The sequence below is a fragment of the Halichoerus grypus genome, chromosome X (assembly GCF_964656455.1).
Source record: "Halichoerus grypus chromosome X, mHalGry1.hap1.1, whole genome shotgun sequence".
NCBI lineage: Eukaryota > Metazoa > Chordata > Mammalia > Carnivora > Phocidae > Halichoerus > Halichoerus grypus.
Genome location: NC_135727.1, coordinates 68450114 through 69026829, shown reverse-complemented (window position 1 = coordinate 69026829; position 576716 = coordinate 68450114). Strand labels below are relative to the sequence as shown.

Here is a 576716-nt window from a genome sequence, read left to right as displayed (position 1 = left end):
GTTAAAATGTCTATACTACCCAAAGCAATCTACACATTTAATGAAGTCCTATGAAACTGCCAATAGCATTTTTCACAGAACGAGAACAAAACAATCTTAAAATTTGTGTGAATCCACAAAAGATCCCAAGTAACCAAAGCAACCTTGAAAAAGAAAAGGAAAACAAAGCCGGAGACATCACAATTGTGGGTTTTGAGTTATATTACAAAGCTGTAGGGATCAAAGCAGTATGGTAATGGCACAAAAATAGACACACACAGATCAATGGAACACAATAGAAAACCCAGAAATGTATGCACAACCATATGGTCATTTAATCTTCGACAAAGCAGGAATGAACAGCTGGTGGGAAAATGAATGTCTCCCCAACAAATGGTGTTGGGATAACTGGAGAGAAACATGTAAAAGAATGAAACTGGACCAATACACAAAAATAAATTTCTTACACCATACACAAAAATAAATTCAAAATGGATTAAAGACCTAAATGTGACACCAGAAACCATAGAACTCCTAGGAGAGAACACAGGCAATAACTGCTTTGACATTGGCTGTAGCAAATTCTTTCTCCATATGTCTCTGGAGGCAAGGGAAAGAAAAAAAAAATAAACTACTAGGACTACATCAAAATAAAAAAAGAAAAGCTCCTGCACAGTGAAGGAAACAATCAACAAAACTAAAAGACAACCTACAGAATGGGAGAAGATATTTGCAAATGACATATCCCATAAAGGGCTAGTATCCAAAATATATAGAGAACTATTAAAAATTCAACTCCCCAAAGACAAATAACCCAATTTTAAAAATGGGCAAAAGACGTGAACAGACATTTCTCCAAAGAAGACATCCAGATGGCCAATAGACACATGAAAAGATGCTCGACGTCACTCACCATCAGGGAAATGCAAATCAAAACCACAGTAAGAGGGGCGCCTGGGTGGCTCAGTCTGTTAAGCATCTGCCTTTGGCTCAGGTCGTGATACCGGGGTCCTGGGATCCAGCCCTGTGTCGGGCTGCCTGTTCAGCAGGGAGCCTGCTTCTCCCTCTCCCTCTGCCCCCCCCAAACCTCCCCCCCCACTCATGCTCTCTCTCGCTAGCTCTCTCTCTCTCAAATAAAAAAACCATAATGAGATACCACCTCACACCTGTCAGAATGGTTAAATTAACAACACAAGAAACAACAGGTGTTGGTGAGGATGTGGAGAAAAAGGAAGCCTCGTGCACTGTTGGTGGAAATGCAAACTGGTGCAGTCACTGTGGAAACCAGTATGGAGGTTCCTCAAAACATTCAAAATAGAACTACCCTATGAGCCAGCAATCACACTAATGTGTATTTACCCAAAGAATACAGGACCACTAATTCAAAAGGATACACGCACCCTTATGTTTATAGCAGCATTGTTTGCAATAGCCAAGATATGGAAGCAGCCCAAGTGTCCATCGACTGATGAGTCGATAAAGAAGAGGTGGTATATATACACAATGGAGTATTACTCAGCCATAAATAAGAAAGAAATTTTGACATTTGCAGTGACATGGATGGAGCGAAAGACTATAATGCTAAGCAAAATAAGTCTGACAGGAAAGGACAAATACCATATGATTTCACTCGTATGTGGAATTTAAGAAACAAAACACATAAGCAAAGTGAAAAGAGAGAAACAGACTATTAATTATAGAGAAAAATCTGATGGTTACCAGAGGGGAAGTGGATGGTGGGCTGGGTTAAATAGGTGATGGGGATTAAGGCGTGCACCTATTGTGATGAGCCCAGGGTAATGTATGGAAGTGTTGAATTACTATATTGTGTACCTGAATCTAAAATAACACTATGTTAAATCTCTGGAATTTAAATTAAAACTTAAAAAACAAAATAAAAATAAAAACTGAAGATCAAATATAAACGGAAAGAGCCTCATTGACCTGTGGGACATTATCAAATCACCAAATCTACATGTCCTTGGTGCCTCTGAAGAAAAAAGAGGGAGGGACAGACAGGAAAGTATTTGAAGATATAATGGTAGAAAGTGTTCCAAATATGAGGCAAAACCAAAAACTCACAACTCCAAGATGGTCTTTGAATTTAAGGCCCACCATAAACCAATTGCTCTGAAAACAAAAATTAAGTGTCAAAAGCAGGCCGAGAAAAAGACACCTTATGGAAAAGGGAGCAAAGGTAAGAATGACTTTTGTCTTCTTGTCTGCAAAAATAAAACATGGAACAATCAGGGCATTGTTGCATAAATTTGTTTGTCATTAATGCAGACTTTAGTAAAATAGAAATAACTTGATCTGCATGTGTTTACCTGTTCTGTGAATGTGGAAAGTCACAGGAAAATGCAAAGTGCATGATACCACTTTTGACAAGAAGAAGGAGAAAGACAGGAAGAAAGAAAGGAAGAAAGACAGAAAGACAGGAAGGAAGGAAGCAAGGAAGAAGAAGGAAAGAAAGTTAGCTATTCAGGAAAATGTCAACCTGTTTTTATAGATTTGTATGAACTTGAGAACAGTGTAAAAGAAAAAAAACAAAAACAGACATTATTGTTTTCTGTAACCCCCAGAGTCTGGGGTTGGTGGGGGTTGTGACAGGAAGAGGATGGATTGTCAACCACTATTCATATATCTGTGTACTGCCCCACCCGTCTTAACAGCATGGGGTATATTTGTGGATCCTGATAAAGCCAAAGGGAGACGCTTAGTGAAGCATAACATAGTGGTCGCCAGGACCAACTCTGGAATGAGACTGCCTTTCTTTGAATCGGATTCCAGGCTCTGCTTCTTACACTTTGTGAGACCTCGGTGGGCAGGTTATTTAAATACTTGCTACTGAAGGTTTCCTGGGTGTAAAATGAAGATTATAATAACACCCATTTTATAAGTTGTTATAAGATTAAATGGTTTAATGATCAATTGCCTGGCAGCCATTTAATATGCGTGTGTGTGCATGTGTGTGAGAGAGAGAGAGACAGAGACAGAGGGAGAGGGAAAGAGAAAGTGGGAGAGAGAGGGAGGGAGAGAGTTTGATGCCTAAGTCAAATATAAATGAAACTCAAATGCAGCAGACCCTTTAGAAGTTAATGGAATAAGGTAAAAGGGAGGATTTGAACTTGATACTAGGATTAATCTCCTTCTAGTGGCCCAGCCTACATTTGGTGAAGAAATGTGGCTCTATGTTCAACATTATTAGAGATTCATTGAAAGGTAAAAGCAGAAAAGATTGGATTAGTTTTCCAGAAGTGGATATAAATGATTATGAGTCTGATTGGAAGAGGAGGTAGAAAGGAGGTAAAGAAGTTGAGGGAAGGGGAGGATAGGCATGGCAATATACTCATTTTATAGAAAATCAAGGTAAACTGACTAAGGTATATGCAAAAAAAAAAAAAAATAGCTGAGGGTTACACCGTACAGAAAAATAAATTCAAAATGGATGAAAGACCTAAATGTGAGACAGGAAACCATCAGAATCCTGGAGAACACAGGCAGAAACCTTTTTGACCTCGGCCATAGCAACTTCTTATTAGACACATTGCCAGAGGCAAGGGAAACAAAAGCAAAAATGAACTTCATCAAGATAAAAAGCTTCTGCCCAGTGAAGGAAACAATCAACAAAACAAAAAGGCAGCCTACGGAATGGGAGAAGATATTTGCAAGCAACATATCTGATAAAGGATTAGTATCCAAAATCTATAAAGAACTTACCAAACTCAACACCCAAAAACCAAATAATCCAGTTCAGAAGTGGGCAGAAGACATGAATAAACACTTTTCCAAAGAAGACATCCGGACGGCTAACAGACACATGAAAGGATGCTCAACGCCGCACACCATCAGGGAAATGCCAGTCAAAACTACAATGAGATAAAGCCTCAAACCTGTCAGAATGGCTAAAATCAACAACACAAGAAACAAGAGTTGGCAAAGATGTGGAGAAAAAGGAATCCTCGTGCACTGTGGGTGGGAACGCAAACTGGCACAGCCACTCTGGTGGACAGTTTGGAGGTTCCTCCAAAAGTTAAAAATTGAACTACCCTACGATCCCGCAACTTCACTATTAGGAATGTACCCAAACGATACAAAAATACAGATTCAAAGGGGTACATGCACCCCAATGTTTTATAGGAGCATTATCAACAATAGCCAACCTGTGGAGAGTGCCCAAGTGTCCATCGACTGATGAATGAATAAAGAAGATGAGGGGTGAATATATATATACACACACACATATGTATGTATATATATCTATATATATACGGTATATATACATATACATATACATGTGTATATGTATATATATATATATATATATATATATATATTATTTAGCCATCAAAAAGAATGAAATTTTGCCATTTGCAATGATGTGGATGGAGCTAGAGTGTATTATGCTAAGTGAAATAAGTCAGAGAAAGACAAATACCATATGATCTCACACATATGTGGAGTTTAAGAAAGAAAACAGATGAACATATGGGAAGGGGGAAAAGACAAAATGGAGAGAAGGAAACAAGCCATAAGTGACTCTTAATGTTGGAGAACAAACTGATGGTTGATGGAGGGAGGTGGGTGGGGGATGGGCTAGATGGGGGATGGGTATTAGAGAGGGCAATTGTTGTGATGAGTACTCGGTGTGGTATGTAAGTGATGAATCACTGAATTATGCTCCAGACACCAATATTGCACTGTATGGTAACTAACAAAATTTTTCAAAACTAAAATAAGGTTACCAGAGTCACCAATAGAGGAACTAAACATCAAAAGAAGGTATAGAAGCCAAGAGAAAGAAAGTGAGGGCAGATTGAAGACACATGAGTGAGTTAAATTCTCCTCTGTAAGCAGAATGTGGTCAACTGATGATGTTTGAAGTTGATGAATTATTGAAATAGCAGATTAAGCACTTTATCTAGAGGTAAGAGGGTAAGTGCCAGAACAGTGCAAACAGGAATTATTAAAATGCTCTACCCTGGGAAGCACAATAAGGGGTTGAGAAGTGATGGGGTCTTGAACCTTTGCTTTTTGTCATAAGCTCCTTTGTACTTTCTGGTCATCACTATTTTATTTACCATGTGCATGACTTCCTTTCAGTGAGAACAATGCTTTTCTTTTTCTTTTTCTTTTTCTTTTTTAAAGAACGGTTTTTTAAAAGACGGTGTGTATGTTCGGTAGGAGGTCCTATGGTTAACCACTGTGACTTTAGCAAGACTTTCCCATATGGAAGGAGATTTCATTGTACATTTATTATATAGAGTGGGAACTTAAATTGCTCAACAACTCATAGTATTGAGAATCAGCCATTCACACATCCATAACCCATGAATGTGTCAAAGCACCATTGTGAATGTTCCAGAGATATCATGGAGACATCAAAATGCATTCAGTATCCTACAGCAAAGAAGTTGAAGGAGTGTATCACCTAACAGTAATTTATGTCCAAATTGTCCCCAAAAAGGGTGCTTGAAGGGATGAATAGCAGTTGAGGGAAAATTCACTCGTGACTCAATATCCCCATTTCATTGAGATTGTATTATCAAATCTTCTGGGTGGTTTTCTTGAGTACGGAGAATGGCATGCTTTCCTGTGTTGACTTGTAAAGTCCTCGGACCTCAGGGAAAATAAATAAATGGATTATAAAAAGGTCCTAAGGTTGGGAGAACTAAGGAAAACCTGAATGAGGGTGTAAGAAAAGTGAGTTCAGGCTGGGGAATCAGGCAGTTGCCTGGAGCAAAATCCAGTCATAACCTGGGATGTGACTCAGAGGATCAGACTCCCTCTGAACTGACACTTTGCTCCTGGTTAGAGAGGAAAAGCCAGGCTTCCTTGGACACCAGAAAGGAAAGACACTGAGACTTCAAAAACCAGCTGAACAAGGATATCCTCAAGACAGAGGGAAATGGCATTAATAAGGAGTCTCTTGTGTTGGGCATTGAATGCATGCCAGGCACTGTGACAAACATTTCCCATATATTATCACTTTTCATCCTTAACAACTATCCCCTTGTACAGATGAAGACTCCAAAGCTAAAGAAACAAACAAAAAAGGTAAAGCAACTTGGACAAGGTAAGCACAGCTAGTAAGTCATGGCCTGGGGCATATCTACAGGTATATTTTTATAAGATCATGTCTGTAAACTGCCTAAGATTATGACAATGAAGGGCATTAGTTAAAATCGTAAGCATATGTTGGAAGGAGAATTGGTCCCCAGGGACAAACATGCCTGAAATGCTCTATAAAAATCATCAGTCGAGATAGCCCTTTGTTCTTGGTTCCTAAGCAGGGTTGGGGCAAAAACTACTTGTTATAAAGGAAATCCCTAAGAACCTTAGTTAGGGTTTCTGAAACTCAAACTCAGAGCACGTACTGAGGCTCAGAGTGGTTACGTGTTTTGCTCTGGGATTCTGACATTCCAAGTCCATTTGACTCCAAGACCCATCTTCTTTGAGGAATTTTGGCTCAGGAATTTAGGAATATACAGTGACTGCTAGCAGTATAGGCTTCTTCATTTCTCATGACCATCCTGAGCCCAAATATCACCAATTATGTTCCCTTTTGCAGACCCGGTCTGCTTCTGAGAGATCAACAAGGAAAGGGTCAAAGAAATGCTCAACCTCAGGGAAAGAGTGAGGGGAAAGAGGCAGAGAGGAAAAGAAACAAGAGGGAGAAACCGAGGACTTGCTTGTCTCTTGCCTTTAATCACACCCCAAAGTGACCTAGGTATGTGCCCTATTGAGGTGGGGAGGAACAGAGGGGAATGGGACTGGGGACAGTTCCAAAAGAGATGGTAGCTGTATTTTGTATTGTTTTATTGTCCTAAAATCTAAACGTCTGAAACAAAAATAGGACAAATGTTGCGTTTTGGGGGGTTTTGTTTGTTTTTTTCATTCTAAGGGACATGTACTTGGGTGAGTGTTCTGTGACTTGCTGTAACTTTCTGTATGTTTAAAAACCTGTTTATGATTTCAAAAGGATCAAGAAAGACAGATTCAGGTAGGCAGAAGCCCTCAGGAAGAATCAAGCTTGGATCCTGGAGTGGTCAAGAGTATTCTAAGAAGGCCCACAGTGACCAGGATATAGAAAGGTGAGAATGGGGAGGTTGGCAAGGGCCAGGTCATGCAGCTCATTATATTTAAGCCACATTGAGGAGTTTGTACTTTCGTCAAAGTGAAATGGGGAGACCTTCTGGGGTTTTGAGTAGGGGAGGCAAGAAGAGCCATTCATTTTTCAGAAAGATCAGTCTGGCTACTGAATGGAGAAGGCGGTTTGGAGGAAGCAGGCAACCAGTTAGGAGGTTTTAGCAGAACCCATGAGAGACATAATGGTGGACTCCAGTGGAGTTGGAGAGGTTCAAGTGGTGTTTGGAAGCAGAGGTGATAGGAATTGCTGAAAGATGAGAGAGTGGCCAGGGGAAGATGTGGGAGTGGGAGAGGAAGGAAATAGGGGTGCCTCTTCATTTTTATTTCACTTTAATACCCAGATGGGTGGTGGAGCTATTCGTCAAGAAGGGGAAGGCTTCTGTGGAAGGAGCAAAGTGAGGGAGTGTAGGAATCCAGAGGTGAAAGAAGTTCAGGAATTCCATTTTTGCCATTTAAGGATGAAATGTCCACGAGACATCCAGGTGGAGATGTCAAATAGGCAGACAAATAAGTATGAGATCACAACCTCCTATTTCCACCCCCCCCCACACACACATACAAATGGGACCTTGTACTGTCCCCTTCTCTGCAATCCTCTCTCACTTAATAATAGCATATTTTGGAGGTCCCCCTAAATCAGTCCATATGGACATAATTCATACTTGCTAGTGGTTGCATAATAATCCATGGACTGGCTGCACTGCAATGTCTTCAGTCATTCCCCAAATGATGAGTGTTTGCTTTGTGTCCTAGTTTGCCCAATATGAACCTTCCCGCGATAAACATGCTCCTGCATATGTCCTGATGTCCTGGGGCTCTTATTTCTATAGGTCCGATCCCCACTCCTTCCCTGCCCCACATATCTGTCTTCCCTAACATTTCACTTTATGAGGATCCAAAGGACCGTTTGCTCAATGTGCTGTATTTACTCAAGACAATATAATAATCATTGTTATTATTTGTTATATAACAGGGGCACATCCAAACACTTTCCAATTCTTCCTAAATTAAAGCCTAAGGCTGCTTTTTGGTTGGCTTGTATCTCATAATTATTTTCATTTGGGGGGAATTTGAGGGGACAGTGTGAATTGACAGAAATGATTTCCCTACTCCAAAACACAGTTATACTTTCATTCTCTTTTCCCCGGGCATCCTTCCTACAGCCATGCCAACGAGAAATTCATGGGAAGAGACTTCTTTATGTAGATCACTGTTTTCGGTGTTTTGATTCATTGTTGTATGTGGAGTTGATCTGTTCCTCTCCCCATTAGAACACCCCCCCCCCCGTCCCCTACCTTCTTCCATTCTTTTCTACTCCTTTCCCCTGCTCTCTGAACTGCATTCCCACTCCTTTCCATTTCTCCCTCCTGATAGGAAGAAGGAAGTGGGCCACATGAAATGGAAGACCAGTGCTGGCTCCAAACACTCTCGAAATGTCTCCGGATCTGAACCTATCTCCTTTTAAAGCTCCACTGAGAAATAAACAGAAAGAGAAGCTAAACTCTAGCACACAAAGTCTCTTGCTGTCCCGTTTTAAACCAACTCCCATGCACGTGCTGCCAGGAGCACTGAAAGCAGGACCTGAGTGAGGACACTGAGGCTGGACCATGCAAGTCAGGTTTGGGGCCAGCCCTTTTTTTAACACCCAGTCCCTCTCAATCTCTTCTGCTGGCTTCTCATCCTCAACTTAACTTCTAAATGTGGGCGTGTTTCAGGGAATAGCCCTGCACCTTCTTCCCCTGACTATCCTCTCTCTCTAGGGGGTCCCGCCCAGTCTCCTGGCTTTAAATACCATATCTGTGCCCTGTTCTCTCAATAATTCAGTCTCGCCAGCCTATATGGATGACAAATAGACTTCAGACACTTAACATGTGCAAATAAGAGCTCTTGACACCCCCCAACTGTTTTTTTCTCCCTTCTCCAAACCTACCACACCCACTCCCCATTTTGCCTATGACCATACACAACACCTCCATGATCAAGACTTGAAAGAAAATATTCTTATAGTAATCATTCATTTCTTAAGTTTGTTTACCAACTGCCTTCAATGCATCAGCAAGTGATGTCTCTTCTCTTTCCAGAATGTCATGTGACCCCATGCACTATTCTCCAAATTCATGCTGCCAGTCTTGGCCAAGTCACTGCCATCTCTCAGCTGGACTACTACAAGAGGGTCCAAATTGGTCTCCTCACTTTCCTTTGTGCTCTGCCCGCTTGCAATATTTTCCACAGAGAGCAGCCAGTGAGAAATTATTGAATATAATTAGGTCATGGCACTCCCTTGATTCAATCCTCTCTCTGGTTCCCCAGAACACTTTTTTTTTTTTTTTTAAAGATTTTATTTATTTATTTGACAGAGAGAGACACAGCGAGAGAGGGAATACAAGCAAGGGGAGTGGGAGAGGGAGAAGCAGGCTTCCCGCCGAGCAGGGAGCCTGATGCGGGGCTCGATCCTAGGACGTGGAATCATGACCTGAGCCGAAGGCAGACGCCCAACGACTGAGCCACCCAGGTGCCCCTCCCCAGAACACTTTTGAGTAAAAACAAAACTCTTCATCATGGCTCCTTCCCACCACTGCATCCTCTTCTTGTCCCTCCGCCCCACCTCTCACTGGGCTTCAGCCACACTGGCATCCTTTCTGCCCCTCTGGCACCCCAGTTTTCTGTCACAGGCCAGGGGGGACTGTAGTTCTCCCTGCTGGGCAGGTTCTTCGCCTGGCTCCTGGCAGGACTGACCACTTATCATTGTCCTCAGGAAGGCCATTCCTGACCTTTGCCACTTTTGGGGGGGGGTGGGGTTCTAGGTAATGCGTACCAAACCATCTTGTTTATTTCCATGAGGGCATTCGTAGCAACCTTTACGTGCTTTCATCTTTTCTGATGTGTTTATTGTCTGTCTTCCCTACTAGAAAATAAGCTCCCTGATTACAGGGACCTTCTGCCTAGAAGAATGCCTGGTACAGCATAGGCCCTCCTTAAATACTTGTCAAATCATTGGATGAATGAGATGAATAACACTTCCTCCCACAAGAAAGAGACCTCTCCCTCCCTCCACTGGTGCTCCACAGGGCTCATCATTTTTGCCTCTGTCACAGTGCCTAGTAGTCAGAACATTTTTGATTGTAGATGGCAGGGACTGGCCAGGAATGGACTAAAACAAGGAGGGGCCCCCTGGAGGCCTCTGTGGGAAAGGACTTGGAGAGCATTCCCTAGCTGCTCTCCTTGTCACTTAGTGACGAGTCACTTAGTAGCCCTGTTCCTGTTGCTGGAGGTTCAGGGGCCTAGGGATTGTCTTCAGGTTTGACAGGTTTGGGAATTTGCTGGCCATAGCATGACATCCTTGAGCCTCTTTCTCCTGCTGTTTCACTGATTTCTGTTGGCTCTGTGGGCTGGAAGTCAAAGTCAGAGAAAGAGATGTTGTTGAGCCCTGGTCCTTGAATCGGTCCTGCTTGGCATTTCTGTCTCCAACAACGGGCCAAGAAGTTCTTCTCATCAACTGCACATCTGCTACCCCCCAGGAATCATGGCTTCCCCCTGGCCTCTTCCTCCTCGGGTCCCTCTTGGATGGCCACCTGGAATGGTGAGGCACCGCTCATCTGCCTCCTGCCTACAAGCAACCTAGACCCCCAAGAGATGGCTCTTAACAGCAGTGACAGTGATCACCTTGGTCAAGCACTGGCTATTCAGCAGGCTTTTCCTACGTCGCTGTCCTTTTCCTTTGTTGGCACTAGCCCTGTCTAGGGGCAGTAGGGGGCTGGATCTCGCAAGCTGGTGAGGTACATATCTGTGTGTCTGCTTCTCAGCCACCTTGGGATGCTTTCCAGCCAGCGATGGGAAAGTTCTCACTGCCTCACACCCCACAATGACTCGGTTGGTTCCGCAGGCTCGGGGGTTGTTCTGTCATGTGCAACTGCCTAGGTCCAGCCAACACTGCCACCACAAAAAATGGCTTTATTTACCCAAAGAAGGTGGATGGGCAGGAATGAGGGGGAGGAGAGAACATGTGCTGGGCAGATGAAATTCCATGGCCACCATAGTCCAATCAGATAGCACCTATTGCCTTCTGCTGGCATTTCTGTGATTGGTGTGGACAGCCTGAACTTGAGTGGAGTGAGATGTCCGGAGGGTTTGATCATTTTTTTCTTTGTATCTGAGCCCGAATCCCACGCAGTTCAATGCCTGGCTCACAGTAAGTGAGAAACTCCTATTTATGGGAGGAAAGGTCCTTAAGGACAGAGGGAAGGGTTGTTCCGACTCTTTTGGAACTGGTCACATCTGACTGTCTTTTTGTTCTATCATCTCTGTCTCAGTTGTGTGTAGGGGAGGGCACTCGCACATTTATATAGGCATTGATGGGGGCTTTTTTTTGCCCAGTTTTACTGAGATATAATTGACATATAACATTGTATAAGGTTAAGGTGTACAACACAATGATTTGATAGATAGATAGATACAGATCCAGCTATAGAGATAGAGATATACGATTACCACAGTAAGTTTAGTTAACATCTATCACCTCACATAGTTACACATTTTTTTTCTTGTAATGAGAACTTTTAAGATCTACTCTCTTAAGTACTTTCTGTATTGATGTTTAATTTGTACTCTTTCTAAGGATCTGATGACGCGATTCCCTCCCTGAATGTGCTGAGTAGTGCCTGTGAGCTTGGGTACAGAGTCCAAGCACCTTAGCTTGCTTTTCAGGGCTCCACACCTTCCAGCTCCATCTCCTGCCATGTGCTCTTGGAGACCATGATCTCTGTCCACGCCAGATTATTGGGCATGACCAGAAGTGGCTTTGTGTGTGCTAGCATGCCACAGGGCCTTGGCACAGACTGACCCCTCTGTTTGGAATGCCTTCCTTCCTGCCTCCACACGGTGGACTCATCTTTCAGAGCTCATCTTGGGGCTTTCATCTTCTGTGCAGCCTCACTTGACTCCTACCAGGAAGAGCTAGTGGCTGGGTGCTCCTTTCTGGAGCAAGTGGGACCCTCGCTTCTGTTACACTCTACTCTAATGGTTGCTCACTTGTCTATCCCCTCAGCATTTGGCCCTGTGTGGCCTCTCTGCTTCCACAACACATACTGCTCACCTTTTCTCACCCAGCCCCACACCTCCAACACATCAACACTCACTGCTCACTTATCACATGGCCTGTCCCTTAGCTCCCAGTGCCAAGTACTTGATAAGGCTTTCACAAATATTAGCTGATGACCTGGGACCAGGCACCTCATTCTAGAGATTTCAGGTTTTGTTTTTGTTTTGAACATGGATGTGTATTTCTTGGTTCATGTTGGTAACCTTAGCACCTTGAGGGTAGAGCCAAGAACAAACAAGTGCTTGGCTCTGGACCAGGGCCCTGTCCCCAGCCCTTGGTTTGGCTTTCCTCAGGGTATCATGGAAGACAGCACTAAGGACAGGGTGCTCTTGATTCCCCCTCTGTTGGGCTGCATGCATGGAGGCTGGGTGGGTGGGAAGAAGAATTGGGGGGGGGGACGCGGAAGAACCCCAGGTCTCTAGTTCTCCGGTAGTCTGGGGCAGGGACAGGGTTTCCAGCCCAGACTGTCTGTTCCCAAGGACAAGCTCAAAACCAGCTTATGTCTCCTGCTTCCCAGACCCCTGTATCCCTAGGGACCGGCACAGGCTCCATAAATATTTGTGGCATGGCATTATGAATGAATGAATACGTGTTCTTTATTCCCTCTTCTGCAAGTGTTGCAGAGGAGGGAAAGAGCTGGAAAAGGCGGGGGGGGGGGGCGATTCTCTGAGAAAATGGGTCAGCAGGCTGCAGGGGGAGCTTGCCCCACTGGCCCCAGCTCCTGCTCAGAGAAGGTGTTGTGTCTTTGGTGGCGGTGATCTTGGGGAGTGTGTGTGAGCGGAAGTGGGGAGAAGCCCTGGATGTGAGAAACCCATTTTTCTCGGCTTTGTTTTAGGCCAGGCAAGTGTATTCTCCATGCCACCCACCCGCTCTTGCAAGGTACTTGATTTAATCATTTAAATGTACTATGGGGAGAGGGGGGATAAAACAAAACCCTCTAAATCTAACCCGTATTCCCGCAGTCCACAGTGGAACCCTTTCCCTGCCTTCCTCTTCATAAATATCCAGGCAACCTGAGAGGCTGTGGACTCACCCCCCCCCGCCCCCTTACCCTCCCCCCCCCCCCCCGCCCCAAGGCTCCCGCTCCCGCCCCCTCCCACAGCCCGCGGCCCCACAGCCCCGCAGCAGCCGCAGGGGGAACCAAAGAGACAGAAGCCTTCCCAGCTGCCCGGACCACAGACGCCAACACCCCCCGCCCCCCACCACACGCCGCCCGCCCGCCCGCCCGCCCGCGCCCCGCACGCTAGCCCACGACCGAGCGGCGGCAGCAGCAGCAGGCTGCAGGCTGCGGCGACAGGCACCGGCGCGCTCCTAGCAGCGCTCGCTTGCTATCCCAAGTGACTTGGACTCGCCAGATCGGCTGGCCCCGGGTCCCGGCCCCAGCTCCCGCTCGCGCCCTCGGCCCGGGTTCCAGCGCCCACCAGCCCTCCTGCACTTTCCCGCCTCTCCGCCCCCCAGCTCGCGGGAAGGGAGGTCGCGGCAGCGGCCTGGCGGCACCGGCGACCGTGGCGACAGCGGCGACACTGGCGGCGGCGGTGGCGGCAGCGGCTGCGGCGGCGGCGGAGGCTGCGGCGGCGACCGTGGCAGAGGCTGTGGCGGAGGCCTCCGTAGCGGAGGCGGAAGCAGAGGTGGAGGCTGAGGTGGAGGCCGAGGCCTCAGTAGAGGAGGCAGTGGCAGAGGCCACCCGGGGGGAGGCGACGGCCGCCCTGGCAGAGGGGGAGGAGGCGGAGGCCGCCCTGGCGGCAGCGGTTGTGGAGGCCAGCGCGGCCGAAGCCGCCGCCGCCGCCGCCGCCGCCGCCGCAGCAGCAGCGGAGGCTGCGGCGCCCTCCTCGGGGGAGGCGGATGCGGATGCGGATGCGGATGCGGATGCGGAGGTGGCGGCGGCGGTGGCTGCGGCTGCGGCTGCGGCGGCGGCGGCAGCTGCGGATGCAGATGCGGATGCGGAGACCAGCCGGGGCTCCGAGGGGAACCCAGACTTTCCTATGGCCTCGCTGTACGTGGGCGACCTGCACCCTGAAGTGACAGAGGCGATGCTGTACGAGAAGTTCAGCCCGGCCGGGCCCATCCTCTCCATCCGCATTTGCAGGGACAAGATCACCCGCCGCTCGTTGGGCTACGCGTACGTCAACTACCAGCAACCGGTGGACGCCAAGCGGGCCCTGGAAACCCTGAACTTTGATGTCATCAAGGGCAGGCCCGTGCGCATCATGTGGTCCCAGCGGGACCCCTCGCTCCGCAAGAGTGGGGTGGGCAACGTCTTCATCAAGAACCTGGGCAAGACCATCGACAACAAGGCGCTGTACAACATCTTCTCGGCGTTTGGCAACATCCTGTCCTGCAAAGTGGCCTGCGACGAAAAGGGGCCCAAGGGCTACGGGTTTGTGCACTTCCAGAAGCAGGAGTCCGCAGAGCGGGCCATTGATGCGATGAATGGCATGTTCCTGAACTACCGCAAAATTTTCGTTGGGAGATTCAAGTCGCATAAAGAACGAGAGGCCGAAAGGGGAGCCTGGGCCAGGCAATCCACCAGTGCTGACGTCAAGGATTTCGAGGAAGACACCGATGAGGAGGCCACCTTGCGATGAAGACATGCCAGGAACGAGCCAGCCAGCAGAGCCAAACCTTGGCTCCCACCCGGTTTACAACCCCCCTCTTTGCCCCCCTAACCCACCAGCAGTGTATTGTATTGTACTGGGAGTGCAGGTCTCTCTCTCTCTCTGTCTGTCTCTGTCTCTCTGTCTCTCGCCTTCCCTCTCCCCTCCTTCCCTCTCCCCCTCCTTCCCCCTCTCTCCCCCTCTCTCTCCTTCTCCCTCTCTTCTTCCCTCCTTTCCTACCCTCCTCCCCCCCTCCCTCCCTTCTGCTCTCCCCACCTCTCTCCTCCCCCCACACCCACCAAGGGCCTGCGAATAATCTTGCTAATCTGTGCCACTTGATAGATTACAGGCTGCCTCTTCTCCTTGTGGTTTGGTTTAAAAAAACACTTTCATTCTCTCTTCGTTGGCTACACAGGTGATACAGTTTCATGGTAGAAACATCAGAAAGGAGAAGGAAATCAGATGAGGGAAAACCAAGAGAGTACTTGTTCCCCGTGATCCTACTACCCAGAGACAACCACTTTTTGGTGTGCTGTTTTTCCAGGCTCTCTTCTCTCCCTCTGTCTCCCTCCCTTCCTCACTCCCACCCCACCTTCCCTTTTAACTCACTGTTATAGAATGGTTCATGTGTGTGGTGTTTCTTAACCTGCTTCTTCAGAAACTAAAACCAAACAAAAATCAACCCATTGAACTTCTTCCCATGCTATTCAACAGGCTTCCGAAATGTCATCTTCAATGCCTGCAGAGTGTATCGATGGATCTTTAACATTTCTGAATCAATCCCGCATTGTTGGACATTCAGGTGGTGCCTAGTTCTTTTCTTGTGTTTAAACCCAACACTGCATACTCTGATGAATGAATCCTTCCTTGTCAAGCCAAATCTTCGCTAGCCTACCGGATGGTCTTCTTAATTGTGGACTTGCAGGATCCACAATAAAATATCCTTGCAGGATATTTTAAAGACTTTTCCTGTGTGTTGCCAAATGGGCCCTTCATAAGCATTGTACTGATTTGCATTCATGCCAGCCAGCACAGCCAGTAAAAAGAGTATGTCCATTTCCCCTGCCTAGTCTCCTGGTCACTGTAATTGATGTGTGTGTGTGTGTGTGTGTGTGTGTGTGTGTCTGTGTCTGTGTCTGTGTGTGTGTCTGTGTGCGCGTGCGTGCATGTGCGTGTCTTGACCAGCTTGCTGGGCTGCAAATGGTATTTTGCTGTTTGGGGTTGTTTTACTGGATGTAAATGCTCTTTATCACCTCTTTTCCCCGTGCCCACTTCCTGCCCTTTTTCCCCCCATTGTCAGAAAAATCATTCAGCTTCATTGCAGGGAAAAATTAAAAAGCAGACAAGTTAACAGAAGAAATTTAATGTCCCCACTAATCAATTCTAATCACCAGCCATGCATTCCTAAATCATTTTCATGTGCACTTGCCCAGTATTTTTCATGTGATATATATGTGAATTTTAATGTATATATTGTTTCAATATCTGCTTTTTCACATATGAATATATAATATAGATAGATATAGATGTATAGATAGATATTCTTGAACTTCCTTTCATGCCATTAAATATTCTTCTAAAATAGTTTCATGGCTCTTTAGTGTTCCAGTGGAGGGGTTTCATAGAGGAATAGATAGATACATGTATTCATCTCTATCCATATTTAGATATAAGTATGGGGCTATTTTTCACAACTTTCTCATTGTTGAACATATGTTTTGTTTTGTTTTTCTTATCTAAACCCTAGCCGCTAATAATATATAGTGCACAAACCTTGCTTACATTCAATATTATTTTATGAACAAACATTGGTGAGAGCAAATTGTAGAATCAAAGGACATGGAAGGTTTGAAATTTTTTTCTTCTTCTTTTGGGGGGAGAGGGGGGTTCCTTTTTAAATGACTATCCCAAAGGTAGTGTCAATTTACCCTCACCAAGTACACAAATAATGTGAGAGGATGGAAACCTTGTTAGTTATCTAGACTTGCTATTGCAGTTATTTCTATAGTCTCCCAATATTTTATCAGGGGAACTGTTGCTTTTTTTTGCTTTTGTTTAGTTTAAACATTTATTTTTATACAAATAACACAGTATCATAATAGAAACTTTTTAAAATTGATTATGAACAAAGTAAAAATCACTCTTAATTGTACCCTTTGACAAAAAAAACTTTGGAACACATGAAACATGTACATAAATAATACTTCCAAAAATGTAATATTTATTGTTTCATTATGGAATATGTCCACTATAATTGGTCTTTCATATCATCTTTCCAAATTATTAAAAATTCTCCTTTAATTTTTTTTTAAAGATTTTATTTATTTATTTGACAGAGAGAGACACAGCGAGAGAGGGAACACAAGCAGGGGGAGTGGGAGAGGGAGAAGCAGGCTTCCCATGGAGCAGGGAGCCTGATGTGGGGCTCGATCCCAAGACCCTGGGATCATGACCTGGGCCGAAGGCAGATGCTTAATGACTGAGCCACCCAGGCGCCCCTAATTTTGTTTTTATGTTCCATCTTATGGTCGAATTACAATTTCTAAAATTCAGCCCTTTCATATGTTTAAGCTGTTCTAGTTTTTCCCTAGTAAGATTAATTCTACAAGGAACACATTTGTAGGTGAACATTTGCTGACATGTGCAGAGATTTAATTGCCTTATATACCTTGCCAGTTTGTTACCAAATGCTTCTTCATGAAGTTTATGCCCATTAACTGTGTAAGAAATTGTATATTTCTCTGCTCATCTTCTTCAGTTAGTATTTTTTAAGTTATGAGAAATTGGTTAAGCTTGTGCATTTGTTTTATTATTTCATTTTACAGATGTATTGCTTGAAAAAAAGACATTAAATATATACAACAACCTCTTTTAAGAGATTATTTTTTGCCTATTTGTCCACAATATTTAAAACAAATACACAATGTATTCTTTCAATTTTTTTCAATATATTGTGAATATAACTAAAATATCTTTGGCTCTCCAATATTCTTCCATAACTCACTATCACTGTATAGGTGGATCAGAATCTTTTAAAAAGTGTTTCCTTACTTTGGAATTTAACATAGTTTCTAAATTTTCACCATTGAACCCAAATCTGTGGTAAGTGATTTTGCTGCAGGATTATTGTACTTACATAAATACATAGAAGTGGAATTGAAAAGTAGAGGTCTTTTAAAAAGTTTTAACTGTGCCATCAGGTGGCCTGGATCTACCAATTTATACTTCCACTCATACGGTGGAGGAATGCCCATTTTCTTGCACAAGTTCCTCCCTGGGTTTTATAAACTTTGCGGATATGATGCTATTAAAAATACATACTTCATTTTTTGTTTTCCTTTTTCAATTTTTTAAAAATGATTTTTTGCTTCTTATTCAAGGAATATAAATTCATTTAAAAATCACATTGCATTGATAGGGAAAATAAAATAAAAGTAGCACTGATAATATAAAGAAAAATTTAATTTTATGTATACATATAAGCATACATAATATTGCATTATATAATACATAAGTAATTATATAATTCATATATTTTTATATATATCAAATCATAATTTCCATTATTTCTTTTTTTAAAAAGATTTTATTTATTTATTTGACAGAAAGAGAGAGAGAGTGCGCAAAAGCAGGGGGAGCAGCAGACAGGGAGAGGGAGAAGCAGGCTCCCTGCTGAGCAAGGAGCCTGACGCAGGGCTCAATCCCAGGACCCTGGGATCATGACCTGAGCCTAAGGCAGACACTTAACCGACTGAGCCACCCAGGTTCCCCTCCATTATTTCTTTTTTTTACCCATCCTTCTACCCCCTCCCCTTTAGTAACCATGAAGTTTATTCTCTATAATTAAGAGTCTGTTTCTTGATTTGTCTCTTTCTCTAATTTTTCCCTTTGTTTGAAACAAAATTTTTATTCAGTAATTTTTTTAATATTTTTATATTAATTTTTTCACATAATTTAAAATGGCCTTTGGATATCTATTGTGTATATGGGTGGATTCATTTCTTCCTACATTGTTAGATATTTTCTACATTCCCAATTCTTCCTTATTTCAGCCACTATGTTGACTACTTTTTACCTAAATTTATGGTCCACAGTTGTTTCTGTAGCAAACATGTCTAGAAGAAAAAAAAAGTAGAAAAAATTATAGACCATTTTTCAGACCATATGGTCAAATTTCTACTTGCAAAGTTGTCAACTTACACTATTATTTTGTTATTTCCAATCTAAATGTGTACCCAGTTCTTTGCACAAGGCTCTGAACTGGGTATTAAAATTTATATTAAACTTTGCTATGCTTTCAGTGGAGAAAATAGAATACATATTTTTCAATTTTACTTGTAATAATTTTTTTCTTTGTATTTGCTAGGGAAACAAATCCTAGAAAAGAAACATTATGTGTTATTAAACAGAGTAAATAACATGGAATACAACCATAATCCTACCACTGGATAAAAACCACATGTAAAGTTTGGTTGTATAACCTTTCATACTTTTATATATGCATAGATATAGATGCATACACCTATGTGTACATATTCATAAATACAATCCAATAGCTGGTTTTTACTAAAATACCACATTAAAATATATCCATGTCAATTAATATTGCACAATATTATTTGCAGTAGTTATACAGTATATTATGGTATCTCTAGGCAATCATTTTTGTAAACCAGTTGACTTAACTAGTGAATTTTTGTTTCTGTTTTTTTCATATTAAAATAAAACCTTTGGGAAGACTATTGTTGCAGTCATACCTTCATACACATTCAGGATTATTTATCATACATTTATTAGAAATCTAGTTAACAAAATAAAACACATTGTCACAAAGACTGTGAGATCATTTCTATATTAACCCTAAATAATCCATTCCCAGCTTACAATTTCATCCATTGTTCTGCATTACTGTCACTTGTAATTCTTTTTAAATGATGGAAAACAGATGTTTCAAAAGGCAAATCATTTTTCTACTTATTTTCAAAAAATAATTTGAAATTGTTTGAGTTAAAATATAGTGATTTTATATAGTACTTAATTTGTGTTAAGCATTGTTATAAGTGCTTCCAATGTACCTACTCATTTAATCCTCACAACAACTCTATGTGGCATATAGTATTGGATTTTTTTCCATTTTACAGATGAAGTAACTGAGGCATGGTGAAGTTAAATAACAGCCCAAAGTCATACAGCTAGCAATTCATACAGCTAGGACTTGAACCCATGTAGTATAGATTCATAGTCTGTACTCTTAACTATTAAACTATAATGAAAAAAAGGCATGACTGTCCATTTGTTTTTAATGCCTCCAAATCCCTTTTTCTTATGCATATGCAAGCATATTTTAACAAAAATGTATTCAAATACATTTTCCTTAAAGATTTTTAAAGATTTATTTATTTTTGAGAGAGGGAGAGAAAGAGCAAGCAGGGGTGGTGGGGTGCAGAGGGAGAGAATCCTCAAGCAGACTTCCTGCCAAGTTCAGAGCCTGACATGGGGCTCGATCCCACAACCCATGAGATCACAACCTGAGCTGAAATCAAGAGTTGGACACTCAACCAACTGAGCCACCCAAATGCCCCTCCTTAAAGATTTTATTTAGTAAAACACATATTTAAAAAATGAGAGAATGATGTCATCAAGATGGTGATGTCCGTTGTTTCCATCTTTCATTCTACTTACAAGAAAACCAACTAGCACTCATCCATTGATAAGACATCATTAAGGAAATCCCAAACACTGAGAGTGAGGCTGAAGGACCCCCTGGACCACAGAGACCAAGAAGGACCACATTCGAAATGTAAGAAGAGGGACTATACTCTTACAGCATCTCCCCCACTAACTCCAGGCTGGCACGGAGACACACAGAGAGGGCTCCCTGGGCCTATAGTTTCTCCAGTGGGAAAAAGAGAACCCAAGGTGGACAGCCAGTTTCCCCAGTGTTATGGGGAAGCCCATAGGAAGCCCACTTGGGTCTTATTTCATGAGAATCACTGGGACAATCTGTGGGGCTCAACCACTGGGGATCAGATAAAGACAGAGGAGTAAGGTTTACGGCAACCAGTGCTCAGTCCTTGGCAAACTACCTTCCTGCCTGCAATGGTGCCAGAGCAGAGATCAGAGCCAGTGGCTCTGGTCATCTGCAGAGCTAAGCTGGTGGCCTTGTCTGACTTGGGAACTCGGTTGGCAATTATGCTGGATGTGGGTCCCCAGTCAACAGGCTGTACCCACTGTGGAGCCCATTCCACTGCCCCACCCAGGCTGGGAAGCAAATTCACAGCCTTTCTCAACTGCTGAGGGGAGTTTCCAGTCATGCCCTCAGGAAGCTTGACCAGACAACACTGGCAGTTGTGGAGGCTATCTTACAGCCCCGCTTGGGCAGGGAGCCAAGCCAGAAGCTCTACTCAACTGTTAAGCATAGCCTCTCATGCCACATAACCAGGGAGCCTGAATATTAAGCCTGGATAAGTTCAGAGCCTAACCCATTATACTGCCAAGCTGTAAAGCCCAACCTACACCCCTGCCTGATTTCTGAAAGCAGCCTGTGGCCTTGCTCAGGCAGGGAGCCCAGCCAGTGACCCTGCCCAATAATTGCAGAGCATAGCCAGCAGACCCATCTGATGAGAGAGTTGGACAATGACCCCATCCAACCATAATGCATTTTGTACAGTGTCCAACTTCATGATGCAGCTGGAAGCCCCTCCTGACCAGATAGACCAAACAGGGACCTTGCCCAAAAGCAGAGCAGAGCATAGCCAGTGACCTCTTCTGACTGTGAAGCCCTGCCTGTCTCCACCTGAACATGGAGTCTAGTCAACATCACCACCTGGTATAGAAGCACAGGCCAATACCTCATGAAACCAGAAGAGTTTGTGAAGCCAGATCCACAACCTTGCCCAACTGCAGAGTCCAACCAGTGGCACCACCTTGCTTGTGAACACAGCCTGCAACCTCACCTGACCAGAGGTGATTGCAGAGCCCAAATAGTGGCCCCATCTGACCATGGAGCATGGACAGTAGCCTCACCCAACTAGAGACCCCAAAGACAATCTTTGCCTGCCCACAGGTGCTACCAGCCAATCTATCCAGTACCTCAACCTGAGCTGACTTGTGAAGATCTTTCCTTGCTGAAGCAAACCTATTAAGTATTGACGAGAAGATAACTTACTTGAATGAGCAGATATTAATGCAAAGAATCAAGAATCACAAATAATCAAGTAATTATCACACCACCAAAGGAAACTAATGAAACTTCAATAACTTATACCTTAAATAAATGGAAATCTGGGGAGGAGGAGCAAGATGGCAGAGGAATAGGAGACCTAAATTTCGTCTGGTCACAGGAATTCACTAGATAGGTATCAAACCATTCAGAACACCTACAAACTCAAAAGGAGATCGAAGAAAAGAATAGCAGCAGCTCTCTGAACAGAAAAGCGACCACCGGCTACCAGCAAGTGATAGAACAGCAGAGCACAAAATCAGAAATTTTAGAAGTCGGCTCTGCTGAGGGACATCGCTCCAGTGGCAAAGCGGGGGGTGGAACACTCACTGGGACAGTGTGGTGTCAGGACCCTCGGGGTCACAGAAAGACCGGGGGTGCCTGAGTGCAGCAGAGCTCCCAGGTATGGGAACAGGGAAGCCCGCTGCAAAGATGGAGCCGAGGAGTGGGCTCTCAGCTTGGGGTTGCCATAAACCGTGATCTGCAGCACAGTCAGGCCACTGCTCTTCGAGCAGAGACCCAAGAAGGGGCAGATCCGGGAAGACTCTGCTTCCTCCCCCAGGAGGAGCAGCACGGGAGTGCACCGCAGGAAATCTGCTGGGTTTGGAGACTCCTCCAAACAGGGTCATGTGGCCAGAGATAGAAACGCTCAGTCACAGACCAGGTGAGCATGGTGTGCGGCTGGAGACTGGGGAGACGGGAGTGATTGACTGCTTTTCTCTGAGGGCTCACTGAGGAGTGGGGCCCTGAGCTCTTGGCAACTCTGTGGCCAGAGATTGGGAGGTTGCCATTTTCACTCTTGTCCTCCAAAGCTGTATGGAAAGCTTGTAGGGAACAAAAGCTACCAAGAGCAAACCCGAGCAGATTACTTAGCCTCGCCCCTGGCAAGGGTAGGGCAATTCCGCCTCAGGCAAAGACATTTGAGAATCACTGCAACAAGCCCCTCCCCCAGAAGATCAGCAAGAACACCCAGCCAAGACCAAGTTTACTAATCAATGAGAAGGGCAAAACCCAAGCGCTAGGGGAATACAGCACATACAGAATTGACGGCTTTTCCCCCATGATTCTTTAGTCTTTCAAAGTTAATTTTTTTAATTTTATTTTTTTCTTTTTCTATTTTTTAGTTGAATTTTTCTTCTTTCCTTTTTCAACCAACATCTTATCAATTCCTCTTTTAAAATCTTTTTTATTTTTATTTTTTTTTATTTTTATTTTTATTTTTTTTAAAGATTTTATTTATTTATTTGGCAGAGAGAGACACAGCGAGAGAGGGAACACAAGCAGGGGAAGTGGGAGAGGGAGAAGCAGGCTTCCCGCGGAGCGGGGAGCCCGATGCGGGGCTCGATCCCAGGACCCTGGGATCATGACCTGAGCCGAAGGCAGACGCCTAACGACTGAGCCACCCAGGCGCCCCTTAAAATCTTTTTTAACTTTTCATTTTTACAGTCATATTCTATCTCTTCATTGTATTTAACCTTATTTTTTGTATATATATAAGTTTTTCTTTCTTTAAAATTTTGGGATACAGTTTCTTCTAACAGACCAAAATATACCCTAAATCTAGTGTATGACGTTGTCCTAGTCTCCTGTCTGATCACATTCTCTCTCTCTTTTTTTAAATTTTTTTTCATTCTTTTTTCAACCAACTTCTTATCAATTCCTTTTTAAAAATCTTTTTTAATTTTCATCTTTACAGTCTTATTCTTTTTATTGTATTTAACTTTATTTTTGTGTATATATATAAGTTTTTCTTTCTTTAAAATTTTGGGAGGCAATTTCTTCTAACAGACCAAAATATGCCCAAAGTCTAGTGTGTGGCTCTGTTATTTTCACCAGCCTGATCATATTCTTTTTTTTTTTCCCTTTCATTTCCCCCCAGATTCAGGTCTCTTTTTAATTTGTTTAGTGTATATTATTCTGGGATCATTGTTACCCTTTTAGCATTTTTTTAGCATATTGTTTTCTCATTCATCTATTCTCCTCTGGACAAAATGACAAGATGGAAAAACTCACCTCAAAAAAAAAGAACAAGAGGCAGTACCGACTGCCAGGGACCTAATCAATACAGACATTAGTAAGATGTCAGAACTAGAGTTCAGAATGACGATTATAAAGATACTAGCTGGGCTTGAAAACAGCATAGAAGATACTAGAGAATCCCTTTCTGGAGAAATAAAAGAACTACAATCTAACCAAGTCAAAATCAAAAAGGCTATTCATGAGGTGCAATAAAAAACAGAGGCTCTAACTGCTGGGATAAATGAGGCAGAAGAAAGAATTAGTGATATGGAGAATAAAGAAGCTGAGAAAAAGAGAGATAAACAACTACTGGATCATGAGGGGAGAATTCGAGAGATAAGTGACACCGTAAGATGAAACAATATTAGAATAATTGGGATCCCAGAAGAAGAAGAAACAGAGAGGGGCAGAAAGTATATTGGAGCAAATTATAGTGGAGAACTTCCCTAATTTGGGGAAGGAAACAGGCATCAAAATCCAGGAGGCAAAAAAAAAAAAAAAAATCCAAGAGGCACAGAGAACTCCCCTCAAAATCAATAAAAATAGGTCAACACCCCAACATCTAATAGTAAAACTTACAAGTCTCAGAGACAAAGAGAAAATCCTGAAAGCAGCTCGGGACAAGAGGTCTGTAACCTACAGTGGTAGAAACATTAGATTGGCAGCAGATCTATCCACAGAGACCTGGCAGGCCAGAAAGGACTAGCATGATATATTCAGGGCACTAAACAAGAAAAATATGCAGCCAAGAATACTATATCCAGCCAAGCTGTCACTGCAAATAGAAAGAGAGATAACATTCCAGGATGAACAAAAACTAAAAGAATTTGCAAACACCAAACCAGCCCTGCAAGAAATATTGAAAGGGGTCCTCTAAGCAAAGAAAGAGCCTATAAGTAACTTAGACCAGAAAGGAACAGAGACAATATGCAGTAACAGTCACCTTACAGGCAATACAATGGCACTAAATTTATCTTTCAATAGTTACCCTGAATGTAAATGGGCAAAATGCCCCAATCAAAAGACACAGGGTATCAGATTGAATTAAAAAACAAGACACATCGATATGCTGCCTGCAAGAGACTTATTTTAGACCCAAAGACATCTCCAGGTTTAAAGTGAGAGGGTGGAAAACCATTTACCATGCTAATGGACATCAAAAGAAAACTGGGGTGGCAATCCTTATATCAGACAAATTAGATTTTAAACCAAAGACTATAATAAGAGATGAGGAAGGACACTACATCCTACTTAAAGGGGCTATCCAACAAGAAGATCTAACAATTGTAAATATCTATGCCCCTAACATGGGAGCAGCCAATTATATAAGCCAATTAATAACAAAATCAAAGAAACACATTGACAGTAATACAATAATAGTAGGGGACTTTAACACCCCCCTCACTGAAATGGACAGATCACCTAAGCAAAAGATCAACAGGGAAATAAAGGCTTTAAATGACACACTGGACTAAATGGACTTCACAGATATATTCAGAACATTCCATCCCAAAACAACGGAATACACATTCTTCTCTAGTGCCCATGGAACATTCTCCAGAATAGATCACATCCTGGGTCACAAATCAGGTCTCAACCAGTACCAAAAGATTGGGATCATTCTCTGCATATTTTCAGACCACAATGCTTTGAAACTAGAACTCAATCAGAAGAGGAAAGTAGGAAAGAACTCGAATACATGGAGGCTAAAGAGCATCCTACTGAATGAATGGGTCAACCAGGAAATCAAAGAAGAATTTAAAAAATTCATGGAAACAAATGCAAATGAAAACACAACTGTTCAAAATGTTTGGGATGCAGCAAAGGCAGTCCTAAGAGGAAAGTATATAGCAATACAAGCCTTTCTCAAGAAACAAGAAAGGTCTCAAATACACAACCTAACCCTACACCTAAAGGAGCTGGAGAAAGAACAGCAAATAAAGCCTAAACCCAGCAGGAGAAGAGAAATAAAAAAGATCAGAGCAGAAATCAATGAAATAGAAACCAAAAGAACAGTAGAACAGATCAACAAAACTAGGAGCTGGTTCTTTGAAAGAATAAATAAGATTGATAAACCCCTGGCCAGACTTATCAAAAAGAAAAGAGAAAGGACCCAAATAAATAAAATCATGAGTGAAAGAGGAGAGATCACAACAAACACCAAAGAAATACCAAAAATTGTAAGAACATATTATGAGCAACTATATGCCAGCAAATTAGATAATCTGGAAGAAATGGAGGCATTCCTAGAGATGTATAAACTACCAAAACTGAACCAGGAAGAAATAGAAAACCTGAACAGACCCATAACCAGTAAGGAAATTGAAGCAGTACTCAAAAATCTCCCAACAAACAAGAGACCAGGGAATGGCTTCCCAGGGGAATTCTACCAAACATTTAAAGAATTAATACCTATTCTTCTGAAGCTGTTTCAAAGAATAGAAATGGAAGGAAAACTTCTGAACTCATTTTAGGAGGCCAGCATTACCTTGATCCCCAAACCAGACAAAGACCCCATCAAAAAGGAGAACTACAGACCAAATATCCCTGATGAACATGGATGCAGAAATCCTCACCAAAATACTAGCCAATAGGATCCAACAGTACATTAAAAGGATTATTCACCACGACCAAGTGGGATTTATTCCTGCACTGCAAGTTTGGTTCAACATCCGCAAATCAATCAATGTGATACAATACATTAATAAAAGAAAGAACAAGAGCCATATGATCCTCTCAATAGATGCAGAAAAAGCATATGACAAAGTACAGCGTCCTTTCTTGATTAAAACTCTTTAGAGTGTAGGGATAGAGGGTACATACCTCAATATCATAAAAACCATCTATGGAAAAACCCACAGTGAATATCATACTTTGCTGAATCGGCAAAGAAGAAGTGAAACTCTCACTTTTTGCAGATAATATGATACTTTATGTGGAAAACCCAGAAGACTCCACCCCAAAACTGCTAGAACTCATACAGGAATTCAGTAAAGTGGCAGGATATAAAATCAATGCACAGAAATCAGTTGCATTTCTATACACCAACAACAAGACAGAAGAAAGAGAAATTAAGGAGTCGATCCCATTTACAATTGCACCCAAAACCATACTTAGGAATAAATCTAACCAAAGAGGCAAAGGATATGTACTCAGAAAACTATAGAATACTCATGAAAGTAATTGAGGAAGACACAAAGAAATGGAAAAACGTTCCATGCTCATGGATTGCAAGAACAAATATTGTGAAGATGTCAATGCTACCTCGAGCAATCTACACATTTAATGCAATCCCTATCAAAATACCATCCACTTTTTTCAAAGAAATGGAACAAATAATCCTAAAATTTGTATGGAACCAGAAAAGACCCCGAATAGCCAGAGGAATGTTGAAAAAGAAAAGCAAAGCTGGTGGCATCACAATTCCGGACTTCAAGCTCTATTACAAAGCTGTCAACGTCAAGACAGTATGGTACTGGCACAAAAACAGACACATAGATCAATGGAACAGAATAGAGAGCCCAGAAATGGACCCTCAACTCTATGGTCAACTAATCTTCGACAAAGCAAGAAAGAATGTCCAATGTAAGACAGTCTCTTCAACAAATGGTGTTGGGAAAATTGGACAGCCACATGCAGAAGAATGAAACTGGACCTTTTCCTTACACCACCCACAAAAATAGACTTAAAATGGATGAAAGACCTCAATGTGAGACAGGAATCCATCAAAATCCTTGAGGACAACACAGGCATCAACCTCTTCAACCTCAGCCGCAGCAACTTCTTCCTAGAAACGTCGCCAAGGGCAAAAATGAACTATTGGGACTTCCATCAAGATAAAAAGCTTTTGTACAACAAAGGAAACAGTCAACAAAACCAAAAGACAACTGACAGAATGGCAGAAGATATTTGCAAATGACATATCAGATACAGGGCTAGTATCCAAAATCTGTAAAGAACTTATCAAACTTAACACCCAGAGAACAAATGATCCAATCAGGAATTGGGCAGAAGACATGAACAGACATTTCTGCAAAGAAGACTTCCAAATGGCCAACAGACACATGAGAAAGTGCTCAACATCACTCAGCATCAGGGAAATCCAAATCAAAACCTCAGTGAGATACCACCTCACACCAGTCAGAATGGCTAAAACTAACAAGTCAGGAAATGACAGATGTTGGGGAGGACGTGGAGAAAGGGGAACCCTCTTACACTGTTGGTGGGAATGCAAGCTGGTGCAGACACTCTGGAAAACAGTATGGAGCTTCCTCAAAAAGTTGAAAATAGAGCTACCCTATGACCCAGCATTTGCACTCCTGGGTATTTACCCCAAAGATACAAATGTAGTGATCCGAAGGTGCACATGCCCCCCAATGTTTATAGCAGCAATGTCCACAATAGCCAAAGTATAGAAAGAGCCTAGATGTCTGACAGACGAATGGATAAACAAGATGTGGTGTGTATACACACACACACACACACACACACACACACACACACACAATGGAATATTATGCAGCCATCAAAAAATGAAATCTTGCCATTTGCAATGACGTGGATGGAACTAAAGGGTATTAGCTAAGAGAAATAAGTCAATCAGAGAAAGACAAGTATCATATTATCTCACTGATATGAGGAATTTGAGAAACAAGACAGAGGATCATAGGGGAAGGGAGGGAAAAATGAAACAAGATGAAACCAGAAGGGAGACAAACCATAAGAGACTCTTAATCTCAGTCAACAAACAGGGTGCTGGAGTGGAGGGTTTGGGAGGGATAGAGTGGCTCGGTGATGGACATTGGGGAGGGTATGTACTATGGTGAGTGCTGTGAATTGTGTAAGACTGATGAAATACAGACCTGTACCCCTGAAACAAATAATACATTATATGTTAATAAAAAATTGAAAAAATAAATAAATGGAAATGTATGTATGAACTGTCTGACAATGAATTCAGAATAATCCTTTCAAAAGTTCAGTGAACTGCAAGAACACACGGACAACTACATGAAATTAGGAAAACAATGTATGAACAAAATGACAAGTTCAACAAAGAAATAGACACTGCCAGAAAAAAAACCCAAAACAAATAGAAATACTAGAGCTGAAGACTATAGTGACTGAACTAAAGAACTCCATAGATAGCTTCAACATCAGACTTGACCAAGCAGAAGAAAGACTCAGAGACAGAATCGAGGGCCCAGAGATAAACTCACCCATATACAGTCAACTAATATTTGACAAAGGTACCAAAACCACATAATGAGGAAAAGATAGTGTCTTCAATAGTGTTGGAAAATTGGACATCCACACGCAAAAGAATGAAACTGAACTCCTATCTTACACTGTTCAAAAATTAACTTAAATGTAAGACTGGAAACCATAAAACTAGAAGAAAACTTAAGGGACTTGATCTTTGCACTGATTTTTTGATATAACACCAAAAGCACAGGCAACCAAAGCAAATATAGACAAGTGGGACTCAATATCAAACTAAAGAGCTTCTGCATAGCAAAGAAAATAATCAATAGAGTGAAAAGGCAACCTATGGAATGGAAGAAAATATTTGCAAACAATATATATGTTGATGGGTTAATTTGTAAAATATACAAGGAATTCATACATCTCAATATAATAAAAATAAACTTATTTAAAAATGAGCAAATGACCTCAATAGATATTTTCCAAAGAAGACATGGCTAACAGGTACATGAAAATGTGCTCAACAGCACCAATCATTAAGCAAATGCAAATCAAAATCACAGTAAGATATCACCTCAAACCTGTTAGGATAACTATTATCAAAAAGACAAGAAATAGCAAGTGTTGGCAAGCATATGAAAAAAAGGAAACCTTTGTACACTGTTAGTGGGAATGTGAAGTGGCACAGCCATTATGGAAAACAGTATGGAGGTTCCTAAAAAAATTAAAATAGAACTACTATATGATCCACCAATTCCACTTCTGGAGACGATAGGTAGATAGATGATAGATAGATGATAGATAGATACATAGATAGATAGATAGATAGATAGATAGATAGATAGATAGATGATAGATAGATAGAAAGAAAGAAAGATAGATGATAGATAGATAATAGATGATAGATAAAATCAGTATCTCAGAGAGATATCTACATTCCCATGTTCAATGCAGCATTATTCACAATAGCCACGTAGGGAAACAACTTAAGTGTACATCAATGGATGAAAAATTAAGAAAAAATATATACATACGTGTGTGTATACATACACACAGTGGAATATTATTGATCCATAAAAAAATTCTGTCATTTGCAAGAACATGGATGAATCTGGAGGACATTATGCCACTTAGCAGAGAAAGACAGAGGAAGACAAATACTGTATGATCTCACACGTGGAATCTAAAAACAAAACAAAACAATACAAAAAGACAAACTCATTGAAACAGAGTAGAATGGAGATGGCAAAAGACTGAGGGTATGGAAGAAATAGGAGATGTTGGTCAAAGGATACAAATTTCAGTTAGGGAATAAAATGTACAGCATAGGCAATATAGTTAATACTATATTGTACACTCAAAACTTGCTAAAAGAGACCTTTTAAAATTTTTTTTATTTAAATTCAATTTAATTAACCTAGACTGTGTTATTAGTTTCAGATGTAGAATTTAGTGATTCATCAATTGCATATAACACCCAGTTCTCATTACTTCAAGTGCCCTCCTTAAGGTCCATCACCCAATTACCCCATCCCCCCACCCACCTCCCCTCCAGCAACCCTCAGTTTGTTTCCTATAGTTAAAGTCTCTTACGGTTTGCCTCCTTCTTTGTTTTCATCTTATTTTATTTTTCCTTCCTTTCCCCTATGTTCATCTGTTTTGTTTCTTCAATTCCACAAAAAGGTAGATCTAATCATTGTCACCATAGAAAAAAAGTAGCTATGTGAGGTAATGGATATGATAATTAACTTAATTGTGATGATCATTTTGCAATGTATATGTATATTATAATCATTAGGTTTTATACTTTAAATGTATCCAATTTTATTTGTGAATTATACCTCAATAACTCTGGGAAAATATAAATAAAAATACAGTGAAGTTTAAAACCTTCTGCTATGTGAAAGTCACTGTTAAGAGAATAAAAAGGTGGGGCGCCTGGGTGGCTCAGTCGTTAAGCGTCTGCCTTCAGCTCAGGTCATGATCCCAGGGTCTTGAGATTGAGCCCCGCATCGGGCTCCCAGCTCCTCAGGAAGCCTGCTTCTCCCTCTCCCACTCCCCCTGCTTGTGTTCCCTCTCTTGCTGTCTCTCTGTCAAATAAATAAATAAAATCTTAAAAAAAAGAGAGAATAAAAGGGGCGCCTGGGTGGCTCAGTCGTTAAGCGTCTGCCTTCGGCTCAGGTCATGATTCCAGGTCCTGGGATCGAGCCCCGCATCGGGCTCCCTGCTCCGCGGGAAGCCTGCTTCTCCCTCTCCCACTCCCCCTGCTTGTGTTCCCTCTCTCGCTGTGTCTCTCTCTCTGTCAAATAAATAAATAAAATCTTTAAAAAAAAAAAAAGAGAGAGAGAATAAAAAGGCAAACCACAGTCAAGGAGAAAATATTTGTAAAACACATATCTGGTAAAGGGCTGTTCCAAAATATTCAAAGAACTCTTTTTTTTTTTAAAGATTTTACTTATTTATTTGACAGAGAGAGACACAGCGAGAGAGGGAACACAAGAAGGGGGATTGGGAGGGGGAGAAGCAGGCCTCCCGCTGAGCAGGGAGCCTGATGCGGGGCTCCATCCCAGGATCCTGGGATCATGACCTGAGCTGAAGGCAGACGCTTAACGACTGAGCCACCCAGGCACCCCTCAAAGAACTCTTAAAACTCAAAAATAAGGGAGCAAGCATCCCAATTTTTAAAAAATGGGCAAGGGGTGCCTGGGTGGCTCAGTTGGTTAAGCATCTGACTCTTGATTTTGCCTCGGGTTATGCTCTCAGAGTTGTGAGATCGAGCCCTTCATGGGGCTCCGCACTCAGTGGGGAGTGTGTTTGAGATTCTTTCTGCCCCTCCCCTTCTGTGCTCTCTCTCTCAAATAAATAAATGAATGTAAAAAAATGGGCAAAAGATATGAACAGAAACCTCATCAAAGAAGATATACAGATAACAAATAAACAAATGAAAAGATTGTCAACATCATGTCATTAAGTAATTGCAAATGAAAACTACAATAAGATACTACTACACACCTATTAGAATGGCCAGAATCCAAAACACTGACAACACCAAATGGTAGCAATAATGAAGAGAAATACGCACTATCATGCGTTGCTGCTGGTGATGTAAAATATAACAGCTACTTAGCAAGACCATTTGGCAGTTTCTTACAAAGCTAAACATAGTCTTACTATAAAATCCAGCAATAGTGCTCCTAGATACTGACCAAAATAAATTGATGCTATGTCAACATAAAAACCTGCATGTAATTCTATATAGCACCTTTATTCATAATTTCCAAAAGCTACAAACAACCAAGATATTATTCAATAGGTGAATGGATAAACTCATATATCCACACAGTGGAATATTTTTTAGTGCAAAAAAGAAACGAGTCACAAAAAGACATGGAAGAAACTTAGATGAATAATACTAAAGCAGTCAGCCTGAAAAGGCTACATATTGTATTATTCCAACTATATGGCATTTCAGTAAATGCAGAACTATAGAGATGGTAAAAATATCAGTGGTTGCCAGGGTTCTGTGGGAGGGAGAGAGAGATGGATAGGTAAAGTATGGGATTTTGGTGAAATTAATCTCTATGAGACTTTAATGATGCATACATGATATTATGCATTTGTCAAAACCAATAGAACTGCCCAAGAAAATGAAGGAAACTTAATGTAAAGTATTGATCTTTTTTAATAATAATGTGTCGATATTGATTTGTGAATTATAACAAATGCACCACACTAACACAGATAATAAGGGAATGCTCTGTACTACCTGTTCAGTTTTTCTGTAAATCTATAACAGTTCTACTATATGAAGTCTATTATTTTTTTAAACTGAGGCTGCTATGAACATAGCAAAATAATCCTTCCTTATATTAAATATTATTAATTTGGTACACATTGTCAGGAGAAATCATAGATAAAAGCATCTTGAAGATTTTTTATTATAATGTCCAATTACCCTCTATTATGGTTGTAGTAATGCATGCTTTTATTAACATTGGGAGAGTATTTATTTCCCTAAACGAACTTCATCACTTTATATTAAAATTTTTAAAATTTTATGAATCAGATTGTCTTAAAATGCCAGCTTGTTTCACATGACTTTAACTTTTTTTACATATTACATGAGAAATAGAAAGTCATTGAAGAAAATTTATAAAATACAGCAAGAAAAAAGAATATTCACAATGATTTCATAAAAAATAATCACAATTTCTTTTGCATAACTTTGTGATTTATTATGAATAAATGTACCTGCTGTAACAAATATAGGATAGAAAGGTGGGCACTTTTATTGTTCTCTATTTTTCTTTTTGATATCTTACAGAAATTTTCCATGTATCTTTTTCCACTACCCACTATGATTTTGGACATGTCGTTCCTGAAACATAACCTTCTCCATCTGTAAAATGAAATAATATTAGTACCTGAAGTGGTCTTTATAAGGATCAAAATTATACACATATACAATAGGTTTTTTTAAATGTTACCAGATATGTTTTTGTCAAAAGTTAAATATTATTTTTTTGTACTAGTTGATCAAACAGTGAAAATCCTATCACAACAAAGACTGAATTTTTAAGTTAATTGTGAATTTTGTCTATTTGTCCTTTTGTTTCTATCAGTCTATGCTTCATGTATTTTGAAGCTTTGCTGTTTAATGCTTACACATTTTATGTCTTCCTGGTCAATCAGAAGTCCTTTTTTGCCTTTAATAATTTTCTTTGTTTTGAAGTCCACGTTTTCTGATTCTCAACAGAAACACTGCTTTTAAAAATTAATGTTTCATGGTATATATTTTTCCATCCTTTTAGTTTTAAGCTACCTACATTATCAAATCTGCAGTGAATTTCTTATAGAAGCATATAATTGGATCATTTTTGTTTTTAATCCACTCTATGAATCTCTGTCTTTAAATTACTGCATTTAGAACATTAGAGTTTAGGGGCGCCTGGATGGCTCAGTCGTTAAGCGTCTGCCTTCGGCTCAGGTCATGATCCCAGGGTCCTGGGATCGAGCCCCGCATCGGGCTCCCTGCTCCGCGGGAAGCCTGCTTCTCCCTCTCCCACTCCCCCTGCTTGTGTTCCCTCTCTTGCTGTGTCTCTCTCTCTGTCAAATAAATAAATAAAATCTTTAAAAAAAAAAAAAAGAACATTAGAGTTTAAGGTAGTTGATGATATATTAGTAGTTAAGCCTGTCATTTAATTGTATGTTTTGTTTGTTTCCTCTGGTTCTCATTTTCCCTAATACTACACTTTTCTTGCCTTCCTGTGAGTTACTCACTTTTAGGATTCCATTTTGATTTATTTATAGTTTGTTTTTTTCTTTAGTATAGGTTTTTTCTTTTTTAGTATATTGCCTTATATAGTTTTCTTAGCAGTTTCTATTATATATATATATAACTTTCTATATATACTATATATACACTATATAATCTATATATAATCTGTATATATACTATATACTATATATACAAATATACTGTATTATAGATATACTACTATATATAGATATACTATACTATACCACTGTACTACTATACTATAGTATACTACTACTACTATATATAGTATACTACTATGTACTACTATACTACTATACTATACTACTATATATTGATATACTATAGTATATCTATATAGTATATATAGTATGCATATAGTTATAATATATATATCTATATACAACTATATATATAAGTAACTTTATATATATCTTTATATATATATATAACTTTCTATATATAGAAACTGGTGATCCCTTATTGGTAATGTGGCATTTCTCTAGGACGGCTTTCAAGTCTTGATGTTTATATTCAGAAGTTTAATTATGATATGACCTGGTGCAGATTTCTTTGAGTTTATCCTAGTTGAATTTCATTCACTTCTTGAATCTTCAGGTTATGTGTTTCACCAGATTTCAGGAGTTTCCAGCCATTATTTCTTCTAATACTTTTTTCAGTTCAACTGGGTCTCTCCTCTCCTTTCAGGACTCAAATGGTACAAATGTTCTCTCTATTGTTCAAGTCCCACAGGTCCCTGATGACTGCTTTCAGTTTATAGTCTCTCTGTTGTTCAGTTTGGATAAGTTCCATTGATCTGTTTCAAATTCACCAGTTCCATAATCTATCATCTCCATTCTACTACTGAGCACACAAAGTCAGTTTTTAATTTTGGTTATTGCATATTTCAGTAATATATTTAAATTCAGCTAGGATAAACTCAAAGAAATCTGCACCAGGTCATATCACAATTAAACTTCTGAATATAAACACCAAGACTTGAAAGCAGTCTTAGAGAAATGCCACATTACCAATAAGGGATCACCAATTTGAATGACAGGAGATTTCTACTCTGAAACCAGGGAGGCCCGAAGGAAGTGGTACAACATATTTGAAGTGCTGAAATTCAAACAAACAAAAACCAACCCATTAGATCAAAATTCTATAAATAGCAACAATATCCATCAGGAATAAGGGAGAAATAAAGATATTTTCAGACAAAGGAAAACTAAGAGAATTTGTTACTTACAAATCTACCCTTAAAGACAGACTAAAAGGAAGTTCTCCTTACAAAAGGAAGTTTTTATAAAAAGAAAAAAAATCCTTGGAATTTCACAAAGGAAAGAACATTACAATTGATGAAAACAGAATGTATAGAAAATATGAGACCATCCTACTGATAATGAGTTTCTTAAATCATAGTTGATTGTTGAAGTAAAAATTAGAATGCCATCTGATCTGATAGTCAATATACATAAAGGAAATACTTAAGACAATTATATTTTAAAAGTAGGGAAGATACAGAAATCTAAATCTAAATCTAAATCTAAATGGAAGTAAGTTTACTACATGTCACTTGAAGTGGTAAAACACTAATGCTTTCCAATTTGGATGTCTTTTATTTCTTTTTCTTGTTTGATTGCTGCAGCTAGGACTTCCACTACCTATGTTAAATAAAAGTGACAAGAATGGGCATCCTTGTCTTGTTCCTGATCTTAGAGGAAAAGCTTTCAGCTATTCACTGTTGAGTACAATGCTAGCTTTGGGCTTATCATACATGGCCTTTATTATGTTGATGTAGATTCCCTCTAATACCCACTTTGTTGAGAGTTTCTATCATAAATGGATGTTGAATTTTATCAAATGCATTTTCTGTATCTTTAGAGATAATTATATAATTTTTATCCTTCATTTTGGCCATGTTGTGTATCACATTGATTGATTTGCCAATGTTGAACCATTCTTGGATCCCTGGAATAAATCCCACTTGATCATGGTTATGAACCTTTTAATGTATTGTTGAGTCTGATTTGTTAATATTTTGTTGGGAATTTTTGTAAATTGTTAATAAGTCTTGTAATTTTATTTTCTTGTAGAATTTTGTCTGGTTTTGATATCAGGGCAATACTGGCTTCCAAAAATGAGTCTGGAAAAGTATCCTCCTCATTTTTTGGAAGAGTTTGAGAAGGAATGATAGTAATTCTTCTTTGAATATTTGGTAGAAATTCCAGTGAAGCCATCTGTTCCTGCACTTTTGTTTGTTGGGAGGTATTTGGTTATTGATTCAATCTCTTTATTAGTAATTGGTCTGCTCAGAGTTTTTATGTCTTCATTATTCAGTCTTGGTAGGTTTTATGTTTCCAGGAATTTATTTCTTCTAGGTGGTGAAATTTGGTGATGTATAATTGTTCATAGTAGTTTCTAATGACATTTTGTATTGTTGTGGTATCTGTTATAACATATCCTTCATTTCTGATTTTATCTCTTTTTCTCAGTAAATTTGGCTAAAGGTTTATCAGTTTTGCTTATCTTTTCAAACAACCAGCTCTTGATTTCACTGCTCTTTCCTATTGTCTTTTTAGTCTTTATTTAATTTATTTCCTCTCTGATCTTTTTAAATTGTTGCTTCTACTAACTTTGGGCTTTATTTGTTCTTTTTCTAGTTCCTTTGGGTATAAAGTTGTTTAATTGATATTTTCTTTTGTCTTGAGGTAGGCATTTATTGCTATGAACTTCCCAGTTGTTCTGTTTTTGCTGCATCCCATAAGTTGTTCTTTTTTAAAAAGATTTATTTGAGAGAGAGAATATGAACATATGAGTGGCAGGGAGGGGCAGAGGGAAAGAAACTTTAAGCAGACTCTGAGGGGCTTGATCTCACAACCATGAGATCATGACCTGAGCCAAAATCAAGAGTTAGATGCTTAACTGACCTAGCCACCCAGGCACCCCCATAAGTTGTTCTTTATAGCATTGTGGGTCTTGTGGACACAAGCCCCATTGGTTTTCAAGTCTAGAAGTTTTGAGGGCTCATCTCTCAGATGCAGATCTTAAAAGATGAGGTGCTCAATGTGGGTTTTGAAAGCTTCACTCCTCAGGAAGAAGGTCCAGGTCTTGAGTTCCCTCCCAATTGTTGGTCATCATGCCAGGGATGGGGTTTATAGTGAGACTGTGTTCCAGCCTCTCCTAACTGCTTTAATATGGGCTTTCTCTCATCTGTCTGATGTGTAAGAGTTAGCAAGTTTTTATGTTATTTTCAGAGGAAGCTGTTCCATATGTAGCTTCAGGTTTGGTGTGTCCATGAGTGGAGGTGATTTCAAGATTTTCCTATGCTGGAATTTTGAACCCAGACTCCAAGAGTTATTTATATATTTTAGATAATAACTCCTTATCAGTTATATTGTTTAAAAATATTTTATCCTATTCTATGTGTTGATTTTTCACTCTGTGTTCTTTGATGCACAAAACATTTTAATTTTGATGTAGTCCAACTTATCTATTATTTCCTCTGTTTTCTTACTTTTGGTGTTATAGCTAAGAAATCATTACCAAATCCAATGTCATGGAGATTTTCCATCTAAAGGAAAATTGTCTTCTATCAGGTTTACAGTTTCAGCTCTTGCATTTAGGTCTTTAATCCCTTTTGAGTTAATCTTTGTACATGGTGTAAGATAAGGGTCCAATTAACTGTTTTTGCATGTGAATCTCCAATTTTTCCATCACCATTTGTTGAAAAGAATGTCTTTTCCACATTGAAAGGTCTTGACACCCTTGTCAAAAATTATTTGACAATAGATATGAGAGCTTATTTCTGGGTTCTCTATTGTATTCCATTAGTCTATATGTCTGTCTTTATGCCAGTACCACACTATTTTGATTGTGGTAGCACGATAGCAAGTTTTGATATTAGGAAGTGTGAGACCTCCAGCTTTAATCATTTTTAAGATTTTTTGTGGCTATTTGGAGTTCTTTGAGATCCCATATGAATTTTAGGGTGGACTTTTCTATTTCTGCAAAAAATGTCACTGGAATTTATGAAAGTATTATATTGAATCTGTCAATCAATTTGAATGGTAGTGACAACAATATTAATTCTTCCAATCCATGAACACAAGATATATTTTCATTTATTTATTCATTAATAGGCAAAACATTTTATGAATTTAAAAATCATTCTTCATCAACCACAGTTTTACATACAAGTTATTTTTATCATATAACCATGGTCCTATCTTCTTTAATTTCTTAAAAACATTTTGTAGTTTAGTATACAAGTCTTCTGTCTCCTTGGTTAAATTTATTCCTAAGGTTTTTTCTGATGGTGTTGTAAATAAAATTATTTTAACTTCTTTTTCATTTTTAAATTTTTTTGTATATAGGAATGTCATGGGGTTTTTTTGTGTGTGTTTTGTATCCTTTAAGTTTACTGAATATGTCTATTACTTCTTACAGTTTTTTGGTGGAATATTAGTGGTTTCTTCATGTAACAACATGTTGCCTGCAAACATATAATATTGGTTCTTTCTTTCCAATTTGGATGGTTTTTTTCTAATAACTCTGGCTAGAAATTCCAGTCATATGCTGAACACAATTGGTAAACATAAGCACCTTTGTAATATTCATGACCTTAAAGGAAAAATTTTCAGTCTTTTAATGTAGTATATGATGTTAGTTCTGAGTTTTTCATATATAGATTTTATTATGTTGAGGTAGTTTCTTTGTATTCCAAGTTTCTTGGGTGCCTTATTAATTTATTGTAAGAGTGTTGGATTTTGGTAAATGCTTTTTTTCTGTATCAGTTGAGATAAGACAGTAACTTTGTCCTTTACTCTGCTAATGTGGTGTCTTACATCATTGATTTTCATATGTTGAACCATCCTTCCACTGCAGGAATAAATCCCACTTGATCATCATGTATAGTCCTTTTAATGTACTATTGAATTTGGTTTGTTAGTATTTTCTTAAAATTTTTTACGTCGATATTCATCATGGATATTGGTCTGTAATTTTCATACAGTGTCTTTGCCCAGCTTTGGTATCAGGGTAGAGCTGGCCTCATAAAATAAGTTTGGAAGTGTTCCCTCTTCTTCAGTGTTTTGGAAGAGTTTCAGAAAAATTGGTGTTAATAATGGTATCAGGCTGTGGTTTTCTTTAGAGGTTTTAAATTACTGATTCAGGGGTGCCTGCGTGGCTCAGTCAGTTAAGCCCTTAAGTGTCTGCCTTCAGCTCAGGTTGTGATCTTGGGGTCCTGGGATTGAGTCTCACTCAGTGCTGCTCAGTGGGGAGCCTGCTTCTCCCTCTCCCTCCCTCTGCCTCTCTCCACTGCTTGTGCTCGCTCTCTCTCTTCCTCTCAAATAAATAAATAAAATCTTTAAAAAATTACTGGTTCAATTTCCTTTTTTTTCGTATTTATGTTTTTAGGCAACTTTTCATCATTGGTTTAAAAACCACTTTAATTGACAAGATGACATTTTTTTAGTAGTAAATGGGCTTAGTATTGAATGAAGCTGTCTGCTCTAAAGTAGAGAAAGAGAAGGAAAGGAATATGATTATCATTCCTGTGTTAATAACTTTCCTAGCTTTATATAAAAAGCATTTTGTTTGATTACCAGCACATTTTTAATAAACACCGTTAAGAGTCCACGTGCTTTTTTTAACCTTATAAGTGTTTTCCCAAGTAACCATTTAAAATAGAAAATGATACAATGTATTATATGACTGTTAGCCATTGATTTTTAGATTTGAGTGTATAGATATTTTTTTCAATCTGTTTGGCTTTTACAAATACATACACTAAAAAGGTTTCTTTAGGAATTCAATGTATGAAATATTTTTCTCTGCAATAGTTTTTTTTATTATGTTATGTTAGTCCCCATACAGTACATCATTAGTTTTTGATGTAGTGTTCCATGATTCATTGTTTGCGTATAACATCCAGTGCTCCATGCAGTATGTGCCCTCCTTAGTACCCATCACCGGGCTAACCCATCCCCCCTCCAAAACCTTCAGTTTGTTCCCAGAGTCCATATTCTCTCATGGTTAGTCTCCCCCTCTGATTCCCCCCCCTTCATTTTTCCCTTCCTTCTCCTAATGTTCTCCATGCTATTCCTTATGTTCCACAAATAAGTGAAACCATATGATAATTGTCTTTCTCTGCTTGACTTATTTCACTTAGCATAATCTCCTCCAGTTCCATCCAATTTCTTTATTCATTATTGATCTTTTCAGAATTTCTATTTCTTCATCAATAACTCTTAATAGGTTGTGGGTTTCTAGGAATTTATCCATTTTATCTGTTATATCATTTTTTAGTGTATATTTGTTTATAGTAGTTTCTTATAATCCTTTTAATGTTAGTAAAATTGTTAGTAATTTCTTCTCAGTTCAGATTTCAGTTAGTAGTCTTTTCTTTTTTTTCTTAGTTAGTCTAAATACTTTTACTCCTCCTTTTACGATTTGGATGTCTTTTATTAATTTTTTTCACCTGATTGTTCTGGCTAGGACTTCCAGTACTATGTACAATAGGAGTGGTGAGAGTGGTCACCCATGTCTAGTTCTTAATCTTAGGGAAAAAGCTTTCAACCTTTTACTCTTAAGTATGATTTTAGCTGTGGGCTTGTAACATATGATCTTTATTATTTTGAGCTACCTTTCTTTCATACTTAATTTGTTAAGAATTTTTATCATGGATAGATGTTGAATTTCATCAACTGCTCTTTCTGCATTTATTGAGATCATATCATTTTACCTTCCATTTCATTAGTGTGATGAATCAAATTTTTGACTTGCTTCTGTTAAACCATCCTTGCATCCCAGGGATGGATCCCACTTGTTCACACCTGCTCATGGTGTATGTACCTTTTAATGTGCTGTTGAATTTGGTTTGCTAGTATTTTTTGAGATTCTTTGCATCTATGTTCATTTTATCTATCATCTATCTATCACATTTTCTTCATTTATACATATATATGTATATATATAATTTTCTTTATCCATTCATTCATTGATGGACATTTAGTTTGTTTTCATGTCTTAGTTATTATAAATAATGCTGCAATGGACATAGAAGTACAGAATCTCTACAAGATACTGATTTCACTTGCATTATATACATACCTAGAAGTGGAATTTCTGGATCATATGGTAGTTCTATCTTTAATTTTTTGGAAACCTCCATATTGTATTTCATAGTGGATGTGTCAATTTACATTACTACCAACAGTGCACCAGGGTTCCCTTTATTGCACATATTCATTAGCACTTGTTATCTTTTGTCTGTTCATTAGTAGCCATTCTAATAGGTGCGAAGTTATCTCAACTGGGGTTTTGATTGGCATTTCCCTGATGATAGTGATGTTGACCACATTTTCATAAACTTGTTGGCCATTTGAATATCTTCTTTGGAAAAATGTCTATTCATGTCCTTTACTTATTTTAATTGGATTATGGAGTTGACCACATTTTCATAAACCTGTTGGCCATTTGAATATCTTCTTTGGAAAAATGTCTATTCATGTCCTTTGCTTATTTTAATTGGATTATGGATTTTTAATTTAGTTGCATGAATTCTTTATATATTCTGGTTATTAACCCCTTATCACATATGTGACTTATAAATATTTTGTCCCATTTTGAAGGTTGCTTTTTCATTTTTGTTTTGTTTTGTTTTTTTGTTTGTTTTTCTGCTGTGCAGAAGATTCTTAGTTTGATGTATTCTCGCCTGTTAAATTTTGCTTTTGAGCTTGTACTTTGGGTGACATATCTATAAAATCATTACCAAGTCCAATATCAGCAAGCTTTTTCAATAATTTTTCTTCTTGGGATTTTATAGTTTCAGGTTTTACATTTAAGTCTTTAGTCTATTTTGAGTTTATTTTTATAAGTGGTGTAAAATAGGGATCCACTTTCATTCTTTGGCATGTAAATATCCGATTTTCTCAGCACCATTTATTGAAGATACTTTCTTATTTCTATTGAGTATTCTTGGATCCCTTGTCTAATAGTTGATTGTATATGAGTGGATTTATTCCTGGGCATTTGATTCTGTTCCATTGGTCTTTTATCTGTTTTTATGGCAGTGCCATATTTTCTTTTTATTTCTAGAGCTTTGTAATATACTATGAAAGCAGGAACTGTGATGTCTGGCTTTGTTTTTCTTTCTCAGGATTGATTTGGATATTTGGGGTCTTTTGTGGTTCCATATTAAATTTAGTATTTTTTTTCTATTTCTGGAAAAATGCCATTGGAATTTTGATACAGGTTTCATTGAGTCTGTAGATCACTTTGGGTAGTATGGGTAACTTAATAATATTCTTCCAATCTATGAACACAGAATATCTTTCCACTTATTTGTGTCTTCTTCATTTGTTTTCATCAACGTCTTACAGATTACATTATACAGATATTTCAACTTCTTTGTTAAATTTATTCCCAAGGATTTTATTATTTTGATGCTCTAGTATATGGGACTGTTTCCTTAATTTAATTTTTTGCACAATTTGTTGTTTGTATAGAATCATAAATGATTTTTTGAGGTATAATATATATTATGATGTAATGCTATATGTAATATAAATATATTATATTAATTTCAGGTATACAACATAATGATTAAATGTTTGTATGCACTACAAAATAATCACCACAATAAATTTAGTTACTATCATCACAATACAAACTTACCAAAAATTTTTTTCTTGTGATGAAAACTTTTAAAACTTACTCTTGGCAACTTTCAAAATGCACTACAATATTATTGACTATAGTGACCATGCTGTACATTACATACCCATGACATTTATTTTATAAAGGAAGTTTGTACCTCTTGACCCTCTTCACCTATTTCACCCACCCCAAACCCACAACATCTGGCAACCACCATACTGTTCTATCTATGAGTTTTGTTTGTTAATTTCTTTTGTTTCCTTTTTTTAAAAAAAATTTATTTATTTAACTAATCTCTATGCCCAATGCAGGGCTCAAACTCATGACCCTGAAATCAAGAATCACATGTTCTTCTAATTGAGCCAGCCAGGTGTCCCAGTTTCTTTTGTTTTCTAGATTTTACATATAAGCGAAACCATAGGTATTTGTCTTTCTCTGTCTGACTTACTTCACCTAGCATAATACCCTCAAAATCTATCCATGTTGGCAAAAATGGTAAGGTTTCATTCTTTTTTTATGGCAGAGTAGTATTCCTACACACACACACACACACACACACACACACACACACACATACCATATTTTCTTTGTCCATTTTATCTATTGATGGACACTTAGGTTGTTTCCATACCTTGGCTATTGTAAATAATGCAATAAACACAGGCATGCATACATATTTTCAAATACATGTTTTCATTTTCCTTGAATAAAGACCCAGAAGTGGAATTGCTGGACCATGCTGTAGTTCTCCTTTTTTTTCTTCATATGGTAGTTCTATTTTTATTTTTTTTAGAAAACTCCACATTTTTCCATGGTGGCTGCACCAGCTTACATTCCCACCAAAAGTACACAAGGATTCCCTTTTTTCCACATCCTCGCCAACCTTGATATTTCTTGTCTTTTTCATAATACCCACTCTAAAAAGTGTGGGGTACTATCTCATTGAGGTTTTGATTTGCATTTGATGTTGCAGGAAACTTCATGCGATGTTGAGGAAATTTCATGTACCTAATGAAAATCTGACCATCTTTGGAAAATGACCATTCAGTTCATCTGCCCATTTTTTTTTTTTTAAATTGGATCGATAGTTTTGGGTTTATTGAGATGTTTGAGTTCTTCATATATTTTGGATACTAATCTTTTATTGAATATAATTGAAAAATATGTTCTCCCATTCAGGAGTTTGCCTTTTCATTTGTTGATGGTTTCCTTTGCTGTACAAAAGCTTTTTAGATTGAGGTTGTCCCACTTGTTTATTTTTGCTTTTAGAGTCAGATTTAAAAATCATTGCCAAGACCAATCACAAGAATCTTACTGCTTTTGTTTTCTTCTAGGAGTTTTATGGTTTCAGGTCTTACATTCAAATCTTCGATCCATTTTTAAAAAAGGTTTTATTTATTTGAGAGAGAGTGCATGAGCAGGGTAAGGGGCAGAGGGAGAACCAGGCTCCCTACTGAGTGAGGAGCCAGATGTGGGACTTGATCCCAGGATCCTGGGATCATGACCTGAGCTGAAGGCAGACGCTTAACCAACTGAGCTTCCCAGGTGCCTTCTTTGATCCATTTTTAGTTAATTTTTGTGTATGGTGTAAGATAGTAGTCTATTTTCATTCTTTTGAATGTGGTTGTCCAGTTTTCCCAACACAATTTATTAAAGAGACTATCCTTTCCCCATTTTATGTCCTTGGCCCCTTCATCATAAATTAATTGGCTATATATGCATGAGTTTCTTTCTGTGCCCTCCATTCTTTCCATTGATCTATGTGTCTTTTTTTGCCAATTCCATACTGTTTTGATTACTATAGCTTTATAATATAGTTTGAAATCAGAGTATGATGTCTCCAATTTTTTTTTTTTCTTAAGATTGCTTCTGCTATTTGGGGTCTTTTGTGATTCCATAAACATTTTAGGATTGTTTGTTTTATTTCTGTGAATAATGCCATTGGAATTTTGATAGGGAGTGAACTGACTCTGTAGATAGTTTTGAGTAATATGGACATTTTAGCAATATTACTTTTTCCAATCCATGATCACAGAATATCTTTCCATTTATTTATATCTTCTTCAATTTCATTTATCCATGTCTTATAGTTTTCAGTGTACAGATCTCTCACCACCTTGGTTAGATTTATTCCTAGGTATTTTATTATTTTTGATGCAATTGTAAATGAGATTGTTTTCTTAATTTCTCTTTTGGATAGTTTATTATTAGTGTATAGAAGTGCAACAGATTTTTTATGTTGATTTTGTACCCTCTATTAAATTTGTTTACTAGTTCTAACATTCTTTTGGTAGAGTCTTCAGGGTTTTCTATATATAAAATCATGTCATCCACAAATAGTTACAGTTTTACTTCTTCCTTTCCACTTTATTTATTTTTCTTGCCTAATTGTTGTGGCTAAGGATTCCAATACTACATTGAGTAAAAGTGATAAGTGGACACACTTGTCTTGTTCCTGATCTTAGAAGAAAAGTCGTCAGCTTTTCACCATTTTTTTTTAAAGATTTTATTTATTTGAGAGAGAGAGACAGAGAGAGCATAAGCAGGGCAGAGGGAGAGGGAGAAGCAGGCTCCCTGCTGAGCTGGAAGCCCAATGCAGGGCTTGATCCTAGGATGCTGGAATCATGGCCTGAGCCAAAGGCAGACGCTTAACTGACTGAGCCACCCAGGTGCCCCTCACCATTGCTTGATATTAGCTGTGGGCTTGCCATATATTGTCCTAATGATATTGAGGTATGTTTCCTCTATACCGACTTTGTTGAGAGTTTTTATCATAAATGTGTGTTGAATTTTGTCAAATGCTTTTTATGCATCTATTGAAATGATTATATAATTTTTTATCCTTCATTTAGTAATCTGGTGTATCTCATTGATTGATCTGCACATATTGAACCATCCTTGCATCTCTGGACTAAATCCTACTTGATCGTGTTGTATAATCCTTTCAACTCATTGTTGAGTATGATTTGCTAATATTTTTCTGAGAATCTTCATATTTATTTTCATCAGAAGTATTGGCCTGTAATTTTCTTTTTTGTGGTGTATTTCTCTGGTTTTAATATCAGGGTAATTCTGGCCTCATAAAAATGAACTTAGAAGTGTTTCTTTCTCGGGCGCCTGGGTGGCTCAGTTGGTTAAGCGACTGCCTTCGGCTCAGGTCATGATCCTGGAGTCCCTGGATCGAGTCCCGCATCGGGCTCCCTGCTCGGCAGGGAGTCTGCTTCGCCCTCTGACCCTTCCCCTCTGATGTGCTCTCTCTCTCAAATAATAAATAAAATCTTTAAAAAAAAAAAAAAAAGAAGTGTTTCTTTCTCTTCTATTTTTTGGAAGATTTTAAGAAGGGTAGTTATTAAATCTTTAAGTGTTTGGTAGAATTCACCAGTGAAGGCATGCAGTCCTGGAATTTTGTTTGTTGGGAGGTTCTTGAATACAGATTCAATCTCCTTACTGTAGTAAGGATATAGTATTATATATATATATATATATATATATATATATATATATATATATATATAGTATTTTGGTTTTTTGATGCTATTGTAAAAAAATTTTAACTAATTTATTTTTTGGTATTTTAAATTATTAGTGTATAGATACATATTTGATTTTTTTTTAAAGATTTTATTTATTTGACAGAGAGACACACAGCGAGAGAGGTAACACAAGCAGGGGGAGTAGGAGAAGGAGAAGCAGGCTTCCCGTGGAGCAGGGAGCCTGATGTGGGGCTCAATCCCAGGACCCTGGGACCATGACCTGAGCTGAACGCAGACGTTTAACGACTGAGCCACCCAGGCGCCCCTACATATTTGATTTTTGCATGTTGATCTTGTATCTTACAACTTTCCTTAATTCATTTGTTAGCTGTAATAGATTTTTGTGGATTTTTAAATGATATTCCATATATAAAATCATGTGATCTGCAACTACATTTTACTTCTTCCTTTCCAGTTTGAATAACTTTTATCTTGTTCCCCTTCTAATTACTCTTGCTGGAATTTCCAACACAGTGTTGAATATCAGTGGAGAAAAGAAGCATCCTTGTCTTGTTCCTGATTTGAGAGAAGGTTTTCTGGCTTTTAACACTAATTATGATATTTTATGGATTTTTAAAATAAATGTTTTTATCAGATTTAGGAAGTTTCTCATATTCCTGTTTTTTTTTTAACATGACAAGGTGTTGGATTTTGTAAAATTCTTTTCCTCCATCTATTATGATAATACTGTTTCTTCTTCATTCTATTAATTTGACATAGTATATTTGCTAATTTTCTATGTTGAATTACCTTTATATTCCTGAAATAAAACTTACTGGTAATGATGCAAAACATTGTTTTTTTTAAGATTTTATTTATGTGAGAGAGAGAGAGTGCATGCTTACACCAGCATGGGGGGAGGGGCAGAGAGAGAGGGAGAAGCAGACTCCCCGCTGAGAGGGAACCCTGACATGAGGCTCAATCCCAGGACCCCTGGATCATGACCTAGGCAAAAGCAAACGCTTAACTTGCAAAACATTGTTTAAGTGTTTAAGTGTTTCTTAATTCTGTTTGTTAGTGTTATGTTGGGAACTTTTATATCTATATTTATAACATATTTGTATATAGTTTACTTTCCTTGTGATGTCTCTATTTATCTTTGGTATCAGGGATATTCTGGCTTAATGGAGTAAGTTAAGAAGCATTTTCTCATTTTTTTCTCAAGTTTTTATTTAAATTCCAGTTAGTTAACATACAGTGTAATATTAGTTTCTGGTGTAGAATTTAATGATTCAACACTTCCTTACAACACCCAGTGCTCATCACAAGTGCCCTCCTTAATACCTGTCACCTATTTAACCCATCACTCCACCCATCTCCCCTCTGGTAACCATCAGCTTGTTTTCTATAGTTAAGAGTTTGTTTTCTATAGTTAAGAGTCTGGTTCTTGGTTTTCCTCCTTTTTTCCCTATTTGTTCATTTGTTTTCTTTCTTAAATTCCACATATGAGTGAAGTCATATGGTATTTTTCTTTCTCTGACTTTTTCACTTAGTATTATACATTCTAGTTCCATCCATGTTGTTGCAAATGGCAAGATTTCATCCTTTTTATGGCTGAGTAATATTCTATTTTATATCTATACCACTTCTTTCTTATCCGTTAATCAGTTGATGGACATTTGGGCTGTTTCCACAAATTGGCTATTGTAGATTATGCTCCTATAAACATAGGGGTGCATGTATCCATTTGAATTAGTGTTCTTGTATTTGGGTAAATGCCCAGTAGTGTGACTACTGGATCATAGGATGGTTCTATTTTTAGCTTTTTGAGGAACCTTGATACCATCTTCCACAGTGGCTGTACCAGTTTGCATTCCCACCAACAGTGCACAAGAGTTCCTCTTTCTCTACGTCCTTGCCAGCACTTGTTTTTGTGTTTTTGATTTTAGCCATTCTGACAGGTGTGAAGTGATATCTCTTTGTGGTTTTGATCTGCATTTCCTGATAATGAGTGATGTTGAGCATCTTTTCATGTGTCTGTTGGCCATCTGTATGTCTTCTTTGGAAAAATGTCTGTTCATGTCTTCTGCCCATTTTTTTATGTGGATTATTTGGTTTGTTGGTGTTGAGTTTTATAAGTTCTTTATATAATTTGGATACTAACCCTTTATCAGCTATGTCATTTGCAAATACCTTGTCCCATTCCATAGGTTGCCTTTTAGTTTTGTTGATCTTTTTCCTAGAGAAGAACACAGGCAGTAACCTCTTTGACATTGGCTGTAGCAACTTCTTTCTAGATATGTCTCTTAAGACAAGGGAAACAAAAATGAAAATAAACTACTGGGATTACATTTAAATAAAAAGCTGCTGCACAGCAAAGGAAACAATATTTTTTCTATTTTAAAGAGTTTGAAAAGCATTGGAGTTAGTTTTTTTAAGTGTTCTGTATACTTTCTTAGAGAAACTATTTCATTTTGGACTTTTCTGTGTTGGGAGGTTTTTGATTACTGATTTAACCTCTTTACTTTTTTTTTAAGTAATCTCTACACCCAATGTGGGGCTCAAACTTACAACCCCAAGATCAAGAGTTTGCATGCTCTACAGACTGAGCCAGCCAGGTGCCCCATAGCCTCTTTACTTTTTATAGTTATGCTAATATTTTATATTTCTTCTTGAGTAAATTTTGGTAGTTTGGGTATTTCTAGAAATTTGTTGATTCCATTTATGTTGTCAAATATATTGGCTTACTGTTTTTCATAGTTTCTCACATAGTTCTTTTTATACCTATATGATTGGCGCTAATGTTGCTAGTTTCATTTTTGATTTTAGTAAATTTGTCTTCTTTTGTATTGGTAGTTCACTTTTTTAAGTTTTTAAAAATGTGAGTATAGTTGACACACAATGTTACAGTAGTTTCAGGTGTATGACTTAGTGATTCAACATCTCAATATGTTAGTCTATGCTAACCACAACCATCACTGTACAGCCCTATTACAATATCATTAACTATACTCCCTATGCTACTTTTTATTTCCATGATTTATTCATTCCATAACTATAAGCCTGTACCTCCCACACCCCTTCACCCATTTTGCCAAATCACCCCCATTACAACCATTAGTTTCTTCTCTGTATTTTTAGTTCTGATTCTTCCTTTTGTTTATTTGTTTGTTTTGTTTTTAGACCCCACATGAGTGAAATCATATAGTATTTGTCTTTCTCAGTCTGACTTAATTCACTTAGCATAAACACCTAGGTCCATCCATGTTGTCACAAATTGCAACATTTCATCCTTTTTTGTGGCTGTGTCATATTCCATTACACACACACACACACACACACACACACACACACACACACTATGTCTTTATCCATTCATTTATTGACGGACACTGGGTTGGCTTCTATATCTTGGCTATTGTAAACAATGCTGCAATAAACATAGGTGTGCATATATCATTTTGAAATAGTGTTTTCATTTTCTTTGGGTAGACGAATAGTTGGATTTATGGTATATCTATCTTAAGTTTTTTGAGGAAACTCCATACTGTTTTCAACAGTGGCTGTACCAATTTACATTCCCATCAAGAGTGCATGAAGATTCCTTTTTCTTTTTCATCATCACCAACCCTTGTTATTTCTTGTTTTTTTTTTTATTCTAGCCGTTCTAACAGGTGTAAGGTGATACCTCATTGTGGTTTTGATGTGCATTTCCCTGATAATTAGTGATGTTGAGCATCTTTTCATGTGTCTGTTGGCCATCTGTATGACTTCTTTGGAAAAATGTCTATTTGGGTCCTTTGCCTATTTTCAAAAATGAGATTGCCCTTTTTTGGTGTTTAGTTGTATAAGTTCTTTATATATTTTGGATATTCACCCCTTATCAGATATATCATTTCCAAACATCTTCTCCCTTTCAGTCAGCTGCCTTTTTGTTTTGTTTCCTTCACTGTTCAGAAGCTTTTTATTTTGGTATAATTCCAATAGTTTATTTTTGCATTTGTTTCCCTTGCCTTGAGAGACATATCTAGAAAAATATTGCTACAGCCAATGTCAAAGAAATTACTCTCTAGGTTATCTTCTAGGATTTTTTATTGTTTCAGGTCTCACATTTAGGTCTTTAATACATTTGGGTTTTGTGTGTGTATGTGTGTGTGTGTGTGTGTGGTGTTAGAAAGTTGTTCAGTTTCATTCTTTTGCATACACCTGTCTAGTTTTCCCAACATCATTTGTTGAAGAGACTGTCGTTTTCCCCGTTGTATGTTCTTTTCTCCTTTGTCATAGATTAATTAACCATATAAGTGTGGGTTTATGAGTCCTCTATTCCCTTCCATTGAGCTATGTGTCTATTTTTGTGCCAGTACCATAGTGTTTTGATTATGACAGCTTCGTAGTATATCTTGAAACCTGGAATTGTGATACTTCCAGCTGTGTTTTTCTTTCTCAAGATTGTGATGGCTCTTCAGGGTCTTTTGTGGTTCCATACAAATTTTAGTATTATTTATTCTATCTATTCTCAGCTCTAATCTTTATTATTTTCATTCTTCCTCTAGCTTTGTATTTATTTTGTTATTCTTTTGCCAGGTCCCTAAGTCATATTGTTAGGTTTATGATTTGAGATTTTTCTTCCTGTTTAATATAAACATTTAAAACTATGCACTTCCATCTAAACTCTGCTTTTACTCTAGTCCATAAATTTTGGTAATTATGGTTTTGTTTTCATTATCTCAAAGTATTTTCTATTTTCCTTGAGTTTTTTTCTTTTATTCATTGGTTAAGAGTCATTATAATTTTTTCTATAATTGTGAATTTTTAAGATATTCATCTGTTATTGGTTTCTAGTGTCTTTCCATAGTGGACAGATAAGATACTTCACATTATTTCATTTAAAAAATTATTGATACTTGTTTTGTAATATAACATATAGTCTATCCTGGATACTCTTCCATAGGAACTTGATAAGAATGTATTCTGCTGTTGTTGGGTGAGTGCACTATAACTGTCTGTTAAGTCTTGTAGGTTAATAGTGTTGTTCAATTCTTTTATTTTCCTATTGATCTTTTGCCTAGTTTTATTATTGAAAGTGGTGTATTGAGGTCTTTCATTATTATTGTTGAATTTTCTATTTCTTCCTGCATTTCTGACAAATTTTGTTCCATATATTTTAGTACTTTGTTGTTAGATGCATATGTTTAAAATTGTTATATCTCAGAGGCAGTCTAAGATGGTGACATAGGAAAACCCTGAATTCACCTTCCCTATAGACACACCGAATCTACACCTACATATAGAGCTATTCCTTCTGAAGTAGATATGAGGGCTGATTAAACAGATTCTGTTCAACAGATGATAAAGGGACCACATGGGGAAAGGTAGGAGAAAAGAAGATATGGTAACCATGGGAAACCTACCCTTAATGCAGTAGGGGGAGTTATCACTGAAGGGCCCACATGCAGATTTGTCCACTCTGGTACACAGCAAAAAAAAAAAAAAAATAAGTTGTTCAAAGGTAAACTAGACTATAAGTGAAAGAAGTCTATATACTAACTTTAGGGCATTTATGGCATGGTGTAGGCACAGCTGGAAACTCCATGGTCAAAGTCCCTGATGATCACTATGGTTTACTTTTCCCTTAACCTTGATAGCATGAATGAGAGTAGGGTTCAGATGCTCTAGCTTGCCTGATAAGTTCACCTCAGTGAGCCCTGGGCCCCTAGTTCTCTCTAACTTTAGTTATTTCCCCAAGGCAACCCTCTGCCTAAACACATCCCCAGCTCCCGTGATCCCACCAAGGTGGCTCTCATGTGGCATGTGCTAGGACTCCCCCAGCAGCATCTGCCTTAGCTGTTTTAACAAAACCATCCCAGCACAATGCACACTGGGAAACCCCAAGCCCATGCCATCTACTTAAAGTGGCCCACTCATAGCACCATCAAACTCAGAAGAAGAATGGAGGAATACAGTGAGAATTTCAACAAAGAGTTAGAAAACATAGGAAAGTACCAAACAGAAGTAGAAGAATTGAAAAATACAGTAACTGGTCTTATAAGATTAACTAGAGGGAATCATCATATTAGATGATACAAAAGAATGTATCAGCAATTTGGAAAACAGAATAGTGAAAAATCACCCAATCAAAACAGTAAAAAGAAAAAAAAGGATTTTAAAAATGAGACTAGTTTAAAAGACCTTTTGGACAACATCAAGCATATTAATATTCACATTATACAGTTTGCAGAATGAGAAGAGTAAAAGGGGCAAGGAACTTATTTGAACAAACAATGTCTAAAAACTCCCCTAACCTGAGGAAGGAAACAGACATCCAAGTCCAGGAAGCACAGAGTACCAAACTTGAACCCAAAAATATCCACACCAAGACATATTATAATTAAAATGGCAAAAGCTAAAGACAAACAGAAAATCTTAAAGGCAATAAGAGAAAAACAAATAGTTACATACAAGGAAAACTTCATAAGAATGACAGTTGATTTTTCAGCAAAAACTTTGCAGGCCAGAAGGGAGTGTGGCAGTGCTGCAAGAAAAAAACTGACAGCCAAGAATGCTATACCTGACAAGGTTATCATTTAAAATTGAAGGGCAAAATAGTTTTCCAATCAAAAGCTAAAGGAGTTCGTTGCCACAAAAACAGCCTTATAAGACATATTTTCTTTAAGCCAAAAAAGCCATAAGTAGAAATAAGAAAACATATGAAAGAAAAAAATCTCACTGGTAAAGGCAAATAAATAGTAAATTAGCCACTCAAGCTATTGTTAAGGTTAAAAGACAATAGTAAAGACAACTATAATTATAATAAGTAGTTAAGGGATACACAAAATTAAAAATGTCAAATAAAACATCAAAACAAAATGTTGGGAGGGGAGTAAAAGTAATGCTCTTAGAATGCATTCAAAATTAAACAACTATCAGCTTTAAATATTTATATTTATATATAACACTAACCCTAACCCAACAGACACATGAAAAGATATTCAACATCACTCATCATCAGGCAACTGCAGATCAAAACCACAAAGAGATATCACTTCACACCTGTCAGAATGGCTAAAATCAAAAACACAAGAAAAAAGTGTTGGCAAGGATATGAAGAAAAAGGAACTTTGTACACTGTTGGTGGGAATGCAAACTGGTGCAACCACTGTGGAAGATGGTATCAAGGTTCCTCAAAAAGTTAAAAATAGAACTATCTTATGATCCATTAAGCACACAACTAGGCATTTCTCCAAATACACAAACACTAATTCAAATGGATACATGAACCCCTATATTTATTGCAGCATTACTTACAATAGCCAAATTATGGAAGCAGTTCAAGTGTCCATTAAAAGATGAATGGATAAATAAGAGGTGATATATATATCACCTCATATATATATGTGTGTATATATTATATATATATATGTATATATATTCCAACTGACATATTCCATTTATATATATATTATATATATAATATATATATACAAAAAAAAATTAAAAAGTTGCCACTTGCAACAACATGGATGGAGCTAAAGATTATGATGCTAAGTGAAATTAAGTCAGTCAGAGAAAGACAAATACCATATGATCTCACTCATAAGTGGAATTTAAGAAACAAAACAAATGAGCATAGAGAAGGAAAGAGAGAGAAAGAGGCAAACCAAGAAACAGACTCTTAACTATAGAGAACAAACTGATGGTTACCAGAGAGGAGGTAGGTGGGGGGAAGGATGAAATTGGTGACAGGGATTAGAGAGTACACTTATCGGGATGAGCACTGAGTAATGTGTAGAATTGTTGAATCACTATATTGTACACCTAAAACTAGTATTAACAGTGTATGTTAACATACTAGAATTAAAATAAAAAGCTAATTTAGAAAAGGAAGGAAAAGGAAAAAAAGGAAGAAACAATATCAATATTTCTCAACCTTTTTCCAAAAAAAATTGAAGAGAAGAAACTTTCTAACTCAATCTACGAAGCCAGCATTACACCAATACCAAAGTCAGACAAAGACATTACAGGAAAACTACAGACCAATATCTTTAATGAACATTGATGCAAAAACTTCAACAAAATACTAGCAAAGAGTTCAGCACCATATTAAAAGGATTATAAAACATAATCAAGTGGGATTTAGTCCTGGAATGCAAGCATGATTAAAAATATGAGAATCGATTGATGTAATGTGCTAGATCAACATAATGAAGGGGAAAAAACATACAATCATCTCAACTGATGCAGAAAAACATTTGACAAAATTCAGCACCTTTCATGATAAAAAAAAACATGCATCAAAACAGAAATAGACGTAAACTAACTCAACATATGCCATATATAAAAATCAAAAGCAAACATCATAATCATAGGGTAGTTCCATTTTTAACTTTTTGAGGAACCTCCATACTGTTTTCCACAGTGGTTGCACTAGTTTGCATTCCTGCCAATAGTGCAAGAGGGTACCCTTTCTCCACATCCTTGCCAACACCTGTTGTTTCTTGTGTTTTTGATTTTAGCCATTCTGACAGGTGTGAGATCATATCTCATTGTAGTTTTGATTTGCATTTCCTTGATGATAAGTGATGTTGAGCATCTTTTCATGTGTCTGTTGGCCATCTATATGACTTCTTTGGAAAAATGTCTATTCATATCTTCTGCCCATTTTTATTTATATTATCTATTTCTTAGGTCTTTACCCAAAGAATACAAAAATACTAATTCAAAGGGATACATGGACCCCAATGTTTATAGCAGCATTATCTACTATAGCCGAATTATGAAAATAGCCCAAATGTCCATCAACTGATGAATGGGTAAAGAAAATGTGGTGTATACATATACAATGGAATATTACTCAGCCATAAAAAAGAATGAAATCTTGCCATTTGCTATGATGTGGATGGAGTTAGAGTAATATGCTAAGTGAAATAAGTCAGTCAGAGAAAGACAAATGCCATATGATTTCACTCAGATGTGGAATTTAAGAAACAAAACAAATGAGCAAAGGGGGAAAAAGATAGAGACAAACCAAGAAAGAGACACTTAAGTATAGAGAACAAACTGATTGTTACCAGAGGGGAGGTGGGTGGGGGGATGGGTTAAAGAGGTAATGGGGATTAAGGAGAGCACTTGTTGAAATGATCACTGGGTGGTCATTTGTATGGAAGTGTTGAATCACTAAATTCTACACCTGAAACTAATATAACACTGTTGTTAACTCACTGGAATTTAAATAAAAACTTTAAAAAGTCATAATCAATGGCATAAGACTGGAAGTGTATCCTCTCATATTAGGAACAAGACAAAGATGCCTGTTTATGCCACTTTTATTCAACATAATACTGGAAATGATAGCTATAGCAATTAGTCAAGAAAAAGAAATAAAAGGTTTGCAAGTTGGAAAAGAATAAATAAAATTTTTTTCTGTTTGCAGGTGATGTGATCACATATGTAAAGTACACCAAAGATCACCCCCCAACACACACACAAAACTTATTAGAACTGATAAATAAATTCAGAGTAGTAGAAGATAAAATGTCAACAATCAAATCTGTCACATTTCTATACACAATTAAGAATTTGAAAAAAATTACAAAATAATTCCATAACAATAGCATCAAAAATAGTAAAATACTTAGAAAATAACTTAACCAAGAAGGTGAAAAACTTGTACAATGAAAACAATACATAAAAATAAATAAATAAAAAGACAAAAAAGAGAAAACAATAAAACATTGCTGAAAGAAATTAAAGAAGACATACATAAATGGAAATGCATCCCATGTTTATGGGTTGGAAGAGTTAATATTTATAAAATGACAAAACTCCCCAACGTGATCTGCTGGTTCAATACAATGCCAATCAAAATCTCAATAACATTTTTTGGAGAAGAAAAACCATCCTAAAATTCATATGAAGTCTTAAAGGACACTAGTTAGAAAATCTTTAAAAAGAAAAGCAAAACTGGAGGCCTCACACTTCTTTATTTCAAATCTTACTACAATAGTCAAAACAGCCATGTTCTGACATAAACTGTATAGACCAATGAAATAGAGAGCACAAAAATAAATCCTTACATATATCATCAAAAAATTTTTTTACAAGGATGCCATGACAATTAATGAGGAAAGAAAAATCTTTCTTAAAAAATAGTGCTAGGGAAACTGGCTATCCACATGCAAAAAAATTAGTTTGGACACATATCTAAAACCATATATAAAAAATTAACCCAAAGTGAATCAAGGACCTAAATGTAAGTACCAAAGCAATTACACACTTAAAAGAAAACATAGGACAAAACCTTTATGATATTGGATTTGGAAATTATTTCTTGCATATGAATCGAAAGGCACAGCAAAAAGAGAAAAAAACAGACAAATTGGACTTCATGAAAGTTAAAATATTTTGTGAATCAAAGACACTATCAACAGAATAAAAAGGAAACCCACAGAATGGGAGAATACATTTGCAAATAATATATCTTATAAAGGATTAATATCCCAAATATATAGAGAAATCCTAAAGCTAAACAATAAAAAAACCAAACAACCCAGTTCAAAAATGCGCAAAGGATTTGAATAGACATTTTTCCAAACAAAATATATAAAAGGACAATAAACATATAAAAAGACTCTCAACATCACTAATAATTATGGAAAGATAAATCAAAAATACAATGAGACATTGCCTCCACCCATTAGGATTGCTACTGTCAAAAAACAGAAAACACCTTGTACTTGTCAGGATGGCTATTCTCAAAATAAAAAAATAACAAGTATTGACGAGGGTGTGGAGAAAATGAATCCCTTGTGCACCATTGGTGGGAATGTAAAATAATCCAGTCATTGTGGAAAACAGCATGGCAATGCCTCGAAAAAATTAAAAATAGAATTTCCATGTGATCCAACAATTCCACTTCCGGGTATATACCCCAAATAATTGAAAACAGTCTCAAAGCAACATTTGTACACCCATGTTCATAGCAACATTATTCACAGTAGCTAAAATGTGGAAGCAATCCAAGTGTTTGCTGACAGATTAATGGACATGTAAAATGTGGTATATTTATGCAATGAAACATTATTCAGCCTTAAAGAGGGAGGAAATTCTATACTATGTTATAACATGGATGAACCTTGAGGACATGTTAAGTGAAATAAGCCAGTCACAAAAGGACAAATACTGTATGATTCCACTTTTAATAGGTACTTAGAGTATTCAAAATCATATAGACAGAAAATATAATAGTGGTTTTCAGGGCTGGGGGAGGGGAGAATGGGAAGTTATTGTTTAACGAGCATAGAGTTTCAGTTCTACAATATGAGAATTATGAGGCTGGATATTGGTGATGGTTGCAAAACAATGTGAATATATTTATTTATTCTAGGTTTGTTGAAATATAATTGACATAGAACATTGTGTAAGCTTAAGGTGCACGAAATGTTGATTTGATTCAATTGTTTATTGTAAAATGATTGCAACCATACATTAGCTAACATTTCCATCACATGACATAATTACCATTCCTTTTTTTTTTTAACCCTTCCTTTTTATGGTAAGAACATTTAATCTACTCACCCAGAATATATTCATCTTATTACTGGCAGTTTGTACCCCTTAACCAATATCTCTTCATTCCCCCATCCCCTCAGTCCTTAATAACTACCACTCTACTCTCTATTTCTATGAGATCAGGTTTTTTAGATTTCACATATAAGTGATATCATAAAATATGTGTCTTTCTCTGACTTATTTCACTTAGAATAATGCCCTCAAGATTCACCTAAATTGTCCCAAGTGACAGGATTTCCTTCTTTTTCAGGGCTGAATAATATTCCATTACATGTCTATTAACATATATTTATATTTATGACTATTGTGTTTTATAAATTTTATGTTTATTATATGTAAAATTATATATTTATATATTATGTTTATACATGAAGCTATACATATATGTATATATACATATACATACATGTATATTATGTATGTACATAATACATACATATATATATACATGTATATAATATATGTTTTCATGTCTCCTTTATCCATTCATCCATTGACAGACACTTACGATGCTCCATATCTTGGTTATTGTGAATAATGCTGCAATGAACTTGAGAGTGCAAATATCTCTTTGAGATCCTGTTTCATTTCCTTTGGATATATACCGAGAAGTGCAATTGCTAAATCATATGGCAGTTCTATTTTTGATTTTTTGAAGAACTTTCATACTGTTTTCCATTGTGGAGGCACCAATTTACATTCTCACAAGCAGTGCAAAAGAGTTCTTTTTTCCCATATTCTTGTCAACTCTTTTTATCTTTTGAGCTTTTGATGATAGCCATTCTAATAGGTGTGAGGTGATATCTCACTGTGGTTTTGATTTGCATTTTTCTGTTAACTAGTGATGTTGAGCATCTGTTCACGTACCTGTTAAGCACTTGTATGTCTTCTTTGCAAAAGTATTCAGATTGTCCATTTTTGTATCTCATTTTATCTTGCTATTGAGTTATGAGTTCTTTATATATTTTAGAGATTAGTGACTATCTGTTATATGATTTGCAAATATTTTATAGCATTGTGTAGTTTGTCTTTCTATTTTGTTCATTTTTGGCTTGCACAAGCTTTTTAGTTTGATGTATTCCCGCTTTTTTATTTTTGTTTTTGTTGCTTGTGTTTTTGGTGTAGTATCTCTGAAAAAAATGTTCCCAAGACAAATGGCAAGAAGGTTTTTCCCTGTTTTCTTCCAGGAGTTTCAGTCTCCTATCTTTTAAATCTTTAATCCATTTCAAGTTACTTTTTGTGAGTGGTGCAAGATAAGGGTCAAATTTCATTCTTCTGCATGTGGTTATCCAGTTTCCCTAACACCATCTATTGAAGAGATTATCTTTTCCCCATTAGTAATCTTGGCTCCTTTGTCAAATGTTAGTTGACTATGCAATGGTTTATTTTTTGGTTCTCAATTCTATTCCATTGGTCTATGTGTCGATTTTTATGCAAGTACCATACTCTTTTGACACTAAAGTTTTATTGCATAGCTTGAAACCAGTTTTGGTCTTTTATTTTAAAGTCAGGATTTCTCCAGCTATGTAGGACCTTTTGTGACTCTATGCCAATTTTAGAATTTTTTTCTATTTCTGTGAAAAATGCAATTGGAATTTTGATAGGGTTTGTCAGATCTCTAGATGGCTTTGGATAGTATGGCTATTTTAACAATATTAATTCTTCTGATCCATGAACACAGACTCTCTGTGTTCTCTTCTATTTCTTTATCAAGGTCTTATAGTTTTCAGTATACAGATCTTTCACCTCCTTGGTTATATTTAAGTATTATATTGTTTTGATACTATTGTACATATGATTGTTTTCTTAATTTCTCTTTCTGATAGTTTGTTTTTGGTGTATAGAAATGCAACTGATTTTTGTATGTTGATTTTGTATCCTGCAACTTTACTGAATTCCTTGATTAGTTCTAAGTTTTTTGGTGGAGTCTTCAGGATTTTCTATATTTAAAGCACATCATCTGAAAGTGAAGACAGTTTTACTTTTTTCTTTCCTATTAAGATGCCTTTTGTTTTTTTCTTACCCTATTGCTATGAGTTGTACTTCTAGTACTATATTGAATAGGAGTGGTGAGAGGAGGCACAGTTGTCTTGATCCTAGTGTTATACAAAAAGGTTAAAACCTTTGACCATTGAGTGTGTTACCTGTGGGTTTGTCATATATGCTTTTTATAGTGTTGAGATATGTTACTTTTATACTCAATTTGTTGAGTGTTTTTATCATAGAAGAGTGTTATATTTTTTGAAATGTGTTTTTTTGCACCTATTGAATCAACCATAATTTTATCTTTCACCTTATTAATGTGATGTATCACATTTAATGATTAGTGTATGTTGAACCATCCTTGATTCCCAGGGATAAATCTCACTTGATCACAGTGTATTATCTTTTAACGTGCTGTTGAATTCATTTTACTAGTATTTTGTTCAGAATTTTTGCATCTGTATTCATCAGTGATATTGGTTAGGGATATTGGTCTGTAGTTTTCTTATAGTGTCATTGTCTGGCTTTGGTATCAGGATAAACCTGGCCTCTTAAAATGAATTGAGAGTGTTCCCTCTTGTACAATTTTTGGGGAAACATTTGAAAAAGGTCCATGTTAATTATTCTTTAAATGTTTGGTAGAATTAATGAGTGAAATCATCCAGTCTTGGCCTTCTCTGTGTTGTATTTTAATTATTGATTCAATCTCCTTACTCATTATTGCTCTATTCAGATTTTCTATTTCATCCTGAATTAGTCTTGGTAGGTTGTATATTTCTAGGAATTTATTCATTTTTTCGGTCTTCCATATTTCTGGGGTATAATTACTCATAGTAGTCTTTTATGATCTTTTGTATTTCTGTGGTATTGATTGTAATATCTCCTTTTTATTTCTGATTTTATTTATTTGAGTCTTCTCTCTTGATTCCTCTTCTAGATAAAGGTTTATCAATTTTATTTAACCTTTCAAAGAACCAGCTCTCACTTTTGTTAATATTCCTTATTGCTCTTCTAGTTTCTGTTTCATTTATATCTGCTCTGATCTTTGTTTTTTTTCTTCCTTCTGCTAACTTGGGGCTATTTCTTCTTCTTTTACTGTTTCTTGAGATGTTAAGTTCAGTTGTTTATTTGAAAGCATTCTTTTTTTTGTAATGTAGGCATTTACTGCTATCAACTTCTTCAAAGTGTTCTTACAGTATCCCATATGCTTTATGTTTTGCTTCCACTTTCATTTATTTCAAGGTATTTTTTATTCCCTGTTTGATTTCTGCTTTGACCAATTGGTTCAAGAGCTTGTGTTTAATTTCCACATATTTGCAAATTTTACAGCTTTCCTCCTGTGACTGATCTAATTTCATACCACTGTGCTCAGAAAAGATACTTGGTATGACTTCAAACTTCTTAAATTTGCTAAGTTTTGTTTCTGACTTATCATATGATCTACCCAGGAGTATGCTCCATGAACAATTTAGTAAAGTATATATTCTTCTGGTGTTGGATGAATTTTTATATATGTCTATTAGGTACATTTGGTCAAAAGTGTGTTTGAAGTCCAACTTCTCCCAGTTGATTTTCTGTCTGGATGATTGACCCATTATTTTTTTTAAGTTTTTATTTAAATTCCAGTTAGTTAACATACAGTGTAATATTAGTTTCAGGTGTACACTATAGTGAGTCAACAATTTCATACAACACCTGATGCTCATGACAACAAATGCATAATTCCTATCACCTATTTAAGCCATCCCCCTCCCCCAACCTGTCCTCTGGTAACCATAGTTTGTTCTCTGTATTCGAGAGTCTGTTTCTTGGTTTTCCTTCTCTCTTTTTTTCCCTCTGCTCATTTGTTTGGTTTCTTAAATTCCACATATGAGTGAAACTAGATGATATTTGTCTTTCTCTAACTTATTTCACTTAGCATAATACTATCTAGCTCCATTCATATTGTTGGAAATAGCAAGATTTCATTCTTTCTATGGCTGAATAATATTCAGTTGTATTTATATACCACTTCTTTTTATCCATTCATCAGTCAATGGACATTTGGGCTATTTCCATAATTTGGCTATTGTAGATAATGCTGCTATAAACATCGGGGTGACTCCCTGCTCAGTTGGGAGTCTGCTTCTCCCTCTCCCTCTGCCCCTCCCCCCTGCTCATGCCTTATCTCTGTTTCTCTCCCTCTCCCTCTCTCTCTCAAATAAGTAAATAAAATTTTAAAAAAATAAATAAACATCAGGGTGCATGTATCCCTTCAAATTAGTGTTTTGTATTCCTTCAGTAAATACTTAGTAGCGCAATTGCTGGGATCATAGTGTAGTTCAATTTTTAACCTTCTGAGGAACCTCCATACTGTTTTCCACAGTGGCTGCACCAGTTTGCATTCCCAGGGCAAGAGCATTTCCTCTTCTCCACATCCTTGCCAACACCTGTTGTTTCTTGTATTGTTGATTTTACCCATTCTGACAGGTGTAAAGTGATATTCTGGTTTTGATTTGCATTTCCCTGATGATGAATTATTTTGAGCATCTTTTCATGTGTCTGCTGGCCATCCGGTTGGCTTCTTTGAAAAAAAAATGTCTATTCATGTCTTCTGCCCATTTTTTAATTGGATTATTTGTTTTTTGGGTGTTGAATTTTATAAGTTTGTTATCTATTTTGGATACTAACCCTTTATCAGATATGTCATTTGCAAATATCTTCTGCCATTCCAAAGGCTGCTTTTTAGTTTTGTTGATTGTTTCCTTCACTGTGCAGAAACGTTTTATTTTGATGAAGTCCCAATACTTTATCTTTGCTTTTATTTCCCTTGCCTCAAGAGACATATATAGAAAGAAGTTGCTTGGCCGACATCAATGAAGTGCTGCCTGTGTTCTCCTCTAGGATTTTGATGGTTTCCTGTCTCACATTTAGATCTTTAATCCATTTTGAATTTATTTTTGTGTATGGTGTAAGAAAGTGGTCCAATTTCATTCTTTTGCATGTTGCTGTCCAGTTTTCCCACCACCATTTGTTGAAGAGACTATCTTTTTCCTATTGCATATTCTTTTTTGCTTTGTTGAAGATTATTGGCCATATGGCTGCAGGTTCATTTCTGGGTTTTCTATTCTGTTCCATTTATCTATGTGTCTATTTTTGTGCCAGTACCATTACTGTTTTGATCACTGCAGCCTTATAATATAACTCAAACTCCAGAATTGTGATGACTCCAGCTTTCTTTTTCTTTTTCAAGATTGCTTTGGCTATTTGGGATCTTCCATGATTCCATATAAATTTTAGGATTTTTTTTCTAGCTCTGTGAAAAAAAAATGCTGTTAGTATTTTGATAGGGATTTCATTAAATGTGTAGATTGCTTTGGATAATATAGACTTTTTTTCTTTAAATCAGAAACCTGGTAGTGTCATTTTTTTATTATGTTCAATTAGCCAACATATAGTACATCATTAGTTTTTGATGTAGTTTTTAACGATTCATTAGTTGTGTATAACACCCAGTGCTCATCACAACACATGCTCTCCTTAATGGGTTTCCCCATCCCCCCACCCCTTCCCTTCTGTAACCCTCAGTTTGTTTCCCGGAGTCCAGAGTCTCTCATGGTTTGTCTCCCTCTCTGATTCCCCCCCTTCAGTTTTCCCTTCCTTCCCTTATTGTCCTCCATTCTATTCCTTATGTTCCACATACAGTGAAACCATATAATTGTCTTCTCTGCTTGACTTATTTCACTTAGCATAATCTCCTCCAGTTCCATCCATGTCGATGCAAATGGTAGGTATTCATCCTTTCTGATGGCTGAGTAATATTCCGTTGTATATATGAACCACATCTTCTTTATCCATTCATCTGTTTAAGGACATCTCAGCTCCTTCCACATTTTGGCTATTGTGGACATTGCTGCTATGAACATTAGGGTGCATGTGTCCCTTCTTTTCACTACATCTGTATCTTTGGGATAAATACCTAGTAATTCAATTACTGAGTTATAGGGTAGCTCTATTTTTAATGTCTTGAGGAACCTCCATACTGTTTTCCAGAGTGGTTGCACTAGCTTGCATTCCCACCAACAGTGTAAGAAGGTTCCCCTTTCTCCACATCCTCACCAACAATATAGACATTTTAACAGTATTTGTTTTTCCAATTCATGAGCATGCAATGTCTTTTCATTTCTTTGTGTTGTCCTGAATTTATTTCATCGGTGTTTTATAGTTTTCAGAGTTCTGGTCTTTCACCACTTTGGTTAGGTTTATTCGTAGGTATCTTATGGTTTTTGATGCAACTGTAAATGGGATTCATTCCTTAATTTCTCTTTCTGCTGCTTCATTATTGGTGTATAAAATGCAACAGATTTCTGTATGCTGATTTTGTGTCCTGTGACTTTACTGAATTCATTTATCAGTTCTAGCAGTTTTTTGATGGAGTCTTTTAGGTTTTCTTTTTTTTATATTTTATTATAATATATTTCTTTTTTTAATTTATTTTATTATGTTATGCTAATCACCATACATTACATCATTAGTTTTTGATGTAGTGTTCCATGATTCATTGTTTGCATATAACACCCAGTGCTCCATTCAATATGTGCCCTCTTTAGTACCCATCACTAGGCTAACCCATCCCCCCAACCCCCTCCCCTCTAGAGCCCTCAGTTTGTTTCTCAGAGTCCATAGTCTCTCATGGTTCATCTAGTATCATGCCATCCACAAATAGTGAAAGTTTGACTTCTTCCTTGCTGATTTGGATAACTTTTATTTCTTTTTGTTGTCTGATTGTGGTGGCTAGGACTTCCAGTACTATGTTGAATAAAAGTGGTGAAAGTAGACATTCCTGTGTTGCTCCTGAGCATAGAGGAAAAGCTCTCAGTTTTTCTCCAAAGAAGATGATATTAACTGTGACTTTCTCATAGATGGCCTTTATTATGTTGAGGTATATTCCTTCTAAACCTATTCTGTTGAGATTTTTTATCATGAATGGATGTTGAACTTTGTCAAATGTTTTTTTCTTCATCTATTGAAAGGATCATGTGGTTCTTATCTTTTCTTTTATTAATGTGGTGTATCACATTGACTCATTTGCAAATATTGAACCACTCTTGCCACCCGGAAATAAATCCTACTTGAGCATGGTGAATCATTTTTTTTAATGTATTGTTGAATTTGGTTTTCTAGTATTTTATTGAGAATTTTTGCATCCATGTTCATCAGGAATATTGTCCTGTAGTTCTCTTTTTTGTGTATACTTTATCTGGTTTTGGTACCATGGTTATGCTTTCCTCATAGAATGAGTTTGGACATTTTCTTTCCTTTTCTATTTTTTTTGGAACAGTTTGAGAAGAATAGGTATTAATTCTGCCTTAAATGTTTGGTAGAATTAGTCTGTGTAGTATCTGGCCCTGGACTTTTGTTTGTTGGGAGTTTTTTGATTGCTGATTCAATTTCTTTGCTGGTTATTAGTCTGTTCAAGGTTTTTATTTCTTAACACCCCACTTATCTCATTGGACAGATCATCTAAACAGAAAATGAACAAGGAAAAGACTTTGAATGATACACTAGACCACATGGACTTAACAGATATATTCAGAACATTCCATCCTAAAACAGCAGAATACACATTCTTTTCAAGTGCACAAAGGATATTCTCCAGAATAGATCACATATTAGGTCACAAATCAGGCCTCAACAAATGCAAAAAAACTGAAGTCATGCCATGCACCTTTTCTGACCAAAACACTATGAAACTAGAAATCAGCCACAAGAAAAAATTTGGAAAGACCACAAATACATGGAGGTTAAAGAACATCCTACTAAAAAATGAATGGGACAGCCAGGAAATCAAAGAAGAAATAAAAAATACATGGAAACAAATGAAAATGAAAACACAACAGTTCAAAACTTTTGGGATGCAGCAAAAACAGTCCTAAGAGGGAAGTATATAGCAATACAGGCCTACCTCAAGAAGCAAGAAAATTCTGAAATAAATAACCTAAACTTACACCTAAAGGAGCTAGAAAAAGAACAACAAATGAAGCTTAAAGCCAACAGAAGGAAGGAAATAATACAAATTAGAGTGTAAATAAATGATGTAGATACTAAAAAAAAAACACCAAAAAAACAAAAAACCATAGAACAGATCAATGAAACCTCAAGCTGTTTCTTTGAAAAAATAATAAAATTGATAAGTTCCTAGCCAAAAAAAAAAAAAAGAGAAAGATCTCAAATAATAAAGTCACAAATGAGAGAGGAGAAAACAACCAACACCACTGAAATACAACAATTATAAGAGAATATTATGAGAAACCATATTCCAACAAATTGGACAACCCAGAAGAAATAGATAAATTCCTAGAAACATGTAAACTACCAAAACTTATCCATTCTTCAAACTGGGGTATTGAAGCCACCAACTATTAATGTTTTGTTGTTTATTTCTCCCTTTAGATCTATTAGTATTTCCTTAATATGTCTTTGTTCTCCAATGTTGGGTGCATATGTATATTTACATTTTCTATGTCTTGTTGAATTTACCATTGTCCTTACATAATGACCATCTTTGTCTCATATATTTTTTTGTTTTAATGTCTACATTGTCTAATACAAGTAAAGCTACCTCTGTTCTCTATGATTTCATTTGTGTGAAATATATTTTTCCATCCCTTCATTTTGAGCCTATGTACATCCCTAAAGCTGAAGTGATTGTCTTTTAGATAGCATATAGTTGGATCTTGTTTTTTCATACACCCAGCTATTCTGTATTTTGATTGGAGAATTCAATTGATTTACATTTAGATTAATTATGGATAGTAAGGAGTTACTAACACTATATTATTAATTATTTTGCAGCTATTTTATAGTTCTTATGTCTTTCTTCCTCTCTTACTGCCTATCTTTGTAAATTGGTGATTTCTTGTAGTGTTATGTTTTGATACATTTCTCCTTATCTTTTGTGAATCTACTGTAGATTTTTGCTCTTAATTACTATGAGGCTTATACAAACATCTTTCAGGTATAACAGTCTATTTTTTGCTGATAACAATGTAACTGTTATTATATACATAAGCTCTCCTTTTTTATATTTTTGATGTCATCATTTGTATCTTTTATATTGTGTATCCATTAACAAATTGTTGTAGTTACAGTAACTTTTAATACTTTTGCTCTTTAACCTTTATACTGGAGTTAAGTGTTTATCACATCACCAAATTACAGCATTAGGATATTCTGAATCTCACTATGCTTACCATTGCTGGTGAGTTTTATACTTGTGTATGCTATTGTGTGGTTTAGCATCCATTCATTTCAGTTTGAAGAACTTCTTTCAGGATTATTTGTAGGGCATGTTTAGTAGTGGTGATGAAATCTCCCAGCTTTTGTTTATTAGGGATGATATTTTGCATTCATTTCTGTTGGAGAACTTTGCTGTGCAAAGCATCCTTGGTTAGCAATTTCTTTCTTTCAGCACTTTGAATATATCATCTTATTCTCTCCTGGCCTGCAAGATCCCTTGCAGAGAATTCCATTGATAGTCTTATGAATGTTTTTTTGTGTGTGAAATATTATTGTCTTATTGCTGTTAACATTCTCTATCTTTGATTGTAGACAGTTTTCTCATTATGTTTCTTGGAGAAGATAATTTAAGATTGAATATTCAGATGAGTATTAGCTTCATAAACCTGGATGTCCAAATCCAGGTTTTGGAAGTTCCCAGCCATTATTTCTTTAAATAAGTTTTATACCCCTTTCTCTTTCTCCTTTCCTTCTGGGACTCAAAGGATGTGTTTACCATTTATCTTGATGGTGTCACCATAGTTTTGCAGGCTTTCTTCATTCCTTTTCATTCTGTTTTGTTTTTTTTTCTTTTTGCTCCTCTGATTAGATCATTTCTACTGATATGATTTCTAGTTCACTAGTTGTTCTTCTTGGTCAAGTCTGATGTTGAAACTCTACTGAATTTGTCAGTTTAGTGATTGTATTTTTCAGCTCCAAAATTTCTGTTTGTTTCTTTTTCATGTTTTCTGTATCTTTGTTGAACTTCTCATTTTTTTCCTGTTTCCCTGATATCAATGAATTTTCTGTGTTCTCTTGTCCTAAGAATCTTTAGGACAATTATTTTGAATTCCTTGTCTGACATTTCCTGGGTCTCCATTTTTTGGGGCCAGTTATTGGAGGTTTCCTGTACTCTTTTGGTGGGTCATGTTTCACTAATTCTTCATGATCCCTCTGGGCTTTTGTAGGTTTCTGCACATTTTAGGAAGCACTTGCCTCTTCTAGAATTATGGACTGACTTGAGTTAGGTACAACATTTACCTGTGGGTGGGAGTACCCTGGAGCATGTTGTCACCCCAAGTCTAGTTGGGCACCAACTGTGGGTGTAACATGTGGTGTCACTGGGCCCAAGTAAGCATGATGTTTTTTGGATCAGACCAATGGGGTACAAAGCACTGACAACTCTGTGGCCCATGATGTGCACGGCAGGTACACCACCTGCCATGCAGTGGCTACAAGGGCTGTTGGGGTTGTCAGTGACACCTCCAGGTCCAGTGGCTATGGACCATGGAAGGCAATGGTGGTGGCCAGAGGTGGTGGTGTGTGCACACTTGGCTACAGTGATTAACTTCAGGGGTCTATGCAGTGGCAAGAGCCAATTGAGACACACATGTAATAGTAGGGATTGGGGCAGGCAGCAAGGGCCAGGACAATCTACGCTGGAAGCTTCTGGAAACCCTGGCACTGGGTGTGCTCTCTTGTGTTGGCTCACTCTCCTCTCAGGCATGTGCAGTGCAATGGAGGGCAATGATGAGCCTCTGGCTAGTGCTGTGCAGGTGCACCACTGGAGTGCCTACTCTTGAATGTGCACACTGCTGTGGGGTTCAGCCAGTGAGGTCTAGGCTGGTGTTTTATACTCACACAAGTTCATAGGCCTGAGATGGATTCTGTGCAGATTCTGGGCTTCAGCAGGAGTGGGGAGGGAAACCCATGCAGCTGAAGAGGCCTGAGTTGGCTGCTGGTGTGGGTCCCGGGCCTGGCAGGGGCAGAGAGAGAGGAGGAAGAGGGGAAGGGCTCAGGAAGCTGGTATCCACAAACACAAATACATGTGGAGTGAAAGCCAGTGAAAATTGCAGGGTGTCCATGGTGACTGAGCTGACAGTTGGTTACTTTTTCAGTGTTAAAACCTACTGAGTTTGTTTGCAGAGCATGTCTCTGTGAACCATGATCATTCCAATTTTGTGTCTGCTATTTATAACTACTGCTTTTATTCCTTGTTTCTAACCATTTCTATTTATGTCAGCTTTGCTCCTCTGGGTGGACTGAAAGAGGGACCTTCCCATGGTGCCCTGAAATGCTGGAGCTGCTGGTTGCTCACATCATTCTATCTTTCCTGGTGGGAGGAAATTTTTCTAGCTGGAAAGTCCCCTCTTGGAACTGAACAATGCTGACTTGGTGGATGGGATGAGTCAGGTCAAATGAAACTGTCTTTTTTCTCTTCTTGTGCTATTATTCTCAGATTTTTTGCTCTACAGTGCAGCTAAAATTTCTTAAGTGGTCTCTAGAACTCTCCAAAAGCTCTTTTTATTCATGGAGAGCTAATTGTTGATCTTTCTCAGGGGACAGAGAGGCTGAGGTCACCTATATCACCATTTAGATCACTTTGAGTACATCCAATGTGGATGTATTTAATACCACAAAAATGTTATTAAAATGAGTATTAAAAATGATATTAAAATGAGCACAAGGATAATAAATTTTATTGTATATGTATTTTGTCACAATAAAAAAAATTAAAAACAACTAGCTTGAGATAACATAAAAAAAAGAATGAAGAAAAATGGCAAAGCCTCAGAAACCTGTTGGACACTCTCAATCATATCAACATTTATGATGGAAGTCCCAGGAAAAAATAGTAGAGAAAAATTGGCAGAAGGTATACTTGAACAAATTATGGCAAGAAACTTTCCAAATTTGATGACATCTAAAAAGCTCAACAAATTCCAAGAAGGATAAATTCAAGGTAATCCAGACCTAGACACTCACAGTCAAAACTGTCGCAAGCCAAATACAGAGAATATTCATAGCAGCAAGAAGAGAACATCTCAACACATAAAAATGATCCTTGGTAAGAATAACAGCTGACTTCCAATCAGAACTCATGGAGTTGGATAAAACTGCTTAAAGACAGATAAAGACTGAAGACCATTAATTGTGCATACAACAAGACTATCCTTCAACAACAAAAGAGAAATTAAAACATTCTCAGGTTTAAAGAAACAGATTTTATGATTAGCAGGCCTCTCCTACAATAAGTACAAAAAAAGAGCTTTTCAGGCAGAAATAAAAAGACTCTAGACAATCACTTGAATCCACACAAAGAAATAAAAAGCACCATTAAAAGTAACTACACCAATAACTATCAAAGACAGTGTAAACAAAATTTGGTAACTTTTCTCCTATATGATTTAAAAGAAAACTGCATAAAGGCAATAATTATGAAACTATTTTGAATGACTTTTAATATATAAAGATAAAATTTGTGCAACAAAAATATAAATAAGGAGAGAAGAAATAGCTGTATTGGAGCAAAATTTTGGATACAATGGAAATGAAGTTGCTATTAAATTGAACTGGATTGTTTTTAGTTACAATGCCAGTTGTAACACCCAGGGTACTCACTGTAAATATAACAGAAAAGGATGGTAAAAGAAAAAAAATAAATTAAAAACACACACTAGAAACTATCTACTTGCAAAAGAAAATAGCAAGGACATACACAGGAGCAAAAATCATAAGACATATAAAAAACAAAAAGAAGGAGGGAGGAGCAAGATGGTGGAGGAGTAGGAGACCTAAATATTGTCTGGTCCCAGGAATTCAGCTAGATAGGGATCAAACCATTCTGAACACCTACGAACTCAACAGGAGATCAAAGAAAAAAATAGCAGCAGCTCTCTGAACAGAAAAGCAACCGCTTTCTGGAAGGTAGGACGTGTGGAGAAGTGAATCCGAGGTGATATTCAGGAAGATAGACGGGGGGGAGGGGACCTCTTTCAGCCGCTACTGGCAAGTAATAGGGCAGCGGAGCACAAAATTGGAAATTTTAGAAGTCTGCTCCTCTGAGGGACATCACTCCAGTGGCTAAGCAGGGGGTGGAACCCTCGCTAGGACAGTGTGGTCTCAGGACCCTCGGGGTCACAGAAAGACTAAGGGTGCCTGAGTCCGGCTGAGCTCCCAGGTATCGGAGCGGGGAAGCTGGCTGCAGAAACAGAGCCGAGGAGTGGGCTCTCAGCTTGGGGTTGCCATAAATTGTGCTCCGTGGCACAGTCAGGCCACTGCTCTTCTAGCAGGGACACAACAAGGGAGAGATCCGGGGAGACTCCCCTTCCTCCCGCAGGAGGAGCGGCACGGGAGCACACCACAGGGATCTTCTGGGTTTGGAGACTCCAAACAGGATCGGGTGCCAGAGATAGAAATGCTCGGTCACAGGCCAGGTGAGCACGGAGTGCAGCCGGAGACTGGGGAGACAGGAGTGATTGACTGCTTTTCTCTGGGGGCTCACTGAGGAGTAAGGCCACGAGTTCTCAGCCCCTCTGGGGTGGAGATTGGGAGGCAGCCATTTTCACTCTTGTCCTCCAAAGCTGTGCAGAAAGCTTGCAGGGAACAAAAGCTCCCGAGAACAAACCCGAGCAGATTACTTAACCCGGCCCGGCAAGGGCGGGGCAATTCCGCCTCTGGCAAAGACATTTGAGAACCACGGCAACAGGCCCCTCCCCCAGAAGATCAGCAAGAACATCCAGCCAAGACTAAGTTTACCAATCAATGAGAACTCCAGCACTAGGGGAATACAGCACATAGAATTCATGGCTTTTTTTTACCATGATTCTTTAGGCTTTCACACTTAAATTTTTTAATCTTCTTTTTTTCTTTTGCTATTTTTTTTGAATTTTTCTTTTTCCCTTTTTCAGCCAACATCTTATCTATCCCTTTTTTAAAAAATCTTTATTTTTCATTTTTAGAGTCATATCCTATCCCTTCATAGTAGTTAACCTTCTTTTTGGTATATATATAAGTTGTTCTCTCTTTAAAATTTTGGGATACAGTTTCTTCTTACAGATCAAAATATACCCTAAATCTCTAGTGTATGGCTTTGTTCTAGTCTCCTGCTTGATCACATTCTCTCCCTTTTTTTTTTAAATCCTCTTTTTTCTTTTTTCAACCAACTTCTTATCTTATCAATTCCTTTTATAAAATCTTTTCTAATTTTCATCTTTACATTCATATTCCATCCCTTCATCATATTTACCCTTATTTTTGTACATATATAAGCATTTTTTTCTTTAAAATTTTGAGAGGCACTTTCATCTAACAGACCAAAATACGCCCAAAATCTAGTGTGTGGCACTGATATATACACCAGCCTGATCATATTTGATCATATTCTGGTTTTCTTTGTTTGTTTACCTTTTTCTTTTTTTTTTCTTTTTTCTTTCTTTCTCTTTCTTTTCCCCCAGTTTCAGATCTCTTCTGATTTGTTTAGTGTATATTTCTCTGGGGTCCTTGTTACTCTGTTAGCATTTTGTTCTTTCATTCATCTATTGTCCTCTGGACAAAATGACAAGATGGAAAAACTCACCTCAAAAAAAAGAACAAGATGCAGTACCGACTGCCAGGGACCTAATCAATATGGATAATAGTAAGATGTTGGAACTACAGATCAGAATGACGATTTTAAAGATACTAGCTGGGCTTGAAAAAATCATGGAAGATATTAGAGAAACCCTTTCTGGAGAAATAAAAGAACTAAAATCTAACCAAGTCAAAATCAAAAAGGCTATTCATGAGGTGCAATAAAAAATGGAGGCTCTAACTGTTAGGATAAATGAGGCAGAAGAAAGAATCAGTGAGATAGAAGACCAAATGATGGAAAATAAAGAAGCTGAGAAAAAGAGAGATAAAAAACTACTGGATCACAAGGGCAGATTTCGAGAGATAAGTGATACCATAAGATAAAACAATATTAGAATAATTGGGATCCCACAAGAAGAACAAAGAGAGAGAGGGGCAGAAGGTATATTGGAGCAAATTATAGCAATGAACTTCCCTAATTTGGGGAAGGAAACAGGCATCAAAATCCAGAAGGCACAGAGAACCCCCCTCAAAATCTATAAAAATAAGTCAACACCCTGACATCTAATAGTAAAACTTAACGAGTCTCAGAGACAAAGGGAAAATCCTGAAAGCAGCTCATGATAAAAGATCTGTAACATACAATGGTAGAAACATTAGATTGGCAACAGAACTATCCACAGAGACCTGGCATGCCAGAAAGAACTGACATGATATATTCAGAGCACTAAATGAGAAAAATATGCAGCCAAGAATACTATATCCAGCTAGGCTGTTATTGAAAATAGAAGGAGAGATAAAAAGCTTCCAGGACAAACAAAAACTAAAGGAATTTGCAAACATGAAACTAGCCCTACAAGAAATATTGAAAGGGGTCCTCTAAGCAAAGAGAGAGCCTAAGAGTAACATAGAGCAGAAAGAAACACAGATAATATACAGTAACAGTCACCTTACAGGCAATACAATGGCACTAAATTCATCTCTTTCAATAGTTACCCTGAATGTAAATGGGCAAAATGCCCCAATCAAAAGACACAGGGTATCAGACTGGAAAAAAAACAAGACCCATCGATATGCTGTCTGCAAGAGACTCATTTTAGACCCAAAGACACCCCCAGATTGAAAGTGAGGGGGTGGAAAACTATTTACCATGCTAATGGACACCAAAAGAAAGCTGGGGTGGCAATCCTTATATCAGACAAATTGGATTTTAAACCAAAGACTGTAATAAGAGATGAGGAAGGACACTATATCCTACTTAAAAGATCTATCCAACAAGAAGATCTAAAAATGGTAAATATCTATGCCCCTAATATGGGAGGAGTCAATTATATAAGCCAATTAATAACAAAAGCAAAGAAACATATGGACAATAATACAATAATAGTAGGGGACATTAACACCCCCCTCACTGAAATAGATCATTTAAGAAAAAGATCAACAGGGAAAAAAAGGCTTTAAATGACACACTGGACCAAATGGACTTCACAGATATATTCAGAACATTCTATCCCAAAGCAGTAGAATACATATTCTTCTCTAGTGCACATGGAACATTATCCAGAATAGATCACATCCTGGGTCACAAATCAGGTCTCAACCTGTACCAAAAGATTGGGATCATTCCCTGCATATTTTCAGACCACAATACTTTGAAACTAGAACTCAGTCACAAGAGGAAAGTCAGAAAGAACTCAAATACATGGAGGCTAAAGAGCATCCTACTGAAGAATGAATGGGTCAACCAGGAAATTAAAGAAGAATTTTAAAAATTCATGGAAACAAATGCAAATGAAAACACAACTGTTCAAAATGTTTGGGATACAGCAAAGGCAGTCCTAAGAGGAAAGTATATAGCAATACAAGCCTTTCTCAAGAAACAAGAAAGGTCTCAAATATACAAACTAACCCTACACCTAAAAGAGCTGGAGAAAGAACAGCAAATAAAGCCTAAACCCAGCAAGAGAAGAAATAATAAAGATCAGAGCAGAAATCAATGAAATAGAGACCCACAGTAGAACAGATCAACAAAACTAGGAGCTGGTTCTTTGAAAGAATAAATAAGATTGATAAACCCTTGTCCAGACTTATCAAAAAGAAAAGAGAAAGGACCCAAATAAATAAAATGATGAATGAAAGAGGACAGATCACGGAGTTGGGAGAAAAGATGGAGGAGGAGTAGGAGACCCTATTCCAACTGGTCCCCAGAATTGAGCTGGATATCTACCAGACCACTCTGAACACCCACGAAATCAGCATGAGATGAAGGAAAATAGATCTGGATCTCTACAAACAGAACATTGCAAGCTGTTGGTTTTGAGGTACGAAGCAGGGAGCAGCGATTCCACGGGCAGAGATCACAGGATAAATGGAAGGGGGAGGGAGCCAGGCGTAGGGATCCTACACCGCCTCTGAGCTATAGCCTCCAGCACTGGGGACCAGGCACAGACTCTCAGACTGGTAACGACTGGGAAAGGACTTTAGGGCAGGCCCCTGGACTGAAACCTGGAGCGGCAGGGCCCCCATGCAAACTAGGGGTGGCTGGCGGTTTTAGAAGCACAAAGGGTAGAGAGATGGCCCGACCTGGAGGCAAGAACTAGGAGCGCTGCTGAGGGACACACAACCCAGGACACTGCAGTTTCTAGCAGCACAAGGAGAAACGGAGATAGTGTGGCCTGGAGAGCTCACTGAAGAACAGACTGTGATCTCTCTGCTCTGAGGCAGAGGGTTAAAAACGATCTCTTCTGCTCTGACTCTCGGAAGAGACGTGAAAAGCCACTAGGGAAAGCCTCCAGAGAACAAAAGCCCCCCAAAACTGGTTTTCACTGAACCCATCCCCTGCCACAGGGGGCAGGGCAACTCTGCCCAAAAAGGGTTGCCTGAGTAACAGCGCAGCAGGGCCCTCCTCCAGAAGACAGACTGGGAAAACAAGAGGCCAGCAACCCTAAGGTCACAAGAAAACAGGTGCAGCTTGCTTGGGTTCTGGTCAATAATTTGGAATCTATACATTTCCTCAATCACCCCTCAACAGAATGACTAGGAGGAGGAACCCCCAAAATAGGAAAGACTCAGAGATTATGACTTATGCCACAGATTTACAAATGGATTCAGATACAACCAAGATGTCGGAGATGGAATTCAGGCTAGCAAGTGTGAAGACAATAGCTAGAATGGAGAAATCGATTAATGGCAACATAGAGTCTCTAAGGGCAGAAATGAAAGCTAAAATGGCAGAATTTAAAAATGCTATCAATGAGATCCAATCTAATCTAGATACTCTAACAGCTAGAGTAAGTGAGGCAGAAGAACGAATTAGTGACCTAGAAGAACATTTCATAGAGAAAAAGGGAAAAGAGGAGGCCAGGGAAAAACAACTCAGAATTCATGAAAATAGAATCAGAGAAATAAGTGACACCATGAAACGTTCCAATGTCAGAATTATTGCGATCCCTGAGGGGGTGGAGAGAGAAAGAGGACTAGAAGATATATTTGAGCAAGTCATAGTTGAGAACTTCCCTAATCTGGGGAATGAAACAAACATTCGAGTCCTAGAGGCAGAGAGGACCCCTCCTAAGATCAAGGAAAACAGGTCAACACCCCAGCATGTAATACTAAAACTCGCAAATCTTAGAACCAAGGAAACCATCTTAATGGCAGTTAGGGGGAGAGATTCCTTATGTACAGAGGGAGGAACATCACAATAACGTCAAACCTATCCACAGAAACCTGCAAGCCAGAAAGGACTGGCAAGACATATTCAGGGTACTAAACAAGAAGAACATGCAGCCAAGAATACTTTATCTGGCAAGGCTGTCATTTAGAATGGATAGAGAGATGCAGAGCTTCCAAGAACAGCAGAAACTGAATGAATATGTGACTACTAAGCCGGCCCTGCAAGAATTATTAAGGGGGGTTCTATAAAAGGACAAAGACCCCAAGAGTGATATAGAAAAAGAAATTTACAGGGACAATCTATAAACACAAGCTCTTCACAGGCAACATGATGACAATAAAGTCATATCTTTCAATAATCACTCTCAATGTGAACAGCCTAAATGCTCCCATAAAATGGCACAGGGTTGCAGATTGGATAAACAGACAGGACCCATCCATATGCTGTCTACAAGAGACTCATTTGGAACCTAAAGATACAACCAGACTGAAAGTGAAGGGATGGAGATCCATCTTCCATGCCAACGGACCTCATAAGAAAGCTGGGGTAGCAATTCTTATATCAGACAAATTAGATTTTAAACTAAAGACTGTACAGACACAGAAGGACACTATATCATTCTTAAAGTGTCCATCCAACAAGAAGATCTAACAATTGTAAATATCTATGCCCCCAACATGGGAGCAGCCATCTACATAAGCCAACTGTTAACCAAAATAAAGAGTCATATTGATAACAATACATTAATTGTAGGAGACCTCAATACTCCACTCTCAGCAATAGACAGATCATCTAAGCAGAAAATCAACAAGGAAACAAGAGCTTTGAAGGACACACTGGACCAGATGGACCTCATAGATATATACAGAACATTCCACCCTAAAACAACAGAATACTCATTTTTCTCGAGTGCACATGGAACTTTCTCCAGAAGAGAACACATACTGGGTCACAAATCAGGCCTCAACCAATACCAAAAGATTGAGATTACTCCCTGCATATTCTCAGACCATAATGCTTCAAAACTGGAACTCAATCACAAGAGAAAAATTAGAAGACATTCAAACACTTGGAAGCTAAAGACCACTCTGCTCAAGAATGTTTGGGTCAACCAGGAAATCAAGGAAGAACTTAAACAATTCATTGAAACCAATGAGAATGAAAACACATCAGTCCAAAACCTATGGGATACTGCAAAGGCAGTCCTAAGGGGGAAATACATAGTCATCCAAGCCTCACTCAAAAAAAAAAAACAGAAAAATCCTGAATTCACCAACTAATTCTACACTTTAAAGAACTAAAGAAAAAGCAACAGATGATGCCTAAGCCATGCATTAGAAGAGAAATAATTAAGATTAGAGATCAATGAATTAGAAACCAGTAACACAGTAGATCAGATCAATTAAACTAGAAGCTTGTTCTTTGAAAGAATAACATCGATAAACCACTGGCCAGACTTATCCACAAGAAAAGAGCAAGAGCCCTAATTAATAAAATTATGAATGAAAGGGGAGAGATCACGACTAACACCAAGGAAACAGAAACAATTATTAGAAATTATTATCAACAATTATATGCCAATAAGCTGAGGAACTTGGAGGAAATGGATGCCTTCGTGGAAACCTATAAGCTGCCAAGACTGAAACAGGAAGAAATTAACAACATGAATAGGCCAATAACCACTAACGAGATTGAAGCAGTGATCAAAAACCTCCCAAAAAACAGAGTCCAGGGCCTGATGGATTCCCTGGGGAATTCTACCAAACATTCAAAGAAGAAATAATACCTATTCTTCTGAAGCTGTTTCCAAAAATAGAAACAGAAGGAAAACTTCCAGACTCATTCTATGAGGTCAACATTACCTTAATCTGCAAACCAGGCAACAACCCCACCAAAAAGGAGAATTTAAGACCGATATCCCTTATGAATATGGATTCCAAAATCCTCAACAATATCCTAGCTAATAGGATCCAACAATACATTAAAAGGATCATCTACCACGACCAAGTGGGATTTATCCCCGGGATGCAAGGGTGGTTCAACATTTGCAAATCAATCAATGTGATAGAACATATTAATATGAGGAGGGAGAAGAACCATATGGTCCTCTCAATTGATGCAGAAAAAGCATTTGACAAAATACAGCATCCTTTCCTGATTAAAACATTTCAGAGTATAGGGATAGAGGGAACATTCCCTCAAGTTCATAAAATCCATCTATGAAAAACACACAGCAAATATCATCCTCATTGAGGATAAGCTGAGAGCTTTTCCTTTAATATCTGGAACACGTCAAGGATGCCCACTCTCACCACTATTGTTCAACATAGTACTAGAAGTCCTAGCAACAGCAATCAGACAAAAAAAAGAAATAAAAAGTATTCAAATTGGCAAAAAAGTCAAACTCTCTCTTTTAACAGATGACATGATATGTGGAAAACCCAAAAGACTCCACCCCTAAATTACTCGAACTCATACAGCAATTCAGTAATGTGGCAGGATACAAAATCAATGCACAGAAATCAGTTGCTTTCTTATACACTGACAATGCAACTATAGAAAGAGAAATTAGAGAAACGATTCCATTTACAATAGCACCAAAAACCTTAAGGTACCTCGGAATAAACCTAACCAAAGTGGTAAAGAATCTATACTCTAGGAACTACAGAACACTCATGAAAGAAATTGAAGAAGACACAAAAAGATGGAAAAACGTTCCATGGTCATGGATCTGAAGAATAAACATTGTTAAAATGCCTATGCTACCCAGAGCAATCTATACCTTCAATGCCATCCTGATCAAAATTCCAATGACATTTTTCAAAGTGCTGGAACAAACAATCCTAAAATTTGTATGGGACCAGAAAAGACCCCAAATCACCAAGGAAATGTTGAAAAAGAAAAACAAAGCTGGGGGCATCACGGTGCCTGATTTTAAGCTAATTACAAAGCTGTGATCACCAAGACAGCATGGTACTGGCACAAAAACAGACATATAGACCAATGGAACAGAATAGGGAGCCCAGATATAGACCCTCACTCTATGGTCAACTAATCTTTGACAAAGCAGGAAAAAATATGGAATGGAAAAAAGACAGTCTCTTCAATAAATGGTGCTGGGACAATTGGATGGCTATATATAGAAAAATGAAACTCGACCATTCTCTAATACCATTCACAAAGATAAACTCAAAATGGATGAAAGACCTCAATGTGAGACAGGAATCCATCAAAATCCTAGAGGAGAACATAGGCAGTAACCTCTTCGACATCGGCCACAGCAACTTCTTTCGAGATACATCTCTAAAGGCTAGTCAAACAAAATCAAAAATGAACTTTTGGGACTTCATCAAGATAAAAAGCTTCTGCACAGCAAAGGAAATAGTCAACAAAACAAATAGTCAACCTACAGAATGGGAGAAGATATTTGCAAATGACACTACAGATAAAGGGCTGGTATCTAATCTATAAAGAACTTCTCAAACTCAACACCCAAAAAACAAATAATCAAGTCAAAAAATGGGCAGAAGACATGAAGAGACACTTCTCCAAAGAAGACATACAAATGGCTAACAGACACATGAAAAAAGGTTCATCATCATTAGCCATCAGGGAAATTCAAATCAAAACCACACTGAGATACCACCTTACACCAGTTAGAATGGCAAAAATCGACAAGGCAAGAAACAGCAAATGTTGGAGAGGTTGTGGAGAAAGGGGAACCCTCTTACACTGTTGGTGGGAATGTAAATTGGTACAGTCACTTTGGAAAACAGTGTGGAGGTGCCTCAAAAAATTAAAAATAGATCTACCCATGACCCAGAATTGCAGTCCTGGGTATTTGCCCCAAGGGCACAGATGTAGTGAAAAGAAGGGCCATATGCACTCCATTGTTCATAGCAGCAATATCCACAATAGCCAAACTGTGGAAAGAGCTGATATGCCCTTCAACAGATGAATGGATAAAAAAGATGTGGTCCATATATACAATGGAATATTACTCAGCCATCAGAAAGGATGACTACCCAACTTTTACATCAACATGGATGGGACTGGAGGAGATTATGCTAAGTGAAATAAGTCAAGCAGAGAAAGTTAATTAACATATGGTTTCACTTATTTGTGGAACATAAGGAATAGCATGGAGGACATTAGGAGAAGGAAGGGAAAAATGAAGGGGGGGGGAATCAGAAGGAGAGATGAACCATGAGAGACTATGGACTCTGAGAAAGAAACTGAGGGTTTTAGTGGGGAGAGGGGTGGGGGATGAGTTAGCCTGGTGATGGTTATTAAGGAGGGCACGTACTGCATGGAGCACTGGGGGTTGTACGAAAACAATGAATCATGGATCACTGCATCGACAACTGGTGATGTGTTGTATGGTGACTAACATAACATAATAAAATAAAATTAAAAAATAAACAATATTCAATTCAATTCAATTAACAAAAAAGAAAGAGGAAAGATCACAGCCAACACCAAAGAAATACCAAAAATTGTAAGAACATATTATGAGCAACTATATGCCAGCAAATTAGATAATCTGGAAGAAATGGATGCATTCCTAGAGACATAAAGTGGCATATAAACCACGAAAACTGAACCAGGAAGAAATAGAAAACCTAAACAGACCCATAACCACTAAGAAGCAGTAATCAAAAATCTCCCAACAAACAAGAGCCCAGGGCCAGGTGGCTTCCCTGGGGAATTCTACCAAACATGTAAAGAAGAATTAATACCTATTCTTCTGAAGCTGTTTCAAAGAATATAAATGGAAGGAAAACTTCCAAACTCATTTTAGGAGGCCAGCATTACCTTGATCCCAAAACCAGACAAAGACCCCATCAAAAAGGAGAATTACAGACCAATATCCCTGATGAACATGGATGCAAAATTTCTCACCAAAATACTAGCCAATAGGATCCAACAGTACATTAAAAGGATTATTCACCATGACCAAATGGGATTTATTCCTGGTCTGCAAGGTTGGTTCAACATCCGCAAATCAATCAATGTGATACAATACATTAATAAAAGAAAGAACAAGAATCATATGATCCTCTCGATAGATGCAGAAAAAGCATATAAAAAGAACAGCATCCTTTCTTGATTAAAACTCTTTAGAGTGTAGGGATAGAGGGTACATACCTCAATATCATAAAAACCATCTATGGAAAAACCCACAGTGAATATCATACTTTGCTGAATCAGCAAAGAAGTGAAACTCTTACTTTTTGCAGATGATAGGATACTTTATGTGGAAAACCCAAAAGACTCCACCCCAAAACTGCTGGAACTCATACAGGAATTCAGTAAAATGGCAGGATATAGAATCCATGTACAGAAATCAGTTGCATTTCTATACACCAACAACAAGACAGAAGAAAGAGAAATTAAGGAGTCAATTCCGTTTACAGTTGCACCCAAAACAATAAGATACCTAGGAATAAATCTAACCAAAGAGGTAAAAGATCTGTACTCAGAAAACTATTGAATACTCATGAAAGAAATTGAGGAAGACACAAAGAAATGGAAAAACGTTCCATGCTCATGGATTGCAAGAACAAATATTTTGAAAATATCTATGCTACCTAGAGCAATCTACACATTTAATGAAATCCCTATCAAAATACCACCCACTTTTTTCAAAGAAATGGAACAAATTATCCTAAAATTTGTATGGAACCAGAAAAGACCCCGAATAGCCAGAGGAATGCTGAAAAAGAAAAGCAAAGCTGGTGGCATCACAATTCCGGACTTGAAGCTCTATTATGAAGCTGTAATCATCAAGACAGTATGGTACTGGCACAAAAACAGACACATAGATCAATGGAACAGAATAGAGAGCCCAGAAATTGACCCTCAACTCTATGGCCAACTAATCTTCGACAAAGCAGGAAAGAATGTCCAATGGAAAAAAGACCGTCTCTTCAACAAATGGTGCTGGGAAAGTTGAACAGCCACATGCAGAAGAATGAAACTGGACCATTTCCTTACACCATACACAAAAATACCCTCAAAATGGATGAAAGACCTAAATTTGAGACAGGACTCCATCAAAATCCTTGAGAACACAGGCAGCAACTTTTTCGACCTCAGCCACAGCAACTTCTTCCTAGAAACATCCCAAAGGCAAGGGAAGCAAGGGCAAAAATGAACTATTGGGACTTCATCAAGGTAAAAAGCTTTTGCACAACAAAGGAAACAGTCAACAAAGCCAAAAGACAACTGATAGAATGGCAGAAGATATTTGCAAATGACATATCAGATAAAGGTCTAGTATCTGAAATCTATAAAGAACTTATCAAACTCAACACCCAAAGAATAAGTAATCCAATCAAGAAATGGGCAGAAGACATGAACAGATATTTCTGCAAAGAAGACATCCAAATGGCCAAGGGGCACATGAAAAAGTGGTCAACATCACTCGACATCAGGGAAATACGAATCAAAACCTCAATGAGATACCACTTCACACCAATCAGAATGGCTAAAATTAACAAGTCAGGAAACAGGTGTTGGTGAGGATGTGGAGAAAGGGGAACCCTCCTACACTGTTGGTGGGAATGCAAGCTGTTGCAGCCACTCTGGAAAACAGTATGGAGGTTTCTCAAAAAGTTGAAAATAGAGCTACCCTACGACCCAGCAAGTGCACTACTGGGTATTTACCCCAAAGATACAAAGATACAAATGTGATCCAAAGGGGCACATGCACCCCAATGTTTATAGCAGCAATGTGCACAATAACCAAACTATGGAAAGAGCCTAGAGGTCCATCAACAGAGGAATGGATAAAGAAGATGTGGTGTATATATACAATGGAATATTATGTAGCCATCAAAAAAAAAAAAAGAAATCTTGCCATTTGCAATGACATGGATGTAACTAGAGGGTATTATGCTAAGTGAAATAAGTCAATCAGAGAAAGATGTGTCATATGATCTCACTGATCTGAGGAATTTGAGAAACAAGACAGAGGATCATAGGGGAAGGGATGGAAAAATGAAACAAGATGAAACCAGAGAGGGAGACAAACCATAAGAGACTCTTAATCTCAGGAAACAAACTGAGGATTGCTGGAGTGGATGAGGTGGGAGGGGTGGGGTGGCTGGGTGATTGACATTGGGGAGGGTATGTACTATGGTGAGCACTGTGAATTGTGTAAGACTGATGAATCACAGTCCTGTACCCCTGAAACAAATAATATGTTATGTTAATTAAAAAATTTCAAAAAAACCATCATACTCAGTAAAAGAAGCTAGTCAGAAAGGACCTCATATTTTGTGGTTTCCTATATTTTAAATGTCCAGGATAGAAAAATCTATATATAAATTATATTAGGGGTTGCCTAGCACCTGCAAGGAGGGCTTTTGGGGGGGAATGAGGACTGACTGCTAATGGGTATTGGGCTTCTTTTTAGAGTGATAAAAATGTTCTGGAATTAAATAGTGATGATGGTTGCACAACTTTACAAATAAGCTGAAAGCCACTGTATAATCTTAAAGGGTGAATTTTATGGTATATGAAGTATTTCTCAATTTATAAATAGATAATATAATAAGAATGATGCTAAACATAGCAGTCATATCAATAAAGATAAGTGGAATTAACTTGCTTATTTACATTTTTTTGTTTTTCCAAATTGGCTCATTAAAGAAAACTCAATTTGTTTTATGGTCACTGTGTGGAGTGTGGAATGGACACCAAAGAGGTTTTATAATTTAGATGTCAGCACTGATGGTACCTCATGCAAAAAAGGTGTTAAAAAGTTTATTTATCACACTATGGGATTTTCTTTCAAGAGCAGGTCTGCTGCATGCCATTCAAGGTGAGAAGAGCAAAGCAAAGGTATGGCTTTAGCTTTTATTGTGTCTGAGACATGAGGTGTAGGGGAAGGTATCTGAGCATGGGCTAGGGTTTTTGTGATTTTAGGTCCTCACAATGCCAAGGAAGAGAATGCTTATGTTTTCTTATTGGTTTGCCCAGATATGGGATAAAAGGGATAAAAGGTAGTGATGGGGCTCGAAAGTTGTTTATATTCAAACATCAAAAATGGGCTACATCAAAATAAAAAGCTTTGGCACAGTGAAGGAAATAATCAAAAAAACTGAGAGGCAATCTATGGAATGGGAGAAGATATTTGCAAATGATATATCTGATAAAGTGTTTGTGTCCAAAATATATAAAGAACTGATACAACTCAACACCCCAAAGCAAATAATCTAATTAAAAAATGGGCAAAAGAGCTGGTACAGCTACGTTGGAAAACAGTATGGAGGTTCCTCAAAAAGTTAAAAATAGAACTACCATATGACCCAGCAATTGCACTACTAGGTATTTACCCCAAAGATACAGATGTAGTGAAAAGAAGGGGCACTTGCACCCCAGTGTGCATAGCAGCAATGTCCACAATAGCCAAACTGTGGAAGGAGCCAAGATGCCCTTCAAAAGATGAATGGATAAAGAAGATGTGGTTCATATATACAATGGAATTTTACTCAGCCATCAGAAAGGATGAATACCCACCAATTGCATCGACATGGATGGAACTGGAGAAGATTATGCTAAGTGAAGTAAGTCAAGCAGAGAAAGACAATTATCATATGGTTTCACTGTATGTGGAACATAAGGAATAGAACAGAGGACAATAAGGGAAGGAAGAGAAAACTGAAGGGTGGGGGAATCAGAGAGGGAGACAAACCATGAGAGACTATGGACTTTGGGATACAAACTGAGGGTTTCAGAGGGGAGGGGAGTGGGGGGGATGGGGTAGCCAAGTGATGGGTATTAAGGAGGGCACCTGTTGTGATGAGCACTGGGTGTTATACAAAACTAATGAATCATTGAACACTACATCAAAAAGTAATGATGTAGAGAGGGGGGAAAGATGGCGGAGGAGTAGGGGACCCTATTTCAACTGGTCCCTGGAATTGAGCTGGATATCTACCAGACCACTCTGAGCACTCATGAAACCAGCCTGAGATGTAAGAAGATCTGGATCTCTACAAACAATATTGCAGGCGGTTGGTTTTGAGGTACGAAGTGGAGAGCCATGATTCTGCGGGCAGATATCGGAGGATAAACGGTAGCGGGAGGGTGCCTGGCCGTGGGGATCCTGCACCGCCGGTGAGTGACAGCCTCGCGCACTGCGGACGGCGCACAGACTCGCAGACCGGTAGCGTCGGGAAAGAACTTTAGGGCAGCCCCCAGGGTGGAAAACCAGACCAGGGGGGTCGCGGGCAGGCGAACCGCAGCCCCCCGGACAGAAACCCGGAGCGACGGTGACGTGCACGCGAACTGCAGCCTCCGAGATGGAAACCCGGTGCGCTGGGTCCCGCTGGTGAACTGCAACCCCCCGGGTGGAAACCCCGAGCGGCGGAGTCACGTGCACACCAACTGCAGTCCCCAGGACAGAACCCCAAGTGGCGGAGTCGCGCGCGCGGGCGAACTGGGAGCGGCTGGCGGTTTTAGAAGCACAAAGGGCAGAGACATGCCCCGACCTGGAGGCAGGACTGGGAGCGCTGTGGAGGGGCGCACAATCCAGGACGCTGCAGTTTATAGCAGCACGGACAGAAACGGAGATGGTGTGGCCTGGAGAGCTCACTGAAGAACAGACTGAGGTCTCTCTGCTCTGAGGCAGAGGGTTGGAAACGGTCTCTTCTGCTCTGACTCGCGGAAGAGACGCAGAAAGCCACCAGGGAAAGGCGCCAGAGAACAAAAGCCCAAAGACTGATTCCCACTGAGCCCATCCCCCGCCACAGGGATGCAGGGCAACTCCGCCCAAACAGGGTTGCCTGAGTAACAGCGTGGCAGGCCCCTCCCCCAGAAGACAGGCTGGGAAAACAAGAGGCCAGCAACCCTAAGGTCCCAAGAAAACAGGTGCATCTTGCTTGGGTTCTGGTCAATAATTTGGACTCTATACATTCTCTCAAACATCCATCAACAGAATGACTAGGAGGAGGAGCCCCCAAAACAGAAAAGACTCAGAGATTATGACTTATGCTGCAGATTTACAAATGGATGCAGATATAACCAAGATGTCGGAGATGGAATTCAGGCTAGCAATTGTGAAGACAATGGCTAGAATGGAGAAATCAATTAATGGCAACATAGAGTCTCTAAGGGCAGAAATAAAAGGTGAATTGGCAGAACTTAAAAATGCTATCAATGAGATCCAATCCAATCTAGATAATCTAACAGCTAGGGTAACTGAGACAGAAGAGAGAATAAGCGATCTGGAAGACAGTATAATAGATAAAAAGGGAAAAGAGGAGGCCAGGGAAAAACAACTCAGAATCCATGAAAATAGAATCAGAGAAATAAGTGACACCATGAGGCGTTCCAATGTCAGAATCATTGGAATCCCGGGCGGAGTGGAGAGAGAGGGCTAGAAGATGTATTTGAGCAAATCGTAGCTGAGAACTTCCCTAATCTGGGGAATGAAACAAACATTCGAGTCCTAGAGGCAGACAGGACCCCTCCTAAGATCAAGGAAAACAGGCCAACACCCCGGCATGTAATAGTAAAACTTGCAAATCTTAGAACCAAGGAAACCATCTTAAGGGCAGTTAGGGGGAAGAGATTCCTTACGTACAGAGGGAGGAACATCGGAATAATGCCAGATCTATCCACAAAGACCTGGCAAGCCAGAAAGGCCTGGCAAGACATATTCAGGGTACTAAATGAGAAGAACATGCAGCCAAGAATACTTTACCCGGCAAGGCTTTTATTTAGAATGGATGGAGAGATGCAGAGCTTCCACAACTGGCAGAAGTTGAAAGAATATGTGACCACTAAGCCGGCCCTGCAAGAAATATTAAGGGGGGTTCTATAAAAGGAGAAAGACCCCAAGAGTGATCTACAACAGAAATTTACAGGGACAATCTATAAAAACAACGTCTTCACAGGCAACATGATGACAATTAATTCATATCTTTCAATAATCACTCTCAACGTGAATGGCTTAAACGCTCCCATAAAATGGCACAGGGTTGCAGATTGGATAAAAAGACAGGACCCATCCATATGCTGTCTACAAGAGACTCATTTTGAACCTAAAGATACATCCAGACTGAAAGTGAAGGGCTGGAGATCTATCTTCCATGCCAGCGGACCTCAAAAGAAAGCTGGGGTAGCAATTCTTATATCAGACAAATTAGATTTTAAAATAAAGTCTATAATAAGAGACACAGAAGGACACTATATCATTCTTAAAGGGTCTATCTAACAAGAAGATCCAACAATTGTAAATATCTATGCCCCCAACATGGGAGCAGCCATCTACATAAGCCAACTGTTAACCAAAATAAAGAGTCATATTGATAACAATACATTAATTGTAGGAGACCTCAATACTCCACTCTCAGCAATAGACAGATCATCTAAGCAGAAAATCAACAAGGAAACAAGAGCTTTGAAGGACACACTGGACCAGATGGACCTCATAGATATATACAGAACATTCCACCCTAAAACAACAGAATACTCATTCTTCTCGGGCACACATGGAACTTTCTCCAGAATAGACCATATACTGGGTCACAAATCAGGTCTCAACCAATACCAAAAGATTGAGATTATTCCCTGCATATTCTCAGACCACAATGCTCTAAAACTGGAACTCAATCACAAGAAAAAATTTGGCAGAAATTCAAACACTTGGAAGCTAAAGACCACTCTGCTCAAGAATGTTTGGGTCAACCAGGAAATCAAGGAAGAACTTAAACAATTCATGGAAATCAATGAGAATGAAAACACATCGGTCCAAAACCTATGGGATACTGCAAAGGCGGTCCTAAGGGGGAAATACATAGCCATCCAAGCCTCACTCAAAAAAAATTGAAAAATCCCGAATTCACCAACTAACTCTACACCTTAAAGAACTAGAGAAAAAGCAACAAATGACGCCTAAGCCACGCATTAGAAGAGAAATAATTAAAATTAGAGCAGAAATCAATGAATTAGAAACCAGAAACACAATAGATCAGATCAATGAAACTAGAAGTTGGTTCTTTGAAAGAATTAATAAGATTGATAAACCACTGGCCAGACTTATCCAAAAGAAGAGAGAAAGGACCCAAATTAATAAAATTATGAATGAAAGGGGAGAGATCACGACTAACACCAAGGAAATAGAAACAATTACTAGAAATTATTATCAACAACTATATGCCAATAAACTGAGCAATCTGGATGAAATGGAGGCCTTCCTGGAAACCTATAAGCTGCCAAGACTGAAACAGGAAGAAATTGACAACCTGAATAGGCCAATAACCAGTAACGAGATTGAAGTAGTGATCAAAAACCTCCCAAAAAACAAGAGTCCAGGGCCTGATGGATTCCCTGGGGAATTCTACCAAACATTCAAAGAAGAAATAATACCTATTCTACTGAAGCTGTTCCAAAAAAGAGAAACAGAAGGAAAACTTCCAAACTCTTTCTATGAGGCCAGCATTACCTTAATCCCCAAACCAGGCAAAGACCCCATCAAAAAGGAGAATTTCAGACCAATATCCCTGATGAATATGGATTCCAAAATCCTCAACAAAATCCTAGCTAATAAGATCCAACAATACATTAAAAGGATCATCCACCATGACCAAGTGGGATTTATCCCCGGAATGCAAGGGTGGTTCAACATTCACAAATCAATCAATGTGATAGAACACATTAATAAGAGGAGGGAGAAGAACCATATGGTCCTCTCAATTGATGCAGAAAAAGCAGTTGACAAAATACAACATCCTTTCCTGATTAAAACTCTCCAGAGTATAGGGATAGAGGGAACATTCCTCAAGCTCATAAAATCCATTTATGAAAAACTCACAGCAAATATCATCCTCAATGGGGAAAAGCTGAGAGCCTTTCCCTTAAGATCAGGAACACGTCAAGGGTGCCCACTCTCACTACTGTTGTTCAACATAGTACTAGAAGTCCTAGCAACAGCAATCAGACAACAAAAAAATAAATGGTATTCAAATTGGCAAAGAAGAAGTCAAACTCTCTCTTTTCGCAGATGACATGATACTTTATGTGGAAAACCCAAAAGACTCCACCCCCAAATTACTAGAACTCATCCAGCAATTCAGTAATGTGGCAGGATACAAAATCAATGCACAGAAATCAGTTGCTTTCTTATACACTAACAACGCAACTGTAGAAAGAGAAATTAAAGAAACGATTCCATTTACAATAGTACCGAAAACCATAAGATACCGTGGAATAAACCTAACCAAAGAGGTAAAGGATCTATACTCTAGGAACTACAAAACACTCATGAAAGAAATTGAAGAAGACACAAAAAGATGGAAAAATATTCCATGCTCATGGATTGGAAGAATAAACATTGTTAAAATGTCTATGCTACCCAGAGCAATCTATACCTTCAATGCCATCCTGATCAAAATTCCAATGACATTTTTCAAAGTGCTGGAACAAACAATCCTAAAATTTGTATGGAATCAGAAAAGACCCCGAATCACCAAGGAGATGTTGAAAAAGAAAAACAAAGCTGGGGGCATCACGTTGCCCGATTTCAAGCTATATTACAAAGCAGTGACCACCAAGACAGCATGGTACTGGCACAAAAACAGACATACAGACCAATGGAACAGAATAGAGAACCCAGATATGGACCCTCAACTCTATGGTCAAATAATCTTTGACAAAGCAGGAAAAAACATGCAATGGAAAAAAGACAGTCTCTTCAATAAATGGTGCTGCGAAAATTGGACAGCCACATGCAGAAGAATGAAACTCGACCATTCTCTAACACCATTCACAAAGATAAACTCAAAGTGGATGAAAGACCTCAATGTGAGACAGGAATCCATCAAAATCCTAGAGGAGAACATAAGCAGTAACCTCTTTGACATCGGCCACAGCAACTTCTTTCAAGATACATCTCCAAAAGCTAGTGAAACAAAAGCAAAAATGAACTTTTGGGACTTCATCAAGATAAAAAGCTTCTGCACAGCAAAGGAAACAGTCAACAAAACAAAGAGGCAACCCACAGAATGGGAGAAGATATTTGCAAATGACACTACAGATAAAGGGCTGGTATCCAAAATCTATAAAGAACTTCTCAAACTCAACACCCAAAAAACAAATAACCAAGTCAAAAAGTGGGCAGAAGATATGAAAAGACACTTCTCTGAAGAAGACATACAAATGGCTAACAGACACATGAAACAATGTTCATCCTCATTAGCCATCAGGGAAATTCAAATCAAAACCACATTGAGATACCACCTTACACCAGTTAGAATGGCAAAAATGGACAGGGAAAGAAACAACAAATGTTGGAGAGGTTGTGGAGAAAGGGGAACCCTCTTACACTGTTGATGGGAATGCAAGTTGGTACAGCCACTTTGGAAAACAGTGTGGAGGTTCCTCAAAAAATTAAAAATAGAGCTGCCCTATGACCCAGCAATTGCACTCCTGGGTATTTACCCCAAAGACACAGATGTAGTGAAAAGAAGGGCCATATGCACCCCAATGTTCATAGCAGCAATGTCCACAATAGCCAAACTGTGGAAAGAGCCAAGATGCCCTTCAACAGATGAATGGATAAAGAAGATGTGGTCCATATATACAATGGAATATTACTCAGCCATCAGAAAAGATGAATACCCAACTTTTACATCACCATGGATGGGATTGGAGGAGATTATGCTAAGTGAAATAAGTCAAGCAGAGAAAGTCAATTATCATATGGTTTCACTTATTTGTGGAGCATAAGGAATAACATGGAGGACATTAGGAGAAGGAAGGGAAAAATGGGCAGGGGTAATTGGAGGGAGAGATGAACCATGAGAGACTATGGACCTGAGAAACAAACAGGGTTTTAGAGGGAAGGGGGGAGGGGGGATTGGTTAGCCCAGTGATGGGTATTAAGGAGGGCATGTACTGCATGGAGCACTGGGTGTTATACGAAAACAATGGATCGTGGATCACTACATCAAAAACTAATGATGTATTGTATGGTGACTAACATAACATAATAAAATTAAAAAATAAATTAAAAAAAGTAATGATGTACATTATGGGGACTAACTTAACCTAGGAAAGAAATAAAATAAAATAAAATAACTAGGTGAGGAGAAAATAAACAGATCAGATGCACTATTAAAAAAAAATGGGCAAAAGACATGAACAGACATTTCTCCAAAGAATACATCCAGATAGCCAACAGACACATGAAAAGATGTTCAACATCAGTCATCATCAGGGAAATGTAAATCAAAACCACAATGAAACATTACTTACATCTGTCAGAATGGCTAAAATTAACAACACAGGAAACAAAAAGTGTTGGCGAGGATGTGGAGAAAAAGGAAGTTTTGTGCACTGTTGGTGGAACTGCAAACTGGTGCAGCCACTGTGGAAAACAGTATGAAGATTGCTCAAAAAGGTAAAAATAAAATTACCCTATGATCTAGTAATCACACTACTGGATATTTACCCAAAACATATAAACACTAATTCAAAGGGATACATGCCCTCTTTTGTTTATTGCAGCATTATTTACAATAGTCAAACTATGGAAGCAGCCCAAACATCCATCAGTAGATGAATGGATAGGGGCACCTGGGTGGCTCAGTCAGTTAAGCGTCTGGCTTGGTTTTGGCTCAGCTCATGATCTCATGGGTCATGAGACTGAGCCCTGCATCAGGCTCCACATTCAGCAGGGAGTCTGCTTGAGGAGTCTCTCCTTCTGCCCCTCCACCCACCACTCGCTCTCTCTTTAAAATAAATAAATCATTAAAAATAGATGAATGGATAAAGAAGGGATACACACACACACACACACACACACACAATGGAATATTATTCAGCTATTTAAAAGAGTGAAATCTTGCCATTTGCAATGACATGGATGGAGCTAGAGAGTATAATGCTAAGCAAAATAAGTCAGTCAAAGAAAAGACAAATACCATATAATTTCACTCATATGTGGAATTTAAGAAATAAAACAAATGAGCAAAGGGAAAAAAGAAAAGAGGGAGAGAAAGAGAGAGAGATAACCAAGAAACAGACTCTTAATTATGGAGAACAAACTGATGGTTACCAGAGGGGAGATGGGTAGGGAGATAGGTGAAAAAGGTAATGGAGATTGAGGAGGACACTAGTGATGAGCGCTGAGTATGTATGGAACTGTTGAATCACTATATTCTATACCTGAAACTAACATAATGCTGTATATTAACTATAGTGGAATTAAAATTAAAACTTAATCAATAAAAAAGAAGGCATTGTCAAAATCCTCTGAGTGCTCAGATAAAAAATGGAGTCAAACTCTATAATAATTCAACCTTAGTTTGGTGACTGAAATGTACTATGCTTCACCTAATTAAATTTGAATTTGATATAATAAACTTTGATAAGTCCCATATCCAGGCAACAGAGCACTATAAGTAGTTTCTGGAAGAGTGTATCAACCCAGCCTGGTGGGAAAAGCCAGAAAAATATGTCAGTGACAGTCCAGGACATTTGGACTATCAAATATATTTGTCAAATATATTTTAATATATGTCTCACTTACTGATTTATCTGTTTAACTTTGTCTCTGCCAATTCCTCACAAGCAATGAACGTCTCCTTTAAGGCAACAGACCCCTTCCTGGCTCAGCCTCAGAAGGCAGATGGCATGCCCAAAGGCTAGTATAGTTTAGCATGGGGACCTTGTGTTCAGTGAGCTCTATATAGATTTTGGCAGCAAGGTCCTTGGAGAGCAGTGGGGTCTCTGAAAGAAAAAGGAGAGGGTGTTTTCTGAATGGGTGTGAGGATAGTGCACTCATGAATGAACTGCTATGAGGAAGTAAGGAGGGAAGGAGAATGTGAAGACACAGTGTTGTATTGAATGGAGTGCATGGAGAGTTGTGCTCTGAAATGGAATGTTCTGCATGAGAATAAAGTCTTGAAGAAAATGGGTTAGATTCTGGGTTACCAAATAATAGTCTAGAACTGGAGAGCTGAAAGCTGCTGAGGCTGAATGTACCTGGCATATAGGTTTTCATAATATTCTCTTATAATTTTATTTCTGTGCTGTTGGTTGTTGTTATTTCTCCTCTTTCATTTATGACTTTATTTGGGTCCTTTCTCTTTTTTTGTGATTCTGGCTAAAATTGATAAATTTTGTTGATCTTTTCAAAGAAACAGCTACTGGTTTCATTGATCTGCTCTATTATTATTATTATTATTATTATTATTATTATTTTTAGTTTCTATATCATTTACTACTGTTCTAATCATTATTTCTTTCCTTCTGCTGATTTTTGGTTTTGTTTGTTGTTCTTTTTCTAGCTCCTTTATGTGTAAGGTTAGGTTGTTTATTTGAGATTTTTCTTGCTTCTTGAGGTAGGCTTGTATGGCTGTAAACTTCCCTCTTAGAATAGCTTTTGCTTGGGCGCCTGGGTGGCTCAGTTGGTTAAGCGACTGCCTTCGGCTCAGGTCATGATCCTGGAGTCCCTGGATCGAGTCCCGCATCGGGCTCCCTGCTCGGCAGGGAGTCTGCTTCTCCCTCTGACCCTACCCCTCTCATGTGCTTGCTCTCTCATTCTCTCTCTCTCAAATAAATAAATAAAAAAATCTTTAAAAAAAAAAAAAAAAAAAGAATAGCTTTTGCTGTATTCCAAAGGTTTTAGACCATTGTGTTTTCATTTTCATTTGTTTCCAGGTACTTTTTGATTTCTTCTTTGATTTCTTGGTTGACCCATTCATTGTTTATTAGCATGTTGTTTAACCTTCGTGTATTTGTGGTCCTTTCAGATTTTTTCTTGTGGGTGATTTCTAGTTTCAAAGCATTGTGGTCAGAAAAGATGCATGGTATAACCTTGATCTTTTTTCATTTGTTGGGCCTTGTTTTGTGGCCTAATATGTGATCTATTCTGGAGAATGTTCCATGTGCACTTGAAAAGAAGGTGCATTCTGCTGTTTTAGGATGCAATGTTCTGAATATGCCTGTTAAGTCCATCTGATCCAGTATGTTGTTCAAAGTCACTGTTTCCTTATTTATTTTCTGTTTGGATGATCTGTCCCCCAATATAAGTGGGGTGTTATTGTCCCCTGCTGTACTTGTATTACTATGGATTAGTTGCTTTGTGTTTATTATTAACTATTTTACATATTTGGGTGCTCCCATGCTAGGTGCATAAATATTTACAATTATGTCTTCTTGTTGGATTGTCCCCTTTATTATTATACAGTGTCCTTTAAAAAAAAGATTTTATTATTTATTTATTTATTTATTTATTTATGAGAAAGAGAGAGAGTATGGGGAGAGGAGCAGAGGGGAGTGAGAGGGAGGAGGAAAGAATCTCAAGAAGAATCTGCACTGAGTGTGGAGCCCAACGCAGGGCTCAATCTCATGACCCTGAGATCATGACCTGAGCTGAAACCAAGAGTCAGATGCTTAACTGACTGAGCCACCCAGGTGTCCCTACACAGTGTCCTTTTTTTCTCTGTTTTTTTTTTTTTTTTTTTTTAAAGATTTTATTTATTTATTTGATAGAGACACAGCGAGAGAGGGAACACAATCAGGGGGAGTGGGAGAGAGAGAAGCAGGCTTCCCGCTGAGCGGGGAGCCCGATGTGGGGCTCGATCCCAGGACCCTGGGACCATGACCTGAGCCGAAGGCAGACGCTTAACGACTGAGCCACCCAGGCGCCCCTTTTTCTCTGTTTTTACAGACTTTGTTATAAAGCTTATTTTGTCTAATATAAGTATTGCTACTCTGGCTTTCTTTTCATATCCATTTCTATAATAGATATTTCTCTATCCTCTCACTTTCAATCTGCAGGTGTCTAAGTCTAAAATTAGTCTCTCATAGGCAGCATATGAATGGATCTTGTTTTTTTATCCACTTTGACATGCTATGTCTTTTGATTGGAGCATTTGGTCCATTTACATTCAAAATAATTATTGATAGATATGTATTGCCATTTTATTACTTGTTTTGTGGTTGTTTTTGTAGTTTTTTTCTGATTCTTCTCCTTTATTTAATGATTTGTTTGGTTTTCTTTAGTGATACACTTGGGATCCTTACTCTTTATTTTTTGCATATCTATTACTGTTTTTTTTTTTAATTTGTAGTTATCATTTGGTCTATATATAACATCTTTTGCATATAGCAGTCTATATTAAGTTGATGGTCGCTTAATGTTAAACTCATTCTTTACTCCTCTCCCCTCCACATTTCAGATTTTGGGTATCATATTTACATCCTTTTATTTTATGAATATCTTGACTGATTTTTACAGAAATATTTATTTTTACTATTTTTGTGTTCTTTACTTTTTATATTCTCATTAGGCTCTTTCCTTTCCACTCAAGGAGTCTCCTTTAAGCTTTCTTGTAGGGCTGGTTTTAGTTTGTCTCAGAAACTCCTTATCTCATCTTCTATTCTGAATAATACCCTTGTTAGATGGGTTATTCTTGGCCTCAGATTTTTTCCCTTTCAGCACTTTGAATATATCAATCCACTCTCTTCTAGCCTGCAAAGTTTCTGCTGGAAAATCAGGTGATACCCGTATGGATTTTCCTTTGTATGTAACTGTCTTCTTTTCTCTTGCAACTTTTAAAACTCTTTCTTTATCACTATGTTTTGCCATTTTAATTACTATGTGTCTCAGTGTGGACCTCCTTGGGTTGTATTTTTTGGGAAATCTCTGTGCCTCATGAGTCTGGAACTCTGTTTCCCTCCCTAGATTTGGAAAATTTTCAGGTATTATTTCTTCAAATACATTTTCTGCCCTTTATTACTCTCTTTTTCTGAGATCCCTTTAATGCTGAGTTATTACACTTGATGGAGTCATTGAGTTCTCTACGTCTATTCTCTTTATACAGCATTTGTTTGTCTCTTACCTGTTCAGCTTGATTGTTTTCCATTACTCTATCCTCCAGGTCACTGGTAAGTTCGTTTCCTGTATCCTGCTGTTTTTTCATGTTTTGTATTTTAAATTTGATGTATCGAGTTCTTCATCCCTGATATGTTATTTTCTAACTCTTTGTTAAGGGTCTCACTGATGTCCTCCAGTCTTTTCTCTAGTCCAGTGAGTATCTTTATGATCACTACTTTAAATTCTCTATCAGGCATACTACTTATTTTTGTTTTGCTTAGATCTCCTCCTGTGATTTGGTTGTGTTCTTTCATTTGAGACAAATTCCTTTGTCTCTTCATTTTCTCTACCTCTCTGAGTCTGTTTCTGTGTTTTAGGAAGGTCAACTATGTCCTTTATTCTTGAAAGTAATGGCTTTACAAAAAAGATGTCCTGAAGTGTCCTGCAGTGCAGTGTCCCCTGTTCACCAAGACCTGGCACTACATGGGAGTCTCCAATGTGTGCTGCTTGCATCCTGCCATTGTTTCTGAGTAGTTTTCCCTTTGAGTCCAGACTTCTGTACCAACCCCCTGCCTGTTTTGGGCTGTGCTTGCTCTCTGTGTTGTTAGTGAGACCCAGGAAGGCTGGTTCTGAGGGGGCATGACCTTAGGAGGGCTCAGGGGTAGGGTGGCAATGGTAGCAAAATTTGCACTGAGTTACTACTGCTAGGCTAGAATCCCTGAAGTGTGGTGGTGGCCAGGGGCATGGCACACATCAGCAGGAGCAGCAGCTGGGGGCAGGGCTTGTGGCTGAGGTGGTGACAAGGACACTGCGACTGGGTGTGGCATGGTGTCTGTGTGTGCAGAAGCTAGGCATGGAGCATGGTGGCTGGCTGGGGTACATGTGACATTATAATATTTGCACTGAGCCACCTGTCCTAGGCCAATCCCCCAAAGTGCAGTGGCCACAAGGTTGCAGTGTGTAGAGGCAGTGACTGGGCTGAGTTTGTGCTGCATTGACAAAATCTGGCTAAGCCCAGGGCCAAGGTCAGCAGGGCTAGAGTGGGAAAATCCTCACGAGAACTCATGGGTGGGGTGCACTGCTAGCAAGTTAAGTAGCAAGTGTCTTTGCAGCAGCACCTCCTGCAGGTGGCTCTGTATTCCAAGGGGCAGGGGAGGAAATGGTGCCTGCCAGCTCATTTGTTCCCAGAGAAGTCCCCCAACATATAATGAGATCTTAAAAATTCTCATTATAAGAAAAAATGTGTAACTATGTGAGGTGATAGATGTTAACTAAACTTACTGTGGTAATATCTCTATATATCTCTATCTCTATAGCTGTATCTATATCATCTATCTATCATTTATCTATCTGTCTATCTATATCTATCTATAAAATCATTGTGTTGTACACCTTAGCCTTATACAATGTTATATGTCAGTTATATCTCAATAAAACTGGGCAAAAATAAACCATCAATACATTAAAAAAAAAAAATGCTCCATAATCAGTAAAAACGGATCTCTCTCCAATTGTGCAAGCTGTTACTTCTATGTTGCCTCTCCTCAGGCTGTTGTCTCTTTAAGGGTGGGAACCCAGCTATCACTCACCACCCCCTGGCTTGCCCAATGCTGACCCAGCTGACTTTTAAAACTCCAGGCTTCGATTAAGGAGTGCAGTTATCATGATGAGCACTGGGTGTTGTATGTAAGTATTGAATCAATAAGTTGTATGCCTGAAACTAATATAACACTGTATGTTAACTACACTGGAACTAAAATAAAACTTAAAAAATATAAAAACAAAACTCCAGGCTTCAAGTCCCACTGGTTATACAAACTCACAGAGTTTAGCCCCTCTAGTTTTCAAGACCAGACATTATAGAGATTCATTTTCCCTATGTGGGCTCCCTGGTGCTTTCCCCTTCTCCAGGACTGCAGCTCCTCCCCTCCTGCAGGAAGCTCCAGACCACTGTTTCTGCCCTTCCTAACCTCTCCAATGTGGCTTCTTCTCTACATCTAGCTGTGGGGTTTGTTCCACCAGTCTTCAGATCACTCTCCAGTTTACTGACTCAGATGTGAGTGAAACCTAATTGTAAATGTGGGATGGGGTGAGCTTAGGGTCCTCCTACTCTGCCATGTTGCACCCCTCTCCTAAAGTAGAATTTGTAAGTGGAAAATATATTGCCTCAGGAAGACCCCGGCCAAAAAAACTCAAGACATGTTGGGCTTTGTTTATTGATTGATTGATTGATTGATTCTGAAAGGCTGTTTCTTGACAGCTTCAGGGATAGAGTACCCTTTGATGACTAAATGATTCCCAGGAATTTAACTTCAATGGCAGGGTTTTGTATTTGGTGTAGGGCAATTTCTCATGCTCTCTTTCTGAGCCTTTCTGTGAATGTCTGTAAGTCCTAAGAAGTGTGTTAAATGAATCTGTACAGTGGCAGATATCAACTAACAATGCACCTGAATGTCTAAGGATTATTAGATGCAATGAAGGTATTGTTAGCAGAGTGTGTGAAATGGAAGGATTGTTGAGATACTCCATGGGTATATGGGTAAAGGTGTATTGTGTGCCCTTGAATGTGAAAGCAAATTTCATCTGGGAGGCTATAATATAGTCCCTGATGTAGATGATTAGTAGATGATTACATGACCTCAGTCATTTTAATATTATAAGATCTAAGGACCTTAACGGGTGATATGATCACACTGAGGTTGCAGTAGTCCATAGTTCATCAACATTTGTTTCTCCTGGATTTGAGACAAATATTCCATATGTAACTATTGAAGGGAGAAAATGTACAGGTTATTACTCCTTTCTTTAATAAGTTCTATTTAATGAGTGTTAGCTCCTGATGGCCCTGTTTTAATTTATTTTGAGCCATATTGACAATCTCAATAGGTGGAGGTACGTTCACAGAGTTCTACTTGGCTAATTCAAAAGTAAGGTTAAGAGATTTGGTTTTATTCTAATGGGCAGTTTGTTGTATTTGAGCATCCACTGCAATTACAGGAATGTTGAAGGACTGACCACTGGGAAGTTGGGCAAGGTAATTGAATAGTCAGAGTGAGATGAATTTGTTTGTCCTCTTTCTATGTCTGTCATTCCCTGTAAAAAGTCCTCAATTTATATGTGATGAGGTCCCTAGGAAGGATAGTTATTTGGGTGTATGTATTAAAAAGGTCTGTTTATATGATGGAACCAGTGCATTAATAAGGAAACATAGGTGCAATTGTCTTCAAGTGCTATTTGAAAACCCGATAGCATGCTGAGCCTTTATCAGGGTTGAGGTGGCTGCTTTTTCTCAGATCAGAGAAAGGAAGTATACTGAGTCCTATGTTCTAAAGGTTTGGATTCAGAGGGGGAAGAATGGGATTTTGGTTGATTTGGATGAACATGCTAAAGATAGGCTTAAAAGTTTTAGGGAGTGTTACCCTGCAATACTAGATCTGCAATACTAGATCTTTTGGTTGAGTCCTCTTATAATGGATAGCTACCCTAAAAATTCCAAGATAGGGGCTTACCTTGATAGGATGATTTATTTTCATCATAGGGAAATTTTGGGGTTTTGAGTCATTCATCATGGGTAGCCATAATTCAAAGCTATCTAAAGCTTCTTTGATACTGGCTGCTTGACTAATCAGCAGGATCAAAGTATCCCTATAATTAAGGGGAGGGAGCACCCTGAGGAAAATTGTCTAGTATCGGTGTCAAAAGGAGTTTGTTCAGGGTTAGTAGAAGCTTTACATCTGTTTGGGTGTTTGGTGAAATAATATACCCATTGACACATGCCATTTTTTTTCATTAATTGGTGTCCCTCATTGTAGGTATTTTGATTAGTGAAAAATACATGTATTAATTAATGGTACAGTGGGTTGGGCTATCTGTTGTGACATGAACAGTCAATAGAGGAGATGAAATTTTGAGGGTCAAGCCTGAAATGTTGGGGTGGGTAAATATTGTAGGCCTGCTTTAATAACTTTAATTAGTTTCTTAATAGATTGTTGACTTAGGGGTCTTACAATATGCTTTCCATATGGTGCATATCAGCAGTGGTCAGAGTTAATTTCAAGCCTGTATTATAAAGGTGTATGAGCCAGTAATCATGCTTTTTATTTCCTGTTGCATAAAGTTCTTCAGTAAAATTTCAATTTTCAATTGGATCTAATCATGGAACTCTGTTTCTGTTTCCTCCCCTTGTATTAAGGTATTTGGGGGTTACTGGGTATACCTGTGGGGGGGCTTTTGCACTGATTATACTTTTAGACCTCTTTATTCAGTAAATCTCAATCAACATTATCATGGTCTAGCCCTCCCCCCCCCCCCCCCCCGCTTCAAGCTATTGTAGCTTTATTGGGTTTAGAGACCCTGGTCCTAACTAGAATTTGAACTAACCCTCTTGACATGGTATGCCAAAGCAATAGAAACCAAAGTATTTTTTGGTTTATTTTATGATATTTAATAAAGTAATGTTACTCTCCAAACCTTTAGGAGGGGCACAGGGAAACCGCTACTGTTTTTCACAAAGGTCTGTGCCATAGAGAAGCCAAGATGTTTTCTCCAATAACTTTGAGAACCAAGATCATTTTTTTGCAACAAAAGCATGGGAAGCAGCAGCAGCAGAAGCATTTTTAAGGCTCACAGAGTCCTAGTGAGTCATCTATCCTTTGGGGTATGGACCACAGCATGCCATATTGGGACATTCTTCCAGACATGAACAGCCACCTAAGGAGCCCTGCGCTCACATTCAATGTTCTGGAAAATAGAGCTTAATGCTTGGCTGGTAAACACAGCCACAACTACAGAGCATTAACACTTCCCTGATCCTACTGTTTGTCATAGCCATGGTGAAACTGAGATGCACAATTCAATCTGAGACATACAGACAAATGGAGGTTGAAACACATGACCCAAGGCCATTTCAGAAAATAATCCAATCTGTACCTTTGTCCTTAAGTGCCAACTGTGGCTGTTAATTCCTAGCAAAGGCTCAGAAGGGCCTAACAATTGCTTCACAAAACAGCACAGCTTTGGGTGAACACTCATCAAAAAAAAAAAATGAATTGTGATGTCAGTCTTGGTGTTGCATACTATAAAGCCTGTTCCTGATTAATAAGCCAAAAGAAAGAACATAAAGGGGGCACCTGGGTGGCTCAGTCGTTAAGCGCCTGCCTTCGGCTCAGGCCATGATCCCAGGTTCCTGGGATCGAGCCCCACATCGGGCTCCCTGCTCGGCGGGAAGCCTGCTTCTCCCTCTCCCACTCCCCGGGCTTGTGTTCCCTCTCTCACTGTGTCTCTCTCTGTCAAATAAATAAATAAAATCTTTAAAAAAAAAAAAAGAACATAAAGATCTCAAGGTGCCATTGGTCATCACCTAGATCTCATGTTTATGATGCCACATTTTTTATGATTACTCTGCAAAAGTTGGGATAAAGCTTCTCCCAGGAGAATAGTTTGGATATTAAGACTGATGACAGGACACCTGGGTGGCTCAGTCAGTTAAGTGTCTGCCTTCAGCTCAGGTCATGATCTTAGAGTCCTGGGATCGAGTCCCACATCAGGCTCCCTGCTTAGCGGGGAGCCTGCTTCTCCCTCTCCCTCTGCCTGCCACTCCCCCTGCTTGTGCTCTCTCTCTGTCAAATAAATAAATAAATAAATAAATATTTAAAAAAAAAAGACTGATGACACTACATGCATCACGAAGGTATTAAACGGTTTATTTCTGAGGCTAGAGGATGCTGTGCTGCTGGCTTTCAAGATGGAAGAAAAGGCCAGGGGCCAAGGATGCAGGCACATCTAAGTTGGAAAAGGCAAGGAAGCAGATTCACCTCTGCAGCTTTCAGAAGGAATGCAGCCCCATGGACACCTTGATTCTAGTTCTATAAGATTCATCTCAGATTACAACTAGTTATCAAGGGGGGAGGAGTTAAGATGGTGGAGGAGTAGGGGGACCCTAAACTTGCCTTGTCCCTCAAACACAGATAATTATTGAATCAATCCGAACAACAAGGAAATCAATCTGAGGACTGAGAGAAAAAAAACTGCAAGTCTACAAGTAGAAAAGCAACCACCTTCTGGAAGGTAGGAGGTGCAGAGAGTTGATTGGGGGAGATAAGAACTGTGGGTGCTATGGAGGGGAGGGAGCCCTGCTTAGGGAGACTACTGCAAGGTATTATAAGTAATGGATTATAAAATCTGAAGTTTAAGAACTCTGCCACTGCGGGGGTCAGGCCTGGCTTAAAGGTGCTCAGATGGGGAAGGAGGGAGGAGACCCAGGAGTGGACACCATGGTCTGAGGATCCCCTGGGTTGCAAGAAGAATGGGTGGCACCAACATGCTGCACTGTTACTGGGCATAGGAGCAGGGACTCCGGCTGAGTGCAGTGAGCCTTGGTGCCAGCTCTCTGATCCACCTTAAGGTAGAGAAGAGGTACATTAAAGAAGGTAGAGAGTAGGGAGACATGGTTTGGGAGAGAAATAGATCATGGCTGCTGCAGTGTGGAGGGAGCCACAGTTGCAGAAAAGGGTGAGAGACAAACTAGCACACAGGGGAGTGACCAGGGAAAACAAATCCCCATAGCAATTGGCTTGGAAAGCAAGAGGGCCTGAATTTCATGAGTTTTTGCAACCAGTATGCTTAAAGCCTAGAGTTTTAAAAGTCAGTGTGCTTGGCTCTGGGAAAACTCAGAGAACATTGGACTGCTCTTGGAGAGAAGGTAGGCTGAATAGCCCATGGATGTATGGCATGGAAACAGTGATCTGAAGAGAGCCTGGAGCACCCAGTGAAGAGGTTAGTTGCTCATCTCTGAGTGTGTCCCAGAGAGACAGTGTTCATGGAGAGATCCTGGAACAAAGGAACTGGCAGGTGCCATTCCCCTACCCTACCCCTCAGCATAAGCACAGAGGCACCTGTGGGAACCAGTGCAGCATGATCACTCACTACCTAACTTGCTTACACCAAACCCCATGCTCCAACACACCAGGGAACTGTCCTTCCCAGTCAGACTTGCCTGAGTATCAGTGTAGCAGGACCCCTCTTCCAGAACACTGGCCCAAACACCTACCCACACCATGTCTCCAGACCAGAGAGTTTTGCAAGATCTTGGTTCTGAGGTCAGTTGTGACAGGTCTCATTTCACAAGCAGACCAGAGCACACCTACTTAAAATGCACCACATTCAGGCCAAAGACCAAACACTGCCCACAAAAGGCAAAGAGAGCCTCTGCAGACAACTGGCCTGAAGGATGAAGTGTCCAGGACAGAACAGAAAAGCACACACAGCATACATTGGAGACACTCCTGGAAGCACTAGGCACTGGGGAACAGGGGACCCTAAACTGGAGGGCACTACAGGACGTCTTCTTCATAAAGCCATTACCCTCAAGAGTAGGAGACATAGAGGACTTTCCTAACACAGAGAAACAGGCACAGAGACTTAGAAAAAATTAGAAGACAGAGGAATTTGTCCCAAATGAAAGAACAGGACAAAGCCATGGCCAGAGGTCTAAATGAAACAGGTATAAGTAACATGCCTGATGGAGAATTTAAAGCAATGATCATAAATATACTCCACAGAATTGAGAAAAGAGTGGAGGACATCATTGAGAGCATTAACACATAGATAAAGATAACAGAGCAGAGATAAAAGGATCAATAAACAAAATAAGAAACATTCTTGATGGAATGAACAGCAGGCTGGAAGAAGCAGAAGAATGAATTAGTGATTAAAGACAAAGTAATGGAAATTAATCAATCTGAACAAAAGAGAGAACAAAGAAGTATGCAAAATGAAAATAGAGTGAGAGAACTCAGTGACTCCATCAAATGTAATAACGTTAGTATTATAGGAGTTCCAGAAGAAGAAGAGAGAAAAGGGGGGGCAGGGAATTTATTTGAAGAAATAATACCAGAAAACTTCCTTAATCTGGGGAAGGAGACAGATATCCAGATCCAGGAGGCACAGAGAACTCCCAACAAAATCAACAGAAGCAGACCAACATGACATATTGTAACTAAATCTGCAAAATACAGTGAAAAAAAAATCTTAAAAGCAGTAAGACAAAACAAGACAAGACAGTTACATATAACAGAAACCCTAGAAAGCTAGCAGCAGATTTTTCAGCAGAAACTTTCCAAGCCAGAAAGGAGTGTCATTATATATTCAAAGTGCCAAATGGGAAAAATCTATAGCCAAGAATACTCTATCAAACAAGACTATCATTCAGAATAGAAGGAGAGATAGAGTTTCCTAGACAAACAAAAAATAAGGAGTTCATAACCACTAAACTGGCCATGCAAGAAATACTAAAGAGGACAATTTTAGTGGAAAAGAGAGACCAAAAATGACAGTATGAAGGCAGAAAACACAAAAGCACTAAAAATGAATAATTGTGAAAAATCAATCAAGGAACTCACAAAATATAAAATATAATAACATATACCTAAAAAAAAAAAACATGGGGAGGAGAGGAGAAAAGAATAGGTTGAAACTTAAGTGACCATCAACTTAATATAGCCTGCTGTTTGTAGAATTTGTTATATACAAACCTAATGGTAACCATATATCACACACCACAAATAACTATGCAAAGCATAAAGAGAAAGATATCCAAATATATCACTAAAGAAAATCAGCAAACCATGAAAGAGAGAAAGACAAGAAAGGATCAGAGAAAACCTTCAGGAGCAACCACAAAACAAGTAATAAAATGGTTATAAATACACATCTATCATTAATTACTTTGAATGTAAAGGGACTGAATGCTCCAATCAAAAGACATAGGGTTACAGAATGGATTAAAAAAACAAGACTTACCTATATGTTGCCTACAAGAGACACATTTTCAACTTGAAGATACTTGCAGATTGAAAGTGAGGGGACAAAGAAACATTTATCATACAAATGGATGTCAAAAATAAGAGTAGCAATACTTATGTCAGAAAAACTAGACTTTAAAACAAAAACTGTAACAAGAAACAAAGAAGGACTCTATATAATGATAAAGGGGAAAATCCAACAAGAAGATATAACAATTGTAAATATTTATGCACCCAACATGGGAGCACCCAAATACATAAAACAGTTAATAACAAACATAAAGGAACTAATCAATAATAATACGATAATAGTAGGGGACTTTAACACCCCCACTGACATCAAGGGACACATCTTCTAAGCAGAAAATCAATACGGAAACAATGGCTTTGAATGACACACTGGGTCAAATACATTTAACAGATACATTCAGAACATTGCATCCTAAAATAGCAGAATACACATTCTTTTCAAGTGCACATGAACATTCTCCAGAATAGATCACATATTAAGCCACAAAAAAAGCCTCAACAAATTCAAAATGATCAAAGTCATAACATGCATCTTCATCTTGGGGTTGTGAGTTCAAGCCCCACATTGGGCATAGAGCTTACATTAAAAACAAAAACAAAAACAAACAAAAACTGATTTGCCTTCCTACCAACAATGTATGTAGGAATCATGGGCTTAGTAACCAAAGATTATCAAGAAAGTTATCAAATAAAAACGATATTTAAAATCCAAAATCCACAACTCCCTCACCCATATTTATATCTCCACAGAGAAATCCTGGTTTATTTCCCAGAAAAGAGAAAGATTATCCCTGGCTCTATCTCATTGACTTATCTTGGAAATTCTAGTAGTCCAAGAAAACTTTCCTAGACAATGATCAAAATCCCAAAAGTTATTTTATGGGTATTGACAAATTGATTGCAAAGTTTGTATTGTGATGCAAAAGACCCAGAATAGTGAACACAATATTGAAGAAGAACAAAGTTGAAGAACTGACACTATCTGAATTCAAGACATAATATAATGCTACAGGAATGAAGACAGTGTGATTTTGGGGAAAGAAAAGGCAAATAGATCAATGAAATAGAATAGGAAACCCAGAAATAGGTTCTGGTCCAAGGTCACAATGTAGGAAGACCTTGAACACACCTCATCCAGGGAACACACCGAACTACACCTACTTATAGAACAATTCCTCCTGAATAAGAACTGAGGGCTGACTGAACAGCTTCTGAACAAAGATTGAAACAACAGCAAGAGAAGCAGGAAAGATGGAGGCACAGTACCAAATGGAACCCCCACCCCCAACACTGTGAATAGCAGTAGGGAGGAATAGTACTGAGGGCTTAGAAATATATACCTCTGTCCTTGGGCATAGAAAAAAAAAAAGCTGTGGTTTTAAAAAGCAGCTAACACATAAAAGAGATAACACTAGAACTCTGCCAAGCAGCTAAGGAGCTGTGGGGATGCCCTGCATGTCAGAGGGGCTGGAGAATGACAGGGTTTACATTCCTACTCCACCATAAAAGCCTAGACTGGAGCAGAGTGTGGACATCATGACACCATAACAGGTGTACCTGGTCATCACAGTAACCTTGCAACCTCAGTAAATCTAGGGTCTGCAAGCCCACACCAGCTCCCATCATGCTGGGACGCAGAAAAAAAACCCCATGGTTTAAAAGAGCCAAGGAGCTGCAGGGACAATTTCTCTTCCTCCAGCTTAAAATCTCAGAAAAAAACAGAGTCCATGTAACAGTGAGCTAGTGACTTCAGTGACCCTAGGGTCCATAAGCTCACAACAGCCCCTGTGGTGCTGGGGCACAGAAAATAAGCCACATTTTTTATTTACAAATTTATTTTATTTTTTATTTTATTATTCTATTTGTCTTGTTTTTATTTTTGCTCTTTTTTGTTTGTGTTTTCTTTTGTTTTGTCTTTTATTGTATTATCTTCTTTTCTTGTTCTTTTTCTTCCTCCTCCTCTCTTCTTCTTCTTCTTATTTCTTCATTCTGTAAAAAGCTGTGATTTAAAAGAGTAACAAGTATATAGAGCCATAGCTCCAGCCACCCAAAAAAAGTCACCAAGCACACACAGTCTATATAGGGGACACAATGCACAAGACCATTCCATCAAGTTTAGGAGAAATAGTCATTCTGCCTCAACCATAGACACAAACACAGAAAGTTGAGTAAAATACAGAGACAGGGGAATATTTCTTAAAAGAAAGAACAAGAAAACACAACAGAAAAATAACTAAATGAAGCACAGATAAGCAATATGCCTGATAAATTATTTAAACTAAAAATTATAAAGATACCAGGCTGGAGAAGTGGAAGAATTCAGTGAGACCTTCAATAAGGAGATAGAAAATATTAAAAAGAAACAAGTGGAGTTGAAGAATACAATAACTGAAATTTTAAAAAAAGCTAGAGGAAATCAACTGTATATTAAAGGATGAAGAAGAATATAACAGCAATCTGGAAGACAGGATAATAGCAAGCACACAATCAGAACAGCAAAGAGAGAAAAGAATTTTAAAAATGAGATTAGATTAAGAGATTTCTTGGACAACATCAAGTGAAAAAACAATTGCATTATAGGGGTCCCAGAAGAAGAAGAGAGAGAAAGATATAGAAAACTTATATGAAAAATAACTAGAAACTTCCCTAACCTAGGGAAGGAAATAGACATCCAAATCCAAGAACTATAGAGAGTTCCAAACAAGATGAACCCAAGGAGATCCACACCATGATACATAATAATTAAAATGTCAAAGTTTAAAGATAAAGAGAGAATCTTTTTTTTTTAAAGATTTTATTTATTTATTTGAGAGAGAGAATAAGATAGAGAGAGCACAAGAGGGGGGAGCCGGAGAGGGAGAAGCAGACTCCCCGCTGAGTGGGGAGCCCGACGCGGGACTCGATCCCGGGACTCCAGGATCATGACCTGAGCCGAAGGCAGTCGCTTAACCAACTGACCCACCCAGGCGCCCAAAGAGAGAATCTTAAAAGGAGCAAGAGAGAAACAAAAGTTATCCACAAAGGAAAACCTATGAGGCTGTCAGTTAATTTTTCAGCAGAAACTTTGCAGGCCAGAAGAAAGTGGCCTGATATATTCAAAGTGCTAAAAGTTAAAAAACAAAACAAACAAACAAAAAACCTACAACCAAGAATACTCTACCTTGCAAGGTTATCATTCAGATTTGAAAAACAGATAAAGAGTTTCCTAGACAAACACAAGGTAAAGGAGTTTATCATCACTAAATGAGCCTTATAAGAAATGTTAAAGGAACTTCTTTAAGTGGAAAAGAAATGGCCATAATTAGACATAACAAAATCATAAATAAAAAGATGTAAAATATGACTATATATATGTATAAAACATGGAGGAGGGAGTATAAAGGGAAGAGAAGGGGGAAAAGAAAAAGAATTTTGTTTGGTTGGCTTTTTTGTTTGTTTTTTTTAGAACGTGTATGAATTTAAATGACTATCAAATTAACATAGATTGCTATTTACTTAGGATGTTATATATGAAACCTATGGGAACCACAAACCCAAACCTATAATAGATACACAAAAAATAAAAAGAAAGAAAGTCAAACAACATTATAGAAAGTCATCAATCACAAAGAAAGAGAGCAAGAGAAGAAAGGAACAAAGAAGAACTACAAAAGACCCAGAAAACAAATAACAAAATGGCAGTAAGTACATACCTATCAATAATTACTTTAAATGTAAATGGCCTAAATGCTCTAATCAAAAGATATAAGGTGGTGGGTTGGACAAAAAATCAAGACCAATCTATATGCTGCCTATAAGAGACTCACCCCAGACCTAAAAACACATTCAGGCAGAAAATGAAGAGATAGAAAAATATTCACCATGTAAATGGAAGTAAAAAGAAAGTTGGGTACCAATATTTATATCAGACAAAATAGACTTTAAAACAAAGACTGCAAGAAGAGACAGAGAAGGGCATTATGTAATGATAAAGGGATCAATCCAACAAGAGTATATCATCATTATATATCTATGTACCCAACACTAGATTACCTAAATACATAAAGCAAATATTAATGGACATAAAGAGAGAAATTGATAGTAATACAATAGTAGGGAACTTTAACACCCCACTTACATCAATGGATAAATCATCCAGACAGAAAATCAATAAGGAAACAATGGTTTTGAATGACACATTAGACCAGATGGACATAACAGATATACACAGAATATCCCATTCAAAAAAAAACACAGAATTCACATTTTTTTCAAATGCACATGGGACATTCTCCAGAATAGATCATTTATTAGGCCATAAAATAAACCTCAATAAATTTAAGAAGATAGAAATCACATAATGCATCATCCCTAATCACAACATATGATACTAAAAATAAATTACAAGGTAAAAACTGGAAAAAACACAAACATGCGGAGACTAAACAAAAAGAGGCTAAATAACCAGTGGGTCAATGAAGCAATCAAAGAAGAAATAAACAACTACATGGAGACAAATGAAAATGAAAACACAACAGTCCAAAATCTTTGGGACACAGCAAAAGCAGTTCTAAGAGGTAAGTATATAGCAATACAGACCTACCTCAAGAAACAAGAAAAATTATATGCCAACAAACCAAACAACCCAGAAGAAATGGGTAAAATCCTAGAAACCTGCAATCTTTTAAAACTGAACCAGGAAGAAATAGGAAATCTGAACAGACCAATTACAAGTGACAAAATTAAATTGGTAATAAAAAAACTACCAAAAAATAAAAGTCCAGATTGATTAATTTCCATTATTCCGTCTTTAATCACTAATTCACAGGTGAATTCTACCAAACATTTAAAGAAGAGTTAGTACCTATTCTCCTCAAAGTATTCCAAAAAATTAGAAGAAGGAAAGGTTCCAAATTCATTTTATGAGGCCATGTTTACACTGATACCAAAACCAGACAAAGAAATAACACAAAAAAATATTACAGACCAATATCCCTGATAAACATAGATGATGAACAGAAATTCTCAAAATATTAGCAAACCCCATACAATATTAAAAAGATCATTCATCACAACCTGTGGGATTTACTCTGGGGATAAAAGAATGATTTAATATTTGCAAATCAATCAACATGACAAACCACATCAACAAAGAAAGTATAAAAATGCTATGATCATCACAACAGATGCAGAAAAAGCATTTGACAAAATTCAACATCCATTCATGGGGTTAAATTAAAACCAACAAAGTGGGATTAGAAGAAACACACCTCAACATAATAAAGGCCATATATGAAAAACCCACAGCTAAATGGTGAAAACTGTCAGCTTCTCCTCTAAGATCAGGAATTTCCACTCTCACCACTTTTGTTCAAAATAGTGTGGGAAGTCCTAGCCACAGCAGTCAGACAAGAAAAAGAAATAAGAAGCATCTATATTGATAAAGAAAAAGAAACTGTTACTATTTCCAGATGATATGATAATATACATAAAAAATCCCAAAGACTCCGCCAAAAAACTACCAGAAGTAATGAACAAATTAAATAAGGTGGCAGGATACAAAATTAATACATAGAAATTGGTATTGTTTCTATAGAGTAATAATAAAGTAGTAGTAAAGGAAATTTAAAAAAAACCACCACCACTTAAAATTGCACTAAAAATAATAAAATACCTAGGAATTAACCAAAGAAGATAAGACCTATACTCCAAGAACTATGAAACACTGATAAAAGAAATAAGACACTAACAAATGGAAAGATATTTCATACTCATGGATTGGAAGGATTAATATTGTTAAAATATTCACATTACCCAAGGGAATCTACAGATTCAATGTAATCCTTTTTAAAAATACCAACTGCATTTTTCACAAAACTAGAGCAAATAACACTAAAATTTTTATGGAACCACAAAAGACCCTGAATAGCCAAAGCAATTTTGAAAAAGAAGAACAAAGCTATCACAATACCAGATTTCAAGACATACTACAAAAGTGTAGTAATCAAAACAGTGTGGGGTACTAAAACAAAAACAGACACATAGATCAATGGAACAAAATAGAGACACCAGAAATAAACCCACACTTATATTGTCAATTAACCTATGATAAAGGAGGCAAAAAATATACAATAGGGAAGACAGTCTCTTCAATAAAAATAAGTAAATAAATATATAAATGGTCCTGGGAAAACTGGAGAGCTACATACAAAAGAATGAAACTGTACCACTTTGTAACACCATATACAAAAATAAACTCAAAATGGATTAAGGACCTAAATGTAAAACCTGAAACCATAAAAATCCTAGAAAATGGCACAGACAGTAATTTCTCTGACATTGCCTTAACAACTTTTTTCTAGATATGTCACATGAGGAAAGGGAAACAAAAGCAAAAATAAACTATTGGCAGTACATAAAAATAAAAAGCTTCTGCACAGCAAAGGAACCAATCAACAAAACTAAAAGACAACCTATGGAAGGGGAGAAGATATTTGCAAATGATATATCTGATAAAAGATTAGTTTCCAAATATATAAAAACTTATATAACTAAAAACCAAAAAACAAAATAATCTAATTTAAAAATGGGCAGAAGACCTGAATAGACATTTCTCAAAAGAAGACATACAGATGGCCAATAGACACATGAAAAGATGGTCAACATCACTCATCATCAAGGAAATGCAAACAAAACTACAATGATACATTACCTCACACCCGTCAGAATGGCTAGAATCAACAACATAAGAAACAACAGGTGTTGGTGAGGATGTGGAGAAAAAGGAATCTTTGTGCACTGTTGGTAGGAATGCAAACTGATGCAGCCACTGTGGAAAACAGTATGGAGGTTCCTCAAAGAGTTAAAAATAGAACTACCCTATGACCCAGCAATTGTACTGCTGGGCATTTACCCAAAGAATACAAACACACTAATTCAAAGGGATATGTGCACCCCTATATTTATAATAGCATTATTTACAATAATCAAGATATGGAAGCAGCCCAAATGTCCATTGATTGATGAATAGACAGAGATGCGATATATATATGGAATATTTTTCAGTCATAAAAAGAATGAAATCTTGCCATTTGCAATGACATGCGTGGAGCTAGAAAATATAATGCTAAGCAAAGTAAGTCAACCACAGAAAGACAAATATCATATTATCTCACTCGTATGTGGAATTTAAGAAACAAAACAAATTACCAAAGGGAAAAAACGAGAGAGAAACAAACCCAGAAACAGACTCTTAACTATAGAGAACAAACTGATAGTTACTAGAGGGGAGGTGGGTGGGTGGATGGGTTAAATAGGTGATGGGGATTAAGGAGGGCATCTGTGGTGGTGAGCACTGGGTGTTGTTTGGAAGTGTTGAATCACTACATTGTACACCTGGCACTAATATAACACTGTATGTTAACTAAATGGATTTAAAATAAAAACTTTAAAAATAAAATGTTTATGGATAGATAGTTACAGCTTGTAAAAGTATATAAAATAGTATGTCTCGGGCGCCTGGGTGGCTCAGTTGGTTAAGCGACTGCCTTCGGCTCAGGTCATGATCCTGGAGTCCCAGGATCGAGTCCCGCATCGGGCTCCCTGCTCAGCAGGGAGTCTGCTTCTCCCTCTGACCCTCCTCCCTCTCATGCTCTCTGTCTCTCATTCTCTCTCTCTCAAATAAATAAAATCTTTGAAAAAAAAATAGTATGTCTCAACTGCTTTTTATTTATATTTTAGTGTGCTTGATCTGTTTTAAAAATGCACTTGTAATATGAAGTAATAAAAGAAAAATATACAGTCCATTTAAATTTTATAGAAGTTAAAAAAAAAAGCATTTTGACCAATTTAAGAAGCTCAGCAGGAATATGTGCTCTCTTGTACTATTGGTTGATAAAATCTTTAAGGAGAAACATATGGCAAAAAACAAGAAAAACATTTGACATGTCCATATCTATCACTCTGAAATTCCTATAGCAAGGACTAGAAAGCAATAAAATTTTCCAAGACATTCAGGTGCAAAGGTGTTCATCATAGAATTGATCTTACAAGTAAAAGAATCATTTTAAAAGATACCCCAAGAGACTGGTTATAGAAATTATAGCTCATCCCACAATGGACTATTATGTAACAATAGAATTAAGAGAATATTTAATGATTCAGAAATATGCTCCCAGAAAATTGTTAGAGGGAAAATACCCTCCAATGAGAGTTCATATTGTATTTAAAAAGTATGTAGATATCTATTTTTTAAAATGTATTTTGTAAAGTAGCAGTATTAGGAATATTAGAATTTTTACTTTATTTTGTTACATTAACATTTTTAAAAAATATTTTCTATTATAATCATGTGCAATTTGCGTTAAAAGTATTTAAAATAAATAAAAACAAATGCTCTTGCTTCCCTGAGAAAATATTGGGGAAATACAGAAATGATTGCAATACCAAGAGCAGAAAATAATATAGCTATCTGGGTCCTGTTACAGTACTGGTGAACCTGACAAGGTCAGCCCAAATCTTTGCAACTTCAGTTTATCTTTTAGCAGTATTTTTTTCTCAGAAAATTATCTTGAAAGTCAGCAAAGTTTGTGCACTATGATGATTTTGGCAAATTTGTATGGATAAAGAAAAAGAAGTATCAAACTAGATGTTAAATAATTAGGAAGCAGTTAAAATATATATATTCACATGGACACTAACAGACATAGAGACAGGGATATATATGCACATATACCTAATGCCTCTGTCCATCTATTGAGTCAATTCAATGTTATATTGACAGCCAGAGAAAATATTTTTAAAAGTAACTTTAATGACATGAAATGAAATAAAGAGTATGTGTGTATAAACATATATATACACACACATTTTTCTGTGAAAAAGCAGATATAAAAACAGTATATACATTCTTATATACATATATGACATATGCAAAAAAATACTAGAGAGGTACAGCCAAAAATGTTTCAGGTAGTTCTTGGAAAATATTACAGACATATGGATGAAAATGTTTCAGAATGATACGGGTGGTGATTAGAATTGATTAGTGGGGACATTAAATTTCTTCTGTTAACTTGTCTGCTTTTTAATTTTTCCCTGCAATGAAGCTGAATGATTTTTCTGACAATGGGGGGAAAAAGGGCAGGAAGTGGGCACGGGGAAAAGAGGTGATAAAGAGCATTTACATCCAGTAAAACAACCCCAAACAGCAAAATACCATTTGCAGCCCAGCAAGCTGGTCAAGACACGCACATGCATGCACGCGCACACAGACACACACACAGACACAGACACAGACACACACACACACACACACACACACACACACATCAATTACAGTGACCAGGAGACTAGGCAGGGGAAATGGACATACTCTTTTTACTGGCTGTGCTGGCTGGCATGAATGCAAATCAGTACAATGCTTATGAAGGGCCCATTTGGCAACACACAGGAAAAGTCTTTAAAATATCCTGCAAGGATATTTTATTGTGGATCCTGCAAGTCCACAATTAAGAAGACCATCCGGTAGGCTAGCGAAGATTTGGCTTGACAAGGAAGGATTCATTCATCAGAGTATGCAGTGTTGGGTTTAAACACAAGAAAAGAACTAGGCACCACCTGAATGTCCAACAATGCGGGATTGATTCAGAAATGTTAAAGATCCATCGATACACTCTGCAGGCATTGAAGATGACATTTCGGAAGCCTGTTGAATAGCATGGGAAGAAGTTCAATGGGTTGATTTTTGTTTGGTTTTAGTTTCTGAAGAAGCAGGTTAAGAAACACCACACACATGAACCATTCTATAACAGTGAGTTAAAAGGGAAGGTGGGGTGGGAGTGAGGAAGGGAGGGAGACAGAGGGAGAGAAGAGAGCCTGGAAAAACAGCACACCAAAAAGTGGTTGTCTCTGGGTAGTAGGATCACGGGGAACAAGTACTCTCTTGGTTTTCCCTCATCTGATTTCCTTCTCCTTTCTGATGTTTCTACCATGAAACTGTATCACCTGTGTAGCCAACGAAGAGAGAATGAAAGTGTTTTTTTAAACCAAACCACAAGGAGAAGAGGCAGCCTGTAATCTATCAAGTGGCACAGATTAGCAAGATTATTCGCAGGCCCTTGGTGGGTGTGGGGGGAGGAGAGAGGTGGGGAGAGCAGAAGGGAGGGAGGGGGGGAGGAGGGTAGGAAAGGAGGGAAGAAGAGAGGGAGAAGGAGAGAGAGGGGGAGAGAGGGGGAAGGAGGGGGAGAGGGAAGGAGGGGAGAGGGAAGGCGAGAGACAGAGAGACAGAGACAGACAGAGAGAGAGAGAGACCTGCACTCCCAGTACAATACAATACACTGCTGGTGGGTTAGGGGGGCAAAGAGGGGGGTTGTAAACCGGGTGGGAGCCAAGGTTTGGCTCTGCTGGCTGGCTCGTTCCTGGCATGTCTTCATCGCAAGGTGGCCTCCTCATCGGTGTCTTCCTCGAAATCCTTGACGTCAGCACTGGTGGATTGCCTGGCCCAGGCTCCCCTTTCGGCCTCTCGTTCTTTATGCGACTTGAATCTCCCAACGAAAATTTTGCGGTAGTTCAGGAACATGCCATTCATCGCATCAATGGCCCGCTCTGCGGACTCCTGCTTCTGGAAGTGCACAAACCCGTAGCCCTTGGGCCCCTTTTCGTCGCAGGCCACTTTGCAGGACAGGATGTTGCCAAACGCCGAGAAGATGTTGTACAGCGCCTTGTTGTCGATGGTCTTGCCCAGGTTCTTGATGAAGACGTTGCCCACCCCACTCTTGCGGAGCGAGGGGTCCCGCTGGGACCACATGATGCGCACGGGCCTGCCCTTGATGACATCAAAGTTCAGGGTTTCCAGGGCCCGCTTGGCGTCCACCGGTTGCTGGTAGTTGACGTACGCGTAGCCCAACGAGCGGCGGGTGATCTTGTCCCTGCAAATGCGGATGGAGAGGATGGGCCCGGCCGGGCTGAACTTCTCGTACAGCATCGCCTCTGTCACTTCAGGGTGCAGGTCGCCCACGTACAGCGAGGCCATAGGAAAGTCTGGGTTCCCCTCGGAGCCCCGGCTGGTCTCCGCATCCGCATCTGCATCCGCAGCTGCCGCCGCCGCCGCAGCCGCAGCCGCAGCCACCGCCGCCGCCACCTCCGCATCCGCATCCGCATCCGCATCCGCATCCGCCTCCCCCGAGGAGGGCGCCGCAGCCTCCGCTGCTGCTGCGGCGGCGGCGGCGGCGGCGGCGGCGGCTTCGGCCGCGCTGGCCTCCACAACCGCTGCCGCCAGGGCGGCCTCCGCCTCCTCCCCCTCTGCCAGGGCGGCCGTCGCCTCCCCCCGGGTGGCCTCTGCCACTGCCTCCTCTACTGAGGCCTCGGCCTCCACCTCAGCCTCCACCTCTGCTTCCGCCTCCGCTACGGAGGCCTCCGCCACAGCCTCTGCCACGGTCGCCGCCGCAGCCTCCGCCGCCGCCGCAGCCGCTGCCGCCACCGCCGCCGCCAGTGTCGCCGCTGTCGCCACGGTCGCCGGTGCCGCCAGGCCGCTGCCGCGACCTCCCTTCCCGCGAGCTGGGGGGCGGAGAGGCGGGAAAGTGCAGGAGGGCTGGTGGGCGCTGGAACCCGGGCCGAGGGCGCGAGCGGGAGCTGGGGCCGGGACCCGGGGCCAGCCGATCTGGCGAGTCCAAGTCACTTGGGATAGCAAGCGAGCGCTGCTAGGAGCGCGCCGGTGCCTGTCGCCGCAGCCTGCAGCCTGCTGCTGCTGCCGCCGCTCGGTCGTGGGCTAGCGTGCGGGGCGCGGGCGGGCGGGCGGGCGGGCGGCGTGTGGTGGGGGGCGGGGGGTGTTGGCGTCTGTGGTCCGGGCAGCTGGGAAGGCTTCTGTCTCTTTGGTTCCCCCTGCGGCTGCTGCGGGGCTGTGGGGCCGCGGGCTGTGGGAGGGGGCGGGAGCGGGAGCCTTGGGGCGGGGGGGGGGGGGGAGGGTAAGGGGGCGGGGGGGGGTGAGTCCACAGCCTCTCAGGTTGCCTGGATATTTATGAAGAGGAAGGCAGGGAAAGGGTTCCACTGTGGACTGCGGGAATACGGGTTAGATTTAGAGGGTTTTGTTTTATCCCCCCTCTCCCCATAGTACATTTAAATGATTAAATCAAGTACCTTGCAAGAGCGGGTGGGTGGCATGGAGAATACACTTGCCTGGCCTAAAACAAAGCCGAGAAAAATGGGTTTCTCACATCCAGGGCTTCTCCCCACTTCCGCTCACACACACTCCCCAAGATCACCGCCACCAAAGACACAACACCTTCTCTGAGCAGGAGCTGGGGCCAGTGGGGCAAGCTCCCCCTGCAGCCTGCTGACCCATTTTCTCAGAGAATCGCCCCCCCCCCCGCCTTTTCCAGCTCTTTCCCTCCTCTGCAACACTTGCAGAAGAGGGAATAAAGAACACGTATTCATTCATTCATAATGCCATGCCACAAATATTTATGGAGCCTGTGCCGGTCCCTAGGGATACAGGGGTCTGGGAAGCAGGAGACATAAGCTGGTTTTGAGCTTGTCCTTGGGAACAGACAGTCTGGGCTGGAAACCCTGTCCCTGCCCCAGACTACCGGAGAACTAGAGACCTGGGGTTCTTCCGCGTCCCCCCCCCAATTCTTCTTCCCACCCACCCAGCCTCCATGCATGCAGCCCAACAGAGGGGGAATCAAGAGCACCCTGTCCTTAGTGCTGTCTTCCATGATACCCTGAGGAAAGCCAAACCAAGGGCTGGGGACAGGGCCCTGGTCCAGAGCCAAGCACTTGTTTGTTCTTGGCTCTACCCTCAAGGTGCTAAGGTTACCAACATGAACCAAGAAATACACATCCATGTTCAAAACAAAAACAAAACCTGAAATCTCTAGAATGAGGTGCCTGGTCCCAGGTCATCAGCTAATATTTGTGAAAGCCTTATCAAGTACTTGGCACTGGGAGCTAAGGGACAGGCCATGTGATAAGTGAGCAGTGAGTGTTGATGTGTTGGAGGTGTGGGGCTGGGTGAGAAAAGGTGAGCAGTATGTGTTGTGGAAGCAGAGAGGCCACACAGGGCCAAATGCTGAGGGGATAGACAAGTGAGCAACCATTAGAGTAGAGTGTAACAGAAGCGAGGGTCCCACTTGCTCCAGAAAGGAGCACCCAGCCACTAGCTCTTCCTGGTAGGAGTCAAGTGAGGCTGCACAGAAGATGAAAGCCCCAAGATGAGCTCTGAAAGATGAGTCCACCGTGTGGAGGCAGGAAGGAAGGCATTCCAAACAGAGGGGTCAGTCTGTGCCAAGGCCCTGTGGCATGCTAGCACACACAAAGCCACTTCTGGTCATGCCCAATAATCTGGCGTGGACAGAGATCATGGTCTCCAAGAGCACATGGCAGGAGATGGAGCTGGAAGGTGTGGAGCCCTGAAAAGCAAGCTAAGGTGCTTGGACTCTGTACCCAAGCTCACAGGCACTACTCAGCACATTCAGGGAGGGAATCGCGTCATCAGATCCTTAGAAAGAGTACAAATTAAACATCAATACAGAAAGTACTTAAGAGAGTAGATCTTAAAAGTTCTCATTACAAGAAAAAAAATGTGTAACTATGTGAGGTGATAGATGTTAACTAAACTTACTGTGGTAATCGTATATCTCTATCTCTATAGCTGGATCTGTATCTATCTATCTATCAAATCATTGTGTTGTACACCTTAACCTTATACAATGTTATATGTCAATTATATCTCAGTAAAACTGGGCAAAAAAAAGCCCCCATCAATGCCTATATAAATGTGCGAGTGCCCTCCCCTACACACAACTGAGACAGAGATGATAGAACAAAAAGACAGTCAGATGTGACCAGTTCCAAAAGAGTCGGAACAACCCTTCCCTCTGTCCTTAAGGACCTTTCCTCCCATAAATAGGAGTTTCTCACTTACTGTGAGCCAGGCATTGAACTGCGTGGGATTCGGGCTCAGATACAAAGAAAAAAATGATCAAACCCTCCGGACATCTCACTCCACTCAAGTTCAGGCTGTCCACACCAATCACAGAAATGCCAGCAGAAGGCAATAGGTGCTATCTGATTGGACTATGGTGGCCATGGAATTTCATCTGCCCAGCACATGTTCTCTCCTCCCCCTCATTCCTGCCCATCCACCTTCTTTGGGTAAATAAAGCCATTTTTTGTGGTGGCAGTGTTGGCTGGACCTAGGCAGTTGCACATGACAGAACAACCCCCGAGCCTGCGGAACCAACCGAGTCATTGTGGGGTGTGAGGCAGTGAGAACTTTCCCATCGCTGGCTGGAAAGCATCCCAAGGTGGCTGAGAAGCAGACACACAGATATGTACCTCACCAGCTTGCGAGATCCAGCCCCCTACTGCCCCTAGACAGGGCTAGTGCCAACAAAGGAAAAGGACAGCGACGTAGGAAAAGCCTGCTGAATAGCCAGTGCTTGACCAAGGTGATCACTGTCACTGCTGTTAAGAGCCATCTCTTGGGGGTCTAGGTTGCTTGTAGGCAGGAGGCAGATGAGCGGTGCCTCACCATTCCAGGTGGCCATCCAAGAGGGACCCGAGGAGGAAGAGGCCAGGGGGAAGCCATGATTCCTGGGGGGTAGCAGATGTGCAGTTGATGAGAAGAACTTCTTGGCCCGTTGTTGGAGACAGAAATGCCAAGCAGGACCGATTCAAGGACCAGGGCTCAACAACATCTCTTTCTCTGACTTTGACTTCCAGCCCACAGAGCCAACAGAAATCAGTGAAACAGCAGGAGAAAGAGGCTCAAGGATGTCATGCTATGGCCAGCAAATTCCCAAACCTGTCAAACCTGAAGACAATCCCTAGGCCCCTGAACCTCCAGCAACAGGAACAGGGCTACTAAGTGACTCGTCACTAAGTGACAAGGAGAGCAGCTAGGGAATGCTCTCCAAGTCCTTTCCCACAGAGGCCTCCAGGGGGCCCCTCCTTGTTTTAGTCCATTCCTGGCCAGTCCCTGCCATCTACAATCAAAAATGTTCTGACTACTAGGCACTGTGACAGAGGCAAAAATGATGAGCCCTGTGGAGCACCAGTGGAGGGAGGGAGAGGTCTCTTTCTTGTGGGAGGAAGTGTTATTCATCTCATTCATCCAATGATTTGACAAGTATTTAAGGAGGGCCTATGCTGTACCAGGCATTCTTCTAGGCAGAAGGTCCCTGTAATCAGGGAGCTTATTTTCTAGTAGGGAAGACAGACAATAAACACATCAGAAAAGATGAAAGCACGTAAAGGTTGCTACGAATGCCCTCATGGAAATAAACAAGATGGTTTGGTACGCATTACCTAGAACCCCACCCCCCCCCAAAAGTGGCAAAGGTCAGGAATGGCCTTCCTGAGGACAATGATAAGTGGTCAGTCCTGCCAGGAGCCAGGCGAAGAACCTGCCCAGCAGGGAGAACTACAGTCCCCCCTGGCCTGTGACAGAAAACTGGGGTGCCAGAGGGGCAGAAAGGATGCCAGTGTGGCTGAAGCCCAGTGAGAGGTGGGGCGGAGGGACAAGAAGAGGATGCAGTGGTGGGAAGGAGCCATGATGAAGAGTTTTGTTTTTACTCAAAAGTGTTCTGGGGAGGGGCACCTGGGTGGCTCAGTCGTTGGGCGTCTGCCTTCGGCTCAGGTCATGATTCCACGTCCTAGGATCGAGCCCCGCATCAGGCTCCCTGCTCGGCGGGAAGCCTGCTTCTCCCTCTCCCACTCCCCTTGCTTGTATTCCCTCTCTCGCTGTGTCTCTCTCTGTCAAATAAATAAATAAAATCTTTAAAAAAAAAAAAAAAAGTGTTCTGGGGAACCAGAGAGAGGATTGAATCAAGGGAGTGCCATGACCTAATTATATTCAATAATTTCTCACTGGCTGCTCTCTGTGGAAAATATTGCAAGCGGGCAGAGCACAAAGGAAAGTGAGGAGACCAATTTGGACCCTCTTGTAGTAGTCCAGCTGAGAGATGGCAGTGACTTGGCCAAGACTGGCAGCATGAATTTGGAGAATAGTGCATGGGGTCACATGACATTCTGGAAAGAGAAGAGACATCACTTGCTGATGCATTGAAGGCAGTTGGTAAACAAACTTAAGAAATGAATGATTACTATAAGAATATTTTCTTTCAAGTCTTGATCATGGAGGTGTTGTGTATGGTCATAGGCAAAATGGGGAGTGGGTGTGGTAGGTTTGGAGAAGGGAGAAAAAAACAGTTGGGGGGTGTCAAGAGCTCTTATTTGCACATGTTAAGTGTCTGAAGTCTATTTGTCATCCATATAGGCTGGCGAGACTGAATTATTGAGAGAACAGGGCACAGATATGGTATTTAAAGCCAGGAGACTGGGCGGGACCCCCTAGAGAGAGAGGATAGTCAGGGGAAGAAGGTGCAGGGCTATTCCCTGAAACACGCCCACATTTAGAAGTTAAGTTGAGGATGAGAAGCCAGCAGAAGAGATTGAGAGGGACTGGGTGTTAAAAAAAGGGCTGGCCCCAAACCTGACTTGCATGGTCCAGCCTCAGTGTCCTCACTCAGGTCCTGCTTTCAGTGCTCCTGGCAGCACGTGCATGGGAGTTGGTTTAAAACGGGACAGCAAGAGACTTTGTGTGCTAGAGTTTAGCTTCTCTTTCTGTTTATTTCTCAGTGGAGCTTTAAAAGGAGATAGGTTCAGATCCGGAGACATTTCGAGAGTGTTTGGAGCCAGCACTGGTCTTCCATTTCATGTGGCCCACTTCCTTCTTCCTATCAGGAGGGAGAAATGGAAAGGAGTGGGAATGCAGTTCAGAGAGCAGGGGAAAGGAGTAGAAAAGAATGGAAGAAGGTAGGGGACGGGGGGGGGGGTGTTCTAATGGGGAGAGGAACAGATCAACTCCACATACAACAATGAATCAAAACACCGAAAACAGTGATCTACATAAAGAAGTCTCTTCCCATGAATTTCTCGTTGGCATGGCTGTAGGAAGGATGCCCGGGGAAAAGAGAATGAAAGTATAACTGTGTTTTGGAGTAGGGAAATCATTTCTGTCAATTCACACTGTCCCCTCAAATTCCCCCCAAATGAAAATAATTATGAGATACAAGCCAACCAAAAAGCAGCCTTAGGCTTTAATTTAGGAAGAATTGGAAAGTGTTTGGATGTGCCCCTGTTATATAACAAATAATAACAATGATTATTATATTGTCTTGAGTAAATACAGCACATTGAGCAAACGGTCCTTTGGATCCTCATAAAGTGAAATGTTAGGGAAGACAGATATGTGGGGCAGGGAAGGAGTGGGGATCGGACCTATAGAAATAAGAGCCCCAGGACATCAGGACATATGCAGGAGCATGTTTATCGCGGGAAGGTTCATATTGGGCAAACTAGGACACAAAGCAAACACTCATCATTTGGGGAATGACTGAAGACATTGCAGTGCAGCCAGTCCATGGATTATTATGCAACCACTAGCAAGTATGAATTATGTCCATATGGACTGATTTAGGGGGACCTCCAAAATATGCTATTATTAAGTGAGAGAGGATTGCAGAGAAGGGGACAGTACAAGGTCCCATTTGTATGTGTGTGTGGGGGGGGGTGGAAATAGGAGGTTGTGATCTCATACTTATTTGTCTGCCTATTTGACATCTCCACCTGGATGTCTCGTGGACATTTCATCCTTAAATGGCAAAAATGGAATTCCTGAACTTCTTTCACCTCTGGATTCCTACACTCCCTCACTTTGCTCCTTCCACAGAAGCCTTCCCCTTCTTGACGAATAGCTCCACCACCCATCTGGGTATTAAAGTGAAATAAAAATGAAGAGGCACCCCTATTTCCTTCCTCTCCCACTCCCACATCTTCCCCTGGCCACTCTCTCATCTTTCAGCAATTCCTATCACCTCTGCTTCCAAACACCACTTGAACCTCTCCAACTCCACTGGAGTCCACCATTATGTCTCTCATGGGTTCTGCTAAAACCTCCTAACTGGTTGCCTGCTTCCTCCAAACCGCCTTCTCCATTCAGTAGCCAGACTGATCTTTCTGAAAAATGAATGGCTCTTCTTGCCTCCCCTACTCAAAACCCCAGAAGGTCTCCCCATTTCACTTTGACGAAAGTACAAACTCCTCAATGTGGCTTAAATATAATGAGCTGCATGACCTGGCCCTTGCCAACCTCCCCATTCTCACCTTTCTATATCCTGGTCACTGTGGGCCTTCTTAGAATACTCTTGACCACTCCAGGATCCAAGCTTGATTCTTCCTGAGGGCTTCTGCCTACCTGAATCTGTCTTTCTTGATCCTTTTGAAATCATAAACAGGTTTTTAAACATACAGAAAGTTACAGCAAGTCACAGAACACTCACCCAAGTACATGTCCCTTAGAATGAAAAAAACAAACAAAACCCCCCAAAACGCAACATTTGTCCTATTTTTGTTTCAGACGTTTAGATTTTAGGACAATAAAACAATACAAAATACAGCTACCATCTCTTTTGGAACTGTCCCCAGTCCCATTCCCCTCTGTTCCTCCCCACCTCAATAGGGCACATACCTAGGTCACTTTGGGGTGTGATTAAAGGCAAGAGACAAGCAAGTCCTCGGTTTCTCCCTCTTGTTTCTTTCCTCTCTGCCTCTTTCCCCTCACTCTTTCCCTGAGGTTGAGCATTTCTTTGACCCTTTCCTTGTTGATCTCTCAGAAGCAGACCGGGTCTGCAAAAGGGAACATAATTGGTGATATTTGGGCTCAGGATGGTCATGAGAAATGAAGAAGCCTATACTGCTAGCAGTCACTGTATATTCCTAAATTCCTGAGCCAAAATTCCTCAAAGAAGATGGGTCTTGGAGTCAAATGGACTTGGAATGTCAGAATCCCAGAGCAAAACACGTAACCACTCTGAGCCTCAGTACGTGCTCTGAGTTTGAGTTTCAGAAACCCTAACTAAGGTTCTTAGGGATTTCCTTTATAACAAGTAGTTTTTGCCCCAACCCTGCTTAGGAACCAAGAACAAAGGGCTATCTCGACTGATGATTTTTATAGAGCATTTCAGGCATGTTTGTCCCTGGGGACCAATTCTCCTTCCAACATATGCTTACGATTTTAACTAATGCCCTTCATTGTCATAATCTTAGGCAGTTTACAGACATGATCTTATAAAAATATACCTGTAGATATGCCCCAGGCCATGACTTACTAGCTGTGCTTACCTTGTCCAAGTTGCTTTACCTTTTTTGTTTGTTTCTTTAGCTTTGGAGTCTTCATCTGTACAAGGGGATAGTTGTTAAGGATGAAAAGTGATAATATATGGGAAATGTTTGTCACAGTGCCTGGCATGCATTCAATGCCCAACACAAGAGACTCCTTATTAATGCCATTTCCCTCTGTCTTGAGGATATCCTTGTTCAGCTGGTTTTTGAAGTCTCAGTGTCTTTCCTTTCTGGTGTCCAAGGAAGCCTGGCTTTTCCTCTCTAACCAGGAGCAAAGTGTCAGTTCAGAGGGAGTCTGATCCTCTGAGTCACATCCCAGGTTATGACTGGATTTTGCTCCAGGCAACTGCCTGATTCCCCAGCCTGAACTCACTTTTCTTACACCCTCATTCAGGTTTTCCTTAGTTCTCCCAACCTTAGGACCTTTTTATAATCCATTTATTTATTTTCCCTGAGGTCCGAGGACTTTACAAGTCAACACAGGAAAGCATGCCATTCTCCGTACTCAAGAAAACCACCCAGAAGATTTGATAATACAATCTCAATGAAATGGGGATATTGAGTCACGAGTGAATTTTCCCTCAACTGCTATTCATCCCTTCAAGCACCCTTTTTGGGGACAATTTGGACATAAATTACTGTTAGGTGATACACTCCTTCAACTTCTTTGCTGTAGGATACTGAATGCATTTTGATGTCTCCATGATATCTCTGGAACATTCACAATGGTGCTTTGACACATTCATGGGTTATGGATGTGTGAATGGCTGATTCTCAATACTATGAGTTGTTGAGCAATTTAAGTTCCCACTCTATATAATAAATGTACAATGAAATCTCCTTCCATATGGGAAAGTCTTGCTAAAGTCACAGTGGTTAACCATAGGACCTCCTACCGAACATACACACCGTCTTTTAAAAAACCGTTCTTTAAAAAAGAAAAAGAAAAAGAAAAAGAAAAGCATTGTTCTCACTGAAAGGAAGTCATGCACATGGTAAATAAAATAGTGATGACCAGAAAGTACAAAGGAGCTTATGACAAAAAGCAAAGGTTCAAGACCCCATCACTTCTCAACCCCTTATTGTGCTTCCCAGGGTAGAGCATTTTAATAATTCCTGTTTGCACTGTTCTGGCACTTACCCTCTTACCTCTAGATAAAGTGCTTAATCTGCTATTTCAATAATTCATCAACTTCAAACATCATCAGTTGACCACATTCTGCTTACAGAGGAGAATTTAACTCACTCATGTGTCTTCAATCTGCCCTCACTTTCTTTCTCTTGGCTTCTATACCTTCTTTTGATGTTTAGTTCCTCTATTGGTGACTCTGGTAACCTTATTTTAGTTTTGAAAAATTTTGTTAGTTACCATACAGTGCAATATTGGTGTCTGGAGCATAATTCAGTGATTCATCACTTACATACCACACCGAGTACTCATCACAACAATTGCCCTCTCTAATACCCATCCCCCATCTAGCCCATCCCCCACCCACCTCCCTCCATCAACCATCAGTTTGTTCTCCAACATTAAGAGTCACTTATGGCTTGTTTCCTTCTCTCCATTTTGTCTTTTCCCCCTTCCCATATGTTCATCTGTTTTCTTTCTTAAACTCCACATATGTGTGAGATCATATGGTATTTGTCTTTCTCTGACTTATTTCACTTAGCATAATACACTCTAGCTCCATCCACGTCATTGCAAATGGCAAAATTTCATTCTTTTTGATGGCTAAATAATATATATATATATATATATATATATATATACATATACACATGTATATGTATATGTATATATACCGTATATATATAGATATATATACATACATATGTGTGTGTGTATATATATATTCACCCCTCATCTTCTTTATTCATTCATCAGTCGATGGACACTTGGGCACTCTCCACAGGTTGGCTATTGTTGATAATGCTCCTATAAAACATTGGGGTGCATGTACCCCTTTGAATCTGTATTTTTGTATCGTTTGGGTACATTCCTAATAGTGAAGTTGCGGGATCGTAGGGTAGTTCAATTTTTAACTTTTGGAGGAACCTCCAAACTGTCCACCAGAGTGGCTGTGCCAGTTTGCGTTCCCACCCACAGTGCACGAGGATTCCTTTTTCTCCACATCTTTGCCAACTCTTGTTTCTTGTGTTGTTGATTTTAGCCATTCTGACAGGTTTGAGGCTTTATCTCATTGTAGTTTTGACTGGCATTTCCCTGATGGTGTGCGGCGTTGAGCATCCTTTCATGTGTCTGTTAGCCGTCCGGATGTCTTCTTTGGAAAAGTGTTTATTCATGTCTTCTGCCCACTTCTGAACTGGATTATTTGGTTTTTGGGTGTTGAGTTTGGTAAGTTCTTTATAGATTTTGGATACTAATCCTTTATCAGATATGTTGCTTGCAAATATCTTCTCCCATTCCGTAGGCTGCCTTTTTGTTTTGTTGATTGTTTCCTTCACTGGGCAGAAGCTTTTTATCTTGATGAAGTTCATTTTTGCTTTTGTTTCCCTTGCCTCTGGCAATGTGTCTAATAAGAAGTTGCTATGGCCGAGGTCAAAAAGGTTTCTGCCTGTGTTCTCCAGGATTCTGATGGTTTCCTGTCTCACATTTAGGTCTTTCATCCATTTTGAATTTATTTTTCTGTACGGTGTAACCCTCAGCTATTTTTTTTTTTTTTTTGCATATACCTTAGTCAGTTTACCTTGATTTTCTATAAAATGAGTATATTGCCATGCCTATCCTCCCCTTCCCTCAACTTCTTTACCTCCTTTCTACCTCCTCTTCCAATCAGACTCATAATCATTTATATCCACTTCTGGAAAACTAATCCAATCTTTTCTGCTTTTACCTTTCAATGAATCTCTAATAATGTTGAACATAGAGCCACATTTCTTCACCAAATGTAGGCTGGGCCACTAGAAGGAGATTAATCCTAGTATCAAGTTCAAATCCTCCCTTTTACCTTATTCCATTAACTTCTAAAGGGTCTGCTGCATTTGAGTTTCATTTATATTTGACTTAGGCATCAAACTCTCTCCCTCCCTCTCTCTCCCACTTTCTCTTTCCCTCTCCCTCTGTCTCTGTCTCTCTCTCTCTCACACACATGCACACACACGCATATTAAATGGCTGCCAGGCAATTGATCATTAAACCATTTAATCTTATAACAACTTATAAAATGGGTGTTATTATAATCTTCATTTTACACCCAGGAAACCTTCAGTAGCAAGTATTTAAATAACCTGCCCACCGAGGTCTCACAAAGTGTAAGAAGCAGAGCCTGGAATCCGATTCAAAGAAAGGCAGTCTCATTCCAGAGTTGGTCCTGGCGACCACTATGTTATGCTTCACTAAGCGTCTCCCTTTGGCTTTATCAGGATCCACAAATATACCCCATGCTGTTAAGACGGGTGGGGCAGTACACAGATATATGAATAGTGGTTGACAATCCATCCTCTTCCTGTCACAACCCCCACCAACCCCAGACTCTGGGGGTTACAGAAAACAATAATGTCTGTTTTTGTTTTTTTTCTTTTACACTGTTCTCAAGTTCATACAAATCTATAAAAACAGGTTGACATTTTCCTGAATAGCTAACTTTCTTTCCTTCTTCTTCCTTGCTTCCTTCCTTCCTGTCTTTCTGTCTTTCTTCCTTTCTTTCTTCCTGTCTTTCTCCTTCTTCTTGTCAAAAGTGGTATCATGCACTTTGCATTTTCCTGTGACTTTCCACATTCACAGAACAGGTAAACACATGCAGATCAAGTTATTTCTATTTTACTAAAGTCTGCATTAATGACAAACAAATTTATGCAACAATGCCCTGATTGTTCCATGTTTTATTTTTGCAGACAAGAAGACAAAAGTCATTCTTACCTTTGCTCCCTTTTCCATAAGGTGTCTTTTTCTCGGCCTGCTTTTGACACTTAATTTTTGTTTTCAGAGCAATTGGTTTATGGTGGGCCTTAAATTCAAAGACCATCTTGGAGTTGTGAGTTTTTGGTTTTGCCTCATATTTGGAACACTTTCTACCATTATATCTTCAAATACTTTCCTGTCTGTCCCTCCCTCTTTTTTCTTCAGAGGCACCAAGGACATGTAGATTTGGTGATTTGATAATGTCCCACAGGTCAATGAGGCTCTTTCCGTTTATATTTGATCTTCAGTTTTTATTTTTATTTTGTTTTTTAAGTTTTAATTTAAATTCCAGAGATTTAACATAGTGTTATTTTAGATTCAGGTACACAATATAGTAATTCAACACTTCCATACATTACCCTGGGCTCATCACAATAGGTGCACGCCTTAATCCCCATCACCTATTTAACCCAGCCCACCATCCACTTCCCCTCTGGTAACCATCAGATTTTTCTCTATAATTAATAGTCTGTTTCTCTCTTTTCACTTTGCTTATGTGTTTTGTTTCTTAAATTCCACATACGAGTGAAATCATATGGTATTTGTCCTTTCCTGTCAGACTTATTTTGCTTAGCATTATAGTCTTTCGCTCCATCCATGTCACTGCAAATGTCAAAATTTCTTTCTTATTTATGGCTGAGTAATACTCCATTGTGTATATATACCACCTCTTCTTTATCGACTCATCAGTCGATGGACACTTGGGCTGCTTCCATATCTTGGCTATTGCAAACAATGCTGCTATAAACATAAGGGTGCGTGTATCCTTTTGAATTAGTGGTCCTGTATTCTTTGGGTAAATACACATTAGTGTGATTGCTGGCTCATAGGGTAGTTCTATTTTGAATGTTTTGAGGAACCTCCATACTGGTTTCCACAGTGACTGCACCAGTTTGCATTTCCACCAACAGTGCACGAGGCTTCCTTTTTCTCCACATCCTCACCAACACCTGTTGTTTCTTGTGTTGTTAATTTAACCATTCTGACAGGTGTGAGGTGGTATCTCATTATGGTTTTTTTATTTGAGAGAGAGAGAGCTAGCGAGAGAGAGCATGAGTGGGGGGGGAGGTTTGGGGGGGGCAGAGGGAGAGGGAGAAGCAGGCTCCCTGCTGAACAGGCAGCCCGACACAGGGCTGGATCCCAGGACCCCGGTATCACGACCTGAGCCAAAGGCAGATGCTTAACAGACTGAGCCACCCAGGCGCCCCTCTTACTGTGGTTTTGATTTGCATTTCCCTGATGGTGAGTGACGTCGAGCATCTTTTCATGTGTCTATTGGCCATCTGGATGTCTTCTTTGGAGAAATGTCTGTTCACGTCTTTTGCCCATTTTTAAAATTGGGTTATTTGTCTTTGGGGAGTTGAATTTTTAATAGTTCTCTATATATTTTGGATACTAGCCCTTTATGGGATATGTCATTTGCAAATATCTTCTCCCATTCTGTAGGTTGTCTTTTAGTTTTGTTGATTGTTTCCTTCACTGTGCAGGAGCTTTTCTTTTTTTATTTTGATGTAGTCCTAGTAGTTTATTTTTTTTTTCTTTCCCTTGCCTCCAGAGACATATGGAGAAAGAATTTGCTACAGCCAATGTCAAAGCAGTTATTGCCTGTGTTCTCTCCTAGGAGTTCTATGGTTTCTGGTGTCACATTTAGGTCTTTAATCCATTTTGAATTTATTTTTGTGTATGGTGTAAGAAATTTATTTTTGTGTATTGGTCCAGTTTCATTCTTTTACATGTTTCTCTCCAGTTATCCCAACACCATTTGTTGGGGAGACATTCATTTTCCCACCAGCTGTTCATTCCTGCTTTGTCGAAGATTAAATGACCATATGGTTGTGCATACATTTCTGGGTTTTCTATTGTGTTCCATTGATCTGTGTGTGTCTATTTTTGTGCCATTACCATACTGCTTTGATCCCTACAGCTTTGTAATATAACTCAAAACCCACAATTGTGATGTCTCCGGCTTTGTTTTCCTTTTCTTTTTCAAGGTTGCTTTGGTTACTTGGGATCTTTTGTGGATTCACACAAATTTTAAGATTGTTTTGTTCTCGTTCTGTGAAAAATGCTATTGGCAGTTTCATAGGACTTCATTAAATGTGTAGATTGCTTTGGGTAGTATAGACATTTTAACAATATTTGTTCTTCCAATCCATGAGCATGGAACGTCTTTCCATTTCTTTGTGGCATCTTTCATTTCTTTCATCGATGTTTTCTAGTTTTCAGAGTCCAGGTCTTTCACCTCTTTGGTTAGGTTTATTCCTAGGTATCTTATTATTTTGGGTGCAATTGAAAATGGGATTGTTTTCTTAATGTCTCTTTCTGCTGCTTCATTATTGGCGTATAGAAATGCAACTGATTTCTGTACATTTATTTTATGTCCTGCAACTTTACTGAATTTGTTTACCACTTCTAGCCATTTTTTTGGTGGAGTCTCTCAGGTTTCCTATATATAGTACCATGTCATCTGCAAATAATGAAAGTTTTACTTCTTCCTCACCAATTTGGATGCCTTTTGTTTCTTTTCATTGTCTGATTGCTGTGGCTAGCATTTCTAGCACTATGTTGAATAAAAGTGATGAGAGTGGACATCCTTGTCTTGTTCCTGGGCTTCGGGGAAAAGCTCTCAGTTTTTCCCCATTAACGATGATGTTAGCTGTGCGTTTTTCATAGATGACCTTTATTGTGGTTGAGGTATTTTCCCTCTAAACCTATTTTGTGGAGGCTTTTTATCATGAATGGATGTTGAACATTGTCAGTTGCTTTTTCGGCATCTCTTGGGAGGATCATGTGGTTCTTATCCTTTCTCTTATTGATGTGATGTATCACATTCATTGATTTGCAAATGTTGAACCACCCTTGCAATCCAGAAAAAAATCCCACTTGATCGTGGTGAATGATTTTTTAAAATGTATTGTTAATGTGGTTTGCTAGCATTTCATTGAGAATTTTTGCATCTATGTTCATCAGGAATATCGGCCTGTAGTTCTGCTTTTTAGTCATGTCTTTATCTCGTTTTGGAATCAGGGTAATGCTGGCCTCATAGCACGAATTTGGAAGTTTTCCTTCCACTTCTATTTTTAGGAATAGTTTAGGAACGATAGGTATTAACTTTTCTTTAAATGTTTGATAGAATTTGCCTGTGAAACTATCTGGTCCTGGACTTTTGTTCATTGGGAGTTCTTTGATTACGGATTCAATTTCTTTGCTGGTTACAGGTCTGTTCAAATTTTCTGTTTCCTCCTGTCTCAGTTTTGGTAGTTTATATGTTTCTAGGAATTTATCTATTTCTTCTAGGGTGTCTGATTTGTTAGCATATAGTTTTCCATAATAACCTCTTAGGATTATTTGTATTTCTGTGATGTGGGTTGTTGTTTCTCCTCTCTTAATTGTGACATTATTTGTTTGAGTCCTTTTTTGTTCTAGATAAGTCTGGCTAGAGGTTTATCAATTTTAATGATTTTTTTTCAATGAACCAGCTCCTGGTTTCACATATGTTCTCAACTTTTTTTTTAATTTTCTGTATTATTTGTTTCTGATCTAATCTTTATTATTTCCTTCCTTCTGCTGGTTTGGGGTTTTGTTTGTTCTTCATTTCCCAGCTCCTTTAAGTGTAAGGTTAGGTTGTTTATTTGAGATTTTTCTTGCTTCCTGAGGTAGGCCTTTATTGCTAGAAATTTCCCACTTTGAACCTCTTTTGCTGCATCCCAAAGGTTTTGCACCATTGTGTTTTCAGTTTCATTTGTTTTCGTGTGTGTGTGTGTGTGTGTGTGTGTGTTTAATTTCTTCCTTCATTTCCTGGTTGACCCATTCGTTGTTTAGCAGCATGTTATTTAACCTCCATGTATTTGCGGTCTTTTCAGGTTTTTTTCTTGTGGTTGACTTCAAGTTTCAAAGTTTGCGGTCAGAAAAGATGGAGGTTATGACTTTGATCATTTTGAATTTGTTGAGGCTTGTTTTGTGGCTTAATATGTGATCTATTCTGGAGAATGTTCCATGTACACTTGAAAAGAATGTGTATTCTGCTGTTTTAGGATGCAGTGTTCTGGATATATCTGTTAAATCCATCTGGTCCAGTGTGTCATTCAAAGCCATTGTTTCCGTATTGATTTTCTGCTTAGATGATGTGTCCATTGATGTCAGTGGGGTGGTAAAGTCCCTTACTATTATTGTATTATTATCAATGAGTTCCTTTATGCTTGTTATTAACTCTTTTATGTATTTGGGTGCTCCCATGTTGGGTACATAAATATTTACAATTGGTATATCTTCTTGTTGGATTGTGCCCTTTATTATTATATAGCGTCTTTCTTTGTCTCTCGCTACAGTCTTTGTTTTAAAATCTATTTCGCCTGATATAAGTATTGTTACTTATGGAGACTCTTTTTAAATGTGGTATCAAATTGTGGTTTTTAGTTGTATTTTCTTAACGGCCTGAGGTGTTGAACATGTGTTCATGTGCATATTTCCCATCCATGTATCTTCTTTGGCGAACCATCTGTTCTAATCTTTTGTCCACCTCTTACATGGTTGTTTGTATTCTTAATATTGAGTTTTGAAAGTTCTCTCGGTATATTCTGGATAACAGCCCTTGATCAGATTTATGTCGTATCTAAGAAAACTTGGCCTAACACAAGTTCAGAAGAGGTTTCTGTATGTTTTCCTCTAGAATTTTCTTAAGCTTACATTTAGGTCTATGATCCATTTTGAGTCAATTTTTGCCTGCATATAGTAAGAGGTATTGATCAGTGCCCACATTTGGGGAGTAGGAATATCTGATGTGCTACCACCACTTCTTGAAAGACTCTCCTTTCTACACTGAATTGCCTTTGTATCTGTGTCAAAAATTAGTTGTCTTTACATGGGTGGGTTTATTTCTGCATCATCTCTTCTGTTCTAATGGCCCATTTGTCTCTCCTTATGCCAGTATCACAGTGTTTTGATAACTGTTGCTTGACAGTAAGTCTTGAAATCAAGTATTGTTAACTCTCCACCTTTGTTCCTCGTTTTTTAAGGTTATACTGGCTATTGTACATCCTTTGTAATCCCATGTGGAACTCAGAATATTCTTGTCAATTTCTACAAAACATTCCTTCTGGGATTTTGAATGGGGTTGCGTTGCTCCTATAGGTCAATCTGGGGAGAATGGGCATGTTAACTATGTTGCGTCTCCTGACACAATGAGCATGAAATATCTTTCCATTTGTTTATGTTTCCTTTAGTTTCTCCCAACAGTAGTGTCAGGGTATATACCTTGAAAGTATCATCCCTAAGTATTTCATACTTTAATATTTTCTGATGCAGTTGTGAATTTATTTCAATTTCTCACTGCTTGTTACAGGATATCCAAATACACCAATTATATATTGACGTTGTATTGTATCCTGCAACCTGACTAAACTGACTTAGTCTAATTGCTTGGGTGTATGTGTGTGTGTTTGTGCGTGTATGTGTGTGTGAGTGTTCCTGAAGATTTTATGTCTATCAGACCACAACATCTTCAAAGAGAGATCATTTTACTTCTTCTTTTCCAACGTGGGTGCCTTTTATTTCTCTTTTATGCCTTTTTGCCCTGGCTAGCACTTCCATAGATGTGGTGCGTGTGGACATCAGGTGAGTGTGCCTGATCTCAGGGGGGAATAATTCAGTCTTTTACCATTAAGTACGATGTTAGGTGTTGGATATTCCTAAGTGTCCAGGATCCGGTTGAGTAAGCTCCCCTCCTTTCCCAGTTAGGTGAGAGTTTTTATCATGAAACGGTGTTGGATTTTGTAAATGCTCTGTTGAGACTATCATATGGTTTTTCTGATTTTAGTTTGTTAACATGGTGAATTGCATTATCTGATTTTTGAAAGTCAGGTGAACATCGTATTCCTAGGATAAACCCCATTTGGTAATGATGAATTTTTTTTTTTTACATGTATTGTTTAAATTTGATTTGTTAACGTATTCTTCAGTAATTTTCCGTCTTGTTCATAAGTGATGTTGGTCTATACTTTTCCTTCCTTGTAATGTCTTTTTCTGGTTTTTGGTGTCAGAGCGAGGCTGGCATGATAGAATGAGCATGAACATTAAAACGAAGTCATCTGAAAGAGCTTATGTTAAATTGGTACTATTTGTTCCTTGAGGGTTTGGTGCATTTCACCAGTGGAGCTATCTGCTATTTTCTTTGTGGGAATATTTGTAATTATAAATTCAGTTTCCTTAGTAGATACAAGACTCTTCCCAGGTTTTCTATTTCTTATTGAATGAACTTTGGCAGTTTGTATAATTCAAGAAATCTGTCCATTTTAACCAAGTTGTCAAATTTACCGGCATAGAGTTTTTCACAATATTTCCTTATTATCATTTTAATATCTGCAGGTTCTGTCCTGATGTCATCAGCCTTGTTGTGATACTGGTAATTTGTGTCTTCTCTCTCTTTTCCCTGAACAGTTAACCTAAAGGCTTATTAGTTTTATTGATTTTCTCAAAGGAAATAGCTTTTATTTTGTTGATTTTCTCTATTGTTTTCCTGTTTTCTGTTTTACTGATTTCTGCTCTGATGTTTACTAGTCCCTTTCTTCTTTACTTTGGCTTGGATTTGGCTCTACTTTGGTTTGAATTTTCCCTCATTTCTTAAAATTGAATCTGACATCATTGATTTGAGGCATTTCTTCTTCCCTTTATATATAAATCGTGTTTCTCATAGACAACATATAGTTGGGTCTTGTATTTTTTTATCCACTGTGAAAATATGCCTTTGAATTCGTGTATTTAGACCATTCGCATTTTACGCGGCTATTGACATAGAGTAATATCTACTATGTTTGTAACTGTTTTCTATTCATTACACTTGTTCTTTTTCTTTTCTCCCCCTCTTTTACTGGCTTCTCTGGGATCAACTGAGCACTTTATATGATTCCATTTTGTCTCCGCCTTTAGCATAACAATTATGCTTTAAATATTTTTAAAATGATTACCCTAGAATTTATAATACCTGATCAAAGTCCATCTTCAAATAACACTATGCTGCTTCATGTGTAGTGCAGGTACATCATAACAGAGTTTCTCTGATTTTCCCGATTTCCCAGAGTTTTTCCTGATTTCTCCCTCTTGTCTCTCATGGCAATGCTGTCATTCACTTCATTTACCAGTATGCTATAATCATTGAATACATTGTTACTATTACTTTAAATGAAAAGTTATCTTTTAGATCATCTAAGGATAAGAACAATCAATGATTTTCTTTCACTTTCATTGATTTCTTTTTCTATGTTCTTCCTTTCATTATGTAGATCTGAGGTTTTGACCTTTATTATTATCCTCCTCTCTGAGGAAACTCTTTTAACATGTTGTGCACAGCAGGTCTCCTGTCATTGAATTCTCTCAGTTTGGGTTTATCTGGGGAAGTTTTTATTCTGCTTTCATTTTTGAAGAACAATTTCCCTGGATGTAGATTGTTCAATTGGTGGATTTTCTTTTCTCTCAACGTTGTAACTATTTCACTCCACTCTCTTCTTGTTTGCATGGCTTCTGACCAGAAGCCCAATGTGATTCTTATCATTGTTCCTCTACTTATGACCTTTCCCTGCCTCCCCTGGCTTCTTTCAAGATTTCATCCATTGTCTGTTTTTTCAGCCTGAATATAATATTCCAGTTTTTTTCTTCTGCTCTGTTTGGTTTTGTTTTTGCATTTATACTGCTTGGTGTTCTCTGAGCTTCCTGGATCCATGTTTTGGTGTCTGTCATTTGGAATATTCTCAGCCATCATTACATCAAACTTTTCTTCTGCTCCATTTTCTCTTTCTCCTGCTCTTGGTATTCTGATTATGTTTATGTCGCTTGTTTTGAACTTCTCCTACAATATTTTGATGGTATTTTACTTTTAAAATATTTTTTCTTTGTATTTCAGTCAGTTTGCAAAGTTTCTATAGACATATCTTCAAGCTCACTAATTATTTCATCAGTTGTGTCCAGTATACATCAAAAGCAGTTTTCATATCTTTTAGCATTTTTAATTTTCACCATTTACTTTTGATTCTTTCTCAGAGTTTCCATCCTTCCATTTACAATACCCATCTGTTCTTGCATGTTTTCTATTTTTTCCCCATTAGAGCTCTTTTTTTTAATAAAGATTTTATTCATTTATTTCTGAGAGAGAGATAGCAAGAGAGAGCACAAGCAGGAGGGAGAGAGGGAGAAGCAGGCTCCCCGCTGAGCAGGGAGCCCAATGTGGGGCTCGATCCCAGGACTCTGGGATCATGACCTGAGCGGAGGCAGATGCTCAACAGACTGAGCCACCCAGGTGCTTCATCCATTAGAGCTCTTAATATATTCATTGTAGGTGTTTTAGATTCCTTATCTGTTTGTGTCTTTGAATGCATGAGCTGTGGCTGATGCTAGGTTCAGGGGAAAGACTCTAACCCTGTGACTGGTTGGTGTGTGTCTCTAACAAGGCCTTGGCCTCTGTTCTATAGAGCTCAAAAGAAAGTTTTATACCCTGTGCAATAAACAGGTCCATCAGGTGGTTGCTCATGAAAAAGCAGTCATTAGAGAGTGAATAACACAAAGATGGAAAAGAGTGAAAAAAATAAAGCAGCCATGCTGAGGTCTATATTTGTAAGAACAGACAGCTTACTAAGACCCTTAAATCCCTCTGATGATGATGCTCCCTATGCTTCTCTCACACACATTCTCATCCTGATCCTGTGGCATCAATGGTTGTAAAAAGTGGCCCTGAATGCCTTATCCCCAAACCTCCTAATAGACCAGGAGACACCATGATCCTACTGGTTAATTTTAAGTCAGACAGTGAACATGGATGGGTCCTCTTAAGTGCTGAAGCATATCAGCAAGCCAAAGGGATACTCTATACTCTGCTGTTGGCTTGGGCCCAAGGTCTCTGAAGCTAATATGGTAACAACCATGGAGGATTCTCCTAATTCTGATGATATTGATTGGGACTCCCTGGAGGAAGAAGCTGTGGTAGGCTGAATAATGGCTTCCCAAGATATACACATCCTATTGCTGAACCTTTGAATGCTAGCTTATATGGAAATGACTTTGAAGATGCAATTAAGGATCTTGAGATTTGGAAACTGTGCTGGATCACTCAAGTGGGCCCTAAATGCAATCACAAGCAACCTTGTAAGAGGGAGTCTAGGGAGATTTCATATAGAAGAGAAAGCAACGTGATCACAGAGGCAAAGATTGGAGTGATGTGGCCACAAGCCAAGGAATGCAAGCAGCCACCAAAAGCTGAAAGAAGCAAGAAGAGATCGTCTGCTAGAGCCTCTGCAAGGAGCACAACCCTGCAGACACCTTGCAGCCCAGTGAAACTGACTTCAGACTTCTTGCCTCCAAGCCTGTGAAAATTAATTTGTTGTTGTGCTAAGCCACCAAGTTTGTGGTAATTTGTTACAGCAGCCTCATGAAACTAATATAAGAGCTTACCAACATGAACTGAGTAGAGAAGATCCCCCTTGAAGCCTATGGTATAACCACCCAAACATAAAAAAATTAAGGAAGAGGGAACTGGAATAGAGGTCTAGGTTTGACATAAATGGAAATTCAAAAAATATTAAAGATTTAAACAATTAGCAGGTGAAGAGGGTGCTGATTGGCTCCTGTGCCGACATAATGCTGGCTTTAAATTAACTTCAACTTCTGCCAAGGTGAGCCAATTGGCTGATATATCTTCTGTTCTTCAACTTAGTAATTTATTATGGGATCTACGAGCCTTATGGAAATAGGTGTACACACCTAAGTTGTCCACCCAGCTTAACATTCACGGGCACAGCCTGTGGCCTTTTCCTTGCTCCTCTGGGTGTTCATAGCATATACCATTGAAGTAAAAAATTAGCATGCCTTTATGAATTGGAGTACTTGCTGGCGGGGGCAATTAAGGAAAACTGGTATATTCCAATTGGTATATCACTATCCTGAGCATAGTGGGAGACTAGAGCCAGTCCCAGGTAGGTTCCATTTGAAACCGACGCCAGGCAGTTACTTCTCACGGGAGCATCCCCAAATTATAGGGCTTCACCACTACCTTTAATTATTCAAGGGGCTATTAAAGTGGCCCTAGAATCGACTGACTGCTCCTGAAGAGGGCCCTGAGACCTAGGTCTTCACTTCCCAAGGTAACTCTACTGCTGAGGTAAGCCTCCATTTCAGAGTTTCCACGGCCACTTCCCACCACTGCAGACTCTGTGATCACACCTGAGCTTCCCCACCTATCTGATTTGGGGTGATATCCCTGAGGAGCTCCAGCTCTTCTATGACAAGCTATATACAAAACACCCCATCTCCTTCTCTCTGGAACTCATCCCCAAGTCATTAGGGCCAACTGCTCTACCTCCTGACATGAACATGTTTCCAGGTCCCCAGTGCCTTCTTGAGGAAAATCTCCCATGCCAGTCCATTGGTTGTCACACAATACCTTTTTGGCCTTAACAGATACTGGTTCCCAAGTTACACTGATCCCCAGAAACCCTACTAAATTTAAAGGAAGGACTCTCTATGTTTTTCAGGACATTATCAGACATAAGATGGAAAGCAAGCAAGTCTGCCGTACATCAGCCATTTGACAGTAATTTGCCTAATTTTTCTGTGGTTACAGCTCCCACACACACACCACCCCCCTGGGCTTTCCCTTTAATGGGATGTAACTTCTAACTAGCTCAGTGGCCTACTAGAATAACATAGCTGAGGCCCATACTATCAGCCTCACCAAATGGGACCCTGTACAGCTGCCCCAACTCCTTACAACTGTTAATATGACCCAGTATGAATTGAAATGGAGCTTTCAAGTACTGGGACCCATTATACAAGATCTCTGGAGCAGAGGGGTAATTATCCCCACTGTTTCTGTTTCACAGCCCTATTTTGTCTTTTCATAAACCTGAAAAGAATGAATGGTGCCTCACAGTGGAATACCACAACCCTAATGCCACCATCTCACCCATTAAGGTCCTTACGCCTAATACAATTGCTATGACCAAAGCCATTCAATCTTCCACCCAAGATATTTGCTGCTATGGATTTGGCTAATACATTATATTTTCAATGTCTACTTTAACAATTTCTAGGCCTCAGTTCACACCCTTGAAATGACAAAATACACCTTTATTCAGTTGTCCGTGGGGTGCCTCAATAGCCCAGCCATAGCATACAACCTCTGTTGGCAATACCTTAACCTGATCGAGTTGTCCTCAGATACCCAGGTTTGGAACTACAACGATGACATACTCCTGTGAGGAGAATCACTAAAGTCTCTCATAGAGGACATAGAAGCACTCACCACTACGTTTACCAAGAGGAGATGAGCTAATGCCTGACCGTACGTCTCAGTTATAAATTTTTGGGCATCACCTAGCCTGCTGAGGGCTGCTCCATTTCCTGATGTAGTTAAAAAGAAACTCCTAAATTTGTCATCTTTATCCACTCTCAAGAAGGCCCAACATCTTTTAGGTTTCTTTGGCTCCTGGAGGCAACGTATTCCCCATTTGCATACCTACTACAGCCCATTTATGCAATCTCCCACAAATTGGCCCACTTTGAACTGGGCCCTTTAAAGCAGAATGCTCTAGCATCAATCCAAAGGACCATATAACAGTCACATTATTTAGTGCTTTCTGGAGATTCCTTTATGATGAAATCTCTGGTAATGACCTCTTATGCTTTTCAGAGTCTATGGACTACGCATGATTGCCACCATGGGCTTCTGCTGCAATAGACTGCCCATTTTAGCTCTGCATTACATGTCGTTAGAGCAACTTCTGCTTGCATACTGAGCCCTCCTGGAAATGGAGGCTCTCACAGAACCTGAACTTGTGGCCCTTTGTACCCAGCTGCCCATTATACCCTGGCTCATGGAAGAAGCACCCCACAAGCTTTGCATTGCAACCAAATCCTTGCTGAAATAAAAACAGTACATACAGGATAGGACCAAATGTGTCCCTCTAGCCTATCCCACTGGCAGGAGGAGATGGTCTCCCTGTCCTCAGCCCCTTGGCAGATGCCACAGTGCTGGAGGAAGTCACCTCTCTCTCAGACCCCTTGGCTACCTGGAATCCTCTTGTGATCAATGGAGTGAACAACAAAGGAAGTTCATTTACTTTATGATGTTAGCACCATCCTCAAATGTGATGGAGCTTGTTGGAGGTATGGTGCTCTTTCTCTCTTAACCAAGATACCCCAGACAGAGGATGGCACTCACAATTAACACAACTGACCAAACTCCAGGAAGGTATATTGGTTTTGGATGATACCCTGACCAATAACTGGCCGAAGTACACGTCTTTACAGACTCTCTTGGGTCATTGCCAATGCTCTAGCCATTTGGTCTGGCCACTGGCAACAACAATTTCTCATTCAAGGCTACCCACTTTGCAGTAAAGAATATTGGAAAATTCTTTGCCTTTCAGTGATAAAAAGCTACATATTAAGGTGATGGATATCTCTGCCCACACCAAGGATTAACCTACTGATGCCCAATTTAATGCCCAAGCTGATAAATTAACACAAATTTTAGAGCCTAGGACCAAACATCCTCAGATCCCATTCTCTTAATTTTGACACAATGGGTCCATGAAATAGAGGATCATCTGCTTTTGAGGCTTAGGTTGAATGTACAGAGTATACCTCTCCTCTGCTCTTGCCCACATGGTGACAAGCTAATTCACTCTTTTCAGGAATACCTGGCATTAGCAATATAATCACTGGGTACTGCTTCATAGAGATCCTTCCATTATAGTTGTTGACAAATTCATTTTATTGGAGCACCATCCCCCTTCACTGTTGCCACTCATTATGTCTTGATCATGGTGAACCCATATACCGATATCTTACCCACCTCACTAGACATGCTACTGTTGAAGCTAATAGGGCCCAACTAAAGCATTCCACATTTCCTTTGGAGTTCCAGACATTATTGACAGTGTCCAATGCACTGACTTTACTTTCCAAAATACACAACACCAGGCCCTTGAACAAGGCATTCAATAGAACTTTCACCTTCTCTGTGACTCAAGGCTGCCAGTCTTAGAGTATCACAATGACTTATTTCAAAAAAGTTCACTGAAATAAGAAAGAAAAACCATATGATATCCTAGATGGATTTTTCTCCTTTCTTCCACTGGCCCTCATTATACTAAATTCCCACCTTTAGGGCCCCCTACACTATGTCAAAATGCTATGAAAACACCTCAGTTGTCTTTCCTTGTCCTCTGTGATGTCACTTGGCATATCAGGATTTATGAAGGTCACACTAAAGTAGTCATTCTTCCCCAACTCTCGTCCTCTCTCATCTACCCCTTTTTTGTTCTTTCCCCCATCCAAATTGAGATGGAAAGTAGAACAGGGATGAATTGTTAGTTGTGTTCTATTCATTATTAAATAAATACCCCTCTGGCTATATTTTAGAGCTATTCTGGCATGAAGGAGAAGAAGGAGGAGAAGATGGAAGAGAAGGAGAAGAAATAATGATGGTGATGATGATATGCCTAAATCAGAAGCTTTGTCAAAATGTTCTGGCTACTAAGGATATTTAATAATCTCGATAATGAGGTCACTCACAAAGTAGAGATCATAGCTCCAGGACCTACACTTAGAGCTGTGTGGATAGTAGAAACAGGCAATAATGATTAAATTGCTATTGTTGAGAAGCTTCCTTCACTAAGGAATGCATGCTCTGCCTATCACATAGATATGATAGATTCTGGAATGGACACAGCAATCAGTCCCCACTATGTCCATCAGGTCAGTTGCTCCTCAGTGCATCAGGTTCTATCACCCACACAACATGCATATTTTTGTTTGAACTTCTGTCTTATCCTAGCGTGACTATGCCTACTTTGGGAAGTAACTTGGGTCTGGGAAACTGCAGGTTATTGGGAGGACCCCACCTAGAAATAAAAAAGGTACTGGACTGTATTTTGGCCATGCTGTCACTGATACTTACTTGGCCTTTTCAACAACACTGCTATAGCCAACCACTAATTGGTAATTTCATTCCCACTCCACTGGCAACATTTCCTAGTGTTTAAAGCAGTCCCTATTGGCTACTTGAAATTCACAAAGAAGTCACACTGCAAAGGAGTCCACACATACACTTGTGGAATGTCTCACTGTTAAGCCTCTTGAATTAATGTCCTAATGCCCAGATATTGCCTCTTAAAGTACATGTCAGACCATTAAAGAAAGGGAAATGGAAAGCTTCATGTGGGGATTATTATATCCCCTATGCGATGATAAAACTGTAGCCTAATTTTTTAGCTCATTTACCCAACTACATTTATCCTCTTTATCCAACTACATTTATACATTTCTGTGACTTTGTGACCAACAAAGCATTATGACTTAAGGTCCTAAATTCAGCCCCAAATTATTACAAAAACATTGAGGACCATGGTCCCACTGTCACCCAAATATGTTAAGGCCTGATGGTCCAACCCAGCAGCTGGACTCATCCCTGACAATGACATCAGAATTGCAGCTGGACCTATTCCCTATGATGATCTCAGCCTCTCAAATGGAATTGGACTCATTCATCATGTTGACTCCTGTCAACTGTTGGGCTCATCCCAGGTGACATCTTCCATGACCCCAAGTCCTCATACTCCCATATCAAATGTCTCCTCCAATGTTTTATACTTTTGCCTGTTGTTTTAGGGTTTCTAGTATACATTTTTATCTTATTACTGTCTACCTTCATACAACATGAACTTCACATATGTAATAACAGCATTACACTAGTATACTTTATTTCTCCCCTACTGGCCTTTGTGTTGTTGTTGTCATACATATGTTATAAACAGCACATGCATTATTATTTTTAAAACAGTCAACAGTATTTGAAAGATATTTATATAATTAGAAAAATCTTATGTATTTACCCATGCATTTACCATTTCCTGTGTTCTTTATTCCCTTGAATAGATCCATTTTTCCATCTGGTAACATTTTGCTCTGCCTGAGGACTTTCTTTAATTTTTTTTCTTTTGGTAGCCTTCTGGTAATAAATTCTTGGAGATTTTGAATGGTAAAAAAGACATTATTCTGCCTTCCCTTTTGAAAGCTCTTATTGCCCAGTGCAGATTTTGTGTATAAACATTTTCTTTCATTGCTCTAAGATGTTGTTTCTCTCTCTTTCCATGTCCATTATTTTGACAGGTAACTTGCTGCCATCCTTAACTGTGCTTCTCTTAATGTACTTTGGCTTTTTTTCTCACTGCTTAAGATTACTCTACAAATGCTCTTGAGCAATTGGATTTTGATGAGCACTGATAGTTTTCTTCATGTTTCTTGTAAGTGGACTTTGTCAAGCCTCCTATGTTCTGTGAGTATATAATTTTCAGCAAGTTTGGGACACCATTATTTTTATGCCCCCTCCTTTAGGAATCTTAATTACACATATATTAGGAAATTTGAAGTTGTTCTGCAGCTTCCAGGTAATCTGTTCATTTTTTTTACTTATTTATTTCTGTGTTTTATAGTTACATAGTTTGTTGCTGTGTTTTTGAGCTTACTATTCTTTTCTTCTCTAAGGTCTAATCTGCTCATTCTATCCATTTATTTTCCATTTTTTCATCTCACATACTGTAGTTTTTATCTCTTGAAGCCCAATTTTGGTCTTTTTCTATGTCTTCTATGATTCAATTAAAATTTTTCAAATATATGGAACATTGTTATTTTAAATGTCCTAACCTACTAATTTTAATATCTTTGTCAGTTTGGGTTCACTTCTAATTGACTGATTATAGGGGATTATTATACAGGAGTATTTTCCTGTATGTTTATATGCCTGGTTTGATTGGATGCCATACATTGTGAATTTTACCTTGTTGGGTGCTAGATGCTTTTTATGCCTACAAATACCCTGGAACTTGGCCGGGGGGGGCGCAAAGTAAGGTTATTGTATTTTGGATTTTTCTATTTCTATGTCTTCAAATTCACTACTTGTTTTTTTTTTCCTGCAATGTCTAATATGCCCTTAAGCCCATGCAGTTAAATTTGTAGCCTATATATAATTCTTCTGTAATTGGCATAGAGGAGACATCCAGTAAACATTCGTTGAAAGAAAGTATAAATGAATAATTTTGCCACTTAACTTTTTAGATTTGGTTAATTTTTCCCTTCCTTCTCCTATGTCCTCCATGCTATTCCTTATGTTCCACAAATAAGTGAAACCATATGATAATTGACTTTCTCTGCTTGACTTAGTTCACTTAGCATAATCTCCAGTCCCATCCATGTTGATGTAAAAGTTGGGTATTCATCCTTTCTGATGGCTGAGTCATATTCCATTGTATATATGGACCACATCTTCTTGATCTATTCATCTGTTGAAGGCCATCTCGGCTCTTTCCACAGTTTGGCTATTGCGGACATTGCTCCTAAGAACATTGGGGTGCATATGGCCCTTCTTTTCACTACATCTGTGTTTTGGGGGTAAATACCCAGTAGTGCAATTGCTGGGTCATAGGGTAGGTCTATTTTTAATTTTTTGAGGAACCTCCACACTGTTTTCCAAAGTGGCTGTACCAACTTGCATTCCCACCAACAGTGTAAGAGGGTTCCCCTTTCTCCACAACCTCTCCAGCATTTGTTGTTTCTTTCCCTGCCAATTTTTGCCATTCTAACTGGTGTAAGGTGGTATCTCAATGTGGTTTTGATTTGAATTTCCCTGATGGCTAATGATGATGAACATTTTTTCATGTGTCTGATAGCCATTTGTATGTCTTCTTCAGGGAAATGTCTTTTCATATCTTCTGCCCATTTTTTGACTTGATTAATTGTTTTTTGGGTGTTGAGTTTGAGAAGTTCTTTATAGATCTTGGATACCAGCCCTTTATCTGTAGTGTCATTTGCAAATATCTTCTCCCATTCTGTGGGTTGCCTCTTTGTTTTGTTGACTGTTTCCTTTGCTGTGCAGAAGCTTTTTATCTTGATGAAGTCTCAAAAGTTCATTTTTGCTTTTGTTTCACTAGCTTTTGGGGATGTATCTTGAAAGAAGTTGCTGTGGCCGATGTCGGAGAGGTTACTGCCTATGTTCTCCTCTAGGATTTTGATGGATTCCTGTCTCACACTGAGGTCTTCCATCCATTTTGAGTTTATATTTGTGTATGGTGTTAGAGAATGGTCATGTTTCATTCTTCTGCATGTGGCTGTCCAATTTTCCTAGCACCGTTTATTGAAGAGACTGTCTTTTTTCCATTGCATGTTTTTTCCTGCTTTGTCAAAGATTATTTGACCATAGAGTTGAGGGTCCATATCTGGGTTCTCTATTCTGTTCCATTGGTCTGTATGTCTGTTTTTGTGCCAGTACCATGCTGTCTTGGTGATCACTGATTTGTAATATAGCTTGCAATCGGGCAACATGATGCCCCCAGCTTTGTTTTTCTTTTTCAACATTTCCTTGGCAATTCGGGGTCTTTTCTGATTCCATACAAATTTTAGGATTGTTTGTTCCAGCACTTTGAAAAATGTCATTGGAATTTTGATCGGGATAGCATTGAAGGTATAGATTGCTCTGGGTAGCATAGACATTTTAACAATGTTTATTCTTCCGATCCATGAGCATGGAATATTTTTCCATCTTTTTGTGTCTTCTTCAATTTCTTTCATGAATGTTCTGTAGTCTCTAGAATATAGATCCTTTACCTCTTTGGTTAGGTTTATTCCAAGGTATCTTATGGTTTTTGGTGTTATTGTAAATGGAATCGTTTCTCTAATTTCTCTTTCTACAGTTGCATTGTTAGTATATAAGAAAGCAACTGATTTCTGTGCATTGATTTTGTATCCTGCCACATTACTGAATTGTGTATGAGTTCTAGTAATTTGGGGGTGGAGTCTTGAATTAGAAACCAGAAACACAGTAGATCAGATCAACAAAACTAGAAGTTGGTTCTTTGAAAGAATTAATAAGATCGATAAACCACTGGCCAGACTTATCCAAAAGAAAAGAGAAAGGACCCAAATTAATAAAATTATGAGTGAAACAGGAGAGATCATGACTAACGCCAAGGAAATAGAAACAATTATTAGAAATTATTATCAACAGGGCGCCTGGGTGGCTCAGTTGGTTAAGCGACTGCCTTCGGCTCAGGTCATGATCCTGGAGTCCCTGGATCGAGTCCCGCATCGGGCTCCCTGCTCGGCAGGGGGTCTGCTTCTCCCTCTGACCCTAACCCCTCTCATGCTCTCTGTCTCTCATTCTCTCTCTCTCAAATAAATAAATAAAATCTTTAAAAAAAAAAAGAAAAGAAATTATTATCAACAACTATATGCCAATAAACTGAGCAATCTGGATGAAATGGATGCCTTCCTGGAAACCTATAAGCTGCCAAGACTGAAACAGGAAGAAATTGACAACCTGAATAGGTCAATAACCAGTAACGAGATTGAAGCAGTGATCAAAAGCCTCCCAAAAAACAAGAGTCCAGGGCCTGATGGATTCCCTAGGGAATTCTACCAAATATTCAAAGAAGAAATAATACCTATTCTACTGAAGCTGTTTCCAGAAACAGAAACAGAAGGAAAACTTCCAGACTCATTCTATGAGGCCAGCATTACCTTAATCCCCAAACCAGGCAAAGACCCCATCAAAAAGGAAAATTTCAGACCGATATCCCTGATGAATATGGATTCCAAAATCCTCAACAAAATCCTACCTAATAGGATCCAACAATACATTAAAAGGATCATCCACCACGACCAAGTGGGATTTATCCCCTGGATGCAAGGGTGGTTCAACATTCACAAATCAATCAATGTGATAGAACACATTAATGAGAGGAGGGAGAAGAACCATATGGTCCTCTCAATTGATGCAGAAAAAGCAGTTGACAAAATACAGCATCCTTTCCTGATTAAAACTCTTCAGAGTATAGGGATAGAGGGAATATTCCTCAGCTCATAAAATCCATCTATGAAAAACCCACAGCGAATATCATCCTCAGTGGGGAAAAGCTAAGAGCATTTCCCTTAATATCAGGAACACGTGAAGGATACCCACTCTCGCCACTATTGTTCAACATAGTACTAGAAGTCCTAGCAACAGCAATCAGACAACAAAAAGAAATAAAAAGGTATTCAAACTGGCAAAGAAGAAGTCAAACTCTCTCTTTTCACAGATGACATGATACTTTATGTGGAAAATCCAAAAGACTCCACCCCAAAATTATATTTTTCCGTTTTAATTCCTGTATGTTTTGGTGTGGATCTGCTTTTGTTGATTTTGTTGGCGGTTCTCTGTGCCTCCTGAATCTAGATATCTGTTTCCTTCCCCAGATAGGGAAGTTTTTAGCTATTATTTCTTCAAATAAATTCTCTGCCCCCTTTGCTCTCTTCTTCTTGTGGGACTCCTGTAACACGAATGTTATTACATTTGAGGGAGTCATTGAGTTCCCTAAGTCTATTCCTGTTTTGCATAACTATTTTTTCTCTTTCGTTCAGCTTGATTACTTTCCATTACTCTTGTCTTCTAGGTCATTATTTCATTCCTCTGCTTCTTCTGGCCTTCTGTTCATTCCATCAAGCATGTTTCTCATTTTATTTATTGACCCTTTCTCTCTGCTATTTTATTCCTTATCTCTGTGTTTAGGGTCTCACTCATGTCTTCCACTCTTTTCTCAAGTCCAGTGAGTATCCTTATGATCATTGCTTTAAATATTCTGTGAGGTATGTTACTTATATTTGTTTCACTTAGATCTCTGGCCAAGGCCTTGTCCTGTTCTTTCATTTGGGATAAATTCCTCTGTCTTATTTTGTCTAAGTCTCTGTGCCCATTTCTCTGTTAGGAAAATCAGCTAAGTATCCTGATTTTGAGGTTACTGACCTTATGAAGAAGAGGTCCTATAATGCGCTGCCATGTAGTGTCTTCTGTTCTCCAGGGCCTGGCGCTTCCCGGAGTGTCCCCAATGTGTGCTGCATGTGCTCTGCTTTTTTGTCCTGGCCACTTTATCCTTCATGCCAGGTGTCTGCAGAGGCTTTCTTTGCCTGTTGTGGGCAGTGTTTGGACCCTGGCCTGAATGTGGTGCATTTTAAGTAGGTGTGCTCTGGTCTGCTCATGAAATGAGACCTGTTGCCACCACAGCTGGAACTGTGGCTCTGCAAAACTCCCACATTGGGAGATTCACTGTGAGCAGGGGTTTGGGCCAGTCTTCTGATGGAGGGGCCCCGCGGCCCAGGACTGAGGCAAGCCAGACTGGGAAGGGCAGTTCCACCAGTGTGTGGGGATGGGATGCTGGCTTGGTGTAAACAAGTTAGCTAGCTAGTGTCAGTGCTGTGCTGGCATCCACAGATGGCCCTGTGCTTATGCTGAGGGGCAGGGGAGGGAAATGACGCTGGCCAGTTCCTTTGTTCCTTGGAGAGGGTCTCTCCGTGAAAGCTGCCTCTCTGGGACATGCTTCAAAATGGTCAAATAACCTCCCCACTGTGTGCTCCAGGTGCTCTTCAGATGGCTGTTTTCATGCTGTATGTTCGTGGGTTGTTTGCCTGCCTTTTCTCCAAGAACAGTGTGATGCCCTCCAGGCTCTATCCCAGCCATGCTCACTGACCTTTAAAACTCCAGGATTTAAGCCCCACAGGTTGCCAGAAGTCATGGAACTTGGCCCCTCTTGCTTTCCTAGCCAATTGCTATGGGGATTCTTTTCTCCCCATGTGCTCCCCTCTGTGCTAGTCTGTCTCTCACCCTTCTCTGCGACCACAGCTTTCTCCCTACCACAGTGGCAACAATCCATTTCTCTCCCAAACCTCTCCACACTTCCTACATTCTTGGATGTGGTCTCTTCTCTGCCTTTAGTTGTGGAGTGCATTCTGCCAATCTTAAGGTTAATTTCTGGAGTATTTAGGATTTGATAGTTATCTAGTTGTATACACGGGGTAAGGTGAGCCTAGAGTCCTCCCACTTTGCTGCCATCTTCCAACTCCTTAACAGGTATTTTGTGTCCTCTCTGCCCTCTCTTCTTTTTCTCATTGTTAGCCTGGATAGAAGTTTACCAATTTTGTTGATTGTTTCAAAGAACCAGCTTTTGGTTTCGTTGATTTTTTTTGGTATCATTTCCTGTATTCAATTTCATGGATTTTTGTACCATTTTAAAATTATTTATTTTCTTCTGTTTTAGGTTTAATTATTAGTTATTTCTCTAGTTTATTAAGAGGGAAGCTTAGATTATTCATGTTAGATCTTTCTTCTTTTCTAATATATTTAATGCTATATATTGCCCTCTAGCTGCTATTTATTTATTTATTTATTTATTTTAGATTTTATTTATTTTGAGAGAGAGAGAGAATGAGCAGGGGGCAGAGGCAGAGGGAAAGGGAGAAGCGACTCCCCATGGAGCAGGGAGCCTGAGACGGAGCTCGATCCCAGGACCCTGAGATCACGACCTGAGCCCAAGGCAGACACTTAACCGACTGAGCCACCCAGGTGCACCCTAGCCACTGTTTATATGCAGTACACATATTTTGATCAAATGCATTTTCACTTTTAGTTAAAAATATTTAAAATATATCTCTTGAGATTCTTCTTTGACCTATGGGTCATTTAGAAGTCTCTTATTTAATTTCTGATTTTTTGGGTATTTTTCAGCTGTCTTTCTGTTATTGATTTATAGTTTAATTCTGTTGCTGTCCAAGAATATACATTGTATGATTTCTATCCTTTAAAATTTCTCCAAGTGTGTTTGGTGGCCCAGAATATCATCTATCCTGGTGAATGTTCCATGTGCATGGAAGAGGAATGTGTATTCAGCTGTTGATGGATGGAGTATTCTACGAGTGTGAAATAGGTCAAGTTGATTGATAGTGCTCTTCAGGATACGAATATTCTTGATTTTCTGCTTCCTTAATTTATCAACCACTAACAGAGGGATGCTAATGTCTCTGGCTGTAATAGTAGATTCGTCTGATTTTTTTTCAGTCCTGAGTTTTTGCCTCATGTTTTTTGATGCTCTCTTGTTAGATGAATACATATTTAGGATTGACATGTCTTCTTGGAGAATGACCTCTTTATCATTATGCAATGTCCCTCTTTCTCCCTGGTAACATTCCTTGTTCTGAACTTTGCTATGTTTGAAATTAATATAGCTATTAAAGCTTCCTTTGGAGTAGTGACAGCATGGAGTATCTTTTGCCATCCCTTAATTTTTTCCTATTTCTCAGAATTGTGGTAAAATACACATAACATATAATTTACCATCTTAAACATTTTTAAGTGTACAGGTCGGTGATAATACATTCATAATGTTGTGCAATCATCATCACTATCCATCTCCACAACCCCTTTGATATTATAAAACTGAAATTCTATACCCATTAAACAATAACTCTCCATTCTCCCCTCTCCCCAGCCCCTGACAACCACCATTCTACTTTTATCTCTATAATTCTGACTACTCTAATTACCTCATGTAAGTGAAATCATACAGTATTTGTCTTTTTGTGACAGGCTTATTGCACTTAGCAGAACGTTGCTAAGGTTCACCCATGGTGTAGCATACGTCAGAATCTCCTCCTTTGTAAGACTGCTAAATAGTATTCCATCATACGTATATACCTATACCACATTTTGCTTATCCATCCATTGATGGACACTTAGGTTGTTTCCAAACTTCAGCTATTATGAATAATGCTGCTATGAGCAGGGGTGTACTCATATCTCTTTGAAAGCCTGCTTTGAACCCTTTGGGGGTATATACCCAGAAGTTGAATTCCTGGATCATATGATAATTCTATTTTTAATTTTTTGAGGAACCGCCATATTTTTCATAGTAGCAACACCATTTCACATTCCCACCAACAGTGTACAAGTATTCCAATTTCTCTATATTCTCACCAACACTTGTTTTCTACTTTTTTTATAGTAAGCCAACCTAATGGGTGTGTGACAGTGGCATCTCATTGTAGTTTTGATTTGCATTTTCCTTATTATTAGTGACCTTTGAGCATCTTTTTATGTACTTACTGGTTATTTATAAATCTTCTTTGGAAAAAATGTCTATTCAAGTACTCTGCCCATTTTTGAATTGGGTTGTTTGGGGTTTTTTGTTGTTAAGTTTTAGGAGTTCTCTATGTATTCTGGATATTAATCTGTCATAAGATGTATGACTTGCAAATATATTCTCTCATCCTGTGGGTTGTCTTTTTACTCTGTTGATATTGTCTTTTGATGCACAGCTTTTCAAAATAATTTCATGAAGTCCAGTTTGTCTATTATTATTATTTTTTTTTTTTTGCCTGAGACTTTGGAGCTATATCCATGAAATCATTGCCAAATCCAATGTTGTAAAGTTTTTGTCATGTTTTCTTCTGAGAGTTTTATAGTTTTAGGTCTTACAGTTAGGTCTTTGATCCATTTTGAGTTATTTTTGCATACAGTGTTAGGTAAAAGTCCAGTCAATTTTTTTTTTTTTTTTTTTTGCGTGTGGATATCCAGTTTTTCCAGCACCATTTGTTGAAGACTGTCATTGTCCCCCATTGAACAGTCTTGATAACCTTGTCTAAAATCATTTGACCATATATGTAAGATTCATTTCTGGGACTTTAATCTATTCCATTGATCTATATATCTGAGTTTATACCAGTACCACAGTGTTTTGATTACTGTAGCTTTGCAGTAAGTTTTGAAATCAAGAAGCATGACTCCTAACTTTGTTCTTCTTTTTCAAGACTTTTTTCTAGGCTATTCAGGGTTCCTGAAGATTCCATATGAATTTTAGGATGGATTTTCTATTTATGCGAAGAACATTACTGGGATTTTAAGAATTGCATTTAATCTGTAGATCCTTTAGGGTAGTGTTGACATCTTAATAATATTAAGTCTTCCAAATGGAATTGTTTTCATTATTTCCTTTTCAGATTGTTCATTATTAGAGTATAGAAATGCAACTGATTTTTTTGTGTGTTGACTTTGTATCCTACTACTTTTGTTGATTTGTTAGTTTTTTTAATTTATTTTTTATTTTTATTTATTAGTTCTAACAGGTGTGTGTGTGTGTGTGTGTGTGTGTAATCTTCAAGGGTTTCTACATATAAGACCATATCATCTGTGGACAAAGTTAATTTTCTTCTTCCCTTTCAGTTTGGATGCCTTTCATTCCATCCATTTACTTCTCACCTACCTGAGTGCTTCTATTTAAAATGGATTTCTCTTAATCTCAGGAAACAAACTGAGGGTTGCTGGAGTGGAGGGGAGTGGGAGGGATGGGGTGGCCGGGTGATGGACATTGGGGAGGGTATGTGCTATGGTGAGCACTGTGAATTGTGTAAGACTGATGAATCACAGACCTGTACCCCTGAAACAATACACTATATGTTAATATAATAACCATAAGAGACTATGGACTTCGAGAAATAAACTGAGGGTTTTAGAGGTGAGGTGGGGAGGGGGATGGGTTAACCCAGTGATGGGTATTAAGGAGGGCATGTGTTGCATGGAGCACTGGGTGTTATATGCAAACAATGAATCATGGAACACTACATCAAAAACTAATGATGTACTGTATGGTGACTAACATAATAAAAAAAATAAAATAAATGGATTTCTTTGAAACAGCATAGAGTTGAGGCTTATTCTTTTGTGTTGAAGTTGACAAAATCTTTTAGTTTGTTTAGACCATTCAAACTTAAAGTGATTATTGACATTTTTGGGATAAAATCAATCATGCTCTGTTTTTTTTATTATGTTCAGTTAGCCAACATATAGCACATCATAAGTTTTTGTTGTAGTGGTCAATGATTCATTAGTTGCTTATAACACCCAGTGTTCATCCCAACACGTGCCCTCCCTAATACCCATCACCCAGGTACCCCATCCCCTCACCCCCCTCCCTTCTGTAACCCTCAGTTTGTTTCCTGGAGTCCAGAGTCTCTCATGCTTTGTGCTGTATCTGTTTTTATTCATTGCATTTGTTCTTTATTTTTTATTGTCTTATCTGCTTTTAATTGAACATTTGATATGATTTCATTTTATCTTCTCTTGGTATGTCATTTATACTTCTTTAAAAACATTTTTAGTGGTTTGCATTAGGGTTTACAGTAAGTATTTTGAATAAGTCCTCCTTCAAATAACACTGTATACACCTCTTCACATGTAATGCAGTACCCTTATCACAGGGTATTCCTAATTCTAATTGTCCCTTGTGATATTGTTGTCATTCATTTTTATTTATCCATATGCTATAATCATTGTTTCTATTTATTACTATTTTTAAAAAGTTTTTACATTAGAAATAAGAAAAATAAAAGATTTTTATTTTTCCTTCATTTAGTCCTTCACTGATGTTCATTTCTCATTTACGTAATCCAAGTTACTGAGTGTTTTGCAGTACCCCTATAGAAAAGCATCAACCTCCAGCCACCTAATCCATTGGTTTGGATGTCAACACTGATAACAGGCCAAGCAGGTATAAATAGGTTTATTATTCATATAATGGGCCTTTCTGAGGACAGAAGGGCAGGCATCTAATCTGGTTCAGAAAGACTTTAGTAAAGGGAGGGGGAAATTATTGTTTTTATTGTGTTTAGAGGGTGGGGCCAAATGAGGGTTTCCATATATGGGCCAGGAGTTTGCATGGTTTGAACTTACCCATAGGCACCAAGGCACAGAACAATCAGGCTGTCTTATCTGCTTCTGCAGATGCGAGGCAGACGTGAGTGGCGAGGTATGAAGCCTGTAAGCTCTCAGCAGTCAAACAACAAAAATGTACTCATGCTCCTTACTACAATTTACTTTTGATATTTTACTGCTGACTGAAATGTGTTGTGTTCTATTTAATTAAATTTTATTTTGTTTATGGAACTCTAAGGGGCTTGTGGCCTGAAGCTGATAAGGAAGATGGAAGTTCAATTGGATGCCTATTCAAAAACCTGGTGTTGTGTATTTTAAGTGAAATGAGTGTCTTAGTCTTATCTGGAATGTCAAAAGGGATAAGATTTTTGGTGTAACTTTGTACAGTAGCTTTTCTATATTGTTAGGGACTGAGTTATGTCTCCCCAAAATTTATATGTTGAAGCCTAATCTACAATGTGACTGTATTTGGAAATAGGGCCTTTTTTAAAAATTTTATTTTATTATGTTTTGTTAGACACCATATGTTACATCATTAGTTTTTGATGTAGTGTTCCATGATTCATTGTTTGCTTATAACACCCAGTGCTCCATTCAATACGTGCCCTCCTTAATACCCATCACCGGGTTAACCCATCCCCCCACCTCCTCCCCTCTAAAACCCTCAGTTTGTTTCTCAGAGTCCATAGTCTCTCATGGTTCATCTCCCCTCTGATTCCCCCGCCCCTTCATTTTTCCCTTCCTACTATCTTCTTTTTTTTTTAAACATATAATGTATTATTTGTTTCAGAGGTACAGGTCTGTAATTCATCAGTCTTACACAATTCACAGCGCTCACCATAGCGCATACCCTCCCCAGTGTCCATCACCCAGTCATCCCCTCCCTCCCACCCCCCACCACTCCAGCAACCCTCAGTTTGTTTCCTGAGATTAAGAGTTCCTCATATCAGTGAGATCATATGATACTTGCCTTTCTTTGATTGACTTATTTCGCTTAGCATAATACCCTCTAGTTCCAACCATGTCGTTGCAAATGGCAAGATTTCATTTTTTTAATGGCTGCATAATATTCCTGTGTGTGTGTGTGTGTGTGTGTGTGTGTGTACCACATCTTCTTTATCCATTCATCTGTTGATGGACATCTTGGCTCTTCCCATAGTTTGGGCTATTGTGGACATTGCTGCTATAAACATTGGGGTGCATGTATCCCTTCGGATCACTCCATTTGTATCTTTGGGGTAAATACCCAGTAGTGCAATTGCTGGGTCATAGGGTTGCTCTATTTTCAACTTTTTGAGGAACCTCCATACTGTTTTCCAGAGTGGCTGCACCAGCTTACATTCCCACCAACAGTGTAGGAGGGTTCCCCTTTCTCCACATCCTCGCCAACATCTGTCATTTCCTGACTTGTTGATTTTAGCCATTCTGACTGGTGTGAGGCGGTATCTCATTGAGGTTTTGATTTGGATTTCCCTGATGCCGAGTGATGTTGAGCACTTTTTCATGTGCCCCTTGGCCATTTGGATGTCTTCTTTGGAAAAATGTCTGTTCATGTCTTCTGCGCATTTCTTGATTGGATTATTTGTTCTTTGGGTGTTGAGTTTGAGAAGTTCTTTATAGATTTTGGATACTAGCTCTTTATCTGATATGTCATTTGCAAATATCTTCTCCCATTCTGTCGGTTGTCTTTTGGTTTTGTTGACTGTTTCTTTTGCTGTGCAAAAGCTTTTTACCTTGATGAAGTCCCAATAGTTCATTTTTGCCCTTACTTCGCTTGCCTTTGGCGATGTTTCTAGGAAGAAGTTGCTGTGGCTGAGGTCGAAGAGGTTGCTGTCTGTGTTCTCCTCTAGGATTTTGATGGATTCCTGTCTCACATTTAGGTCTTTCATCCATTTTGAGTCTATTTTTGTGTGTGGTGTAAGGAAATGGTCCGGTTTCATTCTTCTGCATGTGGCTGTCCAATTGGAAATAGGGCCTTTAAGGATATGATATTCAAAGTTAAAAAATGTTATACTCCTAGAGCCCTAATTTCATAGGTTTGGTTTTCTTATAAGAGGAAAACACACCAGAAGTGCATATGTACAGAGAAAAGGCCATGTAATTTCCTTCTATTTTTAAGCCTGAATAATATTCAATTGTGTGTGTGTGTGACATTTTCTTTATCCATTCATCTGTCAACAGACACTTGGGTCGTTTGCATATCTTGGCTACCATTCTCACCACACACACACACACACACACACACACACACAAAAGGTAACTATATGAACTGATAGATAGGTTAAAAAATGGCTATGTGACAACATAGTGAGGGGGTAGCCATTTGCAAACCAAGGAGAGAAGCTTCCTCAAAAACCAACCTTGATGGCACCTGGATCTTAGACTTCAAGCCTCCAGAACTGTAAAATATAAATTTCTGTTGTTTAAACCACCCAGTCTGTGGTATTTTGTTATGAAAGCCCAGGCAGACTAATACATACATGCCGATAAGTATGTGACACTGAATTATATTTTGGGGTATCTGTGAGGTAAAAAATTTGCAGGATACTTTATCCCAAAGTGGGAAACCTTGGACAAGAAATTTTTGTTGTTGTCATTGCTCAAACCTGATGGCTAAAAAATTGGCAGTGGCTAAGAGTCCTAATAATGACACTAATGTAGGGCTAACTGTTGGCCAGGGCATCCTCTACTTCAAAAATGGTTGTCTGAAGTTCAGCCAATGCTAGAGGGTTCAGGTTTGGCTCTTTAAGTATCACTTTATTTCAGTAAGAGGGCCTCTGTGGCTGTGCCAAGCCACAAGTCTTGTCTCTTTGATTCAAGGCATAATGGGCAGCTAAGTACAGGGAGTTACAAGTTCAGACCTATGAGAGCCACATTTTCCAGAAGTGCTCAGTATGAAATCAGCAGTTCTCATGATAATGGTGTGTAGAAGGGGGACAAGGAAATCAGTTTTTTTGTACCAGATGCCCATGGGCAATTTGTGGCTATCATAGGTGGTCCAGAGACTCCAAAAGACATGACAGGAGATTGCTAAAGCCTCTACAGTGACAACTGCTTGGTGGGAACTAATGGAAGTTCCTATTGTATTATAATTTGGACAGTCTAGAACCTTTTGTTACAGGGGACCCCATTCATCAAAGTCAGCTGATTTGTGAGTAACAACATAAACGGGCTTAAGTAAAATTTGTACATAAGCAATATGTTACCTCCAGAAACCAAAATGGACTAAAAGCTTTTGGACTTGTGTTAACATTTGGTTTCAATAGTTGTTACTTTACAGTTTCAGGGTTGGAGCAGCCCTCAACTATTCCAAATATTACCCAGAAATTTTACTGAGGTTGTGGGGCCTTATATTTTATGTGAGGCAGTGGCTTGTGGGCTCCTTTATGAATATTGTTATGTTATGAATATATGTATCAAATGAATTTTCTTAGAGGCTGTCTCAATAAACAATCTTATCTGTGGTCTTGGGGAAATTTGGACAAGGTTAATATCTTGCCTGAAAATACTGTGTGGCATGGGAGGGCTATTGGGATTCCTCATGGATACCTGAGTAAATGTGTATTGTGTTTCCTTAAAGGTGAAGGCAAACTGTGACAGGCTACTGAAATAGTCACTAAATAGAACATATTAATCAAACCTACAAAATTAAGATGGCTTCCAGTTTTTTATTTGAGGAAGTCAATAATTTTAATAATATTGGACATGGCCAGCTTTAATCAGGAGTACCATAGCATTAAGGTTATAATAATCTACTGTTTAGTGATATTCTTTTCCTTTTTTTTTCCTGTTTTGGGCATTGGCCAAATTAGGATATTAAACTGGAAGACAGTAGAAATAATGGCCTCATAGAGAAGTAATATAATTAATGGGTCTTAATTCTTATATACCTTGTCTTAACCTGGGGAAAGGTTCATAGGGTCCCATTTGCTCAAGCTTATGCTAAATGGCAAAGACTTAAATTTTAACTTATTGTTCTTTGAGTCAGAGCATCAATGCCTACTGTAGGATGTCTTAAGTCACTGGGTGATATGACTATAGGGAATTTAGACAAGGCAATTATTTCAGTTGTTAAGATGAGGCATACCTATTTGTAATATCCTCTAAGAGTATAGGAGATACTTTGTTTAAATTTAGTGGGATCCCCATGTATAACTATAACTTAAATCACAGTACCCATTAAGGCCATGAAAATTGGACAATCTGTCCATCATATTATATGTTAAAGTTAATTTAAAGCCTATGTTCCAGAGGCACAAAAGGAAATCATGACCCTTTTTATCTTTCTATTGAATATTCTTTAGTAAATGACGGCTCTTCATTGGTATAAACATATAGCTGTCTCATAGCATTTTAAAAAATCTATTGTGTAGATGGGCCATAATTTATATAAACAATCTCTTACCAAGGGACTTGGAATTTTCCCCATTGTTTTGGTATAACAATACTACAATAAGTATCCTTGAGCATGCCATTTTGCAAAAGTATATTTGTAGGATAAATTCCTAGATGAGTTATAGCAGTCACATTCACTAAGACAGATATTGATTAATATATTATTGAGCATCTACCCTGTACCAGGCACCTTACCTTGCCAGATTTTTTGATCCCCGGTTATAAAAGAAGAAATCCCCCTTTTAGTCCCAACTTTTGCTAGTTGCATTATGTCTACATTGACCATGTTCTTAACATTTAAATTGTTCAATGTTTAACCATAATACGTATGTTTGTTTTGGTCTTACTCCTACAGTTAAGTTTATTTAATGCTTACCATTGGTACATTCACGCTAGACCTTCCATACATTTTTTTTTGGCCTGAAATTTATCATCCTCCTAAAAAGGCTTAAGAGAGCTCTATTTCTCAAGTTCTTGCGTGTTCAAAAAATGTGTAAAAATTATGATATATTTTTTGATACAGAGATAAGGTAAAAGATTCATTATACATTTTGAGTAGAAAAATACCATCTCCAAGGTTTATGAGTACATTTGGTAATGACCAAGTTACATTCTAGTGACTATATTTGTCATTGAAAGCCTGGCTAGGGGCGCCTGGGTGTCTCAGTCATTAAGCATCTGCCTTTGGCTCAGGTCGTGATCCCAGGGTCCTGGGATCGAGCCCTGCGTCGGGCTCCCTGTTCCGCAGGAAGCCTGCTTCTTTCTCTCCCACTCCCCCTGCTTGTGTTCCCTCTCCTGCTGTGTCTCTCTCTGTCAAATAAATAAATAAAATCTTTAAAAAAAAATGAAACCTGGGGCGCCTGGGTGGCTCAGTCGGTTAAGCGTCTGCCTTCGGCTCAGGTCATGATCCCAGGGTCCTGGGATCGAGCCCCGCATCGGGCTCCCTGCTCGGCGGGAAGCCTGCTTCTCCCTCTCCCACTCCCCCTGCTTGTGTTCCTGCTCTCACTAACTCTCTCTCTGTCAAATAAATAAATAAAATCTTTATTAAAAAAATAAAAATAAAAAAAATGAAACCCTGGCTAATTACTGATATGACTCCTGCTTCTAACTTTCCATTTAGCTCTTCATAGAGTTTGCCTAAGCCTTGGAGGTTAAAGTTAAAAAAAAGAAACTTGAATGAAAAGTCTTAATATTAAAAGGCAGAACGTTTGCCTACTTGAATATATAAATTAGAAACTAATAACAAATATTAAAATAATAAATTGTGTTCCCATATATTGGAATACTACGTGATTATTAATAATTATACCTTTTTAGAAATCACAAGTGTTGGCAAGGATGTGGAGAAAAAGGAACCCTGGTGTACTGTTGGTGGGAATGCAAATTGGTGCAGGCACTGCAGAGAACACAATGGAGGTTCCTCAAAAAATTTAAAATAGAATCACCATATGATCCAGTAATTCTACTGTTGGGTACTGACCCAAAGAAAATGAAAACACTCATTCAAAAAGATATGTGCATGCCTATGTTTATTGCAGCATTATTTACAATAGCCATGATATGGAAGCAGCCCAAGTGTCCATTGATAGATGAATGCATAAAGATGTGGTATATATATATAATGGAATATTACTCAGCCTTAGAAAAGAATGAAATCTTGCCATTTGCAACAATATGGATGGACCTAGAGGGTATAATGCTACGTGAAATAAGTCAAATAAAGACAAATACCATATGATGTCATTTATATGTGGAATTTAAGAAACAAAACAATCAAAGAAAAACAGAAACAAAAAAAGACTCTTAAATACAGAGAACTGGTGGTTGCCAGAATGGTGGTGGGTGGGGGATGGGTGAAATAGATAAAAGGATTAAAAGTACATTTGTGATGAGCACTGAGTAATGTATAGAATTGTTGAATCATTATATTGTATGCCTAATACTAATATAATATTGTATGTTAATTATACTTCCATAAAATTGTTTTTAAATGTGCTTCTAAATATAAATTAAATTACAAGAAAACACTAATGTTATAATGGTAAGTTTCTTTTTATAAAAGCAGGATACAAAAATATATGCTTACTAGCAGTTAAAGTGGGGTTTGGAGGGAAGTATTGGTTGATATTATAATTAATTCTGCCTTGTTGGAGCCTCCCGTCCTGCATTTACTACTTTTATGCAAACTGGTGCAGCCACTCTGGAAAACAGTTTGGAGGTTCCTCGAAAAGTTAAAAATATCACTACCCTATGATCCAGCAATTGCACTACTAGGTACAAAGAATACAAGAATACTAACTCAAAGGGATACATGCACCCCGATGTTTACGGCAGCATTATCAACAATAACCCATTTATGGAAAGAGCTCAAATGTCCATCAACTGATGAATGTATAAAGATGTGGTATATTTATACAATGGAATATTACTCAGCCATAGAAGAGAATGAAATCTTGCCATTTGCAACATGATGGAACTAGAGAGTATTATGCTATGTGAAGTAAGTCACAGAAAGACAAATACCATATGATTTCACTCATATGTGGAATTTAAGGCACAAAACAAATGAGCGTGGGGAAAAAAAGAGAGAGGCAAACTAAGAGGCTCTTAACTATAGAAAACAAACTGATGGTTACCAGAGGGTAGGTGGGCAGGGGATGGTTTAAGTAGGTGATGGGAATTAAGGAGTACACTTATTATGATGAGCACCAGCTGTTGTAAGTGTTGAATCACTGAATTCTACACCTGAAACTAATATTACACTGTATGTTAACTAACCGGAATTTAAATAAAAACTTTTTAAAAAAGAAAATGACTATTTTTTCAATTATAAAATTAATATTAATCAATATTAATAAATTATAAATATTATGGATATGTAAAGTACTTAGAACAGTGTCTGGCACATAGAAATAGTACAATATAAGGTGTTTGTTGTATAAAAATAATGAATTAATTCATATATAGATAGATAGATATAGATATCTCCATTTTGGCAATGAAAGAACATGATTAAAGGTTACTTACAATAGACCAATGCTTCTCTAGTTCCTCTTCGGATTCCTCTTCCTGGACAGGGTACTGTTTTTGCAAAATGTATCAGAATTATAAAACCTGAAATTCAGTAATCTCTAACCAAGGAATGCTCTTTCATCTTTAATAAAGCTTCACCCTTTCATCCACTGGTTCTCTGCTCTCCAGACCCCTCACCCACCTTCTTAACTCTCTTTCTCCCTTCTCTATCCTCTCCCCTCCTTTTTTTCTCCCTAGCAAAGCTCCAACTTCTCCCAGGCCAGGCCCCACCTGGGCTTTGGTCCCACCCCTCCCTCTCCATTCTATTAACCCTCTCCCCTCTTGCCAGTCAGGCCATTCACTGTCTCCTAGAGCCTAGAGGCCATCCATAACCCGTTTCCTGATAAACCCATCTCTGCTTGTCCCTCTTTCCTTCCTCCCCTCCCTCTTTTTTTCTCCTTTGTCACATCAACATCCGCCTCAGCCACTCTACCTCCTCGCTCTTTCACTCCCTTCTCATGAGTTTCATGGAATCTGGCAGCTTTACCTTCCCTGGCCCTTTCCTCTATGACATTCTTATATACATAAATAAATATTATTTTACATCTCTTTTGGTATAAGACAAATATAATCCAGGCTGGATTATGTACACATTATTATAATTATATTTATTTTCCTTCCGATTTTAAGAGAAATAAAAACATTTTTGTGGACTCTTAAAAATGTAGTGGGCATAATGTACCCAAAGGATAAGTGTGACCTGCTAATACCTTCCAACCAAATCTTCCACCTGGCACTTGAAGGGGCAAGGCCATATCCTTTATTCCAATACCCTCAGAAGAAACAGTGTTTAACATTCATATTAATTTTATTTGGAATAAGCATGAGGAAAAAAGCTTAACTAATTATATAACTAATTTCCATGGAACACAGAAACATTACAGAAAAGAAAATGCACACTTTAACCCTACTTTGCAGAAGTACATGGTACAATTTATGGCAGGCTTTAGGAAAAGTGGTTTTAACTATACCTCACTGATAAGCAATAATGCAACTGGTTTCTGAGTCAATCACCATATCACATAAAATATAGGAACCTATAAACAAGCTAACAGTTAATTACAATAAAAAATCAAATGTATTTTAGTTAGTATAACTTGCTGCATTTGTATAACAATGACGAGAGGAAGGCATAGCTAGTGCAAACAGAATAAATCCCATTTATTGACAGGGTTGGAAGCAGGGTAATCTTGCTTTGCTTTTTCCAAGAAAAAACGTCTCTAAACAGATATGTCTCAGTTACCAATTCCGGTAATTTTCCATGGCTAGAAACTAATAGTAACATAACAAAAGCCATGGAGTCACAATAGCAAGGTATTCATATGCTTAGAGAATTCACTACCTTCTACATTTCTTGAAAAACTTTATACCACCAGAGGGGTAGGTGGAATGCATTGTTAAATATATTTGAAGATAGTTTTATTCTGAGACTACCAGGAAGAGACACACACATTATGGCCATAAGTAACTTACGGTTAAATTTTGGTTATTGTAAATGTAGGCTCTTAATGTGGAGACCCACATACACCAACCACCCTGCTTCAGAAGTTAGTATCTTCTGCTTGGGAGTTTAGGCCTTGGCCTTTAGCACCCTCAACAACAGCCACCCTGTTCTCATAAGTGACTCTGTCAGAACCCAAGTTTGTTTTATTCTCCCTTATTTGACCTCAGGTGCTTCTCCTGTGAAGTATAACATGGCTCTTGGGATAACAAAGGTGCAGTAAGGTATGAGCTATGAAAACATCTTCCTTATCTTCACTGGCATCCAGGCCCCACCCGATAGGTACTGAAGAAGTTGAAAAAAGACTCTCAGGGAAATTCCTGGATCGCTGTGTGCATCCATCCCCAAAACCTGTGCTTTTTTTTTTTTTTGAAGATTTTATTTATTTGACAGAGAGAGAGCGAGAGCAGGAACACAAGCAGGGGGAGTGGGAGAGGGAGAAGCAGGCTCCCCGCTGAGCAAGGAGACCGATGCGGGGCTCGATCCCAGGATCCTGGGATCACAACCCGAGCTGAAGGCAGACACTTAACGACTGAGCCACCCAGGTGCCCCCAAAACCTGTGCTTTTTCAGGACTTTTTGCACAGTGACGTTCTTTCCCTCCTTCTGATCTGTCTTTTTTTTTTTTTTTAAGATTTTATTTATTTGTTTGACAGAGAGAGACACAGCGAGAGAGGGAACACAAGCAGGGGGAGTGGGAGAGGGAGAAGCGGGCTTCCCGCCGAGCAGGGAGCCCGATGATGCGGGGCTCGATCCCAGGACCCTGGGATTATGACCTGAGCCGAAGGCAGACACTTAACTACTGAGCCACCCAGGTGCCCCCTTCTGATTTGTCTTATAAACAATGCAATGCTCCACCACAGATCCCTTAAAGGGATGGGAGTCAAGAGTAAAGGAACTTAGACTTGAGTGTATAAGTTTTGGTCAACACCTCATTTGTGAAGTAGTTGCTGGGTTCAAAGAGAAATTTCAGAGTGAAGGTGAGGGGCTCATCAGGTTTTAAAAACCTGATTTGCAGAACTCTCAAGTACTTCAGAATGGGCTTGTCATATTTTTGAATCAAGTGAGTGACCTCTTCAACATTCTTTAGAACCATGAGCCAGAAATTGGGGGTCCCTGTAGGATCCTCTGTCTCCTCATCCATATTTTGTCCCTCTATTCCTCCATACTCCCCAAACACTTTCTCTACATTTTCGAAAGCTTCTTAACAATACTCGTCCAAGTCCTCATACTCTGTATTCTCCAGACCCTGCATCTGAGCATCAGAATCATCTTCCACCCTAATATAACCATAGTCCTCGGCCTTGGACTTTACCTCACACTCCTCTTTTGTGGGTTAGCACAAAACCCACTTGATGATCTGGCATCTCTTTTCCAAAAAGGGCCTATAGATGTCAGGATATTTCCTCTCAATGGGATGAAAATCCTTCAGATTCTTGGCCTCTAGGCCTGCAGATTTGGCCAGAAGCTTTTTGAGAGCATACTCGGTACTTTACTGCCAGAGGCTCTCAATAAAGTCCTCATCTAAGGAGTATCCCATCAAAGCCTATCGAGAGGCTGTGGCTGCCCCAGGGCCAATTGGTGGGCTCACTTCACTGGCTGTGCCAGGTTCCCCAAGACCTTCCATTGTTACCTTTCTAATAGGAAAAGATTCACACAGTAGAAGAGATGGCTGTAGCCCAGGCAGTGGGCACTGGCAGGGTCTAAGATGGAGGCAGAAGTTGAAGCGGAAATGGCTTCAGCTGTGGCTGCTGTGGAAACTAGGCTGAGGTGGATGAAGAGGTGGAGGGGCAGGCAAGCACAATACCAGAGCAGGCCTAAAGCTGCAGCAGGAACAACTGATTAAACGGCCTTCCCCTCTAGCTGCCTTGGCAAAAGGAGGTGGTGTCACAAGCCCCTTGTGCAGATGACATAATCACCTTATTTGTTGAGCAGCTGTCATTGGCAAATCTTTGTTCAATGAATGATTAGATCTAGCAAACCTCCAGTGCCACCCATCTTCCCTGTGGTAGCAGCTCCAAAATTTCTAGACCAGAGGGGTTCACTGAGGACTGATCTAGAGAGAAGATCTTAAGTAAGCCTGAGAAAATTTGAGCCTGTAAGAGCAAAGAATGCAGGTGAGGGGACTTTTTAGAGGCTAGAAATGTGACTTCCAAGCCTCTCTTATGTGGAAGATTAATAGATCTAATACTGATGACCACTAGTAGAGTGTTGTTCAATAATCTTTTCAATAACATCTATGCTTTCTTTTTATCTATGTTTAACAAATATTACGGTTAAAAAAATTCAAAAAGAGGGGTGCCTGGGTGGTTTGGTTGGTTGAGCATCTGCCTTCGGCTCAGGTCATGATCTCAGGGTCCTAGGATCGAGCCCCATGTCAGGCTCTCTGCTCAGCTGGGAGTCTGCTTCTCCCTCTCACTCTCCCTCTGTGCTCTCTCTCAAATAAATAAATAAAATCTTCAAAAAAATTTCAAAAAGAGCTTAAGGGTGCAGCTATAATGTCAGCTCTAATTTACCAAAAGAAAAAAAAAACACAAAAAAACCCACAAAAAAAGAATGCCTTCAGCCCATTCACCTCATTATTTTTGCTCCAATGTAAGGACATGTGCAAAAAACAAAACACAAGCATTTTTACATTCAAATATATAAACAAAAGAGAAGGGGGTAAAACACTAAAATATCTTTCCCTGCTTGACTTATTTCACTTAGCATAATACCTCATATGTGGACTATAAGGAATAGCACAGAGGACCATGGGGGAAGGGAGGGAAAACTGAACGGGAAGAAATCAGAGAGAGAGGCAAACTATGAGAGACTCTGGACTCCGGGAAACAAACTGAAGGTTACAGAAGGTGGTAGTGAGGGGGTGGGGTAACCAGATGGTGGGAATTAAGGAGGGCACGTGATGTGATGAGCACTGGGTGTTATACGCAACTAATGAATCACTGAACACTACATCAAAAACTAATGACGTACTATATGTTGGCTAATTGAACATAATAAAAACACTAAAATATCAACCGTGAAGATCTGATGATGTGACTCCCTACAGATTGTTTATTTTCTAGTTCTGGATTTTCAAAATCTCTATGAAGAATGTGCATTGTCTTAAAATTCAATCAATTCTGACATTTCCTGGGGAAGAATGAGATGAGATGGAATGGGGTGGGAGTAAAGAAGGGCCTATGGTGATCAGGGTACAATTTTATGTATGACTAGTTAATACTATACACCCAGATTATCAATATCCCAGAGTACTGCTGATGAATTGCAAATTATCCTTTCTCCATGTAGGCTCTTTTGGAGATAAAATGAGGATACTCAAATCTGAAGTAATATTGCTGAAAGCAAAACATTTGCATTGATATTCTGAATAAATTGGAAATACTCAATGACTCAGCACTAGGGAAAAGGTTAAAGATGTGATAATGTCTTAACAAGATGGAATGCCATGCGGCATTAAAAAATTGCCTAGGGTGGGGAAAACAGCTAGTTTTTTTCTTGTCCACATTTTGATAAAGTTCACATATAACTTAAAGACTTTATTTTTAAAGAGGGTCTGTTATATTCCAGACCTAACAGTTTACTGTTTAGTGTGATAATCACATAAATAATCAGACTGTTAGTGTATTTCTTTCCAGGTTTTTAGGTGTATGTGTGTATTTTAGTTTTAGAAAACCACAAACACAGTATTATTTCAATGCTTCTTCTTGCCTCCTTTTTAGATGATAGGTGTCTAGGGATGTTTGATTAGTTGTTTTATATTTGATGCAGTGGCTCTGCTACTTTCCACACCTTCAAATTTCCACATAATAAACCCTCTTGAAGATAATGAGAAAAAAAGGAAGAGGAAGAGGAGAGAAGAAATGGGAGTAGAAAAAGAAGAGAAAGAGAACAGGGATGAAAATCTTCTCATTAGGCTAAAAGACACCTGTTAGGGAGTCACAAAAATGGAAGGTTCTAGAGGCAGTCTTGTGTGGAGGATGGAGCAAGGAGCTTAAGTAGCATATAAAGAAAAGATGTTTTTCCCTCAGTGAATATCATGTAAATATTTAACCACTCCAATTATGTCTGTGTATGTGCATGTGCACACTGTGTTTGATTAAAACCTATCTCATTTAAAATAGACTGAAAAAAGAAAGCTCAATGATATATGCAGTCTCAGGCTTGCATGTCAGTCCTATAGTTCCATAGTTGAATATATGGCTTTATCCTACACACTCTAAGAATCTCTAAACACTCACTGCCATCATCTAACTTCTAGAGGACAAGAAGAAAAATTTTTGGATGTCAGCTTTGAGAAACAAAACTGGTTTCTGTAGGATTAAGAAGGCTAAGACTGACACAAATTCTTTTTTTTTTTTAAAGATTTTATTTATTTATTTGACAGAGAGAGACACAGCAAGAGAGGGAATACAAGCAGTGGGAGTAGGAGAGGGAGAAGCAGGCCTCCCGCAGAGCAGGGAGCCCGATGCGGGGCTCGATCCCAGGACCTGGAATCATGACCTGAGCCGAAGGCAGATGCTTAACGACTGGGCCACCCAGGCGCCCCTCTTTTTTTCTTTTTTAAATAGTATCCATGCCCAGCACAGAGCCTGACATGAGGCTTGAACTCACAACCCTGAGATCAAGACCTGTGCTGAGATCAAGAGTCGGATGCTCAATTGACTGAGCCACCCAGGTGCCCCAAGACTGACACAAATTCTGAGATCCAAATACAATGACAGAAACACAAATAACACTTGAACTACTTCTGTTTAAACTTACAATTCCAGTTGCAATTACTATATTGCCCTTAAAATGTGATTTATGCACATTCCAATTACATAAAATAGTAGAAAAGTTTTTTTTATTTTGCATGTACTAACAATTCAGTAACTATTGCTAACTCTTTCTTCCAAAATTTTTACCCTAAATCTCCATAAGCACAAATATAAATTACCAATTTCCAAACAGTGCACTCTGCTTTAGTGTGTCTTTCATTTATTTTTTTTAGTGCAGAAACAGATTTATTTTTTCTCCTTTATCTTTTTCCCAAAAAATAACTTCAAGTGATTAATATTCAGAATTTGCTTCTTTTTTTAAAATTTTATTACGTTGTGTTAGTCACCATACAATACATCATTGGTTTTTGATGTGGTGATCCACGATCCATTGTTTTCATATAACACCCAGTGCTCCATGCAGTACGTGCCCTCCTTAATACCCATCACCGGGCTAACTATGGAAATTGTTGCCTCTATTATAATATCACAGAACTTTAATTAGCTAATAATAAAAATCCTACATAGACCTATGATAATTCTAATTTTAAAACAATGGAATAAAATCAGAAAAGCAGGTTGGCCTTCTAAATCAGAACAGTGACACAAGTATTGGATGTACACTTTCTGGCAGGTTATTTTTATCTATGTATCCAGACACACCCTTCAGCTATGTAGTACATGAAACTAGTCCTTCCAAACATAGGGCAACTTAAATCACCTGGGTTTATTTCAAAATATTAAGTTTAGAGAAATTAATCCATGGGTTTCCAAAAAAAACATAAAATCTCTAATGAATTGACTGAATTGTCTTCTGATAACAGTGTAGCTGATACAAAAATTCCCCTTTGGAACTTGTATAATAGCATGAAGAAAACAACAAGTCAGTGTGGCTGTAGGTTTGACTTCTTTATGGATAGCTGCCAAGTGCTTTCACTGGGCTTTAATTTTTTTTATTTATTTTAGAGAGAGAGCACAAGTGGGAGGGGCAGAGGGAGAGGAAGCCCAGAGCAGGGCTAGATCTCAGGACCATGAGATCACAACCATGAGATCACAACCTGAGCTGAAACCAAGAGTCAGATGCTTAACAGACTACACCACCCAGGTGCCCCTTCCCTGGGCTTTTAAATCCCCAGTATAATAACTCCACTTCACTACCAAAAACAACTATCCCAGTGACTGACCTCCCAATAACATCCCTTAAAAATAAACAATGAGTTTTTATAGATAAAGTCACACCATTCTTACATCTTACATAGACTATGCTTAACGGTTGATCTTCTTGTTAACCACATAAGGATAAATAATAAAAATAAAAATCCTACCTACAACTTCAGCTATTTTTGTCATGTTATAATTTCCCTGACCTTTACAGCTTTGCTATTATTTGAACTAAAAATGAACTTTGGGAAAATAAAAGGCTATATAAGCTTACAGGTAGAAATCACTTATTTTTCTAAAACCACTCCTAATCCTTTTCAAAGTGTGTTTTATGAACGCCTTTTTGTTTGGATCTTAAGAGTTCTATTATGAAATCTTCACAAAATATTTCCCCCTCTAGCTTCTCCACCTGGAAAATAATGCTTTGGGTCATACAGTCAATTAGTAGTAATGTTGGAAATAAATTGCAGCTCTCCTAAGTCCCTTCCCACATTCTATCCCACATTAAATTTATAAAAATCATCTAGGAAAAATTATCAATATTCTTCCAACAACAGGAAAAACTGCTACATATCATAATCTTGAGGAAAAGAAAACAATCTACTGACATTGGGAGCTGATCTGGCACACAAATAGCCCTTGGTATTCTCCTGTTGCATATAAACAATCTCACAACACCAACATAAGAGAAGGCCACTCTGTGACAGTGATGGACTAAGATAAAAAAGACACTACTCTGTAATTATGTCTGAACACAGAAAAATACATGGACATTGTCCAAAGCACAAAAATGACCAAACATACTCCTATCCTGGCTAGTATGAGTAAATGATGTTACTTTACCAGTTTTAGCTTTATTTTGAGATAACACATTTTAAAAGATACTAAGTCGATCATCTTTACATTTGTCTTTTGTCCATCTGTATATCTTCTTTGGAAAAATGTCTATTCAGGTCCTCTGCCCATTTTCAAATCAGATTGGTTTTTTGGTGTTGCATTGTTTACGTTCTTTATATATTTTGGATATTAATCCCTTATCTGATATATCATTTGTAAATATCTTCTCTCCTTCAGGGGGCTGCCTTTTTCTTTTGTTGATGGTTTCCTTTGTGTGCAAAAATTTTTATTTAGATGTAGTCCCAGTAGTTTATTTTTGCTTTTTTTTCCCTTGCCTCAGGAGACATATGTAGAAAAAAAGTTGCTACAGCTGGGGTGTCTGGGTGGCTCAGTCAGTTAAGCATCCAACTCTTTGATTGTGGCTCAGGCCATGGTCTCAGGGTCATGAGATCAAGCCCCACATAGGGCTCCACACTCAGTTGGGAGTCTGCTTGAGATTCTTTCCTCTGTGCCTCCCCCCACTTACTCACGTGCATGCACTCTCAAATAAATAAATCTTTTAAAAAAAGGTTGCTACAGCCAATGTAAAAAAAGTTACTGCTTGTGTACTCTTCTAGGATTTTTATAGTTTCAGGTCTCATATTTATATCTTTAATACATTTTGAGTTTATTTTTGTGTATGGTGTTAAAAAGCAGTCCAGTTTCATTCTTCTACATGTAGCTGTCCAGTTTTCCCAACACTATTAATTAGACTGTCTTTTTCTCATTGGATATTCTTGAGTCCTTTATCATAGATTAATTGACCATATAAGTGTGGGTTTATTTCTGGGCTGTCTATTCTGTTCTATTGATCTATGTGTCTATCTTTGTGCCAGTATCATCCTGTATTGATTACTACAGCTTTATAGTATATCTTGAAATCTGGAATTGTGATACCTCCTGCTTTATTTGTTTGTTTCTCAAGATTGCTTTGGCTATTCAGGGTCTTTTGTGGTTCCATACAAATTTTAGTATTACTCGTTCTAGTTTTGTGAAAAATATTGTTGGTATTTTGATAGGGATTGCATTGAATCTGCAGATTGCTTTGGGTGACATGGACATTTTAACAATATCAATTCTTCCAATCCATGAGCTCGGAATATCTTTCCATTTTTTTGTGTCATCTTCAATTTCTTTCATCAGTGATTTATAGTTTTCAGATTATAGTTCATTCCTAGGTATTTTATTATTTTTGATGCAACTGCAATTGGTGTTTTCTTAATTTCTCTTTCTGATACTTAGTTAGTGTCCATTGAAAGAAGAATGGATAAGGAAGATGTGGTTGTGTATGTGTGTGTGTGTATATACACATATATACATGTGTATATATATGTATATTTACTTTTACACTATATATATGAATATATATGTGTGTATATACTTGTACACACACATTTACATAATAGAACATTATGCAGCCATAAAAAAGGATGAGATGGTGCCATTTGAGACAACATGGATGGACCTAGAGGGTATTATGCTAAGTTAAATAAGTCAGACTGAGAAAGAGAAATACCATATGATTTCACTCACATGTGGAATTTTAAAAAAATGAATAAACAAACAAAAAGCAAAATCAGAACTATAAATAGAGAACAAGCTGATTGTTGCCGGAGGGGATGGGATGGGGGGATAGGCAAAATAGGTGAAGAGGAGTGGGAAATACAGGCTTCTAGTTATAGAATGAATAAGTCATGGGAATAAAAGGCACAGTATAAGGAATATAGTTAATGATAATACCAATGTATGGTGACAGATGATAGCTACACATGTGGTGAACATCACATAATGTATAAGCTTGTCAAATCACTGTTGTACACCTGAAACTAATGTACTATTGTGTTATGTATACTTAAATTTAAAAAGAAATTTTTAAAAAAGATACAAAGTCAAATTGCCCCCACCTTCTGACATCACCCAATCCAGAATAAAGCCTAGTTTGCTTAAATTCTTTACCCTAATCACCTAATACAAATAATATAATAATAATACAATGTAACAATATAATACTTCCTTTTGAACATCCACTGTATGGGGGCGCCCAAGACCACCCCTAAATTCAGAGATTCACAACTGATCACAGGACTCAGCATACAGTCATACTGATAGCCAAGATTTATTATGGTAAAAGGATACAAAGAAAAATAAGCAAAGTGAAAAGGCTCATGGGTCAAGGCCACAGAAAATGGTGCAAGCGTCCAAGAGTCTTCTCTAAGAGATATCAAACTGCACACATTTCCTACAGCACTGAGTTGTGACAATACCTGTGAAGTGCTGTCTACCAGGAATTTCATTAGAGACTGAGTACCCAAGGTTCTTACTGGGGCTGGTTACATAGGCTCCCAAAGTGGCTTCCTACCAGGGGAACTTCTGCCCCAGGGTTTCCAGTCTGGTCCAATTAATTCAGTTTAGCCCTTGTTTTTTTATTTTTTATTTTTTAAAAGATTTTATTTATTTATTCATGAGAGACAGAGAGGCAGAGGCAGAGGGAGAAGCAGGCTCCCCGCCGAGCAAGGAGCCCGATGTGGGACTTGATCCCAGGACCCTGGGATCATGACCTGAGCCAAAGGCAGACGCTTAACGGACTGAGCCACTCAGGTGCCCTAGCTCTTGTTTTTTTAGAGACTGCTAGAAGGTAATAAGTTCCAAACAGTTTTGCTTGTCCATGTCACCAGATCATCTGCTTTGTGAGTGCAGATGACATCTGGAGGTTCTCTGCATGGAAAGTACAACAACACAACCCCTGCTGTCTGTTAGTCAGCATGGTCTGATGTGATCTTAGGGCCAGGAGTCAGTGTGAATTCAAAGCACTCTCAGAAGCTTGAAAGATAACACTGGTGCTTTTACTGGGGAGAAGGGGAAAGCTTCCAGGAGTTGTTCTGAAAAACAAAGGTCTCTAATGCCTTACCACTCCCCTCCATACCTCCCCAAGTGCCTGTTTTTTTTTTCTTCTCAGTTGTTACAAAATCAGTGTGTCTTACTCAGTAATCATAATTTATGTTTTTCTGGTTTTTTTTTTTTTTTGTCTCATCCAGACCATTCATTTGAATGAGTTTTATGAAAAGAGGGACCAAAGCATTTTCAAAGAAAAACAATTTTACATGACTTAACAAAATCATGTTCTAACCAAATCAAAAAAATTCAAAATATGTTTATATAACCCTTATTCATTTTGTTCTAATCATTTATCCAGCGAGAACTCATACACACACACACAAAAAAACCAATGCTATTCTGGAGATATCTGTATTTATTAAACAAAATATCTTACTAAGGTGTGGGTATGAGGAGAAAGGTGAGGGAAGTACAGTCAGGCTATCAGTCTATTGTTGCAAAGTGCAACTAATCCAAAAAGCCAAACACAGCAAGTCAACAGCATCCAGCCATCTCCAAAAATGGGTCAAGTGTCCAATTTGTCATGACTAGGTAGAGGAGTCACAGTCCTATGCTGTGCCCTCCTCCAACTTGCAGCTTTCAGCTAGAATCACAAGAATGCAATTATTTGTGTGTGTGTGTGTGTGTGTGTGTGTGTGTCAAGAACATATCCCAATAAAGTGGTTTCTTTAAAAAAAATAAAATTAGTCTCTGTGTGAGAAATAAAGAGGTATTCAACAGCTCAATTTTAGAAGGTCCCATTATAGAATAAGCCCTTTTCCGTGGGCATCTGTATGTGACCCAGAGGGTCCAGCCAATATCCAGAATATGTTCATAGTTTATGATCCCACAGAGGGATGTCCTAAATCTGAAACCCTCTCAGAGTCTGTGTTCTGCTTGCTGAGTGAAGCAATTTCATTAGTTTCAGTATAGCATAGTTAATGCTGGGGCTAAAACAGTTCACAGCAAACAATATTAAGGTTTCAGATTAGAGTCAGGTACAGGCAATCACCACCTGTGAATTCAGAATTTGAACCAAGCAAGCAGCATTTCTTTTTTTTTAAGATTTTATTTATTTATTTGAGAGAGAGAGAGAGAGCATGAAGGGGGGGAGGGTCAGAGGGAGAAGCACACTCCCCGCTGAGCAGGGAGCCCAATGCAGGACTCGATCCCAGGACTCCAGGATTACGACCCAAGCCGAAGGCAGTCGCCCAACCAACTGAGCCACCCAGGTGTCCTGTAAGCAGTATTTCTTAGGCATTAGAAAAGATGATATACTGTAAGGCCACAGGATTGTGTTCCAAGTTCCAGGACAAGTAAGGCTTTCCTACGCCCTTTTTATCTTGTCAGTTTTAGAGTCCAACTTCACCTCCACAAAAATATGCACATCAAGACAAAAATGCAATACTTCTAATGGTTAGACATTTGGATTCAACAAGAGCTCGTTAGCAGATTAAAAACATATTTTTTCAAGTTTTTATTTATGGGGCACCTGAGTGCCTCAGTCGGTTAAGTGTTCGACTCTTGATTTCGGCTTAGGTCATGATCTCAGGGTCGTGAGATTAAGCCCCACATCGGGCTCCATCCTGGAGCCTGCTTAAAATTCTCTCTCTTCCTGTGCCCCACCCCCACTCCTGCTCTCTTTCTGTAAATAAATAAATAAATTCCAGCTAGTTAACATACAGTGTAATATTAGCTTCAGGTGTAGAATTTATTGATCACTTACATACAACACCCAGTGCTCATCACAAGTGCCCTCCTTAATCCCCATCACCAATTTCACACAACCTCCACCCACCCCTCCTCCAGTAACCATCAGTTTGTTCTCTATAGTTGAGTCTGTTTCTTTGTTTGCCTCTCTCCCCCCAGAACCATGTTCATTTGTTTTGTTTCCTAAATTCCAAATATGAGTGAAATCATATAGTATTTGTCTTTCTCTGACTGACTTATTTTGTGTAACATAATACTATCTAGCTCCATCCATGTTGTTGCAAATGGCAAGATTTCATTCTTTTTGATGGTAATATTCCATTGTATATATAACCACATCTTCTCTTTCCATTCATCAGTTGATGGGCATTTGGACTCTTTCCATAAATGGGCTATTGTTGATAATGTTGCTATAAACATCAGGATGCATGTATTCTTTTGAATTAATATTTTTGTATTCTTTGGGTAAATACTTAGTAGTGCAATTACTGGATCATAGGGTAGTTGTGCTTTTAACTTTTTGAGGAACCTCCAAACTGTTTTCCAGAGTGGCTGCACAAGTTTGCCTTACCATCAACAGTGTAAGAGGCTTGCCCTTTCTCCACATCCTTGCCAACATCTGTTGTTTCTTGTGCTGTTACTTTTAGCCATTCTGGCAGGTGTGAGGTGATAATCTCATTGTAGTTTTGATTTGTATTTCCCTGATGATGAGTGATGCTGAGCTTCTTTGCATGTGTCTGTTGGCCATCTGTATGTCTTCTTTGGAAAAAATGTCTATTCATATCTTCTCATTTTTTTTTAAGATTTATTTATTTGAGAGAGAGTGTGTGCAGGGGGAGAGGCAGAGCAAGAGGGAGAGTAATCCTCAAGCAAACTCAACAACTGAGCATGGAGCCTGAGTAGGGGTTTGATCCCAGGACCCTGAGATTATGACCTGAGCCAAAATCAAGAGTCAGACGCTTAACTGACTGAGCCACCCAGGCACCTTCTTCTGCTCGTTTTTAAGTGGATTATTTCTTTCTTGGATGTTGAGTTTTTTAATATTTTATTTATTTGACAGAGAGAGACAGAGAGAGAGAGAGAGAATGAGCAGGGGGAGCAGCAGCGGGAGAGAGAGAAGCAGGCTCTCTGCTGTGTAGGGAGCCTGATGCGGGGCTTGATCCCAGAACCCTGGGATCATGACCTGAGCTGAAGGCAGATGCTTAACTGACTGAGCCACCCAGGTGTCCCTTGGATGTTGAGTTTTATAAGTTCTTTATGTATTTTGAATACTAATTCTTTATCAGATATGTCATTTGCAAATATCTTCTCCCATTCTGAAGGTTGCCCTTTTGTTTTGTTGACTGCTTCTTTCACTGTGAGAAGCTTTTTACCTTGATGAAGTCCCAATCGTTCATTTTTGCTTTTGTTTCCCTTGTCTCAGGAGACATACCTAGTAAGAAGTTGCTACAGCTGATGTCAAAAAGATTACTGCCTATGTTCCCCTCCACAATTCTGGTGGTTTCTTGTCTTACATTTAGGTCATTCATCCATTCTGAATTTATTTTTGTGTACGGTGTAACAAAGTAGTCCAGTTTCATTCTTCTGCATGTTGCTGTCCAATTTTCCCAACACCATTTGTTGAAGAGACAGTCTTTTTCCCATTGTATATTCTTTCCTCCTTTGTTGAAAATTACTTGACCATATAGTTGTTGGTTCATTTATGGGTTTTCTATTCTGTTTCATTCATCTATGTGTCTATTTTTGTGCCAGTACCATACTGTTTTGATCACTACAGCTTTGTAATATAACTTGAAGTTCACAATTGAGTTACCTCCAGCTTTACTTTTCTTTTTCAAGTTTGCTTTGGCTATTCCGAGTCTATTGTGGTTCCATACAAATCTTAGGATTTGTACTAGTTCTGTGAAAAAAATGCTGTTGGTATTTTGAAAGAGATTGCATTGAATGTGTAGATTGCTTTGGGTAGTATAGACATTTTAACAACATTTGTTCTTCCAATCCATGAACATGGAACGCTTTTCCATTTCTTTGTGTCCTCTTCAATTTCTTTCATCACTGTGTGATAGTTTTCAGAGTACAAGTCTTTCACTTCTTTGGTTAGGTTTATTGCTAGGTATCTTATTGTTTTGGGTACAATTGTAAATTGGATTGATTCCATGATTTCTCTTTCTGTTATTATTGATGTATATAGAAATGCAACAGACTTCTGTACATTGATTTTGTATCCTGCCACTTTACTGAATTTGTATATCCATTCTAGCAATTTTTGGTGGACTTTTTGCGTTTTCTATATAGAGTATTATGTCATCTGCAAATAGTGAAAGTTTGACTTCTTCCTTGCTGATTTGGATGACTTTCATTTCTTTCTGTTGTCTGATTGCTGTGGGAGTACTTTCAGTACTATGTTAAATAACAGTGGTGAGAGTGGACATCCCTGTCTTGTTCCTGACCGTAGAGGAAAAGCTCTCAGTTTTTACCCATTGAGGATGATATTAACTGTGGGGATTTTGTATATGGCCTTTATTATGTTGGGGTATGTTCCCTCTAACCCTACTTTACTGAGGGTTTTATCATGAATGGATGTTGTACTTTGTCAAATGCTTTTTCTGCATCTATTGAAATGGTCATATAGTTCTTATCCTTTTATTAATGTGATGTATCACATTGATTAATTTGTGAACAGTGAACAACCCTTGCAGCCCAGGAATAAATCCCATCTGATCCTGGTAAATGATTCTAGCAATGTACTGTTGGATTTGGTTTGCTGGTATTTTATTGAGAATTTTTGCATCTATGTTCATCAGGGATATTGGCCTGTAGTACTTTTTTTTTAGTGGAGTCTGTCTGGTTTTGGTATCAAGGTAAGCTGACCTCTTAGAATGAATTTGGAAGTTTTCCTTCTACTTCTATTTTTTGGACTGGTTTGAAAAGAATGTATTAACTCTTCTTTAAATGTTTGCCTGTGAAGCCATGTGGCCCTGGACTTTTGTTGATGGGAGATTTTTGATTACCGATTCAATTTCTTTGCTGGTTATTGGTCTGTTCAAGTTTTCTATTTGTTCCTGTTTCAGTTTTGGTAGTTTACAAATTTCTAGGAATTTATCCATTTCTTCAGGTTCTCCAATTTTTGGCATAAACCTTTTCATAATATTTTTATAACTGTTTGTATTTCTGTGGTGTTGGCTGTTATTTCTCCTCTCTCACTTGTGATTTTATGTATTCGGGTCCTTTCTCTTTTCTTTTTGATAATTCTGGCCAGAGTTTTATCCATTTTATTAATTTTTTCAAGGAACCAGCTTCTGGTTTCATTGATCTGTTCTAATTGTTTTTTTCAGTTTCTATATCATTTATTTTTACTCTAACCATTACTATTCCCTCTTTTGGCTGGCTTTAGGCTTTGTTTATTGTTGCTTCTTAGTTCCTTTAGGTGTAAGGTTAGGTTGTTTATTTGAGAATTTTCTTGCTTCTTAAGGTAGGCCTGTATTGCTATATACTTTCCTCTTAACACTGCTTTTGCTGCATCCCAAAGGTTTGGGACTGTTGTGTTTTCATTTTCATTTGTTTCCATGTATTTTTTTAAATTTCTTCTTTGATTTCCTGGTTGAACCATTCATTATTTAGTAGCATGTTGTTTAACCTCCATATTATTTGTGGTCTTTCCAAGTTTTTTCTTGTGGTTGACTTCAAGTTTCATAGCATTGTAGTCAGAAAATATACACGGTATGACCTCAATCCTTTTGTACTTGTTGAGAGCTGATCTGTGACCTAGTATGTGATCCATTCTGGAGAATGTCCCAGGGGCATTTGAAAAGAATGTGTATTATGCTGCTTTGGGATGAAATGTTTGAAATATATCTGTTAAGTCCATCTGTTCAAGTGTATCATTCAAAGCCACTGTTTCATGTTGATTTTAGATAATCTGTCTATTGATGTAAGTGGGATGTTAAAGTTCCCTATTATTGTATTATTATGAATGAGTTCCTTTATGTTTGTTATTGATTGTTTTATATATTTGGGTGCTCCCGTGTTAACTATTTACCATTGTTAGATCTTCCTGTTGGATTGTCCTCTTTATTATGCTATAGTGTCCTTCTTCATTTCTTGTTACAGTCTTTGTTTTAAAGTCTGGTTTCTCTGATATAAGTATTGATACTTTGGCTTTCTTTTGATGTCCATTTGCATAATACATGTTTCTTCATCCACTCACTTTCAGTCTGCAGGTGTCTTTAGTTCTAAAATGAGCCTCTTTTAGGCAGCGTATAGATGGGTCTTGTTTTCTTATCCATTCTGACACCCTATGTCTTTTGATTGGCACATTTAGTCCAATCACATTCAGAGTAATTATTAATAGATATGTATTTAGTGCCATTTTATTACTTGTTTTGTCATTGTGTCTGGAGATTTTCTCTGCCCCTTTCTTGTCTTTACCACTTTTGGTCTTTCCTTTCCATTCAAAGAGTCCTCCTTAATGTTTCTTGTAGGACTGCTTTAGGGATCATGAACTCCTTTAGTTTTTGTTTGTCTGGAAACCCTTTCTCTCTCCTTCTATTCTGAATGATAGCCTTGCTGGATGGAGGATTCTTGGCTGCAGATTTTTCCCATTTAGCACATTGAATATACTATGCCACTCCCTTCTGGCTTGCCAAGTTTATGTTGAGATATCTGTAGCTAGCCTTATGGGTCTTCCCTTGTAAGTTAGGGATTTCTTTTGTCTTGCTGAATTTAAGATATTTTTCTTTATCACTATATTTTGCCAACTTAATTACAATATGTCTTGGTGTTGGCTTGCTTTTTGATGGGAGTTCTCTGTACCTCCAGGATCTAGGTGTCTGTTTCCTTCCCCAGATTAGGGAAGTTTTCAGCTATTATTTCCTCAAATAGATTTTCTCCCCCGCCCCTTCTCTCTTCTTCTTTTGGGAATCTTATAATACAAATGTTATTACATTTGATGGAGTGACTGAGTTCCTTAAGTCTATTCTTGTCTTCCATAATTCTTATTTCTCTCTTTTGTTCAGCATTATTATTTTCCATTATTTTATCTTCTGTATGACTTATTCATTCCTTCACTTCTTCCATCCTTGTTTTCATTACATCCAGCCTGTTTTGAATATCAGTTATTGCATTTTTCATTTCTGACTCATTGTTTTTTAACTCTTTTATCTCTGTGGTAAGGGCCTCCCTGAAGTCTTCCATTCTTTTCTCAAGCCTAGCAAGTATCCTTATGATACTTTGTTGCCTAAATTCTCCATCAGGCATATCACTTATATCTGTTTGGCTTAGATCTCTGGCCATGACCTTGTTCTTTCATTTGGAATGAATTCCTCCATCTTGGCATTTGGTCTAAGTCTCTGCCTTCTTCTCTGTTTCAGAAAAGCCCATTATGTTTCCTGGTCCTGCAAGTAATGGCTTTATGAAGAAAAGGTCATATAGTGTCCAGGGTCTGGTGCTCCAAGGAGTGTCTCTGGTGTGTGCTGTGTACACTCTGCTGTTGTGTTTTAGGTGTTCTCTCCTTTAGGCCAGTCATCTGCAGAAGCTCTCCTTGCCTGCACTGGGCAATGTTTGGTCCTTGGCCAGAATATGGCATGTCTTAACTAGGTGTGCTCTGGTCTCCTTGTTAAATGTGACCTGATACTACTTCCACTAGAACTGAAGGTCTGCAGAATTCTCTGGTCAGGACACATGGTATGGGCACAGGTTTCTTCCGGTCTTCTGGGGAAGGGGCCCACTGCATTGGGACTAATGCAAGCTTGACCAAGAAGGGCAGTATTGCCAGAGCACAGTGGTGTGGTTCTTGGTGTAAGCAGGTTAGGCAGCCAGTGTCAGTGCTATACTCCTTACTACAGTGGCTCTGTGTTTATGCTGAGGGGCAGGGGAGGGAAATGGTACTAGCCAGCTCCTTTGTCCCTAGATAGGAGTCCCTGTTCATGCTGCCTCTCAGGCATGCACTCCGAGAAGAGCAAATAATCACCTTGTGTGCCCCAGCTTTTCTTCAGATCACTGTTTCTAAGCTGTCTACCTCTGGATTGTTGCCTGCCTTCTCTCCAGGAGTAGGGCAGCACCCTCAGGGCTCTATCCAAGCCAAGATCCCTGACCTTTAAAACTCCAGTCTTTATGCCCCACTGGTTGCAAGAACTCATGGAATTCAGCCCCTCTCGTTTTCCCAGCCAATGACTTTGGGGAAGTGTTCTCCTGTGAGTTCCCCTGTGTGCTCCTCTCTCTCACCTTCCTCTGTGACCAAAGCTCCCTCCCCCTGGCAGCACCTGCGACCTGTTTCTCCCTGAAACCATGTTCTCCACACTTTCTACTTTCTTCAAAATGGCTTCTTCTCTCCCTTTACTTGTGGAGTTTGTTCTGTCAGTCTTCAGGTTTATTCCTGGGATATTTAGTATGCTTTGATAGCTATATAGTTGTGTTTGAGGGATGAGACAAGCCTAGGGTCCTCCTACTATGCCACCATCTTAACTCCCTCTCTAGGTATTTTCTTTTGGTATAGAATACTAGATTGACATATTGATTTTCTTTTTCATCACTTTAAAGATACTGTTCCACTGTGTTCTTCCATTGTTTCATGAGAAATCAGTGATAATTCATCTTTGTTCCCCCCATGTAACATGACTTTTCCCTCTCTACTTGTTTTTAAGGCACTCTGTTTTTCACTGGTTTTCTATAATTTAATTATGTCATGCTTTGGTGCTGTTTTATTTGTTTTGTTTTACCCTGTTTGGGGTACAATGTAGCCTCAGGTAGTTGAGATTGTAAACAATAGCTGCTGAATGTTTTTGACAATCTCATTGTGGCAATACTAAAGATTGCCTTGTGAGGGTAGTGCTGGTAGAGAGGCAAGAGGGAATCTTTCATTTTCCCTCCTCCTGATTCCCTCAACCAGGATGATATTGGCAGTACCAAAGGAGGAGCTGATCTTCTGACCCAGCCTAGCAGAAGCAAGTAATACACTGATTCTCCTGCTGGGATAGTGGCAATAGGGCCCTGGAAGGAGCCTATCCTCCTCTCCAAACAGATATCAATAAAGCACTATGAGTCAGGGCCAGTTGGCATTCCACTCTTCTGTCTGGTGTCAGGGGCTGAGTGAATAACTGAACTCCCCCCACACACACATTTGGCAGTGATGTGGGAGTACAAGTCAGCTCTGCACTTACATACACCCCAGTGTTAGTGAGGCCCATTGGGTCACTAAGATTATAGCCCCTTTGGCAGCAATGAGGTGGTGCAAGTTGGTGCTCCACTTTTACCAAGAAGGTCTCAGTAGGGAACTTGAACTTCTACCTAAGTCATCTGCAATGAGGCATCGAGTCAGCTCTTCACTTCTGTTGGGTTGATGTCAATGGACTCATCAAGGAGCTGAACATCTATCACCACATAAAAATGCATGCTACACCTAAATAGAGTGGCTTCTTGATAAAAAATAAAATTAAAGAGAATCTAGAGTGTAACACCCAATACCCAGAATGTCCAAGATACATTTGAAAATAACTCATCTCATAAAAACAACTAGGACAATCAAAACTTCAATAAGAAAGGAAAATCAGCACACATCAACTCTGAGACAATCCAGATGCTGAAATTATCTAACAAGTATTTTAAAGCAGCAATAATAAAAATGCTTCAACAAGCATTTACAAACCCTCTTGAAACAAATGACAAAAAAATCACACTAAAACAATACAAGATATAAAAAAGATCCAAATGGAAATTATACAGAAAAATAAAAAAACCAAACTAAACAAACAAAAACAAACAAAGAATCCACAGAATACCCCAAATAATTCACCTGACTAGCTCAACAGTAGGTTGAAGACTACAGAGGAAAGAATCCGTAAACTAGAAGAAAAATCAATAAAAATTACCCCATCTAAACAGAGCCCTAGAGACATATCAGACAATTATGAAAGAAGTAATACTCATCTTATCAGAGTCTCAGGAGAGAAGATAGCGTGAGACTGAAAAAATATTCTAGGAAATAATGACTGTAATTTTACCATATTTGGTAAAACACAAACCTAGAGATTGAAGAAGCTTGGTGAACCCCAAACAGGATAATCCCATAAAAATCCACAGGAAGACACTCTTTAAACTTCTGGAAACAAAGGACAAAGAAAAAATTTTGAAAAGGGCTAGAGAAAAACTGCACATTACCTACAGGAGTACAACAGTGTAACTGACAGTGGATTTCTCATGTAAAACCAGAATCCAGAAGGAACCATCACAACATTTTTCAAGGGTTGAAAGAAAAGAACTGTCAACCTTGAATTCTATAACCACCAAAAACATCTTTCAGGGATGAAGCAGATAAATATTATCAGAAGAAAGAAAACTAAGAGAATGTGTCAACACCACATCTATAATTAAATAATGGCTACACAAAGTTCCTAAACAGAAAGGGAAGAATAACTAAACTGATCTGGGAATTTATGAAGAAAAAAAAAAAAGAACAATGAATTGGGTAAATATAGGGGTAAATGTAATAGACCATCTTTCTCCTCATGAGTTTTAAAAATCATTGTAGATAGTTGAGGAAAAAAATATGACACCATTTAAAGTGATGCTGAATGAATGTAAAAGAAGTGGCAGAAATATGTCAATACCAGTAGACTATGATATGCTATGTATGCATACTTTATCTATAGCAACCACAAAATAACCTATGTAAAGAAATATGTTTAAAACCTAAAGATAAATCAGTAAAAATGAAATTATAAAAATGCTGAATGTCATATGCAAGATAGGAAAGGGAAAAGAATGAAAAATAGAATGAAAAGACAGAAAATAAATAATAACTTGGCAGACTAAAGCCCTGTTGAGGAGGTGTCCAAGCCCACCTACACATTCAGAAACTTGATAAAAGGATTCATGAGACTTAGCATACACTCATGTTCAATGGCTAAGAGTTACTATGGTGACGCAGTAGGCATACACAACTAGATTAGTAATGACAAAAGACACAGTGGTGTCTAGAGGAATCTATGTGCAGACTTCCTATGCTCTTTACTTCTCTTGAGAGGTAACAGAAAGTAAGTCTCCTTCTAGTATCGAAAATGCAGCTTCATATGTGTAATGTTTATGTCCATATGTTAATCAGTTTGAGACTTAAAGATTAGAGCTTTTATCGGAGGCAGTCACTTAGGCATTCTCTACCTAGCAATTCCCCAAATTATAATTTGGTAGAGGAAAGCATGTGTTAATAATAAATCACATTGTTCGAGCAACTAGGTACAGGAAAACCATCTTACCTGTTAGAAAATGTTTTAGGGACACCTGGGTGGCTCAGTCAGTTAAGCATCTGCCTTCAGCTCAGGTCATGATCTCGGGGTCCTGGGATCAAACACTGCGTTGGGCTCCCTGCTCCGCGGGGAGTATGCTTCTTCCTCTCTCTCTGTCCCTCCCCCTCCACTCGCACTCACGCTCTCTCTCTCTCAAATAAATATATAAAATCTTTAAAAAATGTTTTAAAGATTCCAGATGTTAGCTAAACACCAACCTTACAAGCAAGCCCTTCTAAAGACAGTAGCCTCAGACCTGTTATGTTGACTCTAATCTGTATTGTTCAGCCCACTGGCCCTTGGCCAAGTCAGCTTTACAACAAAATTGTTTTCAGTAGCACCCTGTGTGGCAAAGTGAGACCAATCTGTAGTATTCCTTTTAGGCATGCCCTTTAGAGGTCCTGGATATGGCCAGGTAAAACAAATCTCATTAATCTGAAAGGTCTATCTTTGAAACCCAGTTGGTTTTCTCCTTCTGTTTTCCTATTAATATATTTTTTAAACTTGGCAACAAAGCACAACAAAACTCTGACCTGAATGTCTTCCAGGGATAATGCAGTGTCATGATACTCAAGGCACACATATAAGAAGTACAATGCCAAAGGGCAAACATGATATCTCTGGAAAAAAAGAGTATACAATTCCTAGGGCCCCCAATGATACACATATTATTTAGGCAGTAAAGGTTAAAAAGGCCTCCCACTTTAATATAAATAATTTCATTCAATCCTTGGTTTTAGAAGGACTACATGAGGCAGTTGCTTTCAAATAATCCTGTTTTGTCCATGGCATGAGCTTATTTGTACCATGAGTGTGAACACCACCTTTGGCATTCTGCCTGGAAAATACAAGGGTTGTGGCCACCCTTTGCTTGTTTTGTTGGTTGGAGCTATCACGGGAGAGAAGCTCAGCTATCAGTTTGCATTCAGAGTCCCTAGCAGGTTGGTAAAGCAATAAGGGACACTTTTATTTGAGAGGAAGAGAAGGCCTCTGGTAGTTTGAAAAACAAAGATCATAAATGTTCTTCCATCTTGGGGTCTAAAGCATTTTTCTCCTTGTTGTTTGTTTTGTTTTGTGTCTGGTGTATTAACCATGTTTCCAGCTTTTGGAAACTTGATGCTTTAACATCTACCCTACATACGTATGTCAGACACATCTTGTTCTGAACAGCCTGATAATATGCTTGTCACTTTGCCTTGCTTCTCGCCTCCTTCATTGCCTCGCCTCTCCCCTCCTCTGGAGGAGATCTCCTTCCAGAGGCATGCTTTTCAGATACAAACTAACCAGTCCATATCCCTAAATATCTCCTTTATCAAGCTTTCACACTGCAGGACACTATGTATCTTCCCTAATCATTCTAAGGCCAGACACCAGACAACTAGGGACAGTTCCCGTGCCCCAGAATCTGCTAATATTATTCAAACTAGCCAATGCTAAGCATGCTTACTCTGACTCACCCCTTCCTTCCCACAGAAACCACAATAAAGGCTCTTGTCTACAGTTCCTCCCTCTCTCTCTGCCTTATCACCTACCTCTGTGCTTCCCAGTATGGCCTATGGCATGCCCCTCCTCTTGGGAACTGTAAATATCAGTGACAATTATCTCCTGGTCCATTGGTCTTACTATACCTCAAATTTTCTCTTAATATACTATTTTTTAAAACAATTGGTGCAGCAAGCAATGCAGTTTGGCTTCAGACTGCCCCTTAGAGCTTAGACATGCTCTCAGACTCCTCTTGGCTTATTAATTGGTTTCACCGGATGGGCAGCAATAGCAAGGTACTGCTTGCTACAGTGCTTGTGCTCTGGCCACTACTGCTTGTTGCATTTGCCAGGTGTTGCTATAGATTATCACCTTGAATTGTGGAACTCAAAAGCTTAGTCTTCTCCAAGTTCTAGTCTGAGTTAGTTGCCTAGATTCTGAGACAAGACTCCTGGGGGTCACTCCTTGATATTGACTAGCTAAGTTTACAAAAATTCCTCTTAAGTGAGCATGGTGCAACCTCCCTCCAAGTGCAGTGGGATAAGACAACTGGGCAACACTAACAAGAGGTGGGGCAAGCTGAGTTGCTATTTCATTTGCCCTGTTGAGTAGAGGAAGATTGCTCTTGAAGGTGCTCCTGTGTTGTGAGCCGGCCACACAGTGTAAGGGCATTCACCTACCTTCCCAGGTTGTTGCTGCTATCTGGTGAAACCAATTAATAAAGCAAGAGCAATCTAGTGGCATACCATTCCAGTCTGAGGCCAAACTACCCTGCCATGGCATCCCACATAATATAAACTGGATATAAACTCTTGTGTCGTTGCTTGCCTTGCTGCTGTTGAAATTTGTCTTCTGTCCCAGTGGGATATAAAGGATCCTATCCTTAGGGATCTGTGATGAAATGTCTAACAAAAAAGGAAGAAGGCAAAGAACATTGCATTCCAGCTCATCCTAGAACACAGGATGGAGTCATACAATTAATTTAGGAGTGCAAAACACTTGCACGGTGTAAATGGGCCCTACTGAGTTCTGTTACATATTAACATGTCAAGGGCCTTACACTCAAGACCTGAAGCCCAAACACTCTGACAAGGCCTCAAAAGCTCTCCTAGATGCTGAACCTGATTCCAGTGAGGTTAATAGGGACATCCTAGAGAGGGAGACCACTGCCTATGGATAGAGCCATTTGGGCTCATCAGGAGTTTATTTTGTAAACACCTAAATGGTAAAAACATTTGGGGACAGACAGGAAACTAAAAATAAACTTACCTGCTTAGAGATACGTGCCATTCTAAAGGATGGACTAATACTTCCAACAAGGGAGCTAACTTCACTGTCTCAAAGACAGGCTGCTATAGCTCTCTAAGTACAAACCCCAATCTCTGGGAGGTGGATTAGGAAGCCTTGGAACAAGAAACAACTGCCTATGAGGCAGGCCATGAAGCCCCTTCCTATAAACTCTTAGAAGGTCCCACAAGGTTATCAACCAGAAGGTTTTCAACCAGAAACAGGAATTAAAAACCATAGCTTTAGGAGGCTAGAAACCCAAGTGGAAAAAAAAAAACAACTCTTAGATATAGGACAGAAAATAAAAGGTAAATATATATATATACACACACATATATATACAAAAATAAAAGGTAAATATATATATTTATATATGTATATACACACATATATACTATGTTTATATATTTAAATAGTTTAATAATATAAATGTTATGTTATAAATATTATGATACATAAATAATAAATATATATTATAAAATGTATATATAAATATGTAAATATTTACATATATATTCATATATAAGCAAAGGTCCATTATTTGACCCAACTGGAAATCCAAAATTTACTAAAAGGATTTATATAACAAAAATTAAAAAGTCACTGATTGGTTTTTGTGCCTCTACAACTAGGTTCTAAATTAATTTTAGCATTTGCTAAAATGCGACAATTGACAAAACTTTATGGACTTAATATTAAGGTTCAAATTACAGTTATAGCCTGGGATCTCACTAAATTTAAATACTGTGCCTTTTATATTAGGAAAACAACTAAATTCAGAATAGAAAGGAAATAGGTATACCTCATTTTAACTGGAGACTTGCCAACATTTCCCATAGTTTTAGTACCCACTGCCCTAAAATATTCCAGAGTAGGCACAGAAGCTTTAACACAATAGATTAAGTATATTATTAAATAGTAATAGATTAAAATTAAATTAAATCTTTGGCAGTTATAAATTGGTTTGCTAAGACACAGATTCCTAGTTAAAATAGTTAATATGGCCTAATGTAAGTTAAAACAGGGTCTTCAGGGATTAAAAGTTAGTATACAAAACCTAGAGGGATAATTATTCCCACTCCTCCATTTAACAGTCCAGTCTTGCCTGTTTTTACACGTGGAAAAAATAAATGGCCCATAGTAGATTACTACAATCCATGGTCATTGTAGTCCCACCCATTAATTTTCCCATACCCAAATATTAAAATTAGCTAACTCTACCAAAGCAATAATTGGTAAATATTTTGCTATTATATATTTGACTAATACATTCTATTCAAGGCCTCTCAGCTTCAGTTTGACTTTATCTCCAATGATACACAATATACTTTTTCTAGGCTACCCATGGGGTACCCCAACAGCTTTGCCATAACCCAAAATATTTTTGGACAAGATCTTGACTGCATCCACCTTTCTCCAGGAGTACAGGTACGAATGACATTACATTGATGACATCCTTCTCCAAGGAGATTCATTTGGCACAATCATTAATGACATACAAGCCCAACATCTTTTACTTTTGGGTTCTGGTGGCAACATATTCTTCATTTACAAATTTTACTTTATCTCACTTATGTTGTTGCTTTCAAATTAGTCCATCTTAAATGGATCCCCCTCCAACAAAAGTCTCTAAGATCTGTCCAAATTAAAATTAACAAGCCCTCCCATTTAGTGCACTTGGAGATTCCTTCACTGTAGAGGTTCTGGAACCTCTCCTCATGCCTCCTGGTGTCTCTGGATCACCTCTGATGGCTGTAGATTGTCCAAGGGCTTCTGATATAAAACTTGCCCCTTTCTGCCCCATGCTATATACCATTAAAACAAAAATTTCCAGATACATAGTAGGATATTCTGGAAATAAAAGCTTTCATATACCCTGAGCCTGTGACTCTCCATACCCAGCTGTTTATTGTGCTTTGGGTCATGGAAACAACACGCATAAGCTCAGCACAGCTACTGAGACCTCCTTAATACAGGATGAGGACTTAATACAGGATTGGGCCCTCTGGAATATTCCACATTGTAGGAGAGGGTGGCCTCCCCTGTCCTCAGTTCCTTGCCAGATGCTATGATGTTGGAGGAGGTCACCCTTCCCCCAGTCACTCAGCTACCTGGAAAGTCTCTTACGATAAACTGAGTGAATAGCAATGGGAATTTGTAGACTGTATGAATGGCATTGTCACCATCATAAATAATGAAGCTCAATGGAATGTTTCTGTTTTCCTTCCTTAGCCAGGATGTCCCTGATAAAAGACAGAACCCAAGGGTCAACACAAATGCCCATACTTCAGGTAGTCATCTTAGCACCATATGCCCTGGTCAACAAATGGCCCCATTTCACATTTATTACAAATGATTGGGCCATTGCCTAAGAGTTGCTCCCTTCAGGGTAAATAACTCTGGAAATCTCTTGCCTCAGAGATACCCAAAATATAAATAAAAATTACACATCTCTACTTACACTAAGTCTTCCAAAACAAGGTCTTGCCAGGACTCCTTATCACCTTTGTAGTCACAAACATTACTGACAGTAACCAAGGCACACATCTCAAAATACACAATACCGGCCCCTGAAAAAAGGCATTCAATAAAACTTTCATGTCCCCGAGGACATGAAACAGTGCTTTGAGAGATATAATGGGCTTCTAAAACAGTGGTTTGAGAGATATAATGGGCTTCTAAAACAACTCCTTTTCAAATTTGAGTCCAATACATGGACCCCTAAATGATATTCGATCTTACTCTAGGCCTTAATTTCTCTTAACTCAAGGCCACTTGGCTGACTCATATCTCATATTAACTTTTTAAAACTGTTCCATCCATGGAGGTTCCTCAAAAAATTAAAAATAGGAGGTGGAAAAAGATGGCAGAGGAGTAGGGGACCCTATTCCAACTGGTCCCGGAAATGAGCTGGATATCTACCAGACCACTCTGAACACCCACGAAATCAGCGTGAGATGTAGGAAGACAGATCTGGATCTCTACAAACAGAATATCGCAGGCGTTTGGTTTCAAGGTACGAAGCGGGCAGCTGTGATTCTGTGGGCAGATATTGGAGGATAAATGGCAGTGGGAAGGAGCCTGGCCATAGGGATCCTACACCACCAGTGAGCGAGAGCCTCCTGCACTGGAGAGAGGGCACAGACTTGCAGAACAGTAGCAGCAGGAAAAGGACTTTAGGGCAGCCCCCGGACAGAAACCGTGTGTGTGAACTGGGGGCGGCTGGAAGTTTCAGAAGCACAAAGAGCAGAGATGAATTCTGACCTGGAGGCGAGGACTGGGAGCGCTGCAGAGGGGCGCACAACCCAGGATGCTGCAGTTTCTAGCAGCACGGACAGAAACAGAGATAGTGTGGCCTGGAGAGCTCATTGAAGGACAGACTGTAATCTCTCTGCTCTGAGGCAGAGCATTGGAAACGGTCTCTTCTGCTCTGACTCTCAGAAGAGACGCGAAAAGCCACTGGGGAAAGCCACCAGAGAACAAAAGCCCCAAAAAACCGGTTTTCACTGAGCCCATGCCCCGCCACAGGGGGCAGGGCAACTCTGCCTAAACAGGGTTGCCTGAGTAATAGTGCAGCAGACCCCTGCCCCAGAAGACAGACTGGGAAAACAAGAGGCCAGCAACCCTAAGGTCCCTATAAAACAGGTGCATCTTGCTTGGGCTGTGGTCAATAACTTGGACTCTACACATTCCCTCAACCATCCCTCAACAGAATGACTAGGAGGAGGAACCCCCAAAATAGGAAAGACTCAGAGATTATGACTTATGCCACAGATTTACAAAAGGATTCAGATATAACCAAGATGTCAGAGATGGAATTCAGGCTAGCAACTGTGAAGACAATAGCTAGAATGGAGAAATCAATTAATGGCAACATAGAGTCTCTAAGGACAGAAATGAAAACTGAATTGGCAGAACTTAAAAATGCTATCAGTGAGATCCAATCACATCTAGATACTCTAACAGCTAGAGTAAGCGAGGCAGAAGAACGAATTAGTGACCTAGAAGACCATTTAATAGACAAAAAGGGAAAAGAGGAGGCCAGGGAAAAACAACTCAGAATCCATGAAAATAGAATCAGAGAAATAACTGACACCATGAAGCATTCCAATGTCAGAATAATTGGAATCCCGGAGGGAGTAGAGAGAGAGAGAGAGGATTAGAAGATACATTTGAGCAAATCGTAGCTGAGAACTTCCCTAATCTGGGGAATGAAACAAACATTCGAGTCCTAGAGGCAGAGAGGAACCCTCCCAAGATCAAGGAAAACAGCCAACTCCCCAGCATGTAATAGTAAAACTCGCAAATCTTAGAACCAAGGAAACCATCTTAAGGGCAGTTAGGGGGAAGAGATTCCTTATGTACAGAGGGAGGAACATCAGAATAATGCCAGATCTATCCACAGAGACCTGGCAAGCCAGAAAGGCCTGGCAAGACATATTCAGGGTACTAAACGAGAAGAACATGCAGCCAAGAATACTTTATCTGGCAAGGCTGTCATTTAGAATGGATGGAGAGATGCAGAGCTTCCAAGAATGGCAGAAACTGAAAGAATATGTGACCACTAAGCCGGCCCTGCAAGAAATATTAAGGGGGGTTCTATAGAAGGAGAAAGACCCCAAGAGTGATATACAACAGAAATTTACAGGGACAATCTATAAAAACAATGCCTTCAGAGGCAACATGATGACAATTAAATCATATCTTTCAATAATCACTCTCAACGTGAATGGCCTAAATGCTCCCATAAAACGGCACAGGGTTGCAGATTGGATAAAAAGACAGGACCCATCCATATGCTATCTTCAAGAGACTCATTTTGAACCTAAAGATACATCCAGACTGAAAGTGAAGGGATGGAGATCCATCTTCCATGCCAGCGGACCTCAAAAGAATGCTGGGGTAGCAATTCTTATATCAGACAAATTAGATTTTAAACTAAAGTCTGTAATAAGAGACACAGAAGGAAACTATATCATTCTTAAAGGGTCTATCCAACAAGAAGATCTAATTGTAAATAGCTATGCCCTCAACATGGGAGCAGCCATCTACATAAGCCAACTGTTAACCAAAATAAAGAGTCATATTGATAACAATACGTTAATTGTAGGAGACCTCAGTACTCCACTCTCAGCAATAGACAGACCATCTAAGCAGAAAAGTAACAAAGAAACAAGAGCTTTGAATGATACACTGCACCAGATGGACCTCATAGATATATGGGGAACATTCCACCCTAAAACAAAAGAATACTCATTCTTCTTGAGCACACATGGAACTTTCTCCAGAATAGACCACATACTGGGTCACAAATCAGGTCTCAACCGATATCAAAAGACTGAAATTATTCCCCGCATATTCTCAGACCACAATGCTTTAAAACTGGAACTCAATCACAAGAAAAAAATTGGCAGAAATTCAAACACTTGGAAGCTAAAGACCACTCTGCTCAAGAATGTTTGGGTCAACCAGGAAATCAAAGAAGAACTTAAACAATTCATGGAAACCAATGAGAACGAAAACACATTGGTCCAAAACCTATGGGATACTGCAAAGGTGGTCCTAAGGGGGAAATACATAGCCATCCAAGCCTCACTCAAAAAAATAGAAAAATCCCGAATTCACCAACTAACTCTACACCTTAAAGAACTAGAGAAAAAGCAACAAACGATGCCTAAGCCATGCATTAGAAGAGAAATTATTAAGATCAGAGCAGAGATCAATGAATTAGAAACTAGAAACACAGTAGAGCACATCAACGAAACTAGAAGCTGGTTCTTTGAAAGAATTAATAAGTTCGATAAACCACTGGCCAGACTTATCCAAAAGAAAAGAGAAAGGACCCACATTAATAAAATTATGAATGAAAGGGGAGAGATCACGACTAACACCAAGGAAATAGAAACGATTATTAGAAATTATTATCAACAACTATATGCCAATAAACTGAGCAATCTGGATGAAATGGATGCCTTCCTGGAAACCTATAAGCTGCCAAGACTGAAACAGGAAGAAATTAACAACCTGAATAGGCCAATAACCAGTAACAAGATTGAAGCAGTGATCAACAACCTCCCAAAAAACAAGAGTCCAGGGCCTGATGGATTCCCTGGGGAATTCTACCAAACGTTCAAAGGAGAAATCATACCTATTCTCCTGAAGCTGTTTCAAAAAATAGAAACAGAAGGAAAGCTTCCAGACTCATTCTATGAGGCCAGCATTACCTTAATCCCCAAACCAGGCAAAGACCCCATCAAAAAGGAAAATTTCAGACCGATATCCCTGATGAAAATAGATTCCAAAATCCTCAACAAAATCCTACCTAATAGGATCCAACAATACATTAAAAGGGTCATCTACCACCACCAAGTGGGATTTATCCCCGGGATGCAAGGGTGGTTCAACATTCACAAATCAATCAATGTGACAGAACACATCAATAAGAGGTGAGAGAAGAACCATATGGTCCTCTCAATTGATGCAGAAAAAGCATTTGACAAAATACAGCATCCTTTCCTCATTAAAACTTTTCAGAGTATAGGGATAGAGGGAACATTCCTCAAGTTCATAAAATCCATCTATGAAAAACCCACAGCGAATATCATCCTCAATGGGGAAAAGCTGAGAGCCTTTCCCTTAAGATCAGGAACACAACAAGGATGCCCACTCTCACCACAATTGTTCAACATAGTACTAGAAGTCCTAGCAACAGCAATCAGACAACAAAAAGAAATAAATGGTATTCAAATTGGCAAAGAAGAAGTCAAACTCTCTCTTTTCGCAGATGACATGATACTTTATGTGGAAAATCCAAAAGACTCCACCCCCAAATTACTAGAACTCATACAGCAATTCAGTAATGTGGCAGGATACAAAATCAATGCACAGAAATCAGTTGCTTTCTTATACACTAACAATGCAACTGCAGAAAGAGAAATTAGAGAAACGATTCCATTTACAATAGCACCAAAAACCATAAGATACCTCGGAAAAAACCTAACCAAAGAGGTGAAGGATCTATACTCTAGGAACTACAGAACACTCCGGAAAGAAACTGAAGAAGACACAAAAGGATGGAAAAACATTCCATGCTCATGGATTGGAAGAATAAACATTGTTAAAATGTTTATGCTACCCAGAGCAATCTATACCTTCAATGCTATCCCGATCAAAATTCCAATGACATTTTTCAAAGTGCTGGAACAAACAATCCTAAAATTTGTATGGAATCAGAAAAGACCCCGAATTGCCAAGGAAATGTTGAAAAAGAAAAACAAAGCTGGGGGCATCACGTTGCCCAATTGCAAGCTATATTACAAAGCTGTGATCACCAAGACAGCATGGTACTGGCACAAAAACAGACATACAGACCAATGGAACAGAATAGAGAACCCAGATATGGACCCTCAACTCTATGGTCAAATAAATAATCTTTGACAAAGCAGGAAAAAACATGCAATGGAAAAAAGTCTCTTCAATAAATGGTGCTGGGAAAATTGGACAGCCACATGCAGAAGAATGAAACTCGACCATTCTCTAACACCATACACAAATATAAACTCAAAATGGATGAAAGACCTCAATGTGAGACAGGAATCCATCAAAATCCTAGAGGAGAACATAGGCAGTAACCTCTCCGACATCGGCCACAGCAACTTCTTTCAAGATACATCCCCAAAAGCTAGTGAAACAAAAGCAAAAATGAACTTTTGAGACTTCGTCAAGATAAAAAGCTTCTGCACAGCAAAGGAAACAGTCAACAAAACAAAGAGGCAACCCACAGAATGGGAGAAGATATTTGCAAAGGACACTACAGATAAAGGGCTGGTATCCAAGATCTATAAAGAACTTCTCAAACTCAACACCCCAAAAAACAAATAATCAAGTCAAAAAATGGGCAGAAGACATGAACAGACACTTCTCTGAAGAAGACAGACAAATGGCTAACAGACACATGAAAAAATGTTCATCATCATTAGCCATCAGGGAAATTCAAATCAAAACCACACTGAGATACCATCTTACACCAGTAAGAATGGCAAAAATGGACAGGGAAAGAAACAACAAATGTTGAAGAGGTTGTGGAGAAAGGGGAACCCTCTTACACTGTTGATGGGAATGCAAGTTGGTACAGCCTTTTGGAAAACAGTGTAGAGGTGCCTCAAAAAATTAAATATAGAGCTACCCTATGACCCAGCAACTGCACTACTGGTTATTTACCCCAAAGACAAAGATGTAGTGAAAAGAAGGGCCATATGTACCCCAATGTTCATAGCAGCAATGTCCGCAATAGCCAAACTGTGGAAAGAGCTGAGATGCCCTTCAACAGATGAATGGATAAAGAAGATGTGGTCCATATATACAGTGGAATATTACTCAGCCATCAGAAAGGATGAATACCCAACTTTTACATCACCATGGATGGGACTGGAGGAGATTATGCTAAGTGAACTAAGTCAAGCAGAGAAACTCAATTATCATATGGTTTCACTTATTTGTGGAACATAAGGAATAGCATGGAGGACATTAGGAGAAGGAAGGGAAAAATGAAGCGGGGGAAGTCAGAGGGGGAGATGAACCATGAGAGACTATGGACTCTGAGAAACAAACAGGGTTTTAGAAGGCAGGGGTGTGGGGGGATGGATTAGCCCAGTGATGGGTATTAAGGAGGGCACGTACTGCATGGAGCACTGGGTGTTATACGAAAACAATGGATCGTGGATCACGACATCAAAAACTAATGATGTATTGTATGGTGACTAACATAACAGAATAAAATTTGAAAAATAAAATAAAACTGTTCCATCACCCTTTCCTATATTTTTAAAGGGTAAATGTCTCACTTACATATATATATGAGGCGCTTTAATAACATCTATCTTTATAAATGTTTGAGATTGCCTCCATCTCATAAGGGCTGGAGGTCACATCCAGGGCACATAACTCACCTGGAACCCATTAACCACAGATTGTCCCACAGGCCAAGCAGCTGCCCATCTGATATCAAACTCATTTGAACCTAAACTTCAACCACCTACAATGCCTTCCTGAACATTTGGGTTATAAGGAGTGGATAATTAATCTGGGCTCTCCCTCTGATCCTCTCCAGGAAATTAAAGTTAGTACTCCACAGCCATTCCCACAGATAGTGTGGACCACCAAAAAGACAATGAGAAAACTCTGCTTAGTAATAAAAGTCACATTCAGAAATAATAAAATCAATACCATATGTCATAATGATGAAACCAGATAACCCTTTCGTGGTAATAATATATGTTAGAGGAGAATCAACAACAGACAACAAAAGCCTGTCAGGTGCAACTATGCATCATTCTATTCACTGTTGGCCTCATTACTATTGGTCTGGGTACTTTCACTGGTCTGCAATTCAGATGCCTAAATCCCCTGTGTAAGCCACTGTTTTAACCAAACATGGCAAAATCTGAGGTCCACATGCCATTGAATTTGGCTAATACAAACCCAACAACCCAAACACCTCACTGGCTTGCTTGTCATCAACCAAACTAAGAACTGAGGCAAAGGGCCCAAAGTAATTGGCCAGATTAGAGGGTCTGCCTACAGGTTAATGCTGGAGCTCTAACCACAGCCACAATATTTTAAATGGTAATCAACCTGACATTCTATTAACCCCAAACACCCAAAATAGGCCATAAAATTTAAAACATATTTGTAAAAGAACCCCTCTCATCACCCTTCTGGACAAAACCTTGGACTGCTGAAAACTTTTAGATTTGGCTACCCTTAACAGGGACTTTAATTGTGCAAGTCAGGTCCTGGTGTGTTGGTTTGTCACAATAGCATTGCAGAATGCCAACATTACTATTGCTAGCTGTGTACACACAAATCCCTTGACTTAAGAGATATTTACAAGTCAAAGTCCCAAGCCCAACACTGCTTTCAAGTTACACAAGTGGTTCAGCCTTGTTATAATACCATAGAGCTGCAAAAACAAGACTGACATTAACCTGAATGGGTATTCACTTGGAAAAGATACCTCAGTCTGACATCTACGCAACATCTCTCAGGCCCAGGGGCTCACCTCCAGAGATGATTATCACCTCAGACAACATCGTTCCAGTCTACAGTCTCACTATTGGAGATAACTTTGCCTCTTATGATGGAGACAAATGCATTCCAGATGCTAAAACCTCTGCCTCAGTAGTGCTCATGGACTCTCATTCCTAAAGCATTGACCAAACTGGATATAGGACATACACTGCCTTTTTCCTTTGATACTGGGATTTTATTATGTTTCCTGAGCTCACTGTCTGCTTAGCCCATATCCTGGCATATTCATTACTCTCTGCCAAAATGTATACCCTTATACTCCTATACCTAAAGGAAAATCTGGTAGGAGTTACTACTATCTGTGCCATTATAAAGATTAATGGGGATTACTGTTTTCCCCAGGAAGCAACTGTTTCATATTAGTCAACCCGTCAACCCCCTGGTGACAGGTTCAATATTCCATAGTGCCTTTTCCTACTCTCCCCTTCCAACTTTCCACTATGACCACCACAACCACTCCTCCTCCTTAATTACAAACAAATATCACTAATCTTTACATAACTTTACTTAAACTATTAGTTCATATCCTTCAACAACACAGATGCCAGACCTGTCACCTTTACCCAAAAAATACATCAAAATGTTACTGTCAAATACATATATATATGTATGTGTATATACATATATATACAACTCATAGTTTTTAACACACTTTACATCTCCACAAAGGTATTTTGGAGACTCCAGAAATGTCAGATTTCAGATTTATTTTCTTTACTAATGCCATATAAACAGGTAACTCAGTTACAGGCTAGCCTGGAAAGACTCCTTATACTACTTGGCGTTCCTCTTTTTTATTCTCATAACAAACTGTTTTCTGTGCTGTTTAGTATAACATACCATGTTCTCTAAAAGGCTGCTCTCTCTTCAACCCAAAGATTCCTTAATTTGATGTTAAGGCATCACTGGATCAATTGCATTAACCATATTTCTAGCTTCTTTAAATATGATGCTTTGACATCTACCCTACATATATATATGCTGAACACACCTTGTTCTGGCTAACCTGATAATATGCTTAAGTCACCTTGCCTTGAACTTCTACCTCCCTCACCACCCCTCTCCCCAACCCTCAGAATCTTTCTCCTGGGGGCACATGTTTCAAATACAAAACCAAACAATAGAGTCCACATCCCCAAACATCTCCTTTATCAAGTTCTCACACTCTGGATCACTATACACCTGCTCTAATTATTCCAGAGGCAGGTACCAAACAATAAGGGACAACCCCTAGGCCTCAAAACCTGTTGAAATTTTCAAACTAGCCAATCCTAAGCATGTTTACCCTGCATTGCTTGTTCCTTGGCCCCCCATAGCACAGCATGCCCCCTTCTCTTGGGCTCTGTGAATAATAAACCATCTTTTCAATGGCAATCATCTGCTAATCTGTTGGACTTACTATACCTCAAATTTTCTCTTAAGGCACTATATTTTAAAACACCTGGGTTTTTCTTTTATTCCTATTGTTACAAAATCAGTGTTTCCTATTAGGTAATCATAACTTTGCATTTTTCCAATCATCACTTACTCTCATCCAGACCTTTTATCTGAAAGGGCCGTGTCTTCACAGGACAGAAACATTTTTACAAGAAAATATTTTAATAAAACAATCAAAAATTAAGGATCTCTTAGGCACTCTTTTGGATATGTATGTCAGCCTAGGGTTTCTGCTGGAGGAACTAAAGACACATAATGTCCAGAGAAATGGTCAGGACAAAATAATGAATTTTCAAAATTGAAAAAAAAACAGTTTTCCATTACTGTGCAACCCTTTAGTCCTGATTATTTACTTAGTAAATTGCCTTATATTACATACGATCCCTTGTGACAACAGCTGCATTTAATAATTAAACTATCTTATTAAAGTGTGTATCATCAGGAGAATGGTAAGGAAAGTAGTCAAGTTATCAGTTCATTGCTGTAAACAGCAAACCATCCAGGAAGCCATACACAAGTCAACTGAGGTGAAACATTTCCAAGATGAGGTCTAGAGTCCAATCTGTCAGGAGTAGGTATAGGGGCCAGACTACATTTCATGTGCCCTTCTACACCTTGTAGCAATTCATAGAAAGTCAGGAATTTTATCTCTGTATCAGAAATATACAGCTGATTATCAGCTGGATTTCAGATAGTCCCATCAGAGAGCAAGCCCTATACATGGGCATCTGCATGTGAAGTAGATGGTTCAGTCAGTATCCAGGATATTTTCATAGTTTACAGTCTCACAGAGGGTTGTCCTAATCCCAAAGTCTGAGTTAGGTTCACTGAGTCTGTACCTGTTTTCAGTTTGGCAGAGCTCATGTTGAGGCTGGAACAGTCTATAGCAGACAATATCATGTTTAAACTTAGCATCATGTTCAGATAATTAGGATCTATAAATTCAGGATTCAAAAAAAAAAAAGCCAGTGTTACAGGCAATAGGAAAGACAAGATGCTGCAAGACTAGACAGTTGTGTGTACCAGCCCAACTGATAAGATAGGGCTTTTAAAGCCCTTTCTTCTACTCAGTCTTAGTGTCCAAATTGAGCCAATCAAAAACTTGCCCATATTAGGATGAAAAATCAATAGCCTCTAAAGGTTAGATACCTGATTTTTACAAGAATTCAGCAGGGAGCTATAGAAACTGCTTTTTTAAATAAAGTATTATATTAGTAACTTTGTCAAAATTCCAAAAGTTTGTCTTCATCTGGAGATAGCTTCCTTTTTTTTCCAGAGGCTTCAGTTCACAGAAGTCATTAGTCATGAAAACTTGTTTTGTTTCCATTACTTGAAGTGTTTAAATTTCAGCCCATCCACCAGCAGCAAAAAAGGAATAGAATCATATCCCACTTATACTTTTATTTTGGCAACTTTCTCTGATCTAGATGATTCCTCTAGCTTCTGTGAAATGAAAAGCATATTAACATTTTACATTAATTTTTCATACATCCAGATACAGTACCCACAAAACAACACAAAAGAGATTATCTCCTTTTACTTCTGATTTGAAATTTACCTAAAGCTCTAGCAGTAAAGTTCAGCATTATAACATTAACAGCACAATGGCTGCATACCTGCTGCGGTTGCTGAGGGAACTGCAGATAGACTATACAAATGGCTGGACAGGAATTGTTCTAGCCCTGGAAAGAGATATAACCCTTTCAAACGGAGGAGAGAGCAACTAACAAAATAAATTTTTACTATCTTTAGCTCACCTAAAGATCAAATTCTTGGGCCCTTTTCCCTACAACCTGGAAGACACAGCCAAAACAAAAGGCACAACCAGGGCTACATTTTCTTCCACTTAAGCACAGTCTATAGCAGCCAGAGAATCCAATGTGCCAACTTTCCTGAAGTTGACTTATCACTTTAAAATCCCATTGATAGGGTCACCTGGGTGGCTCAGTCACTAAGCATCTGCCTTCAGCTCAGGTCATGAACCCAGGGTCCTGGGATTGAGCCCCACATCATGCTCCCTGCTCAGCAGGGAGCCTGCTTCTCCCTCTCCGACTCCCCATGTTTGTGTTCCCTCTCTCGCTGTGTCGCTCTCTGTCAAATAAATAAACAAAATCTTTAAAAAATAAATAAATAAATAAAATCCCATTGATAATTTTTACCTCTAATAATACACTGTGGGTCAGCTACTATTTCATAACACAGGTAGTAACTCCATAACCACCCAGGCATCAGATTTTGTCATCTTTGACCCATTCCTCCTTATTTTTGTCAATTAACAACATGGCCATATTTTATTGAGTTTGAGTCATCATACTGATTTGGGGCTCACCAAGCCTACCCACACATTTGGTGATTCACTGAAAGGACTCATGTGACTCAAATATAATCACACTCATGGCTGAGATTTATCACAGTGACAGAGAAAAGAAACACAGCCAAACCAGTGAGAGAAAAAGACACAAGTGGAATTGTCTTAGTCTGTTTGGGCTACTATAACAAAATACCACAGACAGGGTGGCTTATAAACAACATAAATTTATTTCTCATAGTTCTGGAGGCTGGACATCTGAGATTAGAATACCAACATGGTTGGGTGAAAGCCCTCTTTCAGCTTGCAAAATTCTCATTGTATCCTTACATAGTGGAAGGAGCTAGGGAACTCTGTGGGATATTTTTCATAAAAGCACTACTCCCATTCATTAGTTCTTCACCCTCAAGACCTGCTCACCTCTCAAAGGCCCCACCTTCTAACACCATCACATTGGGTATTAGGATTCCAAATTTAAATTTTGAGGGGATATAAACATTTAGACCATAACAATGGTGGGCACAGAGGCATTCTCCATGTTACTAATAAAATTCTAGACTTCCAGAAGGAAAATGCTTAGCATAAATCACATTATTTGTATAAACAGCCTAGGAACAACAATGAGACAACCTTTTCAGTTTGAGAACATATTAGAGGTCAAGATCCTAGACACCAGGCAAGGGTCAAACCCGAAAGCTCTGGAGCACTTTCACTTACACTTTCCCCATTGCAGTGGTGGTCTCAAAGGGATGGTATCCCAAATTTCCATAATGGAACCATGGGCCCTGGCTCCAGAGAGAGTGGAGACAACCTTATTAACAAATTATTGTTTCTGTCTGTTCTAAACCATCTTAGGGCTACCTGAAGGACTAACATGAGATGCTCATCTCTGTTCTGTATAGCTGGAAACTCAAGTCAGAAAAGCATCAGGCACTGCTCAAAAACACTGCAAGCTAAACTAACTACTTTCAGATACCTGAGATAAAAGATTATACTTGAAACACAACTGACCAGCTAAGGCCTAGGAACAAAAGCTGGGAAGAGTTATTTGGGAAAAAGGAATATTCAAAAGCACCCATCTATACAGGGGAATTTAAAAGGCTATACAGATGCCCAAGGGAAGGAAGATTCATGGCCAGGGCAAGACACATGCTCAGAAAAGACCTGAGAATACCCTAAGCTTTCACTGTAGGCTGATCCCTAGGGTCACTGCAAACCTAGCTAAGTGTTGAAGGAGTGCCTCACAAAAATGCAATCTGTAAAGACGTGGAAAGGTTTTGTTTACATACATATTTTTTTCCTTTCCAGCTTCTGGCATTCAAGAAATTCTCTGTCAAAACATAAGCTGAACACAATCTAGGGACTAGAGAGTTCAGTGACCACAAATAACAATGAGTACAGTCTTCAAAACTAGGGAAGGTTATGAAGCAAACCCTTGGGAAGGGGGAGAACCTGATTTCAGAGTTACCACTTCATAATACTCAAATATCCACTTTCATGAACAAAAGATCACAAGGCATATAAAGATACAGGAGAGTATGGCCTCTTCACAACAACAACAACAAAGATAGAAACTTTCCCTAAAGAAATCCAGACATTGGATTCACTAGATGAAGGCTTTAAAAAAACTTCCTTTAATATGTTCAAAGGAACATAAAACATGGACCAAGAACTACAGAAAATCAGGGAAATTATGTATGAATAAAATGAGATTATTTATAAAAAGATACATATTAGAAAAAGTCACTAGACACAAATTTTGGAGCTGAAAAGTAAAGTAACTGAAAATAGAAGTTCACTAGAGGAGTTCAACAACAGAGTTGAGTGAGCAGAAGAAAGGCTCAGTGAATATGAATGTAGAACCACTGAAAATATCAAGTCTAAAATCAGAAAGTAAAAAGATAGAAGAAAAGTGACCATAGCCTAACGGATGTATGGGAGAGCATAAAGGCAGGCCAATAGTATACATTATGGGAGTCTCAGAAGGGGAAGAGAATGAAAGTAACAGAAAGAATATTTGAGGAAATAATGGCAGAAACTTTCCAAATATGATGAAAGGTATTAATCCACAAATCTAAGAAGTTCAATGACCTTCAAACATACAAAAATTTAAATAGATCCCCAATAAGACCTATTATAATCAAACTATTCAAAGCCAAAGCCAAACAGAGAAACTTGAAAGCAGCAACAGAAACAATTTATCATGCACAAGAGATCCTCAGTACAATTAATGCCAATTTGCCATCAGGAACCATGGAGGCTAGAAAACAATGGGATGGAATATTCAAAGTGTTGAAAGAAAAAATGTCAACCAAGAATTCTATATATACCAAAACTATCTTTCAAAATTAGGTGATATTAAGACATCATCAGAAAAACAAAAGCTAAAGGAGTTTGATGCCACTAGAACTTCTGACAAAACATGCTAAAGAGTCCTTCAAATTGAAATGAAAAGACATTAGATAGTAGCGCAATTCCATAGGAAGAAATGAAGATCTTGGTTAAAGGTAAATACACTGGCATAAATAAAAGCCAATATTATTGTATTTTGGGTTTGGAATACCACCTTTTATTTCCTACAGGATTTAAAAGACAAATGAATAAAAAATAATATATTTATGTTATTGGGCACAAAATGTTTAAAGATATAATTGTGATGAGAACAAAATAAAGGGAATGGGGACAGGGCTATATAGGAACAAAGTTTGTGTACACTATTAAACTTAAGAATCTATCAATTTGAATTAGACTTATAAATTTAGGATATTAAATTAATCACAATGGAAACCACAGATTAAACATATAAAATATATAACATACCTGTAAATGAGAAGATAATTAAAATGGTTTACTACAAAAAAATTAAACACAATAGAAGGCAGAAATGAAGAAAATGAGGGAGAAAAAGCTATAAGTTTGGACAGAAAACAAAGAGAAAATGGCAGAAGTCCATGATTGCCTGTAATTACTGGAAATGTAAATGGATTTTACTGTCCAATCAAAAACAGAGAGCTGCCAAATGGATAAATAAATATGATCCTATTATATGGTGTCTACACAGATTCATTTTTAGATCCAAAGACATAAATAGGTTGAAAGTGAATTGATGGAAAAAGACATTCCATTTAAATGGTAACCAGAAGAGAGCTGGGATGGCTATATGAATATTAGACAAAATAAACTTTAAGTCCACAACTATTACAAGAGACATAGAAGGACATTATATATTGATAAGAAGTCAATATATCAAGAAGATAAAATAATTATAAATATGTAAGTATCAAGCGTCAGAATTACAAAATATATGAAGAAAATATTGACAGAATTGAAAAGGGAAATAATTCTATAGCAATAATTGGAGAGTTCAATACTCCACTTTCAATTATGACTAGAACAACCAAACAGAAGATCAATATGGAAATAGAAACCCTGAACAACTCTATAAAACAATGAGTTCTAAAAGACATATAAGGAAAACTATACTCAACGACAGCAGAAAACATATATTTCTCAAGTGCAGATAGAACATTCTCCAGGAAAAACCATATGTTAAACCACAGAACAAGTCTTAATAAATTTATAAGGACTAAAACCATACAGAGTATCATTTCCAATCACAATGGAATGAAACTAGAAATCAATGAAAAAGGAAAACTGGAAAATTTATGTAAATGTGAAAATTAAATAACACACTTTTAAAAAATCAATTGGTCAAAGAAGAAATCACAAGAAAATTAGAAAATACTTAAATAGATGAATGAAAATGAAACCTCAAAATACAAACTTATAGGATGCAGCAAAAGCAGCACTCTGTAGTAAATTTAGAGCTGTAAAGGCCTATATTAAAAAAGAAGAAAGTGGGGTGCCTGGGTGGCTCAGTCAGTTAGGCATCTGCCTTCAGCTCAGGTCATGATCCCAGGGTCCTGGGATCGAGCCCCACATCAGAGTTTCCTGCTCAGTGGGGAGCCTGCTTCTCCCTCTCCCTCTGTACTTCCCTCTGTTCGTGCTCACTCGCTCTCTCTCATGCTCTCTCTCTAATAAATAAATAAAATCTTTTAAAAAAAAGAAAGGTCTCAAATCATTAACTTCACTTTACAACTTGAGGAACTATCAAAAGAAGAGTCAAGTAAACCCAAAACTAGCAGAAGCAAGGAAATAATAAAGATTAGAGATAAAGTATAGAAAATCAATAGAATCAACAAAACCAAAAGTTGGAGGAGAAAGATCCAGATCACAGCATAGGAAAATACTAAGCTCACCTCCTCCCAGAGATACAACAAATCTACAACTATATATGGAATAATTCCTTCTGAAAGGGACCTAGAAACTGGACAAACAAAGCCTCCACAACAAGGGACAGCACCAAGATGGGTAGAAGAGGCAAAGATACGGTCTTGAAAAGGAAAAAGTCACACACTTTAGACACAGCATTCCATGGTAAGGAAGTATCTCAAAGGTATGAAACATTTTTCTGAGGAGTGAGAGATTCGAGTTCCACATCAGGCAAACCCATAGATCTTGGACAGGAGAGACAAGCCCCCAAATATCTGGTTTTGAAAACCCACAGGAAATACATCCAGGAAAACTATACAACTGTGGGGAAAAGAAAATCTGCTCTTAAAAGGTTGTGTGCAGACTCACTTGATGCAGAAACCAGTGCTAAAACACCACATGGAAAAGGACATAGAACATAGGTGAAGGAGACCAACTAACTAATCTGGGAGTGCCTGCTGGAGAGGCAGGAGACAGCAGAGACCCTCCCTAGGGACTTGAGACAGTGGTGGCAGCCACTTTTGCAATCACATTCTGTTGCTCTCAGCACTGGTGGGCACCATTTTGGAATCATTCCTCTAGACTGTTAATGCCAGGGGTCATGCTCCATTTGGAGCCCTGCATAACACTGCACCTCAGCTGGACCTCACAACCAACAGGAAAATGAATCCACTCACCAGCATGCCCACAGTAGTGGTCAGGCCTCATGGACAGCTAGCTGGGCTTATACCCACTCAACAGCACAGCAGCAGAAGTCATGAACAGGCCTTGAAGCCAGCCAGGCTGGGGGTGCTGAGCCTGCTCAGAGTGCCTACAGCAGTCACGACCCCACCACAACAGAAGGGTGCATACAGCCTCCATAGGGGACACCTCTGGAGCACCTGGATCGGGTGGTAGGGGGGATTGCACTCCTGGGCTCCAAAGAATATCTCATACATAAGGCCACTTCTTCAAGACTGGGACATGTAGTAGAACTACCTAATACATAGAAATGAACACAGAGTTAGCAAAATAAGGAGACAGAAAAATATGTTCCAAATGAAAGAACAAGGAAAAAAACTCAGAAAAAAAAGAAGTAAAATAGAGATAAGCAATCTATGCAATGGTCAAAAGATGCTTATCAAACTTGGGAGAAAAAAATGGATAAGCACAGTAAGAACTTCAACAAGAGAAAATATAAGAAAGTTCCCATAAGAGCTGAAAAACACAATAATAACAGAAATGAAAAATACACTAGGGGAAGTGAAAAGCAGAGTAGATGACACAGAAGAATGGATCAACAATCTGAAAGACACCATAGTGGAAATCAACCAAACTGAACAGCAAAAAGAAAAAAAAACAATTTTTAAAAATCAGGATAGTTTAAGGGACATGTGAAATAAAACAAGCCTGCCAGCATTCACATTATATGGTCCCAAAAAAAAGAAGAAAGAGAAAGGGCCAGATAACTTACTTGGAAAAAAAATAGCTAAAAAATAATCATAACCTGGTAAATGAAGCAGACAGAAACCAGAGTCCCAAACAAGATGAACCCAAAGAAATCCACACCAAGACATATTATAATTAGAATGTCAAATAGTAAAAATAAAGAGAGACTATTAAAAGCAGGAAGATAAAAACAATTAGCTATATACAAGGGTATCTCCATAAGACTCAGTTGTTTTTTTCAGCAGAAACTCTGCAAGTCAGAAAAGAGGGGCATGAGATATTCAAAGTGCTGAAACACAAAAACTTATACAGCCAAGAATATTCTACCCTGCAATGTTATTATTCAGAATTGTAGGGAAGATAGAGTTTTCCAGACAAGCAAAACCCTAAAGGAGTTCACCACCACTAAACTGACTTTACAAGAAATATTAAGGAAACTTACTTAAGTGGAAAAGAATAGGTTATAAGTTTAAATAATAAAATATATGAAAGAAAAAATATCTCTGGTAAAGGCAAACATAGTAAAGATAGTGGATCAACCACTTATAAAACTAGTATGAAGATTAAAATGCAAAATTAGTAAAATCAAGTATATCTACAGTAATTAGTTAAGGAGTATACAAAAAGGTGTAAAATATGACATCAAAAATATAAAGCATAGTGAGAAGGAATAAAGATGTAGTGCTTTTAGAATGCATTCAAACTTAAATAACTGCCAACTAAAAATAGACTGCTATATACATAGTTTGTTGCATATGAACCTCATGGTAAACGCAAACCAAAAATATATAATAGATACACAAACACAAAGAAAAGGAATCCAAACATAACAATAAAGAAAGTCATCATTAACAAGGGAAGTGAGAAAGAGAAGAAGAAAGGAATGGACAACTATAAAAATAACAGAAAACAACAAAATGGCAATAAATATATGCCTAACAATAATTACTTTAAATGTAAATGGACTAAATGCTCTAATCAAATGACATAGGGTAGTTAAATGGATGGAAAAATAAAATCTAAATGCTGCCTACAAGAGACTCACTTCCAATCTAAAGACACACAACAACTGAGAATGAAGGAATGGAAAAAGATATTTCATGCAAATGGAAACAAAAAGAAAGCTGGAGGAGGAATACTTATATCAGACAAAATATATAGGAAACTAAGGCTGCAATAAGAGGCAGATAAGGGCATTACATAATGATAAAGGGATTAATCCAACAAGAAGATTGCAGAAGTACAATAATAATAGGGGACTTTAACACCCCACTTACATCAATGGATAGACCATCAATACAGAAAATTAATAAGGAAATACTGGCCTTAAATGACACATAAAACCAGATGGACTTAATATATACTGAACAATCTGTCCAAAAACAGCAGAATACACATTCTTCTCAAGTGCACATGGAAAATTCTCCAAGACAGATCATATGTCAGGCCACAAAACAAGTCTCAATAAATTTAAGAAGACTGAAATCTTATCAAGCATCTTTTCTGACCACAGCAGTATGAAACTTGACTTCAATTACAAGAAGAAAACTGGAAAAAAAAATACCTGAGACAGGTGAAAATGAAAACACAACATTCCAAAATCTATGGGACACAGCAAAAGTGGTCTTAAGAGGGAAGTTTGTACCAATATACGCCTACCTCAAGAAATAAGAAAAGTCCTAAATAAACAATCTAAACTTACACTAAAGGAACTAGAAAAAGAAGAACAAAAGCCTAAGTTTAGTAGAAGGAAGGAAATAATGAAGATCAGAACAGGAATTAATAAAATAGAGACAAGGGGCACCTGGGTGGCTCAGTCAGTTAGGCATCTGCCTTCAGCTCAGGTCATGATCCCAGGGTCTTAGGATTGAGCCCCACATCAGGCTCTCTGCTGAGCAGGAGCCTGCTTCTCCCTCTCCCTGCTGCTCCCCTTGCTTGTATTCTCTCTCTGTCAAAGAATTAAATAAAATCTTTTTTAAAATAAAACACAATAGAGACAAAAAATAGAGAAGTTCAAAGAAACTAAAACCTGGTTCTTTGAAAAAAATGGATAAAATTTTAGCCAGACTAATCAAGGAAAAATAAAGAGCCTAAATAAATAAAATTAGAAATGAAAAAGAAGTTACAACTGATACCACAGAAATACAAAAAATTATAAGACAATAATACAAATGATTATATGCCAACTAATTGGACAACTTAGAAGAAACAGATTAATTGCATAGAAACATATAATCTTCTAAGACTAAATCATGAAGAAATAGAATATCTGAACAGACAAATTACTAGTAATGAAATTGAACCAGTAATCAAAAACCTCCAAAGGCCAGGACCAGATGGCATCACAGGCAAATTCTACCAAACATTTAAAGAAGACTGAATACCTATCATTCTCAAACTATTCCAAAAAATTGGAGAGAAAGGGACATTTCCAAACTTATTCTTCAAGACTGGCAATACCCTGTCCAAATCCAGACAAAGACACTACAAAAAAAGACAATTACAGGCCAACATCCCTCTTGAACATAAATGTGAAAATCCTCAACAAAATATTAGCAAACCAAATTCAACAATACATTAAAAAGATCACATAATATGATCAAGTGCAATTTTTTCCAGGGATGCAAGGACAGTTTGACATCCACAAATCAATTGATGTGATACACCACATTAACAAAACAAAGGATAAAAATCATATGGCCATCTCAGCAGATGCATAAAAAGTATTTGACAAACAAATCATCTTTGACAAAGCAGGAAAAAACATGCAATGGAAAAAAGACAGTCTCTTCAATAAATGGTGCTGGGAAAATTGGGCAGCCACATGCAGAAGAATGAAACTGGACCATTCTCTAATACCATTCACAAAGATAAACTCAGAGTGGATGAAAGACCTCAGTGTGAGACAGGAATCCATCAAAATCCTAGAAGAGAACATAGGCAGTAACCTCTTTGACATCAGCCACAGCAACTTCTTTCAAGATACATCTCCAAAAGCTAGTGAAACAAAAGCAAAAATGAACTTTTGGGACTTCATCAAGATAAAAAGCTTCTGCACAGCAAAGGAAACAGTCAACAAAACAAAGAGGCAACCCACAGAATGGGAGAAGATATTTGCAAAGGACACTACAGATAAAGGGCTGGTATCCAAGATCTATAAAGAACTTCTCAAACTCAACCCCCAAAAAACAAATAATCAAGTCAAAAAGTGGGCAGAAGATATGAAAAGACACTTCTCTGAAGAAGACATACAAATGGCTAACAGACACATGAAAAAATGTTCATCATCATTAGCCATCAGGGAAATCCAAATCAAAACCACACTGAGATACCATCTTACACCAGTTAGAATGGCAAAAATGGACAGGGAAAGAAACAACAAATGTTGGAGAGGTTGTGGAGAAAGGGGAGCCCTCTTACACTGTTGGTGGGAATGCAAGTTGGTACAGCCACTTTGGAAAACAGTGTGGAGATACCTCAAAAATTTAAAAATAGAGCTACCCTATGACCCAGCAATTGCACTCCTGGGTATTTACCCCAAAGACACAGATGTAGTGAAAAGAAGGGCCATATGCACCCCAATGTTCATAGCAGCAATGTCCGCAATAGCCAAACTGTGGAAAGAGCTGAGATGCCCTTCAACAGATGAATGGATAAAGAAGATGTGGTCCATATATACAATGGAATATTACTCAGCCATCAGAAAAGATGAATATCCAACTTTTACATCAACATGGATGGGACTGGAGGAGATTATGCTAAGTGAAATAAGTCAAGCAGAGAAAGTCAATTATCATATGGTTTCACTTATTTGTGGAACATAAGGAATAGCATGGAGGACATTAGGAGAAGGAAGGGAAAAATGGGGGTGGGGGAATTGGAGGGAGAGATGAACCATGAGAGACTATGGACTCTGAGAAACAAACAGGGTTTTAGAGGGAAGGGGGGAGGGGGGACTGGTTAGCCCGGTGATGGTTATTAAGGAGGGCACGTACTGCATGGAGCACTGAGTGTTATACAAAAACAATGAATCGTGGATCACCACATCAAAAACCAATGATGTATTGTATGGTGACTAACATAACATAATAAAATTTAAAAAAATAAAATAAAATAAAGTATTTGACAAAATTCAACAGCCACTTCTGATAAAAACTCCCAACAAAGTGGATATAGAGGGAATGATATAGAGGGACTGTACCTCAATATAATAAAGGTCATGTATGATAAAATGATAGCTAACGTATAAGCTAAAGCTTTTCCTCTAAGATCAGGAATAAGACAAGTATGCCCACTCTTGCCACTCTTTTTAACATAGTATTAGAAGTCCTGGCAATAGCAATTAGGCCAGAAAGAGAAATAAAAGTCATTCATATTGGAAAGGAATTAGTAAAACTGGCCCTATTTCCAGATGACATGACACTATATGTAAAAAACACTAAGGCATCTACTAAAAAACTATTAGAATAAGTGAATCCTGTAAAGTTGCAAAATACAAATTAAATAATTAAATATGCAAAAATCTGTTGCTTTTCTATGCAATAATAATGATCTATCGAAAACAAATTAAGAAAACAATCTAATTTACAACTGCATCAGAAATAAAATACCTAGGAATCAATTTATCCAAGGAGGTAGAAGACTTGTACTCTGGAAACTAAGACACTGATGAAAGAAACTGAGGATGACACAAGTAAATGGAAAGATAAACCATGCTCATCAATTGGAAAAATTAATATTATTAAAATGTCCATATTACCCAAAGCAATCTACAGATTCAATGCAAGACCTACCAAAATACCAATGGCAGTTTTCACAGAACTAGAACAAGTAATCCTAAAATTTGTATGCAACCACAAAAGACCCAAAGAGACAAAGCAACCTTCAGAAAAATGCTGTATTGTGTTCCCTGATTACTTTCTTACATCATATACTAAAATAAACATAATTTTAAAGACTTAAATGCCAGACCTGAAACCATAAAAGTCATAGAAGAAAACATAGAAAATTACCTCTTTGACATCAGTCTTAGTGATATTTTTTAATATGTCTCCTCAGGAAAGTACAACAAAAGCAACAATAAACAAATGGGACTACATCACACTAGAAAGCTTTTGCAGAGAAAAAAACTTAAAGAAAAATAAAAAGACAACCTAATGAATAAGAGAAGATATTCACAGATGATATATCTGGTAAGGGGTTAATATCCAAAATATATGAAGAATTCATATAACTCAGTATCAAAAAATCATCCAATCCAATTTTTTTAAAAAATGGGCACTGGATCTGAAGAAACATTTTCCCAACTAATCATAGATATGGCCAACAGGCACATGTAAAAATGCTCAACATCACTAATCATCAGGGAAATGCAAATCAAAACTAAAATGAGAAATAACCTCATACCTGCCAGATTGGCTATTAAGAAAAAGATAAGCAATAACAAGTATTTGTTATTGGTGAGGATATAGAGAAGAGGGAACCTGTGCACTGTTGTTGGGAATGTAAACTGGTGCAGCAACTATGGAAAATAGAATGAAAGTTCCTCAAAAAATTAAAAATTAAAAAACTACCATACAATCCAGTAAGTCCACTTCTAGGTATTGTAGAAAACAAAAACACTAATTCAAAAAGACATATGCACCCCTTTGTTCATCACAGCATTATTTATAATAGTTATGATATGGAAGCAACCTAAATGTCCATTGGCAGATGAATGGATAAAGAAGATGCAGCATAGATAGATGAATGGATAAAGAAGATGTGGTAGAGACATATGATGGAATATTACTCAGCCATAAAATGGAATGAAACCTTGTTGTTTGTGACAACATGGATGGACTTAGAGGGTATTATGTTAAGTGACATAAGTCAGACAGAGAAAGACAAATACCACATGATTTCACTTATACATGGAATTTAAAAGACAGAACAAACAAAACTAAACAGGGGGCGCCTGGGTGGCTCAGTTGGTTAAGCGACTGCCTTCGGCTCAGGTCATGATCCTGGAGTCCCTGGATCGAGTCCCGCATCAGGCTCCCTGCTCGGCAGGGAGTCTGCTTCTCCCTCTGACCCTCCCCACTCTCATGTGCTCTCTCTCATTCTCTCTCTCTCAAATAAATAAATAAAATCTTAAAAAAAAACCAAAAAACTAAACTAAACAGAAACAGACTCATAGATATAGAGAACAAACTAACATTTGCCAGAAGAGGAGAGAGAGGAGATGGATGATACAGGTGAAAGGAGTAAAAGGTACAATCTTCCAGTTAGAAAGTAAATATGACATGGGATATGATCCATAGCAAAGAAAATATAGTCAATAATATCCTAACAATTTTGTATTTTGATGGATGATAACTAGACTTATTATGGTGACAATTTCATAATGTATATAAATACTGAATCACTATTGTTGGACACCTGAAACTAATACAATATTGTATGTCAATTATTCTTTAATGAGAGCCAACTTGTTTCTTGGAAAAGATAAACAAAATTGACAAACCTTTAGGTAGACTGACCACATTAAAAAAAAAAGAGAAATAATTAAATGAGAAATAAAGTGGGGACTTCACTACTAATTATACAGAAATATACTAATTATAAGAAAGTATGATTAGCAATTATACACCAACAAATTAAATAACTAGATGAAATGGACAAATTCCTAGGAACAAATAAATTACCTAACCTGACTCAAAAAGAAATACAAAACTCAATAGAGTTCAGTAATTATACCTCACCAAACAAAGAAAACTCCATGGCCAGATGGCTTCACTGGTGATTTCTACCAAATATTCTAAGAAAAACTAAAACCAACTCTCAAACAACTCTTAGGAAAAAAAAGTAGAGGAGGAAAGACCACTTGCTAACTCCAAGAGGTCAGCATTACATGTTGACAAAGTCAAAGACCTGAAAAGATCTTATAGACAAATATCCTTCAACAAAATACTAACAAAAAAATTAAACAACATATGGAAAGTTTATATACCATGACCAAGTAGGATTTAACTGATGAATGCCACGGTGGTTCACCATCAGAAAATCAATCAAAGCATTGTGGTCTGAAAACATACAAGGAATAATCTCAATCTTTTTGTACCAGTTGAGACCTGATTTGTGACCCAGTATGTGATCAATTCTGGAGTATGTTCCATGTGCATTTGAGAAGAATGTGTATTCTGCTGCTTTAGGATGAAATACTCTGAATATATCTGTTAAGTCCATCTGGCCCAGTGTGTCATAAAAAGCCCTTGTTTCCTTGTTGATCTTCTGCTTACATGATCTGTCCATTCCTAAAATTTGTATGGAACCAGAAAAGACCCAGAATAGCCAAAGGAATGTTGAAAAAGAAAACCAAACCTGGAAGCATCACAATTCCAGACTTCAAGCTGTATTACAAAGCTGTAATCATCAAGACAGTATGGTACTGGCACAAAAACAGACACATAGATCAGTGGAACAGAATAGAGAACCCAGAAATGGACCCTCAACTCCATAGTGAACTAATCTTTGACAAAGCAGGAAAGAATATCCAATGGAAAAAAGACAGTCTCTTCAACAAATGGTTTTGGGAAAATTGGACAGCCACATACAGAAGAATGAAACTGGACCACTTTCTTACACCCATACACAAAAATAAACTCAAAATGGATGAAAGACCTAAATATGAGACAGGAATCCATCAAAATCATAGAGAATAACACAGGCAGAAACCTCTTTGACCTCAGCCACATCCTAGAGAAGAATACAGGCAGCAACCTCTTTGACCTCATCTACAGCAATTTCTTGCTAGACATGTCTCCAAAGGCAAGAGAAACAAAAGCAAAAATAAACTATTGCGACTTCATCAAGATAAAAAGCTTTTGCACAGAAAGGGAAAGAGTCAAGAAGATTAAAAGTCAACCTACAGAATGGGAGAAGATATTTGCAAATATCTTATCAGATAAAGGGCTAGTATCCAAAATCTATAAAAAAAACTTATCAAACTCAACCACCAAAAAGCAAATAATCCAGTCAAGAAATGGGCAGAAGACATGAACAGACATTTCTCCAAAGAAGGCAGGCAAATGGCCAAAAGACACATGAAAAAATGCTCAACATCATTCGGCATCAGGGAAATACAAATCAAAACCACAATGAGATACTACCTCACACCAGACAGAATGGCTAAAAAGTCAGGAAACAACAGATGTTGGCAAAGATGCGGAGAAAGGGGAACCCTCTTAACTGTTGGTGGGAATGCAGACTGGTGCAGCCACTCTGGAAAACAGTATGGAGGTTCCCCCAAAAGTTAAAACTAGAGCTACCCTACAACCCAGCAATTGCACTACTAGATATTTATCCAAAGGATATAAACATAGTGATTCGAAGGGGCACATGAACTCCAATGTTTATAGCAGCAATGTTGACAATAGCCAAACTATGAAAAGAGCCCAGATATCCATCAACCTATGAATGGATAAAGATGTGGTGTGTGTATACACACACACACACACACACACACACACACACACACACACACACACACAGTGGAATATTACTCAGCCATCAAAAAGAATGAAATCTTGTCATTTGTAATGACATGGATGGAACTAGAGGGTATTATGCTAAGTGAAATCAGTCAGAGAAAGACAAATACCATATGATTTCACTCATATGTGGAATTTAAGAAACAAAACAGATGAACATAGGGGAAGGAAAGGAAAAATAAAATAAGACAAAAATTGAGAGGGAGGCAAACCATGAGATGTTAAACTCTAGGGTTTCTGGAGGGGAGGTCGGTGGGGGGAAGGGATAATTGGATGATGGCCATAAGAAGGGCACTTGATGTAATGAGCACTGGGTGTTATATGCAAGTGATGAATTACTAAATTCTACCTCTGAAAATAATAAAAAATAAATAAAATAAACTTAACCAAGGAGGTGAAAGATTTGTACACTGTAAACTACAAAACATTTCTAAAAGAATTAAAGACAGAAATAAATGGAAGGACATCCCATGTTCACAGATTGGAAGAATCAATATTGTTAAGATATCAATACTACCCAAAGCAATCTACAGATTTAATGTAATCCCTGTCAAAATCCCAACTACAATTTTGTAGAAATAGGAAAATTCATCCAAAAATTCATATGTAATCTCAAGGGATCTTGAGTAGGCCAACAATCTTGAAAAGGAAGAACACTTTTGGAGGACTCATACTTCCTGATACCAAAATTTATTATGAAGCTAGAGTAATCAAAATAGTGTGAAAATGGCATAAAGACAGACATATAGACCAATAAAATAAAATAAAGAGCTCAAAAATACACCTTTGCAAAAATGGTCAAATTTTTCAAATGCTGAAATCATTCAATTGGGAAAGGACAGTCTTCAACAAATGGTGTTGGAAAAATTGGATATCCACATGTGAAAGAATAAAGTTGGACCTATATCTTATGTCATATACAAAAATTAACACAAAATGGATCAAATACCTAAGTGTAAAAGCTAAAATCATAAAACTTGTAGAAGAAAATATAAGGGAAAACCACATGACATTGGCTTTGGCAATGATTTCTTGGATATGACACCAAATGCACAAGGAACAAAAGAATATGTAAATAAATTAGATTTCATCAAAATTTAAAATTTTTCTGCATTAAGAATGCCATCAATAGAGTTAAAAGGCAATCCATGGAATGGGGGAAAATATTTGCAAATTACAGATCTGGGATAAGGGATTAATATACAGAATATACAAAGAACTTCTACAACAACTACCCAATGCAAAAATGGGCAAAGGATTTAAATAAACATTTCTCCAAAGAAGATACACAAATGGCAATGAAGTATATGAAAAGCTTCTCAACATCACTAATCATTAGGGAAATTCATATCAAAACTACAGTGAAATACCACTTCACACATTATAATGGCTATTATTTTTAAAAAGCACAGAAAATAATAGGTATTGGTGAGGATGTAGAGAAACTGAAACCCTCATTAAATGGTACAACCACAGTGGAACTGAGGGGTATTCTAAAAAGTACCTGACTGATTCTCCTCCTCAAAACTGTCAAGGTCATCAAAAAACAAAAACACCTGCACATTGAACCTAACCAGGCTGACTGTCTGCTAAAATATAAGATTTAAATAGGAACCAGTGTCTCATAACATAATACTAGAAATGTCCAGGATATAATAAAAAACCATTCATCATATCAAGAACCAGAAAAATCACAACTTGAATGAGTAAAAACAATCAACATATGCCAACACCAACATGACTCAGTATTGTAATTATCTGGTAAGTATTTGAAAGCAATTATGATTAAATGCTTCAAAGAGCAATTATGAAGACTCTTGAAACAAATGAAAAGGGAAAATCTCAGCAAAGAAATAGAAGTTATAAAAATGAACCAAATAGAAATAAAGTTGAAAAAATAAATAAAACAAATACACTGGATGGATTCAATAGCAAAATGCATATGACAGGAAAGAATCAGTGAACTTGAACACAGATAAATAAAATTGACCTTATTTGAACAACAAAAATAGACTGAAGAAAAAATGAACAGAACCATGACATCTATAACAATAATAAAAGATCTAACATCATGTCATCCAGGCCCCAGAAAAAGAGGAGAAAGGGTGTGGAACTGAAAAAAATATTCAAGGAAATAAAAGCTGAAAATTTCCAAAATCTGGCAAAAAGCATAAACCTACAGGGCTCATGTAATTCTGTTCTATTTTTGTACCTGCCTGTGAGTCTCTCATTATTTCAAATAAAAAATTTTTAAAAAGAGAAAATGACAAAAGAAAATGACCTCAAATCCTCTTGTTTGTGATCACCTCAGGGATAGAAAGCTATAAAAGAGTAACTATAATTTATTAAACCCTTACTATGTACCAAACCAACCTTATGATTTTTTTTCTCCATGACAATCCTAAGAAGTGAAAATGATTATTATAATAATAACCACCTAATGTTTTAGAGCTTGCTATGTGCCAGACATTGTGCTAAGTGCTGGGTAGTCATTATCACAAAGAATCATCAAAAGAATCTTATGACCTAGGCACTACTAATTATCTCCATCGTATAGATATAGAAACTGGTGACCCAGATCACAAGTTCCACAATAGGAACAAGAACCGAGATTTAAAACTTGAGGTTTAAAACAGCAATAAATTTAAATTAAAACCCATGCAAGAATAGGTCAGATTAGCAGTCTAAACTATAGAATATTTAAAGGAAAATGAGATTTCATTCCTGTAATACTTTTACATTGTTAAACTACAGTAGGGAGTTTTCTAAAAAACCTTCAGCCTAGCTGTTATCATATATTCTAAATCAATGAGGTAACACATCTGACAAAGGAATATGTTAATATCTATTCCTATGCTAGTACCAAGCAGCTTTAATATGGGTAGAGGCATTTTGATATCAAGCAAACTAGCAATACATTCATCATCAGTTTCACTGAAGGCAGCATAGCGTGATGAAGAGCATGAGCAATGAGATCAGATATGAACTCTTGCACCACTAATTGAATGGTACTGGCAAATCATGTCTATATCTCAGATTTCTCATCTGAAAAATGGAGATAACCACCCTGATCCAAACTCTAGTGAGAACGTAATTCTGAAATGTTCTAAAATACCACATTAACATACAGAAAAAGTATGCAAGTTTAATACTTGACCATGAAATGCAAATATCTTAAATTGGCTAATACATATCTTAGTAAGTATAAGCACCTTTTCAATTCCTCTAAGCTGTAAAATAGAAAGTACCTCATCACAGTGAGAAAGGGAACTCATCACAAACCACTCACTCTTCCCTTATCCACAGGACTCCTGGCAAACTCTAAGTGATATTTTGGACAACAAAGATCATGGTGTAAATATCATTTCTACTTGTTACTGAAATATTCTGCGTTAAAACATGCACATACATGCACAGATGCAAGCATGCACATACATAGACACAATGTCAATATTTATTACCTCCTTTCACCTTGATAGCTGATGTAGAAATATCAAATGATAAAACACTCCATACTGGTTCCACCTGTTGTGAATCCTTCTGACCATGAGCTTCCTCTCACTCTGGATCATCCAGCTGTGTGTGTGTGTGTGTCTGTGTGTGTGTATGAAAGAGTCTGAGAGCATGTTAATGTGAAATAGAAAATGTAAAAATACAGCCATCTTTCACCATTTTCATGAAATTGCCTTGTGAAATTTTTATTTCAACACCAATCTTACTAAATAAGACTGGTTGGAAAGCTTTTTTCTCACATCAAGTGATACAATCGATTGGAATGCTGAACCTTTTGTATGTTTAAATTAATACACAGATTCTGCACTTTACAGAAGCAGTGAATCGCAAACAGATGATTAACATATTACAGACTGATTTCTTCTACCAAATACGCCTACACTAGTATTGACATTGAAGTACTCAGTAGGTGTCAGAACCAGTAATACTCCTTTTATACACACTACTTCTTGTATAGATGTACATACCTGTATTTATATACGCTTGACCCAAATCTGTCCTGGGCCCAAGGTGCCATTGTACTTCATCAACCAAAAGGTATCTATTCTGCAGGTATTTGAAATCAAAACCTCCCACACTGTCCAATTCTGGGACTCTCCTCTTGTCATCCACTTAAGTTTCTCTTTCCCCCAGGTGTGGGTCAGATCAAATGTTAACCACGCCAGGACCCTCCCTCCACGCTGCCACCTATCATTGCCTTCCCTCTGGGTACCTTCGCTTTAGCAGACAGACAAGTCGACCTTGACTTCAACGTGGAAGAACGCGCCTCCATTCCCGACCTCCTTCAAAGCCACAGACAGCACCCCGACCCGGGTATGCCTCGGCCAGAACTGCCTTTCTTCTTACCGGCACAGGCACTATTACACACACAATATGGTTTCGTAAACCACCGGAGCCGGGAAGACGACTCACCCATTCCTTTTGACCAGCATGCGCGCACACGCGCGCGCGCGCACACACGCACGCACGCACGACCGCGCGCACAAAGGCCGAAGAGGAGACATACAGTAGCGGCCTCCATGATGATTAAGCCCTGTCTCCCCCGCCCCCATGTGCTCTCGCACACGCCCTGACAGAGAAGTTTCACCGGGGCTAGGGTCCTTTATGACAAATGACCATTACCCCCCTAACTTCCTTCCCACTTTACCCCATCCCATGCGGGTCCGCACGTGAACACACACATGCGCGCGCGCACACGCAAACCTCTGCAGAGCCAGGAGAAGTGAGGAGGTGTGTGCACATGCAGAATGGAGGGCAGTGATTACCCGTTGGCTGCATGACCTGGAGAGTTTTTATTGTCTTAAAACACCCTGAGAACAGGTCAACAGATGGATCATTAGAGTAGTTTTTTAAAAAACAGGCTGAGATTGTTTACTTTGGGACAGTCTTTTCTCTTTTACTTTAAAACCTGTATTATTTGACAAAAAAAATTCAGAGAAAATATATTTCAGAAATGTGTTCCATGTAAACTTATTCTTTATAATTATTTTTTAAAGATTATATGCTTTAAAATAATAAGCTACACGTTGCATATATCTGTGTAACTAAAAAAATGTTATGTACCTATGGATGATATATAATTTCGTGATTCTTATTTTCTGTATTCTATTTTTCTCTGGTTTCCAAATATTTTAATTTAATAATGCACCATTGGCCAGTGAACAAATGGCCTGTGGTGAGTGTTGAGTTTGGTGTACACAGCTACGAAGATAATGAATGCATTCAGTGGTGAGGAAGTAACACCATAGTCACTATATTTTCCTCATCATTAACCAGGCTTGTCAGTATCTTAAGTACTGCTGCTAAATTTGCCACTTAGCTTCCTTAATACTTGCAGAAATCCTGGAGATTTTGTTATTAAAATGCAGAGTATACTCTTTCACTTTTTGTAAATTAGAAAACAAATTACAAGGACAATTATTAATAATTTAATAAAAATTTACTGCACTTTCACTGTATACCAGTTTTGAATATTTCACAGATATAAACTTAGTAATAAAATAACATAGATACACCTATACAGCACTCCCTATGTGCCATGCATATTTCAAGCACTTCATATAAATCAATTAAATCTTCATAATAATCTATGAGGTAGATATGCAATTATTATATTTTTACAGATATGAAAACTAAGACACATAAAGTAACTTGTACAAGGTCACCAGACTAATAAGTTACAAAATTGGGATTTGAACTTAAGCAGCCTGGCTTCAAAGACTAACCACTCTACCATGTGATATATAATACTAAATACTACAATTTACACTATAAATTTTTATGTACCCCAAAAATGGAATGTTATTGTATTTAGGTATTTCAGTATATTCCCGGGAAATACCAAACTTCTAACAAGGCCCAATAGCCACCTCAACAACCCTTTCAGGACTGTATAAATGATACATTTTTTAAAGAACAATTATAAAAATATTAAGGTAAAAATCCTATTCTTAGTCACACTTGGGCACTAAATCCTAGTATGTGGGCTGAAACTTATGGCCTACCCTCAAAGCCTAAAGTTCCTTTACACTAGTCTAAACCCAAATCAAATGAACATCCATCCCAACACAAGCTAAGGGAGTGATGACAGGCTCAAATTTCATCCCTGAGAAGGGGTGAAAGAGAAGGAAATATAAAAAGCAGTCCCTGACATTAGGAAACTGGCCTGATCCACACAGCTAGGCCATGCTATTCTTCTATTGGATATAAACCATCTCATAGAATACCAACCTCAAACAAGGTTATCCTGGGACTGTAATAAAATGAGACAAAGTAAGGCCACCTAATTTTGTCTAAGCACAGACAAAAACAAGGTCACTGTGTCACTCACAAAATCCCAAACACCACTGCCATTCTAGCTAAAATGAATGGCTATGACCTCCTTACCAATTACAGCTGTATCCTTGTTCTAGTCTCTCCTCCCTATGGATGAGATTTATTGAACTACCAACCATTAAATTGTCCTATAATATAGAGTAAACCCCCACTTCCACAGAACCTCCATCAAATCACACAACCAAAGCCCAAATTCCACAATGTTTTCTAACACTTACTTACTGATAACATACAGTGTCTCCTTAGGATGTGTGTTCTCTCTCACGGCAATGACGGAGACTATGGGTATGTTCAACTTGTTCAACTATGTTCAACTTGGGCATGTCCTTGTTCAACTATGGGTATGTCCTTGATGGTCTTTAGCTAGACACCACTGACATGAGGGATAAAGCAAAGGTCAGAAGCAGTTTTACTGCTCTATCTCATGGAGGCTAGAAAAAGGGACAGGAGGGACTTCAAGATGCCTAGCCCCCTCTGTAAAATAGAGGGAGAGATACACCCATGTTTCTGATTTTTAATGCACAGTAACAGTAACTACAATTAAAAGAGGCCCAATCTTTGTTTTGTTGGGGGGGTTGGAGGGTCAGGAATTTAACAGAGGTCAAGATTGAGGGTGGTGAAGAGTATGAAAATGTTTATATTTATCAAGCATACATTGGAAGTATTTCCCAATTTAGGTTCCCCTATAATACTAAATTGTTTCTATTTTCCTATACCCTGTCAACTATTGCAACCCCAGAGAAAAGCAAGTGAGCATTTACCATTGTCCCTGGGAGAAAGATATATTAGAGGAGGGTCCTATCCAGATAGGAAATGGAAAGAAAACGCCCCTATCTGCCTCCTCAGTTGATTGTAAAGATGAGGCAGGGGTAAGAAAATCAGGCAGTGTTATAAACTTACCTCTCTGAGCCAAAATCCGAAGGAGGCATGTTCAATAATGGAGGAATAAGTCACAAGCAGAAGAGCTTTTGTTCCACTTTCATCTTATAATTCTGTGGGATCACATCACAATCACCTGGGATGGAAGAGTGGATAGGCAGCAATAACGAGACACAGTTAGCACTTCCTAGCCGCTCTCAGATCTCACATGGCTTGGAAGGGATTTAAAAATTCCGTTTTTCCCAGAGGGATAGATGTGACCTTCAGAGTCTGCCAAAATGGGAAGCCAAACCTCTGGGTTTCCACATATGAAGAAGGCAGGGTCAGCTCTGAGACAAGTCAGCTCTCTAATCGACCACATCCTATTTCCCCAGTCAGTGCACTCCCCCACCAACGTCATAAAACAATATAAGCCCCTCTACATCTAGATGACATTGTGGAAGGTAGGTAAATCTGAAATATAGACTAACATACAGGAGCCTGTTATTTATAACAGTGTTTAAATTATGAAATAGCAGCAAATTTACTGGATTAAAACTGAGATTTTTGTTTCCCTGCAAACTTGGGGTGTGGAAGTGGACTCAGGATTAAAATTAGATTAGTTAAAAAAAATCTGAGTTTCTTTGCACATCTAAATATAGTGTTAGTAAATCTGCATGCATATTTAAACACAGAAAAATAATAGAAAATAAGTGAAGACATTAACAGTGCTTATCTTTGGGGAGTGGGTATGTGGATTTTGGTTTAATTAATGTGTTTTTTAGTATTTTCCAGATGTTTTCCAATGAACATAATACTTTTATGAGAAAAAAAGATCAGTTTTAAAACAGGATACACTCTGAAGTTTTTATTTATTTTATTTTGCAGTGAAAGAACATGAAAAAAAACTTCAAAATGGTAACATGATTACTTCCAATGAATGATTAAATGTACTATAGGAAGAGAAATTATACACTGTGATTACAGTTTACAAAATTACACAGAACAATATGTGGTGATCTTTTGAGAGTACTGTGATTAACACTTCACTGATAAACACCAACCTCAATATAACTAAGTTTTATTATTTATCATGGTCACATAAAATACAAGAGCCTATGGACAAGCTGTTATTAACAATAAATGTGGTTTTGCCTGAAACTCTTAACCATATGCAGGCTTCTTAAGCATTCAAGTTTTAAATTCTACTGTATTTTTATTGCAAAATGAAGCAGGTACAACAGAATTAAACCCACTAGATAAAGGATGAAGAAAACACAAATATAAAAAACAAACAACAACAGCAGAAAACCTTGGGTTGGTTCTCCAAGATTTTCTTTCCAAATAAATGACTTCATTTAGCAGTTCCAATAATATTCACAGCCACAGACTAATAGCTACATGATAAAAGGACTTTAGAAGGATTCAACTACACAACACTATATTAATATTTTAAATCATCTACCACAGTTTACATTTCTTGAAAGCATTCTACTACTAAAATGCAAGATCAAATGAATTAGTATTTAAATTTCCCTTATACTTCTGAGACCTATGTTTTAAGTGACACTACAAGAAAAAATTCAGAACACAAGACTGTAATTAACTTCTTATATCTTGAGTAACGATCTAGGGCAGTTAATGTCAGGGCCAGGTACACTTTGCTTTTAGCGATCAATGTCTTCCACTATTGCCTCCAGATTTTTGCAACAGGCTTTAACCTCCTCAATTGCAGCCATCCAATTATCATAAATAATTTTGTCATAAATTGCATCATTAACTTCCCTAACTACTCCCTCCTGCTGAGACTCAAGTGCATCACCTGAGAAAAACAATACTGATCTTGGGATTATGTAAGTACGTAAATTGTGACCAAGTAAAAAGTCATCATTTCCATCTTTTCCATTTGAGCTGATTCCATGAGGAGTAAAGAAATTGAAGAATGAATCCTTGGGAAAATTTTCAGTTACAGTTCGGATTGTTCCCCAGATCCGGTGTTTCTGCTTCTTCCTGATGGTTTTCAAAGTGACATTCTTTCCTTCATTCCAATCTATCTCACAGCCTGTGCAATACTCAATCGCGGTTCCCCTATAGGGATGGGGGTCATAATACGCCAGTCTTGACTTCAGCACATAAGTCTTTGTTAACAGCTCATTTTTGAAATATTCATTGGGCTTGAAGTGAAATTCTAGTGTGAAACTGAGAGGCTCACCAGGATCTGAAAGTTTCACTTTAATATCTGTTAGGAGCTTCAGAATAGGCTCGTCATATTTCTTAATCAAAGGAGTGAGTGTGTCAACGTTTTTTAAGACAGTCAGCCAAAAATCAGGAATTCCTTTAGGATCCTGTTCTTCTTTATTCTCTTCTCCAGTAGCCTCAATGCCATCATCATCATCATCGTCATCGTCATCGTCATCATCCTCCTCAACAGCATAATCATAATAATCTCCCTCATAACCATCATCCTCATCCATATACTCATGCATCAGGCCCTCCTCATTACCATACATCTCTTCCTCATCATACATCGCATCATCATAGTTCTCAGAGTCTGAGTTATATTCACATTCCTCTTTTGTAGGTTCATAGATTGCATTTATGATCTGACGTCTTTTTTCCAATAAGGGTTGATACATTTCAGCAAACTTTCTTTCAATGCCATGAAATTCCCTCAGAAATTTGGATTCTAGATTGGCCACTCTAGTTTGAAGCTTTTTGAGGGCTAACACACGGTACTTAACTTTCAAAGGTAGACTTTCAACGAAGTCTGTATCTAAAAGATAACCAATAAGTCCTTTTGGACGGTCTGAATCCTCATCAGTATCTTCATCTTTTACCCCGCCTTCCCCGGACCCAGCAGCAGCATCTTCACCTTTTCCCCCTTCTTCCCCATGCCCAGCGGCGGCTTCTTCACCGCTCTCCTTATCATCTCCAGGCCCAGCTGCGACATCTTCACTGCGCTCCGGCTGTTCCCCGGGTCCCTCCATCATTACCTTATTACCAGCCTCTTCTTGACTAGATTCTAACAGTTCCTTGTGGTCGGCTGACTCGGCCATTTTTCAAAGGACCGTAACGCGTAAGGTGGCTACCGCCAAGATAAGGAGACCTGGCCTCCGCAGGGAAAGACTCACCGGAATAGCAGAAGCGGCGGTGGTTGGAGCAGAGGTGGAACGGGCAGTAGTGTCTGGGCTGCGGGAGTAACGGTGGAGGCTGCTGCCGGGATGAAGGCTGTGCTGATGCTGTGAGAAGCGGACAGAGGCAACCGTAGCCAGGGCTTGAGTGCAGAGAGTGGCGATGGTCAGTCTTGGAAGAGCGAGCCAGAGACTGCAGAGAGCTGCAGTGGGCGGACCCTTCGCAAGCAGCAGCTGCTGCAAGAAAAAAACGGTGCCGCAATATGATTACGCAGCTGTCTCTTGACTAGATTTTTCTCCCGGCAAAGAGTTGGCTGCGTCACTCCCTCCCTCCCCTACGACTCTGCTCTAATCTCATTTGCTGGGCTGGGCGATTGACAAGTCCTGAGCCAATAAATTATTAGATCTAGCAAGTTTTCCAGCTCTGCTCACCTTCCCAGGTTCTCTAATATAGCTGATTCATCCACCTCTCACTTATCCTCCAACCCCCTCCCGAGTTTTCAGAAACCTAGATTTTATTTGTTTATTCTCTCAGTTTGTAACTGGTATTATAATATCAAAAAAAAAAAAAAAAAGCTAAAAAAAATACTATCTAAAATGTAGGACAAGGCCAGAGGACAAGGCATCCACCCATCCTAAATCTGTCCCTTTGATTTTAGCCGCAGGCTCTGGAAAGAGGAGAGGTGGGGGCGGGGGGATTTATAAAGATAGGCTAGAAGGGAAAACACTTAAAAAAATTAGCGATCTTGGTCTTAGGATGGTGTAATTGTCAGTGATTTAAATAGTCTATATTTTGTTTTTTACTGTATTTTCCACAAGCTATATGGTAAGTGAGCAGTAATTTTAAATTGGAAATGCCTCCTAACATTTCCTGGGGTGGGAGGGGGGACAAAAGAGGTGGTTAGATGAGGGTTAGGGTGAAATAGGGCCCATGATAAAGATCCAAAGTGCTGTATCCAACTGACAAGTGAACACACAAGACAATAAACCAGTCTTATCAGTAACTCAGTCCTAATACTGACTTGTCTCTTCCTCTTTTTGGATACTGGCTCTCAAGCCATTGGGCATTTTAAAAAGAAATGTTCAAATGTAAAGTAATATTTATTTAAAAAATCATAGCATTTGCTTGACACTTTTGAGTTACTGAAAATAATCTAAATCTCAGCATTAAAGACATGGTTAAATACATGATACAGGATGGAATACTATGCAGTCATTTTGAAAATATCTTCTGGATAGGAATCATTGATGATATTTATTGTCCATATTTCCAATGCTGATAGTTTATTAATTGAACAATTTTTAAAATTTTAACTATTTCCCAGATTTAAACAATTTGCATTGTGTTATTATCGCAGAGATAAACACTGTTTACATATTGTATTTCTTTAAGATTCTTTCAGTATACAGGTAGTTTTCTTTTTACTTATTTTATCTCTGTGTACTGTATACCATCACAGTATTTACAAAATTCAGTTTTCAGCCTTATGTATCAGTCTGGTAGTTCCCTTGTTATGAGTCCATCGCATTCCAAGTTTCTTTTTCTGGTTCTGAAGTTGCAACATTCCTTGTAGTTTTCTGATAATAAATTCAACACATGCTCATTTTTAAAAATTTGGAAAATAAGGAAAATTTTAGAGTACAACAGAAATCACTAATAATCTCACAACCCTGACAGAACCAATGTGAACATTTTGGTCCTTTTCTTTCTAACATGTCTATATATGTATTGCATTTAGGCTAGAGTTTTCTAAAAACAAAACTGAGATAAACTCTTTTATAAACTTTTCCCTCTCACTACCATATTCCAATGTCCTTTAGTAGTTTCCAAAAATGTAATTTTAGAAGAAAATCCATTGTTATTTAAATATATTATGTAGTTAAACCAAATTATTAAAAGAGAAAATATGTCATCTAATTTTAAGATTGAAGAGTACATCCTAGTCATACATGCAGTCACAGAAACCACAAAGGGAATGATGTATTTCATTGCATAAAACAAAAGTATATGATGCCAAAAGTATAGGCAACAAAAGAAAAAATAGATAAATTGGACTTCTTTAAATTAGAAACTTTTGTTCATCAAAAAATACTATCAACAGAGTTAAAAGGCAGCCCATGAAATGGGAGAAAATATATACAAATCATTTATCTGATAGAGGATTAATATCCAGAATACATAAGGACTCCTACAACTCAAGAACAACAAAAACAAGCAAATCAGTTAAAAAATGGGCAAAGGACTTAAATAGATATTTCTACAGAGAAGAGATACAAATGGCACCTGAAGAGATGTTCAACATCACTAATTAGGGAAATGCAAATCAAAACCACTATGAGATACCACTCCACACCCATTAAAATAGCTGTTATCAGAAGAATAAAAACAGAAAATAACAAGTGTAGACAAGGATATGGAGTAATTGGAAACTTTGTGCGTTGCTAAGGAATGTGAAATGGTGCAACTGCTGTAAAAAGCAATATGGTGGATCCTCAGAAAAATAAACATAGAATTACCACACGACCCAGCAATTCCACATCTGGATATATACCCAGAAGAAATGAAAGCAGGGTCTCAGATATTTTTACACCCATATGTTCATAGCAGCATTTTTCACAATAGCCAAAATGTGGAAACAATCCAAATGTCCATTGATGGAAGAATGGATAAACAAAACATAGTACATATATACAAAGGAAATATTATTCATCCATAAAAAGGAATGAAATTCTGACACATGATACAACATGGATTAACCTTGAAGACATTATGCTAAGTGAAATAATCCAGGCACAAAAAGACAAATAGTTTATGGTTCCACTTACATGTGGTAACTAGAGTAGTCAAATTCATAGGGTAGAATGGTGGTTGCCAGAGTCTGGGGGCAGGGAGGAATGGGAATTTTTGTTGAATGCACACAGAGTTTCAGTTCACAAAAATGAAGATGTTCCGGATGTTGATGATATTTGGACAATAATGTGAATGTACTTAATGCCACTGAACTGTACACCTAAAAATAGTTAAAATGATAAATTTTATGTTATGTATATTTAACCACAATAAAAAAATGTTAAAAAAACAACAAACAAAAACATAAACAATATTGTCAGTAAAATGAGCACTAAGCAAAAATAGGTGAAATATGTATAACATACACATATATATGCAAAACAAATAAGTGATTACTACATAAGGAGAACTGACAATGGCTAAAATTAAAAAGACTAAGAATTCCAAACTTTGACAAGGATGTAAAGAAATTGGAACTCTTAGATATTACTACTAGGATTGTAAATTGGTACAACTTTTGAAAACTATTTGGCACTATCTGCTAAGTTTATTTATTTTTTTAAAGATTTTATTTATTTATTCATGAGAGACAGAGGCAGAGGGAGAAGCAGGCTCTCCACAGAGCAGAGAGCCCGATGCGGGACTCGATCCCAGGACCCTGGGATCATGACCTGAGCCAAAGGCAGACACTTAACTGACTGAGCTACCCAGGTGTCTCATCTGCTAAGTTTAAACACATGCCTCTCCTAGGACCGAACAATTCCACATTTAGGTATATACACAAAAAGGCATGTACAATAATATTTATGTCAACATTGTTTATTTTTAAAGTAACTCCATGGAGTCATATTTTGTATATCATGTAACTCTCCCTTTTCAAGTGCACAATTCAATGGTTTCTTAAATTTACCGGCCTCTGCCATGAAAAAGTTTTAGAACATGTCCATCATCCCAAAATGATATTTCATAAACATTTACTGTTAATCCCCACTATACTGCCTAACGTCCCACTCCCATCATAGGCAACTGTTAATTTACATTCTGTCTTTATAACTTTACCTTTTCTAAATATTTCGTATAAATTGAATCATATAATAGGTAGTCTTGTGTGTCTGGCTTATTTCACTGAGAATAAAGATTTTGAGATTCATCTATGCCATAGCAAGTATCCATAGTTGGTTCCTTTTTATTGCTGAATAGTATTTAAGTGTATGGATATAACACACCATGTTTATTTTTTCACTAGTCAATAGACATATAGGCTGTTTTCAACTTTGGCTACTATGAATCATGCTACCATGAACATTTGTGTGCAAGTCATTTTTATTTTGGCTGTTCTGGTGGATATAGAATGGTATCTTGTTGTGGTTTAATTCACATTTCTCTACTGACCTTTTATTGCTTATTGGAGATATATATATATATATTTGGCATATATATATTGGATATTTATATATATATATATTTGGCATAATACCTTCAAATTCTTTGCCCATATTTTATTGGTTTGACTATCTTTTTATTATTGAGGTATAAGACTTCTATGCGTATTCTGGATACAAATCATTTATCAGATATGTGTTTTGCAGTATTTTCCACCAGTATGTTGCATGTCTTTTTATGCCAACTAAGATTGTGTTTTTGAAGTACGAAGGTTTTGAATTTTGATGAGATCAAATTTATCACTTTTTACTGGACTGTGTTTTGATGTCATAACTAAAAAATCCCTGACTAACAAAAGGTCTTAAAGATTTTCTCCTGTATTTTTTTCTAAAGGTTTTATAATTTTAGCTCTTATATTTAGGTCTGTGACCGATTTTGAGTTAATTTTTGCATATAGTGTAAGCTAAAGGTTTGTGTTTAGCTTCCTAAATATGGATATTTATTTATATCAGCACCATCTGTTTAAAAAACTGTCTTTTCCTTATTTAATTGCCTTGGTACTTTTATCACAAACCTGCTGACCTTTGTTATATAAATGAGCCAAAGATGGCCCCTGTATATCAGTCCCTATGATGTTTATTCTTCATAACAGGCTAGGGCCCTTAACTCAGCACCAAACTCAAATTCTTACACATCTGTTTTAAATATAGCCCCAGTAAGCATAATTTTGGCCATTTAGAGCTTGCCTGTTACCCTACAAAACTGCTCCCAACATCTGCTAGCCGCAGATGAGACAAACCCTGTAACTATAAAAGATCCCAAAATGCTGCTGCTCTTTGGAGCTCTCTGACCTAAGGAATGCCCACCTTGCTAGTGGAGGACATCACCTAGACACTTAAGCCCCCTCTCTGATTTACCTCTCCTAAAAATTCCCTTGCCCACTTCACCTTCTGCATTATGGCCTGGTGACAAGTCTGTGTAAGGTCTCCTGCCGTGAGGAATTTACCCTCTCATATAACCCTGCTCCAAGCACTGCCCAATAAAGCTTGTTGTGCAATACGGCCATCTTGTCTCCTTGTCTTTTCTTTGATCAGCCTCCAAATCCTTAAACTTGCCACAACCATAAATATAAGTGTTTATTTCTAGATTTTCAATTCAATTTCATTAATCTATATGTCTACCTTTATGCCCACACCACACTGTCTTGATTACTGCAGCATTATAGTAAGTTTTTTTTATTGTTGTTTGGAAGTGAAAGTCCTCCAGCATTTTTCTTTTTTTCCTAAAAAGTTTTGACTATTCTGAGTCTTTTGAATTTCTATCTATATTTTAGTATCAGCTTGTCAGTTTATGCAAAAAAAAAAAAAGGAAAAACTAAAACAAAACACCTGGAATTCTGACAGGGATTGCCTTCAATCTATGGATTGATTTGAGAATTGGTATTTTAACAATATTGAATCTTTCAATCCATGTACAAGGAAATTCTCTTCATGTATTTATGTTTTCTCTAATTACTCTCAGTAATGTTTTGTGATTTTCAGTGAACAAATCTTGTACTTCTTTTATTAAATTTATTCCTATATATTTTATTATAATTGATGTTATAAAATGTACTGTCATTGTAGTTTTATTGTGGTAAAATGTATATCACATAAATTTTATCATTTAACCATTTATAAGTGTACTATTTGGTTGCATTAAGCACATTCACAATGTTGTGTAACCATCCCCAATATTCATTTCCAAAACTTCATCATCCCAAACTCAAACTCTGTACCCATTAAACAATAGCTCTCCATTCCTCACTCCCTCCTACCCAAGCCCTGGTAACCTCTATTATACTTTGTGTCTCCATGAATTTGTCTAATTTAAGTGTCTCATATAAGTGGAATTATACACTATTTGTCCTTTTGTACGTGGCCTATTTCCCTTAGTATTATGTTTTCAAGGTTCATCCATGTTCTGGCATGTATCAAAACTTCATTCCTTTTTATGGCTAAATTTGATAAATAGATGATAGATAGATAGATAGATAGATAGATAGATAGATAGATAAATGATAGATAGATAATAAGATAATAATAAAATTATTTATCTACCTATCTGAATATACTTGGATTGTTTCCAACTTTGACTATTGTGCATAATGCTGCTAAGAAGTCTGGTGTGCAAGTATTTGTTTAAGTCTCTGCTTTCAATTCTTTGGATATATACCTAATAGTGGAATTACTAGATCACATGGCAATTATATGTGTAGCTTTTTGAGGAACGTCTAAACTCTTTTCCATGGTGGCTACACAATTTTAGATTTCCAATAACAATGAACAAAAGTTGTAATTTCTCCAAATTCTCACTAAAATTTTGTATGCATGTGTGTTTTAATAGATATCCTAATGAGTATGAAGTCATATCTCATTCTAGTTTTAATTTTCTTTTTAAAAATTTTTTAAAGATTTTATTTATTCATTTGAGAGAGCAAGAGTGATAGAGAGAGCACAAGGTGGGGGGAGGGGGCAGTGGGAGAGGGAGAAGCAGGCTTCCTGCTAAGCAGGGAATCCAACGCAGGGCTTGATCCCAGGACCCTGGGATCATGACCTGAGCCAAAAGCAGATGCTTAACCAACTGAGCCTCCCAGGTGCCCCTGGTTTTAATTTTCATTTCCCTCAACAAATATTTATGTTGAGCATTTTTTCAAGTGTTTATTGCCCATTTGTATATCTTATTTAGAGAAATTCCTATTTAAGCCCTTTGCCTACTTTTCAATTGGTTTGTTTGATTTTTTGGTAGTGAGGTGAAGGAGTTCCTTATGTATTCTGGATAATTCTTTATCAGATATATGATTTTCAAATTATTTTCTCCCATTATGCAAGTTACATTTTCACTGTCTTGATAGTGGCTTTTTTTTTTGATGTACAAATGTTATTAATTTTGATGAAGTCAACATTTTTTATATTACTACTGTTGCCTACATTTTTGGCATCATATCCAAGAAATCATTGCCAAACCAATGTCTTGAAGTTTTCCCCCTAAGTTTTCTTCTAGTGTAGTTCTTTGATCCATTTTGAGTTAATATTTGTATATGGTGTAAGGTAAGGTCCAACTTTATTCTTTTGCATGTGAATATCTTGTTTTCCCAGCAACATTTGTTGAAAAGAAAATTTTCCCCCATTTAATGGTCTTATCATCCTTGTTGAAAATTAATTGACAATATATGTGAAGGTATATTTCTGGGCTGTCTATTCTATTACATTGGTCTATATGTCTGTTTTTATGCCAGTTTTGATTACTGTAGTTTTGTAGTAAGTTTTGAAATCAGAAAATGTGAGTCTCCCAACATTATTCTTCACTTTTCAGTATTGTTTTATGTATTCAGAATAACTTGAGATTCCATAAAAAATTCAGGATGGGTTTTTCTGTTTCTCAAAAAATACCTTTGAGATTTTGGTAGCAATTGCATTAAGTCCGTAGATCTCTTTGAGTAGTATGGTTATTTAAAAAATATTAATTCTTCAGTTGAGGAGTTAAGATGGTGGAGTAGTAGGGGGACTCTATGCTTGCCTTGTCCCTTGAACACAGCTAGATAAATGTCAAATCATTCTGAACACCTAAGAAATCGATCTGAAGACTAAAAAAACAAACTGCACATCTAGAGGGAGAAAAATGGCGACATCATGGAAGGTAGGAGCTGCAGAGAGTTACTTTGGGGGAAGAAAGAATTGCAGGAGCTGTGGAGGGGAGGGAGCCCTGATCACAGGGAGAGGAGTGAGAGAGAAAGAGAGAGAAAAAGCAGCATGCAGGGGATTGCACAAGAAAAACTCTTCCCTCCAAACTATTGACTGGGAAAAGGAGAAGGAGAGGGGCCAACTATGGCAAGCTTTTACAAGCACCAGAGCTCAAAGTCTGAAGTTTTAAAAGTCCACGCCATCACCAAGGTTGTGCCTGGCAAGCTTAGTGGTGCTTCTGTGGAGAAGGAGGGCAGAGGCCTGGGACTACCCAGCATGCCTGGATCCTTGGATCCAGGATCTCCTGGATCACACCAGGAGAAACAATTCCTCTTCTTGGAGTGCATTTGGGAGAGGTGGCACTGTCTCTCAGGAAAAAAGAGATGGTGGGTGCCACTGAGTGACCCCATTAATTACATAGCAGCAGAGGCACCTGCTTAAGGCAGCTAACCTGGAAGCCAGCTTTTGGCTGTGCTTTGCCATAAACTCTGAGCCCTTGCATGGTCATGTGACTGCTTTTCTGGGACAAACCAGCACCAGCCACAGCACAGAAAGACCCTCCCCCAGAGAAACAGTGTGGGTCCACACCACTCAGGGTCCCTAAAATTTGAAGCTTTTGAAACCCACCTACGTGCCTGAGATAAAACACAGGAGTACTGCACTGCCAGGCAGGCTGACAGCTCAGACACAGACAGGGTGAAAGCAGGGTTCTGATGGAAGCTTGGGACACAAGAGGAGAGATTGTTCGCTCTTCTGTGAGGGCTTTCTGAACAGTGGCAGACAAAAACTGCCCTCTCAAGGGATGAGATACCATTCCCCCTCCCACCCCCCTACCTATCAGCACAGACAGACTTCAGTGAGCAACACAGCGCCCCTACTGGAGGCTGGAGCCACTTACACCAAGCCCCACTCCACTACATCTTGCAGGTGCATCTTTACTAGGGCAAGTTGGCCAGTGAACCAGTGCAGCAGGTCCCTCCCCCAGAAGACCAGCACAACCCCCCCACATACATGAAAAGTCTACTGATCATAGAGTGCTATAAAGCCTCAGCTCTAGTGGAAATAGCATCAGGCTTATTTTAACAAGCAGATCAAAGCACACCTAGTTACAATGCCAAACACTGGACAATATCCAAACACTCCCACTGCAGGCAAAGAGAAACTCTACAGAGGACTGACCTGAGCAAAAGAACAGCCAAGACACAACAGAGAGTGCGCACTCTGAAACACTTCCTGAAGTGCCAGGCCCTGGACAGTATAGGATCTCTACTTAATATAGCCATTACTCTCAGGAGCAGGAAATATAACAGGCTTTCATAACACACACAAAAAAACAAGGGCCTGGACAAAATGCCAAAACAGAGGAATTAACCCCAAAAGAAAGAACATAGGGGCACCTGGGTGGCTCAGTCGGTTAGGCATCAGACTCTTGATTTTGGCTCAGGTTGTGTTCTCAGGGTCATGAGATCGAGCCCTGCATCAGGCTCCACACTCAGTGGGGGTCTGCTTCTTTCTCTCTCTCTCTCTCCCTCTCCCTCTGCCCCTCCACCCACTCACACCCTCTCTCTAAAATAAATAAATCTTAAAAAAAAAAAAAGAACATGAAGAGGTCATGGACAGAAATCTAACCAAAACAGATATAAGTAATATGCCTGAACCAGAATTTAAAACAACAACCATAAAGGTACTAGCTGGGCTTGAGAAAAGCTTAAAAGACACAAGAGAATCCTTTCCTACAGAGATAAAAGAACTAAAAACTAGTCAGGCTGAAACAAAAAAATGCTACAACTGAGATGCAAAACCAACTGGAGGTAATAACAACGAGGATGGAAGAATCAGAATAACAAATCAGTGACATAGAAGGTAAAATTATGGAAAATAATGAAGCTGAAAAGGAGAGGGAAAGAAAAGTGTTGGACCACAAATGAAGACTTAGGGAACTCAGTGACTCCAGAAAGCATAATAACATTCATATCAGAGGAGTATCAGAAGAAGAAGAGAGGAAAAAGGGGGCAGAAGGTTTATTTGAGTAAATTATAGCTGAAAACTTCCCTAATCTGGGAAGGACACAGACATCAAAATCCAAGAAACACAGAACACACCCATCAAATTCAACAAAAGCTGGCCAACACCAAGACATATCATACTACATTTTTTAAAATATAGAGATAAGGAAAGAATCCTGAAACCAGCAAGGGAAAAGACATCCTTAACCTACAAGGGAAGACAAATCAGGTCTGCAGCAGATCTCTCCACAGGAACATGGCAGGCCATGTTGATATATTCAACGTGTGGAATGGGGAAAATATGCAGCCAGGAATCCTTTATCCAGCAAGGCTGTCATTCAGAATAGGAGAGATAAAGAGTTTCCCAGACAAAAACTAAAGGAGTTCATGACCACTAACCAGCCCTGCAAGAAATATTAAAGGGAGCCCTTTGAGTAGGAAAGTTACAGACAAAAAGCAACAAAGACTAGAAAGGAACAGAGAAAATTTCCAGAATTAGTGACTTTACAAGTAATACAATGGCACTAAATTCTTATCTATCAATAATTATTCCAAATACAAATGGACTAACAACTCCAATCAAAAAGCATCAGGTATCAGAAAAGATAAAAAAAAAAAAACTAGACCCATCATTTTGTGGCTTACAAGAGAATCATTTTAGACTTAAAGACACCTGCAGATTGAAAGTGGGGGGATAGAGAACCATCTATCATGCTAATGGACATAAAAAAAAGCAGGAGTAGCCATACTTATATCAGACAAACTAGATTTTAAACCAAAGAGTGTAACAAGAGATGAAGAAGGGCATTATATAATAATTAAGGGGTCTATCCATCAAGAAGATCTGATAATTGTAAATGTTTATGGCACCAACTTGGGAACACCCAAATATATAAAACAATTAATAACAAACATAAGGAAACTCATTGATAATAATACAATAATAGTAGGGGACTTTAACACCCATTTACAGCAATGGACAGATCATGTAAGCAGAAAATCAACATGGAAACAATGGCTTTGAATGACACACTGGACAAAATGGACTTAACAGATATATTCAGAACATTCCATCCTAAAGCAGCAGAATACACATTCTTTTTGAGTGCACATGGAACACTCTCCAGAATAGATCACATGCTGGGTCACAAATCAGCCCTCAACAAAGTACAAAAAGATTGAGGTCATACCATGCATATTTTCATACAACAATGTGATGAAACTTGAAGTCAACCACATGAAAAAATTTGGAAAGACTACAAATACATGGAGGATAAAGAACATCTTACTGAAGAATGAATGGGTCAACCAGGAAATTAAAGAAGAAATTTTAAAAGTACATGGAAGCAAATGAAAATGAAAACACAACAGTCTGAAACATTTGGGATGCAGCAAAGGCAGTCATAAAAGGGAAATATATAGCAATACAGGCTTACATCAAGAAGCAAGACTTGAATGCACAACCTAATCTTACACATAAAGTAGATAGAAAAGGAACAAGAAATAAAGCCTAAAGGCAGCAGAAGGGAAATAATAAAGATTAGAGCGGAAATAAATGATAGAGAAAGAACAACAACAAAACAGTAGAACAGATCAATGAAAGTAAGAGCTGGTTCTTTGAAAGAATTAATAAAATCGATAAACCCCTAGTCAGACTTATCAACAAGAAAAGAGAAAGGACCCAAATAAATAAAATTATCAATGAAAGAGGAGAAATCACAACCAACACCACAGAAACACAATTATATGACATTACTGTGGAAAATTACAGGCCAAAAAATTGGGCAATCTGGAAGAAATTGATAAATTCCCAGAAACATACAAACTACAAAAACTGAACCAGGAAGAAATAGAAAATTTGAACAGATCCATAACCAGCAAAGAAATTGAATTGGTAATAAAAAAAAAAATCTCCCAATAAACAAAATGCCAGGGCCAGATGGTTTCCTAGGGTAATTCTCCCAGAAATTTAAAGAATCAATACCTATTCTTCTCAAACTGTTCCAAAAAATAGAAATGGAAGGAAAACTTCAAAACTCCTTCTACAAGGCCAGCATTACCTCAATTCCAAAACCAGACAAAGACCCCACTAAAAAGGAGAATTACAGGCCAATATCCCTGTTGAACATGGATGCAAAAATTCTCAACAAATTCTAGCAAACTGAAACCAACATACATTAAAAGAATTATTCACCACAGTCAAGTGGAATTTATTCCTGGGGTGGTTCAACATTCACAAATCAATCAATGTGATATACCACATTAATAAAAGAAAGGATAAATTTAAATTTAAAAGTTGTATATTTCAATACCTTTCACCATTTTGAAAGAGGATAACATCAAGGGTCATAATAGTGTTCACAGTAAATTTTAATGATTTTTATTGTGTGTAGGAAGGGTGTCTAGTAATGTCCTCTTTTACATACCTGACATGAGTTTTTCTTTCTCTCTTAATTTTTGTTTAATCTTGATATGTTGTTTATCAGTCATATTAATCTTTTAATAAAAGCCAGTGAGTAATATTGCAGATTGTTTTGATTATAAATACACTTTCTAGTTTATTGATTTGGATTTTATCTCCCTTATTTGCTTCCTTTTATTACCTTGCCTTTTGACTATGGTTTGGTTTTTTATACTAGTATCTTAGAAATTTCACCATGGAGTGCCTGGGGGTGGCTCAGTTGGTTAAGTGTCTGCCTTCGGCTCAGGTCATGATCCCAGGATCCTGGGATGGAGTCCTGCATAGGGTTCCCCACTCAGCAGGGAGTCTGCTTCTCCTTCTCTCTCTGCTCTTCCCCTCTGCTTGTGCTCTCTCTCTTTTCTCTCAAATAAATAAATAAGATCTTTTAAAAAAAAAAAAGGAAGTTTCACCATGGGTTTTAAACTCTACACATTTTAACATATGCGAATGTAAGATAAAATTATACTAGGAGCACTACTTTAGCTGCATCACAACTTTTTGGACAACTTTATTAAAGTATAGTTTACATCCAGAAAACAAATTCAAGTATAGAGTACATAAATTATTGTATAAATATATAGTCATGTAATCACCAACCTGATCTAGATATCAAATTATCCAGAACCCAAATAAGATTTGTTCACTCAACCAATGTCTTCCAATGAGTTACTCATTCTTCTGTCTTCTATCTCCATAGTTTAATTTTTTAATTTATTTTTTATTATGTTCAGTTAGCCACTGTATAGTATATCATTAGGTTTTGATGTAGTGTTCAATGATTCATTAGTTGCGTATAACCCCAGAGCTCCTCACAACACGTGCCCTCCTTAATACCCATCACCCTGTTACCCCATCGCCCCACCCCTTCCTCTCTGAAACCCTCAGTTTGTTTCCCAGTGTCCATAGTCTCTCATGGTTCATCTCCCTCTCTGATTCCTCCACCTTTTGATTTCCCTCCCTTCCCCTATAGCCTTCCGTGCTATTGCATATGTTCCACATACTCGCCTAAAATAACCAGATAATTTGTGCCTAGATTTGCCTGGATCTATTCTTTCAATGTTTCATATGATATTTATACAGATTGTTGAGAGTAAACATGGTTGGTTATTTTTAATGTAGTGTTGTCTTTCCTAGGACTACACCACAATTTAGTTATCCATATTCCTACTGAGCGACATTTGGACAATTTCCAGTTTTCATTTACTAAGAAAGTTTCCTATGAACATACTTACTTATGTGTTTCTTTAGAAATATTTACTTATATTTTTAGGATATATAGCTTATATTTAAATATTTGAGATACCTCGAGATTATGCAAAAATCCCATTTCTTCTCAAACTTATTTCCATTTCTTTTTAGCATTTAGTGGTGAATATTGCCTCTAACAATTATTAATGCAGTATTCTAATGGATGGAAATATTTTGTCTTCTCTTCAAATCCCCATGTATTTATTTATTCATATCACTGTGGACCATGGTACTTCATTTCATTTTTATTGTTGCTCATATTTTCCAGGTTTGGCCATTAGGAGCTCTATCAGATTGGCTCTTTGAGGTACTACCGTTGATTTTGACACTTTCTTACTTTCTTTTTTTAAAAGATTTTATTTATTTATTTGACAGAGAGAGACACAGTGAAAGAGGGAACACAAGCAGGGGGAGAGGGAGAGGGAGAAGCAGGCTTCCTGCTGAGCAGGGAGCCCGATGCGGGGCTCCATCCCAGGACCCTGGGATCATGACCTGAGCCAAAGGCAGATGCTTAACAACTGAGCCACCCAGGCGCTCCAAAACGTTCTTACTTTCTAATACCACAGAATGCTTCAAGATCCTCTTGCATTTCCCTGACCTACTCGAGGAATAAACCATTTCTCAAAGAATTCATGATTTCATATTTAGAGAAGGGTATTTGGAAAACATAATCATGGCACTAGGTGTGCGTATTGCTGCATACATGTAGTTAATTTTGGAATCTCTCAGTGGACAGAGATTGAAAACGTATTAATGTATCCTAATGAATAAAATACATGTATCTATGTTTCTTTCTATTTCAAGAAATTCCGAGAAAGAAGAACAAAGTTGCAGGAGTATTAATAAAGTTTATTAATTTTTAATCAAAATATAAACAAAAATATCCAGGTAAATTATGTCCCTTATTTTTAATTTCTTTTTTTAATTTATTTTAATCTAATTATGTTATGTTAGTCACCATACAGTACATCATTAGTTTTTGATGTAGTGTTCCATGATTCATTGTTTGCATATAACACCCAGTGCTCCATGCAATACATGCCCACCTTAATACCTATCACCGGGCTAACCCATGCATTCACCCCCCTCCCCTCTAAAACCCTCAGTTTGTTTCTCAGAGTCCATAGTTTCTCATGGTTTGTCTCCCCCCTCCGATTCCCCCCTCTTCATTTTTCCCTTCCTTCTCCTAATGTCCTCCATGCTATTCCTTATGTTCCACAAATAAGTGAAACCATATGATAATTGACTTTCTCTGCTTGACTTAGTTCACTTAGCATAATCTCCTCCAGTCCCATCGATGTTGATGTAAAAGTTGGGTATTCATCTTTTCTGATGGCTGAGTAATATTCCATTGTATATATGGACCACATCTTCTTTATCCATTCATCTGCTGAAGGGCATTTCGGCTCTTTCCACAGTTTGGCTATTGCGGACATTGTTGCTATGAACATTGGGGTGCATATGGCCCTTCTTTTCACTACATCTGTGTCTTTGGGGTAAATACCCAGGAGTGAAATTGTTGGGTCATAGGGTAGTTCTATTTTTAATTTTTTGAGGCACCTCCACACTGTTTTCCAAAGTGGCTGTACGAACTTGCATTCCCACCAACAGTGTAAGAGGGTTCCCCTTTCTCCACAACCTCTCCAACATTTGTTGTTTCTTGCCTTGTCAATTTTTGCCATTCTAACTGGTGTAAGGTGGTATCTCAATGTGGTTTTGATTTGAATTTCCCTCCTAATGGCTAAGGATGATGAACATATCTTCATGTGTCTGTTAGCCATTTGTATGTCTTCTTTGGAGAAGTGTCTCTTCATGTCTTCTGCCCATTTTTTGACTGGATTATTTGTTTTTTGGGTGTTGAGTTTGAGAAGTTCTTTATAGATCTTGGAAATCAGCACTTTGTCTGTAGTGTCATTTGCAAATATCTTCTCCCATTCTGTGGGTTGACTCTTTGTTTTGCTGTTTCCTTTGCTGTACAGAAGCTTTTTATCTTGATGAAGTCCCAAAAGTTCATTTTCGCTTTTGTTTCACTTGCCATTGGAGATGTATCTTGAAAGAAGTTGCTGTGGCCGATGTCAAAGACATTACTGCCTGTGTTCTCCTCTAGGGTTTTGTTGGATTCCTGTCTCGCATTGAGGTCTTTCATCCATTTTGAGTTTATCTTTGTGTATGGTGTAAGAGAATGGTCGAGTTTCAATCTTCTGTATATAGCTGTCCAATTTTCCCAGCACCATTTATTGAAGAGACTGTCTTTTTTCCATTGCATATTTTTTCCTGCTTTGACAAAGATTAGTTGACCATAGAGTTGAGGGTCCATATCTGGGCTCTCTATTCTGTTCCATTGGTCTATATGTCAGTTTTTGTGCCAGTACCATGCTGTCTTGGTGATCACGGCTTTGTAATATAGCTTGAAATCAGGCAGTGTAATGCCCCCAGCTTTGTTTTTCTTTTGCAACATTTCCTTGGCGATTCGGGATCTTTTCTGATTCCACACAAATTTTAGAATTGTTTGTTCCAGCACTTTGAAAAATGTCATTGGAATTTTGAACAGGATGGCATTGAAGGTGTAGATTGCTCTGGGCAACACAGACATTTTAACAATGTTTATTCTTCTGATCCATGAGCATGGAATGTTTTTCCATCTTTTTGTGTCTTCTTCAATTTCTTTCATGAGTGTTCTGTTGTTCCTAGAGTATAGATCCTTTACCTCTTTGGTTAGGTTTATTCTGAGGTATCTTATGGTTTTTGGTGCTATTGTAAATGGAATCATTTCTCTAATTTCTCTTTCTACAGTTGCGTTGTTAGTGTTTAAGAAATCAATTGATGCTGTGCATTGATTTTGTACCCTGCTACATTACTGAATTGCTGTATGAGTTCTAGTAATTTTCGGGTGGAGTCTTTTGGATTTTCCACATAAAGTATCAGGTCATCTGCGAAGAGAGAGAGTTTGACTTCTTTGCCAATTTGAATACCATTTATTTCTTTTTGTTGCCTGATTGCTGTTGCTAGGACTTCTAGTACTATGTTGAACAATTGTGGTGAGAGTGGGCATCCTTGTCATGTTCCTGATCTTAAGGGGAAGGCTCTCAGCTTTTCCCCATTGAGGATGATATTCGCTGTGGGTTTTTCATAGATGGATTTTATGAAATTGAGGAATTTTCCATCTATCCCTATACTCTGAAGAGTTTTAATCAGGAAAGGATACTGTATTTTGTCAAATGCCTTTTCTGCATCAAATGAGAGGACCATATGGTCCTTCTCTCTCCTCTTACTAATGTGTTCTATCACATTGATTGATTTACGAATGTTGAACCACATCTTGCATCCCAGGGATAAATCCCACTTGGTCGTGGTGGATGATCCTTTTAATGTATTGTTGGATCCTATTGGGTAGGATTTTGTTGAGGATTTTGGAATCCATATTCATCAGGGATATCGGTCTGATGGGGTCTTTGCCTGGTTTGGGGATTAAGGTAATGCTGGCCTCATAGAATGAGCCTGGAAGCATTCCTTCTGTTTCTGTTTTTTGAAACAGCTTCAGGAGAATAGGTATTACTTCTTCTCTGAATGTTTGGTAGAATTCCCCAGGGAATCCATCAGGCCCTGGATTCCTGTTTTTTGGGAGGTTTTTGATCACTGATTCAATCTCGTTACTGGTTATTGGCCTATTCCGGTTGTCAATTTCTTCCTGCTTCAGTTTTGGTAGTTTATAGGTTTCTGGGAAAGCATCCATTTCTTCCACATTGCTTAATTTATTGACATATAGTTGTTGATAATAATTTCTAATAATTGTTTCTATTTCCTTGGTGTTAGTCGTGATCTCTCTCCTTCCACTCATAATTTTATTAATTTGGGTCCTTTCTCTTTTCTTTTGGATAAGCCAGGCCAGTGGTTTATCGATTTTATTAATTCTTTCAAAGAACCAGCCTCTAGTTTCATTTATCTGATCTACTGTGTTTCTGGTTTCTAATTCATTGATCTCTAATCTTAATTATTTCTCTTCTAATGCATGGCTTAGGCATCGTTCGTTGCTTTTTCTCTAGTTCTTTACAGGGTAAAGTAAGTGGTGAATTCGGGATTTTTCTACTTTTTTGAGTGAGGCTTGGATGGCTATGTATTTCCCCCTTAGGACCACCTTTGCAGTATCCCATAGGTTTTGGACTGATGTGTTTTCGTTCTCATTGGTTTCCATGAATTGTTTAAGTTCTTCTTTGATTTCTTGGTTGACCCAAACATTATTAAGCAGAGTGGTCTTTAGCTTCCAAGTGTTTGAATTTCTGCCAAATTTTTTCTTGTGATTGAGTTATAGTTTTAAAGCATATGGACTGAGCATATGCAAGAAATAATCTCAGTGTTTTGGTGTTGGTTGAGACCTGATTTGTGACCCAGTATGTGGTCTATTCTGGAGAAAGTTCCACGTGTACTTGAGAAGAATGAGTGTTCTGTTGTTTTAGGGTGGAATGTTCTGTATATATCTATGAGGTCCATCTGGTCCAGTGTGTCATTCAAAGCTCTTGTTTCTTTGCTGATTTGCTGCTTAGATGATCTGTCTATTGCTGAGAGTGGAGTATTGAGGTCTCCTACAATTAACGTATTATTATCAATATGACTCTTTATTTTGGTTAACAGTTGGCTTCTGTAGATGGCTGCTCCCATGTTGGGGGCATAGATATTTACAATTGTTAGATCTTTTTGTTTGCTAAACCCTTTAAGAATGATATAGTATCCTTCTGTGTTTCTACAGTCTAACTTAAAATCTAATTTGTCTGATATAAGAATTACTACCCCAGCTTTCTTTTGAGGTCCACCGGCATGGAATATAGATCTCCATCCCTTCACTTTCAGTCTGGATGTATCTTTAGGTTCAAAGTGAGTCTCTTGTAGACAGCATATGGATGGGTCCTGTCTTTTGATCCAATCTGCAACCCTGTGCCATTTTATGGGAGCATTTAGGCCATTCACATTGAGAGTGATTATTGAAAATATGAATTTATTGTCATCATGTTGATTGTGAAGTCCTTGTTTCTATAGATTGTCCCTGTAAATTTCTGTTCCATATCACTCCTGGGGTCTTTCTCTTTTTATAGAACCCCCCTTCATATTTCTTGCAGGGCCGGCTTAGTGGTCACATATTCTTTCAGTTTCTGCTGTTCTTGGAAGCTCTGCATCTCTCCATCCATTCTAAATGACAGCCTTGTCAGATAAAGTATTCTTGGCTGCGTGTTCTTCTCATTTACTACCCTGAATATATCTTGCCAGCCCTTTCTGGCTTGCCAGGTCTCTGTGGATAGGTCTGACGTTATTCTGATGTTCCTCCCTCTGTACATAAGGAATCTCTTCCCCCAACTGCCCTTAAGATGGTTTCCTTGGTTCTAAGATTTGTGAGTTTTACTATTACATGCTGGGCGTTGGTCTGTTTTCCTTGATCTTAGGAGGGGTCCTCTCTGCCTCTAGGACACAAATGTTTGTTTCATTCCCCAGATTAGGGAAGTTCTTGGCTACGATTTGCTCAAATATATCTTCTAGTCCTCTCTCTCTCTCTCTACCCCTTCAGGGATCCCAATAATTCTGACATTGGAACGTTTCATGGTGTCACTTATTTCTCTGATTCTATTTTCATGGATTTTGAGTTGGTTTTCCCTCGCCTCCTGTTTTTTCTTCTTTTCTATCAATTTGTCTTCTACATCACTAATTCATTCTTCTGCCTCATTTACCCTGCTGTTAGAGTATCTAGATTAGATTGGATCTCATTGATAACATTTTTAAGTTCTGCCATTTCAGCTTTCATTTCTGCCTTTAGAGACTCTAAGTTGCCATTAATTGATTTCTCCATTCTAGCTATCATCTTCATAATTGTTACCCTCAATTCCATCTCTGACATCTTGGTTATATCTGTATCCATTTGTAAATCTGTGGCAGAAGTCACAGTCTCTGAGTCTTTCCTATTTTAGAGGTTCCTCCTCCTAGTCATTCTGTTGAGGGGTGGTTGAGGGAATGTATAGAGTCCAAATTATTGACCACAACCCAAGCAAGATGCACCTGTTTTATAGGGACCTTAGGGTTGTTGGCCTCTTGTTCTCCCAGCCTGTCTTCTGGGGGAGGGGCCTGCCACACTGTTACTCAGGCAACCCTGCTTGGGCAGAGTTGCCCTGCCCCTTGGGGGGGGGGATGGGCTCAGCTCGGTTTTGGGGGGCTTTTATTCTCTGGCAGCTTTCCCTGGTGGCTTTCCACATCTCTTCCAAGAGTCACAGCAGAAGAGACCATTTCCAACCCTCTGCCTCAGAACAGAGAGATTGCAGTCTGTTCTTCAGTGAGCTCTCCAGGCCACACTATCTCCGTTTCTGTCTGTGCTGCTAAAAATTGCAGCGTCCTGGGTTGTGCGCTCCTCAGCAGTGCTCCCAGTCCTCGCCTCCAGGTTGGGGCATGTCTCTGCCCTTTGTGCTTCTAAAACTGTCAGCCACCCCCAGTTCACACGCACAGCCCCACCACTCCTGGTTTCAGTCCGGAGAGCTGCCCTAAAGTCCTTTCCCCGCCGTTAACAGTCTGTGAGTCTGTGCCCTGTCCCCAGTGCAGGAGGCTTTTTGGTGCAGGATCCCGAACATTCCCTTCCCTTTCTGTTTATCTTCTGATATCTGCCCTCAGAATCACAGCTCCCCGCTTCATACCTTGAAACCAACTGCCTGCGATATTCTGTTTGTACAGATCCAGATATATCTTCTTACATCTCAGGCTGATTCCATGTGCGTTCAGAGTGGTCTGGTAGATATCCAACTCAATTCAGGGGACTGGTTGGAATAGGGTCCCCTATTCCTCTGCCATGCTTTCCTCTCACCTCTCTTGACTGATTTTTTACAGATATACTTATTTTCTTGCTCTTGTGTTTTTTCTATTTTTCTTACTCTTATTTACAGTTTTTGTTTTTCCTTCACAGAGTCCCCGTTAATATTTCTTGTAGTGCTGACTTTGTGGTCAGGAATTATTTAATTTTTGTTTCTCTGGGTAACTCTTTCATTCTATTCTAAATGATAGCCTTGCTGGACAGAGTACTCTTAGCTGCAGATTTTTCCCTTTCAGCACTTAGAATATATCATGTCCCCATCTCTGGCCTGCAAAGTTTCTGCTGAAAAATCTGTGGATAGTCTTATGGTTTTGTTTTTGTTTTTGTATGCAACTGTATTCTTTTCTATTGCAACCTTTAAAATTCTTTATCATTATTTCTTGCCATTTTAATTACTATTTGTCTTGGTGTTGGCCTCCTTGGGTTGAATTAGTCACTGTACCTCCTACATCTGAATCTCTGTTTCCCTCCCCAGGCTCAGGAAGTTTTCAACTATTATATCTTCAAATATATTTTCTGTTCCCCCCTTCTCTCTTCTTCTTCTGGGATCCCTATAATGTGAATGTTATTACACTTGATGGTGTTGCTGAGTTCTCTAAGTCTATTCTCATTATGTAGTATTTGTCTCTCACATGTTCATCTTAATTGCTTTCCATTACTCTCTCATACAGGTTACTTACATGTTCCTCTGCTTCCTGAAGCCTATTTATTCCATCTATTGTACTTTTAATTTCATTTTTTGAGTTCCTCATCTCTGATATGTTTTTTTATCTCTTTGTCAAGGATCTCACTAATGTCCTCCACCCTTTCCTAACGTTCAGTGAGTATCTTTATGATCACTACTTTAAATTCTCTAGCAGGCATATTACTTATTTCTGTTTCACTTAGATCTCCTGCTGTGATTTTGTCCTATTCTTTCATATTCCTCTGTCTCATTTTGTCTACCTCTCTGTGTCTGTTTCTGTATGTTAGGAAAGTCAGCTACATCTTCTGCTCTTGCGAGTGGTGGCTTTTTGAAGAAGAGGTCCTGTAGTGCCTTGCAGTGCAGTGCCCCTGTTCACCAGAATCTGGCATTTCGGGGGAGATTCATATGTGTTGCTTGCATCCTGCTGTTGTGTCTGAGTCACTTGTTTTTTTCAATCCAGATGTCTGCATTGACTCTCTTCCTGTTTTCAGTTGTGTTTGTTCTCTGGTGTTATTGAGGTGCAAGGGGGTTGGCTCTGAGGGGTCATGAATGCAGGAGGGCTTGGGAATGGGGTGGCAGTGTTGGTAAAATTTACACTGAGCTAGATCTTCCAAATCATGGTGGCCACAGTGGCCTTGTGCACAGTAAATGCAGAGGCTTGACCAGTTGGCTTGGAGTGGGCGAATTTTCTGGAGAATTGGTGTGCAGGGCACACTGCTAGCAGGTTATATAGCAAGTGTCTGTGCAGTACCACTTGCTGAGGGTGGGGGAAGAAAATGGCACCTGCCAGTTTCTTCATTCCCAGAGAAGTCACCTAACATGCTCTGAGATCAGTATAAACAGAACTTCCTCCTGTTTGCCCCAGGCATTTTGAAAACTTGCTTCTATGTTGCCTCTTTAAGGGCTTCTATGCTGCTGTTTCTTTAAGGGCAGGAACCCAGCTATCACTCACCCTCCCAGCTCTCCCAGTGCCAAGTCAGCTGACTTTTAAAATTCCAGGATCTAAACCCACTGGTTATACAAATTCAGGGAATTCAGCCCTTCCAGTTTTCAAAGCCAGATGTTATAGGTGTTTGTTTTCTCCATGTGGGCTCCCTGGTACAAGGGACCATTTCTTTCACCTAACCATGCACAACTACCACCCTCCTGTGGGTAGCTCCCAGCCACAGTTTCTGCCCTTACTAACCTCTCTGATGCGGCTCCTCTACATTTAGTTGTGGAATTTGTTTTGCCAGTCTTCTGATCACTCCTCCCCTATAAGACTGACACAAACTCTGGCAACACCACATCTAACTGACCCATACATTTTGTGGGACCTCAGTTCTGGCAGCACTGGCGGCAGTTCTCATTTCACAAGCAGAACACCACACATGTTGTTAAAATGCACCCCATCCCTGCTGGGGACCAAACATTGCCCACAATAGGGAAAGAGAGTCTCTGCAGACAACTGGACTGAAAGAAAAAGAGGCCAAGATTCAACAGCAGAGCACACACAGTACATGTAGGAGACACTCCCTGAAGCACCAAGCCCTAGAGAATAGGGGACACTGCACTGCAGGGCACTACAGGACCTCTTCTTTATATGGCTATTATCAACAGCAAGAGACGTAGCTGACTTTCTTAACACAGAGACACAGAAAGTCAGACAAAATGAGGAGACAGGGAAATATGCCCTAAATGAAAGACCAGGACCAAACCACAGCAAGACACCAAAGCAAAATGGATATAAGTAATATGCCTGATAGAGAATTTAAAGTAATGATCATAAAGATATTCACTGGACTTGAGAAGAGTGGAGGACATCAGTGAGAGCTTTAAAACAGAGAAAAAAACAATCAGAGATCAATAACACAATAAATGAAATTTAGAACCCACTTAATGGAATAAATAGCAGGCTATGTGAAGCAGAGGAATGAATTAACAACCTGGAAGACAGACTAATGGAAAGTAACCAAGCTGAGCAAAGGAGAGGAAAGAAACTTATGCAAATCCAGAATAGTCTTAAGGAACTCAGCGACTCCATCAAGCATAATAACATTTGAATTATAGGGATCTCAAAAGAGGAAGAGAGGAAAAAGGGGACACAAAATTATTTGAAGAAATAATAGCTGAACCCCACCAAATCTGGGGAAGGAAATAGATACCCAGATCTGGGAGGCACAGAGATCTCTCCCCAAATTCAACCCAAGAAGGTCCACATGAAGACACAGTAATTAAACTGGGAAAAATTAGCAATAAAGAAAAAAATTCAAAGCAGCAAGAGAAAAGAAGATAGTTACATACAAGGAAAACCACACAAGGCAATAAGCAGATTTTTAAGCAGAAACTTTGCAGGCCAGAAGAAAGTGGTAAAATATATTCAAAATTCTTAAAGGGGAAAATCTGCAGGCAAGAATACTCTATCCAGCAAGGCTATAATTCAGAAAAGAAGGAGAGATTGTTTCCCAAACAAACAGAAGCTAAAAGGCTTCATGACCACTTAGACAGCCCTGGAAGAAATATTGAGGGGAAAGGAAAAACCATAAGTGAGAGTATGAAAAGTGAAAAGCACAAAAGCAGTAAAAATAAATATTTCAGTACCATACTGTTTTGATTACTACAGCTCTGTAGTATATCTTGCAATTTAGGATTGTGATATCTCTAGCTTTGTTCTTCTCTCTCAAGATTTCTTTCAGTGTTCAGGGACTTTTGTGATTCCATACAAATTTTAGCATGATTTGTTCTAGTTCTGAGAGAGGTGTTGGTATTTTGACGGGGATTGCAGTAAATCTGCAGAATGTTTTGCATGGTATGGAGGTCTTAACAATATTGGCTTTTCCAATTGATGAGCATGGAATATCTTTCAATTTGTGTTATCTTTAGCTTCTTTTATCAATATTTGTATCTTTTGGAGTACAGGTGTCTCACCTATTTGATTAAGTTTATTCCTAGATTTTTTTTTTTCTTTTTGGTGCAATTGTAAATGGGATTGTTTTTTAACTTCTATTTCTGCTACATCATTATTATCATATAGAAATGCAACAAGCTTCTGTATATTAATTTTGTATCCCACAACTTTACTGAATTCATTTATCAGTTCTGGTACTTTTTTGTTGGAGTTGTTAGGGTTTTTTATATATAGTATCATGTCATCAGCAAATAGAGAAAGTTTTACTTGTTCTTTACCAATTTGGATGCCTTTTATTTATTTTTGCTCTCTGATTGCTGTGGCTAGAACTTCCAGTAGTATGTTGAATAAAAGTGATGAGAGCAGACATTCTTATCTTGTTCTTCATCTAGGAGGAAAAGCTCTCAGTTTTTGACCACTGAGTATGATGCTAGCTGTGAGCTTTCATATATCGTTTTTATTGTGAAGTATGTTTCCTCTAAACCTATTTTGTGGAAATATTTTATCATGAATAGATTTTGTTCTTTCTCAGATGCTTTTTTCTGCCTCTATTGAAGTGATCATATTTTTTTATCCTTTCTCTTGTGAATGTGATATATCACATCAATTGATTTGTGAATATTAAACTACCCTTGTCTCCCTGGAGTAAATCCCACTTGATGGTTGTGAATAATTTTTTCTAATGTATTGTTGGATTTGGTTTGCTAATATTTTGTTGAGGATTTTTGTATCTATATTCATCAGAGATGTGGTCTCTTTTTTTTTTTCTTTGTAGTGTCTTCATTTGATTTTCATATCAGGGTAATGCTAGCCCTATAGAATGAATTTGGACACTTTCCTTCATCTTTTATTTGTTGGAATAGTTTGAGAACAAGTAATGTCTCGTTTTAAATGTTGGTAGAACTTACCTGTGAAGTCACCTGGTCCTAGCCTTTTATTTTTTGGTAGTTTTTTTATTACTGTTCCAAGTTTGTTACTAGTAATTGGTCTGTTCAGATTGTTCATTTTTTCCTGACTCAGTTTTGGGATATCATATGTTTATAGGAATTTATCCATTTCTTCTAGGTTGTCCAATTTGTTGGTATGTTTTTCTAATATTCTCTTATAATTGTATTTCTGTGGTGTTGGTTTTTATTTTTCCTCCTTCATTTCTGATTTTATATATTTGAGTCCTCTCTCTCTTTGATGAGTTTGGCTAAAGAATTATCAGTTTTGATAATTTTGTCAAAGAACCAGCTCCTGATTTCATTTATCTGTTTTATTTTTTTAGTATTCATTTCTGCTCTAATATTTATTATTTCCTTCCTTCTACTGGCCTTTTTTCTTCAAATTTGTATTTAAACTCTAGTTAGTTAACACATAGTGTAATACTGGCTTCAAGAGTAGAATTCATTGATTCATCACTTACATGTACCCCCAGTACTCATCATAGCAAGTGTCCTCCTTAATACCTACATCACCCATTTAGCCCATCCCACACCCATACTAATAAGTCCCATGCTATTTTTATATTATTATCAATGAGTTCTTTGTGTTTGTTATTAATTTTCTTATATATTTAGGTGCTCCCAAGTTGTGGGTATAAATATTTATAATTGTTAGATCTTCTTGTTGGATATACCCATTTATTATGATATAGTGACCCTCTTCATCTCTTACTACAGTCTTTGGTTTAAAATCTAGTTTGTCTGATGTAAGTATGGCTACTCTGGCTTTTTTTAATTTTTTAATTTTTTTTTTATTATGTTCAGTTAGCCACTGTATAGTACATCATTAGTTTTTGATGCAGTGTTCAGTGATTCATTATTATGTATAATACCCAGTGCACATCACAACACGTGTCCTCCTTAATACCCATCACCCTGTTACCCCCTTCCCCAGCCAAACTTATCCAAAAGAAAAGAGAAAGGACCCAAATTAATAAAATCATGAATGAAAGGGGAGAGATCACAACACCAAGGAAATAGAAAGTTATTAGAAATTATTACCAGCAACTATATGCCAACAAATTAAGCAACCTGGAAGAAATGGATGCCTTTCTGGAAACTTACAAACTACCAAGACTGAAACAGGAAGAAATAAACAATCTGAATAGACCAATAACCAGTAACGAGATTGAAGCAGTAATCAAAAACCTCCCAAAAAACAAAATTCTAGGGCCTGATGGCTTCCCATGGAATTCTACCAAACATTTAAAGAAGAAATAATACCTATTCTACTGAAGCTGTTTCAAAAAATACAAACAGAAGGAAAACTTCCAAACTCTTTCTATGAGGCCAGCATTACCCTGATCCCAAAACCAGGCAAAGACCCCATCAAAAAGGAGAATTACAGACCAATGTCCCTGATGAACATGGATGCCAAAATACCCAACAAGATCCTAGCTAATAGGATCCAACAGTACATTAAAAGGATCATTCACCATGACCAAGTAGGATTTATTCCTGGGATGTAAGTGTGGTTCAACATTCGCAAATCAATGTAATAGAGCACATTAACAAAAGAAAAGACAAGAACCATATGATCCTCTCAATTGATGCAGAAAAAGCATTTGATGAAATACAACATCTGTTCCTGATTAAAACTCTTCAGAGTATAGGGATAGAGGGAACATTCCTCAATATCATAAAAACCATCTATGAAAAGCCCACAGCAAATATCATTATTAATGGGGAAACATTAATGGGGAAACAAGAAAGCCAGGTCAGGAACATGACAGGGATGCCCACTCTTACCACTATTGTTCAACGTAGTGCCACAAGTCCTAGCTTCAACAATCAGACAACAAAAAGAAATAAAAGGTATTCAAATTGGCAAAGAAGAAGTCAAACTCTCTCTCTTTGCAGACAACATGATACTTTATGTGGAAAACCCAAAAGACTCCACCCCAAAATTACTAGAACTCATACAGCAATTCAGCAATGTGGCAGGATACAAAATCAATGCACAGAAATCAATTGCTTTTCTATACACTAACAATGTAACTGTAGAAAGAGAAATTAAGGAATCAATTCCATTCACAATAACAACAAAAACCATAAGATACCTAGGAATAAACCTAACCAAAGAGGTACAGGATCTATACTCTAGAAACTACAAAACACTTATGAAAGAAATTGAGGAAGACACAAAAAGATGGAAAAACATTCCATGCTCATGGATCGGAAGAATAAACATTGTTAAAATGTCTATCCTGCTCAGAGCAATTTACACTTTCAATGCCATCCCTATTAAAATACCATTGGCATTTTTCAAAGAGCTGGAACAAACAATCCTGAAATTTGTGTGGAACCAGAAAAGACCCCAAATCGCCAAGGGAATGATGAAAAAGAAAATACTCTGGCTTTCTTTTGACATCCATTAGCATGATAAATGGTCCTCCCCCTCACTTTCAATCTGCAGGTGTCTTCAGATGTACAATGAGTGGCTTGTAGGCAACATATAGATAGGTCTTGTTTTTTTTTATCCATTCTGATACCCTATGTCTTTTGATTGGAGCATTTAGTCCATTTACATTCAGAGTGATTATTGATAGATATGAATTTAGTGCCATTTTATTACCTGTTATTTCATTGTTTCTGGAGATTTTCTCTCTTCCTTTCTAGTCTCTGTCACTTCTGGTCTTTCTCTACCACTCAAAGAGTCCACATTTGTATTTCTGGCAGGGCTGGTTTAGTCATCATGAATTCCTTTAGCTTTTGTTTGTCTGGGAAACTCTTTATCTCTCCTTTTCTGAATGACAGCTTTGCAGGATAGAATATTCTTGGCTGCATATTTTTCCCATTCCACATGTTGAATATATCATGCCACTCTCTACTGGCCTGCCAAGTTTCTGTGGATAGATCTGCTGCTAACCTTATTTTTCTTCCCTTGTAAGTTAGGGATTTCTTTTGTCTTGGTGCTTTTAGTATTTTTTTCTTTATCTCTATATTTAAAAAATTTTAATACCATATGTCTTCGTGTTGGACTGCTTTTGTTGATTTTGATGGGAGTTCTCTATGCCTCCTGGATTTAGATGTCTGTTTCCTTCCCCAGATTAAGCAAGTTTTCAGCTATAATTTGCTCAAATAAACCTTCTGCCCCCTTTTCCCTCTCTTCTTCCTCTGGGACTCCTATGATACGAATGTTATTATACTTTATGTAGTCGCTGAGTTCCCTAAGTCTGCACTGATGAGCCAATATTTTTTTTTGTTCCTTCTTCTTTGCAGCTTCATTATTTTCCATAATTGTATTTGCTATATCACTTATTCATTCCTCTCTTTCTTCCATCCTTGTGGTCACTACATCTAGTTGGTTTCACATCTTGTTTATAGTATTTTTTATTTTGGCCTGACTAATTTTTAGGTCTTTTATCTCTGCAGTAAGGGACTCACTGTTGTCTTCTATGCTTTTCTTAAGCCCAGCTAGTATCCTTATGATTGTTAGTTTAAATTCTTGGCCAAGCATATTACTTATATCTGTTTTGATTAGATCTCTGGTTGTGACCTTCTCTTACTCTTTCTTTTGGGATGAATTCCTCCATCTTGGAATTTTGTCTATGTCTCTGTCTTCCTCTCTGTGTTAGGAACACCTGTTATGTTTCCTGTTCCTGAGAGTAATGGCTTTATAGAGAAGAGGTCATATACTATCCAGGGCCTGGTGCTTCAGGAAGTGTCTCTGGTGATGCTGTGTCCACTCTGCTCCTGTGTTTTGGCTTCTCTTTCCCTCAGGTCAGTCCTCTGCAGTTTCTCCTTGCCTGCAGTGGGGAGCATTTCGACCTTGTCCAGAGTGTGGCAAGTTTTAGCTAGGTGTGCTCTGGTCTGCTTGTTAAAAGAGACCTGATGCTATTTCCACTAGAGCTGAAGCTTTGCAGAACTCTATGGTCAGTAGAAGTGGTCATTGCAGGAGTGGAGGGGTGTTGTGCTGATCATCTGGGGAAGTGGCCCACTGTGCTTTTTCTCAGGCACACTTGCCCAAGAAAAGGCATCACCTGCAGAGCATAGGGAGGTAGGGTTTGGTATAAGTGGTTTACAACACCACTGTTGGTGCTGTGCTGCTTACCGGAGTTAGTTTATGCTGAGAGGTGGGGAGAGAAATGGTGCCCACTGGAGGCAATGCCACCTCTCTCAGATTTGTTCCAAGAAGGGAGAAGCATATCTTAGTGTGTCCCAGGGGATCCTCATATCATGCCGTCTGCCCCTGGGCTATCTGTTCTCCTTCTCCACAGAACAAACTGCAGTACCCACCAGGCTCCTCACCTGCCATGTCGTGGACCTTTAAAACTCCAGTCTTTGAGCCCCAGGGTTGTAAAAACTCACAAAAATCAGCCCCCCTCATTTTCCCAGTCAATGGCTTTAGGCAAGTGTTTTCCTTTGGCAATCCCCCATTTGCTCCTCTCTCTCTCTCTCTCTTTCTCTCTCTCTGACCAGGGATTCCTCCCCTCCACACCACCCACAATTCTTTTCTCCCCTAAATCACGTCTCTGCACCTCCTGCCTTCCACTATGTGGCCTCTTCTCTCCCTCTAGTTGTGCAGTTTGTTCCATCAGTCCTCAGGTCAATTTCTTGGGTATTCAGAATTATCTGATATTTACCTCACTGAGTTTGAGAGACCAGGCAAGTCTAGGATCCTCCTACTACTCCACCATCTTTGCTCCTCCAAAGAGCATTATTGACAAAACAATCCTGAACCCCAAATTATTTTAGGTGTGGTCCTAGTAAAAATGGTTTAAACATCACTAGAAAATTTATCAGTTACAATTACCCAGATCTACCCCCAGAACTTCCAAGTTAGAAATGTTGGAGTTAAGCCCAATCTGTTTTAATAAACCTTTCAGGGAATTCTGATGCATGCTGAAGTTTAAGAGCCACTGGTATAGGAGAAATGCATAGTGGAGCAGTCAAGTTAGTAGGCAATAATATATGAATTCTAAAAAAACTTCACTAACTTTCACTATATACCTTGATAATAAGTTAAAGCACTATTCCAATAAAACACTGAAAAATTCTTATGCTAGCTCCTTGATATTGTCAGACTAATAAGATTCCAGAGAAATCTAGACTTTCAAGGAAGAATTCATTATCAAGGAAGAATTTACATTGATTTTGCTGACTTGGGGGACACTATTGTTCCTCTCTGGTTATCTAAAAGAAATATGCCATGCAAACAAATCTATATTCAGCCTGAGTGTTTCCATGGCTACCTTTCTGAAATTCCCTTAGCCTGTTTTTAAAGCCAATTACCCACTAAATTCTCCACTTCTCAATGGGCTCCAAACATGTACACTGCTTGCTTTTACAACACTGCATTAATACATGAAAGAAAAGAAAATATTTTACATCAGAGTCCAATTCAAGCCACAAAGCCAGTGTCATCTTGCTACCAAGTGAAAAATGGAGAATTCCAGTTCCAGTGGACTAAGAAATCATTGTGGTGATAATTGAGAGTAGACCAGAAACAAGGCACGTGAAGCATAAAAAGAAAGAAATGTTTCTTTCTGGACTTAAAACTAGAGGAAGAAATTAGTTTCCTCTCCATCATGGCTATATATAGCTACTCAGTACAGCCAACCTCTGCTTCAAAGTCCTGCAAAGTATTTTCTGCAGGGGAACTCAGCAGATTACAGATTCGGGTCCTTCTCTTCCTGAAAGTGGGAAAAAATATTTGAAAAAAAAATGTAATTAGGGATGCCTGGGTGGCTCAGTCGGTTAAGCAGCTACCTCCAGTTCAGGTCATGATCCCAGGGTCCTGGGATCAAGTCCCGCATCAGGCATCTTGCTCAGCGGGGAGGCTGCTTCTCCCTCTGCCTGCTGATTCCCCCCCCCCCAGTTGTGCTCTCTCTCTCTAAAATGTAAATAAATAAAATCTTTTAAAAAGAAAGAAAAATGTAATTGTATTTAATGTGTACAATGTGATGATATGATTTGATATATGTATACATTGTGAAAGGATTCCAACAAACAAGTTTATTAACACATACATCATGTAGTTTTTCTGGAAAATTCTGAAAGGTACCCTTTCCTCTTTTGTGTGCAAGCAGAGACATGACACCAGATGGCGCTGCCTCACCAAGAGCCAGAGTCTGGGCTCCTTTCCTTTGATTCCCTTACCAGAAACGCATCTAATCTCATTTCTGAGTATATATCCAAAGGAAATGAAATCACTATCTCCAAGAGATACATGTATTCCCAGGTTCATTGCAGCACTGTTTATGATAGCCAAGATATGGAAATAAACTGTCCATCGAGGAATGAATGAATTTGTCTATTTCTGCAGTTTAGCTAATGAATGAATTTGTGACAAAATGAATGAAACTGAAGGGCATTTTACTAAATGAAATAAACTAGACAAAGACAAATCCCGAGCCATATCATTTGTATGTGGAATTTTTTTTTTTGAGTCAAACTAATCGAATCAGAAAGTAGAATGGTGGTTGCCACGTGCTGGGGGAAGGTTGGGAAACAGGAGAGGTTTGGAAAAAGGTATAACCCTTTAGTTATAAGATGAATAAGTTCTGATGATTTAATATATAGCATAGTGACTATAGTTAATAACACTGTATTGTGTAACTGAAATTTGTTGAGAGTAAAACTTAAGCATTCTCTGAGTATAATTATGTAAGGTGATGCATCTGTTAATAAAATTATTTGTTGGGATCCTTTCACAGTGTACACATATATCAAATCATATTACATTGTACACTTTAAATACAATTACATTTTTTCAATTATATTTTAATAAAGTTGGGGAAAAAAATTAAAGACATAACAGTCAAACATATACACACTCACTATTGGACCACCTAAATATATTAAGCAAATATCAACAGATCTAAAGGGAGAAATAGCCAATATGCTAATAGTAGAGGACTTCAATGACCCACTTTCAGAAATGGATAGATCATCCAAAAAGAAAATCAGTAAGAAAACACTAGATGTTAACAATACTTTAAACCATTGGACCTAACAGATATATACAGATCATTCCATCTAACAGCAGCAGAATACACATTCTTCACAAATGTACATGGAGCATTCTCCAGGACAGATTATGTGATAACTCACAAAACAAATCTAACCAAAATTTAAGAAGTTTAAAATAATACCAAGTATCTTTTCTGACAACAGTGACAATAACAAAAGAAAAGCTAAAAAAAATCACAACTATGTGGAAATTAAACAATACACTCCTGAACAACCAATATATCAAAGAAAAAAATCAAAAGAAAACTCAAAAATGATCTTCAAACACATGAAAATGGAAACAAAAGGTATTAAAACCTGTGGCAGGTTGTAAAAGCAGTTCAAAGAGGGGAGTTTATAGGAATAAAAGCTTACAATTAAGAAAAGAAGAATATCAAGTAATCTAATTTTACATTTCAAGAAACTAGAAAAAGAAGAACAAACTAAGCCCAAAGTTAGCAGAATAAAGTAAATAACAAAGATCAGAGCAGAAATAAAGGAAATAATGACCAGAAAAACAATAATGTCAGTGATACTGAGAACTTTTTAAAAAGATAAACATAATTGAAAACCTATAGCTAGACTAAGCAAAAAAGGGAAGACTCAGATAAAGCAAGAAATGAAAGAAGAGACATAACAACTCAGAAATATAAAGGATTATAACATACTACTATGAATAATTACATGCCAAAATTGGCTAACCTAGAAGAACTGGATACATTTCTAGAAACATACAACTTAACTAAAACTAAATTATGAAGAAATAGAAAATCTGAACAGACCAATAGCAAGCAAGGAGATAGCGTCAGGAATCAAAATATCCCAGCAAAGAAAAGCCCAGGAACAGATGGTTTACTGATGAATTCTACTAAACATAAATAAGAATGAATGTGAATACTTCTCAAACCCTTCTAAAAATTGAAGCAGAGGTACTTCCAAACTCATGTTACTGAGCTAGCATTACCTTCATACCAAAGCCAGATAAGGGCACCGAAAGAAAACTATGGAACAATATCCCTGATGAATATGATGTAAAAATTCTAAACAAAATACCAACAAATAGAATTCAACAGCACGTTAAGAAGATCATACACCATGATCAAGCAGGATTTATTTCTGAGATGCAAGGGTAGTGCAACATATGCAAGTCAATAAATGTGATACACCACATTAATAGAATAAAAAATTAAAATCATATGATCATCTGAATAGATGCAAAAAAGCATTTGACAGAATATAACATATTTTTATAATAAAAGAACTCAACAAATTGGGTGTAGTAAAAACATACCTCAACATAATAAAGAAGATATATAACAGGCTCACAACTAAAATCATACTCAATAGTGAAAGGTTGAAAACTTTCCCTCTAAGTTCAGGAAGAAGATATTTGTCTATTTCTGCAGTTTTAGCTAAAGATTTCAATGCCTCTCTCACAATGATGGATGGAAAATGTAGACAGAAAATCAAAAAGGATATAGAATAATTGAATACTTCAACCACCAAACTGACAATTGAAGAACACTTCAAACAGCAAAAGAATACAAATTATTTTTACATATACATAAAATATTCACAAAGACATTTTCTAGGGAATAAAACAAGGGACAAAAATTTAAAAGAATAAAATCATATAGTTTTTTTTTGACTAACCACAAAAAAATTAAATTAGAAATCAATCATATAGGGGAAGAGTTAAGATGGCGGAGGAATCAGGGACCCTAACTTTGTCTGTTCCCTGGAATTCAGCTAGATAGTTACCAAATCATTCTGAACACCTGCGAAATCAGAGATCTGAGAAGAGAATTGCTGCAATTCTATAAATAGAGAAGTGACCACTTTTTGCATGGTAGGAGGTGCGGAGATGTGAATCTGGGGCAATGTATTGGAAGATAAACCACAAAGGGAAGGGAGCTTGCTTAAGGAGGCTGCCAAAAAGTATAAGCAGCAGAGTGAAAAATTGGAACTTTTAGAAGTCTGCTACGGCGGGGGGGTAACTTCCCTGGCTCAGAGGTACTCAGGTGGTGAAGCAGGGCAGAATCCCAGGCAGGACAGCATGGTCACAGGATCCCCAGGGTGACAAAAAGAGCGGGGGTACCTGAGTGCAGCAGAGTTCCCAAGTATCAGAGAAGCTGGGTGAAAACAGGGAGGCTAGGTGCCAGCTTTCTCCTCGGTGTTGCCTTGAACTATGAACTGCTGCATGGTCATGTGACCGTTCTCCAGGCAGGGGTCCAGGAAGGAGCAGAAGTGGGGCAAGACCCCCCTCCCTCCTCCAGGAGGAACAGCATGGGCCCACATTGCAGGAGTCCATAAAGTTTGGAGATTTGAAACAGGGTTGCATGCTTGAGATAAAAACATTTGGTCACAGGCTGGGTAAACACAGGACAGAAATCATGGAGACAAGAGTGGCTGACTGCTTTTTTTGTGAGGGCTCACTGAAGAGTGGGAGGTGTGAACATCCAGCTCTGGGGCTAGAGATCAGGGTGCCACCATTTTCATCCCCACCTCCCCCCCCCCACCGGTGCTGGAAGACTTTGGAGCAAAACAGTGCCACATAGTGCTATCTGGAGCAGCTTACACTGAGCCTGGGCCCCTGGCACAGAGGGGCGCAATTCCACCCAGGCAAGAACAGCTGAGAATCAGTGCAACAGGCCCCTCTCCCAGAAGACCAGCAGGAACAACCAGCTAACACCAAGTTTACTGATCATAGAGAACTGCAAACCTTCAGCTCATAAGGAAAACAGTATATAGCATTTGTGGGGGGTTTTTTATTCTTTAGTTTTTCAGTTTTATTTTTTCAGCTATTTTATTATTTTATCAATTCTGTTTTTTCAATTCTTCTTTAATTTTTATTTTTATATATATGTTAGGTATATATAATTTTGGTTTCCATTCGTTTTTTTAAATTTTATTTTTGTATATATATAAGTTTTTCTTTCTTTGTTATTTTGGGATCTAGTTTCTTTAACAAACAGACCAATATACACCCAGGATCGTTTATTGTTTTGTTCTGTTTAACTTCCTCTTTGATTTTTTTCTAATTTTGTTTTGTTTCTGTTTTCTTCTGGTTTGTTTTGTTTGTATTTTTCTGGAGTTGTTGTTATTTTTGTCTTTTCTCTCTCTTTCCTCTATTCTTTTCTGGACATAATGATGAGACAGAGAAACTCAACCCCCCCTCCCAATAAAAGCCAGAAGGCAGTACTCACTGCCATGGATTTAATCAATATGGATATAAGTAAAATGTCAGAATTAGAATTCAAAACAACAATTATAAAGATACCAGTTGGGTTTGAAAAAAGCATAGAAGACAACAGAGAATCTGTTACTGTAGAAATAAATGAACCAACATCTAATCAGGCCAAAATTAAAAATGCTGTTACTGAAATTGGTCAAAAGTGGAGGCTCTAACTGCTAGGATTAAAAAAAGGCAGAAGAGAGAGTCAGTGATCTAGAAGACAAAATGATGGAGAATAAGGAAGCTGAGAAAAAGAGAGAAAACTGGATCATGAAGGGAGAATTCGAGAAATCAGCGATACCATAAAGCAAAATAATATTTGAATAATAGGGGTTCCAGAAGAGGAAGAGAGGGGCAGAAGGTTTATTTAAACAAATTATAGCTGAGAACTTCCCTAATCTGGGGAAGGAAATAGGCATGTAAGTCCAGGAGGCACAGATAACTCCCCTTCAAAATCAATAAAAATGGGTCAACACCTTGACATACAATAGTAAAGCGTACAAATTTCAGAGATAAAAAGAAAATCCTGAAAGCAGCTCAGGACAAGAGGTCCTTTATATACAAGGTAGAAACATAAAACTGGCAGTAGACCCATCCACAAAGACCTGGCAGGCCAAAAAGGAATGGCATGATATATTCAATGTGCTAAATGGGAAAAATATGCAGCCAAGAAAACTTTATGCAGCATGGCTGTCATACAGAATAGAAAGAGGGATAAAGAATTTCCAGGACAAACAAAAACTAAAGGAATTGGTGAACACTAAACGAGCACTGCAAGAAATATTAAAGGGGATCCTTTGAGCCAAGACAGATCCCAAAACTAAGAAAGACCAGAAAGAAACAGAGACAATCTACAGAAACAGTGACTTTACAGGTAATACAATGGCACTCAATTCTTATCTTTCTTTTTTTTTAATTTTATTTTATCATGTTATGTTAGTCACCATACAATACATCATTAATTTTTGATGTAGTCATCCACGATTCATTGTTTTCATATAACCTGTGCTCCATGCAGTCCATGCCCTCCTTAATACCCATCACCAGGCTAACCCATCCCCCCCACCCCCTCCCCTCTAAAACCCTTAGTTTGTTTCTCAGAGTCCATAGTCTCTCATGGTTCATCTCTCCCTCCAATTCCCCCTCTTCATTTTTCCCTTCCTTCTCCTAATGTCCTCCATGCTATTCCTTATGTTCCACAAATAAGTGAAACCATATGATAATTGACTTTCTCTGCTTGACTTAGTTCACTTAGCATAATCTCCTCCAGTCCCATCCATGTTGATGTAAAAGTTGGGTATTCATCCTTTCTGATGGCTGAGTAATATTCCATTGTATATATGGACCACATCTTCTTTATCCATTCACCTGCTGAAGGGCATCTCGGCTCTTTCCACAGTTTGGCTATTGTGGACATTGCTGCTATGAACATTGGGGTACATATGGCCCTTCTTTTCACTACATCTGTGTCTTTGGAGTAAATACCCAGGAGTGCAACTGCTGGGTCATAGGGTAGCTCTATATTTAATTTTTTGAGGCACTTCCACACTGTTTTCCAAAGTGGCTGTACCAACTTGCATTCCCACCAACAGTGTAAGAGGGTTCCCCTTTCTCCACAACCTCTCCAACATTTGTTGTTTCTTGCCTTGTCAATTTTTGCCATTCTAACTGGTGTAAGGTGGTATCTCAATGTAGTTTTGATTTGAATTTCCCTGATGGCTAATGATGATGAACCTTTTTTCATGTGTCTGTTAGCCATTTGTATGTTTTCTTTGGAGAAGTGTCTGTTCATGTCTTCTGCCCATTTTTTGACTTGATTATTTGTTTTTTGGGTGTTGAGTTTGAGAAGTTCTTTATAGATCTTGGATATCAGCTCTTCATATCTTTCAATAATTACTCTGAATGTAAATGGACAAAATGCTCCAATCAAAAGACACAGGGTATCAGACCTATTGATATGCTGATTACAAGAGACTCATTTTAGACCCAAATATACATCCAGATTGAAAGTGAGGGGAAGGAGAACCATTTATTATGCTAATGGACATATAAGAAAGCTGAAGTAGCCATCCTTATATCAGACAAACTAGATTTTAAACTAAAGACAGTAATAAGAGATGAAAAAGTCCACTATATCATAATAAAGGGGTTTATCCAACAAGAAGATCTAACAGTTGTAAATATTTATGAGCCTAACATGAGAGCAGCCAATTATATAAGCCAATTAATAAGAAAGTTAGAGAAACACATTGGTACTAATACAATAATAGTAGGGGACTTTACACCCCATTCACAGCAATGGGCAGATCATCTAAGAAGAGATCAACAAGGAAACAAGGGCTTTGAATGACACACTGAATCAGATGGACTGCCAAGATATATTCAGAGCATTTCATCCTAAAGTAACAGAATACACATTCTTCTCGAGTGCATGTAGAACATTCTCTAGAAAAGATCACATAATAAGTCAAAAAACAGGTCTCAACCAGTACAAAAATATTGATATTATACCATATATATTTTTAGACTTTAAAACCTGAACTCAATCACAAGAGAAAATTCTGAAGGAACACAATTACATAGAGGTTAAAGAGCATCCTACTAAAGAATTAATGAGTCAAACAGGATATTAGATAAGAACTTTAAAAATACATGGAAACAAATGAAAATGAAACATGATAGTTCAGAACCTTTGGGATGCAGCAAAGGCAGTCCTAAATAGGAAGTATATAGCAATACAGGCCTTTCTCAAGAAACAAGAAAAGTCTCAAATACACAACCTAACCCTACAACTAAAGGAGATGGAAAAAGAACAACAAATAAAGCCTAAATCAGCAGGAGAAGACAAATAATAAAGATCAGAGCAGAAATCAATTAAAATAAAACCAAAAGAACTGTAGAACAGATCAATGAAACTAGAAGCTGGTTCTTTGAAAGAAGTAATAAGATCGATGAACCCCTAGCCAGACTTATCAAAAAAAAAAAAAAAAAAAGGAGAAAGAACCCAAGTAAATAAAAACATAAATGAAAGAGGAGAGATCATAACCAACATCAAAGAAATACAATTATAAGAGAATTATAAACAATTATATGCAAACAAATTAGGCAATCTGGAAGAAAACAGTGAACTCCTAGAAACATTTAAACTACCGAAACTGAAATAGGAAGAAATAGAAAACCTGAACAGACCCATAAGCAGCAAAAAAATTGAAGCAGTAATCAAAAATCTCCCAATAAACAAGAGTCCAGGGCCAGATGGCTTCCCAGGGAATTCTACCAAACATTTAATGAACAGGTAATACCTATTCTTCTGAAGCTGTTTCAAAAATAAAGATGGAAGGAAAACTTCCAAATTCATTCTATGAGGCCAGCATTATTATCTTGATCGACAAACCAGACAAAGACCCCATCAAAAAGAATTACAGACCAATATCCCTGATGAACATGGATGCAAAAAATCTCACCAAGATACTAGCCAATAAGATCCAACAATACATTAAAAGGATTATTCACCACAGCCAAATGGAATTTATTCCTGGGCTGCAAGGGTGGTTCACATCCGTAAATCAATCAATGTGATACACCACATTAATAAAAGAAAGGACAAGAACCATATAATCCTCTCAATAGATGCAGAAAAAGCATTTGACAAAATACAGCGTCCTTTCTTGATAAAAACTCTTCACAGTGTAGGGATAGAGAGAACATACCACAACATCATAAAAGCCATATATGAAAAACCCACAGCAAATATCATCCTCAATGGGGAAAAACTGAGAGCTTTTCCCCTAAGGTCAGGAACACAACAGGGATGCCCACTCTCACCACTGTTGCTCAACATAGTACTAGAAGTCCTAGCCTCAGCAATCAGACAACACAAACAAATAAAATGCATCTGAATTGGCAAAGAAGAAGTCAAATTTTCACTCTTTGCAGATGACATAATACTCTATGTGGAAAACCCAAAACACACCACCCAAAAATTGCTAGATTCATACAGAAATTCAGCAAAGTGGCAAGATATAAAATCAATGCAGAAAAGTCAGTTGCATTTCTATATACTAACAATGAAGCAGAAGAAAGAGAAATGAAGGAATCAATCCCATTTACAATTGGACCAAAACCCATAAGATACCTAGGAATAAACCTAATGAAAAAGTTAAAGGATCTGTACTCTGAAAACTATAGAATCGTTATGAAAGAAATTGAGGAAGACACAAAGAAATGAAAAAAAAGTTCCATGCTCATGGATTGGAACAACAAATGTTGTGAAAATATCTATGCTACACAGAGCAATCTACACAGTCAATGCACTCCCTATCAAAATACCATCAACATTTTTCACAGAGCTGGAACAAATAATCCTAAAATTTGTATGGAACCAGAAAAGATCCTGAATAGCCAAAGGAATGTTGAAAAAGAAAACCAAAGTTGGTGGCATCACAATTCTGGACTTCAAGCTATATTACAAAGCTGTAATCATCAAGACAGAATGGTACTGGCACAAAAACAGACATATAGATCAATGGAACAGAATAGAGAACCCAGAAATGGACCCTCAACTCTATGGTCAATTAATCTTCCACAAAGCAGGAAAGAATATTCAGTGGAAAAAAGACAGTCTCTTCAACAATTGGTGTTGGGAAAATTATACAGCCACATGTAGAAGAATTAAACTGGACCTTTTTCTTATACCATACAAATAGACTCAAAATGGATGAAAGACCTAAATGTGAGACAGGAATCCATTAAAGTCCTAGAGGAGAATGCAGGCAGCAACCTCTTTGACCTCAGCTGCCAGAACTTCTTGCTAGACATGTCTACAAAGACAAGAGAAACAAAAGCAAAAATGATCTATTGAGACTTCATCAAAATAAAAAGCTTTTGCACAGCAAAGGAAATAGTCGAAAAAACTAAAAGACAACCTACCAAATGGGAGAAGATATTTGCAAATGTCTTATCAGATAAAGGGCTAGTATCCAAAATCTATAAAGAACTTAACAAACTCAACCACCAAAAACCAAATAATCCGGTCAAGAAATGGGCAGAAGACATGAACAGACATTTCCCAAAGAAGATATACAAATGGCCAATAAGAACATGAAAAAATGCTCAACATCACTTGGCATCAGGGAAATACAAATCAAAACTACAATGAGATACCACCTCACACCTGTCAGAATGGCTAAAATTAACAAGTCAGAAAACGACAGATATTGGCGAGGATGTGGAGAAAGGAGAACACTCTAACACTGTTGGTGGGAATGCAGAAATCATATAAAGATTAGAAAATCCCTAAAATTTTAAAATAAATAAAAAACTTCTATATAACCCATGGACCAAAGAAGAAATCAAAATTGAAATTATAAGATATACTGAACTCATTTAAAATGAAAATACAATATATTTTTAAAGATTTATTTATTTGAGAGAGAGAGAGAATGCATGAGAGAGTGGGGGAAGGGGCAGAGGGAGAGAATCCCCAAGCGGACTCCCCACTCTGCTCAGAGCCCAAAGCAGGTCTCGACCCCATGACCCATGAGATAATGATCTGAGCTGCGAACTAAGAGTCGACACTCAACTGACTGAGTCACCCAGGCACCCCAGAATGAAAATTTAATATTTTTTAAAAATTGACACACAGCAGTGAATAAGAGGGAAATTTATACATATTTTTTTTGTTTTTATTTAAATTCCAGTCACTTAACATACAGTGTAATGTTAGTTTCAGGTTTACCATACAGTGATTCAACACTTCCATACAACACCCAGTGCTCATCGCTAGTGCACTCCTTAATCACCATCACCTATTTAACTCAGCACGCCCCCCCACACACACCTCTGGAAACCATCAGTTTATATGATATAGTTAAGAGTCTGTTTCTGGGTTTGCCTCTCTCTCTTTGTTCTCCATGCTCCTTTGTTTTGCTTCTTAAATTCCACACATGAGTGAAATCATATGATGTTTATCTCTTAATGAATTATTTCACTTACCATTATACTCACTAGTTCCATCCGCATCATTGCAAAAGGCAAGATTTCATTTCTTTTTTGACTAATATTCCATTGTGTGTGTGTGTGTATATACCACACCTTTATCCATTCATCAATCAATGGACACTTGAGCTGTTTCCATAGTTTAGCTATTGTAGATATAATATCATGGTGCATGTATCCCTTTGAATTAGTATTTTTGTATGCTTTGTGTAAATACTTACAGTGCAATTGCTGGATCATAGGGTAGTTCTATTTTTAACTTTTTGAGGAACCTCCATACTGTTTTACAGAGTAGCTGCACCAATTTGCATTCCCACTAACAGAACAAGAGGGTTCCCCTTTCTCCATATCCTTGCAAAAACCTGTTGTTTCTTATGTAGTTAATTTAAGCCATTCTGACAGGCATGGGGTGATATCTCATTGCAGTTTTTATTTGCATTTCCCTGACAATCAGTGATGTTGAGTATCAGTTCATGTATCTGTTGTCTTCTTTGGAATAATGTCTATTCATATTTTCTGCCCATTTTTTAAAGTGGATTATTCATTTTTGAGTGTTGAGTTTTATAAGTTCTTTATATATTTTGGATACTAATGTTTTATCAGAATTGTCATTTGCAAATGTATTCTCCCATTCCATAGGCTGCCTTTTAGTTTTGTTGATTGTTTTCTTCGCTGTGCAGAAGTTTTTATTTTGATGAAGTCCCAAAACTTTATTTTTGTTTTTGTTTCCCTTGCTTCAGGAGACATATCTAGAAAGAAGTTGCTATTGCCCATGTCAAAGAAGTTACTGCCCATGTTCTCCTCTAGGATTTTTATGTATTCAGGTCTCACATCCAGTTCTTTAATCCATTTTGAATTTATTTTTGTGTACAGTATAAGAAAGTGGCCCAGTTTCATTCATTTGCATGTTCCTGTCCAGTTTTCCCAACACGATTTGTTAAAAAGACTATGGATATTCTTTCCTGCTTTTTCAAAGATTAATCAACCACATAATTGTGTGTTCATTTCTGGGTTTTCTATTCTATTGATCTTTGTGTCTATTTTTGCACCAGTACCACACTGTCTTGATCAATATAGCTTTGTAATAGAGGTTAAAGTCTGGAACTGTGAGGCCTCCAGCTTTGCTTTCTTTTCAAGTTTGCTTTGGTTATTCAGGGTTTTTTATGGTTCCATACAAATTTTAGGATTGTTTGTTCTAGTTCTGTTAAAAAAAAAATGCTGTTGTTATTTTGATAGGAATTGCATTAAATGTGTAGATTGCTTTAGGAAATACAGATATTTTGACAATATTTGTTCTTCCAATCCATGAGTATAGAATGTCTTTCCATGTCTTTGTGTCATCTTCAATTTATTTCATCAGTGTTTTATAGTTTTCAGAGTACAGATCTTTAACCTCTTTGGTTAGGTTTATTCCTAGGTATGCTATTTTTTGGTGCAATTGTAAATGGGATTGATTCCTTAATTTCTTCTGCTGCTCCTTCATTATTGGTGAATAGAAATGAAACAATTTCTATACATTGATTTTGTATCCTGCAACTTTACTTAACTTGTTTATCAGTTCTAGCAGTTTTTTGGTGGAGTCCTTCCGGTTTTCTATGTATAGTATCATGTCATCTGCAAATAATGAGAGTTTGGCTTCTTCCTTACCAATTTGGATGCCTTTTATTTTTTTCTGTTGTCTGATTGCTGTGGCTAGTTCTTTCAGTACTATGTTAAATAACAGGGAGAGTGCACATCCCTGTCTTGTTCCTGACCTTAGAGAACAAGCTCTCAGTTTTTCCGCATTTAGGATGATATTAGCTGTGGGGTTTTCATAGGTGGCTTTTATTATGTTGAGGTATGTTCCCTCTAAATCTACTTTGTTGATACATGTTGTGTCATGAATGGATGTGACACTTTGTCAAATGCTTTTTTATTCACATACTGAAATGATCATATGGTTCTTATCCCTTTTTATTAATGTGATGTATCACGTTGATTGATTTGTAAATATTGAACCACACTTGCAGCACACGATTAAATCCCACTTAATCATGGTGAATGATTTTTTTCAAATATATTGTTGGATTTGGTTTGGTAGTATTTGTTTGAGAATTTTTGCATCCATGTTCATCAGAGATATTGGCCTCTACTTCTCTTTTTTAGTAGAGTCTTTATGTGGTTTTGTATCAGGATATTGCTGGGCTCATAGAATGAGTTTGTGTGTTTTCCTTCCTTTTCTATTTTTTGGAATAGTTTGAGAATAGGAATTAACTTTTCCTCAAGTGTTTGGTAGAATTCACCTGTGATGCCATCTGGCCCTGGACTTTTGTTTTTTGGGAATTTCTTGATTACTGATTAAATGTCTTTGCAGGTTATTGGTCTGTTCAACTTTCTTCTTTCTTCCTCTTTCGGTTTTGGTAATTTATATGTTTCTGGGAATTTATCCATTTTTCCTGGTTGTCCAATTTGTTAGCCTATAGTTTTTCATAATATTCTCTTATTTCTGTGGTGTTGATTGTTATTTCTGCTCTCTCGTTTATAATCTTATTTACCTGGGTACTTTTTCTTTCCGTATTGATAAGTCTGGCTAGCAGTTTATCAATTTTATTAATTTCTTCAAAGAACCAGCTCCTGGTTTCATTCATCTGTTCTATTGTTTTCTTACTTTCTATATCATTTATTTCTACTCTAATCTTTATTATTTCCTTCCTTCTGTTGATTTAGGCTTTACTTGTTTTGTTTTTTGCTCCTTTTAGGTGTAAGGTTAGATTGTTTATTTGAGATTTTTCTTGCTTCTTCAGGTAAGCCTCTGTAGCTATATACTTCCCTCTTAGACCACTTTTGCTGCATCCCAAAGGTTTTGGACCATTGTATTTTCATTTGCATTTGTTTCCATGTAATTTTTAATTTCCTCTTTGATTTCCTGGTTGACCCATTAATTTAACCTCCATGTATTTATGGTCTTTCCAGATTTCTTCTTGTGGCTGAATTCTAGTTTCATAGCATTGTGGTCAGAAAAGGTGCATGGTATGAATTCAATCTTTATATATTTGTTGAGGCCTGATTTATGATCTGATGTATGATCTTTTCTGGAGGATGTCCCATGTGCACTTGAAAGAATGTTTATTCTGCTGTTTTAGGATGAAATGTTCTGAATATATTGTTAAATCCATCTGGTCCAGTGTGTCATTCAAAGCCATTGTTTCCTTGTTGATATTCTGTTTAGATGACCTGTTCATTGATGTAAGCGGGGTGCTCAACTCCCTTAGTATTATTGTATTATTATCAATTAGTTCCTTTATGTTTGTTTTATATACTTGGGTCCTCCCTTATTGGGTACCTAAATATTTACAATTGTTATATCTTCTTGAGGATTGTTCCCTTTATGATTATCTAGTGTCCTTCTTTGTCTCTTGTTACGGACTTTGTTTTAAAGTCTAGTTTGTATATTATAAGTATTGCTACTCTGGTTTTCTTTTGACATTCATTTGTATGATTGATGTTTCCCCATTCCCTCACTTTCAATCTGCAGGTATCTTTAGGTCGAAAATTTGTCTCTTCTGAAATCAAGAAATCAAGCCCATTTACAACTGCACCATAAACCATAAGATATCTAGGAATAAATCTAAGCAAAGAGATAAAAGATCTGTACTCTGAAAACTATAAAACACTGATGAAATAAATTGAAGATGACACAAAGAAATCAAAAGACAAGTGGAAAGATATTCTATGCTCATGGATTGGAAGAACAAACATTGCTAAGATGTCTATACTACCCAAAGCAATCTACACATTTATTGCAATCCCTATCAAAATACCACTAGCATTTTTCACACACCTAGAACAAAAAATCTTAAAATTTGTATGGAAACACAAAAGACTCTGAATAGCCAAAGCAATCTTGAAAAAGAAAAGCAAAGCTGGAGGCATCACAATTCTGGACTTCAATTTATATTACAAAGCTGTAGTGTTCAAGAAGTATGGTACTGGCACAAAAACAGACACATAAATCAATAGAACAAAACAGAAAACCCAGAAATGACCCCACAATTATGTGGTCAGTCAATCTGACACAATCTTTCCCCCTCGACAAAGCAGGAAAGAATATCCTACAAGAAAAAGACAGTCTCTTCAACAAATGGTGTTGGGAAAACTGGGCAGCCACATGCAGAAGAATGAAACTGGTCCACTTTCTTATACCATACACAAAAATAAATTCAGAAGGGATTAAAGACCTAAATGTGAGACAGGAAACAATTAAAATCTTAGTGGAGAACACAGGCAGTAACCTCTTTGACGTTGGCTGTAGGAAATTCTCATGAGATACATCTGAGGCAAAGGAATCAAAAGCAAAAGTAAACTATTGAAACTTCCTCAAAATAAGAAGTTTCTGCACAGTGAAGGAAACAATCAACTAAGCTAAAAGGCAACCTATGGAATGGGAGAAGATATTTGCAAATGACATATCTGATAAAGAGTTTGTATCCAAAATATATAAAGAACTTATCAAATTCAACACCCCCAAAACAAAAAATCAACTTTAAAAATGGGCAGAAGACATGAAGAGATACTATTCCAAAGAAGACATACAGATGGCCAATAGACACATGAAAAAAATGCTCAACATCACTCATCATCAGGGAAATAGAAATCAAAACTACAATGAGATGTCACTCCACACCAGTTGGAATGGCTAAAATTAACAACACAGGAAACAACAGGTATTGGGGAGGATGTGGAGAAAAAGGAAGCCTCATGCACTATTGGTGGGATTGCAATATGCTTCAATCACTCTGGAAAACAGTATGGCGGTCCCTCAAAAAGTTAAAAACAGAACTGCCCTGGGTCCCTGGGTGGCTCAACTGGTCAGGCAACTGCCTTCGGCTTGGGTCGTGATCCTGGAGTCCTGGGATTGAGTCCGGCAATGGGCTCCCTCCTCAGCGGGGAGTCTGCTTCTCCCTCTGACCCTCCCCCTCTCGTGCTCTCTCTTTCTCTCTCTCTCAAATGAATAAATAAAATCTTTAGAAAAATAAAAAATAAAAAAATAGAACTGCCCTATTATAATCCAGGAATTGTGTAGAAGGTATTTACCCAAAGTATACAAGAATACTAATTTGAAGGGATACATACACCTCAATGTTTATAGTAGCATTATGTACAATGCCAAATTATAGAAAAAGCCCATATGTCCATTGAGTGAGGAATGGATAAAGAAGATGTGGCATATATACAATAGATTATTCCTGAGCCATAAAAAAATGAAATCTTGCCATTTTCAATGACAGGGATGGAGCTAGAGAGTATTATGTTAAGCCAAATAAGTCAGAGAAAGACAAATACCATATGCTTTCACTCATATGTGGAATTTAAGAAACAAAACAAATGAACATGGGGGTAAAAAAAAGGGAGCAAAGACCCAACAAACTCTTAATAGAGAACAAACTAATGTTTACCAGAGGGGAGATCGGTGGTGGGATGGGTTAAATACATGATGGGAATTAAGGAGGATACTTGTGATAAGCACCAGGTGTTGTATGCAAGTGTTAAATCACTAAATTCTACACCTGAAACTAATATTACACTGTATGTTAACTAACATGAATTTAAATAAAAACTTGAAAAACAAACAAACAAATAAATTTGTCTTCTCCATGAATGCCACCTCTCTGAGACACTCCAACATGAGTAAATTGTCTTCCCTCTGTGTGTCCCAGGTGTTCTTAACATCACTGTTTCCATGCTGTATGTTCGTTTGCCTGCCTTCTCTCAAAGAGCAGCACAGTGTCCTTCCTGCTCTATGTAAGCCAAGCCCACTGACCTTTAGAACTCCAGGTTTTAAGTTGTGCTGATTGCCAGAACTCAAGAAATTCGGCCCCTCTCACAAGCCAATTGCTATGGGGATTTGTTTTCCCTCTGCACTCCCCTATGTGCTAGTCTGTCTCTTTCCCTTCTCCATGAATACAGCTCCCTCCCTACTGCAGTGACCACAATCCATTTCTCTCCCATATCTCTACACTTCCCACCTTCTTCAATGTGGCCTCTTCTCTACTTTTAGTTATGGAGTCTGTTCTGCCAGTCTTCAGGTCAACTTCTGAGGTATTTAGGATGATTTGATAGTTATCTAGTTGTATTCATGGGACAAGATCTGGCTAGGGTATTTCTACTCCACCATCTTCTCAACCCTTGCAGAAGTATTTTAAATAAACTCAATAAGCTAGAAGAAAATACAGAAAGACAATTCCAGGAAATCAGGAAAAGAATAAACAAAATGAAATATTGTCAGAAATAGAAATCATTAAAAAAGAACCCAAAAGAAAAATCTAGAGCTGCAGAATTGAATAAATGAAATAAAAAATGCCATAGAGTATTAACAGCATAATGGACCAAAAGAAGAAAGAATGAATGAGATGGAGGATAGAGATGGCAATAACCTAGACAGAGAAGACTAACAACAACAACAAAAAGCATGAAAGAGTGCAAAAAAAGTCTACATCACCTATAGGATACCATGAAAATAAAAGCCTTGTCTGAATCATTGGAGTTCCAGAAAAATAAAAGAAAGAGAAGGTGGTAAAATTTTTATTTAAAGAAAAAAATGACTGAGAACATCCCAAACCTGGGGAGAGATTTGAACATTTAAGTGTACGAATTAAAAGATCATCCCATTATGTCACTCCAAATGATGTTCTCCAAGACACAAAGGTTGAGGCATCACAATTCCACAATTACAATTGTAATATGATGTGATCAAAACAGTATGGTACTGGCATAAAAATAGACACATAGATCAATGGAACAGGATAGAAAACTCAGAAATGATCCCACAACTATATGGTCAATTAATCTTTGACAAAGCAGGAAAGAATATCCAATGGGGAAAAGACAGTCTCTTCAACAAATGGTGTTGGGAAAACTGGACAGCAACATGCAGAAGAATGAAACTGGACCATTTTCTTACACCATACACAAAAACAAATTTAAAATGGATGAAAGACCTAAATGTGAGACAGGAAACTATCAAAATCCTAAAGGAGAACACAGGCAGTAACTTCTTTGACATTGACTGTAGCAACTTCTTTCTAGATATGTCTCCTGAGGCAAGGGAAACAAAACAAAAATAAACTATTGGGACTTCAACAAGATATAAAGTTTCTCCACAGTGAAGGAAACAATCAACAGAACTAAAAGGCAACTTATGGAATGGGAGAAGATATTTGCAAATGACATATCTAATAAAGGGTTAGTATCCAAAATATACAAAAACTTATAAAACTCAACACCCAGAAAAACGAATAACGCACTTTAAAAATGGGCAGAAGACATGAATAGACATTATTCTACGGCACACATCCAGATGGCCAACAGTCACATGAAAAGATGGTCAACATCACTCATCATCAGGGAAATACAATTCCAAACTACAATGAGATATCACCTCACACCTGTCAGAATGGCTAAAATCAACAGCACAAGAAAGAACAGGTGCTGGTGAGGGTGTGGAGAAAGGGGAACACTTTTGCACTGTTGCTGGGAATGCTGGTGCAGCCACTCTGGAAAACAGTATAGAGGTTCCTCAAAAAGTTAAAAATAGAACTACCATATGATCCAGCAATTGCTGATTACATCTTTTGATACACATTTAAAAAAATCTTTATGAAGTCCAGTTTGCCTATTTTTCTCTTTTATTACCTATGTCTTTTTATTTTAATTCCAGTATAGTTAACATACAGTTTTATATTAGGTTCAGGTGTAAAATATAGTGATTCAACAATTCCATACATTACTCAGTGCTCATCATGATGTGTACTCTTTTATCTCCATCACCTATTTCACCCATCTCCTCACCTACCTCCCCTCTGTTACTATCTGTGTCTTTGATGTTATATACAAGAAATTATTACCAAATCCATTGTCATGAAGCTTTTGTCCTATGTTTTCTTCTAGGTCTTACATTTAGACTCTTGATCCATCTTGAATTAATTTTTACATATGGTATTAGGTAAGGGTACATTTGAATTCCTTTGTGGATATCCAGTTCTCCCAGTACCATTTGTTGAAAAGACTGTTCTTTCTCCATTGAATAGTCTTGGCACACTTACAAAAAAAAGATCACTAAACTATATATGCAAGAGTTTATTTTGGGGGTTTTTTGTTCTAGTTTATTGGTTTATATGCTTGTCTTCGTGCCAATACTATGCCATTTTGATTACCATAGCTTTATAGTAAGTTTTGAAATCAGAAAGTGTGAGTAGTTCAGTTTTGTTCTTCCTTTTCATGGTTATTTTGACTATTCTGGGTCCTTTGAAGTTCCATATGAATTTTAGAATGTTCTTCTATTTTTGAAAAAAAAAAGTCATGAGGATTTTGTTAGGGTTGACTTTGAATCTATACATCACTTTGGGTAATACTGACATTTTAACAATAGTAAATCTTTCAATCCATAAAGATGGGATATTTCTCCATTTATTTATATCTTATTTAATTTCTTTCAGCAATGTTTTATTGTTTTAATTGTATAATAATTTCATTTTCTTGGTTAATTCCTAAATATTTTATTCTTCTAGATGCTATTGTGAATGGAATTGTGTTTATAATTTCCTTTTCAGATTTCTTTTGTTCATATTTAGAAATGCAATTAACTTTTTGTGCATTGACTTTGTATCCTGAATTTTCATGAGTTGATTTATAGTTGTAACAGATTTTTGTAGAATCTTTAGGGTTTTCTACATAAAAGATCATGTCATCCACAAAGAGATAATTTTACTTCTTCCTTTCCAGTTTGGATGCCTTTTATTTTTTTGGCTTGCCTAATTGCTCAGGCTAGAAATTCTAGCACTATATTGAATACAAGTGGTAAAAGTGAGCATACATGCCTTGTTCCTGATCTTAGAGGAAATGTCTCCAGTCTTCCACCATCGAGTATGATGTTCACTTTGGGTTTTTCATATATCACTCTTATGTTGATATAGCTTCCTTCTATTTCTATTTATTGATTTTTTTATTATGAAAAGGTGTCAGATTTTATCAAATACTCTTTCTGCATCTATTGAAATGATAAATATACAGATCATTCTATCCACTGCAGCAGAATACACATCCTTCTCAAACACACACAGAACGTTCTCTAGGATGTGTTAGATGACAAAACAAGTCTCAAAAAATTCAAAAAGATAAAATTATGACCATATCTTTTCCCATCACAATGGTATAAAACTAAAAATCTATAACAGAAGGAAAATTGGAATATTCACAAATATGTAGAAACTAAACTGCACACTACTGATCAACCAATGGTTTACAGAACAAATCAAAAGGGAAATAAAAAATATCTTGAAACAAACAAAAATGGGATCACAACATACCAAAACTTATGGGATGCATCAAAAGCTGTCCTAATAGGGAAGTTTCTAATGATAAATTCCTACATTAAGAAAGAAGAAAAATCACACACACAGAAACAACCTATCTTTATATATCAAGGAATTTTTTTAAAAAAAGAATAAATTAAGCTGAAGTTGGTAGAAGGAACAAAATAATAAAAATTGGAGCAGAAATAATTAAAATAAATAATAAACAATAAAAATATTAATAAAACTAAAAGTCAGGTCTTTAAAAACAAAATTGGAAATCCATTAGCTGGACTAATCAAGAAAAAAAGGGAGAGGACTCAAAGAAACAAAATTATAAATTAAAGAGAAGACACTACAACTGAAATCACAGAATACTCTATATAATTATACCCCAAAAGATTGGACAACCTAAAAGAAATGGATAAATTCCTAGAAACATACAGCAACCAAGACTAAATCAAGAAGAAATAGAATACCCAAACAGACCAATAATGAACGAGGAGATAATATCAGTACACAAAGTCCTCAAAACAAAGAAAAGCCCAGAATCAGATGGTTTCACTGCTGAATTCTACCAAATATTTAAAGAATTAACACCAATCCTTCTTAAACTTCTCCAAAAAATTGAAGAGGAGGGAATATTTTCTAACTCCTTTTATAAGGCCAGCATCACTTTGATACCAAAGCCAGTTAAGAACACTAAAAGAAAATACCATCCTGATATCATCCCTGATGAATATAGATGCAAAATTCTCAAGAGAATACTAGCAAATCAAATTCAACAGTATGTTAAAAGATCATACACGTGTGGAATTTATGCAAGGATGGTACAGCATATGAAAATCAATGTGTGATAACACCACATAAAAAGAGTGAAGGATTAACAACTATATAATCATCTCAATAGATACAGAAAAAGCATTTGATAAAATACATCCTTCATGATAAAAGCTGTCAACAAATTGGATACAGAAGGAACCTACCTCAACATAATAAAGGCCATATTTGGCAAGCCCAAAGTTAAAATCATCCTCAAAGGTGAAAGTTTGAAAGTATTTCCTCTAAGATTAAGATCCAGACAAGGGTGCCCATTCTCACTACTCCTATTCAGGAGAGTACTAGAAGTCAGAGTCAGAATAATAAAGCAATAAAAAGAATTAAAATGCATCCAAATCAATTTAAGAAACAAAACAGACAAGCAAAGGGGAAAAAAGAGACAAACCAAGAAACAGACTCTTGGGCGCCTGGGTAGCTCAGTCGTTGAGCGTCTGCCTTCTGCTGGGGTCATGATCCCAGGGTCCTGGGATGGAGCCCCACATCGGGCTCCCTACTCCGCGGGAAGCCTGCTTCTCCCTCCCCCACACCCCCTGCTTATGTTCCCTCTCTTGCTGTGTCTCTCTCTGTCAAATAAATAAATAAAAAATCTTAAAAAAAAAAAAAAAGAAACAGACTCTTAACTATAGAGAACAAACTGATGGTTGCCAGAGGGGATGGGGGGATGGGTGAAATAGGTGATGGAGACTAAAGAGTACACTTATCATGATGAGCACTGAGCAATGTATAGAATTGTTTAATCACTATATTTTACACCTGAAACTAATATAACACTGTATGTAAACTATACTGGAATTAAAATAAAAAACAATAAATTTTTTAAAAGCCATCCAAATCACATAGAAGGAAGTAAAATTTTCTGTTTCCATATGATGTGTGTGTATAATTAATAGAAAAATCATAAAGAAACCACAAAAAAGACTGTTAGAACTAATAACTGAATTCAGTAAAGTTGCAGAGTACAAAATTGACATACAAAACACAGGTGTGCTTCTATATGCTGAAAGCAAATTATCTGGAAAAGAAATAAAGAAAAAAAATCCCATTTATAATAGCATCAAAAACAGTAGAATATTTAGGAATAAATTTATCCAAGACAATGAAAAATCTGTACAATGAAACCTATAACATATTGATGAAAGAAACTGAAGACACAAATAAGTGGAAAAATAATCTGTGTTCATAGAACAAAAATTAATATTGTTATAATGTCTGTACTATCCAACACCATCTATACATACCTAACAATCCCTATCCAAATTCCAATGGAATCTTTCACAGAAGTAAAAAAAAAAAAAAAAAAAAAAGTAAAATTTGTATGGAACCACAAAAGACCTCAAATGGCCAAAGCACAAAGCTGGAGGCATCACACTTCCTGAATTCAAATTATATTATAAGGAGACAGTAATCAAAATTATATACTATGAGCATAAAAATAGCTACAGAGACCAATGGAACAGAATTGAGACACCAGAAACAAACTTATGCATATACAATCAACGTATTTGATGAAAGAGTCACTAACACTCATGGAGAAAGGATAGTCTCTCCAATAAATGGTTCTGGGAAAACTGGATATTCACAGGCAAAAGAATGAAATTGGCCCCAACTTACACCACTCACAAAAATTAACTCAAAATGGATTAAAGATTTTAATGTAAGGCCTGAAACCATAAAACTCCTAGGAAAAAAGTCAAGGAAAAAAATTTTTTTCATTTTTTTTCATCATGATAAGTGCACTCTTTCATCCCCCCATCCCTTATTTCACCCATGCCCCCATCCAGCTCCCCTCTGGTAACCACCTGTTTGTTCTCAATAGTTTAGTCTGTTTCTTGGTTTGTCTCTCTCTTTTTTTTCCTTCACTCATTTGTTTTGTGTTTTTTAAATTTCACATATGAGTGAGATCATATGGTATTTGTCTTTCTCTGATTGACTTATTTCATTTAGCATTATACTCTCTAGCTCCATCCATGTCATTGCAAATGGCAAGATTTCATTCTTTTTTATAGCTGAATTATATATAATCACATCTTCTTTATCCATTCATCTATCAGTGGACACTTGGCTGCTTCCATAGTTTGGCTATTGTAAATAATGCTGCAATAAACACAGGGATGCATGTATCCCTTTGAATTAGTGTTTTTGTATTTGGGGGTAAATACTCAGTAGTATGGTAAGAAAAAAATCTCTTGACATTAAGTTAGGCAATGATTTACTGGATATGACAACAAAACACAGGTGACCAAAGCAAAAATCAAGTGGGACTACATCAAACTAAAAAGCTCTGCACAGCAAAAGAAACAATCAACAAGATAAAAATGCAACCTACAGAATGGAAGAAAATACTGTAAACCATATGTAGGGTAGTGGGGCTTATAAAAAATATATAAAAACTCATACAACTCAATAAGAAAAAAAATGTGATTTAACAATGGGCAGAGGAACTAAAGAGACATTTTTCCAAAGAAGATATACAAATGGCTAACAGGTACATGAAAACGTGCTCAACATCATTAATCATCAGGGAAATGCAAATCAAACCCACAATGAGATAATACTTCACACCTGTCAGGATGGCTATTATCAAAAAGACAAGAGATAAGTGTTGGCAAGGATGTGGAGAAGAGGGAAACCTTGTGCACTGCTGGTGCGAATGCAAACTGGTACAGTCATTATGTAAAACAGCATGGTGGGTCCTCAAAAAATTAAAAATAAAACTACCATATGATCCAGCAATTCCACATTTGGGTTTATATACAAAGGAAATGAAATCACAATATTGAAAAGATATCTGCACCTCCATGCTCGTGACAGCATTATTTACAATATCCAAGACATGGATACAACTCAATTGTCCATTGATGGATAAATGGATAAAGAAATAAGTGGAGGGGCACCTGGTGGTTCAGTCGGTTAAGCTCCTGACTTGATTTCTGCTCAGGTCATGATCTCAGGGTTGTGAGATTGAGCCCCTTGATGGGCTCCCTGCTCAGCAGGGAGTCTGTTTCTCCCTTTGCCGTCCCCCCCCAACTTGTGCTCTCTCTCACTCTCTCTCTCAAATAACTAAATAAATAAATAAATTTTTGAAAGAAAGAAAGAAGAAAGAAAGAAAGAAAGAAAGAAAGAAAGAAAGAAAGAAAGAAAGAAAGAAAAAGAAAAAAGAAAGAAAAGCCTCCAGCTAGGCTAACTAAAGAATAAAGAGAGAGAACACAAATTCCTAATATCAAGAACAAAAGAAAGGACATAACTATAGATCCCATGGACATTAAAGGATAAAAAAGAAATATTAAGAACAACTCAATGCCCACAAATTTGAAAAGAATAAATGGACCAATTCCTTGAAAGATACAATCTGCCAAAACTTACACAGGAAGAAATATACAATCTAAATAGGCCTATTTCTATTAAACAAATTAAATCAATAATTAATAATCTTCTAACAGAAGAAGCTGAGATGTTTACTGATGAATTCTACCAAACACTTAAGGAAGAAATTGTATCAACTCTCTTCCATCTCTTTCAGAAGATAAAAACAGAAGGAATACTTCCTAATTCATCTGTGAAGCCAACATTACCCTAAAACCAACACCAAAGACATTACAAACAACTACAGACCAATATCTCTCATGAACATAGATGCAAAGATCTTCAATTAAATATTAGAAAATGGAATGTAACTATGTATAGAAAGAATTATAAACCATGACTGAGTGGGATTTATTCCAGGTATGCAAGTCTGGTTCAATATTAGAAAATCAATTATTGTAATTCATTACATCAATAGGCTAAAGGAAGAAAATCATATGATTATGGCTAAAGGAGGAAAATCATATGATTATATCAAAAGATGCAGAAAAGTAATTTGACAAAATCTAGCACCAATTCATGATTAAAAACTCTCAGCAAACTAGTAATAGAGTGGAACACCTTCAAATCGATCAAAAAAAAAAAAAAACTAAAAAACCTACAACTGACATCATACTGAATGGTGAGAAACTAGAAGCTTCCCCGCTAAAATCAAGAACAAGGTATGGATATTCTTGTTCACCACTGGTTTTCAACATAGTACTATAAGCCTTAGATAATGCAGTAAGACATGAAAAGGAAATAAAAGGTATAAAAGTTTGGAACAATGAAATAAAAGAATTTTTTGCAGATGAAATAATTTCTATGTAGAAAATCTGAAAGAATTATAATTTTATAATTTTACAATTTCAAAAACTGGAACTAATAAACAATTGTAGCAAGATTGCAGGGTACAAGATTAATATACAAAAGTAAATCACTGTTGTATATGTCAGCAGTAAAAAAAAAAAATTATAATTTTAAAAACTCCTGGAACTAATAAGCAATTGTAGCAAGGTTGCAGGGTACAAGATTAATATACAAAAGTAAATTACTGTTGTATATGTCAGCAGTAAACAAGTGAAATTTGAAATTTAAAAATGCATTACCATTTACATTATCATCCAAAAAATTTAGATACTGAGGTATAAATCTAACATAATACAATATCTCTATGAGAACAACTACGGAACTCTGATGAAAGATATCAAAGAACCAAATAAATGGAGATGTAGTCCATCTTCATATATAGGAAGACTCAATATTGTCAAGAAGTCACTTAGCTTGATCTACAGATTGAATGCAATCCCAGTCAAAATTCCGGCAAGTTATTTTGTGGATATTGACTAACTGATTCTAAAGTTAAAATGGAGTTTACACCCTGAATAGCCAACACAATATTGAAGAGATGAACAAAATTAGAGGACTGGCACTACTGGACTTCAAAACTTATTATAGAGCTACAAAAATCAGGACAGTGTGATCTTAGTGAAAGAATAGAAAAAGAGCTCAATGGAACAGAATAGAGAGCCCAGAAGTAGACCCACATAAATCTAATCGCCTGATGTTTGATAAAGGAGAAAAGGGAATACAGGCATACCTTAGAGATAAAGCAGGTTCAGTTCCATACCACTGCAATAAGGCAAATATCACAATAAAGTGAGTCAAATGCTTTTTGGTGTCCCAGTACATAAAATTATGTTTATACTATACTGCAGTTTATTAAGTATGCAATAGCATTACGCCTGTCCTGCAGCGGACCAGTGCTGTTCCTCTCTGGGGAAGAGGGAGTCTTGCCATGCTTCTGCCAGGAAAGCAGTTGCTTGACCCTGTAGTGGTTCACAATTTATGGCAACATAGAGCAGAAAGCCAGCACCTAGACTGGCTGTTCTCAGCCAGCTTTCCCACTCCTTTACCTGGGAACTCTGCTGCATTCAGGCACCACCCCTTCTTCTTGTAACCATGGGGATCCTGAGACCACGCTGCCACCCCTGGGATTCTACTCCCGCTTCACCACCTGACCACCTTTAAGCCAGGGACGTCCCCCACTGTAGCAGACTTCTAAAAGTTCCAATTTTGCACTCCGCTGCTTATAATACTTTGCAGTAGCCTCCTTAAGCAGGCTCCCTCACCTCCACTGTATCCTCAGTTATATCACCCTGGATTCAAGTCTCTGAGCCTTCTGCATTCCAAATGGTGGTCGCTTTTCTACTTGTAGACTTGCAGCATTTCTTTTCTCAGATCTCTGATTGATTTCTCAGGTGTTCAGAATGATTGATTTGAAAACTATCTAGGTATATTCGAGGGACCAGACAAACTTAAGGGTCACCCTATTCCTCTGCCATCTAAACCCCTCCCACAACAGGAATTCTCATTTGCTGCTGGTGGGAATACAAAATTGTACAGCCACTGGAAAGACAGTTTGACAGTTTCTTTTGAAATTAAGTATACTGTTATCATAGGATCCAGCAGTCACATTCCTAGGTATTTACCCAAATGAATCGAAAGCTTCTATCCACACAAAACCTTCATGCAGGTGTTTATAGCAGCTTTATTCATAATTGTCAAAAATTGGAAGCAACCAAGATGTCCTCCAGTAGGTGAATGGATAAATAAGCCATGGTACATCTAGACAATGAAATATTATTCAGTGCTAAAACAAAATGAGCTACCAAGCAGTGAAAAGACATTGAGGAACATTAAATGCATATTAAACTGAAAGCAAAGCAAATCCATAAAGGCTACATACTGTATGATTCCAACTATATGACATTCTGGAAAATGCAAAACTATGGAAACAATAAACATAGCAGTAGTTGTCAGGGATTAGGGGCAGAGAGGGATAAATGGGCAGAACACAGAAAATATTTAGGGCAGTGAAAGTATTCTGTGATACTACAATGGTGGATACATGTCATTATACATTTGTAAAAACCCATCAAATGTACACCACTAAGAGTGAACCCTAATGTAAACTATGGACTTCAGTGATAATGATGGATCAAAATAGGTTTATTGATTATAACAAATGTACCACTGAAGTAGTGGTTATCAATAGTGGTGAAGGTTGTGGGTATGTGGGGAGACAGAGATATTTAAGAACTGTCTGTACTTTCAATTTTGCTGTGGACCTAAAACTGCTCTAAAACATAAATTTTATCAATGATATATATGCATAATTGGATATATATATATATATATATATATATATATATATATATATTTGGTTATAATTGGTAAATAATGGGTAATGAAGTTTGGGTGTTTAGGAGAGAATGAGAGTGCAGTGAAGAAACTGTTTCCAATGAGGAAACAAGCAAAAACAGTAAGATGAAATGATGTAAGAGGAATTTTGAGTGCGAGAGAACAAAGAAACTGGGCTAAAAGCAAGATCAAAGTAAAAGCAAATCTTTTAGAGTGAAAATGCTCATTATAAAATCAAATGTCAGTCACTAATGTGACTCTGTTTTGACTTCAAAGCCAAACTGTTCTGAAACAATCCCTCATAGAGTTCCACTTAGACTTTTTAAAAAGGCCATTCTATATTTCATCAACTTGTTCACCCACCTCAGTGCTTCCTGGCCCTCATAGTGGGCAAGTTATTTTTTCAGAGCTAATCTAAATTTCTCCCATTATGTTATACCAATTTTCCCTTTTATCCTGTGTTCAGTAAATATGGGCATAACAACTGGGCCATTATTCTCCAAGTCCAGATCTCCAAGTCCAGATCTCCAAGCCCACCATGAACATTGTGGTCAGACTAGATAATGATTTACTGACTGGTTCTTACTGGATATTTAACCTTGGGCCAGTTTCTAAACCTAACTGAGCCTCCATTCTTACCTCCATCCCCTCACCATCATAAAACAGGACTGATACTATCTACCCCTTTTGATTGTAGTGAGCCTAATGAGAATTCACCTCAGAAAGGAACAAGCACTGGTTCTGGCTTGGAGTATATGATCTGTGAACTGGGTTTCTGGTTCTCTTTCCCAAAGCAGATAGCCAGGACTTTTATTTCTCTTTTTTCTTTCAGAGAATTAGCCTCCCCTATCTTCTCAGACTCAGTCTGAATTCTCTTAAATTCTAGAGTACTGGGTTTGCAGTCTCCTTATTCTTGGTTGGCCTCTCTGCCTTCCTTCGCCCTCTCTTCTATAAAAGCCCTCCCTGACCCACACTTCCTAAGTTTGGAATCTTGGTATTAGGCACTGGCCCCTACTTGCCTCCTTACATACACCTTCTCTCTCCCAGAGTCAAGGATGCCCTTGGATGCCCAAGAAGTCTCCCTGTCGCAGTCTTCTGGCTTCCATCTCAGAGCCCTGGAGCTTCCTAATTCCTCTTGTTCTCCTAATCCAGAACTAGGCAGCTGGCCCTGAGGGCCTGGTAGGTACAGAGCCCTGGCCTAACCCTAACCCTAAACTCATGTTCCCATGAAAGAACCTTAATCTTTCACCAAGACACACCTTGGTCCTGCCCCCACTGCGATGCTTTGGGACAGGCCTGGAGCCTAGTGGTGCTCATTCTCCAGAGTAAGCCCATCATAATGATAAATATGGATGGAAAGAACACAAGGCCCCTTCCCTGCCCAAGACTTGAGCACTGGTGTCACTAAGGCTCCAAAGAACTAAGGGAGGGAGATGGGGTTGGGTGAGTGGAGGGGAGCTATCTTTAAAGCCCAGAGAGCAAAGTTTGATTGGAGAGGCAATAGGCATAGGTGTTTAAACTGTTCTGGGTCTTCTCCCCAATCTCAGCACCTTCCATGCATGGATGTGGGCTAGAGTAGGCACAGTAGGTCCATGCCCTGTGGAAGTCCTAGTCACTCTAATAATAATGGCTTTTCTTTGAGCACATGACTGGAGCACTGAATTCTCCCAACATCTGTATAAAGTGATTTCTATTTTCAGTGCTATTTTTCCTATGAGAACCTCCCAAGCATTAAGCCTACTAAAGAAAAGGCTTACCCAGATCCCCATAGTCCATCACAGGTGTACTGCACTGTTCACAAAGCAATTTCACATTCATTCTCTCCCGCAAGCCTTATAATTAACCTAGTCTGTGGGTGTCAGCCCAGAACTAGGCAGTGGAAGGGGAATGTCTAACAGAGGCCCTATTTGACCAATGCCTCTCTAAGTCTCAGGAAAACTAAGAGATCACTCCCTAGAAGTACTAAGTAACCCTGCATGGCCTGAGTCCTGATCTTCAGGCTATGGGGTTTGACTCCCGCTGCTGGCCACTCTGGTTTCTTCAGTGAGACAGCCTCTCTGGTTAATCTTCAGGTGAAGAAAAAAATCAGTGGCACCTGGGTGGCTCAGTCGGTTAAGAGTCTGCCTTCCGCTCAGGTCATGATCCGGGGTTCCTGGGATCTAGCCCTGCCTAGGGCCCTTGCTCAGCAGGGAGCCTGCTTCTCCCTCTCCCCACACCCCACTCATGCTCTCTCTCGCTATCTCTCTCTCTCTCTCTCTCAAATAAATAAATAAAATCTTAAAAAAAATCAAAATCTCCAGTCAAATAAACTAGGCTGAACCTCCCCACCTGTCTGCCTCCCCTTTGACTCCCTACTTCCCCAACCCACTCCCACCCTCCTGGAAACAAACAAATCATAAAATGAAGTATTCTGAAGCCAAGTTCTGCCAAGCACTTTACTGGCTTCTCTTCTAGACATCCTTGGAGCTGGGTCAAAATGATGATTTCCAGTCTATAGTTCCAAGGTCATTTATTGATTCAGCACACAAATATTTCCCGAGATCCTACCATCTGCATGACACTGCACTCTGCTGGGCTCAAACATGCTTCCTCATACCCCTTCAAGGTGCTCAAATTCCAAAAGATTCAGATAGAACCCCAAACAATTCTAAGGTGGACAAGAATAGTATTAGTTAATGAAGGAGGGAAGTTGATAATGGAATTCAGGAAGAGTGCTTTCTTTACTATATGTTGGCTAATTGAACATAATAATTAAAAAAATTTTTTTAAATAAGTTTTTATTATTTAAATTCCAGTTAGTTAATATATGGTATAATATTAGTTTCAGGTGTACAATATAGTGATTCAATACTTCCATACATCACCTGGTGCTCCTCACAGCAAGTGCACTCCCTAATCCCCATCACCTATTTAACCCATTCCCCCACCCACCTTCCCTCTGGTAACCATCAGTTTGTTCTCTATGGTTAAGAGTTTGTTTGTTGGTTTGCCTCTCTCTTCTTCCTCCTTTGCTCATTTGTTTCATTTTTAATCCACATATGAGTGAAATCATATGGCATTTGTCTTTCTCTGACTGACTTACTTCACTTAGCATAATACTCTCTAGTTCTGTCCATGTCATTGCAAATGGCAAGATTTCATTTTCATTGGAAGAGTGCCTTTTGAGAGGAACACCATCACATAAAGCTTTAGGGAGGAGGGGGCATTTGAGCTGAGCCTTGAAGAATAGGGAGAATTTGAACATTTTTTAATAAAGAAAAACAGTCTGTACAGAAGGAATTGCATAAGCAAAGGCACTTTTTAGTAGAAAGAGTATTGATCTAGGAGGCAACAGACCTGAGTTTGAACCTCAGTTCTGTCATTCACTTCCTTAAAGAATACCTTCCCCTCTCAAGCCCTCAGTTTTCTCATAGGTAAAATGATAATAAAATGGTAAATGTAAAATGAAATGGTTAGTTAACTTTTAAAGGTCCTCCATGTGCTTCCATCCTGATACAGTTTTTCAAACGTCAGGTAAACCAGTTTGCCTCAGTATAGAATAGGTGAAAGAGAATAATACAAGGATAATTGGGTCCATGATATGAATAGTATTAAATGCCAGGCCTGGGAGCCTGAGCAGAGAAAGAAAATAGAAGCCAAGCCCCAGTCCTAAGCCCTGAGGTTGTACATTTAGACTGGTTCCAATTTAAATACATAAACTTCGAAGTTAGGATGGCTTAGGATGGGAACCTAACTATACTCCTCATTAGTGGTTCATTTAAATAGCCATGGCACCTCTCTGAGCCTCAGTTTCTTCATCTCTAAAGTGGGAATAATACTAATAAATAGCTCATGGAGCTGTTGTGAAAATTAAATAAGATCATTTGTAAAAAGTGTCTTTACAGGTATGTTACTTTCCCTGCCTCTAAGTCCCTTTTCCCAGTGCCAGGCTTTAATTAGTCTTTGCTGACCCATTACTTCTGTTCCTTCTCCTCCTTCTCCAGAGCAAGCTTCAAAATATATCCAGAATCTAACCACTTTCCTCCATCCCCAATGCCATTCACCTGGATTATTGTAATAACCTTTTAATTAATCAATCCACTTAGAGTCTATTCTTAATCCAACTGCTAGAGTGACCCCTTCAAAACTTAAATAATGTCACTCCTCTGCTCAAAACCCTACAATGTCTCCCTACCTCACTTAGAACAAAAACTAGAATCTTTACAATGACATTCTCCCCTTTAGCTTTTGGACCGCATCTATTCTTTAGCCACGCAGTTTTGCTTTGTTTACTGTTTCTCTAATAGAAGACAGACATTCTCTCATTCTCTTTTCATGTGTTCCCTCTGTCTGGATCTTCTCCTTATAGCTCATACCAGTACCTCTTCTATATTTTATTTAATGTCATTTCAAGGTGAGGTCTTCCCAAACCACCACATTTAATATTGCAAACCTCCCCCCAGCATTCTGTATCCTCCTTCCTGCTTTCTTTTTTTCACAGCATTGATCATTACCATCTGACAAACCATAAAATGTCATTTCTTATTAGTGTCTCTCCCCACTAGGATATAAGCTTAATAAGGTCAGGGATTTTGTCTGTTCACTATTGATATCTCAATGCATAGAACAGCACCTAGAAGTCAATAAATATTTGTTGAGTGAATTAATGAATACAGTGGTTGCATACTGTGTACTATGCACTAAGTTAAGCAATTTGCATATATTATCTCAGTAAAGTCTGCCTTGTAATGTAGACACTGTTATGATCTCTATTTTACTCAGGAAAAATCCCTGAAACTCCCAGAGGCGAAGTGATATTCCCAAAGCCAAAGAGAGATCAGTTAATAGGGGTGCCAGTTTGGATTGGACTTTATAGAGGAGCACATTCCCTGAGTAGGAGCACAGCCTAGATTAAAGATTGTGGTAGGTTTGGGGAGGGGGGCTGGGACAGAACACTGGGATACAGATTGGTTTTGTGGTCAGAAGTTTATCTGATATCTTGAACCAAAATCTTGCGTTCATTTGGTATCTGCTAGCAAGCCTATCCTTTTTCAATAATTGGAGCTTTACAAAGGAAATTTCCTCAAGTGTGAAAGAAAGTTGGAAGTTGTGGCTGCCCTGGATTTGAGACTGCAGGAATTTGACCCCTTGGGGCACTGGCTTTGAGGCAGAAGTCATACCTGGTAGAAAGACACCTGAGACTAGTGAACTGACATGAAAAGAAGAAAGCCCATTACCCACGTGGTTCTTCTCCCTTTCCTTCTTTTTTTTGTAACCTACTCTCTTCATCTTTCTTTAATTTGTGCATGTTTGTGAAACATCCAATTAATCCAGCCTGCCGTCCCCTGGAATGTAACCTTAGGAAGGCAGAGCAAATATGTTTGTCTCTTTTTCACTGCTGTATGTATTCCCAGTGCCTACAGCAGTGCCTAGCACTCAGTGGACACACAATATATACTTGTGAAATGAATCTGTTCTTAGAAACAAAGCCCTCCTCCTGGGGGAGGGAGCGGGTCAGAGAAGGGAAAGCTCTTTTTAGTGGTATCCTGGGCCAGTTCCAGTGGAGTACCCCTGCAGGGGAATGTGGGAAGAGGGAATACCACAGATGCAGGCTGGGCTGAGCAAGGGAAGTTCAGCAGAAAGAGGAGGCCCCAGGGTAAGGACTGAATCCCAAAGAGCAGGACTTCACCCTGCTTCTGCCTGTCTTCATCTCATTTTGGAGGGAACCGGTCAGAAACCCCTGGAGGAACTTCTGCCTCCAAAAGCACAAACTAGTGCTATGGGGACCAGATGGACAAAAGTGAGAAAGATGAGACAGAAAGGCCTGGGAGCTGTGGGAGAGGGAGCTCAGGGTGAACAAGTCCCTGTGAAAGTGAAATGGCCCTTCATTTGAATGCAAATGCTATGTAAAAGCCTGAAGCCCCTTGACGTCAGCCTAGCCATTGGTGGCCCATCTATACCGGGCTACCAGTCACCTGGAAACCTGACGGGTAGAAAACGCGGATGGAGTAGTCTGAGAGGCACAGGAGGGCGTGCAGCACAGCTGCTGACTGACCTATTGATTCCCTGCTGCTTCTCAAAGTCGGGCTGGGGCCTTACAAGAACTTGAGAATGGCTTAGGGAGCTCCTTCCTCATACCCAAGCCACTATGTACAGAAGCTGCCTTTTGGAAAAAGAAGCAGGCATGTACGTGGGCACTCTCAGGAGCCCCGCGGGAGGCAGCACCGCCGGGACTAGCGGCACTGGGAGTGGTGGGAGTCCCCTGCCAGCCTCCAACTTCACTGCAGCCCCTGCCTATGCGCACTACATGGGGTATCCCCATATGCCCAGCATGGATCCTCACGGGCCGTCGCTGGGGGTATGGGGTTCACCGTATAGTCCCCCTCGAGAAGACTGGACTGTGTACCCCGGGCCATCCAGTACAATGGGCACAGTACCCATGAACGACATGACCTCGAACCCTTCCACTTTTGGCTCTCAGGAATACAACAACTTGGGCCCTGCGGGCGGGGGAAGCAGCAATGGCAGCCTGCCAGCCCCAGCCAGCGGGTCACTGTTCCCCATAGACCCCGACGCCGCGGATGCCACTTCTCCCAACAGAAGCCGCCACAGCCCTTATGCGTGGATGCGCAAGACAGTGCAGGTGACCGGTGAGTAATTGATCCCAATGCCCTCACACTTCTTCCTTTGCTTGGCTTCTATTTCTGTTGGCCTGTCTGCCCTCCTACTTCTCAGGACTCTCCAGGGACAGTTTAGCTGAGGACTACTGCGTGGCTGAGTGCCCAGGATCCCCTCCCATTAGTGACCTCCCTTGCATGTGCCTCTGCTCAAAGCCAGAAGAGTGCAGTGCTTGGAACCAAACCAACCCTGGGAGTGTTTTTCATCATTTCCTGATGTGTCAAGGGAGCAAGCTGGTGGACAATGGACACATTGAGCCACAAGGATCAGGATCCAACAGTGTAGTTGCCCAGATGGGAAAACAGACGCACAGGAAAGGTCAATGGGTGAATGAAGCAAGAGGATAGCCACCAACCCAATGCTATCACTTCTACTTGCCATTTCCATTTAAAACCCTTCCCCTTCTGGGCAGGTCTGCTCCCCTGAAACGCTAGTGATACTCAACTTTGGTTTCATGGTGCTTGGTTGGCAATGGACCCTCCAGTTAAGCCACGAAAGCCCCAATGGCAAAATAGCCTCGTCATCCTGGCCTCTCAAGGAAGCTGCAGCTTCCTTCACCCAAGGTGGCAGAGGCAAGCTGGACTCAAACCCATTGCCTACTTCCAAACTCCTTTCTGCCAATGGAAGCGTTGAGTCAGGTGAGAAGACAACAGCACACTGCCAGGACATCATAAGCTACTCAACTCTAACATCCCTAGGGCATGCGGGAATAACAGCCCCAGCACTAATAGGTGGTTAAAGACTTCATAACTGTCCAGGAAGGCTTCTGGAGACACAGGGGTTGGATGTAGGTCTGTAATGGAGTGCAGGAAGGCCCAGAGATTCCAGCCTAATGCTGACCCATGCTGGTACCAGCAAGACAGTGGGTGGCTGCTGGGAGCCCAAGGCAGGGGAAATGGGCACTCTGCTTTAATCTTGGGTGGGGGGGAGGCAGGGAGATGTTTGTTTTCAGCTGTAGTTGTTCTTTTATCACATTTTTATTATTCCAACCTATCGCTCTATGTCATTAGAGAAAATTGGTAAAATTTGACTCTATCATTTTTATCCTTCTGAGGAGGAAATGAATTTCAATAGCATTTGTCCATAATGATTATGCTTTAGTTCACAGTTCTGCACTTTTTCTCCCCTTTAAAAAGCAAAGGCAGGAGAGTGGGAAGGGAACAACTTTTACCATTAGGAGGACTCTTAGCTAGAAAGAGGCAGTTCCGGTTGATTGGGACATTACTAGGATAGCAATCCCAAATTAAGTGTAGAGCTTAAACACTTGGCTTTAAAGTGTTTGGAAGTAAATCTTCATTTTTAAAAATATGGGTGAGTCAGCTGGTTAAGTAGAATAAAAAATTAGGTTAAGGTGGGGCACTCCTGGGGCTGTTATTACATCTAGTCTTAGGGATGTAATTAACATCCATTTACTAAGCCCTAAGATCAGCAAAAGACACAAAAGTCAAAAAGTAGCTGCTCCCAGTCCAAGATTATGTTTTGAAACACATTAGAAGAGGAAAGTCATTAGTATGTTTGGAAGAGAGAACAATGGGGGGGAAGGACAAAAGAAATGATCTTGAGTCTTGAATTTTTTGTTTATGAGAGACAATATGACAGGTTTCTCTGCTTAAAAGTCTCCCATTTGCATTTGCTTTTATGAGCTCGGGTCTCCCTCTTGGGTAATGCTGGTGCCAGGAGAAGTTTAGAAAGGGACTCCTTAGTTTGTGATATCTTCATCACAAACCTTTAAACCTGGCTGTACAATGCCACCTTCACAAGGTTTTCTTCTCCAAATTCTATTAAGAAATTTAAAATTGAATTATTTTGGAACTCCTCTGACTCTTGGAGCTTATCTTGTAGATGAGGCTTTATTAGAGTCTATATTTCATTTTAATGTCTTATAAATCAAAATTATCTTTTTGCTATATGCTTGTAGCCCAAGGTACAGATTTAGCAGCAGTTCAAGAATATAATGAAAAGTATGGACACTCTCTCCAGAAAAATGCGCAAAAGGATACATACTTGCACCCACATGCATGTGCGTATACACACACATGCCCACACATACACACACACATCATTTTTAAAATAATTTTGGGAGATGCATGGATCCACTGAAGCCCTTCTATGGATCTCAAGTTATGAATTACACACAAAACAATTAAGCTGATCACCTCAGTGGACCACTCTGAACCAAAATGCACCTATTTGTATGTTTAGTACATAGTGTTAAACAAATATTTGTTAAATGAATGAATGAGTCAGATCCTCCTAAATTTTCTACTTCACTCTGTAGTATTGTGGGACAACATTTGGCTTATGGCTGAGAAGATAATTAGATGAACTGCAAAATGGAAGTAACCCTTCTCTGATTAAGGTAATCAAATAAAAGTCTTCCCATTACTGAAGACTATTTTAAATAACCTTAAGCTAAAGAAAGAAGAATACACATATTAGGGAACAATCAGAAACATTTCATAATGACTATTATCACATTTGATTTTCTAAGGAAAGGGGACTGACAGAGTAAATGTCTGTCCCCTAGGTGATTTGATTAAAAAGAAAGATATTTTTATTTACACTTTGTTCTCTAAGTGGTCTGTTCCAATACACATCTCATTTTAAAGATTACATGAAGAGGAACCTACAGAAAGGTTCTGTGAAAAGTTTAGTATTTTCATATTTTAAACATTGTCAGTGCATTACAGCTAGGAATTATTTTTTCATTTTTTTCTATTACCCAGAGTTGTAGTCTCAGATGAGTTTTGGCAAGGTGATAATCTAAGTAGAGCTGGAGAAAGGCTTTTTTGTTAGAAGTGGGAAAGAGGGGGAGAGAAGGAAGTAACTGAGTAATTCTGATTAAGCCACTGGACAAAACACTGGGGAAGTTATACTTAAAATGTTTTACTCAATTAATACACTTCAGAAAATAAGCTGCTTACTAATTCTTGAAGCTTATCATTGTGCTCCTTGGTTTCAACCATTTCGTTGGACAATTTTTTAAATGAATTTGGATGCAATTTTTAACTAAAAGCAGCAAAGGGTTATCTTAAGATAGAAAGTCATTGTACAGGGTCAATTGCACTGTTTTCCCTATAGAAGGAAACTGGTTTTCATCCTCTTTGCTTTGGTTTGGTATGAGAATATGGATGTTATGCTCTACCAGAAGATGTCCAAATCCCATTCAGTCCAATTTCATCATTTAAGGGGCAGAGGCAATGAGACAGGAGAAGAGAGTTCAGGAGGAGGGACACAGGAGGAATTCATTTCTCTTTGCAAAATGTGCAGTCAGTATATCCCCCGAGCTACATCTTCTTGAGGTTTGAGGCCTTATCTGTCAGATTGAGGCAACAGACTCTTTTTAACACTTCACATGGCTTTGATATGCAGCCTGGCTCTTCCTCATCCCTCCTTTCTTCAGGGGTTATATTGCCGGAAAGGGTGAGGATTTTCATGGCAAATAAAGAGGCCTGGTCTTAACTTTATTGTCCTTAGAAGAAACTGCAAGAGGGGAATTTATGACCAATGGGGGTGGGGAAGGACTGCAACCTTCCAGAGTTCTTGAAGTCTGGTTATATTTACTGATTATCAAAGAGCAGAAAACACAGAAATGCACAAGTTGAATTTTAACTTCTGCCTCAAGTTAGAATTTAAATACTCAGCTACTTTGGGATTAGAAAGGGTTTTAGGAAACATCTCTTCAAAAATATATTTTGATCGTAAGATATGAGGTTCTGGAAATAAATTAAACCTCAAAGTTTTCATTGTGATCTCAAATATACATTCTGCCTTTGTAACTAACCAAATGCCAGACCCCTGGTTTCCTGGGTTTCTGTTTGGATTTTAAAAACCAGCTCAAAGTCTGGGCCTTCCAGGTAGGTTAATTGACTAGGACTCATCATTTTCAATTTTCAAGGAGAAAAGTTTTGTTTAGTTTATTAGTCCATGAGTTATTCAGCCATTAAGTTTAATACTAAAACATATCTCTCATCCAGAATTTGTTTCTATGTTCATGTCCCTTTTTTTCTTTCCTGGAGATGAAAGAGTGTCTGACATTTGTTTAGGGCTTGTAAATTCCAAACCAACTGGCTGGTGTTCCTGAATGTAAAGAGGGTTCAGGATGGGATCTGATGCTATGTAGCTCCTTTGTTAGGCCTGTGCTGCATCTTAACACCTCAATGGGGTTTAGAGAACCACTTTAAAGAAACCTTTGTCCTACAGATCGCTCCCCAAAACCTCACATCAAAAACAACCAGGGAAGATCAGAAGCAGTTTGCCAAATGCCATAGAGAAAAAGAGGAAGATCCTGGAGGGAGTTAGAAAAATTGAAAAGAAAGGGAAGCTTCCTAATCACCTTTGGAAAATTTGAAAGGAGGAATAAAACTCTATCTGAGGAAGGACATGAGAAATTAGTTAAATGCTGTAACACAAAGCAAATGTTTGTATATCTTTTCAAAGAATACTAGAATATGCATTTTATTCTGCTTAAGTCAACACCTCCTCCTTCCCCCATTGATTAGCCACTTGGGAATAATAGTTGATTTAAGACCCTCACACACACAAAAAATTTTTCTAGTAGATAATAGGGGCTATCCTAGAACAGAATCTAAGTGACAATAAATGTTTTCTTTTTAAATTATTATCCAAACAAAACTCTCTCTAGAATATATATATATAACTAGGAATGTATGTAACGAATAATGTCAAGATCACAGAATAGTTTGCCACACTTGGGCCATTCTTATACTTCCCAGCATATTTAAACTGGGAATAACATTTAGCATACTGGACTGGGAGTCAGAGGTATGTGTTTGGGTCCTGGCACTTCAGCTCACTAGCACAAAACCACTTAACTACACTGAGCTTCAGGTTTCTTATTGGCAAAATGGGGATAAGACACATTCTGCATAATTCAAAAGTGTAGGTGAGGGGTTCAATAGGAAATGGTATGAATGAACTGCATAAAATGTAAAGGAAAGTGTACGTATGCCATATGTTGCTACTACTGCCAATGCTGTTTCTATATGTGAGTGGGAAGGGAAGGGAATGAAAATCATGGATTAAGTGTTTGCTTTAAAAAATAAAATATTCTCCCTCTCCCACTCCCCCGCTTATGTTCCTGCTCTCGCTATCTCTCTCTCTGTCAAATAAATAAATAAAATCTTTAAAAAAAAATAAAAGAAAGGGGGGTGCCTGGGTGGCTCAGTCGTTAAGCATCTGCCTTCGGCTCAGGTCATGATCCCAGGGTCCTGGGATTGAGCCCCCCATCAGGGTCCCTGCTTGGCAGGAAGCTTGCTTCTCCCTCTCCCACTCCCCCTGCTTGTGTTCCTGCTCTCGCTATCTCTCTGTCAAATAAATAAATAAAATCTTTAAAAAAATACTTTGGTGTAAGTAGGTCAATGATGGTGTGATAGGTTTTATATATATATATACATATATATGTGTATAAAACAGCCACAGATGACAAAGAATTTAATGGAAAAGTGGATATATGACATATTTGATTCAAAAAATGTACCTGTTTCATATTTGAAAGTAATAGATAAGGATGGGAACAGTAGTTGTGATTCCTTCAACCAAAACAATCTCCAAAGAAGTAAAATATGATTAAATATATTGCTTTCTCCCCTAACAGGGAAAACCAGGACAAAAGAAAAGTATCGTGTGGTTTACACAGATCATCAAAGACTGGAGCTAGAGAAGGAATTCCACTGCAATAGATACATCACCATTCGGAGAAAATCAGAACTGGCAGTCAACCTGGGTCTTTCTGAAAGACAGGTACACTGGAAGTACAACCAACATGTCTTAAATAGTTATTTCAATAGGCTGAGGTTTTAGGGAAGTCTGTAAGCAAGAGTGGAAGCAAAACAGAAGACCAAGACATTTTCCAAGCTCTCTTAAAGCCCACATTCATCCTACAGGACCTCCTGGTTTGGTCTCATTGGTCAGTGGGTTTATTAATAATTGAATGTGGTAGGCAGTGTGCAGACGGAGAAGCAAAGGGTTGGGATATAGGAGGTGAAGAATTAAAACTCCCATAGAACTAATCAGTCAAGTCAAAACCTTGATTGACTCCCCAAGTAGTCACAACCAATGTATGAAGTGGCAATTTGGCAATCATGGCTATTATCTGGTTCACATCAGTCAAACTATAATAGTAACTGAACACCAATGCTGCTACCTGAACTAAGTTTTTCTATTATTCAGGGTTGGAAATGTAATTTTCTATGGTCTGTATAATTCTACGATGCCTGCCTCAAATTTAACATACTGTAGGTACTCAATAAAGCATGACAAGGATCAATGGTTTCCATTTACCTAAACTTTGACATTACACAACTACCTGATGTTTTTTCACTTAAGTCTAGAAGTAATCCTGGAATTATAGAATGCTAGAATTGGAAAGTCCATTAGTGTGTTACCTATCCCAAGCAGCTTGCACTTTATCCAGGTATGAAGGCACATTGGTATCACAGCAAGAGATATAGTATTTCATCACCCTTGTTCACCCAGTTCTGTGTTTCATTAAACTTATTGGAAGTTACTTTTAATGACAGATAGTAACCACCTTTGTTATTTAAATCCCTCCCTTTTTATCACCACACCTCAGCATCTGCCATTCTATCATTTATTTCTACCTGTGCAACAGAGGTGTTGGATAAGGTGTCATATAAAGAGCACTGCATTTAGAATCAGTAGCCCTGGATTTTATCTCCAAGTTTCATCTCAAGCAAGATACTTTCCTTCTCTCAGTCTCAGATTTTTTTTTAACCTGTTAAATAGGTATACTTCACAAGGTCATTGGGAGGCTCAAATGAAGTGATACACATGATAGGGCTTTGTAAATGCTAAAATCCTTGTACAGTATCAGCAATGACTATGAAAACTGCATTCAGTATGATGCCCCATTAAATCTAAAGCATTTTTTGTTTCAGGTGAAAATCTGGTTTCAGAATCGCAGAGCCAAGGAAAGAAAGATGATCAAAAAGAAAATCTCCCAGTTTGAGAACAGTGGAGGCTCAGTACAAAGTGATTCTGGCTCCATCAGCCCTGGGGAACTACCTAACGCTTTTTCCACCACCTCATCTGCTGTTCATAGATTTCAGCCTATTGAGATACAGCAGGTCATAGTCTCTGAATGAAAGAAAAGGCAAAGAGAAATGGAAAGTCCCCCATCCTTTAGCATTGTCTTCTTGGTCTCTAAGATATCAGCAGGCGAGTTAGGACAGGATGTAATTTCTCATAAGGCAGTATTCAGAACAAGTGGATGTGCAATTGTTGAAGATAATTGAGAGGTCACTTACTGTTAGAAACCATCCTCAGAAACCTCCTGTCATGTACTATGCTACATGGCAGTCACTTAGGAACTTGGTGGTAAGCTATATGATTAAAAGCTACGGGCGCCTGGGTGGCTCAGTCGTTAAGCGTCTGCCTTCGGCTCAGGTCATGATCCCAGGGTCCTGGGATCGAGCCCCACATCGGGCTCCCTGCTCCGCGGGAAGCCTGCTTCTCCCTCTCCCATTCCCCCTGCTTGTGTTCCCTCTCTCGCTGTGTCTCTCTCTGTCAAATAAATAAATAAAATCTTTAAAAAAAAAAAAAAGCTACAATCACAGGCCTTTGCAACTCTATTCACAATTTCAGAAACTTACTTGTGAACGAATTGTAAAAAACAGTTCAGGAAGGAGGCACATTTGTGTATGTGTACTTGTGTTTGTTATTTGATGTTGGGTGTGTTCTTTTATGCTGTCTTGGTGGGGGGAGGTAAGCAGAAATTTATCCATCTGTAGCTACTTTTGCAAGTGATTAATTCAAAAGCTAACGGCATTTTCATAACAAGACAAATGTTTAAAAATCAGCAGGAGATGATTCTGAATCCATTATCACTGATTAATAAAAATAATAAATAGAAAGACTATTTTTGCTCATCAATCAATCATTTTCTGGCATCAATTACCTCATCTCAGAACTTCCAACCTATAGTGTTGATTTCAAATCTTGCCAAAATAATGAAGTCAGACTAGAACAATACAGCCCAGCTTGGTTGAGTCAGTAAAAAGGCAGCTCTCCAACACGCAGAACAAACTCTAATCCCCTTTCTGTCTTTTCACTCTAGTGCTACAGTTCAGTGGCAGTCAGAGTTAACATAAGCACTCTCCTTGCTATTACCATAAACCTGTTCAATTTTACTTACATTATGTCATGTCAATGCAGTGTGGCCCAAGGAGATGCAGTTTACAAGTTCCAAACACACAACTTGGGTTGCAGTGAGTAGAGTTGCCTGGAGTTTTTGGTGTTGGTCCAGTATACTGTTTGCATGTCAAAGTGGCCAAAGGCTGGACTTTGATTCATTTTAAATTAAGATGGTTTAAAAGAAAGTTTTATTAAAGTAGGAAAGTAATCAAAGCACAACTTTATTTTCCCTTTCAAGATACACTTTCAAAATTCTTAAGAAATTAGATTCTTGAGCATAACTACCTGTGTTTGGGTTAAGAATAAGAAATTTATCTCAGAAAGTGGGCTTCTTTTCTATGGTTGCTCCTGGGGGTATGTCATTTAGTCTTGAAGAGATTTAAGGAAAAAACCCTTCTATCTTGATCCAGGCTCTTGGAGTTATATTCTGCCTTTCCTGCATGCATCTTTACAAAACTTTTATGAGGGAGGTATCGATTGCCCCATTATGCTGATAGGGAAATGGAGATATAAGCAATCATTCATTTTCCAAACATACGCAGCAAGGCAATCATGGATGCTGATGAGAATTCTGAGTTACATAAAAATGATCTTTTGTAGTCTCTAGTGATGGATTCAAACTCAAAGCCCCTTCCTATTCATTTGGTATCAGATTATGTCACTGAAGTTGCATACAGCTCTCTCAGTGCCCACCAGCAGATAATTATGACCTAGAAATGCAGGCTTAACCCTTTGTTTTTCAGCTCACCTACCCCCCCATCAGTGAATTTGGGGCTTCTACCAATAATCTTAATAATGCCTTACATGTGTGTAATATTTTATATTTTTCAATGTACTTTCACACTTGTATATTACCTGGCTTAATATCCTTATCCCTTACAAGATAGGCAAGAGTTGTTATTTCCCACTTTGTAGTTTAAGAAACTAGAGACTAGAGGGGCTTAAGTATCTTTGGTTAACTATTTTTTTCCTTAGCCCAGGTCTAGATATTGGGGGAAGGTAACAAAGATAGATCAATTTAAGCTCTCTTTCTCTTCAAAAAGTTACCAACTTTTCAGTAAGTTAATGACAAAACCTAGGATTACAACACAGGTCTACTAAATTGAATGATTATTTATTTAGTGCCTACTCTGTGCCAGGCACTGTGCTAGGATTTCTTGACTCTCAGGCCAGCACACATTCTATTTCACCTCATTGCTTCCAATAACTGTGGGGCGAAATATATAGCATGCTAATTGGCCAGTAGGCCATCTGAGTGCTGAACAAAGAAAATCAGCATTAAAATGAGTCCTTCCAATCTACTGTGGAGAGAGATGCGGATTTTAAGGATGAGGAAGTTAAGTTCTGAGTGTACATAGGTACTTAGCTTCCTCATCCCTAACACTGCCTCACCAAAAAAAAAAAGAATATCTTTGGCTATAGCAGCTGGATTTCTCTGGGGGTTGTTCTTTCCTGCTATAAACTTATGTTCAACAGAGAAGAAACATTTTTTTATTTTTATAGATTCTAATTTTCTAGAACCTGCTAACAGAACCACAATACAGAGCTTTTGTTCTTTTTTAAAAATTTTTTTATTGTTATGTTAATCACCATACATTACATCATTAGTTTTTGATGTAGTGTTCCATGATTCATTGTTTGTGCATAACACCCAGTGCTCCATACAGAACGTGCCCTCCTTAATACCCATCACCAGGCCAACCCATCCTCCCACCCCCCTCCCCTCTAGAACCCTCAGTTGGTTTTTCAGAGTCCATCGTCTCTCATGGTTCGTCTCCCCCTCTGATTTCCCCCCCTTCATTCTTCCCCTCCTGCTATCTTCTTTTTTTTTTCTTAACATATATTGCATTATTTGTTTCAGAGGTACAGATCTGTGATTCAACGTCCTGCACCATTCACAGTGCTCACTATAGCACATACCCTCCCCAGTGTCCATCACCCAGCCCCCCCACCCCTCCCACCCTACCCCCCACTCCAGCAACCCTCAGTTTGTTTCCTGAGATTAAGAATTCCTCGTATCAGTGAGGTCATATGATACATGTCTTTCTCTGATTGACGTATTTCGCTCAGCATAACACCCTCCAGTTCCATCCACGTCGTTTCAAATGGCAAAATCTCATTCCTTTTGATGGCTGCATAATATTCCATTGTATATATATACCACATCTTCTTTATCCATTCATCTGTCGATGGACATCTTGGCTCTTTCCACAGTTTGGCTATTGTGGACATTGCTGCTATAAACATCGGGGTGCACGTACCCCTTCGGATCCCTACATTTGTATCTTTGGGGTAAATACCCAGTAGTACAGAGCTTTTGTTCTTAATAGCATTTTGCAGCCACTTCCTCTAAGAAGACATGTCAATTCTTTCTCTGAAACCCAAGAAAAACATACACCCCATGCTTTTATGGCTATATTATGGTGGTGTGCACTTGGAAGTATGTACAAAGGAGGTTAAACACCAAAACTCAAAAGTTGCATTTAAAGCAGGTTTCAATAGGGGTGCCTGGGTGGCTCAGTCAGTTAAGCATCTGCCTTCAGCTCACGTCATGATATCGGGGTCCTGGGATGGAGCCCCACATGGGGCTCCCTGCTCAGCAGGGAGTCTGTTCCTCCTTCTCCCTTTGCCCCTCCCTCCCACTTGTTCTCTCTTTCTCTCTCTCAAATTAATAAATAAATAAAATTTTAAAGTAGGTTTCAGTAAAGAAATTATTTTTCTGATGAGGGAAGAAGCATGAATAAAAACGTGCCAAATGACTAAAAGTGTTCAGCTAGGGTGGTGGGATTATGCAGATTTTCATATTTTCATTACTTTTCAAATTCATGCCATTTTATGAGGGAAAAAAAGTTTCCTTAAGAAACATGTTTTCACACCAAATCTTCAAGTAATTTTTTAAATTTTATTTATTCATTTGAGAGAGAGAGAATAAGGGAGAGAGAGAAAGCATGAGAGGGGAGAGGATCAGAGGGAGAAGCAGACCCCCCGCTGAGCAGGGAGCCTGATGTGGGACTCGGTCCTGGGACTCCAAGATCATGACCTGAGCTAAAGGCAGTCACCCAATCTACTGAGCCACCCAGGTGTCCCTTCAAGTAATTTTTTATCCTCAAGTAATTTGAGACTTTAGAATTCTCCTTGCCCTTTATAGAAATGTTCCCATCTCCCAGTTCCTTTCTTAAGGTCCTTGATTAGTCTGGGAGCTGTTTGTGTACAGCTGCAAAGAAAGATCATTAGGAGGGTTTGGCTTTTTTTCAAAGGAGGATTTGGCTCAGATCCATAGAGTATGGCTGTTTTTCTGGGTTGAAATGTTTTAACACTACCAAACCGGGTCAAGAAGGGCAGGAGCAGCCAGCAAGGGGGGAGGGTGGTGGAAAGGAGGGATATATTACAACAGGGTATAAGGAACATTTTGGGGTGTTGGATATGTTTCTTATCTAAATTCTGGTGATGGTTTCATGAGTGTCATTTGTCAAAAATCAACTTTCATACTTTAAATTCACACAGTCTCCTGTATGTTGATTATGGCTTAAGAAACCTGCAAACAGGGGCGCCTGGGTGGCTCAGATGGTTAAGCGTCTGCCTTCGGCTCAGGTCATGATCCCGGGGTTCTGGGATCAAGTCCCGCATCGGGTTCCCTGCTAGGCGGGAAGCCTGCTTCTCCCTCTGCCTCTCTCTCTCTCTCTCTCTCTGACTCTCATGAATAAATAAATAAAACATTTAAAAAAAAAAGAAACCTGCAAACAAATACAGCAGAGTGGCTGCAACTCTGATAACAATACAGAAGGGAGGAACTCGCTAGAGGATTTAGTCTTTGGAGATAGTCACTTAGATAACTTAGGTTTACCCTTCCAGGTGGGGATCACTTTCTTTTATATTAATGTTGGAATATGCTACTGAGGGACACCAATAATTGATAATCAGTGGGTCTCTCATACCATGCAGATGGGTTTGGAGGGTAGAGGGAGAGCAGAGTATATGGGCATTGAATCTTCAAGTATGAGCATCAATGCAAAGCAAAGAAGTGCCCTACTATGGGTTTTCAGAATCCATATTGTAAGTTAATAGTAAAAGTAGCTATTTTCATGGTATGGAAAAAGAAGCACTAAATTGGAAAGTGAGACCTGAAATTCTAGTTTTACCTACTTCTGCAACTAAATGGCTGTGTAATTTTTGGTTAGGTCACTTCATTAATAAGGGTCTCTGCTATTTCATTTGTACAGTCTAGATACTTGACTTGGCTTTAAGCAGCTATTCTAGCTTTAATCTCTACATGACATCCTGGAAAAAACCTCAAATACTTTTTCTCTTCTCCACTACTCACACAAAATAATACACACACACACACACACACACACCTTCCTCTCTTGGTTTCTCAGAGATTAAAGTACCACTAATGTGATATTCAGTCCTTTGGTCTCAAAAGACTTTTTCTGTCTTCCAGAGTTTACCATGGAGACTTACCTTTTCAGAGTCCCCATTTCTCCATCTATACAGTGTGGATCTTGAGCTTACTGTAATCACCAATCTCTGAGATTCTAGGTCTGTGAATCTTTTAATTAAAATTCAAATTTCACTGAAACAGGAAGGCACTTAAGCTGCTATGATTTATCTAAACCCATTCCAACCAGAAAAGCCTTAGAAAGGCCAGCTCAAAATGGATCACTTGGAAATGCTCCCCTAAAACAGGAATAAATCCCCTTGAACTTTATACTTTTGTCTTTAGTTGTACTTGTGCACACACTTTTGATTTGCCCCTAAGGATAAAGGAAGCAACACGTCAAATGCCTTCTAGGGAAAAGGGGAAAAATTCTCCCCTCTTCTTCCAGCATAACCTCTCCTGGTTCTCTAGCCTGATGAAACAAAAATGGAAGTCCCAAGCCTGGAACAGGTTGAATGGTGGCCCCCAAAAGATATGCCCACTTCTTAATCCTTAAAACTTCTAAATAATAAAACCTTATACGGCAAAAGAGTGAATATTCTCTTATATGACAAAAGATGCAATTAGATTAAAGAACTTCAGAGGAGGATCTTACCCTGGATTATCTACGTAGACCCTAAATACAATTATATTTCCTTGTAAGATAGAGACAGAGGGAGATTTCAAACACGTCTTAGTCCATTTGGACTGTTATGAAAAACACCACAAACAAACTTAGGTTATATCTTTTTAACAACAAAAACTTAGGTTATATCTTTTCAAGCAAGGGAAACAAAAGCAAAAATAAACAATTGGGACTACATCAAACTAAAAAGATTTTGCACAGTGAAGGAAACCATTAATGAAACAAAAAGACAACCTACTAAATGGGAGAAAATATTTGCAAATGATATATCTGATAAGGGGTTAATATCCAAAATATATTAAAAAAAAACTTATAAAACTCAACACCAAAAAACAATCCATTTAAGGAATGGGCAGAATACTTGAGTAGACATTTTTCCAAAGAAGACATACAGATGGCCAACAGACACATGAGAAGATGCTCACATCACTAATCATCAGAGAAATGGAAATCAAAACCACAATGGGATATCACCTCACACCAGTCAGAATTACTAGTATCAAAAAGACAAGAAATAACAAGTGTTGGTGAGGAAATAACAAGGGAACCTTCTCCCACTATTGGTGGGATTGTAAATTGGTACAGCCACTGTGGAAAACAGTATGGAGGTTCCTCAAGAAAAGTAAAATGGACTATTACTCAGTCATCAGAAAGAATGAATATCCAACTTTTGCATCAACATGGATGGAACTGGAGGAGATCATTCCAGATTATTCCAGAAAGTGGTCGCTTTTCTGTTCAGAGAGTTGCTGCTATTCTTTTCTTGATCTCCTGTTGAGTTCGTAGGTGTTCAGAATGGTTTGATCCCTATCTAGCTGAATTCCTGGGACCAGATGAAATTTAGGTCTCCTACTCCTCCGCCATCTTGCTCCTCACCATTTTTAACTTTTTGAGGAACCTCCATACTGTTTTCCAGAATGGCTACACCAGTTTGCATTCCCACCAACAGTGTAAGAGGGTTCCCCTTTCTCTGCATCCTTGTCAACATCTGTTGTTTCCTGTGTTGTTAATTTTAGCCATTCTGACAGGTGTGAGGTGATATCTCATTTTAGTTTTGATTTGTATTTCCCTGATGATGAGTGATGTTGAGCTTCTTTTCATGTGTCTGTTAGCCATCTGAATGTCTTGTTTGGAAAAATGTCTATTCATGTCTTCTGTCCATTTCTTAACTGGATTATTTGTTTTTTTGGGGGGTTGAGTTTGGTAAGTTCTTTTTAGATTTTAGATACCAACCCTTTATCAGATATGTCATTTGCAAATATCTTCTCCCATTCTGTTGGTTGCCTTTTAGTTTTGTTGACTGTTTCCTTCCGTGCAGAAGCTTTTTATTTTGATGAAGTCCCAAAACTTTATTTTTGCTTTTGTTTCCCTTGCTTCCAGAGACATGTCCAGTAAGAAGTTGCTATGACTGATATCAAAGAGGTTGCTGCCTGTGTTCTTCTCTAGGATTTTGATGGAGTCCTCACATTTAGGTCTTTTATCCATTTTGAATTTATTTTTGTGTATGGTGTATGAAAATGGTCTAGTTTCATTCTTCTTCATGTCACTGTCCAGTTTTCCCAACACCATTTGTTGAAGATAATGTCTTTTTTCCATTGGATATTCTTTCCTGCTTTGTCGAAGATTAGTTGACCATATAGTTGTGGATTCATTTCTGGGTTTCCTATTCTGTTTCATTGATCTATGTGTCTGTTTTTGTGCCAGTGCCATACTATCTTGATCACTACAGCTTTGTAATATAACCTGAAGTAGAGAATTGTGATACCTCCAGCTTTGCTTTTCTTTTTCAAGATTGCTTTGGCTATTTGGGATCTTTTGTGGTTCCATACATATTTTAGAATTGTTTGTTCTGGCTTTGTGAAAATGCTGGTTGTATTTTAATATGAATTGCATTAAATATGTAGATTGCTTTGGGTAGTATAGACATTTTAGAAGATTTGTTCTTCCAATCCTTGAGCATGGAATATTTTCCATTTCTTTGTGTCATCTTCAATTTCTTTCATAAGTGTTCTATAGTTTTCAGAACACAGATCTTTTACCTTTTTGGTTAGGTTTATTGCTAGGTATCTTATAGTATTTAGTGCAATTGTAAATGGGATCTACTCCTTGATTTCTCTTTCTGCTGCTTCATTATTGGTGTATAGAAAGGCAACAAATTTCTTTACATTGATTTTGTATTCTGCAACTTTACTGTGTATCAGTTCTAGCAATTTTTTGGTGGAGACTTTCGGGTTTTCTACATAGAGTATCATGTCATCTGTGAATAGTGAAAGTTTGACTTCTTCCTCATATATTTTGAGGATCTACTGTTTTGTATGTATACGTTTATAATTATTATATCTTCTTGATGAATTGACCCTTTTCTCAATATATAATGCCCTTTATTTCATAATAGTTTCTAACTTGTAGTCTATTCTGCCTGATATTAGAAAAACCACCAAGCAGTTTGTTTACTAGTTGCATGGAATATATTTTTCCATTTTTTCACTTTTAAATTATATGTGGTTTTAGATCTAAAGAGAGACACTTGTAAACAGAGAATAGTTTGATCATGTTATTTGATCTATTCAAATTTCCACCTTTGATTGGAAAGTTTAATGCATTTATGTTTAAAACAATCACTATAAGGAAAAACGCACTTCTGACATTTTGATGTTTGTTTTCTGTATGAGTTGTGTATGATATATATTATATATATATTAAATATTGTTATATAATATATATTATATAATATATAACAATATTATATAACATACCTATATTTTATACCTATAGATAGGCATTTTATACCTATAAAATACCTATTTATAATGATGTTTTGTCATTTTAACCTTTCTGGATGGGGAGAGACTGTCAATCGCGGGCTAGCCAATTCTTAGCAATTGCAAAAGTTCCAGCAGGTAACATGCCTTTGATATACAATCCAGAGCCATACCTCCTCTATTTGACCCATGCACTTCAGGAGGTATTTTACTTCTGCCTTAATCATCCCAGGACAAGGTACCAGACAACTAGAAATTACTCCTATAGCCCAAAGCTCACCAAAATTCAAACTAGCCAATCCTAAACTGTTTACACTGCCCTACCTTAATTTTCCCATAGAAACTCCAGTAAAGACCATAGCCTAGGTATTCCCCTGCTCCTATCTTCTGTCCCCAACCACCCTGATGTTTCCCCATGTAGATGTGCATGGTGTGTGGTGCCTTCTGTCTCTATTACCTGTGAGTATAATGAACTTTTTTCCCTGAGGCTTTTCTGTGTCTCCTCTTGTAGCAGAACCTGACTGACCATCTCCTAAAAAATATAAAACATATAACTGGTTCTTCATTTCCCCTGTAAGTGCCTTCTTTTGTGTTTAATTGGATATTTGTAGTGTACCATTTTGATTCTCTTCTCATTGTTTTGGCAAATATTTTAAATATATTTTCTTCGTGGTTACCATGAGCATTACAATTAATATCCTAAATTTCTGGGGCACCTGGGTGGCTCAGTCATTAAGCATCTGCCTTCGGCTCAGGTCATGATCCCAGGGTCCTGGGATCAAGCCCCACATCGGGCTCCCTGCTCCGCGGGAAGCCTGCTTCTCCCTCTCCCACTCCCCCTGCTTGTGTTCCCTCTCTCGCTGTTTCTGTGAAATAAATAAATAAAATCTTTTTAAAAAAATCCTAAATTCCTAACAATAAGAATTTAATTATTACCAACCTAGTTTCAGTAGCATACAAAAACTGCTCCTGTACAACTCTGCCCTCCCCTTATATTGTTGTTGTCACAAGTTACATCTTTATTTTATTTTTTAAAGATATTTTATTTATTTATTTATTTATTTGAGAGAGTGAGCAAGTGAGAGAGAGAGAATGAGTGCAGGAGCAGGGGGAGAGGGAGAAACAGATTCCCCACTGAGCAGGGAGCCTGACGCTGGGCTCGATCCCAGGACCCTGGGATCGTGACCTCAGCCGAAGGCAGATGCTTAACCAACTGAGCCACCCAGGTGCCCCACAAGTTACATCTTTATACATGTGTGCCCATTAACACAGATTTATAATTGCTTTTATGCACTTTTATATCATGCAGGAAATTAAAAAGAGTTACAAATGAAAAATACAATGTTGCCTTTTATATTTGCCTATAATATTACCTATATTGAAATTCTTTTTTTACTTTACCTAGCTTCAAGTTACTGTTCATTGTCCTTCCATTTCAGCCTCACAGACTCATTTTAGTATTATTTTGTAGGTCAGGTCTACTAGCAATGCACTCTCTCAGCTTTTGTTTATCTGTAAATGTCTTAATTTCTCATTCATTTTTAAATGATAGTTTTGCTAGATATACATAGATTTCAGTTTAAGTGTTATCCCACTCCTTTTTGGCCTCAACAGCTTCTAATGAGAAATCTACTATTAATTATTAATCTTATTGAAAATACCATGTATGTGAAAAGTCACTTTTCTCTTCTGCTTTCAAGAATCTCTTTGCCACCACCAGCTTTCAGTAGTTTCATAATAACATGTCAATGTGTACCACTTTGATTTTATCCTCCTTAAAGTTCATTTAAATAAAAACTTGAAGAAAAAACTAAAAAGCTCATTGAACCTCATGGATGTGTATATTCACGTATTTAATAAAAATTGGAAAGTTTTCTGGTTATTTCTTCAAGTATTTTTTAAATTTCTCTTTCTCTTACTCCTCTATTTTGGGGAGTCTCATAATGTGTATGTCAGTAAATTTAATGATATTTTACAGGATTCCTGGGCTCTGTTAACTTTTTTCATTCTTTTATTTTTCTGCTCTTCAGATTGGATAATTTTGATTGACCAGTATTCAAGTTTGCTGATTGTTACTTTTGCCTGCTCAAATATCCTATCAAAACTCTCAAGTGAGTTTTCATTTTAGTTATTGTATTTCTCAGTTCCAGAATGTCTGGTTGGTTCCTTTTAAAATCTCTATTCTCTATTGATACTCTCTATTCATTTATATATCATTATCCTTTCTCTCCTTTAGATATTTGTCCTGGTTTCATTATCTCTGACCACATTTAAGACAGCTGATTTTAAGTTTTTGTTTAGTATATCCAATGTCTTTGCTTTATCAAGGACAGTACCTGTTAATCTTCTCTATGAATGAGACATAAGTTTTATTTCTCTGCATGATTTATATATATATTTTGGAATCTGAACATTCTGAATATTATACTTGGTAAATATGAAAATCAGATTCTTTTAAAAAAAGATTTATTTATTTATTTATTTCAGAGAGAGAGTGCACGTGAGCAGGGTAGGGGCAGAGGGAGAGGGGGAGGAAGAAGGAGAGAAACAGACACCCTGCTGAGCGTGGAGCCTGACCCTGAGATTATGACTTGAGCCAAAATCAAGAGTTGGACACTTAACTGACTGAGCCACCCAGGCACCCCTGGAAATCAGATTCTTACCCCTTTTCAGGATTTGTTTGTGTTGTTTGCAGTAGCTATAGGTGTTTGTTTGTTTGTTTAGTACTTTTGTAGCTACACTGTTTTTGTAAAATCTGTATTATTTGTCATATATGGTCTTTTTTAAAAATATTTTATTTATTTGTTAGAGAGAGAGTGTGTGTGAGAGACAGCAGGAGCAGGGGCAGAGGGAGAGAGAGAAGCAGACTCCCTGCTGAGCAGAGAGCCCAATGCGGGCCTCGATCCCAGCACCCTGGGATCATGACCTGAGCCGAAGGCAGAAGGACGCTTAACCGACTGAGCCACCCAGGCGCCCCTGTCATATGTGGTCTTAGAAGTCTCTTCCTGGAGCTTGTATTCAGCTAGTGCTTTGACAGATTGCCTTGAAGAAGAGGAGAAAAAGAGGAGAAGGAGGAGGAGAAAAAGTACAAAATCAAAGAAAAAAGATGATGAAGAAGAAGAAACCTTTCGTAGTTTTTAGAGATTGGCTCGCTCTGTGTTAGAGTACTCCTTTAATGCTAGGGACTAAAATTACAAAATGTAGCTCAGTGCTTGAAAACACGAGCTGGGTGAGTCTGCTTATTTGTGAAGAGAGACTGTGACAACTCTGCCTTAGCCTTCACTTTATGCTTGTATTGAGCCTAGAGATCTGTCAGAAGTGAAGGCTTAGGTTCTTCATAGGTCCTTTCTAAATATGAATCTTCCCCTGGCATTTGCATCACTTTCTAAATTTCCCAGTATACATAAGCAACTTTGAATGCCCTAATTTCCCAAATAAACTCTCATCCCAGCTTTTTTTTCTAGGCTTTGGCAATCTATTTTGTGCCTCAACCATAATCTTTTCACCAGGTTGTTTGTTTACCTTACAGTGTTTTTGAGGAATGAACCTCACTTTTCTGCCCTGAGTGAGTTCTGAGTTTGCAAAATAAACACAATTATCATGCATCAATCCTTCAGGAAGACTCCAGACAACTTAGGACAAACACAATTTTCTGGAAATTATGTCTATTATGCTCCCTCCAGAACCAGGGACCAGGGCACCACACTGGTAAAATGGGCTTCCATTTTCAAGACTGCCATAGAGCAATACAGTAGTAGTAGGAGACCTCAATATCCTACTTTCAATGATGGCTACAACATAAAGACAGAAAAACAATAATGAAATAGCAGATTTGAGTAACATTATAGACCAAATGGACCTAATAGACATATAGAGAATATTCAACCAAACAGGGGCAAAATATACATTCTTCTCAAGCACACACATTAACATTCTCCAGGAAAGATCACATATTAGGTCACAAAACAAGTGCAACAAATTTAAGAAGACTGAAATCATACCAAAATCTTTTCTGACAACAATGAAATAAAAGTAGAAATAAATAAGAGAAGGAAAATTAGAAAATTCACAAATCTGTGAAAAATAAACAACACAGTCCTGAACAATAAGTGGGTCACAGAAAAAAAGTAAAAAGAAAAGTTATAAAATATCTTCATACAAAGTAAAATGAGAACACAACATCACAAAAGTTATGGGATTTGAAGAACAAATGAAGCCCCAAGTTAGCAAAAGGAAATAATGAAAACTAGAAGAGTAATAAATGAGGTAGAGAATAGAAAAACAAAACAACAAAAAAATCAAAGCAACTAAGAGTTGAAAATGTAGACAATGAGATGCCTGGCTGGCTCAGTCCATAGAGCATGTGACTTTTGATCTTGGGGTTGTGAATTCGAGTCCCATGTTGGGCATAGAGCTCACATACACACACACACACACACACAAAAAGAAAAGAAATGAAAGGAAAGGAAAAGAAAATACAGACAAAATTTATAAAAATTTAGCTACTCTACTTAAGGAAAAAAGGAGAATATTTAAATACATAAAATCAGAAGTAAAATATGATATGTTACAAGGGTTGCCACAGAAGTAAAAAGGATCATAAGAGACTGTTATGACTAATTATAGGCTCACAAATTGGATAACCTAGAAGAATTGGATAAAGACCTAGAAAAGTATAATGTACCAAGACTGAATCATAAAAAAATAGAAAATCTGAACAAATACCTAATAAGTAGACTGAATCAGTAATCAAAAACTTCCAACATAGAAAAACCTCAAATTGGATGCCTTCACTGATAAATTCTACCAAATGCTCAAAAAAATAATGCCAATCTTTCTCAAACTCTTCCAGAAAATGGAAGAGGAAGGAACACTTTCAAATTCATGTTACAAGGCTAATGTTACCCTGATAACACAGCCAGACAAGGACACTGAAAGAAATCTACAGACTAATATCCCTGATGAACACATATACAAAAGTCCTCAACAAAATACTAAAGGACCAAATTCAACAGCACATTAAATGGTCATACACTATGACCAAGTGAGATTTATCCCAGTGATGCAAGGATTGTTCAACACAGCCAAATCAATCAATGTGATACACCACATTAGCAAAATTAAGGATAAAATCACATGATTATCTCAATAGGTGCAGAAAAAGCATTTGACAAAATTTAACACCCTTTCATAATAAAAATGCTCAGCAAACTAAGTATAGAAGGAATGTACCTCAACATAATAAAGTCAGTCCATATATGACAAGCCTACAGCTAACATCACAATCAAATGGTGATAAATTGTAAGCCTTTCCCCTAAGATCAGGAAAAAGACAAGGATGCCCACCCTCACCACTTATTTTCAACATAGTACTGAAATGCTTAGCCAGATCAATTAGACAAGGAAAATAAATAGAAGTATCCAAATCACAGAAAAAGATGTAAAATTATTTCTGTTTGCAGGTGACATGTTCTTATATATAGAAAACCCCAAAGACCCCACAAAAAACTTAGAACTAATAAATGAATTCAGTAAAGTTGCAGGATATAAAATAAAAAATCAGTTGCATTTCTATACACTAACAATGAACTGCATGGAATGGAAATTAAGGGGGAAAATCCTGTTTACAATAGCAACGAAAAGAATAAAGTACCTTGGAATAAACTTAACCAAGGAGATTAAAGACTTTTACACTGAAAACTACAATATACTGATGAAAGAAATCAAAGAAGACACAAGTAAATGGAAAGATATCACGTGTTTATGGACTGGAATACTTAATATTCATCAAAATGTTCATACTACCCAAAGTGATGTACATATCTAATGCTATCCCTATCAAAACCCCAGCGACGGGCGCCTGGGTGGCTCAGTCGTTAAGCGTCTGCCTTCGGCTCAGGTCATGATCCCAGGGTCCTGGGATCGAGTCCCATATCGGGCTCCCTGCTACGCGGGAAGTCTGCTTCTCCCTCTCCTACTCCGCCTGCTTGTGTTCCTGCTCTCACTATGTCTCTCTGTGTCAAATAAATAAATAAAATCTTAAAAAAAAAAAAAAAACCCCAGCGACATTGAATCATGGAACACTATATCTAAAACTAATGATGTAATGTATGGGGATTAACATAACAATAAAAAAAATTAAAAGAAAGAAAACCCTAGTGACATTTTTTACAGAAATGAAAAAAACAATTCTAAAAATTTCATGCAATCACAAAAAAAAACAGAATAGCCAAAGAAATTTTGAGGAAGAACAAACCTGGAGGCATCACATTTCCTGATTTCAAAATGTATTACAAAACTACAGTAATTTGGGGCGCCTGGGTGGCTCAGTTGGTTAAGTGGCTGCCTTCGGCTCAGGTCACGATCCCAGGGTCCTGGGATCGAGCCCCACGTCAGGCTCCCTGCTCAGTGGGGGGCCTGCTTCTCCCTCTCCCTCTGCCTGCTGCTCTGCCTACTTGTGCTCTCTCTATTTCTCTGTCAAATAAAAAAATAAAACTACAGTAATTTAAAACAGTATGGTACTGGTATAAAAACAAACATGTAGATGAATGAAACAAAATAAAGATCTCAGAAATTAAACTACACATATATGGTCAAATTATCTTTGACAAATGTTCTAAGAACATAATAAGGAAAGAATAGTCTCTTCAACAAAGGGCATTGGGAAAACTGGATATCCACATACAAAGGTATAAAATTAGAGCCCTATTTTTACACCACACACAAAATCAATGTAAAATGGATTAGTAACTTAAATGTAAGATCTGAAACCGTAAAATAATTTTTTTAAAAAAGCATAGGCGAAAATTTCATGACATTAGAGTTGGCAGTTATTTCTTGGATTTGACACTAAAACAAAAAATAAAGTAAGGCTACGTCAAACAAAATCTTCTACATAGTAAAGGAAACAATCAATAGACTGAAAAGGCAGCCTTTGGAATGGGAGAAAATATTTGTAAACCATATATCTGATAATAGGTTAGCATCCAAAATATATAAGAAACTCCTACAACTGAATAGCAAAAATGTTAATAATCTGATTAAAAACAGACAAGGTACTTGAACAGATATTTCTAAGAAGAAACATACAAATAGCTAATACATTCATGAAAAGGTGCTCAACATCATTAATTATCAGGAAATTGCAAACCAAGGCCACATTGAATTGTCATCTCATACTAGTTAGGATGGCTATTATCAAAAAACCAAAAGATAACAAGTGTTGGTGAGGATGTGCATAAATTAGAACACTTGTACACTGTTGGTGGGAATGTAAAATCATGCAGTTACTATGGAAAACATCATGAATTTTATTCAAAAAAATGAAAATGAGAACCACTATATGATCCAGCAATCCTAGTTCTGGGTATATTTCCAAACATATTGGAATTGAGGAGGGCACATACTGCATGGAGCACTGGGTGTTATACGAAAACAATGAATCATGGAACACTACATCAAAAACTAATGATGTATTGTATGGTGACTAACATAATAAAATTAAATTTTAAAAAACGTATTGGAAACAGGATCTTGAAAGCAAATCTGCACTCCCATGTTCATTGCAGCAGTATTCCCAGTAGTCAAAATGTGGAAACCATCTAAATGTCCATCAGTGAATGAATGGATAAGGAAAATATGGCATATGAGACAATGGAATTTATTCAGCTTTAAAAAAGAAAAAAAATCCTGCCATTTGTGGCAACATAAATGAAACTCAAAGACATTATGCTATGTTAAATAAACCAGTCACAGGAGGACAAATACTGCATGATTCCATTTATATGATGTATCTAAATAGTCAAGTTCATAGAGGCAGAGAATAGAATGGTGGTTGGCAGAGGCTGTGGGTGGAGAAAATAGGTAGCTCTTGTTCAACTAATAGGAAATTTTAATTATGTAAGATGAGTAAGTTCTTAAGATCTGCCATATAGCAGATGGTACTTATCATTCACAATGCCATACTGTGCCCTTAAAAATTTAAGAGGGTAGATCTCATGAAAAATGTTCTTACAAGGGGAAAAAACAAAGGGAGTGATTTCCAGTTCCACAGGTAAGGATCTTAGAAATGGCCATTTGTTCTAATCACAAATAAAAAGCTAAACAGATTGAAAAATCAACACTTCTTGGATTTGTAAGAAAGGGGAGGACACAGGGAAACTGCTGTCCCCAACTTTGGGGAGACAGACAGATACATAAGTCATAACTTACAGGAGCAGACTCATGAGTGGAAACCACCATGGGAACCAATGTGGAGTAGAAAAACCTGAGCCATAATTGATGAATTGCTGAATGCTCAGTATGGACAAGTCTTAGAGTTAAGAACTCCAAGGGGACCCAGTCATGGTTGGGGGACACAATACTGTGAGATTTACTTCTAGAGACTTCCCCAGTTTCCCACAGCAAATTTTGGAGAAAAGTCTCCTCCTGCTTCTGGTAGATCAGGAAAGGAACCAGGTTGAAATGCACAAGAACACTGTTCTTAACAACTCTTGTCGTCAGGGGAAAGTAAACCACAGCCTAACCTGCTGGGGTATTATCAGAGCCTACTGAGCTTGGAGAAGAGAAATACCCAACTCCAGCCCACCCTACCCATTTTGGCCCATCTAAGGGTGGAAAAGAAAATTGTGAAGTTTACGGTCTAGAGGCATAGGCTCACTAAAAGACTGAGCCTATAGAACGCTCTCCCTTCCCTCACACTTAACCAGCACATTACTAAAGACCTATTTATAGCAGTTCTCTTCATCTATTACATTATGTCTGTCTATCAAGAAAAAATTATAAGACATACCAAAAGGCAAAAACCACAATTTGAAGTGACAGAGCTAATGTCAGAACCAGAAATGATAGAAATGTTGACATTATAAGAGTGGGAATTTAAAATAATTATGATTAATATACTAAGGGCTCTCATGGATAGACAGTATTCAAGGACACTGGTAGTGTTAGGAGAAAGATGGATACTGAAAGAATCAAAAAGAAATGTGAGAGATCAAAGATACTAACAAATGAAGAATGCCTCTTTGATGGGCTTACTAGTAGACTGGACACAACTGAACAAAGAATCTCTGAATTAGATAATGTATCAAAAGAACCCTTAAAAACCAAAAGGCAAAGAGGACAAAGGTTGAAAAACAAAACAGAATATCCAAGTGCTGTGAGACAACTACAAAAGGTGTAACTTATGCCAGAAGGAGAAGATAGAGAGATAGGAACAGAAGATATTTGACATAATAATGAGTGAGAATTTCCCAAAATTAATGTCAGACACCAAAGCACAGATCTAGGAAGTTCAGAGAACACCAACTAGGATAAAAGCTTAAAAAAAAAAAACCATACCTAAACACATTTTCAAATAATAGAAAGTCAAAGATAAAAAAATAATCCTGAAAGAAGCCAGAAGGAAAAAACACCATATCCATAGAAGAAGAAAGATAAGAATTACATTTGACTTCTCCTCAGAAACCTTGTAAACAAGAAGAGAGTGAGGTGGATTATTTAAAGTGTTGATAAGAAAACCAGGGATCTAGATATGTGTACCCTGCAAAATTGTCTTTCAAAAGTGAAAGAGAAATAAAGACTTTCTCATACAAACAATAATTGAAGGAATTTGTTGCCAATAGACCTGTTTTGCACGCAATGTTAAAAGAAGCTCTTTAGAGAAAAGGAAAATAATATAGGTCAGAAAATCAGATCTACAAAAAGAAAGAACCCTGAGAAGAAATTTTATTTCTTATTCTGAATTTATATAACAGATTACATTTTGCTCAAAATGATAAAAGTAACAATGTATTCAATTATGTATGCTTATTTATATATGTCTGCCTATATATAAATGAAATAAATGAGATCAATAAATAAATAAACAAATAAATGAAACAAGAACAGGAGAGAGAAATTAGAATTATTTTGTTATTATAAGGTACTCACATAACTTGTGAAGTGGTACAGTGTTATTTGAACCTGGACTTGGATTAGTTGTAAATGTATGTTGCAAACTCTAGAGCAACCACTAAAAAAGATTTTAAAAAAGACGTATAACCAATAATCTATGAAAGAAGAGAAAATGGAATCATATAAAATACTCAATTAAACCACAAAAGGCAGAAAAAGAGAAGACAAAAATAGTAACAAACAAGAACAACAAAGAGAAAACAGTAACAAATATGGTAAATATTAATCCAACTGTATCAGTGATCACTTTGAACATCCATGGTCTAAATGCACTAGTTAAAAGGCAGAGATTGTCAGAGTGGATCAAAAACAAGACCCAGCTATATGCTGTCCACAAGAAACCCACTTTAAATATAAAGACATACAGATTAAAAGTAAATAAATGGAGAAAAGCATACCATGATAACACTAACCAAAATAAAGCAGGAAAGCTACCTTAATTTCAGACAGAGCACTCCAAAGCAAGGAAAGTTATCAGGGATAAAGAAGGGCATTATATCATGATAAAAGGGTCAGTACTCTAAGAAGGCATACCAATTGTTAGTGTGTATGAGCCTAACAAGAGAGCATGAAACTATGTGAGGAAAAAACTGATAGAATTGCAAAGAGAAATAGATGAATCCACTATCATAGTTGGAAACTTCAACATTCCTTTATCAGAAATTGACAGATCCAGCAGGTAGAAAATCAGAAAGGATGTAGCTGAACTCAAAAACACCATCAATCAATTGGATATAATGGATATCTATAGGCTATTTCAACAAGAACAGAATACACATTCTTCTCCAGCTCACAGGGAACGCTCACCAAGATAGACCCATTCTGGTCCATAAAAAGCACACCTGAACAAATTTAAAAGAATACAAAATACGCAATATTTGTAGTCAGATCATAGTGGAATTAAATTTGATATCAATAACAAAGATAACTGGAAAATCCCCAAATATATGAAGATTAAATACACTTCTAAATAACACATAGGTCAAAGAAGAAATCTCAAGAGAAATTAGAAAGTATTTAGAATTGAAAACAAAATTGCAACTTACCAAAATTTGTGTGATGTAATAAAAGCAGTGCTTAGAGGAAAATTTATAGTATTAGATGTGTATATTAGAAAACAATAAAGACCTAAAATCAATCTAAGTTTCTACCTTAGGGAAGTAGGAAAAGAAGAGCAAGTTAAATCAAAAGAATAGCAGAAATAATAAGAATTAGAGCAAGAATAAATGAAATTTGAAACATAAAATCAATAGAGAAAGATCAATGAAACCAAAAGCTGGTTCTTTGAAATGACCAAAAAAAAAAAAAAAAAAAAAAAAGGATAAATCTCTACCCAGGCTAACTAAGAAATAAATAGATGAGGACACAAATTACTAATATCAAAAATGAAAGAGGGACATAACTGCAGGTCACATGAACATTAAACGGACAAAAGAGAAATATGAACAACTCAATGCCTACAAATTTGACAACCTACAATAAATGGTCCAATTCCTTGAAAGACACAATCTGCCAAAACTTACAAAAATATAAATAGGCATGTATCTATTAAAGAAGTTGAATCAACAATTAGAACCTTCCGAAACAAAAAGCACCCAGGCCCAGATGGATTTTTTTAACAGATTTTTTTAAAGATTTTATTTATTTGTCAGAGAGAGATAACGAGAGAGAGAGAGAGCACAAGCAGGGGGAGCAGCAGGCAGAGGGAGAACCAGGCTCCCCAGAGCAAGGAGCCTAATGTGGGACTCAATCCCAGGACCCTGGGATCATGACCTGACCAAAAGGCAGATGCTTAACCAACTGAGCCACCCAGGCATCCTGGTCCAGATGGATTTAGTGAGGAATTCTACCAAACATATAAGAAAGAAATTATACTAAATTCTCTACAATTTCTTTCAGAAAATAGAAGTCGTGGGAATACTTTCTAATTCATTTTATGAAGTCATCATTACCCTAAAACCAATGCCAGAAAATGACATTACAACAAACAAAAGCTACACACCAATATCTCTCATGAGTACAGATACAAAAATCCTAACAAAAATATTAGCAAATCAAATCTAACAATGTATAAAAAAATTATACACCATGACCAAGTGGGATTTATTCTAGGTATTCAAGGCTGTTTAAAAAAATTCAACAATCAACTAATATAATCCATCGTATCAACAGACTAAAGAAGAAAAATGACATGAATGTAGTAATAGATGCAGAAAAAGCATTTGACAAAATCCAACACCCATGGATGATAGAAACTCTTGGTAAACTAGGAATAAAGGGCAACTTCCTCAGCTTGATAAAGAACATCTACAAAAAACCACACAACTAACATCATACTTAATCATGATAAACTAGAAGCTTTCTCACTAAGATCAGGTACAAAGCAAAGATGTCCCTTCTCACAACTCCTTTTTCACTGCATACTGGAAATCCCTACTAATGCAATAGGGCTAGAAAAGAAAATTAAATGCATAGAGATTGAGAAGTAAGACACAGAGCTGTTTTTGTTCATAGATTACATAATTGCTTATGTAGAAAATCATAAAGAATCAACAAAAAAATCTCTTGGAACTAATAAGTGATTATAGCAAGCCTTCAGGATACAGGTTAATATGCAAAAGTTAATTGTTTTCCTATATACCAGCAATGAAAAGTGGAATTTGAAATTAAAAACAATACTATTTACATAGACACCCCCAAATTAAAATACTTAGGTATAAATCTAATAAAATATGTATGAAATCTATATGAGGAAAATGCCAAAACAGTGATGAATGAAATTAAAAAACTAAGTGAATGGAGAAATATTCCATGTTCATGGATAGGAAGACTCAATATTGTCAAGATGACAGTTTTTCCCAACTTGATCTACAGATTCAATGCAATCCTAATCAAAATCTCATTAAGTTGAAGAACTGACACTACCCAACTTCAAGACTTACTATAAAGCTACAGTAATTAAGACAGTGTGGTATTGGTGAAAGGATAGACAAAGAGATCAATGGAACTGACTAGAGCCTAGAAATAGATCCAAATAAATATAGACAACTGTTCTTTGACAAAGGAGCAAAGGCAATAATATGGAACAAAGGTAGTCTTTTCAACAAATAGTGCTGGAACAACTGGACATCCACATGCAGAACGATGAATCTGAACACAGACCATATATATTCTTCACAAAAATTAACTCAAAATGGATCATATACCTAAATGTAAAATGCAAAAGTATAAAACTCCTGGAGGATAACATAGGAAAAAGCCTAGCTGACCTTGGGTATAGATGACTTTTTAGACAGAATATCAAAGACACTATCCATGAAAAAAAAAATCAATAAATTGCGCTTCATTATAATTAAAAACTTCTGCTCTGCAAATCATAATGTCCAAAGAATGAGAAGACAGCCACAGACCAACAGAAAATACTTGCAAAAGACACATCTGGTAAAGAAATGTTATCCAAAATATTCAAAGAATTCTAGAAACTCACCAATAAGAAACCAAACAACCTGACTGAAAAATGGGCTAAACACCTGAAAAGAAGATATACCAAGAAGATATACAGATGGCAAATAAGCATAGGAAAAAATGTTCCACATCACATGTCATTAGGGAAACGCAAATTAAAACAGCAATGAGATACCATTGTACACCTATTAGAAAGGCCAAAATCCAGGGAGGAGCAAGATAGCAGAAGAGTAGGAGACCTAAATTTCATCTGGTCCTAGGAATTCAGCTAGATAGGGATCAAACCATTCTGAACACCTACGAACTCAACAGGAGATTGAAGAAAAGAATAGCAGCAACTCTCTGAACAGAAATGCGACCACTTTCTGGAAGGTAGGACGTGCGGAGAAGTGAATCCGAGGTGATATTCGGGAAGATAGACGGCGGGGGAGGGGGCCTACATCAGCCGGCTACTGACAAGTGAAAGAGCAGCAGAGCACAAAATCAGAAACTTTAGAAGTCGACTCTGCTGAGGGATGTCGCTCCAGTGGCTAAGTGGGGGGTGGAACCCTCGCTGGGACAGTGTGGTCTCAGGACCCTCAGGATCACAGAAAGACCGGGGATGCCTGACTGCAGCAGAGATCCCAGGTATCGGAGCGGAGAAGCCAGCTGCAGAGACTGAGCTGAGGAGTGGGCTCTCAGCTCGGGGTTGCCATAAACCGTGATCCGCAACACAGTTGGGCCACTGCTCTTCCAGCAGGGACCCAACAAGTGGCAGATCCGGGGAGACTCCCCTTCCTCCCCGAGGAGGAGCAGCGCGGGAGCGCACCACAGGGATCTGATGAGTGTGGAGACTCCAAACGGGGTCGTGTGCCAGAGATAGAAACACTCGGTCACAGGCCAGGTGAGCATGGAGTGCAGCTGGAGACCAGGGAGACAGGAATGATTGACTGCTTTTCTCTGGGGGCGGACTGAGGAGTGGGGACCCGAGTTCTCGGGTCCTCTGGGGCAGAGATTGGGTGGCCGCCATTTTCACTCTCGTCCTCCAAAGCTGTATGGAAAGCTTGCAGGGAACAAAAGCTCCCGAGAGCAAACCCGAGCAGATTACTTAGCCGGGACCCGGCAAGAGTGGGGCAATTCCGCCTCCAACAAAGACATTTGAGAACCTCTGCAACAGGCTCCTCCCCCAGAAGATCAGCAGGAACAGCCAGCCAAGACCAAGTTTACCGATCAATGAGAATAGCAGAACGCCAGCACTAGGAAAATACTGCACATAGAATTCATGGCTTTTTTACCATGATTCTTTAGTCTTTCAAAGTTAATTTTTTTAATTTTCTTTTTTTGCTTTTTCTTTTTTTTTTCAATTTTTCTTTTTCCCTTTTTCAACCAACATCTTATCAATCCCTTTTTTTAAAAAATCTTTTTTATTTTTCATTTTTAGAGTCATATTCTATCCCTTCATAGTAGTTAACCTTATTTTTGGTATATATATATATATATATATATATATATATATATATATATATATATGTTGTTCTCTCTTTAAAATTTTGGGATACAGTTCCTTCTAACAGACCAAAATATACCCTAAATCTCTAGTGTATGGCTCTGTTCTAGTCTCCTGCCTGATCACATTCTCTCCCTTTTTTTTAAATATTCATCTTTCTTTTTTCAACCAATTTCTTATCTTATCAATTCCTTTTATAAAATCTTTTATAATTTTCATCTTTACAATCATATTCCATCCCTTATCGTATTTACCCTTATTTTTGTACATATATAAGTTTTTCTTTCTTTAAAATTTTGGGAGGCACTTTCTTCTAACCAGCCCAAATTCGCCAAAAATCTAGCATGTGGCACTGATCTATGCACCAGCCAGATCATATTTGATCATATTCTGTTTTTTTTGTTTGTTTATCTTTTTCTTTTTTTTTCTTTTTTCTTTCTTTCCCTTTCTTTTCCCCCGGTTTCAGGTCTCTTCTGATTTGTTTAGTGTATATTTTTCTGGGGTCGTTGTTACCCTGTTAGCATTTTGTTCTCTCATTCATCTATTCTACTCTGGACAAAATGACAAGATGGAAAAAATCACCTCAAAAAAAAGAACAAGAGGCAGTACCGACTGCCAGGGACCTAATCAATATGGACTTAGTAAGATGTCAGAACTAGAGTTCAAATGACGATTTTAAAGATACTAGCTGGGCTTGAAAAAAGCATGGAAGATATTAGAGAAACCCTTTCTGGAGAAATAAAAGAACTAAAATCTAACCAAATCGAAATCAAAAAGGCTATTAATGAGGTGCAATAAAAAATGGAGGCTCTAACTGCTAGGATAAATGAGGCAGAAGAGGGAATTAGTGATGTAGAAGACCAAATAATAGAAAATAAAGAAGCTGAGAAAAAGAGAGATAAACAACTACTGGATCATGAGGGCAGAATTTGAGATAAGTGATACCATAAGATGAAACAATATTAGAATAATTGGGATCCTAGAAGAAGAGGAAAGAGAGAGAGGGGCAGAAGGTATATTGGAGCAAATTATAGCAGAGAACTTCCCTAATTTGGGGAAGGAAACAGGCATCAAAATCCAGGAGGCACAAAGAATCCCCCTCAAAGTCAATAAAAATAGGTCAACACCCCGACATCTAATAGTAAAACTTATGAGTCTCAGAGACAAAGAGAAAATCCTGAAAGCAGCTTGGGATAAGAGATCTGTAACCTACAATGGTAGAAACATTGGATTGGCAACAGACTTATCCACAGAGACCTGGCAGGCCAGAAAGGACTGGCATGATATATTCAGAGCACTAAATGAGAAAAATATGCAGCCAAGAAGACTATATCCAGCTAGGCTGTCATTTAAAATAGAAGGAGAGATAAAAAAAACTTCCAGGACAAACAAAAACTAAAGGAATTTGCAAACACGAAACCAGCCCTACAAGAAATATTGAAAGGGGTCCTCTAAGCAAAGAGAGAGCCTAAAAGTAACATAGACAAGAAAGGAACACAGACAATATACAGTAACAGTCAGTCACCTTACAGGCAATACAATGGCACTAAATTCAAAACTTTCAATAGTTACCCTGAATGGAAATGGGCTAAATGCCCCAATCAAAAGACACAGGCTATCAGATTGGATTAAAAAACAAGACCCATCGATATGCTGTCTGCAAGAGACTCATTTTAGACCCAAAGACACCCCCAGATTGAAAGTGAGGGGGTGGAAAACTATTTACCATGCTAAAGGACACCAAAAGAAAGCTGGGGTGGCAATCCTTATATCAGACAAATTGGATTTTAAACCAAAGACTATAATAAGAGATGAGGAAGGACACTATATCCTACTTAAAGGGTCTATCCAACAAGAAGATCTAACAATCGTAAATATCTATGCCCCTAACATGGGAGCAGCCAATTGTATAAGGCAATTAATAACAAAAGCAAAGAAACACATCGACAACAATACAATGATAGTGGGGGACTTCCACACCCCCCTCACTGAAATGGACAGATCATCTAAGCAAAAGATCAACAAGGAAATAAAGACTTTAAATGACACACTGGACCACATGGACTTCACAGATATATTCAGAACATTCCATCCCAAAGCAACAGAATACACATTCTTCTCTAGTGCCCATGGAACATTCTCCAGAATCGATCACATCCTAGGTCATAAATCAGGTCTCAACCAGTACCAAAAGATTGGGATCATGTAAAAAAAAAAAAGTTAAAAATAGGACTACCCTACAATCCAGGAATTGCACTACTAGGTATTTACCCAAAGGTTACAAAAATACTGATTCAAAGGGACACATACACCCCTATGTTTATAGCAGCATTATCAACAATAGCCAAAATATGGAAAGTGCCCAAATGTCCATTGACTGATGAATGGATAAAGAAGAGGTGGTATATACATACAATGGAATACTACTCGGCCAAAGAAAAGAATGAAATCTTGCCATTTGCAATGACATGGATGGAGCTAGACTGTTTTATGCTAAGCAAAATAAGTCAGTCAGAGAAAGACAAATACCATATGATTTCACACATATGTGGAACCTAAGAAATGAAACAGATGAACATGAGGGGGAAGAGAGAGAGGCAAGCCATAAAACAGACACTTAACTATAGAGAACAAACTGAAAGTTTATGGAGGGGAGGTGGGCAGGGAGATGGGTTAAATGGGTGATGTGTATTAAGGAGGGCACTTGTGATGAGCACTGCGTGTTATATGTAAGTGATGAATCACTAAACTCTACTCCTGAAAGAATATTACACTATGTGTTAACTAACTGGAATTTAAATAAAAACTTGAAACAAAAAAAATGGATTAAAGACCTAAATGTGAGACTTGAAACCATAAACATTTTAGAAGAGAGCACAGGCAGTAATTTCTCTGATATCGGCCATAGCAACAATTTTCTAGATATGTCTCCTGTGGCAAGGGAAATAAAAGCAAAAATAAACTATTGGGACTTCATCAAAATAAAAAGCTTCTGCACAGCAAAGGAAACAGTCAACAAAACAAAGAGGCAACCCACAGAATGGGAGAAGATATTTACAAATGACACTACAGATAAAGGGCTGGTATCCAATATCTATAAAGAATTTTTCAAATTCAACACCCAAAAAACAAATAATCAAGTCAAAAAATGGGCAGAAGATATGAACAGACACTTCTCCAAAGAAGCCTTACAAATGGCTAACAGACACATGAAAAAATGTTCATCATCATTAGCCATCAGGGAAATTCAAATCAAAACCACACTGAGATACCACCTTACACCAGTTAGAATGGCAAAAATTGACAAGGCAAGAAACAACAAATGTTGGAGAGGTTGTGGAGAAAGAGGAACCCTCCTACACTGTTGGTGGGAATGCAAGTTAGTACAGCCACTTTGGAAAACAGTGTGGAGTTCCTCAAAAAATTAAAAATAGAGCTACCCTATGACCCAGCAATTACACTACTGGGTATTTACCCCAAAGACACAGATGTAGTGAAAAGAAGGGCCATATACACCCCAATGTTCATAGCAGCAACGTCCGCAATAGCCAAACTGTGGAAAGAGCCGAGATGCCCTTCAACAGATGAATGGATAAAGAAGATGTGGTCCACGTATACAGTGGAATATTACTCAGCCATCAGAAAGGATGAATACCCAACTTTTACATCAACATGGATGGGACTGGAGGAGATTATGTTAAGTGAAACAAGTCAAGCAGAGAAAGTCAATTATCATATGGTTTCACTTATTTGTGGAACATAAGGAATAGCATGGAGGACGTTAGTAGAAGGAAGGGAAAAATGAATGGGGGGAAATTGGAGGGAGAGATGAACCATGAGAGACTATGGACTCTGAGAAACAAACTGAGGGTTTTAGAGGGGATGGGGTTGGGAGGATGGGTTAGCCTGGTGATGGGTATTAAGGAGGGCACGTACTGCATGGAGCACTGGGTGTTATACGAAAACAATGAATCATGGATCACTACATCAAAAAACTAATGATGTATTGCATGGTGACTAGCATAACATAATAAAATTAAATTAAATTTAAAAAACAAATTCAATAAAGTTACAGGATACAAAATCAACATACAAAATTAGTAGTGTTTCTATACACTAACAATAAACCATTTGAAAAAATATAGACAATCCAATTTATAATAACATCAAAAAAATAATATAGGAATAAATTTAATCAAGGAGGTGAAAGATTTTTACACTCACTAAAAACTAAAAGATATTGATAAAAGAAATTGAAAAATGACACAAATAAATGGAAGGATATCCCACATTCATGGATTAAAAGAATTAATATTGTTAAAATGTCTATGCTACCCAAGCCATATGTGGATTCAACATAATCTTTATCAAGATACTAGTGGCATTTTTTACAGAAATAGAAGAAGAAATCTTATGTGGAGAAAGGAGAACTCTCCTGTACTGATGGTGGGAATGCAAACTGGTGCAGTCACTATGGAAAACAGTATGGAGGTTCCTCAATAAGTTAAAAATAGAACTACCTTATGATCCAGCAATTGCACTACTAGTTTTTTACCCAAAGGATACAAAAATACAGATTCGAAGGAGTACATGCACCCCAATGTTGACAGCAGCATTACCAACAATAGCCAAAATATGGAAAGAGCCCAAATGTCCATTGACTGATGAATGGATAAAGAAGAAGTGGTATATACATACAATGGAATACTACTCAGCCAAAGAAAAGAATGAAATCTTGCCATTTGCAATGACGTGGATAGAGCTAAAATGTATTATGCTAAGCGAAATAAGTCATTCAGAGAAAGACAAATACCATATGATTTCACTCATATGTGGAATTTAAGAAATGAAACAGATGAACATATGTGAAGAGGAAAAAAAGAGAAAGAGAGGGAAATGAACCATAAAAGACTCTTAACTATAGAGAATAAACTGAGAGTTGGTGGAGGGAGGTTGGAGGGGATGGGCTAGGTGGGTGATGGGTATTAAGGAGGGCACTTGTTATGATGAGCACTGGGTGTTGTATGTAAGTGATGAATCACTGAATTGTACTCCTGAAACCAATATTGCACTCTATGTTAACTAACTAGAATTTAAACAAAAATTTAAAAAAGAAGAAATAATCCTAAAATTCATATGGAATCACAAACCCCAAATAGCCAAAACAATTTTGAGAAGAACAAGGCAATTACACTTCATGGTTTCAAACTATATTACAAAGCCATAGTAATTAAAACAGTGTAGTACTGCCATAAAAACAGACATATAGACCAATGGAACAGAATTAAGAGCCCAGAAGTAAACCATCCATATATGGTCAACTAATATCTGACAAGGAAGCCAAGAATACTTGATAGAGAACAAAAAGGTCTCTTCAATAAATGGTGTTGGGAAAATTGGAAATTTACATACAAAAGAATGAAATTCACAACAGTTAACTTGAAACAAATTGAAGACTTAAATGTATGACCTGAAACCATAAAACTTGTAGGAGAAAACAAGGAAAATATACTTGACATGGATCTTCACAATAGTTTCTTGGATATGATACCTAAAAGACAAAGAGCAAAAAAAATAAACAAGTGGGAATATATCAAACTAAGAAGCTTCTACACAGCAAAAGAAACAATCAATAAAATGAAAAGGCAAACTATGGAATGGGACAAATATTGCAAACCACATATCTGATAAGGGATTAATATCCAAAGTATATAAGGAACTCATGTAACTCAATAGCAAAAACAAACAAAAAAATTATCCAATTTAAAAATGTGCAAAAAACCTGAATAAACATTTCTCCAAAGAAGATATTCAAATGGCCAATGGGTGCATGCAAACATGTTTAACATTACTAATCATCTGAGAAATGCAAATCAAAACCAAAATGAGATATCACCTACAGCTGTTAGAATGGCTACCACCAAAAAGACAAGAGATAACAAATACTGGCAAGAATGTGGAGAAAAGGGAATCCTTGTACATTGTTGCTAGGAATGTAAATTGGTGCAGCCATAGTGGAAGACAAAAACAGTATGGAGTTTCCTCAAAAAATTAAAAATAGATCTGCCATATGATCCAGCAATCCCACTTCTGGATATATATCCAAAGGGAACAAAATCAGTGTCCTAAAGAGATATCTACACTTACATGTTCATTGCAACATTATTTTCAATAGCCTAGATATGGAAACAGCCTAAGCATCCACTGATGGATGAATGGATAAAATATTGTGATATATATATGCAGTGGAATACTATTCAGCCATAAAAAGGAAATATTGCCATTTGTGACAACATGGATAGCCCCTGAAGGCAATATGCCGAGTGAAATAAGTCAGACAGAGAAAGACAAATACTATATAATCTCCCTTATATGTGAAATCTAAAAAAAAAAAAAAATTAAAAACCGTAGATATAGAGAACAGGTTCTTGGTTGCCAAGGCAGGAGTAGTGGGTGGGGAAATTAGGTGAAAATTGTCAAAAGGTACAAACTTCTACTTATAATATAAATAAGTTCTGGGAGTGTAATGTACAACATGGTGACTATAGTTAATACTGTATTGTATATTTGAATGTTGTTAAGAGAGTAGATCTTAAAATTTCTCAACTCAAGAGAAAAATTGTAATTATGTGAGGTGATGAATGTTACCTAATCTTATTGTGGCAATCATTTTTCAATATATACATATATTAAATCATTATATTGTATACCTTAAAATTACACAATGTTATACATCAATTAATTCCCAATAAAATTTTAAAAAATAGGATATATGTAACATCCTTTAATGATAAGAAACCTTCAACAAATTTGGTATAGAAGGTACATACCTCAACATAATAAAGGCCATGTCAACAAACACACAGCTAACATGAGACTCAAAGGTGAAGGGTTTATAACTTTTCCTCTAAATCAGGAAGAAGACAAGGGTGCCCATTCTCACCACTCTTATTCAATATAGTACTGGAAGTCCTAGTTTGAGCAGTCTGTCAAGATGAAGAAATAAAATTTATCCAAGTAGAAAAGAAAAAAAGTGAAATTATATTTTTGCAAATGATACAATCTCATATAGAGAAAATCCTAAAGACTCAACCAAACAAACCATTTGAAGTAATCAATAAATTCAGCAAATTTACATAGTATAAAATGAAAACACAGAAATCAGTTGTGTTTCTATCCACTAATAAGGAAATATCTGAACAAGAAATAAAGAAAACCAACCCTTCATAATATCATTAAAAACAATAATATACTCAGAAATAAATTAACTGAGAAGTGAAAGATCTGTATGTGGAAACTATGAGACCTTGAAAAAAGAAATTGAAGAAGACAAAACAAATGAAAAGATATCCTCTGTTCATAGATCAGAGGAATTAATATTGTTAAAATATCCATACTACCCAAAGCCATCTATAGATTCAATGTAACCTTTATCAAAATTCAAATGGCATTCTTCACAGAAATAGAAAACAAAATCTTACAAATTTATATGGAACCATAAAAGACCTTGAATAACCAAAGCAATCCCAAAAAAGAACAAAGCAGGAGGCATCAGACTTCCTGATTCCAAACTGTACTACAAAGTTATAGTAATTAATATATTATGGTTGTGGCATAAAAATAGAACAATGAAATAGAATCAAGAACCCAGAAATAAACCCCTACATATTCGATCAACTAATACTTGGTAGTGGAGCCAAAAATACTCAATGGTGAAAAGATAGTCTCTTCAATAAATTGTGTTACAAAAAGTAGATAACCACATGCCATAAAAATGAAATTGAACTCCTATATTACCACTCACAAACATTGACCTGAAGTAGGTTAAAGTCTTGAACATAAGACATGAAACTAGAACTCCTAGAAGAAAAGAAAAAAATCTTGAGATTGGTCTTGGCAACAATTTTTTTATAAGATTTTATTTATTTATTTGACAGAAAGAGACACAGCGAGAGGGAACACAAGCAGGGGGAGTGGGAGAGGGAGAAGCAGGCTTCCCGCGGAGCAGGGAGCCCGATGCAGGGCTCGATCCCAGGACCCTGGGACCATGACCTGAGCTGAAGGCAGATGCTTAATGACTGAGTCACGCATGCACCCCTTGGCAACAATTTTTTGGATAGGACACAAAAATCACAAGCAACAAAAGTAAAATTAATTAGTAGGACTACATCAAACCAAAATGCTTCTGCACAGCAAAAGAAACAATCAACAAGATGACAAGTCAACCTATGGAAAGGGAAAAAAATATTTGCTAATTATGTACTTTATACATGTTTAATATCTAAAATATATTAAAACCTCATACAGCTCAATAGCAAAAACCAAACAAACCCATTTTCAAATGAGCAGAAGACTTTAATACACATTTTTCCAATGAAGACATACAAATGGACAATGGGTACATGAAAAGGTGCTCTACATCACTAATTATCATGGAAATGCAAATCAAAACCACAATGAACTATTACCTCACACCTGTTAGAACAGCTATTATCAAAAAGGCAAGAAATAATAAATGTTGGGGAGGATATGGAGGGAAAAGAACCATTGTGCACTGTTGGTGGGAATTTAAATTGGTACAACCACTATGGATAGCAGTATGAAAATTCCTCAAATAATTAAAAATAGAACTACCATATGATCCAAAGTTTCTGGGTATAAATCCAAAGGAAATGAAAACAGGATTTAAAATGATATATGCACTCCCATGTTCATTGAAGCATTATTCACAACAGTTAAGATATAAAAACATCCTAAGTGTCTGTCCAACGACGAGTGGATAAAGATGTGAGATTCAATGAATTATTATCCAGCCATAAAAAATAAGGAAATTCCACCATTTGCAACAACATGGATGGACCTTTAGGGTATTATGCTATGTGAAATAAGTCAGACAGAGGAAGACAATGTATTATACCACTTGCATGTGAAGTCTAAAAAAGCTGAACTCATACAGAGTAGAATGGTAGTTACTAGGGGGTTGAAGGTTGAGAGAAATGGTGAGATATTGGTCAAAAGTTACAAAGTTCCAGTTATAAGATAAATAATGCCAGATCTAATGTACAACATGGTGATTATTGTTAACAATGTTATATACCTTAAAGTTGCTAAGAAAGTAGATCTTAAATGATCTCACCACAAAAAAAAAATGATAATTATGTGACAGGATGATGGTGTTAGCTACCACTGTGATGGTAATCATTTTTCAATATATAAGTGTATCAAATCAACACGTTGTACACCTTAAAATCACAATTTTTTGTATTCCATTTAAATCTCAATTACAGTTTAAATAAAAAGATTGCACCACCAAAATGACAGTGATGTTAGAATTATCTGATAGTAATTTTAAACAAGGCATTATCAAAATATTCTTTTTTAAAAGTTTTATTTTGTTTTTGTTTTTATTTAAATTCCAGTTAATTAATATACAGTATAATATTAGCTTCAGGTGTACAATTTAGTGATTCATCACTTACATACAGCACCAAAATATTCCAATGAGCAATCAGGAACATGCTTGAGAAAAGTAAAAAAACAAAAGTACCTGCAAATAAATAGAAAGTTGAGTAAAGGGAAAAGAGAGAGAGAGAGAGAAGCAAACCAAGAAACACACTCTTAACTACAGAGAACAAACTGATGGTTATGGGGTGGGGGGATGGGTTAAATAGATGATGGGGATTAAGGAGTGCACTTGTGATGAGCACTGGGGCTTGTATGGAAGTGTTGAATCACTATATTGTACACCTAAAACTAACATAACACTGTATATTAACTAACTGGAAGTTAAATAAAAACTTTTGGAAAAGAAAAGGAAAAAAAGAAATACAAGACATAAAAAATAACCAGACTGAAATTTTAGAACTGAAGAATATAATCAAAATTTAAAATACAATGTATAAACTCAAGAGCATAGTGAATGAGACAGAGGAAAGCATATGTAAACTGGAAGATAGAACAATAGAAATTACCAATCTGAACAGCAAAGAGGAAATAGACTTAAAAAGGAATAGATTCTCAGGGACCAGTGAGACACAGTATTTGTGTTACCAGAGTTCTGGAAGGAGAGAAGAGAGAGCATAGGGCTGCAAAAGTAATCAAATTATGAAATGTTCATAAATTAGGGAAAATATCCAAACCTACAAACTCAAGAAGCTGATTAACTCAGGTAGGACTTTGTTGAAGTCCACAACAAAACACATTATAGTTAAACTTCCAATGATTAAAGGTAAATAAAATTAAATAAAATCATAATAAAAATCTTAAAATCAATGAGCGAAATTTCACCTCATCTATACAGGGAAAACAATTCACATGAACACCATTTCTCATCAGAAACTATGGAAGCCAGGCTTAAGAAGTGGTACATTTTTCAAGTTCAAAAAAGTCAATGCAGAAAACCTATATCCAGCTACTTCAGAGTAAGGTCTGAGAGCTTGTGACAAAGCCTGATTGGGATACTAACAAGTGGAATCTCTGGGGAAGGGAGGAGAGTGAAGGGGAGGATGTTGTGATTGAGAGTGAAACACACAAAATTCCCCTGCTGTTCAAGCCCTAATACAAAGGAAAACAAAAGCACAGCAACAACCCCAACCAACAGTGCAGCCCCCAATTCAGGAAATGTTCATGATGAGAGAATATACCTCTACTGAGCTTATTGATATAGCTGCCACATTGCAGCAAAAGGCCAGGGAAAATATCCAAGCATGGTTAGTGCAGCTATGGGATCCAGGGGTCAGGGGGTCAGAAATGCAATGACATTTCTCTGACAGGTCAGGAAGCAGAGAAAATGAACAACATCACCACATACCCTGCCTTCTGGCAGCATGTGCATGGTGCTCAGGGGGTTTAAGGTACTTACTCCCTTATAGATTGGATTATTCTAGCCTGCAGGGAGGCTTGACTCAATAAGGGGAATCTCCCAAGCACAATCTATAGAGGAGTTACAACAAATTCTTAGGGAGTTGAGAATGAAACAAGCTGTGCTCCTATCTTTGAAGGCCCTGATTGGGCCACATTTACTGCAGAAATGAAAGGCAAGATACTCCAGTCCACTCCAGCGCCTGGTATAGGATACCAATATCCATGTTAGCCCAGTCATGAGACAAGACATTTATGATGTTGGGTAATCAACCACTGACCTGGGGGAAACTGACAAATTCCAGGAATGGGTATGGGCTATGGGAAAGATCTGAGACAGAAAGGGAGCTTGGAAAGCCAAAAGGCTATTCCAATCAACTGTAAAGCTGTCCAGTAAAATAACCTAGAAGCAAATGGGATTTGACTTCCTTGCTACCAGAACCTCACCTGAAAAGATAGATCAGGGACCCAACACTGTGTTGATTAGCTTCTGCAAAGCCTTTAAACCTGAACAAGAGTTCAGATCTGCCCCACCTGCCCCTACCATCTCTGATGCCCCACCTGCTCCAGCAGAGACCTCAGGGATACAGTCCTATTCTAGGTGGGTGCTTCACATGCCCCAGATACAGGATACAGACCAAGACTGCATCCAGGTATGGGCCATTGGAGGTGACGGGAGACCTCACATTAAGCTCACTATTCACTGATCTCCAGAAATAAACAAAAGGTTACAGCTCTGTTTGGCACTGGAGCCAACTATACTCTAATACATGTCAACGGTGCTTTCAACAGCCTGGTATGGCCGGTTAAAAAAAGCTAAAAGTCCATAACCATGGACTACGAAGAACTGAACAAGGGAGTGCCCCCACATCCATGTGGCTATGCCCAATACTGCCATCACCTTAGATACTTTGGCCATGGTCCTAGGAGTGTACCATGTTGTCCTGGACTTAGCAGATGCTTTTTTTCAGTATACCCCTGGCCACAAGATCAATTTGCCTTCATGTAAGAGGGGCAACAATAAATCTTTCAGCTGCTTCCCCAAGGCTACTGCACATACCCACAATATGTTATGTGATGGTAGCTTGAGATTTGTCTCCATTCTCCTTCCCCACATCAGTAAAATGGACCCATTACATTGATGGTATAATGTTAACATGTGAAGTCTTGCCTGTGCTGCAGGACACTCTGCAAGCTTTGCTGGAACATCTGCAAGGGAGAGAATGGACAGTAAACCCACAGAAAATGCAAGGCTCAAGCACATCCATAAAGTTTTTGGGAGTTGTATCGTTGGCGAAGATATGCATTGTCCTGAAGCTGTAATTGACAAGATGCAAGCCTATATGACCCCTAAGAATGTGAAAGAGGTGCAAGCTTTTGTAGGGATTTTGAGGCTTTGAAGGACTTTTATTCCCAACCTGGCGCAGTGCCTCCATCCCTTATACCACTTGATAAAGAAAGGTCTGGGGATCAGAGTAAAAATCCACCTTAGAGAATACAAAAATACTAGTGAAGCCAATTAAGGCTCTGGGAATCTCCCGAGCAGGGTTATCAGTTGAATAAAATGTATCTGTGACTCCAGAAGGTATCAATTGGGCACTTTGGCAGAGACAACAGAAGGAGAGTACCTCTAGGATTTTGGTCACAGCTCTGGAAGGGGGCAGAAACCCAATACACCCCCATAGAGCAACAGCTTTTTTTAAAAAAGATTTATTTATTTGAGGGGGAGGGGCAAAGGTAGAGGGAGAGAGAACTCCAAGCAGACTCTGCACCAAGGGCGGAGCCCAACACGGGGCTCAATCTCACGACCCTTGAGATCACAATCCTGAGATCACAGCCTGAGCTGAAACAAGTCAGACGCTTAACCAACTGCACCACCCAGGCACCCCCATAGAGTAACAGCTTTTAGCAGTGTACACAGAACTCCTTCAGGTAGAGCCTCTCATGAAGGAACAGTATATCATAGTAAGAACTTCACTTCCTATTATGGGGTGGGTTGAGAATATGTGCCATCAACCCACCTCTGCCATGGCTTAAACTCCCACTTGACTAAGTGGCATGCTTATTTGCAGCAAAGGAGCACCATGTTCACCAGCCCACTGTCTCTAGAAATGCAGGAGCTACTAGGCCCTGTAGAGCATATAGATTCTCCAAATACCCTCACACAGTCCTGTGGTGGCCCCTGCATCCTGTAGAGAGGAGTGGGGGAAATTCCTGCTGATGCCTGACATACAGATAGATCTAGTCAGGGCATCCTCCACATGGGCTGCAGTCACTATTCAGCCCAACACTGACACCATCTGGATGGAAACAGAAACAAATCGCAGCAGCCAGCAGGCTGAACTCAGAGAAGTTTGGCTGGTCATTGTTCATGGGCCTTGGCCATTAACCCTAACTGACAGTTGGGTTGATCTAAAAGGATTAAACCAATTTCTTGGATAATAGGAAGCTGAGGGGTGGATAATCATGAATAATCCCTTGTAGGGTTTTATATGTGGAAAAGACATTTGGGTTTGCCTGCAAGAGCCTGAGGCAGTCCTCACTGTCTTCCATATCACAGCTTAAAAGGCACTGATACCCCCTAGCCCAGGTATAACCCCTAGCAACTGACCCTTCAGTACACACAGCAGATTGGGTGCATAGGAAGAGTGGTCGGTCATCATAGTGTTCAGGTGGAATGGCATATTGCCAAGAATAGTGGATTGCCCTTGAAAGACAGTGATTTGGTTAATGCAATAACAGCATTCCTGTATATTCTAAACAATGCCCAAGGCAACTGCCAAAGGAGTCTGGAGACATCCACCAGAACTCAACCAGTGAGAGATTGGCAAATTGGTTATATCGGCCCTATCCCTCCAAGTGAGGGTTTGAAATATGCCTCTATTTGTGTGGACACCACATCTGACCTAACCCAAGCCTTCCCATCACTGCATAAGCCAGGCTACTACCATTAGGGCATTAGAGAAACTGAGTACTATGTAGAAATATGTTCACATTCTAAGGGTCATTATGTTCAAGACTAGGCAAAAGAACATGACATTCATGGAGGTTCCATCTCCCTTATAACCTGCAAGTAGCAAGGTTAATAAAAGGAAAAATGGAATAGTAAAGCAGCAGATTAAATTACTAACAGGTAAAACCACCTTGGCCAGGTGAACTAAAGTACCACCCCAACCTTTAATACATTTGAATAATCAACCAGTAGATCCCATTGCCCCATATGCCAAACTGGGGACCCCTGCAAAGATACCCACTATCATAAAGGTATGGAAGTCACAGGAAACAGTCACTGTCCCAACTCTCACCACAGATCAATGTTCTTTGTTGCTGAGAACACCAGGCCCCATCATACTTAGGAAAGGCATTATCTACTGGGATTTGCACTGAAATGTCCTACCGGAATGGGTGATTACTTTACATCCCTGTGTGGGTGGGGAACCACTCAATTTCCACTGGGATCCCATTGTCCTGCTGCAAGTCAGATCTGTTGAAACATACTATACTTGGAATGAAACACATGCCATTGAAAGAGGGGAGGATTTAGGGGTCCTGATCTAGCATATCTTACCCCAAGTCCATCTTCTCACACCTGACAGTGTTGTTTCCCCCAGCCAATGAGTATGGTATGCACAACAAGGTCAAGTTCCTAAAGCTGCCAACTTTAAGGCCAGGTGGGTATATGCTGTTTTCCACTGGTACAGTCATTTGGCTATCATCTCCTTTCCCTCCATTGGCCTACAATAGAAGTCATTACTAAATTCACCCAACAAGCAAGCCTTAAATGATAGCCAGAAAACACTGTCTTGAATGAACACTGAAATGTCCCTAATGAGAAAAGCTGTCCTCCAAAATAGGGTGACCTTGGGCATTGTAACTACTCTGAAAGGAGGAATCTGTGCCATTATCCAAAAAGAATGTTGTATGTTCATACTTGGTGAGTCTGCTAATGTATTATCATTATTAAATCATATGAGGACACAAGTGAATGCCATGAGTAATATGATCCCCAGACAAGGGGACTTAATAAATCAAATCAATGGATCAGATGATGGGGCTCTTGGTGGAAAAAAATATTACTTATTTTGGGAATCATTATCTTAATCTATGTTTTCTCTTGAACGTTCCCATACTGGTGCTATAGTATATGCCTCTCATGCAGCCAGAGAGCCATAAAATGAGCCAACTCCATACTAGTGAACCTTGCTGACCACTCAGGGCACATTGTGGAAGAGGAAGGACATGTAAGATTTTAAGAGCCTGTCACAAGGGGTGCAGAGTTGGAGGAGGTCATCAAGAGAGCATGGCCACCAGTTGAACCACAGGGAGACCCAGGCAAACAGAGATTCCTCTTCCCTCCCCTGTCTTTGGAATGTACCTTTGGCTCACTGTTCTCATGGTGGGAGTCATCATCAAGGACACAGCCTTGAGAGAGCAATGTGTTATTGAGATCATCTGGACAGTATATGTGCCAAACCCTGTTAAGGCCTCTATATAAACTTCTAAAATTCTAGCAGGTGGATGCAGTGATCTATTCTTCTTGTGGCCACCCAAGACAAAACTTATATGTAAGTTCCCTTGTTATTGAAAATGCCACCTACCAATATGGAATGGTCTACCTCTTTCTTTGATCTCTCTTTGCCCTCCAGGTATAGGGGCCAGTCTACAAACCAACAGTTGGAGATTTCAGTAGCCCTCTCCCAAAAATTGATAGAACAACTAGAAAGAAAATCAACAAGGGAGGATATAGAATTCAACAACAGTATCTAATCAACATTTCCACAACACTTTAAACAATAGCAAAATGAATATTATTTTCAACTGCCTACATAATATATACCAAAATAGACTATAGCCAAGGTCATAAATCAAACCTCAACAAATTGAAAGTAATCCTATAGAGTGTGTTCTCCAACTACAATGGAAGAAAACTGGAAATTAATAACAAAAATTTAAGAGGAAAAACTTCAAATACTTGGAATCTGAAAAATACACTTCTAAATAATCAATGGGTCAAAAAGGAAGTCTCTAGAGAAATAAAAATATAGTAAACTGCATAGAAAAGAAAATATTCCACATTAAAATTCATGACACAAAGTTAAAGCAGTGGTGAGGGGTAAATCCAATAGCACTAAATGTATACAGTATATGAGAAAAATAACAAATCAATAATCTAAATTTCTACCTCAAGAAACAAGAAAAAGAAGAGCAACATAAACCCAAAGCACACAGAAAAGATAAAATAATAAAAACAGAAATCAATGAAACTGAAACCACAAAAAAATAAAGAGCTCACTCTGAAAAATGTCAATAAAATTGACAAACCTCTAAAAACTCTGACAAAGAAAAGAGAGAACACACAATTTACCAATATTAGAATGAAACAAGGGACTATCATTACAGGCTCCACAGATATCAAAATAATAAAGATATAATACAAACAACACTGCACATAGGAATCTAAACACTTAGATGAAGTAGATCAATTCCTCAAAAAATACAAACCACAATTCACCCCAAATGAAATATTATTTGAATAGCTCTATAGCTTTTAATGTAATTGAGTTCATACTTTGAAATGCTCCCCAAAAGTCTCCAAGCGCAGATAGTTTCACTGGAGAATACTAGCAAAGGTTTAAAGAATTAAAACTAATTCCACATAATACCGTCCAGAAAACAGAAGAGGAGATAACACTTCTTAATTTATTTTACAAAGCTAGAATCCTGATACTAAGACCAAACATGACAGAAAAAGAAAACTATAAAACAATATCCCTACAAATATAAATGTAAAAAATCCTTAGCAAAATATTGGCAAATAGAATTCAGTAATATATAAAAAAGAATCATACATCATGACCAAGTTGGGTTAATTGCAAGGATGCAGGGCTGGTATAATATTTAAAAATCAATCAGGATATCACCAAGATGACCCAGCCTCCATTCCCCCAACAAAGATCAATAATTAGATAGCTATCCACAAAAAAAAAAAAAAAAAAAAAAAAACCCTCTGAAATAGGTCAAGAGTCCACTTAAGAAGCTTCAGCAACCCAGTTGATCAAAAACCTGAAAATAACCACATAAAAAGTGTGGAACCAGACCTTTGCATCGCCAGCATCATCCCTTCCACCATGCCAGCAGTGCTCAGCCCCAAGAGGGAACTCTCCCATTTGAAAGAGTAACCTCAGTGGGAAAGGGAGAGTGGAGTGAACAACCAGCTTCCCCAGCCTTTCAGAGCACTGCACAGAGAATCCATTTCATTTTCACCCCACCCAGAGACTGGCAAAGCTGAGATGTATAGAGATGACCAGGAACAAAGAAGGGCTACCAATAACAGTCACACAGCAAGAGTGACTGGTTACCAATGACCTACTCTGCAGACAACCACAACAGTTTTTGCCACTAAAGAAAGCAACAGCCAGCACAGCCAACGTGACCCCCCCCCCCCCGTAGATTTCACGAGTTTTTGTCCCACTGGTATTCAAGTTGACAGCTTTTTCTGGGACTGAATTTGATTCTATATACTGTTACTCGCCTACACCATTGGGCTGACCCGAAACCTGCATGCCTCTGGTTCAACGCCCATCACTGGCTTCTGCTGCCAATAGCCATTCACATACCTATGGGGAGACAGTTTAGCCAAAGTACTGCATGCCAATAGCCAGAACTCATGCACCTGGTTTGGGGCCCAGATCCAGCCCTGTCTTCTGTCACTGGCTTGCACCAATGGGCTCACCTAAAGTTAGCCCTTCCAGCTATGTACTTATATGCCGCCAGCCTGATCCCCATTAACAGCATCCACTGCCATGTGCATGCCTGCAGAATGACCATGCATCCACAGGAGTGCATGCTGATGGCCAGGGCTGGCCCAGGTAGCTGCTCGTAGGCTGATTTGGACCTATCTCCTGTCACTGTACTCACTTGCAACTAAGCCCTCCAGCTGTGCACCTGCATGCCTGTGACCAGACTCCCAATACATGCCTCCATTGTCATTGTCAAAAATGTAGACCCCAATGGCCTGAACAAATGAGTCACACTGAGACCTGGAGCTGCAACACTCCCCTGCACTTGGTACTCTGCATCCCTAGACCCAGGGCCACAGCACACTCCAGCATGCCACCACCCACAGGTGAAGGTCTTTTCTTATTGAAATCAGTCCGTAAAGGTTGGATGAAGTGACTGCTTCTTCAAGTTTTCAGACAACTATACAAGACTCCAGGGATCAAGAAAAATCACAGAAATATGACAATACCAAAGGGACATGGTAAGCTTTCAGTAACTAACCCCAAAGGACTAGAGATATGTGAAGTGCCAGACAGATAATTCAAAACAATTGTTCTAAAGATTTGCAGAGAGTTACAAGAGAACACAGATAAAAGATTTTAATGAAATCAGGAAAACAATACAAGAACAAAATGAGAACTTCAACAAGGACATTGAAAACATTTTTAAAAACAAAAATTTTATAGCTGAATAATGCAATGACTAAAGAATTCAATAGAGAGCTTTAACTGCAGACTAGACCAAGCAAAAGAAAGAATTAATGAGCTCAAAGACAGATAATTTGAAACTATTCAGTCAAAGGAACAAAAAGAAAAAGGAATAAAAAATGAATGGGAAGAGAGGAAGACAGCAGTAGAATAGGAGGACCCTACGCTCATCTCCTCCCACGAACACAACTAGATAACTATCAAATCATCCTAAATACCCCAGAAATCAACGTGAAGACTAACATAACAAACTCCACAACTAAAGGCAGAGAAGAGGCCACATCAAAGAAGGTAAGAAGTGCAGACACATGGTTTAGGGGAGAAATGAATCACAGGTGTGGTGGAGGGGAGGGAGCCATGGTTGGTGAGAGGAGCAAGAGAGAGAGAGGAGCACACAGGGGAATGAACAAGGAGAATGTTTCCCCAAACCCATTGGCTTGGAAAATGACAGGGGAAACATTAGTTTGTACAACCAGTGAGACTTAAAGCCTGGAGTCAACAGACTTGGCAGGGGTAGAACTAGGAGGGCACTGCACTGCTCTTGGAAAGAAGGCAGGCAAAAAACCCAGAGACAGACAGCATGGAAACAGTGATCTGAAGAACACCTGGGGCACAAAGCAAGGAGATTATTCCATGCTCTTGGATTGCATCCTTGAGAGGCAGCATTCATGGAGATGCATCTTCAGGAACAAAGGAGCTGGCTGGCACCATTTCTCTCCCCCACCACTCAATATAAACACAGAGCCACCTGTGGGAAGCAGCACAGCACTCTCACTGACTGCCTAACTTGCTTACACCAAGCCACACCCCTCCCCATGCTCTCCTGGGACTGCCCTTTTCAGCCAAACTTTCCTCAGTGCAGTTGGCCCCTCCCCCAGAATACCAGTACAATCCCCTACTCAAACCCCATCTCCCAGTCAGAGAGTTCTACAGGGCCTCAGTTCTGGTGGAAATAGTATGAGGTCTCATTTAACAAGCAGACCAGAACACACCTAGTTAAAACTAGCCACATTCAGGACAGGGACCAAACATTACCCACAGCAAACAAGGAGAGTCTCTGCAGACCTGAAGGATAGAAAAGCAAAAACACAACAACAGAATGCATGCAACACACACTAGAGACAATCACTGAAGTGCCAAGCTGTGGGCATTTCCTGACCTCTTCTTTATAAGGCCATTACTTTCAGGATCAGGAGACATAACTCACTTTTTTAACACACAGAAGAAGGCAGAGACTTAGACAAAATGCCAAGATGGAGGAATTTCCCCCAAATAAAACAATAAGAAAAGGCCACAGATAGAGATCTAAGCAAAACAGATGTAAGTAACATGCCTGATGGAGACTTTAAAGCAAAAATCATAATATTCACTGGGCTTGAGAAAAGAAGACATCAGTGAGACACTTACCAGAGAGATAAAAGAATTAATCAGAGAAGAAGAATGCAATAAACAAGATTGGGAAAGTCTTGGTATAATGCACAGCATGCTGGAAGAAGCAGAGGAATAAATTAGTGACATAGAAGACAAAATGATGGAATATAATGAAGCTCACCAAAAGAGAGAAAGAATTATGCAACACAAAAATAGACTTAGGGAACTCAGTGACTCAATCAAATGTAATAACATTTGTATTATAGGAGTCACAGAAGAAAAAGAGAGAGAAAAGGAGGCAGAAAATTTATTTGAAGAAATAATAGCTGAAAACTTCCCTAATCTAGGGAGAGAAAAAGACATCCAGATCCATGAGGCACAGACAATGCCCAACCAAATCAACAAAATCAGGCTAACACCAAGATATATTGTAATTAAATTTGCAAAATATAATGATAAAGAAAAAATCGCACAAGCAACAAGACATAGTAATTCCTTAACATATAAGGGAAGACCCATAAAGTTAGTTGGGATTTCTCAACAGAAACTTGGCAAGCCAGAAGTAAGTGACATGATATATTCAAAATGCTGAATCGGAAGAATCAGCAGTCAAGAATACTCTCTCCAGTAAGGTTATCATTCAGAATAGAAGGAGATAAAAAGTTTCCCAGGCAAACAAAAACTAAAGGAGTTAGTGGCCACTAACCAGCCCTGCATGAAACATTAAAAGTGACTCTGAGTACAAAGGAGAGACCAAAAATGACAAAGATAAGAAAGGATCAGAGAAATCTCAAGAAACAATGGTAAAACAAGTAATAAAATGGCACTACATACATATCTATCAATAATTACATTGACTGTAAATGGACTAAATGCTCAAATCAAAAGATATAGGGTGCCAGAATGGATAAAAAAAAAAAACCCAACCATCTATATGCAGCCTATACAAGAATCATTTTAGACTTAAAGACACCTACAGGTTGAAAGTGAGGGGAAAGAGAAACATTTATCATGCAAATGAATATCAAAGTAAAGCCAGAATAGCAATACTTATATTGGACAAGCTGGACTTTAAAACAAAGACTGTAATAAGAGACAAAGAAGAGCACTATACCATAATAAAGGGGACAATCAAAAGAGAAGATCTAACAATTGTAAACATTTATGCATACAACATGGACAACCAAATATATAACAATTAATTACAAGCATGAAAGAACTCATTGATAACACAATAATAGAAGGGGCCATTAACATCCACTTACATCAATGAAAAGATCATCTAAGCAGAAAATCAACCAGGAAACCATGTCTTTGAATGACACACTGGACCAGATGGGTTTAACAGATATATTCAGATCATTCCATCCTAAAGTAGCAGAATACACATTCTTTTTAAGTGCACATGGAACATTCTAGTGGTTCTAAGAGGGAAGTGCATAGCAATACAGGCCTAACTCAAGAGCAAGAAAAATCTCAAATAAACAACCTAACCTTACACCTAAGGGAGCTAAAAACAGAACAAATATTACACAAAACCAGTAGAAGGAAGGAAATAATAAAGATTAGAGCAGAAATAAATGATCCAGAAACTAAAAAAAAAAATACATTAGATCAATGAAACCAAGAACTGGTTCTTTGAAAATATCAACAAAATTGATAAACCTCTAGATAATTCATTGTAAAAAAATGAGAAAGGACCCAAATAAACAATATCACAAATGAAAGACAGGAAACAACAACTAACGCCATGTAAATACAAACAATTGTAAGAGTATATTATGAAAAATTACATGCCAACAAATTAGACAACCTAGAATAAATGGATAAATTCCTAGAAACATATAACCTACCAAAGCTGAAGTGGGAATATATAGAAAATATGAGGAGACCATTTACCAGCAGTGAAATTGAATCAGTAATCAAAAATCTCCCAACAAACAAAAGTCCAGGACCAGATGACTTCACAGGCAAATTCTACCAAACATTTAAAGAAGAGTTAATACCTATTCTTCCCAAACTATTCCAAAAAATTAAAGAGGAAGGAAACCTTCCAAATTCATTCTATGAGGTTAGTATCACCCTGGTACCAAAACCAAATAAAGACACCACAAAGGGGGGGGGGAGACTACAGTCTAGTATCTCTGATGAACATAGATGCAAAAATCCTTAAAAAATTACTAGCAAACTGAATCCAAAAATACATTTTAAAAAATACACCATGATCAAATGGACTTTCTCCCAGAAATGTAAAGGTGGTTCAATATTTACAAAACAATCAACATGATACAGAACATCAGTAATGAAAAATAAAAACCATATGATCCTTTCAATGGCTGCAGAAAAGCATTTGACAAAGTACAACAGGCATTCATGATAAAATCCTTCAACAAAGAACGTCTAGAGGGAACATACCTCAACATATTAAGGACCTTATATGGAAAACCCACAGCCAATATCATACTCAATGGGGAAAAACTAAGAGCTTTCCCCTTAAGGTCAGGAACCAGAAAAGGATGTCCATTCTCACCACTGATATTCAACATAGTACTGGAAGTCCTCGACACAGCTATTAGACAACAAAAAGAAATAAAAGGCATCCAAATTGGTAAGGAAGAAGTAAAACTCTCACTATTTGAAGATGATATCATATTCTATATAGAAAACTCTAAAGATTCCACCAAAATACTACTAAAACTGATAAATGAATTCAGTAAAGTTGCAGCATACAAAATCAATGTACAGAAATCTGTTGCATTCCTATACAATATTAATGAAGCAGCAGAAAGTGAAATTAATAAAACAATCCCATTTAAAATTGCACCAAAACAATAAAATACCTAGTAATAAGCTTAACCAAAGAGGTGAAAGACCTGTTGTCTGAAAATCATAAAACATTGATGAAAGAAATTCAAGATGATGTAGAGAAATAGATATTCCATGACCATGGGTCAGAAGAACAAATATTAAGACATCTACACTACCCAAAGCAATCTACTGATTTACTGCAATTCCTATCAACATACCACCAGCATTTTTCACAGAGCTAGAACAATCCTAAAATATGTATAGAGCCAGAAAAGACCCTGAATACCCAAAACAATCTTGAAAAAGAAAACAAAAACTGGAGGTATCACAATTCCAGACTTCAGTTATATTACAAAGCTATAATGATCAAAACAGTATGGTACTGGCATAAAAATAGACACAGAGATCAACAGAACAGAATAGAAAATCCAGAAATGAACCCACAACTATATGGTCAACTAATCTTCAACAAAGCAGGAAAGAATATCTAATGGGAAAAAGACATTCTTTTCAACAAATGGTTTTGGGAAAACTGGACAGCAACATGCAAAAGAATGAAACTGGAACACTTTCGGGCGCCTGGGTGGCTCAGTTGGTTAAGCAACTGCCTTCAGCTCAGGTCATGATCCCAGAGTCCTGGGATCAAGTCCCACATCGGGCTCCCTGCTCAGCAGGGAGTCTGCTTCTCCCTCTCACCCTACCCCCTCTTGTGCTCTCTCTCTCTCTCTCCTGTTTCAAATAAATAAAATAAAATCTTTGAAAAAAAAGAAAAAAAAAAGAAACTGGAACACTTTCTTTCACCATACACAAAAATAAACTCAAAATGAATTAAAACCTAAACATGAGGCCTCAAACCATAAAAATCCTAGAAGAGAGCACAGGCAGAAATTTCTCAGACATTGGTCATAGCAACACCTTTCTAGATATGTCTCCTGATCCAAGGGAAATAAAAGCAAAAATAAACTATTGGGACTACATCAAAATAAAAGGCTTCAACACAGCAAAGGAGACAATTAGCAAAACTAAATGGCAACCTACTGAATGGGAGAAGATATCTGCAAATGACACATCCAATAAATGGTTAGTATCCAAAATATATAAAGAACTGATATAACTAAACACCCCAAAACCAAATAATCCAACTAAGAAATGGGCAGAAAACATGAACAGACATTTCTCCAAAGGAGACATACGATGGCCAATAGACACCCGAAAAGATGTTCAATATCACTCATTATCAGGGAAATGCAAATAAAAACCACAATGAGATAGTACCTCACATCTGTCAGAATGGCAAAAATGAAAAACACAAGAAACAACAAGTGTTGGCAAGGATGTAGAAAAAAAGGAACCCTCTTGCACTGGTGGTGGGAATGCAAATTGGTGCAGCCACTCTGGAAAACAGTATGGAGGTTTCACAAAAAGTTAAAAACAGAACTACTCTAGCATCTAGCAATCACACTACTAGGTATTTACCCCCCAAAATACAAAAAGCTAACTCAAAGAGATACATGCACCCCTATCTGTATAGCAGCATTATTTACAATAGCCAAATTATGGAAGCATCCCAAGTGTCCATCAATTGATGAATGGGTAAAGAAGATGTGGTATATGTATACAATAGAATATTATTCAGCCATAAAAATGAATGAAATCTTGCCATTTGCAATAACATGTATGGAGCTAGAGAGTATAATGCTAAGCAAAATAAGTCAGTCAGAGAAAGACAAATAACATATGACCTCACTCAATGTGGAATTTAAAAAGCAAAACAAATGAGCAAAAGAAAAAAAGAGAAAGAGAAGACAAACCAAGAAACAGACTTTTAACTATAGAGAACAAACTGATGGTTACCAAAGGAAAGATGTGTGGGTGGATGGCTTAAATAGGTGATGGGGATTAAGGACTACAGTTGTTGTGATGAGCACACAGTGATGTATGGAATTGTTGAATCACTACATTGTACACCTGAAACTAATATAACACTGTATGTTAAATATACTAGAATTAAAATTAAAAATGGAGAAAAAATTTAATAATTTAATATTAATAAATAATTTCAGTAAAGTTGCAGGATACAAAATCAATGAACAAAAATCAGCTATTTTCCTATATACACTGACAACAAACTATCTGAAAAAGAAGTGAAAGAAATAATCCCATTTACTATAGCATCTGAAACAACAAAATATTTAGGAATAAATGTAGCCAAGGAGGTGAAAAATCGGCATACTGAAAAGTATAAAACACTGGTGAAAGAAATTGAAGACACAAGTAAATGTAAATATATCCTGTGTTCCTGGTTTGGAAAAATTAAGTTTATTCATATATCCACAATACACAAAGTGATAATACAGATTCAATGCAATCCCTATCAAAATCTCAATGACATTTTTCATAAAAATAAAAAAAATCCTAAAATTTATATGGAACCACAATAGACCCTGAATAGCCACAGCAATCTTGAACAAGAAGAACAAAGTTTCAGCCATTACACTGCTGATTTCAAAATATACTAGATAGCTGTAGTAATCAAAACAGTATGGTACTGGCAAAAAAAAAAAAAAAAAAATCCCAGACATATAGAGCAATAAAACAGAAAAGAGAGCCCAAAAATGAATTCATGGATTTATGGTCATCTGATCTTCAACACAGTTGCCAAGAACATGGAAACAGCATATTCTGTTCAGTAAATGGTGTTGTGAAGCTGGATAACCACATGAAAAAGAACAAAATTAGACCTTTTTCTCATGTCATATACAAAAATCTACTGAAAATGGATTAAGGCTTAAATGTAAGATCCAAAACTATAAAACTCCTAGAAGAAAACAGGAAAAAAACTTGACATTGATCTGGGCAATGATTTTTTGGATTTGGCCCTAGAAGCACAGTAAAAAAAAAAAAAAAAATAGACAAGCAGGGTTGCATCAAACTAAAAGCCTCTGCACAACCTGGAAATAATTAACAAAATAGAGATAACATTTGGAATGGGAGAAATATTTGCAAATCATACATCTGATAAGGGGTTAATATCTAAAATATATAAGAAACTTAAACTATTCCATAGCCAAAAATAACATAAAATAAAATAAATAACCCAAATAAAAATGGGTAAAGTGTTCATATTACCCAAATCAATCTACAGTGTCAGTGGAACCCCTACCAAAATACCAATAGCACTTTTTTTTCACAGAACTAGAACAACTATTCCTAAAATTTGCCTGTAACTGCAAAAGACCTCGAATAGCCAAAGAAATCTTGAGAAAGAACAAAACTGGATATATCACAATCCCAGATTTCAAGATATAATACAAAGTTATAGTAATCAAAACAGAATGGTACTGGCACAAAAATGAACATATAGATCAAAGGAACAGGATAGAGAGCCCAGAAGTAAACACCCATATGGTCAATTAATATATGACAAAGGAGGCAAGAATATACAATGGGAAAAAAAACAGTCTCTCTAATAAATGGTATTGTGAAAACTGGATAGCTACATACAAAAGAATGAAACTGGAACACTTTCTTATACCATATACAAAAATCAACTCAAAATGGATTAAAGACCTAAGTGTGAGACCTGAAACCATAAAACTCCCAAAAGAAAATATAGGCTGTAATCTCTTGGACATCGGCCTTAGCAACATATTTATGGATTTGTCTCCACAGGCAAGGGAAATGAAAGTAAAATTAAACTATTGGGACTACACCAAAACAAAAAACCTTCACACAACAAGCAAAACCATTCACAAAAAAGAAAAAAAAAAAGGCAACCTACTGAAAGGGAGAAGATACTTGCAAATGATATATCCTATAAGGGGTTAATATCCAAACATATACAGAATTTATACAACTCAACACCAAAAAAAAAAAAAAAAAAACAACCAATTTGATTTAAAAATGTGCAGAGGACCTGAATAGACATTTAAAAAAAAAAAAAAAGACATACAGATGGCCAACAGACACATTAAAAGATGGTCAACATCACTTATCATTAGGGAAATGCAAATCAAAACCACAATGACATATCACCTCACACCTTTTAGGATGGCTATTATTAAAATGATGAGTTGGTGAGGATATGGAGAAAAGGGAACATTTATGCACTGTTGGTGGGAATGCGAATTCATGCAACCACTGTGGAAAGCCACAAAGAGGTTCCTCAAAAAATTAAAAAATAGAAATACCATATGATCCAGCAATTCCACTCCTGGGTATTTTTCCAAAGAAAATCTGAAGAGATATAGTCACCCCTATGTTCATTGCAGCATTATTTACGATAATCAAGATATGGAAAAAACCCAAGTGTCCATTGATAGATGAATGGATAAAAAAGATTTGGCATACACACATACACACACACACACACACACACCAAATAATGGAATAATACTAAGTTATAAAAAAGAATGAAATCTTGCCATTTGCAATAACATGGATGGACCTAGAGTGTATTATGTTAAGTGAAATAAGATAGAGAAAGACAAATACCATATGATTTCACTTACAGGTGGAAGGAATCTAAAAAACAAAATAAATGAACAAACAGAGTCTTAAATACAGAGAACAAATTTGTGGTTGCCAGAAGGGTAGTGGGTGGGGTGATGGGCAAAGGGGATTAGGTGAAGGGGATTAGGAGGTACAAATTTCCAGTTATAAAATAAGTCATGGAATTGGAAAGGACAGCATAGGGAATATAATCAGTAATATTGTAATAACGTTGTATGATGACAGATGGTGACTACACTTATCTTGGTGAGTAATGTATAGAATTGTCAGATCAATACATTATACACTGGAAACTCATATAACACTGTATGTTAATTATACTTCAATAATAGATTTAAAAAATTGGGAAGCATGGGTAAAATAAAGAGGATTAAGAGTACACTTATCTTACTGAGCACTGAGATATGTATAGAATTGTGGAATCATATGCATACCTAAAATTAATATAACACTGTGTGTTAATTATACTTGAATAAAAATTTTAAAAACATATATACCATATAAATTGTAACCCAAAGAGAGTGAAGGTGGCTATAATAATAACAGAAAATAAGTCAAACACTGTTGCAAGAGACAAAAAGGACATAATATATTGCCAGTATTCAATTTGTCAAGGAGATATAACAATTAAAAACATATACACCAAATATCAGGGCTCAAAATATATGAGGCAAACATTGACAGAATTGAAAGAAGAAATACATAGCCCTTCAATAATAGTTGGAGATTTTAATACCCCACATTCAGAATGCTTAGAATACTCAGACATTGTATAAGTAAGAAGACAGAAGTCTTGAACTGCACAATACATCTACTAGACCTGGCATATACATAACAGTCCATGAAACAACAGCAGAACACACATTCTTCTCATGTGCACATGGAACATCTCCAGGATAGATGACTTGTAAGTCTACAAAACAATATTAACACATTTAAGAAGACTGAAATCATGCAAAGTATTATTCTGGTCACAAAGGGATGATACTAGAAATCAACAGTAAAAAAAAACCCAGAAAATTCTCTAATATATGGAAATTAAACAACGCTCAAAAAAGAAAGCACAAGGAAAATTTCAAAAATATTTTAAGAGTATCAAAACAAAACACATAAAACAAACTTAGAGGATGCAGTGAAAGCAGTGCTAAGATGGAAATTAATAGATGTAAGTGCTTATATTAAAAAAGAAGAAAGATCTTAAATCAACAACTCAAATTTACATGTTAAGTAACTAGGAAAAAAAGAAAAACAACCCAAATCTAGCAGAATAAAGAAAATGATAAAAAGTGAATTAGAGACAAGTGAAATAGATGATAGGGAAAAAAAAACAAGTAAATCAACAAAACCAAAAATTGGTTCTTTGAGAAGATCAACAAATTTGACAAACCTTTACCTATGTTGACTAAGTAAGAAGAGAAAAAAATTAAAATTGTTAAATCAGCAATGAAGTGAAACCTTACTACTGATTTTTCAGAAATAGAAAGATTCTAGAAGAGTACTATGAAAAGTTGTCCACCAAGAAACTGGATAACCTAGATGAAATGGACAAATTTTTAGAAACACACTATCTACCAACACTGATTCATGAAGAAATAGAAAATCTGAATAGACCTATAACTAGTATGGAGATGGAATCAGTAATCAAAAACCGCTCAAGATAACACCCTCCAGTTCCATCCACATCATTGCAAATGGCAAGATCTCATTCCTTTTGATGGCTGCAAAATATTCCATCGTATATATATACCACTTCTTCTTTATCCATTCATCTGTCGATGGACATCTTGGCTCTTTCCACAGTTTGGCTATTGTGGACATTGCTGCTATAAACATTGGGGTGCACGTACCCCTTCGGATCCCTACATTTGTATCTTTACGGTAAATACCCAGTAGTGCAATTGCTGGATCATATGGTAGCTCTATTTTCAACTTTTTGAGGAACCTCCATACTGTTTTCCAGAGTGGTTGCACCAGCTTGCGTTCCCACCAACAGTGTAGGAGGGTTCCCCTTTCTCCGCATCCCTGCCAACATCTGTTGTTTCCTGACTTGGACATGTATCATATGACCTCACTGATATGAGGAATTCTTAATCTCAGGAAACAAACTGAGGGTTGCTGGAGTGGGGGGTGGGGTGGGAGGGATGGGGTGGCTGGGTGATAGACATTGGGGAGGGTATGTGCTATGGTGAGTGCTGTGAATTGTGCAAGACTGTTGAATCACATATCTGTACCTCTGAAACAAATATGTTTCAGAAAAAAAAAGAAGAAGAAGAAGATAGCAGGAGGGGAAGAATGAAGGGGGGGAAATCAGAGGGGGAGACGAACCATGAGAGACGATGGACTCTGAAAAACAAACTGAGGGTTCTAGAGGGGAGGGGGGTGGGAGGATGGGTTAGCCTGGTGATGGGTATTAAAGAGGGCACGTTCTGCAGGGAGCACTGGGTGTTATGCACAAACAATGAATCATGGAACACTACATCAAAAACTAATGATGTAATGTATGGTGATTAACATAACAATAAAAAATTTAAAAAAAATACAAAAAAAACCCCAAAAACCTCTCAAGAAAGAAAAGCCCTGCATCAGATGGCTTCCTTGAGTAAACTACATCAAACATTTAAAGAAGAATTAACATTAAACCTTCTCAAACTCTTATAAAACATTGAGAAAGAGCAAAGACTTCCTACCTCATTCTATAAGGGTAGCATTATCATGAGAACAAAGGTAGACAAAAACATTAAAAGAAAGGAACTAGAGATCAATAATCCCTATGAATATTGATATAAAAATCTTCTACAAAATACTAGCAAACCTCATTTAACAACATGTTAACATGATCATATATTATGATCAAATACAAGCATGGTTCAGCATACAGAAGTCAATCAATGTTTTATCCTACATTAACAGAATGAAAATATACACATGATCATCTCAACTGATGCAGAAACATCATGTGACAAAATCTATCATTATTTCATGATACAAAATTATCAACAAACTAAGAATGAAAGGAAATTATCTCAAGATAATAAAGCCATGTATGAAAAACCCACAGATAACATCATACTTGGTGAAATTGTAAGCTTTGCCTTTGTCAAAAATTAGTTGACCATATATGCATATATTCTTGGATTTATTTCTTGACTCTCCTTTCTGTTTCATTAGTTTGTGTGTTTTTATGCCAGTACTCTATTATTTTGATTACCATAGATTTGTGATTATATATAATATCTATATATATTATATATTTATATAATAATAATATATAAATACATATATTTTATATATATTTATATATAATATATAATTATATTTTATTATTTTATATTAAATATTTTATATATACTCGCAAATCTATGGTGATCAAACTAAGAATGAAAAGAATATATATATACACATAAATTCTGTATATATAAATTATATATACATACATACCTTTTATACATACATATATATATATGGTATAACAATCATGAACAATACTATGGAAATTCCTCAAAAAAAATCTAAAAATAAAACTACCATATGACCCAGCAATCTCTCTTCTGGATATATACCCCCCCAAAATGAAAGCAGTACTTTCACAATAGCATCAAAAACAATAAAATACTTAGGAATAAATTTAAACAAGAAAATTAAAAATCTGTACAATGAAAACTACAAGACTTTGCTGAAAGAAATCAAAGAAAACACACAGAAATGGAAGGACATCCTGTGTTCATGGATTGGAAGCATTAATATTATTAAAACATCCATGTTACCCACAGCCATCTATAAATCCAAAACAATCTCTATCAAAATTCCAATGGCATTTTTCACAGAGATAGAACAAACAATCCTAAAATTTGTGGAACTATAGAAGACCCAAAATAGCCAAAGCAATAATGAGAAAGAACAAAACTGGAGTCATCACACTTCCTGATTTCAAACTATATTACAAAGCTACAGTAATTAAAACATATGGTACTGGCATAAAAATAGACACATAGATCAATAGAATAGAATAAAGAGACCAGAATTAAACCCCCACATGCATGGTAAACTAATATTTAATAAGGGAGCCAAGAATATCCAATGTGGAAAAGACAGTGTCTTCAAAAAATGGTGCTGGGAAAATTGGATAACCACATACAGAAATGTGAAATTGGACCCCTATCTTACACCACTCAGAAAAATTGGCTTGGAATGGATTAAAGACTTAAACATAAATTTAAAACCATAAAACTTCTAGATAACATAGGGAAGAATCTCATGATATTGGTCTTGGCAATTTTTTTTTTTTGATATGACACCAAAAGCACAGGCAATAAAAGAAAAATAAACAAGTAAGACTAGATCAAACTTAAAAGTTTCTGCATTGCAAAAAAATAATCAAGATGAAAAGGCAACCTACGGATGGAAGAAAGTATTTGCCAATTATGTATCAAAAAGTAAGCTATCAAAAAGTAAATTATGTATCAAATTATGCAAACATCCAAAATTTTTCAAGAACTCATACAACTTAATAAAAAACAAAATTCTAACTGAAGAATGGGCAGAGAAACTACACAGATATTTTTTTTCCAAATAAGACATCCAAAACGTCAACAGGTACATGAAAAAGTACTCAACATCACTAATCATCAGGAAAATACAAATCAAAACCACAGTGAGGTATTACCTTACACCTGTCAGAATAGTGGTCATCAAGAAGGCTAGAATCAACAAGTATTGGTGAGGAAGTGGAGAAAAGGGAACCCTTGTACAGTTGGTGGGATTATAGAATTTGTTCAGCCACTATAGAGAATAGTATGGTAATTCCTCAAAAAAATTAAAAATAGAAATAGCATATGATCCAGTAATCCCACTTCTGGGTATATATCAAAAGGAAATGAAAACAGGTTATTGAATAAATATATGTAGTTTATTGTAGTATTATTCAAAATAGCAATATGAAAACATGTGTACATCAATGGACAAGTGGATTAAGAAGATGTGGTGTATACACAATGGAATACTATTCAACCAGGAGAAAAAAGGAAATTCTGCCATTTGCTACAACGGAGATGGACCTTGAAGACATTATGCTGTGTGAGATAAGTCAGACAGAGAAAAACAAATACTGTATGGTATCTCTTATACATGAAATCTTTAAAAAAAAAACTGAACTTGAAAACACAGAGAGTGGATTGATGGTTATGAGGGGCTGGGAGTGGGGAAATGGGAGAAATATTGCTTAAGGGTACATATTTGCAACTGATAAATAAGTAAGACCTGGAGATCTAATACACAGACTGTGACTGTGTATTAGATCTAACACACAGTACAGTGACAAAACTGTATTATAAACATTGAAATTTCTAAGAGACTAGATTTTAATTGTTCCCACCACTAGAAGAAATAACAGTTATGTGGCATGATAGAGGTATTACCTAATGCTACAGTGGCAATCTTATTGAGATATAAATTTATCAAGTCAATATGTTGTACACCTTAAACTTACACCATGTTATATGTCAATTATATCTTAATAAAATATTTTTTAATAAAATAAAGTAAAGGAACAGAAAAAGCATGATGCCCACAATAACAATAAGAGAGCTGGAGTGTCCATATTAATATAAGAATATAAACTAACATTATTACTTGAGCTAAAGAGGGATATTTCATAATGACTAAGGATTAATTCATCAGGAAAATATAATTACTGCAAACATATCTGTACCTAACAAAGGAGCCCCATACTACATGAAGCAAAAATTAACAAAAATGAATAAAAAATGGAAAATTCAACAATAATAGTTGGAGATTTCAGTGATCCATTCTAAGTAATGGACAGCAAAATGAGACAGAATATCAAAAAGGATATAGAAGACATAAACAGAACTATAAGGTAGACGTAACTGATATTTTTAGAATCTAACCAATAACAACAGAATATAAATTCTTCTCAAATGTACATAAAACTTTCTCAAAATAAATGATATGGTAAAGCAACAAAACAAGTCTCTGGAAATTTAAAAGGATTTATATCATACAATTTATGTCCTCAAACCACACTGGAATTAAATTAGAAATCTACAACAGAAGAAAATTTAATTCAAATTGAAATTGAAATTTTTTAATTGAAAATTAATTTAAATTTTGGAAATCCTTTAAAAAGGAACAGACAGAGATGGGGGGAGGGAGAAAGAGAAGCAAAAAGAAGAGAAGGAGAAGTAGAAGAAGAAGATAAAAGGGAGGGAGGGAGAAGATCCAGATTAGAAAGAAACAGATAAAACTGTGTTGATTCACAGATTACATAAATTTATATGTAGAAAACCCTAAGAATTTTACAGACACAGGCACAGACACACACAGACCCAGAGTCCTAGGTCTCTGCTCAGCGGGGAGTCTGCTTCTCCCTCCCCATGCTCTTGTGCTCTCGCTTGCTTGCTCTCTTTCTCTCCCTCTCAAATAAATAAATAAAATCTTTATAAAAAAAAGATAATAGGATGAATCCTTGTGGTGAAGTAACTGTTCTTTATCTTGCCTATGGTGGTAGTCATATGAACCTATGCCTGTGGTAAAATTGCATAGAACTAAATTCACACACACACACACACACACACACACACACACAAATGAATCCATGTATGACTGTGGAACTCTGAGTAAGATGGGTAGATTGTATCATGTCAATTTTGTGGTTGTGATCGTGAACTATAGTTACGCAAGATGTTATCATTGGGAAATACTGAGTAAAGTGTAAACAGGACCTGTCTGTATTAGCTCCTACAATTATATGTGAATCTCTAATTATCTTGAAAAAAAGTTTAATAAATGGGGCAAAAGATTTGAATAGACATTTCATCAAAGAAGGTATATAAATGAAAAACAAGCACATGAAAAGATGTTCAACATCATTAGTCATTAGAGAAATATAAAATAAACCTACAATGTGATAACACTTCATTCCCACAAGAATAGCTCTAATCAAAAAGAAAATAACAGATGTTGGAGAGAATGTGGAGAAAATGGAACTCTCATACCTTGCTAGTGGGAATGCAAATTGATTGATCCACCTTGAAAAATAGTTTGGCAGTTATCTTAAAATCAACATTCTTACCATATGACCCAGTAATTCCACTCATAAGGTATCCACCCTTGAGAAATTAAAACCTATGTTCACACAAGGACATGTATGTGAATTTTCATAGCATTATTTTCATAATATCCAAAATGTGGAAGCAACCCAAATATCATCAATTGGTGAATGGATAAACAAAATGTGATATATCTTTACAATGGCATAATATTTATCAATTAAAAGGAATGAAGTACTTATACAAGATACACCATGGATAAACCTCAAAAATATTATCCTAAGCAAAAGAAACTAGATACAAAAGACCACGTATTGTATAATCCAATTTATTTGAAATGTCCAGAAAAGAAATCTATAGAGACAGAAAGTAGATTAATTATTGCCTGGGGCTAAGGGTCAGAATGGGGAATGACTGAAAATGAGATAGTGATTTCTTTTGGGTGTGACAGAAATGTTCTAAAATTAGTTTGTAGTGATAGGTGCACAATTCTGTAAATTTACTAAAATCACTGAATTGTACACTTAGAGAGAGAGGAAAGGAAGGAAAGAAGGGAGGGAGGGAGGATTCTTTTAAAAGTTACATTTCTTTTCAGCTGTTCTAAGATTGAACAGATGGTTAAACCTGCAACCCCTTGCCTCAGGTCCCCATCCATCAGACAGGGTAATTACCCCCATGCCCTGCTTAGCTCATTAGACAGAAAGTTATATGGCCTGCTTTCTTCTGCACCCACTCCTAGCCTTAGTATTCTTGATGGTTGCTAAACTATCATTTAAAAATCACGGCTCAGTCGTTAAGCGTCTGCCTTCTTCGGCTCAGGTCATGATCCCAGGGTCCTGGGATCAAGCCCCACATCGGGCTCCCTGCTCAGAGGGAAGCCTGCTTCTCCCTCTCCCATTCCCCCTGCTTGTGTTCCCTCTCTCGCTCTGTCTCTCTCTGTCAAATAAATAAATAAAATCTTTAAAAAAAAATAAAAATCATGTCACTCCTTGTGTTTACTGACAAGAGGTGTTTTTCTTGGTTTGCCCAATTCCAAATTCTCCTATGGATCAGCAAAAAAAATTACTTTTGGAATTATACATGCATTTTCAGCACAGTGTATATGCAAGAAAGCAGACCATACTTGTGAGTTTCTCCAAGCAATAGCATTGCTTTGTTCTTTTTTTGACATCTGACTAAATGTCAGAGACCACTCTCCATTTTGGCAGTATAATTTGCCCCTCCCTCTCCTCCTCACCCATCCTCCACAGCCATCATTTCTCCACTTTTACCATAGTTCCAGTATCTCACTTGCGCTTATCACAAAGTTCACCCTTTATACTCCTTTCCCTTTATCTCCTTCAAATATCCCTTCTTAGCCTAATCCTGACTGGTGAAAAGGCGAAACTACCATTTAAGTAGTAATCAGCAAAATACTTCCCTCTAGTCAGTGACTTAGTGGACTTTTATGGATAATATAACATGTGGAAGATTTTTAGTATTGCCTATGACTTTTTTGCTTTTTGAAAGGGAAGAACTGGTGTGAAATATTGATTTGATCTTAAGTCTAAGGTATTTCATTCCGATAAATGACATATGACATGTTTTTATTAATATCCAAGAAAAGCAGATATATTGTATCTGTCTTATCAGAAGGCTCTTGTAAAATATTTTTAGACTAGTAAATTTCTCTATACTATAAAAACTAAATTTTGTTGCTTATTGATAGTGTTGCAACATATTTTTTATTAACATATAATGTATTATTTGTTTCACGGGTACAGATCTGTGATTCATCAGTCTTAACACAATTCACAGCGTTCACCATAGCACTATTTTTAAAGTTTCTAAATAAATAAGGTATTGAGTACAAAACATTTTTTCACCTTAATAACACAAACTTATTGATAATAATAATGGTTTGAACAGTGCCACTTACAAAACTAATTTCTTCTTCCCTCATGCATCCTCAATGCTTTGTTTATATTGCTGTACTGCTAGCATAATACTCATATTAAATTAAAGTTCAGTTATGGGGTGCCTGGGTGACTCAGTCGGTTAAGGGACTGACTCTTGGTTTCGGCTCAGGTCATGATCTCATGGGTCATGGGATCGAGCCCCATGCCAGCTCCATACTTAACTTGGAGTCTGCTTGAAGATTCTTTCCCTCTGCCCCTCCCCCTGCTCTCTCTCTCTCTCTCTCTCTAATAAATGAATAAATATTTAGAAAAATAAAGCGCAGTTATATCTGTTTCCTCAGTCTCACCATCGAATTGGGGTGGAGCTGTAGTGTAGCATAAAGAGCAGTGAAGCTGATATTAAAATACCTGGATTACAGGATTTGTTTTATTAATTAGCAGCTACATGACTTTACTGTCTTAATGATCCCTGAATTATGACAAGGATTTCTGTGCTGCTGCTAAGTATTAGTTTGACACATGGATTGGAAACTCAAAATATGTGATCTCTACAACATTTTAGTTGGTGTGAAGAAGATAGGAAAAAATATTTGAAATGGAAAATTTTGGACAAAATCTTACCACAGACCTTAATAAATTACTTAAACTTCCTGAGATTCAGTTTTGCCAGCTATAAAATAGATATGATGATGCTTACCTCACAGGATTGTTTAAGGGTTAACTGAGATACTGTACATGAAAGAGACTAGATCAGTGTCTGGAAGATGGATGATATTAATTAATCATTCCTTAGGTTGGAATACTCCCTCCACCCCCTCCATGCCCTTCTCCCCTGTAAAAAAAAAAAAAAAAAAAAAAACCTCCAAACTTCAAACATCTTTCAAGAAACAGCCCAAAGGCACCACTCTACAAAACCTTTCCAAACAACTTCAGGCAGTGTAGCCCTTTGGTTAAGAGTACCGGGCTTTTGAAATCAGAAGAGATTCCCAAGTTTAAAACCAGGTCTGCCATTTAGTAACTCCATGACCTTGGGCACGTTACTTATCTTCCGTGCATCTAGGTCTCCCATCTGTAAAGCGAGATCATTCTGGTACACATCCCATGCAGTTGTGAAGTATTAAATGGGATATACACAAAGAGTGCTTAGCACAGTCCCAGACATTAAGTCTTTTATTAAGTATTACAGTAGGAGAAGTAGTAATAGAAAGTTTCCTCTTCAGTAAAATGTTAATAAAAATGCCTCCCAGGGTGGCAAAATTCTGATGCAAAAGTCTTTTAAACTGTAATGCTGAACAAACAAACGCAAGGGATTGGTATATACCTTGTGATATCTGGGGCAAAGTTCTAACCTCATGTTATAGAATATGCATTCCCCGCACTGCGTGGGGGTGTGTGGTCAATAATACCCACGACTAATTAATAGGAAATAAAGCCAGAAGATATGTCCCCCGGCCCCAAGCAGCTCAAACCCAAAGAGCAGTATTAAACACAGAACCCGCAGACCGGGTCTCGATAATTCCCTGGAGTTCACCTCTAACGCCCCCCTGCCTTTAGAGCCGCGCAAGCGTAGACTGATTTTGCTCCTCTCTCCCTCGTGCCCCCGCCTCCAACCCCCCTCCCCCGTCTGCCCCAACACGCAGGCGCATCTCTTCAAATCCTGTCCCTACCCGGGTCCTCTTTCTCTTCACTTCGTTCCCCCTCCTCTTCCAGCACCTCGGCAGGTTCAAACTCTTCTCCGTGAGGGTGGCGGCGATCGAGAGGTCACGTGATGAGCATCCTGCTGCCCAACATGGCGGAGTTCGACACCATCTCGGAACTGGAGGAGGAGGAAGAAGAAGCGGCAACGTCGTCGTCGTCGCCGTCGTCGTCGTCGTCGGTATCGGGGCCCGACGACGACGAGGAAGATGAGGAGGACGAGGAAGAAGAGGAGGATGAGGAAGAAGAAGAGGAGGAGGAAGAGACGCCGCCCCCGCCTCGGGTAGTGAGTGAGGAGCATCTGCGGAGATATGCCCCCGATCCTGTATTGGTGCGGGGCGCCGGCCACATCACTGTGTAAGCAAGAGGGGGCCATGGGGTTTGAAAACGCTGAGATTTGTCGACAGAGGAATGAGAAGGTGGTCGAGGGGCCTGTGGGGTGGGGGAGGGCTGACTGAGGCATGCAGTTAGAAAAGGACACCTGGTCTAAATGGAGAAACCGAGGGAGATAGGTGTAAAGGAAGTGAGGAGAATGCAAATGTGATGCACCAACATCAAGTAAAGAGTGCGTATAGGACAGGGAGGTTAGAGGTTTGAGAGCCAGAGGGATTGGAGTAGAGGTGAGTCTCCTTGCTTCTGTGTATGCTTTAAACTGCAGGATGTACCAGAGGATTCTTTGCTGCTAAGACTGGTGTGTAGTGGAACACAGTGACTGCTGTGACATGTGACAAGACCTAGGCTTGGATTCTCCAAAACAGAAACATGATATGTTTTGTGAATAATATTATAGAATACCCACCCACCCACATATTCATTCATCCATTCTTCTTATCTAATGCTTATATGAATGAATATAATAATCCTTTCCATGTTTTGATAACTCATTCTGACATTCATTAAATATCACACAATTAGAAGTTCAGATTAAGAGGCAGTTGTGAGAAGTAAGGGAGCAATAGATTGAGAGTGAGGGCTCTTGGAAGTTGGTCCCAGCTTTGCTTCTTACTGGCCCTGTGACCTTGCTCAGGTTACTTCCTATTTCTGGGCCTTAATTTCTCCATCTGTAAAAATGAGGGGTGTGGGGTAGATGGTTTCCAAAGCCTTTCAGCTCTGAGATAAGTTAAGATACCTATAGGAGATTTTGTATGCCCAAACAGTAAATATGCAGACATGAAATACTTATGGAAATTATTCCCCCAGGAGCTGAGGTTGATTTTTTTTGAAAACCTATGCAGAGTGACTTTTTTAAAAAATTGAAATATCGGATCATATTTGAGAAAATAAAAGGAGGAGAGACCTCATAGCATAGTAGTTGCAAAGCAAAAGAAAATTTTAATGGCTCTCTGGCCTTTGAAAAGTGCCTTTTCTTTTTTATGTGCTTGGGCTGTAAATGCTTGGAAGTTTGAGTGTGTGTCGTGTTCATCCTCTTAACTATGCTGTCTTTTCCTGCATTTTCATATCACTGCCTCTAATTTTGATAATAGCTCACCTAGTCCCTTTGACTTTCAATTGAGTTCAAATTATCAGAAATCATGTATTTATAATACGCAACACCTCCCCCCATCATGTTAGCTTTTAATTTTAACATGTTAAATATTTTGATTGTAATATACTTTTGTGATCTTTGCGTAAAATATATTAAGGAAGATTTTGAAATTGTGGAAGAGTTTGGGAAGATTTTTAGACCTGCTTTTTGGTTAGGGAATTATTTTAATACAATTTTTCTTGGCCCAAGAATTTTGCAGCTAGCCTACAATGATCAGATGCCAGCTTACTGCGCTGTTTTACTTTTATTCCTTTCATCACTAGGGCGACAATTTATTACTCAAACTAATTATGATTCTGGCACCAAAGGTTACTTTCATGCAGATTATTTCACAGAAAAAGGTTTTTTGTTCCAGTCTATAACTTTATATTCCCAACATTCCTCCCCCTCCTTATTTTCTAACATTCAGAAAACAGAGGAGGAGCAAGGAAACAGAATTTAAGTTACCAGAAACTTATTTGTGGTTCCATTCTACTCTTCACACAATCATGGTGAAGTACTTATCAACCTATTTTCAATTAAAAGCAAAGCACTGACACTTGCCATATCCAGGGCCTTGTGATAGGTATAATGTCCCTCCCAGCTTAAAAATTCTGGAATTAGGAGTACAAAGTAGTGGTGCTGGAAGTAACTGTCAGTATTAATTGAAGCCAAAACCTGAAAAGCAGCAAACCAGTACTTGAACCGCTAATCAACGTATATTGTTTGGAAAAATTATTTAGTTGTATTGTACACATTCTCTCAACTGAAAAGCACATTTGATCTTAAATGTCTGAGATCTGAAAAATAAATTAAATGTTTAAGAGAAAGTTTTACTGAATCTGAGAAACTGGCCTTTCTATGGTAGTGAAACTTTCCCCTCTATCAGGTAAAGTATGATCCTTATGAAACAGTTAATCTAATTCTGAAACATTAAAATAATCAGCTTCTGTTAAATTTTTTTCTGGCATGTGAGTGTTAGAGTTGTCCTATCTGAATGAAATATTTCTTACTCTCTCCTACCTATTATTTTTTCCATTCTCTGTGCAGTTGTCTATTCTATAGAGGACTTTGTTTCTTTTCAAAGTTTAAAATTTGAGAACCATTGCTTCAAACTCAGTATTTCTTAAGCCATCATTTTCCCTCCCCACATTGGCTGTGCATTCCAGTTGCCTCATTTCTGATCATGATCCCACCACTCTAATCTTCTGGGGTAGTATTTCAAATCCTTGAGTCATTTTAACTCTTCCTTTTCCTTGACTTGTCTAGTGCCACTCTGTCCCAGAATTATGTCCTCATATATTTGAAATGTCTGTTGGATTTTTCATTTCCTCCATTTCTACTGGCACCACTCTAGTTTAGGTTGCCATCAACTCCTGCTTGGATTATTGCAACAGTCTGCCACCTCTCTCCACCCCAATACATTCCGCATGCTTGTGCCAAACTAATTTTCTTAAAACACAGTTTAATCATGTTGCTTTCCTGCTGAAAAACCTGCACTAGATCTTAATTAGATCTGAATTCTTATGCTCTCTTCTTCCAGCCTCAGAGGTCAAGGAGTTCCTTCACTTGTCCAAAGCTTACCACTTCACTTGTGCCTTCTGTACCCTTCTCTTCCAGCCTCCTCCCAAATCTTGCTCCATCAGGCAGCCCCATCCCTCTAATATTACCTCTCTCTGCATCAGCCTATAAACATATTCAGAGTTTTTCTCTTTCTTTAAAAACAAAATAAAACAAAGCTTTCCTAGGCCTATGTTCCCCTTTAGCTACTGTCTTGTCTTTCTTCCTTCCCTCTCCAGATTTCTTAAGAATAGCTACATTCACCATATCTATTTCCTTTTCACCCCTCTGTAACCTGGATTCTGCCATCATGACCACAGCCTAAGGGGCGGGGAAGAACTAGCCTTGTTAAGATCACCATGACCCTCTTGTTGCTACATTAGTGGGCATTTTTCATTCCCTGTCTTTCTGGTCCTCTCTGCTGTATATGACACTTATAATGACTCCCTCTTTTTTGGAGGCTTCTATTCTAGGGGTCACAAACACACAAGCCTTCAGAGGTAATAGAGGTCACAGAAAATGGTGCACCATGAGTAATGATGGGGTCTTAGTTGAACTGGAAGGTGGTATATGTTTTGCCTAAAGGCATTCAAATTCTGATTTTGTAAAATCATTTTGCCAGTCAAACAAACCTAGGAATTCCTTGGCCACTTCACTCTCCTGGGTCTCCTTGTATTTTTCTGGTGATTCTTCAACTCTCTCATTCGTGGGCTTCTCTTACTCTCTTGACCCTTGAATACCAGTGGTCTCTGAGGTTTTGTTCTCAACCTGCTACTCTTCTCATTCCCTATTCTGCCTAGATGATCTCATCTAGATTCTCATGGTTTCAATTATCTGACATCTCCCAAATATTTATCTCTGTACCACATTTTGCTTAGACTTTCACCTGGGCTTCCTCACCTGACAGCCCACCGTCATCCTAAGTTCAGCATATTCAAAACAGAATTTATCTACCCCTCACCCCCTTACACCTCCATCCCAACCCCTCAGAAAAATCCCTCCTATTTCTGTGTTTTCCATCTCAGTTAAATATATCTCCACCTATCTCATTGTTGATCTTTGGTTCCTCTTTCTCACTTACACTTAGCAGCAAGTGTTAATAATATATGACCTAAAAATTTATTCTTTTCCTCCCTACCAGCACTTCCCTGATTCAGGCCCGTTTCACCACCCTAACCAATCATCTTGCCTTCATCCTTGTCACCTTCACATCCATTCCCCAGCTTGCTGCTAGATTGAGATGCCACTTTACTGCCTAAGACTATTCTGTGATTTTCCCTTAACCCACAGGATAGAATCTAAGCTCCATAACGTGGTATATAGAACTGGACCCTGCCTGTCTATCAGCGTAATCTGCTGACATTTCCCTTTATGGCTTATATTTTCCTGTTCATAGCATGCTCTTTCTTATCTCTTTGCCTCTGCTCAAGGTGGGACCTCCATCTAGAATTCCAGTATCCACTGCCCTTGCCCCGGCTCTCCATATGTCACCACCTCCTGCAAGTCTTCTCTGCCCCCACTAAATTGTAAGCTGCAATTGCAGGAACAATTTTTAGTTCCCTCTGAATCGTCATGGCCTAGCACACTACTTGCCATGAAGTAGACAATCAATAAAAGTGAGTTGAAGGAATATTGGTTCACTTTAGTAACACTCAATATTCCTACCATAATGTATGCTATATTTTAGGCCCTCAACAAATACTAGTTTCTTGAGTCATGCTGTGGAGAGTACTTCTGATTCTGAGCAAAGATCTATATGGGTATAGTAATATCACCAGTCCCAGTGATGGGGGTTATGGCATGGCCTTACCTCTGAAATCTTTGTTAAGGCATCAGAATACCCCTGTGTATTTGTATCATCTTAACATATTGGCTTTCTAGTTACTTTTAAAAGATACTAATCTTTTAACATGGAATTAATTATAATTTTTTAAGAAGTAGAATGAGATAACCCCACTAATTGTAATTCTAATTCTAAGATGATGAAGATGAATGGATATTTGGGGATTTTTTTCCAAATTAAAAAAATATATGACAAAATTAACTCCACAGATTTGAGTTTATAGAAACAGACATAATGAAATGCCTCTTGGAAATATTAAGTGTTTTAGAAATACTATACATCTGAGTGATATAACTTAGTATCTACCACTTTTCTTCTTGATATTTCTAGGGTAAGTATTTGGATCCAATGTATTGATAAACAAGGATAATTGTATCTCCTGAGATCTTTTATTTATAGGCATTATCACACTCTTTATAGTACTTAAAACATACAAGGGCACCTGGGTGGCTCAGTCAGTTAAGCATCGGCCTTTGGCTAAGGTCATGATCCTGGGGTCCTGGGATCAAGCCCCACATCTGGCTCCTTGCTCAGCAGGGAGTCTGCTTCTCCCTCTCCTTCTGCCCCTTCACCCCGCCCTGCCCCTGCTCGTGCACACATTCTCTCTCTCTCAAATAAATAAATAAAATCTTTTTAAAAACCAACATATAGATATGTACCCTTGATAGTAGATCTGTATAGAAGTTAGTAGAGATGATAGGTTACCAATTCTTATAAAATTGTCTCACTAAAATTAATCTATAAGAGCTAAAGTTATTCCATATAGAACTGAAAAAGATGGCCAAATTTGCCAAGCAGTGCATTTCTCCAAAAACTTGGACAGCGATTATTATACTTAGACTACAATTATTGATACTTCTCAAGTCAGTTAATGGAATGCCTTTTCTATAAACAGTTGTCTTTGAGGAATTATAGTGATGCATTGTTAATATGTGTTTGTATAAGGTAAATATTTTATAAGATTTTAGAATACTGAAGCTATGGTAACTTGCCATTTTACAGTATGGCAAGACATGATTATTTTCATATAAAATATTAAAGAGATTTAACTATAATGTTTTTGAAAAAATGTTTGAATTTTATGGCATAGACTTTTCTTTTTCATGATATAGTAAATAAAGTTCAATGTATACACTTCAGAATTGTTACTATAAATACATAGTTTTCTAGTGAAATCATGTTTCTTGTTGGCAGAATTTTATTTGTTTGATCTGTTTTCTTAAACAACCTGAACACATAAAGTTTAATTTGTATAGGTTTTCAAAGGCTGGTGTGTAGCCATTTCCAAAAGGATTAAAAACAGTGAGGGGTGTGGGAGAGAGAGAGGAGGGAAGAGCAACTAAGAGGACCCATTCTTCTTTGCCTCAGTTTCCTTTACTCCAAAGAATCATCCAAGAGATTAAAAATTTTAAGTACTGAAGACACTTGACAGATAAAATACAGTCATTAGGAACCACCAGCTAGCACAGCTTCAAACACATAATAGGCTCTATATTTAATGAAGCTAATAAAATGGACAGTATGAGAAGTTCCCAAGTGCCCATTTGTCTAATGCTGAAAAACCCCACATCTTGGCTAATGCCTATCACTAATCAGTAATGGGTAGATGATCTTGTCTAACCTCTGTGGACTCAGTTCTTAATAGTTTGTTTATGAAACAGAGCTGAGGTGTTTATTCAGCAGCAGCCATTTCAACATTTTCCTAGTAGCTATCAAGAGAAATGTTATGCCTAAGGTTATTTGAGTTAAGTATTCTTTTTAAGTGCTGAGTCTCTAATGAAGAAAGATAGAAGAAATCCCTGGTAGGCAAGAATAGGATTGCTACTGCCTTTTAGCCAAAATTTTGAGACTGTATCAAGCCTAATTTGCCTATATTTATACCTTTAGAAATATATATATATTTATGCTCCTTTAGAGCATAAATATATATATGTTCTGTAGGAGTATTTAAAATATATATATGCTCTAAAGGAGTATTTTAAAAAGTAAAATAAAATAAAAATATTTTATTAACTATCGAATTGTATAGTACAGATTAGAAGCAGCTGTGAGCATTCAGAGAAAGGGGAAATCCATAAAAGCTTGAACATTCAAGGTATTACAGCAGGGGTTGGTACTTGACTTGAGCCTTGAAGGTTGCATAGGATTTAACCTAGGGAGGGGAAGCAAGAGGAACCACCTGAGCAAAGACAACAGCCAATACGGCAGTTGCAGTGGAAGGGAAGGAATCATTATGAGAATGATTTCAAAGGAACAAATAACAGGATTTGGAGCCACCTCAGAGCAAGCAAGGTGCAAAAAAATAGGAGCAGGAAGGTGCAAAACCAATATCAAGGTCTAGGTTAAAGAGAGTCAATGTGTCATTGATAGAGATGAAAAATTTGAAAGGGGGGCTAGTTTCCCATAAAAAGATAACATTTAATTTTAGACATGTTTTACTTGAGGTGGTATATTGTTTTCAGCATTTATCTAAATCAAAATTTTTAGTATGCAATTAGAGACCAAAGAATGTTGGAAAATGTAGAACTAGAGATATAGATTTGATGGTCATCAGCATAGAAGTGATATCAAAGCTACTAAACATAGATGGACAGTTAAAGTTCACTTAGAAAGACAAGCAGATGACTAAAAGCTAAACTTTTGGAAAAGGCAAGAATGTTAGAGGAGAGTGAAAGGATAGGAGAGTGTTAGGGAGTGATCAACAGTGTGACAAAGCTGCAAAGTAAAGGGAAAAAGTTCTAGGAAGAGAACATAAAATTGGCAATAAATAAAACATGATGAACTTGTCTTTCTGAATAAATTTACTCAGTGAGAGATTATTTTCACTAAAGTGACAGCATCATAAGGGAAATTCTAAACCGTTAAGAAAGGAGGGAATATTAAGGAAATGGAAACAGGAAAGTTCACTTGCTCAGTGGTAAATGCAAAGAGAATAGCAAAGCTCAGAATTTTTAAAATAATAAAAATATTCCATATATCTTGAAAGATACACCTGTCTATATCCTCTACATATTTGATACCTAGTAAAAGAAGGGCAGCTTGGAAAATCTATAATGGCAGCAATCTCTAATGGAGGTAAGAACATGGTTTTTTTATTGACATATAATTATCATACAATGTTATATTAGTTTCAGGTGTATAATACAGTGCTCAACAATTCTATACATTCTCATACCTCATCAAGATAAGTGTACTCTTAATCCCCTTTATTCATTTTACCTACCCCCCACCCACCTCCCCTCTGGCAACCACCAGTTTATTCTCTGTATTTAGCAGTCTATTTTTGGTTTGTCTCCATTTTCCTTTGTTTGTTCATTTGTGATGTTTCTTAAATTCCACATATGAGTGAAATCATGTTATTTGTCTTTCTCTGGCTGACTTATTTCACTTAGCATTATACCCTCTAGGTCCAATCCATGTTGTTGCAAATGACAAGATTTCATTCTTTCTTACGGCTGAGTAATATTCCGGTGTGTGTGTGTGTGTGTGTGTGTGTGAGAGAGAGAGAGAGAGAGAGAGAGAGAAAGAGAGAGATCTTTCTTAGCCATTCACTTATTGCTGGATACTTGGGTTGTTTCCATCTCTTGGTTCTTATAAATAATTCTACAATAAACATGGAGTGTATATATCTTTTCAAATTAGTGGTTTTGTTTTCTTTGGTTAAATACACAGTAGTGGAATTACTGGATCATATGGTAATTCTATTTTTAATTTTGTGAGGAACCTCCACACTGTTTTCCACAATGGCTGCCACCAGTCTGCATTCCCACCAACAGTGCATGAAGGTTCCTTTTTCTCCACATCCTCGCCAACACTTGTTATTTCTTGTCACTTTGATTTTAGCCATTCTGACAAGGGTAAAGTAATATTTCATTGTAGTTTAATTTGCATTTCCCTGGAGATTAGTGATGTTGACCATCTTTTCATGTGTCTGTTGGCCATCTGTATGTCTTCTTGGGAAAAATGTCTGTTCAGGTCTTCTGCCCATTTTTAATCAGATTTGTTTTCCTGGTGTTGAATTGTATTTCTTTACATATTTTGGATATTAACCCTTCATTGGATGTATCATTTGAAAATATCTTCTCCCATTCATTAGGTTGCCTTTTAATTTTGTTGATGATTTCCTTCACTGTGCAAAAGCTTTTTATTTGTGTAGTCCCAGTAGTTCAATTTTGCTTTTGCTTTTGTTTCCATTACCAGAAGAGACATATCTAGAAAAATGTTTCTATGACCAGTGTCAAAGAAAATTACTGCCAGTGTTTTCTCCCAGGAAGTTTATGGTTTTGCGTCTCACATTTAGGTCTTTAATCCATTTTGAGTTTGTTTTTGATCTGGTGTAAGAAAATGGTCCAATTTCATTCTTTTGCATGTAGCTCTCCAGTTTTCCCAGCACCATTTGTTGAAGAGTCTTTTTCCCATTGTATATTCCTGCCTCTTTTGTTGGAGATTAATTGACCATAAAATCATGGGTTTATTTCTGGGCTCTTATTCTTTACCATTGATCTATGTGTCTATTTTTATGTCAGTAACATACCATTTTGATTACTACAACTTTGTAGTATATCTTGAAATCTGGGATTGTGATGACTCCAGTTTTGTTCTTCTTTTTCTTTTTTCTTCTTTTTTTTCAGGGTCTTTTGTGGTTCCATACAAATCTTAAAATTATTTGTTCTAGTTCTGTGAAAAAATGTTACTGGTATTTTAATAGGGATTGCATTAAATCTGTAGATTGTTTTGGGTAGCATGGATATTCTAACCATATTGGTTCTTCCAAGCTGTGAGTATGAAATATATTTCCATTTGTTTATGACCTCTTCAAATTTCTTTCAGCAGTGTATCAGTTCTCTGAGTATGGGTCATTCACCTCCTGGGTTCAGTTTATTCGTAGCTATTTTATTCTTTTTGGTGTATAGTAATTGGGATTATTTTCTTAATCTCTCTTTCTGTTACTTTCATTATTAGTGTATACATGCAACAGATTTCTGTATATTAATTTTGTATTCTGTGATTTTATTGAATTCATTAAGCAGTTATAGTAGGTTTTTGGTGACGTCTTTAGGGTTTTCTATATATAGTATCATATCATCTGCAAATAGGGAAAGTTTTAAGTCTCGCTTACCAATATGGATGCCTTTTGTTTCTTGTCTGATTGCTGTGAATAGAACTTCTAGTACTATATTGAATAAAGGAGATGAGAGTGGACATCTCTTTCTTGTTCCTGATCTGAGAGGAAAAGCTGTCAGTGTTTCACCATTGAGTATGATGTTTGCTGTGAGTTTTTCATACATGGCCTTTATGATGTTAAGGTGTGTTCCTCTAACTACTTTGTTGAGAATTTTTATCATGAGGAAATGTACTTAATCAAATGCTTTTTTTGCATTTATTGGGATAATCGTATAGTTTTTATCCTTTCTCTTGCTGATGTGATATAGCACATTGATTGATTTGCAAACATTGAACCACATTTAAACATCCCTGGAATAAATCCCAATTGATTGTGGTGAATGATTTTTTTAAGGTATTGTTGGATTCAGTTTGCTATTATTTTATCAAGGATTTTTGCATCTGTGTTTATCAAAGATATTGGCCTGTAGTTTTCTCTCTTTTTTTGTAGTGTCTTTATCTGTTTTTGGTATCAGAGTAATGCTTGCCTTGTAGAATAAATTTGGAAACTTTCCTTCCTCTTCTATCTTTTGTAATACTTTGTAAAGAATAGGTATTAACTTTTCTTTAAATTTTTGGCAGAATTCACTTGTGAATACATCTGGTTCCAGACTTTTGTGTGTTGGGGTTTTTTTTTTTATTATTACTGAATCAATTTCATTGTTAGTAATTGGTTTGTCAAATTTTCTGTTTCTTTCTGCTTCAGTTTTGGAAGGTTACATGTTTCTAGGAATTTATCCATTTCTTCTAGCTTGTCCAATTTGTTGGCAAATAATTTTTCATAATATTCTCTTATAATCCTTTGTATTTCTGTGGTGTCAGTTGTTATTTCTCCCCTTCATTTCTGATTTTATTTAATTATGCGCTCTCTCTTCCTTTTTCTATGAATATGGCTAAAGATTTATCAATTTTCTTGATCTTTTCAAAGAATCAACCCCTGGTTCCAATGATTGCTTCCATTATTTTTTTAAGACTCTATTTTTTTTTTTTTAAAGATTTTATTTATTTATCTGACAGAGAGAGAGAGAGACAGGAGAGAGGGAACACAAGTAGGGGGAGTGGGAGAGGGAGAAGCAGGCTTCCCGCCGAGCAGGGAGCCTGATGCGGGGCTCGATCCCAGGACCCTGGGATCATGACCCGAGCCGAAGGCAGCCGCTTAACCGACTGAGCCACCCAGGCGCCCCAAGACTCTATTTTTTTAAGGTTTTATTTATTTATTTGAGAGCGAGAACAGAGCGAGAGAGAGAGAGCACATGAATGGGGGGAGGGGCAGAGGGAGAGGAAGAAGCAGGCTCCCCACTGAGCAGGGAGCCTGACATGGGGCTCAATCCCTGGACTCTGGGATCATGACCTCAGCCAAAGGCAGATGCTTAACCAACTGAGCCACCCAGGTGCCCTAAACTCTATTCTTTTTTTTTCACTTCTGCTCTACACTGTATCGTTTCCTTCCTTCTACTGACCTTGAGCTTTGTTCTTATTTTTCCAGATCCTTTAGGTGTACGGTTACATTGTTTATTTGAGATTTTCCTTGCTTCTTGAAGTAGGCCTGTATTGTTATAAACTTCCCTCTTAGACCAGCTTTTGCTGCATCCCACCCTTACATTTTCATTTTCATTTTCATTTTCTCAGTGTATTTTTTTATTTCCTCTGATTTCTTGGTTGACCCATTCAGTGTTTAGTAGCATGTTATTTGGCCTCCATATATTTGTATTCTCTCCAGATTTTTTCTTGTGATTGATTTCTAGTTTCATATCCTGTGGTCAGAAAAGATGCATGATATTTTAATCTTTTTTAATTTATTGAGACTGTTTTGTGGCCTAACATGTAATCTATTCTGGAGAATGTTCCATATGCACTTGAAAAGAATGTGTATTCTACTGTTTTTGGGTGGAATGTTCTGAATATATCTGTTAGGTCCATCTGGTCCAATGTGTCATTCAAAGTCACTGTTTCCCTATTGATTTTCTGTCTGGATGATCTATCTATTAATGTAAGGGGGTATTATAGTCCTCCAGTATTGTATCACTGTCAATTTCTTCCTTTGTGTCTGTTGATAGTTGTTGCCTCATGTATTTAGGTGCTCCCACATTGGGTGCAAAAATATTTACAGTTGTTATATTATCTTGTTGCTTTGTTCCCTTTATCATTATGTAGTTTCCTTTTTTGTCACTTGTTACAGCCTGTTTTAATACCTATTTTGTTCAATATAAGTATTGCTACCCCAGCTTTCTTTTCACTTTCATTTGCATGGTGAATGTGTTTCCATTCCTCCATGTTCAATCTGCATGTGTCTCTAGGTCTGAAGTGAGTCTCTGGTAGGCAGCATATGGATGGGTCTTGCTTTTTTATCCATTCAGTCACCCTATGTCTTTTGATTGGAGCAGTTAGTCTGTTTACATTCAAAGTAGTTATTGATAAATATGTACTTATTGCCATTTTATTACTTGTGATATTGTTTTTATAGTTCTTCTCTGTTCCTTTCTTTATATATATATTTGAGATAGAGAGTGAGAGAGAACACGAGCACAAGTGGGGGGGGGGCAGAGGAAGAGGGAGTAACAGGCTCTCTACTGAGCAGAAAGTCTGATGCAGGGCTCCATCCCAGGACCCTGAGATCATGACCTGAGCCAAAGGCAGATGCTTAACAAACTGAGCCACTCAGGCACCCCTTCTCTGTTCCTTTCTTGTCTTGCTCTCTTCTCTTGTGGTTTGGTGGCTTTCTTTAGTGATGTGCTTAGATTCTTTTCTCTTTATTTTTTGCATATCTTTTACAGATGTTTGATTTGTGGTTACTATTAGGTTCATACATAACATGTACATGGCAATCTATATTAAGTTGATGTTTGCTTAAGTTTGAAGCCATTTTAAAAGCACTAAATTTTTACTCCTTCCCTCATGTTTTAGCTATATGATATCATACTTTACATCCTTTGATTTTATAAAACCTTTCCCTGATTTTTTATTGATAATATTGATTTTACTACTTTTGTGCTTTAATCTCCATACTGGTTTTACAACTGATTAATCAACTACTTTTATTATGTTGGTATTTACCTGTGAAATTTTTCCTTTCACAATTTTCTTTCCTGGTAATGGCCTTTTCTTTCCATTCAGAGAATTCCCTTTAATGTTTCTTGTAAGGCTAGTTTAGTTATGGTGAACACCTTTAAGTTTTGTTTGGAAAACTACCTCTCCTTCTATTCTGAATGATATCCTTGCTGGGTAAAGTATTCTTGGTTGCACATTTTTTCTTTTCAGCACTTTGAATATATCATGCCACTGTCTTCTGACCTATAAAGTTTCTGCTGAACAATCAGCTTATAGCCTTATGGGGTTCCCCTTGTGTGTAACTCTTTTCTTTTCTGTTTCATTTAAAGTTCTCTCTTTATCACTACTTTTTGACATTTTAATTATTATGTGTCTTGATGTGCACCTCCTTTGGTTGATTTTGTTGGGGACTTTCTGTGCCTCCTGGATCTGGATATCTGGATATCTGTTTCCTTCCCCAGATGAAGGAAGTTTTCAGCTTATTTCTTCAAATAAATTTTCTGCTCCCTTTTCTCTCTCTTCTCCTTTTGGGATCCCTATAATATGAATGTTATTATACTAGATGATGTCACTGAGTTCTCTTAATCTACTGTCAGTTTTAATTTTTTTTTTTCTTTTTGCTGTCCAGCTTGGTTGCTTTCCATTATTCTGTCTTCTAGGTAGATGATAAATTCTCCTGCCTCTAATCTGCTGTTGATTTCCTCTAGTGTATTTTTATTTCAGTTATTGAGTTTTTCATTTCTGATTGGTTCTTTTTTATATTTTCTATCTCTTTGTTGAAGATCTCACTGAGACCCTCCACTCTTTTCTCAAGTCCAGTAAATATTTTTATAGCCATTACATTGAATTGTTTATCAGGCTTATTGCTTATCTCCTTTCATTTAGCTATTTTGCTGTGGTTTTGTCCTGTTCTTTCACTTGGGACATATTCCTCTGGTTCTTCATTTTGTCTCTCTGTGTTCGTTTCTATGCATTAGGAAAGTTAGTTACATCTCCTGATCTTGAAGGTAGTGGCTTTATGAAGAAGAGGTCCTGTTGTGCCTTGTAGCACAATGTCCCCTGTTCACCAGAACCAGATATTTCAGGGGTGTCTCCTGTGTGGGTTGTGTGTGCCCTACTGTTGTGGCTGGGTGGGCAGCATTTGCCTTCAGTCCATTTGGCCACAATGGCCCATTTTGCCTGTTGTGGGTGCACTGGGCAGGGTTTGGTCTCTGTGCTGTTAAGGGGCTAGTCTGGAGCTACTCTGGGCTGATAGTTGGGGGGTATCAACAGTCAGACTAGATGTCTGCCCTCTGCTTGTTTGCTGGTATTGTGGTCACACCAAACTCCAGGGCACTCTCCCTGTGTTATCCCTGGAGAGGCTTTTGTTGGTAGGTGGGGCCTGCATTCAAACCAAATGCCTATTCTAGTCCATGTGTTGGGGCTGCAGTGACCCCAAACTACAGGGCTCTCTAAACCTGAGAGGTTTTTGTCCGTGGGCGGGGCCAGCAGATCAGATGCTTACCCCCAGTTCATCTGCTGGGGCTGCAGAGGTACTGATCAACAGGGTACTCTCTCTTTCCTGCCAGTTATAAGGTTTGGCTGCTGGGGCTGCAGTTGAACTGGTGTGTGGTTTATCTTCCCCTCTCCTCAGGCAGGAGTCATTTTGGAGTGGTGCTGGTCCTTGCCAGGGCTGCTTGCAGGATAAAATGTGCCAGGAGCTGCTTTGGACAGATGTGTGCCTAGTGGGGTAGGTTGGTTGGGGTAGATCCACAGGAGAACACAGAGGCAGGGTGTGTGGTGTTAGCAAGGTAGGTGGAGAGTGTTCTCACTGGTTCCTGCAGGTGTCCTGGTATCTGGGCTGGGGATAGGGTGGAGGTGGGGATGGCACCCACCAGCTCTTTTGTTCTTGAAGAAGTCTCCTAAAGATCCCTGCCCCTCCAGCACACATTCTGAGATTAGTAAATAAATCTCCTTTCTGTATACCCAGGTGCTTTTCAAACTTCTTTATCTCAGCAGGGTTGTTTGTTATACTGTCTCTTTAAGGGCTCAGTTTCGTATTGCCCTCTGGCTCTCCCAGAGCTAAGCCTGCTGATTTTTTTAAATTTTTTTTTTTGAGAGAGAGAGCAGGGGAGGGGCAGAGGCAGAGGGAGAGGGTGAACTTAAGCAGGTTCCATGCTGAGCATGGAGCCCAATGTGGGACTCAGTCTTTCAACCCTGAGATCATGACCTGAGCTGAAATCAAGAGGTGGACTCTTAACAGATGAGCCTGCTTATCTCAAAAGCCAGGTGCCTCAAAAGCCTGCTGATTTTTAAAGTACCCAGAGTTAAGCCCCACTGCATTTCAAAGCCAAATACTTTGGGGACTTGTCTTCCAAGTGCAGGTTCCTGTGTGGGGGGTGTTTGGTGGGAGTCTGCTCCTCTCCCTTCTCAGTGCTTGTGATGTCCCTTCCATTTATGGTTAGTTTCACCAGGAGCTTGATACCTGACCATGTTTCCACCATTCCTACCCTTTTCAGTGTGGCCTCTTCTCTTCAATTAACTGGAAAGTCTGTTGTGCCAGTCTTTGGGTGGTTTTCTTAGTTTGTTGCGCTGATATGGCTGTTGTCTTGGGTGTATCTGTGGAATGAAGTGGGCTTAGGATCCTCCTACTCTGCCATCTTCCCAGACTCTAAATCAGGAACATGTTATTGACATTGCATCTAAAAGGTGTTTAGACAAGATATGGAAATATAACTCTACTTTGAAGTGTATAATGTTTCCTTTTAAAAATGAAACCTGTATTTATTTGTGTTACACAGTAAGAATTTACTCTTTGTGGAATAATGAATTAAATTGCATCTTTTTGACTAGTGATGAGGTCACTAGCTACATATAACTTAAATGAAGGATGTTTCTTGCTCTGTTATATATTGGTCATGTTGTTGATTGCTGAGTTAGTACATAGTTGCAAATATATATTTAATACTGGAGTGTCAGTTTCTCAAACAGCACATGAAATTTGCCATAAAAATTCATGTACAGGGGTATACTATCTTATTTTCCAGTTTGGCTATATCCTGTGTCTATGGGGAACATGATTATGAGAATATTATGTTCTCATTACATATACTAATACCTGGAGAAGTAATTATTTTTTAATGAAGTTAAGGTCTTTTTATGGTTGCTAATTAATTGTCTCAACTATTTTAAAACATAGAATTTGTTGTTTTAAAATACATTTTAAATACACAAAGTATAGTATACTTAGCTGCTAAGTATAGAGAATTTTTATGTTTAAGATGGGCTTGTGTCCCAGAAAAGGAGCTATTATAGCATAAATGATACAAGGAGAATATGGTATTCCCACATAGTTTTAATAGGACATTAGATTCTTAACATATCTTTAATGTGACCATAAGACCAAAGGGCCATAAGTCAGTCAAATCAAACAGTATTCTAGCTTATTATTCAACAAACTTTTATTAAATACCTACTAGATTACATTATGCTACTAAACAAAAAGATAACAAAATAAATAAGGCATAGTTTCTGTTTTCAAAAAGCTCAATATAGGACAGAAAGAACTTAGGGATCAGCATTTGCAATTTTGGTCCTCCCCACCTTAGATATATGACTTGGGGCAAGTCACTTAATTACCTTTCGAAAAAAAATTTTTCTGAGGGTCAGCTTCCTTATCTTTAAGAGGGGGATGACAATACCACTCCTGTAGGGTTGTAAACTTTAGAAGTAACATTTTATCTAGCACAGTGTCTAACTCATGGTAAGTGAATATTTACTGGTAGCTGTTACTATTATTGCCTACCTCACCAGGAGTTCTCAATAAACATTCCTGTTTTTTTTTTTTTTTCATTTTTGCTTACAACCCATCATCTACTATACTATACTACGCTATACTATAAAATTATAGTCACTATGATATATCATCTAAGATGCAGGAAGTGACCTTTGTTATCCCTACTGAAACCAACAAGTAGGTGAATGAAGGCTCATAAAATTCATCTTGACTTCTGAAAACAGATTTCAATGAGCTTACTTGAGTCAGAGCTTTCAAGGCTGAGACCTGTTTTCTGAAAACAAATTGAGCATATACGTGAAAGCCATTCATAAAGATCAAACTTTGAGTATCTGAATACTAACTGATCATAAGTTTTTGAACTACAGCTCCAAAGGTTATGTTAGTTTTTTATTAGAAAAATTTTCATATATACGTAAAAGTAGAAAGAATAATATTATCCACTCCTACATACTACCAATTAGCCAGTTCTAATAGTTATCAACTAAAATGGGTTTTAACAGAAACATTTCAGTCAAAAATCTTATTTCCAACTCTAATTTGTTATTATTTAATCCCATATCATGCATGGATGTAATTAGAATACTACTTTAACATTTGCACCATAAGTTTCTTTTACTATTAATTCAGATTAATAGTCAAAGATTTGTTTTCTGTAAATATCATAAAATTATTTTTAGGACACATTTTTAAATCACAACATCAAAAGAAAAATGCATGGCTTTGTTACTTAAAAAGGGAGGGGGTAAAGAGTTAAATATGCTGGGTAGAATATATTTTGTTCTTTGTTTTTAAGGTTTGGCTTGAGCAACAAGTTTGATACTGAATTTCCCTCAGTTCTAACAGGGAAGGTAAGTGAGAGTTTGCTTTGAACTTTTCAATTCTAAAAGCATTGTTTTATAGCTTATTCAGTATTATGACAAATGCTTTGGCTCCCCGGTAATGATGGTAACAAGAAGCCAGGGTACTTGGAAGCTGTGTCATTAATGACTGAAAGCTGTCACCATGACTACCAGCCTATGACCAGTTATCTTGCTCATTGTACATTAATGCCAGCCATTATTTGCTTATCTGTTCAGTTTTTCCAGTTTTGCCCTTTATTCTCAGCACTAGTAGCTATAATTGTTTTCATTTAGGTCCGTAATCCCAATGTCTTTAGAGTTAACAAAGTTATCATTGTTTAACTTTGTATCACTCTATTATTTTTAAAGTGTCCTGCAGTATGATTTGTTATACATCAAAAGAATCAAATGTTTGGTCAGACATTTTTCTACCTTTTAGATAGTTTGAGTTTCTAAAATTGGACTCGCTGCAATAAATTAGTACCTTTCTATTCCCTGGGTCCTCTACATTCAGTAGTATCTTCATGCTTGAGGTTCAGTATTCAAAGACTTCTTAGGATTTGAAACTATGTTTGGAAAATCCTCTTACAATAGGAATGCTAACTTCTAGGCCCAAAGAAAAAGGCTTTGACTAAGGCAAAAAGTTACTTACACATGTTTGTCACTTGAGGAAATATAGAAGAAAGAGAAAAGCCATTATATTAAAACATACTCAAAAATTTCCAAATCGTTAATAGCTGAATGCTAGATAGGTGAAATGATGATTTGGGGTTAAAAGAAATGAACTTTTTTTATTTTGAAGCCTGTAATTTAGTATTATTCCGTTCAATTTTAGTACTAGAACAATGCTACTTGTCAGTATTTATTTGGTCATATTTGAAAATCATTCCATTCCCTAAAGGGCTTTTATGTAATTTACTGTTAAATTTCCTCATAATGTTACTGAGAAAAGCAAAGTACAAATCCGTGTCTACAATATGTGTAATAAAGGGGGAAAAATAAGCACATTAATAATTGTATAAAGAAATTCTAGAAGGCGGGGCGCCTGGGTGGCTCAGTCGGTTAAACGGCTGCCTTCGGCTCAGGTCATGATCCCAGGGTCCTGGGATCGAGCCCCACATCAGGCTCCCTGTTCAGCGGAGAGCCTGCTTCTCCCTCTCCCTCTGCCTGCCTCTCTGCCTACTTGTGCTCTCTATCTCTCTGTCAAATAAATAAATAAAATTAAAAAAAAAAAAAAGAAATTCTAGAAGGCTACACATGGAACTAAATAAAAGTGGTTACCTTGATGGGAGAAGAGGAGAGAGATGGATGGAGGCAAGGGTAAGGATGAGATCATTTTTGGTATTTTGGTATTTAGTATTATTTTGATTTTTGAACCATGTCACTATGTTACCTATTCAAACCTTAATTTACTTTAATTTGTGCTCTTGTTCTAAACTCTCTGAGAATGGGATAAAATGCATCTAATATTGGCTCCTTTTTGTCATGATACATTTTCTAGCTGCTTGCTTTTCACTTTTGGCCTAATCGCAATCTTTTCCCCAGCTTTATTCAGAGGGAGGGAGAGAAAGACAGCAGAGTTATTTCTTTTCACAAGGGTTATCACTTAAAATTATAAGAAATTCTATTTGATTTAACCCTGAAAGGTATTTTATACTTTATTTGCTTCCTTTACCCCCTGAAAACTGGAAGCTAGCTAGAGACAGTATAGAGTAGTTAAACTTCGAAATCCGATCTGGGTTGGAATACAAGGTCTATCACTTGGCTTTGTGGCCTTGAGCAAGCCACTTCTTTGAGCCTCAGTTCTTATGTGAATAGTACCTCACTTCTTGTTATAAGGATTAAATGAAAGAGCATGTATAAAATTTCGAGTATATTGTCAGGTACTTATTAGCTTCCCAGTGTAAGTTTTTTTTTTTTTTTTTTTTTTCCTGCCAGTGTATCCTAGTTTCATCCTGATTATTTAATTCTCCAGTTTTTTTCTGACTAGCTTTCAATTTTTAACTGCTTTTGCTACTTTTACATTCTTTACTGAGAAACAGTTTATTCACTGGTCCCATCAATAATCTATCCTTTTAACTGTTGACCTTTTCTGTCTCTCCTGATGTATAATGTCAAGTCATTCCATATAATAAGCAAGTGGAAATAGTCCCTGGCTAAGTTAACAGAAAATATGTGTCCATTTACCTTTTTAGGATACAAAGAGCCCTTTGGTTTGATGTTTTGGCCTCACTCTCTAGAATGTTCTACCTTCTTATCCTGATCATTTAGAATAATTTGCCAATTGAAGCAGCAGTTCAAACTTAGATTGGTTTTATATGAATTAATCATAAATGTTTTCTCCAAAAGAAAAAAATAGCTGTGGAAAAATCCCTTGAATAATAATGTGTTTGTGGAAAGATGACAAATTCAATATTAAATTAAAGGGAATGTGAATTAAAACATCTCCAATGGAAAACTTGTTCTTTGTGTTTCCCTGGTGTTGCTGCATGTGTTGTCTGGGCAGTTACATTCAGTTTTATTACTGGTTTGTTTTTTAAAAGTTTGAATTACAAGTCCAAGGAATTCTAGAAAATGAATAATCAAAAAAAAAAAAAATGTCAGAGAACAGTTTCCAGGCACAAATGTATCCATCTTTGAAATTGGCCAGTTTTATATGCTCAAGGAATATTTAGAATATTTCTTCATACTTCTTCATTTCTTTCCAAGCCTTCTAAAACTAAAAACTCCACCATTGAAAAAGATAGTACAGTTTTTTTTTAAACTAGAGTAAGAATGTTAAGCTGCTTTTGGTATGCATTTACAAAACATATATGATCTGAATATGAGCTGTTCTTAAAGATATCCTTTCTTTTCAGGTGACCATTTCTATAGCACATATCAATGATTGGGTGTTTATTCTAGTGTGCATTATTTAAAGAAATGAGGCATAAATGATACTGTGATTTTTTTTCTTAGTTTAGTTTTTAGTGATGAGAACAACACTAACAGGAATTCCGAAAGTCTGATTTTTAAAAGTCACATGGTGATAACATGAGTTTTATTCATTTTTCTCTTTAATGAGACAATTTTTGTCCAGTAGGCACTATTGTATTTGTATAGGTTATTATGAATTATCAAAATGCTTCTCTGATAACTGGGGGAATAGGCAAGAAGAATTACATTAGCCAGGAAGAAAAAAAAAACTAAAAGGAAGGTCTGAATTCCAAACTTAGCAGCCTTTGTGTAAAATATTTTAAAATGAATAAATGTAATCTCTAAAATAGAAAAATAAATCTACCTTTTACAAAATCAGTCTTCTGGCATGAATGGGATTCTAAATAGCTTTTATGCCTAAACTAAACAAAATTGCATAGAGTTAATTCTGAAAACATAAAAAGCCATTTTGACAAGCTTCATGGTTCAGTACTAATTTTGTGCCTATGTGTTAATGCTTCTAATACAAATAAAAAGCTAACCTTTTATATTAAGTGCAGAAGAGATTGTTTCCCCCATTTCACTAAAGATAAGTCTTCCTCTCATGATAGGATATATCAAGCAGGTGCATACACACAGATTCTGGTGACCAGAAAATGAAAGAACCACTGAACTTTAGAAAAGAAATGAAAGCTTCTGGCCCTCAGCTTGAAACAATTAAATGGTGTTATGGGGAGATTAGTGTGCAGTGTTGGGGGAAACCTAAGCCATAAAATCGACCATTACTATTGTGATCCAATATGACAAGTGATTGATAGGGTTGTGTTCCCCATGATTGAAGGAGGAAAAACAGTCTTGCTGGGTTTTGCTTATATTTTCTTCTGTTTGCAGAGTCTCTTGCATCCTGTTATAAAATATTATGACCCTTTCCCCCACCTTTATGATGTGGCTTTCTTTTTTCTTTACAAGAAAGTCAAAAGGAATTAAATGTTTCTTTACAACCTGCCCTTCAGCTAGAAAGTAAAAGGCTTCCATCTAACTTTCATTACTAAAGATACTCAGTTATATGGAAGTAAATGAGTAAAACTCTGACTCCACACAGTTAACTAAACATTTTTTCACAATGTTTAAATCGGGAGTTAACGAATTCTCATTTCCTATGTCTTTATCATCTGTTTTATGACTTTTACTGTCATTCAAATACAGATTTTTTTTTCCAAAGACAATCCTGGCCCCCTTTTAAAGGCAAAACACAGATTTTATTTTATTGTTTGAAATTCTAGTAGTTTTCCTTCCAATATATTTATCTTATGACTTCAAAAAATCTGAATTCTCATTTTTAGTAACATTAGTATTGTAGTTTTTAGTTTGCCCATGGTAAGAGAGTACTAATTGACAGGATTATGTGTTAAAGATGGAAAGTATTGGCAGGAAAGAAGGAAAATTGTTACATTTTTTTTAAAGTTTTGGTTAATTTATTTCCAGAAGGATGTAATAAAAGAAAAATTTTTAACAAATTTTATATATCTTGGCATATATTTTATTCACAATATTTTAAACAAACAGCAAGTTTTACATTTTTGGACTGATTAGTTTCTGGCTTCCAACTAAATATTCTAAGTAAAAATTTTACTTTTTAAATAAAAATTTAAATTCTAATTATAAGCACTTAAATTTGTAAGTGCACAGATTTAATAATTTTATGATTTACATTTACCAGATTTTAAAAATGTGTTAGTGTTTCTAGATACACAATTTAAAGAGAATTGGTAGTAATGTTATATTACAAATTAGAGCTAAATATATTTTCCTTATTTTAATTTCTATTTCCTTGCTCAGTGATTGACTAGGGAAAAGAAGTTGAGTATCACTGTCTCAGAGGTAAATCTTAAGATAGCAACTTGGCATCTGGTTTTTTTTTTTAAAGATTTTATTTATTTATTTGACAGAGAGAGACACAGTGAAAGAGGGAACACAAGCAGAGGGAGTGGGAGAGGGAGAAGCAGGCTTCCCGCGGAGCAGGGAGCCCAATGCGGGGCTCGATCCCAGGACCCTGGGATCATGACCTGAGCCAAAGGCAGACGCTTAACGACTGAGCCACTCAGGTGCCCCTGGCATCTGGGTTTTTAAAAGGACATCTCTTTTTTTCCTCTAAAGAATTGAAGAACTGAAGAGCATTGAATTTGCTTTAAAAATGTAGCTGATTGACCATCACAGGCCACGCCCACCTGTGCACCTCTCTGGACACCTTCCACTGTCTCCAGGTGCCATCACGCGCCTGCCCAGCCAGATGCCCACAGGTGCCTTTGCACACTGCACTCAATTGCGCACCCCTAGCAGCCCTCCTGGGCCATGCCCAAACACACACCCTCAGCCACCATCACACACCATGCCCAGCCTTGTGCCCTTGGTCAACCCAGCCTGAAGCCCCCAGTTGCCATAGTGCTTCGGGGGATCCAACATAGGACTAGTGACCTAGCACAAATTTTGCTAACACTACCCCTCTGCTCCCAAGTCCCCCAGTGGGGAACCCACCCCCCCAGAGTTTGCCTGCTGGGTCCCACAGAGAGCAGGCATGGCCACAACAGGCAGAGAGTCAGTGCAGATGACTGCACTAAAAGGAAAATTGAATCAGATGAAATAGCAGGGCATAAAAACACACATAGGATACTCTACTGAAGGGCTAGGTTCTGGTGAACAGGGGACACTGCACTCCAGGGCTCTCCAGGACCTCTTCTTCATAAAAATCACTACTTTTAAGAACAGAAGAAACAACTGACTTTCTTTACATACGGAAAGAGACACAGAGAGGCAGACAAAATGAGGAGACAGAGAAATTTATCCCAAATGAAAGAAGAGGACAAGGCCATAACCAGAGACCTAAGTCAAACAGATGTAAGTAACATGCCTGATAGAGAGTATAAGCAGTGGTCATAAGGATACTCACTGGACTTAAGAAAAAAGTGGAAGACATGAGCGAGACCCTTAACACAGAGAAAGGAATAACATAGCAGAGATAAAGGGCGCAATATAAATGAAATGAGAAACATGCAGGGTTCCTGGGTGGCTCAGTTGGTTGAGCATCTGCCTTTGGCTCAGGTCATGATCTCAGGGTCCTGGGATCGAGCCCGCATTGGGTTCTCTGCTCAGCAGGGAGCCTACTCCCTCTCCCTCTGCCTGTAGCTATGCCTACTTGTGATCTCTCCCTCTCTCTGTGTCTGTCAAATAAATAAAATCTTTAAATAATAATAATAAAAAAGAAATGAGAAACATGCTTGATGGAATGAACAGAGGTTGGAAGAAGCAGAGAAATGAATTAGTGACCTAGAAGACAAAGTAATGGAAAGTAATCAAGCTGAACAAGGGGGAGAAAAGAATTATGCAAAATGAGAATATACTGAGGGAGCTCAGTGACTCCATCAAATGTAATAGCATTCATATTATAGGAATCCCAGAAAAAAAAGAGAGAGAGAAAGGGGGGGCAGAAAATTTATTTGAAGAAATAAGAGCTGAAAATTCCCCCAATCTTGGGAAAGAAAGAGATATCTAGATCCAGGAGGCACAGAGAACCCCCAACAGAATTAACAAAAGCAGACCAACACACAGACATATTGTAATTAAATTTGCAAAATATAGTGATAAAAAATTTTAAAAGCAGCAAGACAAAAGAAGTCATTAAATTACAAGGGAAATCCCATAAGGCTAGCAGGAGATTTTTCAACAGAAACTTTGCAAGCCAGAAAGGAGTAGCATGATATATTCAAAGTGCTGAATGGGAAGAATTTGCAGCCAAGAATACTCTACCCAGCTAGGCTATCATTCAGAATACAAGGAGAGATAGAGTTTTCCAGACAAGCAAAAACTAAAGGAGTTCATGACCATTAAACCAGCTCTGCAAGAAATATTAAAAGGGACTCTTTGAGTAGAAAAACCAAAAGTGACAGTATAGGAGTAGGAAACACAAAAGCAGTAAAAATGAATTTTTCTGCAAAAAAGTCAAGGAACTCACAAAAAAAGTATATAGAATACAATAACGTATACCTAAAAGGTGTGGGGGACAGGAGAAAAGAATGCGTTCAAACTTAAATGACCATCAAAAATATAGACTGCTATATGCAGAAGGGGTTATATGCAAACCTAATGGTAACCACATATCAAAAGCCACTAATAGATATGCAAAGAATAAAGAGAAAGAAATCCAAATATATCATTAAAGAAAATAAGCAAAACATGAAAAAAGACAAGAAAGGATCAGAGAAGAGCTTCAGAAACAACCACAAAACAAGTAATAAAATGGCAATAAATATGTATCTATCAGTAATTACTTTGAATGTAAATGAGCTAAATGCTGCAATCAAAAGACACAGGGTGACAGAATGGATAAAAAAAAAAAAAGAGCCATCTATTTGCTGCCTGCAAGAGGCCCATTTTAGACCTAAGGACACCTACAGATTGAAAGTGAGAGGATTGAGAAACATTTAACATGCAAATGGATGTCAAAAGAAAGCCAGAATAGCAACATTTATATCAGACAAAATAGACTTTAAAACAAAGACTGTAACAAGAAGCAAAGAAGGACAATATATAATAGTAAAGGGGATAATCCAACATGAAGATATAACAATTGTAAATATGTATGCACCCAACATAGGAGCACCCAAATACATAAAACAGTTAATAACAAACATAAAGGAACTACTCCATAATAATATAGTAATAGTAAGGGACTTTAACACTACACTTACATCAAGTGGACAGATCATCTAAACAGAACATCAACAAGGAAACAATGGCTTTGAATGACACACTGGAACAGAAGGATTTAACAGATATATTCAGAACATTCCCTCCTAGAACAGGAGAATACACATTCTTTTCAAATGCACATTCATGATTAAAAACCCTTAACAAAATAAGTTTAGAGGGAACATACCTCAACATAATAAAGGCCACCTATGAAAAGCCCACAGCTAACATCATCCTTAATGGGGAAAAACTGAGAACAAGACAAGGATGTCTACTCTCACCACTTGTATTCAACATAGTACTGTAAGTCCTAGCCACAGCAGTCAGACAACAAAAAGAAATAAAAGGCATCCAAATCAGCAAGGAAGAAGTAGAAGTTTCACTATTTGCAGATGACATGATACTATATATAGAAAATCCTAAAGGCTCCACCAAAAAATTGCTAGAACTGATAAATCTAGTAAAGTCACAGGATACAAAATCAACATACAGAAATCTGCTGCATTTCTATACACTAATGAAGTGACAAGAAATTAAGAAAACAGTCCCATTTACAATTACATCCAAAATAAGACACCTAAGAATAAATCTAACCAAAGAGGTGAAAGACCTGTACTCTGAAAACTATAAATCACTGATGAAAGAAATTCAAGACAACACAAAGAAATGGAAAGACATTCCATGCTCACGGATTGGAAAAACCAATATTGTTAAAATGTCTATGTTACCCAAAGCAGTCTACAGATTTATTGCAATCTACAGAAGCATTTTTCACATAACTAGAACCAACAATCCTAAAATTTGTCTGGAACCACAAAAGACCCCAAATAACCAAAGCAATCTTGAAAAAAAAAAAAAAAAAAAAGCAAAGCTGAAGGCATCACAATTCCAGACTTCAAGTTATATTTCAAAGCCATAGTTACCAAAACAGTATGGTACTAGTATAAAAACGATGTGGAGACAAAAGAACACTCATGTACTGTGGGGAATGCAAACTGGTGCAACCACTATGGAAAACAGTATGGAAGTTCCTCAAAAAAGTTAAAAATAGAACTGCTCTATCATCCAGCAATTGCACTGCTGGGTATTTACCAAAGAATACAAAAACACTATTTCAAGGGGATTTATGCCCCTCAATGTTTATAGCAGCATTATTTACAATAGCCAAGGTATGGAAGCCATGTAAGTGTCCATGGATTGATGAATGGATAAAGAAAATGTGATATGTGATACAGATATAGATATATCCACACAATGGAATATTATTCAGCCATAAAAAGGATGGAATATTGCCATTTGCAACAACATGGAGGGAGCTAGAGAGTATATATATTGCTAAGTGAAATAAGTCAGTCAGAGAAAGACACCATATGATTTCACTCATATGTGGAATTTTAGATACAAAACAAGCAAAGGGGAAAAAATAAGACAAAGCAAGAAACAGACTGTTAATTATAGAGAACAATCTGATGGTTAAGGGGAGGATGGGTGAAATAGTGATGGGGATTAAGGAGTGCACTTGTCTCTATGAGCACAGGGTGAAGTATGGAACTGTTGAAATACTCTGTTGTACACCTGAAACTAAGATATCACTGTATGTTAACATACTGGAATTAAAATTAAAAATTAAAAAACAAAATGTAGCTATTTAGCCTTTTGTTTATAACAGAATGTATAGCAAGGCCATGGATTATTAATGGTTACCTGATCAAATGCCTTGCCTTCAGGTGAGATCAGGCAAAAGAGAGCTTTGCTTTTCTTTCTCCAAAGCTCATCAAGAGATAGGATTCACTGGCTTCCTTTTTCAAAGCATTCTTGTTATTAATGAGGTTCTTTTTAAGATATGATTTCCATTTTCTGTGAGATATATAAGGCAAAGATTATTATTCTCATTTTATACATGGGAAACTGAAACTCAGAAAAATTAAATGAATTTGCCTATGATTTTTCATAGCTAGTAAGTTACTAGAATCAAAATCTTCATTTATTGTCTAATATGCTTAGCCTGTTAGCATTTTCTGTTTTTCAGTTATAAGGTGTGGTTCTCTGAATTTATTTTCATATTTACCCCAGGAAGTTAGTCATTTAATTGGAATTCTTTTTACTCAGTGATTGTCTTTAGGTCATATTGCCAACAATTTAGTTGGAGAATAGATTAGTTTACATACCCATGTAAAAACAGTTTTGAGCTTGCAATTTTACAACTATTTGTTGGTTAACATATTGGGAAGAAAATCAAATTTATGGGTTAAGCAATTAACTTTATTAGGTGGCATGAACAATTCTAATAAAGCTAGTATAAGTAATGTTTTATTCATGATGGGGCTGAATTCTTTGGTCATGTATCTTTATAACATCTGCTAATAGATATACGTTTTGTAGTGTTGATTCTAAGATATGTAATAAATTGAAATCCTCTAGTACAGTTTTTACTTGGAAGAGTTGTAAAGCTCCATATTTTATGTGCCAAACATGTTAATGGGGTTTTTATTTTATAGCAGCTTATTTTTTCTAATATTTTCATAATTTTTGTTTTCACAGCCAGATGCTGGAATTTTTTTCCCATAGATTTTGCAGTCTGACAGCTTTCTAAATGAAAAGGAATAATTTTAGTGATCCAGAAATGTGATTTCACCGAAAGCAAATGATTTTTAGTATGCCTTTGAATTGTATAACCTTCAAGCAGAGTTTTCGGTATAAATCTAATTGTGCCTGTCATGCTCTTGCCTTTGAACTGACTTTGTCGTTGTTTACAGAGAGGCACAAGCAGCCACTTCCAGGAATGGAAGTAGTAATTAAAATATTAAATTTGTATATTTAAGGACCTTTCAAATTTCAAAATTTACAGCAGTTTTTTGAGTCCATTTTATGCTGAATATTAAGACCCTTTTTTAAAAATGTAATTACTCCTCACTGTCTTATTAGTGTAGCTTTTCCCTACAAACAATGGCAAGTGTTAAAATTGTTACACCGCAAATTTGCCAGGGAGAAAAGTGTCAAGAGTTGCCTATTTAAAAGTAATCCAGGAATATTGCCAAAGTCTAATTTTAATTCCATTTCCTCTGATAGTATTTAGGTTTTTATTGTTACACTATGCTTCTAGTCTTACTAGTCAGAATGATTGGAGACTATAATATTGCCTGAATAATGAGAATATTTGGTAGAAAAACTGCTTGACGGGTATTCTTTACCACCAATTTTGTTGTCCTTTTAATGCTGGTAATTTCAGAAGATTATTTTTGAACATCAGAATAAGTTCTGTAAACATGAAATTATATTGTTTTGCTTTCTAATGTCATCCAAGAGTATGTAATACATAAAAGGAGGAAATCTATTTAGACGTGTAAATCCTTGAAGTATTTGTAAAAGACAAACATTTTCTTTAGGTTTAGAGATAAATAGTGGAAAGCTGCCCACAAACTGTTAAATAAAGATTGCGCCCTTGTTATAGGTGGCCCCAGAAGAATTTAAGACCAGCATTGGCCGTGTGAATGCATGTTTGAAAAAGGCTCTCCCAGTCAATGTGAAATGGCTGCTATGTGGTTGTCTCTGCTGCTGTTGCACCCTGGGTTGCAGCCTGTGGCCTGTTATTTGTCTCAACAAAAGAGTGAGTAACCATTTTATTGTATAACCATAGAGCTAACTAACATTTATTGAATACTTATATGTACCAAGTATGTTACATGATTTTTAAAAATTCTCTTCAGTGTTAGCCTCATTCTGGAGACAAGCTTGGGGACAGAGAGATAAAGTGATTTGTCCAGCCTTTATTAACACTTTGTCACTTAATATGAGTTCCCATAATTTTATTTTATTTTTTTACTATTATTTTTTTATTAGTTTCAGGGAAAGAATTTAGTGATCCATCAGTTGCATATAACACCCAGTGTTCATTTCATCAAGTGCCCTCCTTCATGCCCATCACCCGTTTATCCCTTCCCCCTACCCACCCTCCCTCCAGCAACCCTCAGTTTGTTTCCTAGAGTTCAGCGTCTCTTATGGTTTGCCTCACTTTCAATTTTCATCTTATTTAATTTTTCCTTCTCTTCATCTATGTTCATTTGTTTTGTTTCTTAAGTTCGACATATGAGTGAAATCATACAGTATTTGTCTTTCTGTGACTGACTTATTTCGCTTAGCATGATATCCTCTAGTTCCATCCACATCATTGCAAATGGCAAGATTTCATTCTTTTTGATGACTGAGTAATATTCCATTGTATATATATACCACATCTTCTTTATCCATACATCTGTTGATAGACATCTGGGCTCTTTCAATATTTTGGCTATTGTGGACATTGCTGCTATAAACATCCGGTGCAGGTGCCCCTTCGAATCACTATGTTTGTATCCTTTGGAAAGATATCTAGTAGTGCACATGCTGGGTTATAGGGTAGCTCTATTTTTAACTTCTTGAGGAACCTCCATACTGTTTTCCATAGTGGCTATACCAGCTTGCATTCCCACTAACAGTGTAAGAGGGTTCCCCTTTCTCCACATCCTTGTCAACATCTGTTGTTTCCTGAGTTGTTAATTTTAGCCATTCTGACCGGTGTGAGGTGGTATCTCATTGTCGTTTTGATTTGTATTTCCCTGATACTGAGTGATGTTGAACATCTTTTCATGTGCCTGTTGGCCATTTGTATGTTCATGTCTTCTGCGCATTTCTTGACTGGGTTATTTGGTTTTTGGTGGTTGAGTTTGATAAGTTCTTTATAGATTTTGGGTACTAGCCCTTTATCTGATAAGACATTTGCAAATATCTTCTCCCATTCTGTAGGTTGTCTTTTAGTTTTGTTGACTGTTTCCTTTGCTGTGCGAAGCTTTTTATTTTGATGAGGTCCTAAAAGTTCATTTTTGCTTTGGTTTCCCTTCCTTTGGAGGCGTGTCTGGCAAGAAGTTGCTGCGGCCAAGGTCAAAGAGATTTCTGCCTGTGTTTTTCTCTAGGATTTTGATGGATTCCACTCTCACATTTAGGTCTTTCATCCATTTTGAGTTTATTTTTATGTAAGGTGTAAGAAAGCGGTCTAGTTTCATTCTTCTGCATGTGGCTGTCCAATTTTTCCCAACACCATTTGTTGAAGAGACTGTCTTTTTTCCATTGGATATTCTTTTTTTTTTTTTTTAACATTTTGTATCTATATGTTTTTCAAAAATCTGTCCATGAAGAAGGAGCCGGGTGTTAGTTTCCTTATAGGGGGAATTTTCTCATGGAGATACTATAAGGCCAAGTCGGTCCACTTCATTTATTGTTCTTTAACAAATTCTGTGGTGCCACCGTTGTCCTGTTCAGGTTCAGGAAGCTCATTCAGTGGTATTGCAACATCCTCATATGGCAGCTTGTCTTCTTGCCAAGCATCATCAGTCAAGTCCAAGATCCTTCCATCTCTCTGTACCTCACTGTCCATTCTCCTGCAGCTTTGATTTTGTCAGACCCGTGCCGGACCCAGCGCTCCATCTGCTTTCCTCCATTGGGTATTCTTTCTTGCTTTGTCAAAGATTAGTTGACGATGGTGTTGAGGGTCCATTTCTGGGTTCTCTATCCTGTTCCATTGATCTGTGTGTCTGTTTTTGTGCTAGTACCATACTGTCTTGATGATTACCGCTTTGTAATAGAGCTTGAGGTCCGGAATTGTGATGTCGCCAGCTTTACTTTTCTTTTTCAATATTCCTCTGGCTATTCAGGGTCTTTTCTGGTTCCATACAAAGTTTAGGATTATTTGTTCCAGCTCCATGAAAAAGGCTGATGGTGTTTTGATAGGGGGTTGCTTTGAATGTGCAGATTGCTCTGGTTAGCATAGACATTTTAACAATATTTGTTCTTCCAATCCATGAGCATGGAAAGTTTTTCCATTTCTTGTGTCTCCCTCAGTTTCTTTCATAAGTGTTCTATAATTTTCAGAGTACAGATCTTTTACCTCTTTGGTTAGGAATACCTATTCCTAGGTATCTTATGGTTTTTGGTGCAATTGTAAATGGGATCAATTCCTTGATTTCTCTTTCTTCTGCCTCATTGTTAGTATATAGAAATGCAATTGACTTCTGTGCATTGATTTTATATTCTGCAACTTTTCTGAATTCCTGTATGAGTTCTAGCAATTTTTGAGTGGAGTCTTTGGGTTTTCTACATAGAGGATCATGTTGTCTGCTAAGAGTGAGAGTTTGACTTCTTTGCTGATTTGGATGCCTTTTATTCTTTTATTTCTTTTTGTTGTCTGATTGCTGAGGCTAGGACTTCTAGTACTATGTTGAACAACAGTGGTGAGAGTGGACATCCCTGTCATGTTCCTGGCCTTAGGGAAAAAGCTCTCAGTTTTTCCCCATTGAGGATGATATTCGCTGTGGGTCCTTCTATATAGCTTTGATGATCTTGAGGTATGTTCCTTCTACCCCTACACTGCTAAGAGTTTTTATCAAGAAAGGATGCTGTATTTTGTCAAATGCTTTTTCTGCATCTGTTGAGAGGATCATATGGTTCTTGTCCTTTCTTTTATTAATGTGGTGTATCACATTGGTTGATTTGCAGATGTTGAACCACCCTGGCAGCCCAGGAATAAATCCCACTTAGTTGTGGTGAATAATCCTTTTAATGTGCTATTGGATCCTATTAGCTAGTATCTTGGTGAGAATTTTTGCATCCATATTCATCAGGGATATTGGTCTGTAATTCTCCTTTTAGGTGGGGTCTTTGGTTTTCAGTTCCCATCATTTTAAATAAGTGAAATATAAATGGAGTACTGGAGTAAATATAAATGTAACTAGGCTACTTAATTCTTTTCTCAAAACCCAAACCTGTAATTTAAAGTATTTCTAAGCAGGGCGCCTGGATGGTTCAGTTGGTTAGGCATATGCCTTTGGCTCAGGTGATGGTCCCAGGGTCCTGGAATTGAGCCCCATGTTGGGCTCCCTGCTTATTGGGGAGTCTGCTTTTGCCTCTGCCCCTCCCTTCTGCTCATGCCCTCTCTCTGGCTCTCTGTCTCAAATAAATGAATATAATCTTTAAAAAAATAAAGTATTTCTAAGCTACAACTATATGGAAGAGTTTCTTCTGCTCTGGAGAAAAGCAAAAGTGAGAGTAACCTACATAGTTGGGAGGAAATCCTTAGTTTTGAACATGTTGAAATAACATTATTATAACAAGACATTACTAGTTACATCATGGATTTAAGACTACTATCTTAATCTCATCTTTAAAACTTTTAGTCTTTGGAATGTTTTTATTTCCCAGTGGAAAGATTGAAGCCACCCTGTACCACACTGATGGTTTCATTTAAACTTTTAAATAATAATTAGCCTACTAAACTGTCTTTCAGAATCATAGCACCTTGTGCAGCTATAATAAATGGTACAGTTGTTTGATAAAGGCCAAAAATATTCCCAAGAAATAGTCATTCATTTTCCGTCTCCATCTTTCTCCTGCCTTTCTTAATGTGTACTTCAAAAGGAAAATAATGAAACACTGCCATCTGTATGACTTTTTGAATGAAAAAGTTAAACATTTTTTTGATTCCCTTGGTAACTACCAGTAGGTCAAAGCTTAATTTTAAGTAAAGCTTAGTTTATTATTTATCAAAGCATGTACAATATTTTCAGATGGTTTTCTGTAAGTTAAAAAAATTGACAGCATAAATTTCTCTAGTTGTCATTTTTAACAATTACAAATCAATAACTCCTATCCATTCCCATTGTTTTTAAAGACTCAGTGTGAATTAATTATGATTTAGATTTTCAATCACACAAATACAGCCAATTTTAATTACTTAAGAACAGAATTTTAGGTTTTAATATTATCTGGGATCTATCGTTTTTACTGATGACCTGTTTACTCTTTGTCTATTTGTCAATACTTTCACCACATGGCCAGAAATAGAAGCAGTTTTTTCTATCATGTGACTTTACTATGCAAACTTCTAATAGAATATGATATTAATACTGATGCTGTGATTTCACCCTCACCCCCATTACTTTGGTTAATTAATTATTCACATTGAAGTTGAGGTATCAGGGCACCTGGGTGGCTCAGTCAGTTAAGCATCTGCCTTTGGCTCAGGTCATGATCTCAGGGTCCTGGGATTAAGCCCCACATCGGGCTTTCAGCTCAGCAGTGAGTCTGCTTCTCCCTCTCCCTCTGCGATCTCTCTTGCTTTCGCTTTCTCTCAAATAAATGAATAAAATCTTTAAATAAATAAATAATTTTTTTAAAAAAATGAAGTTGAGGTATTAGTCAGTATACAGATCTTCCTGCACTTATGATGGGATTACATCCAGATAAATCCATTGTAAATTGAAAATATCATGAGCTGGGGGGCGCCTGGGTGGCTCAGTCAGTTAAGCGTCTGCCTTTGGCTCAGGTCATGATCCCAGGACCCTGGGATCAAGCCCTACGTGGGGCTCTCTGCTCAGCAGGGAGTCTGTTTCTCCCCCTCTCTCTGTCCCTCTCGTGCACGCACGCATGCATGTGCTCTCTCTCTCAAATAAAATCTTTAAAAAATAAAAGAGGGTGCCTGGGTGGCTCAGTTGGTTGAGCGACTGCCTTCGGCTCAGGTCATGATCCTGGAGTCCCAGGATCGAGTCCCGCATCAGGCTCCCTGCTCAGCGGGGAGTCTGCTTCTCCCTCTGACCCTCCCCGCTCTTGTGCTCTCTTTCATTCTCTCTCTCAAATAAATAAAATCTTTAAAAAAAAGAAAAGAAAAGAAAAAGAAGTATCACAAATTGAAAATGCATTTAATACATGTAACCTACCAAACATGATAGATTAACCTAGACTACCTTAAATGTGTTCACAGCACTTACATTAGCCTATAGTTGGACAAAATCATCTAACACAAAGTATATTTTATAATAAAGGTTGAACAGCTCATGTAATTTATTGGATACTATACTGAAAGTGAAAAACAGAATGGTTGCATGGGTACAGAATGGTTGTAAGTGTATCAGTTGTTTACCCTCATGATGGCATAGATGACTGGGAGCTGTGGTTTGTTGCCACTGTCCAGCATCACAAGAGAGTGTTATAGTGCATATTACTAGCCCAGGAAAAGATCATAATCCAAAATTGGAAGTACGGTTTCTACTGACTGCATATAGCTTTCATACCTTCAAGAAGTTGAAAAAATCGTAAGTAGAACCATTAATGGTCAGGGACCATCTGTAGTCTTAGATCACTAATCTCTCAAATTAAAAATGTTTATTTAGGGGTGCCTGGGGGGCTCAGTCGGTTAGGCGTCTGTCTTTGGCTTGGGTCGTGATCTCAGGGTCCTGGGATCAAGCCCCACATCGGGCTCCCTGCTCAATGGGGAGCCTGCTTCTCCCTCTCCCTCTGCCTGCCACTCCCCCTGCTTGTGCTCTCTTTCTCTTTGTCAAATAAATAAATAAAATCTTTAAAAAAATAATAAAATAAAAAGGCTTTTTTAATACAAATTTTCAAATTGTCATCCTCTGGGCCAAATCTAGACCATTCTGTTTTTTAAACATTTGAATGAATTACCAACATTTAAAAATTGGAATATTTAAAATAAAATTTGAGATAGCCAGCCTCTCTTAAAATCTAAACATCTGGCAATATTGGACCCACATGCCTGTATTTCAGCAATTGGCCCTAGCTGAGTGGTGGCTTCTGCCTTTAAATAGGACGTGAGGTCTCTGGTTCACCCCAGAACCACCCAGCATTTACATTATCTGCCTTGCTCTGTACACTTTTTATGGCCCTTGATTTTGTACATGCTATGCTATTAACACACTAGACAAAACACTAAGCACATGTTGGTAACCTTGTGTAAGATACTGCCCTTTCTGGAGCTTCAGTTTTCCTCACTGATAGAATTGGGACAATACTACTTACTTTTTTTAAGATTTTATTTATTTATTTGACAGAGAAAGCCAGAGAGCACAAGTAGGGGGAATGGCAGAGGGAGAGGGAGAGGCAGGCTCCCAGCTGAGCAGGGAGCCCAATGAGGGGCTCGATCCCAGGCCCCTGGGATCATGGCACCTAACCAACTGAGCCACCCAGGTGCCCCAGTACTACTTACTTTTAAGGTGGTGTGATGATAAGGAAATTTAAGGTGCCTCACTGCTTTTTTGTCCACATGGAGAAATTTTTAAAAATAAAATACAATAATTTAAGAACTTTTATGCCTTCACTACTGCTTCCTAATCTGTAAACTAAGTTGTGTACACTCTAATAGTTTAATTGGAAAGATGATTAGCATTCATGTAGTCCAAATCCCTTATTTTACAGGTGTGGAAACAAATCCAGAGAGATAAAGTGAGTTTCCCAGTGTCACATAGTAAATGACACATCCAGAAAAATATTTTTTTTTCTGTTTTGTTTGATTTCTGTCTCTTGTAACACTGTATTCTCTTGACTATATCATGTTTCCTAGGTTGTATTTCCTATTGCTGGGACAAGAAACATTAAGATAACTGGTATGATAAACAGCCCAATGAGTTTTAATTCTCTAGCAGACAGATATCTCTTAAAGGATGAAGTAGTAAATACTTCAGGCTTTGTGGGCCAGAAGTCTCTGTTGCAACTACCCAGCTCTCTGGTTTTAGTATGAAAGGAGCCACAAGCAATATGCAAACGAGTGAGCATTGCTGTGTTCCAGTAAAATTTTATTTACAAAAACAGGCAGCAGGCCAGATTTTGCCTGTGAGCTATTGTTTGCCATCCTGCTCTAGCCAACTCTAATGGGGTATCTAGCTTTATGAAAGTCATATATGTGTTACCCACAAAATAAAATGGAAATAATGTGGTTACACTGCCCTATGTCACAAGGTTGCTATGTAAACTGATTGTAAAATGTTTCCAAGAAAAGAACTTCTTTGTAAACTGTCTGCCTTATGAACATTTTTTTTAGCCAGTATACTTCATGAATATATTTTATAGCAAATTAGGTAAAAGAAAAGAAATACAAATTAGGGTGCCCTGAGCTCCTCCTAGTCACTCTCGGCTCTAATAGGATTCTATGGCTACATGATATATGAAATGAAGGTTTTCATTTACCCATTCTTACATTTACCACTGAAACAACTGTGATATTATAAGTCAACCTTCAGGCCTATTCATGCCACCATTTTTAAGTAAGTTTTACCCTTTTTTGCTGTAATATTTGCTAAATTGAGAGGGATGTTCAGAGGAAAGGGACTGTTCTCTCAGTCTTGCAACATGAATATGATGTTGTTTTCCTTCCCTTATGATTTCTAGTTTCATACTTTGTAGGACTTAACTCTTTTTAAATTTATTGAGACTTGCTTAGTGGCATAACATGTGGCCTATCCTGGAGACTTCTCCATGTACACTTCAGAAGAATTTGTATTATATTGTTGTGGGACAGAGTGTTCCATATATATGTTAGGTATAGTTGGTTGACAGTGTTGTCCAAGCCCTATATTTCTTTACTGATCTTCTTTGTAGTTGTTCTACTCATTATTGAATGTGGGGTATTGAAGTCTATTATTGTAGAACTATCTATTTCTCTCTTCAGTTTGGTCCGTTTTGCTTCACACATTTTATAGGTGTGTGTTTAGTTATGTTTGTGCTTATGATTGTAATTTCTTATTGATTGGTTTATGTTTTTATCAAATATGCTGGTATGGAATTAATGTTTGTTTGCCCCCAAAATTTATATGTTGAAACTCTCCCCACTAATTGAATGATATTTGGCAGTGGATGATATTTTGATCTTTGAGAGGTAATTAGGTGTAGATGGAGTCGTGAGGGTGGGGTCCTCATGGTGGAATTAGTGCCTTTATAGGAAAAGACCAGAGCTTGCTCTTTCACTACCATGTGAGGTCACAGCAGTAAGGCAGCTATCTGCAAGCCAGGGGCCAAGGAAGCCAAGGAAGAAGGCTCTCACCTGAACTCCACAAACCATCTCATCTAAGACTTCCCATCTGTTAGAACTGTGAGAAATAGATTTCTGCTATTTAAGCAACTGAGTCTATTGTATTTTGTTATAGCATCCTGAGCATATTAAGATATACACTGTCCATCTCTTTCTCTTGTAACATTTTTTTACTTAAAATCTATTTGTCTCATATCATTATAGCCACCTCAGCTCTTTTTGTTGTTGTTGTTACTATTTACATGGAATAGCTTTTTCCATCCTCTCACTTTCAAACTATTTCTGTCTTTGAATCTGAATGAATTCTTATGTAGACAGGATATAGATAGATTATGTTTTGTTGTTTTTTAAGTAGGCTCCACGCCCAGCATGGAGCCCAATGCAGGGCTTGAACTCATGACCCTGAGACCAAGACCTGAGCTAAAATCAAGAGTTGGACACTTAACCAACTGAGCCACCCAGGCGCCCCAGATGGATTGTTTTTAAATTAATTTTGCAAATCTCTGCCTTTGAATTGAGAGTTCAGTCTACTTACATTTAAAGTGATTAATGGTAACATACTAGTTTCCTAGCACTACCTTAATAAAGTACCCCAGACTAGGTGGCTTAGACAACAAATTTATTTTCTCACACTTCTGGAGACTATAAGTCTGAGATCAAGATGTTGGGAGAGTTCATTTTTTCTCTGAAGTTTCTCTCCTTGACTTGTAGATGGCCATTTTCTCTCTGAGTCTTTACCTGGTCTTCCCTCTAAACAGGTCTGTATCCTTACCAGAAGTGATCAGTCATATTGGATTACAGCTCACCCTAATTATCTCACTTTAACTTAATTACCTCTTTAAAAACCCGATATCCAAATATGGTCACATTCTGAGGTACTGGCAGTTGTGATTTCAATATAATGAATTGGGGGAAAGTAATTCAGTCTGTAACAGATAAGGAAGGATTTCTGCCATTTTGCTGTTTGTTTTCTATATGTCATATATTTTTTAACTCAATTACTCCATTGCTTCCTTATTTTACATTTAACTGATTTTTGTAATGTACCATATACCTTCTCATGTCCTTTTTTTGAGTATATTTCTTAGTTATTTTCTTAGTTGTTTCTTGGGGATTGTAATTAATATCGTAAACTTATAACACACTAGTTTGAATTAATATCACCTTAGCTTTGATAATACACAAACTCTGCTCCTGTACATATCCATACTTCCCCTTATATGTTATCACAAATTATATCTTATATATTTATGTCATTGGCATAGATTTATAATTATTTTATGCATTTTTTTAAATCACATAGGAAGAAAAGAGGAGTTCCAAAACAAAAACAGAACAATATTGTCTTTTACATTTATTTATTGAGTTACTTTTACTGGCATTATGTCCTCATATGGCTTGAGTTATTGTCTAATGTTCTTTTATTTCAGCCTGAAGGACTCTCTTTAGCATTTCTTACAGATAATTCTCATAGGAAGGAACTCCCTTAGTGCTTATTTATCTGAGAATGTCTTAATTTCTCCTTTTTTTAAAGATTTTATTTTTTTATTTGACAAAGAGAGAGACAGCGAGAGAGGGAACACAAGCAGGGGGAGTGGGGGAGGGAGAAGCAGGCTTCCCGCTGAGCAGGGAGCCCCAGGCGGGGCTCAATCCCAGGACCCTGGGATCATGACCTGAGCCGAAGGCAGACGCTTAATGACTGAGCCACCCAGGCGCCCCTCCCTTTTTTTTTGAAGGATAGTTTTGTGAAATCTAGAATTCTCGGATGACAGTTTTTCTTTTAGCATTTGAAATACACCATTCCACTGCTTCTGAACCTCATGGTTTCTGATGTGAAAACAGCAGTTAATCTTAGTGAGGATCCCTTGAATATAACAAGTCACTCCTCTTTTGCTGCTTTCAAGATTTCTCTCCTTGTTTTTGGATTTCAGGTTTGATTATAGTTTCTCTCAGAATGTATCTCTTTGAGTTTATCCTAGTTGGAATTCTTTTGAGCTTCTTAGAATTTTCCTTTTTCTTTCTTTTAAAAATATATTTATTTATTTATTTATTTATTTATTTATTTGAGAGAGAGGCAGAGAGAGCGTGAGCAGGAGGAGGGGCAGAGGAAGAGAGACAAGCAGATTCTGAGCTGAGCCCAGGGCCCAACACGGGCCTCAATCCCAGGATCCTGAGATCATGACCTGAGCCGGAAGTCAGATGCTTAACCTACTGAGCCACCCAGGTGCCCCAGAATTTTCCTTTTTCTGTATGTGGACTCAAATTAATATCTGGTGTCCCTTGATTTCAGCCTGAAGAATTTCCCATAGTATTTGTTGTACAGTAGGTCTGCAGGCAACAGATGCTGTCAGTTTTTATCTATGAATGTCCTCATTTCATCTCCACTTTTTAATGTATAAAATTAATTAACATACTATTCTTGAGCAATTTTAGGTTTATGGGGAAAAAATGAGAAAAAGGTCCAGAGTTCCCATATACCCTCCTCACCCAACTCTCAATTTCCCCTATTATTAACATCTTGTACTATTGAAGTATAGTTGTTAAAACTGATGAGGCCAATACTGACACATTATTATTAACTAAAGTCCTTGATTTACATTAGAGTTCACTCTGTGTTGTACATTCTATGGATTTTGACAAATGTATAATGACATGTATCCATCATTACAGTATCATGGAATAATAATTTCACTGCTTGAAAAATCCACCATGCTACACCTATTCATTCTCCCTCCCACCCCAAAATCCCAAGCAATCACTGAACTTTTTTTTTAATTTTATTTTATTATGTTATGTTAGTCACCATACAGTACATCATTAGTTTTTGATGTAGAGTTCCATGATTCATTGTTTTCGTATAGCACCCAGTGCTCCATGCAATATGTGCCCTCCTTAATACCCATCACCGGGCTAACCCATCCCCCCACCGCCCTCCCCTCTAAAACCCTCAGTTTGTTTCTCAGAGTCCATAGTCTCTCATGGTTCATCTCTCCCTCCAATTCCCCCCCCCCTTCATTTTTCCCTTCCTTTTCCTAATGTCCTCCATGCTATTCCTTATGTTCCACAAATAAGTCAAACCATATGATAATTGACTTTCTCTGCCTGACTTATTTCACTTAGCATAATCTCTTCCAGTCCCATCCATGTTGATGTAAAAGTTGGGTATTCATCTTTTCTGATGGCTGAGTAATATTCCACTGTATATATGGACCACATCTTCTTTATCCATTCGTCTGTTGAAGAACATCTCGGCTCTTTCCACAGTTTGGCTATTGTGGAGATTGCTGCTATGAACATTGGGGTGCATATGGCCCTTCTTTTCACTACATCTGTGTCTTTGGGGTAAATACCCAGTAGTGCAATTGCTGGGTCATAGGGTAGCTCTATTTTTAATTTTTTGAGGCACCTCCACACTGTTTTCCAAAGTGGCTGTACCAACTTGCATTCCCACCAACAGTGTAAGAGGGTTCCCCTTTCTCCACAACCTCTCCAACATTTGTTGTTTCTTGCCTTGTCAATTTTTGCCATTCTAACTGTTGTAAGGTGGTATCTCAATGTGGTTTTGATTTGAATTTCCCTGATGGCTAATGATGATGAACATTTTTTCATGTGTCTGTTAGCCATTTGTATGTCTTCTTTGGAGAAGTGTCTGTTCATGTCTTCTGCCCATTTTTTGACTTGATTATTTGTTTTTTGAGAATCACTGAACTTTTAACTGTCTCCATAGTTTTGCCTTTTCCAGAATGTCATATAGTTTAAATCATATAAGATGTAGTCTTTTCAAATTGGCTTCTTTCACTTGCCATATGCATTTTAAAGTTTCTCCATGTCTTTTTGTGGCTTGGTAGGTCCTTTTTTTGCTGAATAATATTCTTTTTTAAAGACTTATTTGTTTGAGAGAGAAAAGCAGGCATGAGTGGGGGGAGGGGCAGAGGGGGAGAGAGAATCCTCAAGCAGACTCCCCACTGAGCGTGGGGCCCAACACAGGGCTCGATCCCAGGACCCTGAGATCATAACCTGAGCCAAAATCAAGAGTTGGCCACTTAACCAACTGAGCCACCCAGGTGCCCCTACTGAATAATATTCTGTTGTTTGGATGTACTACAGTTTGTTTACCCATCCACCTAGTGAAGGACGTCTTCATTGCATTCAAGGTGTGGCAATTATAAATTAGGCTGCTACAAACATTCTATGTACAGGTTTTTATGTCAGCAAACTTCAAGTAATTTGGGTAAAAAAACAAGGAGTATAATTTCTGGATCATATGGTAAGATTATGCTTAGTTTTGTAAGAAACTGCCAAGTCCTCTTCTAAAGTGTCTATACTATTTTACATTCCCACTAGCAATGCATAAGACTTTCTGTTGCAGGGCACCTGGGGGCTCAGTCAGTTAAGCATCTGCCCTTGGCTCAGGTCATGATCCTGGAATCTCCAGATGGAGCCCCACATTGGGCTCCCCGCTCAGCAGGGAGTCTGATTCTCCCTCTGCCCTTTACCCTGCTTGTGCACTCTCTCTCTCTCTCTCACGCTCGCTCTCTGTCTCTCAAATAAATAAATAAAAACCTAAAAAAAAAAAAAAGACTTTCTGTTGCTCCTTGTCCTTGTCAATGTTTGGTGTTAACAGTATTTTGGATTTTGACCATTCTAAAAAGTGTGTAGTGGTATCTCACTTTTTTTTTTTAATTTGCAATTCCCTAAAGTTATATGATATTGAGCATCTTTCTGTGTACTGAGTTGTCATCTATATATCTTCTTTGAGATTTTTCTTTTCAGACATATGCCCATATCTTAATTGGGATTCTGTTTCATTATTGTGAAGTTTTAAACACTATTTATATATTTTGGATACCAGTCCTTTATCAGGTATTTGTTTTCAAAATATTTTCTTCCAGCCCGTGTCTTGTCTTTTCATTCTCTTAACAACATCTTTTGCAGAGTAGATGTTTTTAATTTTGATGAAGTCCTGCTTACCAGTTTTTTCTTTTATTCCTTGTGCTTTGGGTTGTAGCTAAGAATTCACTGCCAAACCGAAGGTCACTTACTGTGGTATATACATTGTTGTATTTGTTTGCTAATGTCGTATTCAGGATTTTTGCATCAATGTTCATGAGAAATATTGATCTGCAGTTTTCCTTTCATATAATATCTTTGTCTAGTTTTGGCACTAGGGTAATATTGGCCTTATAGAATGAGTTAAGAAGTATTCCCTCTGCTTCTGTTTCATGGAAAAGATTGTAAAGAATTGGTATAATTTCTTCTTTAAATGTTTGGTAGAATTCACCCATGAACCCACCTGGCCATGGGAGTTTCTATTTGGAAAGGTTTTTATTTATTGATTCAGTTTCTTTAATAAATATAGGCCTATTCAAATTGTCTATTTCTCCTTGTGTGAGTTTTAGTAAATTGTATCTTTCAAGTAATTGGTCCATTTCATCTTGCTTATCAAATTCATGGGCATGGAGTTGTTAATAATATTCTTTTATTAGCCTTTTTTTTTTTAAAGATTTTATTTATTTATTTGACACAGAGAGAGAGAGCGAGAGCAGGAACACAAGCAGGGGGAGTGGGAGAGGGAGAAGCAGGCTTCCCGCGGAGCAGGGAGCCCGACGTGGGGCTCGATCCCAGGACCCTGGGATCATGACCTGAGCCGAAGGCAGATGCTTAATGACTGAGCCACCCAGGCACCCCTTTTATTAGCCTTTTAATACTCATGGCATCATTAATGATAACCCATTTCATTTCTGATATTAGTAACTTTTGTCTTCTTTTTTCTTAGTTAACCTGGCTAGAAATTTACTATTTTTACTGATCTTTCAAAGAACCAGTTTTTAATTTTGTTGATTTCCCCTGTTGAAGTCCTATTATCAATTTCACTGATTTCTGCTCTAATTTGTATTACCTCTTTCTTTTTACTTTGGATTTAACTTGTTCTTTTTCTAAAGTACAAGCTTACATGATTGATTTTAGGTCTTCTTTTCTACTGTATGCATTCGATGCTGCGAATTTCCCTCTAAGCACTGCTTTCACTGCATCCCACAGATTTTGATTAGTTGTGTTTTCATTTATATTTAGTTTTAAATATTTTTAAGTTTCTCCTGAGATTCTTTCTTGACCTATGCATTATTTATAAATGTGCTGTTTAGCCATTCTGGAAAACAGTATGGAGGTTCCTCAAGAAGTTAAAAATAGAACTACCCTACAACCCAGCAATTGCACTACTAGGTATTTACCCCAAAGATACAAATGTAATGATCCAAAGGGGCACATGCACCCCAATATTTATTATAGCAGCAATGTCCACAATAGCCAAACTGTGGAGGGAACCCAGATGTCCATCGACAGATGGATAAAGAAGATGTGGTATATATACAATGGAATATTACTCAGCCATCAAAAAGGTTGAAATCTTACCATTTACATCTATGTGGATAGAACTGGAGGGTATTATGCTGAGCGAAATAAGTCAATCAGAGAAAGACAATTATCATATGGTTTCACTCATATGTGGAATATAAGAAATAGCGCACAGGATCATAGGGGAAGGGAGGGAAAACTGGGAAGTAATCAGAGAGGGAGACAAACCATGAGAGATTCTTAACTATAGGAAACAAACTGAGGGTTGCTGGAGGGAAGGTGGGTAGGTGGATGGGGTAACTGGGTGATGGGCATTAAGGATGGCATGTGATGTGATAAGCACTGGGTGTTACATGCAACTGATGTATTACTGAACTCTATATTGGAAACTAATGATGTTGGCTAATTGAATTTAAATTAAAAAAAAAAGAAGTGTGCTGTTTAGGGACACCTGGGTGGCTCAGTCACTTAAGCATCTGACTCTTGATTTCAGCTCAGGTCATGATCTTGGGGTTGTGAGATCAGGCCCTGCATCGGGCTCCGTGCTTGGGTATGGAACCTGCGTGGGATTCTCTCTCCCCCTTTGCCCCTCACCCCCCAAAAAAAGAAATGTGCCATTTAATCTCTTAAGTGTTTGTGAATTTTCCAGCTACCTTTCTGTTGTTGATTTCTAGTTTAATTCCACTATCTGAGAGTATGCATTGTATGATTTCTGTTTTTTGAAATATGTTAAGTTGTGTTTTAGGACCCAGAATGGATCCTAAAATTGTTTGCTATTGTTTGATAAAGTAATCTGTAGATGTCAATTATATCCAGCTCATCAATGGTGCTATTGAGTTTAGTTATGTCTTTACTGACTTTCTGCCTGCTTGATCTATTCATTACTGATAAAGGGCTGTTGTAGTCTCCAACTTGTACAAGGGTGGATTCCTCGGTGTGCCTGGGTGGCTCAATTGTTAAGCGTCTGCGTTCGGCTCAGGTCATGATCCTAGGGTTCTGGGATCGAGCCCCGAGTCGGACTCCCTGCTCAGCGGGAAGCCTGCTTCTCCCTCTCACACTCCCCCTGCTTGTGTTCACTCTCTCTCTGTGTCTCTCTCTGTCAAATAAATAAAATCTTAAAAAAAAAAAAAAGTGGATTCCTCTATTTCTCCTTGTAGTTCCATCAGTTTTTGCCTCACATAGTTTGATGCTCTTTTGATATGCCCATAACATATTAAGAATTGATCTTTTTATCATTGTATTTGATAATTTTCCCCACTCTTAAGTCTGCTTTGTCTGAAATTACTAAAGTACCTCCGGCTTTCCTTTGATTAGTGTTACTGTGGTATATCTTTCTCCATCCCTTCACTTTTAATTTCTATATGACTTTACATTTAAATTTAAAGTGGGTTTCTCGTAGACAATACATAGTTGAATCTTTTTTTTTTTTGATCCACTAACAATCTTTAATTAATGTATTTAGACCATTGATGTTTAAAGTGATTATTGATATAGTTGGATTAATATTTACCATGTTCGTTAATGTTTTCTATTCATTGCTCTTGTTCTTTGTTCCTGTTTTTGTTTTTGTCTCCTAGTCTTTTTCTGTCTTGTCTGGTTTTAAGTGAGTATTTTGTATGATATCATTTTTTTTTATCTTCCCTTAGAATATCAATAATCCTACTTTTTAATCTTTTTTGGGGGGGTTGCCAACTAAAGTGAGTTTGTAATATATATATATATATATATATATATATTCAAGACCACTTTCAAATAACACCATACCATTTCCCAGGTAGTAGAAGTACCTTATTTACAGAGTTTTTCCAATTCCTCCTTCCCATCCCTTATAACATTGCTTCCATTTGTTTTACTTATCCATAAGCTATAATCATTGAATACATTGTTATTATTGAACAAATTATTACCTGCTAGATCAATTAAGAATAAGAGAAATACCCCAATTTAACCCTTAAATTGGGAAGCATAAAAACTTTTACTAAAAAAACAAGAATAAAAGAAATAAACTATTTTATTTTACCTTCATTTTTTTCCTTTTCTAACCCTTCTTGAAGATCTAAGTGTCTTAAATATAGCATTTTCCTTCTCTCTGAAGAACTTTTAACATTTCTTGCAAGACATTTCTATTGGTGACAAGTTCCCTCAAATTTTTGTCTGAAAAAGTCTATTTCTTTGCTGGGTGTGGAAATCCAGGTTGGGGATACTTTTAACACTTTATTTCATTCAACTCTATTCTTATCTCCCATGATTTCTAAAGAGATGTCTGTATAACTCTTATTTTGCTCCTTTATATGTAAGGCATTTTTCCCTCTGGCTTTTGTTCAAGACTTTTCCTTGATTTTCTGCAGTTTAAATATGAGATTACTAGGTATAGATTTCTGAGTTTCTAGCTTTGTACTCTCTGAGCTTCCTCAACCTATGGTTTGATGCCTTTCGTTAATTTTGGGAACTTATCTTGTCACTATTACTTTAAATACTTCCTCTGTTCCTTTCCCTCTTTACCTTCTGGTATTTCTATTATATGTCTATTGCTCCTTTTATAATTGGCCCCTAGTTCTGGGATATTCAATTTATTTTTCTTTTTTTTTTCCTTTTATTTTAGTTTTGAAAGTTTCTGTTGGTATATCTTCAATCTTTACTGATACCTCAAGCATGTCCAGTCTATTGATGAGCCCATCAAAGGCATTCTTTATTTCTGTTATGGTATTTTGGCTTCCTACCATTTCCTTCTGAATTTGTCTTACAGTTGCCATTTCTCTACTAACATTATCTATATCTGTCCATTTCTCTGCTAACATTATCCATATCTGTTCTTTCATGTTGTCCACTTTTTGCATTACATGTGACTTATTAGTCTTGGTTGATTGATATTCCCAGTCTGATAATTTCAACATTTCTGCCACTTCTATGTCTGGTTCTGATGCTTGTGGTATCTTTTAGTATGACTTCTACTTTTTCTTTGAAAGACACACATATTTCCTAGGTAAAAGAAACTGAGGTAAATAGGCCTTTAAATAAGATTTTATGTTATCAGGCTAGGCATTTGGCTATATTTACTGTTTGCTGTAGTTGTCAATGTTGGCAGCTAAACTTTCCCCGCTGCCCTTGTTTTTGTCTGGCCTCCTTTCCTTAGATTTCCCTAGAGATTTCTTTTTTTGTTTTTTAATCTAACATAATTTATTTAACAAATTCCCTAGTGTAGGGGACTGTAAGTAAATTATCTTCACTTTCTGCCTGTTTTTATTTTTTGTTTTTTGAAGTATAGTTGGCATACAATGTTATATTAGTTTCAAGTGTACAACATAGTGATTCAACACTTCTCTACATTGCACAATGCTTATTACCACAATAAGTATATTTACCATCTGTCATCATACAAAGTTACTACAATATTATTGACTATATTTCTTATGCTATACTTTTCATCCAATAGGACTTACTTATTTTGGATATTGTCTGAGATGGACAGTTCTTTCAGTTGTATTCCCATATTATAAGAAAACTTACTGATGTAGTGGTAAGGTGTTGGAAGACTTGGAATTATTCTGTGGTACTATGATTTGGCCTGTTTTTTAGTGACTCTGTGCCCCTGAGCTGTGCCCTTCACAAGGGCTTCCCAGTTTTTGTTTTGTTCTGTTTTCCCCTTTAGGTGAGACAGGAAGGCTAGAGGGTGCTGGAGTTGGGTCTTTCCCTTCCCCAAGATTGGTCAGGCTCTGGTACAATAGCTTCTCTTAAGACCAGTCTTTAAGAACAGAATGTTCTGGGCGTATTTTTTAAAGATTTATTTATTTATTTGTCAGAGAGAGTGAGAGAGCACAAGCAGGGGGAGCGGCAGGCAGAGGAAGAAGCAGGTTCCCCACTGAGCAAAGAGCCCGATGCGGGACTCGATCCCAGGACCCTGGGATCATGACCTGAGCTGAAGGCAGATGCTTAACTCACTGAGCCACCCAGGTGTCCCTTCTGGGCATATTTAAAAGTGGCTGTTCTTTCCCTTTCCCTACTGGAAGGCTGAAGAGATTTTTCTCCAATCACTGTGAGAACCTGATAAGGTTCCTGGTAATAAAACTCAAAGTGTGGGGGTCTTCCCCAAGACTGGGCCTCTTTGGAATTTTTAACTCTCAAACTTGTCCCCACTGAGCTTCCAGCAATTCATCAAGTTCAGGTCCTGCTACCCTAGTCCTGATTCCCACAGAGTTTTCCTCTCCTGTGTTTCTACCCTGGTAAATTGTGCTTATTTGTATCCATCTGTGTATCTCTCCAGTCTTAACGACCTCTCTTCTCTGATGAATCTAAGAGGAGTTGGTTTCAGGTTGTTCTCGGTTTTTTTTTTTCTTCTTGATATGTGGGCAGGAGAGTTAACTTCCAAGCCTTTACATGCCTAAATGGATTACCTTGATTTTCTAAAGTTAATTTTGATTGCATATGGGATTCTTGGTTGACAGTCTTTTTTCTTTCATCATTTTCAATCTGTTATCCAACTGCCTTCTGCCCTACATTGTTTCAAATCAGAAGTCAGCTATTTATCTTACTATAGTTTCCTTGTAAGTAATGAGTCATTTCATCTTGTTGCTTTCATGATTTTCAATTTTTCTATTTTTCAACATTATACTAGTATGTATCTGCTATGGATCTCCTTGTGGTTTATTCCTACATGGAGCTCTTGAGCTTCCTAGATATGTAGATAAATATTTTTCATTAAATTTAGAAGTTTTCACCATTATTGCATTAAATATTTCTTTTGTTTTGCTCTTGTCTTATGGTACTCCCAGTATATGTATATTGGTGCCCTTAATGATGTATAACATTTCTCTGAGGCTGTATTCATTTTCCTTCATTCTCTTTTTCTGTGCTTTGAGATTACATATTATCTTTTTTTTTTTAAGATTTTATTTATTTATTTGACAGAGAGACAGCAAGAGAGGGAACACAAGCAGGGGGAGTGGGAGAGGGAGAAGCAAGCTTCCTGCTGAGCAGGCAGCCTGATGCGGGGCTCGATCCCAGGACCCTGGGATCATGACCTGAGCCGAAGGCAGATGCTTAATGACTGAGCCACCCAGGTGCCCCGAGATTACATATTATCTTTTGATCTGTCTTCAAGTTCACTGATCATTCTTCTAGTTCAAATCTACTTTGTGTTCTTTTATTTCAGTTTTGTATTCCTCAACTCCAGAATTCCATTTGGTTCTTCTTAATAATTTCTGTCTCCTTGTAGATATTTTCTACTTAATGAGCCATTGTCATCATAATTTCATTTTTTTAATTTCTGGTCATAACATGGCATATTATATTCCTTTATTGTAAGAATCTTAATTCCGTTTTTGGTGCATATGTCCACCTTGCTGTGCATATTTAAAGTTACTTCAAATTCATCTTTGTCTCTTTTTCAGGCTCCTATACTTTCATACCAAGCTGTCTGCAGTCAGGCAATAATTTTTTAAAGTTCAGTTTTTCTTTTTGAGGGCGGGGTCATCTATATCATACAGAAATTCCTTGTATTTTGGTCAGTTAATGATATCCTTTCTTGGTCTCTACTGTGTTTACTGGATTTTTCTGAAAATGTGTTATAGTGGTAAAATACACATAACATAAAGTTTACCATTTTAAGCATTCAGTGGCATTAACTACATTCACAATGTTGTATAACAATTACCATTACCTACTGCCAAATTTTTCATTACCTTAACAGAAACTCTGTAGCCATTAAATAATAATTCCCCATTCCCCTTCCCCTCAGACCCTGGTAACCTCTAATCTACTTTCTGTGTCTACAAATTTGCCTATCCTAGGGTATCTCATATAAATAGGGTAATTCCATATTTGTCCTGGCACTATTTCTCTTAGCTTACTGTCTTCAAGGTTCATCCATGTCATAGCATGTTTTAGAACTTCATTCCTTTATATGGCTGAATAACAGTCCATTCTATGCATAGTTCACATTGTTTATTCACTCATCAGTTGATGGACACCTGAATTCTTTCCACCTTTTGTCTATTGTGAATAACACTGCATTTAACATTGCCATATAAATATCTGTTCAAGTCCAAGCTTTCAGTTCTTTTGGGAAGTATACCTAGGAATAGAGTATGTAAACATATGGTAATTGTTTAGCTTTTTGAAAAACTGCCAAACTTTTCCACTGGAGCTGCACCATTTTACATTCCCATCAGTAATGCATAAAGATTCCAATTTCTGCAGACCCTCACCAACATTAGCTATATTCCATCTTATTGATAATAGCCATTCTAGTAGATGTGAAGTGGTATCTATGATTTTGCTTTGCATTTCTCTAATGACTTGTGTTAAGCATTTTTACATGTACTGTTGGCCATTTCTAGTATTAGGTACTTTGTTCATTTTGCAACTGAGTTGTTTATTTGTTGTTGAGTTGGGGGAGTTTTTATATATTCTGATTATTTGCAAATATTTTCTTCCATTCTGTAGATAATCTTTTCACTCTCTTGATAGTGTCATTTGATGCATAAAAGATGTTAATTTTTATGAAGTCCAATTAAACTATTTTCCCCTTTTTTGCCTGTGCTTTCAGTGTCAAGGGCCAAGAAATTATTGCAAAATCCAATGTCATGAAGATTGTCTCCAATGTTTTCTTCACAAACTTTTACAGTTTTCACTCTTCTGTTTGGTTCTTTGATCCATTTTGAGTTAATTTTCGTATATGGTGTAGGTTTAGGGTACAACTTAATACTTTTGCATGTGGATATCCAGTTTTTCTTGCAGCATTTATTGAAGACTATTCCTTTTCCCCATTGAATGGTTGGCACTCTTGTTGAAAAACAGTTGACCATATACATTCAGAGGTTTATTTCTGGGCTCTATTCTATTCCTTTGGTCTACATATCTGTCTTTATTCCAGCACCATTTTTTTTTGTTACCATTGCTTTGTATTAAGTTATGAAATCAGGAGATGTGAGTCCTTCATATTCTTCATTTTCAAGATTGCTGCCTAAATCGTGGTTTCTTGATTCCATACGAATTTTAGGATGTTTTTCTATTTCTACAAAAAAGTCACTGGGATTATGATAAGGATTGCATTGAATCTATAGATCATTTTGGATAATATTGTCATCTTAGCAATATTAAGTCTTCTAATCCATGAATGCAGGATGTCTTTACATTTATTTACATTTTTAAATTCTTTTTTTTTAAGGTTTTATTTATTTATTTGACAGAGAGAGACACAGCAAGAGAGGGAACTCAAGCGGGGGGGTGGGGGAGGGAGAAGTAGGCTTCCCGCAGAGCAGGGAGCCCGATGCGGGGCTCGATCCCAGGACCCTGGGATCATGACCTGAGCCGAAGGCAGGTGCTTAATGACTGAGCCACCCAGGCGCCCCTAGGCTTTTAAATTCTTTTAGCAATGCTTTGTAGTTTTCTGTGCACACGTCTTTCACCTCTTTGCTTAAGTTTATTATTAAGTATTTTATTCTTTTTGGTGCTACTGTAAATGTAATTATTTTCTTAATTTCTTTTTTGAATTGTTTACCATTATCATATAGAAATGCAACTGAATTTGGGGGGCAACTGGGTGACTCAGTCAGTTAAGCATCTGTCTTCAGCTCGGGTCATGATCACAGGGTTCCTGGATCGAGCCCCATATTAGGCTGTCTGCTCAGCAAGGAGTCTCGTTCTCCCTCTCCCTCTGCCTTTCCCCCTGGCTCATTCTCTCTCTCTCTCTCAAATAAATAAATAAAATATTTTAAAAAGTAGAAATGCAACTGAATTTTGAATGTTGATTTTGTATCCTGAAACACTGCTGAATTTGTTTAACTCTAACAGATTTTTTTGTACATTCTTTTGGGTTTTCTACACATGAGATAATATCACCTGCAAACAGAGATAATTTTACTTCTTCCTTTTTAATTTAGATATCTTTTATTGCTTTTCTTGCCTAACTGACCTGTCTAGAATTTCCAGTAGTGTGTTGAATAGAAGTGGCAAATGTGGGCATCATCGTCTTTTTCCCGTCTTAGAGGAAAAGCTTTCAGTTTTTGGTATAATTTTATGATTTATGATTTTTTTCTTATTTAGTATGATATTAGCTGTGGATTTTTTTTTTAGCCCAGAGCCATGGAGGGTAGGATCTGCTAATATTCACCATCTGTCAAATCAATCCAGAATATGTCTGCCCTGGAAGCTGAGAAGATGGGAACTGCCACTCAGTTGTCAAGCCAAGTATATCAGCTTTCCCACAATACAGATATGTGCCAGAAAGGGGGACTGCACTCTTCACCAACTGTTTTGCCTATTTTGCAGAAGTTGGCAGTAGGAGAGTGGATGCTGCCCTTACCCAGGAAAGCAGTTTTACTCCAGGGAGCTGGGAGCTATCGGGAACCACCTGCCACACAGCTCCCAAGCTTGTTAAAATAGTTCTTCCGCAAGGCAGAGCAATGGAGATGTCGGAGTATTGCCTAACTTCATTACCAAGGCCTCCTAATGTTCTTAGCTATTGTCCATAACTTTGTTGAATAAATACTTCTCAATCTGTTATAATCCTTTTGATCAATCTCAGGAACATTTGATTGAGTATCCTTTGCTAATACTTGATCAATTTAATAGTTGTTTCTACAAGGAAGAGATTTCCCTAAGGTCCTCACATGGCCATTCTGGAAGGGGCTCTCATTTTCTCGATGGTATCTTTGACACACAAAAATTTTTAATTTTGATTAGGTTGTATTTATCACTTTTAAGTTTTTCTTGCTTGTACTTTTTGCATCATATCTAAGAGGGCTTTGCCTAACTCAAGATCACAAAGATTTACTCCTATGTTTTCTTATAATTGTTTTAAAATTTCACCTCTTATGGTTAGGTCTTTGATCCATTTTGAGTTAATTTTTGTGCATGGTGTGAGATAGGTGTCTGAGTTCATAATTTTTCTTTTGGATATCCAATTGTCCTAGCACCATTGTTGTGAATGCTATTTCATGAGTCTTCTGATTAATGAACATAGGATATCTCTCCATTTATTTACCTCTTCTTTAATGTATTTTAGCAGTGTTTTTTTTTTAGTTTTCAATTTACAAGTCTATACTTTTGTTAAATTTATTTCTAAATATTTTAATTCTATTGTAAATGGTCTGTTACTCTCATTTTCAGATTGTTCATTACTAGTGTATACAAATACAATTGATTTTTTATGGGTTGAGCCTCATATTATTTTTCTATCTAGTGTAACAAACTTAATGGTTTAAAACAATAACTTTTATTATTTCAGTCAGAAGTCTGGGCATGGCTCAATTGGGTTCTCATATTAGGATCTCACAAGGCCAAAATCAAGGTGCTGGCAGGGCTGTCTGTATTCCTTTCTAGAGATTCTGGGAAAGAATTTGCTTCCAAACTCCCTCAGATTTTTGCAGAAATCATTTCTTTCTTATACTTTCTATGTGGCCCTTTCTGTCTTAAAGCTAGCAATGGTGGTTTGAGTTCTTCTTTTGCTTCAGATCCCTCTGACTGTCCTTCCATCTGCCAGAAAAAGTTCTCTACTTTTAAGGGCCTTTGAGATTACATTGGGTCCACCAAAGCAATCCAGGATAATCTCCCCCTATTTTAAAGCCAAATAATTAGTAACTTTAATTACATCTGCAACATCCCTTTTGCAACATAATGTAACATATTCATAGGTGTAACTCCAGGAGGTGAGGATCGTGGGAGCCAGAATTCTACCTATCAAAATCTTGTTTCCTGCAAACTTGCTGAACTATTCTAGTAATGTTTTAGTGGATTTGTAACCTAATAACTAAAGTGAGTTCACTCCTTGGTAAATTACAGATAGAGACTACATCAGGTGGAGTTGTCACACAAAACTTTACTTCAACAAATAAGGAAATCATGGGGAATAACTTCCAAAGCTATGACACCTGAGTAGGGGTAAATAGATTTCTTTTATTTAGGGATAGGATGAATATTTGGAAAAGGGGGGAGGGATTTGTCATTGCATGTAGAGGTGTAAGGTCATATACACATATTTAGGAAATATGCCTGTACATGCATTGTATGTTATGCTAATGAGGTTTGTATTCCTCCTTGGGCAGATATTATACTGAGGTAGAAGTTACTGTCAGACACTCCATGGTCCATCTGCACAGGTGTGAGTCCGTAGTCAAGCTCAAACTGGTCTAAGCCTACCTGAGCTCTTCCTGTTGTTTGCCTCTAAAAGATAAGGCTAACATTCTTGTGAAGAAGGGATAGTCAGTGAGGGTCTTGCTGGTGACAGTTTTAGCTTCATTAACCCTATGGAGCATGGTTTCAGATTCCTTAGGGTTTTCTCTATGCAAGGTCATGTCTGCAAATGAAGACAGTTTCACTTTTTCATTTCCAATCTGGATGCCTTTTAGTTCTTATTTTTGTCTAATTGCCCACACTATTCTTTCTAGTACAATGTTGAATAAAAGTAGTGGAAGGAGACATTCTTGTCTTTTTCCTGATCTTAAGAGGAAAACAGTCTTTCTTCATTAAGTATATTAGCTGTAGTTTTTTCATAGATGCCCTTTATCAGGTTGAGGAAGTTCACATATATTCCTAGTTTTTTAAGGATTTTTATCATGAATGGATATTGGGTTTTGTCCAAGGCTTTTTTCTAAATCTATTAAGATGATCACATCATTTTTGTCCTTTATTCTATTAATATGATGTATTGCAGCAATTTATTTTTGTGTTCCTCAGATAAATTACACTTGGTCATGATGTATAATCTTTTTCATATGTTGTTAGATTCAGTTTGCTAGTATTTTGTTGAGTTTGTGTTTATATTAATAGTATTATTTCTTCTTTAACTGTTTGGTAGATCTCATCATTGAAACCATCGGGGCCTGAGGTTTTTTTTGGGAAAAGATTTATAATTACTAATTCAGTCTCTTTGTTACCCATCTGATTTTGTTTAGAGATTCTATCAAGTACAGTAACCCCACGGGATACTCTAGCTGGCATTGTTGCTGTTTTCTGGCCCACTGTGAATGAACTGAATACAATTGCCATTGATTGTTAACTAACATAGTTAAACAAATAGAATAGTTTCTTATGTTGGTGCTTTGGAAATCATTTCAGATACGGGTTGGTAAATCATTCAATTTTGAGGAGTAATTTTAAAATTTAACAGTGCCTTCTTTATCAGAAGCCTAATAAAACTCTTCCAAATAAGAGTTGAAAATGCATAGTAATCTTTTACTTTAATTTTTTGAAAGTTTTGCAGCCTTTTCTTCCTCCCTACAAAATAGAGAAATTCAGTCTCTGTCCCCTTGTTTAGGACAGTGCTGCTTCTCATTTATATTTTCTTCCTCTAAATAAAGTTTTCTGACTAGCTGTTTTTAACATGTTCTTCTCAGTGGAAATTCTGATATATGTTGGCTTGCTTTATTCAACTTGTAGACCTTGAGTACTATATGCCAGGCATTTGTGCTAGGAGCTCTTATAGGAAGACTTCCTGTGAGGACTCAGATTAACTTGGCATATTACATGTATATTGAAAAAGTAACCCTATGAAAAGACATGTGAAAGTCAAGATTAGGTCCATAAGTGGACTACTAGCTGTATCGGTAATGATTTCACAGTAGTCCAGTGCACAGACTCACAACACAAAACAATTTGTACATACTTCATTTTGAAAAGCATATATTAAAATCCCATATACATGGATGTGGGTGTGTGAAGAGGGAGAAAGAGAGATCTTATAATAACAGTATAATAATTGCTCAAAATATTACTCTTCTTTTCGCAGTTTCTGTCAGTTACATTGCTTTTTATCTGATTTCTAATGGAAAAACAAGAAGAGAAAATAATTGGATTTTACAAACAAGCAGAAAAATATACACATAGTTTACAAAGTTCTTCATCTTGTAACAAAGTCTTGATTCTTCCTCTTAGACCAGAAGATCAATTCAGAAGTTATTAGAATGGGAAAATAACAGATTATATCACAAGGTAAGAAAGTTTAAGCAAATAAGTGCCCCACTTATATATTTGCATTATTAAATTTAAAAAATGGGAATTTTTCAGTCCATGAAAGAATGGATTAGAGAATATTCAATTTTAATGTATATTCTTTACAAGTTACTTTTAAACGCTATTTTATGTGTCTTATGCTTATTCCTGGATGGTTCTCGGTGATTTATTCAAATGTTATAGGTAATAATTAATATAAATTGATATCGAAATTCCTAACTGTACTTTCTTAGCTTGCTTTGCACTGGAAGTTGACTAAAAGGAAATGCGAAACTAGCAATATGATGGAGTATGTAAGTATGCAGTTGTTTTTAGTTACTTTCTTTGGATTCCATTCTAAATGTTATATTTTACTATGCTTATCGTTTGTCAGTTCTTTCTCAATTTTTTTTCTCCTCAGCCTAAACTTCTGTCAGTTTTGGAACATAGAGGTTTCCTTCCATCTTCCTTAGATTTGTAGCCAACATAAAATATCTTGAAAGCTAGTAATTACTTAGATCTGAGAAAAATCTCAGCTAGTATGCTGCAATGAAAACATTGCACAACCTTAATCTTCTTTTCACATAGGTGCAGACCAGCACATATGGTAATGAGCATAGCTGCTGTTGAACAAAATATTTCTAAATGTGATCTTGACGAAACTTGCATAAAATAGGAATTGAATTCTGAATTCATGTTCCTGGCTTTTTGTCTTAGCTAACACTTAATTTTCAATAAAGAAATGATAGGCTCTATTTTTTTTTTACTGAAAGCTATGCAGTCTTAATCACAAAACACAAATTTACATATAACCAATGTGATAACTTCAGCATCATAAACATTCAAAAGAATATGAAATTTATCTAAGCTTGAAATTGCTGACATATATAGATTTACTATATAAACATTCCATTTCTATATCATAAATAAGGATTATGATGTTATTTTTCTCCACTTTGAATAGCTAGGGGAAAGAATGTGCAAATGACCACAAATCTAAAATTCACTATAGATAAAACCTTATATAAAGTATTATAAATTTATTATAAATATATTATAAATTTACATATTAAATTTATAAATAAAATATTAAATATAAATTTAGTATATAAATTTGTATAAGTTTGTAAATATCTTAGGTTTTTATTATTATATTTCCAGTCTTTAATTAAAATGTTTTAATCAATCCATTTGGATGTTTCATTATTTTCTACAAATAACTTGTAAAAGATAGTAATAACCAATAGCAGCTGCTTTACCTGAAAAATATATAGATAAAGGTATTTTTTCTAATCTGTATAACACAGTTTTAATCCCTTCTACTTTGTCAAAAAAAAAGGGGCAGGGGAGAAGGGGTGTAGAGGGAGATAATAATGTAAGAGGGTTTGCTTTTCTGCACCTAAACAAATAATTATTATAAATTAGGTCATAGAAACTGTTAGCTACAATAAGTAGTTATGTTTGCCAATTTGATTTAATTGCCAATCTAATGATAACTTGTAGTAAATTCTCTTTGTAACTGTTTTATATATTTCACTTACTTTATACTAGAGGACCAAAGTAGAGTCCTATGAAAAATGATCATAGACTTTCTGGGTTATATATGTTCTAGTAAATGAAAATTATTTTGTCAATATATTCTTGTTTGTTTTTATTTTACAGGTAATACTAATAGAATTCTTACCAAAATATCCCATATTCCGACCTGACTGAGGAATTTTATTCAGTCACTTCTGTGTTACTTGTCATTTCCTACCCTTAGTGCCTTGTAGATGATTTTGGAATGAAGATGGTCTCCTTTGCTGTGTTCAACTTATTCTTTATTTCTTATTATTATTCTTTAGAATATTCTCCTTACTCTCTTATTTGTGTTGGTTTAAGAAGAAAATTTGCACATCTTTTTTTTGTTAAATGAGGCTTGTGTTTTGCACTCTCAATTTTTAAATAAATACACACACAGAGACGTATATGTATATATATAGTTGCCACTAAAGATAAAACATCAGTGCCGGTGTTTAAAAAACAAAAACAAAATTTTGTTCTGAGCATGCTGCCTTATTATTTTCATACTCACTGTTTCTAAATATGCATCATTTTTCTAGGCTACTTAATGCTCTGTAATCCCTTCCTGGATATAAGTAAATAAGCTTTTGGTAGCTTTTAGAAATGGTTTTACTCTTACTTGCTTTTAAAGGACATGCAATTAATAGCACTGGTTTTGTCCTGCACTTTGCTAAATTATCACTTATGTTAGTGGATAAAATATTTAAACTCTTAAAAGACTTGTAAATATTGTCTCTTTGCATAACATAAAATGTGATATGCCATGGTTTACAGAATGTAATATTACTCTTACTGTATTGCCAACAAATCTGCATAGATTTTAATATGAATGAAGTTTGCAAGCATCCTTTTGAATGTATAGACTGTTAACATGCTATTTTATGGCAGAGCCATAATGAGTTTGTTAAAAATTTCAGGTGGAGGGCAGGATTGCCCTTTGTAATGAGTGGATTAAAATTGAAATCATTGTCTGAGATATTCTGCATTGCACCTGAAACCAAGAACCTTAGTTTTTCCATTTAATTCAGTAATTCCCATGTTGTCCTCCACTCCCACCCTCCAAAAAATTCATTTGACATCCGACACATTTCACAGCTTCACTGTCCTTATTTATTTCCCTTTATGTATCCTTTCCCTCATTTGAAAATACACACAATTATGATCTTTAAGGAGTGTTTGAAGATTTCACATGTCTTGGGAGGTGTCTAGATCCTCATGAAAGCCACTGCTAATCCCTTTTTGGAGTTCTGATATTCTGCTCTGGGAAAGAGAGAGAGCTAATTGAGAAGCTGTACCTAAAGAATATATAGTGGCTGGTTCATAATTGATAAAAATATTCTTTATTTTTTGAGAATCTTTTTTAAATATTTGGATATTATTAATGAAGAAAGACAAGTACTTAGACTAAAGTATTTTAGTTTAGAAATTCCCCACACATGTAGCCGTTTCATTTATATGTACCTATTTTTTCTTTTTCTCTTCACAAGATGAGTGAGAATACCACACTTAGTTTGAATTTTTAACATAATTATAAAGCTTTATGTTGTGTTAATTCAACTGCAAATGTATGCCTGTATATAGGCATTATTTGTAATTCCTATTGCTAAAAATAAATTAAAAGAATCTGAGACTCAATAATATCCTATTTGTCATCTTACTCTTACTACTTTTAGTAAAAATTTTTTAGATAAACATTTATCCCAGTGAAGAGAATAGTCATTTCTTCATACAAAGTCCAGTATTTTAAAAGTCACTTTTAAAATTTATGCCGAATTTGAAATCCATAGTCCTGGACAAGTAAAAGAAGAGGGAAAAAAGAGACACTATTTGATATATGACTATAATTGTTTGCACACTTTTCCACCTCCCTCTGTAGAGTCCCATTACCCCCATGCCACCAAGCCACCCGGAATCTCTAACTTTTAATATGTGTGCCTGCAAATACCATTTGTCTGTCTGCTGCAAAATTAAATATGTATTTTTATAGACAAGGTGGAAACCTCTGAAAATGCATACCAAATGTCTTGTTTTATAGCTAAGGTCAGGGAAAAATTGTATCTGTGGTTTATGCTCCAGCTAATATCATCAGGTTTATGCTTCAAACTGTGACTGTTTAATACCAAAATTGATTTCCAGAATAATACAAAATTTCTAATTAGCAGTGATAGAACAATTTTAAGTGTCAGTCCTTAAAATCTCATCTTTTTCTGTATATTTAGAATTTGGCCATGTGTATTTAGAATTTGGTCATCGTAACTTTTTCTGCCATGTATAAATCACACTTGGTTTTGCTCAAAGAACAGCAAGAAGTGGTGAATTGTTTCCATGAAACAAATATTGAGACAAAAATAGTGTGTATCTGAAGGTGACAGAATATAACTTGTTACAGTAGTATTTGTCATAAAAATAATTTGCCAGCATTTGTAAACTTAATTTAAAAGCCTACTCTAATTGCTTTTAAATTTATTATTTTATTGTTCATTATGCTGGTTGACTCATCTTATTTTCTTGAACCACTCAGATAATACCCAATTTTCTTTTTTCTTTCTTATATGACTGCTTTTTCAAACTATTTTCCTATGTAAGGGGCTATTTAGCAGTTGGGTATTCTGGAGTGCTTTGGAGGGGGTGTTTTCAGTGTAATTGGCAGCAGTGAATGATGAAATGACAAAGCACACTGTGTGGTCATTAATTCCTCCCCCATTGACCTTTTTTTCTTTTATCCTTAGGATAGAACATACTTGGATATTTCTATCAAGTTAATAGAATATTTTTATGAAAGCTGTTTTTAGGTTGAAGAAACTAATTGTGAATTTCTTTGTTACATGATATTCTTTTATGAAACCTGCTGTGGTAGGTTCCAGAGAAAATAACATGTATTTGCCAAAGTGTATAAATCTCACAAAGCTTTGAAGTTACAAGTTAAAACTGTTCCTTCTCTAACTTTCCATTACACATGTCCATCCCCAGTGCCCCTTTAAACACCTAAATTACGTATAAAATGAAATTAAGGCCTAACCTTTTTCGACTACTTTTTGTTCCCTCCTACCCACGATATTAATTTAAGAAAGAGATCATTGTAGTCAAACATTAGAAGTAGATGGAGAAGTGCCTTGTCTTTTTTGAACAAAGATAACATTTTATGTTGAAGGAAACAGAATGGATGAACTGACAGATCATTAGATTTAAAACTATCCTTTTCAAGTATAAGAATATTTCATTTATTTCATTAGCATATTATATTTCTTCTATTTATTATTTAAAGCCCGTTTCCTTGTTTTCCCCCAATCATATATGTTAGTGATAAAATATTACAGAACAGGACTATCACTTACAAAACTGGTATAATTCTAATGCTAGTGAATATGTAATTTAACATGGTTCTGGAAGAACAATGGTCTTTGATTGAAGCCCTACCAAAACCCACTTAAGTATTTAATGTACATACTATTTATATTATTATGATCTATAAACACTAATATGTGATCAGTTAATCTGTGTTAACATTTAGCACTCTACCATTTTTAATGAAATTTATTCTTATTTTTTCATAATTTGAATTAAGTTCCGTGTTCATAACATTTTTAAGGCTGAGAACAAATAGGGTCTTTCCAAATGTATTAGAGCTTTCAAAAATTATTAGCATTTTAATTTTGTTTGCAAATAAACCACCACTTAAAATCAAACCTCACTACTTGAACATAAAGCCCCAAGCATTTCATCAGAATTAACTATGTTGACCCAAGAGGATATAGAAATTATATACACTCGTTTAATTGGAGCAGTTTCACATATGGAAATGTATTTTGCTAATTTGATTATAACATGCCTAAATTCATTGAAGTTAAGTCCTCTTTATGCCTATAAAATTCTGCTTTAAAAAATTCATTTTGCAACAGTTGTCCAATTGTTTGGGTTCCTTTAAATGGTGAACTATTGGGAAATTTTCCATAGAAAAGGAATAGATTTTATTAATAATACTTGTTCATGTAACATGGAGACTAAAAAAAGAAAGGATATGTATACCTTATCTTGCCCCAAATTTCTCTTTTTTGATTCTGAGCCGGCTTTTCATTTTGATGATGGCAACCTGAGAATATATTCCATTTCCTGTGGACTTTGTCAAATTCTTACTATATGAGGAAATGATCTAATATTATGGGTTTTGGGCAAGCCACTTAAATTACATGTCAGTCTCTTCATCTGTAAAATCATGGGGTTGAACCTAGGGCTGGACAGAAAATTAGAGATAAACTAACATTCTGTGATTCTAGGAATCCTTAGGAAATTTTTACTCTACAGAATCCCAGAATGATTTTTCTCAGATCTACTACCCTTGGTGGAAATTCTCACAGTGCCTTGCACACAGTAAATGTTTGATTTGCCAACTGGCTCCTAGCTGATGTGTGTTCATGTCACACAGACTCAAAGAACCTGATACCTGCTAGACCTCAGCCCCTCTATGGTAATAAAAATAAATTTAGTTTCCCTAGGAACTAAAGGCTAAGATCTGTGGGCTTTGCATATGTGGAATCTGACTATGCATTTGGTATCAAGGCAAGAATTATAACTGTGACAACAATGGAGATATGGGAGGACCCACTTTGACATTGATGTGAAAAGTTTTCATATCCTATCCAATATCTGCTTCAGTGTCTTACTAGGTTCCATATCCTCAAAAAGATCTGTTGGAAAAAATTGATATTAGATGGAAAGAAAAGTGGTATGGAATTCAAACCCAAATCACTTCTGGTTTAATTCTTAGCTCTGCTGCTTAATTCCTCTGTACCTCATGTCCTCATTGTGGAAGTGGGGACAATAATCTGGACCTACCTCACAGGGGAATTGAGGATTTTTTTCATATATTAATGTGCTTTTGAAGTTGACTGAAAGATATACTGGATATCATAATTTTGTAATTTCTAAATAGATTCCTTTAAGTCTATGTTGTTATGTTTTCTTTCTCAAACCCTACAGAATGAGTGTTGTGTTTAATCTATTTTATCAGTAGTAAATTTTGTTATTAATGCCCTATATGTTAACATGAGTAATTGTATTATGTTAATACTTGACTTAGGGAGGAAAAGCAGGTGGATGTAAACCAGTGGTTCCCAACTTGGGACAGATAAAGATAGCAGTGGGGGCATCCTTGAACCTGTTTTTAATATTTCAAAACATATACTAGAAATCATACATTTACCCACATTCCTGCCACATAAACCAACTAAGACATTGAATTTCCATGCATTTTGTTGATATTTTTTCAATCCTGCCTAACATAACACTGGTTATCACACACTGATCAGAAGTTGTGAATGACAGTTCTGCTTTTGATTAATAAAAGAATGAAAAAGCCTATTATCACATGCAGTTTAGTAAATAAAATTCTTTAAAACATGGAAAAGGAATAATAAAGGGATCCTTATGGTGAAAATGTTGGAAGCCACTTTTATAAAGGAACTAAGATTATTTGACCTTCTCCACAAGTTACTTACCCAGTCCCTAAATAATGAAATGCCAGACTGTGTGTGTGTCTGTGTGTGTGTCTGTGTGTCTGTGTTTTGGCTAGATTGGGCTATATAACTTCAGGTTAGAATTTGCCTTCTGTTCTCTTCTGTTTCAGGATAACTGAGTTAATTTATTTGAGTGTGTATTTGTAAATTACATATACACACATAGGATTGCAAATGCGGAAAGTGTTATATGTTCTAGCATTGGAGTAAATATCAACTTCTGAGTCTTAAAGTAGTTCTGTGTATAAACTCATTATGAGTCTAGGCAATAATTTCTCAAATGTCCCTTTTATTCCTGCTTATTTTGTTGCTTTTATCTTGGCTTAATTTTCTTAATTTTCCATTTTTCTAGTAAGCAGATACTGTAAAATTATTTTAATTCCTGAACTTTGAACAAATTACAAATGTCTGAAATTATATAATCTACAAGCTAGTTTGCCCTCCATGACTAACCACATACAAATATGAATCTCAGCTGCAAAAACAGGAAATGCTTGTAGCTGGAAAATGGGCATTGATCAAAACACCTGTTTGAAAAGCCTAGGATTTCTACTTTTTGGCAGAGGATTCCTATTGGGACAGCTTTACCAGAAAAGAATAAAAGTGGATATGTCCATTCAAACCAAGAACATTCGTGCATCTTCTATTGTTACATAGCCTGTGGAATGAATTTATTTTTCTCCCAAGTTTGAGAGTGACTCCCCTGAAAGAACTCAACCTATATACAGCTGTGCCAAAATGAAGGACACCTGCCTCTCTGAAACTTTCACTGCTGCTTCTGTTGTTCACTTGTCAGATATAAAATTTTATTATCTCAGGATGCAAAATTACAATAAAGTGCAAATCTATGTTAATGAATTGTGTGTTCTTTGGTGCATCTTCCTTTCTTCCTTCTCTTCTCATCATTCTAAGGTAGTTACTTAAGGCTTCCTTTAAAAAATTGTATTTTGCATATTGCCTCTTTGTTCATTTGCTGGTATTATACCTGATCCTATAATTCATGCTATGTATTAGCTTTGGGGGCCTTTGTGGTGCCCATTGTTTGGTATTTGCCTAAGTAGGAATTTGTTTCTAAACTACTTTGCGTGCCTACCTGTGAACTATAAAATTAAAAGTAAAGTCAAGTGGCATTCCACCTTAATAAGCATAGTTTTTTAGTGAAAGAAATGTTGAAATGTGAAGCTACTTGGCAAAAGTTTTGACTCTCTTGTCAACAGTTTGTTATTAAAAAAATTCAAGTGTTAACATCTTCTACTTGATTTACTACTCAAGCTGATTAGCATGCAATATTAGATTTTTTTAAATTATGCCAAACTTTTGCAAATTCAGCAAAGCAGGAAAATGTAACATAAGAAAAACAATGTTTCCCATCTTCTTTGATAATTATACTGAGTATTTTTTAAAGACTTTAAATTTTGAACTGTTAAAGCAGAGATGACAGACTTAAACCTATGGAGAAGTTTCATGTTTTGTTTTAAAATTATTTTTTGAAACTTTATGGATGAGCAAAATCTATACTTTTTATTGATAATTATTTAGGTGTGGAGTAGGATGTGCTATGTGGAAAATACTTTTACATTACATTTTCTAATTTGGGGGCTGAAGCCACATGCCTTTATATCTGTCATTAAATAATATTTAACACAGTATAGGATATTTACCTACCTAAATGTAGGAAATTCTCTGGGGAATACTAGAATTCTCCAGCTGTAATTACCATAAATCTGAATTGTGATCCCTGTTCTGTTGCCTGAGTGACTTCTAGCAAAAATCAGGACACTCAGCTTGATTTTATACATCATCCCCAGGTAGGTTGAGTTAGAGCAAGGTTGCAAACTAAGATATAGCCACTCCTCCAACAGACATGTCTTCTTGACTTGCAGAACTTTTTTTCACACATTTTGAATTAGTTGCCAGCAATTAAAATTAAGAGATTTCACATAGAAATCCAGATTTCTGGCTTCTTTTGAGAAATTTCTTATTTTTTTGTTTGTTTTTTTATTATGTTAATCACCATACATTACATCATTAGTTTTTGATGTAGTGTTCCATGATTCATTGTTTGCGTATAAATTTCATATGTGAACAATTAGCTAGAGCTGAGTAGCTGCCAGCCCCTTCTGGAGGGAGCATTTACTCTTTGTTTTGCCATGGTCATTACTATTTTCTCGTCTCCCTAAAACTCAGGTTATGTTGTTATGATACAGATAAAAAGAAAGCAAAATATTTCTTGAACCCATGCCTCTTTCAAAATTGAGAAAAAAATACTAACCATGATAGCTCCATATACTCTTTTTAAAAAATTGTTGGGGGGTGTGGGGAGAGCTGTTTGGGCTTTTGATGGTGTTAGTTTTTTTGGTGGAGGGGAACTGTTTTCTTAACAAATGACCTACTGATTTCATAATTCCTGAGCTAGATGATCTCTAAAGCCTCATTTAATTCTGACATTTTAAGTTTCCATGAGATGATTCTATAACATTGTATTTCAAATTGTTATGCCTTTGAAGGTCTGTGTATGATAAATGGATAGTGTTTATGAAACTGGTCAGGCTTCCAAATAGAATAGTGGCATCAAAGACCACCTAGTGAAACAAGCCACAAGCAGGGAGGACAAACATTACTTCAGAACTAATCTTTGCTTTATAGCTTTTCAACAAAGGTTTGGTCAAACATCCAAAGCAGCACCTACCTTGTTATCTCCCAAGGGTAATACTGCCCAAGGTGACACTACCATGGTAAGAATTCTAGGTAGGAATCTGTAAAACCTATCCTATGTTTTGTTATTTACATAGGACTACTAATTGTTTCTCTTTTTTCACAATATGTTGAACCAAGATGATATTGATCAAAAAGAAAATTTAGGGGATGCCTGAGTGGCTCAGTCAGTTAAGCATCTACCCTTGACTCAGGTCATGATCCTGGGATCCTGGGATCGAGTCACTCATCAGGCTCCTTGCTCAGCAGGGAGCCTGCTTTTCCCTCTCCCTCTGCCTGCTACTCCCCGGGCTTGTGCTCTCTTTCTCTCTCTCTGACAAATAAGTAAAATCTTTTAAGTAAATAAAAAATAAAATTTAGACTTATTTCAAAATTAGGCTATTTATTATTTTTCCCTTCTGTAAAAAATACAAAAATTAGGTTAATACTATTTCACTCATATGTAGAATCAAAAAAAAATGAATAAATAAAAAGAATCAGACCTATAAATACAGAGAACAAACTGATGGTTGACAGAGGGAAGGGGTTTGGGGGAGTGGGCAAAATGAGTGAAGAAGAATGGGAGATACAGGCTTCCAGTTATGGAATGAACAAGTCACTAGAATAAAAGGCACAACATAGGGAACATAGTCAATAATATTGTAATAGCATTGTATGGTGATAGATGGTAGATACACTTGTGGTAAGCATAGCATAACATATAAAGAAGTTGAATCAGTATGTTGTACACCTGAAACTAACATTGTGTGTCAACTATACTCAAATAAAACATTTTTTAAAAATAGGTTAGACTCAATATGTTTAGATTCTACAACCAGAACTAAGTTTTTACTTTACTAGGATCTGTATTATGGTTTGATGGATGAAAAGTATGGCCATTAAGATAACTTTTTCCTTATTATAAAAATATTGGCTTCCACTAGAAAATTAAGTATGAAGAAGAAAATAAGTTTCCCATAACCCACCATCTACAACCACACACACAATGTAATATTACACAGCCTTCAAAAAAAATGAAATGTTGCCATTTGCAACAACATGGATGGAAATGGAGGGTATTATGCTAAGTGAAATAAGTCAATCAGAGAAAGACAATTACCGTATGATCTCACTGATATGTAGAATTTAAGAAACAAGGCAGAGGATCATAGGGGAAGAGAGGAATAAATGAAACAAGACGAAACCAGAGAGGGAAACAAACCATAAGAGACTCTTAATCATAGGAAACAAACTGAGAGTTGCTGGAGGGGAGGAGGGTAGAGGGATGGGGTAACTGGTTAATGGACTTTGGGGAAGGTATATGTTGTAATGTACACTGGGTATTATATAAGACTGACGAATCATAGACCTGTACCCCTGAAACAAATAATACATTATATGTTAATTAATTGAATTTAAATTTAAAAAAATAAAAATTTTTTAAAAGTCAGTGTTAGACACCTCATCCCTTGAAAACCACTGACTTTTAAATTCTATGATTTACAAAGCTCTGATAGCTCAGTAAAAAAACAGCAAATACAATTTGTGTCAGTCTGTAATTACCCTCTCATCTTTTAGCAGTCAGATATACTGCTTCCCTTGATAGCTTTTAAAATTTCACCTTATGAAAAAGGCCCTTCCTAACATACTATATGCCATATTCTGTGTCCCTACAGGATTATTTCTCACTCTGCTAAAATGGCTGCCTCTTACCTGCTTTACCAATTCTGGAAAGGCAGCCATGGTTCAGGGAAAGAAGCACTGTATCTATATTACATTTATTGTAAATCTGGCTGTATGCTTCCTGCCTGCTATTCCCCACTAGACAAATCTGAGAAAGCAATTTAACTCTTAGCTTTTGTTTCTTTTGTAAAACAGAAATAGTTACACCTAACAGAATTGTTAGGATTAAGTAAGTAACATGTGAAAGGGCTGGGAAGATATCAAATCACAGTACTTTTGTTTCTGTGGAAGAGTAATTTCACAATCTATGCCTTCTGATAAGTGAATAAATTAATCTAATTCTTCCATCAGGATTGTCTACTGCTGCTTATGTCAAAAAAATGTTGATCATTCGAAACTCTGCCAATGTAGAAGTAGTGGGTCCTTTCTCAGTTCTTTTTACTTGGGGTCACTCCTCAAGTTCTTTTGGCATTCTTTGTACACCCATTATGTGCATGGCCCCTGTCATGTCTCATTTCTCTTTTCTGAAAAAACATCCTGAAATACAGCTGACCCTTGAGCAACATAGGGGTTAGAGGTACCAGCACCAACCCCCCATGCAGCCAAAACTCCACATATAAATTGGACTCCCCAAAAACTTTACTAATAGCCTACTGTTGACCGAAAGCCTTACTGATAACATAAACAGTCAATTAACACATATTTTGTACATTACATGTATTATATACTGTATTCTTACAATAAACTAGAGAAAAGGTTATTAAGAAAATCATAAGGAAAATACATTTATAGTATTGTACTGTAAAAAAATCTATAAGCAGACCTGTGCAGTTCAAAACTATGTTGTTCAAGGACCAACTGTACTTAGAGTTTGATCAGGGTTTTCACAGATGAAAAGTAGGCAGCAATGCAGATAATCAGAGTGGCACAGATGATCAGAATGAAAGGTAGAGGAAGATCAAAGGAGAACTCCAAATGCTTTCAAAAGAGAAATCTCCAAGGATTAGTGAATTTTCAACAAGCTAAGATAGGATGTACATAAAGGGGGCCAAAGAGCAAGAGTGACGAATTATAAACAAGGACTTGAAACTTGGATGTAGAAGAAATTTTCTGGGATCTTTTTTCCTCCAGCTGATTATTTGAAGTGACTAGAGAAGGGGAAAATTTGAATAAACCAACCTTTCAACTGGATGCTCATAACATCCATATTTGAAGGGGAACACCTCTGCATGCAGAGCCCCATTTTCCACGATATCTCTGTTAGTCTGCTACTCTATAAAGAGCTTAATGAGTAATCAATTATTGTGTTTTACAATCCTTAATTTTATTTGTCTTTCAGTTTGGCTTTTATCTCAACCTTGGCTTTTATTCATCTCTGTCTCAAACTTTTGTTTGCTCAAAGTGATAGAAACAGTCAACAAATAAATCTGTGCTCACAAATGAGAATGGGAATTCTACTGGCCACCCCACTGAGTTCATCTGAGTCATGTTAGTGTTGGCTTGGCCTCTAAGAATAATGTGCTTTGGTGTATTTCAGGAACCAAGTCAGAATTAAGTCTCAATTGGGAGGAATGAGTACCTGGTTAAAGATATCAGAATGCCATACCATGAGATTAAGAGAAATGGTTTGATCACTCATAGCAGGCCTAGGCTGACTCTAGAACTTGTAATGAAAATAGAAATGAGGTCAAGACTTACCATAAAGAACAGGGCAAATGGAGGGATATGTGTTGTTGGATCCAAATAAGTCGGTAACAGTGTCACCTATGTTCCAGTTTCTCCTCAGATCAGTAATATCTGACAGAGACAATTTATGCTCATATTGTCTAGTTGTTTAATAGAAAAGATTGGTAATGGGACATGGCATGTAAAGAGGTTTTAAGATGTTCTCTCTTGTAAAAAAAAAAAATGATTTGTAACTTGTGAAAATGAATAGTTCCTCAAGACATGCCAACAACTAAGCCTACAGCACACTCAGTCTACTTTAAAATCTGTTTTCTAAGTATACAATGGGTCTTTTCCACTTTCTAGTCTGTTGCGCTACAACAGAATGGAAAACAAAACTATAGATAAAGATTAAAAGAGATGATGGACTAGTGAGTAGAAAAAGAAGGAATAGGCGGCCTTTGGAGACTGCTATGAGATCTTGCACCTGAAGTAGAGGAAAAGTGGCCTTGCGGAAAGAACACTGAACTTGGAATCAGATTATTTGGATTCAAATGCTGGCTCTACCCTTTTCTAACTTTGAGATCAATTAAAGTCTTTGATATACTTATGAAATGGGAAGAATATAATAATTCTTGCCCAATACTGGATTCCCTCCAATATGAAACAATTGCTATTCTGACAATCACTGTGTTCATGTTTAGTATGCCCTCTCCCTCTTTTTCATAAGCTTATATATCTTGCTTCTTCAATGAAAACTTTCTTGACCACCCTATATCAAAGAAATCTTCCTTGTAGCACTCTCTCTCTCTCCTTTCACACTTAAGTAGTATATAGCATATGCTATTTCTGCATGTATTATAACCAAACATCCTGATTCTTTTATTACAGTACAGATTTTAAAAAGTTATTCCAATGTCTCCATAGGAACATGTATACTTACACCACAAATCCAAATTTTTTATATGAAAAATAGGAATAGTGTATCTTGTCCCCACAGTTAAAATATGATGTCATCAAGGGAAGGAGGCACATTTGAGATTTTGAAATTCTTCTATTTCAGGTCCCTAGTACAGAATTGGGAACAGAGTAGACATTAGATAAGGGAGATTGATCAATAGTTGGGTCAGTATGGGCCAATCAAATGTACACATTTCCTGGAAATAAGCAGACTCCCAGATGTGGGATATGCTAAATGTCCTTGAATCTAAGAATGCTACTCTACAGATAACTTGTATATAGGTTGTAAACAGTGGATACATAATACACAGCAAAAATGCTCTGTAATCCCATTTGCTTTCACTCCTTTCCCTTTACTAAAGTGATCTAACCAGGACTTTATATATTTAACCACCACTTTCATATCTAAAGGACTTTTAACACTTTTACAGATTTTTCTCTTCTCTCAAATTAGTTCTCTTTACTAATTTCTCTCAATTCTCACAAAACGATCTCTAGATAAGTAAATCAGACATTATTATCTCCACCTTAAAGATAAGGAAATCAGGAGAGGGAAGATGGCAGTTGAGTAGGAGGACCCTGGGCTCATCTCATACCACAAACACAACTAGGTAACTATCAAATCATCCTAAATAGCACAGAAATTTACCTGAAGACTGACAGAACAAACTCCACAAGAGAAAGAAGAGGCAACATCTAAGAAGGTAGGAAGGGCGGATATGTGATATAGGGAGAAACAGATCACAGGTGCTATGGAAGGGAAGCCCTGGTTGCAGGGAAGGGTGAAAGAGAGAGGAACACACAGGGGAATGCACAAGGAGGTTTCCCCAAAGCCAATGGCTTGAAAAATGAAAGGGGTTGAATTTCGTGAGTTCTTGCAACCAACAAGACTTAAAGCCTGGAGTTTTAAAGGTCAGCAGGCTTGGCTGGGATAGAGCCTGAAGGACACTGCCCTGCTCCTGTAGAGAAGGCAGGCAAACAACCCAGGGGCAGACAACATGGACACAGCCATCTGAAAAATGCTTGGGACACACAGCGGAGAGATTATTTGCTCTTCTCAGAGCACACCCTGACAGGCATAACTCATGGAGACCCTTCTCGGGGAACAAAGGAGCTGGTTGTGCCATTTTCCTCCCCTGAGCCTCAATTTAAGCACAGAGGAACCTGCAAGAAGCAGGAGATTGCTGACCCTGGCTGTCTACCTTGCTTACACCAGGCCCCACCCCACCTCACCCACCCACCCACCCACCTCCACAACCCCACCCACCCTCTGGCAGGACAGCCCTTCTCGGGTTACTCTGTCCCAGCATGTCAGGCCCCTCCCTCAAAAGACCAACACAAACCCCTGCACACAGTGCCTTCCAACCAGAGAGTTCTGCAGGGAAGTGGTGTCAGGTCTCATTTCACAAGCAGACCAGAGCATACCCAGTTAAAACTTGCCATACTCAGGCCAGGGACCAAACACTGCCCACTGCAGACAAGGAGAGCCTCTACAGAAAACTGGCCTGAAGGATAGGGCAGCCAAAACACAACACCAGAGGACATGCAGCACCCAATGGAGACACTCTCTGAAGTGCCAGGCCTTGGGCATGACATGACCTCTTCTTTCCTATCAAGAGTAGGAGACATAATTGGCTTTTCTGACACCCAGAAAAAAACAGAGACTTGAACAAAATGCCAAGATGGAGGAATTTATCCCAATTTAAAGAACAAGATAAGGCCACAGCCAGAGATCTAAGGGAAAAAGATATAACTAAAATGCTTAATGGAGTACTTAAAGCAACAATCATAGAGATACTCACTGGGCTTGAGAAAAGCATGGAAGACATCAGTGAGATGCTTACTACACAGATAAAAGAGCTAAAAAAGAATGAATCGGAGATGAAGAATGCAATAAACAAGATGGGAAACAGGCTTGAAGCAATGAACAGTAGACTGGAAAAAGCAGAAGAATGAATTTATGACATAGAAGACAAAATAATGGAAAAAAATGAAACTAAACAAAAGAAAGAAAGAATAATTATACAACACAAGAACAGACTTAGGTAACTCAGTGACTCCATCAAATGTAATAACATTCTTATTATAGGAGTCCCAGAAGAAGAAGAGAGAGAAAAGGGGGCAGAGAATTTATTTGAGGAAATCATAGTTGAAAATTTCTCTAATCTGGGGAAGGAAACAGACATCCAGATCTAAGAGATACTGAGAACTCACATCAAAATCAAAAAATTGGGAGTGGGAGGTGCTGGGTGGCTCTGTTAGTTAAGCATCTATCTCTTGATTTTGACTCAGGTCATGATCTCAGGATTGTGAGACTGAGTCCCACATCAGGCTCACGCGCTAGCTATGGGGCCTGCTTGGGATTCTCTCTGCCTCTCTCTCTCTCTTTTAAAATAATAATAATATCAATAATCAACAAAATCAGGCCAACACAAATACACATTGTAATTAAATTTGCAAAATATAGTGATAAGACCAAAATATTAAAGTCAGCAAGACCAAAGAAGTCCTTAAGACAAGACCCATCTCAACAAAAATTTGACAAGCCAGAAGAGAGTGGCATGGTATATTCAACGTGCTAAATGGGAAAAATCTACAGCGAAGAATACTCTCTCCAACAAGATATCATACAGAATAGAAAGGAAGATAAAGAGTTTCCCAGGCAAATAAAAACTAAAGGAGCTCATGACCACTAAAACAACCTTGCAAGAAATGCTAAAGGGGACTCTGAGTGCAAAGGAGAGGCCAAAAGTGACAAAGACAAGAAAAAAAGAGTAAAAATCTCCAGAAACAACAACAACAACAACAAAAAAAAACAAGTAACAAAATGGCACTACATACATGGCAATAATTACACTGAATGTAAATGGACTAAATGCTCCAGTCAAAAGACATAAGATATCAGAATGGATAAAAATCAAGACCCATCTGTATGCTGCCTACCAGAGACTTATATTAAACCTAAAGACAGCCATAGATTTAAAGTGAGGGGATGGAGTAATATTTCTTATACAAATGGATGTCAAAAGAAAGTCAGAGTATGAATACTTATATTGGACAAACTAGACTTTAAAACAAAGACTAAAAAGAGACAAAGAAAAGCACTATATGACCATAAAGGAGACACTCCAGCAAGAAGATATAACAATTGTAAATATGTATGCACCAAACATGGGAACATACAAATACATAAAACAATAACAAACATAAAGGAACTAATTGATAATAATCCAATAATAGGAGGGGCCTTTAACACCCCATCAATGGATTAACAATCTATTAACAGACGTCAATGGATAGATTATTAAGAAAAATTTTGGAAAGATGACAAATACATGAAGGTTAAAGAACATCCTATTAAAGAATGAATGGGTTAACCAGGAAATTAAAGAAGAAATTAAAAAAATACATGGAAGCAAATGAAAATGAAAACATGACAGTCCAAAACCTTTGGGATGCAACAAAGATGATCCTGAGAGGGAAGTATATTGCAATCCAGGCTTACCTCAAGAAGCGAGAAAAGTCTCAAATACACACCGTAACATTACACCCAAAGGAGATAGAAAAGGAACATCAAATGAAGCCTAAAGCCAGCCAGGGAATTAATAAAGATTAGAGCAGAAATAAACGATATAGAAACAAACAAACAACAACAACAACAAAAACAGAAGAACAGATCAGCGAAACTAAGAGCTGGTTCTTTGAAGGAATTAATAAAACTGATAAACCCCTAGCCACACTTATCAAAAAGAAAAGAGAAAGGACCCAAATAAATAAAATCATGAGAGAGGAGAGATCACAACCAACACCACAGAAAGGCAAAACATTATAAGAGACTATTATGGAAAATTATATGCCAACAAATTGGGCAATGTGGAAGAAATGGAGAAATTACTAGAAACATATAAACTACTAAAACTGAAACAGAAAGAAATAGAAAAATTTGAACAGACTGATAACCAGCAAAGAAATTTAATCAGTAATCAAAAATATCTCAACAAATGAAAGTACAGGGCCAGATGGCTACCCAGAATTATATCAAACATTTAAAGAGTTAATACCAGACACATGAAAAGATGCTCAACATCACTCATCATCAGGGAAATGCAAATCAAAACCACGATGACATACCACTTCACACCTGTCAGAATGGCTAAAATTAACAACACAGGAAACAACAAGTGTTGACAAGGATGCAGAGAAAGGGGAACCTCTTACACTGTTAGTGGGAATGCAAGCTGGTATAGCCACTATGGAAAACAGTATGGAGGTTCCTCAAAAGGTAAAATTAGAACTACCCTATGATCCAGCAATTGCACTACTAGGTATTTATAATAAGGATACAAAAAAATACTGATTCCAAGGGGCACATGCACCTTGATGTTTACAGCAGCATTATCAACAATAGCCAAATTATGGGAAAAGCCCAAACATCCATCAACTGATGAATGGATACAGAAAATGTGGTATATATTTACAATGAAATATTACTCAGCCATCAAAAAGAATGAAATCTTGCCTTTTGCAATGACGTGAATGGAGTTAGAGTGTATTATGCTAAGCATAATGGGACTGATTCTTTGATTTCTCTTTCTGCTGAGTAATACCATATGATTCCACTCATATTGGAACTTAAGAAACAAAACAGATGAACATAGGGGAAGGGAGAAAAAAGAGAGGGATGCAAAACCTAAGAGTCTCAAATATAGAGAACAAACTGAGGGTTGCTAGAAGGGAGGTGTTTGGGGGATGAGCTAAATGGGTGATGGGTATTAAGGAGGGCATTTGTGATGAGCACTGGGTGTTATATGTAAGTGATAAATCACTAAATTCTACTCCTTAAACCAATATTACACTACATGTTAAGTAACTAGAATTTTCAAAAAACTTTAAAAAATAAAAATAATGAGTTAATACCTATTCTTCTCAAACTATTCCAAACAACAGAAATAGAAGGAAAAAACGTCCAAACTCATTCTATGAGGCTAGCATTACCTTGATTCCAAAACCAGACAAAGACCCCATTAAAAAGGAGAATTACAGGCAAATATCCCTGATGAATATGGCTGCAAAAAATCTCAACAAAATACTAGCAATTTGAATCCAACATACATTAAAAGAATCATTCACCACGATGAAGTGGGATTTATTCCTGGGCTGCAAGGGTAGTTCAATATTCACAGATCAATGTGACACACCACATTAATAAAGAAAAGATAAGAACCATGTGATCCTCTCAAAAAGAAAAGAGAAAGGATCCAAATAAATAAAATAATGAATGAAAGAGGAGAGATCATAGCCAACACCAAAGAAATACAATTATAAGAACATGTTATGAGCAACCATAGGCCAACAAATTAGGCAATCTGGAAGCAATGGATGCATTCCTAGAGATGTATAAACTACCAAAACTGAAACAGGAAGAAATATAAAACCTGAACAGACCCAAGAGGTGCAGCAAGATGGCGGAAGAGTAGGGGACCTCATTTCATCTGGTCCCTTGAATTTAGATGGATATCTAGCAAACCATTCTGAACACCCATGAATTCAGCCTAAGATCTAAGAAAATATATCTGGAGCTCTGCAAGTAGAAAAACGATTGTTTTTTGCAAGGTGGGAGGTGCGGAGTTGTGAATTTTCGGGGAGATATTGGAAGATGAATGGAGGGGGGAGGAAGCCTCTGCAAGCTGGCCACTGGAAAGTAATATAACACCAGAGCATAAAATCAGAACCCTTAGAAAACTGCTCCAGTGAGAGACATCTGGAGATGAAAAGAGCAGAATTCTAAGTGAGTCATTGTGGTCTCAGGATCTCAGGAGACGCAGAAAGAATGGGGGTGCCTGAACTGATAGAGTACCCAAGCAGTGGAGCAACGAAACTGGTTATGGTCAGCGAGCCCAGGAGGGACTCTCAGCTTGGGCTGCCATAAACCGTGAGCCAGGCCAGTCGGGTGTCTGCGCTTTGCCTGAGCACCCTGAAAAGGACTGGAAAGCACAGGCTATTTACCATTTTCTGGGAGGGGTGAAATTGCTGTGCCCATGACAAGACAACAGCTCTCAGGGTGGCAGCAGCCCCAGAAAGGACAGTACGGGGGCACCCATCCATGGCCCAGGAGCAGTGGAGCAGGGTGCACGCAGGAGCCTGCAACCACTCATGGTCCCAGGGCACACCAAGGGCAGTAACGCTGGCAGGTCCCTGGGACTCCCCACGGAAGGATTGCAGTGGGTGTGCACTGCAAGAGTCAGCAGAATTTGGCACACACAAAAGTGAAAACTGTTTGTCCCAGAGGGTTTATTGAAGAGGGGGTCCACGATGTCTCAGCTCTGGGCTAGAGATCTGGGCTCAGCCATTTTTGCTCTGATCCTCTGAGGAGGTGCAGAAAGCCTCCAGGGAACAAAAGCCACACAGAGGTCCAGCTTCCACTGAGCCTATCTTCCTAAAAGGGTTGGGGCAAATCCGCCTAGGCAAAGACACCTGAGAAGCAGCACAGCAGGCCCCTACCCCAGAAGACAGACTGGAAGAACAGGCGGATTACAACTTTATGGATTCCACAAGACTGTAAAACTCCAACACCAGGGGAAAATAGGATGTTGAGCTACAGATGTTTTCTCACAACTTGTTTATCTTTCGGGCTAAAATATTCCATTTCTTTTTTTCTTTACCTTTTTCCCATTTCAACTAGATTCTTATTTTACCAAATTATGTTTCTAAGATGTTTTTTAACTTATTTTTACATCTACATTTTATAGATATAGGCTTCATTTTAGTCCTTTTTTCACTCTATTCAATTTTATATATATTTTTATATATTTTTTATTTTTATACATATTATATATTTTTATATATTATATAAATTACATATAAAATATATATTACATATATATATATATATATATATATATATATATATATATCCCTTATATAAACTATGTAAGTTTTGCTTTCTTTGCAATTTTGGGATGTAGTGTCTTCTGACACACAGACCAAAATTCAATCAGGAACAAGTGAATCACCCTGCTTTGTCCACCCTGTGAGATTATAGTCTCTCTCCCCTACCTTTTTTTATTGTTTTGTTTCATTTTGGTTTTGTTTGCTTTTCTGTTGGGTCTTCTGACCACTTCAGATTTTTCTAGGGTGTATTTTGTTTGGGTCGTGGTTGATATTTTGGACTCTGCTCATTCATTCACCCATCCTTCTCTGGGCAAAATAACTAGAAAGAGGAATTCACAACAAAAGAAAGAACCAGACGCAATGTTCTCTGCCACAGAGCTAATCAATATGGATATAAGTAAGATGTCAGAGATGGAATTTAGGATAGCAATTACAAAGTTAATAGGTAGGCTGGAAAAAAGCAAAAGTGACAGTACAGAATCTCTAAGGGCGGAAATGAAATCTAACCGGGCCAAACTTAAAAATGCTATGAATGAGATGCAGTCTAAATTGGATGCTCTAACAGCTAGGGTCAATGAGGCAGAAGAGAGAATAAGTGATCTAGAGGAGAGTACAGGCTGATGGAAAGGAAGTAGAGGAAAAGAGAGAAAGACAACCAATAGCCCAAGAAGAAAGGCTTCGAGAATTTAATGATGCCTTCAGGTGAACCAATGTCAGAATTATTGGGATCCCTGAGGGGGTGGAGAGATAGAGAGAGGGCTAGAAGGTATATTTGAGCAAACCATAGCTGAGAACTTCCCTAATCTGGTGAAGGAAATAAGCATTCATGTCCAAGAGGCAGAGAGGACCCCTCCCCAAATCAATAAAAATAGATCAACACCCCAACTTATAATAGTGAAGCTTGCAAATCTTAGAGAAAGAGAAGCTAGCCTGAGAACATCTAGGGAGAGGAGGTTCCTTATGTACAGAGGAAGCAACATCAGAATAACATGAGACCTATCCACAGAAACCTTGCAGGCCAGAAAGGGGTGGCAAGATATATTGAAGTTACTAAATGAGAAGAACATGCAGCCAAGAATACTTTATCCAGCAAGGCTGTCATTCAGAATGGAAGCAGAGATAAATAGTTTCCAGGACAGACAGAAACTGAAAGAATATGTGACCACCAAGCCAGCCCTGCAAGAAAAATTAAGGAGGATACTGTAAGCGAAGAGAGACCCCAAGAGTAACATAGACCAAAAGTAACAAAGTCAATCTACAAAAACAGGGACTTTACAAGCAATACAATGACACTAAATTCATATGTTTCAATAGTTACTCTGAATGTAAGTGAGCTAAATGCTCCAACCAAAAGACACAGGGTATCAGTTTGGAAAAAAAAACAAAAAAACAAGAACCATCCATGTCTACAAGAGACTCATTTTAGACCTAAAGACACCTCCAGACTGAAAGTGAGGGGGTGGAGAACCACTTACCATGTTAACGGACCTCAAAAGAAAGCTGGCGTAGCAATCCTCATATCAGACAAATTAGATTTTAAACCAAACACTATAGTAAGAGATGGAGAGGGACACTATATCATACTTAAAGGGTCTATCCAACAAGAAGATCTAACAATTGTAAATATTTATGCCCCCATCATGGGAGCAGCCAATTATATAAACAAATTAATAACCAAAGTAAAGAAACATATTGATAAAAATACATTAATAGTAGAGGACTTCAACACCCCACTCACAGCAATGGACAGATCATCTAAGCAGAAGATCAACAAAGAAACAAGAGCTTTGAATGACACACTGGACTAGATGGACTTAACAGATATATACAGAACATTCCATGCTAAAACAACAGAATACTCATTCTTCTCGAGTGCACACGGAACTTTCTCCAAAATAGACCACCTACTGGGTCACAAACCAGGTCTCAACCGATACCAAAATATTGAGATTATTCCCTGAATATTTTAAGACCACAATTCTTTGAAACTGGAACTCAATCACAATAGGAAATTCAGAAGGAACTCAAATACTTGGAGGTTAAAAAGTATCCTGCTAAAGAACGAATGGTCAGCCAGGAAATTAAAGAAAAAAAAAATCATGGAAACCAGGACACTTGGGTGGCTCAGTCGGCTAAGCGTCTGCCCTCAGCTCAGGTCATGATCCCAGGGTCCTGGAATTGAGTCCCGAATCAAGCTCCTTGCTCAGAAGGGAGCCTGCTTCTCCCTCTGCCTGCTGCTCCCCACCCCCTGCTTGTGCTCAGCCAATCTCTCTCTCCCCCTCTCTTTCTCTCTCTCTCTTTCTGACAAATAAATAAATAAAATCTTTTTTAAAAATTCATGGAAACTAATGAGAATGAAAACACACCCGTTCAAAACCTCTGGGATATAGCAAAAGTGGTCCTAATAGGGAAGTACACAGCAATACAAGCTTCTCTCGAAAAATTAGAAAAATCCCAAATACACAAACTAACCTTACACCTGGAAAAACAACAGCAAATAAAGCCTAAACCAAGCAGAAGAGAAAGAATAAAGATTAGAGCAGAAATCAATGAAATAGAAACCAGAACAGAACAGATAAATGAAACTAGAAGCTGGTTCTTTGAAAGAATTAATAAGATCAATAAACTTCTGGCCAGACTTATCCAAAAGAAAAGAGAAAGGACCTAAATTAATAAAATCATGAATGAAAGGGGAGAGATCACGGTCAACACCAAGGAAATACAGATAATTTTAAGAACATACTCTGAGCAACTATATGCCAACAATTAGGTCAGTCTGGAAGAAATGGATGCATTTTTGGAAATTTATAAACTACCAAGACTGAAACAGGAAGAGATAGAAAATCTGAACAGACCAATAACCAGCAAGGAAATTGAAGCAGTAATCAAAAATCGTCCAAAAAATAAGAGTCCAGGGCCAAATGGCTTCCCAGGGGAATTCTACCAAACATTTAAAAAAGAAAGAATATCTATTCTTTTGAAGCTTTTTCAAAAAATAGAAATGGAAGGAAAACTTCCAAACTCGTTCTATGAAGCCAACATTACCTTGATCTCCAAACCAGAAAAAGACCCCATCAAAAAGTAGAATTACAGACCAATATCCCTGATGAACATGGATGCCGAAATACTCACCAAGATACTAGCCAATAGGATCCAACAGTACATTAAAAGATTATTCTCCACGACCAGGTGGGATTTATTCCTGGGCTGCAAGGGTGGTTCAACAATCGCAAATCAATCAACATGATAGATCACATTAATAAAAGAAAAGACAAGAACCATATGATCCTCTCAATTGATGCAGAAAAAGCATTTGACAAAGTACAACATCCTCCCTTGATTAAAACTCTTCACATTGTAGGGACAGAGGGAACATACCTTAATATCATAAAAGCCATCTATGAAAAGCCCACAGCAAATTAATTCCCAATGGGGAAAAACTGAGAGCTTTCCCCTAAGGTCAGGAACATGGCAGGGATGCCCTCTCTCACCACTGTTGTTCAACATAGTACTAGAAGTCCTAGCCTCAGCAATCAGACAACAAAAAGAAATAAAATCTTCTGAATGGGCAAAGAAGTCAAACTCTCACTCTTCACAGATGACATGATACTGTATATGGAAAACCCAAAAGACTCCACCCCAAAATTGCTAGAACTCATACAAGAATTCAGCAACTTGGCAGGACATAAAATCAATGCACAGAAATCAGTTGCATTTCTATACACTAACAATGTGGCTGAAGCAAGAAAAATTAAGGAATCGATCCTATTTACAATTGCACCAAAAACCATAAGATACCTAGGAATAAACCTAACCAAAGAAGCAAAAGATCCATACTCAGAAAACTATAGAACACTTATGAAGGAAATTGAGGAACACACAAAGAAATGGAAAAAAACGTTTCATACTCATAGATTGGAAGAACAAATACTGATCCTCTCAATAGATGCAGAAAAAGCATTGACAAAGTACACCATCCATTATTGATGAAAGACCCTCAACAAAGTAGGAATAGAGGGTATATACCTCAACATCATAAAGGCCACATAGAAAGACCCACAGCTAATATCATCCTCAATGGGGAAAACCTGAGAGCTTTTCCTCTAGGATCAGGAACAAGGTAGGGACGTCTATGCTCACCATTATTATTTAACATCCTACTGGAAGTCCTACCTCAGCAATCAGACAACAAAAAGAAAAAAAGGTATCCAAATTGGCAAGGAAGAAGTCAAACTTTTACTATTCGCACATGACATAATACTCTATGTAGAAAACCCAAAAGACTCCACCAAAAAATTGTTAGAACTAGCACACAAATTCAGTGAATTTGCATGATACAAAACCAATGGCCAGAAATCTATGGCATTTCTACAAGCAAATAATGAAGCAGCAGAAAGAGAAGTCAAAGAATCAATCCCATTAACAATTGCACCAAAAACCATTAGGTACGTAGGAATAAACCTAGCAAAGGAGGTAAAATATTTGTACTCTGAAAACTGTAGAATACTTGTGAAAGAAATTGAAGATCACACAAAGTAATGGAAAAACATTCCATGCTCATGGATTGGCAGAATAAATGTTGTTAAAATGTTTATAATACCCAAAGCAATCTACATATTTAATACAATCCTTATCAAAATACCACCAGCATTTCTCACAGAGCTAGAATAAACAATCCTAAAATTTGTATGGAATGACAAAAGAACCCAAATAGCCAAAGCAATCTTGAAGAAGAAAAGGAAAGCTGGGAGCATCACAATTCTGGACTTGAAGCTATATTACAAAGCTGTGATCATCAAAACAGTATGGTATTGGCACAAAAACAGACACATAGACTAATGAACAGAATGAAAAACTCAGAAATGGGCCCACAACTATATGGTCACCTAATCTTTGACAAAGCAGAGAGAATATCCAATTCTCTCTTCAACAGTCTCTTCAACAAATGCCGCTGGGAAAACTGGACAGCAATATGCAGAAGAATGAAACTGGACCGCTTTCTTACATCATACACAAAAATAAATTCAAAATGGATGAAAGACCTAAATGTGAGACAGGAAACCATCAAAGTTCTAGAGGAGAATGCAGGTAGCAACCTCTTTGACATGGGCTGTAGTAACTTCAACAACACGTCTCCTGAGGAAAGGGAAACAAAAGCAAAAATAAACTATTGGGACTTCATCAAGATAAAACCTTCTGCACAGCAAAGAAAACAGTCAACAAAACAGCCTACAGAAAGGGAAAAGGTATTTGCAAATGAAATATCTGATAAAGGGTTAGCATCCAAAATCTATAAAGAACTCATTAAACTTAACACCCCAAAAACAAATAATCCAGTTAAGAAATGGAAGGAAGACATGAGTAGATATTTCTCCAAAGAAGACATCCAGATGGACAACAGACACATGAAAAGATGCTCAACATCACTATCATTAGGGAAATGCAAATCAAAACCACGATGACATAGCACCTCACACCTGTCAGAATGGCTAAAATTAACAACACAGGAATCAACAGGTGTTGGCAAGGATGCAGAGAAAGGGGGACCCTCTTACACTGTTGGTGAGAATGCAAACTGGTTCAGCCTCTCTGGGATATGTATGGAGGTGCCTCAGAAAGTAAAAATAGAGCTACCCTATGACCCAGTAAATGCACTACTAGGTATTTACACTAAGGATAAAAAAATACTGATTCAAAGGGGCACATGTACCCCAGTGTTTACAGCAGCATTATTAACAATAACCAAATAATGGTAAGAGCCCAAACATCCATCAACTGATGAATTGATAAACAAGATGTGGTATGTATATACAAAGGAATATTACTTAGCCACCAAAAAGAATGAAATCTTGCCATTTACAATGACATGGATGGAGCTAGAGTGTATTATGGTAAGCGAAGTTAAGTCAGTCAGAGAAAGACAAATACCATATGATTTCACTCATATGTGCAATCTAAGAAACAAAAAAAAGATGAACATAGGGGAAAGAATGGCAAAAAAAGAGAGGGAGGCAAACCATAAAAGAGACTCTTAACTATAGAGAAAAAACTGAGGGTTGCTGGAGGGGAGGTGGGCAGGGCTATGAGCTAAATGGGTGATGTGTATTAAGGAGGGGACTTGTGATGAGCACTGGGTGTTATATGTAGGTGATGAATCACTAAATTCTACTCTTGAATCTACCATTACACTATATGTTAACTAACTAGAATTTAAGTAAAAACTTGAAATATTAAAACATACTCGTATGTAGGAAATTTTTTTAAAAAAAGAAAAAGGGTTTGCCAAATTACAACATCCATTCTTTAAAAAAAAAAAAAGATTCCATCCATTTATTTGAGAGAGAGAGCACAAGCGGGAGGGGCAGAGGCAGAGGGAAAAGCAGACACCTCACTGAGCATGGAGCCCAACACGGGGCTCGATCCCAGGACCCCAGGACCACACGACCCAAGCCAAAGGCAGCCACCCAACCGACCAAGCCACTCCGGCGCCCCATTCTGGATGAAAAATCCTCAACAAAGTAGGTTTACAGGGAACATTCCTCAACATAATAAAGGCCATATATGGGAAAACCCACAGCCAATATCCTCTATGGTCAAGAACAAGACAAGGATGTCCACACTCACCACTGTTATTTAACATAGTATTGGAAGTCCTAGCCACAGCAATTAGACAACAAAAAGAAATAAAAGGCATCCAAATAGGCAAGGAAGAAGTCAAATTTTCACTATTTGCAGAGGATATAACCCTCTATATAAAAAATCCAAAAGATTCCACCAAAAAAAATAATGCTAGAACTGATAAACGAATTCAGGAAAGTCATAGAATATACAGTCAACATACAGAAATCTGTTTCATTTCTATACACCAATAATGAAGTAACAGAAAGAGAAATTAAGGAATCAATCCCATTTACAATTGCAGCAAAAACAATAATATACCTAGGAGTAAACCTAACCAAAGAGGTGAAACAACTGTACTCTGAAAACCATAAAACACTGATGAAAGAAACTGAAGATGATACAAAGAAATGGAAAGACAATCCATGCTCATGGATTGGAAGAACAAATATTGTCAAAATGTCTATACTACCCAAAGCAATGTACACATTTAATGCATTCCCTATCAAAACACCAGCAGCATTTTTCACGGAGCTAGAACAAACAATCCTAAAAAGATCCTGAATAGCCAAGCAACCTTGGAAAAAAAAGAAAAGCTGGAAGCATCACAATTCTGGACGTCAAGTTATATTAGAAAGCTGTATGGTACTGGCACAAAAATAGAAACATAGGTCAAGAGAACAGAATAGAAAATGAAAAAATAAATCCACAACTAGGGGCGCCTGGGTGAGTCATTCATTTGAGCGGCCGATTCTTGATTTGGCTCAGGTCATGATCTAAGGTTGTGGGATGAGCCTCACATCAGGCTCAATGCTGGGTGTGGAAACTGCTTGGGAATCCCTCTCTCTCCCTCTCCCTCTTATACTTCCTCCCCCTCTCCCGACTCTCTCTCCCTCTCAAAAAAAAAAGCAAAAACAAAAAACAAACAACAACAAAAAACTATATGGTCAAGTAATCTTTGACAAAGGAGGAAAGAATATCCAGTGGGAAAGAGACAGTTTTTTCAACAAGTGGTGTTGGGATAACTGGACTGCAATGTGCAAAAGAATGAAACTGGACTTTCTTACACCCTACACCAAAATAAATTCAAAATGGATGAAAGACCTAAATATGAGACCTGGAACTACAAAAATCCCAGAGGAGAACAAAGCAATAACCTCTTTGACTTTGGCCATACCAACTTCTTTCTAGATATGTGCCCCAAAGCAAGGGAAACAAAAGCAGAAGTAAACTATTGGGACTTCACCAAAATGAAAGGTTTCTGCACGGTGAAGGAAACAACAAAACTAAAAGACAACCTATGGAATGGGAGAAGATAATTGCAAATGCCATATCTGATAAAAGGTTAGTATTCAAAATATATAAAGAATTTATAAAACAACATCCAAAAAAGGAATAATCCAATTAAAAATGGGCAGAAGACATGAATAAACATTTTTCCAAAAACATTCAGATGGCTAACAGACACATGAAAAGATGCTCAACATCACTCATCAGCAGGCAAATACAAATCAAAACTACAATGAGATATCATCTCATACCTCTCAGAATAGCGAAAATCAACAGCACAGGAAACAACAGGTGTTGACAAAGATGCAGAGAAAGGGGAAGCCTCTTGCACTGTTGGTGGGAATGCAAACTGTGTGGCTACTGTGGAAAACAATATGGAGGTTCCTCAAAAAGTTAAAATTAGAACTACTCTAATATCTAGCATTTGTGCTACTAGGCACTTACCCAAGGAATACAAAAATACTAATTCAAAAGGACACATGCACCCCAATGTTTATAGCAGCATTTCTACAATAGCCAAATCATGCAAACAGCCTATGTGTCCCTCGACAGATATATCTCACAATCATAAAAAAGAATGAAATCTTGTCATTTGCAACAAGATAGATAAAGCTAGAGAGTATTTTCCCAAATGCAGTAAGTCAGAGAAAGACAAATACCATATGATTTCAATCATATGTGCAATTTAAGAAACTGAACAAATGAGGAAAGCAAAAAAATAGGGAGAGAGAGAGTGACAAAGAAACAGACTCTTGTGGTGCCTGGATGGCGCAGTTGGTTAAGTGTCTGGCTTTTGATTTCGGCTCAGGTCTTGATTTCAGGTTCATGAGTTCAAGCCCTGCATTGGGCTCCACACTAGGCATGGAGCCTATGAAAGAAAGAAAGAAAGAAAGAAAGAAAGAAAGAAAGAAAGAAAGAAAGAAAGAAAGAAAGAAAGAAAGAAGGAAGGAAGGAAGGAAGGAAGGAAGGAAGGAAGGAAGGAAAGAAAGAAAGAAAGAAAGAAAGAAAGAAAGAAAGAAAGAAAGAAAGAAAGAAAGAAAGAAAGAAAGAAAGAAAGAAAGAAAGAAAGACTCTTAACTGTAAAGAATAAACTGATGGTTACCGGAAAAGAAGTGGTGGGGGGATAGGTTAAATAGGTGATGGGGATTAAGGAGTGCACTTGTAATGCACACCAGGCCTTATATGGAAGTGTTAGATCACTATATTGTACACCTGAATCTAATATTACACTGTATTTTACCTAACTGGAATTTAAATGAAAACTTAAAAAATAAAAATAAAAATCAAGATGAGGAAATCAGTCCTGAAAGGAAAAGTGATTTACCCAAGATCACACACCACAATCATGATCTTCCTACTAATGTTGACCTCACCTTGGTATACCTGTTCTGAATTTCCTGCTCTCAATCCTTGCTACCTTCCCTATTCTGAAGCTCTGGTTTTTACAAGGCAGAAATATCCTGGTTATCTTTATGTTGGAAATTAGAGTATTATAACGAGGAGGAACCTTAGAGATCCTCTAGTCCCACTCTCTCATTCTAAAAGCAAAAAAACCCTAAAGACTAGAATGGTGAAGCCACTTTCCCAGGGTCAAAAAGTTATGCAACCCTGGGGCACCTGGGTGGCTCAGTCAGTTGAACGTCCAGCTCGTGGTTTCAGCTCAGGTCATGATCTATGGGTCATGATATCGAGCTCCATGTCAGGCTTTGCATTCAGTGCAGAGTCTGCTTAGGATTCTTTCTCTCCCTCTCACCTCCCCCCACCCCCGCCCCACTTGCTCGCTCGCTCGCTCGCTCTCTCAAATAAATATATAAATAAAATCTTAAAAAAAAAAAAAAAGGCACACCTGAGTGGCTCAGTTGGTTGAGCGTCCAACTCTTGGTTTTGGCTCAGGTCATGATCTCAGGGTTGTGAGATCAAGCCCTGTGTCAGGTTCCACACTCAGCTCCAAGTGTGCTGGAGATTCTTTCTCCCTCCCTGTCTCTCCTCCTCTGCTCCTTCCCCCACTCATCCTCTCTTTCTCTCTCTAAAATAAATAAATAAGATCTTTTAAAAAAATTATGCAACCTCTAATTGGCCAGTCAGTTGCTTTGCTCTCCCTTACTTATCTCTATTCACCTAACATCTTTGCAAGCAAATTTCAGACTTGTTTCAGCCTCCTTGGGCTCTAAAATTGACACAACAGAAATTCAGATGAGATAGAGGTAAGGCTCATGTTAGTGTTGATTTACCTTTTTTAATTTTTAAATTTTTATTTAAATTCTAGTTATTTAACATATAGTGCAATATTGGTTTCAGGAGTAGAATTCAGTGATTCATCACTTACATACAACACCCAGTGCTCATCATAACAAGTGATCTCCTTAATACCCATCACCGCCCCCCAAAAACCTTCCCCCACCTTCCAACAACCTTCAGTTAGTTCTCTATAGTTAAGAGTTTCTTGGGGTGCCTGGGTGGTGGTTTCGGCTCAAGACATGATCTCAAGGTCATGAGATGGAACCCTACGATGGGCTCCATGCTCAGCATGAAGCCTGCTTGAGATTCTTTCTTTCCCTTTCCCTCTGCCCCTTCCCCCCTCCCTTCCTCTCAAATATATAAATAGTCTTTAAAAAGTTTCTTTTATGGTTTGCCTCCCTCTCTTTTTTTTTTCATTCTTTCCCCTATGTTCTTCTCTTTTGTTTCTTAAATTACACATATGGGTGAAATCATATGGTATTTGTCTTTCTCTGACTGACTTATTTCTCTTAGCATAATACACTCTAGCTCCATCTTTGGCATTGCAAATGGCAAGATTTCATTCTTTTTGGTGGCTGAGTAATATTCCATTATATATATCTATATCTATATCTATCTATCTATCTATCTATCTATCTATCTATCTATCTATATATATATATACATACACCACATCTTCTTTATCCATTCATCAGTTGATGGATGTTTGGCCTCTTTCCATAGTTTGGCTATTGTTGATAATTCTGCAATAAACATTGGGGTGCATGTGCCCCTTTGAATCAGTGTTTTTGTATCCTTTGGGTAAATACCTATTAGTGCAGTTGCTGGATAGTAGGGTAGTTATATGTTTAATTTTTTGAGGAACCTCCATACTGTATCCCAGAGTGGCTGCACCAGTTTGCATTCCCACCAACAGTGTAAGAGGGTTCCCTTTCTCTGCATCCTTGCCAACACCTGTTGTTTCTTGTATTGTTAATTTTAGCCATTCTGACAGGTGTGTAGTAGTATGTCATCATGGTTTTGATTTGTACTTCTCTGATGATGAATAATGTTCAGCATCTTTTCATGTGTCTCTTAGTTATCTGAATGTCTTCTTTGGAAAAATCTGTATTCATGTCTTCTGCCCATTTCTTAACTGGATTATTTGGTTTTTTGTGTGTTGAGTTTGATAAGTTCTTTATAGATTTTGGATACTAACCCTTTATCAGATATTTCATTTGCAAATATCTTTTCCCATTCTACAGGTTGCCTTTTAGTTTTGCTGATTGTTTCCTTCACTGTGTTTTTTATCTTGAAAAAGTTCCAATAGTTCATTTTTGCTTTTGTTTCCCTTGCCTCCAGCATTCCATTTTGGTTTCTTATCCTGGGCCAGTACACAGCAGAAGCAAGAAAGCCTGAAGGGGAAAAAAAGAAAACTGGGAAATTTCTGTGCATTTTCACAATGTGTACATACTCATAAAATTATGTGTCAATTCATACCTATTACTTTATATTACACAGAGATCTTGGATCTCTTTCATGGTCTGGCATAGAATCTAGAACCTGAGAGAGATTGTAATGGATTTTAAGAAGGGCTGACTGAGACTGGAAATGCTGAGCCATAAGTGGCAGTATTCTGCAAGCTGTTGAGAGGTGAGCTGACCCCTCCCCTACTTTATCTCTAGAGTCTGCTCTGCTCCTAACTTTCAAGTTTTAGAGATCTACCATTTTGCCAACATGGAAAGTAGAGTTACAGAGTTTAGAAAATGAAATATTACATACAAGGTGAGTTGAAGATTTTAATGAAGGTGAGGAAAGTTGTGTGACACATAGTAGATAACAGGAAGGGAAAATGGAGCACCACTGAAATAATACACACATTGTTTTCGCTCTATCCTCTGCCTTACAATCTGTTCCTAGTGTTTCTTTTAGAAATACTTTGGAACATATTTCGCTTATCTTTATAACTTCTTTTTTTGAGAGAGAGAGAGTCAACTCAGAATCACATATAGTGCAGTGGTTCTCAACCTCAGCTTTTTAGATTTACTTGGTAAATACAATAAATATCAATGCTTAAGCCCACCCCCCAAAATTAGAATCTCTTGAAAGTAGTCATCAGGCATTTGTATTGTTTCACCTGTATTTTAAAGTGAGGTGATTCTGATTCACAGAAGGTTGATAACCACTTATCTTGTCCAATTTCCTCATTTTGCAGGTAAGAAAACAGGCCTAGAGAGGGTCAGGTTTTGAGCCCAATGTGATGACATCAGTTAATGAATGAAGTATTAATAGAGTCCAGGTTTCCTAACAACTAGTCCAGTGGTCTTTCCATCAGACCATGCTGAGGAAAGCAAGGTATTTGAGATCAAGTGACTTAACTACAAGTCCATGAGGCATCCCAAGATATGATAAACAGTCTGCATCATTTTTCATTCTTCATGTGCCTCTAGATTTAAAGAGAGAGAAAGGCTGGTAAGGTTGGAGAATGATATCACTATCAACTGTAAAGATCTTTTTATTTTACCTCATAAGTTCTGGCCCTGGATGTAAAAACTCACATAGTATGAGACCACTCACATAGTATGATTTGAGAACCATTAGAAGGTAGCATTATCCCTAAATATCCCTCTTGCTGATCTGTCACAGTGCCTGAAGTTTATACTACTAACCATTCTTCTAGTTTAGGGTACTGCTGCCAGAAGACCAACTATAAATACAGGGATAGAGGGAGGGTGCACTGTTAACACACCTTTTCCACCTGGAAAAAGCAGCAAATAGAGCCCTGAAAAGCTGATCCCATGGTAAGGACATATTAATGAATGATGAGAGGAAAGGGAAATCCCAGAATATAGGGCAAGTTCCCAGTGGGAGCCCCTAGGTAAAGCAGTGCCAAAACCAAGGTTTTCCTTTTTCAAGATGGAAGCCAGATACTTGTCATGTGTGTATTTGATAAATATAAGCAATATAATGAAAAGGGCCCTGGGTTGGAGACAGAAGACCCAGGAGAATACTTTCCCCTCTTTTTCTCATAAGTCAAATGTGAAAATTAAGTAAGATGGTATCAAAGATCTTAAGTAGTTCTAAATCTTTGATTCTCATAGTGAATCATTCAATTACCTTAATGTCTAGTGCAGATATGACATAAGCTAATGCTTTTATTCCTCCCTTTTACCACTGTGGCTAGTGGTATCGGTAAAACATCCAAGAGCTTTTTGGCCAAGTAAGAAACCAAGCAGTTGGAGCTGTCATTCTTTAAAGAGAGACGCAGGGGCGCCTGGGTGGCTCAGTCGTTAAGCGTCTGCCTTCGGCTCAGGTCATGATCCCAGGGTCCTGGGATTGAGCCCCACATCAGGCTCCCTGCTCGGCAGGAAGCCTGCTTCTCCCTCTCCCACTCCCCCTGCTTGTGTTCTCCCTCTCCCACTCCCCCTGCTTGTGTTCCCTCTCTCGCTGTGTCTCTCTGTCAAATAAATAAATAAAATATTTTTAAAAAATAAAGAGAGACACAAAGAAGTCATCTAGGATTAAAGAAAGTCCATTGAAGTAATTTAAAGGGAAGGATCTGGGAGTGACATCAGGATGATGGCTGAATAAGATGTCCCTCTTTTGTATACCCCCTTCAACAACAGCAATTTGGCATCAATTCGTGGACAAAAGTACCTTTGTAGGACCTGTGAGATCCAGCACCATATGCCAGATGGCTCAAGAAGAGTTGTACCCACCCATATGTCGGGTAACAGGCATACAGACCTCAGTCCCAGCTTTGGACCCTGAAATGTACTGTGAACTGGTACAGGCCCTCTAGACCACGGTCTGCAAACCTCTGGAGAACAGAGTTGTACAATCACCCACAGATGAGAGAGACTGTGGAAGTCCAGGAGTCCAGCAGAGAAGTTCTAGCACACTGTTGGAGAAAAAAGAAAAACAGAGATTTGATGCGTTGAAGAGGATAAGAGGAACAGGTTGACTTTACCTGCATTAACATAGGCAGGACACGTCTGAGGACCAAGAGGGGGTCTCACAGGACCAGCCAAGATGAGCCTTGGTTTTGTGCATAATAGAAATCAAACACAAGCTAGGAGGAAATGAGAGCAGTTTATTGACTAGCATAAGTGATTGCATATAGCAGACAAAGTGTCTGGGAGACTCAGAAAAGGAAATGTGAGTTTCCCCATCACTTGGGGTTAGGGGTTTATATTGGAAAGAGGTCCAGGATACATGTTCTGTCAGGAATCCAGGGTAAGGTCCAATCAAAGGTGAGTGTCAGGTAAACAATAAGTGTTATTCCATGAATCACCAAAAGTAGTGGGTGTTGATGCCAGTTTTGACTATGGTTTATTCAAAGCTAATGTCCTGGAACATGTTTGGGATCTGGTCCTTCTTAGATATTATGAGGTGATCGGGGTCTTAGGACAAAAATTGGAGAATGATTAATTTTCTTGTCTCCTCTTGGAATGGGAACATAGATTCTTTGGTTTACTCAGATGCAAAATATAGAACATGAATAAAGGGACTTAGCAGAGAAACAGAAGAAATAGAACTTTTCTAAAATGAAGTCCCTTCAGTTTACCTATCAGCATCACTCCTCACCCAAGGTGGCCCAGTTCAATGCCAAGAGTGCCCTCCTTGACCCATGATTTCTCCTGTAAGATAAAGTGAAAGTGGGTGAATAAGTGTCCAGCTTTCACCACTGTGCAGGACACTGCCAAAGAGGCCTATTTCTCTCTCACTCCACCTATAGTACTGAATTATGAGCTGGACAACTGGAGGGTGGTGAGTGGCTAAGAGACCAGCAGCCAGGGCTTGGAAGGTATCAAAGGGACAAAGATTCTACTAACCACATCATGGATTCCATCAAGAGGCCCATCAATGTGCCCTTTGTGACTTCTAGTGAGCAGATCCCTCCATGAGCACCCCAGCATTCTATGTGCCACACTCACACACTTTGTGGCTGGCACCATCTGGATACTCCAAATGGCAGCAAGAGTGAGTTTTGGCAGATGGCTAGTAAGTAGAAAGCTGACCCAAATCTGCAGGCTGAGGAGAGACCACAAATTTGGGCATTTAGCACCACCCATGGGAAAACAAAAGGGACGCAACCAGAACTTGGACTGGTGCATTGCAAAACTGAGAGAAGGCATACAAGTTTAAGAATCCTGCCACAAGAGGGAGCAAAAAGTGTGGATGAGCTGTATCCATAGAAGGTCTCAGGATCTCTGACAAGACTGACAGAGGTATTTCTCTCAGGAAGTCAGTCAATAAAAAATGAAGGAGGTGACCACTACTTCAAATGCAAGGATAGCAATGTAAGACTTCAAGGAACATGTAAAATCAAGGAAACATAACACCAATAAAGGATCACAATAATCTTCCAGTAATTGACCACAATGACATGGAGATCTTCAATTTACCTGAAAAGAATTCAAAATTGTTGTTTTAAGGAAACTCAATGAGCTATAAGAAAACACAGAAGGACAATGCAAGAAAATCCAGTAAACAACACATGAACAAAATGAGAATTCAACAGAGATAGAAATCACAAAAAATAAACACCAAACAGAAATTCTAAAACTGAAAAATACAGTGAATTAAATGAAAAATTCAATAGAGAGGATCAACACTAGAATGGATGAAGCAGAAGAAAAAAACTATAAAGTAGAAGACTGGCCCTTAAGATAACCCAGTCACAGAACAAAGAAAAAAACAATAAAAAAAATGAAGAAAGCCTATATAAACTATGGGCTATAATCAAATGAAGTAATGAGCAAATAATTGGAGTCCCAGAAAGAAAAGAGAGACAGAAGGAGATAGAAAACATATTTAAAGAAATAATGCCTGAGAATATTTCAAATCTGGGAAGAGGATTGGACATCCAAGTTCATGAAATTCATAGGTTCCCAAACAAATACCATTCAAAAAGATCTTCAGTGTTGTATGAAAGGAGAGGTTAGCATTCCCCTTGACAAGGATGGAAGAGGCCCCACAACACACATACAACGAAGGCATTGCCACCTACTTCATGGCAACTAACCATCGTTTTTTTTTTTCCAACACATTCTGGCCAAGGTCCACACGCTGCCCACGCAGGCAAGGAAAGCCTCTGCAGACAACTGACCCGAATAGTTAAGGGAGCCAAAACACAGCAGCAGAGGGCATGCAGCACACACCACAAACAAATCCTGAAGAGCCATGCCCTGGACACAATATGACCTCTTTCATAAAGCTATTACTCTCAGGAGCAGGAAACATAACAGGGTATTCTAACACAGAGAAGAAGACAGTGATTTAAACAACATGCCAGAACAGAGGAATTCATCCCAAAAGAAAACACAAGAAAAGGTCATGGCCAGAGATAAATCAAAACAGATATAAGAAATATGCCTGATGGAGAATTTAAAGCAACAATCATAAGAATACACACTGGGCTTGAGAAAAGCATAGAAGACATCAGGGAGACTCTTACCACAGAGGAAAAAGAATTAAAAAACAATCAGTCAGGAATGAAAAATACAATAACTGAGATTTGAAACAGGCTGAATGTAATGACCACAAGTATAGAAGAAGCTGAGGAACAAATAAGTGATGGAAAAGAATAATGGAAGGGTGCCTGGGTGGCTCAGTCCATTAAGCGTCTGCCTTCAGCTCAGGTCATGATCCTAGGGTCCTGGGATCAAGTCCCACGTCAGGCTCTCTGCTCAGAGGGGAGCCTGCTTCTCCCTCTTCCTCTGCCTGCCATTCTGCCTACTTGTGCTTTCTCTCTCTCTGTCAAATAAATAAATAAGATCTTTTTTTAAAAGGATGGAAATAATGAAGCTGAACAAAAGACAGAAGAATTATGGATCATGAGAATAGACTTAGAGAAGTCAGTGACTACATCAAATGTAATAACATTCATATCACAGGAGTCCCAAAAGAAGAAGAGAGAGAAAAGGGGGGGCAGAAGCTTTATGTGAGGAAATAATAGTTGAAAACTTCCCTAATCTGGGGAAGGAAACAGACATCCAAATCAAGGAAGCACAGAGAAATCCCATCAAAATCAACAAAAGCAGGCCAACAAAAAGACATATTGTAGTTAAATTTGCAAAATACAGTGATAAAGAAAAAATCCTAAAAGCAGCAAGACAAAAGAAGTCTCTACCTTACAAGGGAAGACCCATAAGGTTAGCTGCAGATCTCTCCACAGAAATTTGGCAAGCCAGAATAAAGTGACATGATATATTCAACATGCTAAATGGGAAAAATCTACAGCCAAGAATATTCTATCCACAAGGCTGTCGTCTTAGGGTTTACAATATATTCTCTCAATCTATGCCTTGCCCCAGGAGATCATGGGATCCTGCTCCTACTGGGGGATGGCAAATATCTTGAAGCAGGCTTGCATTTCAAGTAATAAAATGGTATTAAATACTTTCTGCATCTATTGAGAGGATTGTGTGGTTCTTATCCTTTCCTTTTATTAATGTGGTGTATCACATTGATTGATTTGTGAATATTGAACGATCCCTGCAGCCCAGGAATAAATCCCACTTGATCGTGGTGAATAATTCTTTTAATGTACCATTGCATTTGATATGCTAGTGTCTTGTTTAGAATTTTTGCATCCATGTTCATCAGGGATATTGGCCTTTAACTCTCCTTTTTAGTGGGGTCTTTGTCCTGTTTTGAAAATAAGGTCATGGTGCCCAGTAGAATGAGTTGGGAAGAGATACTTTTGTTAGATTACACCTTTCTGCCCATGGACTCCAATAAGTAAGCATCGTTAAAACCTCCCCTCCCATCACCGTCATGTCTAAGTCAGAGTCTCCCAAAGAGCCTGAACAGCTGCGGAAGCTCTTCATCAGAGGTTTGAGCTTTGAAACAACCGGTGAGAGTCTGAGGAGCCATTTTGAGCAATGAGGAATGCTTACAGACTGTGTGGTAATGAGAGATCCAAACACCAAGCACCCCAGAGGCTTTGGGTTTGTTATATATGCCACTGTGGAGGAGGTGGATGCAACCATGAATGCAAGGCCACACAAGGTGGATGGAAGAGTTGTGGAACCAAAGAGGGCTGTCTCAAGAGAAGATCTCAAAGACCTGGTGCCCACTTAACTGTGAAAAAGATTTTTGTTGGTGGCATTAAAGAAGACACTGAAGAACATCATCTAAGAGATTATTTTGAACAGTATGGGAAAATTGAAGTGATTGAGATCATGACTGACCGAGGCAGTGGCAAAAAGAGAGGATTTGCTTTTGTAACATTTGATGACCATGACTCTCTAGACAAGACTATCATTCAAAAATACCATACTGAGAATGGCCACAACTGTGAAGTAAGGAAAGCCCTATCTAAGCAAGAGATGGCTAGTGCTTCATCCAGCCAAAGAGATCGAAGTGGTTCTGGAAACTTTGGTGGTGGTCGTGGAGGTGGTTCTGGTGGGAATGACAACTTTGGTCGTGGAGGGAACTTTGGTGGTCGAGGTGGCTTTGGTGGCAGTCGAGGTGGTGGTGGATATGGTGGCAGTGGAGATGGCTATAATGGATTTGGTAATGATGGAAGCAACTTTGGAGGTGGTGGAAGCTATAATGATTTTGGCAATTACAACAATCAATCCTCAAATATTGGACCCATGAAAGGAGGAAATTATGGAGGCAGAAGTTCTGGCCCCTGTGGTGGTAGAGGCCAATACTTTGCCAAACCACGAAACCAAAGTGGCTATGGCGGTTCCAGCAGCAGCAGTAGCTATGGCTGTGGCAGAAGGTTTTAATTACTGCCAGGAAACAAAACTTAGCAGGAGAGGAGAGCCAGAGAAGTGACAGGGAAGCTACAGGTTACAACAGATTTGTGAACTCAGCCAACCACAGTGGTGGCAGGGCCTAGCTGCTACAAAGAAAACATGTTTTAGACAATACTCATGTGTATGGGCAAAAAACTCAAGGACTGTATTTGTGAATAATTGTATAACAGTTTATTTTAGTTTCTGTTCTGTGGCAAGTGTAAAGCATTCCAACAAAGGGTTTTAATGTAGATTTTTTTTTTTTTTGCACCCATGCTGTTGATTGCTAAATATAATAGTCTGATCATGACGCTGAATAAATGTGTCCTTAAAAAAAAACGGAATGAGCTGGGAAGTGTTCCTTCCATTTCTACTTTTTGGAACAGGTTGAGAAGAGTAGGTATTAATTCTTCTTTAAATTTCTGGTAGAATTCCCCTGGGAAGTCATCTGGCCCTGGACTTTGGTTTGTTGGGAGATTGTTGATTACTGACACAATTTCTTTGCTGGTTATTGGTCTGGTCAAATTTTCTATTTCTTCCTGTTTCAGATTTGGTAGTTTGTATGTTTCTAGGAATTTATCCATTTCTTCTAGATTTCCCAGATTGTTGACATATAATTTTTCATAATATTCTCTAATCAAAATAATTGTTTGAATTTCAAATAATCCAATATAGAAATGGACAGAAGACATGAACAGACATTTCTCCAAAGAAGACATACAGATGGCCAATAGACACATGAAAATATGCTCAACATCACTTATCATCAGGGAAATGCAAATCAAAACCACAAAGAGATATCACCACACACCTGTCAGAATGTCTACAATCAAAAACATAAGAAACAAGTGTTGGTGAGGATGTAGAGAAAAAGGAACCCTCATGCACTGTTGGTGGGAATGCAAACTGATACAGTCACTGTGGAAGACAGTGTGGAGGTTCCTCTAAAAATTAAAATGAGGGATGCCTGGGTGGCTCAGTCCATTAAGTGTCTACCTTTGACTCAGGTCATGATCCCAGGGTCCTGGGACTGAGTCCCTCATTGGGCTCCTTGCTCAGAAGGGAGCCTGCTTCTCCCTCTGCCTGTTGCTCCCCCTGCTTGCGCTCACTCTCACTCTCTCTCTCTCTCTGACAAATAAATAAAATGTTTTTAAAAAATAAAAATAAATTAAAATTAAAATGAGAACTACCATGTGATCTAATAATCACACTACTCGGTATTTACCAGAAGAATACAAGAACAGTAATTTGAAAGGATATATGCACTCCTATGTCTATTGAAGCATCATATACAATAGCCAATTTATGGAAAGAGCCCAAATGTCCACTGATACATGAATAGAAAAAGAAAATGTGGCGTATATATATATACAATGTAATATTATTCAGCCATAAAAAGAATGAAATCTTGCCATTTTCAACAACATGGATGGAGCTAGAGAGTATAATATTAAGCAAATGTCAGTCAGATAAAGACAAATGCCATATGATTTCACTCATATGTGGAATTTAAGAAACAAAACAAAGGGAGAAAAAAGAGACAAACTAAAAAACTAAAGAGAACATGGTTACCAGAGGGGAAGTGGGTAGGGGGATTGGTGAAATAGGTGAAAGGGATTAAGAGTACACTTACTTTGTTGAGCACTGAGTCATATATGGAATTGTTGAATCATTATATTGTACACCTGAAACTAATCTAACACTGTATGTTAACTACACTGGAATTAAAATTTTAATTGTTTAAAAAAATAAGAGCTGCAAAAGGCCTTTAAGCCTATGAAACAATGCTTGGCATTATTAGTTATTCATTAGGAAAATGAAAGTCAAATGACAAAATTGGCATACAATTTCACACCCACTAGGATGACTATAAATAAAAAGATATATAATAATAAGTGTTGGTGAGTTGTAAAGAAATTGAAACTATTTTACCCTGCTGGTTGGAATACAAAATGTGGTACAGCCACTGAGGAAAGTAGATCAGCAATTTTTCAAAAAGGTGAGCATTAAGGAGGGCACTTGATGAGATGAGCACTGGATGTTATATGCAACTGATGAATCATTGAAGACTACATCTGAAACTAATGATGTACTGTATGTTGGCTAACTGAATTTAAATTAAAAAAAAAAGAAAAACAAAAAATTACCATAATAGACCCAGCAACTCTACTTCTGGGTATATACCCTAGAGAACTGAAAACAAATGTCCATACAAAAAGCAGCACACTAATGCTCATAACAGTATTAATAATAGCTAAAAAGTAGAAACAACCCAATGTCTATCCATTAAATACAAAAGGTGGTATATCAATGCAGAGGAATGGAACGTTATTTGGCAATATAAAAATGAAGTATTGCAACATGAATGAACCTCATAAACATTATGCTAAATGAAAGAAGACAGTCACAAAAGACCACATATATCCATCACCCATTTAACCCATTCCCCCACCCACTTCCCCCTCCATTAACCATCAGTTTGTTCTCTACAATTAAGAGTCTGTTTCTTGGTTTGCCTCTTCCCACCCACCTCCCGCCATGTTCATTTGATTTGTTTCTTAAATTCCATGTATGGGTGAAATCATATGGTATTTGTCTTTCTATGCCTGACTTATTTTGCTTAGCATAATACTCTCTAGCTCTATCCACGTCATTGTAATTGGCAAGATTTCATTCTTCTTATGGCTGAGTAATATTCCTGTGTGTGTGTATGATATCTTCTTTACCTTTAATATCTTCTATATCTTCAATATATATAAAACATCTTCTTTATCTTCAATATCTTCTATATACATATATATATATTACATCTCTTTTTTAATTTTATTTTATTATGTTAGTCACCATACATCATTAGTTTTTGATGTAGTGATCCATGATTCATTGTTTTCATATAACACCCAGGGCTCCATGCAGTATGTGCCCTCCTTAATACCCACCACCGTGCTAACGCATACACCCACCCCCCCTCCCCTCTAAAACCCTCAGTTTGTTTCTCAGAGTCCATACTCTCTCATGGTTCATCCCTCCCTCCGAGTTCACCCCTTCATTTTTCCCTTCTTTCTCCTAATGTCCTCCATGCTATTCCTTATGTTCCATAAATAAGTGAAACCATATGATAATTGACTTTCTCTGCTTGACTTAGTTCACTTAGCATAATCTCCTCCAGTCCCATCCATATTGATGTAAAAGTTCGGTATTCATTCTTTCTGATGGCTGAGTAATATTCCATTGTATATGTGGACCACATCTTCTATATCCATTCATCTGTTGAAGGGCATCTCAGCTCTTTCCACAGTTTGGCTATTGCGGACATTGCTGCTATGAACACGGGGTGGCATGTGCCCCTTCTTTTCACTACATCTGTGTCTTTGGGGTAAATACCCAGGAGTGCAATTGCTGGGTCATAGGGTAGCTCTATTTTTAATTTTTTGAGGAACCTCCACACTGTTTTCTAAAGTGGCTGTACCAACTTGCATTCCCACCAACAGTGTAAGAGGGTTCCCCTTTCTCCACAGCCTCTCCAACATTTGTTGTTTCTTGCTTTGTCAATTTTTGCCATTCTAACTGGTGAGATACCACCATTCAAAGGTGGTATCTCAATGTGGTTTTGATTTGAATTTCCCTGATGGCTAATGATGTTAAACATTTTTTCATGTGTCTGTTAGCCATTTGTAAGTCTTCTTTGGAGAAGTGTCTGTTCATGTCTTCTGCCCATTTTTTGACTTATTTGTTTTTTGGGTGTTGAGTTTGAGAAGTTCTTTATAGATCTTGGAAATCAGTGCTTTGTCTGTAGTGTCATTTGCAAATATCTTCTCCCATTCTGTGGGTTGTCTCTTTGTTTTGTTGACTGTTTCCTTTGCTGTGCAGAAGCTTTTTTCTTGATGAAGTACCAAGAGTTCATTTTTGCTTTGCTTCACTAGCCTTTGGAGATGTATCTTGAAAGAAGTTGGTGTGGCCGATGTCGAAGAGGTTACTGCCTATGTTCTCCTCTACGATTTTGATGGATTCCTGTCTCACATTGAAGTCTTCCATCCATTTTGAGTTTATCTTTGTGTATGGTGTAAGAGAATAGCCCAGTTTCATTCTTCTATATATAGCTGCCCAATTTTCCCAGCACCATTTATTGAAGAGACTATCTTTTTTCTATTGCATATTTTTTCCTGCTTTGTCGAAGATTATTTGACCATAGAGTTGAGGGTCCATATCTGGGCTCCCTATTCTGTTCCATTGGTCTATATGTCTGTTTTTGTGCCAGTACCATGCTGTCTTGGTGACCACTGCTTTGTAATATAGCTTGAAATCCGGCAATGTGATGCCCCAGCTTTGTTTTTCTTTTTCAACATTTCCTTGGCAATTCAGGGTCTTTTCTGATTCCATACAAATTTTAGAATTGTTTGTTCCAGCACTTTGAAAAATGTCATTGGAATTTTGATCCGGATGGTGTTGAAGGTATAGATTGCTCTGGGTAGCATAGACATTTTAACAATGTTTATTCTTCTGATCCAGAAGCATGGAATGTTTTTCCATCTTTTTGTGTTTTCTTCAATTTCTTTCATGAGTGTTCTGTAGTTCCTAGAGTATAGATCATTTACCTTTTTGGTTAGGTTTATTCTGAGGTATCTTATGGTTTTTAGTGCTATTGTAAATGGAATTGATTCCCTAATTTATCTTTCTACAGTTACATTGTTAGTGTATAAGAAAGTAACAGATTTCTGTGCATTGATTTTGTATCCTGCCACATTACTGAATTGCTGTGTGAGTTCTGGTAATTTGTGGGTGGAGTCTTTTGGGTTTTCCACATAAAGTGTCATGTCAATTCATTACTGAATTGCTGTGTGAGTTCTGGTAATTTGGGGGTGGAGTCTTTTGGGTTTTCCACATAAAGTGTCATGTCATCTATTGACTTATCCTTTGCCAATTTGAATACATTTTATTTCTTTTTGTTGTCTGATTGCTGTTGCTAGGACTTCTAGTACTATGTTGAACAATAGTGGTGAGAGTGGGCATCCTTGATGTGTTCCTGATCATAAGGGAAAGGCTCTCATTTTTTTCCCCGTTGAGGGTGATATTCGCTGTGTGTTTTTCATAGATGGATTTTATGAACTTGAGGAATGTTCCCTCTATCCCTATATTCTGAAGAATTTTAATCAGGAAAGGATGCTGTATTTTATCAAATGCTTTTTCTGCATCAATTGAGAGGACCATATGGTTCTTCTCTCTCCTCTTATTAATGTGTTCTATCACATTGATTGATTTGCGATGAACCACCCTTGCATCCCAGGGATAAATCCCACTTGGTCATGGTGGATGATCCTTTTAACTTATTGTTGGATCCTATCAGCTAGGATTTTGTTGAGAATTTTGAAATCTGTATTTGTAAGGGTTATTGGTCTGAAATTCCCCTTTTTGATGGGGTCTTTTCCTGTTATGGGGATTAAGGTAATGCTGGCCTCATAGAATGAGTCTGGAAGCTTTCCTTCTGTTTCTATTTTTTGAAACAGCTTCAGGAGAATAGGTATTATTTCTTCTTTGAATATTTGGTAGAATTCCCCAGGGAATCCATCAGGCCCTGGACTCTTGTTTTTTGGGAGGTTTTTGATCACTGCCTCAATCTCGTTACTGGTTATTGGCCTATTCATGTTGTCAATTTCTTCCTGTTTCAGTCTTGGCAGCTTATAGGTTTCCAGGAAGGCCTCCATTTCATCCAGATTGCTCAGTTTATTGGCATATAGTTGATAATAATTTCTAATAATTGTTTCTATTTCCTTGGTGTTAGTCATGATCTCTCCCTTTCATTCATAATTTTATTAATTTGGATCCTTTCTCTTTTCTTTTGGATAAGTCTGGCCAGTGGTTTATCAATCTTATTAATTCTTTCAAAGAACAAGCTTCTAGTTTCGTTGATCTGCTCTACTGTGTTTCTGGGTTCTAATTTATTGATCTCTGTTCTAATCTTAATTATTTCTCTTCTAATGAATGGCTTAGGCATCGTTTTGTTGCTTTTTCTCTAGTTCTTTAAGGTGTAAAGTAAGTTGGTGAATTTGGGATTTTTCTATTTTTTTGGGTGAGGCTTGGATGACTATGTATTTCCCCCTTAGGATCGCCTTCGCAGTATCCCATAGGTTTTGGACCAATGTGTTTTCATTCTCATTGGTTTCCATGAATTGTGTAAGTTCTTCTTTGATTTCTTGGTTGACCCAAACATTCTTGAGCAGAGTGGTCTTTAGGTTCCAAGTGTTTGAATTTCTTCCAAATTTTTTCTTGTGATTGAGTTCCAGTTTTAAAGCATTATGGTCTGAGAATATGCAGGGTATAATCTCAATCTTTTGGTATCAGTTGAGACCTGATTTGTGACCCAGTATGTGGTCTATTCTGGAGAAAGTTCCGTGTGCGCTCGAGAAGAATGAGTATTCTTTTGTTTTAGGGTGGAATGTTCTGTATATATCTATGAGGTCCATCTGGTCCAGTGTGTCATTCAAAGCTCTTGTTTCTTTGTTGATTTTCTGCTTAGATGATCTGTCTATTGCTGAGAGTGGAGTACTGAGGTCTCCTACAATTAACATATTATTATCAGTATGACTTTTTATTTTGGTTAACAGTTGGCTTATGTAGATGGCTGCTCCCATGTTGGGGGCGTAGATATTTACAACTGTTAGATCTTCTTGTTGGATAGACCCTTTAAGCATGATATAGTGTTCTTCTGTGTCTCTAAGTACAGTCTTTAAAATCTAATTTGTCTGATATAAGAATTGCTACCCCAGCTTTCTTTTGAGGTCCACTGGCATGGAAGATGGATCTCCATCCCTTCACTTTCAATCTGGATGTATCTTTAGGTTCCAAATGAGTCTCTTGTAGATGGCATATGTATGGGTCCTGTCTTTTTATCCAATCTGCAACCCTGTGCCTTTTTTTTTTTTAACCCTGTGCCATTTTATGGGAGCATTTAGGCCATTCACCTTGAGAGTGATTATTGAAAGATATGAATTTACTGTTATCATGTTGCCTGTGAAGTCCTTGTTTCTATAGATTGTCTCTGTAAATTTCTGTTCCATATCACTCTTGGGGTCGTTCTCCTTTTATAGAACCCCCCTTAATATTTCTTGCAGGACCGGCTTAGTGGTCACATATTCTTTCAGTTTCTGCCATTCTTGGAAGCTCTGCATCTCTCCATCCATTCTAAATGACAGCCTTGCCAGATAAAGTATTCTTGGCTGCATGTTCTTCTCATTTACTACCCTGAATATGTCTTGCCAGCCCTTTCTGGCTTGCCAGGTCTCTGTGGATAAGTCTGACATTACTCTGATGTTCCTCCCTCTGTATGTAAGGAATCTCTTCCCCCTAACTGCCCTTAAGATGGTTTCCTTGGTTCTAAGATTTGCGAGTTTTACTATTACCTGCCAGGGTGTTGGCCTCTTTTCCTTGATCTTGGGAGGGGTCCTCTCTGCCTCTAAGACACGAAAGCTTGTTTCATTCCCCAGATTAGGGAAGTTCTCAGCTATGATTTGCTCAAATATATCTTCTAGTCCTCTCTCTCTTTCCACCCCCTCAGGGATCCCAATAATTCTGACATTGGAACGTTTCATGGTGTCACTTATTTCTCTGGTTCTGTTTTCATGGATTTTGAGTTGCTTCTCCCAGGTCTCCTCTTTATCCTTCTTTTCTATCAATTGGTCTTCTAGATCACTAATTCATTCTTCTGCCTTGCTTACCCTGTTAGATTATCTAGATTAGATTGGATCTCATTGATAGTATTTTTAAGTTCTGCCAGTTCAGCTTTCATTTTTGCCCTTAGAGACTCTATGTTGCCATTAATCGATTTCTCCATTCTAGCTATTGTCTTCACAACTGCTACCCTGAATTCCATTTCCTGACATCTTGGTTATATCTGAATCCATTTGTAAATCTGTGGCATAAGTCATAATCTCTGAGTCTTTCCTATTTGGGGGGTTCCTCCTTCTAGTCATTCTGTTGAGGGGTGGTTGAGGGAATGTACAGAGTCCAAATTATTGACCACAACCCAAGCAAGATGCACCTATTTTATGGGGACATTAGGGTTGTTGGTCTCTTGTTCTCCCAGCCTGTCTTCTAGGGGAGGGGCCTGCCAGGTGGTTACTCAGGCAACCCTGTTTGGGCAGAGTTGCCCTGCCCCCTGTGGTGGGGGGGTCAGTGAAACTGGTTTTGGGGGGCTTTTGTTTTCTGGCTGCTTTCCCTGGTGGCTTTCCCATCTCTTCTGAGAGTCAGAGCAGAAGGGATCGTTTCCAATCCTCTGCCTCAGAACAGAGAGATCACAGTCTGTTCTTCAGTGAGCTCTCCAGGCCACACTATCTCTGTTTCTGTCTATGCTGCTGAAAACTGTAGCATCCTGTGTTGTGCGCCCCTCAGCAGTACTCCCAGTCCTCACCTCCAGGTCGGGGCACGTCTTTGCCCTTTGTGCTTCTAAAACCACCAGCCACCCCAGTTTGCATGTGTGGCCCCGCCTTTCTAGGTTTTAGTCCAGGGGCCTGCCCTAAAGTCCTTTCCCTGCCACTACCGCTACTGGTCTGCGTGTCTGTGCCCCATCCCCAGCGTGGGAGGTTATCGCTCCCTGGTGGTGCAGGATCCCAACAGCTCATCTCCTCCCCCTTCCTTTTATCTTCAGATATGAGCCAGCAGAATCAGGGCTCCCCGCTTCATACCTCGAAACCAACCACTTGCGATATTCTGTTTGTAGAGATCCAGATATATCTTCTTACATCTCAGGCTGATTTTGTGGGTGTTCAGAGTGGTCTGGTAGATATCCAGCTCAATTCCAGGGACCAGTTGGAATAAGGTCCCCTATTCCTCTGCCATCTTTTCCTCTCTCCTATATATTACATCTTCTTTATCCATTCATCAGTCAATGGACATTTGGGCTCTTTCCATAATTTGGCCATTGTTGATAATGCTGCTATAAACATGAAAGGTGCACATATCCCTTTGAATTAGTATTTTTGTACTCTTTGGGTAAATACCTAGTAGTGCAATTGCTGGATCATAGAGTAGTTCTATTTTTAAATTTTTGAGGAACCTCCATACTATTTTCCAGGGTGGCTGCACCAATTTGCATTCCCACCAGCAATGCAAGAGTGTTCCCTTTCCTCCACATCCTCGCCAACACCTGTTGTTTGCTGTGTTGTTAATTTTAGCCATTTTGACTGGACAGACACATAGATCAATGGAACAAGATAGAAAATCCAGAAATGAACCCACAACTATATGGTCAATTAATCTTCAACAAAACAGGAAAAACTATCCAAGGGGGGGGGGGACTATCCATATTTCAACAAATGGTGTTGGGAAAACTGGACAGCAACATGCAAAAGAATGAAACAGGACCACTTTCTTACACCATACACAAAAATAAATTCAAAATGGATAAAAGACCTAAACATGAGACAGGAAACTATCAAAATCTTCTTGGAGAACACAGGCAGTAACACCTTTGACATCAGCCATAGCAACTTCTTACTAGATATGTCTCCTGAAGCAAGGGAAACAAAAGCAAAAATAAAGTATTGGGACTTCATGAAAATAAAAAAGGTTCTGCACAGTGAAAGAAACAATCAACAAAATTAAAAGGCAACCTGTAGAATGGGAGAAGATATTTGCAAATGACATATCTGATAAAGGTTTAGTATCCAAAATATATAAAGAACTTATAAAACTCAACACCCAAAAAATAATTCAGTTAAAAGTGGACAGAAGACATGAGTAGACATTTTTCCAAAGAAGACATCCAGATAGCTAACAGACACATGTAAAGATGCTCAACGTCACTCATCATCAGGGAAACAAATCAAAACTACAATGGGTGGGTTGTTTTTAAGAAGAGTTTATTGGTGCTGACAAGCAGAGCTAGATTTGTAGTTCATTAATTGGTCAGGCAGAGTGGTCACTAAGCAAAAGTTCACTTTTATCAGCCTTTTCAAACAAGATTTTTCATTGTTGCTAACTTCTTGGAATTTTGGAAGTTTGACCCAGTTCAAAGGTTTAAAAAACAGGACATGCAAGGCAGTTGCTACAGCTCTATTTTTAAAATGGCTCTACCTATGTCATTTTTCATATTTCTCCCTTTTTCAAGAACTTTCTCCAAAAGCATCACTGATCAACCATTTGAATTGGGCTTTCTCATGTTTTAAGTTTCAATCCTTTATTGCCAGAAAAATTCATTAAGCCCTCATTGTCAGGAAGGCTCATTCTGGTGTGTGTGTCTTGTCCCATGCTGGAGGGAAAGTGGCTTCCTTGGGAGCGTTTAGGTCACATTTCAGCATCAATAGTGCCAAAATGAAGGAAGGCTTGTCGTCAGGTCTTATGAAATGAACAAAGGCTGGTAACGTTCCTTTAATTGGCCAAATAATTATTAGAAATCAATTCAAAACATTGGGTTACCATTATTTGTGTAGAATTTTTTATAGACCCATGAAAAATAATACAAACAGAGTCTTACAACAGTAACAATTTCTAGAATCACAAGCAAGACACTAATTCCAAATTGTAGAATGGTTCTAAATCATGAACTATACTTGAGGCTAGCCAGGTAAACAGGTCAAAAGACCAAGAGCTTACAGGCTACTTTTCTGGAGAGCTGTGGTATTTACTCTACCATGCCAGATTTCAATACATTCTGATTTGAACTATTGTGGAAAAATAATTTATAAAAGTAAGTAATTATATTTTTTCTATATAATAAAAAATTCTGATCATCATTCTATATATCCATAAAGCCAAGGTACCTGGTGCCAGTGATTGAAATTATAAACCTGTGTAGCAAAACTTTTAAAAGAAGGTGCAAGGTCACAAGAAGGAATATAATCAATGCGTGGTGACAGATGGTAACTACACTGGTGGTGAACATAACATAACATACAGTTTTTGAATCATTATATTGTATACCTGAAACTAATGTAAAATTATGTGTCAAACTATACTCAAATTAAGGGGGAAAAAAGTACAAGGGCGCCTGGGTGGCTCAGTCGGTTAAGCATCTGCCTTCAGCTCAGGTCATGATCCCAGAGTCCTGGGATTGGGTCTTGCATCAGGCTCCCTGCTCAGCGTAGAGTCTGCTTCTCCCTCTGCCTCTGCCCTCCCCTCTGCTCATGCTCTCTCTCTCATGCTCTTTCTCTCAAACAAATAAATAAAATCTTTTTTAAAAAGATACAAAGTGATCATTGCAGGTAAGTGAAACTACAGATAGTAGATCTGGGAATATTAGAAGGTCCTGCAGTGTGACTAGATCTGTTCTAACAGATCAGAGATGTACCCTGGAAGCTAATATATATCACCTCAAGAGACACAAGATCAGTATCTATATAAGGTTGGCCAGGAAGCAAGATGGGATTCTTCTGCAAGGTGCATAGTATTGCTAGTGCTCCAAATACCTCACGACACATAGCATAACAATTGGATGACAGGGTACTTGGTGCCATCAAACCTACTCAAATTTTAAGTTGATATGATGATACAACATAGGAGGATTAGTGTTGTGGAAGAGGTAATATGGAAGAGGTTGGGGGAATGGGAAGAATATAGAGGAATATAGAATATAGAGCTATAATGTTTTGAGCTAGCATATTTATCTGGTCAGAACTATAAATATGATTAATTCAGTGAGAAGTAGTGCAATGTCACCAAAAAAAATCCCTCAATTGGGAACAATTCCAAATGTGATAAGCAAGATTCACTCAATGGTCAACTCTCTTCTTGAAGATACCATTCTCTTAGCTCCTGTCACAGTATACTCTTCTGGTTCCCCTCCCAAATTATTGGCTACTCCTTTCCAGTCTCCTTTTGGGCTCCACCTCTAAACAAACACCAAATGCTTCAGTGTCTTATGGATTACTCATTCCAGGCCCTCTTTCTTTATGTGATTTTATCCTAAACTTTAGAGTGCTTATTTCATTTATATTTAATGTAATTGCTGATATGGTTCAGTTAGGCCTATAATTTTGCTATTTGTTCTATTTGTCCAATCTGTTTTTCTCTGACTCTTCCTTTCTCAACCTTTCTTTCTTTCAGGTTGTGTATATTTTTAACGTTTTATTTTGAAATAATTATAGATTGATGGGAAATTGCAAAAAATAGTACAGAGGACACATGGTCCCTTCACCAAGTTCCCCCCAATGGTTATATTTTACATGAATATAATACAATTTCAAAACCAGAAAATTATTACTGATACAATATGTGTATAATTCTATGCTATTTTATCACATGTGTAGATTTATGCGTCCAGGACCACAATCAAGATACCGAAGTATTCCATCAACACAAAGATCTTTTCTGTATTACCCCTTTAAAGTCACAGGGACTGCTCACCCCTACCATATTCCTGGACCTTGGCAACCACTAATTTGTTCTTCATCTTTATAATTTTGTCATTTCAAAAACCTTTGAAATTGACCATTTACAGGAATGCACTTGTGGTCCATCCAATTTGTTGCTTTTTATCACTGAGTGGTACTCCGTGGAATTGATGTACCATTGATTTATTAACCATTCACCTGTTGAAAGGACATCTGGGTTGTTACCAATTTGGGGATATTATTAATAAATCTGCTATAAGCATTTTGGTATGTATTTTATGTGAATGCAAATTGTCATCTCTCTAATAAATGCTCAAGAGTGTGGCTGCTGGGCCATATGGTGAGTATGTTTAACTTTTTAATAAAATACTGAACTATTTTCCAGAGTGACTATACAATTTTATATTCAGACTAGCAATGTATGACAGATCTAGTTTCTCTGCATCCTCACCGGCATTTGGTATTTTCATGCCAAAATTTGGTATTGGCATGGTCAAATTTATCCATTCTGCTAGATGTGTAATGATATCTTATTGTGGTTTTAATTTGTAATTCTCAGTGGCTAATGATGTGTAACATTTTTTCATATGTTTATATGCCATCTATAAATCTACTTTGGTGAAATATCTCTTCATGTCTTTTGCCCAAATTCTAACTGGATTGTTTGCTCTTTTACAGTTGAATCTCAAGTCTGTTCTTGCAACATCACACATGTACATGTGAGCCTTTTCTTCGATATGTAGTAGCTTGTGTTTCATCCTCTTAACAGACAATTAACATAGCATTTCTTCACAAAGAAAAGGTTTTTGATGAAGTTCAATTCATTTATTTTTCTTTTTTTGAGAAATCATGTTATGGCTAAGAATACTTCACTAAGGCTTAGATCCCACAGATTATTTCCTGCTTCCTTCTGAAAATTTGTAGTTTTATGTTTGAATACATGATCCATTCCAAGTTAATTTCTGTATAAGACATTAGGCTTAGGTATAAGTTCATTTTTTGCCTATGGATATCTAATTGCTCCAGCACTATTTTGTGGGAAAGGATATACATCCTCATTGAATTATTTTTGTACTTTCATTTTTTAAAAAAAAGCCAGTTGCCAATACTGTGTGGGTCTATTTCTGGATTCTCCTTTCTCTTCCACTTATATATGTGTCTATTCTTGCACCAAGAGTGAGTAATCTCAATACTGTACCTATACAATGAGTCAATGAATCAGGTACATTAATTTGTTCCATTTCACTCTTCCATTTCAACATTGTCTTAGTTATTCTAGTTCCTTTGCATTTCATATAAACTTTAGAATTAGCTTATCTATACCTATAAAAGCCCTAACAGATTTTGAAAAGATTTGTGTTAAACTAGTGTATCAATTTGGGAATAATTAACATAGTTACTATATTGCATCTTCCAATACATAAACATACTATGTCTCTCCATTGATTTTAATCTTCCTTCAATTCCTTCACCAGTGTTTACATTTTTCAGCATTTAAGTACTATACCTTTATTAGACATATGCCTACATATTTAATTTTTAAAGCAGTTGTCAATGCTATTGTATTTTTTCACTTCCCATATGTTCATTATAAGTATGTAGAAATGTAATTAAAATTTTGTATGTTAATTTGTACCTTACAACATTGGTGAAAAATTTTATTAGTTCTAGGAGATTGTGTGTGTGTGTGTATGTGTGTGTGTGTGTGTGTGTGTGTGTAAAAATTCCTAGGAATTTCATGCATAGACGATTATATCTTCTGCAATTAGGGACATTTGTATTTCTTCCTTCATGATCTGTATGTCTTTCATTTCTTTTTCTTGCCTTATTGCACTGGCAAGAACTCCAAGTATTATGTTGAATAAACATAGAAGACCAGATATACTTGCCTTCTTCCCAAGCTTAGGGGGAAAGCATTTTGCCTTTCAACATTAAATATAATATTAGCTGTAGGTTTTTTAGATGTTCCTTAATAAGTTAAGGAAGTTTCCCACTATTCCTAGTTTTGCTTCATTTTTATCATAAAAGGGTATTAGACTTTATAAGATGCTTTTTATATATCAGTTGATATGATTATGAGACTTTTCTTCTTTAGCTTGTTAATATGGTGAATTACATTATTTTGTTCTTTTTAAACTTTATTATGGAAATGTTCTCTCTACAGAAACTTAGAAAAATGTATAATATATCCCATGAACATAAGTGGTTTTTCCCCATTAGACCTCATAGTTCTAGAGCACCTATTCTCTTTATAAGATAAAATTCATTTAACATAAAATTCAATGTTTAACTTTAGGTGTACAATTCAGTGGCATTTAGCACATGAACAGTGTTGTGCAACCATTAGTTCTATCAGATTCAAAATATTTTCATCACCCCAAAGGGTAACTCTGTACCCATTAAACAGTCAGTCTACATTCCCCCTTTTCTCTAGGCCCTGACATCCATTAATATGCTTTCTATACCTATGGATTTGACCTATTCCTAACATTTCATATAAATGGAATCATGCAACGTGATTTTTTGTGTCTGGTTTCTTTAACTGAGCATGATATTTTTGAGGTTCATCCATGCTGTAACATGTATCTGTAGTTCGTTCATTTTTATGACAAATAACATTCCATTTTACAGGTTGACCACCTTTTGTTTATCCACTTATCAGTTGATGGATGTTCGGGTTATTTCCACCTTATTGGTTGATTTTTAAACATTGAGCCAGCCTTGTGCCTCTTGCATAAATCGCACTTGTTCAAAGTGAGTAATTCTTTTAAAATATTGTTTAATTCTATTTGCTAACATTTTTAATGACATTATAATAACATTTATATTTATGTTCATGTGGGCTATTGGTTTATAATATTGGTTTCATTTGTGTTTTTTTTTTTTAAACTGTCTTCATCTGGTTTTGGTATCAGAGAAAATTAGCTTCACAAAATTAGTTGAGAAGTGTTATATCCTCTTCCATTTTCTCAAAAAGATTGGTGTTGATTCCTTTTTAAACATTCAGTAGAATTCTCCAGTGAAAATATGTGGGCCTTGAAATTTCTTTTTTGAGAAATTTAAAATATGAACTAAGTTTATTTAATAATTATAAGGATGTTCAAATTATCTATTTTATATTTGGTGAGTTGTGGCAGATTGTACTTTTTTTTATGTTCAGTTAGCCAGCATATAGTACATCATAAGTTTTTGTTGTAGTGTTCAATGACTCATTACTTGTGTATAACACCCAGTTCTCATCCTAACATGTGCCCTCCTTAATACCCATCACTCGGTTACCCCATCCCCCCACCCCCCTTGCTTCTGTAACCCTCAGTTTGTTTCCTGGAGTCCAAAATCTCTGATTTCTTCTCATTCAGTTTTCCCTCTCTTCCCCTGTGGTCCTCCATGCTATTCCTTATGTTACACATATGAGTGAAACCATATGATAATTGTCTTTCTCTGCTTGACTTATTTCACTTAGCATAATCCCCTCCAGTTCCATCCATGTCGATGCAAATGGTGGGTATTCATCCTTTCTGATGGCTGAGTAATATTCCATTGTATATATGTACTACATCTTCTTTATCCATTTGTCTATTGTAGGGCATCTCGGTTCCTTCCACAGTTTGGCTATTGTGGACATTGCTGCTATGAACATTGGGGTGCATGTGTCCCTTCTTTTTCCTACCTCTGTATCTTTGGGGTAAATTTTAGGAGTTGATTCTTTTCATCTAAATTGTCAAAATTCTGTGTGTTGTATTGTTCATGGTACTGTGCTCCTTTACCTTTTTCCAGTGTTTGCAGAATTTATGGTGATATCCCAATTTCTTTTTTCATTCTGATATTCGTAACTTGGGTTTTTTCTCCTTTTTCTTTGTCAGCCTTGTTAGAAGTTTGTGGATTTAGTTGATTTCTAAAAGAAACAATGTTTTGTCTAATTGATTTCTTTCTGTTTTTCTCTTTTCAATTTCATTGATGTCTGTTCTTATCTTTATTTTCCCCCTTTGAATTGCTTTGAATGTATTTTGTCTTCTCTTTCTAGGTTAGATTATTAATTTGAGACTTTTCCTCTTTCTTACTATAGGCATTTAGCAATAGAAATTTTCCTCCATGCACTGCTCTGTTACATCCCACAAATGTTTAAGTCTTGTATTTTCATTTTAATTAAGTTTAATATATATTTTTTTAATTTGGGGCTTCATCTTTCACCCATGGGTTATTTTTTTTTAAGATTTTTAATTTCTTTTTTATTTAAAATCAATTAATTAACATATAGTGTATTATTAGTTTCAGAGGTAGAGTTTAAAGATACATCAGTTGCATGTAACACCCAGTGTTCATTACATCAAGTGCCCTCCTTAATGCCTATAACCCAGTTACCCCATCCCCCTACCCACCTCCCCTACAGCAATCCTCAGTTTATTTCCTATAGTTAAGAGTCTCTTATGGTTTTTCTCCCTCTCTGATTTCATCTTATTACCATTTCTTGATTATTTAATGGTCTTCCCACCTTGTCAAAAATGGGTTTGATTCTGTATTCTCAATTCTATTCCATTAATCTATACACCTATTCTTATGCCTATATTACAAAAATTTGATTGCTGTAGCTTTGTAGTAAGTTTTAAAATCAAGAATTATGAGTCTTCTAATTATGAACATTGTTTTGGCTCTTTGGGGTCCCTAACAATTTCATATGAATTTTAGAATCAGCTTGTCCATTTTGTAAAAATGGTAGTAGAGAATTTGATACAGATTGCATTGAATCTGTAGATCAGTTTGGGAAGTATTACTATCTAACAATATTCATTTTTACAATCCATAATCATTTAATATCCTTCCATTCATTTATGTTTTACTTAATTTCTTTCAATGTTCTGTAGTATTCAATGTACAAGTCTTGCATCTTCTTGGTTAATATTAATCCTAAGTATTTTCTATTTTCTTTTTTTTAAGATTTATTTATTTATTCTAGAGAGAGAGAGCAAATGGGAGGGGCAGTGGGAGAAGGAGAGAGAATCTCAAGCAGACGCTACACTGAGTGTGGAGCCCTATGCGGGGCTCAGTCTCACAATCTCAAGATCACGACCTGAGCCAAAACCAAGAGTCAGTCACCCAATCGACTACGCCACCCAAGTGCTACAGAATTTTATTTTTTATGAGGTATATTCCATAATTCATTTTCAGATGACTCATTTCTAACATATAGAAATACAACTGATTGGGGCACCTGGATGGCTCAGTCAATTAAGCACCTAACTTCGGCTCAGGTCATGATCCTGGGGTCCTGGGATTGAGCCCCATGTCAGGGTCCCTAATCAACAGAGAGCCTGCTTCTCCCTTTCCCTCTGCCACTCCCCCTGCTTGTGCTTTCTCTCTCTGTCAAATAAATAAACAAAATATTTTTTAAAAAAGAAATACAACTGATTTTTGTATGTAGAGCATACATATTCAGTAATGTATCCTGCAACATTGCTGAATATGTTTACAATCTGAAAGATGTTTTGGATTTTTTTGAAGTTATCTATGTATAAGAATATGTCATTTGTGGGCTAAAATTAACAAGTCAGGAAATGACAGATGTTGGCGGGGATGCGGAGAAAGGGGAACCCTCCTACACTGTTGGTGGGAATGCAAGCTGGTGCAGCCACTCTGGAAAACAGTATGGAGGTTCCTCAAAAAGTTGAAAATAGAGCTACCATACGATCCAGCAATTGCACTACTGGGTATTTACCCCAAAGATACAAAAGTAGGGACCCGAAAGGCTACGTGCACCCCGATGTTTATAGCAGCAATGTCCACAATAGCCAAACTGTGGAAAGAGCCAAGATGTCCATCAACAGATGAATGGATAAAGAAGATGTGGTATATATATACAATGGAATATTATGCAGCCATCAAAAGGAATAAGATCTTGCCATTTGCAACGATGTGGATGGAACTGGAGGGTATTATGCTGAGCGAAATAAGTCAAACAGAGAAAGACATGTATCATATGACCTCACTGATATGAGGAATTCTTAATCTCAGGAAACAAACTGAGGGTTGCTGGACTGGGGGGTGGGGTGGGAGGGATGGGGTGACTGGGTGATGGACACTGGGGAGGGTATGTGTTCTGGTAAGCGCTGTGAATTGTGCAAGACTGTTGAATCTCAGATCTGTACCTCTGAAACAAATAATGCAATATATGTTAAGAAAGAAAAAAAGAAGAAGAAGAATGTAGCAGGAGGGGAAGAATGAAGGGGGGGAAATCGGAGGGGGAGAAGAACCATGAGAGACAATGGACTCTGAAAAACAAACTGAGGGTTCTAGAGGGGAGGGGGTTGGGAGGATGGGTTAGCCTGGTGATGGGTATTGAGGAGGGCACGTTCTGCATGGAGCACTGGGTGTTATGCACAAACAATGAATCATGGAACACTATATCTAAAACTAATGATGTAATGTATGGGGATTAACATAACAATAAAAAAATTAAAAATAAAATAAAATAAAATAGTTAAAACTCAAAAAAAAAAAAAGAATATGTCATTTGTGAACTAAAATATTTTTACTTTTTCCTTTCAAATTTCAATGCCTTTTATTTCTTCCTTTGGCTAATTTCTCTAGATATATCTTATTAGTACAGTGTTGAATAGAGGTGGTAAAAGTAAACATCCTCATCTCATTTCTGATCTTAGGGAATTAGGCTGTTAGTCTTTTACCATTGAGTATGTTAGCTGTGGGTTTTTCATAGATGCATTTTACCAGGTTGTGCAAGTTCCCTTCTGTTATGAGCTGAATTACATACCCCCAAAATTCATATGATGAAGTACTAACTTCTAGTACATCCGAATGTAACTGTAATTGGTGACAAGGCCTTTAAAGAGGGGGTTAAATTAAAATTAGGTCATTAGGGTAAGCTCTAATCCAACCTGGCTGGTGTCTTTACAAGAAGAGGAAATCTGGATACAAAGACATACAAGCAGTGCACACCCACATGACCATGTGTGGACAGAGTGAGAAGGCAACCATCTACAAAGCAAGGAAAGAACTCAGAAAAAAAAAAAACTTCCTGACATCTTGAATTTGGACTTCTAGGCTCTAAAACCGAGAATATAAATTTCTGTTTTTTAAGCCATTCAGTCTGTGACATTTTGTTGTGAAAGCTCTGGTTAACTTTAATACACCTTCTATTCCTTGTTTATCAAGTGACTTTTATCATGAAATGCTGTTTCTGCATCAATAAAAATGACCATGTGAAAATTTTTCTTCATTCTGTTAATGTACACTAATTGATTTTTCCATATTTGAACCACTCCTGCATTTCTAGGATAAAAGTCCTACTTGGTCATGATGAACAATCCTTTTAATATACTGTGGGATTCTGTTTGCTAGAATTTCATTAAGTTTTTTGCATCTATAATCATAAAAGATATGGGTCTATAGTTTTCTTTTCTTGTGATGTCATTTTACAGCTTTGGTATCAGGTAAATACAACCTTCAGAAAATGAGTTAGAGAGTGTTCCAACTACTTCTGTTTTTTAAGGTGTTTGAGAAAGTTTGAGATTTCTTTATTAAACAATTAATAACCTATTGTTGGGGCACTTGGGTGGCTCAGTCAGTTAAGTGTCTGCCTCTGACTCAGTCAGTTAAGCATCTGCCTTCAGCTCAGGTCATGATCCCAGGGTCCTGGGATCGAACACCGTGTCGGGCTCCCTGCTCAGCAGGGAGCCTGCTTCTCCCTCTCCCTCTGCCTGCTGCTCTGCCTGCTTGTGTGCTCTCTCTCTATCACTCACTGTCAAATAAATAAATAAAACCTTTTTAAAAAATAAGCCAATATTGATTTCCATCTTCTTTGACTTCTTACATCCAAGCTTTATAGTTTTTTCATACAAATATTTCACATATTTTCTTAGATTTATACCTAAGTACTTCACTTGGTTTTTGCTAATGTAAATGGTATTGTATTTTAATGGTATTTATATTTTAAAATCCCAGTTGTTCATAGCTGGTCTATAAGAAAGCAGTTGACATTTGTATATTAACCTTATACCGGGGAGGAGCAAGATGGCGGAGGAGTAGGAGACCTAAATTTCGTCTGGTCTCAGGAATTCAGCTAGATAGGGATCAAAACCATTCTGAACACCTATGAACTCAACAGGAGATGGAAGAAAAGAATAGCAGCAACTCTCTGAACAGAAAAGCGACCACTTTCTGGAAGGTAGGACGTGTGGAGAAGTGAATCCGAGGCGATATTCGGGAAGATAGACGGCGGGGGAGGGGGCCTCTGTCAGCCGCTACCAGCAAGTGATAGAGCAGCAGAGCACAAAATCAGAAATTTTAGAAGTCGGCTCCACTGAGGGATGTCGCTCCAGTGGCTAAGAGGACAGTGGAACCCTCACTGGGACAGTGTGGTCTCAGGACCCTTGGGGTCACAGAAAAACCGGGGGTGCCTGAGGGCAGCAGAACTCCCAGGTGTCAGAGCAGGGAAGCCTGGTGCAGCAACGGAGCCGAGGAGTGGGCTCTCAGCTCGGGGTTGCCATAAACCATGATCCGAGGCACAGTCGGGCCACTGCTCTTCCAGCAGAGACCCAACAAGCGGCAGATCCGGGGAGACTCCCCTTCCTCCCCCAGGAGGAATGGAGCGGGAGTGCACCGCAGGGATCTGCTGGGTTTGGAGACTCCACACAAGGTCATGTGCCAGAGATAGAAATGCTCAGTCACAGACCAGGTGAGCACAGTGTGCGGCCGGAGACCAGGGAGATGGGAGTGATTGACTGCTTTTCTCTGGGGGCGCACTGAGGAATGGAGTGCCAAGTTCTCGGCTCCTCCGGGGCAGAGATTGGGAGGCCGCCATTTTCACTCTCATCCCCCAAAGCTGTACAGAAAGCTTGCAGGGAACAAAAGCTCCCGAGAGCAAACCCGAGCAGATTACTTAGCCCGGCCCCCAGCAAGGGCAGGGCAATTCTGCCTCTGGCAAAGACATTTGTGAATCACTGCAACAGACCTCTCTCCAGAAGATCAGCAAGAACAGCCAGCCAAGACCAAGTTTACCAAACAATGAGAACGGCAGAACTCCAGGGCTAGGGGAATACAGCACATAGAATTTGTAGCTTTTTCCCATGATTCTTTAGTCTTTCAAAGTTAATTTTTTAAATTTTCTTTTAATTTTTTTTTGAATTTTTACTTTTCCCTTTTTCAACCAACATCTTATCAATCCCTTTTTTATAAAATCCTTTTTATATTTCATTTTTAGAGTCATAGTTTATCCCTTCATAGTAGTTAACCTTATTTTTGGTATATATATATAAGTTGTTCTCTCTTTAAAATTTTGGGATACAGTTTCTTCTAACAGACCAAAATATACCCTAAATCTCCAGGGTATGGCTTTGTTCTAGTCTCCTGCCTGATCGCATTCTCTCCCTTTTTTTTTTTAAATCCTTTCTTTTTTCAACCAACTTCTTATCAATTCTATTTATAAATTCTTTTATAATTTTCATCTTTACAGTCATATTCCATCCCTTCATCATATTTACCCTTATTTTTGTACATATATAAGTTTTTCTTTCTTTAAAATTTTGGGAGGCACTTTCTTCTAACAGACCAAAATACGCCCAAAATCTAGTGTGTGGCACTGATCTATTCACCAGCCTGATCATATTTGATCATATTCTGTTTTTTTTTTAATCTTTTTCTTTTTCTTTTTTTTTCTTTCTTTCCCTTTCTTTTCCCCCCAGTTTCAGGACTCTTCTGATTGGTTTAGTGTATATTTTTCTGGGGTCGTTGTTACCCTATTAACATTTTGTTCTCTCATTCATCTATTTTCCTCTGGACAAAATGACAAGATGGAAAAAATCACCTCAAAAAAAAGAACAAGAGGCAGTACCAACTGCCAGGGACCTAATCAATACGGACATTAGTAAGATGTTGGAACTAGAGTTCAGAATGACGATTATAAAGATACTAGCTGGGCTTGAAAAAAGCATGGAAGATATTAGAGAAACCCTTTCTGAAGAAATAAAAGAACTAAAATCTAACAAAGTCAAAATCAAAAAGGCTATTAATGAGGTGCAATCAAAAATGGAGGCTGTAACTGCTAGGATAAATGAGGCAGAAGAGAGAATTAGTGATACAGAAGACCAAATGATGGAAAATAAAGAAGCTGAGAAAAAGAGAGATAAACAACTACTGGATCACAAGGGCAGAATTCGAGAGTTAAGTGATACCATAAGACGAAACAATATTAGATTAATTGGGATCCCAGAAGAAGAAAGAGAGAGGGGGGCAGAAGGTATATTGGGGCAAATTATAGCAGAGAACTTCCTTAATTTAGGGAAGGAAACAGGCATCAAAATCCAGGAGGCACAGAGAACCCCCCTCAAAATCAATAAAAATGGGTCAACACCCCAACATCTAATAGTAAAACTTATGAGTCTGAGAGACAAAGAGAAAATCCTGAAAGCAGCTCGGGACAAGAGATCTGTAACCTACAATGGTAGAAACATTAGATTGGCAGCAGACCTATCCGCAGAGACCTGGCAGGCCAGAAAGGACTGGCATGATATCTTCAGAGCACTAAATGAGAAAAATATGCAGCCAAGAAGACTATATCCAGCTAGGCTGTCATTTAAAATAGAAGGAGAGATAAAAAGCTTCCAGGACAAACAAAAACTAAAGGAATTTGCAAACACAAAACTAACCCAACAAGAAATATTGAAAGGGGTCCTCTAAGCAAAGAGAGAGCCTAAAAGTAACATAGACCAGAAAGGAACACAGACAATATACAGTAACAGTCACCTTACAGGCAATACAATGGCACTAAATTCATATCTTTCAATAGTTACTCTGAATGTAAATGGGCTAAATGCCCCAATCAAAAGACACAGGCTATCAGATTGGATAAAAAAACAAGACCCATCGATATGCTGTCTGCAAGAGACTCATTTTAGACCCAAAGACACCTCCAGATTGAAAGTGAGGGGGTGGAAAACCATTTACCATGCTAATGGACACCAAAAGAAAGCTGGGTGGCAATCCTTATATCAGACAAGTTAGATTTTAAACCAAAGACTGTAATAAGAGATGAGGAAGGACACTATATCCTACTTAAAGGGTCTATCCAACAAGAAGATCTAACAATTGTAAATATCTATGCCCCTAATATGGGAGCAGCCAATTATATAAGGCAATTAGTAACAAAAGCAAAGAAACACATGGAGAACAATACAATAATAGTGGGGGACTTCAACACCCCCCTCACTGAAATGGACAGATCATCTAAGCAAAGATCAACAAGGAAATAAAGACTTTAAATGACACACTGGACCACATGGACTTCACAGATATATTCAGAACATTCCATCCCAAAGCAACAGAATACACATTCTTCTCTAGTGCCCATGGAACATTCTCCAGAATAGATCACATCCTGGGTCACAAATCAGGTCTCAACCGGTACCAAAAGATTGGGATGATTCCCTGCATATTTTCAGACCACAGTGCTTTGAAATTAGAACTCAGTCAGAAGACGAAAGTTGGAAAGAACTCAAATACATGGAGACTAAAGCACATCCTACTAAAGAAGGAATGCGTCAACCAGGAAATTAAAGAAGAATTAGGGGTGCCTGGGTGGTTCAGTCAGTTAAGCATCTGCCTTCAGCTCGGGTCATGATCCCAGGGTCCTGGGATCGAGCCCCGCATCGGGCTCCCTGCTCAGTGGGAAGCCTGCTTCTTCCTCTCCCACACCCCCTGTTTGTGTTCCCTCTCTCGCTGTGTCTCTCTCTGTCAGGTAAATAAATAAAATCTTAAAAAAAAAAAAAAAGAAGAAGAAGAATTAAAAAAATTCATGGAAACAAATGAAAATGAAAACACAACTATTCAAAATCTTTGGGATGCAGCAAAGGCAGTCCTAAGAGGAAAGTATATCATAATACAAGCCTTTCTCAAGAAATAAGAAAGGTCTCAAATACACAACCTAACCCTACACCTAAAGGAGCTGGAGAAAGAACAGCAAATAAAGCCTAAACCCAGCAGGAGAAGAGAAATAAAAAAGATCAGAGCAGAAATCAATGAAATAGAAACCAAAAGAACAGTAGAACAGATCAACGAAACTAAGAGGTTGTTCTTTGAAAGAATTAACAAGATTGATAAACCCCTGGCCAGATTTATCAAAAAGAAAAGAGAAATGACCCAAATAAATAAAATCATGAAGAAAAGAGGAGAGATCACAACCAACACCAAAGAAATACAAACAATTATAAGAACATATTATGAGCAACTATATGCCAGCAAATTAGATAATCTGGAAGAAATGGATGCATTCCTAGAGATGTATCAACAACCAAAACTGAACCAGGAAGAAATAGAAAACCTGAACAGACCTATGACCACTAAGGAAATTGAAGCAGTAATCAAAAATCTCCCAACAAACAAAAGCGCAGGGCCAGATGACTTCCCAGGGGAATTCTACCAAACATTAAGAGAAGAATTAATACTTATTCTGCTGAAACTGTTCCAAAAAATAGAAATGGAAGGAAAAGTTCCAAACTTGTTTTATGAGGCCACCATTACCTTGATCCCAAAACCAGACAAAGACCCCATCAAAAAGGAGAATTACAGACCAATATCCTTGATGAACATGGATGAAAAAATTCTCACCAAAATACTAGCCAATACGATCCAACAGTACATTAAAAGGATTATTCACCACAACCAAGTGGGATTTATCCCTGGGCTGCAAGGTTGGTTCAACATTCACAAATCAATCAATGTGATACAATACATTAATAAAAGAAAGAACAAGAACCATATGATCCTCCCAATAGATGCAGAAAAAGCATTTGACAAAGTACAGCATCCTTTCTTGATCAAAACTCCAAAGTATAGGGATAGAGGGTACATACCTCAATATCATAAAAGCCATCTATGAAAAACCCACAGCGAATATCATTCTCAATGGGGAAAAACTGAGAGCTTTCCCCCTAAGGTCAGGAACATGGCAGGGATGTCCGCTATCACCACTGCTATTCAACATAGTACTAGAAGTCCTAGCCACAGCAATCAGACAACAAAAAGAAATAAAAGGCATCCAAATCAGCAAAGAAGTCAAACTCTCACTCTTTGCAGATGATATGATACTTTATGTGGAAAACCCAAAAGACCCCACCCCAAAACTGCTAGAACTCACACAGGAATTCAGTAAAGTGGCAGGATATAAAATCAGTGCACAGAAATCAGTGGCATTCCTATACACCAACAACATGACAGAAGAAAGAGAAATTAAGGAGTCGATCCCATTTACAATTGCACCCAAAACCATAAGATACCTAGGAATAAATCTAACCAAAGAGGCAAATATTCTGTACTCAGAAAACTATAAAATACTCATGAAAGAAATTGAGGAAGACACAAAGAAATGGAAAAACGTTCCATGCTCATGGATTGGAAGAACAAATATTGTGAAGATGTCAATGCTACCTCGAGCAATCTACACATTTAATGCAGTCCCTATCAAAATACCTTCAACTTTTTTAAAGAAATGGAACAAATAATCCTAAAATTTGTATGGAACCAGAAAAGACCCCGAATAGCCAGAGGAATGTTGAAAAAGAAAAGCAAAGCTGGTGGCATCACAATTCCGGACTTCAAGCTCTATTACAAAGCTGTCATCATCAAGACAGTATGGTACTGGCACAAAAACAGACACATAGATCAATGGAACAGAATAGAGAGCCCAGAAATGGACCCTCAACTCTATGGTCAACTAATCTTTGACAAAGCAGGAAACAATGTCCAATGGAAAAAAAGACAGTCTCTTCGACAATGGTGTTGGGAAAATTGGACAGCCACATGCAGAAGAATGAAACTGGACCATTTCCTTACTCCACACACAAAAATAGACTCCAAATGGTTGAAAGACCTAAATGTGAGACAGGAGTCCATCAAAATCCTAAAGGAGAACACAGGTAGCAACCTCTTCTACCTCAGCAGCAGCAACTTTTTCCCAGAAACATCACCAAAGGCAAGGAAGCAAGGGCAAAAATGAACTATTGGGACTTCATCAGGATAAAAAGCTTTTGCACAGCAAAAGAAACAGTCGACAAAACCAAAAGACAACCGACCGAATGTGAGAAGATATTTGTAAATGACATCAGATAAAGGGCTAGTATCCAAAATCTATAAAGAACTTCTCAAACTCAACAACCAAAGAACAAATGATCCAATCAAGAAATGGACAGAAGACATGAACAGACATTTTTCCAAAGAGGACATCCAAATGGCCATCAGACACATGAAAAAGTGCTCAACGTTTCTCCGCATCAGGGAAATCCAAATCAAAACCTCAATGAGATACCACCTCACACCAGTCAGAATGGCTAAAATTAACAAGTCAGGAAATGACAGATGTTGGTGGGGATGCAGAGGAAGGGGAACCCTCCTACACTGTTGGTGGGAATGCAAGCTGGTGCAGCCACTCTGGAAAACAGTATGGAGGGTCCTCAAAAAGTTGAAAATAGAACTACCATACGATCCAGCAATTGCTCTACTGAGTATTTACCCCAAAGATACAAATGTAGGGATCCAAAGGGGTATGTGAACCCCGATGTTTATAGCAGCAACATCCACAATAGCCAAACTATGGGAAGAGCCAAGATGTCCATCAACAGATGAATGGATAAAGAAAAGGTGGTATATATACAATGGAATATTATGCAGCCAGCCATCAAAAGGAATGAAATCTTGCCATTTGCAACGAAGTGTATGGAACTGGAGGGTATTATGCTGAGCAAAATAAGTCAATCAGAGAAAGACATGTATCATATGATCTTACTGATATGAGGAATTCTTAATCTCAGGAAACAAACTGAGGCTTGCTGGATTTGTGGGGGTTGGAGGGATGGAGTGGCTGGGTGATAGACATTGGGGAGGGTATGTGCTATGGTGAGTGCTGTGAAGTATGTAAGACTGTTGAATCACAGACCTGTACCTCTGAAACAAATAATACATTATATGTTAAAAAAAAAAAAAAAAAGAAGAAGAAGAAGAAGAAGAAGAAGATAGCAGGAAGGGAAAAATGAAGGGGGTAGATCGGAGGGGAGATGAACCATGAGAGACTATGGACTCTGAGAAACAAACTGAGGGTTCTAGAGGGGAGGGGGGGCATGGGTTAGCCTGGTGATGGGTATTAAAGAGGGCATGTACTGAGTGGACACTGGGTGTTATACGCAAACAATGAATCATGGAACACTACATCAAAAACTAATGATGTAATGTATGGTGATTAACATAACATAAAAAAAAAAAACCTTGTACCAGGAGATATTTTGTTGATTCTTTGAGGTTTTCTATATAGACAATCATAGAATGTGAAAAAAAATTTCTTCTTCCCCAATTATATACGTTTATTTTTTTTTCTTGTATCATTGGCTTAACTAGGAATTCCAGTATAATGTTAAATAGGAGTGGTAAAGGCAGACATCCTTTCAGCTCTAATATTTATTATTTCTTTTATTCTTCTTATATTGGATTTACTTTGCTCTTCTTTTTCTAGTTTCCTGAAATGGAAGCTTAGATTATTGCTTTTAGATTATTTTTCTTTTCTAACATATGCATTTAATGCTACAATTCTTCTAAGCACTAGTTTTGCTGTATCCCACAAATTTTGATGACTTGTGTTTTCTTCATTTACTTCAAAATATATTTTACTGTGGTAAGAACACTTAACATAAGATCTAAAGTCTTACATGTTTAAGTATACATTATCATTAATGATAAGCACAATCTAGAGATACCAAATCTCTAGAAATTATTCATCTTGCATAACTGAACTTGTTATACCCTTTGGTTTTTTTCCCTTTTTTTCCATTTTTTAATTTAAAATTCAATTAGCCAACATATAGTACATCATTAGTTTCAGATGTAGAGTTCAATAATTCATCAGTTGCATACAACACCCAGTGCTCATCACATCACATGCCCTCTTTAAAGCTCATTACCCAACTACCCCATCCTCCCACCCACCTCCCCTCCAGCAACCCTCAGTTTTTTTTCCTATAGTTAAGAGTCTCTCATGGTTTGTCTCCCTCTCTGATTTCTTCCCATTCAGTTTTTCCTCCCTTCCCCTATGGTCCTCTGCGCTGTTTCTTATATTCCACATACGAGTGAAACCATATGATAATTGTCTTTCTCTGATTGACTTATTTCACTCAGCATAATATCCTCCAGTCCCAACCATGTTGATGTAAAAGTTGGGTATTCATCCTTTCTGATGGCTGAGTAATATTCCATTGTATATATATACCACATCTTCTTTATCTATTCATCTATCGATGGACATCTTGGCTCTTTCCATAGTTTGGCTACTGTGGGCATCCTGCTATAGACATTGGGATGAACCTGCCCCTTCAGATCATTACATTTGTATCTTTGGGGTAAAAACCTAGGAGTGCAATTGCTGGGTCATAGGGTAACTCTATTTTTAACTACTTGAGGAACTTCCATACTGTTTTCCAGAGTGACTGTACCAGCTTGCACTCCCACCAACAGTGTGAAGGATCCCCTTTCTCTACATCCTCACACCAGTCAGAATGGCTAAAATTTACAAGTCAGAAAACAACAAATGAACTTTTATACCCTTTGAATGGCAACTCCCTATTTTCTCTTCCCCTTAGCTTCTACTGTTTCTGATTGTGACTATTTTAGATACCTCATTTCAATGGAATCATGCAGTATTTAATCTTCTGTGTACTGGTGCATTTCACTTAAAATGTCCTCCAGGTTCATCCATGTCAAATATGGAAGGCTCTCTTTCAATTTTAAGGCTGAATAATGTGCTGTTGTTATTTATATATCATGTTTTCTTTATCCATTCATCCGTTGATAGACATTTAAGTTGTTTCCATATCTAGGCATTGTGACTAATGCTGTAATAAACATGGAAGTGCAATATACCTCTTGGAGATCCTTCTTTACATTTTCTTGGATGCATACCCATAAGTGGAATTGCTGGATCATACAGTAATTTTATTTTTGATTATTTGATGAAACCCTACACTGTTTTCCATAGAAACTGTACCAGTTTACATTCCCACCAACTGTGTACAGCAGTTCCAACTTCTCCACATCATCACAAACACATACTGTCTTTTGCTTTGTCAAAAGTATTATTATAGCCATCCTCAGGGGTGTAAGGTTGTATCTCATTGTGTCTTTGATTTGCATTGCCTGGGTGATTACTGATGTTGAGTATCTTTTCATCCACCTATTGGCAATTTGCATGTCTTCTTTGGAGAAACGTGTATTCACATCTTTTATCCATTTTTTAATCAGGTAAGTTGTTTTTTTTTTATATTGAGTTGCAAGAGTTCTAACATATTTTGAATACTAATCCCCTTTCAGACAAATTGTTTCCAAATATTTTCTCCATTCCATAAGTTGCCTCTCATGTTCTTAAATGTTTCCTTTCCTGTGCAGAAGTTTTTGAGTTTGATGTATTTCCACTGGTCTATTTTTGCTTTTGCTTCTTGTGCTTTTGGTGTCATAGCCAAGAAATCATTGCCAAGCTCAGTATCATGAAATTTTTCTCATATGTTTTCTTCTAGGAATTTTAGTTTCAGGCCTTATGTTTAAAATGTTAACCCATTTTGAGTTGATTTGTATTTGTGGGGTAGTACATGGGCCCAATTTCACATTTTTGACCTGGCTATCCGGTTTTCCCAGCACCATCTGTTGAGGAGACTGTCCTTTCCCCATTGTATATTCTTGACACTCTTCTAAAATATGCACCCTTGACATATATGCATTTTTCTGGGCCCTCTATTCTATTCCTTTAATCTGTATGTCTGTTTTTATGCTAGTATACTTTTTAAATCACTATAACTTTGAAATATATTTTGAATTCAGGAAGTGTGATGCCTCCAGCTTTAATGCCAGCCTCATAAAATAAGTTTTGAAGTGTTTCTTTCTCTGCAATTATTTGGAAAAATTTCAAAAGAATTGATGTTAATCTTTAAATGTTTGGTATAGTTCTCCAGTAAAGACCTTTATTTGTTAGGAGGTTTTTTATTACCCATTCAATCCTGGACTTTTAATGGGGGGGGGAGGGGTGACTACTATTTCAATCTCCTCACTAGTTATATGTCTATTCAGATTTTCTATTTTTCATGATTCAGTCTTCATAGGTTGTATGTTTCTAGGAATTTATCCACTTTGTCTAGATTACCAATTTGTTGTTCACTCTAGTCACTTTTGATACTCTATATTACTTTGGCATCAGTTGTAATGTTTCCTCTTTCAGAACCTTCTGATTTTATTTCAAACTTCTAAAATTTCTCTTGAAACTTCTTTGATCAACATGTTATTTAGAAGCATATAATCTAATTTCCAAGTATTTAGAGTATTCCAGATGTCTTTCACTTAGTGAAATTTAATTCAATTCCATTGTGGTTTCATAGCATACTTTTTTATTTTTAAATTACTTTTAATTGTTATTATTTAAGTGTAGCGGACATACAGCATTGTGTTAGTTTCAGGTGCACAACATAGCAACGAAACACTTGCATACATTATGTAGTGCTCACCACAATAACTGTAGTTATCATCTGTCACCATACAACGTTATTAAAATATTATTGACTATATTCTCTATGCTATATTTTTCATACCCAAGACTTATATTTTATTTATTATTTTATTTTTATTCCTCTCCCTCCAGTACAGTTAACATAGAGTGTTATATTAGTTTCAGGCATACAATTTAGTGATTCAGCAATTCCACACATCTCCCAGTGCTCATCACAAGGGCACTCCTTAATCCCCATTTCTTATTTCACCCCTCCCAACCTACGCAATCTCTCCTCTGGTAACCATCTGTTTGTTTTCTATAGTTGAGTCTGATTCTTGGCTTGTCTCTTTTTCTTTTCTTTTTTTCCCCCTTTGCTCATTTGCTTTGTTTCTTAAATTCCACATATGAATGAAATCACATGGTCTTTGTCTTCCCTAACTGACTTATTTCATTTAGCATTATACTCTTTAGCTCCATCCATGTCATTGCAAATAGCAAGATTTCGTTCTTTTCTATGGCTGAGTAATATTCCATTATATGTACATACATCTTCTTTATCCATTCATTAGTCAATGGACAGACACTTGAGCAACTATCATATCTTGGCTATTGTAAATAATGCTGCTATAAACATAGGGGTACCTCTATCCCTTAGAATTAGTGTTTTGTATTTTTGGGTAAATACCCATGAGTGTGATTACTTGACTGTAGGGTAGTTCCATTTTCAACATTTTGAGGACACTCCATACTGTTTTCCAGAGTGGCTGCACCAGTTTGCATTCCCACCAACAGTGCAAGATGGTTCCCCTTTCTCCATATCCTCATCAACACCTATTTTTTCTTGTATTCTTGATTTCAGCCATTCTGACTGGTGTGAGGTGATCTCTCATTGTAGTTTTGATTTGTATTTCCCTGATGATGAGTGATATTAAGCATGTTTTCATGTGTCTGTTGGCCATCTGTATGACTTCTTTGGAGAAATGTCTGTTCATGTCTTTTTCCCATTTTTTAATTGGATTATTTGGGTTTGGGGTGTTGAGTTTTATAAGTTCTTTATATATTTTAGATACTAACCCTTTACTAGATATGTCATTTGCAAATATCTTCTCCCATTCCATAGGTTGCCTTTTACTTTTGTTGATTGATTCCTTCACTGTGCAGTAGGTTTTTATTTTGATGAAGTCCCAATAGTTTATTTTTGCTTTTATTTCTCCTGCCTCAGGGTACATATCCAGAAAAATGTTGCTATGGCTGATGTCAGAGACATTACTGCCTGTGTCCTCTAGGATTTTCATGGTTTCAGGTCCCACATTTAGATCTTTCATCCATTTTGAATTTATTTTTGTGTACGGTATAGAAAAGTGGTCCTATCGTATTCTTTTGCAAGTAACTGTCCAGTTTTCCCAACACCATTTGTTAAAGAGACCATCTTTTTCCCAGTGGATATTCTTTCCTCTTTTGTTGAAGATTAATTGACCACAAAATTGTGGGTTCCTTTCTGGATTTTCTATTCTGTTCTATTGATCTATGTGTCTATTTTTTGTGCCAGTACCATACTGTTTTGATCACTACAGCTTTGTAATATAATACAACTTGAAGTCTAGAATTGTGATACCTCCAGTTTTGTTTTTCTTTTCAAGATTGCTTTGGCTATTTGGGGTCTTTGTGGTTCCATACAAAATTTAGGATTGCTTGTTCTAGCTCTGTGAATAATGTTGGTGTTTTTTTTTGTTTGTTTGTTTGTTTGTTTTTTTAAGATTTTATTTATTTATTTGAGAGAGAGAGTGAGAGAGAGAGAGAGCACAAGAGGGAGGAGCGGGAGAGGGAGAAGCAGACTCCCCGCCGAGCAGGTAGCCCGATATGGGACTCGATCCCTGGACTCTAGGATCATGACCTGAGCTGAAGGCAGTCGCTCAACCAACTGAGCCACCCAGGCGCCCCTAATGTTGGTGTTTTGATAGAGATCACATTAAATGTGTAGATTGGTCTGAGTAGTATAGACATTTTAATATTTGTTCTCCAATCCATGAGAATGGAATGTCATCTTCAGTTTCTTCCATCAATGTTTTGTAGTTTTCAGAGTACAGTTCTTTCACCTCTTTGGTTAGGTTTATTCCTAGGTGTCTTATTTTTGGGGCAATTATAAATGGGATTGTTTTCTTATCTTTCTGCTGTTTCATTATTAGTGCATAGAAATTCAACAGATTGGGGCACCTGGGTAGCTCAGCCGTTAAGCATCTGCCTTTGGCTCAGGTCCTGATCCCAGCGTCCTGGGATCAAGCCCTGCACTGGGCTCCCTGCTCGGGGTAAAGCCTTCTTCTCTCTCTCCCATTCCCCCTGCTTGTGTTCCCTTTCTCACTGTCTCTCTCTCTGTCAAATAAATAAATTAAAAAAAAAAAGAAATTTAACAGATTTCTGCACATTGATTTTGTATCCTGCTACTTTACTGAATTCATGTCTCAGTTCTAGTAGTTTTTTGGTGGTTCTTTTGGGTTTTCTATATATAGTATCATGTCATCTACAAATAGGGAAAGTTCTACTTCTTCCTTACCAACTTGGATGCCTTTTATTTCTTTTTGTTGTCTAATTGCTGTAGCTTGGACTTCCAGTGCTGTGTTGAATAAAAGTGGTGACATAAGACATTCTTGTCTTTTTCCTGTACTTAGGGGGAAAGCTATCAGTTTTTCCCCATTGAGTATGATGTTGCTGCAGGTTTTTCATATATGGCTTTTATTGTGTTGAGGTATGTTCCCTCTAATGCTACTTTGTTGAGGGCTTTTATCATGAATGGATGTACTTATCAGATGCTTTTTCTGCATCTATTGAAATTATCATATGGTTTTTATCCTTTCTCTTATTGATGTGATGTATCACATTGATTCATGAATATTGAACCACCCTCGAGCATGTTTTTTATTATATCTATTCTTTTAAATTGGTTATGGTAGGTTTTAATGCCCAAAGTGTGGCATATCTTGCAGAATGTTTTGTGTGAACTTGAGAAGAATATGTATTCTGCTGTTGTTGGATGACATATTCTATACATGGTAATTAAATCTAGTTGATTGGTGAGGTTGCATGGTTCAACTGTGTTCTTACTAATGTTTCTGCCTGCTAGTTTAGTTCATTAATAATTGTAGAGTGCTGAAGTCTCAAACTGTAATAGTGGATTCATCTTTATCAACTTGCAGTTTCATCTGCAGATTTGACTCAGATATTTTGGAGTTCTGTTCTTAGATGCAAACACATTAAGAACTGTTATGATTTCTTGGAGAATTGACCCCTTTATCATTGTATAATGCCCCACCTAATCTTTGATAATTATTCTTGCTCTGAAGACTGCTTTAACTCAAATTAACATAGCTCCTCCAGTTACCTTTTCATTAGTGTTAGCATAGCATATCTTCCTCTATCCTTTTACATTTAACCTATCTGTGTCTTTATTTAAGTTGGTTTCTTGTCAACAACATATATTTGGCTCTTCAGCATTTTTTCCCATTATAACAGTTTCTGTCTGTTAACTAGTGTATTTATACCATCGCTGTTTAAAATTATTATTCATATACTTGAAATATATGTCATATCTGTTACTGTTTTCTGTTCATTGTCCTTGTTCTGTCTTTTTGATTCTTTATCATTCACATTTTTTTTTACTTTCTCTAACTAAAGTATTTATTTTACATTCATTTATTCCTTCTGTAATACTGTTTCTTTCTCTATCTGGGTCTTTCTGACTTACAAAAATTTCCATTTTCATGAAGAAGTTTTACCATTTCTTAAAACAGAGGTCTACTGGAAACAACTTCTTCCCATTTTTGTTGGTCTGAGAAAGTGATTATTTATCTTTTATCTATGAAAGTTACTTTTGTTGGAATAATACATTATATGTTTTAAAAAAAAGATAGTAGGAAGGGAAAAATGAAGGGGGGGAATCGGAGGGGGAGATGAACCATGAGAGACTATGGACTCTGAGAAACAAACTGAGGGTTTTAGAGGGGAGGGGGTGGGGGGATGGGTTAGCCTGGGGATGGGTATTAAGGAAAGTTCAGTCGTTAAGCACCTGCCTTCGGCTCAGGTCATGATCCCGGAGTCCTGGGATCAAGCCCCGCATCAGGCTCCCTGCTCAGCGGGAAGCCTTCTTCTCCCTCTCCCACTCCCCCTGCTTGTGTTCCCTCTCTCGCTGTGTCTGTCATATAGATAAATTAAAAAAAAAAAAAAAAAAGGAAGGCACGTATTGTATTGAATGGAGCACTGGGTATTATACGCAAACAATGAATCATGGAACACTACATCAAAAACTAATGATGTAATGAATGGTGACTAACATAACATAATAAAATAAAATTTAAAAAAAAGAAAGTTACTTTTGTTGGATACATAATTCTAGATTGGTATGTTTTTTCTTTCAATGCTTTAAAATATTGTACTGGACTTTCCTCTTGCCTGTATGGTTTCTGAAGAGAACTCCAGTGTAATTAACATCCTTGCTGTTCTACAACTAAAGAGTTTTGTTCCTCTAAATTTTATCAATATTTTTTCTTCCTCTTTAATTTAATTCTACAAGGTGTAGAAATTTTGTATTCTTATTGTCAGCTAAGATTCCTGGATCTGTGATTTGACATCTATCATTAATTTTGGGAATTTGTCAGTCATAATTACTTTATTTTCTTAAGTTTTTATTTAAATTCCAGTTAGTTAACATACAGTGTTATTTTAGTTTCAGAGGTACAATATAGTGACTCAACACTTCCATACATCATACAGTGCTCATCATAAGTGTGCTCCTTAATCCCCATCACATATTTAAGCCATCCCAACCCACCTCTCCTCTGGTAACTATCAGTTTGTTCTCTATAGTCAAGAGTCTGTTTCTTGGTTTGCCTCTCTCTCTCTTTTTTTTTCCCGCTTTGATTTTTATTTTGTTTCTTTAATTCCACATGAGTAAAGTCATATGATATTTGTCTTCCTCTGACTGACTTATTTCACTTAGTGTTATACTCTTTTTGGACTCCATCCATGTCATTACAAATGGCAAGATTTCATTCTTTTGATGGCTGAATAATATTCCGGTGTGTGTGTGTGTGTGTGTGTGTGTGTGTATTTTTTACATCTTCTTTAACCATTCATCATTTGATGGAAACTTGGGTGGCTTCTATATCTTGGCTATTGTAAATAATTGGTGTTTTTTTAATTCCTTGGGTAAATACCCAGCAGTGCGATTGTTGGATCATAGGGTGGTTCCATTTTTAACATTTTCTGGAAACTCCATATTGTTTTCCAGAGTGGCAGCACCAGCTTGCATCACCACCAACATTGAGAAAGGGTTCCTTTTTCTCCACATCCTTGCCAGCAACTGTTGTTTCTTGTGTTGTCGATTTTAGCCATTCTGACTGGTGTGAGGTGGTATCTCATTGTAGGTTTGATTTCCATTGCCCTGATGAGTTATGTTGAGCATGTTTTCATGTGTCTGTTGGCCATCTGTATGCCTTCATTGGATAAATGTCTGTTCATGTCTTCTTCCCATTTTTAATCAGATTATTTTGGTGTTAGGTGGTGAGATGTATCAGTTCTTTATATACTTTGGATATTAACCTTTTATTGGACATGTCATTTGCAAATATCTTCTCCCATTCTATAGGTTTCCTTTTAGCTTTGTTGATTGTTTCCTCCACTGTGCAGAAGCTTTTTATTTTGATGAAGTCCCAATAGTTTATTTTTCCTTTTGGTTCCCTTGCCTCAGGGTACATATCTAAAAAAATGTTGCCACACCTGATGTCAGACAAGATCCTGCCTGTTCTCTCCTCTAGGATTGTTAGTTTCAGGTCTCACATTTAGGTATTTCATCCATTTTGAATTTATTATTGTGCATGGTATAAGAAAGTGGTCCAGTTTCATTATTTTGCATGTTGCTCTCCAGTCTTCCCAACACCATTTGTTGAAGAGACCATCTTTTTCCCATTGGATATTCTTTCCTGCTTTGTCAAAGATTAACTGATCATATAGTTGTGTGCTCATTTCTGGATTTTCTATTCTGTTCTGTTGATCTATGTGTCTATTTTTGTGCCAGTACCATGCCATCTTGATCACTACAGCTTTGTAATACAACTTGAAGTCTAGAATTGTGAAACCTCCAGTTTTGTTCTTCTTTCTCAAGATTGCTTTGGCTATTTGGGGTCTTTTGTGGTTCCATAAAACTTTAGGATTGTTTGTTCTAAGGCTATGAAAAATGCTGTTGGAATTTTGATAAGGATTGCATTAAATATGTAGATTGCTTTGGGTAGTATATAGTATAGACATTTTAACAGCATTTGTTCTTCCAGTCCATGAGCATAGAATATCCTTCCACTTGTTGGTGTCATCTTCAATTTCTTCCATCTGTGTTTTATACTTTTCAGAATATGGTTCTTTCACCTCTTTGGTTAGGTTTATTCCTAGGTATCTTATTTTTGGTGAAATTGTAAATGAGATTGTTCCTTTAATTTCTCTTTCTGCTGCTTCATTATTGGTGTATAGAAATGCAGCAGATTTCTATACGTTTATTTTCTATCCTGCAACTTTACTGAATTCATTTATCAGTTCTAGTAATTTTAGGGGGAGTCTTTCAGGTGTTCTATATAGTGTCATGTCTTCTCCAAATAGTAAAAATTTTACTTCTTCCTTACCAATTTGCATGTGTTTTATTTAATTTTGTTATCTGATTGCTGTGGATAGTACTTCCATTACTATGTTGAATAAAAGTGGTGACAGTGGACATCTTGTCTTGTTCCTGACCCTAGGGGAAAAGCTCTCAGTTTTTCCCCATTCATTATGATGTTCAGTGTGGGTTTTTCATATATGGCCTTTATTATGTTGAGGTAGGTTTCCTTTAAACCTACTTTTTGAAGGTTTTTATCATGAATGGATATTGTACTTTGTTAAATACTTTTTCTGCATCTGTTGAAGTGAGCCATTGCTTCATTGTTGATTTTCTCTTTAGATAATCTGTCCATTGATATAAGTGAAGTATTAAAGTCTCCTACTCTTATTGTATTATTATCGATTAGTTCTTTTATTTTTGTTATTAACCGTTTTATGTATTTGGGTGCTCCTGTGTTGGGTGCATAAGTATTTATAGTTGTTATATCTTTTGTTTGATTGTCCCCTTATGATTATATAGTACCCTTTCCTTGTCCCTTGTTAGTCCTATTTTTTATAGTCTAGATTATCTGATTTAAGCATTGCTACTCTGGCTTTCTTTTGACATCCATTTGTATAATAAATGTTTCTCCACCCCCTGACTTTGAATATGTAGGTGTCTTTAGGTCTGAAATGAGTCTCTTGTAGGTGGCATTTAGATTGGTCTTGTTTTTGTGCATTCTGTCACCATATATCTTTTGATTATAAAAATTAGTCCATTTACATTCAAAGTAATTATTGATAGATATATATTTGTTGACAGTTTGTTACCTTTTTGTGGTTGTTTCTGAAGATTTTCTCTGATCATTTCTTGTCTTTCCCTCTTTCCTGGTTTGCTGGAACGTTAGTGATATATTTGAATATATTTTGCTTTATACTTTGCATATTTATTAGTGGTTTTTGATTTATAGTTATCATTAGCTTTGTATATAACATCATCTGCATATAGCAGTCTATATTATGTTGATAATTCTTTAAATTTCAACCCATTATTTACTCCTCTCCCTGTTTTAGGCATATGGTGTCATATTTTACATCCTTTTATTTTGTGAGTCCCTTCACTGATTTTTTTACAAAAATATTAAATATTTTTTACTGCTTCTGTGTTTCTTTTTTTTAATATATTTTTTAATATGTTATGTTAGTCACCATGCAGTTCCATGATTCATTGTTTGCATATAACACCCAGTGCTCCATACAGTATGTGCCCTCCTTAACACCCATCTCCAGGCTCACACATTCCCCCACCCTCTCCCCACTGAAACCCTCAGTTTGATTCCTGGAGTCCATAGTCTCTCATGGTTCGTCTCCGCCTCTGATTTCCCCCCTTCATTTTCCCCTTCTTTATCCTAATGTCCTCCATGCTGTTCCTTATGTCCCACAAATAAGTGAAACCATATGATAATTGACTTTCTCTGCTTGACTTATTTCACTTAGCATAATCTCCTCCAGTTCCATCCATACTGATGCAAATGTTGGGTATTCAACCTCTCTGATGGCTGAGTAATATTCCATTGTGTATATGAACCACATCTTCTTTATCCATTCATCTGTTGAAGGGCATCTCGGTTCCTTCCAAAGTTTGGCTATTGTGGACATTGCTGCTATGAACATTGGGGTGCATATGGCCCTTCTTTTCACTACATCTGTATCTGTGGTAAATACGCTGGGTCATAGGGTAGCTCTATTTTTAAATTTTTGAGGAACCTCCACACTGTTTTCCAAAGTGGCTGTACCAACTTGCATTCCCACCAACAGTGTAAGAGGGTTCCCCTTTCTCCACAACCTTTCCAACATTTGTTGTTTCTTGTCTTGCCAATTTTTGCCATTCTAACTGGTGTAAGGTGGTATTTCAATGTGGTTTTGATTTGAATTTCCCTGATGGGTAATGATGTTGGACGTTTTTTCATGTGTCTGTTAGCCATTTGTATGTCTTCTTCGGAGAAGTGTCTGTTCATGTCTTCTGCCCATTTTTTGACTTGATTATTTGTTTGTTGGGTGTTGAGTTTGAGAAGTTCTTTATAGATCTTGGATACCAGCCCTTTACTTGTAGTGTCATTTGCAAATATCTTCTCCCATTCTGTGAGTTGTCTCTTTGTTTTGTTGACTGTTTCCTTTCTGTGCAGAAGCTTTTTATCTTGATGAAGTCCCAAAAGTTCATTTTCGCTTTTGTTTCCCTTGCCTTTGGAGACATGTTTTGAAAGAAGTTGCTGTGGCCGATGTCAAAAAGGTTACTGCCTATGTTGTCTTCTAGGATTTTGATGGATTCCTGTATCATATTGAGGTCTTTCATCCATTTAGAGTTTATCTTTGTGTATGGTGTAAGAGAATGGTCGAGTTTCATTCTTCTGTATATAGCTGTCCAAGTTTCCCAGCACCATTTATTGAAGAGACTGTCTTTTTCCATTGCATATTTTTTCCTGCTTTGTCGAAGATTAGTTGACTATAGAGTTAAGAGTCCATATCTGGGCTCTCTATTCTGTCCCATTGATCTATGGTGCTGGTACCATGCTGTTTTTGTTATCACAGCTTTGTAATATAGTTTGAAATCAGGCAACATGATGCCCCAGCTTTGTTTTTCTTTTTCAACATTTCCTTGGAGATTTGGGGTCTTTTCTGGTTTGATACAAATTTTAGGATTGTTGGTTCCAGCACTGTGAAAAATGTAGTATTTTAATCAAGATGGCATTGAAAGTATAGATTGCTCTGGGCAGCATAGACATTTTAACAATTCTTATTCTTCTGATCCATGAGCATGGAATGTTTTTCCATCTTTTTGTGTCTTCTTCAATTTCCTTCATGAGTGTTCTATAGTTTCTGGAGTATAGGTCCTTTACCTCTTTGGTTAGGTTTATTCCATGGTATCTTAAGGTTTTTGGTGCTATTGTAAATGGAATCGATTCCCTAATTTCTCTGTCTACAGTTATATTGTTAGTGTATAGGAAAGCAACTGATTTTTGTGCATTGATTTTGTATCCTGCCACATTACTGAATTGCTATATGAGTTCTAGTAATTTTGGGGTGATGTCTTTTGGGTTTTCACATAAAGTATCACATCATCTGCGAAGAGAGAGAGTTTGACTTCTTCTTTGCCAATTTGAATATTTTTATTTATTTTTGTTGTCTGATTGCTGTTGCTAGGACTTCCAGTATTATGTTGAACAATAGTGGCGAGATTTTGGCATCCTTGTCATGTTCCTGATCTTAAGGGAAAGGCTCTCAGCTTTTCCCCATTGAGCATGATATTTGCTGTGGACTTTTCATAGATGGTTTTTATGAAATTGAGGAATGTTCCCTCCATCCCTACACTCTGAAGAGTTTTAATCAAGAAAGGATCCTGTATTTTGTCAAATGCTTTTTCTACATCAATTGGGAGGACCATGTGGTTCTTCTCTCTCCTCTTATTAATGTGTTCTATCACATTAAATTGATTTGTGAATGTTGAACCACCCTTGTATCCCAGGGATAAATCCCACCTGGTCGTGATGGATAATCCTTTTAATGTACTGTTGGATCCTATTAGCTAGGATCTTGTTGAGAATTTTGGCATCCATATTCATCAGGGATATTGTTTGTAATTTTCCTTTTTGGTGGGATCTTTGTCTGGTTTTGGTATCAAGGTAATGCTGGCCTCACAGAATGAGTTTGAAAGTTTTCCTTCTGTTTCTATTTTTTGAAACAGGGTCAGGAGAATAGGTATGATTTATTCTTTGAATGTTTGGTAGAATTCCCCAGGGAATCCATCAGGCCTGGACTCTTGTTTTTTGGGAGGTTTTTGATCACTGCTTCAATTTCGTTACTGGTTATTGGTCTATTCAGGTTGTCAATTTCTTCCTGTTTCAGTCTTGGTAGTTTATAGGTTTCTGGAAGGCATCCATTTCTTCCAGGTTGCTTAATTTATTGGCATATAGTTGTTGGTAATAATTTCTAATATTTGTTTCTATTTCCTTGGTGTTGGTCGTGATCTATCCCCTTTCATTCATAATTTTATTAATTTGGGTCCTTTCTCTTTTCTTTTGGATAAGTCTGGCCAGTGGTTTATCGATCTTATTAATTCTTTCAAAGAACCAGCTTTTAGTTTTGTTGATCTGCTCTACTGTGTTTCTGGTTTCGAATTCATTGATCTCTGCTCTAATCTTCTTATGCGGAGCTTAGGCTTTATTTGTTGTTCTTTCTCCAGTTCTTTAAGGTGTAAAGCTAATTTGTGTTTTTGGGATTTTTCTATATTTTTGAGGGAGGCTTGTATTTCCCCCTTAGGACAGCCTTTGCAGTATCCCATAGGTTTTGGACTGATGTGTTTTCATTCTCATTAGTTTCTATGAATTGTTTAAGTTCTTTCATTTCCTGGTTGATCCAATCATTCTTTAGCAGGATGCTTTTTAACTTCCAAGTGTTTGAATTTCTTCCAAATTTTTTCTTGTTATTGAGTTCCAGTGTTAAAGCATTATGGTCTGAGAATATGCAGGGAATAATCTCAGTCTTTTGGTATTGGTTGAGACCTGATTTGTGACCCAGTATGTGGTCTATTCTGGAGAAAGTTCCATGTGTGCTCAAGAGTTGTTTTATGGTGGAATGTTCTGTATATATCCATGAGGTCCATCTGGTCCAGTGTGTCATTCAACGCTCTTATTTCTTCGTTGATTTTCTGCTTAGATGATCTGTCCATTGCTGTGAGTGAGGTGTTGAAGTCCCCTACTATAAATGTATTTTTATCAATATGTTTGTTTACTTTGGTTATTAATTTGTTTATATAATTGGCTGCTCCCATGTTGGGGGCATGGATATTTACAATTGTTAGATCCTCTTGTTGGATAGACCCTTTAAGCATGATATAGTGTCCTTCTATATCTCTAACTACAGTCTTTAGCTTAAAATCTAATTTGTCTAATATGAGAATTGCTACCCTACCTTTCTTTTGAGGTCCATTGGCATGAAAAATGGTTCTCCATCCCTTCACTTTCAGTCTGGATGTATCTTTAGGTTCAAAATGAGTCTCTTGTGGACAGCATATGGATGGGTCCTGTCTTTTGATCCAATCTGCAACCCTGTGCCATTTTATGGGAGCATTTAGGCCGTTCACATTGAGAGTGATTATTGAAAGATAAGAATTTATTGTCATCATGTTGCCTGTGAAGTCCTTGTTTCTATAGATTGTCTCTGTAAATTTTTGGTCTATATCACTCTTGGGGTCTTTCTCCTTTCATAGAACCCCCCTTAATATTTCCTGCAGGGGCAGTTTGGTGGTCACATATTCTTTCAGTTTCTGCCAGTCTTGGAAGCTCCTTGTCTCTCCATCCATTCTGAATGACAGCTTTGCTGGGTAAAGTATCCTGGGATGCATGTTCTTCTCATTTAGTACCCTGAATATGTCTTGCCAGCCCTTTCTGGCTGGCCAGGTCTCTGTGGACAGGTCTGACATTATTCTGATGTTCTCTCTGTACATGAGAAATTTCTTCCCTCTCACTGCTTTCAAGATTGCTTCCTTGGATCTAAGATTTGCAAATTGTACTAATATATGTCGTGGCGTCAACCCATTCTCATTGATCTTGGGAGGGGTCCTCTCTGCCTCTTGGACATGAATGCTTGTTTCCTTCCCCAGATTAGGGAAATTCTCAGCTACAGTTTGCTCAGATATATGTTCTAGACCTCTCTCTCTCCACCTGCTCAGGGATCCCAATAATTCTGATATTGGAATGTTTCATTGAGTCACTAATCTCTCTCAGTTTGATTCTTTGGTTTTTAATTTGTTTTTCCCATGCTGCCTTGATTTCCTTCTTTTCTACCATTTTATCCTCTATCTCACTAATTCATTCTTCTGCCTCTTTTAACCTGGCAGTCAGAGAATCCAGCTTAGACTGCACTTCATTCATAGCCTTTTTAAGTTCAGCCTGATTAGATCTCATTTTTGCCCTTAGAGATTCTATATTGTTGTTAATATTTTTCTCAAGTCTAGATATCGCCTTGATAATTGTTACTCTGAAGTCAATTTCTGACATCTTGGTTATATCCATATCCTTTAGTTCTGTGGCAGAGGCCACATTCTCTGGTTCTTTCCTTTGTTGGGGGTTCCTCCTCTTAATCATTCTGTTGAGGGGTGGTTGAGGAAATGTACAGAGTTCAAATTATTAACCACAACCCAAGCAAGATGCACCTGTTTTATAGGGACCTTATGGTTGTCGGCCTCTTGTTCTTCCACCCTGTCTTCTGGAGGAGGGGCCTGCCACAATGTTACTCAAGCAAGTTTGTTCAGGCAGCATTGCCCTGCCCCTCTGGGGGGCGGTGGGTTCAGTGAAAACCGGTTTTTCGGGGCTTTTGTTCTCTGGCAGCTTTCCCCATCTCTTCCAAGAGTCAGAGCAGAAGTGACTGTATCCAAACCTCTGTCTCAGAACAGAGATTGCAGTCTGATCTTCACTGAGCTCTCCAGGCCACACTGTCTCCATTTCTGTCTGTGCTGCTAAAAACCGCAGGGTCCTGGGTTGTGTACCCCACAGCAGCACTCCCAGCCCTTGCTTCCAGGTCCAGGCTCATCTCTGCCCTTTTTGCTTCGAAAGCCACAAGCTGCCCCTGGTTCACACACATGCCCCTGAAGCTCCAGCTTTCAGTCTGGGGGGCTGCCCTAAAGTCCTTTCCCCACTGCTACTGGTCTGAGAGTCTGTGCCTGGTCCCCAGCGCAAGAGTTTTTGCACTCCTGTGTTATTACACCTTCCTGGCTCCAGCACTTATGGCAGCTTCCTCCCCCTTCCATTTATCTTCTGATATCTGCCCACAGAATCACGCCTCCCTGCTTCATACCTCGAGCCCAGCCACCGGAGATATTCTGTTTGTAGAGATCCAGATATATCTTCTTACATCTCAGGCTGATTTTGTGGGTGTTCAGAATGGTCTGGTAGATATTCAGCTCAATTCAGGGGACCGGTTGAAATAGGGTCCCCTACTCCTCTGCCATCTTTTCTCCTCCCAGGCTGCTTCTGTGCTTCTTACCATGATATTGTCTTTGGTCTTTCTTTTCTACCCAATGAGTCTTCATTAATATTTCCTGCAGGGCTGGTTTTGTGGTCGTGAACTCCTTTAGTTTTTGTCTATCTCTGAAACTCTATCTTTCTATACTGAGTGATAGCCTTGCTGCATACAGTATTCTTGGCTGCAGGTGTTTTCCATTCAGCATTTTGAATATATCATGCCTCTTCTTTCTGGCTTGGAATGTTTCTGCTGAAAAATCCACTGATAGCCTTCTGTGGCTTCCTTTGTATGTAACTGTCTTTGGTCTTGCTGCTTTTAATATTTTTTCTTTATCACTACATTTTACTATTTTATTTTTTTAATTTATTTTTTATTTAAATTCAATTAATTAACATATAGTGTATTATTAGTTTCAGAAGTAGAGTTCAGTGATTCATCAGTCCATTTTACCATTTTAATTACAGTATGTCTTGGTGTGGATCTGCTTTTGTTGATTTTGTTGGGGGTTCTCGTGTCTCTTGGATCTGTTTCCTTACCCAGATTAGGGAAGTTTTCAACTATTATTTCTTCAAATAAATTCTCTGTACCTTTTATCTCTTTTCTTCTGGGACTCCTATAATCAAATGTTATTACATTTGATGGAGTCACTGAGTTCTGGAAGTCTATTCAGGTTCTGCATAATTCTTTTTTTTCCCTTTTTTCCAGCTTGATAACTTTCCAATACTCTGTCTTCTAGGTCATTAATTTGTTGCTCTGCTTCTTCTAGCCTGCTGTTCATTCCATCAAGTGTGTTTCTCATTTTGTTTATTGATTTCTTTATCTTTGCTGTTATCCCTTATTTCTATGTTAAGGGTCTCACTGTTGTCTTCCACTCTTTCCTCAAGTCCAATGAGTATCCTTATGATCATTGCTTTGAATTCTTCATCAGGTGTATTACTTACATTGGTTTCACTTAGATCTCTGGCTGTGGCCTTGTGCTGTTGTTTTTTTGGGGGGACAGATTTCTCTTCATTTTGTCTAACTTCTGTGCCTATTTCTGTGTGTAAGGAAAGTCAGCTACTTCTCCTGTTCTTTGGGTAATGGCTTTATGAAGAAGAGGTCTTTTTGTGCCCTGCAGTGTAGTGTCCCCTGTTCCCCAGGGCCTGGTGTTGCTGGAAGTGTCTCCAGTGTATGCTGTGTGTGCTCTGCTATTGTGTCCTGGCCACTTTGTCCTTCAGGCCAGTCTTCTACAGAGGCTTCCTTTGTCTGTTGTGGGCAGTTTTTGGTCCCTGGCCTGAATATGGCAAGTTTTATCTAGGTGTGCTCTGGTCTGCTTGTGAAATGAGACCTGTCACCACTGCTACTTGAACTGAGGCTCTGCAAAACTCCTGGCTCAGGAGACTTGGTCTTGGCAGTGGTTTAGGTTGGTCTTCTGGGGGGAGGATGACCACCATGCTGGAACTGAGGCAAGCATGACTGGGAAGGACAGTTCTCCCAGAGCATGGTTGGGGACAGGGCTTGATGTAAGCAAGTTAGGTAGCAAGTGTTGGCACTGCACTGGTTCCTGCAGGTGGCTCTGTGTTTATGCTGAAAGGTAGGGATGGAAATGGTGTCTACCAGTTCCTTTGTTCCTGGAAGAGTCTCTTTTTTTATTCATTTTTTATTAACATATAATATATTATTTGTTTCAGGGGTACAGGTCTGTGATTCATCAGTCTTACACAATTCACAATGCTCAGCATAGCACATACCCTCCCCAATGTCTATCACTCAGCCACCACATCCCCCCCCTCCCCTCCAGCAACCCTCAGTTTGTTTCCTGAGATTAAGAGTCTTTTATGGTTTGTCTCCCCTGGAGGGGTCTCTTTGAATGTTGCCTCTCTGGGAAATGCTCTGAGATGAGCAACTAACCTCCCCACTGTGTGTCCTAGGTGCTCTTCAGATAGCTGTTTCCATGGCATATGTCGCAGGTTGTTTGCCCTGCCTTTTCTCTAAGAGCAGCCCCAATGTCCTCTCAGCTCTCTCAGAGAAAGCATGTTGACCTTTAAAATGCCAAGCTTTAAGCCCTGCTCGTCACCAGAACTCATGAAATTTAGCCTCCCTTTCCAAGCCCATTGCTATGGGGATTCACTTTCCCTTTGCACTCCCCTTGTGTGATAGTCTGTCTCTGGCCCTTCTCTGCAACCATAGCTCCCTCCCCACCACAATGGCAACAATCCATTTATCTCCCAAGCTATAGTCTCCACATTTCCTACCTTCTTCTCTACCTTTAGTTGTGGAGTTTGTTCTGCTAGTCTTCAGATTGATTTCTGGGATATCTTGGATGATCTGATAGTTATTTAGTTGTATTCATGGGATGAGGCAAGCCTAGGGTTGTCCTCCTCATCCACCACCATCTTCCCCTCTGTATCTTCCTTTCTTGAAGGTGGCTATTTGATGATCTTGACCTTTTCCAACTTTTTAAAAAAGATTTTACTTATTTATTTGACAGAGGGAGAGAGCACAAGCAGGGGGAGCGGCAGGCAGAGGGAGAGAGAGAAGCAGGCTCCCTGCTGAATAAGGAGTCCAATGCGATGCTCAATCCCAGGACCCTGGGATCATGACCTGAGCCGAAGGCAGACACCCAACTGACTGAGCCACCCAAGTACTCCCTTTTCCAATTTTCTATATCTCATGTGGAACTAGAAATTCTTGATGTTTGTATTTTATTTGTTTAGGGTTTTTTTTCTAGTTATAGTGGGAATAGTGGTCTTTTACTATTTCTATACTATGATTTAAAATCAAATGTCATAATGATCTTCCTAAAATATAAGTTGGATCATGACATTCCTTTGCTTCCTATGTTTTAGTGGTTTCCCACTGTATAGCAAATTTTAAAAAATAATAAAATACAAACTAATTCTGTGTGTGTGTGTGTGTGTGTGTCTTTCTCTCTCTCTCTCTCTAAAGTCCTCCATGTTTTATTCTGTCCTACCTTTTCAGCTTCATCACATGACATTATTCTTACTTTCTAGCCCAATGATTGGCAAAAATATTTTTTGTAAAACACTAGATAGTAATTATTTTAAACTTTTGGGCTATATGATTTCTGTTACAACTATTCAGCTGTGCTGTTATAATATCAAGCAGCTATGGACAATAAATAAATTAGTTTGACTGTATTCCAAAAAAAATTTATATATGGACACTGATACTTGAATTTCATATAGTTTACATATGACATGAAATATTTTTTCTTCAGGATTTTTTTCCTTTTAATAATTAAAAAATATACAAACCACTCTCCAGATGCCGGCCATACAAAAAAAGATGCAGCAGGTCAGATTCAGCCCATGAGCTATAGTTTGTTGACCTCTAACTAGCCAGAATAGTTTACTTACATTGCATTACAAGTACAACCCATTCCTTTTGTGGCTGACTTCTTTCTCCTTAGGTCTGGCTTTAAATGTGATCTTTTCACAGATTCCTTCTCTAGCCACCCTTTCTAAAGTAAATATGTCCTTCTCCCTTCTTTTACACTACATCCAATTTCCCTTTCCCTTTAATATTCTTATCACAATGTATAATTTTATGTTTATGTTTTCTTGATATTGTCTGTCTCTTCCAATAGATTTTAAGTTACTTTTGATCAGTGACAATGTCTGTTGAGATTTTATTCACCAGCACTTAACACTTACTATTATTTAGTAAGTATTCAATAAATATTTGCTAAATGCACTAGTCAAGCTCTTTCTGCTCTTTTGGGCTTTGATTGCTTATTTGAAGGGGTTGATCCAACTGTTTTAATTGTGGGTTTACTGAAGACACCTGGAAGTCTTATTGTGCTAAGCAGTGCCAAGTCTATGGCTCAATGAACCTAGTCCATCCTCTCCCTCATTCCACACTGTGGACAACTTGATGGTAGGTCTCTGAGCTGTAAAACAGTGGGTGTTTTCATGTAACAGATTCTGGATATACAAAGCTCAGACTTCTCCCTTGCAGACACTGGCCTTGGCATGCCTAAAACAGTAAGATAGCGTTTTTTACCTTACTCTACAGATATCTAGTATATGTTAGTTAGTACAATATAAATAAGGCTATCTATTGAAATCTAGATGTAATTATACTCCACAAAAGGTCTATTTAAAAAAAAAAACTTGCCAGCTTATAATTGACTGTTAAAAAAAGACAATTTCACATATATGTCCACATACATACTAAAATGATCAGTATTCAAAGCAAATAGTAAAAATACTAAAATGATCAGTATTCAAAGCAAATAGTAAAAATGTCCTCATTTTGCACAGTTCTAGAATGCATAGATTCCAGTTACCATGCTTTAGTTAAATAATACCAGTCCCCCAACAACACACAGTTCAAATTTCATTTACCATCGTACACTGACTATCAGTAATTGAATAAAGTACAAACTTTACTGTTAGCTCTTCAGTACATAAATTATTATGCAAATAACAGATGTACATTATGGTTAATGACAAATCACATTATTTTGTTTTCAGTCTTTTGGTGATTGGTCACTGAGCATATACTTAGCTTACGTGCAGTGAACAAAGCATGTGTTTATGTTGCCTCTTTGTTTCCCACTGATAAACCCACATGACATTTAACAAAAATGTATAATGAAAGAGTGAATTATCCAATAAAGTAAAAGTTCAAAAAAGAAACTAAAAGTGATTTTAAAAAGTAATGTATATATTTTTAACTCAATAATAATTAACATAATGTTATACTAGCTTCAGGTATACAATATAATGTGAAATAAATCAGTCAGAGCAAGACAAATATCATATGATTTCACACATAAGTGGAATTTAAAAACAAATGAACAAAGAAAAAAACAGACTGAAAAAAGAAAGAACCAGACTCTTAAATACAGAGAACAAATTGGTGGTTGCCAGAAGGGAGGTGAGGGGATGGGTGAAATAGATAAAAGAGATTAAGAGTACACTTACTTTGATGAGCACTAAGTAATGTATAGAATTATTGAATCATTAAATTGTACACCCAAAATTAATAATGCTGTATGTTAATTATACTTCAATTTTTAAAAAAAGAAAGAAAGGGGAACAGCTGCTGAGAGGAGAAACTGCTGGCGAAGACGGACCTGCCAAAGAAATGAAGCTGTTGCTGAGTTTTTAAGAGAACCATCTTGAAAATCCCAGTGACTGGGGGAGGAGTTAAGATAGCAGAGCAGTAGGAGGACCCTATGCTTGTCTCGTCCATCAAGCCCAGCTAGATAAATATCAAATCATTCTGAACACCCAAGAAATCAATCTAAATGCTGAGAGAACAAACTGCAGAACTAGAGGGAGTAAAGAAGCCATATCATGGAATGTGGGGAGACATGATTCTGGGTAGAAAAGAATCCTGGATGCTGCAGAGGGGAGGGAGCCTTGATCTTGGAGAGAGAGAGAAACAGAGAAAAAGCAGCACACAGGGAACTGCACAAGAGAAACACATCCTCCAAAAAATTAACTGGAAAAACTAAAGCACCTGATTATCGGGTTTTTATAAGCAGGCGAGCTCAAAGTCTGAGGTTTTAGAAGTCCGTGCCACCGCCAAGTGAAGACTGACTGGCATAGCAGTGCTCCTGTGGGGAAGAAGGGCAGAGGCCTGGGAGTAGACAGCATGGTTTGAGGATCCCCTGGGTCACATTGGGAGAGAAATTTCCCCTTCTTGGAGTGCACTTGGGAGAGATGGCACAGCCTCTCAGGGGACAAAAGAGCTGATGAGCACTAAAGTGCTGCCCTGGTCATTAGCATAGGAACAGAGACACCTGCTGAGGGCAGCAAACCTTGGTGCTAGCTTTTTGTTGCGCTTTACCATAAACTCCAAGCCCCAGCATGGTAGTGCAACTGCTTCTCTAGAACTAACCGGTACCAGCCACAGCAGGAGAAGACCCTCCCCCAGAGAATCAGCGCGGGTCCACGGCTCACAGGATCCCTAAAATTTGGAGTTTTGAAACTGCTGTGTGCCTGAGATAAAACACAGGCGTACTGTGCCGCCTGGCAGGCAGTCAGCTAAGACACAGCCAGGGTAAAGGCAGGGATCTGACGGAATCCGGGAACAAAAGAAAGGAGATTGTTCACTCTTCTGTGAGGGTTTCCTGAACAGCTGCAGGTGTGAATTCCCCACTCTAGCGACTTGAGAGCGGGACGTCGCCATTTTCCCCATGCCCAACAGCATTGACAGACTTCAGTGAACAACACAGCACCCCCAACGGAAGCTGGAGCCACTTACACCAACGCCTGCCCCCCTGCACCTTGCAGGTGCATCTTAGGGCAAGTTGGCCTAAGAACCAAAGCAGCAGTCCCTTCCCAGAAGACCATATTATTTCACTCATATGTGGAAATTAAGAACTAAAATAGATGAACATAGGGGAAGGGGAAAAAAAGAGAGAGGTAAGTAAACCATAAGAGACTCTTAACTATAGAGAACAAACCGAGAGTTGATGGAGGGAGGCGGGCAGGGGTAGGCTAAATGGTTGATGGGTGTTAAGGAGGGCACTTGTGATGAGCACTGGGTGTTATATGTAAGTGATGAATCACTAAATACTACACCTGAAACCAATTTTACCATATATGTTAACTAACTAGAATTAAATAAAAACTTGAAATAAAATAAATAAATAAATAAGAAAATCTCAATGACTGAAATTATAACGATCTTCAAAGCTCGAGACTTTTTTGTCTGAAAATCAACTGCAGACCATAAACTTCCAGCAGAGAAAGGAATCTTTTGTTCAGGACTTGGTTCTGCTTTGGGAGGAGAAGTGTGCAAGTCTCAATGACGCAGCCCTTTTAGACATCATTTATACTTAATTTCATTGGCACCAGAAAGCTTGGGATATTTTTCAGATTAGTAAAGAACCAGGTGAAGACATTAACCTTTTTGATATGGAACAATTCAAAAGTTCATTTAAAAAAATTCTTCAGAGAGCATTAAAAAATGTGTGTCAGCCTCAGAGATGCTGAGGAAAATGCAGTATGGATTCAAGTTGCCTGGGGTACAGTATAGAAAGCCAAACCAGTGCAGACCTACTTATGTGGTGTATTATTCCCAGACTCTCTATGCCTTCACTTCTTCCTGCCAGCTGAAGAGCAATATACCCCTTCTAGGTCAGGCACTAATAGTTGCTAGCAATCACCATAAGATTGTGAATATGGACCTCAGTAGCCAGCATCTGGGCTCTCTTAAGTCTATTGTATTTAAAAAGAATAATCAGACCATTGAAACTCACAGCTCTACTACACTTCTACAAGAAAGAACCCTTGAGCTGGATATATACATGGATTCAGTGATCATTCATGAAAACAGAACAGAGAGTCCAAAGAGTGACTCAAGAAACTTTTGGAGACTATCTTCAACCAAGACTAGAATTTTCACAAAATAAGCTTGAAACAAAATTCAGAAGTGACTTAAAAGGAGACATCTTGGCTGAGAGAAAAAAACCCCTCTGGTGCCTAAAAATGTTCTCTAGCTCACATCTTCTGGAAGTGTTGAAATCCTTAACACCAGCTAGTATTGCAAATGCACCACTTCCTCCATTGCTCACTTGCATATCCAATAAGGGAATGTATTATTTTAAAATTAGATATCTCTAATAAGAGGTATGTGGTTTTGTAAGCACAGTATTCCTTTGACTACATTGCATATGCATTCCAGTTAACAGCTAGGTGGATGGCTTCTGTTTATAAACTTGTGTTTTAGAAATTAACTCTTGATATTGACAAGTTTAAAATGTTAATATGATCATTGGGACTGATTCTTTCCTCCTCCACTGTGAACTCCTCTCCCCCATACCCTGCAAAGCATAGGAATTGTGGACCTTTAAAAAGTGACAAGATGCCCTTTTTCTCACTCCTATCCCTCCTCAATCCTGGAGAGATCATGTTATAATTGCTTGTTTCCAAGGATTTTATCTTAAGCCTTGAATCATGGAAAGAAGCAGCAAGAAACTAAACTCAAAACTTTCTAGGAAAAATCATGAAAGTGGTCCATTCAGAGGGTAGAGTTGTGTCCATTAAGTTACTGCTGTAGGTAGCAATATCAGATGATTCAGTTATATAAAATAAGAGTTTCATTGTGAATATGATACTTTTCATAATCTGTTTTACCATACATATGACATTCAAATGCAACAATACTATACTGATTTGTAAATAAAGATCTTTAGAAACTGGTTTTAAAAAATTTGAAAGAAAAAAAGGAAAGGTAAATGGAGTCATAGAAGAAATAGCTGACCTTGGATATGGTGACACTGCCACTGGTTGGAGAGGTTTGATGTATGAAGACATCACATAAATTAAGAATCTGGTTGTGATGACCAACCACTGTTTTAGATTGATGGCTTGCATCTACATTAGGGACTGTCAGCAATCCAAAACAGTGGGTATTAAAACTGTTTAAATTATAACACATCCCAATGTTGACTTTTAGTTCCCAAGATTATCTGTGACCATGATTAATGCTTTTAGTATTAAATATCACTGCCAATAGTGAAACGATCTGTGGACATAAAGTATAAAATTTACATTCATCTTTATCCACACTTCCCAGTGGAGCCCCTGGCCCTGAGAATGTTTAACAATTCCTACTTTCCATTTTCATAGATACAAGTTACACGGTGATGTGGCTTCAAATGTTTTCTAGATAAACCTTACCACAGAACAAAGTGATCCTCAAATTATTGTCACCCTGGATAATATCCTCTCTGGAGTGCTGTGAAAACCAAATACAAAGGGACTAAACAAAATAAACAGTATACTCCACTCATTTTAAGCCCATTATCTTGTTTCCATGAGGTTTCCCCACAGGTTATGTAGATCTGGCACTGGAGTGCATGAACAATGCCAATTATTATTTTCCAATGTTGTTCAAAAATTAATAAGGCAAAATATTAGAACTCACTTAACTTTCTTGCAAGACATATCTATTCTTTCTTTCTGAGTTGGGGCTACATGATACTTTTTGGGTTTGGGTTTTGGTTTTTGGTTTTTTTTTTTTTTTCCATTTGCTAAGTTCTTTCTCTTTAGCATTGCCATCAAAGGGATCTATTTCAGGTGAGACGTTCTCTTTTCCCTCTGGCCACTTGTCTGCAACTGAAGGCCTTATTTCTCTGAGCACATCTTTCCAACTTATACTGTGAACCAGAGAAGGCCTAAGAGAAAGTTTTAAAGGTAAGATTGATATTGTCCCAGTTCATCCTTTTTCCTGTCCTCTCAGAGACTACAAGCCTTCTGTTCTCCAGCTTCTTCACCATCTTCCTTCAAAATATGATCTGCTCTTTTTTATTTTATTATGTTATGTTAGTCACCATACAATACATCATTAGTTTTTTGTTTGTTTTGTTTTTGTTTTTGCTGGAGTGGAGGGGGGTGGGAGGGATGGGGTGGCTGGGTGATAGACATTGGGGAGGGTATGTGCCATGGTGAGTGTTGTGAATTGTGTAAGACTGATGAATCACAGACCTGTACCTCTGAAACAAATAATACATTATATGTTAAAAAAAAAAAAGAGAGACCACTAGTTTTTGATGTAGTGATCCATGATTCATTGTTTTTCTATAACACCCAGTGCTCCATGCAGTACGTGCCCTCCTTAATAGCCATCATTGGGCTAACCCATCCCCCCAACCCCCTCCCCTCTAAAACCCTCCAATTGTTTCTCAGAGTCCATAGTCTCTCTTGGTTCATCTCTCCCTCCGATCCCCCCCCCTTCATTTTTCCCTTCTTTCTCCTAATGTCCTCCATGCTATTCCTTATGTTCCACAAATAAGTGAAACCATATGATAATTGACTTTCTCTGCTTGACTTAGTTCACTTAGCATAATCTCCTCCAGTCCCATCCATGTTGATGTGAAAGTTGGGTATTCATCCTTTCTGATGGCTGAGTAATATTCCATTGTACATATGAACTACATCTTCTTTATCCTTTCATTTGTTGAAGGACATCTCAGCTCTTTCCACAGTTTGGATATTGCGGACATTGCTGCTATGAACATTGGGGTGCATATGGCCCTTCTTTTCACTACATCTGTATCTTTGGGGTAAATACCCAGGAGTGAAATTGCTGGGTCATAGGGTAGCTCTATATTTAATTTTTTGAAGCACCTCCACACTGTTTTCCAAAGTGGCTGTACCAACTTGCATTCCCACCAACAGTGTAAGAGGGTTCCCCTTTCTCCACAACTTCTCCAACATTTGTTGTTTTTTGCCTTGTCAATTTTTGCCATTCTAACTGGTGTAAGGTGGTATCTCAATGTAGTTTTGACTTGAATTTCCCTGATGGCTAATGATGATGAACCTTTTTTCATGTGTCTGTTAGCCATTTGTATGTCATCTTCAGAGAAGTGTCTGTTCATGTCTTCCGCCCATTTTTTGACTTGATTATTTGTTTTTTGGATGTTGAATCTGAGAATCTTTATAGATCTTGGATACCAGCCCTTTATCTGTAGTGTCATTTGCAAATATCTTCTCCCATTCTGTGGGTGGTCTCTTTGTTTTGTTGACTGTTTCCTTTGCTGTGCAGAAGCTTTTTATCTTGATGAAGTCCCAAAAGTTCATTTTTGTTTTTGTTTCACTAGCCTTTGGAGATGTATCTTGAAAGAAGTTGCTGTGGCTGATGTCAAAGAGGTTACTGCCTATGTTCTCCTCCAAGATTTTGATGGATTCCTGTCTCACATTGAGGTCTTTCATCCATTTTGAGTTTATCTTTGTGTATGGTGATAGAGAATGGTTGAGTTTCATTCTCTGTATAGATCTGCTTTTAAAATTTTATCCTTTAGTGCTAGTATGGTAAGTAAATTTTATCTTGCATGCCAACTCTAAATTATTAATAGCAACTACCTGAAATGCTATGTAAAGGATTATGGGGCTGTATCCAGTTGTTTTGAGTCATGGGAAGAAGAGTGGGTTCCTGTAAGGATGAAAATCCACAATTCAATGACTTAGACAAATATTCTCTTTCCTACATGACACTCCCAATGTAGAAAATTCAGGTCAGAGGGGCAGCTTTATTTCTTAGTCATTCAGGGACTTGCTTTCTTACCAAGTAATTGTACTTCCATCTCATACGGAATGATTGTCATCTTTATGGTTGAAGGTAGATATCTATTATGTCTATGATGCAGGTGCTGGGAAAAGGTGAGAGAGTGGAGAGGTAATAATATGCTAAGTCTCAAGAGCCAGGCCCAGAAATGGCACACATCACTTCCACTCACATTTCAGTGGTTATAACAATCATCTGCATACATATAAGTGCAAAGGAGGCTGGGAATTATAGTCTAGCTGGACAGCCACATGTCAAGCAAGAAAGGAAGATTGTATTTTTGTGGGCAACTAGCAGTCTCTAGGGACTAAGTGTAGGAGGAGTAAGTGCCAAAATTGTTTAATACTATCTGCCATGGGTGGGGAGAAAGAAACTGTGATGTATTTGCTGATCTTGCCTTATGTATGAAATGAAAATCATGTTTTCTCTCCTAGCGTGTTCTGAAGTTTAGGTCAAATTCAACAGATATTTGTTGAGCATCACCTATGGGCAAGGCACTGTTGTTAGATTGTGTGCAGGTACAAAAACGAAATAAACATAGTCCGTTTTGTCACATATTAAAGAATCAATGACTCATCTCTAAATAATGGGATTTCAGACATCAGCTACCAGGAAGGGGAAATACAGGTTTGAGAAATAAGGCCTTCTTGTACTTTGGAAGTCGCACCACATAGGCACTATATAGCTCTACCTATATGCAATGCTAGCTCTATAAAAGTGAGATTGTGGTGTTCCAGAGATATTAAGAAATGGACAGGCAGAACTTGGCAAGGTAAAAGCTGTAAACACTAAGGTGAGAAAGGGTCACAATACAGGCCAGGGTTATAGAGGCAACTAAATGGCATTGGTATCTGGTTAATCAGCCTATCAGATAAATGTGCACACTCCTCCCCACCAAACTAACATGTTTTGGGCCCCTAGGATATGGGAGCCCTTGCTTGATAACAGGGTCCTTCTGTGGCTTGCTATCCTAAAGCCTGCTGCCACTTCTGTAACTTCCCTTACAGGCTTATTTCCTCTAAGACTGGTCATTCCTCCAACATGCCTTATTCCAAAGATGGGCAGGTAAAAAAAAAAAATCAATCAAAAAATAACCTGATGGAGGAAAAAATGCTCAGTGATTGGCATTCAAAAGAGGGAACTGAGCATTGTTTCTGACTCAATTAAGAATGGCATAAAATGGGGGCACCTGGGTGGCTCAGTCAGTTAAGTGTCTGCCTTTGGCTCAGGTCATGATCCCAGGGTCCTGGGATGAGTCCTGCATTGGGCTCCCCACTCGGAGGGGAGCCTGCTTCTCCCTCTCCCTCTGCCTGCCACCCTGCCTACTTGTGCTCTCTATCTCTCTGTCAAAAAAAAAAAAAAAAAAAGAATGGCATAAAATGGGGAGGAGTAGGGGACCCTATTCCAACTGGTCCCCAGAATTGAGCTGGATACCTACCAGACCACTCTGAACACCCACGAAATCAGCCTGAGATGTAAGAAGATAGATCTGGATTTTTAAAAACAGAATATCGCAGGTGGTTGGTTTTGAGGTAGGAAGTGGGGAGCCCTGATTCCACAAGCAGATATTGGAGGATAAATGGCAGCAGGAGGGAGCCTGGCCATGGGGGTCCTAAACCGCTGGTGAGCGATAGCTTCCTGTGCTGAGGATGGGGCACAGACTTGCAGACCAGTGGGGAAAGGACTTTAGGGCAGCCCCCCGGATGGAAACTGGAGGGGGGGGCATGCCTGCGAGCTGGGGGCAGCTGGCGGTTTCAGAAGCACAAAGGGCAGAGACAAGCTCTGACCTGGAGGCGAGGACTGGGAACACTGCAGAGGCACGCACAACCCAGGATGCAGCAGTTTATAGCAGCACAGACAGAAACGGAGATAGTGTGGCCTGGAGAGCTCACTGAAGAACAGACTGCGATCTCTCTGCTCTGAGGCAGAGGGTTAGAAATAGTCTCTTCTGCTCTGACTCTCAGAAGAGATGAGAAAAACCACTGGGGAAAGCCACCAGAGAACAAAAGCCCCAAAATACCAGTTTTCACTGAGCCCATCCCCTGCCATAGGGGCCAGGGCAACTCTGCCCAAACAGGGTTGCCTGAGTAACAGTGCAACAGGCCCCTCCCCCAGAACACAGCCTGGAAAAACAAGAGGGCAGCAACCCTAAGGTCCCTATAAAACAGGTGCATCTTGCTTGGGTTGTGGTCAATAATTTGGACTCTATACATTCCCTCAACCACCCCTCAACAGAATGACTAGAAGGAAGAACCCCCAAAATAGGAAAGACTCAGAGATTATGATTTATGCCACAGATTTACAAATGGATTCAGATATAACCAAGATGTTGGAGATGGAATTCAGTCTAGCAATTGTGAAGACAATAGCTAGAATGGAGAAATCAATTAATAGCAACATAGAGTCTCTAAGGGCAGAAATGAAAGCTGAATTGGCAGAACTTAAAAATGCTATCAATGAGATCCAATCTAATCTAGATAATCTAACAGCTAGGGTAAGTAAGGCAGAAGAATGAATTAGTGACCTGGAAGACAATTTAATAGATAAAAAGGGAAAAGAGGAGGCAAGGGAAAAACAAATCAGAATCCGTGAAAATAGAATCAGAGAAATAAGTGACAGCATGAAACGTTCCAATGTCAGAATTATTGGAATCCCAGAGGGGGTGGAGAGAGAGAGAGGACTAGAAGATATATTTGAGCAAATTGTAGCTGAGAACTTCCCTAATCTGGGGAATGAAACAAATATTCGTGTCTTAGAGGCAGAGAGGACCCCTCCCAAGATCAAGGAAAACAGGCCACCGTCCCAGCATGTAATAGTAAAACTCACAAATCTTAGAACCAAGGAAACCATCTTAAGGGCAGTAAGGGGGAAGAGATTCCTTATGTACAGAGGGAGGAACATCAGAATAACGTCAGACCTATCCACAAAAACCTGGCAAGCCAGGAAGGCCTGGCAAGACATATTCGGGGTACTAAATGAGAAGAACATGCAGCCAAGAAAACTTTATCCTGCAAGGCTGTCATTTAGAATGGATGGAGAGATGCAGAGCTTCCAAGAACGGCAGAAACTGAAAGAATATGTGACCACTAAGCCGGTCCTGCAAGAAATATTAAGGGGGGTTCTATAAAAGGAGAACGACCCCAAGAGTGATATGGAACAGAAATTTACAGAGACAATCTATAGAAACAAGGACTTCACAGGCAACATGATGACAATAAATTCATATCTTTCAATAATCACTCTCAACGTGAATGGCCTAAATGCTCCCGTAAAATGGCACAGGGTTGCAGATTGGATCAAAAGACAGGACCTATCCATATGCTGCCTACAAGAGACTCACTTTGAACCTAAAGATACATCCAGACTGAAAGTGAAGGGATGGAGATCCATCTTCCATGCCAACGGATCTCAAAAGAAAGCTGGGGTAGCAATTCTTATATCAGACAAATTAGATTTTAAGGTAAGACTGTAGTTAGAGGTATAGAAGGACACTATATCATGCTTAAAGGGTCTATCCAACAAGAAGATCTAACAATTGTAAATATCTACGCCCCCAACATGGGAGTAGCCACCTACATAAGCCAACTGTTAACCAAAATAAAGAGTCATATTGATAACAATAATTAATTGTAGGAAACCTCAGTACTCCACTCTCAGCAATAGACAGATCATCTAAGCAGAAAATCAACAAAGAAACAAGAGCTTTGAATGACACACTGGACCAGATGGACCTCATAGATATATACAGAACATTCCACCTTAAAACAACAGAATACTCATTCTTCTTGACTGCACATGGAACTTTCTCCAGAATAGACCACATACTGGGTCACATATCAGGTCTCAACCGATACCATAAGATTGAGATTATTCCCTGCATATTCTCAGACCATAATGCTTTAAAACTGGAACTCAATCACAAGATAAAGTTTGGCAGAAATTCAAACACTTGGAAGCTAAAGACCACTCTGCTCAAGAATGTTTGGGTCAACCAAGAAATCAAAGAAGAGCTTAAAAATTCATGGATACCAATGAGAACGAAAACACATCAGTCCAAAACCTATGGGACACTGCAAAGGCAGTCGGTCCTAAGAGGGAAATACATAGCTATCCAAGCCTCACTCAAAAAAATAGAAAAATCCCGAATTCACCAACTAACTCTGCACCTTAAAGAACTAGAGAAAAAGTGACAAATGATGCCTAATCCACAAATTAGAAGAGAAATAATTAAGATTAGAGCAGAGATCAATGAACTAGAAACCAGAAACACAGTAGATCAGATCAATGAAACTAGAAGCTGGTTCTCTGAAAGAATTAATAGGATCGATAAACCACTGGCCAGACTTATCCAAAAGAAAAGAGAAAGGATCCAAATTAATAAAATTATGAATGAAAGGGGAGAGATAATGACTAACACCAAGGAAATAGAAACAATTATTAGAAATTATTATTAACAACTATATGCCAATAAACTGAGCAATCTGGATGAAATGGAGGCCTTCCTGGAAACCTATAAGCTGCCAAGACTGAAACAGGAAGAAATTGACAACATGAATAGGCCAATAACCAGTAACGAGATTGAAGCAGTGATCAACAACCTCCCAAAAAACAAGAGTCCAGGCCTGATGGATTCCCTGGGGAATTCTACCAAACGTTCAAAGGAGAAATCATACCTATTCTCCTGAAGCTGTTTCAAAAAATAGAAACAGAAGGAAAGCTTCCAGACTCATTCTATGAGGCCAGCATTACCTTAATCCCCAAACCAGGCAAAGACCCCATCAAAAAGGAAAATTTCAGACCAATATCCCTGATGAATATAGATTCCAAAATCCTCAACAAAATCCTACCTAATAGGATCCAACAATACATTAAAAGGATCATCTACCACGACCAAGTGGGATTTATCCCCGGGATGCAAGGGTGGTTCAACATTCGCAAATCAATTTAATGTGATAGAACACATTAATAAGAGGAGAGAGAAGAACCATATGGTCCTCTCAATTGATGCAGAAAAAGCATTTGACAAAATACAACATCCTTTCCTGATTAAAACATTTCAGAGTATAGGGATAGAGGGAACATTCCTCAAGTTCATAAAATCCATCTATGAAAAACCCACAGCGAATATCATGCTCAATGGGGAAAAGCTGAGAGCCTTTCCCTTAAGATCAGGAACACAACAAGGATGCCCACTCTCGCCACTATTGTTCAACATAGTACTAGAAGTCCTAGCAACAGCAATCAGACAACAAAAAGAAATCAAAGGTATTCAAATTGGCAAAGAAGAAGTCAAACTCTCTCTTTTTGCGGATGACCTGATACTTTATGTGGAAAACCCAAAAGACTCCACCCCCAAATTACTAGAACTCATACAGCAATTCAGTAAAGTGGCAGGATACAAAATCAATGCACAGAAATCAGCTGCTTTCTTATACACTAACAATGCAACTGTAGAAAGAGAAATTAGAGAAATGATTCCATTTACAATAGCACCAAAAACCTTAAGCTACCTCGGAATAAACCTCACAAAAGAGGTAAAGGATTTATACTCTAGGAACTACAGAAGACTCATGAAAGAAATTGAAGAAGACACAAAAAGATGGAAAAACATTCCATGCTCATGGATCAGAAAAATAAACATTGTTAAAATGTCTATGCTACCCAGAGCAATCTATACCTTCAACGCCATCCAGACCAAAATTCTAATGACATTTTTCAAAGTGCTGGAACAAACAATCCTAAAATTTGTATGGAATCAGAAAAGACCCCGAATCCCCAAGAAAATGTTGAAAAAGAAAAACAAAGTTGGGGGCATCACATTGCCCGATTTCAAGCTATATTACAAAGCAGTGATCACCAAGACAGCATGGCACTGGCACAAAAACAGACATATAGACCAATGGACCCTCAACTCTATGGTCAAATAATCTTTGACAAAGCAGGAAAAAATATACAATGGAAAAAAGACAGTCTCTTCAATAAATGGTACTGGGAAAATTGGACGGCCACATGCAGAAGAATGAAACTCGACCATTCTCTAACACTGTACACAAAGATAAACTCAAAATGGATGAAAGACCTCAATGTGAGTCAGGAATCCATCAAATCCTAGAAGACAACATAGGCAATAATCTCTTTAACATCGGCCACAGCAGCTTCTTTCAAGATACATCTCCAAAAGCTAGAGAAACAAAAGCAAAAATGAACTTTTGGGACTTCATCAAGATAAAAAGCTTCTGCACAGCAAAGGAAACAGTCAACAAAACAAAGAGGCAACCCACAGAATGGGAGAAGATATTTGCAAATGACACTACAGATAAAGGGCTGGTATCCAAGATCTATAAAGAACTTCTCAAACTCAACACCCAAAAAATAAGTAATCAAGTCAAAAAATGGGCAGAAGACATGAACAGACACTTCTCTGAAGATGACATACAAATGGCTAACAGACACATGAAAAAATGTTCATCATCATTAGCCATCAGGGAAATTCAAGTCAAAACTACATTGAGATACCACCTTACACCAGTTAGAATGGCAAAAATGGACAAGGCAAGAAACAACAAATGATGTAGAGGTTGTGGAGAAAGGGGAACCCTCTTACACTGTTGGTGGGAATGCAAGTTGGTACAGCCACTTTGGAAAACAGTGTGGAGGTGCTTCAAAAAATTAAATATAGAGCTACCCTATGACCCAGCAATTGCACTCCAGGGTATTTACCACAAAGACACAGATGTAGTGAAAAGAAGGGCCATATGAACCTCAATGTTCATAGCAGCAATGTCCGCAATAGCCAAACTGTGGAAAGAGCCAAAATGCCCTTCAACAGATGAAAGGATAAAGAAGATGTGGTTCATATATACAATGGAATATTAGCCATCAGAAAGGATGAATACCCAACTTTCACATCAACATGGATGGGACTGGAGGAGATTATGCTAAGTGAACTAAGTCAAGCAGAGAAAGTCAATTATCATATGGTTTCACTTATTTGTGGAACATAAGGAATAGCATGGAGGACGTTAGGAGAAGGAAGGGAAAAATGAAGGGGGTAAATTGGAGGGAGAGATGAACCATGAGAGACTATGGACTCTGAGAAACAAACTGAGGGTTTTAGAGGGGAGGGCGGTGGGGGGATGGGTTAGCCCAGTGATGGGTATTAAGGAGGGCACGTACTGCATAGAGCACTGGGTGTTATACGAAAACAATGAATCGTGGATCACCACATCAAAAACTAATGATGTATTGTATGGTGACTAACATAACATAACAAAATAAAATTTAAAAAAAATACTGCACCGCCCCCAAAAAAGACATAAAATGGGACAAGTGCCTGACTTAGCATAATCATGATATTGACTGGAAGCATAATCATGATATTGACTATTCTATTGCTTATTTTCCACATGGTGTATTTATTCACTGCTTAATCTTGGGGCTGTTTGTAGATCATCCAGACTGTCTTCTGGCCATTGCACTCTCCTTAGCAATGTAGGGAAAGGACAAGAAATAGAAGGGAAGAAATAAAAGTACTTCTGATTCCAGATTAGATATGGAAGGGAAGTCATGGTTAGGGCTTTGCTTTGGCTTTTTCTTAGTCTTTCCAGAGTAGCTAATGTTATAACTATTGTATCTTTGGGTACTGGTTATCAACCTAGTGCCTAATGGGGCTGCTGTTACTAGAGCTATTTTCTGTGAACATTGTAGAATTCCAGCACTCTCTTTTGCTGAAAATGGCAGGATTTGCTATTAATCTGAGTTTTCTCCAAAGCCAACTTGTCATCTATCATAATCAGTGGTAATTTCTATTTGGCAATAGTTCAATTAAGTCCCTTATCTCATGTCCTGTTTCTCAACCCTTAGGTGCCCATGGCCAGAGCCCTTGTCCTAATGGGGGCTTTTGGGTTCTAACCCTAAAATAATGTTAGTTGCTGTATCAAGAAATAGGTAGTAGCTTTTAAAGAAGGTCCCCTCCTTCAGAGTGTGGTTGAGCCAATATTAGTCAGTGGCAGCTATATTCTTTATTCTCTTCCCTTTGAAGGCAATAGCTTAGTAAAGACAAGATAGCTAAAACCACGTCTATATCTTTCACCACATCTTGGAGTTCAAGAATAACTTAATTCCCAGCTAAGCCCTATTCTTTTTTTTTTAAGATTTTTATTTATTTATTGAAAGAGAGAGAATGATAGCATGAGAGGGGGGAGAGTCAGAGGGAGAAGCAGACTCCCTGCTGAGCAGGGAGCCCGATGCGGGACTCAATCCCGGGACTCCAGGATCATGACCTGAGCCGAAGACAGTCGCTTAACCAACTGAGCCACCCAGGTGCCCTAGCTAAGCCTTTTCTTTCCAATGATTATTCAAGCAAGAAAGGGGTGACAGTGAGAAGATGGATTTGGGATAATAAAATGGTTTCATCCAAGGTACTCTGACAACTACCTCTCTCATGGTCTTACTACCTCCCTGCAGACTCGGTTTCAACTACTCCCTTATGTCCACATACCGAATACCATTGGTTGGTTATTAAGCCAGAGAAGGCCTCCAGTTCTTCAGGCAGTAGCACCTGCGACTACTCTAGCACAATGACTGGATTCTCACCATGAGCAGGTCCAAGTAAGGGTTTTTTCAGACTGTTCTCAGTTCAATTCTTGCCTACACCCAGCCACTTTTTGTCCTGTTTTGTAGTGATATAATAAGTCAAAAATGGATACAAAAAGGGAGGTCACAATGAGGAAGTGGAGGGGAGAAAGGGAATTTGATAGTTTCAGCTGCCTAGTAGTAATAGAAGAAAAATAGTTTTTTGCCTGCTTCAGACCCTACCTCTGAGCTAGAGGAGGTATGGGCTGGGATCAGAGGAAAGGGGATGGACAGAACACTTTTGTCTTTCTCCAAGCTGTTCAGACTACTTTGTTTTAGACACCAAATTTGAACAACCACCACCCCCACTCAGCAAGGCAGGAGGCATCATTTGAAGGATTCTCTAGTGTCTGGAAGATCAACGTTTATAATCATTTTCTAGGGATTCTTTAATCATCCATTTTTGTCCATGTCTTCGGGGCTAGAAATTTTTATCAATGCCAAAAAGAGTTCCTTCATGACCCCTTGACTTTCAACTCCAGGTTCAATCCTATTCTAAGATTGGAAGATTCATCTTAACTAGAGGTGCCTCATTCTCATAGCAATTTGAAGGTCACTGCATTTCTTTTCCAGTTGGTCTATAACAAGATTTGCTAGGCAGTCTCCTGCATCTGCTTTAAGTTGAGGTAAAATGTGAATCACGCGTGAAGAAGAGATATAAAAAAAACTCCGAGTTCCAAATCCTGTCCTTTATAGACACATATTTTTCACAATTCTCTTACTTGAATAGTATCTGTCCCCTTGGAACAATGTTTTTACACACAGTAAAAATGGCAAGTTCTTCCTTACAGGCCCAAGATGACCATGTGCATAAAAATAGCTGTAAGATCATGGGCAAACTGTGGTTTCTCGAAGGCTTTTTGGCCCATTCTTTGGAAAATCCTTGCTATGTCTTTCAACCCCCAATCCCAATAAGAATTCACTTATACTGCGTCTGGGTGAATTATCAAAAAGTGGTTATACCCACTTCAACCATATAGTTAAATTATTATTATATCTAGCATTTATTTGCTTACTACGTGACAAACACTGTTGTACTTACATGCATTTCCAAATTTAAAACTGACATTCTATGAGATAGGTACTGTCATCATCTCAATATTACTAATGAGGAAACAAAAGCAGAGATTTAATGACACAGTACGTTGCAAAAGCAAAATGTAAACTCAGGCAATGATTCCCAAGAATGCTGTACAATTACTATAATCCGGCCTTTGGGTAGTCTGTAAGACTTTCTCCATGAACATAATGACATGAAGTACTCTGCTGAAGGTTAGTTATAATTAGGGAGAGCTATTCCTAACTATAAGCTATTCATAATCCAAACTCTTCTCATAAAAATGTTTCCTCTCTCATAAGAGAGGCTATATGGAATATATAGTGAGAAAAGGACTAATTTAGACATCAAGCGATCTTAGATCTGGGTTCACCTCAGCTATGTTTATATTGTGACATTGAGCAAGTCATGTTCTCTGGACTTCAGGTGCCTCATTTTTATTATGTGCATTTATATATACAATTCTAATTACTCTGAGAATTACATGGCTAACACCCTCCTGCACAAAATCCAATGGAATCTAATTGGAGTGAGGGAATAAAACCACACTATGAAGATGAGTCTATCTGCAGTCATAAAAGAGCAGTTTCTTAACCTCCAGCATTATCGCCAAATGTCCCATGGGAATGGGAGGGCACAGTAGCTCACCATCATAAATGGATTCCACATCTCTTCCTCTATTCTCAAAACATAGATGGCATTCCAGGGATATTTTTAGAATCATTGACTGTTAAAAAAATTCTGAAAGGGAAAGGGGATGGGATTTATTCTAAGTCTGGGGAGATCTAATTGTTTTTTGTATATTAAAAAGTGAGGCCTTCAAAACCCATCCTACCTTTACATTCCTCTTCCATTTATTTTTCTTCCAGAGAAATAAGGTTTTTTCATTCTATCTGCAAATTCTGCTTCCTCACCACTGAGTTCCCCACAGAAATGACAGTTCTAATTTAGTTAGCTATCTGCAAGTCTGCTCAATCCAACTTCTTTCCTACCCTACGCTATATTCTCCTATTCCTTTATCTTTCCTTATGCATTCAAGTGATGAGAACTTTCATCACTCTAGCACTCTATAGAAGTTATGATTTTGATCCAGAGTACACATGGAAAAGAAATCAGAGTGGGTAAATGGAACATCACCATTAGGAATGCTGGTCCTGGGAGAAAGACTGTGGCAAACCCAAGAACTGATGGCAATAAAAAACCTTTAAAAATTACCTTTATTACTAAAAGGCTACCTACGGAATGGGAGAAGATATTTGCAAATGTCTTGTCAGATAAAAGACTAGTATCCAAAATCTATAAAGAACTTACCAAACTCAACACCCAAAAAATAAAACAAACAAAAAACAGTCAAGAAACAGGCAGAAAACTTTCAAGTCTCCAAAGAAGACATACAGATGGCCAACAGACACATGAAAAAATGCTCAACATCACTCATCATCAGGGAAATACAAATCAAAACCACCATAAGATACCACCTCCCACCAGTCAGCATGGCTAAAATTAAAAACTCAAGAAACAACAGATGTTGGTGAGGGTGCGGAGAAAGGGGAACCCTCTTACACTACTGGTGGGAATGCAAACTGGTGCAGCCACTCTGGACAACAGTATGGAGGTTCCTCAAAAAGTTAAGGAAACAGTCAACAAAACAAAGAGGCAACCCACAGAATGGGAGAAGATATTTGCAAATGACACTACAGATAAAGGGCTGGTATCCAAGATCTATAAAGGACTTCTCAAACTCAACACCCAAAAAACAATTAATCAAGTCAAAAAGTGGGCAGAAGATATGAAAAGACACTTCTCTGAAGAAGACATACAAATGACTAACAGACACATGAAAAAATGTTCATCATCATTAGCCATCAGGGAAATCCAAATCAAAACCACAATGAGGTACCACCTTACACCAGTTAGAATGGCAAAAATGGACAAGGCAAGAAACAACAAATGTTGGAGAGGTTGTGGAGAAAGGGGAAGCCTCTTACACTGTTGGTGGGAATGCAAGTTGGTACAGCCACTTTGAAAAACAGTGTGGAGGTGCCTCAAAAATTTAAAAATGGAGCTACCCTATGACCCAGCAATTGCACTCCAGGGTATTTACCACAAAGACACAGATGTAGTGAAAAGAAGGGCCATATGCACCCCAATGTTCATAGCAGCAATGTCCGCAATAGCCAAACTGTGGAAAGAGCCAAGATGCCCTTCAACAGATGAATGGATAAAGAAGATGTAGTCCATATATACAATGGAATATTAGCCATCAGAAAGGATGAATACCCAACTTTTACATCAACATGGATGGGACTGGAGGAGATTATGCTAAGTGAACTAAGTCAAGCAGAGAAAGTCATTATCATATGGTTTCACTTATTTGTGGAACATAAGGAATAGCATGGAGGACATTAGGAGAAGGAAGGGAAAAATGCGGGGGGGGGGGGAATTGGAGGGAGAGATGAACCATGAGAGACTATGGACTCTGAGAAACAAACAGGGTTTTAGAGGGGAGGAGGGAGGGGGGATTGGTTAGCCCGGTGATTCGTATTAAGGAGGGCACATACTGCATGGAGCACTGAGTGTTATACAAAAACAATGGATCGTGGATCACCCCATCAAAAACCAATGGTATAGGGCGCCTGGGTGGCTCAGTTGGTTAAGCGACTGCCTTCGGCTCAGGTCATGATCCTGGAGTCCCGGGATCGAGTCCCGCATCGGGCTCCCTGCTCAGCAGGGAGTCTGCTTCTCCCTCTGACCCTTCCCCCCTCTCATGTACTCGCTCTCTCTCATTCTCTCTCTCTCAAATAAATAAAATCTTTAAAAAAAAAAAAAAAAACAATGGTATATTGTATGGTGACTAACATAACATAATAAAATTTTTAAAAATAAATAAATAAAGTTAAAAAAAAAAGTTAAAAATAGAACTACCCTATGACCCAGCAATTGTACTGCTAGGTATTTATCCAAAGGACACAGTGATTCGAAGGGGCACATTCACCCCAATGTTTATAGCAGCAATGTCCACAATAGCTAAAATATGGAAAGAGCCCAGATGTCCATAGACAGATGAATGGATAACATGTATATGTATATATATGTATACACACACATACACAATGGACTATTACTCAGCCATCAAAAAGAATTAAATTTTGCCATTTGCAACAATGTGGATGGAACTGGAGGGTATTATGCTGAGTGAAATAAGTCAATCAGAGAAAGACAATTATATGGTTTCACTCATGTGTAATTTAAGAAACAAAACAGATGAACAGAGGGGAAGAAAAGGAAAAATAAGATGAAAACAGAGGGGGAAGCATATCATAAGAGACTACAGGAAACAAACTGAGGGTTTCTGGAGGGGAGGTGGTGGGTGGGGGGATGGGGTAATTGGGTGATGGGCATTAAGGAGGGCACATGAAGTAACGAGCACTGGGTGTTGTATGCAACTGATGAATCACTAAATTTTACCTCAGAAACTAATAATACAATGTATGTTAGTTAAATTGAATTTAAATAAATTTTTTAAAATTACCTTTATCCAAGATATGGAAGCAACCTAAGTACCCATCAATAGACAAATGGTTAAGGAAGATGTAGCATTATGTATACAATGGAATATTGTGCAGCAATAAAAATGATGAGATCTTGCTATTTGTGACAACATGGATGGACCTAGAGGGTATTATGCAAGTGAAATAAGTCAAACTAAGACAAATACCGTTTGAATTCAGTCATGTGGAATCTAAAAAAAAAAAAAAAAAAATGAATAAACAAGCAGAACCAGACCTATAGAGAACAAACTGATGGTGGCCATAGGGTGGGGGGAAGGAGGATGGGCAAAATAGGTTAAAGGAAATGGGAGATACAGGTTTCATTATGGAATGAGTTTATCAGAGGAGTAGAGAAGTTAATAATATTGTTTTAGCATTGTATGGTGATAGATGGTAGCTACACTTGTGGTGAGCATAACATAATGTATAGAGGTTGAATCACTATGTTGTACACCTGAAACTAATGTTAACATTGTGGGTCAACTATATTCATATTATTTTTTTTAAAGATCACCTTTATTAAGTCAAGGAAAGCAATATAGTTAAGAGATTAAAGGTATGGGATCTGTTCATAGGTTTCCCCATTTACCATTTAACTGTCATGATGCTCCATCATTTGGCATAATTCCTAAGAATGGTCTCAAGTTCCTTCAATTGGTATTCCTGGCCCCCTTCATCTTTTTTTTTTAAAGTATGGTGACTAACATAATAAAATAAAATTTAAAAAAAATAAATTTGCACCTATAACTATCAATTTTTATGCCTAATCATTGTGAACAGAATGGCTGGCTCAATTTTAGACCCAACTTAAATTATAAAATTTTCAATTTGAAATGGTAGAAGGTTGGCGATGTCTACTAGTCCCAGTAACATCTGAGGAAATAAGCCCAGAAATAACTGAGGAAAACATCCCATAACCAAGGGTAATAAAAGAGTAACTGGATAGGAGGCACAAGTTAATTTGTGGGTGTGACTTTGGCCTAGAACAAAACATGACTAGGAGCACAGTGATCACCTCATCCTTATCCCATAGAAAATACAAAAACTGGAAAATACTACCATATGCTTTGACATTTTCTAAATATTCCTGCTGCCCCTTTAAAACTGCCATATCCGACCTTTCCTCATTAAGCAGAAGACATGGTGCTTTTCACTTCCTCTCCATAAGAGGACTGTAACTGAGAATTTTGAGCACTGATGGTATCACAAACCCAGGAGTAAGCAGAGCAAAATGACAAGGAGACTGGTAAGTCAGCCCATAAGGGAATCAGAGCTGCCAATGGAGTCAGAGTCTCATTAGACAGCCAAAAATAACCTCAGCAAGAACTCTTTCCTAACCTCTCCACTTTTCCCCCACCAACTTATCCCTGTCCCACACACCTAGCCTTGCAGGGAAATGAAAACGAACAGCAAGGACTACCTAGGTCCATTCGCTTTCAGAAGCAACACACCATGATATGGGTCAATTTTATCACCTGACACCCTACTCATTTATAACATGGTTATTATAATGAGTTCTCCAGGCATCAGTATTATAAGCACATGTACTTAAGTCACTTACCCCATAATGACTTAAGACTTTCTTCAAAGACAATATGTCAGTTTGTCAAAAAGGAGTATAAACTCTTGCCTATAAGCATTATAAGGAGTCATATGCCTATGAAGTCACCAATCTAATATTTGGGTATTTAGCCATTCAGAATTCTAGGAACACCAAAGATCCATTCCCCCAGTCAGGATTCTTTAATTATATCATTTCCTGCCTGAAAATATCTTACTTCCCACATCCTTCAAAAAGTTTCATTATGCCTTACTCCTCTACCACCCCCATACCTCAATAGTTTTTTGCTTCTTTTTTCTATTGGGTTTGTACTTCTCAGTATCCCTGGCCAAAACAACTGAAGGAATAAAGAAATGAGATCTCAAACCATTTATCCATGGTGGGTGATTAAGGTAGTTAAAAAAAAAGAGAGAGAGGGAGAGAGAGATTACTAGTGTACCTAGGAACACTGAGGTAGAACTTACCACATCAAAATACAAAACTTTCAAAACAGTACATTTTATTTGACATTAGACAACATTCCCCAATTTCTCTCAGTTGTGACATGTAGATGGCTTTACATTGTTTTTGTGGTCACCCATGCTGAGCAAGATTTTTCAATCTTCAAAACACTCAAAGCTAAAAAATTCTGCATTTCACATCAGTTCACAGGTCCAAGTGTATCTTCCCATTTATCGGAGCATTTGACATAGATTCCTTTTTAGGTAGAAAGGTAGAGACGAAGCCATTTTCTTTAAAAACGGATTTGTCCACAATTTCATTTATGCCATAAAAATCAAGATGACAGCATGTTCTTATTCTTATCAGTAGCAGTAGTCTTAAGATGCCAGAAACTGTGAAAGGAAGGCTTTTAGTTACTTTCTCCTTTCCAATTTCCAATAATGTAATCCCCGACCCCAACCTGAAAATAAGAGTGTTACAGAATCCAGCTGATACCACATATTAAAAGCCAAACGTTAGTATTTAGTTGATAAATATTTAGTCCAAAATTGTTTCTCAAAAACTACTGTGTCTTCATCTCAACAATGGCCAGTTATTGGAATTGCATTAAACTAAAAAAAGCAATCCCCTAGTTTGATTTGGAGGTAGTAATGCTCTTAAAACCAATCCAAAACACAAGCAGGCTGCCCTTAAAACTGGTTTGACCTTCTCTTTCACTCTTCCTCCTAATCCCACCCTCTGTGAGTGATTTAAAAATAGAAAAGGTCAAAGCCCAGTTGGGCGCTAGATTGAGGATTTTTTTATTGTTTACCTCCAGTTTTTGCCAATTACTTCCAATTTCTATTATTTTATAATTTTAAACATGGTAAAATTAAGCTATTTTTATTCACTGACATAATTCCACTATAAGAGATCCTTTCTTGAACATATTTTGATGGTGAGATTTCTAAAGATTAAGTTGCAAAGCTGTTGCAAAAGAGAAATCATGTCTCTCCCATTATGTTATGTACCATCTGAAGATTGTTCTTAAAAGAGATTTAGGCAGTGTATATTTGTCAGAATGTGAAATGTAAAGAATTAAAAGCAAGTAAAACTGATAAATGCGTTTCAAAACCAGCTGTGGCTTGAGTATGAGTGTTTCCCCAAGGCTGGTACCAATGAGACTGGGGTTTGGGAATTAGTTGTTTCTCATCCCTCCTTCTGCCTAGCAGTGGTCACAGCCATTTCTCCTGAGGGATGGGCCAAGAAAAATAAAGTAATTCTACTATAAGGAAAGTTCCTCACACTTAAAGAGCTAGCTCAATAGAAAACCCTGCTTATTGTAGTGGCCAGAGTGGTAGAAGAAACACAGAACAGGAATTAAAACCTACAACATTATTAAGGGACTAAGCCATGCCCCTAATCAGAAAACAGGCCAAAGGAAAGTTTTAAAAGTTCTATAGGAAAGCATTCATTTTTTCGTGTCTCTGAGGAGAACTGGGAACATAGCAAAAAACCTTATACATAATAGGCACTCAAACATACTTGTAGAATGCATAAATGAAGAAATGAACAGTAACCTCTTATATTCTAGTCTCCAAGCTAATAAAAAATCAGTTTCTTTCAGTCATGATCTTTTTTGTTTTCTGCCTAGCAACAGAATACCTTTAAATAGACACTTCCATTTAAGGAAGAATTTCATTCCATTTTTTGTGTTGTTTTGTTTTATTGCATCTCCAAGATAAACTAAGTGCATTTTATACCAGATCTGTTCCAATTTAACATCACCTTCAGTATTAGTATGAATTAATAGAAAGCCCTCTCTTATTCCCACTCTACAAAACATGCCAAAGAGAAGGTGGTCACTTGTTCTTAGTGTCTTAATGTCCTAGCTGCTCAATAACATTTATTCAAGTAATAGAAGAACTGCAGTCTCTTATTAAATTTGTTCTTGTGTTTCCACCACAGACTATTGAGATTAAATTACATTTTGGTCTAGGACTTTTATTTCTTAATTCTCAGCATTTGAGAACAGTACTTTATTCAAGGTAAATAAATTTTTACAAAATATGGAAAATGTAGGGAAAAAATCTGCTCAAGTGGCTTCCTGACTCTAAGCCAGGTCAATGAGCAAATATTTTTAAAACCAGTTATTTCATCTTAGTTCTCATCTTAAATCATTCATCTATAATAAAAACAGAGTATTAAAGTAACGAATAAAAGGACAAGTCCTAAGCGCCCTTGTATCAGTCTTCGGGCTTCAAACTAGGTCAATGAGCAAGTGACATTGGGACTTTCTAGAACTAGGAATAATGTGTTCATTTAATATTAAAAGAACCATGCCTTATTTTTCTATTTTTTTAATCTCCAAGGCATGTCAATGTGCATTTTCTGGACCAGACCCACTTAACTAATTTTTCTAGCATAATACGTTCCGGAGAACAGGCACTCAAATATTTGCTCAAAACTCAGTATTTTCTTATCTTCATCTATAATCTGTATTCTAATGCCCTTTAGACTTGGCCCATTTCACTTCTCTTAGGACCTAGAACGATGTCTTTCATCTCAAATGAATCTAAAAGCAAAGCCATTTGCTTTTTACTCCTGAGTCATTTATTTTTACTCCTTTAATGACTCAAGCCAGACCAGGGTGGATTGAATTCACTTCCACCTTCAGCATTCAGCATTTTAAAGACTGAGAGAACTGTAACACCTTGCTTTTTAAAAATATTTCCCATCTCTTCAGCCAGGCCAGGGAGAAAGTATACCTCTGATTCAGATTTTATCTTTCCACAGAGGTCAGCATTTAGCATACTGCCTGGCACAATTCCATTTTCCCCATGTTTTTATTAAATAAGCTTTGCAGTGCTTAAGTAACTTTTAGTCTGGATCTCCCACCTATTTGCTTATTTCCTCCAATGAACACCCCATAAGGATAAAATCATTTTTGTATCGTAGGGCATAAGTTCTGAGCCTCACAGAAAGTAACCAGTAATCATTCATTAAGCCAAATTATTTCCTTATATCTGTATAGAACAGTAGGCTCTGTAAATTTGCACATCTCTGATAACGAATTTTTGCATCCCCACTTGCTATCTCTGGGGATAAAAGAGAGTAAATAATCAATGTTCACTCAGCAGATATTGTTTTGGCAGTATAAAACTTATAAATTGATTTTATACATTATCTGCTGCTACCCAGGACACAATAAAGATGGTCTAACTTCACATCGCCAATGACTTATGAGATTGGCACATAATAGACAATTATTATCCAGTTTTATATTTATCAGATATTTAATCCTTTATATATTACATTCCGAGTGTTCAAGAGGTAATTTTTCCTCAAAAATTTTTCAACTTTTTTCATAGTATAATGACGACTGCGATATAATTTTATAAGCCTAGTACTCAGCACCAAATTAGAAAATAAGTAGTTACACTTACAAGGTGCTTTAGAGTTTCCAAAATACTACACATGCATTGCCTTATTCTCAGCTATAAGCACAATGAAATGATAAGTCTGTCTCTTTAGTGCCTATAATAGTGAGTTTACCTAGTGAGCAACTGATGATATTCATTCATTCAACAAGTATTTAAACCCTCAGTTTGTATAACTATTTATACTACCTTCATCATAGTCAAGCACACAATGAGAATTTTGTAGACAAAATGCCTATCTCACAGAAAGTTTTATTCACACAGAAAATAGATAATGTCCTATATTTATAGAGCACTTTAGAAAGTGCAAGGGCAATCTCAATCATTACATTTTCCCGTCACCTGGGAAAATATACTGATCATTTAATTTGACATGACCAGTAAAGTCTTGATTAAAACAAGCAATATCTAATTCCTTATATCTAAATCTAAATAGTCTAGGACATAAACCTCCCTCTTATTACATGGGAGCATTATCTTAGATTTCACAGTACCCGAACAGTACCGGGCCCATAAAAGGCAATTAATATTCATCCATTCATAAACATGTAACCCACTGGCTTTTATATAGTGCTTTAGTGTATAAAGCACTTTAACATGCACCTCATACTCTGAAATTTTTAATTCCATAATGAGAACACTTCTTTTCCCTTTGACATCTGTAGCACCTACCATGGTATCCGGCACATTTTAAGGGCTCACAATAGTTTAATACCCTGTGCTTGCAGTATATTTTATGGTTTCAAAGCAGTTTCCATGTGTTTGCTTCTCTGCTACCTGGAATACTGTATTTTTACCTAAAAATTACCAGAGCAGCAGAAACACGATAGCCACAAATATAGGAGTTATTCATTTTTCAAACAATTCCTAGTATCTGCATAGTATTATATACTTTGGCAAAGTACTTTATTCAGGCTTCTTTTAGAATGTAGATACTATGTAATCAATATTCATTCATCAACTCTGAAACTCATAAATCTTTAAGTGCTTTATAGTTTACAAAGCACATTCACATATTTTTCTTCAAGTCACCTGGATGTGATCATAAATAAATATTGCATCCTTAGTACACAGGGACAGGCATACAGAAATATTATTATTCAGCACATAGTCCCTGGTATTTACATCAGGGGTGATAAAAACTATGGCCCCCAGACTAAATCTACTTGGTTCACCAGCTAAGAATAGTTTTTCCTTTTTAAAGGGTTGTAAAGGAAAAAAATGTGTCAGAGACCATATGGCCCACAAAACCTAAAATATTTATCATCTGACCCTTTATGGAAAGTGTGTGATGACTCCTGATTTACATAATGCTTCACAACTGACCGTGCACTTTAAATGTTAGCTGTGCATGGCTGCCAATATACTATTAATGAGAATGCCTTGTTTTTTCTGTGCTTTACAGTGCTTTCACATATATTCTCAGTTATTTAAATTATCTGCCCTCGTGGTAAGGGGGAAAAAATCAAGGAAAGGATTAAACCTGCTAATATTCCCAAGTTCTCTCACCTTTAAGCCTAGAGGTGGGTATTAAACCCAGGAGCAGTGCTAGCACAATCTACCAAATTATTAGGCCACTACTATAAGCAGGGAGTTCAAACTGTCTCTTTGGAGCCTCACTCCATCCCAGGCCCAATCATTCATTTTGTAACCATTACTAGGAATCCCAAACCCCAAGAATCCTGCTCACCCAAGCTCAAAGAAGAAAGGTGTTGCAGGCTGGTGCTTCTCAACAGGATGGCACATCTGGGTATTTCTTGTCTAATTCTTCTCATTGGCCTGGAACATCTCTTCACATTTCCTCTAGATAGCCTGGCACTTTTTTTCCCCCAACAGCCTGATGCTTGCCTTTGCTCATCAGGCTAGAGCTTCTAAGGAAAAGGGAGGACTGAAATACAATGTTACCTATATGTGTCTCTCAAGGAGCAGAGGTGAAGAGAAATGGAAATTTAAAAAATAAACAATAAATGGCTCAAAACTGTGATAAAATTTGGCTTAAGACTGGCCCAAGCATAATATTGCCAATCTAAAGATACGTTTCCTAAGGTAATAGCAACATCAAAAAGGGCTCCTCAAAAGAAGTTACATGAAAACATAAGAACTGGAAAGGGAGAACTGAAAATGTCAAGGGTAGGGAGGGTAGCAATAGAAAGAAGCTGGGGTTTAGTTTTCTCATCTTGGGATTTCCTTTGGTCTTGGGGCTTCTATTCTTCCCGGATTCTGTGTCATGGGCTTCCAGCTTCCCACCTAATTTAGCCTTGAGACATCTTTCTCTCTTCAGCCTTCTGTCCATTTAGACAGGCAAGAGTCCTGGGTCTTTATGTGTGTCTGGGGCCTTCCATCCTGGATCTCAGGTTTTTATCTCAAGTCTTAGACCTTGTGTCTTAGGTCTCAAGCCTTCCATGGGTCCCCACACTTAGGCCTACAGTCTCCCACTCTGGGTCTTTGGACTTCTATCTAACTCAAGATTTGAACTTTCCATCCAACTCAGTCAGGTCTTCTCTCCAACAAGAGCCACCTTTTTACATCATAGCTGTCAGGGCTTTGTTGGGTCTCAAGCCTGAGGATTCCATCTATCTTGAAACACAGGTTTTCCATGTTTGTCCTCAGGTCTCAAGTCTCAAACCATCTGTCTTTTACTTTGGGCCTTCTATCCATTATGGGTCTTCCACCTTCTGTCCATCATAGGTCTTAGATCATCTCACAGGGTGTCCTGGCATAACGAACAGCTCTGCATGATTTTGATAGCTGGCACTCTGTACCTATTGGGAAGGGGTTAGGAAACCCCTTTGTTACAAACACACACACATGACCACACAGATGCACAAAAATATGCAAGGAGAGAGGACTGCATAAAGTCAAAGGGGGGGGAACACAGAACATATAGAGACTGAAATACTCAAAGGTAAGCAGAAGGGGAAAAGCAGAGAAGAAACAAGAGAACAGAGATGAATGCTGAAATGGTAAATCACAAAGAACAGAGATGGATGCTGAAATAGTAAATCACAAAGAACAGAGATGAATGCTGAAATGAAAAATCACAAAGAACAGAGATGAATGCTGAAATGGAAAATCACAAAGAACAAAGAGACACTTAGCAGGGGGAAAAAAGACAGAAAATGGCCAAGAGAGGCAGAACAAATATGTAGAAAAGAGAAATGTGAGATAATGAGTAGAAAAAGCAGAAGGGAAGCCAGAATGAGAAAAAGGTGAAATGTCAAACCAACAACAAGGGGAAGGGAAGACGAACAATCAAGAGTTCACAACAGTAAAAGAAGAGAGGTATAGGCAGAACAAGAAATGAACAAAAAGCACACAGCATGTGACACAGAGACAAAAAGGGAAGAACAGTGAAAGAAGAGCCAGTTCTAGGAGAGTAAAGAGAATCAGTAACAACAACAACAAAAAAAACTAGAGAGAGACATCTAAGACAAGGCACAGACCACTCTTAGGAACAAAAAACAAAATGAGACAAAGATACAGAGAAGAAACTAGGAAGAGAATCATGGGATGGCTAAGACACACTTTAGACGGAGAAAGACAACCAAAGAGATTCAAGAAAGAAATAGACAAGCAAAGACATACACACTTACGAGTGAAAGAGATAAGCAAAGGCAGACATTCAGAGGAAGAGGATAAGTAAAGACAAGATACAATACGGGGCACAAAAGGCATATGAGAAGCATCACAAAAAGAAGACAACAAAAGAAAAACAAAAAGTACATTAATAATTACAATTAGCTATTATTAGTACCAATACTACTTATATTACTAACAATAATAATTATAATAACAATCACCAACTTAGATGTTTCCTATTTATAAACTTTTACCTTACAAATTTCTTACATAGAACCAAAATATGCCAACTCTGCCTGCCACTAGATGGTATTTGTGGTCACTTGTATTGTGCCAAATGAACTTATAAAACTTCTTGGGTTACCTTTTACTTACCATGGGCCAAACACTGTACTGAACACTTTACATACATGATTTCACTTAATCGTCACCTACAAGTCTAACCAAAAACTCTAAATTAACAAAGGCCATACACCTAATGAGTGGCAGAAGATTTAAACACAGAATGTGTACTTTTAATATTCTGCTTCAACTGTTTACAAGGATTTCCAAAAGAGCCAAACAAGATGCCACACATGTATGAATATTATAATAAAGGGCCCTTAGAGAGCACCTAGTCAATCACCTCACTTTATATCTTCGTTTTTCTCCATCCTTTAAAAAACTAACTTCATTTTCACATGCTTCACAACTATAATGGCAGCTTCATGGACTGGGCTTCCTTTAACACTAAATCTTAACTGCAGATAGTTTCTTTCACAAGAGGAGGTGAGAAAGAGCCACTCTTTCAGGAAAAAAAAAGAAAACCTCTTTTTGTTTTAGGCTTCCACAGTTTAGGCCTCTAAGAGTGGCAAAGCATTTATGCAGTGAAGACAAAGAAGAGACAAGGTGAGACTCAATTACTCGGACACAACTGGTACGCAGACTATATCTTTGAATTGCTTCAGTGAACCCAGTTGGTAATACAGGTTACTGGTTATCCTCACATCTCACCTTGGGAACCCCCTCCATGTTAGACCATCATGCCTCATCCCATACAAACCTACAACAAACAGCTATGAGCTCTAAAGTGAACCTCACAGGATTACAACACCAACAACTTACTTCATTCTGCTGTTCTAAAATGGTAGCATGCCAGGCATGTTGATCTTCCTTTGGTATGTTCCACTTTCTTGCACTCTGCACTGCTTTTAGGAGACAGTGATTTGGCAGATAAGAAGGGAAAAATCAGGAGCTATAAAAAATGAGAGGGAAACCATGTAAATGCCATATAAAAGTATTCACTGAGTACTGTGCAAGAGTTATGGGAAGATTCAAATTAATGAGCTATAGAAAACTATCTCTACAAAGCTTAGAAACATAAAGTTGAAGCCTTTAAGTCCTTAGATAAAACTAATACAAGTTCTTTGTTCAAAAAAACAGGAAACTATGGCAATCATAGGAAAATGTCTTGCCTAATAACACTTAGTGAGTCACTGGAAACACCATCAATCACAGTCTGTCTTTTGGTTGAATAATCTGTACAAAATCTGTATAATTAGGGTTTACTACTTACTGAATGGTTACCTCCATCTCCCAACCTGCACCCCCCAATCAGCTTCTCTTATCACCAAGACAGAGTATGCAAGGTCCTGGTTCTTACCTGACAACGGAAACTTTGTGCCGTTTCTGGTCAGGTTCCATTAATCAGCAAGTATACAATTCCTATTTATCTTCTCAAACAGCTTGTTTTGTGTTTTATCCCAAAGACATCCTAAGCCATCTTGAAGTATGTAAATGACTGTCAAAATTCCCCAACAGGGCCTCAAGAAAGACTCTGGGGACCAGAGGGTCCAAAATGGTGATCTGCCCATGATCAAGGTCACAGATGTGGCACTTGTTGCCCATGTTCTCCTAAAAGAAAGAATAATTTAGCTGTAAGTTTCTACCACACACTAGTCCCACCCTAAATATCCTAACTCACGCAGCCTGCTACTCTCTTCACATCATTTTCACCCATTTCACACACAGTTAGTTAGGAAGCTATTTTTACCAAACCAGACACAGTCAATAATGATGCAAACAATATCAGTGGAAAGCTATGTGCAGCATAAAACAAGGTCAGAATTAATAGCTATTAGTTATGCTTTTAGAGACAACTTACCCACCTCTGATGGGTGGTGGTTGTTTTGAGACTTCATCTTCCTCCCTGGGCCCAGGGAAGAATCTTGGTAGAACCTCCTGGCCTAGGGTTGTTGCCCAGTGGTAGTGAGCTTTTCCCTTGGAGGATCCTCATGCCCCATCTCCACCTAGGGATCGTCAAAGGGAACGGGTCACTAACACTATAGAGCAACAAGCCTATTCTTCTGAGGAAGATCTGGAGAAGAGATCAAAGAAAAGTAAGTTACTAAAATGCAGAACACTGGGAAAGTCTGTCCCAATTAGCAACTAGTAGTTAAATTAAACAATGTCTACCCTTTGCTTCAGATGGATTGAGGGGTGAAGATTTAGTGCTCTATATCCTAGCTACGAGCCTAGCAACACGTAAATTCTTCTGTTTATTCCAGCTCCATTCCTTGCACCTCCCCTCATCTCCAGGAGCAATTTAGAGCTGATTACCAAAATTCCCATACTGTGCTTTATTCTTCAGTCTCCACTGATGAGCATTTCCCTAGAGGGTATTATTAATACCCTGGTATTCTCATCATAAAATAGTGGAGTTCAAGAAATTAAGGAGTTGAAAATAGTAGAAATAGTTTTCTCAACCAAGTGAGCCAATCAAGTCACTTAGAAAAGCTCCCATGTGATCTGACCCTATGGGTTAAGAATTCTTCTTCACATTGCCTCAGGCTTCTTTTATAAAGCAGTATTTTAAGAACTGAGCGATCTACCTCAATCAGAGGGCCTCTCATTCTATTTTATTTTTATAGCATTCCCCTCTTTTAAAACTTGTATGTCAAGCAGTAAGTTGCTGGAGCATTGCCAAGGTAAACAAACTGTTTTCTACTCAATCCACATGGTACATTTCTTGAACTCTTATGTAAATGGGGCACCACCAGAGTCCCAGGATATTCAGAGAAGTCAAGAATGGTTACAGGCATATCAAACACCAGTTATTATAACAGTTAAGCAAATCTATGCAAAAGGAAAAAAGATACAGAAAGCTAGGAAACCAATAAATAGCTTACACAGACCCTTGGGTCTTTGTTTTTCCACCTTTCAACAATTTTATGATTCTTCAAATTAAAAAACCCTCAAGTTTTGTTTTTGTTTTGTTTTGTTTTTGAAAGCGAGCAAGGAGGGAGGTTGGGGGGGGCGGGAAGGGACAGAGGGAGAGGAGAGAGACAATCTTTAACAAGCTCCATGCCCAGTGTGGAGCCCAACACAGGTTTCGATCATTCTCACAACCCTGAGATCATGATCTGAGCCAAAACCAAGAGTCGGAGGCTTAACCAACTGAGTCACCCAGGTACCCCAACCCTCAACTTTTTAAAACAAGGAAATGACAGTGACAATAGAATTGGGCCTGCCAAATCAGGGCTTTGATACATATTGAGTTGGTACTTTGCATCAACGAATCCACAACACTTAACTACCAGTCTGCTAAAGGAAGGTGGAAATAATTTCAAGGGCTGCTAATCAGATACAGGTTTGTTTGATCTTTCCTGCTAAGTAGCTTTGAGATGTGAATGGAAGTAATTTATTGTTTTGCGTCTCTCATTCTTTGTTTATGAAATGGGGATCAAGTATGCTTGTCCTTACAGACCTCACTGGAGCCTAACTCAGAGGGATAAATGAAATGATAGGCCAAACTCATCTGTAATGTTAAAATATATATGTATATGCAAAAAAAAAAACCACTGTAGGAATTGATAAAAACTGGATCATTTTCTGTTTTAAAAAGTAGAGCAGCAGGAAGTTAAAGTCCATAAAGCCAAAGACAGAATTCCCACAATGATGAGCTCCCCAAACTACCTTTTTTTCCCCAGGTGGCTTGAGAGCCATCATTTTAAAGATTATTTGGAGCTTATCCAGATTCTCAAAAAGAAAGATCTGCTGAATGTGAAGCTGCTTACACCTACTTGCAGTCCTCAGGCTTCACATGCTCTGAATGTCCTTGAGAAGAAAGACAGGGCTCAGGAGGATACCAGAACTGCTGAGAAACCCTCAAAAACAAACAAACAAAAAAAAACTAGGACGCATTAACTTGAAGCATTAGATATAGGCATGTCCTGTCTCTCCTCTTTAGCCTATCTGGTCTCCCTAAGGTCTTATAAGAGCAAGCACTGGCAGTATCACAGAAGGATTAGGCAAGTGCAGAAAAATAAAAGAAAACCATGGGTCAAACCCATATTTTTATATGGGTTTATATACCCACCTTAAGGGCTAACCAAATTTGTGGCCTAAGGGTCATCCTTTTGCTGAAAATACAAGATACAAGGTAGCAGACCAACTGCTACTACTACCTTAAAGTACAACTGCCTTGATCTTTTTTACTAATTCACTAGTCACCTTTACAATAGGATAGGAGCTCACTGAAGCAGGTCTAAGCCAGGTTTGCAATCCTGAAAGCACTTTGTATGGTGTGGAAAGCAGCAGGTATGGTTTCCAGATTCCTGATCAGGAATTCCCTTATTATAAGGACTTTTATATCAATATCAAACAAGCTCTAACAGTAGTGTATGAAAGGTCAGTTATTCAACTCTACTCTCTAGATAAGATGTCCAGTCAAACCAGTGTTCTATGATGTTCTCAATATGAGCAGAACAGGCTTCAAAATCTCTTGGCAACATCCTTCCCCATCTTTATCTTATTTAAGATTAGATACTTTATCTCCAAATATGGGCTTCCAAGTTAAACATGGCAGTTCATACATATTTATACATATTTATTCTGCTCCTTCCTGAAATCCCATTAATGACAGTAAATGGACGCTCCATGTACAAGCAAATTTACCCAAAGAATTTTTAAATTAATGGATTGAAGTACAAATTCATTTATACACACCCTAGTTAAGATACCTAAAAGGAAATGACTATTCCAGTCTCCCCAGATCTTCTGAGCCGCTCTGAACCATATTTACTGAGTATGGCTGCTTTAGATCAAAGCCTTCTAGTTTTGTTTGTTGTTATAGTGATGAAATATTCAAGAAGATTCCCTCTCCCTTAAAGGGAAACTAAGGCCAGAGAAAGTGGTCACATTTTGGAACTGGTACAGAACCATATATTAAGGTTCCATATTCATTGACAAGAATTTTGAGATTCCTGATCTGTCATCTCATAGTTCAACAAAATGTCAAAATACTTTAGACATAAAAACCAAGTGGCATACCTGGCCATCTGGTTCAAGTACTCCAACACTAGCCAAGTCACAGAAGCATCACAGCTAAGAAAGGGTATTAATGATCATGTAATCAGACATTTTCATTCTTTACATAAAGAAACTGGAAGCCCTGAAGATGAGACTCCATCAGTGTTATACAACTAGTAAGTAGGTGGCCAAGTGGTACTTAAATCCATGTTGTCTCTCAATTCAGGTCTTTTGCCTCTGGGATATGGGCAAGGACACTCAGGGGTATAGGAGGTTTCTATAAAATTTTTTAACATTTTTATATCTCACCATGAAAACAGTCTAGATCATCTAGATGACTACCTTATAATGGAGAATTCCAGTGCCAGATTGGTGGCAAGTGGTACTACTTTTGTTGCCTAGAGCTTAAAGAACAGAAGAAACCAATATATAAATGAGGTTTGTGCCAAATGAAAAAAAAATAGCACTGGTATGTGCTATAACAAGATCTTGCTGCAGCCTGAAAAGGATAATTCGGTTAAGGGCATTAACAAAGCACATGAAAGAGGAGACATGCCATGCTGCAAAGAAGCAATGTGATAATAGTACCATTTACCCATTTTAGTAGCCATTTATTTACTATTATTTTGCACATTTGCTGTGTTTTACAGTTGTACTGTAGACCTAAGCAGAAAGACTTTCTTCTTATTTTGTTCATACCCTTAGCTTAAAAATTACTTCCATGAACTCAAAGGGACATAAGAACTTTTTTAAGGAAAAGCTTAATCAAAATTACAAAAAAATGTTTACTCAAATTACAGCAAAATGGTAATTGTAGAATCTAAGAGGGGAGCATGTTGGTGTTCACTGAAGAAATTTTTCAACTTTTCTGAAGATGTTCATAATAAATTTTGGAGGGAAAAAAGGAAAACTTTGAGACAACAGCTCCCTACTGTCAAACTTGTTATACAGATTTCAGAAAGTATCTCAAATATTTGACATAAAATATTAAAATTATGCCCAATACAAATTTGTATTATTTTGTTACTACTCTATATGCAATACCTGTAACATTAATCAGAACACTTTAAAATTAGCATACATTAGCTTGAATAAAATCAAATAAAATTAAACTGTTGAAAATCGCAATTGGATTACATATTGCCAAGAAATAAATCTACTCTTTGAGTGATATAGGTACTTTGGACAACTAGCTGGAGATCACTAAATGGATTTTCCCTACCTCACATAGGAACACGTCTTTCTCCTCCCTCCCACCTCCAGTGTTCTCAAGATACTGTAATTATCAGAAAAAAAAAAAACTGAGAAAATAAATGCATAACCAAGGAACAGATTACCTAACTATATCAGAGTAATTTAATCTGAAAGTGAGGTGCAAATTTGGAAATTGGGTAGATCTTAGTTCTTAAGAAAGGTTTGTTTCTGTAATCTATTATAAGTTTCAAAACTAAAAGAAACATCAGGAACTCGTAGTCATTTTTAGTTTCAGGAACTTTTAATCAACCTATAGCTAAACTCTCCCTAAACTCAACCACAGAGACAACTGTCAATGTTCTCACCTACCCTAACATGAACATAAAAAAAGTCTCCCAACCAAGCCAGGTTGTTGGGAGTGGGAAGTAACAGATAAGCAAAGGATACTATTAACAATTCCTGGGGTAATAGATCAGAGTTGGAAACATCTGTATAAACCCATGTTTAGCTTAAAATAGATACAGATTATTACATACACAAATATTAATAAATACATGCATGAGTTAATATGCATGTGTATATCTCCTCATTCTTATCAACTCAGGTGTTGAAGCAATGACACCCCAGTAGCAATGAGCACACATAACACTCACATCTTGATTTTTTTTTTAGAAATGTGTTTCTTTTTTTTAATTATGTTCAGTTAGCCACATAATTAGTTTTTGATGTAGTGTTCAATGATTCATTAGTTAAGTATAACACCCAGTACTCATCACATCTTGATTTCTAATACTGTTCTCCAATAAGAAGAATCAGGACTCCTTGAAGACACGGTAGATCCTAGGACTGGGATAAGAAACATACAAATGAGCCCAGAGCATCTTGGTAGTGCCAGAAAGAAAGAAAGTGCTCAAACAAAAAAAAGAAACCCACAAGGATGGGGTTATGTCCAACGAGCCAACTGAAAGAACTCCCAGAGGCCAAAACTAGAACAATCTGAACAAAAATAAGTAGTAATGAATTATTATCAGAATATAAATATTCATGAAACGATATTGATATAAATGAATTCTCAAATAAATACATAATTTAGGAAGACCAGACACATTTCCTGTGCAGAAGAAATCTAAATAACTTATGTAGACACTCAACCATCAAAGAGGTGGAGGATAACTCCCCATTTTTAAGCACATCTGGCCTCCCTTCAAATACAGTATGGGAAGGGGAAAAAAATAATTTTAAATGTTAAGTGGAAAAACTTGGCAAACAGTACCTTAGCCAAGTAATAACAGTCAACATCAGTAGTGGTATGTCACGTTGATAGTACGTACTCGAGAAAGAAGAGTGGCAGTGTACTGCTATGATCTTCTTCCCAAAAACTCAAGGCCAGTCTAGTCATGAGAAGAATATCAGACAAATCCCAATAGAGGGACATGCTACAGAATACTTGACCATTAGTCCTTAAAATTGTTAAGGCCATCAAAAACAAGGAAAGTCTGAGAAACTGTCATAACTAAGAGCCTAAGGAAGACATGACTACTAGCTGCAAGGTAGTATCCTGGATGGGATCCTGGAACATAAAAAGAGCATTACAGAAAAACTAAGGAAATGTAAATAAAGTACGGACTTTAGTTATTAATAATGTATCAATATTGGTTCACTAATTGTGACAAATGTATCATAGTACTATAAAATGTTAATAATAAGGTAAAATGGGTATGGGGTATATAGGAACTCTCTCTGTACTATCTTCAAAACCATTCTGTAATACTCTAAAATAAGTTTTTTTTTTCTTTTAAATCTGCCAACTAGATGCTGAAGGCTTACAAATTGCAGGGGTTTTTTGGGGTTTTTTTGTTTTTTTTTATTTTTTTTTCAAAAAAAAAGCAAGCATATGGCCTTTCTCTTCACTACATCTGTGTCTCTGGGGTAAATACTGAGTACTGCAATTGCTGGGTCATAGGGTAGCTCTATTTTTAATTTTTTGAGGAACCTCCACACTGTTTTCCAAAGTGGCTATACCATCTTGCATTCCCACCAACAGTGTAAGAGGGTTCCCCTTCCTCCACAACCTCTACAACGTTTGTTCTTTCTTGCTTAGCAATGTCCACAATAGCCAAACTGTGGAAAGAGCCAAGATGCCCTTCAACAGACAAATGGATAAAGAAGATGTGGTTCATATATACAATGGAATATTACTCAGCCATCAGAAAGGATGAATACCCAACTTTTACATCAACATGGATGGGACTGGAGGAGATTATGCTAAGTGAACTAAGTCAAGTAGAGAAAGTCAATTATCATATAGTTTCACTAATTTGTGGAACATAAGGAATAGCATGGAGGACATGAGGAGAAAGAAGGGAAAAACAAAGGAGGGGGAATCGGAGGGGGAGATGAACCATGAGAGACTATGGACTCTGAGAAACAAACTGAGGGTTTTAGAGGGGAGGGGGGCGAGGGGATGGGTTAACATGGTGATGGGTATTAAGAAGGGCATGTATTGCATGGAGCACTGGGTGTTATACGCAAACAATGAATCATGGAACACTACATCAAAAATGAATGATGTACTGTATGGTGACTAACATAACATAATAAAATAAAATTTAAAAAAAAAGCAAGCAAAATGGAACCTGAGAACTGGTAATTCTGTTTTCCAGATTTTGCTACAGTACGTAACATCATTGTTGGCAAATCTGGCCTAAAGACTTGCTTTTTCTTTTCTGTTTATAGGGATTTAATTGTAGTCAGTTTTTAAGTTGAAACATATGAGGCCCAAATATCAAGAATCCATAATATCAAAAAGTTATTAAAATTAGCAACTTGAACTCTTGTTCTTGTTCATCACAGACCATATGGAAGGACCTACTCAATACATTATATAAAATGAAGGCAGCAGTTATAGCAGTTTTCAGTCAAGGGAGACATGTAAGGCTAGAAAACTCTAATGATCATAAGAGTAACTGCATACCAATTATATTATACAGCGGCAAGCATACTAACAAACATAAAATACAGTATGCCAAAGTTTTCAAAGCTATTGATTAAAGTAACCTAGATATTTTATAATTAGATCCAGTAATGTAAAAATACAGTATGCCAAAATTTTTCAGAGCTATGGATAAGGCAACTTAGACATCTTATAATGAAACCCCGTAATGTACACTGATCTCCCAGCCATATCCCTATTTTGAAACTGTTACAAGCATTCAATTACATATTTTATGCAATAAGAAGGTACTGGGTCTATTGTATAGCTCCTAATATTTCTAGGGAAACTAGAAGAATAGCATTCCAGTTGGTCAAACAAAATAATTCTTTAAGTCTACCCATCATCTAAGAAATCTAGCATGAGTAAAATTTAAATTTTGCTTCAATCTCTCACCCTAACATGAAGAAATCAAAAGCTCATTTCCAACATAGTCATCAAAATAGTAAAGGAAAGAGTTCTTTATCAAACTCATTTGTATAGGGTGCACAAGGAGCCTAACATTCAATGTCTCAGTGCTCTAATTTGGAGAGGTCAAGGAAAATCAAGTAAAGCCTAAATCACCAATAAAAATAGCCAACTCAATGCCATCAATACAATGATATGTAACTGTGCACAGCCACTGAAGTTTAACTTGTTAAATTCAGTGGATCAGCTAAGTCTCAAATACTTGACATCCAACTTGAGTTGGACTTTGAGGGACACCAGTGTTAAGTGCTATTTGTCTATAGCCAAAACTATAGTGAGAAAATTGAGTTTTCATCCAATCCAATCTGTAAGACTCGAAGCAGAAGAAGGCATTAGCTCTGTTTAATCATACACATCAGTAGTCTTCACCATCCAAATTTATAAAGTTTGGGGGAACAGTTAGCTCAGTTCAGCTATCAGTTTTCTTCTTTCTTTAAGCTGGTAAAAAATTCTCCCAGGATGCTTTCACAAATAAGAATATCTTAGCAACCACCACAGATCAACTTTTAAAATTCTTTACTTAAGTCAAAAACTCCCATGCAGGTATACATTTTAGCAGCCACCACAGATCAACTTTTAAAATTCTTAAGTCAAAGGGGGCGCCTGGGTGGCTCAGTCGTTAAGCGTCTGCCTTCGCCTCGGGTCATGATCCCAGGGTCCTGGGATCGAGCCCCGCATTGGGTTCCCTGCTCCACGGGAAGCCGGCTTCTCCCTCTCCCATTCCCCTGCTTGTGTTCCCTCTCTCGCTGTGTCTCTCTCAAATAAATAAATAAAATCTTTAAAAAAAAAAAAATTCTTAAGTCAAAAACTCCCATGCAGGTATACATTTGCTAACCAGGGCCCAGATATCCTGAAAAACTATGAATGCTTTATCATAGCAGCCCTAGGTCTTACGATTTTCTACAATTTAGGGAGGTTGTTAGAGAAATGTGTAGATAAGTTACAGAAAGATAGGTAGAAAAAGTAAAGGGGGATATGGGAAAAGATGCACAAAACCAGGGTCAGAAAACTTCTTCCAATCCTGTATATTAACGTTCTCTAAGGAAGAAAGTCAGAAAGGAAAACACAATAACCACGTAGGGAAATGCAAAAAAAAAAAGAAAGAAAGAAAGAAACTTAAGTGCCTTCAATTTTCCAAATGACAAAATGTCATTTTCAAGGATTGAGATACTCAATTCAAGTCTCTGTCTTAATTCATCAGCCATCCCTAGACACTGAAGTTGAGATGGATGGTGATTTGATCCAAGGTTAGAGGCAGAACCAAAGGTTAGGTGTTCTTATTCCCAGTTCAGAACTTTTTCATAATTTTACCAGCATCTCATTCCTTCTGCCCCCAAACCCATGAAAAAAATAGTGACTCATTCCAGGGGAACCTGGGTGACACAGTCAGTTAAGCGTCCAACTCAGTTTTGGTTCAGGTGGTGATCTCATGGTGGTGGGATTGAGCCCCACATCAAGCTCTATGCTCAGAGCGGAGTCTGTCTGAGTTTCTCCTTCTCCCTCTGCCCCTCCCCACCCTCACATTCTCTCTCTCTCTCTCTCTCTCTCTCTCTCTGGAATAAATAAATCTTTTCAAAAAAGTGATTCACTCTGTTTAAGAAGTTATGTGCTTCATTAAAATGCATTTGCAAAAAGCAAGAAATACTGGTGTAGGGTCTGTAGACCCTCAGCTTATATATCCCCTGAGTAAACTGACCAGGGTGCTGCCTAGTCACACTTTTCATTTTCCCCTTGCCACTTTGTTCATTAAGTATGTTTCTTCCACTCTTCTTCCCCTGTGCCCCACAGAACTTCCCAACATTTTTTATGGTACACATCAAATTGCCCAATACCATAATGATTTGTTCATTTTGGGATCCTCCTTATCAAGAATCATGTCTTTGGTTTTATTTATTCCAGTGTGACCCAATAAAGTTTGTGGAATTAACACAAGGATTATCTCAATTTTGAAGATGCCCACATTCGCAGAGAATCCCATTTTACAAATGCTAAAGACTTTATTTCAAGCAATGAATTGAAATACAACTCCAAGATTCACCTTTGAATGCTGTCTAGTGCAGGCTTCAATCCACTTAAAGTTGATCCATCCTTCCTCTTGACTGGAGGTACAAAACCAGCTCAGAATTCATCCCTTTAAAACAAATTCCAATAAAGTTATACTTGTATATTAATATAGAATAATTTGATTAGTAACAATAGAAGATCTCATAAGCATAGACCAGTGTTTCTCAAATTGGGGTGATAAGAACCCTGGGGGTTTGTGGATATATCTTCATGGATTCCTAAATCCTATATAAATTATATAAAACATTGTATATCTTTAATAAAGGTATCTTAAAACTGGAAAACGTTTACATTTCAAATAACTTTAAGTCAGTGTTCCTCAAAACATTTTGTTCCTTTAAAAGGCATTTTATCCTGACAAATTACTTCAGTTTGAGAAACAATGGCATAGACCACATTTCCAAGAAGGCTCAGGACCATTTGTATACTACACTACCCCCAATCAGTCAGACTGGGGGATGTCTTCAGGCACTCGTGGGAAACAAGCCATGAGGAAATATGGATATGAATTAAAATGGGCAGTAAGCAATGCCACTCAAAATGGTTCTTCTTGCTCCTGCCAGGATGCATGGATGTGCACCAGAAAGTCTCAAATATGATGTTAATATTTTTTTCAGCTGGACCTCTGTGTTTGTTTTACATCAGGGAGACTAAGCTTTTTAGCTTACCAATGTACCTGTAGAAAAAGATGAAGGGGAAAGGGTATAATTGACTTCATAAAGTGGGCAATGTCATAGTTTTCTTATAAAACTTACACTTCTCCATTGCCTTCTTGCCAAACAGGTTCCACAAATATCTCCAACTAAAAAGGCATCGCTACTCTCATGTTTTGTGGCAGAGATAGAATAAAAAGGCACAAAAAGCCAATATATCATATTTATACCCCCAATCCCTGAACCTTGAAAAGCTCAAGCTTATAATGAGATTTAACAATGAACAATTTCCCAGCCTTGGCATATAGCCATACACAGTAGCTAGGCCTTATCTCTTTAATCACTTTTCATACTTCCAAAAGAGGTAAAAACCAAATTACATTAAAATAAACCAACTGGACTACACATATGGCTGCAATATTAAATCATATCCTGGACCAAAGCGAAAAAGTAAACCCACTTCCCTCTTTAAGTTTATCCAACTAACTTCAAACCCTAGTGGGCTCCCTTTTTAAAATTCTGTAACTTATAATTCACACAATGTAGCACTTGATTATCATTTCCTAAAGGTATTTCAAGTGTGCTTATATTAGCTCCTCGGCAATACACCACAGGAATGAGGTTATAGAGGACCACATCATTTCTACCCCTCACTTTGATGTAACCCAGCATAGGGTGGGGTATACGGTATTTCTGTTGGTTAACTCATATGGTGATATATATATATATATAATTGCAGATGAGGTAGGAACAGGGAAGGAGACTTACAGGACCCTCTGACTTTTCTACAGGTAGCATTTAAGAGAATGAAAATAGAACAGGGAAAAGATTACTTAATAACTACAAAGTAGTACTTACAGTATTCTAAAGAGCCAGAGACTCTTCTTACAGCGGTCCAAGGAGCTAGTAGTGCATACTGCACCCTGAGCTGGGCCGATCTTTTGACATCCTTGTTAGAGGAATAGTATCCTTTTTCAGTGATTACAAAGAACTGCTGTTGTGATGACTAGTTATTTGCTTCAGCAGTTCCATATTAGATACTTCTCTGCCACACCCTGCACACTAGAGGCTAGGATATTATTCATTTTACCAGGAAGCTATCTCACTGTTGAAAATTTATGTCCAGAAGAATGACTAGATCTTGGCTTATTTTTCCTTTAATATAAAACAGGGAAATTGGTCCCATCATTTCTAAGTCCTCACTTCAGTGTAGTGCTTCAGGCTACTTTAAATTAGCAGAATTAAACAGGGTGCATTTTATTTATGTAATAGCTTAATCAGGTAAAGTGAACTATGGTTTTCCAAAGTGCCTCAGCATATGTTCTCTCAGTTCATTCTTTTACAGCAATCTTCTTGAAATAAGTGTGGTTGATGATCCAGATGAAGAAATTTAAGGATTAGAAAGTTTAGGTAGTTTTTCTAAAAGTGAACGGTGGTAAAGCCCGAATAAAGAATGGTTTTAAAATGGTGGTAGAGCCCAAAGATATGTGTCTGAAGAGCTCTGCTCTAGAACTCTTGGGAATACTAAAACAGCAAGATTCACAGTGGTCTATCCACAGACCCACCACCCATAGTAAAATGAGAGACACTGGTCATCAGGTACATAGTATAAATGGGTTTTTGGACTTCAAAAATTAAATGACCAGGTTTACAATTCCATCTTGCAAACAGCATTTTTTTATTGTATCCTGGCAACCGGCACTGTACACTAGCAATATACAAGAGGGGAAGAGAGATTCTTGGCCAGGCAATCTGCTCTGGAAGGAAGAATGCACAGATGGTGCTAACCTTTCTTCCTGGGGAGACAATTTTCAACTGATACTTATATTGAAAATCCATAATAAAAGGCGGCAATCCGGCTTTCGAGGCCTGACTTGCCTTGAGCATTTTGTTCAGTAAAGCAGTAACAAAGGTGGGTAGGGACGGTTCCTGTCCCAGAATGTGACAACTGGAATTGGATCATTAACAAATGCAGAAAAAGGAGTGAAGGCCCATCCGCTTAATTCAGGTCTGCTTTTGGTAGTCAATACTGCACACTTGACATCAAAGTGGTAGGAAAATCGTGGGCTGATGAGCTGAAAAATGGGACAATCAGTACTGTGTCAATAACACAGAAGGGACTTTGGGTAGTCAGCAATGCAATGCAAAGAAGTGGAGGGGTCCATGTCTGATGGGTGGGACTAAGGAAAGTACAACTGAGGCATTACAGCAATATAAAGTGGGTAAGGCAATGACACAGGGATTGTTAATGTTTTAAGTCCAAGAGCAAGGGCCTTGCCCAGTCAACATTCCCCAGCAATAATGCAAAGGGAGGGGGAGGGACAATCTTATTTAATGGCTGAATAGATGAACACCTGAAACTGTGACAAAGGTCCACAGGAAGGGTCCAAGGGTGAGCACGGGTTGGGAAGAGGGAGGATAAGGGGAAGACCATGACTACTTGGAATTTTATAGATAGGAGCAATACAAAAGGAGAGGGAGTATGGGTTGCTATTTGATAGACAAGTTCACAGCATACTGCAATGTTTATACTTAAATTATGTCATGCAAAATTGGGGCTGGGAATGTTTGCCTAACAAGGCCAGGGAGGAAAAACTCATTGCTAATTGCCATTGTGCCCATTAACAGTCCCAGGAGAAGTTTTGTGTGGTCAGCACAAAGTATAGTAGTATAGTAATATAGTAATAGTAATTACTATAGTAATGCAAAGGGGGTTTAAGGGAATGTTATCCTAAATCTAACAGAAGGGAACATAGATAATTGCCCATTGACTGTCCAAGAAAGGGACCTTAGTCAGTACCCCTGATGTATACAAAGGGAGTACATAGGTCCCATCATTGCTAGTGGGGCATATTAATTGTCCAAGAGCTGAGGTCATGATAGCAGTCCTCAGCAGCAATCCAAAGGCAATGGTAGGGGCATAAAGCATCCTTTCACACTGCACAAATCCACAAACAAATACAAGTATGTATATTAATACTCTCAGGAAGAGCTCATTTATGGTTAACATGCCCCTGATGCAAAGGGAGTTTGAGGGGATGCAATCCTAGTCCAACAGAAAAGATGGACAATTGCAATTATACACATTAAAGTCCAAAAGAAAGGGCATTAGGTAAATAGCATCTCCTTACTCCAAAGCAAAGAGGGTACAGGGGTTCTAGTATAAGGCATACTTAGCAAACTGCATTTATACACATGAACTTTCCAAGTGAAAGAGTTTTAAATAGTGGACACTACCTGCTAAACATGCTAAGGAAGTAGGTAGGGTCCTTATTGAGTACATAAAACAGGAAAAAATGCAATTGCACGTACTAACAGTCCAAAAGAGGGCCTTAGTTCATCAGCACACTCTGCTGTATTGCAAAGGGAAGGTGAGGGTATAGGACCTTAGTCTACTGAAGACAACAGAACAATTTCAATTATGAATGTTAGCGGTTTGCTACAAGGACCTTTGGGAGAAAAGAGTATCCCCTGCAGCAGTGCAAAGGAGGTATGATAGTTTTGGAAGTGACAGGGTTGTGGAAAACTACAATTCTGCGCATTAACTATCCAAATGTAAATGTCTTAGCAGTGGGCACCACCTACTGGAAGGCTTAGAAGTAGGGGTGGGTGGTGTCTCCTCATCTAGTGCCTAAGAACCCGGACAAATGCAGTTATGCACATTAACAGGACAAGTTAGGGGTCAGCAACCTTGGTATACTGCAATGACATACAACAGGGTAGCATGAACTAAGCTGCAATTATGTACATTAATGCCTAAGGGATATGGTATGGTTAATTAAAACCATGTACCTTGTACAAATATAAGGATCTTAAAGTAATGGGCACTCCCTGCTAAAAGGTAAAGGGAGTGGGGAGAGGGGTGTCCTTAATTCAGTGTACAGAAACATGTACAAATGGAATTACGCATAACCACAAGCCATGAATAAAGGCCTTAGTGATCAGTACCCCTGCTATACTACAAAAGGGGTCTGAGAGGGTAGTACCTTATTCAAATGGGATGAGCCATGTGCAATTATGCACATTAATATCCATGGTGCATGGTTGTGGTCAATTACAATTGTGTTCCTTGACTGCTCAAGTGTAACAGCCTTGTAGAGGGGGCACTCCCTGCATAATAGATAATAGATAGAGGGAGTGGGGAGAGGTGTTCTTCTTCAGTACACAGGAACCCAGACAAATACAATCATGCATCTTAACAGGCCAAGAAATGGGACCTTATGGGTCAGAATTTCCTGCAGTACTTCAAAGGCAGTGTGAAGGGTAAGAATCCTAATTTAATTGTCATTATGCACATTAACAGTTTGAGAAAGAGGCCTTAAATTGACAGTATCCCATGCAGTAAAGCTTAGAGGTTCTGAAAAGAGTCAGGGACCCAAGTTAACTCAAAGGACAGTGGACAACTGAAACTACACACATCCACAGTCCCAAGAGAAAGGCTTTAATGTGGTCAGTCACCTCTGTTTCAGTAAGTGCAAAGTCCTGAACTTAGGCACAGTTGTGGACAACTGAGTGTGTACAAAACAACAAGGTTGTGCACATTAAACTGCATTAGTGTGTAAAATCTTGAGTAGTAGGCACCTCCTGCTGGAATATAAATAGTATGGGGAGGATGCTTACCTGGTGCACAGGTATAAGAGCAAATGTTAAGTATGCACAAACAGTCCAAGGGAGTGAATCTTGGCTAGTCAGAAGCCCCTGGAATAATGTAAATTGGGCAAGGAAATGAGATCTTACTCTAACATAAGGGAGCATGGATTGCTCTAATTATGCACATTTAAACTGCACAGGAGAAGCAGTCATAGTTGGTCAGCACCCCTGACACAGAGAAGGTGTTATGGGGATGGGATCCCAGTGCAATTTGGCACATTAACTGTCCAACAGAAAGGCTGTAGGTCAGTACCCCCATATAATACTAAGAAGTAAGGATATTAGCTTATCAAGAGGGCACATGCACATTAAGAGTCCCAAGAAAAGAACTTTGAGATACTAGCATCCCCTGATGTAATATAAAAAAGGTGGGAAATTAGTTTAAAGAGAAGGACCATAATCATTGGAATTTTGCACACAAATAGTCCTGGAAAAAAGTAACTGAGGTAATTAATTCCAAGAGAGTACAGAGGACTTAAATGAAAGACACAGTGTGGTCAATTACCATGGTTCACTTTATCCTAGTACAAAGGTCTTAAATAAAGTGCATCCACTACTGAATACATGGGAAATTAGTGAAATCTTATCTACTGCAGAGAAAAAAGGAACAAATACAATTATGCACATTAACAGTGCAAAAAAAGGGGGGCCTTGGTTTTCAGCAAACCCCTACTGTAACGTTAACAGGGTGTGAGTGAATGGGATACACCTTAATAGTCCCAAGTACCTTCTGAGGTAATGTAAAAGGAGTGAGAGGGCATGGGACCCTAGACTAACAAGAGGGACCACAACTGCATTTAAGCACATTCACAGTCCCAAGTACCCTCTGCTATAATGCAAAGACAGTAGGAGGGCATGGGAAAATATACTAACAAAGGGAACCACTGCTAAAATTAAGCACTTTATCCTCCCCAAATATACTCCCAGATAATGTAAAGGGAGTTGGTGGGCATGGGATCCTACAAGACAGAAGGTACCACAGCTGTGAGCATTTGACAGGCCCAAGTATTCTCTGCTGTGATGCAGAGTTGGAGGTGTAGAATCCTAAACTAACAGAAGGGAACACGGCTGCAATTAAGCACCTTTCAGTACGAAATCTGCTCCCAGGTAATATAAAGGGAGGAGGTGGTCATGACTAGCAAAATGGACCACACCTGTATTTAAGCAATTAACAGTTCCAAGTACCACCTGCTGTAATACAGCAAAGGGAGTTAGAGGGCATCGGATCCTAGACAAACAGAGGGCACCACAGGTGCAAATGAGCACTTTAACGGTCCCCAAAGTCCTCCCAGGTAATGTAAAGGGAGTAGAAGCGGATGGGATCCTAAACCAACAAAAGTGACTACACTTTAAGTGTTAAGTACTTTAACAGCCCCAAGTACCCACTGCTATAATGCAAAAGAGTAGGAGGGCATGGGAAACTAGACACACAAAAGGGACCACAGCTCCAACTGAGCATTTAAACAGTCCCAAATACATCCTCAGGTAATGCAAAGTGAGTTGGAGGACATAGGATCCTAGGTTAACAAAAGGGATCAGGACTGCAATTGAGCCCATTAAAAGTCCCAAATATCCTCTGCTGTAATGGACAGAAAGTTAAGAGGGCATGGGATGCTAGACTAACAGAAGGAACCACAGCTGCAAATAAGCACATTACAGTCTCAAATCTGTTCCTAAGTAATGCAAAGGGAGTTGGAAGGGACTGGAAACTAGACTAACAGAAGGGACAACAACTGTAATTAAGCTTGTTAACATTCCCGTATCTGCTCCCAGTAATGTAAAGGGAGAAGGGAATGAGATCCTAGACTAACGGACGGGACCACACCTGCAATTAAGTACTTTAACAGTCCCAAGTACCATCTGTTGTAATGCAAAGAGAATAGGAGGGCATGGGAACGATACTAACAAAAAATGCTCGATTTAGTTGTGTGGCGCCTTCTAACAGTCCCAAAAATCCTCCCAGGTAGTGTGAACAGAGTAGGAGGAGATGGGATCCCAGGAATTACAGAAGCTACAACAGCAGCAATTAACAATCCCAAGGACCCTCTGTTGTAATGTAAATTGAATAGGAGGACATGGGAAACTATACTAATAGCAGAGACAACAGCTGCAATTAAGCAATTTAACAGTTCCAAATACACTCCCAGGTAACACAAAGGCGGTTGGAAGGCTTGGGATACTAGACTAACAGAAGGGACCACAGCTACAGTTAAGCCTATTAACAATCCAATGCCCTCTGCTGTAATACAAAGGTAGTTGGCGAACACTGGGATCCTGTAACAACAGAAGGGACCACAGGTGCGATCAAGAACTTTTTAGTCCCAAATACTACCAGGTAATACAAAGGTGTAAGAGGAGATGGGATCCTAGACTACTGGAAGGGACCACAGCTAAAATTAAACATATTAGTAGTCCCAAGTAGTCCTTGCTGTGTGCAGAAGGAGCTGGAACACACGGGACCCCAGACTAACAAACGGGACCACAGCTGCAAACAAGCACATTAATAGTCCCAAATCCACTTCCAGGTAATACAAAGTGAGTAGGAAGGGATGGGACCCTAGACTAAGGAAAGGGACCATAGCTGCAACTAAGCACTTTAACAGTCCCAAAGACAATCCCAGGGAATACAAAGGGAGTTAAAGGATGTGAGATCCTAGACTAACAGAAGGGACCGTGGCTGCAATTAAACACCTTAAAGGTCTCAAGTACCCTCTGCTGTAATGCAAAGGAAGCGGGAGGGCATGGGAAACTAGACGAACAGAAGGGACTGTAACTGCAGTTACGCACAAGAACAGTCCCAAATGCCCTGCCATGTAATGTAAAGGGAGTAGAAGGGGAATGGGATCCTAGACTTGACAGAAGGCAGCACAGCTACATTCAAGCACCTTAAAGGTGCCAAGTACCCTCTGCTATAATGCACAGGGAGTTGGAGAGGAGGGAATCCTACATTAACATGAGGGACAAGGCTTCATTTAAGCATATGAGACTTCATATACATTATGTATAATGCAAAAGGAGTTAGGTGGGGATAGGATTTAAGCACAATAACAGTCTCATGTAAACTCTGTAATGCAAACTGAGTAGGAGGGGATGGGATCCTAGACAAACTAAAGGGACTCTGGTGGCAGTTAAGCACATTTACTGTCCCAAGTATCCTCTGCATAAAGGCAAAGGAAATAGGAGGGGATGGGATCCTAGACTAACAGAAGGCACCATAGCTGCCTCTGAGGACCTTAAAGATCCCAACTACCCTCTGCTGTAACGCATAGGGAGTTGAAGAGGATGGAATCCTACGCTAACATAAGGGACATGGCTTCATTTAAGCACATTAACAGTCCCATGTACGCTCCATGATAATGCAAAGGGAGTAGGTAGGGATGGGATTCTGGTCTGTAAGAAGGGACCACAGCTGCATTAGAGCACATTAACAGTCCCTCACACCCTCAGTGGTAATGCAAACCCTGTAGGAGGGGACGGGATCCCAGACAAACAGAAGGGACTATAGCAGCAATTAGGCACATCAACAGTCCCAAGTACCCTCTGCAGTAATGCAAAATAGGAGAGGATGGAAACATAAACAGAAGGGGACACAGCTGCATTTAAGCACCTTAAAGGTCTCAAGTACCCTCTATGTAATGCAAAGGAAGTGAGGTGGGGATGGGATCCTAGACTAACAGAAGGCACCATAGCTGCCTTTGAGGACCGTGAAGATCACAACTACCCTCTGCTGTTAATGCATAGGGAGTTAGAGAGGATGGAATCCCTACACTAACATATGGGCTGTAGCTGCATTTAAGCAACATTAACAGTCCCATGTACCCTCCATGATGCAAAGGGAATAGGTGGCGACGGAATCCTCGTCTAACAGAAGGGACCATAAGTACATTTAAGCACATTAACAGTTCCTCGCACCATCGGTGGTAATGCAAATGCTGTAGCAGGAGATGGGATCCTAGACAAACAGAAAGGACTATAGTGGCAAGTAGGCACATTAACAGTCCCAAGTATCCTCTGCAGTAATGCAAAGGGAGTTAGGTGGGGATGGGATCCTAGACTATCAGAAGGCACCACAGCTGTGTTTAAGAACCTTAAAGGTCTCAACTACCCTCTGCTGTAATGCACAGGGAGTTAGAGAGAATGGAATCCTACATTAACATAAGGGATCATAGCTGCACTTAAGCACATTAACAGTCCCAAGTACCCTCTGCAATTATGCAAATGCAATTAGGTGGGGATGGAATCCTAGGTTAACAGAAGAGACTTTAGCTGCCTTTAAGCACATTAACAGTCCCTTGTACTTTTTGTGGTATTGCAAACCCTGTAGGAGGGGACAGGATCCTAGACAAACAGAAGGGACTGTAGTGGCAATTCGATACATTAACAGTCCCTTGTACTTACTGTGGTAACGGAAACCCAGTAAGAGGATAGGATCCTAGATTAACAGAAGAGACAGTAGCTGCATTCAAACACTTAATTGTCCCTTGTACCTTCTGTAGCAATGCAAACGATTTGGGAGGGGATGGGATCATAGACAACAGAAGGGACTTTAGTGGCAATTAGGCACATTAACAGTCCCAAGTATCCTCTGCAGAAATGCAAGGAAGTAGGAGGGGATGGGATCCTAGACTAACAGAAGGCACCATAGCCGCCTCTGAGGACCTTAAAGATCCCAACTACCCTCCGCTGTAACGCATAGGGAGTTGAAGAGGATGGAATCCTACACTAACATAAGGGACCATGGCTTCATTTAAGCACATTAACAGTCCCACGTATGCTCCATGATAATGCAAAGGGAGTAGGTAGAGATGGGATCCTGGTCTAAAAGAAGGGACCATAGCTGCAGTACAGCACATTAACAGTCCCAAGCACCCTCTGCAATAATGCAGACAGAGTTAGGTGGGGACCAGGTCCTAGGTTAACAGAAGAGATCTTAGCTGCGTTTAAACACATTAACAATCCCTTGTACCCTCTGTGGTAATGCAAACGGTGTGGAATGGGATGCGATCTTAGACTAACAGAAGGGATTGTAGCAGCAATTGGGCATGCTAACAGTCCCAAGTATCCTCTGCAGTAATGCAAAGTAGGAGAGGATAGGAACATAAACTAACAGAAGGGGCCACAGCTGCATTTAAGCACCTTGAAGGTCAAAACTACCCTCTGCTGTAATACACAAGGAGTTGGCCAGGATGGAATCCTACACTAACTTAAGGGTCTGTGGATGCATTTAAGCACATTAACAGTCCCATGTACCCTCCATGACAATGTAAAGGGAGTATGTGGGAACGGGTTCCTACTCTAATAGAAGGGACCACTGCTACGGTAAGTTCATTAGCAGTCTCAAGTACCCTCTGCAATAATGCAAAGAGAATTAGGTGGGGATGGGAACCTAAGTTAACAGAAAAGACAGTAGCTGCATTTAAGCACCTTAACAGTCCCTTGTACTCTCTTTGGTGATGCAAACCATGCAGGAGAGGATAAGGATCTAGACAAACAGAAGAAACTATAGCGGCAATTAGGCACATTAACAGTCCCAAGTAGCCTCTGCAGTAATGCGAAGGAAGTAGGAGATGGGAACAGAAACAGAATGAGCCATACCTGCACTTAAGCACCTTAAAGGTCTCAAGTACCCTCTGCTGAAATGAAAGGAAGTAGGAGTGCATGGGAAACTAGATTAACAGAAGGGACTATAGCTGTAATTAAGTTCATTAACAGTCCCAAACACCATCTGCTCTAATGCAAAGGAAGTGGGAGGGCATAGGATCCTAGACTAAAAGAAGGGACTGTAACTGCAGTTACGCACAAGAACAGTCCCAAATGCCCTGCCATGTAATGTAAAGGGAGTAGAAGGGGAATGGGATCCTAGACTTGACAGAAGGCAGCCCAGCTACATTCAAGCACCTTAAAGGTGCCAAGTAGCCTCTGCTATAATGCACAGGGAGTTGGAGAGGAGGGAATCCTACATTAACATAAGAGACAGAGCTGCATTTAAGCACATTAACAGTCCCGTGTACACTGTGTGCTAATGCAAAGCTAATAGAAGATGGAGGGGATCTAGACTACTGGAAGGGACCACAGCTAAAATTAAACATATTAGTAGTCCCAAGTAGTCCTTGCTGTGTGCAGAAGGAGTTGGAACACACGGGACCCCAGACTAACAAACGGGACCACAGCTGCAAACAAGCACATTAATAGTCCCAAATCCACTTCCAGGTAATACAAAGTGAGTAGGAAGGGATGGGACCCTAGACTAAGGAAAGGGACCATAGCTGCAACTAAGCACTTTAACAGTCCCAAAGACAATCCCAGGGAATACAAAGGGAGTTAAAGGATGTGAGATCCTAGACTAACAGAAGGGACCGTGGCTGCAATTAAACACCTTAAAGGTCTCAAGTACCCTCTGCTGTAATGCAAAGGAAGTGGGAGGGCATGGGAAACTAGACGAACAGAAGGGACTGTAACTGCAGTTACGCACAAGAACAGTCCCAAATGCCCTGCCATGTAATGTAAAGGGAGTAGAAGGGGAATGGGATCCTAGACTTGACAGAAGGCAGCCCAGCTACATTCAAGCACCTTAAAGGTGCCAAGTAGCCTCTGCTATAATGCACAGGGAGTTGGAGAGGAGGGAATCCTACACTAATAAGGGACAGAACTGCATTTAGCACATTAACAGTCCCATGCACATTGTTGTGCTAATGCAAAGTGAATAGAAGGGGATGGAATCCTAGACTAACAGAAGGGATTGTAACTGCAATTAAGCACATTTACAGTCCCAAGTAGCCTCTGCAGTAATGCAAAGGAAATAGGAGGGGATAGGAACATAAACTAACAGAAAGGGCCATAGCTGCATTTAAGCACCTTAAAGGGCCCAAGTACCCCATGCAGTAATGCATACGGAGTTAGAGAGAATGGAATCTTACAGTGACGTAAGGAACCATAGCTGCCTTAGAGGACATTAACAGTCCCAAGTACCCTTTGCAATAATGCAAAGGAAGTTAGACAAGGACTGGATCCCAGGTTAAGAGAAGAAACCATAGCTGCCTTTAAGCACATTAATAGTCCCTTGTAACTTCTGTGGTAATGCAAACCCTGTAGGAGGGGATGGGATCCCAGACAAACAGAAGGGACTACAGTGGCAAGTAGGCACATTAATAGTCCCAAGTATCCTCTGCAGTAATGCAAAGTAAGAGGGGATGGGAACATAAACAGAAAGGGCCATAGCTGCATTTAAGCACCTTAAAGGTCTCAAGTACCCTCTGTTGTAATACAAAGGAAGTGGGAGTGCATGGGAAACTAGGTTAACTGAAGGAACTATAGCTACAATTAAGCTCATTAATAGTCCCATTGTACCCTTCATAATAATGCAAAGGGAGTAGGTGGGGATAGGATCCAGCCGAAGGGACCATAACTGCAATTATGCACATCAACAGTCCCAAGTACCCTCTGCATTTAAATGGGGAAAAAGGGATCCTAGGTTAACAGAGGCCATAGCTGCCATTTAAGCACATTAGCAGTCCCTTGTACTCTGTGTAATGCAAACTCAGTAAGAGGGAGGGGACTGGGATCCTAGACAAACTGAAAGAACTCTGGCAGCAATTACCCACATTACAGTCCCAAGTATCCTCTGCAGAAATGCAGAGGAAGTAGGAGGGGATGGGATCCTAGACTAAAAGAAGGCACCATAGCTGCCTTTGAGGACCTTAAAGGCAGGATCCCAACTACCCTCCGCTGTAACGCACAGGGAGTTGGAGAGGATGAAATCCTACACTAACATAAGGGACAGAGCTGCATTTAAGCACGTTAACAGTCCCATTGTACACTTTACGCTAATGCAAAATGAGTAGAAAGGGACAGGATCCTAGACTAACAGAAGGAATTATAGCTGCAATTATGAACATTAACATTTCCAAGTATTCAGTGCAGTAATGCAAAGGAAATAGGAGGGGATGAGAACATAGACTAACAGAAGGGACTGTAACTGCCTTAAGCCCCTTAAAGGGCCCAAGCAGCCTCTGCAGTAATGCAAAGGGAGTTAGGTGGAAATGGGATTCTAGGTTAACCACAGGAGACATCGGAGATCGCCATTTTGCACATGAACAATTTTAGGAGAAGAGCCTTAGGTAATTAGCACCTTTTAGATGTAAAGATGGTGCAGAGTTCCTAATACAAAAGACTCAGTCTAATCAATTAATATTGTACACACAAAGTATCCTAAGTGTATAGTTCTTTAGTAAAGGTCCCCTGCTAGAATACAAAGGGAGTGCGTGTGCCTAGTTCACAGAATACGTGCCAATGCAATTATGAAAATTATCAATTCAAGAGGATCCTTGAGTGATCAGCCCACATTATAGCATGCAAATGGGATACAGTGGCCCTTTCAAATGGACAGGACTCTGCACAACTGCAACTGTGCAAATTAACTGTCCAAGAACTGAGTTCTTGAATAATCTGCACTCCCTAGCAATATCCCAAAAAGGTTAGGATTTCATTTTTCATTGCACAGCACCATGGATATATGCAATTATGCACACCAACTGTTTAAAAGAATTGACCTCAGGTAATCAGAACTCCTCATAAGCAATGGCATAAAGATAAGGTTATATCCCAAACTAACTGGTGGGGCCATGGGCAATGAGGATTTTATATATTAATGCAAGGTAGTAAGCAGTCTGCACTACCTAGAAGTAACGAAAAGAGCATGGGTGGGTCTTGTCTTTTAGACAGGACCATGAACAATAATAATTGTACTCATTAATATCCCAAAGTTAAAGGACTCTGAGGATGAGCACCTCTGCTATAATGCAAAGAAGTTACAAAGGATTTGTGTAATGAACAGGGGTGTAGACAATTGGGATTATACTCATTACTCATTCAAGGAATATGATCCCAGGTAGTCAGCACTTCCTAGTAGCAATGCAAAGGGGATGGAGGGTCATTGATTACTGGGCAAGACGATGTACAATTACAATTTGGTACTTTAATCCCAGAAGCAGGACAAAAATGGTAGGGTGCCTTTGTTTAATGAACAAGGCTGATACAATTGGGACTGAGCATGTTAACCGTTTAAAGACTCATGTTTTCTGCACCCACTCCTGAATTCAGCACAAGGGTATTGGACTGGGATCTAATCCAATGGGCAGGATTACGGACAATTAAAATTTCACTCAGTGTAGAGTTCAGGTGGATCAGCACAATTTATGAACACTGCCCAGAAAACTGGGACTGTGACTACTGCAGCAATGACAGAGGAATGGTTTCTCCTTCCTGAAGGGCAGGGGAGAGATGATGAATAACCAAAATTATGAACAATAGGTGTCTGATATGAAGCTCTCAAATAACATTTTCTAACATTAACACAAAGGTACATGGACTGTTTGTTCTAACATGGGACAGTGGACAAATGGGATTGTGTACATTAATTGAAAATGACTCAAGTAGTCAACTCAGAAAATTAGCAATGCTAGAGAGGCAGATAGGGTATTCCAGTCTTATGGACCAGCAATGGACAACTTATTTTTAGCACCAAATCAATGCAAATTGGGAATGACTTTAGGGGTGATGGCTGGGGCTGGGGCTGGGGCTGGGGCTGGGCCTGGGGCTGGGGATGGGCCTGGGCCTGGGACTGGGACTGGGACTGGGGCTGGGACTGGGGCTGGGATTGGGACTGGGATTGGGACTGGGGATGGACCTGGGGCTGGGGCCGGGGCTGATGCTGGGGCTGGGGCTGGGGCTGGGACTGGGACTGGGACTGGGCGGCTGGGGCTGGGGCTGGGGCTGGGGCTGGGGCAGGGCTGGACACAGGGCAGGGGAAGGGCTGGTGCCAGATAGTCGGCGGCGGGGGGGGCGGCTGCTGGGAGGAGGGCTGGGGAGGATCTGGGGGCTGTGGAGACAAGGAACCACAGAAAATTGAAACTGTGGGCATTAACTTTCAATAATGTTTGACTAGAGGAACAAGTCCACAGCAAGTCAAGTTTCCTGATAGGTAAGTTATTAATTAGTGCAGCATTCAGGATGGCAACAAAGCAAGGCCTGGACTGGAGTGGACCTTCAAGTATTCCTTATTACATTTAATCATAAAGTTAAAATTTTAATTATTTCTGTGCTATGACTTTTCAAAAATCCAAAAGGAAGTAGTTTATTAAGTCAATTTCAAAGTAAAAAAGTAACAAAAAGTTTTTAAATGCCGATTTGACTTTGAATATCTAAAGCCAAAAAAAATAGTTTAAGCAATTTGTAAAAAAGAAACTGAAAACTTTAAGGAATTTTAAGGAACCCAAAAATGAAAACTCATTTAATGTAATTGAATTCTACAAATAAGCTCCTAAATACATTCCCAGAATAGTCACTTAAAGCTTAAAACTAAAACTAGCAAACCACATAATCAAACTATGTAAGACTGACATCCAAGAAATAAATATAAATCAAAATCCGACCCCAGCATTAGCCACGGGGTAGGTGTTCCTCTTGAGGAAGGCAGGGATTCCTCTTCTGCCACCTGTTGGCCAACGATCATCTGTGATCCATTCTGGTTCTTGCCAGGACTCACCACCATGTTCACACCTGGCAGGCATGGAGCACTGCCCCTGGCCACATTGCAGAAGAGCAAAGGCCCGGGGGGAGGGGGGTAGACTAGCCATAGGCCATGGCACCAATGCAGAGAAATGGGGGTTAGGTTCAGCCCAGAGCCAAATATCCAACACTGCAAGAGGCAGTGCTGGAGGGGAGGGAGCAAATCAAAGGGGAGGGAGCAAGTGAGAGGGGAGGGAAGTGGTAAAGGCAAGTGTCCTTGGAAAGACCTTGGGTACCACCCACTGAGAGGAGAAGACGTACAAACATGGCTCCTCTGCTTCCTCCTGACTGGCTGAATAAAGACGGCAGTGAGGTGCTATGCTAACTCACACAGTCTAATTCCATCCTCCAGTAATTGGCTATGCCCAATTCTACCACCCTTTCTGATTGGGTGGGTCATGCGGCAATCCAACATTGTCCATCCCACCTTTCTCTCACTTTTCGCGGCAAACACGACAACGCCCGCCATCTTTAACAATGCGGCAGGCCCACCTGGTGCAAAGCCCGCCAAGAATGTACCGGGCAAAAATCCCCGCCACGACGTCCACGTGACAAACTGCCATGATATCCAAATGACAAGGTCTGCCATATTGTCCCTGCGGCAAAACCTGTCAGGAAACGCATACGGCAAAGAAAAAAGCCCGCCATGTTTTACACTGCGGCAAGTACTCCAGCCGCCATCTTTTACTATGTAACAGAATATTTGCACCGCCATGCTGTGTACTAGAACAAAGACACCACCATGATGTGGCCTTCCCGCCACATGAACACTGCGGCAAAATTGGGTCCGCCATTTTGGACACTCTAACAAAGCAGAGAGCCATGCTGAGCAATGCCGCAAACCCAAAATCGCCATTTTGAACCCTGTGCCTAAGTCTTCTCCCTATCATTTTCGACCAGCCTCTTGTAACATGACACAAGACCATCCTGTTTTTCTACCCCATGATATCACAGTTCATGCAAAGCTCCTAACAAGCTCCAAATCAGCTCATTCAAAACATTTAGCTAATGCAACGCATATAACTGCCTTTGCCTGTCCCGCTATCCATCTTAGCTCCCTAATTTATAGTTGGCACAAACAACCAGCCCCCAACCGACCGGCTGAAGTGGCCGCCATCTTTCCTCCCCAACCTAACTAACCCCTTAGCCTAACTGCAAAGTCATCTCCCAGCCAAAGCCGTAGGTTCACTCACACAACACCAAACGATTAGCAGCATAAATTTGCAGACATTCCAGATAGCACAACCAACACTTCCATCCATAAAAGGCCCCGATGGGCAATGAGAAAAAAAAAAATCTAAACAGGTATCCACAGCCCCGATGGGCAAGGAAAAAAAAAAAATTAAGGCAGGTATCCGAGGCCCCGATGGGCAAGGGAAAAAAAAAAATAAAAGCAGGTATCCGAGGCCCCGATGGGCCAAAAAGTACATTTTTTTTAAAGCAGGTATCCATTGCCCCGATGGGCCAGGGGGTTGGGGAGAGAGGGGGGGACACAGCAGGTATCCGAGGCCCCGATGGGCTAAGGGGGAAAAAAATAATAAAAGCAGGTATCCGCGGCCCCGATGGGCAAATTAAAAAAAAAAAATTAAAAGGCAGGTATCCACAGCCCCGTTGGGCAAAAATAATAAGAATGATGGTGATGATAATAATAATAATGAAACCCGGTATCCGCAGCCCCGATGGGCAAAATACAGAATAGAGAAGGAAAAAGAAAACTAAACCACGAAAAAAGATACATCAACCAAAAATCATTCCAATGAAAAATTCCTTTAAAACTGAAAATTGCCTAAAAATATCCCAAATACCTGAAAAATAGGGAGGAGGTGTCAAGAAAACACTCGAAGAAAGTTTAGGATTATCAAAATATTTTATGGAATTTTGGTGAATTTTCTTAAAGAAATACGCCATAAGAGGTGGTTGGGGCTGGAAAATGTTCCAGAAAGAACCACACGGGCAAAGATATCCACTCTTATCGAGCTTCCAAGCCGGGAAGGGAAGAAATATGGCGGCAGCAGCAAATTGCAGTGCTTTAAGAAGTGAGGGGGAGGGGACCTGAGGGCGGAGGGAGTAGAAGAGGAGTGGCCTAGAAGATTGAAAGCCAGACATCTTTGTGGTTTAACTGGTTCAAAATTTAACCAGTAACAAGAAAAAGGGAGATTTCAAGAAAACAGCAACATGTTAGAAAGAACACTAGACTGGAAGTAGGCTTCATTTCTTGACCACAAATTCAATGGGTTTTCAATGGGTTCTTATCTATAAAATAGGGACGTTGAGTAAATCAAATTAGATAACTGAGGCTAAAATTCTCCACAAATAGCATAGCAAGTGAAAGGGTTTTAATTTAGTTTGGTTTTGAAATGGGAAGAAGGGGGAGGTAAAGCTTTGATATGTTGATAAAGAATCCCAATACCTCTTTCAGCCAGAATGTGTAACTCCCCCACCAAACGTTTGAACCAAGGAAGCTAGGAAGGGTACTACATTAAGGTTAGAACCCTCTCCAAGGGACTTTCCCTTCCATTATCTAATGAGATAGTGCCCGTTTATTCCTATGTTTTATAGATAATGAAGCTGTTACATGATATGCATGAGGTCACACGGCATGATTTTGAGTCAGTGTATTTTCTACTCCAGCCCTCTAACCTTTGCATGGCCTCTGGTCATAGAGATTAGAAGTGCTTTTTTTTTTTAAATTAATTAATTAATTTATTTTTATTTTATTATGTTATGTTAATCACCATACATTACATCATTAGTTTTTGATGTAGTGTTCCATGATTCATTGTTTGCGTATAATACTCAGTCCTCCATTCAGTACGTGCCCTCTTTAATACCCATCACCGGGCTAACCCATACCCCCACCCCCCTCCCCTCTAGAACCCTCAGTTTGTTTCTCAGAGTCCATAGTCTTTCATGGTTCGTCTCCCCCTCCGAATCCCCCCCCCTTCATTTTTCCCTTCCTGCTATCTTCTTTTCTTTTTTTTTTTTTTAACATATAATGTATTATTTGTTTCAGAGGTATGGGTCTGTTATTCAACAGTCTTACACAATTCACACTGCTTACCATAGCACACACCCTTCCCAGTGTCTATCACCCAGCCACCCCATCCCTCCCACCAAGTCAAATGGTGAGCAAGAGAAAGGAAGGAACAGAAGGTAATTCACAGAATGTCATTTTGGCTCCTAAATAATCAAGAAGCTGTACTGTTTCTGACCTGTTTGCAATTTTTTTTTCTGTTTGCAATTTTAAACCGTTGAGTCCTTAATCTTTAGTATTTTCCTGTTTCCTCCGTGAATCTGATGACCCCCAACATTGAACCAATCATAAGGGCACAGCAGTGAAGTTCACTCAATGGCAGTAGCTGATAGGCAAAAGCTCATATAAAAGCCAAAGTGGCCCCCCAGAAACCTGGCTATTTCAGTGAGAAGCATTTAATCTCATAAACTGTCCTGTGCTGTTTATCAAAGAAACAATGGAGAACCGGAGGGAGACAATGAAAACTAAGTATCACAAAATGACTCCTAGAAAGTCAGAGGATACATTGCCCTCCCACTGGCTGAACTAGAAAGTGTAACTATTAACCCAAATACTATCATGTAAGCATGCCCTCCAGTCTCCAGAAAATAATAAAGTATGTAAATTTTTTTCCTTAAAGGATACACTCCATCTTCTAAGTGCTCTTGGTTCAGACACAAAAAAATTATCTGACTTGTCATTCCAAATGAGGGAAATTGTGTTGTACAAGTGGTACCCTTAAGACAATGCTTAACACAAAGGGAATCTAGCAACAGAATTTCAGTCTGAAAGATAATTTTCCATGGGAGCCTTCCTGAACACCCCAAAATTAATTATAGAGCAAAAGCCTACAAACAAGACCTGCTATGCTTCCCAGATTTGGGGCAGGAAATGGGATTATAATTCTGAATATCTTTAAGATTTCACCCTAATTTAAGTTTTCACAAGTTTCTAGTGAAAGAAATAGGGGGAAAGGAGTCTTATTGTATAGGTTGGTAAATTGAGATTGAGGGATATTGATTTTTTCTTTTTTTTTTTTTTTTTTTTTGCATTTGGTTTAAAAGCTAGTGACAGCATGAGGATCCCAGAGTAGAGGTCAATGGACTCATAGCTTTGGTTGCACTTTAGTGAAATAATTCTGTTGATAACATTGCCTTGTATATTAGATCTCTCTAGAGAGAATTGTGGAATTTGTGTGGAGTTCTAAATCACCGTAATGATCATGGTGTATTTCAAAAATAACAACCATACCTGTAAAAGTCAGTATTTACAACCACTTTGATATCACTCAGTTATCAGAGAAAAACAATGATTGTATGAATACTAGTCCCTTAACACCTGGGCTCTCAGCCTGGACTCACCAGTAGGACTTAAAAAGCAAGCCAACTACCATTAGCAGCAACACTATCAGGTCACCTGAACCAATCTTAAACTCCCTTTCTATAGGACATGAACTAATAGTATCACCAAGAATCTGAAACCCCCCCCCATAGAATTTAATGTGTTTCAGCTTATTGTGTCTTTAGCATCGGTTACCAATCATTAGGGTAACTAGGCCTGCCTAATACGGCTCTGTCCAATAGAATTTTCTACAATTGTGGTAATGTTCTATACTTTTTAGACCTTGGGTTAAAGAAATTTTTCTTAAACAAGACTCAGATCATCAACTACAAAAGATTGATAAATTTGACTTTTTGAAATTAAAATGTTTTGTTTCACAAAAACACCTTAAAAGGTAAAAGACAAGCTATAAACTGGTTGTCCTGGAGTTCTGCCGCCAGGCTCTGGTTCCTGGACAGCAGCCAAGTTACCAGATTACTCCCATTGGCTCTCACAGTAATTTCTTTCATGCGATTGGGTGAGATTAGACCACCAAAATTGTGATGACATGCTCATTCTGGACGACTCTCACTCACATCAGACACAGGACATTTTCAGGCTCTAGACTACTAAGATCCACAAGCCACACAGGCTAAAAGAACTGCAGAAACAAGAAATCGATATTCTTCTGATACAAAAGTTTCTAAAGAGTCATTGCATTGGAAGTTATAACAGTGTTGCTACCTTTTCTTATAATGGGAAGTATAAAGTTAGCCAGGTATGGTGCATTTGACAGTAAAGAACTTGAAGAAATGGTTTCTGGACCTGAAAAGGAAGAGGTGGTACATGGTCATTATGAAGAATTTTCACATAAACTGTTGAATAAAAAAAAAAAATCTGTAACTACCTCTTTCTACCCATTATTCTAAATTTTCATTGCTAAATTACTACACCTCTCATGGGCCCATGAATTTTATAATATATGTTAATTGAATTACTTACATAGAAAGGTCTCCTCCAAATTTTTGCCTAAGATTGTGCATGCTTTGGAGAAGCCCTGTTCTCTCCTGTCATTTATCACCTTTGGGCTTTAATTATTCCTCCACCACCCCCACCTTCAGACTTCAGTCCTTTACTTCACATTCTTCCCTTTGCCTTTACTACTACTTGGCTTTTTTCTGTGCCCATACCCTAGCTATGTCCACATCTTCTACTTTGGGCCCCCAAATGCATGGAATACAATAGGAATTATATGGGGGGAAGGAATCAAGACCTCTTTCTAACCAGTTACTCTACTTCTAGGCTTGTCATTTTGTTAACCTGTACTTCCTCTCCCCTGCTTAACTAGTTCAAAAAAAGGCAAGAACTACCTGACGTAGCCAGCAGATGGCAGCATGAAATTATCAAAGAAACACTGAGCCAGACGGCGGAGAAGGAGCCAAGGTCTTATAGTAACCCCAACTAAGGTCTGAGTTGAAGAGGGAAACATCTTATTCATACAAGTTCAGTAGCAGAAGAAAGAGTGAAAGAAAAATACTCACATCCCTCTAATTTGAACAGTCCCCCTGAGTGAGAGTTTGTCCTTGGCTTCAATGCAGTGCCACTTAAAGAGGACTTTCATAAAGCATTCAGAGTCAAATTAGCAGACTGGTGGGGGCCTTGAAAGCCATCATTAGTGAAAAACAGAAAGAAACTAGGACATATTATGGACATGAGTATACTTGGAGAAGCGCTCTTTACAATTCATAAGGACTGTCTACAGTGGGAGAAAAATGATGAGCTTTGTTGTGTGTAACTTTATATAAATAAGAATATCTGAATACTCTGAGCTGTCCAAAGATGGAACAAACTACCCCCAAAACTGGTGAGATGACAATCTCTGAAGGTAGGAAAGCCAATTATGGATTTCATGGGTATGCTATGAGGAGAATCATCAGACAGAAAAGTTGGGTCCCATGCCCTGTAAGGATCTTCGAACTAGCTCAAGATCCTATATATTGGATCTTACCTTTTCTATTTTTGTAAGGTTGTAATAAGTGGTTACTATTATCACATAATAAGTGACCACTATGATCACATATTAATAAGTGATTCTTATGATTAACTGAAGGCCAAAAATTTAGATAACCTAGATGAAATGGACAAATTCCAAGAAACACACAAACTACCAAATTTGCCTCAAGAAGAAATAATAAATCTAAACAAACCTATAACAAGTAAGGAGATTGAATCAGTAATGAGAAACCTCCCAACAAAGAAAAATCCAGGACCAGAGGGCTTCCCTGGGAAATCTACCAGAAGTTTGAGGAAAAGTTAACACCAATCATTCTCAAACTTTTCCAAAAAACAAGAGTAGAAAACCCCTCCCAACTCATTCTATGACACCAGAGCCAGATGAAGACACCACACACACAAAAAAAAGCTACAGACCAATATTCTTTATGTAGAAATTCTCAGCAAAATATTAACAAATCAAATCCAGCACCATTTAAAACGTTTATACACCATGACCAATTGGAATTTAACCCAGGAATGCAAGAGTATTTCAACATCTGAACATCATGATCATCTTTCTTATTTTTTTTAATTTTATTTATTTATTTGTCAGAGAGAGAGCATGCACAAGCAGGGGGAGCAGCAGGCAGAGGGAGAAGCAGGCTCCTCGCTGAGCAAGAAGCCCAATGCAGGACTTGATCCCAGGACCCTGAGCCAAAGGCAGATGCTTAACCAAGGCACCTAGGTGTCCCTGAATATCATGATCATCTTAATTGATATAGAAAAAGCATTTGATAAAATCCAACGTTTTATCATCATAAAAACAGTCACAAGCTATAAATAGAAGGGAACTTCCTAAACATGTATAGGGCATTTGTTTTTGTTTTTTTAATTAAAAAAAACCCACAGCTAATATCACACTCGATGGTAGAATTCTGAAACTTTTTTCTCTAAAACCAAGAACAAGACAAGAATGCCCACTTTCACCACTGCTTTCAACATTGTCCTAGAAGATCTATCCCAAGCAATTAGGCAAGAAAAAGATATAAAAGACATCCATATTGGAAAAGTAGAAGCAAAACTATTTCTATTCATAGATGACATGATGATATATATATGTACAATCTTAAAGCAATCAAAAATATTATTAGTGCTAATAAATTAATTCAGCAATGATACCGGATACCAAATCAGTTGTATTTCTATACATTAGCAATGAACAATTTGAAAAGGAAATTAAGAATATTATGCACGGTAGCCAAAAGATGGAAACAACCTAAATGTCCATCAGCTAATGAATGGGTAAACAAAATGTGGTATAGCCATACGATGGGATATTATTGAACAATAAAAAGAACAAAGTACTGAGATATGGTACAAGGTAGATGAACCTCAAAAACATTATGCTAATTCAAAGAAGCCACACACAAAAAGGCCGCATATCACAAGATTCTATTTATACAAAATATCCAGATAATGCAAATCCATAGAGTCAGAAAGGAGATTCATGGTTGCCAGGAGCTGGAGGGAGTGAGGGGAATGGGGAGCTGCTTAATAGAAGAGGTTTCCTTTAAGGTCATGAAAATGTTCTGGTACTAGATATTGGACATGGTTGCACAATATTCAAATGTACTAAATGTCACTGAATTGTACACTTTAAAATGGTTCAAATGGTAAATTTTATGATATGTGTATTTTATAACAATTTTAAAAAGAAAATGTTGACAAAAATGGGGGAGGTCACGGACATACTGAGGCCCTGATCCACCATTTGAATAGTTTGATTATCCTGATAGAGAGAAGTCCAGCAGCTTCCAGCCATTCCAGCTACCCCAGCTAAGGTACAAAACCAGTGACCAAAACTATCTTGGGTTTTCCAGCCATAGTCAAGCTCCTGGTTGAAAGAAGCTGCATGAGTGACTCCAGACAATGCCACATTAATCAGAACTGCCCAGTTGAGCCTAGTCAATCCACAGAATCATGAGAAATAATGAATTGTTGCTGTTTTAAGCCAAAAAAAAACCAAACATAATGTAGCCCCAGGTGATTTGACGGCACATCAAAGTTTACTCCTCCAGAAAGGATGAAATAGGAAGAGACTGTAGCTCACCTTTTTTTTTTTTTTAAGATTTTATTTATTTGACAGAGAGAGACACAGCGAGAGCGGGAACACAAGCAGGGGGAGTGGGAGAGGGAGAAGCAGGCTTCCCGCGGAGCAGGAAGCCCGATGTGGGACTTGATCTCAGGACCCCAGGACCATGACTTGAGCCGAAGGCAGACGCTTAACAACTGAGCCACCCAGGTGCCCCTGTAGCTCACCTCTTAAAAAGGGATTCAACAGATAAGCATAAACTTGAATAAAATAATCCACCAGAAATTGACCCGGTCCCAATTCTGAGTAGCATAGGCAATCAGTAGTAAAAGAAGAATGGCCATACTTGCCACTCAGAATCATATACAGTTTCTTTCTTATCACCTTTCAGATTAATTCTATTCAAATTGTGATATTTGACGGTTTCGCATAGCTATTTTTTTTTATATATCTACCAATCTAATAGGCTAATAGACTAGGTCAGTGGTTCTCAAAGAGTGGTAGGTCCGGCAAACCAGCAGCATCAGAATTATTTCAAGTTGTTTGTTTTGGGTTCCTTTCTCTGCAATGATAATAACTACCACCATATATTGAACACGTATTCCATGCAAAAGTTTTAAATATATTATTCCACTTGATGCTTACAAAAGGCATTATAAGTAGTCTTCAACATACAGATGCAGAAATCAATCTCAGAGATGTGAGGTGATCTGCCCAGGATCACACAAACTAGAAATGGAAAGTACTGACATTTAAACCTAATCTGTCTTAATGCCAGAGTCCATGATAGAAGCACTACTTCACATTGTCTCTAAAAACCTATCCTATCCCATGGGTGCCAACCACACCAAACTGCCACATGAGGCCCTACTGTGGATTCTTAAAGTCAGGAAGGAAAAAAAGACAAAGTAAGATCTTAAATTCAGAACTCCCAACTCCACCTTTTTAAAACATAATTCTTTTTTTTTCTTTTCCATTTCTTTTTATTATTATTATTATTATTATGTTATGTTAATCGTCATACATTACATCATTAGTTTTTGATGTAGTGTTCCATGATTCATTGTTTGCGTATAACACCCAGTGCTCCATGCGCTATGTGCCCTCTTTAATACCCATCACTGGGCTAATCCATCCCCCCATCCCCCTCCCCTCTAGAACCCTCAGTTTGTTTCTCAGAGTCCATAGTCTCTCATGGTTCATCTCCCCCTCTGATTTCCGCCCCTTCATTCTTCCCTTCCTGCTCCCTTCTTCTTCTTCTTCTTCTTCTTCTTCTTCTTCTTCTTCTTCTTCTTCTTCTTCTTCTTCTTCTTCTTTTCTTTAACATATAATGTATTATTTGTTTCAGAGATACAGGTCTGTGATTCAACAGTCCTACATAATTCACAGCACTCACCATATAGCACATACCCTCCCCATAAAACATAATTCTATCTTACCTTGTCTAAGAATGCTTCCTTGGAGGCCCAAACCAAAATTAGTTTCTGATTTTCCCATACTTTTACAAAATTTGTAACATGTGACACAATCATCCAAGCTTAACCCCATGGCCTTTTGAGATTTAGTGTTGTATGCTCTGTATGCCAACTCAGTGTAACAGAAAACAAGTGTTACATAAAGTTGCTTCAAAAATGGCTTTCATTGGGGTGCCTGGGTGGCTCAGTTGGTTTATCAGCTGACTTGATTTCAGCTCAGGTCATGATCTCAGGGTCCTGGGATCGAGCCTGGTGTCAGGGTCCAGGCTCAGTGGGGAGTCTGCTTGAGGATTCTCTCTCTCCTTCTTCTGGCCCTCCCTCAGCTCGTGCACTCACTTGCTCTCTCGCTCTCTCTCTCTCAAAAAATAAATAAATCTTAAAAAAAATGGCTTTCATCTTCAACAAATGGTATTAGAAAAACTGGACAGTTACATGCAAAGGAATGAAACTGGACCACTTTCTTACACCATACACAGAAATAAACTCACAATGGGTTAAGACCTAAATGTGAGACCTGAAACCATAAAAATCCTAGACCAAGGGTGCCTGGGTGACTCAGTCAGTTAAGTGACTCTTGATTCAGTGTGGAGTCTGCTTGAGAATCACCCTCCCTCTCCCTCTGCCCCTCCCACTTGTGCTCGCTCTCTCTCAAATAAATAAATAAATCTCCAAAAAAAATTTTTTTAAAAGTTATCCTCACTCTATTGAATTGTTTTTGCAACTTCAACAAAAACCGGTTGTACGTATTTTTGTGTGTCTATTTCTGGGTTCTCTATTCTCTTCCACTGATCTATGTAGCTGTCTCTCTTGCCAATACCATGTTGTTCTGATTACTCTAGATAGATAGTAGGCATGTATCAGGTAGAATAATTACTTGTAGACTATTTTTTCTCAAGATTGTTTTAGATATTCTAGTCCTCTGTGAAACATGTGGTTTGCTTCTGTCCTCCCATATAAATTTTAGAATAATCTTTCTATGTCTACAAAATGTGCTGTGACGTTGATAGGAATGTTATTAAACCCATAGATAAGTTAGAGAAACTTGACATACTGACTATGTTGAATTTTCCAATTCATGGACATGGTAAGTCTTTCCAATTATTTAGGTCTTCTTTGCTTTTTTTCATCAATACTTTGTAATATTCAGCATACAGATCCTGTAAATGTTTAAGTTTATACCTAAATATTATTTATTTTCTTCTAGTGCTTATAAATGCTATAGTGTTTTAAATTTAGTTTCTACATATTTATTGTCAGTATATGGAAATTCAGTTGATATTTGTATGTTGATTCTGTAGTCTGATGCATTGTTGAACCCATTAATTCTATGAGATTTTTTTGTAGATTCCTCGGGATTTTCACATAGATAATCATGTCCTCTGGCAAAAGAGACAGTTTTATTTCTTTCTTTCCAATTAGAAAGCCTTTTATTTCTTTTTCTGGCCCTACTGCAGTGGTTTGAACTTCCAGTAATATATCAAACAAGAATGATAAGAGTAAACATTGTTTCTTTTCTCCCATTCTTAGGAACCATTACCATTATACCATTAAGTATAATGTCATCTATAGGTGTTTTTGTAGATGTTTTTTTTTATCAAGTTGAGAAAGTTCCCCTCTATTCCTCATTTCCTGAAAACTTTTATTGGAAATTGGTGATGAACTTTATTCTAAAGGCATTGGAAAAGTATAGAAGGGGTTTTTTTTTATCAACATATTTCAGTGCTTGGGGTGAATAATCTGACATTTCTGGCAAGATGGACTGATTATATCCAATAATGGGTCAATACCCAAAATATATAAAGAACTTATACAACTCAAAACCAAAAAAACACAAATAATCCAACTAAAAATGGGAAGAAGACATGAACACACATTTCTGCAAAGAAGACATACAGATGGCCAACAGACACATGAAAAGATGCTCAGCATCACTCACCATCAGGGACATGCAAATCAAAACCACAATGCAATATGACCTCACACCTGTCAGAACAGGTAAAATCAAAAATACAAGAAACAACAACTGCTGGAAGGATGTGGAGAAAAAGGAACCCTCATGCACTGTTGGTGGGAATGCAAACTGGTGCAGCCACTGTGGAAAACAGCATAGAGGTTTCTCAAAAAATTAAAATTAGAATTACTATATGACCCAGTAATTCCACTACTGGGTATTTACCCAAAGAAAACAAAAACACTAATTTGAAAAGATATATGCACCCCTATGTTTATTGTAGCATTATTTACAATAGCCAATTTATGGAAGCAACTCAAGGGTCCATTGATAGATGAATGGGAAAAGAAGATGTGATAAACACACACACACACACACACACACACACACACACAGGAATATTACTTAGCCATGAAAAAATGAAATCTTGCCATTTGCAACAACATGGATGGATCTAGAGGTTATAATGCTAAATGAAATAAGTCAGAGAAAGACAAATGCCATATGATTTCACTCATATGTGGAATTTAAGAAACAAAACAAATGGACAAAGAAAAAAAGACAAACAAAAAAACAGACTCTTAAATACAGAGATCAAACTAGTGGTTGCCAGAGGAGAAGTGGGGGGGGGGTGAAATAGGTGAAGGGGATTACCAGTATAGTTATCATGATGAGCACTGAATAATGTATGGAACTGTTAAATCACTATATTGTTCACTTGAAACTATTATAACACCATATACTAATTATCTGGAATTTTTTTTATTTAAATTCAATTAGCCAGCATATAGTACATCATTAGTTTCAGATGTAATGTTCAATAATTCAACAGTTGCGTATAACACCCTATAGTGGAGTTTTAAAAATAAGTAAATAAATATATACTATATATTTTTAAAAGATGGACTGATTGGAAGTAGACAAGGTAGGAAGCTGCTAACTGTTCTTGTGGTCATCCTCTCCTTTCTAGTCCTACTCTTAATATCTTTATTCAGATCATAGATTAATGAAGAGGTCTCAGGAAGTTAAAATCCGACAGAGAGGAGACAGTAATAAGCACTCCTACAAAGGGAAGAAGCCATTTCTAAGCCTGCTTACAAGATAAAGTACAAGTTCCTTTGTCCATGAAAGGCATTCATGACTGAATCTTAGAAGCTTATCTCCTAATTCAGTAGCAGCAATTGGAGATAACAGATTAGACACTTGGTGGAAATAACCATGAACATATTAGAACCTCAAGTTACTCACAGCTCAGCTGGAAAGACAGTCTACAAAATTAACTATAATGTTATGCAAAAAAAAAAAAATGCTTCCCTTTTTTAGGGGGGGAATCCCTCCCCTCCCTCATGCCATTTTGCACTCTGGCATACTGTCCAACCCAGCCAATGTCCCACGTTCCAGAGCCTTTCAGACATTTCTTCAGCCCAACTCCTCTATTAAATTGTACCCACCCTTTCTGCACCATTTCCTCAAGCCAAATCAGAGAATTTGAATAGAGCTAAGATTTTGATGACTAATCATGAGTTAATAAGTTTGCCTACCACTCTCAGATAAAATATTTGCATTTTGTAACTTTTTTTAAAATTAAGCTCTAGATGGGGCGCCTGGGTGGCTCAGTTGGTTAAGCGACTGCCTTCGGCTCAGGTCATGATCCTGGAGTCCCTGGATCGAGTCCCGCATCAGGCTCCCTGCTCGGCAGGGAGTCTGCTTCTCCCTCTGACCCTCCCCCCTCTCATGCTCTCTCTCTCATTCTCTCTCTCTCAAATAAATAAATAAAATCTTTAAAAAAAAAATTAAGCTCTAACCCAACATGGGGCTTGAACTCATGACCCTGAGATCAAGAGTTGCATACTCTACCGACTGAGCCAGGCAGGCGCCCCCCAAATATTTGCATTTTGGCAAAACCTGATTGAGGTGGAATTCCAGATATAGGTGTTGAATATGTGGCTGCCTATTCTTCCCATATTTGGGCTGACCCTGTGATACAGGATGTTGTATGCCACAACCACCTGGCTCTGGGAATCATGTTGAAGTCAGATAACTCTTCATTGACTTGCTATAACTAGTAGAGGGATTGATTGGATCACAGAAGGGACCAAGGTAGACTGTTAACTTGATGTTTGATTTACATGCACAGACACTTTCATTTCTGGGCCTCCCTGTGGTGCTCCCTGCCCACTGAGCCACACAAGCAGCAATGTTCTGGACTTATCCCTCTCTTCAGAGTTTCAGGAAAGATTTTTCTGACATTATCTTTATATGATAATGGAATGGAAGGCTTTGTCCTCTACAAAATGGATTTAAGGCAGGCACCAGGGCTATCTGGGCTGCTCTGTCCCACTCCTATACTCCCATTGTAGACAGGCTCAGCCTCCATCACAACTCTGGTCTCCAACTACCCAACATACAATGTCAAAACTGGAAGGTATTTTAATGATTACTGAATAAACTTTTTCATTTCACAGATGGGGAAACCAAAGCCAAGACGGAAGCAGTGGCTTTCCCAGGGTCCTGCAGCAAATTCTAGCAAAGCCAGAACAGTGGTTTTCCTATTTCCCCTTACACTATCTTCTTTGCTGCTTGCATTTCTGTGTGGTACTGAGAAAGTTCATGTTTCTTTTGCTTCTAACCCCCTGCCTTCATTCTAGTTTTCAGGACCTTAGGCTCCAATGTATTTATTAACTAGCCCCAGATCAGATGCCCTCTTCTATGCAAATACTCTTCTTCCTTACCCTCTGCTTACCCTTATATATTCCACTCACTGAGCTCACGCCAAAGACTACAGTTTCTGTCACTTATCTGAGCTGGACAAAGTTTTATGGTAATGACCCTAGGAGCTTTAGAGCTTGTCCAGTTAAGGACCAACACCATGAATAAGACAGGCCTTGGGGCTCTGAGTTTCCAGCTTATGCTCTTTCCACCTTTTTCACTTATCTCCCACTTTTCACATATATGTGCTTTCTACTTCAGCCAAACCTTGCATCTTTCTATTTCAATGCTTTTACATGAAATGTGCTCATTTGAATATAAAGTCCAATTCAAGTCTTACTTCTCCTTGTAGCATTCTCTGACGATCACATCATGAGTAATTGTTTCCTTCTCTTGACTCTTCTAGCATTTTAAAAATTATTTCTAGCTGGGACACTTGGGTGGCTCAGTCAGTTGAGCAGCCAACTCTTGATTTTGGTTCAGTTCATGATCTCAGGGTCCTGGTATCAAGCCCTGCCTTGGGCTCTGTGCTCAGCAGGGAGTCTTCTTCAGGATTCTCTCCCTCCCTCTGCCCCTCCCCTCCTCAAATAATAAATAAATCTTTAAAAAAATTTTAAATAGCATTATCTCTAGGATGCTTACAGTGCTGTGTCTTTGAAAGCAGGAGCCATGGCTTATTCATATTTGAATGTATCATTGGCTCCAGTTCCAGTGGCTGGCACAAAGCAGGAACTCTTTAATAAAGAAATGGTTCCCAATCTTGGGCTCCTGTGGCCACTGTCTGCAGTTATTCTGTGTGGTCACGTCTGTACTGACACCACTGCTGCTGAGGGGCCTGACAGGCCTAGCCTGGAGGCTCCTGGTGCTGTGTGCCTAGATCCATTCCTAGCCACCACAGGAGCAGCTCAGGACCATGGATGTTGCCATTGGGCTCACTTCTTGCTTCCTCTGTTTCCTCCTGCCATCGGGCTGGGTCCTGTCACATCTGGAGAGCTACAAGAAGTGGGAGTGAAGGGTGCTGTCCTGTCCCTCACCCTGTAACCTGACCACTTCTGGCTTGTCCTGATCATGTCTGCTGCATTCTTGGCCGGCCTTCCCTGGATCATGTCCTTCAATTATAGTGACCTCTTCTGCGATCATGACCTCTTGATTTCTCCATGGTGACATCCTGGGACTACATATATTGGTTTATAAGGCCCTGCTTGGTAGGATCCTCCTTGTGACAATAAAGTCTACTCAAACCTTGAAAAATATAAACAGATGGACCCTATTCAGCATCTTTCCCTTCTTATTTCTTATCAGTAATGAAAATTGTATGAGTTTCCATAAAAATAGCATTTCAGTCAAACTGACAGACTCACTAAGATAGTGGTAAAGCTATAATGTATTTTATTGAAAAACAAGATATATTTGCCATTTAATGGTTCCTCTTCTTGCATCCACTTATTTGGGAAAATATCAAAATTTAAGAGCCAAATACTACCCTTCATAAATGCACACATATACACACGCTTACAGAAATCTAGCTGTTACCAGGCTAAAGAATGATAGCAATATTCTGCCTTGCATCTAGCTTTCCTCTTCATTTTATCATGCATATCCCAGAGAACTTAAACTGGGAGGAGTGATAGGCAGGAGAAAAACAGCTAAGAAACAGAAGCAAGAAAACACAACAGGGCTTTGGGGGGAATGGGGAAAATATGACTTCAGAACCACTAGACCATGATGCTGAGTTGTTTACCAGTTTTGGAAAGGAGACCCTTGGGATCATCTTGAGGAAAGGAAGAGATGAAATCAAATGAAATCTCAGAAGTAAGGTCATACCTTTGACTTAAGAAATAAATGAATAATTTGGAAAAGAGAAAAGAAGACCTAAAGAGCAGCCACAAGTGGGGGGTTCCCTAAAGTACTGAGCAATAGTGACAATTTCAGGGGACCCAATTCTACCCTTTCCAAGCCAAAGGAAGATGTAGTCTGATGGAAAGGCATCAGGAGGTATGAAGGGATGGATCCTCTCAGAGGGTTTCTGCTTCCATAAGAAATAACCAATAAGAACAGAAAACCATAAACTTAGAAAGTTTAGTAACAGAGGAAGAGAAAGAAAAATGCTCTAATTCTCAGCTCACCATTTCTGACTTTTCAGTTATGGATAATAAATGCCCTGCTCTTAGAGGTCAGGGCCTATGTGTATGTTGGTGGACTTGGTGTGAGAAAGGAGCCTCCTCCTGTGTTTTTCCCCATTGCCTCCATTGCTGCTCTTCACACTGTTAGTGCTGCCACCTCCCACTGACCCAAGTGTTGTTGTTGGCCCCGTCAGCCAGGCTAAATATGCCTGTGGTGAACCTCCTGACATAGCTTCTGGAAAGTATCAAACATACTCTCTGCCAGAGAGCTTGGAGTAAATACTATCCAGGTCACTGGGAAGCTACATAATCCCTTCTGGGATTCCACAGCATGTCACTCCTGTTGGCTACCAGTCAACGTAGGGATGTTGGGGCTCAGGTTGATCAAGTGACTGTTCTGAAACAGGGGGCACATGAGGTCATAGCTCTCATAGTCAGTGACAGGGTAGACACAGACAAACCCATCAGCCCAGGAGAGGGAACAATTGATTTGCTCAGGGAAGATGACAACATTACTGTTCTCCTGCATATATAAAAGAACGTGAAGGAGAGAAGTAAAATGAAATATGGTTGGGCTCCAGAGAGATGCACCTGGAGCAGCATGATTCTGGCCTGAAGTTCTTTTTTTTTTTTTTTTTTTAAAGATTTTATTTATTTATTTGACAGAGAGAGACACAGCGAGAGAGGGAATACAAGCAGGGGGAATGGGAGAGGGAGAAGCAGGCTTCCCGCGGAGCAGGGAGCCCGATGCGGGGCTCGATCCCAGGACCCTGGGACCACGACCTGAGCCGAAGGCAGACGCTTAACGACTGAGCCACCCAGGTGCCCCTGGCCTGAAGTTCTTATAGGCAATGTTGTCCAGATGTCTGAGTTGGAATTGTAGAGCTGAAGGTAGGGGTATCCTGGGTAGGAATGTAGGGAGAAGAAAATCTAAGACAAAGCCAAGTTATCCTTACTGCATTAAGGAAGAAAAATACCTGACAGGTCCATATTGCATGTTCTTGCCTACTCTCCATCTCTAAATTCCTTGGCTGAGGGGTATGGAGGTAGTTGCTGGTCTGAACAAACACTAAACAACTTCCTCTCTAGAAAGTTATGGCTACATTTACAAATGGAATATTTTCCACCACTAGTTCTCTGATCAGGTTTATATCATTTTGGAAGTTTTTGAGACAAATCCGAAGTGGAAATCTCTAATCAAAAACTGCAGACTCGGGGCACCTGGATGGCTCAG

General features: G+C 38.0%; 5 protein-coding genes, 2 long non-coding RNA genes and 5 pseudogenes across 18 annotated transcripts; 8 read left to right on the top strand and 4 right to left on the bottom strand.

Moving 5' to 3' along the window:
• Positions 1-4863: 4863 nt before the first annotated feature.
• On the top strand, positions 4864-8629 carry LOC144380622 (uncharacterized). 3 transcript variants are annotated; one of them, XR_013444847.1, is made up of 4 exons: positions 4864-6055; positions 6551-6709; positions 6962-7073; positions 8503-8629. It is a non-coding gene; the product is annotated as an uncharacterized LOC144380622 (long non-coding RNA). The 3 variants fall into 3 exon arrangements; XR_013444848.1 differs by lacking the exon at positions 6551-6709 and having other exon boundaries at positions 4867-6055; XR_013444846.1 differs by lacking the exon at positions 4864-6055 and having other exon boundaries at positions 6076-6709.
• A 4852-nt stretch (positions 8630-13481) lies between these two features.
• On the top strand, positions 13482-16404 carry PABPC1L2B (poly(A) binding protein cytoplasmic 1 like 2B). Its single transcript, XM_036108796.2, has one exon. The coding sequence runs from the start codon at positions 14209-14211 to the stop codon at positions 14809-14811; it is 603 nt and encodes a 200-aa protein (XP_035964689.1). The 5' UTR covers positions 13482-14208; the 3' UTR covers positions 14812-16404.
• Positions 16405-113950: 97546 nt separating this feature from the next.
• On the bottom strand, positions 113951-116917 carry LOC118521296 (polyadenylate-binding protein 1-like 2). Its single transcript, XM_036069741.2, has one exon. The coding sequence runs from the start codon at positions 116188-116190 to the stop codon at positions 115588-115590; it is 603 nt and encodes a 200-aa protein (XP_035925634.1). The 5' UTR covers positions 116191-116917; the 3' UTR covers positions 113951-115587.
• Positions 116918-121767: 4850 nt separating this feature from the next.
• Positions 121768-357774, bottom strand: NAP1L2 (nucleosome assembly protein 1 like 2). 6 transcript variants are annotated; one of them, XM_078064739.1, is made up of 6 exons: positions 357758-357774; positions 221529-224854; positions 161240-161293; positions 124341-124395; positions 123324-123435; positions 121768-121894 (listed from the first exon to the last, which is right to left on the bottom strand). In XM_078064739.1, exon 2 carries the CDS (start codon positions 224540-224542, stop codon positions 223154-223156), a length of 1389 nt encoding a protein of 462 aa, XP_077920865.1. In that variant the 5' UTR covers positions 224543-224854; positions 357758-357774; the 3' UTR covers positions 121768-121894; positions 123324-123435; positions 124341-124395; positions 161240-161293; positions 221529-223153. The 6 variants fall into 6 exon arrangements, 5 of the variants coding, with proteins under 5 accessions (XP_077920865.1, XP_077920862.1, XP_077920863.1 ...); XM_078064736.1 differs by lacking the exon at positions 357758-357774 and adding an exon at positions 123688-123845 and having other exon boundaries at positions 221529-224921; XM_078064737.1 differs by lacking the exon at positions 357758-357774 and adding an exon at positions 123688-123845 and having other exon boundaries at positions 124360-124395; positions 221529-224921.
• On the top strand, positions 288653-296309 carry CDX4 (caudal type homeobox 4). Its single transcript, XM_036103974.1, has 3 exons — positions 288653-289154; positions 294800-294945; positions 296103-296309. Exons 1-3 carry the CDS (start codon positions 288653-288655, stop codon positions 296307-296309), a joined length of 855 nt encoding a protein of 284 aa, XP_035959867.1.
• On the top strand, positions 357751-421263 carry CHIC1 (cysteine rich hydrophobic domain 1). The gene is made up of 6 exons (XM_078064741.1): positions 357751-358142; positions 375496-375550; positions 386655-386810; positions 413277-413333; positions 413588-413647; positions 414996-421263. Exons 1-6 carry the CDS (start codon positions 357859-357861, stop codon positions 415044-415046), a joined length of 663 nt encoding a protein of 220 aa, XP_077920867.1. The 5' UTR covers positions 357751-357858; the 3' UTR covers positions 415047-421263.
• On the bottom strand, positions 388344-388663 carry LOC118520834 (anaphase-promoting complex subunit 13 pseudogene; annotated as a pseudogene).
• Positions 421264-450351: 29088 nt separating the features above from the next.
• Positions 450352-450469, top strand: LOC118529990 (U6atac minor spliceosomal RNA; annotated as a pseudogene).
• A 1740-nt stretch (positions 450470-452209) lies between these two features.
• LOC118529989 (heterogeneous nuclear ribonucleoprotein A1-like) lies at positions 452210-453410 on the top strand (annotated as a pseudogene).
• A 50873-nt stretch (positions 453411-504283) lies between these two features.
• Positions 504284-505241, top strand: LOC118529988 (centromere protein N-like; annotated as a pseudogene).
• Positions 505242-523971: 18730 nt separating this feature from the next.
• On the bottom strand, positions 523972-560823 carry LOC144380438 (uncharacterized). Of its 5 annotated transcripts, XR_013444590.1 has the most exons (7): positions 544447-558303; positions 542910-543002; positions 533072-533284; positions 532571-532821; positions 532033-532162; positions 529040-530937; positions 523972-524322 (listed from the first exon to the last, which is right to left on the bottom strand). It is a non-coding gene; the product is annotated as an uncharacterized LOC144380438 (long non-coding RNA). The 5 variants fall into 5 exon arrangements; XR_013444589.1 differs by lacking the exon at positions 544447-558303 and adding an exon at positions 558669-560823 and having other exon boundaries at positions 523972-530937; XR_013444591.1 differs by having other exon boundaries at positions 523972-530873; positions 544447-558321.
• A 13224-nt stretch (positions 560824-574047) lies between these two features.
• LOC144380394 (cytochrome c oxidase subunit 8A, mitochondrial pseudogene) lies at positions 574048-574545 on the top strand (annotated as a pseudogene).
• Positions 574546-576716: the final 2171 nt, after the last annotated feature.

What these genes read in the sequence shown, in the direction of transcription:
- CDX4 (XM_036103974.1), top strand. Translation starts at nt 288,653, where the DNA reads ATGTACAGAAGCTGCCTTTTGGAAAAAGAAGCAGGCATGTACGTGGGC. An exon ending in CAAGACAGTGCAGGTGACCG is followed by an intron (nt 289,155 to 294,799) that starts GTGAGTAATTGA and finishes CTCCCCTAACAG; the next exon opens with GGAAAACCAGGACAAAAGAA. An exon ending in TGGGTCTTTCTGAAAGACAG is followed by an intron (nt 294,946 to 296,102) that starts GTACACTGGAAG and finishes TTTTTGTTTCAG; the next exon opens with GTGAAAATCTGGTTTCAGAA.
- NAP1L2 (XM_078064739.1), bottom strand. Translation starts at nt 224,542, where the DNA reads ATGGCCGAGTCAGCCGACCACAAGGAACTGTTAGAATCTAGTCAAGAA.
- CHIC1 (XM_078064741.1), top strand. Translation starts at nt 357,859, where the DNA reads ATGAGCATCCTGCTGCCCAACATGGCGGAGTTCGACACCATCTCGGAA. An exon ending in GGCGCCGGCCACATCACTGT is followed by an intron (nt 358,143 to 375,495) that starts GTAAGCAAGAGG and finishes TTTGTTTTTAAG; the next exon opens with GTTTGGCTTGAGCAACAAGT. An exon ending in CTAGCAATATGATGGAGTAT is followed by an intron (nt 413,648 to 414,995) that starts GTAAGTATGCAG and finishes TTTATTTTACAG; the next exon opens with GTAATACTAATAGAATTCTT.
- LOC118521296 (XM_036069741.2), bottom strand. Translation starts at nt 116,190, where the DNA reads ATGGCCTCGCTGTACGTGGGCGACCTGCACCCTGAAGTGACAGAGGCG.
- PABPC1L2B (XM_036108796.2), top strand. Translation starts at nt 14,209, where the DNA reads ATGGCCTCGCTGTACGTGGGCGACCTGCACCCTGAAGTGACAGAGGCG.